Source organism: Heloderma suspectum, chromosome 12, assembly GCF_057233095.1.
Source record: "Heloderma suspectum isolate Gila_16-S chromosome 12, 16-S_ref, whole genome shotgun sequence".
In the NCBI taxonomy this organism is placed as follows: domain Eukaryota; kingdom Metazoa; phylum Chordata; class Lepidosauria; order Squamata; family Helodermatidae; genus Heloderma; species Heloderma suspectum.
The window spans coordinates 4,508,113-4,979,352 of record NC_139469.1 but is presented as its reverse complement, the minus strand read 5'-3'; the positions used below and the strand labels follow the sequence as shown (position 1 = coordinate 4,979,352).

At 49.2% G+C, this 471,240-nt stretch overlaps 6 protein-coding genes and 1 long non-coding RNA gene across 24 annotated transcripts; 3 read left to right on the top strand and 4 right to left on the bottom strand.

The window, feature by feature from the left end:
- The first annotated feature begins 86,209 nt into the window (after positions 1-86,209).
- RAI1 (retinoic acid induced 1) lies at positions 86,210-297,850 on the top strand. 5 transcript variants are annotated; one of them, XM_084818186.1, is made up of 6 exons: positions 107,821-120,174; positions 160,324-160,422; positions 271,713-277,350; positions 287,147-287,240; positions 288,363-288,412; positions 291,957-297,850. In XM_084818186.1, the coding sequence occupies exons 3-6, from the start codon at positions 271,729-271,731 to the stop codon at positions 291,969-291,971; spliced, it is 5,781 nt and encodes a 1,926-aa protein (XP_084674312.1). In that variant the 5' UTR covers positions 107,821-120,174; positions 160,324-160,422; positions 271,713-271,728; the 3' UTR covers positions 291,972-297,850. The 5 variants fall into 5 exon arrangements, with proteins under 5 accessions (XP_084674310.1, XP_084674312.1, XP_084674309.1 ...); XM_084818185.1 differs by lacking the exon at positions 291,957-297,850 and having other exon boundaries at positions 115,437-115,523; positions 116,312-120,174; positions 288,363-289,056; XM_084818184.1 differs by lacking the exons at positions 107,821-120,174; positions 291,957-297,850 and adding an exon at positions 86,210-86,539 and having other exon boundaries at positions 288,363-289,056.
- On the bottom strand, positions 101,957-109,072 carry LOC146336466 (uncharacterized). Of its 2 annotated transcripts, none has more exons than XR_014785492.1 (2): positions 108,317-109,072; positions 101,957-108,052 (listed from the first exon to the last, which is right to left on the bottom strand). It is a non-coding gene; the product is annotated as an uncharacterized LOC146336466 (long non-coding RNA). The 2 variants fall into 2 exon arrangements; XR_014785493.1 differs by having other exon boundaries at positions 108,554-109,072.
- SREBF1 (sterol regulatory element binding transcription factor 1) lies at positions 297,524-343,385 on the bottom strand. 3 transcript variants are annotated; one of them, XM_084818189.1, is made up of 20 exons: positions 343,335-343,385; positions 340,432-340,803; positions 325,145-325,531; positions 322,944-323,107; positions 322,726-322,854; positions 321,120-321,335; positions 318,349-318,463; positions 317,429-317,619; positions 316,346-316,550; positions 315,975-316,159; positions 313,226-313,487; positions 309,093-309,259; positions 307,981-308,149; positions 307,501-307,609; positions 306,511-306,614; positions 305,390-305,522; positions 304,358-304,508; positions 302,416-302,601; positions 300,963-301,074; positions 297,524-299,685 (listed from the first exon to the last, which is right to left on the bottom strand). In XM_084818189.1, the coding sequence occupies exons 2-20, from the start codon at positions 340,535-340,537 to the stop codon at positions 299,462-299,464; spliced, it is 3,315 nt and encodes a 1,104-aa protein (XP_084674315.1). In that variant the 5' UTR covers positions 340,538-340,803; positions 343,335-343,385; the 3' UTR covers positions 297,524-299,461. The 3 variants fall into 3 exon arrangements, with proteins under 3 accessions (XP_084674315.1, XP_084674314.1, XP_084674316.1); XM_084818188.1 differs by lacking the exon at positions 343,335-343,385 and having other exon boundaries at positions 340,432-340,947; XM_084818190.1 differs by lacking the exons at positions 340,432-340,803; positions 343,335-343,385 and adding an exon at positions 328,218-328,394.
- Positions 343,386-356,404: 13,019 nt separating this feature from the next.
- TOM1L2 (target of myb1 like 2 membrane trafficking protein) lies at positions 356,405-423,485 on the bottom strand. Of its 9 annotated transcripts, none has more exons than XM_084818159.1 (17): positions 423,356-423,473; positions 406,673-406,757; positions 403,830-403,908; positions 401,599-401,748; positions 395,013-395,147; positions 393,065-393,223; positions 392,156-392,272; positions 387,610-387,743; positions 384,847-384,895; positions 382,749-382,872; positions 379,694-379,811; positions 376,078-376,153; positions 364,848-364,907; positions 361,900-361,936; positions 359,898-360,779; positions 359,566-359,815; positions 356,405-357,104 (listed from the first exon to the last, which is right to left on the bottom strand). In XM_084818159.1, exons 1-15 carry the CDS (start codon positions 423,405-423,407, stop codon positions 360,628-360,630), a joined length of 1,527 nt encoding a protein of 508 aa, XP_084674285.1. In that variant the 5' UTR covers positions 423,408-423,473; the 3' UTR covers positions 356,405-357,104; positions 359,566-359,815; positions 359,898-360,627. The 9 variants fall into 9 exon arrangements, with proteins under 9 accessions (XP_084674285.1, XP_084674287.1, XP_084674282.1 ...); XM_084818161.1 differs by having other exon boundaries at positions 356,429-357,104; positions 360,387-360,779; positions 423,356-423,485; XM_084818158.1 differs by having other exon boundaries at positions 356,436-357,570.
- Positions 423,486-423,959: 474 nt separating this feature from the next.
- On the top strand, positions 423,960-440,469 carry DRC3 (dynein regulatory complex subunit 3). 3 transcript variants are annotated; one of them, XM_084818149.1, is made up of 13 exons: positions 423,960-424,105; positions 426,899-427,122; positions 427,837-427,953; positions 429,913-430,079; positions 431,925-432,071; positions 433,074-433,193; positions 434,778-434,890; positions 435,877-436,051; positions 436,385-436,516; positions 437,679-437,749; positions 438,877-439,000; positions 439,736-439,867; positions 440,081-440,469. In XM_084818149.1, exons 2-13 carry the CDS (start codon positions 426,960-426,962, stop codon positions 440,186-440,188), a joined length of 1,569 nt encoding a protein of 522 aa, XP_084674275.1. In that variant the 5' UTR covers positions 423,960-424,105; positions 426,899-426,959; the 3' UTR covers positions 440,189-440,469. The 3 variants fall into 3 exon arrangements, with proteins under 3 accessions (XP_084674275.1, XP_084674276.1, XP_084674274.1); XM_084818150.1 differs by lacking the exon at positions 426,899-427,122; XM_084818148.1 differs by having other exon boundaries at positions 439,736-440,112.
- A 1,943-nt stretch (positions 440,470-442,412) lies between these two features.
- Positions 442,413-454,345, bottom strand: ATPAF2 (ATP synthase mitochondrial F1 complex assembly factor 2). The gene is made up of 9 exons (XM_084818153.1): positions 454,263-454,345; positions 453,673-453,806; positions 450,562-450,606; positions 449,197-449,342; positions 448,211-448,308; positions 447,840-447,920; positions 446,635-446,747; positions 445,874-445,989; positions 442,413-445,413 (listed from the first exon to the last, which is right to left on the bottom strand). Exons 2-9 carry the CDS (start codon positions 453,803-453,805, stop codon positions 445,276-445,278), a joined length of 870 nt encoding a protein of 289 aa, XP_084674279.1. The 5' UTR covers position 453,806; positions 454,263-454,345; the 3' UTR covers positions 442,413-445,275.
- Positions 454,346-454,613: 268 nt separating this feature from the next.
- Positions 454,614-470,623, top strand: GID4 (GID complex subunit 4 homolog). Its single transcript, XM_084818154.1, has 6 exons — positions 454,614-454,990; positions 462,629-462,688; positions 462,856-462,963; positions 463,781-463,882; positions 465,107-465,237; positions 466,250-470,623. Exons 1-6 carry the CDS (start codon positions 454,790-454,792, stop codon positions 466,311-466,313), a joined length of 666 nt encoding a protein of 221 aa, XP_084674280.1. The 5' UTR covers positions 454,614-454,789; the 3' UTR covers positions 466,314-470,623.
- Positions 470,624-471,240: the final 617 nt, after the last annotated feature.

Below are 471,240 nucleotides of genomic sequence, written 5' to 3'. Positions count from 1 at the left end.
GGAGGAGGAGGTGCAGGGAATGCTGATCAGATTTGCAGATGACACAAAATTGGGCGGGATAGCTAATACTTGGGAAGACAGAAACAAAAATCAAAGTGATTTTGATAGACTGGAGTGCTGGGCAGAAAATAACAGAATGCAATTGAATAGGGATAAATGCCACGTTCTGCACCTAGGAAAAAGAAACTAAATGCACAGTTACAAGATGGGGGATACGTGGCTCCACAACACAAGCAGGAAGAATCTTGGAATTGTTGTAATAGGCAAATGCTATTTTGGGCTGCATTAAGAGAAGCATAGCTTCCAAATCCCGGGAAGTACCAGTTCCCCTCTACTCAGCACTGGTTAGGCCTCCTCTGGAGTACTGTGTCCAGTTCTGGGCACCACATTTTAAGAAGGATGCAGACAGCTGGAGAGGGTTCAGAGGAGGGCAACAAAGATGATCAGGGGACTGGAAACAAAGCCCTATGAAGAGAGACTGAAAGAATTGGGCATGTTGAGCCTTGAGAAGAGAAGACTGAGGGGAGATTGGATAGCACTCTTCAAGTACTTGAAAGGTTGTCACAGAGAGGAGGGCCAAGATCTCTTCTTGATCATCCCAGAATGCAGGACACGGAATAATGGGCTCAAGTGACAGGAAGCCACATTCTGGCTGAACATCAGGAAAAACTTCCTGTTAGAGCAATACGACAATGGAACCCATTCCCTAGGGAGGTGGTGGGCTCTCCCACACTGGATGCATTCAAGACGAGGCTGGACAGCCATCTGTCAGGGATGCTCTGACTTGGATTCCTGCATTGAGCAGGAGGTTGGACTCCATGGCCTTGTAGGCCCCTTCCAACTCTACTATTCTATGATTCTATAAGGGGGATTTGATCTTCAGCAGTAATGGCATACATGTATAATGGGTGGGGGTAGTCTTTGGCAGAACTCCCAATGAGACGGTTGTGCTGATCGTCCCATTTCTAATCTAGACCGCCCAGCTGCTTCAGAAATCCACTGACAGTCTGATTTAGATCAGTCATATGTTGGACTATAACTCATCACCCCAGGCAGCATGGCCACATCTGAGGGCACCCCATTGGAGAAGACAGTTCTTGGCTCTCCTCAAGCTTACTAGGCACTACACCATGGTTTCTTTAGTGGCCAAATCCATCTCCTCCAGCAAGGCCTTGTGTTCGCAAAATTGGCTTGAGCAGAGTGTGAAACATGAATAATGTTATCCTCCAAAATCCCTGGGATTCATTAGGGAAGTTGCTTTCACACCTCTAACCTAGCAGGCAGAAGAGGGTGCAAGCAAGAAGTGAGAGTTGGCAGCACCTGGAAGCAGCCGGCGCTGCCTTTCATCTCAACATGAGGCGAGCCACACTTAACAGAAATAACAGAAGCATCTTCATTAAGGCCACCTTCCTATTCACAAAGAGAAGGTATTAATAGCGTTGAGGAGTCAGTATGACAGAATGACCTACAAAGTGCAGTGTTAATAAATGGCTGGCAACCCCCCCCCCTTTTTTTTTTTTTTTTTTACCCATGGTGAGATTCAGGAACAATATGAGCCAGTGTTCCTGATGAGAGTCGATGTCACAGGTCTTCTATTTGGGTGTATCTCTTGATAAGTCAGCACTTACAAACATGTGCCTTTTGCCTTAGCTGGGGATGCTCTGTTTTCTCCATGTGGGCATGGTTGGCTGAAGATACGAAATCTAGCTTCAGAGAAAGTTAGCCATCAGCAGCCACTAGGAGAGTAGAGAGACACAAGCCAAGAATTGCAAACCAGGAGCCAGGAATCACAAACCAGGAGGCAGGAGCCAGGAATCACAAGCTAGGAACTGCAAATCAGGAATTAGGCACAATGAAAAATTCTGGCATCAGGACTCAGCATGACAGGGCAAATTCTGGGGTCCATAGGGCCCAGTGGCATTCTGGGAAAATGAAGATGGTGACAGCTGCTGCAGCTGCCTCTTCACTCTTCTTATTAGCTCTGGGCTGCCCACTGCTGTCTGTCACGGCCACTCACCCTTTTGCCCCCGGTTAACGTTCTTGGAGACCACCAGAGGAGTGCTGGAGAGCATCTTACACCGGCCACCCTCAAATTTGGCCGCGGTCCAGACAATGAATACTGCTGTTGTCCAGGCAAAGTCCCCAGCTGCCCCCAATGCCTTTATTAGTCCTCCTGGATCAGGGAGAACCAATATGGGTGGCTGGAGTCACACTTGAGCAACTTTCCCCCCAACATGGTGCCTTCCAGATGGTTTGGACCTTCAGCCCAAGTTGGCATGGCCAATGATGGGTGATGATGGGAGTTCTACTCCAAAACATCTGGAGGGCTCCATGTTGGGAAAGCCTGCTCTGGAGCCTAGGAACACTTTAGTGGCAAGGTATAACTCTGATCTCATCGAGAAGGCCCCTTGCACAGAATGGCAGCAGGCTCCTGGTTCTACCCCCCCACACACACACACATTCTGACGGCAAGAAGAGAAGGAATTCCATCCATGTACCATCAGACAGGAATAACATAGTGTCAAGGGTTGAAGGACTGGAGTCTGGAGGTCAGCCCGTGAAGAAGCAGCTGTGAAGAAAGGCTTGAGAATAAAGTACCTTTCCCTTTAAAGAAATCTAGTGTATCTGGCACAATGTCCTAGCATCCCCATTGCACCGCGACCTACCTGTCACATTTTAAGCATCCTACACACACATACACGGACAGAACTCAGATGGTTCTGTCCACCAGGGAGTAGATTGGAAAACTCTCCTAAAATTTTAAAAACCACCTTATTGAAAGGTGCCATTGGCCCATTTCCCCAGGTGCCGACCTCTTGGACATGCCATGTCCCAAGTGTCAAAACCCTGCCCACAGAAGTGTATCCAGGCCTCCATGGCCATGTTTGATTGGAAGATCCACCTCCCCAATTCTACAGAGTTAAAAAGAGGGGGGGGGGATCATTTCCTATGAAAAGCCATCATCTAGTGCAGTGGTTCTTGTGATATGCATACCAGTGGTGGGATGCAAAAGTAGTCCAGGTGGGGCGTGAGGTTCTCATAACAATTGCTAAGAATTTTCTTTCCCTCAGTCCCCATGATCACCTGCCGACTCTACCTGGCATGGATTATCCATCTGAGACCTTTTAGCATGCCAGTAGCAACCTTTTTACAGCTAATGGATTCTTTCTCTTTGTTTATCATTTATTCATAGCAATAAACATATTCCCAATAAGACCACTGCTATTATTAATTTATTATCTTTATGTTTACAGTTACCATAGAAGTAAAATTTATACTCAGTAGTTTTATAAAATTTATACTCAACAATTTTCAACTACTGATGGAATTACTGTTTGTTTGTTTGTTTGTTTGTGTTTTAAAGCCATAGCAATAGAACTTACTCCCACAATACTACTGCATTTTCATGTCCTTAAAACTTACCATTTTAAGGACATAAATGATAGATATAATAACAGAATACCTGGAAACATATAAATGTCCTCCTTGGAAAAAAGTGGACTTTTTGTTTCTATCATGGTGGGACCCAGCTTTTTGACAGAACAATTGGGCAGGACACAAGATGTGAAAGATTGAGAACCACTGATAGTGACTGTTATGAGTTATCTTTGCTCCCGGCAAGCAAGTTTGAGATTCCTCTTTAAGAGTGCCTCGCTTAGATTACTTAAAGTAAACTGTTTTGTTTCTTTCCTGCTCCTTGTATTATTTCCCTCTTCTCTTAAACGTGCCCTCTAACCTTGAGCTTCAAAAACTTTCTTAATTTAGAGCCTGAGGTTTGACTGCATATGTTTGACAACCAATGATCTTTCCCCTATGTTTCAGACAGTGGCGCTGCTAAGGGCAGATCACTGGGCAGAGGTCTGGGCCCCCGCAATTCAGAGGGACCACAAATACAGTCTCTTCCCCCGCACTCGGCATGCACTTCACCCCCCTCCCTGGTGCCATTTTCACTCTTCCTGCTCGCCCCCCAGCTCTATTTTTAACTTGCGTTTCACTTTTAAAACAGGTTGGGCATGTTGCAACATGGGTCCAGTGATATGCTGGGGAAGATAACCATGCTGGGCATGACTGCAGCTTTATGCTGCAGTGTCCAAACTCTTCTAAAAATTAAAAAAAGAAAGAGAACAGAGCCACTGCCTGGTGCGGCGGGCGGGCAGGCGGGCGAGGGGAGGGCAAGCCAATGAAAGCCTGACGAGCTCCAGCCCCTGGATGGATTCCTCTGATATCCCTAGATGGCTGCCACCCAATCCCAGACTACAAACAAACTTGCAACTCTTTGACTTCCTCTTGCTAAAGAGATCTGGTGAATTGTGAACAGGGCTGCCAGATGCCAAAAAGGGCAGGGCTCTTGCAACTTTGAGAGTTGTGCAGAAGAGGGTGCATGCATGAAAAGTGAACCTGCTGAAATGCTCTTTTCTACACACCTGTTAGGGGTGCAGCAGCAGGGTCCTCTTTGGCATCTGGTCACCCTGAGAGGTGGTAGCAAAAGGAAAGTGTGGTGCTGCCGCTGAGCACTCTACACAGCAGCACAGATGTTCACCTGCACTGGCATCACCTTGGTGTGAGGATGGACTTGCAGTCAGGATGGTGGGGAGATGTTGCACTGTTATAGGGTGGTATGTATCGATGGACAAAGGACATGAGCATGGGGGGTGAGGAGGGGAGACAAGGCTGCAAGCAGCATATAAACCCACAGCACCCTGCCCTCACCTCTTTTGATTACAGCTCCCTCCCTTTATCTTTGTGTAGGATTAGCTGCCCCTTCATGGATCACTGCCTTGTTGTGGCGAAGGGGCTTGCGTAACTCAGTGAAGCCATAAGCTATGCCGTGCAGGGCCACCCAAGACGGACAGGTCATGGCAGAGGGTTGTGACAAAATGTGGTCCACTGGAGAAGGAAATGGCAACCCACTCCAGTATTCTTGCCAAGAAAACCCCATGGAACATATCACAAGGCTAAAAGATATGACGCCGGAAGATGAGCCCCTCAGGTCGGAAGGTGTCCAATATGCTACTGGGGAAGAGCAGAGGGTATTTCCAAGTAGCACCAGAAAGAGTGAAGCGGCTGGGCCAAACCCGAAAGGACACTCAGCTGTGGATGTGTCTGGCGGTGAAAAGAAAATCCGATGCTGTAAAGAACAATATTGTTTAGGAACCTGGAATGTCAGATCAATGAATCAAGGTAAGCTGGAGGTGGTCAAACATGAGATGGCAAGATTGAACATCGACATCTTGGGAATCAGCGAACTCAAATGGACAGGCATGGGCGAATTTAATTCAGGTGACCATCATATCTACTATTGTGGGCAAGAATCCCTTAGAAGAAATGGAGTAGCACTCATAGTCAACAAAAGGGTGGGAAAAGCAGTACTGGGGTACAATCTTAAAAATGATAGAATGATCTCAGTACGAATCCAAGGCAAACCATTCAGCATCACAGTAATTCAAGTCTATGCCCCAACCACTGAGGCCGAAGAAGCTGAGGTTGATCGGTTCTATGAAGACCTACAACACCTTCTAGAACTAACACCAAAAAAAGATGTCCTCTTCATCCTAGGGGATTGGAATGCTAAAGTAGGAAGTCAAGAAATCACCGGGATAACAGGCAGGCATGGCCTTGGTGTACAAAATGAAGCAGGACAAAAGCTAATAGAGTTTTGCCAAGAGAACACGCTGATCATAGCAAACACTCTTTTCCAACAGCACAAGAGGCGACTCTACACATGGACGTCACCAGATGGTCAATATCGAAATCAGATTGATTATGTCCTTTGCAGCCAGAGATGGAGAAGCTCCATACAGTCAGTAAAAACAAGACCTAGAGCTGACTGTGGCTCAGATCATGAGCTGCTTCTTGCAAAATTTCGGCTTAAATTGAAGAACGTCGGGAAAACCACTAAACCGTTCAGGTATGACCTCAGTCATATCCCTGATGAATATACAGTGGAGGTGAGGAATAGATTTCAGGGATTAGACCTGATAGACAGAGTGCCTGAGGAACTATGGACGGAGATCCGTAACATTGTTCAGGAGGCAGCAACAAAATCCGTCCCAAAGAAAAAGAAATGCAAGAAAGCCAAGTGGCTGTCTGATGAGGCTTTACAAGTAGCTCACGAAAGAAGGGAAGCGAAAAGCAAGGGAGAAAGGGGAAGATATACCCAACTGAATGCAGAGGTCCAGAGAATAGCAAGGAGAGACAAGAAGGCCTTCTTAAATGAACAATGCAAAGAAATCGAGGAAAACAACAGAATGGGAAAGACTAGAGATCTCTTCAAGAAAATTGGAGATATCAAGGGAACGTTTTGTGTAAAGACGGGCATGATAAAGGACAAAGAAGGCAGGGACCTAACAGAAGCAGCTGAGATTAAGAAGAGGTGGCAAGAATACACAGAAGAACTATACAGGAAAGATCTGAATGTCCCTGATAGCCATGATAGTGCGCTCACTGAACTTGAGCCGGACATCCTAGAGAGTGAAGTCAAGTGGGCCTTAGGAAGCATTAGTAACAACAAAGCTAGCGGAGATGACAGTATTCCAGCCGAGCTATTTAAAATCCTAAAAGATGATGCTGTTAAAGTGCTGCATTCAATATGCCAACAAATCTGGAACACTCAACAGTGGCCACAAGACTGGAAAAGGTCAGTTTACATTCCAATTCCAAAGAAGGGCAACGCCAAAGAGTATTCAAACTACCGCACAATTGCGCTCATTTCACATGCCAGCAAGGTGATGCTCAAAATCCTACAAGCTAGGCTTCAGCAGTATGCGAACCGAGAACTACCGGAAGTACAAGCTGGGTTTAGAAGAGGCAGAGGAACGAGAGATCAAATCGCCAACATTCGCTGCATCATGGAGAAAGCAAGGGAATTCCAGAAAAACGTCTATTTCTGCTTAATTGACTACGCTAAAGCCTTTGATTGTGTGGATCACAACAAACTGTGGCAAATTCTGAAAGTGATGGGAGTACCAGACCACCTTACCCGTCTCCTGAGAAACCTGTACGAGGGTCAAGAAGCAACAGTAAGAACCAGACATGGAACAACCGATTGGTTCAAAATTGGGAAAGGAGTACGACAAGGCTGCATATTGTCACCCTGCTTATTTAACTTATATGCAGAGTACATCATGAGAAATGCCGGGTTGGATGAATCACAGGTCGGAATTAAGATTGCCGGGAGAATTATCAACAACCTCCGATATGCAGACGATACCACCCTAATGGCAGAAAGCGAAGAGGATCTCAAGAGCCTCTTGTTGAGGGTGAAAGAGGAGAGTGCAAAAGCTGGTTTGAAACTCAACATTAAAAAAACGAAGATCATGGCATCTGGCCCCATCACTTCCTGGCATATAGAAGGGGAAGAAATGGAAGCAGTGACAGATTTTACTTTCTTGGGCTCCAAGATCATCGCAGATGGTGACTGTAGCCATGAAATTAAAAGACGCTTGCTCCTTGGGAGGAAAGCTATGGCCAACCTAGACAGCATAGTAAGAAGCAGAGACATCACCTTGCCGACAAAGGTCCGTCTAATCAAAGCTATGGTTTTCCCAGTAGTAATGTATGGCTGTGAGAGCTGGACTATAAGGAAGGCTGAGCGCCGAAGAATTGATGCTTTCGAACTGTGGTGCTGGAGAAGACTCTTACGAGTCCCCTGGACTGCAAGGAGGTCAAATCAGTCCATCCTAAAGGAAATCAACCCTGAGTGCTCATTGGAAGGACAGATACTGAAGCTGAAGCTCCAATATTTTGGCCACCTAATGCGAAGAGAAAACTCCCTGGAAAAGACCCTGATGCTGGGAAAGACTGAAGGCAAAAGGAGAAGGGGACGGCAGAGGATGAGATGGCTAGATAGCATCACCAATGCAATGAATATGAACTTGAGCACGCTCCGGGAGAGAGCGCAGGACAGGAAGGCCTGGCGTGCTATGGTCCATGGGGTCACGAAGAGTCGGACACGACTGAACGACTGAACAACAACAACAACAACAACAAAGGATTAGCTGGTTGCTTTGGGGCCAATAAATTGTACTATGCTAACAGGCCTTTTTCGGCCTACTCTACCCTGTTAATTGAGGAGGGAAATTGCTTGTTCAGGTTAATTCAGTCACACTTATTGAAAGTCAGGTGTGTGCAGGAAATGCAGGTAGGAGTAGGGCAGGTGAGCACCTTGAGGCACCTTTTCGGTGATTGGCGACTCCTGAGCTCTGCCGCTCAGGACTGTGGGACCCGTGGGCAGAATACTCATTGCTTTGGGGGCTAAGTCAACGCAAAGGCTCAGGGTTTGGGGGGGGCCAAGACTCAGGAAGGCTTTCCTGCTCACCTAGAAAGGTGGGGCTGCAATAGGAGTGAGTGTCAAACCTCTTTCAGACGAAGAGCCAAATTCCATTTCAGAGAAGTTCTTGGCGGCACATTCCAGTAGCAAGTGGAGCTGAAGGAAAAACACAAATGTTTTCATTGGGGAACTGAATTAAGCAACTGAAAACTAAGGCTTCCCATAGCTCATTGATGGGGGCTACCTTTGTGTGCTCAATGCGTCTCTCTGTACCGGTCTGTGGTCTTTTATGCTGCCCCATCATACATTATGTGGCTGGGTTCCTTGATTTCGCTATTGTCCCTTGCTGGCCAGCCTCCCAGTCACTGGTAGGTCCAACTGAAATAGGTAATGAGGCAAAAGAATAGCTCAGCCACCCACCTTTGTGTCTGAGTCTGCGTTAACAAAGCAACCCTCCAGCACAACCCACATCTGTTCTGCTCATGCAGCTGGCTGCTAGGACCCTGACAAACACACAGGTGCATCAGGTCAGAAGAGAGAACATCTTCACCACCACCATGGTGACCTCAGATGGGGCCTACTTGGGTGGTGCATCTCTGGAACATTTGGGGAGAGCATTTGTGGTAAGAGACAAAGTCGTTTTTCTCAGAGGAGACCACTCCACGTGTGTGGGCTGTTTCTAATTAAGTGCCTGTGCATTTTGACATCCAGGGTACAGGGATATACTAAAAGGGAGGGGACACCAAATAGCCATTGAAATGCATTGGTTCATTCCGAAGGGCCACTAGAAACCATTGGAAGATTTACAGGTCATTTTCAGATCAAAATACCGGAAAGAGACAAATGTTTATTTTTCATTTAAAAAAGACTCAAAATCAAAATACTTAGTAACAGGGTGGTTTTCAGGCAACAACACCTATGACGACCAAGACAGCAGTTTCTAAGGATCATCTCCAAATAGACAAAGAAATCGGAATGCAATAAACAGAAGGTGACTACAGCTTTACATAATAGTCTATGAGCAACAGTTTCAAATGGCTTAGACATGTGGCTGGGGTTTCCCCCCCTCAGAACTGCCTGGGATTATTTCCATGCTTACCATTTTCCTCATCACCATGAAAGGGGGACTTGCCAAGCAGGGCTGGATTAAGATGTACTGAGGCCCTACGCCATGTCAAGATTCAGAGGCGCCATACCATAAAAAAAAGATATAAAAGTGTATTACATTACAACGGAAAGGGTAATGAATGGGTACCACCAAGCACTAATAGTTAAGCAGCGTTATATAGCCTTCTCTGAAGATATGCATAAAAGCACTAATAAATTAAATTGATTTGAACTTCTTTTCAACTGGCTCTAGCCTGCACTTATTGCCTCCAATGCTACATGCTGTGTTGCCATGCTTTCTGTAGATAAAGCAACTCTGCTGTAAGTCACACCAGACTTTCCAACATATTTAAGCCAAAGCAATTTCAGTTATAATACATCTTAGTTATCTAAAACATATTTACAGGCCCCTTGTAATATCAGGCCATAAGTCATGGCTTCCTTGGCTTGTTCCTAAATCAGGGACTGTTGCCAGGCATGTGTGAGCCCCAGCTCTACGTTGAGCCATCCCCGTGAAGGGGAGCCATGCCTGGCAGGCAAGAATACCAGCAACACCCCACACACCCATGAAGGGGATAAATGCCAGGAATGTGTGAACCCTAATGTGACATACAAATAAAGATACTGCCTCTCAGAGATATGATACACTCTCCCAGTTATTTGAGAAAGCTAAATATTTTTCCAGCTTGGCCTTAAATGAGAGATAGCTGGCTCATCATCAAGGCGGATAGGGTTTTTGAAAAGATAGTCCCAGGCTGAAATAGTCTCTGAAAACAAAACTTGCCTGTATGTTGTACAGCTTCACACACACGACTCCTGGTCTTATCCTTCTTCCATGAAGCCAGTCTCCTGCCTTAGGTACATTTTAATATTTTGCCCTGCTCATTATCTGAAATAAAAAGTTAGCTCCCACCTCCCTTTGGAAAGCTGCACTTAGGTTCAAGTGGAGTAGCAAGGCTGGTAGGACCACCACTCCTGCAAAGAATCCGACAGAGAGTGATCAGCTCAGCAATCTGAATGAAGTGGATACTTCCCAGGAATTGCTGAAACTCAGCACTAATATGACCTATCTAGATGAGGGGGACAGTTGCTAGGAACGTGTGAGCCCCACCAAGAAAGGAAGCCATGTCCATGAAGGGGTGCCTGCTTCTTCACAAAGCATTGCCATCCCCATGAAGCGGGGATATTTGGATTGTGTGAACCCCAAACTAAGTGAAGCCATCTCCACGAAGGGGAGACTTCCTGGGAATGCATGAACCCCTGAATTAAGTGAAGGCATCCCCATGAAGTGAAGGCATCCCCATGAAGGGAAGGCTCGCTTGGAAAGTTTTAAACCTTTAAATATGTGAAGCCATCCCCATGAAGGGGAGACTTGCTGGGAAGTTGTGACCCCAAAATAGGTGAAGCCATCCTCATCAAGGGGAGACTTGCTGGGAATGCGTGAACCCTTTAAACAAGGGGAGCCATCCACATGTAGGGGAGACTTGCTGGCAGAGTGTGAACCCCACCAATAAGCCTACCATCCCCATGAAGGGGAGGCTTGCTTGAAAAGATTGAACCCCTTAAATAAGTGAAGCCATCCCTATCAAGGAGAGACTTGTTGGGATTGTGTGAACCCCAAAATAAGTGAAGCCATCCACATTGAAAGGGGGACTTGCTGGGAATGCATGAACCCCAAAATAAGTGAAGCCATCCACATTGAAAGGGAGACTTGCAGAGAATGCATGAACCCCTGAAATAAGTGAAGGCATCCCCATCAAGGGGAGACTTGCTGGGTTTTTGAAAACCCCAAAATAAGTGAAGGCATCCCCACCAAGGGGAGACTTCCTGGGACTGCATGAACCCCTTAAATACGTGAAGCCATCCCCATGAAGGGGAGACTTGCTGGGAAGGTTTGACCCCAAAGTAAGTGAAGTCAACCCCATCAAAGGGAGACTTGCTAGGAAGGTGTGACCTCAAAATAAGTGAAGCCATCTTCTTGAAGGAGAAACTTGCTGGGATTTTGAAAACTTCAAAATAAGTGAAGACATCCCCATGAAGGGGAGACATTTGGATTGGGTGAACCCCAAAAGAAGAGAGCAAGCCACCCCATGAAGGGGAGACTTGCTGGGACTGTGTGATGCCAAGGTAAGTGAAGCCATCCCCATGAAGGGGAGACATTTGGATTGTGTGAACCCCAAATAAGTGAAGCCACCACATGAAGTGGAGACTTCCTGGGACTCTGTGATGCCAAAATATGTAAAGGCATCCCCATGAAGGGGAGACTTGCTGGGAATGCATGAACCCCTTACATAAGTGAAGGCATCCCCATCAAGGGGAGACTTGCTGATAGTTTGTGAACCCTTTCACTAAGCGTTGCGACTCCCATGAAGAGGAGACTTGCTGGGAATGCATGAACCCCTTAAATAAGTGAAGCCATCCCCATGAAGGGGCGACTTGCTTGGAAAGCATGAACCACTTAAATAGGTGAAGCCATCCCCATAAAGGGAAGACTTGCTGGGAATGCATGAACCCCTTAAATAAGTGAAGCCATCCCCATGAAGGGGCGACTTGCTTGGAAAGCATGAACCCCTTAAATAGGTGAAGCCATCCCCATGAAGGGGAGACTTGCCGGGAATGCATGAACCCCTTAAATAAGTGAAGCCATCCCCTTCAAGGGGAGACTTGCTGGGAATACATGAACCCCTTAAATGAGTGAAGCCATCCCCATGAACGGGAGACTTGCTTGGAAAGCATGAACCCCTTAAATAGGTGAAGCCATCCCCATCAAGGCAAACTTGCTGGGAATGCATGAACCCCTTAAATAATTGAAGCCATCCCCATGAAGGGCAGACTTGCTTGGAATGGTGAACCTGTTAAAGAAGGGAAGCTGTCCCCATGTAGGGGAGACATTTGGATTGTGTGAACCCTCAAATAAGTGAAGGCATCCCCATGAAGGGGAGACTTGCTGGGATTGTGTGAACCCCCAAATAAGTGAAGGCATCCCCATGAAGGGGAGACTTTAGGATTGTGTGAACCCCCAAATAAATGAAGGCATCCCCATGAAGGGGAGACTTGCTGGGGTTTTGTGAACCCCTTCACTAAACGGTGTCATCCCCATGAAGGGGAGACATTCGGATTGTGTGAACCCCAAAATAAGGGAAGCCATCCCCATGAAGGGGAGACTTGCTGGGAATGCGTGGACCCCTTAAATAAGGGAAGCCATCCCCATGAAGAGGAAACTTACTGGGAATGCATGAACACCTTAAATAAGTGAAGGCATCCCCATCAAGGGCAGACTTGCTTGGAATGGTGAACCTGTTAAAGAAGGGAAGCTGTCCCCATGTAGGGGAGACATTTCGATGGTGTGAACCCCCAAATAAGTGAAGGCATCCCCATGAAGGGGAGACTTGCTGGGATTGTGTGAACCCCCAAATAAGTGAAGGCATCCCCATGAAGGGGAGACTTTTGGATTGTGTGAACCCCCAAATAAGTGAAGGCATCCCCATGAAGGGGAGACTTGCTGGGCTGTTGAGAACCCCAAAATAAGTGAAGACATCCACATCAAGGGGAGACTTGCTTGGAATGGTGAATCCCTTAAACAGCAGAAGCTGCCCCCATGTAGGGGAGAGATTTGGATTGGGTGAACCCCAAAAGAAGTGAGCAAGCCACCTCATGAAGGGGAGACTTGCTGGGACTGTGTGATGCCAAGGTAAGTGAAGCCATCCCCATGAAGGGGAGACATTTGGATTATGTGAACCCCAAATAAGTGAAGCCAACCCATGAAGGGGAGACTTGCTGGGGTTTTGTGAAACCCTTCGCTAAACGTTGTCATCCCCATAAAGGGGAGACATTTGGATTGTGTGAACTCCAAAATAAGGGAAGCGAGCCCCATGAAGGGGCGACTGGCTGGGAATGCATAGACCCCTTAAATAGGTGAAGCCATCCCCGTCAAGGGGAGACTTGCTGGGAGTTTGTGAACCCCTTCACTAAACGTTGTCATCCCCATGAAGGGGAGACATTTGGATTGTGTGAACCCCAAAATAAGGGAAGCCATCCCCATGAAGGGGAGACTTGCTGGGAATGCATGGACCCCTTAAATAAGTGAACCCATCCCCATCAAGGGGAGTCTAGCGTGGAAAGCATGAACCCCTTAAATAAGTGAAGCCATCCCAATTAAGGGAAACGTGCTGGGAATGCATGAACCCCTTAAATAATTGAAGCCATCCCCATGAAGGGGAGACTTGCTGGGAATGCATGAACCCCTTAAATAAGTGAAGCTATCCCCATGAAGGGGTGACTTGCTTGGAAAGCATGAACCTCTTAAATTGGTGAAGCCATCCCCATGAAGGGGAGACTTGCCGGGAATACATGAACCCTTTACATTAGTGAAGGCATCCCCTTCAAGGGGAGACTTGCTGGGAATACATGAACCCCTTAAATGAGTGAAGCCATCCCCCTGAACGGGAGACTTGCTTGGAAAGAATGAACCCATTAAATAGGTGAAATCATCCCCATCTAGGCAAACTTGCTGGGAATGCATGAACCCCTTAAATAATTGAAGCCATCCCCATGAAGGGCAGACTTGCTTGGAATGGTGAACCTGTTAAAGAAGGGAAGCTGTCCCCATGTAGGGGAGACATTTGGATTGTGTGAACCCCCAAATAAGTGAAGGCATCCCCATGAAGGGGAGACTTTTGGATTGTGTGAACCCCCAAATAAGTGAAGGGATCCCCATGAAGGGGAGACTTGCTGGGGTTTGGTGAACCCCAAATAAATGAAGCCATCCCCATGAAGGGGAGACTTGCTGGGCTGTTGAGAACCCCAAAATAAGGGAAGGCATCCACATCAAGGGGAGACTTGCTTGGAATGGTGAATCCCTTAAACAACAGAAGCTGCCCCCATGTAGGGGAGAGATTTGGATTGGGTGAACCCCAAAAGAAGTGAGCAAGCCACCTCATGAAGGGGAGACTTGCTGGGACTGTGTGATGCCAAGGTAAGTGAAGCCATCCCCATGAAGGGGAGACATTTGGATTGTGTGAACCCCAAATAAGTGAAGCCACCCCATGAAGGGGAGACTTGCTGGGGTTTTGTGAACCCCTTCACTAAACGTTGTCATCCCCATGAAGGGGAGACATTTGGATTGTGTGAACTCCAAAATAAGGGAAGCCAGCCCCATGAAGGGGCGACTGGCTGGGAATGCATAGACCCCTTAAATAGGTGAAGCCATACCCGTCAAGGGGAGACCTCCTGGGAGTTTGTGAACCCCTTCACTAAACGTTGTCATCCCCATGAAGGGGAGACATTTGGATTGTGTGAACCCCAAAATAAGGGAAGCCATCCCCATGAAGGGGAGACTTGCTGGGAATGCATGGACCCCTTAAATAAGTGAAGCCATCCCCATCAAGGGGAGACTAGCGTGGAAAGCATGAACCCCTTAAATAAGTGAAGCCATCCCAATTAAGGGAAACGTGCTGGGAATGCATGAACCCCTTAAATAATTGAAGCCATCCCCATGAAGGGGAGACTTGCTGGGAATGCATGAACCCCTTAAGTAAGTGAAGTCATCCCCATGAAGGGGTGACTTGCTTGGAAAGCATGAACCCCTTAAATAGGTGAAGCCATCCCCATGAAGGGGAGACTTGCCGGGAATGCATGAACCCTTTACATAAGTGAAGCCATCCCCTTCAAGGGGAGACTTGCTGGGAATACATGAACCCCTTAAATGAGTGAAGCCATCCCCATGAACGGGAGACTTGCTTGGAAAGCATGAACCCCTTAAATAGGTGAAGCCATCCCCATCTAGGCAAACTTGCTGGGAATGCATGAACCCCTTAAATAAGTGAAGCCACCCCTTCAAGGGGAGGCTTGCTGGGAATGCATGAACCCCTTAAATAATTGAAGCCATCCCCATGAAGGGCAGACTTGCTTGGAATGGTGAACCTGTTAAAGAAGGGAAGCTGTCCCCATGTAGGGGAGACATTTGGATTGTGTGAACCCCCAAATAAGTGAAGGCATCCCCATGAAGGGGAGACTTGCTGGGATTGTGTGAACCCCCAAATAAGTGAAGGCATCCCCATGAAGGGGAGACTTCCTGGGCTGTTGAGAACCCCAAAATAAGTGAAGGCATCCACATCAAGGGGAGACTTGCTTGGAATGGTGAATCCCTTAAACAACAGAAGCTGCCCCCATGTAGGGGAGAGATTTGGATTGGGTGAACCCCAAAAGAAGTGAGCAAGCCACCTCATGAAGGGAAGACTTGATGGGACTGTGTGATGCCAAGATAAGTGAAGCCATCCCCATGAAGGGGAGACATTTGGATTTTGTGAACCCCAAATAAGTGAAGCCACCCCATGAAGGGGAGACTTGCTGGGGTTTTGTGAACCCCTTCACTAAACGTTGTCATCCCCATGAAGGGGAGACATTTGGATTGTGTGAACCCCAAAATAAGGGAAGCCAGCCCCATGAAGGGGAGCCTTGCTGGGAATGCATGAACCCCTTAAAAAGGTGAAGCCGGACTTGCTGGGAGTTTGTGAACCCCTTCACTAAACGTTGTCATCCCCATGAAGGGGAGACATTTGGATTGTGTGAACCCCCAAATAAGTGAAGGCATCCCCATGAAGGGGAGACTTGCTGGGGTTTGGTGAACCCCAAATGAAGTGAAGCCATCCCCATGAAGGGGAGACTTGCTGGGCTGTTGAGAACCCCAAAATAAGTGAAGGCATCCACATCAAGGGGAGACTTGCTTGGAATGGTGAATCCCTTAAACAACAAAAGCTGCCCCCATGTAGGGGAGAGATTTGGATTGGGTGAACCCCAAAAGAAGTGAGCAAGCCACCTCATGAAGGGGAGACTTGCTGGGACTGTGTGATGCCAAGGTAAGTGAAGCCATCCCCATGAAGGGGAGACATTTGGATTGTGTGAACCCCAAAATAAGGGAAGCCAGCCCCATGAAGGGGAGCCTTGCTGGGAATGCATGAACCCCTTAAAAAGGTGAAGCCAGACTTGCTGGGAGTTTGTGAACCCCTTCACTAAACGTTGTCATCCCCATGAAGGGGAGACATTTGGATTGTGTGAACCCCCAAATAAGTGAAGGCATCCCCATGAAGGGGAGACTTGCTGGGGTTTGGTGAACCCCAAATGAAGTGAAGCCATCCCCATGAAGGGGAGACTTGCTGGGCTGTTGAGAACCCCAAAATAAGTGAAGGCATCCACATCAAGGGGAGACTTGCTTGGAATGGTGAATCCCTTAAACAACAGAAGCTGCCCCCATGTAGGGGAGAGATTTGGATTGGGTGAACCCCAAAAGAAGTGAGCAAGCCACCTCATGAAGGGGAGACTTGCTGGGACTGTGTGATGCCAAGGTAAGTGAAGCCAGCCCCATGAAGGGGAGACATTTGGATTGTGTGAACCCCAAATAAGTGAAGCCAACCCATGAAGGGGAGACTTGCTGGGGTTTTGTGAACCCCTTCACTAAACGTTGTCATCCCCATGAAGGGGAGACATTTGGATTGTGTGAACCCCAAAATAAGGGAAGCCATCCCCATGAAGGGGAGACTTGCTGGGAATGCATGGACCCCTTAAATAAGTGAAGCCATCCCCATGAAGGGGAGACTTCCTGGGAATGCATGAACCCCTTAAATAAGTGAAGTCATCCCCATGAAGGGGTGACTTGCTTGGAAAGCATGAACCCCTTAAATAAGTGAAGCCATCCCCATGAAGGGGAGACTTGCCGGGAATGCATGAACCCTTTACATAAGTGAAGCCATCCCCTTCAAGGGGAGACTTGCTGGGAATACATGAACCCCTTAAATGAGTGAAGCCATCCCCATGAACGGGAGACTTGCTTGGAAAGCATGAACCCCTTAAATAGGTGAAGCCATCCCCATCTAGGCAAACTTGCTGGGAATGCATGAACCCCTTAAATCAGTGAAGCCACCCCTTCAAGGGGAGACTTGCTGGGAATGCATGAACCCCTTAAATAATTGAAGCCATCCCCATGAAGGGCGGACTTGCTTGGAATGGCGAACCTGTTAAAGAAGGGAAGCTGTCCCCATGTAGGGGAGACATTTGGATTGTGTGAACCCCCAAATAAATGAAGGCATCCCCATGAAGGGGAGACTTGCTGGGGTTTTGTGAACCCCTTCACTAAACATTGTCATCCCCATGAAGGGGAGACATTTGGATTGTGGGAACCCCCAAAAAAGGGAAGCCAGCCCGATGAAGGGGAGACTTGCGGGGAATGCATGGACCCCTTAAATTAGGGAAGGCATCCCCATCAAGGGCAGACTTGCTTGGAATGGTGAACCTGTTAAAGAAGGGAAGCTGTCCCCATGTAGGGGAGACATTTGGATTGTGTGAACCCCCAAATAAGTGAAGGCATCCCCATGAAGGGGAGACTTGCTGGGATTGTGTGAACCCCCAAATAAGTGAAGGCATCCCCATGAAGGGGAGACTTGCTGGGATTGTGTGAACCCCCAAATAAGTGAAGGCATCCCCATGAAGGGGAGACTTTTGGATTGTGTGAACCCCCAAATAAGTGAAGGCATCCCCATGAAGGGGAGACTTGCTGGGGTTTGGTGAACGCCAAATGAAATGAAGCCATCCCCATGAAGGGGAGACTTGCTGGGCTGTTGAGAAACCCAAAATAAGTGAAGGCATCCACATCAAGGGGAGACTTGCTTGGAATGGTGAATCCCTTAAACAACAGAAACTGCCCCCATGTAGGGGAGAGATTTGGATTGGGTGAACCCCAAAAGAAGTGAGCAAGTCACCTCATGAAGGGGAGACTTGCTGGGACTGTGTGAACCCCAAATAAGTGAAGCTAACCCATGAAAGGGAGACTTGCTGGGGTTTTGTGAACCCCTTCACTAAACGTTGTCACCCCCATGAAGGGGAGACATTTGGATTGTGTGAACTCCAAAATAAGGGAAGCCAGCCCCATGAAGGGGCGACTGGCTGGGAATGCATGGACCCCTTAAATAGGTGAAGCCATCCCCGTCAAGGGTAGACTTGCTGGGAGTTTGTGAACCCCTTCACTAAACGTTGTCATCCCCATGAAGGGGAGACATTTGGATTGTGTGAACCCCAAAATAAGGGAAGCCATCCCCATGAAGGGGAGACTTGCTGGGAATGCATGGACCCCTTAAATAGGTGAAGCCATCCCCATCAAGGGGAGACTTGATGATAGTTTGTGAACCCTTTCACTAAGCGTTGCGACTCCCATGAAGAGGAGACTTGCTGGGAATGCATGAACCCCTTAAATAAGTGAAGCCATCACCATGAAGGGGCGACTTGTTTGGAAAGCATGAACCCCTTAAATATGTGAAGCCATCCCCATGAAGGGGAGACTTGCTGGGGAGACTTGCTGGGGAGACTTGCTGGGGAGACTTGTTGGGGAGACTTGCTGGGAATACATGAACCCCTTAAATAAGTGAAGCCATCCCCATAAACGGGAGACTTGCTTGGAAAGCATGAACCCCTTAAATAGGTGAAGCCATCCCCATCAAGGCAAACTTGCTGGGAATGCATGAACCCCTTAAATAATTGAAGCCATCCCCATGAAGGGCAGACTTGCTTGGAATGGTGAACCTGTTAAAGAAGGGAAGCTGTCCCTATGTAGGGGAGACATTTGGATTGTGTGAACCCCCAAATAAGTGAAGGCATCCCCATGAAGGGGAGACTTGCTGGGATTGTGTGAACCCCCAAATAAGTGAAGGCATCCACATCAAGGGGAGACTTGCTTGGAATGGTGAATCCCTTAAACAACAGATGCTGCCCCCATGTAGGGGAGAGATTTGGATTGGGTGAACCCCAAAAGAAGTGAGCAAGCCACCTCATGAAGGGGAGACTTGCTGGGACTGTGTGATGCCAAGGTAAGTGAAGCCAGCCCCATGAAGGGGAGACATTTGGATTGTGTGAACCCCAAATAAGTGAAGCCACCCCATGAAGGGGAGACTTGCTGGGGTTTTGTGAACCCCTTCACTAAACGTTGTCATCCCCATGAAGGGGAGACATTTGGATTGTGTGAACCCCAAAATAAGGGAAGCCATCCCCATCAAGGGGAGACTAGCGTGGAAAGCATGAACCCCTTAAATAATTGAAGCCATCCCCATGAAGGGCAGACTTGCTTGGAATGGTGAACCTGTTAAAGAAGGGAAGCTGTCCCCATGTAGGGGAGACATTTGGATTGTGTGAACCCCCAAATAATTGAATGCATCCCCATGAAGGGGAGACTTGCTGGGATTGTGTGAACCCCCAAATAAGTGAAGGCATCCCCATGAAGGGGAGACTTCCTGGGCTGTTGAGAACCCCAAAATAAGTGAAGGCATCCACATCAAGGGGAGACTTGCTTGGAATGGTGAATCCCTTAAACAACAGAAGCTGCCCCCATGTAGGGGAGAGATTTGGATTGGGTGAACCCCAAAAGAAGTGAGCAAGCCACCTCATGAAGGGAAGACTTGATGGGACTGTGTGATGCCAAGATAAGTGAAGCCATCCCCATGAAGGGGAGACATTTGGATTTTGTGAACCCCAAATAAGTGAAGCCACCCCATGAAGGGGAGACTTGCTGGGGTTTTGTGAACCCCTTCACTAAACGTTGTCATCCCCATGAAGGAGAGACATTTGGATTGTGTGAACCCCAAAATAAGGGAAGCCAGCCCCATGAAGGGGAGCCTTGCTGGGAATGCATGAACCCCTTAAAAAGGTGAAGCCAGACTTGCTGGGAGTTTGTGAACCCCTTCACTAAACGTTGTCATCCCCATGAAGGGGAGACATTTGGATTGTGTGAACCCCCAAATAAGTGAAGGCATCCCCATGAAGGGGAGACTTGCTGGGGTTTGGTGAACCCCAAATGAAGTGAAGCCATCCCCATGAAGGGGAGACTTGCTGGGCTGTTGAGAACCCCAAAATAAGTGAAGGCATCCACATCAAGGGGAGACTTACTTGGAATGGTGAATCCCTTAAACAACAGAAGCTGCCCCCATGTAGGGGAGAGATTTGGATTGGGTGAACCCCAAAAGAAGTGAGCAAGCCACCTCATGAAGGGGAGACTTGCTGGCACTGTGTGATGCCAAGGTAAGTGAAGCCATCCCCATGGAGGGGAGACATTTGGATTGTGTGAACCCCAAATAAGTGAAGCCAACCCATGAAGGGGAGACTTGCTGGGGTTTTGTGAACCCCTTCACTAAACGTTGTCATCCCCATGAAGGGGAGACATTTGGATTGTGTGAACCCCCAAATAAGTGAAGGCATCCCCATGAAGGGGAGACTTGCTGGGCTGTTGAGAACCCCAAAATAAGTGAAGGCATCCACATCAAGGGGAGACTTGCTTGGAATGGTGAATCCCTTAAACAACAGAAGCTGCCCCCATGTAGGGGAGAGATTTGGATTGGGTGAACCCCAAAAGAAGTGAGCAAGCCACCTCATGAAGGGGAGACTTGCTGGGACTGTGTGATGCCAAGGTAAGTGAAGCCAGCCCCATGAAGGGGAGACATTTGGATTGTGTGAACCCCAAATAAGTGAAGCCAACCCATGAAGGGGAGACTTGCTGGGGTTTTGTGAACCCCTTCACTAAACGTTGTCATCCCCATGAAGGGGAGACATTTGGATTGTGTGAACCCCAAAATAAGGGAAGCCATCCCCATGAAGGGGAGACTTGCTGGGAATGCATGGACCCCTTAAATAAGTGAAGCCATCCCCATCAAGGGGAGAGTAGCGTGGAAAGCATGAACCCCTTAAATAAGTGAAGCCATCCCAATTAAGGGAAACGTGCTGGGAATGCATGAACCCCTTAAATAATTGAAGCCATCCCCATGAAGGGGAGACTTCCTGGGAATGCATGAACCCCTTAAATAAGTGAAGTCATCCCCATGAAGGGGTGACTTGCTTGGAAAGCATGAACCCCTTAAATAGGTGAAGGCATCCCCATGAAGGGGAGACTTGCCGGGAATGCATGAACCCTTTACATAAGTGAAGCCATCCCCTTCAAGGGGAGACTTGCTGGGAATACATGAACCCCTTAAATGAGTGAAGCCATCCCCATGAACGGGAGACTTGCTTGGAAAGCATGAACCCCTTAAATAGGTGAAGCCATCCCCATCTAGGCAAACTTGCTGGGAATGCATGAACCCCTTAAATCAGTGAAGCCACCCCTTCAAGGGGAGACTTGCTGGGAATGCATGAACCCCTTAAATAATTGAAGCCATCCCCATGAAGGGCGGACTTGCTTGGAATGGCGAACCTGTTAAAGAAGGGAAGCTGTCCCCATGTAGGGGAGACATTTGGATTGTGTGAACCCCCAAATAAATGAAGGCATCCCCATGAAGGGGAGACTTGCTGGGGTTTTGTGAACCCCTTCACTAAACATTGTCATCCCCATGAAGGGGAGACATTTGGATTGTGGGAACCCCCAAAAAAGGGAAGCCAGCCCGATGAAGGGGAGACTTGCGGGGAATGCATGGACCTCTTAAATAGGTGAAGACATCCCCATCAAGGGGAGACTAGCATGGAAAGCATGAACCCCTTAAATAATTGAAGCCATCCCCATGAAGGGGAGACTTGCTGGGATTGTGTGAACCCCCAAATAAGTGAAGGCATCCCCATGAAGGGGAGACTTGCTGGGATTGTGTGAACCCCCAAATAAGTGAAGGCATCCCCATGAAGGGGAGACTTGCTGGGGTTTGGTGAACGCCAAATGAAATGAAGCCATCCCCATGAAGGGGAGACTTGCTGGGCTGTTGAGAAACCCAAAATAAGTGAAGGCATCCACATCAAGGGGAGACTTGCTTGGAATGGTGAATCCCTTAAACAACAGAAGCTGCCCCCATGTAGGGGAGAGATTTGGATTGGGTGAACCCCAAAAGAAGTGAGCAAGTCACCTCATGAAGGGGAGACTTGTGGGACTGTGTGAACCCCCAAATAAGTGAAGCCATCCACATGAATGGGAGACATTTGGATTGTGTGAACCCCAAATAAGTGAAGCTAACCCATGAAGGGGAGACTTGCTGGGGTTTTGTGAACCCCTTCACTAAACATTGTCACCCCCATGAAGGGGAGACATTTGGATTGTGTGAACCCCCAAATAAGGGAAGCCATCCCCATGAAGGGGAGACTTGCTGGGAATGCATGGACCCCTTAAATAGGTGAAGCCATCCCCGTCAAGGGTAGACTTGCTGGGAGTTTGTGAACCCCTTCACTAAACGTTGTCATCCCCATGAAGGGGAGACATTTGGATTGTGTGAACCCCAAAATAAGGGAAGCCATCCCCATGAAGGGGAGACTTGCTGGGAATGCATGGACCCCTTAAATAGGTGAAGCCATCCCCATCAAGGGGAGACTTGATGATAGTTTGTGAACCCTTTCACTAAGCGTTGCGACTCCCATGAAGAGGAGACTTGCTGGGAATGCATGAACCCCTTAAATAAGTGAAGCCATCCCCATAAACGGGAGACTTGCTTGGAAAGCATGAACCCCTTAAATAGGTGAAGCCATCCCCATCAAGGCAAACTTGCTGGGAATGCATGAACCCCTTAAATAATTGAAGCCATCCCCATGAAGGGCAGACTTGCTTGGAATGGTGAACCTGTTAAAGAAGGGAAGCTGTCCCCATGTAGGTGAGATATTTGGATTGTGTGAACCCCCAAATAAGTGAAGGCATCCCCATGAAGGGGAGACTTGCTGGGATTGTGTGAACCCCCAAATAAGTGAAGGCATCCACATCAAGGGGAGACTTGCTTGGAATGGTGAATCCCTTAAACAACAGATGCTGCCCCCATGTAGGGGAGAGATTTGGATTGGGTGAACCCCAAATAAGTGAAGCCACCCCATGAAGGGGAGACTTGCTGGGGTTTTGTGAACCCCTTCACTAAACGTTGTCATCCCCATGAAGGGGAGACATTTGGATTGTGTGAACCCCAAAATAAGGGAAGCCATCCCCATCAAGGGGAGACTAGCGTGGAAAGCATGAACCCCTTAAATAATTGAAGCCATCCCCATGAAGGGCAGACTTGCTTGGAATGGTGAACCTGTTAAAGAAGGGAAGCTGTCCCCATGTAGGGGAGACATTTGGATTGTGTGAACCCCCAAATAATTGAATGCATCCCCATGAAGGGGAGACTTGCTGGGATTGTGTGAACCCCCAAATAAGTGAAGGCATCCCCATGAAGGGGAGACTTCCTGGGCTGTTGAGAACCCCAAAATAAGTGAAGGCATCCACATCAAGGGGAGACTTGCTTGGAATGGTGAATCCCTTAAACAACAGAAGCTGCCCCCATGTAGGGGAGAGATTTGGATTGGGTGAACCCCAAAAGAAGTGAGCAAGCCACCTCATGAAGGGAAGACTTGATGGGACTGTGTGATGCCAAGATAAGTGAAGCCATCCCCATGAAGGGGAGACATTTGGATTTTGTGAACCCCAAATAAGTGAAGCCACCCCATGAAGGGGAGACTTGCTGGGGTTTTGTGAACCCCTTCACTAAACGTTGTCATCCCCATGAAGGAGAGACATTTGGATTGTGTGAACCCCAAAATAAGGGAAGCCAGCCCCATGAAGGGGAGCCTTGCTGGGAATGCATGAACCCCTTAAAAAGGTGAAGCCAGACTTGCTGGGAGTTTGTGAACCCCTTCACTAAACGTTGTCATCCCCATGAAGGGGAGACATTTGGATTGTGTGAACCCCCAAATAAGTGAAGGCATCCCCATGAAGGGGAGACTTGCTGGGGTTTGGTGAACCCCAAATGAAGTGAAGCCATCCCCATGAAGGGGAGACTTGCTGGGCTGTTGAGAACCCCAAAATAAGTGAAGGCATCCACATCAAGGGGAGACTTACTTGGAATGGTGAATCCCTTAAACAACAGAAGCTGCCCCCATGTAGGGGAGAGATTTGGATTGGGTGAACCCCAAAAGAAGTGAGCAAGCCACCTCATGAAGGGGAGACTTGCTGGGACTGTGTGATGCCAAGGTAAGTGAAGCCATCCCCATGGAGGGGAGACATTTGGATTGTGTGAACCCCAAATAAGTGAAGCCAACCCATGAAGGGGAGACTTGCTGGGGTTTTGTGAACCCCTTCACTAAACGTTGTCATCCCCATGAAGGGGAGACATTTGGATTGTGTGAACCCCCAAATAAGAGAAGGCATCCCCATGAAGGGGAGACTTGCTGGGCTGTTGAGAACCCCAAAATAAGTGAAGGCATCCACATCAAGGGGAGACTTGCTTGGAATGGTGGATCCCTTAAACAACAGAAGCTGCCCCCATGTAGGGGAGAGATTTGGATTGGGTGAACCCCAAAAGAAGTGAGCAAGCCACCTCATGAAGGGGAGACTTGCTGGGACTGTGTGATGCCAAGGTAAGTGAAGCCAGCCCCATGAAGGGGAGACATTTGGATTGTGTGAACCCCAAATAAGTGAAGCCAACCCATGAAGGGGAGACTTGCTGGGGTTTTGTGAACCCCTTCACTAAACGTTGTCATCCCCATGAAGGGGAGACATTTGGATTGTGTGAACCCCAAAATAAGGGAAGCCATCCCCATGAAGGGGAGACTTGCTGGGAATGCATGGACCCCTTAAATAAGTGAAGCCATCCCCATGAAGGGGAGAGTAGCGTGGAAAGCATGAACCCCTTAAATAAGTGAAGCCATCCCAATTAAGGGAAACGTGCTGGGAATGCATGAACCCCTTAAATAATTGAAGTCATCCCCATGAAGGGGTGACTTGCTTGGAAAGCATGAACCCCTTAAATAGGTGAAGCCATCCCCATGAAGGGGAGACTTGCCGGGAATGCATGAACCCTTTACATAAGTGAAGCCATCCCCTTCAAGGGGAGACTTGCTGGGAATACATGAACCCCTTAAATGAGTGAAGCCATCCCCATGAACGGGAGACTTGCTTGGAAAGCATGAACCCCTTAAATAGGTGAAGCCATCCCCATCTAGGCAAACTTGCTGGGAATGCATGAACCCCTTAAATCAGTGAAGCCACCCCTTCAAGGGGAGACTTGCTGGGAATGCATGAACCCCTTAAATAATTGAAGCCATCCCCATGAAGGGCGGACTTGCTTGGAATGGCGAACCTGTTAAAGAAGGGAAGCTGTCCCCATGTAGGGGAGACATTTGGATTGTGTGAACCCCCAAATAAATGAAGGCATCCCCATGAAGGGGAGACTTGCTGGGGTTTTGTGAACCCCTTCACTAAACATCGTCATCCCCATGAAGGGGAGACATTTGGATTGTGGGAACCCCCAAAAAAGGGAAGCCAGCCCGATGAAGGGGAGACTTGCGGGGAATGCATGGACCTCTTAAATAGGTGAAGACATCCCCATCAAGGGGAGACTAGCATGGAAAGCATGAACCCCTTAAATAATTGAAGCCATCCCCATGAAGGGGAGACTTACTGGGAATGCATGAACCCCTTAAATTAGGGAAGGCATCCCCATCAAGGGCAGACTTGCTTGGAATGGTGAACCTGTTAAAGAAGGGAAGCTGTCCCCATGTAGGGGAGACATTTGGATTGTGTGAACCCCCAAATAAGTGAAGGCATCCCCATGAAGGGGAGACTTGCTGGGGTTTTGTGAACCCCTTCACTAAACATCGTCATCCCCATGAAGGGGAGACATTTGGATTGTGGGAACCCCCAAAAAAGGGAAGCCAGCCCGATGAAGGGGAGACTTGCGGGGAATGCATGGACCTCTTAAATAGGTGAAGACATCCCCATCAAGGGGAGACTAGCATGGAAAGCATGAACCCCTTAAATAATTGAAGCCATCCCCATGAAGGGGAGACTTACTGGGAATGCATGAACCCCTTAAATTAGGGAAGGCATCCCCATCAAGGGCAGACTTGCTTGGAATGGTGAACCTGTTAAAGAAGGGAAGCTGTCCCCATGTAGGGGAGACATTTGGATTGTGTGAACCCCCAAATAAGTGAAGGCATCCCCATGAAGGGGAGACTTGCTGGGATTGTGTGAACCCCCAAATAAGTGAAGGCATCCCCATGAAGGGGAGACTTGCTGGGATTGTGTGAACCCCCAAATAAGTGAAGGCATCCCCATGAAGGGGAGACTTTTGGATTGTGTGAACCCCCAAATAAGTGAAGGCATCCCCATGAAGGGGAGACTTGCTGGGGTTTGGTGAACGCCAAATGAAATGAAGCCATCCCCATGAAGGGGAGACTTGCTGGGCTGTTGAGAAACCCAAAATAAGTGAAGGCATCCACATCAAGGGGAGACTTGCTTGGAATGGTGAATCCCTTAAACAACAGAAGCTGCCCCCATGTAGGGGAGAGATTTGGATTGGGTGAACCCCAAAAGAAGTGAGCAAGTCACCTCATGAAGGGGAGACTTGCTGGGACTGTGTGAACCCCCAAATAAGTGAAGCCATCCACATGAATGGGAGACATTTGGATTGTGTGAACCCCAAATAAGTGAAGCTAACCCATGAAGGGGAGACTTGCTGGGGTTTTGTGAACCCCTTCACTAAACATTGTCACCCCCATGAAGGGGAGACATTTGGATTGTGTGAACTCCAAAATAAGGGAAGCCAGCCCCATGAAGGGGCGACTGGCTGGGAATGCATGGACCCCTTAAATAGGTGAAGCCAACCCATGAAGGGGAGACTTGCTGGGGTTTTGTGAACCCCTTCACTAAACGTTGTCATCCCCATGAAGGGGAGACATTTGGATTGTGTGAACCCCAAAATAAGGGAAGCCATCCCCATGAAGGGGAGACTTGCTGGGAATGCATGGACCCCTTAAATAGGTGAAGCCATCCCCGTCAAGGGTAGACTTGCTGGGAGTTTGTGAACCCCTTCACTAAACGTTGTCATCCCCATGAAGGGGAGACATTTGGATTGTGTGAACCCCAAATTAAGGGTAGCCATCCCCATGAAGGGGAGACTTGCTGGGAATGCATGGCCCCCTTAAATAACTGAAGCCATCCCCATCAAGGGGAGACTTGATGATAGTTTGTGAACCCTTTCACTAAGCGTTGCGACTCCCATGAAGTGGAGACTTGCTGGGAATACATGAACCCCTTAAATGAGTGAAGCCATCCCCATGAACGGGAGACTTGCTTGGAAAGCATGAACCCCTTAAATAGGTGAAGCCATCCCCATCAAGGCAAACTTGCTAGGAATGCATGAACCCCTTAAATAATTGAAGCCATCCCCATGAAGGGCAGACTTGCTTGGAATGGTGAACCTGTTAAAGAAGGGAAGCTGTCCCCATGTAGGGGAGACATTTGGATTGTGTGAACCCCCAAATAATTGAATGCATCCCCATGAAGGGGAGACTTGCTGGGATTGTGTGAACCCCCAAATAAGTGAAGGCATCCCCATGAAGGGGAGACTTGCTGGGATTGTGTGAACCCCCAAATAAGTGAAGGCATCCACATCAAGGGGAGACTTGCTTGGAATGGTGAATCCCTTAAACAACAGAAGCTGCCCCCATGAAGGGGAGAGATTTGGATTGGGTGAACCCCAAAAGAAGTGAGCAAGCCACCTCATGAAGGGGAGACTTGCTGGGACTGTGTGATGCCAAGTTAAGTGAAGCCATCCCCATGAATGGGAGACATTTGGATTGTGTGAACCCCAAATAAGTGAAGCCAACCCATGAAGGGGAGACTTGCTGGGGTTTTGTGAACCCCTTCACTAAACGTTGTCATCCCCATGAAGGGGAGACATTTGGATTGTGTGAACCCCAAAATAAGGGTAGCCATCCCCATGAAGGGGAGACTTGCTGGGAATGCATGGACCCCTTAAATAACTGAAGCCATCCCCATCAAGGGGAGACTAGCATGGAAAGCATGAACCCCTTAAATAAGTGAAGCCATCCCCATCAAGGGAAACTTGCCGGGAATGCATGATCCCCTTAAATAATTGAAGCCATCCCCATGAAGGGGAGACTTACTGGGAATGCATGAACCCCTTAAATAAGTGAAGGCATCCCCATCAAGGGGAGACTTGCTGATAGTTTGTGAACCCTTTCACTAAGCGTTGCGACTCCCATGAAGAGGAGACTTGCTGGGAATGCATGAACCCCTTAAATAAGTGAAGCCATCCCCATGAAGGGGTGACTTGTTTGGAAAGCATGAACCCCTTAAATATGTGAAGCCATCCCCATGAAGGGGAGACTTGAAGGGGAGACTTGCTGGGGAGACTTGCTGGGGAGACTTGCTGGGAATACATGAACCCCTTAAATAAGTGAAGCCATCCCCATAAACGGGAGACTTGCTTGGAAAGCATGAACCCCTTAAATAGGTGAAGCCATCCCCATCAAGGCAAACTTGCTGGGAATGCATGAACCCCTTAAATAGGTGAAGCCATCCCCATGAAGGGGAGACTTGCTGGGAATGCATGAACCCCTTAAATGAGTGAAGCCATCCCCATGAAGGGGCGACTTGCTTGGAAAGCATGAACCACTTAAATAGGTGAAGCCATCCCCATGAAGGGGAGACATTTGGATTGTGTGAACCCAAAAAAAAGGGAAGCCAGCCCCATGAAGGGGAGACTTGCTGGGAATGCATGAACCCCTTACATAAGTTAAGGCATCCCCATCAAGGGGAGACTTGCTGGGGTTTGGTGAACCCCAAAATAAGAGAAGCCATCCCCATGTAGGGGAGACATTTGGATTGTGTGAACCCCCAAGTAAGTGAAGCCATCCCCATGAAGGGGAGACTTGCTGGGCTGTTGTGAACCCCAAAATAAGTGAAGGCATCCACATCAAGGGGAGACTTGCTTGGAATGGTGAATCCCTTAAACAACAGAAGCTGCCCCCATGTAGGGGAGAGATTTGGATTGGGTGAACCCCAAAAGAAGTGAGCAAGCCACCTCATGAAGGGAAGACTTGATGGGACTGTGTGATGCCAAGATACGTGAAGCCATCCCCATGAAGGGGAGACATTTGGATTTTGTGAACCCCAAATAAGTGAAGCCACCCCATGAAGGGGAGACTTGCTGGGGTTTTGTGAACCCCTTCACTAAACGTTGTCATCCCCATGAAGGGGAGACATTTGGATTGTGTGAGCCCCCAAATAAGGGAAGCCAGCCCCATGAAGGGGAGACTTGCTGGGGTTTGGTGAACCCCAAAATAAGTGAAGGCATCCACATCAAGGGGAGACGTGCTTGGAATGGTGAATCCCTTAAACAACAGAAGCTGCCCCCATGTAGGGGAGACATTTGGATTGTGTGAACCCCAAAATAAGGGTAGCCATCCCCATGAAGGGGAGACTTGCTGGGAATGCATGGCCCCCTTAAATAACTGAAGCCATCCCCATCAAGGGGAGACTTGATGATAGTTTGTGAACCCTTTCACTAAGCGTTGCGACTCCCATGAAGAGGAGACTTGCTGGGAATGCATGAACCCCTTAAATAAGTGAAGCCATCCCCATGAAGGGGCGACTTGCTTGGAAAGCATGAACCCCTTAAATATGTGAAGCCATCCCCATGAAGGGGAGACTTGCTGGGGAGACTTGCTGGGGAGACTTGCTGGGGAGACTTGCTGGGGAGACTTGCTGGGGAGACTTGCTGGGGAGACTTGCTGGGGAGACATGAACCCCTTAAATAAGTGAAGCCATCCCCATGAACGGGAGACTTGCTTGGAAAGCATGAACCCCTTAAATAGGTGAAGCCATCCCCATCAAGGCAAACTTGCTGGGAATGCATGAACCCCTTAAATAATTGAAGCCATCCCCATGAAGGGCAGACTTGCTTGGAATGGTGAACCCGTTAAAGGGAAGCTGTCCCCATGTAGGGGAGACATTTGGATTGTGTGAACCCCAAATAAGTGAAGCCAACCCATGAAGGGGAGACTTGCTGGGGTTTTGTGAACCCCTTCACTAAACGTTGTCATCCCCATGAAGGGGAGACATTTGGATTGTGTGAACCCCAAAATAAGGGTAGCCATCCCCATGAAGGGGAGACTTGCTGGGAATGCATGGACCCCTTAAATAGGTGAAGCCATCCCCATCAAGGGGAGACTAGCGTGGAAAGCATGAACCCCTTAAATAAGTGAAGCCATCCCAATCAAGGGAAACTTGCTGGGAATGCATGAACCCCTTAAATAAGTGAAGCCATCCCCATGAAGGGGAGACTTACTGGGAATGCATGAACCCCTTAAATACGTGAAGGCATCCCCATCAAGGGGAGACTTGCTGATAGTTTGTGAACCCTTTCACTAAGCGTTGTGACTCCCATGAAGTGGAGACTTGCTGGGAATACATGAACCCCTTAAATGAGTGAAGCCATCCCCATGAACGGGAGACTTGCTTGGAAAGCATGAACCCCTTAAATAGGTGAAGCCATCCCCATGAAGGGCAGACTTGCTTGGAATGGTGAACCTGTTAAAGAAGGGAAGCTGTCCCCATGTAGGGGAGACATTTGGATTGTGTGAACCCCCAAATAATTGAATGCATCCCCATGAGGGGGAGACTTGCTGGGATTGTGTGAACCCCCAAATAAGTGAAGGCATCCCTATGAAGGGGAGACTTGCTGGGCTGTTGAGAACCCCAAAATAAGTGAAGGCATCCACATCAAGGGGAGACTTGCTTGGAATAGTGAATCCCTTAAACAACAGAAGCTGCCCCCATGTAGGGGAGAGATTTGGATTGGGTGAACCCCAAAAGAAGTGAGCAAGCCACCTCATGAAGGGGAGACTTGCTGGGACTGTGTGATGCCAAGGTAAGTGAAGCCATCCCCATGAAGGGGAGACATTTGGATTGTGTGAACCCCAAATAAGTGAAGCCAACCCATGAAGGGGAGACTTGCTGGGGTTTTGTGAACCCCTTCACTAAACGTTGTCATCCCCATGAAGGGGAGACATTTGGATTGTGTGAACCCCAAAATAAGGGTAGCCATCCCCATGAAGGGGAGACTTGCTGGGAATGCATGGACCCCTTAAATAGGTGAAGCCATCCCCATCAAGGGGAGACTAGCATGGAAAGCATGAACCCCTTAAATAAGTGAAGCCATCCCCATCAAGGGAAACTTGCCGGGAATGCATGATCCCCTTAAATAATTGAAGCCATCCCCATGAAGGGGCGACTTGTTTGGAAAGCATGAACCCCTTAAATATGTGAAGCCATCCCCATGAAGGGGAGACTTGCTGGGGAGACTTGCTGGGGAGACTTGCTGGGAATACATGAACCCCTTAAATAAGTGAAGCCATCCCCATAAACGGGAGACTTGCTTGGAAAGCATGAACCCCTTAAATAGGTGAAGCCATCCCCATCAAGGCAAACTTGCTGGGAATGCATGAACCCCTTAAATAATTGAAGCCATCCCCATGAAGGGCAGACTTGCTTGGAATGGTGAACCTGTTAAAGAAGGGAAGCTGTCCCCATGTAGGGGAGACATTTGGATTGTGTGAACCCCCAAATAAGTGAAGGCATCCCCATGAAGGGGAGACTTGCTGGGATTGTGTGAACCCCCAAATAAGTGAAGGCATCCACATCAAGGGGAGACTTGCTTGGAATGGTGAATCCCTTAAACAACAGATGCTGCCCCCATGTAGGGGAGAGATTTGGATTGGGTGAACCCCAAAAGAAGTGAGCAAGCCACCTCATGAAGGGAAGACTTGCTGGGGAGACTTGCTGGGAATACATGAACCCCTTAAATAAGTGAAGGCATCCCCATCAAGGGGAGACTCTGGAGATTTTACGAGAGCCAACCAGCCATATATATGCCAAAGAGCCCAAAGGATACTATCCAGAAAATTCTCTACCAGAAGGATAAGGAGCTAGGAACCCTAGTCATTATCTAACAAAGTCCTTTCAGAAACAGAAAAAGAGGCATTGGAAAAGGGACCTTAGTTTGTACCAACCCCAAAACATAACCTAGTCCAAATACATTTTTGCTTAGTCACGTTTTTTTCACAACACTGAATTGAAGCAATATTTTCAAAAACAGGGCACTATACAGCATGAGTCCAGACCTCATACATCCCCTATGCCCCCAGAAATTTCCAATCTATGCAATATTTTAAACAACAATTTTTTTTTATAATAATCCATACAGTCGCAACATAATCACATGGCTAAGGTTCCTTGATGCTGTGGTTTTGATTTGGAGAGGCACGCATCATAAGTTAGAAGATTTTTTTCCCGTGGGTGAATACAAAAGATTTAAATCTTACCTTTGAAGCATCACACAGTCCAGCGCAGGTAAACTCCTTGGATGTTGTTGTAAAAAACACACACACGACCTTTTGAGTACCATTTTATTTGTTTGTTTATTCATTCTTTTCATTTCCATACCACCCAATTGCCAACGTTCTCTGGGAGGTTCACAAAAATTAAAACCAAAGGGCACGAAATAAAACAATATGAAGTATAATATAAAGTATCTAAAACATTAAAACCACATTTTTCACAAACCAACAGATAAAAATACTTTAAGATATGACAGCTATCACCCAGCACATCTGAGAAATAATTTACCAGATAGCAAGTTTTTAGGAATAAAACATAAGTGTACAAGAAGCCAAGTTTTTTTCAAAGGATCACGTTCATTAGCGCAACGCTTTCAAGAAAGGGGATACCCTACCCAGGTGATAAAATCAGCAATGAATAAAGCACAGGCCTGTAAAGGAGACATCCTATTGGGTTCCCAAAACAGAACGGAGAAACAACAAACACAGCAGCAAACATGCATTCTGCCTTTCAATCCCATTCCCAAAAAACTACAAACGCATATTTTTTCCAACTGGCATCTGGTTCAGGATCTACCAGGTCAGCTAAAAGCCCCAGAGTAACATTCAAGGGAAGAAAAAAATCTCAACGCCGGGCTAGTGCACGCAGAACACACGTGGAGGACAAAAAAGACAGTGCAACTGATGGTGCTTCTCACACCAAGACCAAAAGGACACCATCCATGAGGCCACTCTGCATATTGGAAATTCCCCAAGAAGAAAACATTTTAAAACCCCAACACTGGTAATCTCATCCAGATCTGATTTTCTGACCAGCAACTCCTCAGGAGTAATACACGCAATCTCATGCCCCTGCCACAAGATCTATATTGGAAACACCTGGAGACATTTAAAAATCCAAGTAGGAGTCCATTTGTGCAGTCTGAGACAACTGTGCAATCTGAACCCCAAGAAAAGTGAAGTGATCCCCGTGAAGGGGAGACTTGCTGGGACTGTGTGAACTCCATCAATAAGCCAACTGTCCCCATGAGGGGGATGCTTGGTCGGAAAGTTTGAACCCCCTAAATAAATGAAGCCACCACATCAAAGGGAGACTTGCTGGGATTCTGTGATCCCCTTAATTAAGCATTGCTATCCCCATGAAGGGGAGACATTTGGATTGTGTGAACCCCTTAAATAAGTGAAGCCATCCCCATGAAGGGGAGACATTTGGATTGTGTGAACCCCCAAGTAAGTGAAGCCATCCCCATGAAGGGGAGACTTGCTGGGCTGTTGTGAACCCCCAAATAAGTGAAGGCATCCACATCAAGGGGAGACTTGCTTGGAATGGTGAATCCCTTAAACAACAGAAGCTGCCCCCATGTAGGGGAGAGATTTGGATTGGGTGAACCCCAAAAGAAGTGAGCAAGCCACCTCATGAAGGGAAGACTTGCTGGGGAGACTTGCTGGGAATACATGAACCCCTTAAATAAGTGAAGGCATCCCCATCAAGGGGAGACTGGAGATTTTACGAGAGCCAACCAGCCATATATATGCCAAAGAGCCCAAAGGATACTATCCAGAAAATTCTCTACCAGAAGGATAAGGAGCTAGGAACCCTAGTCATTATCTAACAAAGTCCTTTCAGAAACAGAAAAAGAGGCATTGGAAAAGGGACCTTAGTTTGTACCAACCCCAAAACATAACCTAGTCCAAATACATTTTTGCTTAGTCACGTTTTTTTCACAACACTGAATTGAAGCAATATTTTCAAAAACAGGGCACTATACAGCATGAGTCCAGACCTCATACATCCCCTATGCCCCCAGAAATTTCCAATCTATGCAATATTTTGAACAATTTTTTTTTATAATAATCCATACAGTCGCAACATAATCACATGGCTAAGGTTCCTTGATGCTGTGGTTTTGATTTGGAGAGGCACGCATCATAAGTTAGAAGATTTTTTTCCCGTGGGTGAATACAAGAGATTTAAATCTTACCTTTGAAGCATCACACAGTCCAGCGCAGGTAAACTCCTTGGATGTTGTTGTAAAAAACACACACACGACCTTTTGAGTACCATTTTATTTGTTTGTTTATTCATTCTTTTCATTTCCATACCACCCAATTGCCAACGTTCTCTGGGAGGTTCACAAAAATTAAAACCAAAGGGCACGAAATAAAACAATATAAAGTATAATATAAAGTATCTAAAACATTAAAACCACATTTTTCACAAACCAACAGATAAAAATACTTTAAGATATGACAGCTATCACCCAGCACATCTGAGAAATAATTTACCAGATAGCAAGTTTTTAGGAATAAAACATAAGTGTACAAGAAGCCAAGTTTTTTTCAAAGGATCACGTTCATTAGCGCAACGCTTTCAAGAAAGGGGATACCCTACCCAGGTGATAAAATCAGCAATGAATAAAGCACAGGCCTGTAAAGGAGACATCCTATTGGGTTCCCAAAACAGAACGGAGAAACAACAAACACAGCAGCAAACATGCATTCTGCCTTTCAATCCCATTCCCAAAAAACTACAAACGCATATTTTTTCCAACTGGCATCTGGTTCAGGATCTACCAGGTCAGCTAAAAGCCCCAGAGTAACATTCAAGGGAAGAAAAAAATCTCAACGCCGGGCTAGTGCACGCAGAACACACGTGGAGGACAAAAAAGACAGTGCAACTGATGGTGCTTCTCACACCAAGACCAAAAGGACACCATCCATGAGGCCACTCTGCATATTGGAAATTCCCCAAGAAGAAAACATTTTAAAACCCCAACACTGGTAATCTCATCCAGATCTGATTTTCTGACCAGCAACTCCTCAGGAGTAATACACGCAATCTCATGCCCCTGCCACAAGATCTATATTGGAAACACCTGGAGACATTTAAAAATCCAAGTAGGAGTCCATTTGTGCAGTCTGAGACAACTGTGCAATCTGAACCCCAAGAAAAGTGAAGTGATCCCCGTGAAGGGGAGACTTGCTGGGACTGTGTGAACTCCATCAATAAGCCAACTGTCCCCATGAGGGGGATGCTTGGTCGGAAAGTTTGAACCCCCTAAATAAATGAAGCCACCACATCAAAGGGAGACTTGCTGGGATTCTGTGATCCCCTTAATTAAGCATTGCTATCCCCATGAAGGGGAGACATTTGGATTGTGTGAACCCCTTAAATAAGTGAAGCCATCCCCATGAAGGGGAGACATTTGGATTGTGTGAACCCCCAAGTAAGTGAAGCCATCCCCATGAAGGGGAGACTTGCTGGGCTGTTGTGAACCCCAAAATAAGTGAAGGCATCCACATCAAGGGGAGACTTGCTTGGAATGGTGAATCCCTTAAACAACAGAAGCTGCCCCCATGTAGGGGAGAGATTTGGATTGGGTGAACCCCAAAAGAAGTGAGCAAGCCACCTCATGAAGGGAAGACTTGCTGGGGAGACTTGCTGGGAATACATGAACCCCTTAAATAAGTGAAGGCATCCCCATCAAGGGGAGACTCTGGAGATTTTACGAGAGCCAACCAGCCATATATATGCCAAAGAGCCCAAAGGATACTATCCAGAAAATTCTCTACCAGAAGGATAAGGAGCTAGGAACCCTAGTCATTATCTAACAAAGTCCTTTCAGAAACAGAAAAAGAGGCATTGGAAAAGGGACCTTAGTTTGTACCAACCCCAAAACATAACCTAGTCCAAATACATTTTTGCTTAGTCACGTTTTTTTCACAACACTGAATTGAAGCAATATTTTCAAAAACAGGGCACTATACAGCATGAGTCCAGACCTCATACATCCCCTATGCCCCCAGAAATTTCCAATCTATGCAATATTTTGAACAATTTTTTTTTATAATAATCCATACAGTCGCAACATAATCACATGGCTAAGGTTCCTTGATGCTGTGGTTTTGATTTGGAGAGGCACGCATCATAAGTTAGAAGATTTTTTTCCCGTGGGTGAATACAAGAGATTTAAATCTTACCTTTGAAGCATCACACAGTCCAGCGCAGGTAAACTCCTTGGATGTTGTTGTAAAAAACACACACACGACCTTTTGAGTACCATTTTATTTGTTTGTTTATTCATTCTTTTCATTTCCATACCACCCAATTGCCAACGTTCTCTGGGAGGTTCACAAAAATTAAAACCAAAGGGCACGAAATAAAATATAAAGTATCTAAAACATTAAAACCACATTTTTCACAAACCAACAGATAAAAATACTTTAAGATATGACAGCTATCACCCAGCACATCTGAGAAATAATTTACCAGATAGCAAGTTTTTAGGAATAAAACATAAGTGTACAAGAAGCCAAGATTTTTTCAAAGGATCACGTTCATTAGCGCAACGCTTTCAAGAAAGGGGATACCCTACCCAGGTGATAAAATCAGCAATGAATAAAGCACAGGCCTGTAAAGGAGACATCCTATTGGGTTCCCAAAACAGAACGGAGAAACAACAAACACAGCAGCAAACATGCATTCTGCCTTTCAATCCCATTCCCAAAAAACTACAAACGCATATTTTTTCCAACTGGCATCTGGTTCAGGATCTACCAGGTCAGCTAAAAGCCCCAGAGTAACATTCAAGGGAAGAAAAAAATCTCAACGCCGGGCTAGTGCACGCAGAACACACGTGGAGGACAAAAAAAGACAGTGCAACTGATGGTGCTTCTCACACCAAGACCAAAAGGACACCATCCATGAGGCCACTCTGCATATTGGAAATTCCCCAAGAAGAAAACATTTTAAAACCCCAACACTGGTAATCTCATCCAGATCTGATTTTCTGTCCAGCAACTCCTCAGGAGTAATACACGCAATCTCATGCCCCTGCCACAAGATCTATATTGGAAACACCTGGAGACCTTTAAAAATCCAAGTAGGAGTCCATTTGTGCAATCTGAGACAACTGTGCAATCTGAACCCCAAGAAAAGTGAAGTGATCCCCATGAAGGGGAGACTTGCTGGGAAGGTGTGAACCCCTTATATAAGGGAAGCCATCCCCATCAAGGGGACACTTGCTTAGATTGTGTGAACCCCTTAACTAAGCATTACTATCCCTGTGAAGGGGAGACTTGCTGGGATGGTGTGAACCCCAAAATATGTGAAGCCATCCCCATGAAGGGGAGACTAGCTGGCAAAGCGTGAACCCCACCATTAAGCGAGCCATCCCCATGGATAGGGGGCATCTATGCATGTGTGAACTCCAACAATGACTTAGTCCATGACCATGTCTATGAAGGGGAAGTTATGTGGCTTTTGTGAAACCAAACTCTCAGCAGAGCCAAACCCAGGAACGGGATATTTGCCAGGTATGTCCAAGCCCCTGATTCAAGTTGAGCCATCCTCATGGATAATCTGAGCTATCATAGGGTGGGGAGGATTGACATTCCTTAACAGTACATTTTCCAGACAACTTGAAAAGAAGCTGCATCCTACCTTTCTTTCAACCCATCGAGGAGGGTGCGAGCAGAGGAAGTGCCCATGGAAGTCTTCAACCAGCCTAGCAAAGCCAGCATCTTCAGTCCATATCTCAAACTGAGAAACGATCTGGGACAGAGGAGTGAAAATGTACAATTACATATGGAAAGGGAGAAAACACTGAAATTAATGCATTGAAAGCCAGTGTGGTAAATTGGTTAGAGCGTTGGCTCAGACTCTGGAAGTCTGGCTTCTAGACCCCACTTGGCCATGAAAGTCACTGGCTGACTGTGGGCCAGGCACTTGCTCTCAGTCTAACCCACCTCAAAGGGCTGTTGTTAGGATAAAATGGAAAGGATTAGAACAACCATGCTAGCTGCCTGGCTTCCTTGCAAGAGGAAAAACAGCAGGATATAAATGTAACAAATAAATAAACAAATGTAAAACTTACTAATTGCAATATCTAGAGAGGCACCTTAGTTTCCAAATGTCCCTCAAACAGAAGCTGTGTTTGAATAGGGCTTGTTTGCTCATTTGCTTTCCAGTACAGCAAAGGTGGAAGAACACAGTAAATGCCCAATTTACTGTTTGGCCTGCCCAGCCAAGTTACCATGTCTTGAGTCAATTGGTAACTGGAGCACACTAACCAGCTTCTATAGAAGCTCTCCACCCACCGAAAGGCAAAAGCACAGGGGAGACCTAGAGCTTACATAAACTATGTATGTAGCCACAGCTGAATTGCATTTGGCTTGTTACAACTCACAGCTGGTTCTTCCTCCTCATGAGTAGACCTCCAAAAGCAGCCATTAAAAAGGAAAAGAAAAAACACTTTAAAATTCCTGTCTGGCTGGTTCTTCCTCCCCTTGCTCCTGAGTTGACCCTTCCAGCCTTGACCTTTTTAATGCTTTGTAGTGCTAAAAGGAGCCATTAAAATAAAAATAAAATCAAGGGGTTCTTCCAAAGCTGACTTTCTGCATGCAAAGCAGGTGCTTTACCACTGAGCAATGGCCCATCCCTTAACCCCCTTGAGGTCTGTACCACTAAAAGCAGCCATTTAAAAAATCCCGTGAGAAGCGGGGTGGGTGGAATGGACCACAGATCTGCAGTTTATTTATTTACTGTATTTATATCCCACCCTTTTTTCTCTGGCAAGGAACCCAAGGTGGCTTACATGATCCTCCTCCTCTATATTTTATCCACACAACAACAACCCTGTGAGGTAGGTTGGGCTGAGAGTCTGTGACTGGCCCAAAGTCACCCAAGTCAGCTTCCATGGCTGAGTGGGGACTAGAACCCGGATCTCCTGGCTCCCAGTCCAACACTCTCGCCACTACACCACACTGGCTCTCAAGCTTCTTAAGCTTCTCTGTTAATTTAAACTCTGCATGGGTGGTGTGAGTACTGGGTAATTTATGGTGGAGGTCTGTCTTGGAAAGGGGGGTGCTTGAGAGTGTGGGGAGAGAGAATTAAGTACTGAAAGCTAGGGTGGGGAGCAGGGTTTCAGAGCTGGGCAGTAGGAATCATAGGGTAGTATCCAATGGTAGCCCTATCCAGACTAGACCCATTGAAAAGAATAGGTCTACTCTAAGTAGGACTCACATTGGCTACCGCCCCCAGAAGCCAGGTCTACTCATCTAGCCCACCTGCCACCAGAAGGCCAGGTCTATTCACCAGGCTGGCTGAAAAGAATAGGTCTACTCTAAGTAGGACTCACATTGGCTACCGCCCCCAGAGGCCAGGTCTACTCATCTAGCCCACCTGCCACCAGAAGGCCAGGTCTATTCACCAGGCTGGCTGAAAAGAATAGGTCTACTCTAAGTAGGACTCACATTGGCTACCGCCCCCGGAGGCCAGGTCTACTCATCTAGCCCACCTGCCACCAGAAGGCCAGGTCTATTCACCAGGCTGGCTGGCCTCCTGGCCCAGCCATCTCCTAGAGGCCTGGTCTACCCGAGGTCTGGGAGAGTGGGTTCACGCCCTCCCGTGAAGGGCGCCTCTACAGTACAGACAAAAAGGGACTACTTTCAATAGGCTGCAGCGAGGGAGCTGTTCTGCTACGTACAAAACCCTGACCCAAAATCAGGTCTACGAATGAGTTAGCACTGGGTACGCACAAACATTATGGACTTGAGCACGCTCCGGGAGAGAGCGCAGGACAGGGAGGCCTGGCGTGCTGTGGTCCATGGGGTCACGAAGGGCCGGACACGACTGAACAACAACACACACAAACATGGGGTGTGCTCTGGGCGAGAGGCAGCCCCCTTCCAGCCACGCTCCGTTCCCGAGATGGGCGGCCCGGCCCTCTCAGGCCAGCTAAAGCTCCTTGGTGCTGCAGTGTCATTACATCTACCTTTACGATTCATTTACCCTTACGTTTATCATGAGGAGTCTGGCTTGCAGGCGTATGGGGCTTTCCTCTCCCCAACACTGCCACCACCTATGGGGAAACTGCTCCTTTGCCGGGCAGTCAGACCTACGTGGTTTCTTATTTCTAGCAGATGCTTATATTTCGGGGCCTGAGGAATTCTCTGCCACTATAACGCAGGGTTCCACAAGCTGACCCTTTCCTGCTGCCACCAATTCTCTTATAATACTTTAAAACTTCCTAGTAGCTGATGTAAGAGGCTTAAGCATGAGATGGGCACCAACACTAGAGACAAGATAAACAAGTTAGGGTGCAATCCTGTGCATGTTTGCACAGAAAAAGTCCTACAGCTCCAAGCATGCCCCAGCAAGTGGTATGGGATTGCACCCTTAAGGGCAGTCCTATGCAGGGTTAGACAGAAGAAATCCTACAACTCCCACCATGCCCCAGCAAGCTATGCTGGCTAGGGCATGCTGGGAGTTGTAGGACTTCTTTTCTGTCTAAACCTGCATTGGATTGTTCCCTTAATGTATTAAAGGGATTTTTTTGTACATAAGGGAATACTACTAAAATTTCCTTTGGGTTTTCAAAAGACTGCTTAGTGACAGTTCTTAAGGACTCAAGGGACACTGTCACTGCTACAAGGCTTTTAAGGACTTTTTACCTCAGGCCAAATCCCCTGAACTTTCGCCCTAGCCAAAGCCACCCACAACCAGGCCCCGCTGCTGGGTACAGCCTTCTTCTGACTCCCAAAGCACCTCCTGTTGTACTTCTGGCTGCTTGGACAATTTATCTGGGTTTTTGCTGCCTACCTGTATAACCTTCTTTTGGCAAGATTTTAGGGTAGCCTCCTGGCATAACACAGCCACTGTACACCTGATCTTCACCAGCTGTGTATAGTTATCCCACAGAGAAGGAACAGCTTAATATTCAGGCCTCAGCTATTCACTTTCTCCCCAGTCTCCTCGTGACAGTAACAAAACAAGGCCTCAGGCCTACACAAATACACTGTAGTCTCACAGAAGCCATACAGAGTAAACATTACATGATGCCAACAATTATATACAGGCATTTCCTCACGCTCCCCAAAACCCTGTGTAAGGAAATATTTTGATTCAGAGTTGTTTTCTACAAAAAAGCAAGTCTTTATCTGTTGCAAGTATTCTGATTTCAAGAAGGTTCCTAAAATTCTATAGCGATTTCCTATGGCCATTCAGAGTGAACCAACCAACGCATTTCAATGGCCATTCAGTGTCCTCCCTTTTAGAGTGTCCCCAGGTGAAAGGAAACTCTGTATTCCAGCGTCTCAAGGAGGCGCATGAAAGGCCCGCCTCCATTTCTTTGGGTCTGGCATGTTAAAATACTGCGCAGAGAGCAAAGGCTGGTTCCTACGGTGACGGGACAAACACCTGCCATCCCAGCTTTTTTGCAACATTGAATGTGCCTGAAGAGAGAGAGAAGGGGGCAACCAGCCAGCCAGCTCTCGGCTTTCCAAAAGGTTAGGCCACGTGGATGGGGAAGCCGACTTTGGGGGGGATGTGACGTAGAGCTTGTCCTCTTCTCCAGACTGCTCCTTAAGCCGTTTGCTGAGTCCCAAAGCTCGTTCTGTGCAGTAGGCAATTAATCCACGGCCTTGGCTTTTGTAGTGGAGAACGTGGACATCCTGTTATTTTTGGATGCTCCTCTTCTAAAAACAGAAACTTGCTCTGCTCTGTGTATTTGTGCAGCAAAGGGGGTTCCAGCATCCTGCTCCTCACAGGGGCCAACTAGATGACTTCAGGAAGACCCCAAGCAGGGCATGATCATGCAATAGCCCTCTTCTGCTGTTTCTCCCCAGCAAATGGTGTGCAGAGGTAGCCTGAGACTTCAAATCAGATTGAGAGGCACTACCAGATTTGATGGGCCCCCAGTTCCCCTGGCCACCGTACTGTACCTGCCTTTTTTAAACCTGACACTGGCAGGTTTAAATCCTCCACTATCCTCCATCACTCCCTGCTCACTGGCTGGGTTGCTGTCATCTGGAGACTGCTGAAGCATGGGGCCCTGGGCCTGCACCCTATTAATTCAGCCCTAGCGGTGCTGCTGATCAGATGTAACATCACTTTACACTTATGAAGCAGTAATCATCCCTATAAGGCTACATGTAGATCCAACAGTCACCGTTGCTATTCAGAACATCAGGGAAGGTGGATTTGACTGTGCTTGTTGCAAGGCTGTTCAGCAGGGGCATAGTTCATCAGGCTGTGATGCTGGCTTCACTTTGGAGGGGAAGGGAAGAGAAAGAGGCCTCTCTCCATCGCAGGGAGCCTTCTCTTCTTCTCAGCGAGATGCCTCCAGCTGGGCGATGCCATGCTGCAAACAAACGGAGCAGCATGCAACTGTGACATTTGGCTTGGTAGCAGGAGGGTTGCCATGACCTTTGGCTTTTGCTGCAATCCATTTGGATTTTGTGGCGCAATAAATACAGAGCCTCTTTAATAGCACATTCTCCAACTCTTGGTATTTACTAGGGGCGGTCCCTGTTTTCTGATCACTGAGCCAGATAAATCGGTGTGCCCCATTTGACCTGATTTATTTTATTTTATTTTATTGCCTTTCAGGAAAACGTTGCTACAGTTTTGTTAAGCCAAGTTGCTACACTGGACATCCTTATCCCCTTGGCCCAGGATCTATAGAAATTACATCTCTTGAGTTGGGAGGAAGGGGTCGATGCATCTTTAATCTCAGGCATATACGCATGGAAATGCATGCACACACACGTGCACACACAGTCATGTGAACACATAACACACTGCCTAGCATTTCACACGCTGGTGAAGCTCATTTTGACAACGGATTGTAGAACAACAATGGTTTTGTAGCATATTTTTAAACCAGAAGAACAAACACCTCAGTTTTAAAACAGTGCAGGACAGGCTTTGCAGAGTAAGTGATGAGGCAGATGGAGAAGAAGCTTTGCAGATGGAGATGGGCACAGGACACTCAGGCAGTGATCTTTTGGGGATGGATATAAGTGCTGATGGGGGTGTTTAAAAAAATGGGATTGTATTTATACAAAAACTTATATCCCACCCTTCTGGTACTCACACAGAAGTTGAGGCAGCTAGCAACAATTTAAACCAACTTTAAAATAAAATTCTGTGTAGACACACACACGTGTACAGAGACAGAGAGAGATGCGTGCAGCAGATAAAATAGAAGCATTTGATAAAATTGTATGTATCTCATAAAATGAACACTTTCCAGAACAGGAAAGGTTTTACCTTATGGCAAAACACCGTAATAGAGGGGGCCAACTGAGCCCCTCAGGGCAAGGAATTCCAGTATTATCTTGGATTTTAATTATGTATTCTCTTTCTTGATTTGTAAGAAGTGAACCAAATGAACATGTGTTGATGGGCGGCCATAAATGCAGTAATGGTAGTACTTGTTACAGGCATGTCTCTATTTTCTTCTGTGACTTGTTGCACGTTCCTCTCACCCAGCCTTAGCCAAGATGGCGCCTTCCAGGTGTGTTGGATTACAAGTCCAATCATCCCAATCATGCTGTTTGGGGATAATGGGAGTTTTAGCCCATCTGGCCTTTGGCTTTGCAGTACTACATTCGGATGTTGTGGGGAAATGAATATGATGCCTCTTTCAAAGTTACAGTTGGAGCATCTCTGCCTGCCTGTCTGCCTGTGAAGCAGTCAGGGGCTGTTGAGTCTGTAAAGCTCCAGATTAAAAAGAAAAAAAAGCCCGGCTGTTCCAAGCCCAGTGACTGTGGCAGAAAGAATGATAAGTTGCGAGCGCTCCGGCCTTGAGGGAGACCCAGGACAGCCTGTTCCTACAGACTGAGGTGGTGAGGAAATCATGCCTTTGAAAAGACAAGGCCAATGCAGCCTGTGCAATCGAGCAGGGCAGCTGCCTCCGAAGTTCAGAAACAGCGTCACCTGTGCCCCCCTCCCATCAGACAGCCCACCAGAAGAAGGGCCAGACATTCCTCTTGCTTTGAGGGTCACCAGTGGAAATGACTGAGAAGTGTACATTTTGAAGAGGATTCCCCCACCGTCCTTCCTTAATTCACTTCCCCCTTCGTCCTGTTGTGTTTAGAAATATCTGGTAAAAACTCATGCTGTTCTGACAGACTTATACTCCTCTTCTGCTTCTGTCCTTCCTTCGTTCCTTCTTTCTACGTTGCATAAATGGTTCCAATTTTCATCTGACTAATATTGAGGCCCACGCCTAGCCAGTAACTGGGTTTGGGGGAAGTTCATGCAGCCTCTTCCACCAACAAGATGAAGAAGCCCTTGCCCCATCCGTCAGGTAGAGGACCAAGAGTCACGCTGGGGAATGTTTCCCCCTCCATTTCAGAGGGCTTTTCTACATGAGGCTTTTAACCCACCACTTCACTGAGGCGTCTGTATCCTGGTTCTTTGCAGGATTAAGAACAGCTCCTTTACATGTGGGTTTTTTTTCCGTTCCGCCCCTTCTTTATGTTCCGCTACACAAACACTAGGTGGCACTGTGGTATAGCAGAATTGGGCAATTACGCTAGGCTTTATCCTGCCATTCACAAATAATACCAGCCTTTCCTTGTTACCCCTAAAATGCTGCAAAGCACCGGAGAGGCCCTGGAGGATGACAACATAATCTAAAGGACCCGCAAACTACTCTAAGTGAGGAAACATGAGCACACAATAAAGGCCTCATGTAGAAAGGCTCAGGGTTGAAAAATGTTCTGCACCCCTGTAGATCTGGGACCAATCTTCAGCTCTAGTCTAAAACACAGGATCCAGTTTAAATCTTTTAATGCAGCCTTCCCAAACCTAGCTGGCTGAGGATGATGGGAGTTGTAGTCCAACAATTCTGGAGGGCGCCAGGTGAGAAGGTGGCTGTAATGCAGATATTCCTCTTTCTCCTCCTTCCTTTGTCTTTCTTAGGGCACATCTGAACTTCAGCCGCTTCAGTTTAACATTTATTCCTTCTCCCTAAGGAGCCTTGGGAACTGTGTCCGTGCCTTGGCAGAGGCATGGAGCTCTTTCACAGGCCCACATTCAACAACAATTCCCAGAATTTATTTATTTATTTTGACATGCTTGCAAATGAAAAGATCTAAGACATCATTAATACACTTCACAGGAAAAATACAATTATGGGGGATGTTTCTTTGTTTTTATCTCCCCCCCCCACCAGCCCCAAATCACAGAAAAGTCACCAAACCCCAGTACTGAACGTAGCATAGCTTTCCCCTGGTGAATAGAAACATTTTGTGCCGATTGATTCATATCCATGATGTCCCAGGCTTTAATCAGCCATTCTAATTTCCTGCAGTATGTTTAGTCCTCAAGCTTCTTGCTAACATTTTCTTGGCAGCTGTCGCAAAAATCCATATTTTTTACCATCATCATTATCATTGTTGTTGTTCTTGTTAGCATTATTATTATTATTAATACTGCTACTAATAATAGTAATAATAAGTAGTAATAATACTACTATCCTAGGGTGGTAGTGGGCTCTCCCACACTGGTGGCATTCAAGACGAGGCTGGACAGCCATCTGTCAGGGATGCTCTGACTTGGATTCCTGCATTGAGCAGGGGGCTGGACTCGATGGCCTTGTAGGCCCCTTCCAACCCTACTATTCTATGATTCTATAATTCTAGTATATAGTATTAAGATATTAGGTGTTCCCTATTTGCTTGAGCTTGAAGAGGTCCAAGAACAATCACTTCTGGCTTTAAGTCAGAGGTGAAGGGTGCAGTCCTATGCATGTTTACCTGGAAGTAAGCCCCACTGTATTCAGGGGGGTTACTCCCTTGTCAGTGTATTTAGTACTGCAGTCATGATCCAGTAGGGACATAAGATCAGCCCAGCTGGATCAAACCAAAGGTTGACCTACTCTAGCATCTTGTTTCCAACAGTGGTCAACCCGATGCCTCCGGCAACCAGAGCAATGAAGGCAGCTCCCCTCTCCTGTTCTTGTTTTTCCCCTGAAATTGGTCTTCAGCAGCATGCTGCCCCAGACCCTGAAGGGTCTGTCTATCTATCATGACTAACAGCCAGCAATAGATCTCTCCTCCTCCATCAATTTGCCAAATCTCCTATTAAAGCCATCTGCATTCCTGCATCTCTCATCGCATCTTCTGTCACTGCATTCCACAAGTCAGCTGTGCAGGATCAGAGTTGGCTAGATGGTGAAATTGTGCACACACACACACACACACACCAGTCCCTCTGCAGTCCAGATTACATCAGATGATCCATTTTGCCTTCCTCCCTGCTGAGAGAGGCATGGAGTTCCCTGCCTTACTCCCCATGGAGAAAGGGACTCTGCCAGCACTGGGTTGAATCCTTGAAGTGCTGTGCATTGCATGAAGCCCTTGGCTGGTACTGGAGAGTACAGCTGTCAAGAGAAATCTGCAGTGGATTCCAATGAGTTCTGATTTCTATGAATCTGACCTGTGGATTCCGCAGTGGACCAGCTTTTTCCACGGACATGCGGACTATGTTTTTACTTCTGGGGGGATTTGTGCAAATACACACTTGTGCTAATGCACACTAGCACAATGAAAATGAGTGCAAGCGGAATAAAATTCTTGTACATCCCTAAAAAACAAAAATCCCATTCTGTCAATGAGCGGACAACAGAACAAAAGATGCCTGGCAATCTGCAAAACGCAGATGTAACGGATTTAACAACATCCATACATCCCTACTGGGGAGTGGGGATTTCTCCAGGGGGCGGGCCGTGGAACCCAAGCTCCACCCCCTGGGGGAACCCAAGGAGGCTCCGCAGGCTGGATTAGGCCTGCGGGCTGGAAGTTCCACGCCCCTGCCATAAATTAATTATATGTGGCATGGCAAAGTACTTTCCTTCATCCATCCTCAACCTACCGCTGCCAATAATCAGTTGATCTGAATTGAAAAAGTCCTGTTTGTGTGGTATGAATTACTTTTCCCAGTAAAGAACAATCTCAACATAGGACCATCAGATTAGAAAACAGTTCCCAGGATAATGATGATTTGTGGGAGGGGACCCTAAACACTTAAACTAGTAATGGCTCAAACCTACGGCTGCTAGGCAGTGGCTAGGCAGCCTTAGGATTTTTCATTTTCTGGGAACCGAGCTCGGAGCCGGTGCTGCAAAGTTGATTCCCAGAAAACAGACTCCCTGCCCCCTCCCTGCTGCCTTGTAGCCAGCGTAGCCCACCTCCGCATGCATAAGAGGAGCACAGAGCGGCTGAAAAGGGGGCGTTCCTGGGGCTGAGGAGGGTATCATAGAATAGTAGGGTTGGAAGGAGCCTATAAGATCATTGAGTAAACCCCCCTGCCCAATGCAGGAACGCAAGTCAAAACATCCCTGACAAGTGGCTGTCCAGCTTCATCTTGAATCTCCTAGTGTGGGGGAGCCCACTGCCTCCGTAGGTGATTGGTTCCATTGTCGTATTGCTCTAACAGTCAGGACGTTTTTCCTGATGTTCAGCCAGAATCTGGCTTCCCGTAACTTGAGCCCATTATTCCATGCCCTGCATTCTGGGAAGATCGAGAAGAGATCCTGGCCTTCCTCTCTGTGACAACCTTTCAAGTACCTGAAGAGCGCTATCCTATCTCCCCTCAGTCTTCTCTTCTCAAGGCTCAACAGGCCCAGTTCTTTCAGTCTCTCTTCATAGGGCTCTGTTACCAGTCCCCTGAACATCTTTGTTGCCCTCCTCTGAACCCTCTCCAGCTGTCTGCATCCTTCTTCAAGTGTGGTGCCCAGAACTGGACACAGTACTCCAAATGAGGCCTAACCAGTGTTGAGTAGAGGGGAACTAGTACTTCCCAGGATTTGGAAGCTATGCTTCCCTTAATGCAGCCCAAAATAGCATTTGCCTTTTTTGCAGCCACATCACATTGTTGGCTCATATTCAGCTTGTGATCAACAACAATTCCAAGATCCTTCTCGCTTGTAGTGTGGTTGAGCCAAGTATCCCCCATCTTGTAACTGTGCGTTTGGTTTCTTTTTCCTAGGTGCAGAACTTGGCATTTGTCCCTATTAAATGTCATTCTGTTGTTTTCTGCCCAGCGCTCCAGTCTATCCAGATCACTTTGAATTTTGTTTCTGTCTTCCAAAGTATTAGCTATCCTGCCCAATTTTGTGTCATCTGCAAATTTGATCAGCATTCCCTGCACCTCCTCCTCCAAGTCATTAATAAAAACATTGAAGAACACTGGGCCCAGGACTGAGCCCTGCGGTACCCCACTCGTTACCTCTCCCCAGTTGGAGAAGATCCCATTGATAGCACTCTCTGAGTCCGGTTCTGTAGCCAACTGTGGATTCAACAGATCGTTGTTTCCTCTAGCCCACTTTGAGCTAGTTTGCTCATCAGGGTATCATGGGGCACTTTGTCGAAAGCTTTGCTGAAGTCGAGGTATATGATGCCTACAGCGTTCCCACGGTCTACAAGGGAGGTGACCTGATCAAAAAATGAGATCAGATTTGTCTGGCAGGATTTGTTCTTGCCAAATCCATGTTGGCGTCGAGTAATCACTGCATTGTTTTCAAGGTGCTTCCAGATGGATTGCTTTATCATCTGCTCCAGAATTCACCCAGGGATCAATGTCATACTAACTGATCTGTAGTTCCCAGGTTCCTCCTTTTTGCCCTTTTTGAAGATAGGGACAACATTAGCCCTCCTCCAATCATCTGGCACTTCCCCCGTCCTCCATGATTTCTCAAAGATAATAGACAGTGGTTCTGAGAGTCCTTCTGCCAGTTCCTTTATTACTCTAGGATGCAGTTCATCTGGCCCTGGAGATCAGAACTCATTCAAAGTAATTAGGTGTTCCTTAGGGATGGTGGAAGTGCCATTACGACACTTCATATGTGCTGTCTAGCCTCCGCTGCCCCCCCCCCCCGCCAAGGTGCCCTAGCCAAGCCACAGTAAAGTTCACTAGACTCAGGAACTTGACTGAGTTTTTTTGTGCAAAATGGCGGGCGGCGGCAGCAGGAGTCCCCGCTGCTACGCACGACCGTTTTGCACAAAAAACTCTGCTGCCATGCACAGCTGTCTCCTTCTCCCGCTCCCGGGATTCAGGAGGGGAAGAAGAAGCCAGTTGCACACAGCGACCCCGCTTTGCACAAAATGGAGGAGGAGAGGGGAGCAGCATTCCCCTGTTGTCCTCTTCCTTTCCTGCTGCCGCTGCTGCAGTAACAGGGATGGGACAGCGGAGAGGCACTCCCCTCTCATCCTCCCGTCCCTGCTACTGTGTGAGCAGCACAGCAGCAAGGGCAGGAGGATGCTGTCAGGAGTGCCCTAGAGGCCTCTTACAGTTCCCTCCAATAGCCAACTCATGACACAGACGAAGAGGATTCTTTCCAAGGCTTTATTCCTTTTACAACTTAATGACTCTTTCAGATGCAAACCACCAGCGACTAAGCAAGGAACTGCACTGGGGTAGTTAGCAGAGTAGCCTAAGCTCCGGGTAAGGCAGTTGGTCCCCATTTGAAGGAGGAGGGCGGGAAGACTCTGAACTTATGGGCTATGGAGAGGTCCTCCCTCTTACCCTTGGGTCCTCGGGACGCGACCATTATTTTAGCACCAAGCGAGCAAAGCGCCTCCTCTCGGTGCCCTCCATCTGGCGCCGCTCCCTGCGTCTGCGCCAAGCATCTAGCAAAACCCCCTCCCCCGTGCTCTCACTGCCAGGGACACTATCTCTCTCAGGAATGCAGGCAGGAGGAATCTCTGCCAGCTGCTGTGCTTGTGAGAGATGAGCGAGCCCCTCTCCCATGGGTCGCTGCTCTTCCTCAGAATCAGAACTGCTCTGGGGCTCTATGGGCTCAGTTTCCACCCTGACAGATGCATGTGAGGGGCTCCCGTGTCACTCCTGCCACCAGAAAACCTGCCAGCTGTCCCCCCCCCAAGATTCCTCCAACGTGCCTAATCCTCGCATGAGAAGATCAACACACTAGAATAGGATTTAGCACTAATCCTCACTCTATGTCTCCCGCACCACACACTTAAATCAGGCTGCAGTCCACTCATGTCATGTGGGTCATGATAATCCACTAGTTATGTACATACAAGGCCGCTTTATACCAGGCCAGATGGCAAGGGTTCAACATGGGAACTTCTCCATGCAAGACATGTGCTTTATCACGGAGATACAGCCTCCCCATAGAACAGAGAGTAGCTGTCATTCAGTGTAGACCAGGGGTGGGAAAACTCTTTCAACCAGAGGGCCGAATTCAGTTTCAGAAAAGCTCTTGGGGGCCATGTTCCAGTGATGGGAGGGGCTGAAGGCAAAGGGGCAGAGCCAAAGGCAAAGGGGGTGGGGCCCAAACCACCAAAATTGCAAACCCAGGGGAGCTGGGTTTGACCCAGGCGGCCGAGGTGCAACACTCCTGCTGTAGGAGATCAACATGTTAGAATACAGCTCAACACTCCTGCCCTGGAAGATCAATGTGCTAGAACAGGGTTCAACACTCCTGCCGTAGAAGATCAACGTGCCAGAATAGGGTTCAACGCTCATGCTGTAGAAGATCAACGTGCCAGAATAGAGTTCAACGCTCATGCCATAGAAGATCAACGCACTAGAATAGGGTTCAACGCTCATGCCGTAGAAGATCAACGTGCCAGAATAGGGTTCAACGCTCATGCCGTAGAAGATCAACATGCCAGAATAGGGTTCAACGCTCATGCCGTAGAAGATCAACGTGCCAGAATAGGGTTCAACGCTCATGCCGTAGAAGATCAACGTGCCAGAATAGGGTTCAACGCTCATGCCGTATAAGATCAACGCACTAGAATAGGGTTCAACACTCATGCTGTAGAAGATCAACGTGCCAGAATAGGGTTCAACGCTCATGCTGTAGAAGATCAACGTGTCAGAATATGGTTCAACGCTCATGCTGTAGAAGATCAACGCACTAGAATAGGGTTCAACGCTCATGCTGTAGAAGATCAACGTGCCAGAATAGGGTTCAACGCTCATGCCGTAGAAGATCAACGCACTAGAATAGGGTTCAACACTCATGCTGTAGAAGATCAACGTGCCAGAATAGGGTTCAACGCTCATTCCGTAGAAGATCAACGTGCCAGAATAGGGTTCAACGCTCATGCCGTAGAAGATCAACGTGCCAGAATAGGGTTCAACGCTCATGCCGTAGAAGATCAACGCATTAGAATAGGGTTCAACGCTCATGCTGTAGAAGATCAACGTGCCAGAATAGGGTTCAACGCTCATGCTGTAGAAGATCAATGTGCCAGAATAGGGCTCAACGCTCATGCTGTAGAAGATCAACGTGCCAGAATAGGGTTCAACACTCATGCTGTAGAAGATCAACGTGCCAGAATAGGTTTCAACGCTCATGCCATAGAAAATCAACGTGCCAGAATAGGGCACCCCCCTACTAACACTTCACACCTTGCAAAGAGAACAATCACAATGAACCTAACTGAACTTTTCTTAGGGATAGCATTGATGGAGCTGAAATATGAAAAGAAAAACAAAGATAGTGGTTCATGAATTTCGCTGGGGTGGCTGGCAAAGAGATGGGCCCCGGAGAATGGAATGCGAGCCCAGCCGCTTGCCAAGAGTTTGGTCATGTGCTAAGAGACTGGCACGTGGCTCTGGCGTGTCAGGGTGGCTGATGGGGTGGGGAAAGAAGTGCCGGATGCTTCTGTTCGTGAGTTCTATTGTGGATAACACTGGTCAATGCACGCCGGGGTGGCAGGGCCGAAAGGGGGTGCATGGGGAAAACCCTCTTGGGTTGGAGCATGCAGAGGACTTGCAACAGCCTTTTCCTGAAGACCTTTGCAAGACAGTCCACGGCAGGTGGCTCCAAGGAAGGCGGTGATTTTCGGGCACGAAAAATCCCATGAGCAACAAGCAGCAGTAGCTCCCCAGGCCGTTTATTTGATTAAAGAAGTACATTTGGCAAGACGCGGCATTTGGCGGCGGAACAAATTAGTAAACACAGCATCCGTGCAGGAACTCTACTGGGAAAGTAGAAGAATATAGAGCACCGTTTCCTCACCCACCATTACAACCTCAGCTAGAATTTAAGAGCGACCAGATTTCCTAGGCAAAGGAGAATTTTGGCAGGCTATTGTGGGAAAAGTGAGATGACGCCTGGAGCTGTGGGCTGTTTAACATGTTGCCAGCCGTCTGATAAGAGACACTGTCCTTTGTAGCTCTGTGATGTACGCTAAAGCCACGTAAAGGGATGAGCCATAGCTCAGTGGAGGACTACATGCGCTGCCTTCCAAAGGTTCAGTCCTGCCATCTCCACATAGGGATGGAAAAACCCCTGTGGCTATGGTCACAGTGGGTGGAGGCAAAGGGCAAAACCAATTTAATAAAAAAAAAAAAAAGAACACCTCTTTAAAACCCATATACTTATTTTTTTCAATTTTAGTTTTGATTTTTTCATTCTGTTTACTCAGAGGTGAGGCAGAGGGAACACAGCTCTGTTCAATGCATGTTTACTTAGAAGTAAGCCAGAAGTAAGCAGTGTGAGCCGTTCCCTCCCCGCCCTTCAAGGCACAGTGAGTTCCGTTCCGTTCTGTGCATGTTTACTCAAAAGTAAGGCAAAGATCCATTTCAGTGCCCCACCGCCTAAAAACAGTGCTGGGCTCAGGAATCCATGGTCTGACTCAGTATAAAATCATGTCTTATGTTCAAATGTGCTTTCTCTCACACACAGCCACACCCTACCCACACCTTACTCGTGACTGTTGTGAAAGACAAACTCACTTGACCCAGGGAAAATACCACTAGGGAATGTGCAATTCCCCTGGAGGAAAGCAAATGGTGGTGGAGATGAATGTGGTGGGTGTTCTGTGTGGGCTCCACTGCCCGGTTCACATGCAGTTACTGTGATGCAGTAGGATAGTAGTATAGCCTGTGGCAAAAGGCAGCGATGGCATTTGGAGCCAAATGACCAGGGATGCAATCTCATGCCAGTCAGATCCTATGGCTTTTTTCCCTGGCGGGCTCTGCTGCTCTTAGATGAAATGCTAATTCAGCCATAATGCCATAGATATTTGGAGGTACAGCAGCTCCCCCATTTTATGCTCTTGCCCTTCATATGATGGTGTTGATAAGGAAACTAAAAGTGAGGGTTCTGTGTAACCTTCTCCATTTTTCTATCTCTCTCTATAAAAAATAGCCCTTCTAGCTCCAGCTCTATGATCCGGGAGGACTAAAGTGAAGCATATATGTCCGGGCAATCAATGTGGGCTTCGGTGAAGACCCAATTAAGCATCAGAAACCATCTAAAAATGACCACAGAACTGTCCACTCCGGATCAGCTTCTGAAGCCTGTATTTATGTACCAGCTGGCCATAGAGTTGGTACACAAGGAAGGTCAACAGCGCCCTCAAGTGGCTAGAGGGTTAACTGCTCTGTACTGGCAGCATTTCTTTTAGCCGTATTTGCAGAGCCTGTGAGGGACCTGAAATGGAGGATAGTAGTTGTCCTTTCTAGGGATGTATGGATTTTGTTAAAACTGTTCCATCTGAGTTTCATGTATTCTCAAATGTCTTTCATTCTGTCATCTGCTCATTAACAGAATCGTATTTTTGGTGTGAGAGTTTTGTTTGTTTGCAAGTGTGCATTTGTACTAATGCACATTAGTGTAAGTGTGCAAATCCCCCCACACACACACACACAGTTAAAAAAAAATGGTTCGCACATCCGCGGAATCCACAAGTTGGGAAAAGCCAGTCCACTGTGGAATCTGCACATCAGAATCATAGAAACCCAGATTCATTTGAATCCATTGCAGATTTCTCCAGCATCTCTAGTCTTTTCCAAAGAGGTGGTCAGCACCAAGCAAGGTTCCCATCCCTGCTACTGGTCTCACAGAGAAAGAGCTATCCAAGGTGCTGACCTATTTAGGGGATTGGGTCCAGGCCCTTGGATGCCTCCTTTAGAGTTCTGACTGCTTCTGACTGAAGCCCAGAGTGAATGCACAGCCCCACTGACATTGGAGCCCCCAGCCCCCACTGTCCATAGGAATGGTGGGGGTAAAAATCGCACCCATCAATTGCTGGGACAGTACAGAGCATCAAAGGAACATAGAAAGCCACCTTCCATCAAGTCAAACCACTATTCCATCTAGTCTGGTATGGTCAACACTGACTGGCAGCAGCTCTCCTGGGTTTCATTCCATCTAGTCTGATATAGTCAACACTGACTGGCAGCGGCTCTCCTGGGTTTCAATCAGGAGTTTTTCCAGCCCTACCTGGAGACACCAGGGACTGAACCTGGAACCTTCTGCATGCAAAGCACTTAGCTACAGCCTTTCCCACAACATCCCTGGCAGCAGTAATATCAACCCTTGCATCCACCAAAAATCACTTAACTGACTTGTTTCCAAACTGATACCGCCTGGAAACGGGGCAGAAAAATGTGGGGGGGGTCAGTTTTGGCTCAGCCGTGAGAGCAAAACTTTACATTCTTTGTTTCCATCCTTGACATCTCTCTAATTATCTACATACTTCTTCCTCTCTTGAAAGGTCAGAATAGCACAACAATCCAATCTCATAGAAATAATGACAAGGCTGTTCTGCGTGGAGAAGGACTGGATGACATTTTTAGATCCTTACATGCTGGAGGCTTCAGCACTATCTGTTCCATGGTTTCATTGAAAAACTCCCATGGTTGGAACCAGCTGTGTCAGGCCCACTCAGAGCTCAGAGTTTTTCCAGGTATGGCTGTTCTTCTGTGCTCGAGTTTGCTGTCCGTGTCCATCATCCCCCTGGGGCCAGCATACATTCCTAAGAGCTCAGAATTACAGCTGCCCATCTGAAACTACCTGAGGAGGTCAGGATGTCCTAGAGGAGATACTGTGTTGGGAAACCAACCACAAGTGGGCTTGATTTTCATGAAACCGCCTCACATAATTCTTTCTTTCTTTCTTTCTTTCTTTCTTTCTTTCTTTCTTTCTCTCTCTCTCTCTCTCTCTCTCTCTCTCTCTCTCTCTCTCTCTTTCTATTAAGACCTCCTTGAATTCCATGAAAAGGCAGAGCATCTGGAGGGCACCTTAGCCTCCTTGATTTCTTTTTATTTGGAACTTTCCTCCACAAAGACATACCGATCTTAAAAATGGCTGGATAATTAGGCCAGCCAAAAGAATGTTCATTCCAGATGGAGGTCAAGAGCACAAGGAAAGAGAAGAACAAGCTGTGGACGCCACATGGTACAGCCTTGCCACTTATAACTTTTGATGTGTACATTGAGTACTTTTGTCCTGTTGCTAAGTAGGATGTGCAAGGTATTTCTCCATTTCATTACTCTATTCACTTTCTTTATTCAACCCTTCTTTCTTCAGAATTGTGTTTGTTTTGTTATTCACTGGTTAGACTCACATTTGTTTTGCTACTTGGGCAGTGCACGGACCCCCCCACTTTGCTTCAGATGTCACTTTTGATCTTCTGAAGCAGACCCACTTTCCTTCAAACTGATTCAGACCCAATCTGCTGTTCTTCGGATTCGGATCCGAAGCAAGATTCAGATATCCGAATCATTCCTTGACTCAGATTTAATGTTTGCTCATTGAGTTGCATTGGAAAACAGAAACAGCCATACCTTTTTCAGTTTTCATGATAAATACATGAAAATGGGGGAGCTGTCAGCCCCCATGGAGGGAATTCCACCTGCAAAATTTCAAACAGTTTGGCCCAGTAGTTTTTGTGCTAGGTGAAGGCGACATTTGATTTTTTCAGCAAAAACTCTCAAAGCGAAGAGCTATAACTTTTCACAGTTTCCACAGAAGTGCATGAAATTTGGGAACCTGTCAGCCCCCAAGGGAGTGATCTCACCTGCCAAATCTCAGACAGTTTGGTCTAATAGTTTTTGTGCTAGGCACATATAAAATGTGCTGTTCCCAGAAACTCAAACCAAAGTCATGAAGCGATAATCAGAGAAGTTAGGCAATTAAGCAGTGATTAGGAGGAGGTCAGCTATAACTTTTCACTCGTTGCATAGAAGTGCATGAAATCTGGGAGACAGGCAGCCCCCATGCCAAGACCCTGAAGGTGCCCCATGTCGGGATTGTTTTGCTACACAGTGTAGTATTATTTACATAATAGTTGCTATGTGTGTGTAGTGCTTTTCCCCACTGTATTTTGAAATGTGGATGTGTGTAGTGCTTTGCTTGACCACAGCACAAGCACACACACACACAGACACACACAGAGCAAAAGAAAAGCAAATACAGAACTGCGTATAAGCAAAGAAAAGGATTTTAATATTTTTGTATTTTTTTAGAGAAAAGATATAGAGTTCAAAAATGGGAAGGGAAGGAATACAGGAATTGAGAAGGGCGGGTGCGGGGAGGAAAGAACAAGGACAGGAAAGGACAGGAAAGGAAAGGAAAGGACTTTTTATATTTGTGTGTATGTGGGTGTGTGAGTGTGTTTTAAGGATCTAGCTAGAAAACTACAAAGAAAGAGTTGAATAGAGAAGCGAGGGGCAAAGAACAAGGCAAGGCAACTAAACTACATTTTTAATTTTTCTTGTTTTTTTAAATAAAGAATTTAGAAAGAAAGAGAAAACTAATAAGAATGGTTGAATAATTCAGAAGGGCAAGGTGGTGGTGGAGAGCCAAAGAACAAGACAAGGAAAGGAGGAAACTAAATTACTGAAGTACTGCTTTGGTTTGGTTTTTTAAATAAATAATTGAAAGAAAGAAAGAAAGAAAGAAAGAAAGAAAGAAAGAAAGAAAGAAAGAAAGGGAATAGTTGACTTGAAAAGGGCTGGGTGGGAAAGAATAAGAAGAACAACTCTCCCCCTTCCTGATCTTTCACAAGTTGATACATTTTCGAGACAGGCTGTCTGGGCTTCAGAAGGCATCAGAATAGCTCTGAATCTCCAAGGCGGACCGACCCATTTCACTTCGGAGCGCCTCGGTGCTGTTCTGATCAGCTTTGGATCTCACCGAGTCACCCCCGAAGCACCCCATTTGCTTCGGTATCCGGATTCGGCACCGAAGCAATGCACAGCCCTATTTGTTACACACATTCGTTTTCATTTGTGTTCTCTTTTTTGTTTCTTTGTTTCTCCCCCCCCCCATTTATTTCTTTTTCTTCTCTCTCTCTCTCCTTCCATATGCTTAAATATGTAGCTCAAAGCCAGCACGTGGGGCAAAATACGTTATTCCAAGAATCCACCAAAACTAGAGCACAACCATGGATTTAAAGCAGTAAATATATTTATTGATGGAAAACAACAGCCAGAACAAATTGTGATTTGATACAGAATAACAATGAATTGTTCTAATATCCAAACCTAACAAAATTGCCTCCTTTCTTTGTCAGCTACCAGGGCAGGGGCCAAGGGTAGGCGTGGTGAGGCACCTGCCAAGGGCCCACATTCCAGCAGGGGCCCACCAAGAACAGCCTGCTGGAGTTGCTGCTCCTATTCACCCCTGCAGCCTAGTTGTTTGCCTGCCTCTCGCCTGGCCCAGACAGTGGCCATGGCAGGGAGAAGGGAGGCGCCCCGAGAGAGGCGGCCCATGGCGGGGCCTTGCCCAGGGCTCTTCCGGCACCTGGAGCGGCACTGCCCGGGTGCCTGCCTGCTCAGTCTGCTGCCAGGCGCTCACAGGAAGGGTGGGAGACTGGGAGGCCGGGCCTGCGTCCAGGGCAGGCGCGGCTGGGGAACTGCCCGGGGCCACATCCCAGCAGGGGCCCACTGACCAGGCGCACCCCCCCCACACTGCAGGCTGTTTGTCTGACTGCTTCTCGCCTGGCCCAGAAAACGGTGCCGGGGAGGGGGAGGAGCAGGAGGTGCCGCGGCCCGCTTGCTCCCTGGCGCTCTGCCTGTCCAGCCAGCACATCGTGGCGAGGAGTGGGGGGGGGGAGCAGCATCTGGTGACTGTGGTGGTGAGCAGGGAGGCTCACTGAGGGAGGGGGCCCAACGGACCTCCAAAACCTGGAGTCGGGACTCCTAACCACCAGCCTTTTAACTCGTCATTTCTTTCTCTCCCAAACTCTCCTCTCCTTTCTCTGCCTTATGGCCGCCTCTAGCTGTCTTTCACAACGGACTTTTCCCACCCGTCACCCACTTCGTCGCCACCCACCCTTCCACCACATTCCCCTGCTGTCAGTCCCTCCTCCACGCACCCTTCAGTTATGCCATTCTTCTCCAATCTGGTGCCCTCCAGATGTTTGGACTACAGCTTCCATCATCCCTGATGGTTGGCTGTGCTGGCTGGATCTGATGCGAATTGTAATCCAAAACGTCTGGCAAGCAGTGGTGTGGGAAAGGCTTGGTTACATCTGGTATGGTTACACCCATACCTGCTACCCAGTCCTTTTAATGGAAGTACCAGGGATTCACACCTGGGGCCTTCTGCTTGCTAAGCAGGAAACAGGTACTTTTCCAGGGAAACAGGGAGAGCTGAGAGTGTGTGTTGAACCCTAATTGTATCTTGCTCTTTGTCAAGTGCTCAGGGGCTTATTGCGGGCAGCTGGTCAGGCAGAGCACAAAGTTGCACTGCTTGCCCTGTGCCTGCAGGCTAACGAAACAGAGTAAAATCAGCTGCTGAACACAATTGGAGCAGGAGGAGAAAACAGTGGTGCAACTAGGTAATTTTAGACCCTGGATTTAACACTCTTATGGAAGCCCTCTTTAGATGGCCATGGGCATCACTTCACTTGTGAAGCTCACAACTAACATTTATCTTCCCAGCTGCCCCATTCCATGCTTTACAACTGCTTCTAAATTCTTGATAGAACAATAACACAACTGTTTGAATATATATATATATATATATATATACACACACACACACACACACACATATTCATATTCCAAGCAAGGTTTGCATTTTAAACTCACTTCAATCATACACCATCTTGACTATAGGAGTAAAGTGGAGTTTGCTTTTGCTGCCCTTATCACCTGCTGCTCTCTGGGTGGTCATTTCGTGCGGGGGGGGGGGTTCTGGGCACTGGTCCTAGCTGCACCATTGGGAGAAAGCCAGAGATGGGACACCAGCACCCTCCCTTCTGTGCAGGATCTGAGAGCGCAGGATTTCAGCATCACCACCTTTAAAGGCCCGCAGCCGTCCCTAACTCCTGCTGCAGCTGGTTCCCAAGGGATAGAACTGGGAGTCTGTTCCAGGAATAGAAGTTACTAGCTGTAGAGCTGAATCTGGGCCAAAGGAACAGACTCTACAGTCACCAGCATCACATGATGCAGGACTCATCCTGGAGTCAGCGATGCCCCTGCGATCGTTGGCGCATGGAGCTCCTGGAGCTATTTTTAGCTAGCACCTGCTCCCTGATACAGACATAAGCCCTTCTAAAAATAATCTCATCGATAGAGCAAGGAAGGAGCTTAGTCACTCTTGCCAGCAGCCAGCCAGCAGAGCACTCGGTGCTGTTTGGTGCCTGCTTAATTTACGTCCCACAAACCTGCTTTGGACGGCCACCATGCTGAAACCGCAGACTTGGCTGGATCTCACAAAAGGGATGGACCCTCCTGAGCAGATTGCAAAAGCTGCAAATGGAACCCAAAGTAGGGATGTCAAAGAAATCTGCAGTGGATTCAGATAAGTTCCGATTTTTGTGAATCCAGCCTGCAGTTCCACAGCGGACCGCCTTTTCCCACATCATGTGGACTTGCAGACCATTTTTTTTACTTTGCAGGGGGAATTTGTGCAATTTTGTTCATTTGCGAATGCTCATTAGCGTTAATCCACATGCACTAATGCACATTATCGCAAGTGTGCCATCGCACTACTGTATACTTCCAAATGAACAAAAATCTTGTACAAAAAATCCAGTTCTGTTAATAAGCAGATGATGGAACAAAAGACTCCTGACAATCCCCGAAATGCAGATGAAACAGGTTTAACAAAATCTATACATCCCTGGCCAAAACAGAAGAGTAAAAACCTGATCTTAAAGCACTTCTTTCCTGGGAGGGGTGGTGGAGGAGGAAATACGAACATGGGATACCCCCAAGTCTTATAGACCTGTCAAGTTGGGAACAACCAAGGGTCTAAGCTCCTCCTGCTGAACCTGAAGCTCCCCCCACAAGCTTTGGCCATAACAAACGCGATGGCACTGTGTAATTTTGGTGTTCAAAACCCTTTTTGTCTTTCTAATGCATCGGTCTTGTAAAACATGGAACCTAAGGTTTCACAAGGCTGGCAGGGAGGACAGGATTTACTTGAAAGTGAATTCAGATAAAGCAAGAGATTTGGACGAAAGACCACCTTCTCCTATATGTGCCTGCCTGGGTTTTAAGATCTCCTGGGAGGCACTCTTCTTTTAGTACCACGATCTTCAGAGGCACATTTGGTGGTGACAAGAGAGGGCCTTCTCGGTGGCCGCTCCCACACTCTGGAACTCCCTGCCGAGGGAAGCTAGGTTGGCTCCCTCTCTGCTGGCCTTCCGCCAGCAGGCAAATATGTTTTTATTCAAGCAGGCCTTCAGCATGTAAGCAGGTCTATTGCTGAAGGAGATTTTAAACTGTTTGGTGCTGCTTACATTTGTTGTTGCTGTTTGATGTTTTTAATTGTGTTTGGACTCTTATTTTTATGCTGTCTTTTAAGTAAGGTTTTGTTTTTAATCTGGGTTTTATTGTGAGCTGCCTTGAGTGCAATTTGTTGGCAGAAAGGCAGGATATACATTAAATGAATGAACCAACGAACAAATGAATGAATGAATGAATAAATAAAGCAGGAGATCCTGTGTGTTCTTATTTCTTGGAATATTTACATCCCACCTTTCTATGTTAAAAACCAAATTCAAGGCAACTTACAAATGAGAATATAAGACTGCAAGCTTTCCTAAGTCTCTGGGATAAGGTGGGAGTATCCATTTACATAAATGCATATACTTACACATTATTATTATTATTATTATTAGCCCCTTTGCTCATGGGCAGGGCAGTGCCTTGTCAAAATGGGATGTTCTGTGCACTGTTGATGTCTGTGATGGCTCCCACCAAAGACCCAATTAGTGAGGCTTCTGTACATTAGCCCCTCCTTCCTGGACTGCCGTATAGGACATGTTGCTCCACAGAGGAAGACAGTTGTTTTGCAGTTGTTCAGAGTCTACCTAGAAGAGGGGGTGGATGCTTTGGAAGAGCACGAATGGCGCTTTGCCTAATGGTCAAACATTGTGTCCACAAACCAGTTTCCATCTCACCAAACGGAGAATGAATATTCAAAAATGCGCAGCAATGTTTTGGACACAGTGTGCTTTGCCACACAACAACAGGCTGTGAAAGAGCGTCCCTGAAGCAGCAGCTGCCGCTGTGGTTCCAAGGATCCAGGGTGCAACGGCAACATTTCCATCTCCTAATGAAAGAGGGAACACTGATGGGGAGGAAAAGCCATGGCTCAGTGGCTGAACACGTTCCTTGTATGTTGCAGGCGCAGCCTTCAAATTCTGCAGAACGCAAAGGTAGCCATGTTTGGCCATAAGGAACATTCCAAAATCCATATTAGTGGAATACATTTATTAGGCCAACTGAAAGGTCATTAAAAATGTGCAAGCTTTCAAGATCTCCAGATCTCTTCATCAAGCAAGAGGTTACAAATTCTAGGCTCTCTAGTAAAGAAAGAAAAGAAAAAAGGATTTCAGTCAGCATGTCTTGAGGCATAGATATGCTGCTGCTGCTGCTGATAATGGTTGCTTTATTCAGGTTAGCATTAGGGAAAGGTGAGGACTTCATTGCAATTCATTTTTGCTCAGAATTTACCATAATTTGCAAATCTTTACATATTTATGCCTTAATTCCATGCCATTACCCCAACCCCACCCAACCCAGCTTTTGAGCCACCCATAACAGTCAGCATTCCATGGCCACTATACATGCTCAGCTCTCTTTGAGCTGCATGGGGGATGGTGCCCCCTGAGTTTTCCCCACAACATGTTTAAAAAACAACAACAACAACAACTTTTGAACACCTTGGGGTTCTCCCAAGCCTGCTGATACCTCCCTCTTGTGTGTGCATGGTGCCATTTTGCCTTCACACAGACCCACACTTGGAGAATGACTTCGCTATCAGTATACAGCAGGGGTGGAGAACCTCTTTCCCTGAGGACCAAATGCCATTTCAGAGAAATTCTGGGGTGGGGGATTTGGTGGGGGGGTGAAGGCAAACAGGGCAGGGGCAAACAACCCAAAATACCACGGTAATTTAGCTTAAAGCTCCTACTGCCAGTATATAAGCCTTATGAGAGGCATTTCAACCTTTTAGAATGGGCAAACTGAAGTACTTTGGCCACATAATGAGAAGACAGGATACCCTGGAGAAGATGCTGATGCTAGGGAAAGTGAAAGGCAAAAGGAAGAGGGGCCGACCAAGGGCAAGATGGATGGATGATATTCTGGAGGTGACGGACTCGACCTTGGCAGAGTTGGGGGTGGCGACGGCCGACAGGAAGCTCTGGCGTGGGCTGGTCCATGAAGTCACGAAGAGTTGGAAGCGACTGACCCAATAAACAACAACAACAAGAACGGGCAAGAAATTGCTGCAAAGCTGGGAAACCACCAAATGATTAGTGGCCAGGCAAAAGGAAGTGACCACCTGGGAAAGCCCAGAGGGCTGGATTTGACCCCTGGGCCTGAAGTTCTCCTCCCCTGGTATACAAAATATCCAGCTGTCACATTCCTCTGTCCTCTCCCTTTGTGATCAACACACTCCAGGAAACAAGGCTCCAGGCTAACACTACTTTATTGTTTAATGACTACCTTCATTACAAATGCAAATTCTAGGAAACTCTCAGACTGCATAGAACCAGCTCATCCACACATCTACGAATATCAAGAGAGGAGCTGAAGTGGAAGTTAGAGAAGTTGCCAGCAATCTGGGCACGAACTTCTCAGCCCGACTTGCTTGGCAGGGATGCCCCTCCCTTAGGGTGGCTCCCTCCTGCGTTGGCTTCCACGACTGGCCAACCAGGCAGAGCGTCTGAGCCCTGCCATCATCACCATTATCATCATCATTATTATTATTATTTATATCCCGCCTTTTCCCCAATACTGGGACTCAAGGCGGCCTTAAGTTGCCCCTAACTTTTCCCACTTTGCTCTGCAATGGACCCTAGCATCCCTCAAGTCATGCCCCTTGCCCACCTCTTCCTCCTCCTCCGAAACTTGAGTTCTCAGGTGGAGGAATGGGGGAGCCGTTCAGGCTGGGCCATCTGTGTGCCAAGGTCTTGGGAAGAGAGTCTCACTGTATCTGGGCTCACTAGGGAGGGTGCCTCTCTCTGTCCTTGCTGTTCCCCATCTGAATCTGAGCTACCAGACATCTCCACACGCTCAGATTCATTCCTGACATCAGCCACTAAATCACTAGTGTCAATGTGAATTATTTTTTTTTTAAAGTTGAGGTTATTCAGAGGAGGCCTAGTTTAAATTATGGAGTTTATGAAATAACTTCAATTATATCAAATCAATTAAAAGTAATAATATTTTAAAAACATAAATGCCTCAGTGTTCGTTCCATTAATTGGTCAGAACACTGGAAGCCTCCAGGACCTGGGTTACTTCAGATAGACTATTCCTTCCCTTGTCCTTGCAATCGCTCTAGAAGTAAAATGACTAAAGACTCGCCTTTGAAAACTCAAGGGGAGCCCCTGGAGTTTCTTTTTAGGGTCTCAGCCAATTTGCCCACGCCCTCCACCCTGCCCCATCCCAACTAGCTTGTGTTCCTGTTTGACTCATCTCCAAATCCTGTCTTATACTGCCACCTAGTGCTGCTAACTATATATTAGATTGTTTGTTTGTTTGTTTGTTTGTTTATTTATTATATTTCTATACCACCCAATAGCCGAAGCTTCCTGGGCAGTTCACAACAATTAAAACCAAAAAGCACACAGTAAAACCATATAAAATATAAAAACTTTAAAACCACAATATAACAATACAATCAGAATAAAATCAGAATAAAACCTAGCATCAATGCAGAGATTTAAAATACAGATTTAAAACAGCAAAGCTGAAAGCTTAGAAAGCTTTAGAAAGCTAAAATGCCTGGGAAAATCAAAAGGTCTTCACCTGGCGCCGGAAGGAATACCATGTAGGTGCCTGGCGAACCTCACTAGGGATCTCATTCCATATTCCATGGAATATAATGTGCATTTTAGTACATGGGCGCAATCCTATGCATTTTTAGAAAAAGTCCTATAGCTCCCAGCTTTCCCCAACCTAATGGACCTGTTATTTACTTTGGATTTTCCCTCCTTGTGAACAAGCTATTGTTATGCTCAGGTTACAGACTGGAGAACAAAGGCTGAAGTGACCTGGCTGTCTGCACCCAGAATCATTGCATGAAATCGCTTGCTCCCAACTATTATGCGCTGCTGAAGCGAAGGCCCTCCGTGCCCTATTATTCATGCACCAGGGTGTCGGGACTGGGTCACCGGCAGCTGCTGAGTTGGAGCCAGGAGCCGGAACCAAGAGCTGTGTGTGTGCCAGACAGGGCCGGCGACAAAGGTGGGCGTGGCTGGGCCCCTGCCGAGGGCACATACCCCGGCAGGGGCCCACTGACCAGAACCCCCTGGAGCTGCTCTTCCTCTTCCCCCTTGCAACCTGCTTGCTCGCCTGCCTGTCATGAACCCGGGGTCCTCCCATGAAGCTGATTGGTGGGAGATTCAGGACAGATGAAAGGAAGGGCTTCTTCACACAGAGCATAGTTAAACTTTGGAACCCACTACCACAGGAAGTAGTGATGGCCACCAGTTTGGATGGCTTCAAAAGGGGGTTAGACAAATTCCTGGAGGAGAAGGCTAACCTTGGCTACTAGTCTCGATGGCTCTGTGCTACCTCCAGTACCAGTGTCAGTGAGCCTATGTGCACCAGTTGCTGGGGAACATGGGTGGGAGGGTGCTGCTGCACTCGTGTCCTGCTTGTGGGTTCCTGATCAACAGCTGGCTGGCCACTGTGTGAACATAATGCTGGACTAGATGGGCCCTGGGTCTGATCCAGCACGGCTCTTCTGATGTTCTTATGTTCACTCTCCAGTACCCTGTCTTGTGCTGGCTTCTGATGGAGGGAATTTGCTTTTTTGGATGGTCAGTCATTGGTAGAATGGATGGGAAGCCACATACTTTGGGCCCATGTGCATGCATTTCACATAGAGGCGCGCTAGAGCCAAGTTGCGGCTCCTCATCTCTAGAATCTACAGCAGGGGTGGGGGATGATGTTGGACGCCGACTCCCATCACCCTTGACAACTGGCCATGTTGGCTGGGGCTGATTGGCGTTGTAATACACCAAGATCTGGAGAGCCCCAGATCCCCAACCCCTGACCTATAGATCTGGGTAGAGGATAAACTGGAAGACTCTGGTGTGTGCATGCTAACAATAAAAAAGAAGATATTCCCACTATCTCCCCCAAAGAGAAAATAGGGGCTATTATTTAGCAAAGGATCAGAATAAAGGGACAGCTTTTGAGAAATGGGAAGAGTTAGAGAGTAATAATTTACAGCTCTTGAATGTATATTTATCTATATGATTTGATTTGATGCTGGTTTTGTTCTGTTATTTGCTCATTTGTTAAGTTTTGAACATTTTTTATCATAAGCTGTCTTGTGAGAACTCACTAAAATAATAACAATTAAAAAAAAAAAACAGGTTCTGGAAAGGATGAATTCCCATCTCAGCTGAAAGGATTTTCAGTGTTTGGCAGATAACCTTTTCTTTTCTTTTTTAAGATGTGGGAAAGAGGCACACTGGGACAGAACTGGGCCTGGACACCGTGTTAGAAGGAGGCAGGTGGTATTTTCAAATGGTGGAATGGATGGGAGCCGATACCAGGTAACAGATCCGGTGAGTTACTGGGTCCTGGATATCTTAAAAAAAGGTAAAGGTGTCCCCAACCAGTCGTGTCTGACTCTAGGGTGCGGTGCTCATCTCCATTTCTAAGCCGAAGAGCCAGCACTGTCCGAAGACGCTTCCGTGGTCATGTGGCCGGCAGGACTGAACACCGAGGTGCACGGAACGCTGTTACCTTTCCCGCCGAAGCGGTGCCTATTTATCCACTTGCAATTTCTTGCTTTCGAACTGCTAGGTTGGCAGGAGCTGGGACTGAAGACGGGAGCTCGCTCCGTCACGCGGCACTCGGGTCTCGAACTGCTGTCCTGCCAACCTTCCGGTCTGCAGTTCAGCATCTTAACCACTAAGCCACTGCGGCCACTCCTGGATATCTTACTGGAGGACAAAGCACATGAGATGAGACGCAAAACCTAAGAAATAAGTGCATGGAGTGCCAGCTCCAGGTTTGGGAGGGCCCTTGTGCAAAACACCCCCAATGGGCTCCCTCCCTCAGTGAGCTGACCTTCTCACCACCATTGTCCCCAGCCGCTTTTGCTCCTCCTCCTCCTCCTGGGTACCACTTGCTTGTTTGGCAGGCGGAGAGCCAGGGAGCAAGGAGGCCTCTCCTGCTCACCACCTATGTTGTCTGGGCCAGAGCGAGACACAGGGGAACAAGCAGGTTTCAATGCTGAAGAGGAGGAACACATCTAGGGGGCTTTTGCCAGCGGGCCCCTGCTGGGGTGTGGGCTCTCCGCAGCTTCCCGACCACGCCTACCTTTAGGGGTGGTGTACAGAACGCTGAAGAGGGACATCACACCAGGCTCTTGCAAGTTTGAGGGGCTCAGAATTTGAGGCAGCAAGGAGAACTGGGAGGACGCACAGTCTCTTCCCTCTCTGTTGAGCTTGAGAGGGAAAGACGGCTTCTGCTCCACATCTTTGTTTGTTTGCCCATCGAGGGAGGCTGCGTGCTCTGTGAACAGCTTGCTCTGCAAACTAGAGAAATGTTCTCCCGGGGAGCCCGGCTGAGTCAGGGAGAGGCTGAATTTAACTCAGTGACAGTGGGCAGGATCAGAAATAGCACCAGCATGCGTGGAGAAGGAGCCTTTGCGGAGAGGGAAGAGGAGAAAGAGAGAGAGAAAGCCCTGCATGTGCAGCTGCGCGTGGGCGAGCTGACAGACCAGGCTAGCCAATGAGGGAGCCTGCTGCAATTCAACGGCTCAGTTGGGACACAATTTCCCGAAACCAACACCTGGGCCTGGATGCTCCTCTCTACGTCATGATGCAGCGTGGGCAGGGCCTGACTGCCAAAGGTGGGTGGCTTTAAGCATGGGGCTAGTCCATGGGAGTGCGACAGCCAGCTGATTGGTTGAAGAATTGCCGATCAATGATCAGTTAACATCACTGTCTGCTTTTCCCATGATCAATTAAGGCTCTGGGGTAGGGGCTCTTAATGGAATATTATTAAAGCAACTCAATACATGCCACCGATTTAACCCTACTGGGGTATGCCTGTTTTCACCTTTGTGTTTTCTGGGTGACTTAAAATGAGAGGATGTCTCTTCATGGTGTTATTGATTATTTCAGTGCTCAAATTACCAGGGGGGCTGGGGGTGGGTGGGCAAAGGAGGCCTCCTTACCTTAACTATTGTTTTTAAAAGGTTAATAGGGGGTCAGCGTGATTGGGCTAAAAGTGAGGGGAGAGGGGGAGAAAGAAATCAGAAGATGGTACTTGTGGGTTTTGTTAAAGACCCCTTCCCTTCTCCTTCCCAGCCCCGTATCTCAGGCACCACCCTGATTTTTCCATTGTGTTTGTCAGGGCTGGGCTGTGGGACTGAAGTCAGGACTGAAGGGCAAGTCAAAATTGAAAGGCAAAGCAGTAGTTGTCAGTATCGAAGGACAGAGTACGGCAGCTTTTCCCAACTGGGTGCCTGCCAGATTTGTTGGACTATGACACCCATCATCCTGAGGATGATGAGAGCTGTAGTCCAATGCATCTAGTGGGTGCCCGGTTAGGGAAAGGATGGGATACAGGAATACACCAGAGCTCGGGAAAGACCTTGTTGCTCAAGCAAGGTTCTAAAACTGGAAGAGGAAGCCCTCTGGAAGTCGCGCTTCCTGTCCAGCGGGCCTCAGTGGCTAGCTTTGGTGGGGTGGGGTCAGTCCAGGGCCTGAGGATGCTAAACCACCTCTGCAAATGCTGCGATGTAGCAGACACACACATACCCTCTCCAGAGACTCCCAGTTTGAGCCCAGGCAGCTCCCGGGATCATTAAATCCAGTATGTGGCAGGACTGTTGTTCTCATTGTTCTTTCAAAAGCTAGAAACAGTCAGGGGGGTTGTTTGTTTGTTTGTTTGTTTGTTTAAAACCTTTATATCCCGCCCTATTTCATTAGGCTATCAGGGCGGCGTACAGATAATATTAATTTAGACAGTATAAAATAATAATGTAAACAGCTAAAAACATATTAAACCATTAAGCAAGCTAATGCCAATTTAAAATCTAAAACAATAAAACAGTTAAAACAGTGTGCAATTTTAGGGAATTCAGTTAGCCCTCAAAGTTTTTGGTGAAAAGCCATGTTTTAACTTGGCGCCAAAATGAAAGCAACGTCTGCACCAATCAGGCCTCTCAGGGGAGGGCATTCCACAGCCAGGGTGCCACAGCAGAGAAGGCCCTCTTCCACGTCCCACCGTAGTGATTGTCTCGCACCAGTGGGACGCAGAAGAGGGCTTCTCCAACAGAGCTCAAACCTTGGGCAGGCATATATAGGGGAGGCGCTTCCTCAAATATCGAGGTCCCAAGCTGCTTAGGGCTTTGAATGTCATCAGCAGCACCTTGAATTCTGACCAGAAGTGTATCAGCAGCAGGTGCAATTTCTTTAAGACTGGTGTTATGTGATCTTTGCTCTTTGTGAGCATGCACGTGGTTTAGGTTGGCATCTGCATCGTATCTGTTTCTGCACACAGAAGTCCATGGTGACCATTTGCAGTCTGGTTCTGCACAGCACCTACTGTAACCCCTGAGTCTGCCCTCTCTCTTCCTCCTAAATCAGGGATGTAGAACCTCGGGCACAGGGGACAAATCTGCCCCACTCCCTTCTCCTGGCCCCTTTCCCCATACCACTTATTGCTTGGTGGTTTCCTGGCCTTTGTGACATTTTTCCCCCCGTTACAAAAGGTTGAACTGCCTCTTCTGAGGCTTAATTACTTGCAGGAAGAGCTTGACGCTAAAATATGCCGGTATTTTTGGCCTCACCCCTTTTGCTTTAGGCTCTGCCCACCACTGGGATGCGGCTCCCGAGATCTTCTCCAAAATGGAATTTGGCCCTTGGGTTGAAAGAGGTTCAACACCCCTGGCCTAAACATAGGCTGTGTGGCCTACAGCAGCATCCAAGCGTAACTTCACCCCTTCCCCTCCCATTTCTGGTTTAGGTCCAAGCCCATTGCTTGACTGATGCCAAAACATGACCCGTTCCCTTCCACGGAACGAATTGCCAGGGCCGAGACGGCCCTAGTGCCTCCATCCGTGCGCCCTGCACGGCTGGCTGCAGAACAGCATCCAACTCTCTTTCATAACCTCCACACGGGTGCACCCCCCCCCACCGAGCCTCCCCTGGATGCCTCATTAGGCTCCGAAAGAGCTGCACCAAATGGCTCACCACCCCTACCGCACCCACCCCCTGGCTGACTCACTCGGAGGATGTGATCAAAGGCCCTCCAGACACACACGAGCCAGAGGAAGCCATCGGCCCCACGGCATCTGGCCAAATCCCTGGACATATGTGCCAACTGTAAGTCACATTTCAGGGGACAGAGCAATGTGCCACGTTTGGAGGGCCACCGCTAACCTGCCTGGATTCAGTGGCACTCGGACAGCTGCTCTCCGTCTTTCTAGCTCCTCCCTCCTCCTCTCCGAAGATTTCTCCATCACCACAGTGTGGTGTGGAAGGCAGAGTGCGTGGTTCAGACCAGGGTGTCGGGGCTGAGTCACGGGCAGCTGCCGAGTTGGAGCCAGGAGCCGGAACCAAGAGCTGTGTGCCAGACAGGGCCGGCGACAAAGGTGGGCGTGGCTGGGCCCCTGCCGAGCATACCCCGGCAGGGGCCCACTGACCAGAGCCCCCTGGAGCTGCTCCTCCTCTTCCCCCTTGCAGCCTGCTTGCTCGCCTGCCTCTCGCTCTGGCCCAGACAACCGTGGTTGTGACAAGGAGGAGCAACAGACGGCCCCCTTGCTCCCTGGCTCTCCGCCTGTCAAGCAAGCAAGCGAGCAAGCGGTGCCCATGATGAGTAAGAGGGCGAGGAGCAAGCCCAGCTGGTGACAACAGTGCTGAGAAGGTGGACTCACTGAGCGAGGGGGTCTTGCCCAAGGGCCTCGAAATCCTCAAGCCAACACTGGTGCCAGAGGTCAGAGCCAGGGAGCAATGTTAGGAACGAGCCAGTGTCAGGTCAGGAACCATCAGGGCTTGGAGCTCCAAATCCTGATTCACTCATTGGTGTCAGGAATGAATCTGAGTGTGTGGAGATGTCTAGCAGCTCAGATTCAGAATGGGAACAGCCGGAACAGGGGGAGGCTCCCTCCCTAGTGAGCCCAGATATGGCAGACTTTCTTCCCAAGGCCTTGGCACACAGATGGCACAGCCTGAACAGCTCCCCCATTCCTCCACCCTGAGAACTCACGTTTCGGAGGGGGAGGAGGGCGAGGGGCGTGATTTGCGGGATGCTAGGGTCCGTCGCAGAGCGAAGCGGGAAAAGTTAGGGGCAGGGCTCAGACGCTCCGCCAGGCTGGCCACTCGTGGAAGCCAACGCAGGAGGGAGCCACCCTAAGGGAGGGGCAACCCTGCCAAGCAAGTGTGGCTGTGAAATTCATGCCCGGACTGCTGGCAGCCTCTCTAACTTCCACTTCAGCTCCTGTGTTGATATTTGTAGATGTGTGGATGAGCTGGTTCTGTGCAGTCTGAGAGTTCCCTAAAATCTGCATTTGTAAAGAAGCTGGTCGTGAACTAATAGAGTTAGCTTGAAGCCTTGCTTCCTGGAGTGTGTTGATTGTGAAGGAGGAGGACGTTGGAACGTGACAGTTCGCTCCCACTCCTAAATTTGTCCCTTGGCATTGACCCACCAGCTCTGACCTGACCCTGGCACAGCTCCTGCTTCCTGGTACTCACTCTTGGCTTTATGCTGATGGTTGCTGATGACGCATCCCTGGCACATATCTAGGGGAGACCGTTCAGAAGAAAGTGCGCCTGTGGAGGCTGTGGGACTGCCTGGGTGAGCCCAGCTTGTTCCTTCCCATAGAGTTTTCAGCACCTGTGAGAAGGAGCCCGACATGCATAGGAGCAGAGATCCCATCTCACATGCTTCCGTTGGAATAAGCGTGGGGCCCTGCCACACAACCATGCAGTGTGTGGTTGGCGAGATGTATGGTTGATTAGTGGGTTGCCAGAGGGGGATGGGGAATGGGCTGTTCAGTGCAACCCTACAGTGCTTGCTTTTGCATCATTGCTCAATGCTGGGGCAATGTCCCAGCCGGAAAAGGAAGCCTTTATAGCAGGGTTGTTGAACCTCTTTCAGCCATTTTGTAAAAGCTCTCGGGGCTTCATTCCCGTGATGGGTGGAGCCGAAGGCAAAAGTGGTGGGGCCAGAAATGTCAAAAACACCAGCATGTTTTATCTTAAAGCTCTTCGTCCCAGTCAGTAAGCCTTAGGAGAGGCATTTCTACCTTTTAGGATGAGGGGAAAGTTGCAGAAAAGCAGGGAAACCATCTGGGGAAAAGAGTGGAGTTGGGGAATGCGGTGTGGCTATCTCAAGAACTTTATATTTATTTGTTGCATTTATTTCATTTATTTATTACATTTAAATCCTGCCTTTTTTTCCTCCAAGGAACCCAGGACAGCTTACATGGTCCCCCTCCTCTCCATGTTATCCTCACAACAACCCTGTGAGGTAGGTTAGGCTGAGAGTCAGTGACTGGCCCAAACTCACGCAGTGAGCTTCATGGCTGAGTGGGGACTTGAACCCAGATCTCCCAAGTCCCAGTCCAACACCCTAACCACCATGCCACACGGGCTCTCTATAGGCTGGATTGGGACCTAAGGCCCACAGGCCTGAGATTCTGCACCCCTGCTGTGAAGCCCTGTTGAGAAGAGCCAATGGCCAGCCTGGGTCGGCTCTTTCTGGTCTTATCAGGCCTGGGCTGTGGGCAACAGTCAGGAGCAGAGGGCAAGCTGGGGGTCAGGGCCAAAGAGCAAGACCAGAGCCCCACCAAAGCTCAGGAAAACCTTGTTGCTCCAGCAAAACACCACTGAAAGTGGAAGTGCTCTTGCAGCCTTTCCTGCCCCTGAAGGAGCCAACGGCCAGCCTGGGGTGGAGGCAGTCGGGAACGTTCTTCGCTGAGAAGCTGCCGTGATCCGTCTTGCCACATGAAGCAGCAGCCAGCAGGTCCCGGGAAATGCCCGGGAGCCCTCGCGCGCCCGTGCGGGTTCCCCGTCCGGCAGCCATGGTGTCCGGTCTCAGCTGAGCATGGCGGAGGCTGCAGCTGGGGAGGGGCAGTCAGGTCGTGAGCTAACAAGGAGCCCCAGGGCTTGTGGCAGCTGAGGTGGCTGAAGGCAGGCGTGGGGAGGGATGTACCGATCTTGTAGAATCTGTTCCATCTGGGTTCCACGGATTGTCAGGTTTCTTTCGTTCCATCCCCCGCCCGTTGACGGAATCAGATTTTCCCCAGTTCCCTGAATTTGCACGAATTCGGTGTTGGACTGGGAGCCGGGAGATCCAGGTTCTAGTCCCCACTCGGCCATGGAAGCCCACTGGGTGACTTTGGGCCAGTCACAGACTCTCAGCCCAGCCTACCTCACAGGGTTGTTGTTGTGAGGATAAAATATAGAGGAGGAGGATAATGTAAGCCGCCTTGGGTTCCTTGCGAGAGGAAAAAAGGCAGGGTATAAACAAATAAAACAAATAAACAAATAAAACAAATAAAAGGCACATGCGCCCAATTGCACATTTTCGTGCTCTAGCCTATGGAGGAAATGTGCGTTTTTGGCCAGTGTTTTTTATTTTACATATTTTTCTACCACTGAATTTGTGCAGAATTTGAGAAAGTTTTTTAAAAAACCAGTCTGAGATTCTGCAGAACCCGTGCGACTTGGGAAAAGCCAGCCTGCTGCAGAATCTGTGGGCTGGGTTAATCGAAATCCAAACTCATCTGATTCTGTTGCAAATTTCTCCAAGCTTCCTAGGCAATGGCCATGCAGGCTGTGGATGATGGGAGTTGTACTCCAACACATCTAGAGGGCACCAGGATTGGGGAAGGCAGCTACACAAAGTTGGGAGTAAGCCTCACTGAATTCAATGGAACTTACTCAGAAGAAAACAAGTATCCACATAGGATCAGGAAGTGAATTCACCATGAGGATGCCCAGGACTGGGTTGGTAAAATCTTTGAACAGCTATCAGTTGTTGCAGGCGTGATCATGTAGAAGCACCGGGCATCATCTTTTTGTCTGTGGCTAGCAGCTCCGCATGGAAAGGATCACAAACACTCGGCCAAATGTCTGTCAGCCTTGCCCAGCCTGGTGCTCTCCTGATGTTGGGACCACAACTCCCATCAGTCCCAGCCAGCATGGCTACTGGTCAGGGATCCTGGGAGCTGAAGTCCAAAATTTCTGGGCACAAGGTCAAGGAAAACTGATGCAGGTAGTAGCTGAACTCAACATAAGCTGCTGATGCTGACATCTCTCTTTGCACTCAGCTTGCCAGGAGCAAAGCTGGAGATCAGAGAAACCAAGCCAAGAGCAGCTGTGGGGGCCCCAGGAGGCCCCCACCCAGGCTGACAGACAGGTCATTTTCTAGGCCTGGCTCCAGGTTTGAGGGTGATGGGTTGGCAGTGGCAGGAACAGCAATAGCCAGCAGCACCACTGCAGTCATCCAGCCATCTGCCAGCAGATCCCATACCACCATCTGCCTGCACCCGGTTTACGTGACTGCAAGCCACCCTGCACCAGGTTTATATGGTTTACGTGACTGCAAGCCACCCTGCACCAGCCTGCACCCGGTTTACGTGACTGCAAGCCTCCCTGCACCAGCCTGCACCCGGTTTACGTGACTGCAAGCCTCCCTGCACCAGCCTGCACCCGGTTTACGTGACTGCAAGCCTCCCTGCACCAGCCTGCACCCGGTTTACGTGACTGCAAGCCACCCTGCACCAGCCTGCACCCGGTTTACGTGACTGCAAGCCACCCTGCACCAGCCTGCACCCGGTTTACGTGACTGCAAGCCTCCCTGCACCAGCCTGCACCCGGTTTACGTGACTGCAAGCCACCCTGCACCAGCCTGCACCCGGTTTACGTGACTGCAAGCCACCCTGCACCAGCCTGCACCCGGTTTACGTGACTGCAAGCCACCCTGGCCAGGGACCTGCTGTTTTTCTTTTTGTAAAGCTTCGAGTCCCTAACAAACACAAGTGGTTGTTTGAGGATTTCATGGCACGTACTGTGCCCTGTGTGTGTGTGTGGTAGAAAGGAAGAAAAGAAATGCTTCGCTACATAAAGAGAAACCTAATAAGGCGCATGTATGGAGAGAGGACCACCTACTGGAGATGTGTATGTGCAAACAAGCACATGAGGTTCTGTATACCGCGCATAGAAAAAGCAAAGTGTAAGATCAGTCTTTTGTGTTTATAGGCCCTGCAGGTTGCTTTGCAGAGCTGTGGGGCCAGGGGAGAGGGGGAAGAGAGAGAGAGATGCATTTGAGATCTCCTCCTCCCCATCATACCAGCTACAGCTGCCCCTGATCCGCCTTGCGTCGCTTATCAGCTGTGACTTTCTTGACTGCAATTGATGGAAAACATTTTATCTCCTTCCCAAGCAACAGGATCCTTGAAGTGGTTCTGATTTCTGTTACTATGGTGACACGGCTGGGGCTTATTAGAGCTGACTTTGTTGTTGCTGCTGCTGCTGCTGCTGCTGCTGCTGCTGCTGCTGCTGCTGTTTAAATGCTGGACAGAATTACCAAGAGAGAAGTGCTAGCCCAGTGGCTAGCAGAGGAAAGACTCCTTAGGCTCCCGCAAGCCCTGTTCAGACCATCGGTCATTCTGCAATAACATTTTCAAAGCCCCCATGTAATCCCGGACATGTTCACGCACTAAAGAATGAGATTAGCGGTTGAACAGGATCGGAGGCCCCCCGGCAACATCGGGTCACCACAGAGCTCTTCTCCTGACTTGGTGATGATTGTATTTCAGGTGACGGGAGGTGACCCAAAAGTTCTTCTAATCGGTGCTAAATCCCTGGTTCTGCCTTCACACTTCTATTTATTTGGATGTTTATACGGCCCCAGGATTGATTACTGGGTCAAAGAATAATTTAAGACGCATCACACACAGTTAAAATACATAAAATAAAAGTGCATATTATCAAGAAAATATATAAAAGTGTAAAAAATCACATAGCCAAGATAAAAATCAGATTTGGGGCTTCTTCACATGAGTTTTTTATCCTGCTGTTGAGATGGCTCACTCACGGAAGTTTGCGGGCCCTTTAGATGATATCGTGGACCCCAGGGCGTCTCCCGCACTGAATGACCTTTATTCCGTTGTTTAAAAGATCAGAGATAATGAGCTATTAAATTACTGCTCTTGTGTTCCGCTTTAGTTCCCTCCGTGAAAAGAGGAAAAGCTGCAAGAAGAGGCGTGAGACCAATGAAACGTATGGAAGACTCAGATAAGGGGGAGAAGGAGCGGGGAAGGGGAGGGGGGAAAGGAAGCATGGGTAAAGAGAGTCCATCATGATCCTGCATTTAAAACGGATGCAGAAAGCCTCCTTTTAAATGCGGGATTTTAGGCTGGTGTAGAGATGCTCTTGAAGCTAACTGAAAGGCCTGGGTAAAATTTAAACACACAGAAAAAGGCTTCGCTTGGTCCCAGGATAATCTGAAGGTAGATGCCAGGCAAGTCCAGAGTTGGCACACCACCACTGAAGAGACCCTGCCTGGTAACCACCTGCCACACCTTACCTGGCAGAGGCACTCTGAGAAAAGCCTCTGATTAAGCTCTTTGGGCCCAAGTAGGACTATATGGAGACAGATAATCCTTTAGAGCAGGGGCGGATCAAATCCAGTCCTCTTGCTTCACCAGTCTGTTTCTCCAATGTTCCCCAGATGGCCACGCTCCCTTCCCCTGGCCCTACCCCTTTCCCAGCCACCAATTGTTAGGTGGCTTCCCGGCTTTTGTGCAGTTTGTCCCCCATTCTAAAAGGCTGAAGTGCCTCTCCTGAGATTTAACTACCCGCAGTAAGAGCTTTGAGCTAAAATATGCCTTTGGCCACACCCACCACCAGCATGCGGCCCTCGAGCGCTTCTCTGAAACTGAATTTGGCCCTCATGCTGAATGAGGTTCCCCACCCCTGCTTTAGATCGCCAAAGCAGGGAAGAACCTTACGCGGCTTGGGACCACAATACCTGACGGAGCACCTCTCCCGACACAAACCTGCCTGTGCACTACGCCCAGCATCTAAGGCCCTCCTCCAGCTGCCTACACCAAGGGAAGCTCGGAAGATGGCAACAAGGGAGACAGCCTTCTCAGTGGTGGCCCCCAAATTATGGAATTATCTCCCCGACAAGGCCCGCCTGGCACCAACATTGTTATCTTTTCGACGCCAGGTTAAGGCCTTTCTCTTCTTCCAGGCATTCTGCAGCATATGATAAGTTTTAATCGATCCTGGAATGTCTTATGGCTATGGTTGTTTGTTTTTGAGATTGTTTGTTGGAAGTTGTTTTAGATATAGTATGTTTCTTTTGTGTATATTGTCTGTTCATGTGTTTTTTATGCAAATGGTTTTTAATCTCTGTATACTGTCTTTTTAATGTTTTTAATCTTTGTAAACCGCTCAGAGAGCTTTGGCTATTGGGTGGTATAGAAATGTGAATAACAACAACAACAACAACGATAACAATAATGTCAAAAGCAGCACTTTGAATGGAGCCCGGAAACAGACGGCGCGCCAGTGGAACTGAGAAGAGCACCTCCGTAATGAGCTCATACACCCAGTATGTCTGGCAGCTCTAATTTGGAGTTTCTGGACCAGCTTCAAAGAAAGCCCCACATACGACAACCTGACGGTAATCCAGCCTGAAGGTTGCCATGCCATGGAGAACATGCAGCACATCATTCTATGTTGCCGTTGGCAAGCGGTGAACTTGCCTGCGTGTGAACTGGCTTTCATCACCAAACGTGCTGGGTGTGTGCGCAAGGCAAACCGGAAGTCCTAGCTGCAGTGCCTGATCTGTGTTTTGAACCCATTCTTTCTTGCGAATCATCATTGTATTCAGGAGGGATGTGCAAGGCATGGGGAGGAAGTGTCAGCCTGTCTGTGTGTGTGTATGTGTGTGTGGGGGACGGGACTCTGGCATTCAAGTCCAAACACCTTACCCTCTGTTCTATCAGGTTGCACAAGGGGCCACGGGCATTTCGTGCAGCCCCGTTAATCCTCAGACTCACTTCAGCTAGACTCTGCAGCCTGTGCAACTTCTCTTGAACATGAATCAAACCAAAGTGATTATGTAAATTTGTTATTAGTATTGTCAACCGCCTAGAATGGCCGGGTAGCCAGCCAGATGGACGGCCAATAAATCTAATAAACAAACAAACAAAACTCCTATTCAACAGGCAGCGCCAACTCACCTGGAGTCACCATACCTGTTTACCTGACTTTCTGCACCTCCCCCATCCTGCCCATCCTGTGGCCATCCGTTGCCTGCCTGCTCTGCTCGGCTGTGGCTCCAGACGACCAGCACTATCAAATATTAGCAGGCTCTGATTCACCCCCCCCCCAAAATGACAAGGCTCGGAGGGGGGCCCTCCGGGGGGAGTGGGAGGAATGGTGTCAAACTGTGGCTTCCAACCGCCAAGCTCTGGTGTCTTAACTCCTGTTCCACCGTCAATTTGTTCCCAATGCAAGTGCAGCAAACTAAGCTCTGGGCTTTGAGGGAGCCATCTAGGCTGCAGTATCAGGCCCCCTGAGCTTTCCATCAGCTGGCCCCGAAGGGCCAATCCCTGCCCACCAAGCCCTATAAAACTGCGGCCCCCGTGCTTCCTCCTCATTCTGAGCAGCAGCATGCCTCTGCTGTGAGGTCACTACCTAAGCGCCAGTTCCCTTTCCCTAACTTTTGCCTTGGATCTTGATCTGTACCTGCCACTGACACCGCCAATCCCTTGAACTTGACTCCTGCCTAGTTTGGACCACGACATCTGCTTCTGGTCCACTTGAACTAGCAGCCAGCTTCTGGAACTCAGCTCCCTGGAGCCTGATCTTTCCTAAGGCCTGAGAGAGGGTTTGTTTTCAGAGCATAACAAATGCCAGAAAATTTGGCCCTGCTCATCACTTAGAAATATATATTGCGCTAACGTTCATGTTGTAGCTAATGTTATCATATATACAACAATGGGTTAAAATCACCTTGTCGTTTTCACACCTGCCTATGGCCCACCAACCCAGCCATTGGTTGAACTACTGTGATGTCACAGAATGCTGTAGAAAAGCAATACAAGCCTTAGAAACCCATCTATATAGCTGAGAAGGCCAGCAGAGCACACAAAAAGGCTTTGCTCTGAAGGGCTGCTTTCGTGCTACCAAACCCTATTTTGGTTAATGCACCTCATTTTCTGGTGTCAAAAGCTGGATGAAAAGACTTTCTGCATTCTCCCCCAGTCTCTTACACCGAGTCAAGAGCCAGGACTTTGTAACTTCCATGGAATTTGGCTCTTTGTCAGATTCCCACAGAACTTGCTAAAGTTGCAGAATTCCAGTTGCGGGCGGGGGGGGGGGAGTTATAAGTCATTCTCCTCCCAGGAACCTCTGGCACTGAGAATCGATGACCTCTCTGCATCAGCCACTAAATATATTGCCTGGCCTTTAAAAACGCTAAGTACTTCTGCTATATGATTAATGAAGTAATTCAGACCACTGATTTAAAAACATTAAAATTACAACAATAATGGAAATCCCCAAAGCATAGGCATGAAAGCACCCCCAAAGTTAGGTAGTAACTGCTGGAGCTCACTGCCAGTTTGTTTCTCTCTGATGTGAGGCCTGGACAGGTTGGGGGCACTGAGCTGTTTCTGAGCTGTCCAGATCCTAGGCCAAGTGCCAACAGGCGCAGGGTTGTTGTTGGGTCAGCACATAGCTGGCTGGAGGCTGCTGGGATTTGCAGTCCATCTGGAGGGGACCAGGTTGGGAAAGGCTGATATACAATATGGATGTTTCAACACACCATGTGTGTGCGTGTGTAGATTGCACACACGGCTGCACAATTAGAAATGTTTCAGTTTGACCCCGATATATCCCAGAATGGAATAAATGGCTCCCAAATTCCCTTGCAAGTATTTTTCTTTTTTACATGTCTGGTTTCTTCAGACTTCCCTGTTGTTGTTCATATATATATAAAACTTCGTTGGAGGAATTTAACTGGTCATTCATTGTAGATACTTCACCTTACAACAATTTCCTTCTTCAATCTTGCAGTTAAAGTTATATTTCTGACTAATTCCGTATGAATTCTATCAACATGGGGTTGGATCCAGACTTAAGTTCCCATTGAAGTCGGTGGGATTTAAGTCGTGACTAATTTGTCCCATTGATTTCCATGGGACTTATGTTCAACTAACTTAGCCTTCAGGATCCATTCAATAGTTGTTTAACAGACCCAACAGGTCGATGGCAGTTAAATCTTCAAAAATTATAATTTCTTTATTACCATTTTAAGAGAAAAATGTTATTGCCTTCCTACAAGACACATATCATGTTTGGATTGCAACTCCCATAAGCCTTTTGCAAATCCCATAAGTTCCCACTGGGACCATGGGCTATACTTCCTTGAAGATGGGCTGTTGGCAAGGGACGGGTTGCACCTCACAAAGGATGGGAAGAATGTGTTTGGCCACAGCATGAAGAACTTCATCAGGAGGGCTTTAAACTGAATCCTACAGGGAAGGGAGACGTAAAGTTGGGGGTAACAATGGATGTAGGCGCATGCACTGCAACGGAGAGAACAGCTCTGATAGTGCCCAAACACATTCTTCAGACACATGTAGGAAGAAAGCCAAACTATGAAGCACATGGTCTTCGATGTCTATATACTAATGCCCAGAGTATGGGAAACGAACAGAATGAACTTGAACTCTTAATACAGGAGGGAAATTATGACTTGATAGGTATACCTGAGACTTGGTGGGATGACTCTCATGACTGGAATACAGCAATTGAAGGATATAACTTGTTCGAAAAGAACAGGAGGAACAGAAAGGGAGGTGGGGTTGCACTGTATGTGAAAAATACCTATCTCTGCACAGAAATACAGGAGGATGAGCTTGGTAGCCCCATTAAGGGCATCTGGGTTAAAATAAATGGAGCAAAGAATAAGAGGAACCTGATGGTTGGAGTCTACTACCGGCCACCCAATCAAGGAGAAGACGAGGATTAAACTTTTGAAAAGCAAATAGCCAGTGTTTCAAGGAAGCATGATGTAGTAGTAATGGGGGACTTCAATTTCCCTGATATTTCTCGGGAGACAAATTCTGCAAAACATGGCCCCTCCAGGAAATTCCTGACTTCTGTGGCAGATAACTTCCTCCTACAGAAAGTAGAGGAAGGAACTAGAGGATCGGCTATCCTTGACTTGATCCTAACCAACAGAGATGACTTAGTGGATAAAGTAGCAGTTACAGGAAGTCAGGGGGAAAGCGACCATGTTGTACTTGAGTTCTTGGTTCTAAGGGAAGCAAAAGCCGAGTGTAGTCAAACGCGTACCCTGGATTTTAGGACAGCCGATTTTAATAAACTCAGAACAATGATCAGTAAGGTCCCATGGCAAGCGACGCTAATGAGAAAAGGAGTCCAAGATGGGTGGGAGCTTTTAAACAAGGAAATTCTCAAGGCACAGTCACAAACAATTCCAACAAGAAGAAAAGGTGGAAGACAACAGAAGAAGCCAATGTGGCTTCACAAAAAGCTTAGAGGTGACCTGAACACAAAAAAGGACACATAGGAAGTGGAAAGAAGGCCAAGCAACAAAGGAAGAGTACAGGCAGGTAGCACAGAATTGCAGGGATGGTGTCAGGAAGGCTAAAGCTGAGAACGAGCTGAGGTTAGTGAGGGATGCTAAAAACAACAAAAAGGCTTTCTTCAGCTACATGCATAGTAAAAGACAGAGGAAATAAATGGTTGTTCAGCTATTAAATAAGGATGGCAAAACGATAACAGATGACAAAGAAAAGGCAGAAGTGCTCAATTCCTACTTTGGCTCAGTCTTCCCCCAAAAGAGGGTCTATGACCCCCGGCAAAGGCGAAGTACAGGCTGAAGGGGCAGGATTGCAGCTGGAGATTGATAGGCATATGGTCAAGGAACACCTAATTACTTTGAATGAGTTCAGATCTCCAGGGCCAGATGAACTGCATCCTAGAGTAATAAAGGAACTGGCAGAAGAACTCTCAGAACCACTGTTTATTCTCTTTGAGAAATCATGGAGGATGGGGGAAGTGCCAGATGTCTGGGGGAGGGCTAATGTTGTCCCTATCTTCAAAAAGGGTAAAAAGAAGGAACCTGGGAACTACAGACCAGTCAGTCTGACATCAATCCCTGGGAAAATTCTGGAGCAGATGATAAAGCAATCCATCTGGAAGCACCTTGACAACAATGCCGTGATTACTCGAAGCCAACATGGATTTGTCAAGAACACGTCCTGCCAGATGAATTTGATCTCATTTTTTGATCAAGTCACCTCCCTTGTGGACCGTGGGAATGCTGTAAACATAATATACCTCGACTTCAGCAAAGCTTTCAACAAAGTGCCCCATGATATCCTTATGAGCAAACTAGCTCAAAATGGGCTAGATGAAACAATGATCTGGTGGATCCACAGTTGGCTACAGAACCGGACTCAAAGAGTGCTATCAATGGGAACTTCTCAAACTGGGGAGAGGTAATGACTGGGGTACCGCAGGGCTCAGTCCTGGGCCCAGTGTTCTTCAACATTTTTATTAATGACTTGGAGGAGGAGGTGCAGGGAATGCTTATCAAATTTGCAGATGACACAAAATTGGGTGGGATAGCTAATATTTTGGAAGACAGAAACAAAATTCAAAGTGATCTTGATAGACTGGAGCGCTGGGCAGAAAACAACAGAATGAGATTTAATAGGGATAAATGCCAAGTTCTGCACCTAGGAAAAAGAAACCAAATGCACAGTTACAAGATGGGGGATACGTGGCTCAACAACACTACAAGCGAGAAGGACCTTGGAATTGTTGTTGATCTCAAGCTGAATATGAGCCAACAATGTGATGTGGCTGCAAAAAAGGCAAATGCTATTTTGGGCTGCATTAAGAGAAGCATAGCTTACAAATCCCGGGAAGTACTAGTTCCCCTCTACTCAGCACTGGTTAGGCCTCATCTGGAGTACTGTGTCCAGTTCTGGGCACCACACTTTAAGAAGGATGCAGACAAAATGGAGAGGGTTCAGAGGAGGGCAACAAAGATGATCAGGGGACTGGAAACAAAGCCCTATTGTGGAGAGACTGAAAGAACTGGGCCTGTTGAGCCTTGAGAAGAGAAGACTGAGGGGAGATTGGATAGCGCTCTTCAAGTACTGGAAAGAACACAGAGAAGAAGGCCAGGATCTCTTCTCGATCTTCCCAGAATGCAGAGCATGGAATAAGAGGCTCAAGTTCCAGGAAGCCAGATTCTGGCTGAACATCAGGAAAAAATTCCTGACTGTTAGAGCAATACAACAATGGAACCCGTTACCCAGGGAGGTGGTGGGCTCTCCCACACTGGAGGCATTCAAGACGAGGCTGGACAGCCATCTGTCAGGGATGCTCTGACTTGGATTCCTGCATTGAGCAGGGGGTTGGACGTGATGGCCTTGTAGGCCCCTTCCAACCCTACTATTCTGATTCTATGATCCTATGAACCCCTGACCATTGGTCATGGTGGTTGGGGCCGATGGGAGTTGTAGTCCAGAACATCTGGAGGCCACTAGGTTGCCTTCCACTGTTGTGATGGAGTTCAGCTGGGGTGGGCAAAAGGTAGATCTCAGATGTTTTGGACTTCAACTCCCAGAGGCCCCAGCCAGCATGGCCAAGGGTCAGAGTACTGGGAGTTGAAGTCAAAAACATCTGGAGATCTACTTCCTGCCCACCCTGGTGTACAAGACCATCTGCATTGTAGTCATAATCATATTTTTTTTTTCAGATGCTATAATTCTGGGGCCATCTAGGAATGTAGATAAAACTCTCCTTCTTCATCCATAAGCGGTACCCCCAAGGTGCATTTTCACTCGACCTTCTAAGAATTGTTCAGTTATCAACTTCTTTAATAATATCTCATAGATGATGGAGCCTTTTCATTAGAAGATTTACAGAACTCCTCAAACATTGTCATTGGGCATATGACCTGATCTTAACAATCCACTTATCAAACTTCTTTATCTGTTGATAGTGTTGCTGGTTTGTCCTTCCCTGGTTTTTCAGTTATTATGTCATATGGAATAATGCCCTGATTAACAATTTAAAAAATTCCCTATTTTGCTTAAATCATCTTTATTCACTGGTAGAATTGCTGGTCTGCATTCTTTCTTTGAACTTTGGCTGGAATCATACTGGCATCCAAGGTGAAAAGAGTCGTCTGTCTTTATTTTTATCCCAGAAAACTAACAGCACCTTCATAATTGAATTATCTTTTATTCTTCTAGACCTGTCCTTATCTGTTCCTTTAAAAGCTCCTGAAGGTGAAGAGGGATATGTTTGCTGTCTTTCTCATCCTTATTTTATTCTTTTTAGCTTGAATCCCTTGCTATGAAACCTTACAGCTGGAGAGACAAAAACAGCATCCACCCAGTCCGATGCAAATTTACTTATGGGAGTAAGCCCCATTGAACTCAACTGGCCTTATTCCTGAGTAAACATACACAGCCATGCATTTGCATCTGGAAAAGTGTGAAGATGTTTGCTAATTTTATGTAGTTCTGGCATTTCTCCCCTGCCTTTCTATATACCGTATAGACTAAGACAGCTAACAAACCATGACATTATAATCAAATATTTAAAAAATAACTAAAATGATCAAAACAGTTATAACAAAATTTTAGAAATAGCAGTCAACAATAAAAGCCAATGAAGAAAGCTTGAAAACACCTGCTGAAATAATATTATTTATTTATTTATTTATTTATTTATTTTTACAATATTTATATACCGCTCCTCATCAGAAGATTTCGGAGCAGTGAACAACATAAGAATAAAACAATGGTTAAAAGAGTTTAAAAAGTTAAAACATTTTTAAAAAGACAAATCCCAACGAAGTGGAATTCAACAACCCACGGCTGGTCATGCAAGGAAGGCCTCTTGAAAGAACGTCGTCTTCAGGAGGCGCTGGAAAGAACACAATGTTGGTGCCTGCCTGACCGCTAAAGGCGGGGAATTCCACAGAAAGGGGGCCACCACACTGAAGGCTCTTCTCCTGGTGGACTCCAACCGGGCCATAGGTCCATGTGGAACCACCAGGAGCAGGCCTCTGATGACCTCAGCGACCGGGCAGGTTGGTAGGGTAATACCATTCTCACTCATTTAAACATAAACAGCAATGGGGCCACGTGTACCTTTCTCGGGAGACTTTACTAGATTCTAGGTGCCACAACTGAAAAGGCCCTGTCTTTTGTGCCAGTCTGCTGGACACCGGACAGGGAGTGTGGGGAGAGACATGGAGAAGAACTGCATAAATGAAGGGGCAGGCAACCTGGTACCCTCTGCATGTTTTGTACTACAGCTCCCATAATCCCTGACCATTAGCCATGCTGGCTGGGACTTATGGGAGTTGTAGGCCAAAAATCCAAAGATAACCAGGTTGGCTGCCTTTGCATTATAGCTGTAATGTCAATGACAGCACATGGAATTCAACCTGCAGACAAATTGGCAGCTAATAGAGCTGATCATGGATTGGCATAATACTACGACCTGACCGACTGGCTCCAGACTTGAACCTGGCATCCACATTCCAAACTTCCAATGGCAGCCCCACGAAGGGCTCATTGCAGTAGTCTATCCTGGAAGTGACTACAGTGCGAATGATGGCAACCAGGTCCTATTTCTCGGACCTGCTTGCAATATACTTTGCTTAATCCGAGAGATCCCGTTATTCCAGGTGTATTTTTTAATAGCGGCCTGTACCTTACACATATATTTTGTGCCATACAGGTATGTAAGACAGAAAGCCAATACAGTAGCCAATATGCTTCTTGTGTACAGGGCTTTTGTCTTTGCCTGTGGCATACAATTCGGGCCATGGGAGAAGGAAGGCAGCTATGTTTTCCCCCAAAGTGTTGTCAGAAGTGGATGACGGAGCGGAAGGTGCATGACGGTCTGGGAAACACAGATGGAGTGGATATAACAAAATCCCTACAGCGAACTGAGGGGGCTATGGCGCTTGCGGCTGGGTTACCCCCAGCTCCCTGGCACGCCTCTCTTACATCCGATTACACACTGTCAGATTCACTTCTGAGCAGATATGCCTAGAATCTGGCTGGATTCTCGGCAGGAGAAGCGTCATACCTGGCTTGCTTTTAGCGGCCTTAGCAGCAGCGCGCAACTGGGATTCGTGCGTATTTCCCCCCCCTCCCCTTTTTCTTAACGCCAGAGAAGCAGCTGGTGGTTGAGGGCGGGGAAGTGCCTGCCGATCTATCATGTTGCATTTTGTCGTTTTAATAGTTTTTATTTTTAAATAAAATTTTAAAACTCCAAAACAAAAGAAGTGACAGTAGCGCATCCAGTTTATACATTTATCGATTTAAATTGCGCGCATCGCATCGCTTGCGTGTCACTTCGATACACGAAGAAAACTAGACCGGAGACCGGCCCCGGACGCCCCCCCCCCCGTCTAAGCGCGCACAGGATTGCGCCCGAAGCGCTCCCCCGCTGGGCGGGCGCGCCTCAAGGACGCCCGCGGCCCGGCCGGGTCTCCCGCCGCGGCGCCGGGGGGAGCCGCCCCCGCGAGCAGCGAGGCATCCGGCAGGTGGCGCTGCCGCCCCGGGCAGGACCCCCGGCTCTCCCCGGGGGCGCTCGAGCGCGCGTTTCCGAGGGCGCCCAGCGCCGCCGCGGAACTCCCCCCCGTCCCTTCCTCCCGCTCGCTCGCCGCTCCGGCGCAGAGGGGGCCGCGCTTGCACGCACGCCATGGCACGGCGAGGGCCGGCCGGAGGCGCAGCCGCGGGCGACCAGGGCCGAGGCCGGAGGCGCAGCCCTTGAGCGAGCCGTCGGACCGCCCCTGCCCCGCGCGCGCCCCGACCGCCCCTGCCCCGGCGCGCCTCTCGGCCGCAGCGCCGCGGACCTCGGCGCGCGAGGCAGCCGGAGCCTCGGAGGATGGATGGGCGCCGCGGGAGGGCGGCGGCGGCGGCGGCTGCTCCGGCCGGCTGCTCCGGCCCAGGTCGGCGCTGGCGCTCCTGCGCGTGGTGAGGCGACGGCCGGCGGACAGAGCAGGTAAGGGCGGCGGCGGCGGGCGGGGGCTCCGTCGGGGGACGGGCTCGCCTCCTCCGGCCTCTCCGGCGCGGGCCGGGCAGCCGCGCGAGGCGAGGCGCCTGTCCGTGCCCGCGCGCCACCGGCTGCCCAGGAGGGAGGCCGTTCCAGGGAGAGGCTTCTCCGGAGGCTTTTGTCGAAGGAGGCTTTTCCCTGCCTCTCCCCGTCTCGCCACTCGCGCGGTGCATGCTTGCGCGGGGAGTGGCGGGCCCTCCTGTCCGCCCGGGAGATCGCGAGGGCCGAGCTGAGCCGAGCCGAGCGCCGTCTCTGCGCGCGTGGGGCTGGATCGGATGTCGGAACAGTGCCTGCAGCAGGCAAAGAGGCGATCTTGGCTTTGAAGGGCGGGCGGGGGGGGGAGGGAGGGAGCCGTGGCTGGCTCTCTCTCGGTGTGTTCCTCCCCCCCCCCCATTGCCCAGGGAAATGCCTGCTTAGGGTCCGTGGGTGGCCGGTGCGCGCGCGCGATGGGGGGCTGCGCGCAAGGATGGAAAGGACCACACCTCGTTTCACTAGCGGGATTAGGCGGTGCTGCTGAGCAGGCGGCGGCGGTGCCCGCGCGGACGCGCGCGCACGCTGGGAGGCTCTGACGAAGTGGCCAGCGGGCGCATCTCCGGCTCAGCGGACACCGGGGTGCCTCTGCGCGGGTCGGGCGCGCCTCCCTGGCCGCGCCTGGGGAGCCGCATGGCGCCGGGCGAGGCCCACGGCGCATCTGGCCCCGCGCCGTCCCGCACCGACTGGCCTTTCGCGGCGGGGCCTTTCGCAGCCCCGCTGGAGCGATGCCGGGGAGCCCGCCGGCGCCCCTCTGCGCGCGGGCGAGCGAGGCACGCGCCGGCGGCCGAGCGACAGCGCTTCCCGGGCGCCAGCGGCCTCGGGGCCCGGGGCGGGAGGCTCGCCAGATGCCCGGGCCCGGGCCTAGCAGCCCGGGGGAGACCGCCTCGCGCGCTGGCTGTCCTCCGGAAGAGGAGCCGTTTGCTCTTGCGACACTTGGCGCGCGCACACGAGAGGAGGAGGCGGCGGGGGGGCAGAAGGGCAGAAAGCGCCAGAAAAGAGAGCCTCCGCGCCCCTGCGGCAGGGCGGCCTCGCGGGGGGCGGGGGGGCGCGGCGAGAAGAGAAATGGGGGCTGCTGCGCATTTCTCCTCCGGCTCTGCCGGGGCGGTGTTGTGTGCAATGTGGGATAGAAGCCCCCTCCCCCGCCTCCGCTCCAGACGAGCCCAAGCAACCCAGGAGCGAGGGGAGGGCCGGGGAGCCGCGGTTTGCCCCCTGGCGCTGGCTGGCATCGCAGCCCAAACACCAGCTCACAAAGGACAAGCAGCTCCCCTCCGAGGCGGGCGGCCTTGGCTCCTCGCGCTTGGCCACCCAGGGTCACAGAACAGGGGAGAGATGGGGGGGGGGCGTGGGACTGGCGGGGGGCATGGAAGGGGGCACAGGGCGGGAGGGGTGGTGGGACGAAGCTAGTATCAGTTTTGGGGGGAAGGAGGCCTAAGCCAGGGCCTCTCACGTAGGGAGGATGGGTTTTTCCCCGATAAAGCTCCCTTTCCAGTTCCAAGACAGGGCCCAGCAGGAAGTCGGGAGGGATTGCAGACTGGAAGGGAGGCCTCCAGCTTTCTTTCCAAGTGGGTAACAGACTTCCTGGCAACGTTAAGGTGGAAGAAGTGCGAGGGAGGGCCCCCCCCCCCCGTGGCTAAATTTGGGGCAGGGTCTGTTGGCTCTGCCCTGGAATGGCTGGGTTAGGAAAGGAGTCGAGGTCGTCACAGTAAATAAATAAACATCATGTATATAATGCTTTTCTGAAGTGCTCAAACAGCTTTGCATTAGCTCAGTAACCCCTCGCAACGGTCCTGTAAGGTAGGCCAATTTGATGGCATTGCAGATGAGGCTGGAAATATGGTTGCTCGACTGATCCTGCAATCCTGTACCTGGAGGAAAGTCTCATTGAACCTGGGGGGACTTACTCCTGTGTAGACATGTATAGGATTGTGCTGTTAGGCAGGCAGGTGAGCTCACAGATGAGCTGAGAATTTTGAACCAGGGAATTCCCCCAGCTCACATGGCAAACCGCTGCACCCCTCTGTATTATTTTAGTCAAGAAGCGTGGCGTCTTTTACGTCTGAGCAGAGCAGAGCTCTTCTCCCCCCCCCATGGGTCACTCTGCACGTCACGCGAGTCCAACGGGGAAGCAGCATGCATGTGCTTCACTGTACATGCGCTGCAAAGCGCATGTACAGCTGTGGCTGTGGCGTCCTGGGCTTGCGTGCGTGACACACGTATATTTGTGCATTCTGCTGCATGCCACATGCAACAGTCTTCGTGTAAGCTCATTTCAGTGTCGTTTATTTCACGGCAGTGCCTTCTGTGCGGGAAATACGCTGCATGTTTCTCGACCCTAAGTAAACATGGTATACACCCACCTGTCTGGTGTAAGAACTGCCTTGCTGGATCAGTTCAGGGTCCATTGAATCTTTCGTTTTGCTTCCATTCCTACAGCACCCAGGCAAATGCTGTCTAGGACCTTACAAGCAAATCTTGAAACTGAACACTTTCCGATGTTCCTTGACCCCCAGCGCTTGTTTCGGAGGCCTGTTGCCTCTGGACATGGAGCTTCAACTTAGTATGTGCCACCTTGTCCGTATTAAAAGCCATCTAAGTCAGCCTGTGCTAACCTGGTGCCCCCAGATGTGCTGGACTACAACTCCCACTATCCCCAACCAGCATGACCAGTGGCCGGGTAAGCTGGGAGTTGTAGTGGAAAACACGCCTGCAGGAATGCAAAAGAAAACCTCCAAACAGCTTGTGGATTCTACCTATATCTCTGTTTGTAAGGGAAAAGGGGAAAATACACATATAGTTCAATGTACTGCCCCCTCTGTCAACAGTTAGATTTAAATTCAACATGTTTCTTTTTATTTAACTGTTTTGTTTTGTTTTTTGTTTGTCTTTCTGTTGGTTGGTTTAATTTTATTTTGGAAAATTAGTGAAACCTTTAAATAAGAAGACAAGAAAACACGCCAGCAGGGTCCCATGTTGGCCAAAGCGGGCCAAAGCCTCTTCTTATGGCAGTGAACTGCACAAGCTAAAATCATGTGTTGCAGGGAAGAAATGATTCCTTTTGTCAGTCCTGAACCCTCCACCAATCAGGAGCTAGGAGGTGGGGCTTCCTGCTGAGGGAGGATGTGGTGTATTCCCCCCACTCTTTTTTTTTTTTTTTTAAGGAATTCACCCCTGACTGGTGGTGTTTCCGACGGGTAGGCTGGGTTCCAAGCAGGCCTGGCGCGATCCTTCAAGACGCTCAGAAGGTCACTGTTGCAAAGGCGGCAGACGCCGTTGAAGAGCTTCTCCCTTTTCAGCCGCCAACAAGGACAGGGGTCAGAAACTGCATTAAGAGGGCCTAAGGGGCCGAGGAATGATTTCAGAACATAAAAACAGGGAGCCAAGTATGTTGGAAATTATTGGGCTGAACAGTCTATTGGCTCTGTTATGCTGGCGGCCTGCTAACTTCACCATCATGCCGATGCAGTCCCCCAGCGACACCATTTCTTGCAATCCCGTCAACGCAAGAGACTTAGGCCTGATCCTAAAGCTGACCAGCTGGTGCAGCCAGACCACGGGATTCCTCTGCAATTTTATTATCTATGAATGCAATAGAATCTAATTGTAGACAGTTCTGTTTTAAAGAGCCTGGTTGTGCTTGCCGGTTCTCCCCATGCTGTTTCACTTACCGGCCAGAACTCTGGAAGGCGGGAACAGACTTGCTTCTTGCGGAGCCATTGGGCAGAATATGGCCTATGTGTGTTTCCGCCTAGCCCCAGAAATAAAAGGGTCTAGAGCTGGGGTGGGGAACTTCTGGCCCGGAGGCCTAATCTGGCCCGTGGAGACAGGGCCGGCCCTCCCCTTAGGCAGAGTGAAGCAGATGCTGGGAGGCGGCAGCAAGGTGCTGGAGGAGAGATCTGTGGGTGGGCCATGTGACCTGCTCTGTGCCCCCTAAGTTAGCCTGCGGCCTTCAGGGACAGTGGAGAGTACTGGCCCACCATCAGTGTTGAAGATGAATCCATCTGGCAGTCCAGTTGGCTTTTGTACATGGAATGGGAGGGGGCGCCATCTCGCCCTTTGCCTCAGGCAGCAAAAGGTCTTGGGTTGTCACTGTGTGGAGGTTCCCCATCTGGCCTGCAGTGGATTTGGCGCCTTCCATGGATCCTCCCTAAAGCCCCACCCCCAGCGGATGCCAGGGTTGAGGAAGGGAATCCCTGGTGTTATTTCCAATCATTGATTGGAGATTACAGGGGGATTCCACTTCCTTAGTGTGCCACTACCCCTCCCCATTGGGACAGGGAGCGGTGTGCTAAGTACTTTGCCTGTCCTGCATCCCGCCCAACGGGGGAAGGCATTGGACAGAGGATTGCTCCTCCATCAGCGCCTCGGTTGAAGCAACTTGCTGGTCTTCCCTAGCTGGGAAAACCCAGGTCCACCGAAGCCAACCAGGAAACCCTGTGCATAGCAAAGCCGGATCTCCAGCTGAAGCACCAGCTACTGCTGCAGTCTGCTGTTTGGCTGAGGACCGGATGATGTCAGGGGGCGTGGCCATGCCCCTGACATCATCTGGCCCATGGAAGCCTGGGTGGGGATCATTCAGGCCCCCACCCAGAAGACATTCCCCACCCTAGAGAATTAGAGTGCTTCCGGACAAGGCTTTTCATGTACAGTTGCCCTGACTCATTCACATAATTTTACGGAAGGGTCCCGACGATGTTGCCTTTTGTTTGTAACCCTTCCATGTTTTCCCCTTGCTTCTTCTGTCGTTTTTCTAGGGATGTCCATCACTGTTGAATTCAACAGACTCCCACAAACACTTGACTTGGCTTTTATTTGTGGGCCAAGCTACTGGGCTTTCCCAAGATCCGGGAATGTCTGTTTCCTGTCTGTCTGTCTGTCTGTCTGTCTGTCTGTCTATCTATCTATCTATCTATCGATCTATAAATTTGTGCAAATTGTGGGGTGCACTTTGTGTGACTTATGCAAATTTCAGCCACAATTTGTGTAATTTACACAAAGTTTGGCCAGAAATTACACATTTTGCAGCCACAATGTGTGTAAATCATGCAAATTGCACCCTGCAATTTGCACACATTTTTATTTACATAAATTTTTAAAACCCAGAAAAATCCACAAGGTGGCCCGACTCAATGCAGATCAAGCCGGGCCAGCTCACGAGGAAATGAGCCAAAATCCAGGGGGCCGAAGTGATGAAAGTTTGGCGAGCTCCCCCCACCCCCACCCCGGACAGATTCCTCTGACATCCCTACTTTTTTCTTAGCAGAAAAAAAATGGGACCTCTGCACAGTATTTTTTGATTGGTAGCCCTTGGTCTGGAAGCACCCTTCTTAAAATGGAAGCTGAATATCCGGGGGCGGGGGTGGGGTGGGACTGGAATATTCCAACAGGAGCCAGTCCACTACAACCTCCCCCACCCCCACATGGCTGCAAGCCCACTGTCAGCCCTACTTTGTACTCTCCCACAGTACCAATGTTAATAATAAGAAACTTGTACGAATTGGTCTCTGTATCATTGGCATTAGCTCCAGTGGCAATAACTGCCCAGTCTGGATTCTGCTTGTAGCTGAACTGGATTGGGCCAGACTGGATTTAATTCACCGGAGTGCTCCCATATGTTCCACCTGTTTTCTCATCCCTGGTAAATTACTATCCCTAATTTGTCCTTATTTTTGCCTTTCGGAGATGCCTGTGTAAAATGGTTGTCAGTGGGAATCACTAGCATTGGTGTTCTTCATAGAATCATAGAATAGTAGGGTTGGAAGAGGCCTACAAGGCCATTGAGTCCAACCCCCTGCTCAGTGCAGGAATCCAAGTCAGAGCATCCCTGACAGATGGCTGTCCAGCCTCGTCTTGAATGCCTCCAGTGTGGGAGAGCCCACCCCCTCCCTAGGTCATGGGTTCCATTGTCGTATTGCTCTAAGAGTCAGGACGTTTTTCTGATGTTCAGCCGGAATGTGGCTTCCTGTCACTTGAGCCCATTATTCCGTGTCCTGCACTCTGGGATGATCGAGATGAGATCCTGGCCTTCCTCCCTGGGACAACCTTTCAAGTACTTGAAGAGCGCTATCCTACCTTCCCTCAGTCTTCTCTTCTCAAGGCTCAACATGCCCAGTTCTTTCAGTCTCTCTTCATAGGGCTTTGTTTCCAGTCCCCTGATCCAGTCCTTCGGCGTTCAGCCCCCTCATTCCAGGGCATCTATAGCAGTTCTGTCTCCGAGCTGGGAATGGATGCATCTCTTCTCTAGTGCACATGCCCATAAATACCCGTACATGAACACTAAAGCGCAAGGTGGCGTATGGCTTGTAATTTCACACTCCGCAGCTTGGAGAGATTGCTTTGGATCCGTCAGTATCATAGCATAGGGTGAGAATGTACATTTTTCAAGTCTGATTTTAACCCAAAGAAGCACAATCTTCCTTATTTATTTATTTAGAGCATTTTTTCCCCACTCTTCAATCTCTTCCTTGGCTTTTAAATCAGCAGAGGACAAGCTTATCGGACAGTCAAGGAAGGTGGCATTCAGCTTTGGCAGGACAACAGTGATGCTGTAAGGGTTTCCCTATTTTTTCCCAGGAAACAGTGAAGAGGGTGCGGTCCTGAGCTCAGGGGTGTTGCCAGGCACATAAAAGATTTGGTGCCAGGCCCACAGGACACAAATCAACATAAAATCTGCACATGTGTGTGCAGATTTACAAATAATTACCAAGGTTTTTTTAAATTCTTAGAATGCAATGTCAGCTAATTATTTTCTCATCCAAACCATCTCAAATAGAATAAAATTAATTTGTACCCGGCTTCAGATCATCTCAAACCAATGGGGAAAAAAAGTGTTTTTCTAAGCTTAATTGCCATGGGGTGGGATGTTGCAGCAGGTGGGGAAGGGGAGAGCTAACCCTTTCCTCCCCAGCTATAATCCCCATTAAAAATTGCCACCTGTATGGCAATTACGCTGGGGGGTGGGGCAGGCGGACACACCTTCCATTGGCACCAGTGGATACTCAGGGCTGTGTGGAATATACCTGGGGCCCTGAGAAATAGACTCGGGGCTTAGAAGTGGCCGTGCTGAGCTCCTTGGCACTGCAGAGTGAGAGGCTAATTATGCATTACAACAAACATGAGCAAGTAAGTCCTGGTACCATTTTTATAACAAAAAGCCCGGGGTGGGGGGCAGGATTCACAGCGGAGTAAGGATGCATAGATTTTGTTAAATCTATTCCATCTGTGTTTCATGGATTGCCAGGCATCTTTTGTTCTGTCATCCACTCACTGAGAGAATTGGATTTTTTTAACCAGAATTTCATTCTGTTTGCGCTAATTCATATTAGTGGCAATGTGTATTTGCGCAAATGCGCTAATCCGCATTAGTTAATGCGAACTGGTGCAAATCCCCCCACTCGGTGAAAAGACGGTCCGCAAGTCCGTGGAATCTGTGCGACTCAGGAAAAGTTAGTCCACTGTGGAATCCACCAGTTGGATTTATAGAAATCTGAACTCATTTGAATCTGTTGTGGATTCCTCTGACATCCCTAGAGTGGAGAAGCAGTTCTACGTATGTGCTTAATCCTTTCTCGCCTGCTGTTTCTCCATTCCAAATTGCCCCCTTAAGTGGCTTCTCCCCTACAAGGTTCCAAGAGTGTGTGCTTTCCTAGCAAACTTCCCTCAACGAGGGGCCGTCGATCGGGGTGAAGTACCTGCTTTGCATCCAGAACGCTCCAGGCTCAGTCTCTGGCATCTCCCATTAAAAAGGATCAGGTGCCAGGTAGACCCTTTCTCTCTCCGAGACGCTGGCAATCAGAGTAAACAAAATGGGGCTAGATGGACCTGGTAGAAGGCAGCTTCTGATGTTCTTAACTCCTCTTGGGAGAATTTACCAATAGAGGGTTGCAGCGAGTTCCCGGCCCCCGGTCGTGCCAATTCCGGTTCCTTCCCTTTCCTTATTTTCGGCCTCGTCCTACTTCACGGCTCCCTCTTAGTTAGGTGTTAGCTCCAGCTGTACCTGTGTTGATGGAGAGAACTCATCTGCCAGGTTCCCTCTCCCTGCAGGTGCTGCGCGCCCAGTGTGCAAACAGCAGGACGTCAGGTTCTCTCAGTAGGGCATGGCAGAACAGCAGGACCCAGAAGAGACTTAGATGTGCCAGTCTAGGTGGGAAAAGAGGGGCAATGTAGGGCGAGGACAGATTTTAGCACTGTTGTGCCATGCAGTGAATTGCGCCTTGGTGAAGAGCAATGGAGAACGGGCCATTGCTCAGTTATAGTGTACATGCTTTGTATGCAAAAGACCCCAGGTGCAGCCCCTAGCATCTTCAGTTGAAAGAAATGAAAACCAGTTGTTTTCCGGGCCAAATTCAGGGTGTTGGTTTTGATCTTTAAAACCCTATATGGTTCCGGCCCAGCCTATCTTAAGGAGCACCTCCAGCAACACCAGACAGGCCGCTTAACAAGATCAGCCTCGGATGGCCTTCTCTCTGTCCCATCAGCCAGGACTGCTAGACTGGTGGGGACAAGGGAGAGGGCCTTTTCTGTGGTGGCCCCCACTCTGTGGAACTCCCTCCCTAGGGAACTCCGTCATGCCCCCTCTTTAATGAGCTTCCGCCGTGCATTAAAAACGTAGTTGTTCAGGCAGGCATTTGGGGTGGGTTAGGGTATTTTAGAAAATGTTTTTATTGTAGAATTTTATTGTTTCAAACTGTTTTATTATACGTTGTACATCGCCCAGAGTGGCTGGGTGACCAGCCAGATGGGCGATTAATAAATTTAATAATAAATAAATAAATAAATAAAAGGATCTTGAGCAGAAGGCCTGGGAAAGGCTTTTCTTGGAGAGCTGCTTCCAATCCCACTAGACCCGGGGTAGGCAGTGTTGTGCCTGGGGCACCAGTGTGCCCACGGATACCTTTCTTGGCACCCACCAAGGTGCCCTACTCCTCACACTTCCTTTTTTAATTATTTAACTTTAATACATTTTCTTACCAGCAGCTGGGATTGCTGTGAAATAAGTTTCTGTTGGTGCTTAAAACTCAGTTCAAAGGAGTTGTTTAGAGGGTTGGGGCTCAGACCCTCCCTCTGCCTTGTACTCGGTCTTTTGGGCAGCTTGCTTGGCCTTTGCCATGCCTTCCATGACAGCCATTTTGTGGTGGTGCCCTGGACAATTTCTCAAATTGCCAAATGTGCCCATGGTCCAAACAGGTTGCCTACTCTGAATAGGGATTTCGGAGGGAAATTAGGGAGGGGGTAAAGCTCATGGAGCTTTAATCAGCTCGGCCCCTGGACTTTGGTTCACTTTCCTGTGAGCTGGCCCGACTAGATCTGCATCGAATCGGGCCAGTTTGCAGATTTCTGGTTTTTTTAAAAAATGTGTAAAAAGAAAGTTGCACAAATTGCAGCTGCCATTTGTGCAAATTATTGCCAATATATGCACAAATTATGCAAACTGCAGCCACAGTTTGCACAAATTATGCATATAGTGATTGTAATTTGTGGAAATCGCAAGCAAAATTTGCATAATTCATGCAAATTGCAGCCACAATGTGTGGAAATTGCTTTTTGCAGTTTTTCTAAAAATCCAAAAACTGTCCTGGATTTTGGGAAGAAAATGCCGTCTCGGCTCACAAATGCAAACCAAGTCAGGGCCGCTGTGGAAATCTGGTGAGCCCAAAGAAGGCCGTGTTTCCTGGTGACAGAACATCCCTATCCCTGAACTTGAGAATATTGGGCTAGATGGTAAAGTTGCTTTGTAGAACACCTACAGCCAGGTATTGAACCTCAAGTCCCTGGGATCCCAACACAGCTGTCTGGGGTTCAATAGATGGCCACACCTCCTTCCCCTTTCACGATGTGGTTCCCACTTTCCCCCATGACTGACAATTGTTTGGCGGCTTCCCATCTTTTGCATAGTTTCTTCCCCCTTCTGAAAGGTCAAAATGCCTCTCCTATGGCGTAGTGACATGCAGGAGGAGCTTTAAGCTCACATATCCTGGCATTTTTGACCCCACCCCTTTTGCCTTTGATCCCACCCTCCACTGGAATATGGCCCCTGAGAGCTTCTCTGAAATGGGATTCGGCCTTTGTGCTGAAAGAGGTTCAACACCCCTGACCTATACAATGCTTTTACTCTGCTTGTTCAGATCTACCGTTTCCAGGAAGCCATTCCTTCACCCCCATTCTATCTTTACTGTCCTTAATTGCAAAGACGGCTTAGGTAGTGCTAGTCCTCGCCTAGCGCTGGGCTATTGTGGCTTTTTTTAACCAACTGCTGTGCTGTTTGTTATTTATTATAATTTATTTATTTTATTTATTTAAAACATTTGTATCCCACCCTGTATCATTCAGATCTCAGGGCAGTGTACAGATAAAATAAATTTAAACAGTAGAAAATAATAAATAAATAATTTAAACAGCTAAAAACATATTAAACATTAAACAAGCCAATACCAATTAAAATATAAAACAATAAAACAGTTCAGACAGGATGCTACTCTAGGGAATGCATTTAGCCCTCAAAGGCTTTGGTAAAAAGCCATGTTTTTACTTGGCGCCAAAAGGAAACCAAGAGATACTGAAGCTGAAGCTCAAATATTTTGGCCACTTAATGCGAAGAGAAAAGTCACTGGAAAAGACCCTGATGCTGGGAAAGATTGAAGGCAAAAGGAGAAGGGGACGGCAGAGGATGAGATGGCTAGATAGCATCACCGATGCAATGAATATGGACTTGAGCACACTCCGGGAGAGAGCGCAGGACAGGAAGGCCTGGCGTGCTGTGGTCCAGGGGGACACGACTGAACAACTGAACAACAAAGGAAACCAATGTCTGTGCCAATCAGGCCTCCAGGGGGAGGGCATTCCACAACCAGGGTGCCACAGCAGAGAATGCCCTCTCCCACACCCCACCAGAGTGTATTATACTGCATTTTATTCTTTTAAATATTTGTATTGTATTTTATAGTTTTAACTGTTTTAAAATGGCATTTTGGTTTTTTAAATGGTTGTAATCCACCCAGAGAACATTTTGACGGGTTGTAATCCACCCAGAGCTATTGGGCAGATTAGAATTGTGCTAAATAAATAAAGATTAGCCACACCTGATGTCATAAGGAGAGCCCTGCTGGATCAACCAAAGATCTGTTTAGCTCAGCATCCTGTTTCTAAGAACAGAAGTTCACAAGCAGGGCATAAAGCTTTTCCAGGCCAGCTGTCCACATCTTCTAAGAGGGAGATGGCAGGATGGGAGGGGAGAGGAAAGACATCCTGAGAGGGAGGGATCCCCAGCGGCTACTCATCTTGCATCAGCAACGGATCCGTCCCAGAGAGTTCCAGAGCTCACAACCAACTTGCAGTTGTCCCAACTGCAGGTTCTGATCCACAGTTTGAGAGCCTAAACAACAGAGCAGCCTTTCTCCAGCTGGTGTCCCTGGACTACAACTCTCATCAACCTCAGCCAACCTACAGACCCCGTCGATCCTTGCGGTCATCTGGGGAGGCCGTCCTGGTGGTGCCACCTACGTCTGAGCTCTGCTCCGCAGCCGTTTGGAGCAGGGCATTTGGCGTTGTGGCACCCGCTATGTGGAATAATCTCCCTCCCGAGTTTAGACGCGAGCCGAAACTTTTGATCTTTAGGCACATGTTGAAGCCCCATCTGTTTCTGCAAGCCTTCCCTGGGTAGCGTAGCCTGCCATCTCACACAGATACGATATAGCCTATGCATTGGTCTTTTTTTATGTTTCTAAGAAATCTATAGATGTAAGCAGTTTATAAACACTCCTAGATAAGTAATAAATAAATAGAGGAACTGCAAACAATCCAGTGTTGTTAAGTGTGTGTGCGTTTGAGAGAGAGAGACCTCCTTCAGCACCCTAGAGTGACCTAGGAACATCGGAAGCTGCCCTATACTGAGTCAGACCCTGGATCCATCTAGCCCAGTATTGTCGATGCTGACTGGCAGCAGCGGCTCTCCGGGGTTTCAGGCAGGATTCTTTCCTTGCCATACCTGGAGAAGCCGGGGGTCCAACCTAGGACCTTCTGCATGCAAAGCAGGGGCTCTGCCACTGAGCTACGGCCCTCTACGGACTTGCGGGTGTGAGTTTCTTATCTGATGGTAACAAGCACGTAGTTCTATCCAAGCACGGCTGGACGAGGTGGCCTCCTTTTCAGCTTTGCCAGTTCTCAGCATTTGTTTTGTTTCTTACATTTATCCTCCATCCTGTCCCACAGACAAAGAGCAGCTTGCACAGTGTCAAGGGCTCCTTGGAGGCCTCTCTCAGTCTAATCCAGTAGCCAAGTCCAGACACAGACAAAGGGATTCTTTTCAAAGCGTTATTCCTCTTTTACAACTGAACAACTCTACTGTTAGCAACTAGATATGAGCAGCAGAGTACCTATGCCCTAAGTTGGAACAGTTGATCCCCGTTTGAAAGGGAATCACTGGCAGACCCTGAACTTATGGGCTAGGGAGAGTCCCTCCCCTTTTCCCTTGGATCCTCTGGGCGCAACTGTTGTTTGCGCGCCAACCGGGCACTACGCCTCCTTTCCGCGCCCTCCATTTGGCGCCACTCTCAGCGTCGCGCGTCCAAGTCTGCTTCCCGCGCTCTGTCACTTCCAGGACTGCTATCTAAGCTAGGAATGCCGGTGGCAGGAATATCCGTCAGCCGTTGGCCCTGGGAAAGAGGAGCGTGCTCCTCTCCCAGGAGCAGCTCCTCTTCCTCAGAATCAGAACTACTCTGGGATTCTATGGGCTCAGTGTCCACCCTGACACACAGATGGCTTCACTTCAGCCTTAGCTTTATATAAGGGCTTTGCTTTCTATATGGGCTTTTCTGCTGTAGCTGGTTTCATGGCATTCAAAATAGTAGAATAAGGAAGCAGCTCATGCTGTTGGGGGTCGGGAGAGGAGGTAGAGAGACAGCAGGTACCACTGGTTACCAGTGTGTTTCTGAGCCCAATTGAAAGTGCTGGTTTTGACCTTCGAAGCCTTAAACGGTTTGGGACCAAAGTTTTTGAAGGACCCCCTTCACCTATAACAGCCTGCCTGCACTTTTAAGATTAGCAACAGAAGCCCTTCTCACTTGCCCACCTTTGAGGGCAGTTAGGTGGGCAGGTACACGAGAGAGGGCCTTTTCTGCAGTGGCCCCGCACATATGGAAAATGTTGCCCTCAAGGGACTGAAAGGCCCCGTCGTTGCAGGCAGTTATGGAGGCTGTGAAGCCCTGCCTGTTGACTCTGCACATTCCCTGATCGTGTTTTATCGGACTACCCTGGGTTGTAGTTGCAACTGTGTTGTAGATTTTGCCTTATGCTGGTGTTTGTTGTCTTTATGAACGTCTGCGGATTCCGTATCAATTTTTATTATTCAAATTTTATTGTAAGCTCCTGCCTAGAAAGGCAGCTTAGAAATATTTTAAATAAATAAATAATCACAGACCTAGCTATTTTGAAATTCAGCGAGTTCCTATAGCATTTCTTATTTTCCCCATGTCTCCTCAGAGTTTGCCCTGGATGTTTTTGTGCATGTGCTTTTGCTTGCAGGCTCAGGCATAATGTGATCTGGAGCCATACTAAGGAAAGACATTTTTGTCATGTGTTTTCACTGAGTGTTGCACTGCAGTATGGGCTTTGCAGTATTAAAGGTGTGTGCACGTTATAGCGTTCTCAGTCATGCACGTGTTTTTGCTCTCAGTCGCACCCAGTATTGTAGGATTCGGTAAGATTAGTTTGCAGTAGTTGGTTTGGCAAGAGGGGGTTAAAATACCGTGAAAATGCAGGTGTTTTGGCATAGCAACATTGAATGCTGCAAAGAATATATATATATATATAGGATCTCACGAGAATATCAATGTTCGCATGACAATGATGAAAACCTCCTGGTCCTGTGTGATTGTTTTAAGTGGATTTGTTAAAAGAAGATTTTCTCATGGCTGCCAGACTGATCAAGGGAGATCCATGTGGCAGGAACCACAGTGTTCGACCTGAATTCCATGTTTGCCACTTTGAGATGTAAGCCAAGTTGTGAGTCACTTGTTCACCTAAAGCAGTGGTTTTCAGACTTTACACGATAGGGGAACCCTTTCCCACATCAGTGTCTCTGGTAAGGAACCTCCTCACGTCTCCCATGCAAAGTGTGCATGATACGTTGCAGATGGTTTTGTTTATTTTTTCATTTAAAGCCGTTGTACCCCACTTTTTGATCAGATGATCGTTACGGTGAGTTGACTTACGACCGATGGAAACAATCTTAAGGAAGTGTGTGAAGGGTGGCTACTTTTGCCTAGCCAAAAAAAAAAAAAAAGAGAGAGGACCAAAGAGGACACATTTGCATAAGATTTGCCTGCGCTAAACTACATGTATAAATGCAAATTTGGAAATTGTTACTATAATCTAGAAATACCATACATCTCACCATGGTGGGGAAGACGGTGACCAGTGTGGTTACTCAGTCTACTGTCCAGGTGCTAACTGTAGGGATGTTGGAGGAATCTGTCTGGGGGGTGGAGTTCGCTGAGCTTTCATCAGCCCCCCCCCCCCCCCGGACTTTGGCTTGCTTCCCTGTGAGCTGGCCCCACTTGACTGCATTGAGTTGGGCCAGCTTGTGGATTTTCCGGTTTTCTTCTTCTCGTAAATACAGAGTTGCGCAAATGGCAGCTGCAGTTTATTTGCATAAGCTGTCAACTATCTATTTACAAGGAGAAAAAAAACTAGAAAAGTTCCCAGATTTCAGGAAAAGCCCATGGGCAGCGGTTGTCTGTCAGATCCCAAAAGGGCCTGATTTTCAAAGGGCAGACTTCTCTGGCTCATTGTGGATGGGCAGCAATTTCAAGGCCCCTGTTCTTCATTCTTAAGGTTCTTTATTTGTATACTGGATTGGAACAGGAACAAGCCTTCAGACAGGGGACCACTTCGAATAGAAGACTACCTCTGTAAAGTAGGACACCTGTCCACCCTACCAGCGTAGCTGTAACGTTGCCACCGATGGTAGCTTCCCTGTTGGGGATAATTTTGGGAGGGAGATTTTCATTGGGACTGCAGTGGAAGGATTAATCCTGCCATTCTGCAATCCCAGTTCTGCTCAGCCCCCTCCACTCGCATGTCATTAATGCCCTGTGCCCTTCGGCCCTGAGAATGGAAACCCAGCGCACCCCTCGGGATTCCTGTGCAGCTGCACATTGCAGGGGCAGCAACCGTGACGGTCCAGCTGTCTGTCATGGAAGCTCATCTCTCGTTGTTGTTGTCGATCTCACTGAGGATCAGATTTCGAGGACTCCCAAGATTTCTGGAATGCAGTTTAAGCAACTCCAGCTTAAGATGAGCCAAGTGTTCAGAGCCAGCCCAAGACTTTTGCTGCCTGAGGTGAAGGACGAGATGGCTCCCTCCCATTCCATGTACAGAACCAACTGGACCAGCAGCGTAATCTTGCTTCATCACTGGCAAGAGGACTGCATCCTCCACTGTACCTGAGAGTAGCAGCCTAGCCTAGTGGGTGGAGGGCAGGCCATTTGTGGCGTTCACGGTTCTGCCCAGTGGCACCATGCACCGACACCCTGTGCCACTCCCCCAGGAGTATCCTTCCCTCCCCCCTGCCCAGGTCTAGCCCACAGGATGTACTGATGGCCACTAATTTGGAGGACTTTAAAAGGGGGTTGGACAAATTCCTGGAGGAGAAGACTATCGATGGCTACTAGTCCTGATGGCTATTGCTACCTCCAGAATCAGAGACAGTGAGCCTATGTACACCAGTTGCTGGGGAACATGGGCAGGAGGGTGCTGTTGCACTCATGTCCTGCTTGTGGGGTTCCCATGGGCAGCTGGTTGGCCACTGTGTGAACCAAATGCTGGACTAGATGGACCCTTAGCCTGATCCAGTAGGGCTCTTCGCATGTTCTTCTTTCGAACACACTGCAGTTTGTTCAGCATCCTTAAAAGCAAGAGACAAACCATTCCCTCGATAACTCCTGATGAAAATCAATGCTAACGTGAAATGATATCTGCCAGTCTCTCTTACCTTTGTTGTTATTTTTATTATTGCTTTAATCGTGTCCCCCCCCCCAAGTAAGCCAGCATTGGACTCGACTATTCATCCATCTTTTTCCCCCCAGTATTCGTGTGGGTAGGTCTGAATGCTGAAGACTACAAGTCCCAGCAGGCAACGTGCCACCTTGATTTCAGCAGCTGCTCAAGCTGCCAAAATCAAGATGGCACCTTTCCTGCTGGGACTGGTAGTCTTTGCCCTTTGGGCCTCCTGGCCTTAACAGCCACGGTTGCCGAGCAGCTTGAAATTGAGCGGACTGGATAGTCCTGCTGGGATGCTGCTGCGGCCGGCTGCAGAGCTCTCTAGAGCCGGGCCCCTCTGCGCAGTAGGCTGGCCTGCTGCTCCAGGCGCAACCGGAGCCCTTGGTACAATCCCTCGGTGTCACCCACTTCAGGCGCTGTTCTCCGTGAAGCGATTGCTCAGAGGAGACGCACCGCTCCCTGAGCCTTTATGGCATCTGTCTCCCTCTTTTTAAATTTGCATCTCTGCCCAGCAAACAGAACAGCTTGGAGAGAGTCAGATGACATGAGTGGAGAGGAGTGGCAGAGAAGCTTCTGTTTTATTTAGTAAGAAAAAAGAAGAACAAACCAGGTTTTATTATCCCTTTGAGACGAGCAGAGAAAATCTATACCAAAGGCATGAAACAGCAGTAGAGACAGGCTTCTTTTCTTGCCCCCTCCCACAAAGCAAAATTAATTGAGTGAATCTTGGCCTTTCAGCCAGTGCTCTGGAAGGGCCTTTGAGTGAGAGAGAACTGCCCTGCCCTGTCCTTTCTAGACACCAGTCTCCAGAGAGCTGCTTCCCCTCTGTTCCTGAAGGCTGGAGCAGGGCACCTTGGGCATCTTCCATCAAAGGACGGATCCCCTTGGTCCTTATCCAGTCCCGCGCTCTCTGTCAGGTGGCCGGGTCCAAATCCATGCGAGGCCTAGCCCAGGGATGGGGAACCTCCAGACTACGGGTCACATTTGGCCCACCAAGCAAGGAGGCCTCGAGCGAGACGCCTCCCACTCCTTGAAGCCCTGTCAGTTTTGAAAAGGGAGAGGAGGTGAGAGAAGAGCCACGCCACGGCCTCAAGGATCACCTCTTGCAGCTCTGAGGGGGCGGTGGGTGGCAAGCAGCTGGAGCAGAAGGCATGGCGGGCAGGGGGCTGTCTGGAGTCACAGAGGTGGCTTCCTTGGGCAGGGAGCATCATTTCCTGATGGTGTTCATATCCTAGCTTGGTTCTCTTCACAAACATAAGAATGTGAGACGAGCCCTGCTGGATCGGACTAAAGTTCCTTCTAATCCAGCTTCCTGCTTCCACTGTGGCCAAGCAGATGTCCCCGGGAAGCCCTCAGGCAGGGCACAAAAGTGATGCTCCTCCGCTGTTGTTCAGCTCCAGCGTCTGAGGTTCAGGGGCAGGATGCCTCTCCGCATTCAGGAGTTCCCTTTAGCTTTTGTCATTCCCTCTCTTTCCAGTGCTTAGGTAATTGAGTGCCATTGCTTATGTAACCAAAATGGCACCACCCACATACACACAAGGGAGGTATTAGCAGGCTCAGAGGAACCCCAGGGTTTGCAGACATACAAAAGATCTTTGGGGGGGAACCCTAAATCCCCCCCCCCAAAAAAAACCTGTTCAGTGGCAACAGAATGCTGACTGCCAGTTGGGAGGGGTGGAAAACCAAGTGGTAGGGAGAATGGAATAGAATAGCCTTGAAAAGGGTATGGCCGGCTGACTGGAACAGTGAATGGAGTGCTCCATCCTGCAACATTTTGTTGCAAGACGCATTTATTAATAGCAATTGACAGACTTCTTCCTAAGAAGAGCCAGGCTGAATCAGACCAAAGCTTCATCTAGGGATGCTAGTCCAGATTCCTACTTCTACAGTGGTCATCCAGGGACCTCCAGGTAGCCCCAAAACAGGGTTCGAAGACAGTTACCCTCCTGCCATTGTTCTCCAGCAAGTGGTATTTAGGGGTTCCATATAGCCTTCATGACTAATAGTTGTTGGTTTCCTCCTCCTCCTCCTCCTCTTCCATCATCTCCATGAATTTCTCCAATTCTCTTCCAAAGCCATCCAGGCTAGTGGTTAGAGATGTTGGGAGTAATCCACAATGGAATCAAATGAGTTTGAATTTCTATGAATATGAACCTCAGATTCTCCAGCGGACCAGTTTTTCCTGAGTTCCATGGATTCTGCAGACTTGCGGACTGTGGTTGTTGTTGCTGTTGTTGTTTTTTACTTTCTGGAATTTTATGCAAATTTAGTTGTAGAAGAATACATAAACTGAAAAAGCAGTGGCTGAAAATGCTCCTTTCTCCCATAGGCTAAAGCATGAAAATGCACATGGGGGGTGGGGGGGGGGTTGCACAGTTTCGCAACTTTGAATTTGCAGAAATTTGGGAAACGGGGGAAAAAATCCATTCCGACAATGAGCAGACGATGGAACAAAAGGCACCTGACAGTCCATGAAGCACAGACAGAACGGATGTTGCAAACTCTGCACATCCCCCCTAGTGTCCATTTGTACATCCTTTGTCAGCAATGCGTTCTAACTGGGACTAGTGGTTCTCTAACTGTTGTCAGGTGGCCCCAAGATCACCACGAAAACAATAATACTGGGAAAACAGCAAGATTTTTTTTTCTAGTTTCCAGCACATGCTGAAGTTTTGAGTTTACATGGAAAATTGGCTTGCCTCTTCAGCCACGCAAATGACTGCAGGGGAAACATCCCCCCCAAATCTATGACATTGTGTGAGCTTTTCCTCTGTGTACTCACATAATTTTGTATGGTTGTGAGCATAGAGGACAGGTAAATCCTAATCAATTTGTACGTCTTCAAAGAATTCTCTCACTCGGTTGCCCGAACAGCAAGAAATGGTAGTGATCTGTAAAGAACAAACAAACTGTCCTTGGAATACCTGTCAGTGTTTGGAAGTCCCCCCACCCGAAAGAGGGGGAGAGAGAGAGAGAGAGAGAGAAACGTAAGCTACTCCTGTCTCCACTACTTGATCCATAATGAGGGCAAATCCAAGGAAACTATAGTGCATTGGATATTTGCAGATCTCATTACTAAATGTATTCTAAAAACAAAACTTGCATGATATGACTCATTGAAGGCTGCATTATCTGGGTGTTCCCCGCAACAGAAGGGTTAGCAACAGAAGGGTTAGCAAGGAGCTAAGTCTTGCAAGTGGCTCTGTGTAGCTCAGCTTCTGATCCAACAGATCCAACAGCTCAGCTTCTGCAAGGCTTAGGTAACTCACTTGCAGAGCACACCCCACCCCCCGGCTGTCTTGCAAAGCCAGTGTGGTGTAGTGGCTAGAGTGTTGGACTGGGAGCCGGGAGATCCAGGTTCTAGTCCCCACTTGGCCATGGAAGCTCACTGGCTGACTTTGGGCCCATCACAGACTCTCAGCCCAGCCTACCTCACAGGGTTGTTGTTGTGAGGATAAAATAGAGAGGAGGAGGGTAATGTAAGCCACCTTGGGTTCCTTGCAAGAGGAAAAAAGGCGGGATATAAATGCAATAAATAAAAGCTTTGATCCGTGAGTCAGTTCCAACTTGTCCTTCTTAAATCGTCATTGCCAGAAGAACTCAACACGCCACTATCAGGGCCGGTTCACAGATCATATTCACCTCCCCAGATGATGATGTGCAGATGGGAAGGAGCCATCCCAGATCAAACGGCAAAAATAGTCTCTCTCATCCCCTTGAACAGAATGCTTCCTGACTCAGACATGCAGCTTCATCGTACGTTGAGGGATCAAACGAGAAAGGAAGCGGTGGGCATGCATCTGAACGTCTCAAGTTGCCTTGTACTGAGGGAGACTGTGGTCCCATCTAAGCCAGTGCCAGAAGCTGCCCAAGATTTCGGTCCTTCCTCACTCCTGCTGCTGGAGAGCTTCTTAAGTGAAAGTGCCGAGAATTTTACCTGGGCCCATCTGCATACAAATCCATGTGCTCTGCCACGGAGTCATGGGCCCTCCCCACGCCATGGAGAATGGGGAGGAGCGGGCAGAGTCGGGTGGCCACGGACGTATCACCAAAAAAGAGGACACCAGTTTGCATAACAGTTGCATATGCGGATGTATATGTCTAGGTGCAAATTTAGAAATAATGACTATAATTTAAATCAGGGGTATAGCCCACGAGGCAGGACCATAGCTCAGTGGGTAGAGCAGCTGCTTGGAATGCAGAAAGTCCCAGGTTTGCTCCCCGGCTGGAAGTACTCTGGCCTGAAACTCTGGAGAACCATCGCTGCTAGTCGGTGTAGACAGCACCGGGCTAGACGGACCAAGGGACTGACTCAGCATGGCAGCTTCCGATGCCCCTTTTTAAATCAGACCTTTATTCAGAACCATGAGGACTAGAACCCCATGAGGACTGGAATCCTCTGTGCTAGAGCCTGTGCTTTGTATGCAGAAGATCCCAGGTTCAGTTCCCTGGATTCCCAGGAAGGCTGGGAAAGAATCCTGCCTGAAACCCCGGAGAGCCGCTGCTGCCAGTCAGTGTCGACGCTACTGGGCTGGGTGGACCCAGGATCTGACTCGGCATAAGGCAGCCTCCAATGTTCCTAGGAGGAATGATGGGATTTGTAGGCCAAAACATCTGAAGGACCATAATTTGCTCACCCCTGATTTAAACAGAAATCTCACGGTGGGGAAGACTGTGACCAGGTGTGCGTGCTGCTTGGTCCGCCGTCTGGGTGCTGGATGGACAACTTCAAGGCCTCTGCTCCGCTCTCCCTCTTTCTGGGTCTTTGACTTTAAACCAGGCTTCGACTGGGGACCTCTTCAAACTGTCCTCTGCCAGCTCTCCATAACAAAAGACTGTCGTCTGTAAGGTAGGACACCTGGCCACCCTAGGGCCCGGGGCACCTTTGGGTGGGGTGGCAAAGGGGGGCGCATACTGGAGCCCGATCGGTGTTCCTGGATTCAGCCTTTGCATTCGTTCGTGCCAAGGAGTCTAGCTTCCAGTTGGACTCGATGGCCTTATAGGCCCCTTCCGACCCTGTGATTCTGCGAAGCGTCGCTTTTGGCTAGGAACAGAGGAACAGCGCAAGGGAGGGGGGCCCGCGCAGTGTCAGGACATCTTTCTCTAGGCAGCCGGTGTGAAGAGAAGGAAGAGACAGAGCCCTCGTGGGGTCCAGAGGGAGAGATGGAGATTAAATAGCAAGGTTGCTGTGAGGCGGAGGCAGCTCCAGGCAAAGATCAGGAGAGAGAGAATGAGGAGGAAAAGGGGGGGAGAAACGGGAGGAGGAGGAGGAGAAGAAAAGACTGAGGAAGGAGGGAGGGAGAGAAGAGGAGGATGGAACCAACCAACACACGTGTCTTGTTTTCGACATTTCCCCAGTTCCGAGGTCCAAGATTCTAAGCCACGTAGATCTAGCCAGCCTCCAGCCCTTATCTTCCCGGACCAGAAACAGTTGGCCTGCAGTGAGAAGGGGAAGGCGGGGGGAGCAGTCGGTTTGATTGACAAACACCCCCCCATTCCCCACCCCCACCCAAATGCACACACGCACAAAAAAGGCGGCGGCGGCGGCCGCAGCTGTCTGGCTGGCACTTTGGAGTTGACACCCACCCCCACCCCCCCGCCGATGGTGTCTCAGCCGTGCCGCCGCTCCTGCTGCCAGCGAGATGTTCTGACTGGCTGGGTTCAATGTCAGGCGTTCGGCAGCAAATGCCGCCGACAAACCTGCTGTCTCCAGCTGCGGCAGAGCTGGAACAAGCCCCGGATTAGACTGCAACGCCGTCGGCACAGCGCTGGGGCAGCCGACGCAGCCTCTCGGAGCGGGGGGGCGGCGCCCCTTTTCCCAGCCCTCGCCAGAGGCTCGGCTGGGCGGCACGTTTCCTTGCTGCCCCCTCCCAGCGGTCTGGGCCAATCTGGAAAGGACTGCATAGCCAGCAGAAGCTGGCGTGCGCCACTGCGAACCTCATGACCCGGACAAACGGTCCATCTGCTGCCGGCTGATCGGGGCGAGACGCCTTCGGGGTATTCTGCCTCGCCTCTCCCCGAGCTGCCCACGGTCCAGTGACCACACTCCCCACCCCTCCTCGTGAGAAGCCCCAGCTGTCCTTGTGACTCATGTCTAGCACATTGGCAGAGGGTGTGAGCTGGAAGGTTCCCGGTTCGAATCTCGCCCCCGCCACAACCTCGCTAAATGATCGCACACAGGCCGCAGCCTCTCAGCCCTCTTCCGCATATATTGCAATATGGAGGTCATAACATGGGCCTGCCTTACAGCCTTGTTGTTATCGGGGTTCCTGAGCTCATGCATGGTATCCGCGATGTTCTGAAGGAAGCAGATATAGTACAACAGGGGTGCCGGACCTCCGTTAACCTGGTGGCTGAATGCAATTTTGAAGAAGCTTTCAGGCTGCATTCCAGTTGTGAGCAAGGCCAAAGGCAGAAGGGGTGGAGCAAAAGGCAAAAGGATCAGGACCCGAAATATCAGCATGTTGCGCCTGAACGTTCTTACTGCCAGTAACTAAGCCTTAGGAGAGGACAGGAAGTGTTGGGAGTTTTCCCAGGGTCCTAGCTTCTCCACGCTTACACCTTTCTAGCTCCACTGAGACGTAAATCTGGTTCTTGGTCTATTTGCTGAGACTTTTTCTTACAAATACCAACACATTTTTGAGACTAGCCTTCTTCTGAGGTTCCTGGAGGAATCTGGTTCCCAGTGTAGGCACCAGAATGCTGGACTAGATGGATCCTTTGTTCTGCCTCCTCCATCTTATTTTGAAGGAAGTCGCTTTTCACATTCAGATTTCAGATTCAAGATGCTCCTTGAAAACATAAAATATTTTAAGCCTCACCTATCAAAAGGCACATGAGGGTCCAAATTAGTAGCTCTTCTGTATTCCAACAGAATGAGGCGGTACAACTGTTAAAAGTGGACTGGACCACTTCAGGCTGCACCTTAGGGTGTCATTTTTGAATGCTTTCCAGAGCACAAAACAAGCACATAAGGAAGAGAGAGATCTATGCCACGCTATTCCCCGAAGTGCTAGGTTTCCACTTGCAGGACAGTTAAAACAACAACACACAAGAGAAAGGGTTCCAAAATGTGGCTGCTACAGCTGCAGTACAAAGTTGCGTTCTCCGGTTTGCTGCCTCAGGATTTCATTCCCACGTAATGCTTTTGCAAGTGTAGACCAGGGCAGTGTCTGCCCTGCAAAAGTGTGAAGAAAAGCCTGACCGTTACTTGGAACGGAAGCCATGCAGCCGCAACTATGGTTGCATGAGAAATTGGTTTCAGTTCGTTCTGACCAGAATTTACCCCGTTCGCACCTCCCAAACGTAAGTGCAGTCTGCAGTCAAAGCTCACATGTTCCTGAGCTTGTGCTGCTATTCACGGATGGGGGTGGGAGGGAATGCATTAGAAAAATGCACACTTTATTTATTTATTTATTTATTTATTTATTTATGGCATCTATATACCACTGAATATAATAAAATCTCTCTGGTTCACAATATTAAAAACAATATTAAAAATGCAACATTAAAACACAGCATTAAAACACATTAGAAACACTTCCAACTACAGTAAAAAAAAATCAAGGTGCAGTAAAATGGAGCAGCATAATGAATTTACTTAAAGCCCAGGGAAAGCCTGGGTGAACAAATGTGTTTTCAGGAGGCGTTTGAAAGATGTCACGTTTTCTGCCTCCCAAACTATACAAGGGAAGGTTTTCCAGAGGGTGGGTGATGCTACTGAGAAGGCCTGCTGTCTGGGTATTTCACAGTGGCTTCCCGTTTGTTTTGGAAAGACCAGCAAGGCCTCCTCTGCTGGCCCTAAAGGTCTCCTGGCTATGTGCACATTAGAAAATTACACATGAAGAAATGCTCATCTTTTGTAAAAGTCTTCTCCCATTGATTAAAGCGTGTTTGTGTGCACTTTTAAATCAGTGGGAGAAGACCGCATACTTTTGAATGTGCACCCAAGTAACTTGGCAATTTTCATGCGAGAAGAGGGGGGGAAAGCTCTCTGTCTGACACAAGTTGGACCGAGTGTCGAGGCGGAACCCGGAGACCCTCAATGCTCTCCAGTTTTGTCGATTTCCACATCCCTAGGGGCAACCTGTATAAACTACAGCGCACAGAATGCAATGTTGCCTCCTCTCTTAAGTAACCTGTGCTGAACAGAGGAATTTGCCAAGCTGGTGTCTTCCCTTTCATTTTCCAAAAGTTTTGACTTTCATATCAAAGCAGGGGGAGGAAGGCCCACTAGAATTCCCCAGCTTGCCCTTTTGGCTGACCTCTTGCTGCCTTGGCCTCTCTCAGTCCTCATCAGGGCAGCCGTGGGCTGGTTGTATGGTGGTGCTTAGTCAAGCCAATCAAGAAAGGCCACCGCGGGGGCCTTTCATCCTTTGTGGGGCACTGCGGTATCCATCCCCGTCTGGCAGGGAGGCGTACCATGGATGGCATAATGAGTGAACATTAAAGGCAACCTTGCCTAGAATGGAAAACTCCTGTCAGTTAGAGACGGCTGTTACCCAGGCAGGCTCTCAGCAAGGAGCTGACCTCATGAGAGCTGACGACTCCAAATTGGTTGCTTTGGACCAAAGCAACGACCACTGCCCCCCCCCCCCCCCGAAGGTGTCTCGGAGGTTATGGAATCCAAGAAAACCTAACAGAATAGAACAGCCTCCCTCAACTTGGTGCCCTCCAGGTGAGTTGGACAGCCACTCCCATCATTCCCAGCCAGCGTGGCATTGGCTACCGAAAGTGTGTGCTTATGGGGGAGAAGTGGCTGACAGCTGGAGTAGAGAAGCCACCGGGAGGGGAGGGCTAAATGCCCCACATATGCCTTGAAAGGTAGAGTGCCTTTCAGTCTTCTTTGGAAGAAGTAAGGGAGAGGGGATCCTCCAGAAAAGTCTCCCAGAGCTTTTCCCTTGATAAAGACCCGTGCCGAAACATGAGGGGTTAATACCCTAGGGCTTCTTTGCTCAACGTCCCAGTGGCTGTTTTGTTTGCTTGTTTGATCTGTGATGATTCACACATGCATGTGTGAACGGCCCTTTGGCGGTGGAGGTTAGCTGCCTGCTTGCTAGCCTTGCTTCTCTGCACCATCAAGGGAAGTTTTTGAAAGGCTCCAGCCATGCATAGAGAGCAAGCCCTGGGCCCATGCAGTCGTACCTGCGGGTGTCCTTCTTGGACTCAGTGATGAACGCACGGCAGGACAGGGTTCTGCTCCCCATCCCTGAGCATTCATAGAATGTCTGAAAGCGACTAAGAATGGGAAGTGTTGATTTCAGCCTGAATTGCACCAAGAGGCAGCTTAAGTATTCTTTGCAGCCAGGGGTCTGAAAGATCATAGACTGCCACGTCAGGGAGGCAAGATTCCAAGAGGAAATGTAGAAAGCTGCTGTCGTCCAAGTCAGATTTCATTTTTTTATATATATATATTTCTTGGCCGCCTTTCAGGGCAGAAGCCCTCCCAAGGCGGCTTATAGCAATAAAATACATAAAAGCAGGTAAAATATTAAAAGTGATAAAAACATAAAAACAATAGAAACAACAATAAAAGCCAACAATAAAACCAGCAGCAATGTTAACACCAGTAACAGCAACAATAGCAATCATATTGAGAGAAGGCCACGGTAAAATGATACGTTTTCAAGGCCTTCCTAAAAGCCTGCAATGACAGAGCATGGTGGACCTCGGATGGCGGCTTGTTCCAAGGGTGTGGGGCCACTGCAGAGAAGATGATTTGCCCATCTCATTTAATATTGAATACTCCAGTCTTCCCCTAATCTGGTGCCTGCTAGATGTGTAGAACTATATCTCCATCACCATAAGGGTTGATGGGAGTTGTAGTTCTACACATCGGGGGCGAGCACCAGGTTGTGGAAGCAGCAGATTTCTAGAGATCATATTTCCCCATCACCAACGACCTGATCCTCTTTTTAACTGGTGATGCTGTGGATCAAACCCAGGACCTCCTGCATGCAAATATGTGAACTATGGTCCCTCCATCCTGCAGGGTGGTGGGGTGGAGAACCTCTTGCCTCAAAGTCCACACTTATAGCCGCTATACCAGCTGGCAGTAGTTGCAGGGGAATGGAGCTTCCTTTTCTGGTGATCCTTCATTGAAAATAGGCATGGTCTGAAGGCACATGAGGCAACCACCTTGCTGAAGCTATGCAGGTCTGGATCTGGTCAAGGCTTGGAGGGGAGACCACCTGGGATCACATGTAGCCCCCTTGAGTTCCATGATGGAAGGAAGCTGGGATAGAAATGTAATAAATAAATACATTAAATAATGTGTAGACATTTTGCAGAATGGCTTGTCTAGCTTCCTGAAACTCTGCCCTCTTTCCATTGGTTCTGTTGCTATTGTTGCTGCTGGTCCACTTCACCTCTCCACAAATCCACTCTGCTGTAGGTAACACATCTGCTTTTCCAGAGTTGGGGTGCAGCGGTGGGTGGGGGGTAGAATCCCATTCAGCAGAAAATGGAGGGCAGTGCATCCCCCAGGTGTAACGAACACCTGAGGAATATCTGTTATGTATATCTCCACGGTGCCTGTCATTATAGCATCTGTGCACTGATGTTTTCTCATAAAAGGTTTAAAGCAGGGATGTTGAACCTCAAGCTCGGAGGCCAAATCTGCATACCTAGGGTCCTCATAGGACCCTCCGGGATTCTCCAGATGGCTGCACCCCTCTGCTGAGTCCCAGGTGATTCCCGCTGCCTCCCCCGAACCACCCATCATTTGGTGGCTTCCTAGCTTTTGTGCAATGTCTTCCACGTTTGAAATGGCTGAAATGCTTCTCCTAAGGCTTAGTTACTGGCAGTGAGAGCTTGAAGCTAAAATTAGTTGGTATTTTTGCCCTGCTGTTTTGTCCGCCCCTTTGCCTTTGGCCCTGTCCCTTTCTTTCATCCCCCCCCCCCTTCCACAGGAATGCAGCCCCTGAAGGCTTCTCTGAAATTGGATTTGGCCCTTGGACTGAAAGAGGTTTGGTATCCCTGACCTAAATGGGCTATTTGTGCATCTAGCCCAGTTTTGTTTGGCTGGTAGCAGAACTCCGCAGATCTGCTCAGGCAGATAAGAACCTTTCCTTTCACTTGCTACCTGAACCTTTAAAAAATCAAATAAAATGGAGATGCTGAAAATTGAACCTGGGGCCTTCCGCACGCCAAGTAGAGGCTGTTCTCATGAGCCAGAGTTCCTTGCATCGTATCCAGATACTTACCAGTTGAAGCCAGAAGTCATCACCAAAATCTTCTGTAAAAAATAGCAGCCCCTTCTGATGCAGCTATTTGGAATTATTATTATTATTATTATTATTATTATAGCTAGGCACTGTACAAAGACAACCTTCAACAAGCTTGCAAAACATAAACAGAAGAAAATTAAAAAGAGAAAATTTATAGAAAAGGCTGCAAACTTGATTACAGAATTATCAGAATTATCAAGTATACAGTCTCTGAAATGTGTATCTTAAGAGGCCTTTTAACAATGGGAAGGGACCCAGCAGCTCATGTCATAGGTGGCAAGGCATCATTAAAGACACGGGGTGACGATAGATTCCACTTCAGTCTTTTCTGCTTGTGTTATTCTGTAAAATACCACCTACATTGCATATTTTCTTGAAATAAGTTATTTTAACATGGCTACTTTCATGCTGTAATGGCTAGGTGGCTTTAAGGGGATTGCACAAGTTCATGGAGGGAGAAGAGAGGTCTCTAGCTATTGCTACAGAGCCAGTCTGGTGCAGTGGCGAGAGTGTTGGACTGGGAGCCAGGAGATCCAGGTTCTAGTCCCCACTTGGCCATGGAAGCTCAGGGGGTGACTTTGGGCCAGTCATAGATTCTCAGCCCAACCCACCTCACAGGGTTGTTGTTGTGAGGATAAAATGGAGAGGAGGAGGATAATGTACGCCACTGTGGGTTCCTCGCAAGAGGAAAAAAACGCTGGATATAAATGCAATAAATAAGTAAGTAAGTAAATAAATAAATAAATAAATATTGGTCATGGTAGCCAAATTGAACCTCCGTGTTCATAGGCAGTATACCACTGAATGCCGATTGCTAGGCCGACCACCGTTGGAAACAGTATGCTGGATCAGATGAGAGCAGTACACTTCAGAGGAGCCTTCTCCAGCCAGATGCCCTTCAGATGTGTTGGACTACAACTCCCAGCACTACACAGGATGCTGGGAGTTGTAGTCCAACACGTCTGGAGGCCACCAGGCCAGGGAAGGCTGTTTCAGAGACTTAATCCCAGCTGCATAGTCAGTTTGTGGCAGAGCCGAAACAGCAGCCCTCCTTTCAGAGCCACGTCTCCACGCATCAGCCTCCTTATAGGCCAAGCAACATCTTGAGTGCGGAGTTCACAGACGTGTGCGTGCATAGCTATTGGGGGGGGGTTCTTATGGAGTCTCAAAAGCAGCTCACACCAATGGGAAAACGTCTCGGCCTGAAAATGAAACCGTTGCCGCTGCAAACGAGCGTGCCGGACGTCTCATGGTCTCCTGCTGTGGTTCGGTGCGTCCCCTTCGGATGGTTTCTTCTTTGAGCGATTCCAGCAGCAGCTTTGTTGACTGCCTTTCTGACGCCTCCGGATCGGCTCGTGCAGGCAGCACACCGCTGTGGGCCCTGGCACGCACGCGGGGCGGCTCAGTTGGCGGGAAAGGAGGGTGCAAAGCCCAGGCAGCTGCAGAAGCCCTGGGAAGAGCTGGGCTCCTCTTTCCCCTTTCTTCCAGCCGCTGGGCCCTGGCAGTTAAGACGGACGTCCTCTGGGCTGGCCAGAAGGGTGGACAGGCAGCGCAGGCGTGCAGAGACAGGCTGATCCCTTTCCTTCCTCCAGCTGCTGGGCATCAGCAGCCACAGCTGAGAACCTGCTGCCTGCCCCGGAAGCTGAGCAGAACGAGGGCAAATTCGGATGCTCTGGCAGGTGAGCAGAGGTTTCCTAGAGCAATCAGAGAATAGTCGGGTTGGAAGGGCCTATAAGGCTGTCGTGTCCAACCCCGGTTTCTCCTCCCTCCCTCCACCTCCATTTGGGCCTCCATTTCCTTAACAAGCCAGCTGGCACCTCCCGTCCGTCCCGTCCGCTTCCTCGTCTGTGTGGTCTCTTTCCTCCCTGAGCCTCACAAAACAGGAGGCCTCTCTCCCAGCTCAGTAACATAACCTTGCATGGCATGTGTACGGCTCCAGAGCAAAAATATGTGGTTAGCATTCTTGCCGGCGCACCACGGCGGGTGCGCATTGCATGCTTCTTCCCCCCTGGAAAAAATACCCCCCCCCATGGGTGCACGCACAGAACGCCAAGGTGCAGCAGGGACGCCTTAAACGCCAAGCGGAGGCAGGCTGTTAATCATCTCCTCTTAACAGGTTTATTTGCTCATTAAACATTTAAGACTTGTTTCGCTTTATCAATAGCGCGGAGGCGTGAAGGCCCTGGCGCTAAGATTTATGCGGTGCACCGTAGGATTGGTTGGGTTTCTCCCCCTCCCCCGTTCAGACGGGTCTAAGAGGCCATTTAGAATTTCGCCCAACAGCAGTGGAAGAGGTCTGCTTGGCTGTGCCCCCCCTCGCCCCCGGCCCCCTTCTGAGCCTCCGCTCCCAGATATAAACGAGTGGCTGGGATCTTCCCAAGCCACGCGTTCATTTTGCGAGAGCTCTCTGGCACAGGCAAGCATCTGCCGCCCTCCTGTTTCCAAGCAGCCTCTTCCCTTCCTGCAGGTGTTGAGAGTGCAAGGAAGCGTCTCCCCTCCAATCAAAGCGCGGGCTGCAGGCTGGTGGAGGCCTCTCTCTGCACCGCGGCCTTTTCCCGGCCTCTCCTTTCACAGTCTGCCAAAGCCCGCAGGGGACGACAAGCCCCGGCGTGCGGCGTTCCACCGGGAGCCCTGCCTGGATCAAGGGGGAGCATCTCGTGTCGGGACCTGCTGCCGTCAACCAGGCTCCAGCTCGGCATCGAATTATCGCCGCGGCCCTGCGCCTTGGTGACGGGCGGCTCTCGGGTTCCACCAGCACAGGCAGATGGGGTCTCAGCGGGGCAGGGTTTAGGCTTACTTCTCTCAGCAAAGGGGATAAGAACATCAGAGCAGCCCTGCAGGGTCAGACCAAACCGTCTCTCCAGCTGTGAGGACCTAGGAGGAGCCCTGCTGGATCAGAGCAAAGGTGGAACTTGTCCCGCGTTCTGTTCTCACTGAGACCAACCAGATGCCCATGGAAAGCCCACAAGCAGGATGTGAGTGCAGTGGCACCATCCTGCTCGGGTGCCCAGCAACTGGCATATAGGGGTCTCAGATACCAGAGGTCATCTGCACTTCAGGTTTTGGGAGGCCCTTGGGCAAGGCACCCTCAGTTGCCCCCGCCCTCCGTGAGTTGACCTTCTCCCCACCTTGGCCCCCCTGCTCTCGCTCCTCCTCATGGCTCCCACCTGCTGGCTGGACAGGCAGAGCGCCAGGGAGCAAGCGGGCCGAGGCACCTCCTGCTCCTCCTTCCCACCACCGCTGTTGCCTGGGCCGGCGCATAACTGAAGGGTGCGTGGAGGAGGGACTGACAGCAGGGGAATGTGGTGGAAGGGTGGGTGGCGACGAAGTGGGTGACGGGTGGGAAAAGTCCGTTGCGAAAGGCAGCTAGAGGCGGCAGTAAGGCAGAGAGAGGAGAGGAGAGTTTGGGAGAGAAAGAAATGACGAGTTAAAAGGCTGGTGGTTAGGAGTCCCGACTCCAGGTTTTGGAGGTCTGTTGGGCCCCCTCCCTCAGTGAGCCTCCCTGCTCACCACTATGGTCACCAGCTGCTGCTCCCCCCTCCTCCCCGCCACGATATGCTGGCCGGACAGCATATGACGGGACTTATAGTCCAACGCATCAGGAGGTCACCCAGGTTGGGAAAGGTTGATGTTCGGCAAGGGTGGGGGTCATGTGGCCCTCCAGACATTGCTGGACTACAGCTCCCATCAGCACAGCCAATGGACAGGGATCATGGGAATCGCAGTCCAACAACATCTGGAGGGCTCGATCCCTGTTCAAACAAGGCTCAGCTGCAACAGAAGCCCTTCGGACACCCTTGCTGAGCAGGAGGCTCCCACGGCCCGTCTGGCTGGACCGAGCCAGCCCGGGGCAGAAGGTTCTTCACGGAGAAGCTGACAGTTGCACTCCAGAGTTTCCCCACCCTGAGAGCTGCTCACAGAGGAACCCGTCCCTGTCAGTCCCTGTCACCCTGGTCAGGAGAGCAAGATGGAGGGAGTCTTCGGGCCTACTGAGGCCTGGAAGTCTCCCCCCGCGACGGGGCCAGGCATGCTTTGTATCCTGTAGGGTGGCAGGTGCCCTGCTTTACAGAGAGCAGTCCCCTATTTGAAGGTCTGTCAGAGGACAGTCCCCAAGTTGAATGTGCCCAGTTAAAGGCCTGCCCGGTCCAAGTCCGGTTTAAAGGTAAAGAACCGTAAGAAGCGAGAGCAAGGGCTTGGACGTTGCTGCCCCCCCAGAGTTAGCAGCACCCGGTCAGCAGACCGAGCAGTCACAGTGGTCACGGTCATCCCCACAGTGGTGAGATGTATGGTATTCCTGTTTAAACTAATTATTTCTGAATTTGCATCCATACATAGCAATTAGCACATGCCGGTTTGGTGGAACCCTGTGTCCTCTTTCTCCTCTTTTTGGGGGCGGGGGACAACACACGTCCTCTTTTTTTCTCCATGTGTAACTGGGCACCCTGGTATCCTACAAGGCCTTTGGCGTGGCCAACAACACGGCTGATTCTGCGCCACACCCAAGGCCTCTCTGCTTGCAAGGCGAGGACTAGCGCATCCCAAGGCCGTCCCCATCCACAGTGGGCCTCTCCGAACAGTCCCGGACTTGGATGGCTGAATCCATTCCAGATTCTGTAACCCATTCTGAAGCTTTGGCAGGGCAAGACAAATGTATTCTCAGCTCTGCCAAATCAGTTTTGGAGCTGGACCAAGCGGTTCCACTCATCGCCATCTTAGGCCCGGCCAGCCCCGCAGAATGAAGCAGCTGCTGACAGGCGGGTCAACGGCCCTTGCCAAGAGCAGCTCGTTTGCCTCGCAGAAAGCTCCTGAGGCTCACAGGATGCCTCCTTGTCCTCCGCGTTGGCTTCCCCTTCCCCTGCCCTTGAGGCTGCTGTCAGCCAGGCATTCGGGTCCCCAGTCGTTTGCCAGCTGCCATCTTGTCCTTTGGGGTCTCCAGGGCATGAACTGGATGCCTTGGTGCCCATCAGAGTCCTGGTCTAGTAGGGAACCATAGAGTGTGTTTGCTCAGGCCAAGAGGGACAGAAGAGAATTGTGGGGTGCAACGTTGGGCCCTGTGACTGGTCGACAGTACAAAGCCTCTGGATTGGCCAGGCTGGCTATAAATACTAGACGCCTGACGTTCTTTCTGCCTCTTTTGCCTGGCGACCACAGAGCAGTGTGTTCTGCTTGTGTCAGGAGCGCCCTAGCTGCCTCTTGCAGTCCCCACCAATAGCCAACTCAGGACGCAGACGACGAGGAATTCTTTCCGAGACTTTATTCCTTTATGACTCTTTCGGAATGCTAGTCGCTAGTGCCAAAGCAAGGAACAGCACTGGGGGAAGATAGCAGAGTAGCCTAAGCTCCGGGTAAGGCAGTTGGTCCCCGTTTGAAGGAGAACCACGGGAAGACCCTGAACTTGTGGGCTAGGGAGAGATCCTCCCTCTTTCCCTTGGGTCCTCGAGACGCGACCGTTGTTTGCGTGCCAAATGAGCGGTACGCCTCCTTTCTGCGTCCTCCATCTGTCGTCGCTTCCTGCGTCTGCGCCGAGCATCCAGCAAGCCCCCCTCCAGCGCTCTCTCCCTGCCAGGGTCACTATCTATCCCAGGAATGCTGGCAGGAGGAATCTCTGCCAGCTGCTGTGCTTGTGAGAGATGAGCGAGCTCCTCTCCCATGGACTGCTGTTCCTCTCAGAATCAGAACTGCGCTGGGGCTCTATGGGCTCAGTTTCCACCCTGACAGCTTGCTGCAGTGGAATCTGCAGCTTCCTTAGCTGACACCAATGTCTCAGGTATGCAGCCTTGTCTGAGCTTGTAACCCAATGGCAGAGTTCATGCTCTGGTCTCTAGGAGTTGGGCTGCACAAGACCTCTGCTTAGGCCTTGGAGACTCACTGCCAGCCAGAGGGGGCGATGCTGGGCTAGGTAGACCAGTGCTTTGACTCCGTAGAAGACCGCTTCATATGTGCTGGAGGTCTGTGTTCAGGTCCAGCTGCCCCCGCTCCTTGACACCATCTTGCTGCCCGGGTTCTCTTGGGCTTGACCCTGCTTTGCCTCTGCCCTGGGCTGGATCTCACTCTAGGCCCGATCCTGCCGCCATTTGGCCCTGACCCTACAAACGTGGCACCTGCCTTGCCCTTACAAGAGGAAAGAAAACAGCTACCTAGCTCCACACCTCATCTTAGCAAAGCGAGTCAGTCAAAGGGAGGAGGAGGAGAAGGAGAAGGCAGTAATCTCTCTGCACCGGGCGTGCTGGCTGCTACCTCTGTGATCGCAGCCAGTAATGACAAAGAAGCCCGGCTGGTGCCAGCGATAGAGAGAGAACCGAGCCTCCGAGCGCTACAGCAGAGTCACAGGTATGGGGGCGGCCATGCCGCGGGAGGGACGCTTCTTTCCAAGAACCCGAGTAATAGCAACAAGGAGTCCTTGATTGCCTCCGAAGCCTCCTCTCCGCCTCGCTTTCTTTGGCATGCAATTCCGCCCCCCCCCCCCGCTGTATCTCATCTCTCCTCCCTCTCCACCGCTCCCATGTCCTTCCTCCTTCGTTTGCCATTGAAACGGCTCACAATAAAAGCCCAGCGCCTGAACGCATCTGCTCAGATGTGCTCGACAGCACAATAGGCAGAGACCTGCAAATGCTACAAGCAGCTCACCGGCCTTTCAGAACGGTATGGAAAGCGCCTCCCTTCCGTAGCAGCTGGCTTTTCCTCTTGCCCACCCCTGCTGCTGCCCTGGCTAATTGTAGTGGCAAAAAACAAAAAGCGAATGGAAGGAGCAGGGCTGGCGCGAGCTAATGCAGCAAGGGTCACTGCCAGGTTCCATCAGTCTCCGAGCATGGGGGGAGAAGGGTGCCCACCTGTGGGCCAGATATGGCTCCTGCAGCACTACCATCATATATGTACAGCTATGTATCTAGTTACGCACACGATATGTAGGCACAGGAGAATCAGCAAGTGAGGTTGAGTTTCGGTGAGATTTTCCTATTTTCACGCCTAAGCTGGGTTTACTTCCTTCCTGTTCCCAAACACAAGTTTTTTCCTTTTCAAACTGAAAAAGTGCACATTTTGGCGCTCATTTTTTAAAATGGCACGCTTTCTTTGTATTTTTCGAACGTGACTGCAAGTCCAGGAACATGTGAGCTTTACTGGAAAATTGTGCTCCCCTTCATGTTTGTGGTTGTGAATGGGGCACATTCGAAGTAAAAACAAACCCAGACAAAATTCTCCAGTATCCGTATCCAGGTGTTGGCTTTTTTATTAAGAGCATGAGAAGAGCTATGCTGGATCAGACCAAGGGTCCATCTACTCCGGCATTCTGTTCACACAGTGGCCAACCGGCTGCCCACGGGAAACCCACTAGCAGGACGTGAGTGTAATAGCACCCTCCACCCATATTCCCCAGCAACTAGTGTACATAGGCATACTGCCTCTGATACTGGCGGTAGCACATAGTCATCAGGACTAGTAGCCATTGATAGCCTTCTCTAGGAATTTCTCTAACCCCCTTTTAAAACCATCCAAATTTGTGACCATCACCACGTCTTGTAGTAGCAAATTCCATATTGCTCGCAGTTTACTTTTGTAGGAAACACCCAGGGGACTCCATGGTTATTTCATATACATTTGATGATAGCCCAGTCCAGACATTATTCTGTGGGGAAACAAATACACATAGGTGTGGCATGGCAGTATCAATCCTTTCCTGGGCCTTCACACCTTGGTTTCCACATGAGTCTTATAGGCATGTGCTTACAAAGGCAAGGTTCTTGATTGCACAAAGAAGTGCTGACACACGCACATAGGCTTCCTGGGGTGAAACGAACGCGCATGGTCAGAGCGGAGCCTGCTGCTGTGACAACACCTCCCCACAACCACATGTCTGACATTTCTAAAGGGCTCATACTGCTATATCTTGCTCATTCTGGAAAGGCAAAACGTGTCGTCAAGCCGCCTCTTTAGGAGAACTTTCCAGAAGCGTATTTTTTCCTCGGTGCCTCTTACTGGCTGATTGTACATGCTCTGGATGTGTGAAGCCATTGAGTTGAGTGGTTGCCAACTTTATTTATAGAACGTGGACAACTCTAAGGGGGGAAGTTAGCTTGTTCCACCTCCTTAGACTAGTGGCCTGAAGAATAGAATGGCCATCCTGCTTTACCCATCCTGACTGCCAAAACAGTGGCCATTTTGACTTCATGCCTTCAAAGCCATTGTTGCCCCCTCTTCCAGTCCATGCGCTTTCCTTCGGTGCCTTTTCTTGTTCATCGCCTACCTTTTGCATCAAGTCACGGCTATTCTCAATGGAAAGTGGTTTTTTGTTTGCACGGAGAGAGCTGCGCACGCACACATACACTCGCGGTCACTTCACAGTATGGCTGAAGCCAACAACACAGAAGGTTTTTTGTTGGAGGTGCCATGAACTCTGACGCCGATGGTGAGGCATTGCCTCTACTCTCTTGATGCACTGTGGCAAAACAGACACACAAGTCCAGTGTACTGCATGGGTTAAACACCCGAATTGTTGTCCTAATTGCCTTAAAAGCAGAATAGTCTGGAAAGCCCAACCCACATCTAAGGCCGGAGCAGGGCAAAGGTGGTGTTTGTTGCTCTGGAGAGCCATTTCGATGGTTGGGCCTTGCCAGGAGCTTTGAGTGCTGGACTCTTTGGCTTGCTGTCTTGCATGTACATCTCTCTCTTTTTCCTACGGGGGTTCCCCCTGCATCAAAGCCTCCTTCCAGTTCTTATGCTAATGAGGTGCATTAATGCTTAATGACTGTGAACAGGGTTGGTTAATTGCACCTATCTGTGCAGGAGGCACGTTGACGTGTAAGAGGGAACGACCGCGCAAAACAGCTGCGTGCCCTCCTGGACAGTCTTAATTACACGGAAAACTAATGTGATCTAAACCGCCAGGACGGCGATTAGCTGAATGAGGCAGGTGGCGTACCATGCCGAAAACTCAGGAGCTAGAAGAGGGGGGGGGAGTGGGGAGGGGACCAAATTCCCAAGCTAGCCACCAAAGAGGAGGAAGTGGCAAGCCCCGCTCATCTGCAGCTTCCGCGTCGGGTGGGGACGGGCGCAGCGCAGCAGATTAATTTAATTAATTTATTGCAGTTAGTTTGGCAAAGGCATTAGCCGCCGTCTGGAGTGGAATACTGAACAGCCCCATTAATGCGCCGCCAGTAAATCCTCTGTGGGAAGAAGCGGGACGCAAGGGCTCCCCCACTTTCTGCGGTGTTACCTCTCTAGTGCCGTTTGAACGCAGCTGATGGTCTGAGCTACCAAGGGCTGTCCTGCCCACCCCCTCCCCAACCCCACTGCACCCCACACACCCCTCTTGCACTAATGCAACATCATCCCGGTTTGGCATCCATCCTCTGTTGATGCCTTTGCGTGCGCTGTGCCAGTTGCAGGCTGGAATGCATGGCAGACCCTGCCCCTGTTCAGCCGGAGAAAGCCAGCTCCGGATCTGGGAGCTCTTCCAAGCGCAAGACGGTTAAGTAGGAGACGCATCACAGGTATGGAGCTACCTGCCATCGTCCGCCATCTGCCGCTAATTAAGGGCGCTTGCTAGCCTGCAGTTATTTGTTTGGCGTTGATGCACCAGAAAGGGAATGTGGTTTCCTCTTCAAAAGAGAGAGAGAGCCTTTTGTGGGAGGAAGGAATGGGTCCCTGCACTCATCCACTTCTGAGTTGTGAGCGATGGGTGTGCATGGCAAAGAAGAGTGCAAAGCAAATGCTAGCGGAAGGGGAATGCGCTGCCCTCCAAAAGCAAAGCAGGAGGAACCGGCTCCATCAAATGAGCCTGATGCCTGATGCAGATCCCTTGTGCCCCATGGGAGGACATCAGGCCTCGGCAAGGGCCGGACACCAAGCTGTTGGGTCCTGGAATCAAGTCGATTGGGCTGTTGGCCAGAAGCTGGCATGCAAGGAGGAGAGAGACAAGAGGCAGGTGCATAGTCAGCACCAGGCAGGGGGCAGATTCCAAGATTGTGGCCAGGGCAAGGGACTCAGACACTGCCCTCACAGCAGTGGCGCGTTGCTGACACTGAGCAGCAAGCTCTGAGGCTCCATTTTTTGTAGAGCCTGGTGGACAGGAGTTGGCTATTTGGGTCAGCTGATGAGATGCTCAAGCGGGCTGGTACTGCAGCCTCGGGAGCGCCCTTGAGGCACCGATCTCCGTCTGCCAGGCTTGCAGGGAACGGGAGGAGGGGTGACACCTCCTCTTCTCGGCAACTGAAAGGCTCGGGGACCTGCTGTGCCCTCCTGTGCTCGCTTAACAGGTGACCAACCTCCTCCTGGAACCATCTACGATACTGAGGATGCACAGTTGGGCAACACTGGGGGGGGGGGTGTACTGAAATGGGCAAAGGTTCCACTGCTTCGATGGTACCACTTGGCACCAGAGGAGGCTGGAAGTAGCATGAAAGAATATTTCATTCTTGCAGTTTAAGGGTGCCCCCTTGAACTTCCTGTGCCCTCCCTCCCAGAGGCTAGAACCAGCACTAAATCAGGGTGGACAGGTGCAGTGGATGACACCCAGGGTCTTGGGCCTTATAAACTGCACAGAAGAGGATTTTTGTGTAAGGGAAGTTTGCTATGCAGTTCCCAACAATTTCTCTTCTACATAGTCATCACAGATCCAGTTGTTTTCTCCTCCTTTGCATGTGGCTAACCGTGGACATCATGTGCTTTCCTTCTTCCTTGTCTGCCCCTTCTCTTTGCTTCTTTTCTGCAGTGTCTTCTCTGTTCCAAATCCTGTGCAGTCTTGCCAGATTCCCCCTTCCTTCCTTCCATCCATCCATCCATCCATCCATTCATAAAATATTTCTTCCTTGCCTTTCCAAACTCTGATGGGACGCCTGTGGTGGCAAATATTCACATATTCAAGACAGTACAATAAATATAAAACATGGAGCAGTCAAAAAATAATAAGTGGCAGATGAGGCAAGCAATGAGATTCAGGAGGCAGTCGACTTCTAGGCATGATGGGATGAGGATGCTTTGGCTTACCCATGAAACACTGATAGGGAAGGGGTCAACTGGCTCTCGGGGGGCGGGGGCTTTTACAATATTGGGGCCACAGTGGAGGAAGTTCTGTCAGATGTTCCCACTGACTACACTTCTGTCAGCGTTCCCCTTATGACCTGGACCCCCTGAGCAACTGTTCATAGATCTCTTACCTCCTTAAGAGTCCCACCTTTCTTCTTTTACCTTCCCTTTCCCAGTAATGTGGGGTTTAGGCTGTAGGCGTGGGGTGATTGACACTGTAGAGACAGGGTTTAACCACAACAGTTTACTGGTAAATTAAAATAAGCAAATCTTAACTAAAGGTATTTACACAATAGAGCTGAGTGATATAAAAGGCACTAAGAAAAAATAAAAGTTGCAAAATGCAAGTTCCTTTACTGTAGCTGTACTTAGACTCCCCTAGGCTGCTTCTTCGTGCTCCTTCTTCAGGTTCTGGTCTCTCTGACTCTGCTCTTACTGGCTCTCTCACTCTCTTTATATACCCTCCTCCCTCAAAACCAAATGTACTGCTTCAAACCTGAACAAATGAAACTTAACTGGGGAAATGAAACTACTCCTCTCAGGGATACCCCCTCCCAACAATAAAACCCAGGCCTCTAAGCCTGACCTTTTTTCCCTTTGCCTCTGTAGGCCTCAAACCTTCACAGTAGGATATGGAGCGGCGCATCCCCTATTCACATGAATGGATGGGCAGAGTTATACAAGAGATAGTCGTTAAGGAATTGTAATCACACCTAATTTAATACACCATCACTTTGTACTGGGCTCGGAAATGAACTGGGACACTGATGCCACCTCTCTGCCCTGGGATTTCCTGACCCTGCCCAAATTTACCCAGACCTCTGTTTCTCCTCTTCCACTTACATCCCAGCAAACCTTGGCGATATCCAGTGAAGCTAAAATAAGAAGTGATAGAAAGTAAAGCAATCCATAGCTTTAGCTGAAAACAGGCTCTCTGGTTTAGCTTCTACTGCCTTGGCTACTGCACAGTCCTATCAGCTTTGCACTGACAGATGTCCAGAAGAGAAACAGGTGAAGGCATCTGCTCTTCTTCAGTCAAGATTTCTCACAGTTTCATATGGAAAAAGCCAGGCTTCATGTGCAGCTGAATAACATGGTGCAGCTGAATAACATGGTGCAGCTCTGGCTTGACAGTACAACTTCAGGCAGACAAAGAAGGATGACACATGTTTGAATGGTCCGCTCCCCCCCCCCACACACACAGACTCTCTCTCTCTCTCTCTCTATATATATATATATATAGAGAGAGAGAGAGAGAGAGAGAGAGAATCTCCCTGAACCCCCTTCATGGATCTCTGCCTTGTTGTGGCGAAGGGGCTAGAGTAACTCAGTGAAGCCATAAGCTATGCCGTGTAGGGTCACCCAAGACGGACAGGTCATGGCGGAGAGTTCTGACAAAATGTGGTCCACTGGAGAAGGAAATGGCAACTCACTCCAGTATTCTTGCCAAGAAAACCCCATGGAACGTATCACAAGGCTAAAAGATATGACGCCGGAAGATGAGCCCCTCAGGTCAGAAGGTGTCCAATATACTACTGGGGAAGAGCAGAGGGAATTTCCAAGTAGCGCCAGAAAGAGTGAAGCGGCTGGGCCAAAGCCGAAAGGACACTCAGCTGTGGATGTGTCTGGTGGTGAAAAGAAAATCCGATGCTGTAAAGAAGAATATTGTTTAGGAACCTGGAATGTAAGGTCAGTGAATCAAGGTAAGCTGGAGGTGGTCAAACATGAGATGGCAAGATTGAACATCAACATCTTAGGAATCAGCGAACTAAAATGGACAGGCATGGGCGAATTTAATTCAGGTGACCATCGTATCTACTACTGTGGGCAAGAATCCCTTAGAAGAAATGGAGTAGCACTCATGGTCAACAAAAGGGTGGGAAAAGCAGTACTGGGGTACAATCTTAAAAACGATAGAATGATCTCAGTACGAATCCAAGGCAAACCATTCAACATCACAGTAATTCAAGTCTATGCCCCAACCACTGATGCCGAAGAAGCTGAGGTTGATCGGTTCTGTGAAGACCTACAACACCTTCTAGAACCAAAAAAAGATGTCCTCTTCATCATAGGGGATTGGAACGCTAAAGTAGGAAGTCAAGAAATCACCAGGATAACAGGCAAGCATGGCCTTGGTGTACAAAATGAAGCAGGACAAAGGCTAATTTTGCCAAGAGAACAGGCTGATCATAGCAAATACTCTTTTCCAACAGCACAAGAGGCAACTCTACACATGGACATCACCAGATGGTCAATATCGAAATCAGATTGATTATGTCCTTTGCAGCCAAAGATGGAGAAGCTCTATACAGTCAGTCAAAACAAGACCTGGAGCTGACTGTGGCTCAGATCATGAGCTTCTTGTTGCAAAATTTCGGCTTAAATTGAAGAACGTAGGGAAAACCACTAAACCATTCAGGTATGACCTAAATCATATCCCTTATGAATATACATTGGAGGTGAGGAATAGATTTAAGGGATTAGACCTGATAGACAGAGTGCCTGAGGAACTATGGACGGAGGTCCGTAACATTGTTCAGGAGGCAGCAACGAAATCCATCCCAAAGAAAAAGAAATGCAAGAAAGCCAAGTGGCTGTCTGAGGAGGCTTTACAAGTAGCTGAGGAAAGAAGGGAAGCGAAAAGCAAGGGAGAAAGGGGAAGATATATCCAACTGAATGCAGAGTTCCAGAGAATAGCAAGGAGAGACAAGAAGGCCCTCTTAAATGAACAATGCAAAGAAATCGAGGAAAACAACAGAATGGGAAAGACTAGAGATCTCTTCAAGAAAATCGGAGATCTCAAGGGAACGTTTTGTGCAAAGCCAGGCATGATAAAGGACAAAGAAGGCAGGGACCTAACAGAAGCAGACGAGATTAAGAAGAGGTGGAAAGAATACACAGAAGAACTATACAGGAAAAATCTTAATGTCCTTGATAGCGATGATAGTGCGCTCACTGAACTTGAGCCGGACATCCTAGAGAATGAAGTCAAGCGGGCCTTAGGAAGCATTACTAGCAACAAAGTTAGCGGAGATGACGGTATTCCAGCTGAGGTATTTAAGATCCGAAAAGATGATGCTGTTAAAGTGCTGCACTCAATATGCCAGCAAATGTGGAACACTCAACAGGGGCCACAAGACTGGAAAAGGTCAGTTTACATTCCAATTCCAAAGAAGGGCAACGCCAAAGAGTGTTCAAACTACCAAACAATTGCACTCATTTCACATGCCAGCAAGGTTATGCTCAAAATCCTACAAGCTCGGCTCAGCAATATGCGTACCGAGAACTACCGGAAGTACAAGCTGGGTTTCGAAGAGGCAGAGGAACTAGAGATCAAATCGCCAACATTCACTGGATCATGGAGAAAGCGAGAGAATTCCAGAAAAACGTCTATTTCTGCTCCATTGACTACGCTAAAGCCTTTGGTTGTGTGGATCACGATAAACTGTGGCAAATTCTGAAAGAGATGGGGGTACCAGACCACCTTACCTGTCTCCTGAGAAACCTGTATGAGGGTCAAGAAGCAACAGTAAGAACCAGACATGGAACAACCGATTGGTTCAAAATTGGGAAAGGAGTACGACAAGGCTGCATATTGTCGCCCTGCTTATTTAACTTATATGCAGAGTACATCATGAGAAACGCCGGGTTGGATGAATCACAGGTTGGAATTAAGATTGCCGGGAGAATTATCAACAACCTCATATACGCAGATGATAATGGCAGAAAGCGAAGAGGCTCTGAAGAGCTTCTTGTTGAGGGTGAAAGTGGAGAGTGCAAAAGCTGGTTTGAAACTCAACATTAAAAAAACGAAGATCATGGCATCTGGCCCCATCACTTCCTGGCATATGGAAGGGGAAGAATTGGAAGCAGTGACAGATTTTATTTTCTTGGGCTCCAAGATCACCGCAGACGGTGACTGTAGCCATGAAATTAAAAGACGCTTGCTCCTTGGGAGGAAAGCTATGGCAAACCTAGACAGCATAGTAAGAAGCGGAGACATCACCTTGCCGACAAAGGTCCATATAATCAAAGCTGTGGTTTTCCCAGTAGTAATGTATGGCTGTGAGAGCTGGACTATAAGGAAGGCTGAGCGCCGAAGAATCGATGCTTTTGAACTGTGGTGCTGGAGAAGACTCTTATGAGTCCCCTGGACTGCAAGGAGGTCAAATCAGTCCATCCTAAAGGAAATCAACCCTGAGTGCTCATTGGAAGGACAGATACTGAAGCTGAAGCTCCAATATTTTGGCCACCTAATGCGAAGAGAAAACTCTCTGGAAAAGACCCTGATGCTGGGAAAGACTGAAGGCAAAAGGAGAAGGGGATGGCAGAGAATGAGATGGCTAGATAGCATCAGTGATGCAATGAATATGGACTTGAGCACGCTCCGGGAGAGAGCGCAGGACAGGAAGGCCTGGCGTGCTATGGTCCACGGGGTCACGAAGAGTCGGACACGACTGAACAACAACAATATCCCTGAACACAGAAATCAAGCATGACAAGGGATAAAGATTCTAGGCTAGTCTTTTCCTGCAATGTTCTAGTTTCTAGGGGCAGGGAAATTTCTTTCAGCAGCAAAAAATTTAACATGTGATATCTGCCCCCACACTCCCCCCCCACACACACATGGACACACCTGCAGCCCTAGGAGGGCTCTACCACACGTTCTTTGCTAGGGATGTGTGAATCAGTAAAACTTGAGCTCACCGAAGTTCTCCGAATTCTGTTTCAAAGCTCATTCTGACTTGAGTCCATACCAGTTTCGGAGTTTTGTTTTTCCTTTTCACGTGAAAATCTGTGTGTATTTCCGTGTGTGTTTTTCCAAACGTACGCATCAACTATGTGCATCTTTGAAACGTACGCAGTATTCTCCCATCAGTTAAAGCGCATTTGTGTGCATTTTCTCGTGCGCATTTTTCAAAGGGACGCATGCTGTCAAACACGATTTTTTCATCCGCGAATCACACTGCAAGATCGGAAAAGTTTGGGCTTCGACCACAGATTGCATCTGAGACTGTGTTTGATCCAGGAGGCAGGAACTGGGTAAATCCTGATCAAACATGAACTGAAACGAATTTCTCATACCTCCCTATTCTTTGCCAGCAAAAAGGCTGCAGCAGTCAATCTGGATCCCTGAGCAATGCAGAGACAGCCAATAACAATCCATTACAGATGTATTGATCAACTGTCAAGGTTAACAGAAACGAGGGATGACAGTCTGCTTGAAATGTTTCTGGCAGGAGCCAAAGGGATGCTGGTGTTTTGTAGTTTTGTTTGCCATGTGACCACACAGTTTGACTTTTCGGTGCCCTTACCTGGCGTCATGGGACAGGGAGGACGTAGCAATAAAGACAGTCCTCGGCGATGCAATCCATTTGCCTTTTTCTTTCTTCTGGACCTGCCAAGCACATTGCAAGGGAAGTCTGAGATGCTGCTGTTTGTTGCTGTTGGACACAGCAGCGGCCACACACATAGCGGGAGTAAACAGTGCACTTCTTGCCACAACAGCAGCAGGAGATTTGACTTTGCTTTAAAATTAAAGGGGAGGAAATTCCCCAGAAACCAAATCTACACAGAAAATGTTAAGGTGGTCTCTAATCATCACTGTCATCTTTCCCTCTCTCCCTCCCTCTCTCTCAAAGCCAACTCCCAACATTCCGTCACACCGCAGTGTGACCAAGAAGCAGAACCCAGGGCGGAGCTATGCACGTGAAGAGGCGGGGCTATGCAAATAGTAGCAGGCAGTTCTTCATGAGTGGGGTCACCAGTACAGGCCCAGTGTTTATCCCAGGTGTACCTTTATTTATCTGTCATATAAATGGATATTGCTACTTACTCCTAAGAAAAAAAGGAAAGTGCTGCATTTGGGGATGTGGTTGCAGTGAGGGCAAACCCTGACACGTGAGCAGGTTGATCCTCCCTGACGGCAGCCTTGTGATCCGCAGTGCATCTCTGCACACAAAGAGACGCGTTACACCTCCTGGTGCCTTTGCATCATAGGTGCCCTCCTTCCTCTGCACATACCCTCCTGCCTGTCCTAATGACAGACATTTTGCTGCACTATCTAAAAGCCAGTTCCCAATGTCTTGTCACACTTTGATCAAGAAAAGAGAGCCCAGGTTGGGACTATGTAGTTACAGTATCAAAAGGGAAGTCTATTTTTCAGGATTATGTAAGGATGATAGTGATCGTGGAAAAACTCACCGTGCGCCAGGGAGAACCTCGGGTGGGTAAGGAGGGTGGAGTTTGGAAGTCTACCCTTTCTTGGGGAGGGAGCATCAGCCACCACTGATTTTTTTAAAACTAGAAATCTTCATAAAAACAGGTGCTCAGGCTTCAAACAGAAGTTGCATCACAGGTGTAAAAGCTTGTTTTTAGAAACATTCTTAGGTGGGGCGAATATTTTTCCTAAGTTGGGTGGGGCCCCCAATGTTCCTCTACTCCCCCCCCCCAGCAGATACATGTCACCAGGTTTCATATTTCCTGTCTCAGGTATATGAATTACGAAAGCTGCGAGAAATCTCTTTGAAGCTCAGAACAGGAAACAGCGTTCTGTGCATGCACAGAGAATGCCTTTTAACTTAACCGTGAGGACTCGGAGAGTCTTCATTAAAAAATATTCACAACTGGTGACGCATTTCCAAATCAAACTATGGGTGAGAATTGGTCCATCGCTACTTTTGTGGCTGACAGCAGAAGAAGCTTTAGGATAAGCAGGGCTCGTGCTGAGTCGATCCTCCAAAAAACAAACACCCTCCAAACGCAGGGGGGCACCCCAAAACCTTTTCTCTATGCCCATCTCTCAGTTCTCACTACTGAAAGACATTTCGTTGTGCATGCCACTACCAAACCAAAGGCTTTTTTTCCGGTCTGTTGCTAAATTTATTAGCCAAACAACCGACTACAAATGACGAGTGTTAATAATATTCAGGATATGGAGACATCGAGTTGAAAGAAGCTTAGAGCCTTTATAAAAAATTGCAGCAAAACTGTCAGTAAATAACTGGATAGTCTTGAGACTGAGAAAATTGGGGAGGGGGGTTTATCTGCCCGTACATGAAAAGTCTTCCATTCTTTTTATTTATTGGCTTCCAAAAACAAACAAACAAAGCCTCCAGTAACCTTCATTTTCCTTGCATGCTGTTCCCTACAGCTCTGCCAAGCCCCCAAACCACACGGATAGCGAGACAGACTCTAAAGATTTTTTAAATGAAATTAATTCTTTTCCTTCCCTATCTCTCCTTCATCCCTCTATCCGTCTCCCCCTCCCGCTCCTCACCCTCTGTCTCTCGCTAACTGCGTCCCCAGCTAATGACTTCTAAGCACTATGACATTTCCACACGGGCTGCCTCTAGCAGAGCGCATTACATGCCAGTACATAAATTGGTCATGAAGGCTCACAGATCCCTGCAGAAGGGTTCCCATCGGATGGTACTCTCCTAGGTGAATCTCCCGCAGTTCCTTTAATGGTGCACTAATGGGCACAGATTTATTAAGGTTTTCTGAGGTGCTCCCTTTTCTTCTGTCTAGGGATCTTGTTAGCTGTGCATTTTCAGCTCTCGTCCACAGCTGTTAGCTGGGAAGTTGGCCCTGCACAAATGCCCAAGATGCATGGGCCGTCACTGTAGCTTTGTTTTGCTGGTTTAGCACTAAACTACAGGTGTGAGGAACACTCCCTGTAGAAAAAGGAGACCCTCTGGCACACTGGATTTGGTACAGTTTTCCTCCGCATGGTAAGAGTAAGTATAGAAACCACATTGGCCGTGCACGGAAGGAATGTATGTCTGAATACCAGATGCGGATGGACAAACAACAAGGTAAAGCCATCGCCGAATCAAAATGATATTTTTAGTTAGATTTCCTTTGAAAATTCTTAATCTTAATTGGTTTGCAGCTGATCTCTTGCATAGCTCAGGTTCTTTTTGTTTGCAAACAGATGAGCTGTGTTCTGGCAGGGAGTTCTGGTTATGTGCCGAGCAGCTGAGCTTTTGTAAAGTGCACCTCTCTGAGCTACCATAAGCTAGGTTACAAAGCCTCTGTGAAAAGAGAAATATTTTGCCACATTTGGAGATGGAACCTGCAGCAATGCAGATCACAACCCTTGTGTGGAATGCAGCAGCTGTTATGATAGCTGCATCACCTTGAATAAACATCAGTGTTATAATTAGTGATGCTGCCGAATTTTGTAATTGCTTGGCTTGTTGATCGAAACGTGTGTGTTTGTAATGCTCACCTTTGGATGGCTGTCTTACAAAGTCGGTATTAATTTTGGAATAGATTGCAAGTTTTGGAGCATGGGCAGATGGCATCTAAATTATGGCATTTCTGCGCATGAGCTGAGCTGGTTGGATTAACCCAGATTAATCTTCTGTCTTTGCCACGGTAGCTCTGACTCCACAAGGCAGACTCAGTGGCACCGTTTCTCTCTTCTCTGTACTAAACTGGTTGCTGACAGTGAGTAAGCATCATGCAGAAACACTACCTGAAAGCAGCCAATCAGGAAGGGGTATACAACATGGTGATGCATGATGTCATGATGGAGGAGGAGGACAGGGGGCATTCCAGGGGGCGAGAATGGAAAGGCAAGGAGACAAGATATCCTGAAGCCTCTCTAGCCACCTTCCCTCCCCCCACAAACACCCTTGCTGGATGGGCTGAAAGCCTGTCTAGTGAAAATACAGGAGATTGGGGGGCATCTTCCACTCCTCCCGCCTCCTGCAGCCCATTATAAGCCACCAAATGCCTGGGACTGGAGGGAAATCTTAACCTGGCACTGAAAAGAACAACAGTGTTGGTGCCAGGAGGCCTCATTGGGGAGAACATTCTGTATTTGGGAGGGGGCACCACCAAGGAAGTCCTGCTGGGTTCGAATCGCCATTCTTCCATTAAGCTCATTGGATGATCTCGGGCCTGGAACTATCTCTCAGTTTGTGAGGATAAGATGGGATTAACCATATATGCTGCATCAAAGAAACGATGGTGGCATACAAATGTAACACATTATCCACAATAATAGTATAATGCTTTTGGAGATTCCTAGCCATCCACCCCACCTCCATCCTGTGCATTTACTGCAGCTGTTAAGATACTTGTGTTGGCTTTACTCCAACAGTTCTTCCCAACGTTATCTTGTAATGAGTGGGGACCAAACTATTATGAGTTGATATAGAATCTGAATTCAGATGTGGCAAGGCAGAAGAGAGACCCTTCCCTGAAAATAAGGGCTGCATGGTTACACATCTGGGGCCTTCCTCCAAGTACCACCTCCAAGGGAGGCTTGGAAGGTAGCAACAAGGGAGAGGGCCTTCCCAGTGGTGGCCCCCTGATTATAATCTCCCCACTGAGGCCCACCTGGCTCCAACACTGTCATCTTTTCGGTGCCAGGTTAAAACTGCCTCTGCTCCCAGGCACTTGGCACCGCGTCCTTGTGAGCCCTGCACCACTGAACAGCCCTTTCCTGCTGGTACTCCCCAGCAACTGTACTAAGAGGTATACTGCACATGAACAGGGAGACTCCATTTGGCTATCAAGGCTAATAGCCACAGATAGACCCCTAATGCATGATGGGGCATTTATGCCAGCTGTCTGAACAGGTCTAGTATTTTATTGAAATTGTTAAATTGTTTTGAATTTTGTATATTTTAAATTTTTATGCTCTATTTTATCTGGTGAATTGTTGTGAACCACCCAGAGAGCTTTGGCTATTGGGCGGTATAGAAGTGAAACAAATAATCATAATATTCATAATAATACACTTCCTTGTAAGTCTATGCAGATGCCATGGAAAGCTGCGTACAGAGACTCACCTAATGGCTAGTCACTCAGGCACAGCATGGCAGTTCCTTCCCGCTAGTTTCGTTTATCCTCTCATGGATGTCATATTTGCTGGGCCACAAAGCTGCACGTTAAATACAGGGTCCATTTTTGTGTGGGCCTTTAGAACCTGATGGATCAGTGTGAAGGCCCAAGGCGGGTGGGCCCTTCATGCAATTAATGCTCACCTGGCAACTAGATATTCGAACAGAGCGAATCCACTCAAGGGGGGAATAGGCATCCTTTTCTTTCTCCTTCTTTCTTTTCTTTTGTTAGTGGTGTTCTGGACTATTTTTGTGAATTGATGTGCTTTTATGTTTTTCTTTCTTTTTTTCCTTGATGTTCCTCCCGCCCTTTCTCTTTCTGCTTTTGTTATATTTTCAAATAAAAGCAAAATTAAAAACCAAGGGTGAGGGGGATAGACAAAACCTTGGCTGGTGCATTTTTTCCATCAGGAGTCTATATTTCAGCATGGCCCCCATCGCTAAATTTGCTGTTGTGGCATCGGCAAAACAGTCAACAGTTTGCCGCCGAATTTTAGCAGTGAACCATGATGGGGGTCTAAAAGAGCCACATTTAGCTTTATCTGAAGGCATCCTCTGTTTGAAGGACTGTCCGATTCAAGGTCAGTCTGAAGATAAAGAACCCCTAAAAAAGGAAAGCCTTGAAGTTGCTTCCCATCCACACAGCTCACAGACTTCCCCAGTATGGTGAGATATATTGCTTTTCTATTTAAATTATATTAATTATTCTAAATTTGCATATACATTAGCATATGGAAAAGAGGAGTCTCTTTTCTCCCCCCACCCCTCGGTGATGCATTTCTTCTCTTTTTAAAGCAATGTGTAAGTGGCTACCCTGGTCAGGACCAATGCCCTGCCTGAGAGTCGCCAATAAACACTTCTGGAAATTTGCACGCGCGCACAGTTCCACGTGATGTTCAGGCTGCCTCAAAAACAGTGGTTGTGCATCAAAGGCACTTGTGAAGAGAGAGTTCCACAGAGAGAAAGAGAAGGAGTGTTTGCCATCTTGTTTCTTCGTTGCCAAGCAACAAAGGGCTTTGGGGAGAGGCCCGGCCTATACGGCGGGTCAGCACTTGTAACTAAGGGTGTATACAAGCCACTCTTCCCGCGTACATTTCTTTGCCTCCCATCCTTTATAGGAAAAAGGCTGAGGGGAGGCAGCTGTTCTGTAGAGAGTTGAAGGTGGTTCAAATGAAAAATCACTGCTTGTAGTCTGATTTTAAAAAAGAGGTTGGGAAAATTTTTATGTCTTTTTAAAAAGCAGTTTGACCGGAGGCAACTGTGGGGAGGCGGGTACAAAAAAAATATGTCAGTGCCTCTCTCAGACCACTTGCAAATTTCTTAATGCACTATTTCTATCATCAGAACTGATTATGGTTTATGGTTACATGTGCCCCAATAAGCCAGGATTCATCAACCAGCTTTAAACCAGAGTTTGTTGTTGGCTTACGAATCCTGGCTTGTTTGGGACACTGAACCATAATCTTGGGATTGGATTTCATGTGAAGCTTGCCCCTTCCTGGTTGGCTTACCCACTTGTGTGAAGAAAGGAGCAAGCAGGCTGCATGCGCCAACACATAACTTGTTCACATTGTGGTTTATTAAACCCGGATCCCTGCATTATCGTTACGTGGGAACGCTCCAGGTGTAAGGCAGCTACATCCATTCATACTGAAAGCTTCTTCTGAAGTGGAGAGGAGTTTTGGAGCCTGATTGTGATGTGGTTTGAAGGGTGGTACTTTTGGAAGAAAGTAGTAAAAACAATCACCCACTGGGGTCATGCCAGCTCTTGGTTGCATTTAAAGTAGCTCTTTGGATCCTGGTGTACGTTCTTTGATGAGTGGGGATTTCACACTTCTGAAACATTCCGTTTTCTGATGGTGACGGGGCGGGGGGGGGGAAGGTGGACATAAGAGAAGTTCATAACAATATGAATGATCAGAAAGAATGGATAGAGCTAAGTTTCTTTCCCCTCCTACGATAGCAGGACTTGCGGGGTCACCCATTGAAGCTGATGGACAGTAGACTCAGGAGAGACAAAAGGAAGGATTCCTTCATACAGTGCATAATTAATTTTTGGGATTTGCTCCCACAGGATGTAGTGATGGGCTTAGGTGGCCTTAAAGTGGGAGTAGACATACTTATGGAGGAGGAGGGGGAAGAGAAGGGGGGGTCTACCTGTGGCTTTTAGTCATGATAGCCAAATGGAACCCCCATGTTCCCATGCAGTATACCTCTTAATACAGATGTTGGGGAGCACAGCAGGAGAGGGCTGTTCAGTGGTGTAGTAGGCCCAGGACTCTCAAGGACACAGTGCCAACATCGTTTTAATAGCAGGGACGCTGATGTCACCTGCCACCCCCTCAGAATTCTGTGTCGTCTCTGAGCTTAGCTGCAATCCTCCGAGCAGCTGGGGATGAAATGAATTTTCCCAGCAATGCTATATTGTTCCCTGTTGTCATGCAAAGTCTTTTGTGGTGGCTTGGTCTGGAATGGGCAATGAAGACCCATTAGCTCCTGGTGGAGATGGAAACTGCTACGATTGGCTTGCTGATCTGGATCCATGCGGCTGCTTGCATTTTTGGCCTCTCCTTGGGGACGTGGCTGTGGGGACCTTCATGATGAGCGCCTGCACTCTGAAATGCACCACTACACCCGTGGGGCAGGTGCCCTCATGTCCTGCTTGTGGGGTTCCAATTGGGGCATCCAGTTAGGCAGTGTAAGAAACAGGATGTTGGACTCAATGAACCATTGGCCTGATCCAATTAGCCATCATAATTAGGAATAGAACCCCCCTGTTCAGAGGCAGTCTACCCCAGAGTACCAGATGCTGTGGAAATAAGACTAGAAAGGGCTGTTTGCCTTAGCCACTGAAGGAAGGAGGAGGCTGACTTGGTTGAGGTTCCATCTCATCCACCAGGATTGTTCTGATGTTCTTTTCCATCACCCAGCCTTGATGTTGCTGACCCATTTCCTCCTGCTTGGCCCAAGATGAAAGCCAGCCTGTGGTTCTGCATGGCGTGGAGGCGACCCATGGCCTGCTGGCCAGATGCAGACCTTGGCTGGTTTCTGTGCAGCCTGTGGAGCCCAGGGCGCCCTTCCCACTTCTCCCCGCTGCCCAGCGGATCGGCCATCTGGGCAGCAGGGAAAAGTTCGCTGTTTCCCCACTCCTAATGGCTCCCCCTCTCCTCCCCAACAATCCTGATCCAGACTGTTGGGAAGAGGCTTTAACACTGAGTTGTCCCCCTGCCCCCCCAGCAATCCTGGTCAAGATGGCTGTCTCCCCGTTGCTAATAACAGCAGGAAAAGAGTGATCTTGAGTGGAATCCAGGCTGGGGACAGAAGAGGGTGTGAGTGAGTGAGTGAGTGAGTGAGTGAGTGAATGAATGAATGAATTCATGGATGTGAGTGAGTGTGTGTGTGTGTGTGAGAGAGAGAGAGAGAGAATGGGTGTGTGAATGAGTCCTGGCCTTAGCCACCACTGCCCCACCCTCTCATGAAACTCCGAAAGGATTCCACAGGGGCCAGTACAGTCCCTGACCCTGAAACGTTGGCCCGGCCTTGGGTCTAGGCCCCCACTGGTGGCTGAGAATGACCAAGCCATGGACTGTGTCCACTTCCCTCACTTGCTTTGTCACAGAAGAGATCTATATGCTGACTTTGACAAGGGCAGGATTGTATCTCGTCATTCCTGTAGCTGGGGTTTGTGAAGTCTCTCGGCACTCCTCTGATCAGCACTGGCTGGTGGTCACCTATCTGAGTGGAGTTAGGCAGCTGCCATTTTACATTCCCAGAATGCCCCGGAGCGCGTGACATTGTGTCGCTCTGAGCCATTGCAGGAAACGATCAATGATGGCGGAGGATAAAGCCAAAGGTGAGTTCTGAACTGGGGTTCGGAGGACGAGAGTAATGCGGCACCGCTGAATATTCGCTTGGGATCGCTGCTTCATTTCTAAAAAAAACCCCGACCCACCCAGAGATGCCAGGATCCGTTCTAAGGGGACAGTGTCCGTGACAGATCCTCGGCGTGGGAAATCGCTTTCCATCCTAAGCCCCGCACGCAACCTGAGCGTGATGGGCGAGACCCAGCGCTGCGTACACACACAGAGAGTCAGCCCTTGGCAAGGTCGCTGCTAATGTGGAAAGTGTTTGCAGGAGCGGGGGGCGGGTGCGGGGAAGAGAATACCCAGAAGATGCAAAAGGTCCCAGAGGTCCAAAAGCGGAGAGGCAACGTTTTTGAAATTGGCTGGCTCCTTGACGGGCTTGGAAAGGAGCGGAGGAAGGATCCGTGCGTAGACGCCTGGGGCCATTTAGCTTCAGTACATCATGCTAAACAGAAGGTGGCTTGTGTGGCAGCAGACTGCAACGGCTGGAGCTTCACTGCTGTCATTGCTGGTGTCCCCCCCCCCCCACACACACATTTCTCCAATAGCATCTCTCTCGCTCGTTCCCCCATCCACCCACCCTGACTCAAAACTCCCTGATGAGCCTGCCTTCTTCCTTTGATGGATCCAGTCCTATCTGCTGCGTGCTTCAATTCGCAGTTCCTTGCTAATTGCTCAGCCTACCGTGCTTGGAATAAAAGAGGCAGCTCCCTTGCGCCTCCCCGTCAGGGGGGAAAGGAGTGCAGTCCTTGTTCCGACATAGGGCAAAACAGATAAAAAATAAGCACCCTTCTCAAGCTGTGATTGATGCCGAATCTGTCGCTCTGGTTTCTTCAGACTGCTTCAAGTGTGCGTGTCTGTGTTTTACACTCACTGTTGTCTTTTATGGCCTTTCTAAATGAATTTTAGGTGTTTAAGGGAGTCTGTGTGGTTGTTTTTGCTTAGATGTTCACTTGTTACTCATCTGTTGCGAGGAATCCAGAAGTGTTTCTCTGATCCGGTACTTCCATTGCATATTTTCCCAGCCCTCAAGGTGCAACATTTTGGTGCTGGGGAAAAGTAATTATTTATTTATTGAAGTGTCTTCAGTCTGTGGATTTCAGAGTGGATTGCAATTTTTTAAAAAAAATAATGTCAGGAACTGTAACATCAAATAACTGGAAGAAAAACATACACAAAAACCAGCAGTACAATGGCAAATACAGCATGAAAACATCATGAAAGACTGGAAACTAAGACAAATGCAGTACAATCCTGTACAGAGAAGTAGATGTGCTGTCCTGAGGCTGCTATCGTATATGCAGTTAGCTGGGAGTACGTTCCACTGAACTCAGTGGGGCTTGCTAATGAGTAGGCACATACAAGGTTGCACTGTCAAAGGCCAGCATGAATAAAAAGGTATTCAATTGGTGCACAAATAATACAATGCTTAGTACCAGGTCAGCTTCTCTGGGGAGAGCACTCCACCGCCACACAGGAGAATGAATCTCTGGTCACAGTTACATCTCTATCTCTGTACACACACACACACACACACACACACAGCTTGCACGTTAGGGTGGCCACTTATATGTCACCAAAACTGAGGAAATTCATCACTAAAAAAGAGGACAAAAGAAGACACAGGTTTGCATAATATTTGGATATGCAAATATGTATGCAAATTTAGAAATTGTGACTAATTTAAATAGAAATACAGTTGCTGTTGTTGTTCAGTCATTCAGTCGTGTCCGACTCTTCGTGACCCCATGGATCATAGCACGCCAGGCCTTCCTGTCCTGCCCTCTCTCCCGGAGCATGCTCAAGTCCATATTCATTGCATCCGTGATGCTATCTAGCCATCTCATCCTCTGCCGTCCCCTTCTCCTTTTGCCTTCAGTCTTTCCCAGCATCAGGGTCTTTTCCAGAGAGTTTTCTCTTCGCATTAGGTGGCCAAAATATTGGAGCTTCAGCTTCAGTATCTGTCCTTCCAATGAGCACTCAGGGTTGATTTCCTTTAGGATGGACTGATTTGACCTCCTTGCAGTCCAGGGGACTCGTAAGAGTCTTCTCCAGCACCACAGTTCGAAAGCATCAATTCTTCGGCGCTCAGCCTTCCTTATAGTCCAGCTCTCACAGCCATATATTACTACTGGGAAAAGAAATACAGTACAGTAATTTAAATAAGAACATAAGACGAGCCCCGCTGGATCAGACCAAGGGTCCACCTAGTCCAGCATTCTGTTCACACAGCGGACAACTGGCTGTCGGTTGGAAACCCACAAGCAGGACAGGAGTGCAACAGCATAACCCTCCCGCCCATGTTGCCCAGCAGCTGGTGTCCATAGGCATACTGCCTCTGATACTGGAGGTCACACATAGCCATCAGGATTAGTAGCCATTGATTCTCCAGGAATTTGTCTAACCCCCTTTTAAAGCCATCCAACTTGGTGGCCCTCACTGTGTCTTGTGGTAGCGAATTCCACAGTTAAAGTATTTGCTGTGTGAAAAAGGCCTTTTATCTGCCCTGAATCTTCCACCAATCTGCTTCATGAGGTGACCTCACTGGGTTCTAGTATTTTGGGAGAGGGAGAAAAATGTCTCCCTCTCCATTTTCTCCACACTATGCACAAATTTGTACACCTTGATCATGTCTCCCCTCACTCACCTCCTTATATAATACAGTATACAATATATAGAACTGGATATATAGATGAACTTTTGGTCTGATCCAGCATGGCTCTTCTTATCTTCTAGACCAGCCTTCCCAACCTGGTGCCCCCCAGACGTTTTGAACTGCAACTCCCATCATTCCCAACAAGTACAGGTTGGGAAAGGCCTGAGGTGACTGCTTCATTCTGCCTAATGGTAGAGCCGGCCCTCTGTTTGGGGCAGCAGCAGAACTGTGTAGGGGATAAATGCCTTCCGATTAACATAGAGGGAGGTAAATACAGGCACATCGACACAAAACACCAGTGTACTACCATTTAGGGGGATACTTTTTCTGACCAGAGGGCCCATTTCGCCAGCATGGCTAAGAATATAGAAGAGCCCAGCTGGATCAGACCAAAGGCCCATCAATTCCAGCATCCCGTTTCCCACAGCGGCCAGTCAGATGACCCAGTGGCAAGTCCACACGCAGGGCAGTAGTCCTCTCCCACTGCTGCCGCCCCCAGCAGAGGGCCAGCTCTACTGTTAGGCAGTGTGAAGCAGTCGCCTCAGGTTGCAGGTCCTGTGAGGTGGCAGCAAGATGGAGGAGAGAGCTCTGTGCCCCCTAAGCTGACCTGCTGTTTTCAGGTGCAATGGAAGAAAAAGACTTGGGCCCGCCCTGCCCAGGCAACTTGTATTCAGTGGCACACAGCCCCCGAACATGATGGCTCTATTTAGCCATCATGGCTAATAGCCATAGATTAACCCTGTCCTCCATGAAGCCATCCTCTTCTTAACCATGTCTTTGTAGACTAGAGTCAGAACATTGCTGAACGGAGAACTTCAGCCATTCTTTAATAAGGATAATATTCTACTAGACCTGCTGAAGTTTGTTTTTGTTTTTGAAAGTGTGGTTGTCCGTTAAACTTCAGCAGGGAGAGAAGTGCAGTCAGCAGTGTGGAACGCATGCGTGCATCGGTGTGTGTGTATAAGGCAGGGATTCTTGGAGTGAGGATAGAAGTATAGAGGTATCAGTAAGACAGAGCTGTGTGTGCCTCAAGGTCTGCTTACATCCCCTGAAGCAGTGTGCCATTCCTCAGGTAGGGATATCGCAGAAATCTCTTTGTGGGGTGGAGTGCGACAAGGTTTCCTAGGCTCTGCCCCCCGGACTTTGTTTTGGCTCCTACTGCAGTGCCCAACTCAATCTGCAGCGAGTGGGACCAGTTTGCAGATTTTCTGGGAATTTTGCATGGGGGGGGGGCAGGTTCTGCAGTTTGTGGAAATCTCTGAGCAATTTGTGCAAATTATTTTTATTTTTTTATTTTTATTATTAAATTTATTAATCGCCCATCTGGCTGGTCACCCAGCCAAATTACAACCAAATCTGTGCAAATTGCTCAGAAATTTCCACAAATTGGGGGACACCCTCCCACCGCAAAAATAAAAAAAGGCGTAATGTTCCCTGAAATCAGGAAACAGCCCACAGCTCAACTCACGGATGCAAAGTGAGTTGTACACACCACGGAACTCCGTTGAGCCAAAAAAGAAACGGATTTCCCAGTGACAGACATCCCAGTTGGAGGGCATTATACTGTTGGTAGAGTTGAAATAAGCTCAACTGCCAGTCCTCTCAGCTTCTGTACGTGGATTGGAGTGGTGGGGTGGTATCTTGTCCTTTGCCTGAGGCAGTAAAAGGCCTTGGGCCAGCCCAGAATTCGAGAGAGAGAAAGAGATCTAAAATGGCGCCCGGGCACTGAGCACTCGAGCATCAGCAGCCAAAGGTTGCCAAAGAGGAGAGAAAAGAAGTAACCCCCCCCCCAATAATACTTAAAAGTGGGTTCCAGGTTGGAGGCTGAGGTTTAAAGGCAACTCCTGGGACTGTCAAAACACTTATTGCCACTGCTTTAGCTGATGTCATGCACTGGATTTGGCAAGCAGCCAGGTGTGTCCATGCCAGGCCGAAGCTAAAACCTGCCGTATCGCTGCTGATGCCCAAGATGGAACAGATGGCAAGACAGAGAGGACAGAAAAGGCTCTGTTGTCATGGCAAGAGGCCTCCCATGACGGAGAGTGATGGAGGAGAGGAGGAAGGTGGCCCAGTGACTGGATCTGTCACACCTGGGCCAGCTGTTCCTGCCTCCCCCCCTCCTCCGCTACCCATTTGTGGGCTTGCAAAGAATTCACAACTACCTCTCTGGCCTGCCAAGAGAACAGATAGCAATTCCAGGTCCGCATCCCAGGGGGTTTATGGGAATTAGTAGATGTCTCTGAAGGCTCTGAGATGGCTGCAGAACGTGACAGAAATGCAATTTCTTTTCCTTTTTTTCTGGATGGATTCATGGGTGGTAAGTAATTTCGTACACATGTCTCATCGCTTAGGCCAATGGAAGCACCGTGTGTGTGTGTGTGTGTGTGCGCGCGCACGCAAAAGGGCCATTGCCACTCCCAGAAGTCATCAGAGAAGGGCCTGTTTCATTTGCGTATGCTAATCCATTTAAGAACAAGTTTGTGCAAAACGGTCTAGTGCTGAAATTGTGCTGACAGTAAACAGGGCATCGTTTCCCAAGCAGTAACATAAATGCGATGACTGAGTAACTCTGCATGGGTCAGCCGACGATCTCTGTTTTCTGTGGCGATTGGGAGAGTGTTGCAGGCTGGCATTTCAAACCTCTAACTTCTGTGGCCTTCCAGAGGTTTTGGCCTACAACTCCCATTGCTTGGCTGGCTAAAGCGGATGGGAGTTTTAAGCCAAAACATCTGGAGGGCCACAAGTTGGCCAGCCCTGCTTTATGGCTTTAATTTTCAGTGGATTAATCAGTTACGTTCATGATTTAAATGAAAAAAAAATTAATTAAGTGAATGAAACAGAGGCATGCAAATTGCTACCAGGGTTCAGCACTCTCTCACCCCTCCTCCCTGATGCCATCAGTGCCGGCCAACCTGTCATCTGTAGTGGATATTGCACACCAGCGCCAGGGGCCTGCATGTCCTGGATGCCGTCCAGAGCCATCCAGACAGTGCAATGGGGAAAGGAGATGTGGCAAGAACAAAGGCCCAGAGCATTTGAACCAGGCGTGTTGAACCTTTTTCAGCCTGAGAGCTGAATTCCATTTTGCAGAAGTTCTTGGGGACCGCACTGCAGTGGTGGGTGTGGCCAAAGGCAAAAGGGGTGCGCCCCCAAACCAACAATGCCAGCAAATTTTAGTTTAAAGTCCTTACTGTCTCTAACTCGGCCTTAGGAAAAGCATTTCAGCCTCTAGACACCTGGCCAGGAAGAGAGATGAGGGAGAGAGGAGACTGGAGAGACAGAGGGAAGCCAGGGAGAAGAGAATCGAGAGCCAAAGAAAGTGGAGTGGACATAGGAGTTGGCAGAGAAAAGTATCTGGGGTCAAATGAGATTCGAGGGAGGAGCAAGGGGAAAGGTTGAAAGGAGGCCTGGAAGAAGGGATTGCAGACACCACTTCCAGGAGACCAGAGCATGAAAAGGGCAAGAGAGAGGTAGGGATGGTGGAGGAATTTCTTTGGTTTGCATTTTAATGCAAGTTTACCTAATTTCACACTTTCCAGCCAATATCTGGACTGAAATTCAGGTGTCCTTCAAAATTTGCACTTCTCCAAATTTTGTGATGGTGTTCTCTAATCAGAAAATGGGTACAAAAATGTGTTATGGGGGGGGGTGTACTGAAATGTGAAAATAACACTAAAATGTGCATTTTAATGCAAGTTTACCTAATTTCACACTTTCCAGCCAATATCTGGACTGAAATTCAGGTGTCCTTCAAAATTTGCACTTCTCCAAATTTTGTGACGGTGTTCTCTAATCAGAAAATGGGTACAAAAATGTGTTATGGGGGGGGTACTGAAATGTGAAAATAACACTAAAATGTGTTCTATTAGGGAAATCTGCTTGCAAAAATACATGTATTAGGAGAAATGCACACAAAAATGCATACGACTTTTCATGTGGACTTTTTTTTAAAAAAAACCCCATCACTAATGTGGATGGGGGACAAGCCTACAGCAAGACTGGAAAAATGAGACACTGCGAGAAATCAAAACCAGCAGATTTGTCCATCCTTAGAGGTCGGCTCCTGCCAGGCCCCCCCTGGGATAAGTGGCCCAAGGGTGGCCACCAGTTGTTGCAACTGGAGATGTGAATACAAGAAGTGAGAACCATCAGCAAGAGACCCCAGCTATAGAACTGATGATGACAAAGCTGTTATTGTTTCAGCCAATGCTTACAACGAACATAGCTGAAGAATTAAGGATGCAAGATGGAGAAGTGAAGCCGTAAGTGGGAGACAAAACATTGGACAGTGAGGAGACTGGTATCCTGAGAGACTTCCGCCATTGATTAAACTTACCCTTCAGTTTTCAGGAATGGGTTCTTCCTCTGTAGTGCTTGAAGCTAAAACAGAATAAAGGACTTATAAACTGCAACTTGTTCCCAGAGTTCCTTTGGTTCCCCACCCCTGCCCCCAGAACCCACGGCAGCACCACTGACTAATGGGGCAACAGGTGTGTGTGTGTGCAGGCTGGCTAGCTGCAAAAAGGGACAGGGCTCACCTTGCACCTTTAATAGTTGTGTAGAAGAAGGGATTGCAGCAGGAGCGATGTGCCTTTTGATTGCTAGCGACAGGAGCCCTCCGTTTGGAAGTGCCCTTGGGTCTCAGTTTGTCCTGGTTGAAATGATCTTCTGTGTATTTTGGTGCTCCGCTGATTTAAAATCCAAGAAGATGGATGGTACTTTTGGAAATAATAATAACGACACAACCTAGCATTGTCCTGCAAAATGTTATCAAAAATTCAAAATTCAAAAAAGGGGAAGGGGCAAACGTGGACTATCTGCTCCTTCTTAGCTGCTGTTCTCTTTTATCTCTTTTATATTCTTTTAAACTGTTGTGTATTTTATATCCTAATATTTTAATATGTGCCTGGGAGGACTATTGGGCAACTCATGGGGTGGGGGAGGTGCCACCATAACTGTGGTCACGGGCAGGGGGAGGTATGGCGTTGGGGGATTAACAGGCCAGCTGAGGAGAAGAGGGGCTAGACACCTTACAGCTGTCCCCTCTTCTGGTTCTTCCCCCAACCTGATGGTTCCTGGCAGCCTTACCAGTCTTCCCTCGGGTCTGGTGGTGCTGCTGCTGAATGCCAGGTCGGCCCAAAATAAGACCTCCCTCATCCATGATTTGATTGTGGATGAGGGGGCTGACCTGGCATGTATTACTGAGACCTGGGTGGGGGAACTGGGAGGGGTCACTCTCTCCCAGCTGTGCCCTCCTGGGTACTCGGTGCAGCACCAACACCGACTTGAGGGTCGGGGAGGGGGGGTTGCCGTGGTCTATAGGAATTCAATCTCCCTCTCCAGGCTTCCTGCTCATTTGAGTGCAGATCTTGAGTGTTTGTACCTTGTGTTGGGTACCCGGGACAGATTAGGGATTCTGTTGGTGTACCGCCCACCCCGCTGAGATCCCCCAGGATGATGGTCCTGGGGGATCTCAACTTCCATGCCGAGGCCGCTGTATCCGGGGCGGCTCAGGACTTCATGGCCGCCATGACAACCATGGGGCTGTCCCAACATGTCACCGGCCCAACGCATATAAAAGGACACACGCTTGATCTGGTTTTCTCGACTGGGCAGGTGGATGGTGATCTGAAAGTGGAGGAATTAACATCTGTCCCTTTGTCATGGTCAGATCACTTCCTGCTGAGGTTTAGACTTCTGGCGGCCTTCCCCCTCTGCAAGGGTGGGGGACCTATTAAAATGGTCCGCCCCCGGAGATTAATGGATTCCGATGGATTCCAGAGGGCTCTGGGGGATTTTCCTGCTGGTATGGCTGGTGCTCCTGTCGAAGCCCAGGTCGCTCTGTGGAATGCAGAGATGACTCAGGCAGTTGACACGATCGCGCCCAAGCGCCCTCTCCCTCTGAGCAGAGCCCGGCCAGCTCCTTGGTATACCCCTGAGCTGAGGGCAATGAAGCAAGAGGGGAGACGGCTAGAACTCAGGTGGAGGAAAACTCATGCTGAGTCTGACCGAACACAGGTAAGAGCCCACTATCGAGCCTACTTTGTGGCGGTGAGGGTGGCAAAGAGGCAGTTCTTTTCCACCAGCATTGCATCTTCTCAGTGTCGTCCAGTGGAGCTTTTCCGAGTGGTTCGCGGCCTGTTACATTCTGGGCCAGGGAGAGAGACGGTGGAACCCTCAGTAGCATGCTGTGACAAGTTTGCACGGCACTTTGAGGATAAAGTCGCTCAGATTCGTCATGAATTGGACACCACCATTACTGCAGTTCCATTGGTAGAGGCGTTCAGAGCACCGTCTGGTCCAGTTTTATTGGATGAGTTTCAGTTACTGAGGCCTGAGGATGCGGACAAGGTGCTTGGCCAAGTCCGATCGACCACTTGTGTGCTTGACCCTTGCCCTTCATGGCTTATTAAATCAAACAAGGAGGGGTTGTCCGGCTGGGTCCAGGAGGTTGTAAATTCCTCCTTGAGAGAGGGAGTGGTGCCTCCCGCTTTAAAAGAGGCAGTAATTAGACCACTCCTGAAAAAGCCTAACCTGGACCCAGAGGATGTTAACAATTATAGGCCAGTGGCCAACATCCCCTTCCTGGGCAAGGTGCTTGAGCAGGTGGTTGTAGGACAGCTCCAGGCACTCTTGAATGAAACGGATTATCTAGATCCATTTCAATCGGGCTTCAGGCCTGGTTTTGGAACGGAAACTGCCTTGGTCGCCCTGTGGGATGACCTCTGCCGGGAGAGGGACAGGGGGAGTGCGACCCGTTGATTCTCCTGGACCTCTCAGCGGCTTTCGATACCATCGACCGTGGTATCCTTCTGGATAGGTTGTCTGGGTTGGGAGTTGGAGGCACTGCACTACAGTGGTTCCGCTCCTACTTGGATGGCCGATTTCATAAGGTGGTGCTGGGGGATTATTGCTCTGTGCCATGGCAATTGTGCCATGGGGTTCCACAGGGCTCTATTTTATCCCCCATGCTGTTTAACATCTACATGAAACCGCTGGGGGAGGTTATCCGGAGGTGTGGGCTGAGGTGCCATCAATATGCGGATGACACCCAGCTCTACCTCTATTTTTCATCAAAACCAGGTGAGGCAGTGGCTGTTCTGAACCAGTGCCTGGGCACGGTAATGGACTGGATGAGGGCCAATAAACTGAAACTCAATCCAGACAAGACGGAGGTACTGTTAGTGGGTGGTTCATCTGCCCGGCTAGGTGATATTCAACCTGTTCTGGAGGGGGTTGCACTCCCCCTAAAGGATCAGGTTTGTAGTTTGGGGGTGCTCTTGGATCCAGAACTGTCACTTGAGGCACAGGTGAACTCAGTGGCACGGAGCACATTTTATCAGCTTAGGCTGGTATACCAACTACGCCCTTATCTGGACAGAGATAGCCTAGCTACAGTTATCCATGCTCTGATAACTTCTCGTCTGGATTACTGCAATGCGTTATACGTGGGGCTGCCTTTGAAAACGGTCCGGAAACTTCAGTTGGTCCAAAATAGGGCAGCAAGATTGTTAACAGGGACTGGCCTGCGAGCTCATATTACGCCAGTACTTTTCCAGCTGCACTGGCTGCCAGTCCATTTCCGGGCCCGATTCAAAGTGCTGGTGTTAACATTCAAAGCCCTTAACGGCTTGGGGCCAGGTTACCTGAAGGATCGCCTCCTCCCATATGTGCCTGCCCGGACCTTAAGATCATCATCAGCGGCCCTTCTCCGTGAGCCCCTGCCAAAGGAAGTGAGGCGGGTGGCTACTAGGAGGAGGGCTTTTTCTGTTGTGGCACCCCGGCTCTGGAATGAGCTCCCTAGTGAGGTTCGCCTGGTGCCTACATTGTACTCCTTTCGGCGCCAGGTGAAGACCTTTTTATTTTCCCAGGCATTTTAGCTTTCTAAATTTTTATCTTTGCTGTTTTAAATCTGTATTTTAAACTCCTGTACTGCTGCTAGGTTTTATTGTGGTTGTATTGTTATATTGTGGTTTTAATGTTCTATATATTTTAAATTGTTTTATTGTGTGTTGTTTGGTTTTAGTTTTTGTGAACCGCCCAGAGAGCTTCGCCTATTGGGCGGTATAGAAATGAAATAAAATAAATAAATAAATAAATAAGTTGTGCAATGTGAAACTGCGGATTGTGCGCAGCAGGGCACCTTAGTGCATGCACACGTGGTTGTGCAATAGAGATGCGTCCACCCACCCATTCAGAGAGTTCACTGCCTCGAGGAGGGAGTTGAATGCAGAAGAACAAAAATGCTAGCAACTCACAGTGAGAAAAATTTAGCAAAGCATTCACCAGGGGCCAAAGCGAGAATGGAAGAAGCAATTAATGGGCGGGGGGGGGATAGGGATCACCCATGGGACTGTCAGAGTGTATGGTTGTGCACAATGGCTGAGTGTGCCAGGGCACACTCTCTGATCACAGGGAATGACGGTGCCCAAGAGGCCGCCACCACTACCCAATGTGAGCTGCTTGTGCACTGCAGGACGTTCCCCACAATTTTCGACGGTGCGCAGCAGCACTGTTGCATATGTGCCCTTGGCAGACAAATGGATGTGGAAGGGGTTCCCCGGAAGCAGAAAGTTCGAAAGGCGCTGTGTTAGACCCGGCAGTGATCATCTTAAGACTTTCAGGTGGGGGCTCCCCCACGGATTTTGGCAGCTCTTTGTCATCTGGAGAGCCACGAGGCCTCGTAAGTCAGAGGGAGGGAGGGGAAAGGGGAGGGAGGGAGAGAAGATGGTGCAGAAGGCTTGGAGGACATGTCGAACACGAAAGAGGAAACGGTTGAAGTGGGGAAGTCCTGCGTCTCGGGCAAATGTGAAGTATCTTTATGAGTAAGCAGTATCTGTTGCTGGGGAGAATGAGGTTAAGCTGGAGGAAGAAATCTTGGGAGAGAGGCAACATTAAACCGTGTTAGATTGTTGATAGCTGCCCAAAAGTCTTCTCCTCCTTGAAATGGCTCCTCCCTTGCTGCCCCGTATTCCCAGAACCCCTGCCCAGTTCCCCATTGACCACCTGCCCCTTTAAAAGACTCTGCTCCTCCTTCTCCCTTATTCCAGAAATGCCTCCCCAGATCTGCATAGATCCCTTGCAGTACTGGAGCCAGGATTTGGGGCACCATCTAACATGGAAAGGGAAGGACATGCAAATGAAAGTGCTCCTAGGCTGCATCTGATCTTAGAATGATAGAATCATAGAGTAGTAGGGTTGGAAGGGGCCTACAAGGCCATCAAGTCCAACCCCCTGCTCAATGCAGGAATCCAGGTCAGAGCATCCCTGACAGATGGCTGCCCAGCCTAGTCTTGAATGCCTCCAGTGTGGGAGAGCCCACCACCTCCCTAGGTAATCGGTTCCATTGTCGTATTGCTCTAAGAGGAAGTTTTTCCTGATGTTCAGCCGGAATCTGGCTTCCTGTAACTTGAGCCCATGATTCCGTGTCCTGCACTCTGGGATGATCGAGATGAGATCCTGGCCTTCCTCTCTGTGACATCTTCTCGGAGACTGTGCACAATGGAAACGGCAGAGCTGTTAGGGTGGTGGATCCTCTGCTGGTCTGGGCCCCTGGCAAATGCCCAGTCTTGCCACCCTCTGGAGCCAGCCCTCATCCCCTGCTGCCTTAAATGATTCCACTCTCTCTCTTGCTGCCCCATATACCCCCCAGAATACCTACACCAAGGGTAGACAACTCCCATCATCTCTGAAGTTTGGTCACGCTGGATAGAATTGATGGGAGTTGTAGTCTAAAACTATCCCTGACCTACACAGACATCTCTCCCTCTCTCTTTCTCTCTCTCTCTCTCCCTTACAAACTCGCTTTTCCCCTCCATAACCTTTGGCAGAACCCCGTAAGAGTCCCCAGTGGAAATCAAGACTCACTATATTTGCTTTCCTGTTCGCCTTGCTACTCCCACCTTGCCCTTCCTTCTGTTCCTTGTCTCCCCAACCTGGGATCCAGGGCCCCCCTCTCTCTGGCCCTCTCTGCTCTCTAAAGCGCTGTGTGCGTTGCGTGGCACATGACCCTCGCAAGTTCATCTCGCACAGACGCATACTCCGTAATTTGTGAAAGAAACCATTTTCTCCCCCCTGGCTAGGGAGAGGGAGGGGACCAGCAGAAGGCAGCCTGAGAGAGGTGAATGAGGTTTTAGTTGCGCCTGCCTTGCAGAATTACTGGCACGTCTCTCATAACATCTGTTAAAAATAAAACGACGTTCATTTTCATGGCGCCTTCACTCGCTGCTTTGCAACGGCTTCTGAAGGGAGCGCTGGGGTGGGAGGGAGGGAGAAACAACCTGCCTGGGATTTTATCTTGAAATCCCCCCCACCCCAGTTGTGCCTCTCCTTGAGGCTTCCTTCCTGATCTTCCCATGGGTTCCATTAGGCCCATATTAAAGCTTTTTCCTCCACTCAGCCGCCTTCCGTCAGAATAAAAGGAATTCTAATAAACCGCCGGGAAGGGTTCGCCATTCACTCTTTCCATGGAAACAAGGGAGGCTGACACAGAGGGAGGGTTCCACTTGATACAGCCGAGGTCACCGCAGGAGGGGCCCGAGGAAAAACAGGGAGGCGGTTTCTGTGGAGAGAAAAAAGAGCCGACGCTTCGGAAAAGAGTAGGCGAGGAACAGTCCCTTCTCTTTCCTCTCCTGCCCAGGGGGCCTCCGTGTGCAAACTGGGAGGAAGAGGGCACGGGCAGAGGGCATCCTTCAGAGCAGAGGACCCGGCAAGGTCTCTTCGGAGGATCGCCCCTCACCAGCAGCTCAGAAGGGGCAGCTCCCACACTGGCCATGGTGGGCGTTCGAGCCAGCGGGGCCAGCGAGGCATGAGGGCCTGCCTGGTTCCCCCGCGGGACCTCTCGCCCCCACTAGCCCACCGCTCCTGAGCAATGAATGGATCCTGCTGCAGATCCCTTTCTTGGATTTCTTGACACCACTGGCACCACCCTTGGCGGGGCCGGGTCAAAGGCGGGCACGGTGGGGCACCTACCGAGGACCTGCCCCCCGCAGCACCCCCCTGACAAGAGCCCCCTGGGCTGGCTCCTGCTCTTCACCATCGCAGCCTGCGTGTTCTCCTGGCTCTCGCTCTGGCCCAGGCAACGGTGGTGGTGGTGAGGAGCGGAGCAGCAGCAGATGCCCCGGCCTGCTGGCTCCCTGGCTCTCTGCCTGCCAAGCAAGGAAGTGGGGGCAATGAGGAGGAGGAGGAGGAGGAGCAGCAGCTGGTGACCATGGCGGTGAGAGGGTACTCACTGGGGAGGGGGCCCACAGAGGGGGCCTTCCCCGAGGGACCTCCAAAACCTGGAGCTGGCACAGGCCTGCACCCCTCTTAAGACGTGTGTTTCATGCATTTCCTCACCTGTCCTCTAAGGAGCTTGAGGCAGCATGCACAGCCCATCTCTCCTCCACCGAGATGCCAAAGCAGAAATCACTGCTGTGATTTGAGTGGAAATGCAGCGCATCTCGCCATAGCAGGAAAGACCACCCTGCCTGCCTGCTGCTCAGTCTGCTCTCCAGGTGCGAGGTGTGGGTGGGCAGCTCCAAGGCCCCTGCAGCTCTCGCTCCTCCTTATGGTCTTTGACGCTAACCTTGGGATGGGCGAGCAAGTGATGTTCGGGATCGCCAGGATTTTCCGAACATTGTCTCGCTGCTCATCTTGTTCCTGTTCGCGTTTGCGATCGCTGCAAACGGGGAAATTGCGCAAATCGAGCATCAATCACATGTGAAATTTGGGCAGATCTCCCCAAATTTTACAGCTTTGCTCCATAGACTAAAGTGGGGCTAATCCTGCCTACAGGGGAAATTTGTGCAAATATGGGGAATTTGCGCAAATTGGGGAATTTGCGCAAAACTGAACGGAGAAAGTCATGCAAATAGACCTTGAGCACATGTCCGGCCATTTGCAAACATTGGGGGGGGGGACATAATCGCGATCGTGTTCAGGGCTTCGAACAGGCACACTCGCTCGTTTGAGAGCAAAACCAAAATTCTCATACAATTTTGTACAAAGGAAGTGAGGCGGGGGGCTACCAGGAAGAGGGCCTTTTCTGCTGTGGCACCCTGGCTATGGAGTGAGCTCCCTAGAGAGGTTCACCTGGCATCTACGTTGTTCTCCTTCCAGCGCCAGATGAAGACCTTTTCATTCTCCCCGTATTTTGTCGTTTTAGCTTCCTAAGCTTTTAGCTCTGGTGTTTTAAATCTATATTTTAAATCTCTGCATTGCTGCTAATTTTTATTCTTTTGTGGTTTCAAGCTGTCATGTTTTATCTTGTTTTATGCTGCACTCCGTGGTTTTAATTTTGTGAACCACCCAGAGGGCTTCAGCCATTGGGCAGTATAGAAATAAATTCATGCAAACCTCTACTTCAAACCATGCTTAGTCTGGAGAACCCCTCAAATAGAGGATGCCGTCAACTAGAAGACTGTCTTCTATGAAGTAGGACACCTGGCCACCCTACCCCCACCCATTTTATCCTCACATCCATTTAGCGAGGTACATTAAACTAAGAGATTGGTCATGCGGTGAGCTTGATGGCTAAGCGGGGATTCAAACCTGGTTCTTCCCAGTGCTAGGCCATCACAGTGACTGCTGCGTTGCATGATCTTTCTTCATTATGCACTCCGGCAACCTGGTGCTTTCTTGATATCGGATGCCAAGTCCCATTAGCCCCAGGCAGCATGGCCAGTGGTCAGGGATGATGGTAGCTTTGTAGTCCAAAACAGGCTCCAGCTTCTGGAGAACAAAACAGGGGAAAGCTTCTAGCAGCATAACTCTCAACATTTCGCCAAGGAGCACTGCCTCCCCCAACTGTAACATCTTTGCGGAAGGCTCTCTGCAACAGCCCTGCTCTCCATCGATTCAAAAGCCAAGAGGGGTACCGTCTTTTGGATAATTACCTCCTTATGTTTACAAAACGTAATTGTCTGTAAAAATGTTCGCAGCAGTTCAAAGTAGCAGTGTGTGTCACAGCAAGCTGCACAACGCATGACGCCTTCCCTTGCTTCCAGGCGAGGCTTTGATTGTGCAATCACTCCCTCGTCCGCAACATGTTACAGAGGGGTCCCGACGTCGCCATCTTCCACTCATACCCCTCCCGACTTCTCCCACCCCTCCTTCCACCTTTTCCTCTTTCTGCAAAAGATCCGTTACGGAGGGAAGGATGGAACCACTGCGCAGCCTCTTTTGATTGGTAGCGATAAGGGCCGTCCATCTGGAAGCACGCTTTGTGTTCATGCGCATGTCTTTGCGTGCACGTGTACCAGAGGCAAGGTGGATGCATTGCAAGGTGAACCCACTCAAGGGGGGGCCGTAGCTACATTTCCCCCCTCTTTATAGTCAGCCCTATAAAGTCTTAGTTAAAAGTATTACGATGCCATCAAATTAATTAGTATAGAATCACGATTTCAGGATCTTCTTGCCCATAGATTAGGGAGGGGTCTGGAATATAAGTATAGGGTCTTCTTAAATATGAGGCTGGGGTCTTTTAAAGGGTAGGTCTCTCCAAAATCCTCATTCAGACTTTTCAACCATTCCAGATCAAATTAGCCATCTTCAGTTTAAAACAGCCTCTTCGGCTTTTTGTTAGCAAACTTATTTAACCTTTCAGTGCCAGACTAACACTGCTTTGCATGCAGAAGATCCTAGGTTTAATTCTGGGCATCTCCAGGTAGTGCTGGGAACAAAACCTGTCTGAAACCCTGGAGAGCCTGTGCCAGTTGGTGCAGACCACGGACAGGTGGCATGGTGCACATGGTGCCCCCAGACGCCTTCCTTTGCACTTGCCAAGGTGCCCCCCCACACACACACTTAAAAAAAAAAATGTTTTCTTACCGGCAGTTGAGATTGCTGTGAAACAGGTTTCTGTTGGTGCTGAAAAGTGTGGGTTCAAAGGAACTGTAAAGAGAGTTGGGGCTGAGACTTCTGCCTTGTACTCAGCCTTTGGGGCAGGTGGCTTGTCCTCTGCCACACCTTCCGTGGCAGCCGTGGAGGCTGGTGGCTCCGACGTCCGTGGGGTGGTGAATCCGCTCCGGGTTTCAGTCAGGTGTAGAGCACTTTGGATAGCTCCTTTAGTGTTCTGACAAAAACCCGGAGCGGATTCACCACCCCACGGGAATCAGAGCCACCAGCCTCCACTGCATGGTGGCTATTTTGTGGTGGTGCCCGGGACAGGTTCTCAAATGGTCCAATGTGCCCATGGCCCCAAAAGGTTGCCTACTCCTGATGAAGACAGTGCAGAGCTAGATGGCCTGACTCAGTATATGGTCGTTTCTTCCTATGTTCCTAGACTGACCTATGATCAGGGGACTGGAAACAAAGCCCTATGAAGAGAGACTGAAAGAACTGGGCATGTTTAGCCTTGAGAAGAGAAGACTGAGGGGAGATATGATAGCGCTCTTCAAGTACTTGAAAGGTTGTCACAGAGAAGAAGGCCAGGATCTCTTCTTGATCATCCCAGAGTGCAGGACACGGAATAATGGGCTCAAGTTACAGGAAGCCAGATTCCGACTGAACATCAGGAAAAACTTCCTGAGTGTCAGAGCAATACGGCAATGGAACCAATTACCTGGGGAGGTGGTGGGCTCTCCCACACTGGAGGCCTTCAAGACGAGGCTGGACAGCCATTTGTCAGGGATGCTCTGACTTGGATTCCTGCATTGAGCAGGGGGTTGGACTCGATGGCCTTGTAGGCCCCTTCCAACCCTACTATTCTATGATTCTATGATTCTATGATTCTATGACCTCCTAAAACCCTGGTGGGAAGAGAGCTGAAAATACTGGGGAGGGCGGGCAGGGGGGACTAATATAAACAACAAAAGAACAACATGTTAACACAGGAATTCCCAAAAGGCAAAAATGGGGGCAAGATCACCGTGAAGATTAACCAGGGACATGGATGAGAAAATAGGAACCGTCCCTAGTAAGTAGTTCCTGCAGTCAGAAAAGCTCATGCTCAAACCATGGCTTCCCTTGGTATAAACCCAATGTAGGAATGAACGCAAGTACACAGGGAGCCTGTGTCTTGGAAGGGCGTGATCCCATCATACTGTCCAGACACCCATCCTCTCCCGTGGTTGTGTGTGTCCTACTGTGAGCCAGTACCTGGCGGCACAGCGGTGGATTTCCCCCCTGAGACTTCCATGTATGTTCAAGTGTAGACATCGTGATCGTGTTCCAAGCGAAGCTGACGCTCACCAGGTCAAGCTCCCTGCCCATCCAGCCCCGTATTTCGGCTGGCCCATTACCATCAGCCAAAAAGGAGGACATGTATTTGCATATAGGCAAATGTGGAAACATTCGGTGCGGTTTAAATAGAAATGCAGCACATCTCATTGTAGTGGGGGAGACTGTGGCCAGGTGACCTGTGTGCCTCTGTGTTCAGTCTGTGCACCTGCTAACTGTGGATGGACAGCAACTTCTGGGTCCCTGCTGCCCTCCCTTCCTGGCGTTCTTTAAACCGAATGTAGATCAGACAGGCCTTCAGACAGGGAACACCTTGAAATGGAGGACCGTTCTCTGCAAAGTAAGAGACTTGGGCCAACCTTCCCGTAGTATCTGCTCCTGTTGGACAGGGGTTCTCTGGGGTCTCAGGCAGAGAGGGGTCCTTCTAGGTTTTGGAGCGGTGCCTGGACAAGCCGCTCTCAGTCCCCCCACCAGTGGAACCCACCCCCACAATTTACTAGCTGGAGCGCAAACACCTTGAAATGGAGGACTGTTCTCTGCAAAGTAAGAGACTTGGGCCAACCTTCCCGTAGTATCTGCTCCTGTTGGACAGGGGTTCTCTGGGGTCTCAGGCAGAGAGAGGTCCTTCCACGTTTTGGAGCGGGGCCTGGACAAGCCGCTCTCAGTCCCCCCCACCAGTGGAACCCACCCCCACCATTTACTAGCTGGAGCGCAAACTGCCTTTTAACTGGAGATGGCCAAGAATGGAACCTGGAACCTTCTGAATGCAACACAGTTCTCTGGGGGCCTTCCTCTCCCCAGAGCAGGGAGGGAGGGAGGGAAAGAAAGAAAGAAAGAAAGACACACAGACAGACAGACAGACAAAGACTGCGACAGAGAGAGAGAATGGTGGTGGCGGCAAGCATGAAAGAGGGCAGTAATCATAAGCACAGGTAGGAAGAAGAGACTCGACAGGTTTGTGGACTTTATTATACGTCCTTTAAATTTGCCTCTGCCCTCCAAAGAGAAGAGGAATTCCTGCAATGGTATTGTATTTAATCGGCCACACGCCACAGTAATGTGACACTGAAAGCATGCAGGCACAGAGTAAAACAGATGGTTTTACCTGGCTGAGAGATTGTGTGTCCCAAGTAAAACCAAACTGCGATTTTGAAGAAAAGAAATACAAATCCACTACCATTAAGGGGGGGGGGAACATCCTCCTTCTGGGATTCTAGTAACAAGACCAGAGGAGAGAAAATATATATGATGTGCCAAAAGTGGAAAGGGAAGAGTTTTTCCTCCCTCTCTCATAATACTAGAACTCAACAGGGTCCTCCCGTGAAGCTGATTGGTGGGAGATTCAGGACAGATCAAAGGAAGGGCTTCTTCACACAGCGCAGTTAAACTATGGAACTTGCTACCACAGGATGTAGCAATGGCCACCAACTTGGATGTCTTTAAAGGGGGTTGGACAAATTCCTGGAGGAGAAGGCTATCAATGGCTACTAGTCCTGATGGCTATGTGCTCCCCCCAGTACCAGAGGCAGTGAGCCTATGCACACCAGTTGCTGGGGTCATGGGTGGGAGGGTGCTGTTGCACTCCTGTCCTGCTTGTGGACTTCCCATTGGGGCATCCAGTTGGCCACTGTGGGAACAGAATGCTGGGCTAGAGAGGCGTCTGGTCTGATCCAGCAGGGCTTTTCTTACATCAGATACACGCCAGGAAAACATGCATCGTGATGACAGGTGAAGTGCCCTATGACAACCTGTCTGTTGCCAGGGGCAGGGCATATGTTTGCACACAGATTGTGACCTCCCTTCCCATTCTTGGAGACTAGGCCACAAACGTTGCTCTTTTTTTTCTCTGTGGGAGAGAGGGTCGGACATTCCCTTAAGGGTGCGTGCAGGCGCATATTTCCTCCAGGAGGCAGTGTGGATATTTCTGCTGTGGGGCAAACTCTGCAGCCCTGAAACCTCACTCCTCTACTCACATCTCTCTCCGAATCAAGGAGGTAGTGTTGTAGGAGCCAGCTGGGAGCAAGGCAGACCTGAGTGTGCCAGTGAAAGGGAGGACCTTGCTGGTCTGGGTGATGCTTTACAGTCCACTCCTCTCTTTGCCTTGCAAGCTCAGTTCTTCGGTGACCACCACTGGCTCCAGGCTTTTGGAGGCCTCTGGGCAAGGCGTCCTCAGTGCGCTCCCTCCATCAGTACATCTGCCTTCTCTCCAGCTGCTCTCGCTCTTCATCCTCTTCTTCATCATGGGTACCACTCGCTTGCTCGACAGGCAGAGAGCCATGGAGCAAGTGGCAGCGGCACCTCTTGTTCCTCCATCTCAGCACCCCCATGGTCTGGGCCAGAGAGAGTCAGGTGGACAAGCGGGTTGCAAGAGTGCAGAGGAGGAGCAACTCCAGAGGGCTCTTGTCATTGGGTCCCTGCTGGGGGATGGTCCATCGGCAGGTGCCATGCCATGCCGACACTTGACGCCAGTCCTGTCATTGACGCAGGAATGATCTAAGCAGCCTTCCTACCGGGTGTATTCCGGATGTGTTGTACTATATCTCCCATCATCCCAGCCAGTTCTTTAGGCGCCAGAGGGTACTGGGTGCTTGGGCTTTGGAACCCTTTATCATTTTCTTCATTGGTAAAAATGATGGGAACGGGTGGGTGGGGAAGCAACCCTGGCTCTTTGTTAGGTTTCTGTCATTCGACTCCTCCTTATCGTCCCCCCCTCCAAAATCCAGCGTTCGCACAAGGTAAATCAAGACACCATTGATTTTCATTTGCCAGGACGCTGTGCATACAATGTCCCGCAGTAGATCTGAGGACCCCTGAGCTTTGCTCTTCCTTCCTGCTGTGTCAGTCGCTACTCCGGTTGCGGCTGCTGCCGGCATGGAGTAAGGAGACGCTCCAGGTGTCTGATGCCTCCCTCTCAACAGACCTGTCCCCCTGCTTTCCCCCCTTCCAATCCCCCCCACTCCAACAGCCACTTTACTAGCCCACCTGTCTGACCCGGACCTCTCACTCAGCTTCCATGCTGCTGTGCTCTTTCACCCTGTGTGCGTGTGTGTGTATTTTCTCCATGTGATTGCATTTCAAGGGGAGCCTGGCAGCGGTGAAATAGATTGATAACAAGAAAACCAGCTCCCACCTCCCTTGCTTCCCGCCCCCCGCTTGCTTTTTTTTCTTATTATTTCTCTTTTTGCTTCCCCCCCTTCTTACTCCGGAGAGTTTAATTTTATTTTTTTAAAAACCCACACAAAACGCGCACACACACAAAAACTCTGCAGCTTTTCTCAACTCCCCTGCGCGATGGCGTTTTTATGCTCTGTGGGCTGCCTCTATTTCTGATTGCTATTCCTGGCACAAACACACACACGGAGCACGGAACACACATCACACACCGGCAGGGCTGCCACCCACTCAACACAAAAACGAGAGAGAAAGAGGAGGGAGGGGAGAGAGAGAGAGAGAGAGAGAGATGCTGCCACTGGTCCCTCAGTCTCCTTGGACATCCTGATGTCTTTATAGTACCAGGGAGAAAAACCTAAACCACTCCCCCTGTATCCTTTTCCCTTTCTCTCCAGCCTTCACCTCTCCCTCATCTCCATCAGCACACTCCCCCCCACACACACACCCGTCTGCTTTTAGCAGCCTGCAGCCAACCAATCAGCCCCACACACACACACAGCCGTGCACACACACACACACACATCCACCACTCCTACCACTGGCATTAAATTTTCAAACTGGATGCTACAGGGCCGTTCCTAATTACCTCCTATCCCCTAGTGGTCCATGAATAATGTCTACAGGAGCTCCAAAGGGTTGCTGAGAAAAGGGGGGAGAGAGAGAGAAAGAGAGAGAGAGAGAAAAGAAGAAGAAAGAATTGTGCTGTATACCAATTTTTTCCCCCTTCATTTTTTTTCTCCCCCTTCCAAAGGATCTAATCTGAGGCCACTCCACTCTGGAAGAACAGAAGAGGAAAAGAGCGAGGAAGCACACGACAGGCAGCAGAAGGGACGGGAATACTTCCAAGCAGGTACCGTGGATCTCTCTTTTGCGTGCTTTGATGTTCCATTGGTGGGGCGGCAGAAAGCTCTGTGGTCATTCATTCATCAGCATCCTTGCGTTCTTTTCCACCAAGCCCCCTCCTCACCGGTTTTATGTTTCTGCTTATGCCATTTGCCACTTCAGTGCACTTGGGAGGGGGGTTAGAACAGCAGCTTTGATCTTATGGCTTTAGCAGAGTTGTTGAGTGTGAAATGGCGTGTCCCCCTCTCCCACTTCAAATTGGTTTGCTGTTGAAATGGTTTCTGGATTTCTTGCAAAATTCTGAGCAAGCTGCTTCCTTCCTTCCTTCCTTCCTTCCTTCCTTCCTTCCTTCCTTCCTTCCTTCCTTCCTCTGTTTTGGTACATAAGTGCATGAGTGAAGCAGAAATTCAGTTTTAGGGGTGCTTTCTATGTTGGGGAGGGGACGTTTTGTGTCTTAAAAAAAAAAAAATCAGTAGCACTTCTGAAGTACAAAGAATGTGAAATCTATAGTGATGGGGATTCTGGTGGCCAGGGCGAAACCCACTGCTTGAAGAGTTATTTTGGAAAATGCCTCAATAGACCTGTAAAAAGTTGGAGGATGGAAACCCAACAGCCCGTCTCTCGTGCCAGCGCCTTAACACACGGCGTTGGCGTGTCTTTTCTCGCTGGGTTTCTTTGGGCAGAGAACCAGCATTTCCTCTGGCTGTAGAGACCAGTCACCTTAGCAAGCGTTTGCACTGTACAGCGGGTGGTGCATTTGGAACCCCTCAGAGGTCTCTGCGTGGCCCTCTTTTTCCCAGGCCAAATGCACCCCCCGTCGCCTCCTCCTCGCGTTATTACCTTTTCATAAATGTTGGCTCTTCAAGCCCTCGTGGAAGCAGTGCCGGTCGACAGAAGAGCGGTTCTGTGACCCTTGTTGTCGTTGCTGATGCTGTAAATTATGACAAGGAAACGGATGCAGCACGTTGAAGTATTGTTGCAGAACGGGAGCAGAGACTTGAAGTGGCCACCACCTCGGTCTGTGAGAGGCTGGCAGGATTGCTGCCCGTTCTCTGCCACAGAAGAACGACTCACAAGCAGGCGAGCTGTGTGGGAGTGTGTGGTCTAGGTGCGGTGGTTGCAATCCAGGAAAAAGTATCCTCAAGACTCGAGCAATCCCATTAAAATCAGCCGAGTGAAGCAGGTTGTGAGTGGGAGCTGATGCGCCTCGATGCGATTTGAATGCGCAGTGCAAATGTGGGATCATTAAAACAAACAAACAAACAAACAAACAAACGCTGCAATGTGATTGGTAGGAAAGGCGAGAAGGAGCTAAGTTCGGGGGTGAATGCGCAGGATCGTTGTCGGATTAAAGTTTGGGGCGTGCCAGAGCAGGAAAAGGACAGTTTATGACACAGGAGGGAGAGGTAGCATGGTGCAGCGGTTAAAGTGTTGGATTGGGGCTGGGGAGACCCAGGTTCTAGTCCCTGTTCAGCCGCAGGGTGACTTGGGGCCAGTCACTGACTCTCAGCCCATCCTACCTCACAGGTTTGTTGTGAGGATAAACATGGAGAGGACAGGGACAATGTAAGCTGCCTTGGGGTCCTTGCAAGAGGAAAAAAGGTGTAGTAGTAGTAGTAATAATAATAATAATAATAATACCAGATTTCAAAAAGAAGAGAGAAAACCCAAATGTGCGGTATGGTGGAGGAGGCAGAGGCCCTATTCACAAGTCACAACAAGCCACCGTGTTGTGATCAATTAACCCTTAGGACACCACGGTGCCTGCCAGCTGCCATTTTGAATATGCAGGCTCCGGCTAGTGGTTGCTGTGGGTTGTCATGGCATGCGAACCCCGGCGGCAGGGGTTGTTTGAAGGTTGAACAACCTTCAGATAACCCATGGCTTTTGGTGGGGTTATTTGAGGGTTGTCTAACCCTCAAACAACCCCCAAAATGGTGCCCGCGGAGCCCGGCACAACGCGACAGCCTTCGGAGGGTAAATTAAGCCAGAGTGGGCTGTTGTGTCATGTGAACCAGGTCAACATGAGGTTTATGGGCCTTTGTACCTTAAAGTGAATTTTCCCCTTCCCGGACACTTAAATCTCAAATGGAGTCTCTGAATTGGACCAAGGGGACCTGGATTCAAACCTCTGCCAAGCCTCAAACTCAACAGGATGTCTTGAACAAGTCACTATCATCTGGCCCGTCCTACCTTGTAGGGTTGTTGTGTGTTAGGCTGAGAGAGTCTGAGTGAGGCAGGTTCCAGGGCTACACATCTGATTGGAAGAATCTGATGAAAAGTTTCGCAAGCTGCTGGCCTTTGTCTGTCTTGGGCCAATACTGTTTGTTTTCTTATTTCTGTCATCTCACTTTCTGTTGTTGTCTTAACCCTCCTGTGCTTTGGGAATTGTGACGAACCCCCAGACTGCGTAAAGCAAATGGGCGGCGTCCAGTGCTTCCACCCCACCTCCTCGACTTCCGTTGCACCAGCCAAACAGGCCGTCAGCACAACAGGAGCGAGCAGTTCCTGAAATAGCCCCAGAAATGAGCAGGAACAGACGTTTCCGGATTGGGGCAGGTCAGCGCAACTCCTTTCTGTGCGTGCCACTGACCTGCCCCGTTCCGGAAATGAGCGCTTCCTCTCCTTTCCAGGGTTGGTTCAGGACCCTCCCATTCCTGTCATGCTAGCGGTCCATTCTGCTAGAGCACGGATACCGCCCAACGTGAACAAACGAATTACTTGTTTTGTCTTTGTTGTATTATTGCACTTTATTTTGATGTGTGGAGTTTTGCTCCTGCCCTTTGTATACTGCCCTGGTTGAAGGTGAGGATGAGAGGTGGTTTAAACATATTTTAATTAAATTAGTATTACTTTTTGAAGGGTTGAAATGACCCCCACATGGTGAACATTCTAGCTTCATATTGTCTGGAGTGACTGACAGTGCCTCTCCGGGGTTTCAGACAGGCGGCCTTGCTAGCTCTTCCTGAAGATGCCAGGCACTGAATCTGGGATTTTCTTCTGCAAAGCAGGGGCTCTACCCATTAAGACTCAGCCCCTCCCCAAAGTATTATAGCTGTGCAGCTATAAAAAGGTGTTTGTCATTGATACCTCTACGAGATTTTGAGCTGAAGCGGGGAAATGCATGGATAAGGTACCCGGCGTCTCATAGAACCGTAGGAATTAACTGGGATCATTACAGACCCCAAATATCATTATTGTACTATAAAAAATAAAATTTTTATTTTTTTTGGCATTCATTCAGGGTTATGAAATATACCTCAATGTTGGTGTTGTGGGTGTGTGTTTTTAAGTATGATTCAATTGGGGTCTATTTGACCCCCGATATCTGATGAGTAAATAGCTGTTTACAAGCATAGGGAGCGTGTGTGTGTGTGTGTTTGAGCATATTGCTTGTTGTTGTTTCACAAGGAAGCAGAGTCCAGAACGGCAGGGAGGGTGGGGAGAGGACTGTGGGGGCGGAGAGTCGATTTAAATTGGGCTGAACAGATTCCCAAGAGAGCTCTTTGAGATGAAAGTCAAAATAAGACCAAATCTCAGCAGACCCGTCTCTTGCATTAAAGATGCCGGCTTCCTCATCTAACTCCTCCTTCCTTTTCTTCTTTTAAAGGATGGGGGGGGGTGTTTGTGTGTTATGTGCACAGACAACAGAATGGAGTTTTCTAGTCTTATAATTAGGGCCCTAATTGAAGAACTTAAACCCTCATGGGACCGTCCCTGCACTGACGGCTGCGTTTGTTGTGACTCTGATCCGCTGCTTTCTGCGTGTGTGTGTGTGTGTGTGTGTGTGTCGGGGAGGCTATGCAATACCGGAACGCAAGTGGCTTTAGAAACACCCTCTTGGCACTCAGGGTATCTCTCCGATGCCTTGTCAAATGATGCGTGCCAATAATAATATATAAAATCAGAAAGCGAATCACGTGCATTCAACGTATGCTTGTATTAGTGTAATGCAGGGGTGTTGAACCTCCAGCACATGAGCCAAATCCAGCATGCATAGGGTCCAATGCAGCCCTCTGGAGGAAGCACCTTGGATAGCTCCTTTAGAGTCCTGACTGGTTCTGACTGAAACCCGGAGCAGATTCACCACCCCAGTCTCATTGGAGCCACCAGCCCCCACTGCTCTGGGGTTGCCTAGGTGGCCACGCCCCTTCCCTTTCCAAACGCTAACCCTTTGGTGGCTTCCTGGCTTTTGCACTCTCTCCCCATGCCTCTCCTAAGGCTTCATTACTGGCTGTAAGAACTTAAAGCTAAAATGGGCTGGTATTATTATTATTATTGCTGTTTTGACCCCACCCATCACTCGCAGGTGGCCCCTGAGACCTCCTGTGGAACTGAAGTCGGCCCGCAGGCCGAAGGACGTTTGCCATGCCTGGTGCAGCAACACAAGATGTGCTTGACTGGATCGGGCCAAAGGGCCCACAGGTCTAAAGGGCCCCTCTCTTTCCAGCAGCAGCCTGCAAGGAGGGCGCTGCAGTCTTCCCCCAGCATGTGGTGCCCAGAGACAGGCTTCTTCCGAACACAGATGTTTCTGTCTTTGCTCTCAGGGCTGGCTAATCATTCCTGACAAATCTATACAGGTCAGAACCAGAACAAACTGTTGCACGGTTTCTTCAGGTCACAGCATCGAGTTCGCCTCTGAGGGCAGAATTTACCTGTTGAATGCATGGTGTGTGGTGACCTTTCCAGGCTGGGACCTTTCCCCCCTTCTCCAGCCTCCCCACCCTCCCCTCTGCAGCTGCAGTTAAGCTTTGGCCAAGATGGGTGAATCTGTCTTGTTTCTCTTCTGCAGCCAGAGCTTCAGGGTTTTGAGGGACGGGGGCAGAGAAGGCACCATTTGTGGGCCTCTTGAAGCAGCGATGGGCAGAGGGGTTGGATGCAGAAGCGGAGGGAGCAGCCCAGAATCCTTTGCTGAGATTGCTCGTGCCAGTGAACCAAGCCGCCCTCCAAGGCCGTATTGGGCTTTCGCCTGCAACCACCAGCCCAGCCGAGGTTGCTGCCTTGGTTTGAAGCTTCCTTCCAGCTTCAATGAACCTTCCAGCTACCCCACCCCCCATAACCAATAGTGCCATCAGGACAGGAATTTGGGGCAGATGTCCGGTGCCCCCCGCCACTCCAGTAGAACGAGCGGGGTGGGCGGAGTGTGGTAAGACAGCGCTGGGCTGTCTTACCACATTCTGAAGAAAAGTGACACAGTGACACAGCCATCCAAAGAGGGGCCCCGTGAGACCATGAAGTCTAACCACCCCACAGCCTGTAATCACTCTGCCTGGCTTCTGAAACTGCCAATATTTTGACCTGTCCTTCGCAGAGGTTTGACCTGCAGAGGGAGGCCTTTCAGGGCCCGGAGGTCAGCAGCGCCACCCGCTCTTGGCTTCAGACCAAGGCACTGCTGAAGGCACAGCTGCAGGAGCTGGTTGCAACGTTGGCAGCCGCGCTTGCCTCCCCCATGCGTGGGGACAGTCATGGCTGTAGTCGGACGGCAACACGTGGGGCTGGAGAAGGCTTAAGCTCGGGCAGCGAAACTGCACCCAAAGGTTTTTTAGAAAAGTTTCCAGCAGAAAAAGAGCAGCTGAAGAACTGGGCTTTCGGCATCGCTTTGGAGCAGGGGTGGGGAACCTCTGGCCCATGGACGGATGCGGCCCGCGGCACATTCGGATCTGGCCCGCCCCCTCTTCTGTCATCCACTACGAAGCACGTCTTTGAGGGATTCGTTGTTGCGGGCGTGTTTCATGCTGGCAGTGGAGGGTGCCAACTGAGATGGAAGTGGAGGAGGAGGAGGTGGTGGAGGAAGGACAGACCAAGCAGCGTGCTCTGTTTGCATGCTAGCTAGGGAGGAAGAGAAGCTTCATCTCCTCCTCCTCCTCCTCCCCCAGCTCTCTCAGCTCCCTCTGCAGCCAGCACAGAAAGCGACCGCAGCCAAGACTTTGTTGAAGTTTGGAGGAGAGCATATTGACAACGACAAGGAAAGTGCAGGCTTCATAACATTCGTTCCCCCCTCCCCCGGCTGATTCCACCATAAAGTACCGGCAACACCTATGCTGGTGCCGGAGAGGGGTTTAATTTCAGGCACCATCGCCCTGAATAATCATCATAGCGCCTGGAGACTTTCATTCAAGGATCCCAAAGCATAGCGGGTCCTGATCCGCAGCACCCCCCTGCAAAGCATCAAGCGCATCAGCAGGGCCACGAGGGCTGATGGAAGCCTTGCCAAAAGCTAGCTGCTGGAGAGCGAGGCCAAGGTAGGGGGGGGCGGGGGGCCCTCCAGGGCTCTCCCTCGCTTCCTTCCCCAGAACCTCCTTCTGGGATAAATGTTAGTTTTTGGTATACAAGGCCCAGGGGTTGGAGGTGCAGTTTTGCATCCCCTGGCCAGAGTTCTGCCTACGACTGCCCATGCATCAATCAGCCAAGAAACCTTTCAGCATTAATGGACTGAATTAAAATACAGGTGCCTTTCTGAAACACTGGAAGCATTGTAACTTAAAAAGTGATATCACTCATTTTTAAATGGAAAAGGCCATCTTGAATCTTTTCTTTTCTTTTCCTTACCCACCATATTCATTAATGGTGAATAACAACAACAACAACAACAACGACAACGTAATGATGATGTCACTTTAGTTGATTATTCTGTCCTTTGTCATAAGAAGAGCCCTGCTGGATCAGCCCAAAGAGGAAAAGGCATTTCGGTGTCTGTTTCCAAGGGGGAAAGTTGCAGACTCCCCCAAGACAAGCTTATCTCCCCCTTCCTCTCACCATTTAGACCGTAGTATCTCTTCTGCCTGGGCTTCCAGAACTGCTTGGGAGGCGGAGGTGTGGAACGTCATGCTAGATGAGTACTATATATATATGCTAATACACTGAACTATATTCCATAGGAAAAGGTCCCGGGTTCAACCTCTGGCATCTCCAGGTAGGACAGGGAAAACCCTCATCTGAGAGCCTCAGGAGCCCCTGCAAAATCAGAATAGGCAATACTGAGACAAATGGATGAATGGTCTGCCCTTTTTTTTTTCATTTTTTATTTGCAGCTATAACAAAAACAAAGAAAAAGGGGGCCAGGGGGAGCGGGGCGGGGACACAAAAAACAGCAACAGAAAAAAAAGAGGAAGAACGTGACACACAAGAAATCCATACACCATAACCGTTCATAACACCATGGATTTTAAGAAGAAGAAAAGAGTGGGTGCGGGGGGAAGCATTCAACAGTTCTATTTCAAATATATACATTAATATAAGCAGTCCGTATATCTAAGGAAGCATCCAGTCTAAACTGATGACTGTAGGACATACTTTAGAATTTAGCAAGATTTTGTTTGGCTTGGCATAATCCTCCGTGTGTCTCAGATGTGTTGAGCCATAGCTCAGCAGTAGAGCATCTGTTTTGCATGCAAAAGCTCCCCGTTCAAGCACGGCATAAGACTTCCTCTCTGAAACCCTGGAGAGCCATTGCTGCCAGTCAGTGTCAGCAATATTGCCCTTGATGGGCCACGGATCTGACTCAGTGTAAAGAAGCTTCTTATCAAGAGATACAGCATTTCTGGAAATGTTGAAGTCTTAGGGGGCGGGGGGAATGGCTTTCTTCTGTGGGTTTGTGGGGGGAGAACAGAAATTGAAATATAGGTGATGTGTACTTTACAGGGCCGGCCCTGCCATTCAGCAGAGCGAGGCAGTTGCCTCAGATGGCAGATGCTGGGAGGTGGCAGTAAGTTTTTGCAGGAGAATTCTGTATGCCACACAGCCTGCACTGCTGCCTTCAAGTGCCGTGGAGGGTAACATCTCGTCCCCAGTAACTAAATGCAGTAAAATTCAACTGCCTGTCCAGTCACCGTTTGTGCTTGGAATGGGATGGGGCACCATCTTGTTCTCTGCCTCAGGCAGCAAAAAGTTTCGGTCCAGTTCTGATTCTTTATTAGCAAACTTAAACTTACTTTGCTGCTTTAACAACATAAAATGCTTCCTCCCTCCCTCCCTCCCTCCCTCTCTTTCTTTCTTTCTTTCTTTCTTTCTATACTACCCAATAGCCAGAGTTCTCTGGGCAGTTCACAAAAATTAAAAACCACAAACTGCAGCATAAAACAATATAAAATATGAATGCTTAAAACCACATATAAGAATACAACCAGAAAAAAACCTAGCAGCAATGCAGAAATTTAAAATACAGATTTAAAAAGCCAACGCCAAAAGACTAGGAAGCTAAAATGCTAAAATACCGGGAGCACAAAACCTGGTGCTGGAAGGAGTACAACGTAGGTGCCAGGCGAACCTCTCGAGGGAGCTCATTCCACAGCTGGGGTGCCACAGCAGAAAAGGCCCTCTTCCTGGTAGCCACCCACCTCACTTACTTCAGCAGGGGCTCACGGAGAAGGACCCCTGAGGATGATCTTAGGGTTCGGGCAGGCACATTTAATACATAGCATATTAAAATAATGTAGTATTTGGCATCTGCATGGAATGTGCAGAGCAATTCTATGCATGTGTGCTCAGAGGTAAGACCCACTCTATTCAATGGAGCTTCTTTGCAAGTAACACATTGGATTGCAGCAGCCCTGGCGGTATGAATGCCTTTTATTTCTACATGGAAACTGAGCAGGAGAAAGCTACATCTTGCTGCCCCAATGCTACCGACGCACGTGGATTTTATTTTTTACCAGCAGAGAAATGGCGGGGAGGGGGGGGAGTTAAAAATAGAAACCGCAAATTGTGTAGTAAACCACAGAAACCTTGCCTTGAAGTGTTCTGAAAGGGGAAATATTTCATTGGAGTCTTTGCTTTTGTCAGCATTCCTCAAAATTTGAAAAATGGGGCGGGGGAGTCCTTGCAGTCGGGGAGGGGTACGTTGTTAGCCAAATTTTCCCTCCCCACCCCTCCGGCCTTCACAGCTCCGTATGTTCTCATGCCCATCTTGTGTGCCCTCCACTCCACCCAACAGGCTCTTGCTGAGGTCACAGGTAGAGGTCTTTCCAAGCCTTGCTTCGACTTAAAATGCCAGAGGTGGGACCTGGGAACCTTTTGTATGCAAAGTACATTCTCTGATGTGAAGCTGCCGTTGGTCTGCCTACTCTGGCTGGCAGCAGCTTTCCAGCATCTTCCCCACCCTGACCCTGCCTGGGATCCTTTAACTCAGGGATAGCAACCTTTTTGCCCCCAAGGAACACATGCATTGCTGGGCGGTGGATCCGGGGACACACCCTTGCACACATGCAAAGCCTACCTCCCTGCCTCCATCTCAAACACACCTACACACAGACCCCTTCCTGACACCCAAACAAACAGAGACCCAGACACACAGTGGTGTAGTGGTCAGTTCCGAAGTGCAGGCATTCATCATGACCATCTCCGTAGCCACGCCCCCGAGGAGAGTCCAAAAATGCAGGCAGCTGTGTGGATCCATATCAGCTAACCGGTTGTAGGAGCTTTCATCTGCTAGACGTCGGTCTTCTGTAAAGCTGATGGGTATCGATCGCCCGTTCCAAACAAAGCCACCCCAAAAGGCTGCATGACGACAGGGAACAAGTGTTGCTGGAAAATCCACTTTCCTCCAGCTATTGAGAAGATTGCAACTAAGCTCAGAGAGAAACAGGAAGCCTGAGCTGGGTGTCGGATGATGTAGAGCTGTGTGCAAAGGGCCTCTTGAAATTCTCCACCTTACTTGTGGGCAGAGACATTTGGGAGACAATTTCACTGAATTTCTCCAGGGGAAAGAGACATTCTCAACCGTTTCTCCCAGGTAGGGCTCCCCATTGGCAGGGCTTGTAGCACAGCTTCTTTCTTTTTTTGGTAAGGGTTTGGGGGGTCTTTGTGCTGCAACAGCATCAACTGTCTTGGCAGGCCGGCCCCCAGTTTGCATCCACCGCAATGCAGGTGGGGGCAGTGTGGTGTCCAGCTCCAGGGACGAGCTGGAATTAGTGTTCTGCCAAAACCTGTCCTCCAGTTTCTTGAAAGTTTTCTCCCCCCATGAAAGAGGCTTCCGTTGTTCTGCCTCATTCAGGATGTTTTATAATTTATTTTTGTGGTGGTTTCGAGCTTACCTAATCACAGCTAGCCTCCCAGGCTGCCCGCACATCCTGATCTGAAAAAGCCCTATAGGAGGAATTGCCTCAGGGTGCCTTAAACTGGGCTTTAGTTGATGTGTGGGAAGCTGAGGAGGCCACAGGTGGCCAGAGAAATGATTGTACAATGCAAAACAGGACGCTTGTGCTCACTCCTAAGTAAGGTCAGCCCAAGAAACCCAAACTCAGCCCATGAGAATTTCTCCAAAATTTCTTCACCATTGAATTTCTTTTCGAAAGTAATTTCTCTTCTATCAGATTGAATGCGAACGGTTGAAAAAAATGTGGGAGAAGTTTTCGGCACAGCACTAGGATGACATCAGTCTCCCTGACGTCAGATGTCAGTCTCCCTGCTAATCAGAAGCTGCTGGTGCTACGTCCCTGCAGGTCCTGGGTCCACTACACTGCTGCAGAGCAAGAGAGGGAGGGAGAGAAAGTGAAAATGCTCACTCTTCTCCCCCACCCCATCTCAGCCTGCAGAGATGGGGCAGTTTAAACCTCTCCCTCCCTGTGTACTGAGACCTCTCTGAAAGCGAAGATCACACCGGTGACAGCCGGCACGATCCTCGCTTTCAAAGGCAATTCCTGCAGGCGTGGAGAAAGGCAGACCTCTCTGTACCCCGATCACCCTGCTCAGCCCACCAAAGAGGCATTTAGAAGTGAAGGCACAGTGGTAAATTTTGAACTGCAGGCAGCCATCATGACAGTCCCAGTAGCCACGCCATCCAGGCAGTTGTGTCGATCCACATCAACAAACCAGCTCTCGGAGTTCTTGTCCCCAACAGGAGCAGCTCTGTTGCCAAACTAACCAATGGGCCTTGGTTGCCCGTTCGAGACCAGGCCACCCCAGAACACTCTGCAGGACAAGAAAGAACGGTGAATTGTTGCTGGGACAATTCCTTTGCCCCCACTTGCTGTGCGGGTTGCTACGGCGAAGTTCAGAGGGAACCGGGAATTCTGAGCAGGGCGGCAGGTGACATCAGTGTCCCAGCTCGTAAAAAAGTGCCGGTGCTTCGTCCGCGTGCAGCCTGGCTCCGCTGCACTGCTGCTTGGCAGGCGAGGAGGAACGGAGTCTGTGGGGGAGGAAGGCACATGGTGGGTGACCTCCCTGGCATGCATCCCTCCCCGTCGGTAGCACCGCGGGATTGGGTGGCGGCGGGGCCACTTGGATTGCTGCGCGGGCCGCAGGGCACCTGTTTGTGCCTTCACTGGAGATGCTGGGCCTGGAATCCGAAACCTTCTGCACGCCAAGGGAGCGCTCTGCCGCTCACTTAGCTGTGGCCCTTCCCCTCTGGCCATGAGCAATGGCCTGCCTTCCCCTCTCCTCCAAGAGGGACCGAGTCGAGGACCCTCCCCCCCTCCTGCCAATTCCCCTGTTAATGATCATCATTAAAATCCTCTGGTCTCCGATTTATTTTGCTTTCTGTCTGGTTCAGCCTCTTACCAAAGCGAGCAGTGCTAGGCAGGCAGAGAGAGACAGAGAGAGAGGGAGAGAGACGCGCACACTCTGCTGCACACCGAAGGGAAACGAGCGAGGGGGATGGCAAGGGAGAGGGAGCGTTTGCAGTAGGCGATCCATCAATCCTCAGAGTCAGCTCGGGCTTTTGGAGTTCTGTGCGCCAGCCTCTCTGCTTTCCAGGAGGACTCCTCGCCCAGCACCTCGGAAAAAGAGGTCGAGGGAGACGGAGCTGCCCCTGCTGCGAGACTCAGCCGGCTCGGCTGCGTGCCACGGTGGCCAGGTGCCCTCCTTTACGCAGGAGAGTCCTCTGTTTTGGAGAGCCAGGAGAGGACAGTTGTCGATCTGAAAGGGTCCTCGGTTTGAAGAGGCGTCTAGTCCTAGTCTGGCTTAAAGTCGGGGTGAGAGCCACAGGGGCCTCGAAGCTGCCGACCCACCTGCACAGCAGTCTGAACAGCAGGCGCACAGCTCACCTCGTCAGTCTGTGCTGAGGTTGACTGTATTTCTGTTTAAATCAGAGGGCTTAACTTGTGGCCCTCCAGAGGTTTTGGCCTACAACTCCCATCACCCCTCACCCTTGGCTGTGGTGGCTCAGGTTGATGGGAATTGCAGGCCAAAATGTCTGGAGGGCCACAAATTGCCCACCCCTGATTTAAATCTCTAAATTTGCACCTATAGGTATACATTTGCACAGGTAAATGTTATGCAGATTGCTGTCCTGTTTGGTCCCCTTCTTTGGCGATACGTAAGTGGCCACCCTATCCTTGAACTTTCTGCAGGCCACCCTTTCAAAGTGCCGCCGCGTTTTGACCACCGGCCAAATGGTCTGGGAAATGTCAGCCAGTCTGGGAGAAAGCCGGAGGGAGGGGGGATTCGGGGGGAGGAGGAGGGAGAGAAATTGCCAGGCCTTGTGCTAAAAGAAGGGATCCCTCTTTTTGTCTCTCTCAGGGGCCTGGATTGCGCAGTACAAGGTTGGAATTTGGCAAAACATCAGCATGCACCATATTGCAATAACGTACATGCAAATTTTAAATCACCATGCACCCCAACGGTCCCTGTTTATCAGGGATGGTGCCTGCTTTCTGACCATGATAAATCACAGTCCCATTTTGACCCTGATTTTGCATTTTTTTGCGGTGGAGTGGGAATACCTGTTTAAAATTTTGTTAGCACATGTTGCTAGCATAATTTTTCTCCAGGGTTTTGCCTCTTTCCCCAGGGTCTCTTAGAGTTACATCTAGGCATGGGGAGCAAATTCATCACCGCTAGGGTCAGTGCATGCCCAGGAGGGGAGCGTGCAGTGTGCAACCTGACTTTTCACACCCACTGCAGCTGCTGGGGGGGGGGGGGGGTTGTTTGTTTTGGTTCTTTATGGAAACTATAGCGGGTCCGTTTTTTATGGCTCCTTTGGTTACTCCCCCTCCTAGCAGTTAGAAAAAGGGGCAGGATATAAAAAGGGAGGAAAGGCAGGATGTAAATGTAATACTAAATAAATCTATCATCTTACAATAAAGACATTTATTATTTCAGAGCTGCCACCTCCCTGCTTTTTGTTTGTTTGTTAATTTGAAAGTTTCACTAAAAGGGCAGCGTGGTTCACTAGAAACCCATGGAAGGGTGGGGTGGGGAGGAAACAGTACATCTCTATGATATTGGGGTCTTGAATGACCCCAACGTAGTATAAACTCTCACTTAACACATTAATGGGTGCTTTAAGTTGATACAGCAGTTCAGATATGGTGTTAACATCCATTCGGCATTTTTATTGACCTCTCCTGGATGCTTTGAGTTCAGTGCAAAAAAAGTGCATGAGGAAAGTATATGGGTTCTGAGAGACCCCATGAAATTAATCCTGGAGTCACTGCAGACCCCCAACATTCCCTGTGCTTAGTTGAGCCACTATGTTGTAGTGGTAGTAATAACAACAACAACAACAATAATAGCAACAACAACAGCATATTTTACACGGATTCTCAATCCTTGACAAATACATCTCACTGCTGTTGTTCTTAATTGTGACTTCACTGGGGTCTCTGTGATCCCAGTATCAGATTAATGATGTGCTTTTGACCTGCATAAGATAGCTGAGCGGTTGTGGCTCACACTCTCCTTCCAGTAAACATCATACATGAAAAGGAAGATAGAAGCCCTGATGTATTAAATATAAATATATATTTTCCCAGTGCCGTAATGTGGCTGGTATATCCAGCCAACACAACCCCTCTCTGCTCGCCTCGCTTAGCAAACTGTTTTAGCTGACGTGTGGAGGGAGCGCAGATATTCCCGTAACCTTTCAAGGAAGTGACAAACAGGGATTAAAAGGTCCCAGGAGAAAACGGGGCTTTCAGGCACCATATTCTGGGCCTGTGAGAGCGTGGAATGCCAACGTTCTTTGGTCCAAAAACCAAGGTGTTCAGTTGTAGATCTTCTACATCTGTAGCCTTCCCAGTCTGGTGCCTCTGGGAGGTCCACGAACAGGGCATGGAGGTAGCCACCTTCTCTGTCATTGATCTCAAGCATGTGTTTCTCAGAAGTAGACTGCCTCCGAACGTGGAAGTTTGATTTAGCTGTCATGGCTAAGGGCATAAGAAGAGCCCTGCTGGATTGAACCAAAGGTCCTTCTAAACCACAGATGCTGTTGGCCACAATGGATGACCGAAGTTCACAAGCAGGGTGCAAAGCAAGAGCCATCCCCGTTTGCTCCGCAGAAAATGCTTTCCAGCAGCATACTGCTCTTGAACTTGCAATTTCCATTGCTAGTTTCCATAACTTTTGTTCAGTCGTGTCCGACTCTTCGTGACCCCATGGACCATAGCACGCCAGGCCTTCCTGTCCTGCACTCTCTCCCAGAGCGTGCTCAAGTCCATATTCATTGCATCTGTGATGCTATCTAGCCATCTCATCCTCTGCCATCCCCTTCTCCTTTTGCCTTCAATCTTTCCCAGCATCAGGGTCTTTTCCAGGGAGTTTTCTCTTCGCATTAGGTGGCCAAAATATTTGAGCTTCAGCTTCAGTATCTGTCCTTCCAATGAGCACTCAGGGTTGATTTCCTTTAGGATGGACTGATTTGACCTCCTTGCAGTCCAGGGGACTCATAAGAGTCTTCTCCAGCACCACAGTTCGAAAGCATCAATTCTGCGGCGCTCAGCTTTCCTTATACTCCAGCTCTCACAGCCATATGTTGCTACTGGGAAAACCATAACTTTGATTATACAAACCTTTGTCGGCAAGGTGATGTCTCTGCTTCTTACTATGCTGTCTAGGTTTGCCATAGCTTTCCTCCCAAGGAGCAAGCGTCTTTTAATTTCATGGCTACAGTCACCGTCTGCGGTGATCCTGGAGCCCAAGAAAATAAAATCTGTCACTGCTTCGATTTCTTCCCCTTCTATATGCCAGGAAGTGGTGGGGCCAGATGCCATGATTTTAGTTTTTTTAATGTTGAGTTTTTGCACTCTCCACTTTCACCCTCAACAAGAGGCTCTTTAGATCCTCTTCGCTTTCTGCCATTAGGGTGGTATCGTCTGCGTATCGGAGGTTGTTGATAATTCTCCCGGCATTCTTAATTCCGACCTGTGATTCATCCAACCCGGCGTTTCTCATGATGTACTCTGCATATAAGTTAAATAAGCAGGGCAACAATATGCAGCCTTGTCGTACACCTTTCCCAGTTTTGAACCAATCAGTTGTTCCATGTCTGGTTCTTCCTGTTGCTTCTTGACCCTCGTACAGGTTTCTCAGGAGACAGGTAAGGTGGTCTGGTACTCGCATCTCTTTAAGAATTTGCCACAGTTTGTTGTGATCCATACAATCAAAGGCTTTAGTGTAGTCAATGAAGCAGAAATAGACGTTTTTCTGGAATTCACTTGCTTTCTCCATGATCCAGTGAATGTTGGCGATTTGATCTCTAGTTCCTCTGCCTCTTCGAAACCCAGCTTGTACTTCCGGTAGTTCTCGGTTCACATACTGCTGAAGCCTAGCTTGTAGGATTTTGAGCATCACCTTGCTGGCATGTGAAATGAGCGCAATTGTACGGTAGTTTGAACACTCTTTGGCATTGCCCTTCTTTGGAATTGGAATGTAAACTGACCTTTTCCAGGCTTGTGGCCATTGTTGAGTGTTCCAAATTTGTTGGCATATTGAGTGCAGCACTTTAACAGCATCATCTTTTAGGATCTTAAATAGCTCAGCTGGAATACTGTCATCTCTGCTAGCTTTGTTGTTAGTAATGCTTCCTAAGGCCCACTTGACTTCACTCTCGAGGATGTCTGGCTCAAGTTCAGTGGCCGCACTATCATAGCTATCCGGGACATTCAGATCTTTCCTGTATAGTTCTTCTGTGTATCCTTTCCACCTCTTCTTAATCTCGTCTGCTTCTGTTAGGTTCCTGCCTTCTTTGTCCTTTATCATGCCTGTCTTTGCTCAAAACATTCCCTTGATATCTCCGATTTTGAGATCTCTAGTCTCTCCCATTCTATTGTTTTCTTTGATTTCTTTGCATTGTTCATTTAAGAAGGCCTTCTTGTCTCTCCTTGCTATTCTCTGGAATTCTGCATTCAGTTGGATCTATCTTCCCCTTTCTCCCTTGCTTTTCGCTTCCCTTCTTTCCTCAGCTACTTGTAAAGCCTCATCAGACAGCCACTTTGCTTTCTTGCATTTCTTTTTCTTTGGGATGGATTTTGTTGCTGCCTCCTGAACAATGTTACGGACCTCCGTCCATAGTTCCTCAGGCACTCTGTCTATCAGGTCTAATCCCTTAAATCTATTCCTCACCTCCACTGTATATTCATAAGGGATATGACTTAGGTCATACCTGACTGGTTTAGTGGTTTTCCCTACGTTCTTCAATTTAAGCCGAAATTTTGCAAGAAGCAGCTCATGATCTGAGCCACAGTCAGCTCCAGGACTTGTTTTGACTGACTGTGTAGAGCTTCTCCATCTTTGGCTGCAAAGGACATAATCAATCTGATTTCAATATTGACCATCTGGTGATGTCCATGTGTAGAGTCGCCTCTTGTGCTGTTGGAAAAGAGTGTTTGCTATGATCAGCATGTTCTCGTGGCAAAACTCTATTCGCCTTTGTCCTGCTTCATTTTGTACACCAAGGCCATTCTTGCCTGTTATCCCGGTGATTTCTTGACTTCCTACTTTAGCATTCCAATCCCCTATGATGAAGAGGACATCTTTTTTTGGTGTTAGTTCTAGAAGGTGTTGTAGGTCTTCACAGAACCGATCAACCTCAGCTTCTTCGGCCTCAGTGGTTGGGGCATAGACTTGAATTACTGTGATGTTGAATGGTTTGCCTTAGATTCGTACTGAGATCATTCTATCGTTTTTAAGATTGTACCCCAGTACTGCTTTTCCCACCCTTTTGTTGACTAGGAGTGCTACTCCATTTCTTCTAAGGGATTCTTGCCCACAGTAGTAGATATGATGGTCACCTGAATTAAATTAGCCCATGCCTGTCCATTTTAGTTCGCTGCTTCCCAAGATGTCGATGTTCAATCTTGCCATCTCATGTTTGACCACCTCCAGCTTACCTTGATTCATTGATCTGACATTCCAGGTTCCTAAACAATATTGTTCTTTACAGCATCGGACTTTCTTTTCACCACCAGACACATCCACAGCTGAGTGTCCTTTTGGCTTTGGCCCAGCCACTTCACTCTTTCTGGCGCTACTTGGAAATTGCCTCTGCTCTTCCCCAGTAGTATATTGGACACCTTCCGACCTGAGGGGCTCATCTTCCGGCGTCATCTGTTTTAGCCTTGTGATACGTTCCATGGGGTTTTCTTGGCAAGAATACTGGAGTGGGTTGCCATTTTCTTCTCCAGTGGAGCACATTTTGTCAGAACCCTCTGCCATGACCTGTCCGTCTTGGGTGGCCCTGCACGGCATAGCTTATGGCTTCACTGAGTTACACAAGCCCCTTCGCCACAACAAGGCAGTGATCCATGAAGGGGTTCCATGGCTAGTTGCCATTAACAGGCTACCTCCTCCATGAAATGGTCTGATCCCTTTCTGAGAGCCACCTTAGTGGCCATCAGACTGCGTCTCATGGCAGCAAAAACCATCAGTGATGATCAATGATGCATGAAGGCCCAGTGGCTCTCCAAGGTTTCAGAGAGGACTCATGCTGTGCTTCTTCCTTTCTTGTAGAAGGGGGGGGGTTCTAAAGGGGGGGTTCAGCAGCACCTGTTTTGGAACAGATAGTAAGGGGCAGGTAACAACAAGTCCCTGCTGAAATGAAACCCTCGGGGTAGAGATGGCTGTTCTGTCATTCTGCCTACAAAAGGGACCTAGCATCGTCAGTCCACCTGCAGGATGTGTTCTGTTGTTCACTCTGGTGGGGACTGGCAGGTAGTCCATTCTGTTCAGTACTAGGACTGGATGGATGGATGCTTTGGATTAATATAAGGCAGCTTCCATGGTGTTCCAACGGGCGTGCCCCGCAAACAATGAAAGCCACCATGCAGGAGATGCCTACAGCACTCTGCCAGTCAGAGCAGGGCTGTTTTCTCAGCCAGCATTGCCAGGGGTGGGGAAGGGAAGGATATATGAGGATTCTGCGATACAACTTGCACTTGAGCATGGAGGCAGAGTTGGGAGGATTCCCCCGAAACCCTCCTTGGACAGAAAACATGGTCTGGTACCCAAGGCCCGGAGGGCACCATGTTCGGGAAGCCTGTATGAAGTCTACCAGGGCTCAATCCTATGCACGTTTAGACAGAGGAAAAGGCCTACAACTCCCAGCATGCCCCACCCAGCCATGCTGGCTGGGGGACATGCTTCGAATTGTAGGCCTTTTCTCCATCTCAACATGCATCGGATTGTGCCTTAGATGGAGCATTTTAAGACAAGATGCACAGGAAAGACTCTTTGCGGCATATTTCGAGAAAGATAAGCAGCCGCCGAGGAAGGAGAGTCCTTTCTGAATGCACTGGACATACTAAAAGTTTTTTGAGGCACCCTGAGAATGTTTTTGCTTCTGTTTTGGGACACAAGTGCCTCTTGCTGTTTCCTTTGTACTAAGTCTATGCCAATACAAGGCAGTCTAGATTTGTATTATTATTATTAATATTAATAATAAGTATAACCAGAACAATGTAAATATATCCAAAACAGAACAGCAATAATAATGGTTTTAAAAAGCAGAAGAAGCAGAACTGGTCAATCAAGGCTCCAACTTAAAAGAAATGCCCACCTGAATGAAAACAGACTTCAAAGCCAGTTTCGAAGTAGGCAAAGATGGGGCTTAGAGAACTCCTCTTGGGAGCCTGGCCTGTGACACAGGTGCTGCAATTAGGGATGGACAGACTCCCCCCATTGGGGACACCAGTCACTCGCTGAGTGGCCGCCGCTGCCCCACCCACTCATCGTGTTGCGCAAGCCCCTAGATGGCTCGGCTAGTGACAAGTGAGCGCTGTGGGGCTGCCCGCGTCTTCCCTGAGCTGCCATTGTCGCACCAAATGGCATCTCAAGTCTTTCCGGAAAACGGATGTCATGTAGATGGCAGCCGTAAAGGGGCCATCTGCGCAACATTACAGGCGTAAAGGGGCCATTCATGCCTGTAATGTTGCATAGATGGCCCCTTTATGGCCACAGTCTTCGCAACAGTAGTCGATTTATTTATTTATTGCATTTATATCATACCTTTTTTCCTCCTTAAGGAGCCCAAGGTGGTGTACATAATCCCCTTCCCTCTCCATTTTATCCTCACAACAACAACCCTGTGAGGTAGGCTGGGCTGAGAGCCTGTGACTAGCCCAAAGTCACCCAGTGAGCGTCTGTGGCCAAGTGGGGACTAGAACCTGGATCTCCCGACTCCTGGTCCAACACTGTAGCCACCACACCACACTGGCCCTCCAGAAAGTCTTCCAGAAAGACCCGAGACACCATTTTGTCTAACAGTGGCGGCTCAAGGAAGGAGCAGGCGGCTGACCCCCATTCGTGGACTGCATGGTGCACAGCGAATGGGTACGGTCTGCGAATGGGAGTCTGGGGGGCTGAGCGGGGAGTCCACTCCCGTATCAGGCGCTTGCGGCATCCCTAGCTGCAATGGAAGAAGCCCCCTCACTTGTCTGTCCCAACAGCCCTTCTGTTATGGCCTGTCCTGCTAGATCCTGCTGGAAACAATGTAGACCACTTGAGATTTCAAGAGTGGCCTTGGGGTGGCCGAATGAGCGATGTTCGAGATCGGCGGGATTCTCCAAACATCGTCTTGCCCCTCGTCTCATGCCTGATTCCTGTTCACATTTGCGATTGCTGCTCACTCTGTGCGAGCGACAAACTTGCGCAAATCGAGTAGCAATCGAACAGGAGATTTGTGCACATTTCCCCACATTTGCGCAACTTTCCTAATTTGCACAACTTTCATCCGTAGAGTAAAGTGGAGCGGATTCAGTCTGTTGAGGAAATTTGCGCGAATCAAACTGGGAATTGGAAGAGAGACAAACATGAGCACAGGATTGACATTTCACCAATATTTTCGACGGACATGGGCTTGGGTTCAGAGCTCCGAACGAGGCATGCTCACGCGTTTTGCAAGCAAAAATGGAATTCTCATATATCCCTGAGGCAACCCCACGTCCAGCCTGTTGTAGTAGTCCTACTTGGGAGTGGCCAGAGCCTGAATGATTGTAGCCAGGCCTGATACATAGCTGTGGTGGCCACTTACACACTGCTGAAAAGGAGGACATCAATCTGCATAAAATGTGTATATGCTCATTGGTATATAGAGATGCACATTTGGAAATGATTACTGAAATTTAAACAGAAATACAGGATATCTCACTGTGAAGGCTGTTACCAGTTGACCTGTGTACCTGCTCCTCAGTCGAGTGGCCAGGTGTTCCTTACTATGGATGGGCCGCATGCTCAAGGACTTTCCTTGCTGTCCCTGCTTAGAGTTCTTTATCTTTAAACCAGACTTGGATTGGATGTATCTTTATCTTTAAACTGAGATTGGACATCCCTTCAACCAGAGGACTGTCCTCTGCAAAATAGGACACATGGACACCCTGTGTGTGTGTATAATCAGAGTAAAACAGGCCTCCATGAAAAAAAATGAACCCCAACATCCGTGTTTCCTTGGTTATCAAAAGTTGGCGTAACACTGGGCCAGATGTTTGACCCTGTCAAAGATATCTCCTTGAATCCTTATAACTAGGAGGGGCCGAGCAAATACCACATATCATGTCCTCGGGGAGTGCGGCCACAAATGAAACCCTGGATGGATGCTATTATTATTTTATTCTTTTCTGCCTTTTCAAGGAAAAGATGCGACCGAGGTATCCAGAAAGATTGCTATGTGCGGGAGGCATGAAGGGGGCAGAGTCGCATGAGAAGGGGATTTGAGAGAAGGGGAAGGGGGCAATTCGAAACAGGCAGGAATTGGGTTTTAGGAGAGACTGAGAGATTGATTGGGAGGTGAGGGCTTTGGAGCAAGCATCCTCCAAGAAGGTGAAGCTCACCAATTGGTACCCAAGGTAAGGCTTGCGGGGCCGTTCAGAACAGCACAGAGCCGACCAGGGCGAGGACGTACGTGATTGTTTTCCGAGAGGGGCAGTGAATCTTTGCAGCTGTATTCAGTGAGGAAAGATGGAGGCGCGAGTCCCTGTAAGGCCTTGAGGCTTCATTCTTACCCCTTTCCCTATCTCTCTCCCCACCCCCCTTTCCTCCCCTTTCTTTCCAGCAGTCAGAGCTAGACAGCGGCGCTCCGAAGACCCAGGGATCATTAGCTGGAAACGGACAGATGAGGCTGCTTTCTTAAAAGGATTGTCTGATTTCTCTATTGATCTGCTTGATTTAGAAGGAGGAGTGGGTCGGGGGGGGTCATAAATTATCATTTGGAAGCAGAGAGGGCAGCGAGGGGAGGAGAAGGCGGTGCCTGCTGGCGGTTTAACTGCAGGGGTGAGGGATGTGTCTGGAGCAGCCCTGGAGAGCTGGGATGCCCTGATGTGTCCAGTGCAAGCCACATGCTGATAGGGCTGGAAATCCACTGGAAGAACAGACTTGGCTTAGAACTCCCTGGCGGGGAACCGAAGGAACAGTGGCTGTTTTTCATGCAGCTGGAGTGAGTGTTGACATGCCCGTTTTGAGGTAGATGCAGGGACGGCCACACAAGGCAGGCAACCCACGTGCTCGCTTGGGGCACTCATATTTTCAGGGGTCCCCATGAAGCAGTGGAGAGAGACCACACCCTGATGGTATAGCACCTGGTCCCTCGTTCTGTCCCTGGTGTTCCCAGGTAGAAGGGTCAAGGACCAGGTGATGAAGAAGACCCGTTTCTGCCTGAGACCTGGAGGGCTGCTGCCCATCAGCATAGTTAACATCGGACTAGTTCGATAAATAGCCTGACCTGGTAGGATAAGGCTATCAATAGCTACTAGTCATGATGGCTATATGTTACCTCCAGTATCAGAGGCGGTATGCCTGTGAATTCTAGTTACTGGGAAAGTGGGTGGGAGGGTGCTGTTGTCCTTGTGTCCTGCTTGTGAGCTTCCCGAGGGGAGCTGGTTGGCCACTGTGAACAGAATACTGGACGAGATGGACCTTTGATCTGATCCAGCAGGGCTCTTCCTATGTTGTTATAAAGCACCTCTCTTTGTTCCAGCTTATATGCAATCAGAAAGGTGTATATCAGCATCTTCTGCAGTATTGCCAGAGATCCTTGGGTATGCATCTTTTGGACTGTGCAAAACAGCCACTTGGAGAGGGAAAATGTTTCCGGTTAATCCAGGATCGATGTCTTCCAAGCACTGGCTGATGTGATAAAGTTGTCCCAGGAAATGTTTCTCTACGTTTCCTGGGGAGACCTTTATCGCATCAGCCACAGATTGGGAGGTACCGACCCTGGGCTGGCCCCAGGACATTTTGCTGCTTGCTTGGGAGCATGTGGGGAATGACTCGGTCCCCCCTTTCCATCTCGAAACCTGGAGCCCTGCTGGTAATTATTTCTCTTCCTTAATTGAAAATTTCGGCCTCAGCGATTTGCCAGAACGTGCGAAGGATGGAAGCACAAGCGAGCATGACACAATCGGAGCGCCGCGTAATGGGCCAAGCGGGAGCATGGATGTATGGATTCTACAGGTTGGCAAATGATCTCATAACTCAAGTGAGGGCATAGACGCAGTGGGATCAGTCAGCGGTTGTCCCCCCACCCCTTCCCGCCCACCCGCACCGCCCCACTGCTGTGAGGCTACAGAAAAAGGATTTCCTCACCCACTGGTGCTGGCGCATTCTTGATGCACAATCCTTTTATTAGAATTATTACTGTTATTACCAACACTGCCTCTTCAAACATTTCAAGACAGAATCTATATATCTGTGCTTATATTCGCTTGGAGATGAGGGCCAATTAAATAAAATTGCAATCAGGAGCGGGCTGACAAGGCCACCTTCAAGGCCCCCTGTAGCTGGGCTTAGCCGTCAAGGACTGATAGCGTCCAATCAAGACATGTAAACAAGGTGTCGATGTTCAGGCTACCAGAGCACACATCACCAGCTTTGTTTGTTGAAATGTTGTGCATTCCCCAGATGAAGTTAGGCAGCATGCATTGAGGAGAGGGGTCCATTCCAGTTCAGGGGAATCAAGCGGTGGGCACTTCTTCTCAGTCCCTGCTGGGGATCCTTGATGGCCATCAGTAACAGCCCTTGTGCCATATTAGTGCCTGTCCTTCATCGTATCAAATGCCCATTACTTGGGATGGGGAGGAATGTGCCATTCATCATTTTATAGGGCAGTAGCCAATTGTGTCATGCCATTAGCCCAACTGACGTCGTACTAGCGGAAACTAGTTTCCAAATGATGCGCAAGAGGAGAATCCAGCTACAGTTCCATCTGCACAACTGGTTGTGCATTTCTGTTGCACAACCCATTGTGCATAACTCTGGTGCAACCCATTCTGCAACCAGTTGCGAAAGTGCTTGCACAACCAGTTGCACAAGCGTCACGAGCAACCACTTGCGTAATGGGAAGATTTGGCGTAGCTCCGCTAGCGCGATTTGAGTTTGCAGAATGACGCTGTTGGGTACTGCCCATGGTTTCTCTCCCATTCAGTCACTTTTTCCTCCAAACTAAAAAGCCCCGAACACGTGAGACTTGTCTCCTAGGGAAGGTGTTCTGGCCCCTGATCATGACGATTGTCCCTTTTTGAGATGCAATGGCTGGAACTCTACCGACATCAATCTAAGGGCCAAGCCAGACCCAGGACACAATTGACAGAGAAGGCTTCGGTTATGTAAATAGCAGCCGCAGGGTAGCCTGAGCAGTCTTGGTCCATGGAGGGTGAGGAGGGGACATTTCACTCTTCCCTTTGCCATGGGCCTGACAGAAATCACCTCTTGGTGCCAAGGGAAGCTTCCCTTGAAATGCAGATAGCAGCTTCAGAAGGAGCTGGTGGTGGTTTTTTCATTTCAATTATTTAGATTTTGGTTTTTGGGTAATCAAAGTAAAACAAGACATGATATCACAACAATGTGTTAGGAGCAAAAGACATGTAGCAAGTACTGCAGAGACGTAGGAGACGAGCAAACCCTGCAGTCTCAGAATGGATCTTTCTAGAATTTAAGCTGTGATCTTGCTGGCCCTTACTGGGACGATTCAGTGTTTGCATCAATGATAAACGGATACCAGGTATCAACAAAGGTGTCTCTTCTTCTTTTCTTGTTTTGTTCTTTTAACCACATTCAGCGTATGAGTTCACTTCTCAGGTCACTACCTGAGTAACGTCCCGCACTTAGTTCATCCTTTTTCTGATGGATTGTCCAGCTGAGTCCAAGTTTGGGCTATTTCAATACGTTTTGCTGCCAGAAGCATTCAGATCACATTTTGGGGCAATGAGGATTCATTGACTGTTATAAGTAGTGACAGCAGAGGTGATTTTTAAAACATTTTTATCAGCACAGAGAAAAAGAGTTCACGCCTCCTCGCCATCCCCATGGTCTCAAAGGTGCTCAGGCTTCTTCACGGCAGTGATTTACATAGCAAAGAAAAAAGCTGCACATTAGTTGGATTCACACAAGTATGGTCTACTTTGGCCTTAAAGGTGGCCACCTATTGAATGGTGGGACTGGGAGGAAGAGGACATGCTCCCATGCAGGCATGCCTCGAGGCTGACCGAGAGAGCTAAAGGAGTAGCGACGGAAAGAATGCAGGCAAGTAGCAGAAGTGATGTGGCAGGCAGAAGAATGTTGTAATCTTGAAGCATGTTGGAGACGGTTGGCGTGGAGTGGGGCGGGGGGAGAGCCAAATAGGCTCTGGTTTTGAGCAACCTCATCAGCATTTCCTGTCTCACAACTGCATGTGGCAAAAACGGCACTCTAAAAATAGGCTCGGCAAACTTGTAACCATGTTGGCAGCTGCAGAGGTGAAGTCAGCACATCCCAATAGGATGTTTTTTTAAAAAATCATTTCACTTCAAACAGTTCTTTTTCTCTCTCTCTCCACTGCTGGTAGAATTTGCGTGAACTCTTTGCAGGGATCCGGGGCTTGGAGCTGGTTTCACCATACCGGTAGGGGATAGGCAGGGGACAAGGGTGGCCCAATTCAAAGGGCACCCACCATCCGTGCCCGAAGCAACCTGCAAAGCTCAGTGTTCATGCAGTTAACAGCATGGCTGGTTCTTCTCACAAGTGAGTTGGTGACAGATTCAGGGCAGACAAAAGAAAAGGACTTCTTCACTTAACCTGTAACTCAGCCTTTCCTAACCGGATGCCTCCCAGATGGGTTGGACTACAGATTTATTTATTTATGGTGGGTGGGTGGATTCATTGCTTGCTTAGCAATATTTATATATCGCTTCTCATTTGCACCAATCCCCAAGTGCTTTACAAAATAATTTAAAAAACAAGAACGCACATACACACAATTGTAAATAGTATCATGAGGTTGGCTCATGACTGGGGGAAAGCCAAAGTAAGCAGATACAATATCAATAAATGTCTAAAACGCACCAGTGTTGAGGCCTGATGTACCTGCCATTCTACCACTGCAGAGAACTAAGGAGAGCCATGCTGGACCAGACCAAGGGTCCATCTAGTCCAGCATTCTGTGCACACAGTGGCCAACCAGGTGTCCATGGAAAGCCCACAAGCAGGACACAAGTGCAACAGCACCCTCCTGTCCATGTTCCCCAGTGACTGGTGTACATAGGCATACTACCTCTGATACTGGAGGTAGCATATAGCCATCAGGACTTGTAGCCATTGATAAACTTCTTCTCCATGAATTTATCCAATCCCCTTTTAAAGCCATCCAAATTGGTGGTGGCTATCACTACATCTTATGGTAGTGAATTCCATCGTTTGACTATGTGCTGTGTGAAGAAGTCCTTCCTTTGATCTGTCCTGAATCACCCACCAATCAGCTTCATGGGATGACCCCACTGGGTTCTAGTACACTGCAGCCCATGACTTTCTGTTCAGTGGCAACATGGAGATAGGAGAAGGCCAATTTGCATGTTGCCACTGAACAGAAAGTAATGGGCTGTGGCACAGACAACAGGGCTACCCCTGAAGAATGTAGTGGCTTGGGAAGTTGGTATCGAAGGAAGGCATCCCTTGGGGTAACTGGGTCCTGAGCTTTATAGGGCTTTGTGTACTAATACCAAGACCTAAACCTGGCTTGTTGCAGACTGGCAGCCAATATAGATCCTTTAGCACATGTGTAACATGTGCAGAGTAGAGCACACCTGTCAATAACCGAGCCACCACATTCTGCACTAGTTGCAGCTTCCGAACCACGCTGGTGTAATTTATGGAATACGCCACCATAAGATGTGGTGATGGTCACAAGTTTCGATGGCTTTAAAAGGGGATGAGATTAATTCAAGGAGGAGGTGCTGAGCTCATGGCAGATTGCTCAATGAAAATGTCGACTCTGAATGCAGCAGCTGTGAAAAAGGTGGATTCTACATTAGGGGTCATTAGGAAAGGGGTGAAAAATGAAACCACCGATATCGTAGTGCATCTATGGTGTGACCACACTTGGAATACTGTGGGCTGCCTCGTCTGACTGCTGCATCTCAGGAGGGATACTGTAGTGCTGGAAAAGGTGTAGAAAAGGGCAACCAAAATGATCAAGGGGCTGGAGCAATTCCCTGATGAAGAAAGGTTACAACATTTGGGGCTTTTTAGCTTAGAAAAAAGGCAAGTGAGGGTCTGTGTGACATGACAGAGATGTATCACATTATGCCTGGTATTGGGAAAGTGGATAGGAAGATGTTTTTCTCTCTCATACAATACTGGAAACTGTTGGAGTCATCCAATGAAGTGGAATAGTGGGAGTTTCAGGTCAGATGAAAGGAAGGACTTTCATCACACGGCATTTAGATAAACATGAAATTCACTACCAAAAAAAGTAGTGATGGCCACCAATCATTACTGTTCCACTGTGAGCTAACAACAGAATCCCCATTGACTGTCCACACTTCAGGGGGTCTAACACTTTTTTGGTGTGTGAACCTCACTATATTCCCTCTACATGTTGGGTGACATCAGCACCGTGTTTGTGTGTGTGTATTAAACAAGAAAAGAAAATGAGTGTCTGCATGGGATGGTGAATAGATTGCAGCCTTACTTCTGAGTAAATATGGTTACCATGGGGCTGTAAACCTTGACATTTTCTGGTCAGTGTCACATCCAGATAGGCAAAGTGTCTGCTTGCCTTTTTGTGTCAATTTCAAACTCATCCCTTGACTTTTCTGGTCAGTTTCACAACCAGGCTAGAAAGCTGCAGAATTTTATTACATCCTCAACCACTCTCCTCCCACCGCCCTCTCCTGATGCTGGAGACTGTGTTCTTTGACCCTACAACATCCTGTTCTGGAGTGTTTTAAAAACCAAGAAGGTCCTTTTTAAAGAAAGATATGGTGGGGGGACGACATAATTATTCTACGATCTGTTTTGCGCAGTGAGCTTCATTGGCATGTGAAATAGCAGACAGTGTGCTATGTGGTGCTTTCATTTTCATGCATGTGCATTTTCATGTATGCGCATTTGAGTAATGATGCATTAATATACATACATTGACTCAAAGGTTTAACTTCATAAACTTTATAAACTTCACCCACTACTGAAATGTGGCTCCCCAGAGCTTTTCCGAAATTGCGTTGAAGCTCAGGCTGAAAGAGGTTCAACACCCCTGGAATTAAGCATTCTCCAAAGGCAAAAAGAGAGACAGGATTTAAAAACAACAACAACAGTGAATGTTCCCAGTAAATAGGTACAGTCGGAGATTATGGGTTCATGTTGTTCTTGATGGATTCACTAGGTGAGGCTCCGTTCTGATCCAGCAGCATTCTTCTTATATTCTTAGCCATAATAGCTAAGTTATCCATGCACTAGTGACACACTAGTGACGTCCAGGCTGGACTACTGTTATGTGCTGCATGTGGGGCTGCCTTGGGGATGGTCTGGAAACTTCAGCTGGTGCAGAATGCAGCCACCTCCGCGTAGGCGGGGGCGAAGCAGTCAGACCATATAACGCATATACTGGTTACCAACGTGTTTCCAAGCCCTATTTAAAGTGCTGGTTCTGACCTTTAAACGGTATGGGATTAAATTACTTGACCAAACGGTTTGGGACCAAGTTACTTGGAGAACCACTTTCACCTATACCAGCATGTCTGCACTTTAAGAACAGCAATGGAGGCCCTTCTGGCTTGCCCACCTTTGAGGGCAGTTAAGTGGCAAGTACAGGTGAGTAGGGATGTACGGACTGTGTAAAATCCTCTCCGTCTGTGTGTCGCAGATTGTCAGGTGCCTTTCACTCCATCGACCGCTCACAGACAGATGCAGATTTTTTCCCTGTCGTGCAGAAAAAAATACAAATAATTCCATAAGAGGTTTCTTAAGAATTTCCATAATTTCCCTTAGTGCATAACATTTAGCGTATTGTCCCCCATTCCAGTCAACTTTTCCTCAGTAGAAACTTACGTATTTTCCTACAAATAAATATGCGTACATTTTAGGAAAGTAACAGAAACATCCGAAAGTCCACAGACTCCTCATGGCCTGAGCAGGTTGCTCCACAGTGGATTCCACAGGTCGGATTCTTAGAAATCTGAGCTCATTTTAGTCCGTCTTGAATTTCTCCAGCACCCCTACAGGTGAGAGGGTCTTTTCCACAGTGGCCACATGTCTGGAATGGGTTGTCTTGTGGGGGGCAGGGTCTGTTAGACCCTAGCTTTGCAAGCTTTTAGGGAAGGCCCTGAACATGTACCTGTTTTTTCTGGCTTTTTCATGGTTAAGTTTTATTGTTCTTGGTCTGTTTTTGTTCTTTAGCTTCAATAGTGTTTTAGATTTTAGCTGGAGGAAAATTCTGAGAGTGCCTTGGACTGCAAGAAGATCAAACCAGTCCATACTCCAGGAAAGAAAGCCAGACTGCTCACTTGAGGGAAGGATATTAAAGGCAAAACTGAAGTACTTTGGCCACGTAATGAGAAGACAGGACACCCTGGAGAAGATGCTGATGCTAGGGAAAGTGGAAGGCAAAAGGAAGAGGGGCCAACCAAGGGCAAGATGGATGGATGATATTCTGGAGGTGACGGACTCGACCTTGGGGGAGCTGGGGGTGGCGACGGCCGACAGGAAGCTCTGGCGTGGGCTGGTCCATGAAATCACGAAGAGTCGGAAGCGACTGAACAAATAAACAACAAACCATCTGGACTTGATCTTTAATTACTGGCATTTGTTGACTTTATCAATGTTGGCTGTTTTATCATTGTGTGGGTTTTGACTGTACGAGACTTTATTGCAGAAGCCACCTCGGGAGGGCTTTTGTCCTGGAAATATTTACAAACAAATAACTACGTGGCTCCTCCCTGCGCAGAGAGTCTTTCTACCAGGGGACAAGCAAAGGGGAGATTTGTGGCCTGCCCCTGGTATCTGCTTGCCCACCGTTGGAGGCAGAGCACTGGGTCAGATGGCCACTTGGCCTGATTCACCAGGGCTCTTCCTCTCCGAGCCTAAGGTGATTGCGAACACAGTGAGGGGAGCGCACAGTCATGAGCGTGTCCAGCTAGGGCTGAGCCGGGGGGTAACGACCCGTCTGGATTGGCAGCTGGAGCGAGCCTCTCCACCGCTGCGCATCCCCTTTAAATGTGCGCAGGAAGGAGGCATTGAGATCAGAGGCACGTACGGCGAGACTCTGTCTAACAGCACTGCATGCTGCCCCTGATTTGTCATCAGGCTGAGCACCGAGGGCTGCTGCGGCGTTACAGGCTCTTCCTGTCGTAATAGCGAGAGGGAAGGAGTCACATGTTACACCGAGAGAAAGCAGAAGCGACACGGGGAGGCCAGGGAAGGGGGCAGGACCGAACAGGTCAGCTCCAGGGAAGCCAGGGAAATGAAGATTGGGTGTAAATGAAAATCCAATATCTCATTTGCGCTACATTTGCTTAGCCGGCCACAGTGGTGCAACCATGCGTCTGGGGAGGCAGGGAGGGAATCGTTGAGGGAAGCCAGAAGGAAAAGGTGCATTTGATTGTCCAGGCAAGCTGAGGGGAGGGATCAGGATGTGTGTGTGGGGGGGGGGCATTTTGCCTCTTCTTTTTTTTGCATCTGATGCATGCTGCTAAGCGGGCCTGTCTGCTGGTTTGTTTGTTGCTTAGGTTTTGTCTTAGTGATTTATACATCTGTTTCTTGCCTTTCTGTTAGCCAAAATACTCAAAATGGCAGGTTATTATGAATCCCTTAAAATAAAATTTAAAAAGCGAGATTCTCTTCTTCCTTGCATAGAGCTCAGGATGGCATACATGGGGTTTATCCCATTTTGTCCTCACCAAACCCCTGTGAGGCATAGGGCCGGCCCTCCCGTTAGGCGAGGTGAGCCCTTTGCCTCAGGCAGCAAGTCCTGCACCACCCCAGCCCATCCGCTGCTGCCTCTGACCGCCCGTTAGGATACCTGTCTTCGCTGCTTTGCTTGTCTGCCACCCTCAGGCCCATCTGCTGCCAGTTGCCACTGTGGGCGACTTCCTAGGAGCTTGGGAGTGCCACCAGCGCCCTGCTGCTGCAGCAGGGTAGCCAGGGGCTCCCCAACAGGGCTTTCTATCCAGGTCATCCGCGCCTTGCTCTGAGGAAGGCCAGATACTTGTAAAGCTCAGCAGCAGTCAATCTTGAAACGTTCTACCCTATTTGTCGCCGCATCAAAGCAGTGGCGGCACAAGCCCTCTCCGGGGCCGCGTCTCCCACAGCGCCTCGCTCCGAGGAAGGGCCCCACATTTCTCAGAGCGAGGCGCGGCCAAGCGAGGCGGCCCCGGAGGGCCTAGGAGCTCCCGCGCTGCCACCGCGAATGCAGCGGCAAAAGCTGTTTACGCCGGATGGGGCAGCGGTAGCACGATATCTGGCGGCGGGCAGCTTAGGCGGCGGGAGGGGGGCTGGTTCACCATCGCCGCGATCTGCATGGTGAAGTGGGCATGCGCACCTGTCACCCCTGGCCCATGGCAGACGTGGATGGTGGGCACGTGCAGCGGAGGCTGGTGGCTCCGACATCCGTGGGGCGGCGAATCCCCTCCGGGTTTCAGTCAGAATTCTAAAGGTGTCCAAGGTGTGGAGCACTCCTGTGGGGTTCTGCCTGGCTCTGACTGAAACCTGAAGTGGATCCGCCACCCCACGGACATCCGAGCCACCAGCCTCCATCGGACATATGACATTTATAGTGCATCAGCCCCATAGCCCATCTAGCCCAGTATTGCCTTTTCAGACTGGCAGCGGAAGCAACTTCCAGGCACCAGATGCCTGGACCTTTTAGCCAGCAGGGGCAGGAGCGGACCTGGGAGTTTCCGCGTGCAGAGCAAGTGCTGCACCACTGCACGACGCTGCCTCCCTGGGATGCGATGGCTCGGAACTGGCGGTGTGCACAGACTCCATGGGAAAGCGTTGGCTTTGAGGCGCTGCGACAACATACGCAAGCTCTGCCCATGGTGAATACAAGGGTCCATAGCGCAGTGGCAGAGCTCTAGCTTCGCATGCAGAGGCCCCAGGTTCAATCCCCAACATTTCCTGGGAAACACTCCTGCCTGAAACCCGGGAGAACCATTGCTGCCAGTCAGTGTAGGCAGTACTGGGCTCAATGGACCAAGGGTCTGACTTGGTAGAAGGCAGCTTCCTATGCTCTTATTTGCACCTCACAAAGGCTGGGAAGAATGTGTTTGGCCACAGCATGAAGAACTTCATCAGGAGGGCTTTAAACTGAATCCTACGGGGAAGGGAGACGTAATGTTGGGGGTAACAATGGACACAGGCGCATGCACTGCAATGGAGAGAACAGCTCTGATAGCGCCCAATAATAGTCTTCAGACACATGTAGGAAGAAAGCCAGACTATGAAGCACATGGTCTTCGATGACTATATACTAATGCCCAGAGTATGGGAAACAAACAGAACGAACTTGAACTCTTAATACAGGAGGGAAATTATGACCTGATAGGTATAACTGAGACTTGGTGGGATGACTCCCATGACTGGAATACAGCAATTGAAGGATATAACTTGTTCAAAAAGAACAGGAGGAACAGAAAGGGAGGTGGGGTTGCACTCTATGTGAAAAATACCTATCTCTGCACAGAAAGACAGGAGGAGGAGCTTGGTAGTCCCATCGAGAGCATCTGGGTTGAAATAAATGGAGCAAAGAATAAAAGGAACCTGGTGGTCGGAGTCTACTACCGGCCACCCAATCAAGGAGAAGCCAAGGATGAAACTTTTGAAAAGCAAATAGCCAATGTTTTAAGGAAGCATGATGTAGTAGTAATGGGGGACTTCAATTTCCCCGATATTTGTTGGGAGACAAATTCTGCAAAACATGGCCCCTCCAGGAAATTCCTGACTTGTGTGGCGGATCACTTCCTCCTACAGAAAGTAGAGGAAGGAACTAGAGGATCGGCTATCCTTGACTTGATCCTAACCAACAGAGATGACTTAGTGGATAAAGTAGCAGTTACAGGAACTCTGGGGGAAAGCGACCATGTTGTACTTGAGTTCTTGGTTCTAAGGGAAGCAAAAGCCGAGAGCAGTCGAACGCGTACCCTGGATTTTAGGAAAGCTGATTTTCATAAACTCAGAACAATGATCAGTAAGGTCCCATGGCAAACGATGCTAGCGAGAAAAGGAGTCCAAGATGGGTGGGAGCTTTTAAAAAAGGAAATTCTCAAGGCACAGTCACAAACAATTCCAACAAGAAGAAAAGGTGGAAGACAACAGAAGAAGCCAATGTGGCTTCACAAAAAGCTTAGGGATGACCTGAAAACAAAAAAGGACACATAGGAAGTGGAAAGAAGGCCAAGTAACAAAGGAAGAGTACAGGCAGATAGCACAGAATTGCAGGGATGGCGTCAGGAAGGCTAAAGCTGAGAATGAGCTGAGGTTAGCAAGGGATGTTAAAAACAACAAAAAGGCTTTCTTCAGCTACGTGCATAGTAAAAGGCAGAGGAAAGAAATGGTGGTTCAGCTATTAAATAAGGATGGCAAAACGATAACAGATGACAAAGAAAAGGCAGAGGTGCTCAATTCCTACTTTGGCTCAGTCTTCTCCCAAAAGAGGGTCTATGACCCCCCTGGCAAAGGCGAAGTACAGGCTGAAGGGGCAGGATTGCAGCTGGAGATTGACAGGCATATGGTCAAGGAACACCTCATTACTTTGAATGAGTTCAGATCTCCAGGCCCAGATGAACTGCATCCAAGAGTAATAAAGGAACTGGCAGAACTCTCAGAACCGCTGTCTATTCTCTTTGAGAAATCATGGAGGACGGGGGAAGTGCCAGATGACTGGAGGAGGGCCAACGTTGTCCCTGTCTTCAAAAAGGGTAAAAAGGAGGAACCTGGGAACTACAGACCAGTCAGTCTGACATCAATCCCTGGGAAAATTCTGGAGCAGATCATAAAGCAATCCATCTGGAAGCACCTTGACAACAATGCCGTGATTACTCGAAGCCAACATGGATTTGTCAAAAACAAGTCCTGCCAGACAAATCTGATCTCATTTTTTGATCAAGTAACCTCCCTTGTAGACCGTGGGAATGCTGTAGACATCATATACCTCGACTTCAGCAAAGCTTTCGACAAAGTGCCCCATGATATCCTGATGAGCAAACTAGCTCAAAGTGGGCTAGATGAAACAACGATCCGGTGGATCCACAGTTGGCTACAGAATCGGACTCAAAGAGTGCTTCTCAATGGGACCTTCTCAAAGTGGGGAGAGGTAACGAGTGGGGTACCGCAGGGCTCAGTCCTGGGCCCAGTGCTCTTCAGCATTTTTATGAATGACTTGGAGGAGGAGGTGCAGGGAATGCTGATCAGATTTGCAGATGACACAAAATTGGGCGGGATAGCTAATACTTGGGAAGACAGAAACAAAATTCAAAGTGATCTGGATAGACTGGAGCGCTGGGCAGAAAACAACAGAATGACATTTAATAGGGACAAATGCCAAGTTCTGCACCTAGGAAAAGAAACCAAATGCACAGTTACAAGATGGGGGATACATGGCTCAACCACACTACAAGCGAGAAGGATCTTGGAATTGTTGTCAATCACAAGCTGAATATGAGCCAACAATGTGATGTGGCTGCAAAAAAGGCAAATGCTATTTTGGGCTGCATTCATAGAAGCATCGCTTCCAAATCCCGGGAAGTACTAGTTCCCCTCTACTCAGCACTGGTTAGGCCTCATCTGGAGTACTGTGTCCAGTTCTGGGCACCACACTTTAAGAAGGATGCAGACAAACTGGCGAGGGTTCAGAGGAGGGCAACAAAGATGATCAGGGGACTGGAAACAAAGCCCTATGAAGAGAGACTGAAAGAACTGGGCATGTTTAGCCTTGAGAAGAGAAGACTGAGGGGAGATATGATAGCACTCTTCAAGTACTTGAAAGGTTGTCACAGAGAAGAAGGCCAGGATCTCTTCTTGATCATCCCAGAGTGCAGGACACGGAATAATGGGCTCAAGTGACAGGAAGCCAGATTCCGGCTGAACATCAGGAAAAACTTCCTGACTGTTAGAGCAATACGACAGTGGAACCAATTACCTGGGGAGGTGGTGGGCTCTCCCACACTGGAGGCATTCAAGACGAGGCTGGACAGCCACTTGTCAGGGATGCTCTGACTTGGATTCCTGCCTTGAGCAGGGGGTTGGACTCGATGGCCTTGTAGGCCCCTTCCAACCCTACTATTCTGTGATTCTATGATTCTATGTGTCTGATCTGTGAGAGCTCATAGACTGATACGAGTCGTCACTTGAACCTCATCGGTTGCCTTATTCTGAGTCAGCCCATCGGTCCGTCTAAGGCCATGTTGTCTCCTCTGACTGGCAGCATCTCTCCAGAGAAGGGTCTTTCCCAGCCCTGCTGCCTCATCCTTTCTTTACTGGAGACACCGGCGATCGACTCTGGGACTTTCTGCATGCAAAGCAGCTGCTCTGCCACTGAGCTGTAGCCCCTCCAGCGTGAGGCGCGTAGGAAGTTGCCTTGCGCCCACTCAGACCAGCGGGCCATCCAGTACTGGCTACATCAGCCTTTCCCCACCTGGGCTCCCTCCAGGTGTGCTGGGCTGTGGGTTGCAACCTGCAACCTGACACCCTCCAGATGGTTTGGACTACAGCCCCCAGCATTGGCCATGCTAGGTAGGGCTGATGGGAGTTGAAATCCCAAACATCTGGAGGGCCCCAGATTGGGGCGGGCTGGATGCAATTAATATTTAAGAAAAAACAACCACCAACAAATTTGTTTTGACTGGTATATAAAATACGTCAATTTCTTTTTAAAAAATGGTTTATTATTTTTAATGCAACTCTTACAAAAAAAATGGGCAGCTAGCCACATTTGAGGGAAGGCTTGCCCTGTTCTCTCACAGGAGCGGCTGCTTTTTTCTGAGATAGCAGCCCCTCCCGCTATGAGCTGCATGGGCACCCTCCCACAGGAGAGCTTTTCAGAACTAGTGTTTTAACTCGAAATCAATGAATCAGTTAAAAAAACTCACACAAGGAACCGACTAAGACTCCGCTAATCAGGTGACAGGCCCTACATTCAGTACATTCTATCGGCTTCTCCCATCCCAATCGGTTTGGGGGGCTTTAAACTCCCATCGCCAGAAATCATCCATTGCAGATTTCTGAAGCCAGTGCTTTTTCATTTCTTCTGTTACAATCCTTATATTGAAGGGGTTGTTTTTCATCTTCTCATAGCCTCTTGTGCTCAGCGGCTCTCTGAGCTGGAAAAGCTGAGATGGTTTGGGGTTCTGTTCTCTAACCCCTTCTTTCCCTGAATGGAAGCGAAGATTCTGGCTGGTTCCATCACATTCTAGTGTGACCGACAAGACAGAAATCTGAATCGGGCTATGCAAATAGGTGCAAGCTGGCGTCCCCAGGGGTTCAAAGTAGGTTTACCAGTGGTGCCCTGTAATGGATGTTTTCACCTTCTCATGTATATGTGAATGGTGGCCGTTCTTACTTAGAGAGAAGCATAAACGCTTGTTTTTAGATCAAGGCAGGCCACAGAGCTCCCTTCTGCGAGCTCTGCTGACCTGCCCCATTTGGGAAAGGAGTGTTTGCACTCATTTTGGGTTGCTTGAACAACTGCTAGCTCCCCGTCCTGCTGCTGGTAGGCCCCACTGGCACACTGGTAGTATAGGGTACTGCCCATAGATTCCAAGACAGACTTGTGGGGGAAAATAAGCATGGTATGGAGAATGTGGATAGGGAGACATTTTTCTCCCTCTCTCAAAATACTAGAACCCAGTGGGGTCATGCCATAAAGCTGATTGGTGGGAGTTTCAGGACAGAGAAAAGGAAGTATGGAACTATGGAATTCGCTACCACAGGATGTTGTGATGGCCACCAATTTGGATGGTTTTGAAAGGAGGTTAGACAAATGCCTGGAGGAGAAGGCTACTAGTCCTGATAGCTTTATGCTCCCTGCAGTACCAGAGGCAGTGAGCCTATGCACACCAGTTGCTGGGGAACATGGGCGGGAGGGTGCTATTGCTCTCGTGTCCTGCTTGTGGGTTCCTGGTTGACAGCTGGCTGGCCACTGTGTGAACAGAATGCGGGACTAGATGGACCCTTGGTGCAGCAGGGCTCTTTTGATGTTCTTATGTCTCTGAGACCCCAGCTCCCTTCCCAAACTCTGGCCGTGATGGAGACCGGTATATCATAGGCCTGTGCCCCTGCTGTTCTCACGTCTGCAGTCTTGGACAGGAGACATGTGTTGTGGGTGCCTGCAATGCATGATGTGCGTTGAAAGCTCCCAATCATTCCTTTGCGCAGGGATTGTGCATCAGTCCCACTAAGCCCGCCGAGACAGTGTAGCATTGTTATTACTGCGAGCCGCGCGATGCGAGGCGGAGAAAAGAACAAGGTTTTAGATGTGTCTTCCAAACCTGAGAGGCTGAGGCTGATGGTTGCCAAGAAAGAGACAGACATTAAAGAAGAAAGAAAATCAGATTCCTCGGGTTACCGTAGTTACCCAGTTTCTAATGACTCCAGCTTCCGGGCCCCATAACCTTGCGTATATCAAGATTCTCTTGAGATTGCCCCGTTAATAAGAGAGAGTCCCTTGTTCACGATTTTCTGCTGAGGAGAGGGAGGGGATCAACGCTTTCTCCATGGGGGGAACTCCCCGGGAGGTTTTTTAATACTCTCCTTTTGTGCGATGACTGGGGGGTAATCTATATCTCTCTGTCGGTAATTGCTTCTCCTTATGCCTGTCTTTCTTCCTGTAATTGCCTGCGCCGCTCTTGCAAAGGTTTTGGGGTGATATTTTGGAGGAGCTGCTGTCAGGGTTTACCTGAAAACCAAAGATTATTGAGGACAAGGAGGAAGGAGTCGTCCTTCAGAGTTCAACATAAATACAATTTGGTGGAAGGAGGCCTTAGCTGAGTGGTGGTAGGCGGGCGGGCAGGTGGGCCGGCCTTGCATGCCTGTGCAAGCAAATTGATCCCTGCTGTCTTGGGTTCACCACTGGTTCGCATGCGTGAATATCGTTCATTCAGGAGGCACAGAAAGCGGGAGCAGGGAATGTTTCCTGCTCCATTCCTTTGTTGTCACCCTGGCTTGCTCTGCATTCTGGCTTCTCCTGAATTCCGGCTTAACGAGGAGAATTTCTGAAATGAATTTTAGAATCAAAACATGTGCTGGTTGCAGCAGCTTTCGTTTCCTTTGGTGCGTTTTCATCTTTATCCTCTTTCAGGTCCACAGGGCACATGTCTGCATTGATAAAAACTCTGCAAAAAGAAAAGAAGAAGTAATTTTGACATGACCATATGTACAATTGCACCAAGATTCTTTTTGGATGCTGTTTTACTGAACATAAGAACAGAAAAAGAGCCATCCTGGATCAGACCAAAGGCCTTCAGGTCCACTGTTCTATTCTCACAGTGGCCAACCACATGCTCGTGGGAAGCCCATGAGGGCAATAGCACCCTCCTGCTCATACATCTACTGATGTCTGATATACATAAGAACATAAGAAGAGCCGTGCTGGACCAGACCAAGGTCCATCTAGTCCAGCATTTTGTTTGCACAGTGGCTGACCGGCTGACCACGGAAAACCGACAAGCAGGTCATGAGTGCCACAGCACGTTCTCAAGTTCCCCAGCAACTGGTCTCCTGCACTTTTACCCAAGTGCAGGAGACATGCGCTCCTGCACATGGGTAAAGATCCCACACAGAAAGAAACTTGATACAGCCACATCAAGTTCGCTTCCTTTTTTACTGCAGCGTTTTATCAATGTGCAATGGGCACTTGTGCATTTGTGATGCAAGGATGGGGGTAAAAGATGAAAATAAACCGAAGGAACCGAAAGCTGAACCCGACAGAAAAGTGGAGGATTCCTAATGCTTTGGTTCCATTTCAGAAATGAGTCTGACAAATTTGAAACTACAAAATCTGTGAGAATTATTGATAAAAAATTTAAGAAGTAACCCCGGGGGGGGGGTGTTTCTAAAATCAGATTATGCTCTCATCATCACATATATAAACTGAGATCTCAGTTCTCCGAATGCTTGCCCTGATCTGGCCAAAACGTTGGCATCTGTGCACAAGAGGGAAGTCAGCTCAAGAGAATCCCAAGGTTTGCAGAAGCACAAAATATATCTGGGGAGAAATCCCTAAAAGTTGGGGGAAATCCCAAAAACAGCACAATGAGGACCGTGCATGCTCAGTGACTGTAGAATGCTAACCGTTGGATGGGAGGTGGGAATAGAAAACTGGGATGGGAGGAGGACATGGAATGGAGCATAGTAGAAAAGGGTATGGCTGGTTGAACTCCTGAACAGGACCATCCATGATGCAACATTTTCCTGCAGGTCCCACTTGTCACTATTTTACCAGGGGCAGTTCTAGTGTTTTGGTCCATGCTTCCTAGTAAATTACTGTCCCATTTTATTTTATTTTATTTTGGTGTTGGGAAGATGAAAGTGTTGTTAATATGAGTTGCCATTTAGAAACTACAAACTACCTTCTTCCATATCAAACTGGAAACTACCTTCTACCAGGTCAAATGTAGAAACTACCTTCTTGCCAGGTCAAAGTGGAAAACAACCTTCTTCCAGATCAAACTGGAAACTACCTTCTACCAGAGGTAGAGAGAGGTTGGGTGAGGGGATCAGGGCGGTGGTGCACGCCAGCCCTCAAGGAGGCAGTGATAAGACTGCTCTTAAAGAAGCCCTCCTTGGATCTCCAAGTTTTGAACAACTTTCGCCCAGTCTCAAATCTGCCATTTTGGGGCAAGAACATTGAGCAGGTGGTGGCAATGCAGTTCAAGGCATCTAGATGCTGTAGACATCATATACCTCGACTTCAGCAAAGCTTTCGACAAAGTGCCCCATGATATCCTGATGAGCAAACTAGCTCAAAGTGGGCTAGATGGAACAACGATCCAGTGGATCCACAGTTGGCTACAGAATCGGACTCAAAGAGTGCTTCTCAATGGGACCTTCTCAAAGTGGGGAGAGGTAACGAGTGGGGTACCGCAGGGCTCAGTCCTGGGCCCAGTGCTCTTCAACATTTTTATGAATGACTTGGAGGAGGAGGTGCAGGGAATGCTGATCAGATTTGCAGATGACACAAAATTGGGCGGGATAGCTAATACTTGGGAAGACAGAAACAAAATTCAAAGTGATCTGGATAGACTGGAGCGCTGGGCAGAAAACAACAGAATGACATTTAATAGGGACAAATGCCAAGTTCTGCACCTAGGAAAAAGAAACCAAATGCACAGTTACAAGATGGGGGATATATGGCTCAACCACACTACAAGCGAGAAGGATCTTGGAATTGTTGTCGATCACAAGCTGAATATGAGCCAACAATGTGATGTGGCTGCAAAAAAGGCAAATGCTATTTTGGGCTGCATTCATAGAAGCATCGCTTCCAAATCCCGGGAAGTACTAGTTCCCCTCTACTCAGCACTGGTTAGGCCTCATCTGGAGTACTGTGTCCAGTTCTGGGCACCACACTTTAAGAAGGATGCAGACAAACTGGCGAGGGTTCAGAGGAGGGCAACAAAGATGATCAGGGGACTGGAAACAAAGCCCTATGAAGAGAGACTGAAAGAACTGGGCATGTTTAGCCTTGAGAAGAGAAGACTGAGGGGAGATATGATAGCACTCTTCAAGTACTTGAAAGGTTGTCACAGAGAAGAAGGCCAGGATCTCTTCTTGATCATCCCAGAGTGCAGGACACGGAATAATGGGCTCAAGTGACAGGAAGCCAGATTCCGGCTGAACATCAGGAAAAACTTCCTCACTGTAAGAGCAATACGACAATGGAACCAATTACCCGGGGAGGTGGTGGGCTCTCCCACGCTGGAGGCCTTCAAGACGAGGCTGGACAGCCACTTGTCAGGGATGCTCTGACTTGGATTCCTGCACTAAGCAGGGGGTTGGACTCGATAGCCTTGTAGGCCCCTTCCAGCCCTACTATTCTATGATTCTATGACTATTCTATCCATGTCAATCGGGCTTCAGGCCTGGGCATGGGACAGAAACGTCCTTGGTCGCTTTGGTGGATGATATGAGGAGGGCTTTAGATAGGTGTGAATGCTTCTTCCTTGTTCTCCTTGACCCCTCAGCGGCTTTTGATGTCATTGACCATGATATCCTCCTGGACTGCCTGGAGAGGTTGGGCACTGGAGACATCCTATTATGGTGGTTCCAGTCCTTCCTCTCCAGCAGGTTCCAGAGGGTAGCACTGGGAGAGGAGGTGTCGGACCCCTGGCCGCTCACTTGTGGGTTGCCACAGGGTTCCATCCTCTCCCCAATGCTATTTAACATCTATGTGAAGCCACTAGGGGCTATCATCAGGAGGTTTGGGGTGCGGTGTCATAAATATGCGGATGACGTGAAGGTCTACCTTGCGTTCAAATCTTCACTAAGGTTGGCTGTGGAATCCCTGTCTAAATGACTGGAGATGGTGAGTGACTGGATGGGGAGGAATAATCTGAAGCTGAACCCTGACAAAACCGAGGTACTTTTGGTGGGAGACAGGAGGCTGGGGGATGTTGACCTGGTGTTGAATGGGGTACGGCTACCCTTGAAAGACCAGGTCTGCAGCCTGGGGGTCATTTTAGACTCCCAGCTGTCCATGGAGGCTCAGGTGTCAGCTGTGAGCCAGACAGCATTATATCAACTCCATCTGATACGGCAGCTGCACCCTTTCCTTCCCGACCATCTGCTCCCATCGGTAGTACACGCGCGGGTCTCCTCTCGTCTAGACTACTGTAATGCGCTCTACGTGAGGTTACCTTTGAAGACGGTTCAGAAGCTGCAGCTGGTGCAGAATGCAGTGGCTTGCCTGATTAAAGGCAGCCGGCAGCGTGATCACATCACTCCGGTGCTGAAGGAGTTGCACTGGTTGCCAGTTGTTTTCCAGGCCAAATTCAAGCTGTTGGTTTTGACCTTTAAAACCTTATACGGTTCTGGCCCAGCCTATCTCAGGGAGCGCCTCCAGCAACACCAGACAGGCCGCTCAGCAAGATCAACCTCGGATGGCCTTCTCTCTATCCCATCAGCCAGGACAGCTAGGCTGGTGAGGACGAGGGAGAGGGCCTTCTCTGTGGTGGCCCCCACTCTGTGGAATTCCCTTCCTAGGGAACTCTGCCACGCCTCCGTTTTAATGAGCTTCCACCACGCATTGAAAACGTGGTTGTTCAGGCAGGCCTTTGGCGTGGGTTAGGGTGTTTTTAAACAATGTTTTAATGTATAATTTTACTGTTATACATAAATACCAGGTCAGACACAGAAATGACCTTCTTCCAGGTCAGACTGTTTGTCTAGCGCAGTATTGTCTACTCCTGCTTTGCATGCAGAAGGGTTTGATCTCCGGGTGGAAGGATGAGGTAGCAGGTTCAAGGGGAAGATCTCCCTCTTCCAGAGAGCCCAGAGAGCTGCTGCAGAGGCTCTCCGGGGCCTCTGTAAGAAGGAGATCTTTCCCTGAATCTGCTACCTCATCCTTCCACCTGGAGGTGCCAGGGATTGAACCTGGGCCCTTTTGCATGCAAAGCAGGTGTGTTTCCCCTGCACTATGGCCCTCCTCCGTCCCACATCTTCTCTCTAGCACACATGCCTTCAAACGCACATGCGTGAACACAAAGCCACCCTGCTGTGCCCGACTCATGGCTGATGAGTTTCACTTTTGAACCGTTTATAACATATAATAGGACAATTTAGCATTTCTAGTGTATCTTTAACCAAAAGAATCGTCGCCCTCTTTGCTTTTAAGTCGGAACAGGACGGGGCCACCGCACGCAGCAGGCGAAGGAGCGTAGCGACGTGGAATGAATGGTGCCGCTCTGGAAGTGGTGTTACGAGCATCAGGGTGTTGCAAGCATCCCGTTTTCCATATCTGTGAAATGTAAGTGTGAGTGTAAATAGGTATTCTATTAGAGTTACAGATATGGGAAAGATAAGACAAGAGTTCTCTTGTTCACATAGAATGATAACCAGGATTCCAGAGAGGTATGGCTATTGGGTGATATGGAAATGTAATAAATAAATATTGTGAAAGAGACGGTGCTCCGAGCCCGTTCACTCCCGCTTTGCTTCTCTCCATAGTGAAACCGCTAAACAAACCAGGAAGGGTTTGTTGAGCGTGTCATCCGAACCAAGGGCACCTGGCTTCTTGCTCCCCTTACAAGCCTGAATCGCAAGCCAAGAAGGGTTTATTTAACACTTTGTCCAAACTGGGGCTTCTGGCTTGTTGCTCCACAACAAGCCTAATTCACAATCCAGGAAGGGTTTATTTAGCACGTCTTCCAAACTAGGGCACTTGGCTTGTTGCTTTCCTTAAGCCTGAATCACAATCCAAGGTTTCTTCTTGGTTTACACTTCCTGGCTTGTTTGGCAGCAACAAGCCAGGAACCCAGGTTTGGGCAATACATTAAGCAAACCCTTCCTGGTTTGTTTAGCAGACGTGGGTGCAGCGAGGAGCAAAGCAGGGGCAGACAGGCTGTGCCTAATGTGCTGTTCTGTGTGAGCGCAGCCAGAGACTGGCTTGGACTGCGAAGAAGCAAGCAGCCGCAGTTCTCCAAAACAGAAACCCTCATGCTGCAAGGAGCATAAGTGATGCAAATGCAACTGGATCTTTAAGCTAATCATCTTTAATTTAAGGACCTGAGAAATGCTTTTCAAGTCAGACCAGAGATCCATCTAGTCCCACTTTCCACTTCCAACAATAACTAGCCAGTTGCCTCTGGAGGGATGCAAGCATCGGTGATGGAACAACAGCCCAGTGCTGTTGCTTGTTCCCAGCATCTGGTATTCAGTGATAGACTGCCTCTAGACATTCAGGTTCCATTTAGCTATCTTGGCTAAACAACCTAGATAGACTTCCTCCATGGGAATATGAGAAGGTGATTTATAATGAGCCAGACTGTTGGCTCATCCACTGTCTACCCTGACTGATAGCGGCTCTCCACGGCAGGGTAGGCATGGTGGGGCACCTGCGAAGGGCCCGCACCCCAGCAGGGGCTCACTGACAAGAGCCCCCTGGCCTTGCCCCTCCACCGCTGCAACCTGCTTGTTCCCCTGCCTCTCGCTCTGGCCCCGGCAACGGTGGGGGAGAGGGGGAGGAGGAGGAGCAGTGGATGCGCAGCCCACTTGCCCACCATCTCTCTGCTTGTCAAGTAAGCAGATGGGAGCTAGGATGAGGAGCAAGAACAGCTGGTGGCTGTGGTGGGGAGAAGGCGCTCTGTCTACCACCGAGCACCAGTCCCTTCCCGTTGGGTTCGTTCGACACAGATGCATTTAGCGACAGGGCTAGTCCAAGCCCTGTTGCTGCCCGAGGTTGAAAGATCCAGGTGTCGCCTCCTTCCCACTAAGTGACATGGGTGGTGGGCACAACCCCGCTGGCTGCTTGGCACAAGCCCCATGGCACAAGAATGCGCAAGCCCTGTGCATCAGCACAGCGGACAGAAGACGCAATGGGCCGTGAGCAGACGTGGGAGCGCTCGGATGAGCATGTGGCTCTCCCAGCCAGGGCTGTAGTCCAACACGTCTGATGGGAACTGGGTTGGGGAACACTAGCCTAACGCATCTCCAGCCCCAGGGAGTGGCACCATGTGGGCACAGGCCGGTCTCCCAAGGCCGGCAGGGGGACCCATTCCTCACCCCAATGGCACCGCTCTTCTCGATATCCACGGAGCCTCCCAGAAGGACAGAAGTCGCATAAGAGAACTCTCACATGCAACGCCATCTTTCTCAGGTTAAGGGGGCCCACTCCCATCCTGGAACCGGCAGTGTGCACACCAAGCAGGTCCTACGCATCAAAGAGGCGCATTTCTCCAGCCTGCTTTCCCTGCGGCCTGTCGCATCCACCACACCGGCACCGTGCAGGCCGAAAGAGCTTTTTAGCAGTGGTGGTGACAGTGGCCGTTGCCCGTCCCAGGCAGGCGTCTGATCGCAATGACCTATCACGGAGCATTTAATAAGGACGGGTAATCAGTTTGGGAACAGCTCCCGAGGGAGCCCAGAACCTGTCTCTCCAAACTAATTAGCAAACAACTCTCCGCCAACCAATAGGTTTGTGGAAATTAGAATCTGGGGGAGGTGGGCTGGCTAAATGGCGCAGTAATTTATTCCCCTGTGAATAATTTGGCCGGCGTTGCTTGAAAAGCCTCTGGCCATTTTTTAAAATATATTTTTAATTTTTTAATATATTTTTTAGAATACGCCTGTTTTCCAGCACATGTCTGTTTTTATCCCTCCCACTCACCTTCGCCTCCACTGGGATGGAGGAAAGCAGTTTCAGCCAGCAGCCGTTTCAGCGTTCTGAAGGTGCAAGCGTATAGTTGGTGTTGGTGTTTGTGCAATCGAACTTCAAGCTCGCGCCTTTCGTTCCTGGGTGCCGAAATAAGAAGGCAGCTTGCAAGGAAAATGAATACCTTTTTCCAGTCCCCCCCACCCCCGTCACCCTCCTTCCCTTCTTTGTATTTTCACTCTTGCTTCCCAGATGCTTTCCAGAGGTTTTTGCATTTTCAAAGCCTTCCGTAAAAAAAGCACAGATCACAATGGGGGAGTGCTGCCTTTTAGCCCGCAGCCAGCACCAGCGCGGTTTTAAAAGGAGGTCCCAGGTAGTCATGGTTACCTTTCCTCTTTGGGGAGAGAGAGATGGCTCTTTCGCTCCTCGCCTTTTGTGTTTGCGCATTTCAGGCATAACCTTCGCCAGAACCCCAGCTGGCATTCACATGACCGGTGGAAGACGCAGGCGAGTGAGGGGCCTGCCCAGGATGAGCGTCTGGATTTCCCCTTGTGCTTGGGTGTGTTGTGAGTGTCAGCAAAGCTCCCAGCCTAAGCACAGACTGGAGACAGGCAATTGTTTTTAAGCGAGTCAGAGGTGGATTGAGAGAGGCATCCGTTCCTGTGGGGTAAACCAGCCTTCCCACAGCCTGGCGCACCTCCAGATGTGCGGCCCTGCACCTCCCATCATCTGCTGACTGGGGATGATGGGAGGTGTAACCTCATGCATCTTGGGGTGCGCCAGGCTGGGGAAAGGCTGATGGAAATGCACACAGTCACCTCTTTTTAAATATTGAAGCCATGCACAAAGTTGCCATGCCTGGTTACTGGAGGTAAAAGCGGAATGAGTGTGATCCCGTGTTCAAACCACCTTCAGCTCCACCTTTTCCTCCTCTGGAAAGGGCAGTGGTTGCCCTCCACTAGATTATCCTGGTTCAGAGAGCCCTTACCTTGCGCACCCGGAGATTAAATCCGGCTCCAGGCCTAAATTCTGTCCTTAATCTGCTTTCACAGTCCTCAGTGCTGGAGCACTGGGAACCTTCGCGCAACTTGGGAAGGCAAGACGACTGAAGATGTTTGCCTAGCCTTTATAACGTGTTTGTAAGGACCTGCTTATTTGGGGACGTTCAGGCTGAGCAGGCCTCGAGAGAAGCAAGCACACCAGGCATCCAAATCAGCGCTCTGCCCAAATCCCCCGGATCCCTTTCTAGCGCAGCCCGCTTCCATCAGTCAGACTGGGCAAACCAGCTCTGGCCTCTTCCCACTCTGCAGCTGGGCATGATGCAAGGCACAGCCCAAAAGCGTCTTCAGACAACGCGCAGCCTCCTTTAGCCACCAGGGTTCATGGTTCCCCTTCAAGGACAGAACTAGGCCAAGCCTAAAGGGAGATCCATTTTGTACAACAGAGCGGCATGTGGCTCGGAACAATATCACGAACGCAGCCGGGAAAGCAGCGGGCATTGCAATGCACAGCCTGCAGCAGTCAGCCAGCCCCACAGACCCCCAGGAGCAGACGTGAGGATTTTGGGTTTTGTTTGCTTCCCTCCCACAGACAGCCATGTACAGAGCCCTAAAGATTGTCCTTCCAGAAAGCGGGCAAGTTACGCCAGGTGTCTTTAAGCCTCTCGAGATTAAAAAAAAGAAAGGAGAGAGGCACAACAAGGCCTCGCAGTGCGCGCGCATGCCTGTGCATTCGGACCGTGATTGATGAACGATCAAAGCTCCATTCCTGCAGGATCACTGCTTATAGAATGAGCAGGCGTGGGAGGGAAGAAAAGGCTACATTTCTCTCTCTCTTTCTCCCTCCCTTCCATTGCCCCACCTCCAGTTCTTTTTTGCAAGGGGGTGGGGGGAAACAGTCTATGAGCAGGGAGCCCTCGGTTTCTCTATCAACCCAGCAAACATTTCATGCAGGAAACCCAAGGGCTTTGTCATCGAAGCATGTGTTTCACAACTGGGGCCCGATGAATGGGGCTACACTATTGCTGGTGCCAAATGGGGATTAGAACTTTTTAAAAAGCCCTGCTGGATCAGGCCAAGACCCATCTAATCCCAGCATTTTGCTTCCACTAGTAGCCAGCCAGATGCTCTGGGAAGTAGAAAAGGGAGAGCATGGAGACCGCCATCCTCCCTGGTGCTTCTCCCTCCCAGCATCTGGAACTCAGAGGAATAGTGCTCCTGCACATGGAGGTTTCACCTATGGCTAAGCAGATCATGAGGAAATGATACAGGAACAGAGAAGGGGAACTAAAATGATCAAGGGGCCAGAGCAACTCCCCTATGAGGAAAGGGCACAATGTCTGGGACAGTTTAGCTTAGAGAGAAAAAGCAATTAAGGGGAGACATGATAGAGGCGTACAAAATTATGCTTGGTGTGGATAGGGAGATACTTTTTTCCCCTCTCTCAGAACACTGTTGACCCCCAGGAGGATCATCCCATGAAGCTGAATAGTAGGAGATTCAGGATGGGTTAAAGGAAGGACTTCTTCACAACACACATAGATAAACTATGGAATTCACTATCACAAGATGTAGGCTGTGTTTGCACATGGTATGGGTTGTTGGATTCTGGATTGCTGTGATGTGTGAACCCAGTTGCATGAATAAACCATTGTTTGTTAACCACAAACAACCCAGAAAGAGAACCCATGGTTCGTTGTTGGGTTGCGAACTCAGAGTTGTTTAAACCACGGGTTGCTGTTATGTGTAAACCCAGAACTGTGGGTTGCTCATGGGTTGTTTCACCAGGCTACAGAGGTGGTGGCCAAGAGTGGTGAAAAAACAAAAAATCCTTCCACTCTAAATGCCAGTACTACAGCACTGTAATTACATCTGGGATACAGGGAGGGAGCAGGCAAGGGAGGAAGGAAACAACGCAGGGATTGAGACAAAAACCATGGTTTGTTTGATCATCTGCCAACAAAGACTGGGTTGTTACTGGGTTACTTGAGGGTTGTTTCCCCTTCCAGCAAGTCATGACGCCCGGGTTTAGACAACATAGCAAGCTGTGCCCAGGCGGGTGATTAAGCAAATGGTGTTTGGCATGGACTGCAGCTTATATAAGCCACTGTGCCTTGTTTAACCCATGGTGATCATGTGAACTGGCCCATTGGCTGGGTAGAGCAACAAACCATGGGTTAAATAAACCATGGATTAGTATTATGTGCAAACCAATGATGGCTGCCAACTTGGATGGCTTTAAAGGGGGATTAGACAAATTTTTGGAGGAGAAGGCTATCAATAGCTGCTAGTCCTGATAGCTATACCTACCACTTCCTGGGGAAGAACAGTGGTAGAGGGTTATTGCACTCACATCCTACTTGTGGGCTTCCTACAGGCATCTAGTTGGCCACTGTGAGAACAGAATGCTGGACTAGATGGACGCTTGGTCTGATCCAGCAGAGCTGTTCTGATGTTCTTATCACTCCAAGCTTTGGTGATGCCCACTGCCTTAGATGGCTTAAGACCAGTTCATGGAGGAGAAGGAGCAGAGAGAGAGAGAGATCTAGCAGAGCCTTTTCATCATGGTAGATCAGTGGAACCTCCCTCTTGAGGTACAGCGAACCTCTGAATATCTGTTGCTGGAGAGCAACAGCAGCGGAAGGCTCTTGGAAGCTTGGAAAAAAGGAGGGTAAAGGAAGACATGCTAGAGGTCTACAAAATTATGCATGGTGTGGAGAATGTGGATAGGGAGACCTTTTTCTCCCTCTCTCAAAATACTAGAACCCAATGGGGTCTTCCCATGAAGCTGATTGGTGGGAGATTCAGGACAAATCAAAGGAAGGGCTTCTTCACAAGCGCAGAGTTAATCTATGGAATTCGCTACCACAGGATGTCGTGATGGCCACCAATGTGGATGGCTTTAGAAGGGGGATGGACAAATTCCTGGAGGAGAAGGCCATCCATGGCTACTAGTCCTGGTGGCCATGTGCCACCTCCAGTATCAGAGGCAGTGAGCCTGTGTACACCAGTTGCTGGGGAACATGGTCAGGAGGGTGCTGTTGCACTCCTGTCCTGCCTGTCAGTTACCTGTGGGTGGCTGGTTGGCCACCGTGTGAACAGAATGCTGGGCTAGATGGGCCCTGGGTCTGATCCAGCAGGGCTCTTCTTATGCTGTTATTGCCTTTCTGCCCTCCTTGCGGGCTTCTTGGAGGCAAGTGGTTGGCCGCAGTGCAAAGCAGGATCCTGGGCTAGATGGACCCTCCTTGCTCTGATCCACCACAGCTCTCACGTCGTAGAGACACCGCCTCTTCCATGATTTAGTACAGGGATGTTGAACCTCAGGCCCGTAGGCAAGACCCGGCCCACCTGGGATTTCAGTATGCCTCTCTTGGGTTCCCCACATGGCCCCACCCCCTTTCCTCAACCTCCAAATGCTTCCCAGCTTTTGCCCATCCCTCCCTTCTAAAAGTTTGAAATGCCTCTCCTAAGGCTGAGTTACTGGCAGTGAGAGGGTTAAGCTAAAATAGGCTGGTGGTTTTGATAGTTTGGCCCCACCCATTCGCCTTTGGCGCTGCCCACCGCTGGAATACGGCCCCCGAGAGCTTCTTCGGCCCTCGAGCTGAAAGAGGCTTCAACAGCCCTGATATAATCTAATCCTTTTTTAAAATCTTCGTAGCTAGTTTCCACATCTTCCACATTTTAGTTATCCGCTGTCTGCAAAAGCATGTTTACGCAAACCTGAGCCGGTGGCCGATGGTCCTTAATTTGGTGACCCCGAACGCTAGTATTATGCGAGAGGGAGAAAACCTCCCTTCTATCCATACCGTTCATCGCTTTCTAAACTTGCCTTATGTTCCTCCTGGATCAGCGCTTGGATGGGAGGCAAATCCAGCGAGAGCCCCGTGTCAGCCACCCTGAACTTCTAAAAGGCAAAGCACCAAAAATATATTAAAAAAAGAAGCTGTAAGAAATACTTTTATTTTGTGTGCAAACCCGGTAGACTGGCAATTGCTCCCTCTGCAAACTGGACTGAGTTTCTAGCCTCTTAGACCACATGTGCATTTTCTGCCTTTCACATGCCTGCACATTTTGCATATTTCCCCCCTGCCTCAATGAGAACTAGAAGCTTGGCCTTTTTATTACACGGGAACAATCAAACCTGACATTTTCTGGTCTTTATATGTGCAACTAGATTTTGTGTAGGTCATCTAGCTTCAGTGTGTGGGTCACAACAGAAGTTTTGCAGGTATCTATCTAGAACCCAACAAGACATAATCAGAAGCCAGGGAGATTTGTATGTTTCCAGTTCCCTCCACAAAATATGGCCATATACTGGTGGATCCCAAAACTTGAACCAAATGCTGAAAATCTCATTATTATTCTTTCTTAAAAGAGGCAAGCTGCTAGCTCTCACAGGAGGAGCGGCCTTGTCTGCAATTCTAGTGCTCAGGGGCGTGATTTTTTCACTTGGCACAACTATCAGCCAATATTTACACTCACACACCCTGCCACCGCCCAACACACACACTATCAATATTTCCCTGCCGTTTTGGATCCATCACCCACATGCATATTTTCCCCTGTCCCTCCAAAAGTGATAACATTCAAAATTTTGGCCAGGAGCAAAAACATCTTCCCTGCAAAATTCCAAACTATGTAGTGAAATATCAATTCCTCCATCCTGAGTAAAGAATTTTGGTTATAGATTTTTGAAATCTGACATTTTAAAACCCTCTGCCCTTTTCCAAGAAGTGGATACCTCCAGTTCCTTTGTCTAAATAATAATAATAATAATAATAATAATCCGGCCTTGAAGCATGCCCAAGACCTGCTGCTTGGTAACTGTCTCTCTTTCGTCTGCTTGATAAGCAGCTCCGAACAATTGCTGCCTTGTAATGGGAGCAGCAGACGGATTGGCGTTTCTCAGCCAGCACAAAATAATTTGCAGAATTAAGCGGATGACTGGAGAAAGCGGCCCTCGCCGAGCAACTATGGGCTCTTAGCCGCAATGGCTCCCAATCTGCAGCTCCCCTGAGCGGCCCACTGCAGCAGATCGCGAAGCGGCACGTCGAGTCGCACCTGGTATTCTATTTACATTTTTCGCCAGGGTTGGGCTCCATGATGGGGCTCGGTGGAAAAAATGCCTCTAATTGCTGCTTTATTGACTCTCCCGAGCGAGCAGGGGCTGCACAGGGCTGTCCAGGTGTGGAGAACCAGAGGGGTCACGGAGGTGGGGTAGGGAGAGGGCACATTCCTTTCAGGGGCAATGAAAGCGACGAGGAAGCATTTCAGCTTGAGGAGCTCTGTGAATAGAGGCAAGTGCAGCCATTATGGGAAGCTGCCTTAGAGAAATTATACCATTTGTGGCTCTAGATGGGGGGGGATTTCTTGGGGTTGGGAGGCTACACTCTCCCCCCCCCCCGGGTCCTTATCCCTGGTGCCCCACCTCCGCATCACCGAATTTGCCCCTTCAGTGTCTAGACTTGTGTGTGTGCAAGTCACGTCAAGACTGCTTTCTGTAGTGCGAAGCAAAGCTTAAATTCAAATACTGCTGCTGCTAACAACAGCAACTAGGGATGTCAGAGGAATCCATCGGGGGGGGGTGAAGCTCACTGAGCTTTCATCGGTTTGGCCCCCTGGACTTTGGCTCACTTTCCCGCAAGCTAGCCCAATGTGATCTGCATCACATCAGGCCAGCTCATGGATTTTCCAGGTTTTTTCTTTCGTAAATAGAAATTTGCACAAATTGCTCCTGCAATTTGCGTGATTTGTGCAAATTGCGGGTGCAATTTGTGTGATTTGCACCAATTTCAGACGTAATTGCTTAATATGTGCAAATTGCAGCTGTAATTTGCGCAAATTAAGAAAATTATGGCTGCAATATGGGCAAAGTTCGGGGGGGAGAAATTTTAAAAAGTTCCCAGATTTTGGGAAAACACTGTGGCTCAGCTCACAAATGCAAGCTGAGCTTGGTCAGTGGACCCCCAAAGGGCTGGATTTTCAAACGACAGACATCCTGAACAACAACCACAGAATATAGGAAGCTGCTTCCTACCAGGTCGTAGTGTTGGTCAGTTTAGCCCAGGATTGTCTTCTAGGACAGGCAGCGGCTGTCTGGTTCTCTGACAGAGAAAGGTTTCCCCGTCACTTGCTACCTGAACCTTTTCTAAACTGGAGATGCTGCTGGGAATTGGACTTTGGGACTTGCTGTATGTTGCTGTTGGTGTCTTAATGGGATTCATGTTTCTCACCCCCACCACACACACATACACACACACACGTTGCATTAAAACAGCTCCGTGTGAATGACTCCCGTGCTTCTTTTTATTTGTTGTCAAAATGTTGCTCCCATCGGTAGTGCCAAGGAAGGGTCCAGAAAGGAAAATTTTTAGTTTTCCAAAATGTAGGAATAAAAAAAAAGTCGTGCCGTTCTGAATGCGTAGGTCTCCAGACCATAAAAAAGGAGCTTTGTTGGATGAGACCAAAGGTGCATCTAACTAAGCATCCTGTCTCCGCTGATGGCCAGCCAGACATGCTGGATATGCGTATAAGCAGGCCACGGCGGCTGAGTCATTCCCTTAGGGCGGGGGTGTCGAGCCTCAGGCCTGTGAGCCAAATTTAGCCTGCCTGGGATCCAGGTTCAGCCCTTCGGGATCCCCCAAATGGCCACATGCACTTCTCCTGGCTCCAGCCCCTTTCCCCCAAGCACTGACCATTTGTTGGTTTCCCAGCTGTTGTGCAGTTTTTCCCCCATTCTAAAAGGCTGAAATTCTTTCCTAAGGCTGAGTGACTGGCAGGAAGAGCCTTATGCTCAAATACGGCCACCAGTAATGCCGGCAACCAATCAGGATGGCTTTCAAAGGGGGCTGGACAAATTCCTGGAGGAGAAGCCTATCAATGGCTACTAGTCCTGTTGGCTATATGCTACCTCCAGTATCAGAGGCAGTATGCCTATGTACACCACTTGCTGGGGATCCTGGGCAGGAGGGTGCTGTTGCACTCCTCTCGTGCTTGTGGGTTTTCCGTGGACATCTGGTTGGCCAGTGTGTGAACAGACTGCTGCATTAGACGGACCCTTGGTCTGATCCAGCAGAGCAGTTCTTCTGTTCTTCAATATACTGGTATTTCAGCCACTTTTGCGTTCCGTCCCACGACCACGGCAATATGACCCCCTGAGAGCAAGTTCTCCAAAACAGAATTCAGCTCTCAGGTTAAAAGAGGTTTGACATGCCTGCCTTACGGTTTGTCCTCCTGGTACGTGGGACCCAAGGGTGTACCACATCTGTATGCGGATGGTCCCTTAAGCTAGGATGTCCACAAATAGACATAACCCCCTTGACTTTTTCTAACCCTTTTTGTAAAAAGCCACCATTGTGAGTGGATGCCACCACGTCTTGTGGCAGGAGATTCCATCAGTTCGTTATACCCAGTGTTCCTTTTGTTTGCTCTGAACCAAGGGCTGGTCACCTATTTCCATGGGTAACCCTGGTTTCTGGTGGCGTGTAAGAGGGGAAAAGTCGTCTCTCTGTCCACCACCAGGGTAGCTACTTGCCCATTGCCAGAAAAGAGGAAAGGTGGCAGCAAAAGAGGAGGAAAAAAGAGGGCACAGATTTGCATAACACGTCCATATGCCAATTGATACATATAGATGTAAATGCAGAATAGGGATGTTGGAGAAATCCGCAACGGAATCAAATGAGTTCGGGTTTCTGTGAATTCAACCCGTGCATTGTGCAGCTAAGTCCCATGGATTCCATGGGCTTGCAGACTGTTTTGGGGGTTGTCTGTTTTTTTACTTTCTGAGATGTTACACAAATTCAGTCCTAGAAAAATACGTAAAATAAAAAAGACCCGCCATAAATGCAGAAATTTGGGAATTTGGAAAAAATCCGATTCCATTAATGAGCAGACAACGAAACCCCTGGACTTGCTCCTCCTCTTCACCATGGCAACCTGCTTCTTAACCTGCCTCTTGCTCTGGCCCAGACAACGGTGTTGATGAGAAGGAGGAACAGGAGATGCCACAGCCTCCTTGCTCCCTGGCTCTCTCCCTGCCCAGCAAGCAAGTGGTACCCATGATAGGGAAGAGGAGCGAGAGCATCTGGTGACCATGGTGGTGAGACAGTAGCCTGGAGAAAGGGGGCCATTGAGAGTGTCCTGCCCAAAAGCCCTCCAAAACCAGGAGCTGGCACTGCGTGGAACTGCCTGTGTTCTGGGCTAGGCCAGCCGGGGGAAATGTCTGCTGCTACATTAGCTGGAGGGATGTGTGGCGTGACGACCTGAATCCATCACTTTGCTCTACTATGTGCAGTCGGTCCATCATGCCTTTACTACCTGGCAGACTGGTGGCTTCTCAACCCCCCCTCCCCCTTCTCAAACGATTAGACATTGTGCTTGTGAAAAGCGGGTTTCCTTGCTAGAAAGCCCTGTAGGGAATGACCTGCTGCTCTCTTCTCCTCCCAAGACCTCTGGGCATCCTCAGACAAGCCATTTGGCTCTCGGGAGTTGTGTGCCAACACGCACAAGTCACAAGGCACTCAAAAATAGAACAAAAATCTATCTTTTTGGTCTGTCATCCCCAAGTGGTGCTCAGAGGACCAGGGGCGAGGTGTCTGTAATGAAATCCACGAGCCCCTCGGATCCATCCCCACCCCCATTTTTATCAAATCGTAGCTGCTCCCCCTGTACCCTTCTAAAAACAGTAGCTAAGGAAGCCATCACAAAATATAAAGGGGCAGGACCCATTTTGCCCTCCCCCTTCGAAATTGAACACTGGCCCTGAGCTTCCAGAACGCCCCCTTTGTCTGCTGGGGAGCAGTGTAAGCTCCAGGTACAACCTTTTGGTTTCAGTCGAAGAGGAAGATTCTCTACTCTCTCTGTGTCTGTGGCTCAGACGTCCTTCTCTACATGAATAGCAGAGGGTAGGGATGTTAGAGAATTCTGCCACAGATCCCAGGGAGGCCGAATTCCAGTGAATTCGGCCCCCCGGAATCCGTGGCGGAACGGAGCAACCCACCCCACCACCCCGCAGTGGCCGGATGTCCAGCTGTGGGCTGCCCCAGCTGGCGGCTCCGTGGAGTCGCTGTGGAGCGGAGCCGGCCAGGGAGGATTCCAGGGGGAGGGACGGAGTGCCTCGCCCCCATCGCGGATTGCCTGGCGCGGAGCCAGGTAAGAGTTTCATACATCCCTGAAGAGCTGTGTGTGGGTTTTTGTTCCTCGGAAAGCAGGGGCGGGGAACCTCTTTCAGCCTGAAGTCCGAAATCCATGTCAGAGAGGCCCTCGGGGGCCAAAGGAAAAAGGGGTGGGCCCAAACAGTCCGCATACTTTTGCTTCAAGCTCTTGCAGCCAGTCATTAAACCTTAGGAGAGACATTTCAGCCTTTTAGAATGGGGTGGGGGGAGGACTGCGCAAAAGCCGGGTACAGTTGATGGAAAGGGGGTGGGGCCAGAGGAACAGGGCGTGGCCAACTAGGAAACCCTGGGTGGCCAACTTGGCCCCCGCAAGTGAAGTTTCTATCCCGTGAGCTAAACCAGACGTTGCAGTCTTTGGATCCGATGCTTCTCGGTGATTGGAGCCCTCATCGACATACATGGAGATAAGCCCATAGGGCAGATGGAGGGTTCCGCCTCTTGCCACATTACACTCCCCTCCATGCACGCTCTGAAGACTTACGTAGCCAGGAGGCGGCCACCGCTGCCTGGTTTTGCACCTTGCTGGCGTCCAGGGGAGAGGCGATGTCACCCCCACTCCCCAAAGAGACTTTAGACTTTGCAACATCCGTAACATCCAGCAAAGCTTCCGGGCCCAAAGCTTCTCCGCTGTGCTGCCCCCGCACCCTCCCACATGTCCTCCCCTCCAGCGATTCCCACACTCCAAAGAATGTGGCTGTTTTCTGTTCAGTCCGTTGCCGGCATGTCTTTGAAACCTGTGGATAAGGAATGTCGAAAGCATGGTCAGGAGCAAAAAACAGTAACGTTCCACCCCCGTTTCCTGAGTTAAAATAGCAGCAGTAGCTTTGAGCCCAACAACACATTACATGGTGGAAGTACCTGCTCTCCACCCCCTCCCCTCAGTGAGCGAATAAGGGTTTCAGGAGTGGGGGAGAGTTAAATCAGGAAGATCCCTCCCTCAGCGCTGTTGCTCCAGCCCAACTCAGAGCCTCCTGCCACGGCTGCTTTTAAGTAAAGATCAAAACACTGGGAGATCTGATTGTCAACCTCCTGTGTCACATCCATTTCAGCCCAGAATTTGTCTCTAGTGCTTCTCGTCTTCTTAACCTTGTTTGCTTCAGGTACGAAAAGAGTGAAGTCTGACTGAGCCTCTGTTGATGTTCACACTGGAGGGTGTGGGAGAGGGAGGTGGCTTACAGTGCCCTTTGCTCGTGTCTCAGTTCACATAGGAGAAACCAGGACAGGGACTTACAGAGCCCTTTGCCCATGTCTCGTCTTGTGTAGGAGAAATGGGAGCAGTGGCTTACAGAGCCCTTTGCCTGTATCTCCGCTTGTGTAGGAGAAATGGGGGCAATTTCTTACAGAGCCCTTTGCTTATGTCTCTGCTTGTGTAGCAGAAATTGGGGGGGGCAGTAGCTCACAGACCCCTTTGTCCATGTCTCTGCTTGCATAGGAGAAATGGGGGGGTGCTTAAAGAGTCCTTTGCGTTTTGGCTTGCATGGGATAAAGCAGGTAATAATAAAGGAGATCTCCTTGGGGTGAAGAGCTATGCAGGAACAGATGGTGAAATTCTTGGGGCGGGGGCGGGGGGTGTTAGCTGGCCCTCAGGCCTTCAGTGGCCTATCCCTACAGTGGATATGAGAAGCGATGGGGAGGCGAAGAGATTAATTCCCCGACGTGGGAGGGGCCGGATGCCTTCGAATCCGTGCAGCAGAGGGAGTTGCCGTTGGATTCCTCCTTGCAGCGCCCATAAAGGCAGCTATTAATGGCAGCGCAGGCGGTGAGCCAGCCCTGTGGGTGTGATGGGAACTTTCCAAAGCTGCAGGTAAACAGCCGTTGCGCCAGGCAGCAGCCAGCCTGTGTCTGTGTGTGCGTGGGAGGGAGGGAGGGGAGGGGAGGGGGATGTCAGCTTCTGTGGCCCCTCGCTGCGAGCATCATGGATTCTGACACATTCCACCCACAGAGGCAGAAGCCAGAAACAAGCTTCCCTCCCGGGTTCTGCGCATCCGATTTACCTGGCTTCCTGACGCCTCCCCGGGGTGTCAGCTTGCTGGGTAGTCACAGCAGCTGACAGGGGAGGGGCAGGCAGGCAGAGAAGCTGCCATGGCAGAAGGCAGCTGCGGCTGGCTGCCGAATGAGCAACCCTAAGCAGGCGTGATGGATGTGGCAGCCCACGCCGACATGGGTGGGGGAGCAAAGGGAGGGTGGAGTGGAGGGCTGGTGGGGGAAGGAGGGGGCCAAGTTGGCGGATGGGTGCGCAGGCCCATAGGGCAACAGTCCCACGTAAAGTCCATCGCCTTCCCCACTTTTGGTCCTCCACAACTGGCATTTCATGCCATGCTGCCTCTGAACATGGAGCGTCTGTACAGCATCCTGGCTAGTAGTCATGGATCGACTTTCCACGAACTCTGTGTGTGCCGAAAAGGCAAGTCAGAGTTCCGTACTCGGGATGCACATTCCATGCCCCATGTTGCAGAATTCGGCTACCTGCATAAATCATACAAATTAAAAGGCCTGCCAGCTTTGTTTCATGTTCCATGATACGTCCTGGTCTTTGTACACACAGGGAGGGAGTAGGAGATGGGGGAGGTATGGAAGATGCACCTCTTGACCAAGGACTGCCTTCGCTTGCGCACAGCTGAACTGCTGCAGAGGGGGCAGAGGCAGCTCCACTGGTCTGTGAACAGACGTACTTCTTCCGTTCTGTTTTTAAAAGGCGGGGGGAACTTTTTGTTGTGGATGTTTTCAGTGTGCTGCAGCCAGAATGAGCAAGGCATCTATTGGCCAGAACCCATGATGTCACGTTCCCCTCTTCCTTCCATATTCGGAGCAGTTTTGCAAGTCCTGAAATGGTTGTGTTTGCTCCTGTTGTTGTTGTTTTTTAAAGGTGATGGGTGGACATATAAATGTACATGTGGCTCTTCACAAATGAAAACAAACAAAAAGAGAGAATGGGATAGATGGCTGATGAGTGCAGTCGGAACGCTAGGAGGAAGCGGGCTCACGCGGCATGCAAAGAACCACTGCAAACCTCTCTTTTTATATTGCATCTGTCTTCCCCCTATGGCTTCTTAGATTTCTCCAGGCATTGCTCACTCCCTTGAAAGGTATCTTCACAGCCATGCTGAGGGCTAGAAACTTGCTTTTTAAAAAACGGAACCAAAGCGCAAACGCTTAGATTCCCACAAACCTGAGTTTGGCACCCAGCAGTGGCACAATGAGATCCTTTTAGACTCCTCCTTCTTAAAGAGCCTTGTGTATCACATCAATTGTGAAGTGCACCATTTATCTTTCTCTTCTCCCCTCCCTACCACCGTTCCATGTCTGACAGCTGATTCTCCTTCCCGGAGCAAAACCCAACTACAGACTGCTTGCCAAGCCTGGATTTTTAAAAATGAAAAGAAAAAGAAATACTTTGGGCATGTCCAGTTGTACATGGTAAAACACACTTAAATCATATTGCCATCAGGATTACAGGGGTCCCGTGGAGTTTATTGTTGCTGCCCTGATGCTAAACACATTTCCTTGGGAATAAGCACCGTTTTGTTGTAGAAAAGGGCAATATTTTAAAATGAGCATCCGTAACCCTGTCTGGTCAGCTGCCCTCTGAATATAAAATATAGTACACCATCAGAAGGGTGCTGAGGCAGCCAGCGTCAGCCCTGGTGGGCATATGCCAGCCCAGTTGCTGAGGCCGGGCGTCTTTGCCACTGCCTCTATCACCTGCCCCTCTCCGGATGGTCATTTGGGATTCCCCTGGTCCCCCAGGCCCTGGATTTGCGGGGCCCATGGTCCATTCCTAGCTGCACCGCTGGCACCCAGCCCCACCGCTGGCACCCAGCATTTGTGCGGACAGAACGTGCACCATCTCCGTGAAGGCAAGCCTCAGCACTAGCTTCTTACACGGCCCCAGGGCTCGTGTCAAGGGTGGGCATGGTTGGGCACCCGCTGAGGGCCCACAGCCCAGCGGGGGCCCACTGACAAGAGACCCCTGGACTTAGTGGCTCCTCCTCTTCCCCATTCCAACTTGCTTGTTCATATGCCTCCCATTCTGACCAGACAACCGCGGCGGTGAGCAGGAGATGCCACAGCCTGCTTGCTCCCTGGCTCTGCCTGTCAAGGAAGCGAGTGGTAACAATTAGGGGGAGGGGGGGAGGAGCAATTGCAGCCCGTGAAAGCGGCGGTGAGAAGGTAGGCTCACCCAGGGAGGGGGCCCTTCCAGGGCGTCTTGCCCAAGGGGCCTCCGAAACCCAGCACCGTGCTCCGTGGCCCGGCAGCCCTCCTTCATTTCCCTGAATGAGGACGGGGGTGCACGCGCTCTAAACTCTGGCTGGGGATGTGTCGTTCTCCAGACCAGGCCCCCGCTTCCCCGAGCCAGAGAGAAGCGCTTCTGTTGTGCCGCCGCACCTTCCGCCCCGACGTCCTCCAGTGGGCCCCTTTCGAGAGAAGCCCGAGCCCTCTTGATAAACAAAGGCAACGGGGGTCGGAGGGCGGCTGGCATGTTAATGCACTCATCGACTCCCCCCCGCTCCGCCACCACCCGCACCCCAGCCCGCCCCCGCCCCCTCCCCTCCGTCCCTCTGGGAAAGGCCTTTGCAGATAGAAGCCCGCCTTGATTAAAAGCGCGCCGATGGCACAGGGCGGCCGCTGGAGCAGCAGCACGGCAGCTCTTCGAGCCTAAGGGAGCCAGCTCCGCCTCTGCCTCCGCTCTCAGATGTCCCTGATCCTTTAATCAATCACAGCCGAGGAAGAGAAGAGCAAACACGCACGCTGAGGCAGGAGGTATGTGCGCGCATTCATTGCTGCCGCAGACGGAGGAGACAGAGGAAGAGGCAGGGACGTGTCCCCTTGGAAGGAGCGGGGGGGAGCGGCTGGAATGGGAGGACGCTGCCCTCAGGCGTCGTGCTCATTTGGAGGGCCCCGGACGCCTCCCCGCTTCTTGGCACGCCTCGACGGTCTGCGCAGAGTTCGGTACTCTTGAGCACAGGTATCGGATTGGGCAAGGCTCCCTGGCCTTCGGCGTCCTGCAGGCAGGGACCTGTGTTCTGCAAGTGGAGCGCAAGCGCAGAATACTGTGGGCTGGGCACAGAACGGGCCAGTCTGTCTGCTGAGGTGGCGGTTGAAGATGTCTGGGCAACACATAGGGGTGCTTCTCAGAGGGGGCTCAGGCGTCCAGAGGCCAAGGGGAAGGGGCTCAGGGTTCTAAGCTGTTTCTCCTTCCTCCCCTTGAAGTGAAGGCAAACAGAAGGTTTTAAGAGCAGCCGCCCACAGTGAGAGCCTGCCTTCACATGGCAGCACATGTCACTTGCTGTATCAGCTGACCTTCTCCCCTCATGCATCAGGTTCCCCTCACGCATCACCTTCTCCCCCACCCCCCGTTGAGTGGTTCATGTACCTTGATCCATTTCTACACCCATCTTTACCTTCACAGCCCCGCACGACCAGTTTTTAAACAAATAATTGCAAACCTGTTCCAGGGATTGGGGGCAGATGTATTGGTGATGTCGCAGGCGCTAGCCAATGGGGACCCTGCACAGCGGGCTCTTCCTCCATTCAAACTGACCATGCTAGAAATTGGCAGTATCAGTTTTTCAAGGCTTTCTGAGATATGAAAAGGTGCATTAGTACTGCACGCAACGAGTGTTCTTTCAAACTGGCCCCACTGTTTTAAGAATGTTGTGATTGCTGTATTAATCACTGGTATTTCCAGGTAGGGCTGGGATCCATGCCTGAAACCCTAGAATGCTTTTGCCAGTTAGAGTAGGCAATATATTCAGCTAAATGGACCATTGGTCTAACTCAAGCTTCCTATGTTCATATTTAAATCAGACTTTTATTCAGAACGATGAGGACTAGAATCTTGCTTCATCTTTAGGGAAAAGATCATGGCTCATCGGTAGAGCCCCTGCCTTGCGTGCGAAGGTCCCACGGTTCAATCCCTGGCTTCTCCAGATAGGGCTGGGAAAGCACCCTCTCTGAAACCAGCCCCACCCACTGATACCACATCAAGGGGTGTGGCCACGGCCACTGACATCACCGCCTGTCTCCTTTTCCCTCTCCCCCTGTCTCTGGGCTGGGAGAGGCACAGAGCTTCATGGCTCCTCCCAGTGTGGCAAGATGGACATGGCTAGCGCTGGGAGGAACAGAGGCTCCGCCTAGCACCAGCCAAGTTCTTGGCTTCGAGTGGCTTCTAGCACGCTCGAGGGAGGCTCCGCAGGCCGGATTGAGGAGGCCAGTTTAGGCCTACGGCCCAGAGGTTCCGCGGCCCTGGGGTAGACAACACTGAGCCAGATAGACTGTTCGTCTGACTCAGGAGAAGGCAGCTCCCTGTGTTCCAGATGCCAGTTCGAAGCAGTGGGGCATGCAGACCGAGGATGCTCTCGCGCAGCCTCCAACTTCCTCGGGTACCCGGCGCAAAGGGTGGCGTCTGTGCTGTGCGGGAGGTGGAGCCCCATCCAGTGCCTTCTGCACCCGATCCCCCGCCCCACAAGTCAGCAGCGCGCAGAGATGCATCATAGAGATGCGGACCACGTATACGCCATGCTGGATTTTGCTTCACCGAGGTAGCCTGGTTCTTCCCCCAGGACAAACTGCATTGCTGAGTAAATCTCGGGATCTTACTTGGGTGTAACGTAGGGGTGGGGAACGCGTTGCACAGATGGGAAGTAAATGAATCCCAGAACGTTGCAGCTGGCCCAGGCTTGATAGCCCAGCCTCATTTAGCAGCACGGCAAATTCTCAGGTGTCTGTTGTGGAATTGCTGTATTTTTTAATGTATATATTTTTAAAGAAAAGTGTAGCATTTGGACATCGTCTCCAGCTTGCTGTTCTGGTTTAGCAGCTTTCTTGTTAGAGAAACCCAATCACAGGAGGCCGGCGGAGAGTGGGGGGAGTGTGCACAGATCGTGGTGGAATTAGAGGCACTGAGTCCTTTTGTTAGCCCGAGGGAGGGAGGGCGCTCAGGAAATGGGGGCAGGATTGGGCTCCCTCTCAGGCATGGCAGAGGTCACGGCGGCTGTCGAAGGGCTGCAAACAGCCAGCCGGGTGAGTCAACAGCGGGGAGATTTAACAGGAGACAGAATCCAGAGTGCCATGGCCAAGTCCCATTTGGGAGTTTTCGCACAGATACCTGGGCTACTGTTTCCTCCTTCCTGTCCCAATTTCCCCTCCCTTCCCCACACCGCTGCCTTCCAGGCATGCCGCGTTCCACATTTTCGTGTAGGTTCTTGCTAGAGTTGTCAGTCTCCAGGGATCAGCACCTTCCCTGGAGTCGCAGGGTGGCCGCATGTCCTCTTTTACTGGGGACAATCCCCTGTTTGAAGGGCTGGCCTGTCCGGTTCGGCTTGAGCGATAAAGACCCGCCAGAGCAGCTGCTCATCAACAGCGAGCCCCCGGGCAGCAGGCTGAACGTGGAAGCACACAGGTCACCTGGTCACTTTAATTATGCCAGTTGAAGATGGGCTGAGATGTACAGTATTTCAGTTGAAATTATAATTATTATTTCTCAAACTTGCATCTCTGCATGCAAATTAGAATGTGCGCATTTCATGCAAACCAGTGTCTCCTGCTGTCCTCTTTTGGGGCACTTCAGAAGTGGCTGCGCATGTGTTCAGTGGTGGGAAAGAGATCTAGCGTCAATGCGTGCACATAAACACTAAGGGCACAGTCCTATGCATGTTTAGACAGAAAAAAAGGCCTACAACACCCAGCACCCCCAGCCAGCCTGCTGGCTGGGGGATGCTGGGAGTTGTAGGCCTTTTTTCTGTCTAAACATGCATAGGATTCCACCTTAAACTGCTGTGAGGTGCTCACCTGGTTCACGCATCCTGCAACTGCCGAGGCCTCTTATGAACTAGTGATAACCAACTTCAGGATTCCGTTGTTGTTGTTCTAAAACAGCCTTCCTCTCCAAATATATTTTTAGGGACTGCAGTTCCCAGCATTCCTCACCATTGGCCATGCTGGCTGGAAGTGACGGGAGCTGAAGTCCAAAACAACTGGAGGGCATGAGACTGGGGAAGGGTGCTCCGGCAGAGCGTTATTAGCCGAATGATCAAACCCCCAGTCCTGGCTTTTAAATCGGCGAACGTCTAGCCGTTTCAGAGTCAACGGGCAGAGGCTGGTGTGGCGCCTTCAGCAGTGCGTTGCCAGGATAGTTCTCCGGGGTGTGAGAATTGCGGGGTTACCAGGGTGGCCCTCGTTTTGTCTGTGAATAGCTGGGGGGGCTACATACTTCTGGCTCTTCCGCCTTGCTTGCCCCACCCCGTCCGTTCACAGGATGTCGAATGTCGACCTGGGACATCTTTGCCAGCAGATTTTTCACCGTATAAACTTCCCTGCCAAGAGTGACAAGAGGCCCGGTGAATGGCGCTCCTTCGGGGACTCGTGTTCCCTCCAGCTTGGGGTTGGCAGCCAGGGCTTTGGGTTTTGTTCTTCCCCATCTGCCCTTGGAGGACAGATTGACAGATCACGTGCTCCTCTCCAGCACAGTGAATGCCAGTCGCTGGGCAGCCACAGCAGAGGTGGGATTTTGCAATCATCCTGTGCTTGTGAGGTTGTACCCAAAGGCCTTTGGTTCTCTGCTATAGGAAGACAGATGCTGAGCTAGATGAAACTTCGGTCTGATTTACCATGTCCATTTTGGGGTAGGATGGGTCTGTCAATGGGATTAGCCATGGTGGAACCTCCATTTTCAGAGGCAGTATACCAGATGCTTGGAAAAAACAACAGAAGAGGGCTATTGCCCCCATGTTCTGCCTGTGGACTTTCTGGGATCATCTGGTTGTCACTGTGGGAAGCAGAGCGCCAGCTTAGATGCCCTGGTCTGATCCAGCAGGGCTCTTCTTATATTCAGTCTTGTAGGCTGCATCAGTGTCACAAACAGCAGATGACCTGGTCAACCTGTTTCTGGAATGTACCACTTCACACTATGGCACGAGGTTCACATACTGAATGATGCGCTGATGGAACAGGGCACAACATCCCTGCATGTAGAAGACTAGATGTTCATGAGAAGAGAGAGACGGGGGTGGCAGGGACAGGGGGTAGTGGAAGAAGAGAAAAAGAGGGGGGGCAGTGGCCCTGCACATTTTTGGCTGGGAGTTGTAGTCCAACACATCAGGTTGGGGAGGCCTGGTTAGAGTGTTGCACTGGGACTGGTCAGACCCAGGTTCGAATCCTCACTTTGCCATGAAGCACAGTGGGTGACATTGTGTCGCTCACTATCTTCTCTCCAGCTAACCATCCTCACAGGGTCGGCGTGAGGTTAACATTAACATGAGCTGGGGAGAACGTTGTATGCCTCGAGTTCCTTGGAGTAAAGGTGGGGTGGAAATGTAGTAAAGAACTTTCAAATAAGTTCACCCCCCCCCCCCCAAATCATTTCTTTGCACTCTGGTAAAACTGCACAAATCAAGTGCTTTCGGTTGGGTTTCTTGGTTAGTGTGTTTTTTGCCCAGGTCTGATGCGTTCACAGCGTTCTGAGATCATCTCTACCATTTCCTCAGGGCTGCGTTTTAAAAAGGTAAAGGTGGCGGTGTCAGTGATGGTGAAGGCAAGCTGGCATCATCAGTTGCAACGTCCGCTTTCCAGTGGTGTGAGGGCATTGCCAGAAACATCTGTGCGTCAAGCGTTTCCCCTCAAAATACTCGCCCTTGCGGTCACCACGGTTGATGCTGCCGCCATTTCCCTGCTAAGCTGGCCCCGCTCCGCAGGCCGGCGTCTGGTGTGCCATTAGCCCTGCCACAGACACGCCACAATCCCCTGATTAATTGGCTGAGCGGGAGCTCAGCGCCAGCGAAAAGCCTGCCTGCCAGCCGTAAGGAAAACAAAGGAGGACGGGAAGGGATTCCCCAAACGGAACCCAACCCATTCCGATGTCAAGGCATCCACCCAGGAGGAAATGGCAACGGACTGATCACACCGTGCGGCAAGAATATTAATGGCAACATGTATCTGCATTGGGGCGCGCTGCGGCCCTTTTTGGGAAAGCTATGAACTCGGGGGCGGGGGGATAGATTATGAGAGTTTGTTTGTTTGTTGCAAGGGTGGGCAACTTTGGGAGGCCCTCCAGCACTGGCCGCAGTCCAAGAGGCAACTTGGAAAACAATTAAAAAAAAAATTTAAAGAAAGTAGCGGCAGCTGTAACTGCTACAGAGCACTAAATGGGTCAAATTTTGCTTGCAAGTAAGCTAAATTTGTCCCTTTTAGCGCTCCTTAGCAGATACGGATGCCATTCCCCCCCCCATTTGGCGGGGTCACCCCCTATTTGACAGGGGGCACCCCAGGGGAGTAGGGGTCATATGGTGCCCGCAGGTGACGTGTTTCTCACCCCGGATTTATTCATTGTGGGGTTCTGTATCCCACCCTTCAAGAAAACTCCCAGGGGAAAGCTTTTCAGACCTTATCACTGCAGGGGAGGCCAATGTTTCAGACAGTCCGGGCCACAGCCCAGAGCTTTCAGACATCCGAGAGCCAAAAGATGTGCACCGCCTTTACACAGGCATGAAAGATTCATTTTTATATATATTCATAATATAAAATAATATGAATATCGTCACAGCTAATTAGGGGGAGAGGCTGTGTCGTCGTCATGCTGGCTAGGCGTCTTTTGAAGTCTGTGTGATCGGGAGGGAAAGCCTCGGATGGGGCGGATCAATTCCTCCCCCCCTTCCTAAGTGAAAGCTGCAGAGCATGGGTGGAAGGGAGAGTGCAGATCATCACCCCCCGTCCCTCCTGTAATGCCCCGTGGAAAGAGCGAGCGGGGACGGGGGCCTGCAAGGGCTGTGTGGTCCATCCTTCCTGGGTGCAGCGCATGGGTGGAGGAGAAAGGTGGGGGAAGGCGACGCAGCCCAGGCCTGACTCCTGCGAGGTAGGCCCACACCCCCAAAAGGGGGCGATACCAACCCAGGGTGGCCAGGTGTCCTCTTTTAGAGAGGACTGCCCTCCATTGGAAGGTGTCCTCCATTTGAAGGGCTGTCCTGTCCAGGTTCAGTGTAAAGATAAAAGGACCATTAGAACTGTTGCCCATCTGCAGTGAGCATCTGAGCAGGTAGGCATCACAATCTTCCCCATTAGGGTGAAATGCCCTGTACTTCTGTCTAAATTGCAATCGTTTCTAAACAAGCATCTGCACCATCTGTAACGCATATCACATTCCTCTTTGGAGGTGCTTCGTAAATGGCCGCCCTTCGCCTGGCCTCAGAAGCATCCTCCCTTTTCTCTCTAGCCCCAGTGTGGGTTTGATCCTTGGTGGGGAGCCTGTTCACACGTGCTCTCCTGTCCGTGCTGCTCTCAGCACCTCTCCCGCAGTCTGGGGCAGCTGGCAGCGCTCTCCTCGCCACCCCAGCCTCTCCACCCCTCTGTCTCCTCCCCCTCCGTGCTTCTTGAGCAGCCTCCTGCCCACCCCCCTGCTGTCTTCAGTTCCTTTTCTCTCCTGCCTGCCAGATGTTTCCCCTTCGCCTTCAGCCGCCCTTACGGCCCCAGCGGCTGCAGAAGGCTGGGATTTGCCTGGCCCGTCAGAACCTCCAGAAGGATGCTGGAAGCCACGAAATGCTCAGACCCCTTTGTTAGCTCAAGAGCTGCCCGTGGACTGCCAAAGAGCTGCCCACCCGTGGCTCCCGTGTCCCATGCACACCTGCTAAGGTGGCCCCTTTCGTAGCGCCGAGAAAGAGGACCAAAGTGGGCACCAGGTTGGATCACATTTGCATAAGCAAATGCATAGGTATCAGTGCAAATGCAGAAATAGTAGCTATAATTTAAAGCAGGGGCGGGCAATTTGTGGCCCTCCAGATGTTTTGGCCTACAACTCCCATCAGCCCTAGCCAGCATAGCCAGTGGTGAGGGATCATGGGAGTTGTAGGCCAAAAGATCTGGAGGGCCACGTGTTGCCCACCCCGATTTACAGAGAAATACAGGACATCTCGCCATAGTGGGGAGGTCTGGGGCCAGGTAATCTGTGTGCCTCCTGCTCTGTCCGCCATCCAGTTGCCGCTCCCTGTGGCTGAGGAGCAACTTCAAGGCCTCTGCGCTGCTCCCCTTCTTGCAGCGCTCTGACTGGAAGCCAGGCTTGTACTGGATGCAGCCCTTCAAACAGAGGACCTGCCTTCTGCGTGCTCTCCAAAATGGAGGACTGTCCTGTCCAAAGTAGGGCACCTGGCCACCCTAACACATACACATGTTCCTATAACATCTGAAAGGGGCTTGTGTGCCTGTGCATGCATATATACAGACACACCACGCAAGCACGCACTGAAAGCGCTCTGCCTGAGCTCAGAGTCATATTTGTTGAGCGCTTCAGGCACCAGTTTTCTCTGTTGTTTTGGCCGCAAGGCGGTAGGTGCCATTTCCTCTTGCCATTTGGGCAGCGCCATTTTCTCGTTGGACTTACGAATACAGAGCAGGGATGTGTCCAAAGATGAGATGGGGCAGGGCTCCAAGAGCAACAGGGCCTGTGGGAGGATTTTTGTTTTATTCACACCGCTAGGAAAATCCACAGCACTTCTTATAGATGTATTTCATTTGTATTTATTTAAAATGATTGTTATTAATGTACTATTCTTATTTTATTTAAAATGTAAATTATTGTTAGGCTCTGGCCAGTTCCTTCCATTCCTCTTCTCGTTGATAAAGACCTGAGATGCTTGAATTCCTTTGCTTTCTGCACCCAATTTGGACCTTGAGTCTGCAAAAAAATGTTTACTAAAAAATTGAAAAACATTAGGAGGTCAGGTTCTCCTTCCTGTTTCTGAACCTGCCACCGATCAGCTGTTCAGTGGGCAGGAAGAGAAAGCAAAGCAAAGGCAGAGCGGGGAGAGAAAGAGCAAGCTAGAAGCTAGGAGTGGGGAGAAACAGCAAGGTAAAGAGGTTTGGGGAGGAGAAATAGTGAAGCTAGAGGCTGGGGGTGGAGAGAAACAGCAAAATAAAGGGCTGAGTGGGAGAGAAAGAGCAAGGCTAGGGACTAGGAAGGGAGAGAAAGAAGAAGGCAGCTAGGGACAGGGAGTGAGAGGAATAGTGGGGAAAGGGGTTGGGGGAGAGAAAAACTGAGGCTAGAGGCTGGGAGTTAGAGAGAGAAAGAGACCAAAGGGGAAAGGTCTGTGTGGGTGGGAGAAGATTGGGCAGGCCAGGAAGCAACTCATTCCATTTCCCCCTCCCAGCCTTTAGCCTCGCTATTTCTCCTCCATCACCTCTTGACTAGCCAGGCCCCCGCGGCAGCCATTATGTGACCAGCCACATCCTCCATGAGAAGCATTTTGCGGTGATGCCCACAGCAGTTTCTCAAATTCCCACATGTGCCCACAGGTCCAAAAAGGTTGGAACCCCTGCTGTAGGGTGTGTACCATGCCACAGAAGAGACTCGGTGAAGCAGCAAGCTGGGCGGAGTGTGTGAGTGGGCTTGGGTGGGTCTTTGCTGGAAATGCGATTAACCCAAGTTAAGGATTTGAAAGAGAAGGGGAGGCAACAGTGTTGGTGTTCTGGGAGGGAGTTCCAGAATGTAGGCATAAAGGGCAGCAGGGACAAATAGTGGGGAGTCATTTGGGGGAGCAGGGGATCTTTGAAGATTGTCTCCCCCTATATAGACTCATTGGACCTCTATGATCCTCAGGGGAGGCCTTGCTGTCCATGCCACACCCTGCAGAGACTCATCTGGCAGCAACACAGCAACAGGTCTTCTCTGTGGTGGCCTCCTCCCTCTGGAACAACCTCTGTGATACATTGGTCACTGGCAATCATGTGCTTTCGACAGTTATAAAAAACTTCCTTGTTTCCTTGGCTTTCCCCAACCACTAACTTGTCTAAACATTGGTGTGCTTTTATAGTGATGTGCTATAATTTGTTGAAAAAACACTGGGGGTTTTAAAATAGGAAGCAATATATAGATATTTTTAAACAAACAAACATCTCTAGGGCCTGGGGAGGGCATTCAAGGTGTAAGGAGCAGCAAGGGGAAAATGGTGAAGTCATTTGAGGGAGTAAGCCAGGGTTCTCCATGTGGCCATGCCCCTTCCTCTGGCTCCTCCCCCTTTCCCCCAACCGCCTATTGATTTTTGGTTTCCAAGCTTTTGTGCAGGTTTTCCCCTATTCTGAAAGGCTGAAATGCCTCCTCCAAGGTTGAGTTACAGGCACTAAGAGCTTGAAGCTAAAATATGCCATACATATAAATACACACACCCCAAAATCATCAGAAAAAGTCTAGGATGAATACCTCAGCTCAGCATTACGTATTCCTTTCTGTGTCTCAGTCTCCCGCTACATCATGGGGACAATAATACTGCTCTGCCTTACAGGGTTCCTAGAATCACAGAATACTAGGGCTGGAAGGGGCCTACAAGGCCATTGAGTCCACCCCCCTGTTCAATGCAGGAATCCAAGTCAGAGCATCCCTGACAGATGGCTGTCCAGCCTCGTCTTGAACGCCTCCAGTGTGGGAGAGCCCACCGCCTCCCTGGGTTGTTGTGAGGGTTCCAAGATCATGCATGCGATGCGCAGCAGAGTTATTCACACCTGGTGGAAGGCGAAGCCCCTGCTTCGATGAGACAGAGGGGGCAATGAATGTTTTTGATAGCTAAGAAGGAGATTGTGCGCCACCCTTAGTGCGCGTCTTGGGAAATGTTGGGGAGAAGGAGAAGGCAATGCTGAGCATCAAAGAACCCTAAGACAGGCCAAAAAAGGGGGAATGAGATATGAACAGGGAAAGAGGGTTGCGCAAGATTTAATTGAATTGGAGATAATGGTAGGGAGCGGTGAAATAATCAAGTTGGTTTGGGTTGATCATTTGTGGTAGGTGTCGGCATTCCATCACCAGCCACACCGAAGGCCATTAGTAACGGATCTTTGTAGAATATCATCCTCATTAACGCAAGAGGCGCGTTTATCTGCTCTCTGAGGAGCTTCCCATAGAAAACCTATGCGCCACGTGGCATGGCCTGTGTGCATGCAAATCCGCCGCAGCGCGGTATACCTTCCCTAATTGACACATCATGGGGTCCGTTTTTCAGGCTGGCACACCTGGGGAATTTCAAATTTAGGTCATTAAAGGGAGGAACGGTGGACGGAGTCGTTCAGGGGGGCGGGGGCAGTGAAAGTGTTCAGGCCACCTGCCTTCTTGAGCTGTTTTCTCCTTTTCCTGTGGAGGTCTCCCAAGACCACCACCACCCCTTTCTCTCTTCTTGGCTTTCTCTCTTCTTCCTTCATGGATCATGAAAGCACAGGTCCAGTCTCAGGGATGGGGGCGGGGGGAGTTATTACGTGAAAAACAGCAACAGCCCCAGAAATAGGGAATTTCCCACTGCCGACTAGCCAACATCAGAGATGGACTCTCCCCTCCCCCCGGCTCACCCCCAAAATGACTTGGGTTTTTCGAGTGTACCAATCTCTCACAGGTGGAACTTCCACCATCGCCCCAAGCGCAATGCATTTCTGAGAAGTCAACGCTCACCTAAAGTTGCCAGCCCTCAAGGGTAAGGAAATCAAATGATGTGCGTGTGGGCATATGTCTGTGAGCCCAAAGCGCTCGCCATAATCCCATGTTCAGGTTTAAGATCTGTGGATGAGACTTTATCCCTGGCAGCATTCCTAGGGTGACCAGGTGTCCTACTGCACAAAGGACAGTCCTCCATTTGAAGGGCTGCCAGGGGACTGCCCTCTGATTGGAAGGGGTCCTCTATTTAAAGGGCTGGCCAGTCCAAGTCCAGTTTAAAGATAAGGAACCATAATGAGGGAAAGCAGCAGGGGCCTTGAAGTAGCTATCCACAGGTAGCAGCACCTGGACAGCAGACTGAACAGGTAGGCACACAGGTCACCTCGTCACAGTCCTCCCCACTGCAGTGAGATGTCCTGTGTTTCTTTATAAATCAGGCGTGTGCAACATGTAGCCCTCCAGATCTTTTGGCCTACAACTCCCATGAGCCCTCAGCATTGGCGGTATTAGCTAAGGCTGATGGGAGTTGTTGCCCTCCAGATCTTTTGGTCTATGGGTTGCCCACCCCTGATTTAAATCATAGTTAGTATTTCTAAATTCGCACCTATGTGTATAAAATGCGCATGTGCAAATGTTATGCAAATTGGAGTCCTCTTTTGTCCCCCATTTGGGTGATGCATTTCTTCTTTTTGATGGCATGTAGCCACCCTAAATGCTCCAGAGGCAGGATTCAACCTCGTCCTGAGCATCTCGTCTGCCATCCCTGTGTCGAGGCGACCGCTGGTGGCGAAATCAACCATTGTGAAAAAGCAGACAGAACATGGAGTGCTCACAATTGTGATCTGAAGATACCCTCTGTTTACCAGTTCTCTTTTCTCTGCCCTTCTCTGCCCCCCACCCATTCTTTTAGATTCTCCCTTTTTTTTGGAAACATTACAAATCAAATGGCTTAAAATGTTAAGCATCAGAAATTCTAAAACCTTCATCTATTATTAAGCATGACAGTAAACTGTACCTTGGAATGTTTTGCATAGCAACTGTTTCCAAGACACCCCGCATCTGTACAGCTGACATTCCCAACAGCTTGAAATCATCGCCTGCATATTCCAGCGGTAAGTGATGGGCCCGATGAGTAGCGGGCTGCAGCATCTGGTTGCCAGTTCGTTTGACTGGGAAACAGTCACGGAAACTCATTGGAGAGTTAGCCAAGGCAGCCCAGATCGGTTTCCCCAGTGGAGTTAAGCACTCCGAACTAGGGAAGGGTGAAAATTTTGTTTCAGCTTGGTTTTGAGAGGAATTTTATCAAAATTCTCCAGATTCGGGACAAAAAGAACTTGAGATTTTTCTTAAAAAATCCAATATGGGAGACACCGAAACCAGGCCCAGGGCTTTGAGTACTTAGCTCTTAAAAATCTGGATTTGAACCCTTCTGCATTCAACCATGTTAGTGCTGGCTGAATTCGGGTTTCCACCTCTTTTCTCTGACAGGCTCCTCATCTTTGAGTGATATGGCAGGTACAACCTGGTCCTCTCCACGCTGTGAATAGCTGTGTCTATTAAATTTGGCTGGTGCAGATGGTGAGAATTGTGTCGCCGTTCATTTTTGAGAAGGACTAACCAAACATTTGCCACGTTCTTCGAGTTCTTCATATTCAGGAGCAATAGAACGTAGGTTTGCAAGAATTCAAAGGTAAGGGAAAGCAAAACGGACAGATTTGCTCATCCCTCCTCTGAACCCTCAACTAGGAACCTGGTTGTCAAGTGAACTAGCTGGGACGGTGTGTGTTTGGGCCTCCCAGCCCTATAGCTCAGTGGTCAAGAATACACTTTGCATGGAGAAGGCCCCAGGTTCAGTCCTTGGCATCTCCAGGTAGGGCTGGGGGGAAAGACCCTGCCCGAAACCCTGGGGAGCTGTTGCTGGTCAGATGGAGCAACCGCCTGACTTGGCAGACGGCAGCTTCCTGTGTCCCTGCAAAGAGAGAAGGTGCATTTGGTAATGACATGGTTTATATCTCCATCTCCACCCTGCTGAGGACTTGCGCGTGTGAATGTGAACCATTACAGCGGAATCAATGCTGGTCGAACTTGAACATCCCCCGATATCAACTCAAACACGGAGATCAGTTCACACATTCCACGCTGCATCATACATGTGCTAGGTCATTAAGGAAGGGGGCAGCTTGTGTGCTGCTCCGACTAGGGGTGCAGCTATTGATCTTTTTAAAAACACTGGAGCTGCTTTCTGCAGAGTCAGACCCAGGGTCCATCTAGCCCAGCAGTGTTGACACTGACTGGCAGCAGCGGCTCTTTCAGTCAGGTTTGTTTCCCAACCCTACGTGGAGATCTCGGGGATCGAACCTTGGACCTTCTGCCTGCAAAGCAGGGGCTCTACCGTGGAGCTATGGATCTTCCCCTAAAGATAAATTAAGATTCCAGTCCTCAGGGTTCTGAATAAAGGTCTGATTTAAATAAGAACATAGGAAGCTGCCTTACGCGGAGTCCATCTAGCCCAGTTTGTCGACACTGACTGGGAGCAGTGGCTCTCCAGGGTTTGGGGCAAGAGCTTTTTCAGCCCTAGCTGAAGATGCCAGGGATCGAACCTGGGACCCTCTGTGTGCAAGGCAGGGACTGCCGCTGAGCTAATGTCTCCTAAGATCAGGCAGGGAAGGAGCTAGGTTGGAGACTGATGGATTAATTCTATTCTGTTTTAAAATTGTAGTGTATAACTACAGAAAAGGACAGACAAACTGTTGGATTATTTGTGGTAGAATCTGGAGTTTGCCGGGTTCTCGGAACACAGGCTTACTGGCTGAACTAGTTGGCTTCCCAGCGTTGTCTTCCTGATTGGTTCCCTTGCTGCATGGGTTTTCATTTCAACCCCTTCCCCAGCACAGCCATGACCCTTCCTCGTGGAAGTCAGCCAGGGAGCAGCTGCCCCTCCCCACTCTTCTCCCTTGTCCGCCCACCGCCACGTAGCTCCCCCCTCCAGTTACATCTGCCGTTGGACACGTGCCACGTCCAGGACCTGTCAAGGTCAAAAGGTCGTCGAGGTTCCGCTCAGATCACCCCACACTGCGCTCCCTGCTTGATGAGGGGACAAAAAGGCCACGCCGGGGGGGGAAGCCTGGGTGTTGTCCCCCCCACCCCCCGCCCGGCATGCTCAGGACCCCCACGGTGGCCGCCTCCACTCAAGACGCAGCACCGAGCAGCCTTGATTTATTTGCTCGTAAGGGAAACGGCAGCTCCGTGTGCTTGTCCGAGAGCCTGGCCCGCCTGCGCCGCTTTATTCTTCTCTGCCTCCGCCCCATCCCTTCCTTTCACCTCTCCAGGGAGTGGCAGCAATTTTTCCTGCTATGAAGAAGCTTGCAAGAGGATGAGTGAGTCTGGGAAGCTGATCTAATTGGCAGCCGAGTAACACCCCGGGGGAGTTGTGTACTTTGGTCGTATCTCAGTGCATTCCAGCCGACGTTTAAAGGCACAACTGGATCTCAGACTTGGCCAGTGAAAACACCGCCAGCTCTAAGCTCCTTATCTGTTACTGGCAGATTAACTCCTTAATCGGCCCTTTTGGAAGTTCCCCTGCTCCAAAATTATCCCACCGCCTCCCCACCCTGTCCTTCTTATTCTTTTGCATCCAGAACCGAAAAACAAAAAGGGAGGGGGAAGAGCCAATATATAATCGCGAGGAAGTGGCTGGGAGGGGGCCATGCGTAACTCAGTGATGAAACACCTGGCGTACGTGCAGCGCCGACACGTGCTCTCCTGCTGCCTGAACTGGGAGAGCGCGCGCGCGCCGCTGCCCCCCAGCGCCACTGCGTCTCACCCCCCCCAGTGCCGTCACATCTCCCCCGCCCCGTTGTCACCGCTGCCCGCCCTCTTGCTCACTCGGAGGATTCTCCCAGAGCGAACAGCTAGGCGGGCGGGCTCTTTGAAGAGCAGCATTGGCCAGAGAAAGCAGTCAGCCTGGCTCCCCAGAGAGCCAGCCAGGCCCAAATGCCTGGCTCTGAGGGAGGTCATTCCTCAGAGCCAGGCATTGTGGGAGGGCTGCCCTCAGAGCGAGCAAAAAGGTGGGTGGCTGCTCTGGAGAGCCCCGCTGGCCACTCTCCTGCTGTGGCCAGCGTCTGCGAATTCCATAGTTTAAGTCTGCGCTGTGTGAAGAAGTCCTTCCTTTAATCTGTCCTGAATCTCCCACCAGCCAGCTTCATGGGAGGACCCCACGATCCTCCTGCTCTGCCACCTGAGGTGGGGGATTCACTCCTCGTCATGAGAGGGCCAGCCCTGTTTACGTGCAAAAGGCCCCAGGTTTGGTCCCTCACTATCTCCAGTTAGAAGGATCCAGCAGGACTGGGAAAGACCTTAGAGATCTACTGTCTGTCAAAGGAAACGACATGATTAAGCAAGATGGACCAGTGGTCTGACCCAGTATGAGGCGACTTTTCATGGTTGTAATCAACAGTAGGAAAGGATGCAGAACTGGGGCGGGGAAAACAACAACCAAAACTCCTGATGCTCCAAGGCCCACTGCTATCTGAAATAAGGCAGGTGGTGAGCAGGGCCTTTTCGGTTGTGGTGCCTCACCTTTGCAATGCCCTCTTTGGGGAGACTTGCCTGGTGCCATATTTGTTTTCTTTTCACCATTTCTTTGCCCTGGAACTTGCCTTTGATGTCAAGAATTAGTCCTGGGGTAATGGTAAATGTAGAGAGTGCTTCTGGGCATACACAAAGTGCATTGCCTTCAACCAGACGTCTAGAATTGAAGCATAGCACTACCAGGTGATTGGGCATGAAATCCAGACTAGCTTTTAATTTTATTTTACAAATTAAGTCTCGGGGGCAGGGTAGGGGGAAAAGGAAGGAGGGCTTCTCCAAAAATACCGGCTTTCTAAATTGAGAATGTGTGTATGGTGGCTGTGAAGCAGGGAGAGTAACTCTGGTTAAGAATATGAGCTCTGTGTCCATCGGGTGCCCATGCTCAAATATTTCCTTGGCCACGAGCTCACTCAGCATTCTTGAGAGGTATTTGCTTAGCCTCTGGGCTTCCTACCTTGTCTTTAATACGGGTGTAATAATATTGGCCTGCCTTGTGGGGCTGTTACGAAGCTTCCCGAAGCGATGACTGTGAAGCTGTTTTGGATGCATGAAAGACCCTGCATGCACGCCAAGCGTGATTATAATTGCATTCACTCAGCGTCCTGCTAATTTTATCATACAACATCAGCCCTCCTACGTTCTTGGCAGCGCTTCCCCCAAATCCCTACAGTTAAGCCGCTTTCCTTGGCGGAAACTTTTCTCTCCCTACCCCACCCTGCCTCCAGTCAGTTAGTCTTCTGACAGGAGGCACATTTGGAAGTGGCTGGGTGGGTGGGTGGTCGAGGGACAGAAGCATCCAGTGTTGGCCATAACCACGGCGCAGCCTGTGCGTTCCTCTCCGAGCTCCTCAGCCTGCTTTGCGAGTGGGGAAGCTGGAACTGGGACGCCACGAAATAAGTGGCTCCCCCACTGGGCCTGTTAGCGCGGAAGAGGTGCGGGTAATGTTCCCCGCGGAGCCTGGCAGGTTTTCCCTCAGAGCCCCTAAGCCACCCGCCCCTTTCCCTCACGATGAGCTGGAGGAGACTGTTTGATTTGGCGAGCGCATGGCGGTGCTCCCGCATGCCAAGGGTTCCCAAAGGAACGTTAGCTGCGACGCCGGCTTTGGCCTTTGGCGAGGCCTCTGTTCGCTTCTTCTCTGGTCCTCTCTTTCCTGTTCTCTTTCCCTCTCTCTCTCATCCTCCCCTGCTTCTGGTTTCCCCCACTTCCTATTTTTCCACACAGCAGCTTTCTGAGTCATCAAAAACGTGCTGTTGACTGAGGGCCACCCGTGGCCGCCGCATCACGTGAAGCGCGTTTCCTTGGCAAGATGGATTTAGCATTGTTTGGGGTGGGCAAACACGTGGGCGACTCCTTCGAGGAGAGGCGGTGGCCCTTTCTGCAGCCCGGGGTAGAAACTGCTCCTCAGAGGTGGGGAGGGGGATGTTAATTTCCCCTCCCCTCCTCCTGAGGGAAAAATGTGAAGCTGCTGAGGCTCAGCTGGTGCTGGGCAGCGCCGTTCAAGGGAGCGCCAGAGCATTACGCTTCATTACTGGGCTGTCTGCTCCTCTCAGGAAGACGAGGGCTCTCCTGGCAGCGGTACAGCTGGATACATCTCTGGCGCACAGACCTGTCTGTAGGCCATCCGTCGCCAGAGCTCAACCTCTAAACACGCAAGGAGAAGCTGTGCCGGCGGGGGCAGGAGGGGGGAGTAGGCGCTCGAGACAAGCGTGCAAAGCTGGGGAGAGGATTCTTTAAGAGATTATGAAGGAGGGGCGTCTCTGGAATGCAACGATGCTGGCAAAACCCGTTGCAGTGACAGGCACTAGAGCATATGCTCCGAATGTTCCTGTTTTCTGGTTCCTTGGCAAATCGCTCTTTTGTTCCATGCCCCCCCTTTTTATTTGCCTTTTGGGAATGCCTTGCTAAAATGGTGTCAGTGGTGAGTTGCTAGAGCATTCTTCACAGTTCAGCTCCCCCCCCCCATCTCTAGAAGTTACATCCCTGTGTATGGGGGTGGCCGCATCCTGTCTTAGCACACACACATATAAATACACGCACATTAGGGATGGGCAAATGAGCGATGGATTCTCTGAATATTGTCTTGCCACTCATCTCGTGGCTGGTTCCTCTTTGCGCAAATGGGAGATTTACACAAAATTTACACAAATTTCCTCCCTGGACTAAAGCGGGGATGATTTAATCTACAGAGGAAATTTATGCAAATTGGGACATTTGTGCAAATCAGACTGGGAATCAGGAACAAGATGAACGCAAGCATGTGTTTCACAATTTGCGAACGTTTTGCAGGGGACGTGTGTTCTCATTCACGGTTGGGGGCTACGAATAGGGCATGCTTGCATGTTTTGCGAGCAAAAACAAAATTTTCATACATCCCTAACGTACATGGACACTAAGGCACCATGCAGTGAGCAGCCTGCTATATCCTATGCTGTAGCTGCGGATGGTCTGCTTTGAACCATTCAGTGACAATGGATTGCAAATGAGAAGTATAGTTTATCTTTAAGTTATGCAATGAAACGTCTTCTTGGCTTTTTAATCAGCAGAAGACAGGCGCATCGAAAAACACAGCATGTGGCATTGGGCGCAAAATTCAGTTTCCTGGGAAGCTCTGCTTTCAGTTTTTAAAAAGAGGATCAAGTTCCTAGCCCTCATGGCTGCCAAGATCAGCTCAAACGTGGGTGGGCAACACCTTGTACAATCTCAGAAGCCAGAAAGATGGCCGAATAAGTTTTCCCAGTGGTCTTCAGTGCCTTTCTCCTCCTCCCTGCGACCAGCAAAAGCAGAATAAATTACGGAAAATAAAAGAAATCATACAGATTTGCATAGGGTGCAGAATCCAGCTTTGCGCAGTGCAGAATTTTATTGGAATGTATTTAAAAACACACACACAGAGTACACCAAGCTCTGAATATAAGGAAAAGATTTAAAGACTGCTGGTTTGGCAATCTTTGCAACCCTGCTTCTCCATTTCTCTGAGCCACGGTTATATCCCTGGCATTTGCTGTTCCATTCACAGAAGAGGTGAAATGCCTCCCTATTAAATGGTTGGGGGAAGGGGGGATGATAGTGCAGGGGCAGCCCTGAGAGCAGTGCGTTGGAGAGGAATGCTTTGCGATGGATTAAATTGTCTGGAACGTCGATCGATCTCACAAATACCGTGTGGGCTAACTCGCCCACAGATGTTTTACAGGGTTGGTTTTTTTCTCTCTCTCTTTCTCCCCCTCGCTTAAAAAATGCACCCACAAAGAGAGGAGATTAAGAACAGGACAAGGCAAGAGGAAACACCTTTGTAGCTTTGAAACATCTCTGCTATGAATTCACACACCTGGCCCACCAAATTGTACAGCACAAAAAAACTACATTTCCCCCCTAAGTGATGCTCAGTCAACTGTATGGCACTGTTTTTATACATTTCTGGTGACTGAAAGTGTACACATGTATTCCTTTATAAATTTATAACTCACCTTTCTAAGTAGAGGTGAAGTAAAGTCAGATGTAACATTTGTAGAGCAGTGGGGTGAAGCAGTCTCTTCAGATTTAGTACAAATGTACCTTTGGCTCTTAAGGGAAAAAGCTTGGTTCTGTAGGTGTGCCTCTGAAGCCAGCTGCAGCCAGCGCTGATTGGCTAACACTTACAACGTCATAACATCACCAAGATGACTCTGCCTCCAGTCCCAGAAGCAGTTTTGCAAAGGTTTCTTTAATGTTTCTATTTGCTTTGTTTTCTAAGTAGAAGGATAAACTATTTATTTATTTAAGACATTTCTTACCCACTTTTCATTATAATATAATCCCGAAGTGGGATACAAGCAATAAAACACAGTAAAGTAATACAACATTGTCCAAAAAACCAACCACACCATAAGCAGGGGGAGAACAGTAATGGATAAATAATAGTTTATGCAATGCAACAAAAGAAAAGAGAGGAAAATGTAATCAGAAGCCTGTGTCAACAAATAGGTCTTTAGCTGGTGCCGAAAGCTTGTAAGACTTGGCAACACCCATATCAGGGGGAGGGGGAGTTCCACAGCCAGGGTGCCTTATGGAGAACGCCCTCTCTCAGGTTGCTGTGTCTTGAACGCCAGACAAATGTGGCACCATCAAGAGGGCATCACTACTCGATCCTCATATCCAGGAAGGTACATAAGGGAGAAGGCACTCCATCAAGTAAGCAGGCCCTAAGCCATGTGTAGAGTTTTACATGTCAGCATTAGCACCTTGAACTCAGCTTGGGAGTTTTTCTCTCTCATAATACTAGACCCCAACGGGGTCATCCCATGAAGCTGATTGGTGGGAGATTCAGGACAGATCAAAGGAAGGACTTCTTCACACAGTGCAGAGTCAAACTATGGAATTCGCTGACACCAGGCGTAGTGATGGCCACCAGTTTGGATGGCTTTAAAAAGGGGTTGGACAAATTCCTGGAGGAGAAGATGATCTATAGCTACTAGGCTTGATGGCTATGTGCTACCTCCAGTAGCAGAGGCAGTCTGCCTATGTTCATCAGTTGCTGGGGAACATGGGTGTGATGGTGCTGTTGCGCTCATGCCTTGCTTGTGGGTTCCTGGTCAACAGCTGGTTGGCCAATGTGTGAACAGGATGCTGGACTAGATGGGCCCTGGGTCTGATCCAGCAGGGCTCTTCTGATGTTCTTCTTGGCAGCCACTGCAACTCCTTCAGAACTGGTGTAATATGTTCCCAGTATGCTGTCCCGCTCAAAAGCCTAGCTGTGGTATTTTGCACTAGTTGCAACCTCTGGGACAACTTCACAGGAAGCCCCATGTGAAGTGCATTGCAATAGTCCAATCTTGAGGTTATCAGTGCATGGATCAGTGTGGCCAGACTATCCCTGTCCAGTAATGGCTGTAGCTGGCATACCAACCAAAGTTAGAAAAAGGCACTCCTTGCTGAGGAGTGTACTCACTTGTACTCCCATAGAAGTGATGGATCTAGGAGCACCGCCGAGCTACACACCTGCTCTTTTAGAGGGAATGCAACCCCATCCAGAACAAGCTACTTCCCTCATTCCTGAACATGGGAGCCACCTATCCACAGTGTCTCTGTCTTGTAAGGATTCAGCCTCAGCTTACTGGCCCGCATCCAGCCCACCACTGCATCTAGACACTGGTCCAGGGTCCGCACAGCCTCTCCACAGGATACATTTATATGTGGCATAGTACCAATTGGCTAGTGCTTGTGATGACAACAAGACATCTCCACATGCCAGAGTAGCTTAGCAACTTTTCTTTTTCATGTTTCTGATTGAATTGAATTTGGGTTTTGTTTTTTAATGTAAGCTGAAAGATGAATGTATAAATGGATCAACACACATGTTGATTTTTTTTTAAAAAAAAGAAAAGGCAAAGACCTTGCCTGAATCATCAACTTGTGGGGAAGAGAAGAGCAACACTTACGGCTGATGCTACATTTGACTTGATAGCATTTATTTATTTCTAAGATTTATAAACCACCCTTTATCCACAAGGGAACCCAGGATAGTGTATGTAACGTTAAAAGAAACAAACACATCCAATATAAAAAGCATATAATGTTACTTTAAAAGACAAATTAAAACAACAACTCTTCAACCAGTGAGCCAAACAAAAACACAACAATCAATTCACTTTAAAAATACATAAAACTGTTTATTGTAAAATGTTAAAATGCTTGGGCAAAAAGAGATGTTTTGGATGTGGATTGTATCTCCTTTGGGAGGGCATTCCAAAGATGGGATGCCACCACGGAGAAGGCTCTGTCCTTGGTAAATGCATGGTATATGTCTCCCAAAGATGGTATTCAGAGAAGGGCCTCCTCTGAAGACCTTAGTGCAGGAGCAGGATAGTATGGAATGTACATCTGTCACACAAAGGGCGAAACCAGGAGGAAGAAACCCTTGTGACTTCTCTGACTGAAAACCCATGTGATGAAGTGAATGCAGGCTCAGGGTTTGGGAAGGCCCTTGGGCAAGACACCCTCAGTGGGTCTACCTTTTTACTGCCATTGTCACCAGCAGTCTTGCTCCTCAGAGAGCCAGGGAGCAAGGAGGCCACAGCATCTCCTGCTCCTCCTCCTGACCACCACCCTTGTCTGGGCCAGAGCAAGAGGCGAGAGAAGATGCAGGCTGCAATGAGGAAGCGGAGGAGAAAGTCCAGGGGTTTTTCATCAGTGGTCTCCTGCTGGCTCTCGGCAGGTGCCCAGCCATGCCTACCTTTGATGCCAGTCCTGGGTGTAGTGGTTAGTCTTGGACTAGGACCCGGGAGACCCGGGCTCTAGCCTCCATTCAGCCATGAAAGCTCACTGGATGACTTTGGGCCAGTCACTGACTTTCAGCCTAACCTACCTCGCAGCTTTGTTGTGAGGATAAAATGGAGAGGGGGAGCATCGTGTAAGCCACCTTGGGTTCCTCCAAGGGAAAAAGGTGGGATATGAATGCAATAATAGATAAATATCTGTGTTGGCTCATTGAGCAGCTTCACAGGGTACCCTGATGTTTCACCAGTGCTTCCTGCGCCAAAAACTTAAAAGTGTGAATGGCCTTTAGTACACATGTGGAGGCACGGAGAGTGGCAAATTTAAGAAGAAATTGGCATGCCCACCAGGACTGGAAATATAGCAGGCTCATTTATGCCACTAGAAGGGGGGAGAGGGAGTGCACAACCTCCAAATGAATGGGAGGGTGGCAACACAGCTAAGAAAATCTACATAAAACGGTGAGGCGTTGCTGAAGGATAGGTGTGGGAGGTGGCTAAGTGTCATTTGCCTCTTTCGGGGGTGTTGGCCCCCTTTCAGCCCAGGGGTTGAATTCCATTTCAGAAAAGCTCTAGGGAGCTGCATTCGGGGTGGGGGGGCTGAAAGCAAAAAGGTCAGAATACCAGCTTGTTATTATGTTCGTCATGTACTTGAAAGGTTGTCCCAGAGAGGAAGGCCAGGATCTCTCCTCGATCATCCCAGAGTACAGGACACAGAATAAATGGGCTCAAGTGACAGGAAGCCAGATTCCGGCTGAACATCAGGAGAAAAGTCCTGAGTGTTAGAGCAATACGACCATGGAACCAATTCCCTAGGGAGGTGGTGGGCTCTCCCACACTGGAGGCGTTCAAGATGAGGCTGGACAGCCACCTCTCAGGGATGCTTTGACTTGGATTCCTGCATTGAGCAGGGGGTTGGACTTGATGGTCTTATAGGCCTCTTCCAACCCTACTGTTCTATGATTCTATGACCTATAAAGCCTTATATGGCTTGGGATCAGGCTACCCGAAAGACCGTCTTCTCCCATACGAGCCTGCCCGGTTCTTAATATCTTCAGGAGAGGCCCTTCTTTCGAGACTGCCACCTTCAGGGGCACATTTGGTGGAGATGTGAGGAAGGGCCTTCTTGGTAGCTGCACACTGGCTGTGGAACTCCCTGCCAAGGGAAGGCTAGGTTCACTCCCTCTCTGCTGTCCTTCTGCCAGCAGACAAAGACCTCTTTATTCAAGCGGGCCTTTAGCGGGTAAGCAGGTCTGTTGGGTTGGATGCTATTTTTACTCCGTTATTGCTGTGCTTTATTATTGTTTTTATCACGCTTTATTTGTGATTGTAAGCCACCCTGAGTGCCATTTTTTATGCTAGAAAGGCGGGGTACAAATCAAATAAATATTGGTGCTTAAGGCTCTTCCTGCCAATATGTAAGCCTTCGGAGAGGCATTTCAACCTTTTAGCATGGGGGGGGGGACTGCACAAAAGCCAGGAAATGACCCAATGATTGGTAGTTGGGGGAAAGGGGATGGGGCCAGGGAGTGGACCTCCAGAAGGCTGCGTATGGGCCCCCAGACTTCCATCCTTAGCAGTTCAGGGCATTGTGTGATGGAGGGAGTGTGGTGAGAGTAAATTAGCTAAGCGTGGAGACAAAAAGATTGAGGGTGCGTAGGAGACATGAAGGGAAGGGGCGAGGCAGAATGGGTTGAGCTCTGTAATGGCTTTGAGCCGGTATTTGGTCTGAATCCCACTGATGTAAAATAAGGAATGAAACCTTTCTATTCCAAGAGCGCACATAATGATACACCCATCTGATAGACGGCAGTATCCGTCCTCTTTTGAATTCCAGCGGGGCCCCATTTTGAAAGCGCAGCGAGACATGTGGGGTGAAATTGATTGAAATAAAGTAAAAACGACGCGGAGGGGAAATGGAGAGTGTTCGGAGGTAAATCCATTCGTGCCCAGAGGGGTTATGGTATGAGCGCTAAGTTATAAATGCACTCTGGGGTGGTCTGCTTGCCCCGCTGTTACGTGGCGAGGGGCGGGGGGCTGGAAGGTGGAGGAGCTTATTCAGGTAATATTTAATAACACTGTTGGGAATGTTGGACATAAATCACGGGGCTCACGAGTGAGAGGCGGGGGAGTGGGAAAGCCCACACATCGGTGCGGTTGGTGCGGAATGCGGTGTGCGAATCGGGCTAACGAGACTGAAAAAGTAATCAAGGGCCTGACAGGCGTGTGTGAGATGTGAAACACCAGGGCCAGCGCAGGAACTGGAAGGTGACTGGCGGAAATTAAGAGAGCAAAACGGCGATAAGGAAAGCTAAGGGAGACAATGGACTGAGACTTAAACATGGAGCTCTGGGGACTCTCTCCCCCACCTTTCGTCCCATGAACCTAAAGACTGAGAAGGTTTGGGGGCCCTTCAGATTTAGAGAGGGTAATTTATCGGGGGGGGGGGACCCAATTGCTACACTTTAGACCTCCCTGGCATGAAAATAATTCTTTGCTCCATTCTTCAGAAAGGAAGCATTAAAAAAACACTTTGAAAAGGAGAGCGTGTGTGTGTGTGGGGGGGGGGAATACACACTGAGACACGTAGAACTACCCAGCCGAGAGTCTCTACATGCACAGAGAGAGAGAGAGCTATAAACCCACTTCCTTTTTCACTGAGAGAAGAATGTAAGTGAAGTGAACTGCAGGCTCTAAAGCAGGGCAGGGGGAGATGCTAGGGCCTAAGTCTACGTAGAAGTAATAAAGCCTCTTCACTGAGCTGCTTTCACTGTATTGTGAGGGTTGTGTGTTGTTGATGAGGCTGGAACTAGACAGGATGGGAGATGTGTGCCTGCCGCTGCTAACAGGACACCGTGCACCACCGCCTCATTTTTTACAAAAGTATGGTGTGATGTCAGCACGCTGCAAATTTCCCTGATCCCCAGAAAGACTAGCTTGTGAAGTGGAGTGGGGAGGGAGAACAGGGTCGGCACCAGGGGGTGGCATGGTCGGGCACTCGCCGAGGCCCAGGCTCCAGGAGGGAGCACATAGGTCAAGAGGAGGGATGTACAAATCCACAAAATGTAAGCTTGCTGAGGTTCTCCAAATGGCACCTCGACACTCATTCCAACTCTTATCTGTCTCAGATTGAGAGCTTTGTCTTTTTCTTTTCATGTGAAAATTAGTGTGCATTTTCATGCACATTTCCCCCCAAAGGTACGCATCTATTGTATGCAAACTGTACGCATTTTTCCCCCATTGATCAAAGCAGGTTTGTGGACATTTTTCAGAGGTTTTTTGTTTCGTTTTTCACACTCATTTTTCAATTGTAAACATTTTTTGAATGCATGTTTTTTGTCCCGCGAATTGCATCGCAAGTTCGGGACGCTTGAACTTCTACTGCACTTTGCATTTGGGTCCAGGTTCAGCTCCAGGATGTGCAAACTGGGTAAAATCTGGTAAAAAATGAAACGAATTTCCCCTATCTCTCCAGCAAAAGGTGTCCTGGCTCCACTTCCCTCCTCTTTCTTTGCTGCCTGTTTGTTTACCCAGCCCCTGGCCCAGAGGGCACGAGCCAGCGAGCAGTGGTGGCAGCAAAGATGAGGAACAGCTGTTGCCACCCCCTGCTGACTCACCAGCTCGCTCCTTGGCAAGCAAGCAGCGAGCTGTATCCGCAGTGAGGAGGATGAAGGCCCACGCTAAAGGCATCTTGCCCAAGGGGCCCCCATAACCTGGAGCAGGCACGTGGGGTGGCGGGGGGCAGAGAAACTTGTAGCACAGTGATATAATGTCATCTGTTTTGTATTGCTAGATGTTCCCAGGGGAAATAAGTAATAGAGGCATTCACATCCTATTTGTGGTGTCAGCCGTACACCTCAAACCCTTATCTAGTTCTGGCTTCAGTGGTACTCGAGTTCTTTGTTTCATGTGTTCCAGAGCACTGGCAGTCTAAACAAGGTTTAGAAATAAGGATCTAGGAACTTAAGTCCAAGGAGTGAGACTAAGGAGGTTATCTGCCGGAGGTTTGAAGAAACAATCCCCCTGCCCTGAGGAAGTTCACCAGTCTTATAGAACGCTTCTTCTCTTGAAATTTCTTGGAAATTTCTAATTTCCTCTCTAGCAGGACTCTCCAAATTTGGCTCAAAACTCCCTTTTAGGCAAAACTCAGTGACAACTCTTGTCCTAAGAAAGCCTTGCCAAGGTCCTCCCAATGGGGCATCCAGTGCTGAGGAGAGGCAACGGACAGACCCCTAGACAGACAGCCTAGGCCGGCTCGCAACTCCTAGCATCCCTAGGCAGCCATGCACATGCTTGGGGAAGGCTGAGCTAAATCAAGAACACAAATTGTATTCTGTGAATTCCACCCTGGAAGGGATGAATGACCCAGAAGAAGAAAAAATGGCAGCAATGCTAATTCAGGTATTATTACTATGACCATTACTGTTACTGTTGTTCGAGAGCTGGTGTAGCATAGCGGTTAACAGGCTGTGCTATGAAGAAGACCCTGGTTTGACTCCTGCCTCTGCCATCGATTCAGTGGCAGGCTGTATGCAAACTGAGCCCCATCAACAACATGGGGGAATAATAATTCTGGCTTACAGGGTTGCTGAGAATTGGGACTCCTAGGCACAAGATTTGAGATGGGGGAGGGAAGTGAAGGCACAACTTGTACATAGCCTTGACCAAAAGAAGGTGAAAGCAGGGCTGAGCTGAAATCCCTCCAGATTTTGACCACACCATTTGGAGGTTGGGTAGTCTTTCAGGGGTGGGGGTGCAAACCTGGGGCAGGAGGGGGGACAGTCACTGGTGGCATCAGCATCACTGTTCCTATTACCCTGTGACATCATAGCGTTCCGAAGAGGGTTCTGGGAGGGAAATGGCCATCCAGCAGCCACCAGCGCAGGTCTTGCTGCCGTTGCTGCAAAAACAGCAGCGAAAGAGGCAAAACCAGTAAGCAGATTTCAACCCCCCCACACCCTTTGCCCTTAGCACCCCCGCCTTCATCTTTTGATAGTTCTCACTTCACCTTGAGGTTGGCCTGTGACATTGTCACCAAATTGTCTCAGGCTCTGGCCTAAACTCCCACACGGCTGCCCCTTTGGCTTATCAAATGATGCTAGGGTCAGGAATGGACGCATCTGTTTCTCATTTTTCTATTCGTAAGTTCAGTTCATCCCAAAGTTTGAGAATTTTCCCAATCTTCACTTTGTCATGAACTTTAAGATTTTTCTTTTTAAATTTCCCATGAAACTTTGTATGCAGTTTTGTACACATTTGTTCTAACACATGCATTTTTCCAAGCATTTTTCCTAACATATGCATTTTTTAACGTTGTTTTCACACACACTGTAAGCATTCCCCCCCCCTTTTTTTCCCATTTCTTTCACTCACGGCAAATCTGTGACTTTTCCCTAATAAATATATTTTTGTGCACATCTTTTCTTGCACGTGGATTTTTGTATGCAATTTTTGCCTAATATACACATTTTTGCAAGCAATTTCCCTAATAGAATGCATTTTTAACATTATTTTCACACACACACACACAATGCATTTTTTTGTGACTTTTCCATAATATATCCATTTTTGTATGTGTTTTTTGACTGGAGAACTCCATTGCACAATTCGGGGAGGGGTGCATTCCAAAGGATAACAGAATTTCAGTTTGTGTAACGGTTCAAAAGTGTGAAATTAGGGAAGTTCGCATTAAAATGCAAACCAAACAAATTTCTCCCCCATCCCTGGTTCTAGGCATCGAGGGAGAAAGAGAGAAAGGGTAGAATCTTTTGAGGAAGCAAGAGACCTTAAGGAATCTGAGGATGGTAGAACTGGAGGATCAAAGGTCATGGATAAAGATTGATTGAGAATGGAGGGGTAGAAGAGAGGGGGGAGTGGCCTCATACAGGCCAGTACCAAAGCCCCCCTTTTATGAGAAGCATTTGTCTAATATATATTTATAATCCTCCGTCTCTCACCGTCACCTTTGTGCATTATTCCATAGCTGGGCTCAGTCGACATGGCTTTTTCGCTTCCTCCGCCACTGTCCCTGGTAACAAAGCCACATTTTTGTTTGTGCGGTTTCAGCAAGACGGCTCTCCTGGCCCCGATTGCCGTGATGCCAGTAAAAGGCCATTTCAAAACCCACTTCGCTGCCTCCACTCAGGAGTGGGGAGCGGCCTCTGATCATTTGCATAAGAGCAAAGTGCTCCCTATCTCGAGCAATCAGGCTGGCATTTGTCGATATCAATTTACCGAGAGAAGAAGGCACTTTGGATGTCACCAGCCCATATCTCATACCATGGCCGGGGAGCAGAAGAACACTCCATGAAAAGGTCTTCAGAGCCTTTGTGTTCGCTTTTGCCCAGGGATTGTGAAAATCTTTTACAAGCAAGGATGAATGTTGAGACTGCCTCTGTTTAGACGACTCTTATACAGCCCCCATTTTACAGTCTGGTAAACTGTGTCACTGAATAAACACAGCACATTAAACAGTCATTCACAGATGGTGTTCTGTTGTGGCTGGGTTGGGGCTCAGCCCCATGGGAAACTAGGGGCAAATCTGTTTAGCAAAGTCAGTAACCAAAGGATCAAAGCACAGTTTCATCAGTCCAGCAAAAAGGGCAGCTCAAAGCAAAAAAGTAGGCAGGCAAAGGTCAAAAGCACAGTATTATCAGTCAAGCAAAAGGGCAGTCCAAAAGCAGTGTCTTATCAAGAATCCAGGAGTCAACACCATGAGAACTCAGTCTGAGGAGTTTCAAGGTGCTGGAAGCTGGAATAAAGGTGTTGTTTCAGCAGCTAGTAAGTCCCAACTGAAGGCATATGAGCTGGAACATCCAGTGCCCCACCCGGGACTCAGCTGTGACACACCTGCAACTTCTAGGGGGGAGTTCTCCTCATGAGGAGGGCCCTACTCATGATGAGTCCTTAACTCCCATGTAGCCCGGTTGCTGCCACTCTTGAAACGTGCCTTTTGCCTCTGAGTGCTGGCCTGTGCCTCTAACCTCTGGAGCTGACGTGTTTTAGGGCTGGGCAGATGCGTGGCCTCCTCCCCTGACCCCACGGTTGAGGTACAGCCCTTGGGGGTCCTGTCTGGGGGTTTCTCAGGGCCCACCACTGTTGAAAGGCCTGGTGCAGCTTCCCCGCCAATGGCAGGGGTGCCTGGGGTCTCACTAGGGTCAGAGGGTCCCACAAGGTCCTTAAGATCTGTAACACCAGGGTCCTCATTTCAAGAGTCATCCTGGCCTGGGTGTGACAGATGGATCCAGCTGGTGGGGTCAGCAGCGCTCCGGGTGTGCCTTTAAACTTGAGGAGAAGGTGAGCCACTGGATCCATTTGCCTTTGAGTCCTGTTGGGCTGAAAGGGCCGATATGTCTAAAGGACTCGGAAGAGTATCTGTCTCTTCCCGGCCCCTTGGGCCTAGTCCGAGCTTGGGCTGTCAGCAGAGTTACTAGAGCTGTTGCAAGATCAGGTCTTGGGAGATGGCAAGGAAAGACTGGGCCAGGTTTGGGGACAGAAATGTGGAGAAGCCAAGAAGGCAAAGCGAGTGTGATTGTGTATGAGCAGGAAGCAAGGCAAGATCAGACCCAGACAGGAAGCCAGGTATGGTCCAAGTCAAAGAGCCAGCATGTGGTGTAGTGGCGAGAGTGTTGGACTGGGAGCCGGGAGATCCAGGTTCTGGTCCCCACTCGGCCATGGAAGCTCACTGGGTGACTTTGGGCCAGTCACACACTCTCAGCCCAACCCACCTCACAGGGTTGTTGTTGTGAGGATAAAACGGAGAGGAGGAGGATCATGTAAGCCGCCTTGGGTTCCTTGCAAGAGGAAAAAAGGCGGGGTATAAATGCAATAAATAAATAAATAAATAAAGCAAGGAAGCGTCACCGTGGGACGAGGACAGGCAGGCTCAAAAGGTCAGGCAAGCGGTGCAAGGAAGCAGGGAGCAAGCTTCTGGGAGGCGATCTTCCCTGTGAGATGCACTCCAGTGTCCCAGAAATGAGCTGGGACCAATGCGGCGAGAACAGGATGTTGCTCAGAATGCTTGAGGTTGATTCCACATGACGCAGGCTGAGAAGCTTGGGCATCAGGACCTTCTCTTTTAAATGAGTGAAGATGCTTCTGTCCCTCATGGATGAAAACAGTAGTGTAGAATAGCCTGAAAAATATGCAAGCCATTTTTCGCTAACTCAGTTGTAATGTGAGGGCAGATGGGAGGAGTTTCCAAGATAGGAATGGTGATGCTGGTTGCAGCCCCTAGGGATGTTAGAGAAATCCGCCGCAGATTCAAATGAGGCCAGATTCTTTGGAATCTGGCCTCAGGAATCCGCGGCGGATTGGCACCACTTACCTCCACTCCAGGAGGATTGGAGGCGGAACGGCGCTCGGCTGCTTCTTCCACAGGAGCCATTCGCCTCCTCCATGCTGATTGCCATTTCTTTAAATAAATTAAAAAATGGCGACCGGGAGGATGTGCCCATAGACTTATATGCAAAATAGAGCTGTGAATCTTGCGTAAAAGCCTATGGACACATAGACTTATATGCAAGATTGACGGCTCTATTTGCGTATAAGTCTATGGGCACATCCTGCCAATCGCCATTTAAAAAAAAAAGGGAAAAAAAGAAATGGCGATCAGTGCGGAGGAGGCAAACGGCTCAGGCCAGCAAGGTAAGTGGCCCTATAGCCTGTGCGGCTCTGCGGAATCCTCACAGAGCAGAACCGCTCCGGAGGATTCCAGGGGGGGAGGAACGGATCGCTTCCCCCCCTCCCACGGATTCCCCACTGGAACAGATGGTGGGGAATCCGTACACCCCTAGCAGACCCTTTCCCTTGGCCTTTACCTGTTCTCATATAAATGTTCCAGGCTGCAAGATTCAGAGGCCCTGTTATCTGCCCCTCTGGTAGGGAAGATCAGATGGGTGGGCACCTCCCAAAGGAAACTCCATCATCCTCTCTTCATGTTTTTAACCAGGTCCTAAAAACAAGGCTTTGGGGAATAACATATGCAGTCTCTTGCATGTTTTTTCTTGCTCTGTTTATGACATGTTATGCTTTGATACTGTTTTATAATATTTTATTATTGTTTTATGGGGGGGTTGTAAGCCACTTTATAAAGCAGCCTGTCTCAACTTGGTGCCCTCGAGGTGTTTTGGACTACAACTGCCATCAGCCCCAGCCAGCATGGTCATGGGTGACCGGAGTTGTTGTTCCAAACATCTGGAGCTCAAATCAGGCTGGGGAAGGCTGCTTTAGCGTAAGGACCATGCTTGGCGTGGGGGTCGACAAACGAGGCCAAACCAGGTTCCGTATCAGATGTCCTTGCTTTTGTCTGTCTGCCTCACTCACGGGACTGTTCTTTATGTAACCTCGGTCACGTTTCCTGCCTGCCAATCCTCCTGTTCCTTTGCACACCTCCCCACCTCAAGGTTGATGACGATTCAAGGAAAGAAGGGAAACTGGGATATCAGCAGAAGCCATCGCAGGGTGAGATGTCCCTTCCTTGGGGAGGATGGGGGATATTCTGCCCTTTTTAAAAACAAATAAACCAATCCTTCACACAATTCTGTGATTTGTTGGCCAAGTGAACTGCGGATCACATCCAGCAATTCCCTCGGTATGTTTGACCACTCATTTGTAATGCAGTTATCAACTCCGTCCGATGTAGAGATGTTGGCATGAAACTCAGGGGTGTTCAGGGGCAACCCAGTTCTATAGTTCCAGTTCAGATCCAAGCTCAAGCCCCTGCACCTGTTTTTCAAGGCGGGATGGGGGGGAAAATGCAAAAAGCACATGCGGTGTGATATGTCGAAAATGGAGCTTTCCGAAAGATGGTCAGGGAAACATTCTGCATTTTGAGTACGAATTCAACTCAATGAAATGAAACTTTGCACCCATTTTTCAAGGGGAGGGTGAGGGTCAACAACATGAAATGCCCTTTGAAGGCAGAGTTCTTGGGATGAAAGTTGGTGTATTCACATTCCGGACAGAATGGTACATTTCATGTTCAAACTAAAGCTCTACTCCCATCCCATTTTCGAGCGATCTAGGCACAAGGAAGGCCTTTCACATGCTGTGTTCCACTTGTATAAGTTATTGAAATCCCATCAAATGTGCATATTATTGTGCTTTCACCCAACATTTTTGTTGTGTGGACTCCCCCACCGTTGAAATTGACATTGCTACCTATTTGGGTCAGGGGCCAGTTCTTTGTCCTCTTTATTTTATTTATATGATTTATATTCCGCCTTTCCTCACATAGAGCCCAGGGCAGCCAACAAGCTATATAAAACATAGTACACCGCATATATACCATTAAAATCATGACTCTCAAATCACAAATATATAATAAAATCCCCTAAAACCATCAGCACAATAAAAAAGGAAATGGAGCACTTGCCCATACCCCCAGAGTCTGCACAAATAAATAGGTCTTTAACTGGCGCCAAAATGACAACAGTGTGGAGGACATCCAAATCTCTACCAGAAGGGATTTACAAAGCCAAGGTGCTGCCACTAAAAAGGCCTTGCCATGTGTGGCAGCCCCACTGACCACAAATCTCAAGGGCACCATAAGGAAAGCTTTGCTTACATTGCTCTCTAAAGCACCATCTATCTCAGCCTTTTCCAACCTGGTGCCTTCCAGATGTTTGGGACTGAATTTGCACAAATTATGGCTGAATTTGGGCAAATTATGCAAATTTGGCCATAACTTGCACAAATTTGGCCATATTTGGGGCAAATTCAACTATAGTTTGTACAGATTGCTCAGAAATTTGCACAAATTGCAGAACCTTCCCCAAAATGTGCAAAATTCTTGATCGGCAGTGAGTCGGGCACTGCACCAGGAACCAGAACGAAGTCCGGGGGGGCGAGCCTAGGAAAACTCATTGAACATCACCTCCCAAATGGATTTCTCTGACATCCCTACCTCTGAGCTATGGCCCCTCCCTGCTTGGGCTAACCGTTTAGTTTGCAATGCCCCTCGTTTGCCGGTGCACACTCCACCAGCCGGCACGTCCCTGAAATGACTTGGCCTCACGTGGCACCAAGCCAGTCGCTTCTGTGAGACAGCTCCCACCCTTGGCCAGCTACACTGTGGCTCATGCCCTTCTCCAACCCTTTTTAATCCCTGCTGAGACATATGATAATTGCAGCCCCGTTGGAAGGTGACCTTTGTCCCTGTGACCTTTCTGAATCTTTTCTTTTGTGGCATTCAGAAAGATGGAGGATGGAAATTGGGATGACGCCAGGAGAATGGCAGCAAAGGTGGCCCGAACAGGGAAGGGGTGGGAACAGCCGGTTGTGAGTGTCCGATTGAAATGCAGAATATCCTATGGTTTGCGATGATTTCATCTTAATAATTCCCCATTAAGAGCTTGTTCTTTAACTCCCTCCTCCCTACCTCACAAGGCAGCCCAGGAAGAGAGATTTCAGGAAGGCCAGGCTGCAATGAAGCAGCAGCCCTCCAATGCCTCTTTCCTGGAGAGATCGACCAAGGCCGCCCCGTCAACAACCTCGGCCTGGCCTCCGCTGCCACCTCCCTCCTTCCTACACAGCCGTCCCTCACAGACCAGCAACTGCGGGTGAGGGAGGGAGCCAAGAGGCCATTATTTACAATGGCTAATGGCCTGAAGGCAGGAGGAGGAGGGAGTCCATGGGGACTGGGGGGCGGGGGGTGGGGAGACTTCAAGGGTGGAATTGGAGGAGGAGGAGGCGTGAAGCTGCTGAGATAAGAGAGCACAGTGAGACACAATAGATTGGCCCTGGCCTTCCACGGCGACGGCCTCCCTCCAGCTCGAGAGAGAGAAAAAATCAGGGGTGATGCTGTCATCTTACCTTATTCTTATTTTGCTTGGGTTTTCCTTCCATCCAAAGATCTCCTGGCCTGCAAGTGTCCCTGTCCTGTATCTGCATACCAGCCGTGTGAGGCAGGCAAGGTTGAGAAAGAGCAAGTGGTCTAAGGTCATGTGGTAAACCTTACAGCAAAGCAGGGATTTGAACACAGGTCTTCCTTCTATGAGTCGGCCAAACTAAGCACTGCACCGCACTGGCTCCCCAGTGTAAAGCTTTTGCTAGGGATGAGGGAGAAATTCACTCCATCCGAATATTTATACCCAGTTGCACGTCCCAGACCTATACACAAACCAGAATGCACTTAAGTGCCAAAATCCACACTTTCAGAATTTTGTGATGCAGTTTGCAACTCGATGCAACTCAAAAAACTGTGCGCAAAAAAAGGAATAGTAAGGAAAACCGTGCACAGAAATGTGTCTTGTTAGGTACATCCTGCTTGCATACAAGAAAACATATGCTCATTAGGAAACATGCATCCAACATGCAATTTTCATGCAGACTTTGGGTTGTTTAGCTGAGTTTGCATCCTGATGCGGAAATGGATCAAAATGGAATTACAGTTGGGAAAATGAGAAACTGAGCAAAACCGAAACGGAGGATTCGCCCCATCTGTCCCTTTTGCTGAAGCTGGTGGTGTCTTCCTCAGTTCCCCGGGGCTGTCCAGTGAGAAGCAGATGCCCCTGGCTGTCAGCTAAGGAGCCCCGAGTGGACTTGAAAGCTGCTTAAAGTGGGCCCTTGCTAGCACCTTACCACCATTTCCGTTCTGTTGTTGTTGTCCTGCTTCATGGGTCTTTCTCTCTGTGTCTGCCTCCTGTTTAACAAAAGGACAAAGATGTCATGGAAGAATAGGGGTCAGAACAAGAAGGGGAATGCCCAAGAGGGCAGAAAATTAAAGGGAGGTTCCCTGTTGCAATTTAGGTTTAAAGGTGGGACCCCCTGTGATGGGAAAAGTGGCCCACAGCATCAGATCCAGTTCCTGTGCAGACACCCATAAATAGGGATGCTGAAGAAATTCCTTCTTTGTGGCTTCTGTTGCAACTTGACCTGATTTGCTCCTCTTGAACTGATGTAGTTATCCTTCCGCTTTCACACTTCTTCGATGCAGTTCTCCGCTCCAAAGATATATCAGGATGCATTTTAAAAGGTGTGGTTTTGGATCAAATACTTTTAGGGGTGCGTATTTTGAAAGAAAATGTGTTCAAAAATTCGTATTTAAATGTGACTATTCATGCAGATTTTTTCAAAATGCAGATTAACGCGGAAACAGGATGGGATGGATCACAGTGAAAGAGACAAGAATGGGATAAATACACTGATCCATCCATCCCAAGAATCTCATTTGCATGGCCCCGCAAGTAAACCTGACTCAGAAGTCACGATAGGGGTCAGGCTATGACTCCTGACCCTCTCTAGCCTTTTGATATAAAGAGGCTTCCTTACTGGCTAGTTTCCCTGCAGTTCTCGTCTTTGACCTGAGTGGGGAGGCGGCACATGGAGTGAATCCCTCAGGTTGCCAGTTCAAATTCCGCGATGGGTTCAAGCCCTGACACATGGAGATAATGCCTCTCTGTTTCCCTGGGCCCCTGAGCGTGCTTGGAGTTGTGTGCTATGGCACACAGCCAAGCATGTAGGATGCCCCTGCTGGCTTTGTATAGGCTAGTGAAATGTCTGCCATTACAGATGCCCGGAAGGTGCAATGTGTCTCTCTTTGCACACAGACACACATTGCACCCCAATTTCTATGGAACCCCTGTTGCTGGGGTGCAAGGATGCAGTGTCAGGGATAGAGGGAAACTTTGTCTTTGCTGCCCACCCCCTATAGAAGTCAACATAATCCATTCTCACGTCTATAGGAGGAAGTTAAAGCTTGCCCTCGGGAACACCTTTGGGGAGCAGGCGAACTCTGCCCCAGTGTCTCCATTCATCACAGGATGAGCTTTTTCCTATCTGCATAGCCCCACCTCTTCATCAGCATAGTCCCACCCTGAATCCTGTGGCTTTTTGTCATGTTTGAGCAGGCAGGAGCCACCAGCAATGCACTATGCTGAACACAATGGTGTACAGTGGCCTGCTGGGTCCCTGTTTTTCAAGTTCCCAGGCCAGCAGTATAAACAGGAGGCTTACTGAAGGTGAAGGTGGGCTGACTGGGCTGCACTGGTGCCTCATGAGGTACACTGGCCCGCACCGGAGCATGCGGAGAACTGGCTCTTTCTCCAAGAGATAATGATGTTGGGGTAAGATCACATGTAAGATCACATGTAAGGAAGGGGTTTCAGGGGCTGAGCGCAGGCACGCAGGGGCCGCCTAAGCCGGGGGCTTTGAGAATGGTTGCCACCCCAGAGTGCGACTGCTTGCCCTCTTGCACTGTTTTGCTGTGACTCTCCAGGGGGATGTCTGAGGGAATCCCAGCCCCGTGTGTTGGGAGCAGGAACAGTTTCAGCCACATTCGACAGGGATCCCCCGGCCCCAACGCATCCCTTTGCCCCACCCCCTTCATGCGCACCATTTTGGCGCCGCCCCAGCACCATTTATCATCATCTGTGGTCAAGTGAAGTGTGCAAGGAACAGCTGCTGCACTCTGCTGACTTCCGAGGGAGTGTGCAGCGGGGGATTGGAGAAGATGAATGAGGCGGGCCGGGGAGAAACGGGGCTGCCAGCTCCTCCCTTTCTCCTGCAAGAGGCGGAGGGGAGAGAGAGCGAGAAAGGGGATTCAAACGCAGCTACCGCTGATCTCCCCTCCCTTTTCCTTCCCCCTGGGCCCTTGTGCGCATCAGAAACGGCTGCTGTGGCTCGTTCATTACAGCTCTGGAACCTCTTTCCAGTTCCTTGTTGTCTCCCTCTCCCTCTCTCCTCCCTTCCATGCATCCCCCAGCACTAATTAATTCTGACGGGAGGGGGAAAGAAGGTCTGGAATGGGTGGAGGTGACATGCCCCCGTTGTACTGCTGCACAGGGAAGGCGTCACTGCCAGAGAGAGGGAGAGGGAGAAAGTGGCTTTGTTGCTGATTAATATAATAACCACCTCTGCAGCATCGCCACCATATGGCACATAGAAATAGCAAAGTTATACGTTATAAAAGTTATAAAAGAAATAGTTGTACGCACACGCATAACTCCGGCATCCAAGGCCTGATGAAAGTTGCCACCTCTCCTGCCTTCCCCTCGTGCGTCTATCTCTTTTGCTGTTGTGTTAGAAAACGCCTAGCTCACTTCATTGGTGCTATCCCGAGGGACCGATGAGAATTTTGTTTCCATTTGTTTTTCATAAGGATTTACCCAAATTCGCAAATTTCTTCATATTCAAGACTGAAAGAACTTGAGATGTAAAAAATTCAAATGTGGGAGAAAGCGAAATTGACTGATTCATCCATCCCAGCCCAGGGCTTTGAGTGCTTCACTCTTAAAAGCCTGGCTTGGAATCCCTGTGCATTTAACCACACTAGTGCTGAATTAGGGTTGACTCCTCTGTTTTCGGACAGACTCCACATCTTTAACAGCAGCGACATGGCAGGCAGGCACAACATGGTCCTCTCCATGCTGGGAACAGACGTACCTGTTGACTTTGGCTGGTGCAGATGGTTGAGAATTTTGTTTCAGTTCATTTTTGATAAGGATTTACCAACATTCGCAAAGTTCTTCAGGTTCGGGAGAGAAAGAACTTAAGAACTTGAGATTTTTAAAAATTCGAATGCTGCGGGAGAAAGCGAAACAGGCAAATTTGCCCCTCACAGCCATTCTTTGCTTGCAAGGGAAGCCCAGGCTCGAGGAGAAGCAGCCAAGCATTTATTACACGAAAAGCTGGTTGTTTGGAAATAACACACACACCCTTCCCCACGCCAGAACAGGTTCCATTCTGTGGCAGCTCCAAATTCTGCATTGTTTCATGTTGCTTGCGGTTATCCATTTGCTGCTGCTCTAAGCAACCACAATGTTTTGAAATGTGGGACTTCTGAAATCAGCCTCCGCCAACCTGGTGCCCATCAGATGCGCTGGGCTACAGATCCCATCATCCCCAACTAGCATGGCCATTGGGACTGTATCACTCCTGGGTCTCCCACCAGTTTTCATCAGGATGCTATAGCCAAGGTTCACTAAGGCTTGGGTTCACTGCCAAATATTTGGACATTTGGCATGAATATTGTATGTGGGGCGTCCAAGATGAAAGAGGGGGTGAAACTCTCTCCCCTTTTCTGCATCATGGAGGGTGGGGGCAGGTTTTGAGGGCGAGAAGGCACAAAACGCACTGGTCTTCCCCTGAATTGATACATAGCGTCATTCTGGTGCGTCATGGGGATTTAAACATGGCGACCAGAAGATGGAAGGGACAAGAGAGCAGTCATTGTGGTTCACATCCCAACTGTTGAACTTCACCCTGTCTAGCCAAAAATAGCCCAAACTCTTACTACACACACACACTTTCACGACCTGTGAACATGCCCACAATCGTAAGAGCTGGACTGGGTGTTTTGCGGCGTCTGGGCGTTCTTGTCGGAAGAGTAGTCCAGGTTCATCCTAACTACCACAAGCAGCAATGTGAATGCACAATTAACCAAACCAGCTCACCCGCCACAAAGATTCTCACCTCTTTCGTGTCGAAAGAGAACACTCCAAATAACCAAAGTGGCCTCGAAGCCATTTTCTGATTTTTCAGCCTTCTGTTTCCTGCCAATTCCACACACCCCCACCTTTGCTTCCAGACATCCCCATCCTTTTCTCCCCTCCCCTTTTGCCTTCTCTTAATAATAAAATTATATGAAGCAGTTTGCGGTGTGGCAGTCCGCCAGAGAGGGTTTCTTTAAACTCCACGAGCTCGCAGTTAAGCAGCACCACGGCTGACACACTGACAGACTCATGTTCTTAGGGGTGGGGGTGGGGTGTGATGGGGAGGAGAGGGGGAGCCAAGTGGGAGGGCAAAGTGGATGTGGCAGGCAGCCCCTGGCACATTTTGACATCTCCCCCAAGTTGAAGCGCCGCTTGGAAATTAATTTCGGAATGAGCGCAAAATCTGGCCCTGCCATCAAGGATGGCTGTGTCACCCATTCCCCCTCGCCTGGCCTTCCTCTTGCACTTGTTAGAACACATCTGCACATAAAGCACTTCCATGACTGGGGCGCGGAGCATGATTTCACCAGAGATGTGTCATGTTTGAAGGTTTTTAGTGCGAGATGGAAGCCATTTTTGTATCTGATGGACAGATCTGCAAAGGAAGCTCCACATTTTGCTAGGGGGACACGGGAAGCTGGCTTTTACCAGGTCAAACTGTTTGTCCATCTAGCCCCATATTGTCTAATCTGACTGGCAGAAGCATTCCAGGGTCTCAGACAAAGAGAACTTCTACTGGATCCTTTTCAACTGGTGTTGCCAGGGATTGACCTTGGTACTGTTGGCATGCAAGGCATATGCTCTATCAGTATATGCCCTTTAGGTCAGGGCTGGGGTACCGATTAGAGTCTCACAGGTACAGTGCCTCTAAATGGGGAGGCTCTGCTGAGCAATCATGGCTAATCACCATTGACAGACCTCTCCAATTCCATTCGATTGGCCCAATGGCTTTCTTAAAGCCATCTAAGCTGGCTGTCATCTTGCAGCAGCGAATTTCACAAGTGTTTCACAAGTGTTGTGCAAAGAAGTACTTCTTCCTGGTCCTGATTCATGGAATGCCACCTTCCCCAAGTGAGTGGCCTCCAGATACGGGTGGCTACAAACCTCCATCATCCCCAGCCAGCATGATGGGGATTGTAGTCCAACACATCTAGAGTTTGCCAGCTTTGGGAAGGCAGATTTACTGCTATTCACCTTCAGTGGGTGACCACCCAAGTGGAACTCTTAAATGATACCCCTCCCTCCAAATGCTCTCTTGCTTGCCTGTAGCCTTCCCACCTTCTCCCTTGTTTGGGGGAAACTAGATGTTATGTTAACAGCCATAGTTTTTTGTCATCGAACATCAAAAGTGGTGTGTGGGTGAGGAGAACAGAATCCTCCCCCACCCTGGCCTTAGCCCAGGCACTTTCCTCACACCCCTGTGCCCCTGCCTGGCTCACTTCCAGGGCTGGAGAAGCTGGAGAAGCCTTCAGCTCCCCTCACCCACAAGCCTGTCATGAAGCTGAAAGCCAGCCCTGCTCTCTGCAAGTGAGGCAGACACATGCTCAAACAATCATGGCTGCTGCCGTCACATCTAGTGCGGCCTTGTAAATTAGCCCACAAAAGTTCTTAGTCTGCACCTTTTCTTTCCCTAGCAGCCTGCATTTCCATGCTCACCACAAGGGAGGGAAAGCCCCTCTCCCCGTGGCCAATATAGAAACACAGAGCTACTCGCCTCTTCACAGGCTGGTAAAATTACCTTCTACTAGTACTGAGGAACAGTCTTCCCTTCTTCTGCAGCCAGCACAGAAACCAAGTGGACTGGCGGAAGAGGGATGGAGAGATTTGTCCCTCCTCCGCCAACCCATTCACTTGCCTGCATGGAATTCCTGGTCAACTATGGCTACCAGGCAAGTTGTTAACTGCAAGGCTGATTAAGGCAACCCCAGGGGCCAAACTGAAGCCGACGGGAGTCCATGATGGGATCTTCCCATGTCTTTCTCTTTGGCTAAGAAAAAGCTGCAGAGGTAGGGCAGGCAAAAATTGGATCAGGGCTGCAGCGTCCTTTCTCCCTGAGGTATTTTTCCCTTGGAAATCTCCCCTCCTGTGCCAAAGCTGCTGTTAGCTGCAGAAAGGACTGGGGTTAGGGGACTGTCTTCTTTTTTCCGCAGGTTACCTTGCCCAACACTTTGCATCCTCATCCTCATCAACGTTGCTTGTGAAAACAGCCTAAACTGCCAACGGAGGCAGCTGTAACTTGGTTTCTGAGTATGCAGAGATTGGAATCTTGGCACAGAATGGATGGCATGTCAGTGCCTTTGCAACTGGCATATCAGAGTGCCCTGTGGTTAGCAAGAGTGCTGCATTCTGGGGCAGTGTTTTGGCACCCTGGAGTGGCGGAGAGAGAGAGAGGAAAGAGGAATAGTGCTAGATCTGCATCAGTGCTATAGTAACAGTGAAATCTCCAGGCAGATTATTGGCAGGCAATGGCACATATTATTTTTAGTTTACAAGACCCTGTTGAAATCCCATCCGAAAGAGCAGAAAGCAGCTGGAGAGAGGACAGCAAGATTGCCAATTTGCAGGATGGTGTGTGTGTGTCTTATCGGCCGGGACTAGAAGGCTTCTTCAAACCCCAGCTGCTAAAGTTGGGACCATCAGAGCTCCTGAAGCATTGGCTGTTAGCTGTTAGCTGTGTAGCTTGCCTTATCCAAACGGAGGGTGCAGTAGAAGATAAAATGGGAGGAAATGCAACATGCATTGATGGCAGTACTGGGCCAGGCCACAGGTAGCCAAGCCTGAGCATCTACACATTGGGGTAGCCACTTGAGAATCACCAAAAGGGCGGGACAAAACAGGACACTGATTTGCATGACATTTACATATGCTAATTTATATGTATATATGAAAATTTAGAAATAATTATTATAATTTAAATAGAAATGCAGTATGTCTCACTGTAATTTGGAAGACGGTGACCAGGCGACTTGGGTGCCTTGCTCAGCCTGCTGCCTAGATGCTGTTGACAGGCAGCTTCAAGGCCCAACTCTTCCTTCAGATGGTTCTTTATCTTCATACTTGATCTGGACTGGATAGCCCTTCAAATAGAGGGCTACTTCGAATTGGAGGATAGTCCTCTGGCGGCCCTTCAAATAGAGGACCGTCCTCTGTAAAAGAGGACAACTGGCCACCCTACGAGGATCGGGAGCTGTTGACCTGAGGTTCAAGTTATCCCTCCGAAAAGCAATGCCCAGTGTTCTTCACTGGCCAAAGTAGAACAGCATGTAGGGATGTGGCAAGCAGGCAGGGATACAAACAGACTTGAAAGCAGACTTCAAGAAGGTCATGAGCTCAGACAGTTGCCCAGGCAAAAAATCCAAGCCTGACCTGGAAGCTTTTATAAGCAGGCCACACCACAGAGAGCCAATGGGCTACCTGAAAGTGAAGCCATGCCTGAAAATCTACAGCACCATGCACCCTAGGAAGAAACAGCGCCTGGGAAGCATGTGGCTTGTGTTTCCTCTGCCTCCCAATTCAATTCAGGAGGCAGAGGAAACGAAAAATCCCATGCTTCCAAACAGGAAATGTCATTCCTTAGCATCATATACACTTAAGGATGTTGTATTTTATTTTTTATTCTTTTTTATTTTATTCTTTTAAATATTTGTATTGTATTTGATATTTTTAGCTGGCATTTTAGTTTTTTAACTGTTTGTAATCTGCCCAAACATTAATTGTTGGGTGGATTAGAAATGTAATAAATACATTAACAAAGGAGAAAGTGGAGACTCTTCTCCTGTCCCTGGCATGTCCTCCCCAGTACTGATTAACCCCCGCCCCCTTTCCAAAGGTGCGCTTTTTTGCCTGGGCAGGTTTGGAGGCGGGGGGGGGGGGGACAGGAAAGGAATGCCAATTAATGGCAGGGAACAGGCCCTGTTTCAATCCAGGCCCAAATTTGGCAAGGTCAGTGCCCAGATCCAAATGGGGCAAAGGGTTTTGAACTGGGGGAGTTCCTATTTTGGACTCCCCAGATTCTGAGTTTATTCCATCACTAGATATGATATAGAATCTCCCTTGAGTGCTAAGATATCAGAATGTGAGTTGGTATGTACATTTATGGCAAAATTCTTGATTCAAAACTCAGACACCATCTCAACCCCCACACCACTTAGGGCACAGGGAGGAAAGATGCAAAAGACATTGCCGTGCAATCCCTGAAGCAAAGCCTCCCAAAACAATGTGATTTCCTAGCAAAGGGGTTTAAAAAAAACAAAAAAACATCCATATATATTCACCTAGAGACCATCTAGTTTTCCCTACTGTCATCAGCAGCCCTCTGGCTGAAATCTGAGATGTGTTTGTCTCACCCTACGATTTAAAAAAACCCCACATGTTTTCTGTATTTCATTAAAGCAGAATGCCTGTTATGTTTTTTAGCCACCCTCTTCTCCTTCTGAGCTTTGGTGCCCGCGCCAGCAGACAGAAGCTGGAAGAAAGCTTTTTCCAGGCAACCAAACAGCTCCAGGGCTCAAAATCTTTTCTTTTCCCCTTCAGCGAGACTCCCTCGACAGAAAACACCGCTTCAAAGTCCTGAAGGGAATTCCGGCAGGCCTCAGAATCTGCCTCAGGAGCTGAGAAATGTTTCTATCATTCCCCCAGCCCCTGCTTATTTGAATGAGTTCTTCAGCCAAGCTGCGGAATGCTACTTAACCATCAGAAAAAGGCTCGCGGGGTTCAGCTGACTCACGGCAGTAACCCCTGCTATTGTCTCTGTCTGTCTGTCTTCAGACTCCATAAGAGAGCAGAGATATCGATTTTCATTCTGAATGCAATGGGGAGATAGGCTAGAAATTTCTCGGTAATTGTGGGAGCAAAGATAGAAGCCATGCAGGATGGAGCCAGCGCAAGACAGACATTGGCGGGGGTGGGGAGAGACATGGCGTGGAGGGGGCTTGCGTCCATAAATCAGCTTTACCCTGAGGGGCTCTCCACCTCAAGAGAGAGAGAAAACGTTACACTCACAGCCACAGGCAGTGCCATTGGTGCCTCCAGATGTTTTGGGCTTCACCTCCCATGAGCCTTAGCCAGCATGGCCAATGGTCAGGAACCCTGCGAGTTGTAGTCCCAAACATCTGGAGGATGCTGCATTGAAGCACTGACTAGGAAACACAGTCTGCACTGAAAGGCAGGCAAATCTACGAGGTCCCAGCCACAGCAAGACCAAGGGCTGAGGCTGAAAGCCAGCAGGGGCCAGTGCAAAGGGTGATAGGAAGCCACATCACTGTGGTACCTGCAGCACATTGGCAGGGCAAGCCTTAAAATGTGATGTGCTGGGTACCATCCAGCAATGAAGAGTGAAAGCAGGGATGGGAAAGATTTTGCCTGTCCCGTTCCTCTGTTTGTGCCTCTAGCTCAAGAGTGGGTGACTTCCAGGTGTCGGGGGGGGGGCTCATTTTCCTGCCGGACTCCAGGCCACTCCTGCCTCCGCCACCACATTTGCCACTGAAATTCGGCAGCATGGTGGCAGCAACAGGAAGAACAGCTTCCTTTTTAAAGTGAACATTTGCAGCAAAAATTGGGTAGCACTATAGCAGCTGGGAAAGGGGGCTATTTTTCGTAGCGGTAGCAGCAAGGCACTGCGGGGAGTGGGGAATGTCCAGGGCGCCAGATGCACTCCCGACTGCATGTTACTGATCCCTGTTCAATCCATGCCTTGCACTCTACTCTTCCCAAATTTTAGGTTAACAAGGATTAATTCTGGAATTGGAGAGTTTCTGTTTGCCACAATGTTCTGTTCCTTTGTCTTTTTTTCCACCCTTTACTAGAATACAGATGCATATGCACACATTGATAAAACACTGCAAACTCACAATCTTGGTGCAATCGTGGGTATTGTCACATCGAGATCCTTCTTTGTGTGTCGTTTCACCACTGCGGGTGTGAGCTCCTGCACGTGGCTAAAACAGCAACCCCAAAGCACCTCACCACAGCCGTATGCACAATCCCCATCAAGTCTGCTTTGGGGGGTGGGGGGCAGTATTTTCTCAATCTCCATGTATGCATCATTAATGAGGAGTGGAAGGAAAGACATGAAGGATCTGGAGGAAATGAAAATTGCTGTGTCGAACTGCGCATGGCACTGTGACCTGTGAACAATTTTTGGAGGGAGAATAATGAGACAAATGAATGTATCAGTCTAGAAATAAGACTAGATAATTCAGAACTCTAAAATCTGGGGGGGGGCAGGAATTTAGATGTGCTGAATTTCTGAAGCATCCCTAACATGAAAGTAGCCATCAACATTCACATAGATCAGGGGTCCACAACCCTTTTGAGCCTGAGGGCCTCATTGGGTGGCAGGGGCTGCACACATGTATATACACAACACTCACACATGTTCACTCACACATCGCTCACACTCACCTCAGCAAGAGCACACCATTGCCTTGAGTTGCAGCAATAGCCTCTGTTCCATTTCACAGGATCAAGGTGGTGAAGTCCCCTCCCCTCCCCAGCTGCCCCAACTCAGCCTCCCCCAAAAGGGAAGGAAATGCTCTAGGAACAGGCTTTATCGTTAGCAACATCAGTGGTAGTGCCCCTGCTTTGCATGCAGAAGGTCCCCAATCCCCGGGATCTCCACGTAGGGCTAGGAAAGAATCCTGCCTGAAACCCCGGAGAGCCGCTGCTGCCAGCCAGTGTCGACAGTACTGGGCTAGATGGACCCAGGGTCTGACTCAGTATAGGGCAGCTTCCTATGCTCCTATGTGCGATGGTTCCTGCCATAAAAGCCTCATCCCTATTGTATCCACAGAGCATCCTTGGAAGCTGTCAGGAACCTTCAAGTACTGCTTCCTAGGATGCTCCAGGGAGACTCGTAAGAAGTGTAGAGTGTTTTCCTAGAGCGTTTCACCCCATTTCCCTCCATTTTTCAATGGCAGCAAATGCTGGAAGTCTGGAGGCTGCCAGACAAGGCTTGGAAGGCCACCTGTTGCCTGGGAGGGGGTCACTTTTTGCACCCCCGACTAGATAGTATATGACTGGAAATACATTCCTCGGGTGGCCAAGTGTCCTCTGTTCAAAGGCACCCTCTATTTGCAGAGCTGTCGAATTCCAGTTTAAAGATAAAGAACCAGAAGAACTATTGCCTGTCACCAATTAACACCCGGTCACAGTCATCCAGAATAGGGTGAGATGTACTGTATTTCCATTTAAATTGTAACGATTATTTTTAAATTTTCATGTATACAAATAAATTAGCATTTAGTTTTATGCAAATCACTGTCCTCTTGTGTGGCAATTCATAAGTGGCCATCCTAGGTAATGTGACTCACATTAACAGCCTTCACATATAATGCTTAAAGCAATACATAAAACAGTGCATTGCTGCGAGTGTTTGCCGTAACACGTCTCCTCGAAGTTCAAACCAAAAATTGAGCCAGGCCAAGGGAACAGAGGACTGTTTTACATGTTGCAAAATTCCCACGCGGAAAGGACTCCCATGAAACAGTCAGTGTTCACATGTGTATGTTCACTGTATGTACGCAGAAAGCAAAGGTGTGATTGATGCCTTCTCAGTGTACGTGTGGTGAGTGTGGTGTATGTGCATTACAAAGCAGACATGCGTGATTGTCACAAGTTGCGTGCTAAAGCAGAAGCCTGATGCATGAAGGGGCAAAACTCGCTCTGGGGGTGACAGATCCCATGTTCCATTTCACCTCTAAAGGTTAGTCGCTCTCCCTTGCCAGTAAGTTTGGGTCCCAGCTGACTGCTTTTTTCTGATACGGGAAAGGAGAGGAATCATTGGTTGCCTAGCAACCACCTGACATGCTCCCCATCCCCAAAGTGATGCCTAACGTGGAAGTGACACTGAACGTGCAAGAAGATGGAAGAGGATATTGTTGTCTGGCTTGGACTGCTGAAGCTGCTTCAGGGGCCATTGGGCCTAGCTGGGGTCTCTTTGGGGCTTGCACACTGGCAAGTTATACAGGTTGCCCAATGTCAAGCTTCACCGTTCTCACAGAAGAATCCAGAAGGGGGAAAAAATCCTCTTTTAGGATTCTCCCCACGAAGGGCAAGGCACTGCAGAAGAATAATTTTGACACCTTCTTCCTGTTTGGTGAAAAAGTGTTTAAAAATCAAGAGGAAATGGTGTGTGATCTTCCAAAGATAGCTGCATGTTACCTTCCCCAAAACGTTGCCCTTGTCTTAGCCATCAAAAGCCGGGGAGAGGTTCAGGGGGTACAAAGGAGAGTATCACCTAGCTACTCAGTGACACCCCCTTTCTCTTTCACACACACACACACACACACGCTGCCAAGTCAGATCTTCCAAGCCAATGGCCAGAGGCCATCTCCATGGCAACGGCAGGCGACCGCGGCCCGGCTGTTACAGAGGCGCCACCGTGGGGCTGCGGTTATCTCTGGACAAGTCGCAGGAGAACGGAAAGTCTGCTCTGGTTTTTTGAGCCAGCCCAGAGGCAGCCATCGTATCTTACCTTGTTCTGCGGCTGTCCAGTCTCCTTGAATCGTCTCGCCACTTCCCAATGCCAGAACCCTCGTGGCAGGAAGCAAGGAAGCCAGGTTTCAGACATTTCATCTGCACCACCATCCGTGGAAGGGAAGTGTGGCTCACCACGTTGATTCCAGATTTGCAGAGATTGCACTTCAGGTAGACCGGCACCAGATCTGCTGAAACGTTAGTAGCCGGCTGAATTATTTCTTGGTCAACGGACTCCACCTTTGTAGCTCCATGAATTCGCTCTGTGGCGCATTGGATAGAATCCAGATTCTAGTGGTTTGATTCCTGACTTACACAGGAGCTAATTCAATGGTTTGATTTGGGGTTTACACAGACAATAGGATGTGGCTTGTTGGATTGCCCCCTGCTTTACACAATTTAGATTTACTTGGCTCATTTGGTTGACTCCAGATTGACTTGGATAGAAGGCTTGTCCTCAAAACTGTCTTCTCTGGTTCAGTTACTTGTTAATATTGTTTAACTTCACTTTCATTCTCACATCTAGTGTGTTGGTCACTAAAGCCATGTAAAGCTTTGTGCTTGCCAGGTGGCTTTTGTCAAACTTGTGACAACTTAGCCAGCATAAGTTTCTCCTTCACTATATCCCGGAGAATACTGGGAATGGCTGATGCAACTCACACCTGATCCAAATGGATGGCCTGGATTAGGACTTCCCAGTTTTGTACTAGGAAAGCTAGTAACTCTGAACAGACATCGCCAGGAAACATTGTCCCTTTTGAGCTTGCTTTTTGAAACTGGAGCACCAACCAGTGAGTAAATATGCATGTGAGTAAAAACTTGAAAGAATGGTCTGGTTACATCCAATCATTATGTGAAATCCATCCTCTTCCCTTCTCCCTCTGCCCCATACAGACACAAGTAGGGTGGATTGCCCTATTACTAATCATCTCTCAGATGCAGTGTGTAGCCTGGGAACAAAAACACCAGCCCTACCCTGCAGGGTTGTTGTAAGGATTATGCATAATATATCATGCACATCAAGTGTTTTGAATACTCCCAAGCACCATTAACTTGTTTATTTATTTATGTCATTTCTATACCACCCAATAGCCGAAACTCTCTGGGCAGTTCACAAAAAATGCAGCTATTATTAAAAACATAACAAATCGTCTGCTCGCTGGCCCCCATATCTTTTCCCCCTCTGAATATGTTCTAGGAGACATGACTGAGAGAACACAGTGTCCTCCAGACAGCGCAACAATAGACGGACAGCAAAGCTGGTTCATCCAGGCATGTGGGTCCTGTTTGCAAAGTGGATACCACCAACACTTCAGCCCTCTGCCCTTTGTCCATTCCATTGCTCCTTCTCCGGGCCCTAACTGCTCCTGGCCCGACCCTTCAGAAGAGCAATCATAATTCATAACGAAAGAGAGAGGAGTAGCTCAGGGTCCATTCAAGCGAGCACCACGCTATTTCCTCAAGCTGCGTGGGCTGCTGGAACCCACTGCCTTGCGCGGCTGTGCGGCCTTGCGCTCAGAGAGCCTGCCTCTGCCTTTGGCTTTCGCGTCTTTGTTCCTTGAGTCTCCTTTCACACACATCCTCCCCTGCCTCCCTCCCTTCCCCAACTTGGTTGGGACAAGAGCCGCCGGGTTGGGGAGGGGGAGAGCAGAGGGGGTGGGGAACGTTTGCTGTGATTCGTGCGCCAGGTTGCTGGAGCACGAGGGCTTGGCTGCATTTTAATTGAACTGTCTTTTCAGTGAGATATATGCTTTAACTGCATTCCAACTGCTTTGGGAAATCCAGCAGCAACGCAGGAGAGCCGTGTTAAGATGCATTAGCAGCTCCTTCAAGCACAGGGGTGGGGGGGCTGGGTATTGAGAGATGGACAGGGAAAGGGAGAAGACCGGGTGGGGAGGAAGGAAAGGAGGGAAGGTTTCAATTGTCTGTGCCATTTTTGCTGCCATGATATGAATAATTCCAGTGGGGCAGCCTCGTTCAAGTCTCTTGTTGTCTGTTGTTGTCGCACAAAAGTAACCAAGATCGTTGTGGTTTGCTTCTTAAAAAGTGCACCTTTAAGATTGCACCTTAAAGACAAACAGATTTATTGAGGCAGAGCCCACATCATCAGCCAACTTAAGCCATAATGAATGTGTTACTCTTTACCCTCTTGGTTGTTTATATTCACATTTTCAAGAGCGTGTTTTCTCTTTCTTTTTTTGTTTCTCAATCTCTCTCTCTCAAATAAATAAATAAGCACGAGGTGCTGAAATGCTAACGATTGCCATAGGACACGCAGCAGGAAAGGAAAGCAATCTGGGACTAATAAAGGCAGAAATGTAATTTGTGCAGATATACATAAGCCAGGCAGACAAACGGTGTAGGCGGCCTCCTTGTAGAGCTGTGGCAAAGTTTCACGCCTTTCTGGGCTTCAGAAATATGCCACCGCCAGCAAACTACAACAACAAAAACAGGAACAGGGTAACCCAGCCTTTTCTAAAGGGATGAGAGGTGACATTTGCCCATGGGGGTAGGCAGCCATTCTTTTGACGGTGAAAAAGTGCGTGTGTGGGGGGGGGGGGAGTTGCATCATTGGGCTGAATGTACATTGTTAGGCTGTTTTGAGAAGGCTGAGGCTATGCATCTATCCGTATGGGCCATAATCCCTGCAAAGAAATAATCCGACCTGTGTGTGCATGATTGCACATAATTTCCATGCATGTGTCATGGAGAGCACATATACTGGAGCACTTCTCTGCATGCAAGCAGAGTGGGTGTTTGCATGCAGGTGTGCAATTGGCTTTTGTCCATCTGTTCCTCAGCCTGGGCTCAGGACTACATACCTGCATGCCATTGCAGATAGTCATGCATGTGAGCCCATGTCTTTTGTGGTGAGTGGTTGTTGCTAACATCCAGCCTGCAATCTAAAGCAAAGCAAGCAAGTGATTGCTCAGGTTCCAGTTTAGTCAGCGATTTTTTCTCAGTGGTGTTTTCAGGAAACACCACTTTCCCAGAAGACAAAAGGAAAGTGGTGGTAGCACAATCAGACTTTGGCATATGAGTATAGCTATACACATGGGGGGGTTGCGATATAAGTGCTTTCCCACCCCCCAAAATACTTCAATTATTTATTTTTAATCATGCATGTCCCACTTTTCTGTTCAAAGCTGAACACCCAAAGCAACTAACCAGGGGTTGGGGGGACAATCAAGAACCATAAAAACCATCACAATCACACTGAAACATCATCAGCAGAGCAAGGGTCAAAAGACCAAGAGCAGCAGAGTGACAATAGCAGAACAAACCAACCCTCTAATTTTCCAAACACACACAAAGGCCTGCAAGGCATTTTAATAGTGCATTAAGAGACCAAGAGTGAGGGGGACAAACATTTGTGAGGTGGGGTGGGAAAAGTATAAAAGCCTGGTGCAAAGGCAGAAAAGGATCTATTCGGTGTACTCCTCACCCCGCCCCAAAGACCCAAGAGAATGCACACATTTGTATGGGAGAAGGCAGTCTGCTTGCATGGGATCACACTGTCAGGCATGCACAGCATCGCTCTGTGTGTACCGCGTACACGTGTGTGTGTGTGCACGAGAGAGAGATGGTGAAAGTTGCTCTCAGCAGTACGTAGAGATCATGATGGAATGCAGGAGATGTGGTAGTTGAGACATGAACCAGAACCGGTCATCGGAATGCACTAGGTGGGGGTATGAGTTTCGCCCGTTGGTAAAATCGTAACAACTTTAGTGGGGGTGTTAAGTGAGTAGAGGAAGCGAGAGTTTCAGCTCTCCATGGATTTGTACAGTTGCCCGTCATGGAGGGCGATGTAGCCCTTCTCAGCCAAACAGTGCTACGAGGCTCCGTCCTCGTCCTCCCTCGGCATGCCGCGATGCAAAACCTGCGCATTGTCAACAGCCCCAGCTGAAAACACAAAAGCAGGCGCTCTGCCTGGTCCCCAGCGCAACCGAGAGCTGCAAAAACCCAGGACGGTTTTATCACTGCTGTTCCTCGCTGCTGTCCTAATAGGCGTCTGCTGTAAAGAGCAGACAGATTCCAGATGGTGCCGCACCAATTGCAGAGCATGTGCTGGTTGAGAGATGTCGGGGTGGGGGTGGGGAGGGAGAAGGGAGTTTGGAAGAGCATCCAGGCCAGAGCCCACAAAGCTGCGAGAACAAACACCAGAAGGAAAGATCCTGTGGATTGTAACCCGAGTGTAGAATCCAGAAATCCCAAAGCGGGGGATTCTCTCTCTCTCTCTCTCTCTCTCTCTCTCTCTCTCCAAAGTGATTTTGAAGAGTCAAAGGTTTGGGGCAGGGGTCCAGAAATCCAGACGCCTGGGCACCACTGGCGACTTTCACATTGAGCCTGCCCCGGCTTGCTGAAGAGAGCAGGAAACGGGTGACTGCTCCTTCTGTGTAGTTTGCTGGTGTGCGCAAGACCTGATCACGTCCTCGCTTTAGCCTCCATTTCCTTCCCAGGTCCCCAGCTAGCACAGGACTTTTTTTGATGGTAGAGCTCAGGTCCGGAAGATACGGTGAATATAAGGATGTGTGTGAGCACATGCAGAGTGTGAGTGGGCAAGCGAGGGGAGGGGAAAGAGAGCTGGGAGATCAGCATGCTCCAGTGTAAAAAGAATCCGGTTCTTTCCTCCTACAAGCGCAACTGGGTCTCCGATCCGGTCTCCACATGCAGCAGAATGCAGTGGTCAGATGCAGAGGTGGCCAAGTGGACAAGGTCACCTCAGGATGCAAACTGGGGGAAACATTTTTAAATGCTCCCTCACACACATGAAAAATCAGAACCTTCGTCCATGATATGCTAGGATGTTCTGTTGTTGTTGTTGTTGTTGTAGGGAGGGGGGCTTTTTGTCTTTTTTTTTAAATGGGTGTGCTTTCAAAAGCGGTATCTGCCCGTAGCGTGAAAGGGTAAGATCCGTTCCACCACCTCATCTCTCGACCACCTCATTCCGCTACATATGCAGACTAGGCCTCGGTCATTCCCTCCAGGAGAACTCCTCGAAGTTTTGCCAAAATTGCTCCACGGTTTTTATAGTGGGGGGGGGGGAGGAGTAGTTTTTTTTAAAGTCAAGCGTGCCACACATGGTCAGGAAGCCTGATTTTAACAGCAGCAAAACAACCGCTACTTCGTTCTCTTCATTTTTCAAAAACAGAAGCCCAAAAGCCTTCCCCTTGGGTCCTTGGTTATTTGTTTTTAAAGCAGAACCCACCTAAAACACAAGGTGAAATGGTGGAAGGGGGAGAAAACCCATTCATTTGAATCCTCTCATCTCTCGCTCTTCCTCTCCACAGATAACGAGGCCTGGCCATGCAGTCCTTTCGCGAAAGGTGTGGTTTCCATGGCAACCAGCAGAACTACCAGCCGACTTCTTCGCAAGATTCCTCACGCCTGGAGAATTACAGGCATCAAAGCCAGGCTGGGCCACACTGCGAACGTCAGAGGCTGGTGGCAAAAGAGTACTACAGTCAGCAACAGCCGCCGCCACCGCCGCCACTGCCGTACCAAGGGTATGGTGAAAACAGCGCCGTGGAGAAATACCACAGGGGAAATAAGCAATTACGTGGCCAACAGCTCCCCAGTAGGCCGGCGTCCTTTCCAAATTACACCGTTCAAGAGAACAGCCCCTACCCGGCCCGCTATTCCGGAGAGGAGAGCCTGCAGGCCTGGGGGCCACCTCAGCAGCAATCGCCACAGCCTTTACCAGGTGGAGTGGCTAAGTATGAGGAAAACTTGATGAAAAAGACAGCCACTCCCTCAGGTAGCAGACAGTACCACGAGCAAGCCCCTCAGCTCCCATTCCGAACTCATTCCTTGCACCTCCAGCAGCAGCAGTCTGCCCTGACATATCCCAAGCTCCCGAGGCAGAAGATCCAGAATGACGTGTCCTCTCCGATGTCGTTCCCTCAGGGTGCCCACTTTACCCAGCATTCCCAGTCGTTCCCGGCTTCCTCGACATACTCGTCTGTTCAGAGTGGGAGCCAAGCTGCCCATTCCTACAAGAGCTGTAATGCTCCCTCGGCACCCACGCCGCATGAAAGGACTCTAGGAAATGCTGCTAACTTGCCCTCTGGGCAACGGGTCCAAAGCCTACATGGCTATCAGCCGAACCGAATCAGCTATGACCAACAGCAGCAGCAGCAGCAGTCCATACAAGGAAGACACCATGCCCAAGAGACCCTTCACTATCAAAATCTAGCAAAATACCAACATTATAACCAGCCAGGACAGAGCTACTGCCAAGCTGACACCCCAGTGAGGACACCAGACCAGTATTACCAAACATTTAGCCCTGGTTCGAGTCATTCTCCAGCTCGATCTGTTGGTAGATCCCCATCCTACAGTTCTACTCCTTCCCCACTGATGCCTAACTTGGAGAATTTTCAGTACAGCCAGCAGTCTTTGAGTACAGGGGCGTTCCCAGCAAACCTCGCCGACCATAGCCACTTCATGCCTTTGCTGAATCCATCCCCAACAGATGGGGCGAGCCCAGACACTCAGCCATCCGGGAACTGTAAGAACTTGCCAAAGGAGAAAATCCCAGAGAACCTCTTGTCAGATCTGAGCCTGCAAAGCCTCACAGCACTCACCTCTCAAGTTGAAAACATTTCTAACACCGTCCAGCAACTGCTTCTTTCCAAATCCACAGGGATGGCCCAGAAGAAAGGCATCAAAAATTCACAGAGGACACCAGAACAGCTCAAAGGTCAGCACTGCAGCCCCGAAGGTAACAGTTACTCTGCTGAGCAAGCAGGGACTCCCCACTCGGACCCCCTCAGCACCCCACAGTCAGTCCACACTGAAACTCAGGATGCCGATTACCTGAGTGGATCTGAAGATCACCTGGAAAGAGGCTTCCTCTACTGTAATCAGAGCCGCAGCCCAGCCCGTATCAACAGCAGCGCCAAGGCAAAGCCAGAATCTGTCTCCACGTGTTCAGTGACTTCTCCAGATGACATCTCAACAAAGTCAGACGATTCTTTCCAAAGCATTCACACCAGCCTACCACTGGAGACCTTTACCAAGTTTGTGGCCAACGAGAGGGATTGCCCCAGGCTGCTTCTCAGCACTCTTTCTCAAGAGGAGCTTGCATCCGAAATCATTGGTTTGCAAGACGCTATCAGCGAGAAAGCTGATAAAGGCTGGGCCAATTCCCCTGCTCCAAACAAAGAACCTGACAAATCCCCCTTCCACTTAGAGAATCACAGAACCTGCTTAGATTCTGTGGTCAAAAGTCCATGGTCCAATCAGGGGGATTCGAATACCCTTGCAGAACCTCTGAAATTAGACAAAACCTTGGGAGGAAATAATGGGAAGAATTTCACTGAGGAGGTTTATGACAATTCCCAGGTGGCCTTTACAGCAGCGGAGACAAAGAATTCCCTAAAAACAACCAGCTCTGTAGGCTACAACTCCAAACCCAACATCTCAGTGGCAACATCCAGCTCTGAGGCCACGAGCTTCAGCTGCTATTCAAATGCCACGGCCAATTCGGTGGGTTCCGAAAACGCCATGGAGAATTTTGACTGGCCAGATGAAAACCTCAGTGACACGTGGAAGGAACTCGGGTCAAGCCTTCAAGCATCGGATCTTTCCAAGAGTTTGTTCTCTGGAAAACTGAGTGAGACTTCTGAAGAGAAAAAAAATGCCTGCTGTCTGAGCTTCCGCAATACCGAGGAGCCGGCAGAGCCTGAGCAAATGGGGGGCTTCAGTCAACATCAGCAGGCAAACAAGGGAGAGAACCTAAGTTATGATGAGCCCACCAGAGCAGATAGCGAACGATGGCTAGAGGACACCACCAGGAACTCCTGTTCAGGTGGAGACTTCAGTGAACTCCCGATGATGTCCTCTCCAGACCTTAAAGAATCTGACCTGGAACCTGAAGAATATTCCTCTTTGTGTGAACTAGCTGGTTCCGAGCAGAAGTCTATGACCTATGATGCATTCACACCTAAGCCAGCTGAGAATGCCCCAGCCCTTTCCCTCCAGAACACACCAGGTTCAGCAGAAGAAACGGCAAATGCCGTTGAGAAAGAGAACACCGCTCCTTCGTCCCATTTATCCGATCAGTCCGTTATCCTCTTAGGCCCAGCGGTTGGCACAGAGACAAAAGTGAAAAGTTGGTTTGAATCTTCTTTGCATCACTTGAAGCCCGAGGAGGAGATGGCAGGAGGTGAGAACACCCTTCCGAATAAGACAGAGACACCAGCTGCCCTGCTGGTGAAAAAACAAATCTCACCGGAAACAATGCCAATAATATCAGAACCAACCTCCCGGGGCAAAAGTCTTCGTAGTAAGAAAGTCCACTGCAGGCTGTCAGGAGGAGAGGAACCTATCCAGCCCATGTCAAGCCCATGTACTGGCCTCCAGGCAGCTGGCATGGTGGCCAACGTATGCCCAGATCCAAACAATCTGATGGAATTGCCAAGTAAGAACACTCCTGGCCAAACCCCCAGGTTTCCAGCTGAAGGCTTGCCAGCTCGGATGTGTACCCGCTCGTTTACTGCATTGACTGAACCCAGGATGCCAGATCCTCTGGAAGGTGCAAAGGCCTCAACCCCTCAAGAGAAGTTGGGCAAGAAGCCAGCTTGTCTTCTCAAACAGAGAGCTGCATTCAAAGCTAGAAAGGCTAATGGTAAACCTGCCCCTCCCCTGGTCTCAAATTTGGTGCAAAATGAAGACTCTACTGCTTATAAGGCTAAAGAAGCCGATGCCATAGAAACAGAAGGGAAAGATCAACAGTCGATGATCCTTCGCTCCAGGACCCGGACTCAGGAGGTCTTCTACACAAAGCGGAGGAGAGAAAAAAGTGCTGCAGAAGCAGAGCTCAGGAACGCCAAACCACCCAAGAAGGTTTTTCCAAACAGCCACCTGCCTGGTTCCTTCAAGATCAGCCCCCAAAGTAGGTCTGAGAAGGAGAGCAAGCTGAGCAAAAGGGTGAAGCTCTCTAAAGCCAGGCCTGAAATGGACAGCAAGATGTCCGAGAGGCCGCTCCATGCTCTGAAAAGGAAGTCTGCCTTCATTCCTCCAGTCCCTGCTAAAAAGCGCAACTTGGTTCTGAGGAGCAACAGTCATAGCAGCGTCAACATGAAGGATGGGAAGCCAGAAGCTTCCCCCGGCCTGTTCAAGAGGATGCCGTTGGCCAAAAAGGCGAAAGCAAAACCGTCTCCCAAGAACTCCTGTGAAGCAATGCTCAAGTCCCCACAGGTGAAAGAAAACCCTGGCGTCTGCATAAAAATCACCTCTCGGGCGGCCTTCCAGGGAGCCATGAAGACAAAAGTGCTGCCCCCAAGGAAAGGCAGGGGCCTGAAGCTGGAAGCCATTGTCCAGAAGATCACCTCTCCCAATCTGAAAAAGTTTGCCTGCAAAACGACCGCTGCTGCCATCTCCGCCACCATCCCCACCACCGCCACCTCCTACAGTAATCCCCTCAGCCCTTCCCTGCCAGAGAGGGAGCAGGCCTCCAAGAATGCGAGTATAACCCCAGCAGTGGGGGAAGCTAGGCCATTAAACCAGGCCGTGTCACAAAAGGCTCCCGCCGCTCCAGCAGCTGAGCAATTATGCAGAAACCCGAACAACAGATCCTTCAGAGGAAAACTAATGAACAGTAAGAAACTGTCCTCCAACTGTTTCAAGGGTGAGGCCTATTCATCTCCCGAGACGTTGCAGCACAGCAGCACCGGCATGGCTGCAAGCAGCACCGGCCTGCTGCCTAAGAAAAGAAACAGAAAAAGGAAAGCTGCAGCCTTCCGAGTGGCCAAAAATAGCTTGGAGAACTGCCCTCACCTGAGCCCCGCTGTGCTTCTCGCATCCAGGGAGAAGGCAGCGGTGGCAGGGAAAGTCGAAGAGGGACAAAGGGAGGGGAAGAAGCCAAAGGCCGAGGACAAAGGCTTCATCAGTGCTGAGAGCTGGGCGGGGAGATCCTCGCAGGCCCAAACCAGGGCGCAGAAGCAGCGAGACCACCACTCTGACTACAACGGCTACACAAAGAGACAAAGGAAACATCTCAACCGCCAGAAGGCCCGAGGCGTGCCTCCCAGGTGTAAGAACAGGGCCAAGAGGCGGCACCAGCAGCAAACGCCTCTGCTGAGCCCTGCCGAGCCCGAAATCCGGCTCAAGTATGTGTCGTGCAAGCGGTTGCGGGCAGACAGCCGGGCGCCCCCGTTCACCCCTTACGTTCGGATGGAGAAGCGGGATGAGTTCGTCACCACCTGCACCGTCGTCAACTTCCCCGCCGAAGAGACCAAACTCCACAGCGATCAGCGCTCTTCTTCCTCGTCTGCCCAGGCCGGGCTTTTGGGGACCACCTCCCTGCAGCCCCGGGCGATCCTACCTCTGTCGTCCACAATGCACCTCGGCCCGGTGGTCTCCAAGACCCTCAACGCCACCTGCCTGGTCTGCTGCTTGTGCCGGAATCCAGCCAATTACAAAGACCAGGGGGACCTATGCGGGCCGTACTATCCCGAAGACTGCCTGCCCAAAAAGAAGTCGCGGCTGAAAGAGAAGATCAAAGTGGAGGGGCTGAGCGAAGAGCCTCCCTCGCCTTCTCTGGCAGAACGACTGCTCAAAGCGACAGATAATAATTGTGCAGCTAGTACGTTCGGTGGAAAGCCGCCAAGGTTGGACAGTGGCGCTGACTCAGCGAAACAGAGCGCTCTCCGCTCCAGTTCGAGGGGGATGTTTAGGAAACTACAAAGCTGTTACTGCTGCGATGAGAGGACAGAAGGAGAGGAAGCGGCAGCGGCAGCAGCCGCAGTCGAGAAGCCCAGGAGGCACGAATGCGGCAAAGCAGAGTTGCCACCGCCGGATCCTGCCGGAGATACACAGGAGCACTGGGTCCATGAGGCCTGCGCTATATGGACAGCTGGGGTTTACCTGGTGGCGGGAAAGCTCTATGGACTTCAGGAGGCAATAAAGATGGCCGCTGATGTGGTAAGAGTCTCTCCCTTAGCATAAGCTCTGTTTGGAGTAGCCCATGGGCACAGAAACCAAAGAACCACCTAATGTTAAACAAAAGTCAACAACAGAGCAGAAATAATAGGCCAAGCCCTATTTCAGGGGCATGGAGGGAGATGGGAGGGAGAGTGAAGCAGGGAAGCAATGTGGGTAACCCTAACCAACAAACCAAAGCTTTGTTGTTTGGACAGAAGTGTAGACATTTCGCTGCTTCTTGCAAGTGGTGGGGTAACATTCCAAGAAGCCAAGGTGCTCAGACCACGATCCGATCCAGTCCATCTGATCCTAATGCTGCCACCTGGCCAATAAGAGCCCTGCAGCATCAGACCAAAGATCAGGGGTCTACACATTTTAGCTGCGCTTGGCAGGCGAACCTGTTTCGTGCAGCCAGTGGGGCTTGGATCTTCTCACTTGTGTGTCCCTTTTAAGCCCGTTGCTTGGCAAGAGTGGATATTGGGGAGAGGAGCAGCAGGCAAAGCCTGTGCGTTTGTAGCAACCTCTCCCCGCCTATCCTTGCCACTAATGCTGTGCCCCACCGCAAGGTGCGTCCTGGCACCATTTGGAAAGAGGCAGTCTCTGCCTCCCTGTGTCGCTGGCAGCTTAAATAAGAAACATTGCTCCTGTGACAACATATCATTGAGGTTTTCCCTGCTGATTGACAGAATTACATTTCTGGTCCCCACTGGTGATCTGACAACCATATTTATGGACCTCTGCCAAACACCTGTCCAGACCAGTTTTCAAGCAGCAACTAGACCAACTAGACCCCTGGAAGATCGGAAGTGGGCCACGAAGTGATGGCCTTTCTTCCATTGATCTGCAATGGTATACTGCCCCTGTCTACGGAAGTTTCATTTAGCAATGGTTAATCGCTACTGGTAGAGCTATATTCCATGATTTCGCTTCATCCTTTAAAAATGCCATCCAAGCTAGTGGTCGTCTGTCACCAAAACCTGTGTGCTAATTGCGCATTATATAACGAAGGATCCTCATTTTCCCAGCACTCAAGCAGCAATATTTTGTTGTTGCTGTGAAAATGCAACCATGCCTGGCGTCAAGGGTTGGCATGGGCCGGCACCTGCCGAGGGCCCACACCCCAGCAGAGCCCACTGAGAAGAGCCCCCCGGACTTGCTCCTCCTCTTCAGTGTTCCAACCTGCTTGTTCACCCACCTCTCGCTCTGGCCCAGACAGCATAGGTGGTGAGCAGAAGAGGCCTCCTTGCTCCCTGGCTCTCTGCCTGTCAAGCAAGCGAGTGGTACCCATGATGAGGAAGAGGAGCGAGAGCAGCTGGTGACCGTGGCCATGAGACAGTAGACTCACTGAGGGAGGGGGCCCTTGAGGGTGCCTTGCCCAAGGGCCCCCAGAATCCCTGAGCTGGCACTGGCTATGATTCAGAAATTCGCTGCATGGTCTCACATAGGGGGGCAGATGCAAAAGGGTCTTCTGCACCTTTAATAGTTGTGCAGAAGAGGGAATTTCAGCAGGTGCAACCTGTCATGCAAGCAACACCCACTGACATTGTCTCTTCTGCACAACTGCTGAAGGTGTGGGTGCCCCGTCCTCTTTTGCATCTGGCCACCCTAGTCTCAACCCCTTCTCACCTCTCCATACATCTGAAGGCCAAACTAGACGTTACCAGGAATGTCTGGTTGCTGCCAAGAGCAGCAGTCTGGGATCTAATAAAGGAAGGCATGATATCACACTCAGAATTGCCCCCACCCCCTGCAGGCGGTCAAGCGGAGGGTGGCCTGAGGAACTCCGAGCATGATGGCACCGTGCCATGGACCTTTTCCCTTGATAATGCTGGAGAGACTTGGGCATAGGGCTAGATGTCAAGGCTAGGCATGGTTGGGCACCTGCCAAGGGCCACACCCCAGGAGGGGCCCAGTGACAAGAGCCCCCTCAGTCCATGTTCTACCTCAGCAGTGGGCAATTTGGGTTAGTCTGGGGGCCAATCGCCCCACACACACCAACCCACTATGGGCCACACAAAAAGCAGGGAAGAGTTGTGTCCTAAACATCTGTAGCCACTACAGGGGCCTGGAATGGATAAATTTAGCTTAAAAACAAGCTAAATGTGTCTGTTCTAAGCATCCAGAGCAGTTTGCCATGACTTTTTCTTCCGTTTTTTTCCAGGCGGAAGAATTATAATAGAGGCATTGGGGAGCAGCGGGGCTTGCAATAGGGGGAGCGCGGGGGGGCTCATGCAGCCCATAGGCCCATGTGTTGCCCATCTCTGTTCTGTCAGTTGCTAGTTTCTCACACAGATGCTCACACCGAACCCCACCTCCCTTGCTGCCACCAAAGAATCTTTCCAGAACTTTGAGGATCCTCCTGCCAGTTTGCTGAGTATTGCAGCTGGAGATGGAGTGCACAAATGTTGTTGTTGTTATTATTATTATTGGCTGAGGAGCAGGATCTGAAAAACTGAAAAATCTTTCCAAGGGGCTCTGCCCTCAGGAAATTAGGAATGATATCCCGACAGCTGGGGGCAGCGGTCTGAAAGTTTGCGTCTCCTTTGGGCAAGGGAGGGCAAGCAATTAAAGAAAAAAACTTTGCGGAGGGAGGGTTGGAAGCAACTGAGGGGGGAAGACCCTCACAACATGGGCCATATTTTGCTGAAGGGCCAACGAAGCTGGGAGTTGTAGGACTTTGCCCCAACCTCTGGGACCGTCCTGGCTGTCAAGCCACAAGCAAAGGGGTCTAGTTCCCTCGTCTTGCTTGTGGGCAGCAGAGGTCGTGACACTGCTCTCCCTTCATCAGGCGCTTCTGCCCTTCTTCACCGAGCCATAGGCAAATCTTGAGCTGCGTAATTATGGAGAAATTGGGCCAAGGCCCTTTTTCCTGCTCACATTGGGGAAGAGAGTGTTGCTGAGCCCTCTGCCAATGTCCCAGCCTCATTTATGCCACAAGGAAAGATGTGACCCTTGCACTCTTTCCACACATGCCCCGTCACGTTTAAGCGCACTGACCACGGGAGCTGGCCCATTATGGTGTAATGTTAATACGCCAGTGGCACACGCTTGCCCAGGCCAGTGATCACCAGCATGTGGCTGTGCATTTAAACCAGGGGAGTTGAACCTAATTCAGCTCAAGGGCTGAATTCATTTTCAGAGAAACTCTCAGGGACAACATTCCAGTGGTGAGTGGTGCCAAAAGCCAAACAGGGCAAAACTGGTGCTCGGGGAAAAGGGACAGCCACCTGGAGAATGTCAGAGGCAAGATTGGGACCTCAGACGGGCTGGATTTGGCCCATGGGCCTGAGGCTCAGCACATATGGAACGCTTACCCTAGTAAGAGCTTTGCCCATGACCCTCATGCTGTATAAATACACTTGCGGGGGGGGGGGGCAGCAGAGGCAAATTAGGAGGGTTCTTGGGATCTTTGCTAAGGGCCAGATGGGATGCAAGTGAGGACCAAACCACATGTTACTTGAATAGCAGCCACATCTGGTTCCGAGGGGGAGGATGTAATAGGCTTGTGAGTGTATGATTCCTATCAGGAGTGCAGACGTGGCTGCTAACCATGCTGTTAAAGTAACATCTGGTTTGGCCCAGATGTTTGGACTGAGCCTTGGTCTGCCAGTTGCTCGTTCTTTCTATATTCAGCGGATCTGAACTGATTCGGACAAATCCTTCACAAAGAAGTTCACACATGGTGCTTGTCAGGCCCTGTAGGGAATTGTGTATCATCAAGCCTATCACTCATTATACCAGTCTAAGCTAGGTGGATTATGGATTATAGGAATTACTATCTTCTTCCAGCACCAGGGTGTTCTATGTCGGGTCATAAATGGATAGTGTTTACGTGTCATTAACATCCTGGTATTAGAACATAGGAACACACGGCTTGGCTTGGCCTTCCTAGTTCCACTCAAAAGTTCACCCAGTCCCACTTCCTGTTTCCAGCAGGATGGAAGCCCTGAAAGTTCACAGGCAAAGCACAAGGTGATGGCCATTCCATATCCAGCATCTAGTACTCAGAGGCACTGACAGTACTCTGTCAATGGAGGCTAAATTTAGTGATCATGGCTGCTAGTAGTGGATAGCCTTATTCTCCTCAATGAATTTGTCTCACCGCCTTTTTCAAGCAATCTAAACTATCAACCAAGGCCACCATTTGTGGCAGTGAATTCCATTCATTGTGTGTCATGTAAAGAAGTACTTTTCCCTTTGACCGAACCCTCAAGTTCTACCATGATTTATTTATTTAGGGTGTTATTCTGTACCTGTTTAGACAGAACAGAGTCCCATGCTGGCTGGAGAATGCTAGGACTTACAGGACTTTTTCCTGTCTAAACATGCACATGATTGCACCCTTATGTATTTTAAAATATTTTTATATCGACTGTCGCATACAGCATATCCAGGCAGTTTATAATGATAAAACTACAGTGCAAATATAAATTAAGCAAAAACGTATCAATTATACAATAAAATCAGGTGCCGTGAATTAAAAAAATCACAAGAGAGGTGTTCTAAATCAAGGCAAATAAAGTCTTCATCATGTGCCTATATTGTAATAGGGTTGGTGCATATTTCATTTATGTGGGGATGGTATTCCAGCACAACCAGGAAGGCCTCTGATGATGATCCAGCAGCCAGGCAGGTCTATACTGGAGAAGGCTTTCTTTCAGATGAGAAAGGGGGGGGGGACACTATCCACCTCCTCTCCACCATTCGTACTTTTGTAAATCTTGTTGATCTGCCTCTACAGGTGATTGCGACACAGGGCGAGAAAACTGAAGGGCAGTCGCTCAGCAAAGAGCCTCTGCTTTGCAAGCAGAAGGTCCCAGATTCGATCCCCAACATCTCCACATAGAGCTGGGAAAGACCCTTGCCTGAAATCCTAGAAAGCCATTGCCAGACAGGGTAGAAATACTGAGCTAGATGGACCAATCGTCTGACTCAGTAGAAGGCAGCCTTCCCTAACCTGGTGCCCTCCAGATGTGTTGGGATTACAACTCCCATCCTCCCCTGACTGGGGAGGGTGGGAGCTGTAGTCCCAACTACCAATGTAAAATATCTGGAAATTTTGAGGCCATGGTGGGGGGAACTATTCCCCCCCCCCCGCTTTTAATGAAAAAATGGAAATTTTTGAAACATTCAAAAATAAGCAATACTTATTTTTTTTAGCACTCTTTACAGATCTAACCTTTGTTGCTTTACGACAGCCTTCCCCAATCTGGTGCCCTCCCGAGATTTTGGACTTCAGCTCCCATAAGCCTCAGGCAGCATGGCCAATGGTCAGGAATGCTGGGCACTGTAGTCCAAAACATCCAGAGGGCACCAGGTTGGGAGGGCTGCTTAGGAACATAAAGCAGCTTTTCTGTTCCTAACATTATTTTATGTATAACTTACTTTTCTCATAAAATTATCATTATATTTTGAAACTTTTAAAAGTAAACTCAGTTAGTAAATTTGTAATTATTGTCTGAATAGATTAGAACTACAGTAAATGACTGCTACAGCATCAGAAACACAGGACTATAGAACAAAATCCAAGAATACACATTTACTATCAAGAATACGCAATGGTGACTCTACTCGCATGTTGGGAAACTGAGCATAAATGTCTATCAGTAAAATATACTTTAGATCATTAATTTTAATAAGGAAAGAAAGAAATAACTATGCTGGGAATCCTACAGAGAAGATTAAAAAAACATTTTTCCCCATGGCATCATTATTTCCAGACAGTTTACATCTCTAGTTTTTTTTATAAAAGTGTTCTTATTACATAGGTTTTAGAAATCACTGGGAGGTGGGTGAAGGCTGGATAACAATATATAAATACTTTGCCTTAAATTCTAAAAGAAAATATTTCATAATCCAAAGCTGTTCAGTTTTTCGGAAAAACAAAAACAGTGCTCAGAAAACAATGGGTTTTTTCCAAATTTTTCTTGGTTTTTTCCGGGCCTTTGCATCTCTAGCCCAAGCACATCTGGAGGGCACCAGGTTAGGGAAGGCTGCTATAAGGCAATTTCCTATAAACCCTCAGATCAGCTTCTGTCCTAGGGTAGGATCAGAGGAAGTTTGATGCCATTCATACCACAACTCAAGTAGAGTCATAGCTATACCATGGAATATGGAATCTACTCGTAAGTAAGCACCCGAGCCTCCCATGTGGTGAATTGTATGGTGATTTCTAAGCATCTAAATTGGATGCTTCTTGAAACTCTTAGGATGCAATCCTATGCAAGGTTAGACCGAAAAAAAGCCTACAACTCCCAGCATGCCCCAGCCAGCGTAGCTGGGGCATGCTAGGAGTTGTAGGCTTTTTTCTGGCTAAACTTGCATAGGATTGCACCCTTATTTAAGATGGCCTGTCTTCAAAATGCAGGGGTGTCTTGAGAGTGTAGAAGAGAGGTTAATTCCTTAGAGATGCATTGCGTTAGACCAGCCTTGCCCAAGTTGGTGCCCTCCAAATGTTTAGGACTACAACTCCCAGCAATCCTGGCCACTGGGTGAGACTGATGGGAGTTGAAGTCCTAAACAACTGGAGGGTATCAGATTGGGGAAGGATGCATTAGACAAACTCTTGAAAAGAAGACTCACTATTTTTAACAAAACTAAAAACTATATCCTCCCTTCCTTTCAGAAAGAAAGCCAAGACAGGTCACAATAAAATAAAACACACATACAGTGCCAGTCTCAAATTCGTTAAAAACCAAAGCAATACCTCAACCCACAGAAGAAACTAAAGCAACACCAAGGAAAAAACACAAAAAGGTCCATCGATAATCAATTTACTGATACCCCAGAGGCCTTCCTGAAGAGTCTCATTTTCACCTAACAGCGAAAATGAAACAATAGCAAAGATATCACAAAGGAGAAAATCCTCTCTGTCATACCTATCTGCTGGACTTCAGCTGGGTGGGTGTATGTGTGGAGACCAAGAGTAAGACATCTGATGTTGATCTGAGTGTACAGAGGGGTACATACTGGATGAGATGGTCCTTTGGGCATCTTGGCTGGCAGGGGAAAGGTTGGGAAGAAAACAAGTGCACTGCATTATTTGACTAAAAACCTAGTGGTAAGAGGGTGAGGAATGGATGAACTGATAACTGGACTACAAGTAAATCACCAGTATTGTTGACCACTGCTTGGGAGGTGAGCCTTCATCCAGCTTCTCCCCCGCTCCCCAAATCACCAGTCTCAATTTGCACAATCATAGTTAACAAGCAAGGAGTTGCAATCCGTGATTGGGGAAAGTTCTAAATACATAGTAAACCGTGATAAACTATGAATTATCTTGATTTGGTTATCCCAGGGTGTCAACTCATAGGGTGTTTTCACACTTGAGGCTTAAAACTGCTCTTGTAGCAATCAGGTGTGCAATGCGAGCATCATAGACCCTGCAGAACGCACAAATGCCTTACAAAAGCCCCTCTGCCACCTAAATAATGGTCAGACACTTGCAACAATCATGCCAAAGAGAAAATGAAAGTCAGTTTAAGCCACAGGTAGGAGAACACAAGAAGAACCGTGCTGGCTCAGACCAAAGGCCTCTCTAGGCCAACATTCTGTTCACATAGCAGCCTGTGAGAAGCCCACAAGTAGGACATTAGTGCAATAACACCTCCCGTTGGTGTTCTCCAGCAACTGGTGTACAGAAGCATACTGCCTCTGATACTGGAGACAGCACAGAGCCACCAGACTAGTAGCCATTGATGGCCTTCTCCTCCAGGAATTTGTCTCATCCCCTTTCAAAGCCATCCAAGTTGGTGGCCATCACTACGTCCTGTGGTAAGCCTTAGATCCTAACTTTCTGATTCTCAGTTGTGCAGATCAGAGCTCTGTGCATGCACAAGTGTGACAGAGAAGGGATATGTTTCAGTATAGACATTTGTGCTAGGGCTGCAATGAATATCCACTCATTTTTATAATCACCAGGCTGGCCCTGCCATAAGGCAGGGTGCAGTGAGCTGCTTCAGGTGGTGTCCTGAAGAGCAGAGAGAGGAAGGCAGGAGCTAGTGTCTGCATGGTACAGCAAGACTTTTTCAAGTGTTGGCCCTAGCTAGGAGGGAAAGATTACTCTTCAGCCTGCAAATTACTTGAGCTGATACTGATAACTGCCTTGAAAGTAAGGTATTTGACACAGCTGAACTAGTTAACAGCCAAAAAAACCCCTCAGCATTAAAAACACACACCTCACTGAATATCTGTGCTGCTTCACTGCTGCCTGGCTTTGTGTTTTCTTTTGTTCCCATCTGCTGCTGCTTCTCATTGCCATTTTCCCCTTCTGGATTGGCTGCGGCAACCCACGTAACATTGATTATGTGTCTGCATGACATCATCGCACCAGGTGTAACGTTGTGACGTCCTAAACAACCACCACCACATGGGTCGCCCCAGACCATCAGAGTAAACAGCAGCGAGGGCAAATGAGAGCGAGGGCGAAGAAGAAAAAGGTACCGGGAAGCAGCAGCAGCAACCAGGGAATTAAAGGATGCCACCAACCCTGACACAGCGCAAGAAGGATAGCGACGAGTGCTGAAAAAGCCACCAAAAATGGAAGGCGCTTTTCAACGTGAAAACAAGCACAAAGCTGGATTAGTGTTTTCGGCTTAACTTTAACCTGTGCTCAATTTCGTTTTATCCTTTGGTGCTATATCAAGAGGTAACCTCCAAGTAATCACGCAGGTGTGCCTCTGGGCATCCTCTCAAGCAGGGGTGGGCAGAAGGTAGATCTCCACATGTTTTGGATCTCAACTTCCAGCATTCCAGGCTATTGGCCATGCTGGCAGGGGCTTCTGGGAGTTGAAGTCCAAAATATCTGGAGATCTACCATCTGCCCACCTCTGATCTAAAGCAGACTTCCCCAACTTGGAGCCCTCCAGCTGTGTTGGACTGCAACTCTCAGCATTCCTCATCTAGCCACGCTGGCTGGGGGATGCTGGAAGTTGTAGTCGAACACATCTAGAGGGCTCCAGAGTGGGGAAGGCTGATCTGAAGGCAAGCAAGAAGCCCTGAAGGGTTAATGGTAGCCTCTCTTACACAGGGATAGTCAATGGGCTCCTTACAAGCCCAATCTCGCCTAGGAAGCCATCTTAGCTGGCCTCTGGCAGCCATACCAAATTTTGACCAAGGTGTGCTTATAAAGCCACCACCACCTCCTCCTCCTCCAGTTTCATTTGTAAAGAAAAGAACATAACTTTCAAAAGTTGTGAAAGGCAATGCCTATGTGAACGATACATTTTTCTTTGAGTTTTGTATATAATTCCCTGAAGGGGTTGTGTTGTGCAACAAAAAGCACGTCATCTCCCTGGACTGCTGTGTGGAGAACAGTGTGCTTTCTGAGAATACAGAAACTGGTCATCTCTGCTGTACTGTGAGAATGGAGGGGCAACTACCCTAAACCACAACTAATTCAGGTAAACATTACAAAAACCTACAATACGCTCAAGCCCTCCCCAAGGAACAGAGAAGGATGTGTCCAAATAATGACCTCTTTCCTGCCACATGGAAGTCTCCAAGAAAAGCCAGCTTTGCAAAAACTTCCTGACTTATGTTAGAGCAATACGACAATGGAACCAATTCCCTAGGGAGGTGGTGGGCTCTCCCATACTGGAGGCGTTCAAGACGAGGCTGGACAGCCATCTGTCAGGGATGCTCTGACTTGGATTCCTGCATTGAGCAGGGGGTTGGACTCGATGGCCTTGTAGGCCCCTTCCAACCCTACTATTCTCTGATTCTGTGATAATGTCTGTGTCACTAGATCTCATGGGGATCTCTCTCTTTTCCTTTCTTTTCCCCCTGCTGACTGCAGAGATGTTCCAGTTGTCAGCAAGTAGGAGCAAGCATTGGCTGCTGCCATAAGGGGTGTGCCCAAACCTTTCACTACACATGTGCCATTGATACAGGTAAGATTACCACCAGCTGGAATAGTGTTTACAAGGATTCAGAAAACACTTCACCTTGTTTCTTTTGTGGAACGCACTTGGAGCAGAGAGCATGTCTTCATTTTGGGATAAATATCTGAAAGTGAGATGGGTACCCAGACGTTCCCGCCCACCCTCCATAGCAAACAGCATCTGGCGGAGAGAAAAATGCAGTCAAACATCCATCCCCACCCCTCTTCACGGCTGCTTACTAATATTTTATTTTAAATTCAGGAGAGATCCTAACTTCCAGCATCATGTCTCAAGGTCTTCCAATAGCCACAACCACCAATAGAGGAGGCACTTTAATTATTATTATTTTTTACTGCGCTTTGTATTCACATACCACCCAATAATTAAATTCTCTGGCTGGTAAAACATTAAAGCCATTTAAAGAAGCAATACACAAACATGAAATCTAGAACAGAATAAAGCCAGCAACAGCATTTTTAAAAAAGTAAAACCAAAAGCAGCAAATAAGATGCGCACAAAGGATAGAAAAAGCACTAAAAGATGTTAAGATCAAAAAGCTTGGAGAAATAAAAAGGCCTTCACCTGGAACCTCAAAGACCACAGTGTAGGGCAAGCAAGGACCTCTGGGAGAGCATTGCACAATTGGGGTGCCACCACTGAAAAGGCCCTTCCTTGCCCCCCATTTGGCAGGGGTACTTGGACTTGTCTATCTTTCTGTTCTCCTTTTTTTCTCTGCATTGTCTTCCTCTCTCCCTCTCAAAAGAAAGGTAATGATCCCTTTTCAAAAAGGGCGATGACAATGCAATAGGCACCACTGCGGCAGCCCACATTGGATGGGAGCATAATCCAGATGCTGCTCCCAATCCAGTAGTTGAAGGCCCCCATTCTACGTAAGACAGGGCTTCTTGTGTCCTGCTGTTAGTCCATTTGTTGTCCCAAAAGCCATTTATCATCACTTTGGTTTGGATAACGTGGTGGTTAAAGACCTGTTCGGAGATGGTAACTAAACGGGGCATGGGGGATGTGTGTGTGTGTGTGGGGAAATATTATTCCCACAACAGGAGGAGCAGGCGGAAGGGGTCACAAAAAGACACACGCATGTTCATTGCCACTCCTCTGCTCTGTTTGCAGGTTGTTTGTTAACCGAAGAGACCTTCTTGCTGAACTGCCCCAGACATAAGGTAAGTGAGCAAACATTTCAGAACAATGGCTTTGTGGCTCCTACCACTGTCTGTCCTTCCTTCTGAGAGACCAGCATGGGTCTACTTAGCCCAGGACAGTCTCCTTTGAATGCCAGCGACTTTCTGCCAAAGATTGCTTTCCAACGCTCAGCTCTTTTTCACCCAAGATGCCCAGGATTCAAACCCAAGACCTTTTGTGTGCAGAGCATGTGCTCTCTCGCTGTGCTGGGGCACCACGACCTGTGTTTATGCTTATGATTCTGTAGAATTCTGCAGCCTTAGGAACTCAGATTGCTTTCTTTAAAAGAGAGAGAGCGCAAGTTTTTAGCCCTTAAGGGTGCAAAGACCGGCTTGGAAGAAAAGTGTTGGCAATGCTGGCTGAAATCCCAGAACTCGGAGAAGAGACTGAGCAGAATTTGCACCATTCAGGATATTGGTTGTTAGCCTCTTCCTCATTCAAATTTGCAACATTCACAGTACCATACATGATTACTCAGAAGTAAGTTCCATTAAGTTCCATGGGGCTTACTCCCAGGTAGGTGGGTATAGGCCTTATTCACTCTGCAGAATTTAGCCTTCCTTTGTTCAGAAAATCCATCTGTTCAGATAGCCCTTGCCTCTCTTTGTGTGTGTGTGTGTGTGTGTGTGTGTGTGATATATATATATATATATATATATATATATATATATATACATACATACATACCTGTGCACAGGTACACACCTCTCCAACCAACAGCTGAATTATTATTCATTAGCTGGCAGGAGGAACCATATGGCTATCTTCTCTATCCAGGCAATTTGGATATCCATCTGGCCAGGGCCAGTATCAACACCTGGCATCCTTAATTTTTATGTGTCGTGCAAAGAGCTTTCTTTTGTCCGTCCAGAATTTACTGCCCATCAATTTCACGAGATGACTCAGAGCTCTAGTATTAGGAGAGAGGGTGGGTGAGAACCTCTGCACATGTTCAAAAGCGCACTCGGCCCGGGAAGCCAGATTATTTTATTTTTACTTTTGGGAAACAAGGATCAGCAACCCTCCAGCGAATGAGAGCATGCTGGCACCTCTGAGCCCAAAGGCAGGCCCTCTCCTCTGTCTGAGGCCATTGTCTGCCATCGAGATTAGGCCTCAGCCGTGCCTCTGCGCAGCTCTCGCCCACATCTCTGCCAGCTCTACAAACACACCGCTTCGGGCTCTCTGGAACATGTTTACGTCCCAGTTCCGGCAGCATTCCCCAATACACGGTTGCATTGCTCCTTCGGCGCCTCTCGTTCCCCCGGTCAGCCTCGCTCCCTGCCCGGAGCCATCCCTGCAAGGCTGAGGAGCAAAGCTTCGGTTGTGGGGAGGCCATTCCTTCAGTGCTGCTGCGATGGCTGCCACGTCGTCCCTCCTCCTTTTTCTCTCCTCCCTGTCAAGGAAACAGGAGCCAGTCGCTGGAGGAGGAAAGGCCTTTGTCTTGCCTTCGTAACTGCTGACCAGGCCTCCGATATAATTTAATCACCACAGCGAGCGCTTCCTGCCGCCCTTCTCCCTGCCACACCAATGGTTGCACCTGGTTATTGGCAATTTAAAGCAGAGACTGAGGAGAAGGGGGGGGGAGATGCAGACAGGGACCTGGGCGCAGATTGATATACATTCCTAAACAACGGCTAGAAATCGGGAGGATGTCCCTCTTGGCAGCCCCGCTTTGTAGGCCTTTCCTCCCCCTCCATGGCAGCCATTACAGGCCCGGCCTGTGCGACTCTTTCACCATGCACACCTCCCCTCAGCGAAGCTGACAAAGCTACAGCCAGCTTGGAAGCACCTCTTGTTGATTTACACAAAAGCAGGGGCCTTTAAACCTTAGAAAAACACTCCTCCAAAGAAATATTTGGTTTTCTCAAAAAGATTTTTAGATAGTGCCCTCCTTGCTTTGTCTCCCCTTCTCTCTTCGTGTGTGTGGCGTGTTTGGTTTTAAAACCGAACCAGTAAAACAAGCGCTCAGATTATGAGGGGAAGAGCTGAGGGGTCAGCTTAATGAAACCCACAAGCCCCGCTGCTTGACTTCCCTCGATTTTAGCCAGATGTAAAAAGCCTCTTAAAAAGAGGAGATACGGGGGCTGTCAAATAAGGTATAGAGCCTCTCCCTCCACTGGGATTCAAGCACTGAGTTAAAACAGTCAGTCGTAAACACTGAAGTGACATTTTTCCTTGATGAATTTGTGGGTTTTTGTGAATGGATACTGTGCTTTTTGTGGCCCTCAAAATGGCTTACGTCGTAGAAAAACAAAACAAGCAACAAAACCTTCTCTGATATAATTGTAAATGTTTTTGTTTTTGTTTTAAAGCAAAACTAAAATAATTTGAAAATTATTTCATGCTGGGGTTGTTGCCCATAGGACCACAATGCTTCAGGGCAGCATCTTACATATATTTAGGGTGCAATCCTATGCATGTTTAGACAGAAAAACAGTCCTACACTTCCCAGCATCCCTCAGCCAGCCATACTGGCTGAGGCATGCTGGGAGTTGTAGGACTGTTTTTTCTGTCTAAACATGCATAGGATTATGCCCTTAGACAAAAAAAAAAGTCCTAAAACTCTCAGCATGCCTCAACCAGCATCTGTTGGTTTGGGTTTGGGTTGGGGGGGGGGGGTTGCATTTCCTGAACCTCTAATGTCTATATTTTAATATTTAGAATTTATGTAGCACTTTTTCTCAGTGTTGAAATCGATCCCTTTTAGCTGCTCAGCAACATTAGGTTCTTGGCTACCACGTTTGTTCTGTTTTTATTTTTCAAAAAATGGCTCTTCCCTTCTTGCTTGCTTGCTTGCTGTTTTCTATTTCTATCTTGCACATTAGCAACATTTATGCATGCACATAAAATAGCACATGGGAGACGGGAAAGCGGTTGTGGTGTCAGGGGGTGAAAAGGCGTGGGTGTTTGGTAGACCCAAGAGGCCTCACAGTACCAATTAATGGAGGCCAAACGGAAGGAGGAGGGGGCAAGGAGATACCCAGGGAGCTCAAGGGAAGCTGGAAACCCAATTGCTATTGTGAACTCGGTTCAATAGAAGACAGCTTGCAGGAGCGATAAATGTGTTTTTTTGCTGCCCCCTTGCGATGTGTAAACCACCAGCCTGGATTCCTTAAAAAAAGAAAGAAAAGGGAGGGAAGGGAAGGGAAGGGAAGGCAAAGGGGCCATAAATGCATCTCCACGGCCTGTCAAGAGCATGTTTTTATTTTTTATCTGGGACTGGCGTAGCCACACAGCAGGCGTTAGCAGCATGAATTATTCCCAGTGAATGAAGCAAGGGAGTCCTCTAGCTGTCAGCCACCAGCCCCGGCTGCATCAAGACAGGGGCTCTTTGCGGTCGGTCAGTGGCTGCCAAATCCAGGACCAGAATTCCGGGGGTGGATCAGGCCAGCAGGCCGCCTGCTTTTCCTTTGTCGAGGGGGGAGACTGCGTATGCGGAGAGCTGGCAAAATAAAACTGCCCCAGCTGAGCAAAGGATGAAGGGACCTTTTCTGTCCCACTCTTGATGTATTTCTCTTTTTGCAGAAGCAGCCGTTGTAATGCACCGACAGAGAAGGGAAGGTATCGCCTCCGTGAAGTCACAGCCTGGGGAAGGGGCGTTGGCGTTTGCGTGCCCCACGGGCAGCGGCTGCAACCGAGATGAACTCCGTCTGGGAGAGGCAAGGAGAATGTAATCCAGCCGTGCTGCCCTCTCCCGCCCCCTCCACGTTTCCTTGGCAATAGTACTTCTACTGTGAACAGACCTGGCCACACGCAGAAGTCCCTGGCTCCCATTCCAGCTCCTGTCTGCTCAGGCCTCTGCAGCTTCACACCAAGCTGAACCCAGCGGGCACAGAACCCCAGCCCTCCTCCTAACCAGATCCCGGGAGCCCTATTTAATCTCCCAGTGGGCCAACACAGGGCCTTGGCTCCAGGTTCCAATTCCCACCTTCACCTTCGGAATTCTTCTGAGAGCCGTTCCAGGTTGGCGCCAAAGCAAAATTCCAGTTCCGGCTTTTTCTCCTTGCTCCATCCCTTCTCTGAACACTATCCAGAGCCATCCAGGAGGGAAGAGAAATTCTGTTTCCCGGGTTTTATTCCTCCCCTCTCCTTTCCCTCACTTAGGAGCTGTAACCAATACTGATAAGCTAAGGTCTTCTACCTGGGACATGGCTGCCGACAAAACCCGGCCTGAAGCTTTTTTTTTTTTTTTTAATCTTCCCTTTTCTGCGTTTCTCCTTGCAGAGAATCTTGAGAATATGCCCCCTTACTTTGGAACTTACATCCTTGTGCACGTGGTCGATAACGTTCTCGGACCCAGTCCCAACAGCACCAGTCACAGTAACATTTCCAAACTCTCGTTCTCTACACCAGAGAGAGACGGGCAGGGGATGAGGCCAGACGGGTTGTAGCAGGGAGAAATGCGGCAGCGTGCAACAGTCGCCGACTGCATTGTCTTTCTCTCAAAATGCCGGACTCCGAGAGCTCTCCGAGCCCTCTGCCTCTTTTTTCTGATCTGATCTATTTTTGCCTTCAGCAAACCTCATGGTGCGTGTGCGTGTATGTGTGTTTCTGTATATATATGTGATCAGCGTGTAAAAAGAAGCACCCCGACGTTTTTTGAAACAATGCCGCGTCGCTTTGGTTCGTTCGCTCGTTCGTTTTGCTTTTGTCCCTGTCCCCACACTCCCCTGCCAGCACCCCCGCCACATCCATTTGCCATCCTCCTCCCCCAGGTTCGACCCACACCTACGCGCCTCATGCTCAAAACAGGAATGCCAGCCTCCGCCCAGGCTGTTCAGACCAGCCAGGCAGCAGAAAGGTCTTCGAACTTCATGCAGTAGGTTGTGATTCAGTCTAGATTTGTGACCCATGCTTTGCCTGCAGTGAAACTTCACGGCGAATTACTAGCTCCTTGCCTGGCAGAACTGTCTGCGAAACTTTAAGGCGGGGGCAGGGGGGCAACACGCTTTGTAGCAAGACTAGCAAAATTGATCAGGGTCCAGGGCAAGTTTTGCACACACCTAAGTTATGGCCCCATAGCGAGAGTGGGCCGGGGGGGGCTGCCCCCCCTACATTTTCTCTGCCCTCCCTAAACAAAATTACAAGCAAATAATTAATACACAGTTTACAATTCTGTCTTTAAAAGGCCTGCAAATGAGATGAACGCCCCCTCCTACTTTTTTGGCAACCTCCCCCCCCCCGCCCCCGAGAACTTTTAGTCTAGCTCTGGGCCTGCTCAGTTGTAGCCCTCTTTGTAGTCACTTAGTCCATGTGGTCTCCACGCATATCTACAATACACTTTTAAAGCCAATCTCGCTGGGTTTGCGTGACCCCAGTGCGTGCCAGCACACTGCTGGGGCTGGGAACATTTTCACGCCTCCGCTTTGGCAGCGGGTGGTCGCTGGGCAGACGCCCACTGGTATCGACTCCTAGCACCTGCCCAGCCAGTTGGACGCCCTTCACCTACCTACCACAGGATGCTTCCAGGATGCCACCGCAAGCCACTCTCAGTGGGAGCGAGTGGCCCATACCTACATTCAGCAGCATGTACGACTGGCTCTGCAGGCGCTGGGGTCAATGTAGGTGAGTTGTTTCCCCTCCACGCTTGCAGTGGAGTGGGGAAAGGCCGTTCACCCTCTTCAGGGGCGGAGAGTGGGATCCAAGTGCCTCCCTGGTCGTGCGGTCAGCTCCCCAAAGCTGCCCAGTCACTCCAAGCCCCAGGCGCTCACCTTCGTTTTAGCAGCAAAAGCCTTTCTGTCGAATCCGTTGTGAACTCTCCAGGGGAAGACAGCGTTCCACCACCCCTGTTGCTCCCTGGCTCTTGTTAAAGAGAGCCCGACACGCCTTTACCCATGAGGGATCTTCACTGGGGAGCAGCTCCCTCAGCTGCTTGCGGCACCTCACGGCACTGCGTGCATGGGTTGTGCAGGTGTTACACACAGTTCCCGGGAGTTTCCTGGTCAGCACCATCCCTGCTGCCTTACCCACGAAGGTGCTCCTTGAAGGGTCAGGTAACTCCCAGTTGAGGTCAAGGGGCAGAAAGGAGACCCAGAACATGGAGCCGCCATAGCACAGATTTTGAGGAATGTATGTAGATTCACATAGTAGATAGGTCTGTTGGAAATCTGGGCTGAACAGAGGCAGATGGCCAGGAGAATATAGCTTGCCTGAGCAGCCAAGGTTGTACCATTTGAAAACTAATCGCGTTGGGAAGAAAGCGGCCTTTTGCTTCTCTCCGCCTCCCCCCACTCCTCTCCCCAAACACCACAGGCCTCACTCCAGTCTGAGGCCGTTCTCAAGTGACCTACGCCCACATACACACGCGCGCGCACACATTCTTTTGTGCTGCCCCATAGCAGATTGTCACCGGACCCTATGCAATTTGTTTCTACAACGTCGCCTTAGGGGATGTCCATAGGGCGCTTTGATGGAAGACCAGAAATACGGACAACAGTGCCTAAAAGGTGGGGAGAGGGACCGTGAGAGAGATCATTTTCATGTGGGGTTATGCACCTCTTTCTCTTGCATGGATTGTGCCAATCCAACAATTCCCCCAGTGTACTAGAGGACTTGGGGACAAAATCCATAGGGACTGGGTATGGGTTCCACAAGAACAAATGCGCCTCATTTGCATCACAGCCCAACAAGAACTCCCCCATGGACTTACATTCATAGAGCACTGAGAAGCCACCTAAAACAAAGGGACCTTAAGATAGGATTCTTGCTGTGGCTGCTAAATCAACACCAAATATATTGTTTCAGGGAGCTGTCTGTGGGATCGGGGTGGAAAGTGAGTTGGCACGGGACCCGGTCGATACTCTGATCACAGTGGCCGATGGAACAGATCTAAGCAAAAGGCTAAAATGGACTCCCCCTGCTAATAAGACACGGAAATTAACAGATACAGAATATGCATAAGAATCTTCAGTTGTATAGAATGTATATATGTTTCAAAACTCCATTTTGGTGTTGCGCAACTCACAAAGAGGCACCCCTCCAGCCACCCCTGTGCTGCTGTCCTGATCATCGACCAGATGGGGCCATTTTTCCTCTCCAGGTTGGGTTGGCTTCCGTTGCCCCCGTTAAAAGTGATCATGCCGACTTCCGCTTGTAACCTGTCTGTTCATAGTGCTCCGTGCGCTCTACCACCGCCATTGCTACACTTGCCCATCTCGCTCACAGCTTGCCGCTCAAGGTTTGCTGGCAAAGAAACGTCCGTTTCAGAAGCACACCTCAAGATGGCAGGTTGGGGGGGGAAAACCCTCTCTCCACGGCATCGTGAACTCAACGACCCTGGCTGTCTGTGAATGGCATCTTGTACATAATGACTGTAAAATGGCGAATCGTGTGTATTATATATTGCCTCATTCTATAGTGTATATATATGTATACATATACATATATATAATATATATGAAAGATGTAAATGTTAAAACTAGTGTTCTTATTTAGTATATTGCTTCACACTGAAGATTGTGTGTAACAAGCTGTTTCTAAAAGAAGTTTATTTTCCTTAAGAGTTAAAAAAAAAAAAATCAGGTCATTGCATTCAAAACATCAATAAAGATTCAACAATTGTTTTGGACGTTTGTAGAGTCCCCTAGTAACCTATTTTTCTGCCATCCCTTCCTGTGGATAGGGCCAGATTCACCAGTTCACAAAATACATTACAGAGAGTAGGCACAAAGCCTGGGCTCTCTTCGGCCAGTCCAATTCAATTCATGTGTGTCTTAATCAGGCTTCTGTAAAAATCCCCCACAACTGAGATCAAGATGGAAACCCACTGATCACAAGAAGGGGGGTAACTGTGGCCACATTTTCAGGTGGAGGAAGGTTTAAAACATTGGCAACTTAACCAGTATGAGAATCGTTTCTGCAGGGCAGAAGATTTCAAGGTCAGGATGGGAAAGAGGAGGTGGTCTGTGAGCATGCATGCGTGGGTACAGATGTTTCTAGAGAGAGGACTTCTGCCACTAGCATTGGGCAGCTTTTCCTCCTTGACCATTTTGTTGGGGTCCTTTGTGATAAGAAAAAAAGACAGAAGCAGCAGTGGGGAAACACAGGCTTACAAATGGGAGACATCGTTGTCTGGACCCCCATAAAACGTTTGTGTCGGGGCAACTGCAGGACGAAAGTTTCATCTGGAAGCACCCTATGAGTGAGCGCACTAACCATCTGAGGAGGAAGTATGATATAACATGTACCTGGATAAGAGACTGCATGGGAACACGCTTGCTTGGAGATAGGATGGAACACAGATGTAACGGTGATGTTTCCCCTACACATCTACTGTTTAACCACTCTGAAGGCATGTTCACGTGTGTATGTTCATTGCTCAGTTACTGCGATGTCAAGGGATTATTTTCTGGGCTACTGAATCATCACTGATCTGACCCCACTGATATAGAAGGTCTATCATTTTCCTATGTTATCCCAACGGGAGTTCATTCACATTCAGCTGCCAGGAGGGAAATCTAGCACTGTGCATGTGTGTACCATCCCAATAATATCGTAATACAAAAAAGGCTGTCCATAGGCGTTGAGGATTCATTAATCCATGCGAAGCAGGTCTGGCCATACAGAAGAGCCTGCTGGATCAGATCAATGGTCCAGAGATCTCCCTGGGAAACCCACAAACAGGGCATTGAGGTAGCAGCCCTCCCCTAATTCTGGCCATCTAGCAACTGGTTCTCCGAGATAGACTGCTCCTGAACATGAAAATTCCATTTCTGGCGCTGACAGGTTTTATTTATGTAAAGTATTTTTATGCCGCTCCTCAGCCAAAAAGTATCCCGGAGCAGCTTACGGATAATCGGTAAAACAAGACCATTCCCTGTCCACCGGTTTGCACTCTAAAAAGACACGACACACAAGGAATAAAGGGATGAGGAGGGGAGAGGTGAAAAATTCAGCAGAGCTGACGGCATGGCCCTGCTTCCCCTCTCTCGTCTCCCACAGTGCAGCCTGCTGGAATGGCTGCTGGTGGCAACAGCTGAGAGGGGAGGGGTCCTCAATGGGGTGGTCTTCAGGCAATGTTTGTTACTGCTTTGGCCTGTCCCTTATCCTTTATAAATATCTATAAGAAGAGTCTTGCTGGACCGGACTGTCCAGTTAGTCCTGTTTTCCACAGTGGCCAATCAGAGACCTCCAGGAAGCCCCCAGCAGGGCAGGAAGGCAACCGTCCCCTCCCACCACGGGGGTTCCGTGCCACACTCCCTCTGGACCTTGGGGCCCCATATAACCCACATGCCTAAGAGCCACAGATCTGTCCTCCGTCTCTCAATCCATGTAACAGACCCATGTGGTTTTTGTTAAAATGGCGTGAATCTGTCCTCCCCCTCCTCTCCATGACCTGGCGGAGAGTCAAGCCAGCTTCCAGCTTAATCCGTCCCATCCCCCTTGTTCAGTCAAATGCCACAGTCATAGAGATATAAATAAGTAGGTTTTTATTTTATCATCTGTACAAAAAGAAGTCGCACTACGAAAATAACTTTCAAATGGAAGAACCGTGGCTGCGCATTGCAGGTTGGAGAGGAACGGATTACAGTGTGTGTGTGTGTGCGCGCGCGCGCGCACGTATGAAGGGAGTACAATTCCAGTTTCCACCATTCTGCCCCTCCATCACTCCCATCCTAAAGGGGGGGGGGGGACCATAGCAACAGAATCCTCAACACAGTGTGATGTGGCCATGGCTGGGGTAGGAAGAGAAAATGAGGTGCAGCCATCAAGGTTTCCTTCCCAACCAACGGAGCCCCCAGGCATCCTAAATTAAGATCCCCCCCCCGGCCGCTATTTCACTTCGGGTACATTCATAAAACGAAACAAAGCGCACACGCATACCGGTGTGCTTTTTCTTAAATAGGGTTCCATCCTTTTTCAGGCAGGGCTCCTGTGCCTTTAACAGTTGCTCGAAGGGCAGAAATCCAACAGGAGAAGAAGCAGCCCTTTCCTACCTGCCTCTTGCCACCTCCCAACACACCATCAAGACGTCTCAAAGCCAAGGGAAGAAAGCTTCACCTGCTGAGCTGACAGGCAGACATAGAACAGCTCCAGCAATGGGGGGTGTGGGGGGCTGGCTGCGTTTGTACGGCAATTTCACTTTGGAGCGGACGGTTGTCCCAAGGGTTGAATGATGTGGGGAAGGAGGGGAAGGCAGCAGCAGTTTAATGAAATCCACAAGTCCCAACAGACGCCCGCCCCCAATTTAGCCAAAGCGTGGTGAGGGAGCCGTTGAAAGAAACACCCCTTAGCACCCCGCCACACAACACAGGCCCTGGCTGGGCTTGCGGGATGGAGGAGCGAGGTGGGAGATGGCCAACGGCCAATTTGCTCCGGCACAGCGGAGCAGAGCCCAGACCAAATGGCTCAAAACTATCCACACTTGGCCGAGATTCCCTGCCATGCCAGGAATCTTCCACCAGGGGTCCCCAGGGCCTTATTACGGAGTGCCGCTTCCGGGAGGCCACGGGAATCGGGTGGGCGGGCAGTGCAGGGACGGCCACGGGAAGCAGGGCTGTTGCCGAGTCATCGGCCGGCGCCGAGATGCCACAGGGGCTGCGCGAGGGGCCTCCACTAACCCCGTGTGCATTTGCAGGTGGGGTGGAGGATTAGATCATGGGTGGGGGTGAAGCAACCCTGTGGCTCTAAAATCCAAGGGACGCCCAATTTTAGAGGCACAGCCAGCCCGTGACACATACGCGCACCCTTCCCGTTTGAATAGCAGGAGCGAGAGAGACCCTGTGACCCTGCCCCCCCACAACCCCTCCGCCTCCTGAGGCAAACACCACTACTTCCTTATGGTCTCCCCACACGGTCACTTCGGTCCCCCAGCACACACAACAGCCAGGGCGAGCGGGAGCATCCCACAGATGTTAGCAGGAGGTGAGAGAATAACCCCGTCGATGCAGCAACAGGTACCTGGAGGGAGCGGGGCGTCAGAGGCCTGCAGGCTGAGCTCTCCGCATCCTGGGTCTCGCCTCCAGCCACAATTGGAGGGAGTGCTCCCGGCTCCCCCCTCGCCCCCCACACAAGTCCCTCGTGCCGCCTGTCTAGGTGGAGGTGACGGTGGAGCCGCTGCCCAGCCGCATGATCATCTGTTGGCACTCGTAGAGAGTCCGCTTGTCGCCCAGCTTCTCCAGGGAGCGGGCCGCCTCGGCCAGCATGCCCACCCGCTGGCCTGGCCCCAAGAGGAATGCCGGGGGCAGGTAGGAACAGGCCAGCAGCAGGGCCTCGGCCTGCTCCCGCGCCGTGGGGCGGCTCTCCTGCTCGCTGGCTGCAAGGAAACAGCAACGGAAACTCAGCTGGGGCAGAGTGGGCATGACCAGGACCATCAGGACTGGGCAAGGAAGGAGGCAGGTGCTGGCAATGTCAGGCTGCCTTGCAGACAAGCCCAGCAGCCCCAGTCCTTGTCTCCAGGCCCGACGAAGAGATACACAGCTCAGGCCCACTGCGAAGGCGAAGGAGAAGGCGAGGGCTCTGTCCCCAGACTTCCAAATAAACCACACCCAAGACTTCTAGGCCCAACCCCGTTGCCATGAGACCCCACCCACAACGGGAATCAGGCCCTCCCCCCAAACCTCTGCCTTCCATCTTGGGAATCTGTGATACCTGCCTGGCTCTGGGGAAAGAGGAAACCCATACGGAGAGGGAGCATTTCAGCCACAGAGGAGGGAGGGCAAGACAAAAACAGCTGATACACACTGGTTTTGTCGTCTTTTTAGAGCTGGGGTGGCTCAGTCCGCTTCCTGCGGCTCCCGGAGCTACGGTGACCCTGCCCTGAGGTTCCCTTAGTCCTAGCAAGAGAAAGCCTGGGTTTCCCTTGCCACTGGGGCTAGCAAGGGAAACCGTTCCCTGATCTACAATTTCAGAGATAAGGGATCGCTTTTCCTTGCTAGCGCTAGCCAGGGAAAGGCCAGTCCGGGAAAGGCCAGTCCGGGGAAGGGAGCGGGAAGAGTGTGTGTCTGGAGGGGATGGGGGCTGTGTGCATGTGGGGGGGGGGGTACGAACGCAGGTGTGTGTGCATGTCTGAGTGTTTGGAAGTGTGTGTGAGTGTGAATGAGTACGTGTGTGCCCATGAATGCAAATGTGCCACCCCCAGCACTCCAGCAGATACCTGATGCAGCCCTCAGGACCAAAAAGGTTGTTCACCCGTTTTACGGTGTATCATTTTGTATTTGTTTTGTACGAGAATCCTCCCTTCATAAAGAGTTCCCCCAAAATGCACCGGGAACCACATCCATGTATCATTTCTGTCTTGCAGGGGAACCCCCCGCCCCATGCCTGCACACCAGGGCTGCTGTGCGCCAGCACGGGAGACGAGGCCCACGTCTTCCGTTTCATACTCCAGTTGCAAGGCAGAGTTCCAAATAAACCCCTAACACAAACCGGTGGCTTTTCTTTCCATATCCCTGCACAAGCAGAGATGCCATCCTTTTCCTCTCGCTGCTTGCAAAACTCTTTCAAAAGTAACAAGTGGAGCGGGGAGCAGCACCACGAACCCCAACACAGCACAGCGCAGACCGAAGGAGTGCAAGAAAGCAGCTCGCTCACCTCCTTTGGTGCTCGAAGCTCCCCTCCTGCGCAGGCTCCGGTCCAGCAGCTGGTGGGTCCGCGTGGGGCTGGCTCGGGCCATCAGCCTGGCTGTCGCCTCATGGAGGAAAACCTGGGGTGGAGCCCACAAAGTTAGCAGGCAGCAGATGCCCCCAGCAACACCATTGCATCCTGCCAGAACCACAGCGCCGAAAATGGTGAAGTTCTGTCGTCATTTGCCGGGGGTGGGGGGAGAACAGAAAGCGTGGGACGCGGAAATCAAGCAGAATCTCCAGGAGCTCACTGTGGGTGGCTTCTTCTTTTCTTTTTTTAGTTTTTCCTGCCACTGCTTCTTTAGCAGCAGTGTAGGTCCCGGAGGCTACCAACCACCACTTTTTACCTCAGAACGCCTCATGTGTTGCATTGTTCTGGGTCATTCTGGCAGGGGTGGGAGGCGGGGAATGCTGACCTTACTGGCGGCTGCCATTTTTTCCCATGGTTGCCATTTTTCCCCCTGTGGCTGCCATTTTTTCCCAGACTGCCCCAGAATGACTTAACATTTGGGGCAGTTTGGCGGTGGGGAGAAGCAGCAGCTGCCAACCAGTGGACACCAAGAAGAACCAAAAGTCTGCCGGGTGGTAAATTCAACCCCTCAACTCCATCCCCCCTGCCAAATCACCAACGTGAGTTTCTCCCCCTTTCACCACTTGTGAATGGGGAGGTGAACTGTGGGGAGGCATTTCAGCTCGCCTTTATGCGGACGTCCCACAATCCAGGCATTCCTCAGAACCCATCTCATCTCTGATGCTTCTCAATCCAGTAGCCTCTACGGCAACCTGCCCCAACCTGGTCCCCTCCAGATATGTTGGACTACAACTCCCATCATTCCCATCATTGGAACGATGGGAGTTGCGGTCCAACACATCTGGAAGGCCCCAGATTGGGGAAGGCTGCTCTAAGGTGCCCCATCTCTGCACACACTCAAGCCTAGCTTCTGTATTCAAAGTAACTAGGGGTGCATACTCCAGGATCGTAGCTCAGCGGCAGAGTGCCCGCCTTGCATGTCAGAGGTCCCAGGTTCCATCCTTGGCATCTCCAGTTTTTAAAAAAGGACCAGACAGCAAGGTGATGGGAAGGATTTCTCTTTGCTCAAGACACTGCAGGACTGCTGGATCAAAGGGTGGGGGTCCAGATTAGTGCCAGAGGCCGCATTACCCTTCTCTGAGGGGTAGGGTTTCAGGGAGGGGCCTCGCTCAAGGCCTCCGCAGGCCAGATGGGCTGGCCCGGCAGGCCAAATTTGGCCCGTGGGCCGGAGATTCCACATCCCTGTGCTAGACAGACCAGGGATCTGCCTCAGCCTAAGGCAACTTCATGCCTTGACTTCAACTTGCACCCTCACCCACGGGGACTGCCTCTCAGCCCCGTTGAGGTGCCAACTGGGCTGGATGAGTCTGGGTTAGCCGGCCGCACTCACCCTGTGCATGGCGGGCCTGTCCGCTTGCGCCAGGCGCCGGAGGCTGCTGAGGTCCTGCTGGAAGCCGCGTAGCTCGAGGGCGGAGGCTTGGTAGGGGGGCCCAACTGGTTGCATCGCCTGCATCTGCTGCTGCCACAGCCTCGTGCGGGTGATGAGCAGCAGGTCGCACAAAAGGAACTGCACCGCCTGGGGGTGGGAGAAGGGGGGGAAGGCTGGGTGGGTGGACGGAGGAAACACAGACGAGAGGAGGGTGGCATGGAGCGGAGGGACCCAAAGGCCCAGGGGAAGTGGCAAGGAGATGGTCTCCCACCCCGTATGCTGGAGCCCTCACTGCCCCCTCCTTCTTCTCGCAGGCCCCAGGCTGCTGCGGTAACCATGCGCTGATAGGGAGCAGCCTCGGGGCTGCACTGGAGGGGCATTGCACATTGTTGGCCACACATGCAATGCAACTACAATGCACCCCCGGCACCGCCACAGCCTCCGCCACGCCACAGCCTCCTGGTCCCTGCAGCTGCCGTGGACACCGGGGGTGCTGATCGCTCGTCCTCAGGAACGGCGAGGCTGGGAAGTCTGTGTTTCTTCCCTCCAAACCGCTCTTGGGCCAGCTCACCCGCCCCCCGTCCCTAAGCATCCCCGGTCATAAGGACGTAAGGAGAGCTCTGCCGGATCAGACCCAGGGCCCATCTAGACCTGCATTCCATTCACACAGCTGTCGACCAGGAACCTCCAGGCAGGGCATGAGTGCAACAGCACCCTCCCACCCGCACTCCCCAGCAACTGATACACATAGGCTCACTGCCTCGGATGCTGGTCCAACCCCCTTTTAAAGCCATCCAAAGTGGTGGCCATCGCTACCTCTTGTGGCACCCATCACTAAGAACAGAAGAGGAGCCCTGCTGGATCAGACCAAGCGTCCATCTAGTTCTGCACTCCATTCACACACTGGCCAACCAGCCGCTCACAGGAAACCCACCAGCAGGACATGAGTGCCACAGTGCCCTCCCGCCCATGTTCCCCTGCAACTGGTGTACACAGGCATACTGCCTCTGATACTGGAGGGAGCATGCAGCCATCAGGACTAGTAGCCAGTAGCTCGTCTTCTAATCCCACACCCATTTGGTACTTAGCACCTCCCCTAGTCCTAAACTCCCCTCTCTCAAAGATATGCATCAGGGAAGCCTTCCCCAACCTGGTGCCCTCCAGATGTTTCGGATGAGAGCTGCCAGCCCCGCCGACCACCGGCCGTGCTGTCTGGCCGTGCTGTCTGGGGCTGGATGCTGTTTCTTTTCTGTTATCATTGCATGTGTTTCACTGTTCTAAGCACATTTTATTTATGATCATAAGCCACCTTGTAAGCACCATTTTTCTTGGTGGAAAGGCCGGGTACAAATCAGATCAAATGAATACATAACGGGAGTGGCACTCCAAAACATCTGGTGGGCACCTGGTTGGGGAAGGCGGAAACTGGCCCACACAGCTGCAGAAAGAGAGAGGGAACGGGACGAAAGACCCATGGCCAGAGCCACCCACAGCCAGCTGGTGCGTTACCCACAGTTTTCCTGGAAAGGTGTTTAGGGATCCCTTGTTTAGGGATGGGGAGAAAGGGAGGTTGTGCAAGAAGTGGATTATTTCACAGGCAGCCTGAAGAGCGAGTGGGGTCCTTGCTGATCTCCAGCCACAACATTAGGCTCTTCCTGCAACGCTTGAGCCCACCAGTGCACCTGGTGGCTCTGCCCACATTAAGCTCAACCCCAGCCGTTTGCAACAGCCATGTTTGGAATTCCAGCCCCTAGATGCCGTGGCTATTTTCTGCCCCTGCACTGTGAGAGGCTCCGCCTTCAAAGCACGAGCATACATTAGCTCCACCCACATGCCAAAGCATCGCCCCAGGTTCCACCTGGCTCCCCCGCCCCACTCTGCCTCAACTCCAGCAGCAACTCACTCTGTCAATGGCACTCGGGGGGCTGTTCCCCCCCAAGCTGTCGCACAAGTACTCGCCAGCTTTGTCACACTGGCCCAGGCTGCAGTCTAGCTTGCCCAGCAGCATCCGTGCGGCCTTGAAGGTATGCAGTGCTGCCCTGGGAAGAGGATTCCTACAGTGGGGAGAAGGAGCAGGTTGTACTGGCGATCTGTACGCATGTCCAATCGTTCCAGGAAACCCCCATCCCACCTTTAGGGATCGGATGGCACATCCAATCAGCAGAGCTGTGTGTCTGCTACTGCAATGCCCTGCAAGCACAGAAGAGCCACAGAGTGTGGTTTGGGCCACCAGATCCCGTTTCCGAAAACTCTCAGCTTTGGCTTGCTGTTGTTTGAAAGCCAACTTTCTAACCCTTATGATGGTGGAGAAATTCTAGAAAACATGTGAAACTGCAGAATTCTAGGAAACGTGAAATTGCAGAATTCTAGCAAACGTTAAACTGCAGAATTCTAGGAAACGTGTGAAGTTGCAGAATTCTAGAAAATGTGTGAAACTGCAGAATTCTAGGAAACGTGTGAAGTTGCGGACTTCTAGAAAACGTGTGAAACTGCAGAATTCTAGGGAACGTGTGAAGTTGCAGAATTCTAGAAAATGTGTGAAATTGCAGAATTCTATGAACGTGTGAAGCTGCAGAATTTTAGAAAACAGGTGGAACTGCAGAAGCCAACTGAATTCAGGTCAAACAGAGGGCTTCAACACCCTGCCTGGCTCCTTCCTTGTCCCTCCCCAGCAGAATAAAGTGCGCAAAGTAAGAGACACGAAAACAAATGTGCATGGATTGAGAGCGGCTTGTAGAACCCAGCTTCACCCAAGCCAAAACAGGATTGGATCCTTCCTGTTTTGCTTTAGCACGAGGGAACACGCCGCCCCTGCTTGCACCGTTGATCTGCCGCCTCTGCACCTAAACCCCCTGGTGGGTCTCACGCTCCAGGACGGTGCTGGGAAGAGGATTCCTACAGCAAAGATTCCTTTGCTCCCACACAGCGCACTTACTCAGACGCCTGGAGGGCTCTCGGCATGGACTCCACCAGAGGGTACAAGCGTTCCGCTGCCTCGTCGTCCCCTTGCAGCCCGTGGATCGCCATGGCAACCACGGATGCCCACCAGTGAGCAACGGGGTCGGTGCCTAGAGGAGGGAAACGGTGTCAGGCAATGCAGCAGAACCGGTCAAAACGCACAACCTCTGTGGGCAGGGAGCCAGTCCCTCTGCGCCTGGATGGCTTGGTTGTCCCCGTCCATCTGCCCTTGACAGGAAGAACTGGCCGCCAGCCTCAGGCCGCTGTCTTGCAGCCTCTGATTCATGGTGGGGGAACCTCTTCTCTGTTGATGGCCTCATCCCCTCATGGGTCATGTCGGGGGCCGAGTGTTGATGATGGGTGGGGCCAAAGGCAGTGGTGGGCAGATGCAGACCTTGAAATGGGTCTCCCCTTTTCTCTGCCACCCCCTTTTCTCTCTCTCCCTCTTCCTTCCTGCCCAGCAGGCTGCCATGGAAGGGACATATCTAGCTTGCCAGAGGTCGGAACTGATCGCATGCAGAGCGCTTCTGAAATAAAGCTGAGGGCCACAGGTTGTCCACCCCTGTTTTAATCCCCGGGCATTCCCCCTTCAACGCTTAAATTAAGAATACAAAAAAGAGTCCTGCTGGATCAGGCCAAAAGTCCATCGGGGGCCAGCCAAGAACCTCTGAGAAACCCACAGGCAACATCCCTGCCCCTCTGTTCTTCCCCAGTAACTAGTATTCAGAGAGATATACAGAGATATACTAGAGCCTAGATTGTATACTAGATATACAAGGAGGTTTGACTTATCCATCATGGCTAATAGCCATTGCCAAACCTCTCCCTTTTCTCCCCCCGCCACCTCTTCCTCCTTGTCTAATCCCCTTAACTATGCTCTCTGCAAGAAGTTCTTTCTGTTGCCTGCCCAGAATCTCCAGCCCATTCCCCTGACGCCTAGAATTGTGGGAGAGGGAGAAATAGTCCTCTCCTTCCGCGTTCTCCACACTGCAAACCCCTGCTTTCATCCACTCAGCCCCCCTGATTGTCTCCCCTTCCTCCACACTCATCTCCAGCCCCTATTCTGGCCAGGCCGGCTCCCGGTTTGGCGAGGTTCACCTGTTGTTGCATCCATGTTGCTACTGATGGAAGGAGTTGGGCTGGGAACAGCGTCCGCGCAGTTGTTGAGAAAGTGCAGGTACTCCAGCGCATCGGAAAACTCCCTGTGGCGAGACAGGGGGAGACAGAGACGTGTTTGGGACGCTGGTTCTAGCTCAGACTTTCAACCCAGTCGTGGGCCTCTAGCTGGGGGAAGGCCTAAAGCAGGGGTGTTGAACCTCTTCAGCTCTAGGGCCAAATTCAGCTTCGGAGAAGTTCTCAGGGGCCGCTTTCCAGTGTGGGCAGGGCTGAAAGCAAACGCAGCAGGGCCAAAACACCAGCATATTGTAGCTTAAAGCTCTTCCGGCCAGTAACTAAGGCTTAGGAGAGGCATTTCAACCTCTTAGAACAGGGGGGCGGGGGGGAAGCACACAAAAGCTGGGCAACAACAACTAAATGATCAGCAGTCAAGGAAAAGGGCTGGGCTAGGGGAAAGGGTGTGGCCTTCTGGGGAACCAGGATTTGGCCCACGAACCTGAGGGTCTACACCCCTGGCCTAAAAGGAAAGTCCCTCTGTTTCTCCAATCTTGGGCTTCTAAAGAACCTGTTAGAGTCAAGGTCCTGCGTACCTTAGGGAAATACTTTCCTCCCAAATTTTGTTTCCCAGAAGCCCCCTGCAAATGAGATTGTGTCATGATGCACTGCTGTTGCCAGGATAATTGTGGGGTAGGGTGAGCAGGCGTGGTGGGGTGGAAGGGCCGAGGGAGGTCCGAGGGAACTCCAGCTCAGATGGAGGCTGAGCCAAACTCAATGGCAATCATTTCAGACACACACACCCCACTTTAAATTCGGGCACCATCCTTACTTAGCATTCAGCCATCATAGATTTGGGGGAAACCCTGAAGAGAGAAAACAGGACTTGTCGGAGTCAGGTGGGAGAGCTCCTTGTAGGAGAGTGGTGCTCGAATGGGGGCCTGAAGAGTTTGAGTCAGGGTTCGAGTTCTCCCTTACCCCTCACTGTGGCTGACAGGCGTTTGGCTTTCTAGCCTGGACACGCAAGAAAGTGCCTTCTCCAGCAAATGTTCTCGAAAAAGCTGTGTCACTTGAGCCAGGGGATCCGCTGGGAACAGAAAGAGCAACTAGTCAGAGGGCATCACCCAGGCAGCACAAAGACCCTCTCAGACTGACGGGGAGCCTAAGAGACTGGAGGATGCCTCTTTTCCATACTCCATACTTTTCCATACTGGAGGGACAGGAAGCAAAATGAGTGCAATACGATCGATCACTTTTTTATCCAGCACTTCCCTTAAGGAGTCTGCAGTGACATACATCAGTTCCCACCCGTTTTATCCTCACAACAACCCTGTGAGGTAGACCCGGCTGAGAAAGAGCCCCCTGACGAGCTGCATAGTTCAGCTTTGAGTCGAACCCAGGCCCACCCACCCCTGCTTCCCAACACCAACTTCATCGCACTGGTCCGCGTCTCAGTACCTGGATTGCTGGTGGAGCTGTAGATGCTTTCCCGCGGGGTGCTCTTCACGGCCCAGTCGCCATCCACAAAGAAACGGTGGCCCACAGGGTGGCACAGCCACTGGAGGGCCGGTGGGACGGTCCCGCTGTGGGACAGCAGCACCTGCCGGGCACTGCTGAGGAAGAAACGCTGCACCGCAAAAGCGGAAAGGCAGAGTCAGTCAGAGAACTAAGAGGCCATCCCTGTACTATGGGGGTACGGAACCTCAGGACTGTGGCCCAAATCCGGCCTTGCCAGGGGTCTTCTTCTGGTGCTCTAGGGTTCCCCAGATGGCCATGCCCCCTTCCACTGGCCACACCCCCTTTCCCCAACCACCAACTGGTTTCCCCGCTTTGGGTTCTTTCTTCGGTTCCAAAAGCTTGAAATGCCTCTCCGAAGGCTTAGTGGCTGACAGTAGGAGCTTTAAGATAAAATATGCTGCTATTTTTGGCTCCGCCCCTTTTGCCTTCGGCCCTGCCCACCACTGAAATGTGGCCCCCGAGAGCTTCTCCTGAATGGAATTTGGCCCTTGAGCCGAAAAAGACCAACACCCGTGCTGTTTGCAAACATCAGCGCCCTATTCTTTCCACAGGCAACCGGGCCAAGGGCTGCTTCCAAGCCTTCCTTATGACCAGGGTGGCGTGGCTTGAAAGCCGAGTGGAAACCTCTGAACCAGAATCTCCTCAGCCACACCCCACCCCGACAGCAGCCATTTTTTGTGGTGGCTGATACGTGTCTTGACAGAGTACCCCCAAACAACTCAACATCTGCAGCATTTTGGGGGGAAAGGGATGGAATGGCAGGTGCCAAGAAGAATACAAGGTAGTGGGGGGGGGGAGCTCTCCCCATCCCCTTAAGTTCACACACCCCTCCAAAAAGCACCAAAATGTTCCCCATGTTGCTGCCTGAAAATGGGGCAGCCAAATGTGGGGGCATTTCGGTTCAGCTTTGGGTTGGCTGAACTCAACACCCTGAGGGAAGATGCCGAGGCAGACAAGGAGCAGAGAAAATACCAGCCTGGGCGGAGAGGCTAGGCCCAGATGGAAGAGCGGAGGGAGCGCCCGCCCTGCTACATGCATACATATGCACGTACCGCCAGGAAGTGGCAGCATCGGTGGAGGCTGGTCTTCACCCGCAGCGCTGCCGCCACATAGACCTCGGCCAGCGCCGCCACCGAGAGGGTATCGCCTGCGCACTCGGCCAAGTTGACAGCACCCAGCGCCATGTTGATCGCAGACAGGTGACCTGCCACGTGCTTCCCTGTAGAAGGCAGGCAAACTGTGAGGCTAAGATGGGGCTCGGCAGACAACGCTCGCTGTCAGGAAGCGCCTTGGCGGCCCCTCTCAGTAGATTCCAATAGCCAACTCAAGACACAGATGAAAGGGTTTCTTTTCAAAGCTTTAATCCTTTTACAACTTCATGACTCTTTCAGATGCTAATCACCAGTGACTAAGCAAGGAACAGCAGAGTAGCCTATGCTCTGGGTAGGCAGTTGATCCCCGTTTGAAAGAGAGTCACTTGAAGACCCAGAACTTATGGTCTAGGGAGAGATCCTCCCTCTTTCCCTTGGGTCCACGGGAGGTGGCCATTGCTTGCGCACCAAACGGGTGCTATGCCTCCTTTCCGCGCCCTCCATCGCTCGTCGCTCCCTGCGCCTGCGTCGAGCAAGCCCCCTCCCGCACTCCCTCACTGCTAGGGTCACTATCTATCTCAGGAATGCCGGCAGGAGGAATCTCTGCCAGGTGCTGAGCCTGTGAGGGATGAGCTGGCTCCTCTCCCACCGATTGTTGCTTCTCCTCAGAATCAGAACTGCTCTGGGGCTCTCTGGGCTCAGTTTCCACCCTGACACTCGCTTTCCCTCAGGAGAATTTCAATCATGGCAGGGTGGGGGGAGTGAACAGGCCCTGTCAGGAATGGAGCCCCCAATTCAGGTGTAGCGCCAGTACAGGAGGACAGTCGTCGGCTCGTAAGAGTGTAAAATAAAAATTGGAACCAAGTTCTGACAGTGCTGTTGCGTGGGCAGCAGTGGTCAATTTTTGAAAGCCTGGATGTCGAGTCTCGCACCCTGCGGTCAAGAAGGAAGCCCTAAGCAGTTGAGGGAAGGCTGCAGTTGACCGTCAGGAAAGGAAAGGCATTCTGTACAAGTACAGGAGTGCTTCTCATTATGACCAGGGCTGTCACCTGATTAAAGGCATCTTTATCTGAGTCAGGGTGCAATCTTATGCACATATGGACAGAAAAACCTCTTACAACTCTCAACATTCCCCTGACAGACATGTTGGCTGGGGGGTGCTGGGAACTGTAGGACTTGCATAAGATTCTGCCCTAAATCTACACAGATTTGCACATGACAAAAAAAAACGTAAACCATTCTAAAGGTAAAAAATAGTATAGTTGGTTTTTAGATCATGAACAGGCATCAGATGCTTTGAAGAGGCATCTCCCCTTCTCTTTCTCTCACACACACAACACACACATAGAGGAAGGAATGCCTGTTCGCGGCCTGTTACATTCTGGGCCAGGGAGAGAGATGGTGGAACCCTCGGTAGCACGCTGTGACAAGTTTGCACGGCACTTTGAGGATAAAGTCGCTCAGATTCGTCATGAATTGGACACCACCATTAATGCAGTTCCATTGGTAGAGGCGTTCAGAGCGCCGTCTGGTCCAGTTTTATTGGATGAGTTTCAGTTACTGAGGCCTGAGGATGCGGACAAGGTGCTTGGCCAAGTCCGATCGACCACTTGTGTGCTTGACCCTTGCCCTTCATGGCTTATTAAATCAAACAAGGAGGGGTTGTCCGGCTGGGTCCAGGAGGTTGTAAATTCCTCCTTCAGAGAGGGAGTGGTGCCTGCCGCTTTAAAAGAGGCAGTAATTAGACCACTCCTGAAAAAGCCTAACCTGGACCCAGAGGATGTTAACAATTATAGGCCAATGGCCAACATCCCCTTCCTGGGCAAGGTGCTTGAGCGGGTGGTTGTAGGACAGCTCCAGGCACTGTTGAATGAAACGGATTATCTAGATCCATTTCAATCGGGCTTCAGGCCTGGTTTTGGAACGGAAACTGCCTTGGTCGCCCTGTGGGATGACCTCTGCCAGGAGAGGGACAGGGGGAGTGCGACCCTGTTGATTCTCCTGGACCTCTCAGCGGCTTTCGATACCATCGACCATGGTATCCTTCTGGATAGGTTGTCTGGGTTGGGCGTTGGAGGCACTGCACTACAGTGGTTCCGCTCCTACTTGGATGGCCGATTCCAGAAGGTGGTGCTGGGGGATTATTGCTCTGTGCCATGGCAATTGTGCCATGGGGTTCCACAGGGCTCTATTTTATCCCCCATGCTGTTTAACATCTACATGAAACTGCTGGGGGAGGTTATCCGGAGGTGTGGGCTGAGGTGCCATCAATATGCGGATGACACCCAGCTCTACCTCTCTTTCTCATCAAAACCAGGTGAGGCAGTGGCTGTTCTGAACCAGTGCCTGGGCACGGTAATGGACTGGATGAGGGCTAATAAACTGAAACTCAATCCAGACAAGACGGAGGTACTGTCAGTGGGTGGTTCGTCTGCCCGGCTAGGTGATATTCAACCTGTTCTGGAGGGGGTTGCACTCCCCCTAAAGGATCAGGTTCGTAGTTTGGGGGTGCTCTTGGATCCAGAACTGTCACTTGAGGCACAGGTGAACTCAGTGGCACGGAGCACATTTTATCAGCTTAGGCTGGTATACCAACTACGCCCTTATCTGGACAGACATAGCCTAGCTACAGTTATCCATGCTCTGATAACTTCTCGTCTGGATTACTGCAATGCGTTATACGTGGGGCTGCCTTTGAAAACGGTCCGGAAACTTCAGCTGGTCCAAAATAGGGCAGCAAGATTGTTAACAGGGACTGGCCTGTGAGCTCATATTACGCCAGTACTTTTCCAGCTGCACTGGCTGCCAGTCCATTTCCGGGCCCGATTCAAAGTGCTGGTGTTAACATTTAAAGCCCTTAACGGCTTGAGGCCAGGTTACCTGAAGGATCGCCTCCTCCCATATGTGCCTGCCCGGACCTTAAGATCATCATCAGCGGCCCTTCTCCATGAGCCCCTGCCAAAGGAAGTGAGGCGGGTGGCTACTAGGAGGAGGGCTTTTTCTGCTGTGGCACCCCGGCTCTGGAATGAGCTCCCTAGTGAGGTTCGCCTGGTGCCTACATTGTACTCCTTTCGGCGCCAGGTGAAGACCTTTTTATTTTCCCAGGCATTTTAGCATTTTAGCTTTCTAAATTTTTATCTTTGCTGTTTTAAATCTGTATTTTAAACTCCTGTACTGCTGCTAGGTTTTATTGTGGTTGTATTGTTATATTGTGGTTTTAATGTTCTATATATTTTAAATTGTTTTATTGTGTGTTGTTTGGTTTTAATTTTTGTGAACCGCCCAGAGAGCTTCGGCTATTGGGCAGTATAGAAATGAAATAAATAAATAAATAAATATTCTGAGACGGCTCTTGCCATCACGCGGTATGCGTACGTACATATATTAAAAATCATTTAAATTCTTTAAAATGATTTGCTGCCCATTTAAATCAGGAGCACTTTCAAATCAGGAGTACTTTCGGTAAAAAATATATTGAATTAACTGATTAGTCAACTAAGCCAGCCTACACCCCTCCCATGTGTTGGACTACAACTCCTATCATTCCCGGCCAGCATAGCCAATGACCATGCTGGCCGAGGATGATATGAGTTGTAGTCCAACACATCTGGAGGGCACAAAGTTGGGGAAGACTACGATAGATAGATAGACAGACAGACAGATCAGTGGAGGCTGGTGGCACTGATTGTGGTGGGACTGTTATTCATTCTTGGTTTCAGTCAGAACCAGCCAGAACTCTAAAGGAGTTATCCAAGGTGCTGAAGCTATTTGGGGCATAGGGTTCAGCACCTTGGATAGCTCCTTTGGAGTTCTGGCTGGTTCTGACTGAAACCCAGAATAGATTCACAGCCCCACCAAAATCGGAGCCACCAGCCTCACAGAGACAGACAGATAGATATATTGAGCTATTCCATGTGTATTTCTTTAAAACAAAGGCTTAAGCCAAAGATGGGAGAAGCTGATGTAAACAGGGAGAGGCTACAGGGAAAGAACAAGAGTGCCAGACCGCAAGCTTACCTCGAAGACTTCACCCCACCCTCCACACCTTCGGTCCCCCTGCCTTCCCTTTGCGCCACACCGTTCTGCAGCCCTACCTGTCATGTGGAGCTGGTGCAGCCTGTGGTACACCAGCGCTGCGTCACAGGCACTTTTGCGCACGTCGGCCTTGAGCTCCCGGTCGCGGAAGAAGCCGCCAGCCCGGCCCGCCAGCCAGCGCCCCACCCAGAGCCGCTGGAGCACATGCCGGATCAGGTTCCACAACAGGCTGCAGGTCAAGTCCAGGTTGGAGGTTGGGAGCGGGCGGCCCAAGGCTTTGAGCGCTGTCCACAAGTTCTGGGAGGCCTGAGCAAAATCCCCCTGAGGGAAGAGGAAACAAAGAAAAGAAAAATCCTTGTAAAAAAGCAAGAACAAAGAGGGGACTTTTAGCCGGGGGGGGGGGGGGTGTTTCCTGAAGGGACGTCTCCAGAGGTTGGGGGATAGAGAGGCAGAACTGCAACAGACTCGCTGTGCTTGTTGAAACTGTATTTATTTAAAAGGCGGACGCATTTGTTTATTCTGGCATCATTGTTACATGTATTGACTTCCCTTTCTTCATTATCTGAATTCTATACGTGCCCTTTCCCTTATTTTATAAATCTGTGTTAATCCCACCCTGTTGTTTAGATCTGATTGCATTTCTAGGAACCTCAGATCCACTACGAATGCAAATGCTTTGCATGCAGGAAGTCCCAGCTTCAATCCCTAGCATTTCCAGTTACAAGGAGGTGACAAGACCTCCTGAGACAGACATCTCTCCACTGCACCCTTGGAGAACTGCTACCAGTCAAAAACTGGCTAGATGGATCAAGGCCCTGATTTAACATGTTGACATATATGTTCAAGAGGACAGGACAAGAAAGTCACTTTACAGGAGGGAGAGATCAGTTCAGAGACAAACTGAAGCCTCATCTGAGCGAAAGGTGGGCTGGTCTCCCCTTTTCTCTTTCCCTTTCTGGCACCTCCTTCTCTCACTCTCTGCCTTTTCCTTCCTCTCTACCTCTTCCTTTCCGCCTACCAGGGAAAGGACAGATCACCCTTGCCAGAGGTCTGAACTGACTGCAGGCAGGGGCTTTTGAAATTAGGCTGAGGTCCACAGGCTGCTGACCCCTGCTTTAGTGCAATGGGTTTACACAAGCATGGAGAGAAACGAAGCCTTTTATGTTGCTTTTTTTCCCCTATGGAGAGTGAGAAAGCTGCAGATCTTTGGAATTTACATATATATCTTCATTTTGAGCTCCAGACAAGGGAGCTTATACTCCGAAACACACAGAGCACACAATAACCACTAGTCATTTTCTAGCACAGGAGACATGCTCTCTTTCTTGGTTTTTTCAGACTTCTCAAATGAGTGTCATGGTTTTCAAATGCTTTTCAAGAGTTCCTCCATGACAAGATCGGTAACAGCAGACAAACTCCCCTAGAAGAAAGCCAAGTTACCCCAGAAACCGCCTGACCCCAATCATTAAGATCTCTCTGACAGACACAGAGCTGACATGGGTAAGGGTCCTCTGAAACTATTAGGCCTGAAAACCACCACTATAAGTGAGATGCCCAAAACTAAAGCAGGTGCTATTATCACCTCCCTCCCTCTCTCTCTCTCTCTCTCTCTCTCACACACACACACACAAACACAAAACAAATCAGGCAAATCTTCCGTATTTGCACTGCCTTGCCCCCACTGTAAGATTAGGAAATTCAATCATTACATGCCTCCAAGAGAATTCAGGATTAAAATATGGGATTCTGAAGGCTAATGCAACACAACACAGTCTCTTGGTCCAAGAGTAATTAAACTTGTCTTATCTTTGAAGCATCCCAGACTGGAGACAAAAGTGCCGGGCAATTAGTAACGGATGGTTGGCTCATTGGTACTCTTTACTGATAAGACAGGAATCCAGACCAGGTGCCAGATTTTGCACTTCAGGCACCATACAGCCCATAATGAGACAGACACTCTGTCAATGCCCATATTAGATTTATACTGACGTAACACTCACAGAATCATAAATAGGATCATAAACGCAATTAGGTGGACCATAACAGCAGGAATGGGATCAGATCAGGTCAACAGAAGGGAACTTCTCAGATTGTAAATACAGTAGATATGTTTTGAGAAGACAGGCTCACAAGACAAGATGGAGCCAAAGAAATAATTCTTGTGTCACAAACACACCTGTAACATGTCATGGGATTATGGAATATTTTTATATATATTTTGTTATAAGCATCAATCTTGTTAAGAGGTTGGATTTCAACAGTATTGTTTAGACATAAGTTGATTTATGAACAAAAATGTGTCCTTAGGAATTAAGCTTAATGGGAATGAAGTTTATTAAATGAAGCTTAATAAAGGAAGAACAATTTAAACATATTTGATAGCCTCCAAAGTAGATAAGGAAGATTTTGAACACACAACATCGCTATCCTTTTGGATCAGGTTCCCCCAATGTATCACCTGTAAACCAGCCTGGTAAACTTGAAACTAACAATTGTATTTGGCTCTGTTAGAAGCCTTGACTTAAGATGATGCTGAAAGACGTATCTGAATCTATGCATGCATAAGCTTTGTATGTGGTACTGTTGTACTGATATTTTTATAGCAAAGAAGCAAAAGATCTTATAGAAAACTCTACATGTCCTATATCTAGAGTGAAGAATTTAATCTTACTCTCAGATGGCGTCTTGCTGTGTGAGGGATCTAGATATTAAACAGGTAGTCTGGGGTTGCCTACATATTGATAACATAGTTTAAGAGAACCTCTGAAAAAGGGCACATGACACACACAGACACACACAATTGCTTACCCGTGCCAAGTCTAAGTCAGCCTGCTTGCGGTGCCTCCAGAAAAGAACAGAAGACTCTGAGTGGGGCCGCGTAACGGGCTCACCATAAATGAAGAGCCGGACAAAGGCACCGAGAACCACCAGCATGTTGACCAGCCAGAAGATCGCAGTGGGGAAAAGCCACTGGGGCCAAGCAACAGGAGCATCTGGGCACAAAGGCAGGAGCCGTTAGTGACTGCGCGACCACGGGCACGGGCGCTGCAGGATTTGTGCTTTAAGACAAAGTCCACCCCAGGACAACCCAGATTCTAACAACCTGCAGGCTTTGTGCAAATCGAGCCCACTGCCTGTCCCAGCCCTGAGACTCCGCACAGATCCTGCCGCGCACTCACCGCTCGCCTCCTTCTCGGCCATAATGCTGCGTCCAGAGCCACTGGGGCCACCAATATCCACGGGGCTTGTGGGGCCAGACCCTCTCAACAGGGAGGAGAGGGGGTTGAAAGAGAGGCAGAGGAACACGAAAGCACACAGCGCCATGCGGGATCGGTCCAGCATCCCCAGACTCCCTGGGGAAAGGGCCTGGCGCTCTGGCTTCACCTGCAATAGCCAACGACAACAGCGGCTGAGTAACGGGAAGAGAGCCAAGTTGGTGTTATTGGCTAGAGTGGTCTTCCCCAACGTGGTGCCCTCCAGAGATCTTGGACTACAACTCCCATCAGCCCCAACCAGCACAGCCAAGGGTCAGGAATGCTGGGGGTTGTAGTCCCAATGGAGGGCACCATGTTGCAGACGGCTGAGCTAGCATCTTGGACTAAATACTGGGCACAACCAGGTTCAAATCCCACCCCAGCCATAAAACGCGCTGGCTGACCCTGGGCCACTCACAATCCCTGAGCCCAACCTACCTCACAGGATCGTTGTGAGGATACGAAAGGGGGATCGTAAGAGGGGAGTTCCTCAGGAGGCAGGGAGGGATAAAAGCGTAATGAAGGAATAAATTCACAGCACCTCAGGTTGCGGAAGTGGGGGCAGATGAAAGAGGGGCATGATTACCAAAAATGATGGAGAACGTTGCAGCTCTGCTCAGCTTCCAAAGGAAGGGCCATAGCTCAGCGGTAGTGTCTGTGCAAGGTCAACGGGTCAATGCCTGGCAACGCCAGTTTAAAAAATAGAATTGAGACCTCAGACAGCAGGGTGGGGAGAGACTCCGCTAGGGAGCCACTCGAAGGGGATAATACTGGGTGAGATGTGGGAGTGGCCTGGGCCTGTAGAAGACAGCTTCATAGATCCATGTTAGATACCCCTCTTCACGTGCTAATGAATCTAATTTTTGATCCTCATCTTGAAGGATGAATATGGTAATGGAGATCAACACAGATCCCGTTTTTTAGAAGGCTCCCCCGGGAGAAACGCTCTTCTCTGGTCTTTTTCCCAGCCCTTTTCCTGACACCCCTCGTTCCCCCTTGAAGCCGCACCTTGGCCTCCTCGCAGAAGGGGCTGTCAGGCTCCGAATCGCTACCGCTGGCACCGCTGAGAGAGAGAAGGCTGCTGTGAGAGGGGGAGCCTGCATCCGACGGGGGCGGCGTCAGGGCATCCATCAGCTTGATCCCTTCTGCAGAGTCCTCCGTGTTCCCGCCACATGTGGCCACCAGGTCTTTCAAGGACTCTGGAGAAGCAAGAGAGGCAACAAAGGCGTGAAACAAGCTGTAGGGATTCGCTGAACAGCAGCTCGCTGCTCAGTTGATCTCAATCTGCACTCAGGTTTGCTACCGCTGTTTGTTTTGCGCAAATGGGAAAACTGCGCAAAACTAACAGCTAGTGGAGATGAATTGCGCAACCCCCAAATATGCACAAATTTCCCCCATAGACAAAACCGTGGGTAATTTGAACATTTGAGCAATTTGAAATTTGTGCAAAATCCAACAGGGAAATCTGCACAAATCAAACACGGGCACACATTCGAGAATTTGCAAACCTTCTTGGCGGACATGGTCTCTTCACAGACATATTCAGGGTTGTGAGGAGGGCATGCTCCCATGTTTTGCAAGCAGAAACAAAACTCTCATACATCCCTCCTCCACATAACTAGGTACAAGATTAGTATGAAATGTGGGACAGAAGCGAAAGCCATTCTACTTTTGACCAAGAATGTCACTGTTCCCAGAGGGCTCTGTTTCCACTGGTTACTGGGCAACAGTGCAATTGGCTGCTGAGCAGAATTGCTAAGGTCTGGCACATTGCAAAAAATGGCCCCTGCTCTCCTGCCAGAGGCTCCGAGAGGGAGGCTGTTGCTAGGCAACTTGCGGCCTAGGTCACCAAACTCCCAAATCCTCCCTCTCAGCTGGTCCAAACTCTGGTACCAAATCCGAAAGGAGCAAAGCGATGTGAAACTCACTGTTCTTCTGGGAAGCCATTTTGAGGGCCAGATTCTCAGCCTTCAGTTTCTGGTTGGCCTGCTTCAGGAAGCGGATGTGGTCAATCGCTTTCCGCAAAATGGCCGACTTGTTCAGCTGCCAAAACAAGGGTGTGGCGGTTTGGGTGGGCAGAGAAAAAGGACAGTTTCTGAAGCGCCCTCTCCTACCCATCCTCGCACAACAAAGGCACAAACCAGTGGGAAGTTCTCCTGTGCAAGCCCCGTTGAAAGGAACAAGAGTTACCATACCATCCAGGTCACAGAAAAAGCAAATTCTGAAAGGAAGTTTCCAAAATCCCTATCACTACAATACCTTTATTAGACCATCTAAACTTGGTCCGAAAGAAGCATCACAGAGGAGCGGTGACCTTGGGGGAGAATGCCATAGACCCTAACCCTCACGACATTGATAGCTCTGTCTCAGATTCAGGGGTAGATGCCGAGTGGCCACCTGGCCCCAGGGCCCACAGGTGTCTAAAGGTACAGGCTCAGCTGGCTACCATACTCATGAGCCAGGGTCTACTACTGGCTGCCCATTAGCTCCCAAGCCACTTTCAAGGTTATGTTTCTTGTCATACAAAGCCCTAAACGACTTGGGATCAGGATACCTAGCAGCCCACCTTCCCCTATATATACCCAGCTGAACTTTAAGAGCTTCAGAGGAGGCCTTGCTGTTTGCTTCTTGACCAATAGAATCTCACCACATAAAATCTCGACGGTGGGACTTCTTGGTGGTGGCTCCCACCCTCTGGAAAACCCTTCCCCCTGCAGTTCGAGAAACTGGGGTATGTTTCAAACACCTCCTGAAAACACACTTGGACAACCTGGCTTTCCCTGACTGGTAATTCATTGCAAAACCCTTCCCCCTGCAGTTCGGGAAACTGGGGTATGTTTCAAACACCTCCTGAAAACACACTTGGACAACCTGGCTTTCCCTGACTGGTAATTCATTGCAATTAATCATACCCTGCTCCACCTTTCTGCTCCTATGGTTTTGTATTGTTACTGGAATTGGTTTTAATAGCATATTTTAAATGTGATTTTAAGAACCACTTAGGGATTTTATTATATTAAGGGCACAGTCCTATGGGATCTGCCCTTAATACTTGTCAGCCTCAGAGCTGGAGGCATGGCAGAGGCAATTTGAGCTAGGGGGGCTTTTTCGCCTGACTAGCTTCTGATGAGGAGTGGTATATAAATATTGTAAATAATAAAATAAATAAATAAATAAATAAATAAATAAATAAATAAATAAATAGCAGAGGCGTCGCGGAGGGGGAGGGAAGGAGGCTGCGGAGGCCTCAGGATGCGGCGTGAGCCAGCCTCTCCAGTCCTCTCCCCGCTCATGGGAACGCCCCTGCACCTCCTCGGAAGGCAGCCGTCATGGCTCTCTCTGCGCAAGCCACATGGGGGAGGGGGTGGGGAGCTCGGATTCCTGGGTCCGAGGTCGGAGCGCTGTCTCCGACCTCAGATCCAGGAATCTGAAATATTCTATGCCCCCCCCCCCGACTCTGTCTAGGGAACCTAGGATTGCTCCCACTGCAGTACATAAGTATTACAAATAAACTGATGGCCTGCCACCTGAGGAATAGTTTGCTTGCTTGCTTGTTTATCTGTAATATTTATATACTGAGTGGAGCTCTGAAGACTCTGGCTGAAAAGCATTCCGTTCCAGACGAGAGTTGCTGGAACAATGTCTAAGGACCAGCTCCCTGACTTCTATTTCTCTGCTACCCTAGCTGATCTTTGGATCGCCTTGTTTTGGCTGTGGACAGCCCATTGACCTTGCTTTTGGAATTCACCCTGACTGGATCCCCTGAGCTTTGTCCCAGCACCATCATAAGCAAGACAGGGGCCACAGAACCATTGACAAGGCAACAGTAATGCATCACCCCAGCAAGATGACCCCAGTATCTTGAGAACATAAGAAGAGCCATGCTGGACCAGACCAAGGGTCCATCTAGTCCAGCATTCTGCTCACACAGTGGCTGACCAGCTGCCCACGGAAGACCCACAAGCAGGACACGAATGCAACAGCCCCCTCCCGCCCATGTTTCCCAGCAACTGGGGTACCTAGGCTCACTGCCTCTGGTATTGGAGGTAGCACATGGCCATCAAGACTAGTAGCTACTGATAGCAGTCTCCTCCATGAATTTGTCTCATCCCCTTTTAAAGCCATCCAAATTGGTGGCCATCACTACGTCTTGTGGTAAGCAGTCTTAGATCCTAACTTTTTGATTCTCAGTTGTGCAGATCAGAGCTCTGTGCATGCAGAAGTGTGACAGAGAAGGGATGTGTTTCAGTATAGACATTTATGCTAGGGCTGCAATGAATATCTGCTGATTTTTATAATCACCGGGCCGGCCCTGCCGTAAGGCAGGGTGCAGTGAGCTGCTTCAGGTGCTGTCCTGAAGAGCAGAGAGAGGAAGGCAGGAGCTAGTGTGTGCATGTACAGCAAGACTACGTCTTGTGGTAGTGAATTCCACAGTTCAGCTGTGCGTTGTGTGCAGAAGGACCTCCTTTTATCTTGCGGGGGAAGGGGTCAGGGTTCCCCACCACACCCGGCAGGGGCCATTTCAAGGCCAGCATGAGAGCAAACTGCTCCTCAGATAGCGCTGAATGATGGAGGAAGGCAGAAGGTGGCGCTGCAACCCCACCCCCAGAACGGAAGCTAGGGTTAGGAGAGAGGCCACTGAGCATGTGCCAAGCACCGCCCGCTGGAGGCATGGAGAGACAGATACCGGCCCATGTACCTTGGCTTCCGTTCCCACCACCAAGACCTTGAGCTCGGAGATCTTGTCGTTGATGGAGGAGCGATACCGTTTCTCGATGGCATTGTGCGCCGTGCGCTTCTCGCCTTTGTTCTGGCTCGCCAGCGGCTTGCCGGCAGTCAGGCGGTTGATGGGAAGCTTGTCGGCATCCACCATCAGCGGCACCGTTGCCAGGATGGCGCCCCCGCTCACCAACGTCTACAAGAGGGGAGAAGAGAAGGAGCCGTTGCCAGGAGTTTGCTCCTGTGCTCGAAAGAGCGCTCGGCTCCAAGTGGCCTGGCTCTGGAGGTCAGAGGGGCAGCATGCGCTGACCTGTGCCACCGGCCAGGGGGGCAAGGGACACGGGCCAGTTACACCCCCTTCCTCCCAGGAAGAACAACACAGCAAGCAGAAGACCAGCCTGGCCTCATCCGCCAGCCGGAAGACTTAAGGCCTGCTGGGTTATGTCTGCATGTGTACATATACGTGTGAGTTTGGGGGTTTCTGTATTATTACCTGATGCTTATAAGCCGCCTTGAGAATCATTTGATTGAAAGGCTGGCTACAGATCTTAAAAATAAATAAATGAATGAATGCTTATAAACCTATCTTTGCATCCATAAGGGCTAGAAACATGTCTTTTTTCCCCCAATGACAACGATTCTTACCATCTAGGGAAAAGAGAGGGAAAAGGTCAACTTAGGATTAAAGGCATATGCCACGCAATTTTAGACCAAGATTGGCATTCAATAAATTTACTAAAATTCAAAGGAATTTTACATTTTGGGGTGGGAGGGGTGGGGAAGAACAAGGAGGCTGTAATCACGTTGAATTCTTTACCAAAAAGCAAGATGCAAGAGGTCAGCCAAATATGATGCAACAATGTTTTTTTCCGCAACGTGGGATTTGATCCAGCACTCAGCCAGACAGAAGACTTCAAGGAGGAGTGTCGAACGCTTGCCTCATATCACATCAGACCATTTGCCATCCAGGACCTTCTGCATGCAAAGCGGGTGCTCTGCCGCTGTGCTATGCCATCCCCCCCCCAGGCCATGTCCTGCCCAGTTTTGATCCAGGGACCTTTTGCGCCTTGGGCCGCCATTCTGACGGCCACTACGTGGTGACGTAGTGGTCAGTCTGGAAGTGCAGGCACTCATCCTGACAGTCCCCACGGCCACATCCCCAAGGACACGCAGGCAGCTGGGTCGATCCATATCTGCTCACCAGGCCCACCATTTCCATCTCCACCACGAGCTGGTCTTTTGTAAGGGGCCTGACTGCCCATTCCAGACCGAGCCACCCCAGAAGACTTTGCACGACAACAGGGAACAATGTACTGTTGCTGCGAAAACTCATTTCAGCCCCAGCTGCTGGGAGGACTGCAGCAAAGCTTAGAGGGAACTGGGAATTCTCAGTGGGGTGGCAGAGGACATCAGTATCCCAGCTAATAAAATGGTGCCGGGGCTGCGTCCCTGACAGCCCTGGCTGCACCACATCACCGCTGCCACACTATCTCAGTGCAAGCAGGGCTCGTTTCCTTAAAAGCTCTCTTTCTAGGAAGTGTCTCTACAAAGAGGGGCACAACGGGTTCGGCGGTGGTGCCCCTTACCGGCATCTGCAGCGGCGTTGACTGGACGGCTGTCGAGGTGGCCAGAGAGGTGATGCCTGAGGTCTTGGCTCCAGAGACGGTCGTCAGAAGCAGGGAGTCGGCCTTGATGAAGTGAGGCTGGAGAAGGACCTGTGGCGAGAGGGAAGGGGTCAAGGCCCAGGCCTGCGTCGCTGCCGACTAGCAAACCAGACGGATCCCGGCCCACAGCCCCTGCTCACCGGCACTTGCTGGATGTGCGGCTGGATGACCTGGGGGGCGCTGGGGGCCAGGAGCTGCTGAGGGGTGATGTGCTGCAGCGGAGTTTGCATCGCCACCGGCTGGGCCTGCGGGGATGTGGCAGGGAGGGCTGGCGGGGTCTGAGAATGACCTGCTGGCTGGGGATCTGAGAGAGAAACAAGGAGCGGTGCTGCAGCATCAGAACAGAGGCCCCTAGCTAGTCCCGGTGCTGGTTCCAGGTTCTGGAGGGCCCTTGGCAAGACACCCTCCATGAGCACCATCCCTCAGTGACTCTACCTTCTCTACCTTCTCACCACCGTCGTCACCTGCTCCTCCTCCTCTGTCTCGTCTTGGCTGGCTTGACAAGCAGCGCGCCAGGGCGCAAGGAGGCCATGGCATCTGCTGCTGCTCCTCCTCACCAGGAGGCAGGCAAACAGGCAGGTTGCACTGGCGAAGAGGAGGAGCATCTCAGTGGGCACTTCCTGGCATGCGAGCCCGCAGCAGATGCCCATCCATGCCTGCCCTTGATGCCAGCCCTGGCTAGTCCCACCTCCTGTTTCTCACAATGGCGGCCGGACAGATACGTCTGGGAGGCCCACCAGTAAGGCATGGTGGGGACAAAACCCTCTCCCACCGTTAGTCCCCTAGCAAGTGGTATTTGGAGGTAAATTGTCCCTGATCTGGGAGGTTCTGTTTAGTCAACATGGCTGAGAATATATACGAAGAGCCCTGCTCGCATCAGAGCAAAGATCCATTGAATCCTGCATCCAGTTTCCCAGAGATGCCTCTGGGAAGCCCCTTAAGAAGGACATGAAGGCTGCAGCCCTCTCCCATTGTGCCCCCCATGCAACTAACATCCACAGATAGACTGCTTCTAAGCATCATAAGAACATCAGGAGAGTCCTGCTGGATCAGACCATGGGTCCATCTAGTCCAACATTCTGTTCCCATAGTGGCCAACCAGCCGCCCACAGGAAACCCACAAGCAGGACAGGAGTACAACAGCACTCTCCTGCCCATGTTCCCCAGCAACCGGTGCACACAGGCTCACTGCCTCTGGTACTGGAGGGAGCACATAGCCATCAGGACTAGTAGTCATTGATAGTGTTCTCCTCCTCCATGAATTTGTCCAATCCCCTTTGAAAGCCATCCAAATTGGTGGCCATCACTATGTCTTGTGGTAGAGAATCCCATAGTTTGACTCTGCGCTGGGTGAAGAAGGGACTATTTTCACTTGTCTTGTTTCTCCCACTTATCAGTTTCATGTGATGACCCGTATGAGAGGAGGAGGAACATGTCTCCCTACCCACATTCTCCACGCCATGCAGAATTTTGTACATCTCCCCTGACCCTCCTTTTTTCCACAAGCGAAACAATCCCAGCTGTTGCAACCTTCTCTCACAGGGGAGATGCTCCAGCCCCTTGATCATTTTAGACACCCTTTTCTGAACTCTTTCCATCTCTGTAATATCCTTTTTGAAGTGCGCGGACCAGAACTGTACACATCAAGGTTCCATACAGAGCAACCACCAAAGGAATTGAGAAACCGCTGTGAAAGCCAAAGCCAAACAGAAAGACAACTGCGCTACTGTTCACGGTTCCTGACGCGTTTCAGGAAGGTCTCTTTATTGAGGGCAATTCTAACATTCACAACTTCCAAGTAATGCTTAGAACTCCTCGACAAACTTCCAGGACTGAGTTAAAAGCAAGGAATCTTAAGCACTCTTTGGAGGTTGTCAGTGTAACAATGGCCCTCGATAAAGAGACGTTCTCGAAACACGTCGGGAACCCTACGCCTTGGTGCAGCTGTCTTTTTTGTCTGGCTCAGGTTTTGAAGTTAAGTTTGACTCTTTTATCACTCCACGGCTGCTACGGCGCACTGAATGGGTCAAATTTATCTTCAAAATGAGCTAAATTTGACCCATTCACTGCTCCATAGCACTAATGTGACCATTAAAAATGATTTTTTTTGTACACCCAGCAGACTGTCGTGGCCTGAAGGGGGGAAGAGGTCCAAGGTAGCAAAACTGACCTCCCCAGACCCCCCCCCAAAGTTGCCCACCCCTGAGCTAAAAGTTTCTCCTGCTACTTCCTATGGATGTAACCGTCCTTAAAGGCACAGGAGCACACCAGGCTGCTTCTTTTCAGTCAGTTGGCAAGCCCAATCCCCCCTTGTTTTAAAAACGAAGACAGTGTGCCTCACCAGAAATACCACTCTGACTTGGAAAGCCCACCAATGGCTGTGCTGAGAACTGGGTTTGGGATGTCGGAACAAAACTCGGAGTCGTCGTTCTGGCCGACAGGAGCAGTGCTGGAGGCTGGCCGGCCGTGGAAGCCATGGGCTCTTCTTCCTTGATCTCCATCGGAGCGGGCGTCGTGTTCGGGCTGGCCGTCGGCACGGGCTGGAAACTCAGCGGGGGCGGTGCTGGAAGCTGGAACAAGCTGGAGGAAGGTGGGTTGCTTGCCCCCAGGTAGCTACTGAACAAGCTGGGCCCGTGCGGGTTGGGATCCAGAGTGGCATTTGTCCCAAACGGCGCATCAAACAGACCAGGGAAGTCACTGTCTTCGGTGGTGATCAGCTGGAGCATGTCTGTCAAAACACAGCAGGAGGGCAGCCATGAGAGGGCATTCGGGCACTGATGAATCCGGGGACTACAAAACAGGGGGTCGGACCCCCGTCCATACAAGGAAAGGCCAAGGGAAATAGGACTGCGCTGCTAGATCTCATGCGCTGTTTGTAGGTGAGCTGCACACTACGTTCAGCATCTAAGGTCCTCCTCCAGGTACCTCCTCCAACGGAGGTTCGGAAGGTGGCAACAGGAGAGAGGTCCTTGTCGGCGATGGCCCCCCAATTATGGAAATTATCTCCCTGACAAGGCCCACCTGGTGCCAACATGGCTACATTTTCTGCACCGGGTTAAAACGGCCCTCTTCTCTCTGGCATTTGGCAGCATATAATGACTTTTTAATTAGGTCCTGCTCTGTCTTTGGCTGATGGTTAAAAAAATTGTTTTTAGATATATGGTATCTGTGTGTGTATTATCTGTTTATATGGTTTTTATGTAAATTCTTTTTTTCTACTTTGTATAATGTGTTTTAATGGTTTTTAATTTTTGTGAACCACCTACAGAATTTCAGCTTTGGGGCAATATAGAAATAGAATAAATGAAGTGAAATAAATAAGCCAGGATTCACCCAATTCCCAGCACTGATAGCTGCAGGCTGGGCTCTGGAACTGGCTTGCTCATTAGAGGTCTTGGAAAATGCGATGTAAAAAAGTAAAGAAATTAGTGCATCTGACCACGTGCAGAGTGAGTTCACACATGGGTATTACCATCTGGGATTAGTGGGGCAGGGAATCCAAGTCAGAAGTGGGTGGGTGAACAGCGGGGCGGGGTTCCCAGACATCTCACCCTTGAACATTAAGCACCCTAAATGTGGGTTCTCCAAGCCTCAGAGAGTGAGAGACCTCCCTGGCAAAGTGATCGGCACCCTTTCGGTTCGGCCAGGGAAGGGAAGCTTGGCACCTCTTTCTGGGACCTCTTCATCCAGGCACCTGCTCCCGTTTCCCGGTTTCACAACCCATGCCCAGCGGATCACATGGCAACTGGATGTTCTTCTGGGCTCAAACCCAAGAGCTGCTCACTGTGAGAGCCAAAAGGTGGCTGGATGATCCTAAAGACACAGCACACAGGTCTCGGATCGAAGGAGAGAGTGGACCTGTCCTCACAGCTGCAGCGACTGTGGGATACGCCCCCCTCCTCCTCACCACCGATGCTGATTTCCAGATTCACTGTCTGACTTCCAGATGGGCCAGTAGTCTGCCCTGGCATAAGCCAGCTTCCTACGTTCTACAAAACCTTGGCTAAAAGCAACTCAACTCACAGCCCTCCGAATACCCTGCTCATGTAAACTCACCTATTTTATTTTATTTATTCATTACATTTTTATACCACCCAATAGCCAAACGTTCTCTGGACATTTCACAACAATTAAAGCCATCAGCTACAACATGACAAAACATAATATAAACCTTTAGAAGTTTAAAACAGAATAAAACCAAAGTTTCACACACACACACACACACACACACCCCCCGAGTAAAAGCAGAGCAAAGACCTAAAAGCACAGTAACACGTTTAATAACAACAAAGCCCAGGAAAATAAAAAAGGTCTCCACGTGGCACTGAAAAGATCACGTTGTAGGCACCAGGCAAGCCTCTGAGGAGTGCCGCCACTAGAAAGACCCTCTTCCTTAGTAGTCCCCAGCTCCCCTCATTTGGTGGGCGCAGACGAGGGCCTCTAAAGATGATCTTTGGGTCCAATCAAGTATATATAGGATACCACCTATCTGGAAACTCCGTTCCAAGAAGTTTGGTGCTCTCAACCTGCCATGCCCACCAGGACTGCTAGAAATGCATGTCAAATAGCTCCCCAAATTCCACAACCCTCTACATAACACCACAGGGATTTGCAAAGAGGCGGGACAGGAATCCTGTACTTTGTGGATCTAGGCATCTATCCCATGAGTGAAGAATTATGTGCAACAGAATACCCCATGTTGCAAGCCTCCATTATCCCAATCTACCTAGGATCTGAATTCAATGTGCCTTCTCTGCACAGCTCTGTGTCAACAGAACTTCTGCTTCTCTGAACATCTTGAGGATTTCCAGGCCCACCTGCACATAGCTGATCCCCTATCACATTCACAAAACAACAGATCCCATCACTCCTGTAGGCTCCATTTGGATTCACGAACTGTTCGAACTGTCCAAAAAGTGCAATTTAGCTTCATCGAAAGTATGCAGAGTTCCCAAAAACTGCTGCATTTTGCCCGGACCGAAAGCAATCACACAAATATTCACAAAGGGGCCGCTAAAAACAAAGCTTTGCATTCTCATTCTCTTTAAGGGAAACGTTTCCCAAAATGTCGACAATCGCCAACTTGAACATCATGGTTCGAAAACTCTGAAATCCATTGTGCACGGAAAACTGTTCTGTCCCCATCACCTGCCTGCCCTGAGCCCCATGTTCCCAATTCAAATCAAGCTGCTGCTGCAGTCCCTGCTGTACACAGCCCCCCCCCCCGAAAAAGCCACAATTCTTCTCTGTGGCGAAGAAGGCGCAACACCTGCACTGTTGCCCCTGCACGCTCCTGCTCTCAGCCGCCGGGGAGACCGGATGCCCGTCTGGGGGGGAGAGCAGCGAGGCGGGTGGCTGCACATCTGGACACAAAAGAGGCCCCATAACTGCAGGGAGGGGGGCAAGAGGGGTACCTTCAAAGGTGCAATCCATTCTGGTGGCACCTTACAGAGAAGTCCCCACTTGCTGCACCTTGGGCCCGCCAAGGACCGGGCAAGTGGCGATGGACCCAGACTTGACAGTCCCGTTGTGGGAAAAGTACAAGTCAGGACTGGGATTTGCCTGCTCTTTTTTCAACTCCCTCTCCAGCCACCCCCCCCACCCCCACCCCCCCCACCCCCCCCCACCCCCCGCAGGCTGCTGGGAAGAGGGTGGAATTGTCAATCGGGGATGGAGCATGAGGTGATCCTGCTTGGCCAATCAGGGCCGGCCGGGCTGCTGCAGCCTCCAAGGTGAATGGCACCCAGGGTTACTCCCGTGCATCCCGGATTAACCCCTTGCCTGCCACAGGCGGCGGCAGGGTTACTCTAGGTCAGCCGCACAGTTAACCCGTTCGGAGCCGCACCGTTTCAAAAGTCAGCATGTCAGTGCAGACACGCGCACATGCATGCGCCAGCTTTATCTCCTTCCTTCCTTCCCTGCTTGCTTGTTTGAGGGCCCATTCTGCCCATGGCTTAGAATGCATTTTACAAGCGTCACCACCCCAATATGCCAGATACCATCTCGGTTTCGGTCCGCAGACATTAGAACCCGCTGCTATATGTGCTAGCAGATTGTGATAGGATGCTTCGTGTTAAAACCCTCGCTTCAGGTGTGCATGGGATTGCCAAAGGACCAGGAGGAGACCCACCCTGGCCTGCACTCGTGTCCCTAACAGCTCTAACACCCAAGGGTGCCCGAGACTTTTTTTCTGCAATTCACAGAGTTTTAGGGGAGGGGGCAGAATGCTGGTGTCTTCCGCTCCCAGGGCTTCTCCACATGACCAGTTTATCCCACCACCACACCGCTGTTTCTGATTCCTGCTCCAGCATGGGCTCTGTACACTGGTCGCTTTTACCTCGCTGCAGTTCACTTATTATCTTTTCATGGGGGGGCGGAGCCTCTTATAAACACCACTACTCTTGCACAACAACCCTTACACATGGCGGTGGCATCACACCGTTTCCTCCGTGGTACCTGCCCCTCGCAGATTACTGGGCGGTGGGTTGTGACTGACACAGCCACACAATATGGATAGACAGCAAACACCTCACCCGCCCAAGACAGAGCTTTCAGTTGCCCGGCGGACCACCAGAAGGTGAACATGCTGGCCATTCCATGTCGTGCCGAGTTTGGCTGTTTCATGATCATGGCATGGCGGGCGGCATGCCGCTCTGACGGACTCCCGCCACGTTGTGCTGCGCCAGCAAACAATACGAAATGACGAGGAGGTGGAAGGGTGCAGGTGTGGTGGGGGTGACACTCCCACCCCGGCGTTGTCACAGATGCCATCATAACTGCACCCCCCGCACCCGCCCCCACACAGTGGCTCATTTCGCCATGGTACAAGCATATGGGCTGGCACTGGCACTTTCACGGCATGTCCAGAGAAAATACCGCATTTCCCCCATTCTGAAATGACATGGGACAAGCGGGGGGAAAGAGCGGGAAAACCACTGGAGGACAATGATGTCACATAAAGCACCTGGAAAATTCCATGCTTGAGGAATGACAAACACACAACAAAACCCAGGAGCAGAGACACCCCTAGCCTTCCCATCTTTTTCCCCTTCTTCTTCCATCTTTTTTCTTACCAGAATACAATCTGTTAAGGGCGAGAAGACAGAATAACCGCACAGTGTCTTTTGACTGGTAGTGCTAGGAGCCCTCGGTCAGGAAGCACCCCAGCAGAAGGAACTTTTAATGGCTTTGGAGATCAGCATGAGCCTCTGCAAATCAAGCTGCTGTGAAAGGCAGAGGAGCAGGGGTGGGTTAAAAAAGCTGGCAACCCTACCAACAACCTTCAAATCACTTGTGAAATGGAATAGACAAGTTATTGCGCCAGGCAGAGCAGTAAGAAAAGAGAACCAGGTTGACTACTGTATATCAAAAACTGGGTGCAAAAGTCCAGCTGCCACACATAGCTAGAATCTCTGTGAATCTCCGCTGGCTCTGTCGCAATATTAAAGGACGATTGGAGATCCCAAGAATAAATTGCACAAGTGTCACATCCAAGACACTAGATTTATTTTTTACCTTGGATTTAGTACATTGATATTACACCTGTTCTAACATTCTGTGACAGATCATGACATAATGCAGCCCTCTTCCTCAACTGGGACCCCTCCAGAGGTTTCAGGCTACAACACCCATCTCCCATGGCTACTGATGATGGGAGTGGTAGTCCGACCCATCCATAGGGCGCCAGATGGGGGAAGAAGGCTGATATACTACATCATAGTCACCAGAACTGCCTTGCTGGAATAGAGGAACAGAGTCCAACCGTCCTAAGCAGAGATATTCCTCCAAGCATGACGAGGAGTGGTTGAATCACAGGGAGCTGGGAGCGGAGGGGACAGCGCTGGGCTCTTTACATTTTGCGATGGCTCCCTTAGCGTGTGTTTTTAGAAGGCTACAGGAAAGGGGGATAAGCAGATGAGTTGGCTAAAATTGGGTGGGTTGGGATCAAGGGACAGGACCGATGAATTTCATTAAAGGCTCAGTCCTATGCATGTTTAGATAGAAAAAAGTCCTACACCTCCCAGCATTCCCCAGCCAGCATGTGGTGTAGTGGCGAGAGTGTTGGACTGGGAGCCAGGAGATCCGGGTTCTAGTCCCCACTCAGCCATGGAAGCTCACTGGGTGACTTTGGGCCAGTCACAGACTCTCAGCCCAACCCACCTCACAGGGTTGTTGTTGTGAAGATAAAACAGAGAGGAGGAGGATCATGTAAGCCGCCTTGGGTTCCTTGCAAGAGGAAAAAAAGCGGGATATAAATGCAATAAATAACAGGATTGCACCCTAAGGGCGGTGAGAGGGAGCTCAGGGCCATTCGAACACCCTGCTAAAAGAATTAATATCTTCCTCCTTTTCCCTCTCCATTCCTTTTTCCTTGTGTGCCGTGACTTTTTAGACTGTAAGCTTGGGGACAGGGAGTGTCTTCTTTTATAGTGGTTATTTGTAAGCCGCTATAGGATCCCTCTTTGGCTAAGAAGAGGCTTAAAAATACGCTAGATTAATTCATTAAGGACCCCCTAACTTCTCCTCCCCACCACCAATCCTTTGAGCACAGCTCATAAGCAAGACACAGAGGCAACAGCTCTCCCCTGCTGCATGTCACAAGCATCTGTTATCTGAAGGTGGACTGCTTTTGTCCATGGAGTTTCTATTTAGCCATGACAGCCAACCACCCTTGATAGGCCTATTTGATTATTAAATTTGTCTAATCTTTGAAAAAATAAAAATGGCCTAAGCTAGCAGCCATCGTGAGAACATGAGGTCATTAATTCCACTGATTATGGGCTTGCTAAAGAAGTACTTCCTTGGGTTAGCCCTGAACCTATTGCCAGTCAAATTCACTGAATTGTCCTGAGTTCTAGTCTTACCAGAGGAAGCAGGGAGGACCAATTCCCTCTCTCCACCCCATCTCTAACTTTGCCTTAATGGAGAAGCTGACAAAATAGTCTTGAGTTCTAGTCTTACCAGACGAAGTGCATGGGGGAGTGCGGGGGGGGAGACAGACACAAATTCCCTCTCTTCACCCCATCTGGAACCTTGTATTAATGGAGAAGTTGACAACACAGATACACATGCAGACAACGGACAACGGAAGCCCGACAATTTTGGTGACAATTTCTCAAATTTGTCAACGTGGAAAAAGAGTTATTCCACCCCTAGATTCACATGGAGGTCTATAGAGGGGACTGGCTCAGCTCATTTGCAAGATTCCAGCATTAATGGCAAAATGAAAATGATGTAAAGAGACTAGTCCTGATGGCTCTGTGCTACCTCCAGTATCAGGGGCATTATGCCTACGTACACCAGTTGCTGGGGAACACGGGTGGGAGGGTGCTGTTGCACTCGTGTCCTGCTTAGAATCACAGAATCATAGAATAGTAGGATTGGAAGGGGCCTATAAGACCATCGAGCCCAACCCCCTGCTCAGTGGGTTCCCCACGGGCAGCTAGTCGGCCACTGCGTGAACAGAATGCTGGACTAGATGGACCCTGGGCCTGATCCAGCAGGGCTCTTCTTCTGTTCTTATGAGACAAATGGTGTGTTTATTTTGTGTTTCTGTTTATTGAAAAGTTTACAAAATCAGTCTTCTGAAGGAAACATCCATCAGCCCCCCCCCCCCCGCGCAACCAGCAGCCACGTCCTCCCGCCCACTCCAGTCTAAGAAGCCCCAAAATGCTTTTAGTTCAGAGGAGGTGCTGCCTGCAACCCTTCACTCATTTCAGCTGCGGCTGAGGGGAAGGGCCAGTCACAGACTGGCGAAAATCAATCCACGAAACGTGGGGTGCGGGCAGGGAACCGCACACAGGGGCTGATGACAGAAGGTCCCACATTTTGCTGGTGAGGAGAACTACCCAACGCTGGGAGAAGGAAAGCCTGGATTCCACACAACTGATTCAGAAAAGGAAGAAAACATTCAAACACCCTTTGGCGACCGGAAGAAAGGAGGGGAAAGAAAGCAACGCTCTGAAGAGGCAAGGAAGAAAACACACATGAACGTAAATGGCAGCAGCACCCAGACACAACACAGACGTGTCGAGGCGGCCGCCATGCAGCGTCTGGGCGATGCCAGGCGTTGCTCTGCCCTACTTCTAGAAGTGGGACTTGCCCTTTGTCCCCGACAAAGTCCATGCCTGCAGCTCCGCTGATGACTCCAAGTGACCTCCTCGGAAGGGCAGAGGTTTGCTTTTCAGGCAGGGCGGTCACAACATCCGCCTGCCCAGCACAAGGGACGGCACGTGCACTCCAGGCAGCCTCTTCTGCACCTCACAGGAGGCTCCCACACCCTCTGCGGGAGGAGTGAGTTAGGGATGGACCTGCACGTGCAGCAGAACGAGGCGGGAGAGTCCTGACGTAGTAGGACAGATGGTGCTTCTTCAGACCGCACTTGGGGACATGGGTAACCTTTTTTTAGTGCTCCCTAACATCAAAAACAAAAATAAATCCCTTCCCGCAAGAAGAAATCCAGCACAAGATGAGGCTGAGCTGGGATCTCTCACCAATGTGCTGATTTTCTACAGGCAGGGAACTTTAAAAAAATGGAGGGTATCATTCGAAAACATTCCCACCTGCAGTTCAAGTGGGATACTGGGATAGGACTCTACCACCTCATTCTGCTTGATCTGTACACCAAGCTTACTTGATTAGCATCAAATACACACACGCACGCCCCCCGCAAACAACCAGCAAGTGACTGGTGCACTGCACGTGGCTTGACTACTTCTCACTACATCCCATCCCATCCAAAGTTGCTTGTCGATACAGATTTAAAAGCAGCCTTTGCAACTCTGCAATGCAAATTAAGCAGGAACAAAATACAGAAATATAGAGAAGAGATAAGCAAATATTGACCTACCTTGCAAGGCCGTTGGAAGGAGAGAATGCACGTGAAGCTTTTGAAAACTCTCAAATGCGATATAAATGCTTCGAACAATAAACAGACCAAAACTTTCTCCAAGTCAGGGTTGGGCTGAGGAAGGATCCTTGTATGCGGACGGATTATGGCAGCCTTCCCCAACCAGGCGCCCTCCAGATGTGTTGGACTACAACTCCCATAAGCATGGCCAACGGACCTGGATTATGAGAAGTGTAGTCCAAAACAGCCGGAGGGAGCCAGGCTGCCTATGCCAGCATCAGACATTTGCTCTGAAAGCATCGCTCCAGACGGCAGCCAGCTCAGAGACCTCAGGAGCATAGCGCATTCGGGGGAGTTATAAGCACGCACAGAACGCACGGGCACCCGAACCCCTTAGACTGTGCAGAAATGGCACAGAGCTGTCGATGACCTTGGCTTGGAAGCCTGCAGCCCCGAAAGAGTCAGGGCCAAGCCAGGATTGTGGGCCACCCTGGCCAAACCCAGGATGCTCCAGGATCGCTGGGAGCGCCAGACACTTGAAGTGGGGCAGAACACAGATGGCAGGTATACCTGCCTTGTCTGGAGGGTTCTTACTGCCTGCCAGTCACAAGAGCTGATGCTGCACCATCCCGTTCCATGGGCTCCTGTTTACCAGGGACTGGCCTTATTTTCTGGTACCCATCCCTGGACACCCTATTATTATTATTATTATTATTTAGTTAAAGTATCTATAAATTGCCTTTCTGCCCACCAGAGTCCCCCAAAGCAATGAACAATTTACTATAATAAAATCATGACAGAATAAAAGCAGAAGATACTACTTCTACTATTTATTATTATTGTTATTAATTATTATTATAATTATTATAATTATTAAAATTTCTTAAATGCCTTTCTGCAAAAATGTACAGTTTTATAACAGGGATTAATGCATATGAAAATTTAAAACAACTTAGAACAGCTGAAACCAGTGCACAATAAAACACCAAACAAAACATTATTTAAAATGAGGCAGAACAATATTAGAGTCGAAATAAGGCCCAGCAAAATGGGGTGGGGGGAGTTTACTGCCCATCTAGAACTTGAAGGGAGGGAGCCAACCTGACCTCCCTCAGTAAGGTTGGGGTGCTGCTACTGAAAAGGCCGTGTCTCAAGTACCCACCAAGCTAGCCTTTCCTGCTGGTGGGACAAATGACATGTTCTCTGATGAAGATCGCAGACAATGATGATGCTCATATTTTGCTTGGGGGTGGGGTGGATGTCGGGTCTCTAGAAGTTGTCTCGGGGGCGGGGGAGGTTATTTTGACTCTAGTGCATATGCATGTCATTTTTTTTAATGTATTACTTTTTTAGCCTGCTTTTCTTCCAAGGAGCAAAGGATGGCCTACACGAGCCTTCCCCAATACAGCGCCCTCCAGATGGGTTGGACTACAGCTCCCCTCATTCTCAGCTACCATGGCCACTAGACAGTGCTGATGGGAATTGTAGTCCAATAGCGACTGGATGCCCCCAGGTTCCTCAGCCCTGCCCTAGCCATTAAATATTGCTCAATGGGTTTTCATTCGTTGTTGTCACTGCTCATTTCTTTTATTGTTGTGTTTTTAATTGCGTTTCTGACTTGTTTTTAGGTAACATTTTAATTATGGTTTTGTTTTTAATCTGGATGCCGTCGCTAGCTGCCTTCAGCGCCATTTTTGGGCGGAAAGGCGGGACGGGACTAAAATAAACAAACAAACATCGCTGGCTCTGCACATAGGCAAGAAGGCAGCTTCTCTCCAACACGGTTCCCTGGCTGCACTGATCTCCCCCACCAGCTCTGGGGACACAGGGATGAGGAAGGACTTGGCCAGACAGACAGCAGCTCCCAGGACCCTGCACCCACCCCCTCCTTGCAGGGCTGGCGCCAGGTGTGACAGGCCCAGGCACACTGGCAAGAATGGCATCGGGGCCGGGGGGGCAGCTCCTCTACAAGCACCTGTCAAACACCGCTGGTTATTTGGGGGCCCGGTTTCTTTCTTGCTTTTCCAAATGGTAAAAGTGGAGCCAAGACCCCCAGCAGCCCCGTGCCGTCCACCACCACAGAGAGGCTTGCCAGGGGGAGGCGGGGGGGCCGCCAGCTTCTCACCTGGGCGGCCGCTTACTCATGAAGGCGGGGGGGGGGGGGAGAGGACAGCAATTTGCATGATAGGTGCATATGCTGATTTATATGAAACTATGCAAATTTGCAAGCCATCACTATAACTTAAACAGAAATACAACACATCCCACCACAGTGGAGAAGACCCAAGTGCCTGCAGCTGTCTGCTGCCTAGGTGCTCACGGGTAGTGGGTAGCCTCAAGGCCCCTGTCTGCCCATCTTAGGATTCCTTATCTTAAGCTGGACTTGGACTGCACAGCCCTTCAAACAGAGCAGGGGGGAGGAAACTCAGGCCTGGGGTCCCAATCCCTCAGGATGCCCCAGGTGGCCCAAACCCTTTCCCCAATTCCTCCCCCTTTCCCTGAGCACACAATGTCTGGAAGTTTCCCAGCTTTTGTGCAGGTTTCCCCCATTCTAAAAGGCTGAAATGCTTCTCCCAAGGCTTAATTGCAAGGCTTTAAGCGACAGTATGCTGGCATTTGGGGCTCGCTCTTTCTCTCCGTGGCCCCACCCACCACTGGCATGCAGCCCCCAAAATGGAATTCAGCCCTCAGGCTGAAAGTGATTCGACACCCCTGAAGTAAAGGATGCCTTCAAATGGAGGACTGTCCCGTGCAAAGCAGGACACACAGCCACCAGGCCTCTCATCCCTACCTCTCCAGACCTACATCCCAAATACTCTACCACCCAACCCTCGCTTGACTTGCGACCAGCACGTAGGTGCTGGCAATGCTCAGTTTGGGAGGTTTTGGACAGAGAACAAAGTTCTTCCTTTTTTTACAAAAGTATCAGGGCTCTTTACCACAGCAAGGGACCTTTAAGGATGTCAACACCGTTTATGGAGTGACTGCCAATAGGATGCAGACACAATCTACATTTCTTGGTTTCAAATGAAAAGACGTATATAAATACTGATGATGATGACAACGAAGATGGTAAATAATCTAAGCGTCCTGATGGCCCAGACCAAAGCTTCATCCAGAATTGCATCCTGTGTCTCACAACCAGACGCCTCCAAGAAGCCAACACAGGAGGGTTTGAAGTTGGGATGGACAAATCGACCCGTTGTGATTTTGCTCAGTTTCTCATTTTTTTCATCCTTAAGTTCACTTTCTCCTATTTCCCCATCAGTTTGCGGTTTTATACATTTACATTTTCATGCTTATTTCTCCCAATAACTGCATTTTTGTACAAAATTTTTTGCAAGCAATTTTAATCCTGGATAAAAAGCCTTTCTGAACATGACCTTCACTAGCATATGTGTTTTAGTGCTGACTTGGAATGATGGGAGTTGCAGTCCAACTAGGAATGTGCAACGTTGGGAATTCCATTCTGTTTAAGCCCAATGGGATTCTGCAGTGTTTCTGTTCTGGTAAGCAACATCAGACTGTAGCGGCCAATTCCAGAAATGCTTTGCACATTTTTTTTCAGGTCCTGTGATTTGCACAAATGGCAATTTGTGCAAACTGGATTGGGGGACAGCTCTTGAAATTTGTGCAAATAGGGTGATAATTTTTAAAAATATTTCTTTATCAGTGATCTAATAAAGGATGAAATTAACAAGTTATTTGACAAGTAGGAAATAGGGCTCTGCTGAACTAAAGGAAGTAGTGTGGGGAGAAGATGAAACTGACAAGGATATTTACAAGAGGGGAATATGCGTTTGCGGGGCTACATAGCGGACAGACAGATTTGTGATCATGTGCACTTACACAGACCACTGATAAAAAAATATTAAAAGAAATATGACCCCATTTGCATAAATTTAAAGACCCAGGGAAAAAAGATCCACTTTGTGCAAATTGCCTCCATTTAAAAAAAAACAGAATCCATGTATTGGACTGACTTGCTACAGATCGAGTTGACGCCAGTGGGGGAAAACAGAAGGAAATCTACAAGGATGAAACCAGAAAAATCCATTGAGTTTTCGCTCCTCATATATCCCTAAATCCAACACTTCTGGAGGGTGCCACCTTCGGGAACCCTGCTCTGTCTACTTTCTCCACACCTTCGATCATTTCATCAACCACAAGTATGCCCCTCCCATTAATCAGTTTGTAAAGAAACCATAACGTCAGATCACATCCTTGGGTTTTGTCCTGTGGGCACATCCTATCCCACATTACAAGGCAGTAAACAGCACCCTTTTTAACAACTGTGGCACAAGTCCAGAGAATCAGAAAGTGCCTCATTAAGCCTTTGGTGAACTAGAGTGGTTGTGCCTCTTAGCTACTCATAAGACAGATATTGTTTCGTCATCCTCAGGACCTGTTACAACAGTCTTGTGCAGTAGACTTGCATTGTTATCTCCAAGGCACAAACTAGCAGTCAAGAAAGAGAGGGCAGCGGCTTACTTGAGCCGACCGAATGAGTTCATGGATGAAGCGAGATTTGAACCCGGGGCTTACCAGCCCCTTCTGCTGCTGTAAGACAAATGGTGGCATTTGATACGACAAGGCGCAAAGGGGTCTGTGGAGCTGGCAAGGGGCACTGAGGTGGGGTGGGTGGGGCAGGGACTGAGACGACACTACATGGGAAGCATGTGGGAACAAGCCCTCTAACCCCAGGAGGCAAAGCTCGGCTCCCACACAGAAAGAGACAAGCCCAAATCCCTGGGGATATTGCAACCAGCAGCACTCCACTGGCGCCGAGTTTACTCGCTTTTTGGTGCCAGGGAGGACAGCTTCATTCTCCCGATATTTTAATGGATGATTTTCATATGCCTGCCTCTTATTGCTTTAACGCTACTTTTTAGAAAGAGGCAAATGGTGATGTTTACTGTTGTCTCTCTTTTTGCGGGCGGCGGCGTGTCTCTGTTGATACCTTTTGGCTTTTGGTATTTTTAGCGCTTTAACAGTTTCAGCTGCATTATGAAATGTATAGCTAGCTGCCTCGGAAACTCTCACTGCAAAGCGGGGTATAAGTCTCTGGGAAAAAATAAGTAACCATGCTGGATAAAGATGAAGACAAGACTCCTCTGCCTCTTAGAATTGTGTAGAAAACGGAGCTTGGGAGGTGCAGCTAGGCGCGGAGGGCATGGAAAACAGCACTGTCCGAAATTCGGATCTACAAAAAGGTACAGGAGCCTGCTCCCCATTTTCATCTGGACATCCTAAAGTAACGAAGATGGCCGCATTCTTTTTAAAAATGCACTTGTGTGCAATGTCCCCATACCTTACTGGAGGGGTAGATAACCCTGGGCCCTCCAAATGTTTTGGACTACAACTCCCACCAGCCAGTGATGGGAGTTGTAGCGTAAAACATCTGGAAGGCACTTGGTTGGCTCCACTGTGGCCAAACCTACATACATGTAGCTGAAATAGGTAGCCCATGTTCCTCATTTCCCTGCCATTCCTCTGTCATCTCCCCCATGTCGAAATTTAGACTGTAAGCCCCTTGGGTCTGGGACTCGTCTGCCTGCACTCTGTAAAGTCCATGCACACTGGTTGCACAATAATAACCATCATCATGATCAGTCTGTGCACCTCCCACAGTAGGTGTGCGTTGCACTGAACCCCGCAGTTGTGTCTGGCCACGGTTTCACGATTCACGGCCAGCACATCTGAGTGCCGGAAAGGATCAGGAGCCCAGCCCCAGCAGCAACAGTGCCACCATGCAGGCCTGCTTGGCTTTGCGTAAGGCGCCGAACTCCCTTCTGCAAGAGCAAATGACCGACAGTAACCCGAACTCAGTGACGTCAGCCCCCCCCCACCTGCGCACGCACACACAAGCATGGGGGAGAGGTGGGCTGGGCACTGTGAACAGAAGCAGCAGCTGGCTCTTTGCCAGAGGTATGGGAAACTGCTGGATTTCACTATCCTATGTCCGTAATAACTGGCTCGTTTTAGCAGCCATTCCAAAACTCTTCATTCTCTACCCCCACCCCACCTGCCTCCCTAAATAAAAACACACTGCATGTTCCAAAGTGTTTTTGATTGGGGCCTAGGGATGGGGGACACATGGCTAATGAAGGCACGGGGAAGTGGGAGGAAAAAACATCCCTGATCCACTTAAGGGATCCAGTCACCCCTCACAAGTAGAAACAGATTCCTTGACAGCAGCAAGACACACATGGACACACAGCGAAAGAGAGCGAGCAAGAGACAGCATTCCCACAACTTAGCTCTCTCTCTTCCCAAGCGTATACTTTTGTCATCCTTGATGCTTTTAAAAACTGATTGCAAAACCCTTTTCTCCATGGATGCATATATTTACCATCTATCTCTTCTCCACATGCACAGGAAGGCCTTAGCCCCAAGCATGCTTTAATCTGGAAGCACGTCCCACTGAAATTACCGGGGTGGTGGGTGAGAGAGAGGCTGTTGGCCGTGCACACGTGTGCATAAGGATCTCAGCGGAAAGAGAGACAAGGCACTTTTGGAAATAGAAAGCACACAAGGACACACACACATGCTTCCTTCATCCTTTGCATCGAGACTTTGGAGAACCTTCAGCCAAAGCACCCCCGGGACAATAACCCCATGCCGGGGCGGGGGGTGCACTCTAATAAACTCCCCAGCACCACCATGATGCAAAAGGTTTCTTTCTTTACAAGTATAAACTAGCGAATGGGGACCCTCCTCTCCAGCCACACCACGAGAAAGAGCCCCACTGCCCACTCCCTGGCATCCCAAGTACGCACCGTCAATGTCGCTCAGGAGCGCCGTGTCAATTTCACTGGATTCATGGAGTGTCAGCGACAGGTCCAGGCTGTCAAAGGAAGCCTCTTCAAAGGGAAGGTTGCTCATCTTGGCCAGTCCACCACGCCTCACCGGCACCCCTCTGCTACAAAACCCCCCACAAAGAGGGGGTGGGTAAAAATTGCGGGGGGGGGGGGTTGAAAAGAAGCAAGATCTGTAGGAACCCTGATGACACTTTGGGCCGGGGACTGTGGGAATCTCCTGTCCTAGCCTGCCAGCGAGGCCACACGAAGCAAATCCATCCACGCTCCGGCAGGACGTTTATGGGCTGGTGGCTCCTAGCTGGGTGCCGGCTACCGCTCCCATGGCTGGATCTACAAGGCAGAGGCAGAGGAAGGAGAGTTGTTCAGTTGTGAACTGGAGCTCAGACCTGCTACTGGAGAGGATGTGGGTGGAGCCCCCGCATTGGGCCCCTCCCCCAGGCTCTTTTGATTGGCGGCTCCCTGCCTTCAAGGGGAAATAAGCCAGATGGCATTTTTCCTGCTCTTCAGCTGGGGGGGGGGGATGCACAGGAGCACAACAAGATCAGAAAGCTGGCATGGCAGCTGAGGGCCCTTCCCTGATGGCATTTACTCAGAAAGTCAGTCCTGCCACCTTTTACTCCTGAGTAAATGCATACAGGATCGTAGATTTGATTTTGGAAAAGGATAAGGAAGGCAAACACCTTAAAAAAAAAAAAACTACCTCAAAACACAGCATGGTCTTGAAGCAGCAATATGACAGGAAGAAAAGAACATTCCACAGGTGAAATCTTCCCCTCTTGCAGGGAAAAGTTGCATCTGTTGAATTTCTATCTGCCATGCAGCAGATAGGCACAGAGGGGAATCTAAAGTTAGCCGGGGGATACGAGGATGGTCTTTTCAGGAGGACCCAGGAGCCTTAAGAGCCTAAGGATTTGCAATTAGAAAATTGGGGCGTCTATTGCCGTCATCTTATTTTTGCAAAGACTGTTGACATCAGTAGATTAATTGCAGCATAACTGACACTTTATTTTTAAAACAATCGTGGGGGTGAGTGTGGAAAGGAGAGCAGCTTGTTCAGTGAGCTGGCCATTTTTCTCATTTTGTGACAACCATTTAATGTATTTGGATACCGCCCTTTATAAAATCATGTCCCAGAGCAGTTTACAGCACACTTCTAAAACATACCAGTAACAATTCCAGCAAACACCACAATAAAATTATACAATAACAATTAAAAAAAAGCGAAGTGCCAAATTTCTAGCAAATCAAGTGTTTAAAATAAAACCTTTCGATGCCAGTTTTATTTCTTGCAATCACCCTATATGGTTGTCAGAGAGAACTTGCACATGACTGCCCTGGTTTCAGTTGCAATGGGGGAAGGAATCTGGATTTAACGATCTGGATTATTCTAAAGCTGCCATCTTCCCATCTAGAAAACAGAACAACCTTGTCGAGTTGCAATAAAAAAGGGAAAAAAAATCTGGTGCTTCCTTTTTGTCTCCTCCTCTTTAACCTGTGGATGGCTGCTACAGCAAGAAAAAACTAACAAATTAAGAAGAGACCCACTGGCAACCTTTCATGCAAATAAGACGCTGTTCCCCTTCCTAAATCCATAAGAAATGTTTCAAAACAAAAACCTGGGGCCTTTGCTCCCTTTTCAATGGAGACCCATTGGTCCAATAAAGCCACCAGCCCCATCATCTGCATGGTTGCCAAACTCACGGATAATTAATTTGTGTCTGTCTGTGCTTCACCCTTGTTATTTCATCATCGTGGTAGGTAAATAAAACAAAGAAGTAAACTGCGCCTGAAGGGAAACTCAAGCAAACAAATGAAGAGAAAACTAACTGATGGAACTCACTGCCACAGGATGTGATCACGGCCAACAGCTTAGATGGCTTTAAAGGGGGACGAGTTGCAGGGCGCAACGCTCCTAGTCAGGGTTCCAGCCAGGCACTCCCTATTCCCGGAAATTCCATTCCAGACACCTCCAATAGTCTACCGCCTTCCCCTATGTATACCAGATTGACTGCTGAGATCTTATGAGGAGGCCTGGTTGACTGTCCCACAACCAACAGGGTGTCATCAGGAATGGCATGTAAGCAAGACGCTCTCCTAGGTGTGGTTCAGAGCTTCAAACGTCTCCTGAAAACGCATTTGCTCACTCAGACTTTCCCTGACCTGTAATCAACCGTGATCTGTTTTACTGCTTTTGTAGAACTATTTTAAAGGGATGTATTGTTTCATATTTAAGTGGTATAGAAGCAGCTTCGATAAAAATAAATAACATGCCTTGTCCACTGACTATGCTCAGTCCTCGGGTTAGTTGGGGATCTATCCCCCACTTAGGATATTCTTTTCTAAATACTTTTTGCACTTCTGCAAGCCACGTGTGGCGCGGCTTTGGCTACACGAGGGTCCATACTCGGAGAACAAAAATGAGTTCGCGGTTAGCATATAGGATGAGTCAAATGCATGGACAAGGAGGGAGAGGCTATTATTCATGATGCCTAACGGAGCCTAAATATTCAGAGGCAGTCTACCTCTAAATAGCAATAGCTGGGAACAAACAGCAGCAGAAAACCGCTTCTCTTCATGCCCTGAATTTGGCCTAGTTCTTTCTGAGGCAGCCAACTTGTATGCAGGTGAGGACCGAATGCTGCTCCATACTAAAAAATGATATCCCTGCACTTAGAAAATTAGCGTGTCAGGAAGAGCTTTCCCTCTGACATGATACCTTTCTATATGCAGGGATATATATATATATATATATATATTCTCCCCAGGTGGAAGCATTCAGTCATCTTAGCATCTTTTCCCCCTTTTGCCCAGGCCTTTTCTTTCTTTCCTTTTGTCAAAGCCACCTACATCCACCTTACTACCTTGCAGGGCCGTTTTGTGACCTGCCCCAGGGCGGCCCCTCTCGAGCGACAGAGCGCGCAGGCTCAGGAAAGAAGCAGAGAAAGGGTTAATCCTTGCCCGGCTTGCCTGGGCGGGGCCGTGGCTCCGGACAGCCAATCAGCTGTGGCCAAAAGCAGGGATGCCCCCGCGGGAAGCTTGGTTGAGCAGCGGGGAAACACCGCCCGTAGTGCCAGCCGGCGCAGCCAATGGGAGCGCGGCTCCGCAGTGGAGTGATTTTGCGTCACGGCTCGGGCTCTAGGATTACATCATGGGGGCGGGGATCTCCCTGCTCCACGTGGGAGGAAGGCGGGAGCCGGCTGCTGAGTCAGGGCCGCCTTTGGGGCGGAGTCACGAGTTAAAGGGGCCGCGCAGGGTTGGACGTGGGGGGCGACGACCGAAGCCTTGCATTGATGGGGGGGGGGGTCGTATTTCTTCTAGTTGTAAAATTTCAACAGAAAGGGAAGAAAGAAAGAAAAAGTTGTGGCTACATAGATAGGAATATATCAGCTTCAATGCATTCATATGTGTACGCACACACACATGTACACAGTGCTTTTTCCCTGGGAAAAAATGTACCAGAACAGAAATGTACCACTTCCTCGAGAGTAGATGGCGATTAAATTGTAATAAAGAGCATTAAATAGTGGCAAACCACTATATATACACACAGACACACACACACAGGAAAAGGTGCCGGAACTCAGTACCGGGGAGGTCCAGCAGAAAAAAGCGCTGTATATGTAGGTGTGTGTGCATTAAGACTAAAAACAGAGTATTAAAAATACTTTAAACGTTTCCGCTTCCGCCCTCATTAGCAGCTGTGGTGTCAAATGGATATCAGGAGTGGCAGTTTGGAATGCCTGTACGTGGAAGTTCCTTAGAAGAAAAAACAGTGGTTTTATGCTTACGAATTGGCCTCCAGATTAAGGCATTAGGAGTTCTCAGACTAGAGATCCAGACTTGGAGGAGGAGGTGCAGGGAATGCTGATCAAATCTGCACATGACACGAAATTGGGCGGGATAGCTAATACTCTGGAAGACAGAAACAAAATTCAGAGTGATCTGGATAGGCTGGAGCGCTGGGCAGAAAACAACAGAATGACATTTAATAGGGATGAATGCCAAGTTCTGCACCTAGGAAAAAGAAACCAAATGCACAGTTACAAGATGGGGGATACGTGGCTCAACAACACGACAAGCGAGAAGGATCTTGGAATTGTTGTCGATCACAAGCTGAATATGAGCCAACCATGTGATGTGGCTGCAAAAAAGGCAAATGCTATTTTGGGCTGCATTAATAGAAGCACCCCCTTCATGGATCACTGCCTTGTTGTGGCGAAGGGGCTAGCGTAACTCAGTGAAGACATATGCTATGCCGTGCAGGGCCACCCAAGACGGAGAGGTCATGGTGGAGAGTTCTGACAAAATGTGGTCCACTGGAGAAGGACATGGCAACCCACTCCAGTATTCTTGCCAAGAAAACCCCATGGAACGTATCACAAGGCTAAAAGATATGACGCCGGAAGATGAGCCCCTCAGGTCCGAAGGTGTCCAATATGCTACTGGGGAAGAGCAGAGGGAATTTCCAAGTAGCGCCAGAAAGAGTGAAGCGGCTGGGCCAAAGACGAAAGGACACTCAGCTGTGGATGTGTCTGGTGGTGAAAAGAAAGTTCGATGCTGTAAATAACAATATTGTTTAGGAACCTGGAATGTCAGATCAATGAATCAAGGTAAGCTGGAGGTGGTCAGACATGAGATGGCAAGATTGAACATCGACATCTTGGGAATCAGTGAACTAAAATTGACAGGCATGGGCGAATTTAATTCAGGTGACCATCGTATCTACTACTGTGGGCAAGAATCCCTTAGAAGAAATGGAGTAGCACTCATGGTCAACAAAAGGGTGGGAAAAGCAGTACTGGGGTACAATCTTAAAAACGATAGAATGATCTCAGTACGAATCCAAGGCAAACCATTCAACATCACAGTAATTCACGTCTATGCCCCAACCACTGAGGCCGAAGAAGCTTTCAGGGATTAGACCTGATAGACAGAGTGCCTGAGGAACTATGGACGGAGGTCCGTAACATTGTTCAGGAGGCAGCAACTAAATCCATCCCAAAGAAAAAGAAATGCAAGAAAGCAAAGTGGCTGTCTGAGGAGGCTTTACAAGTCGCTGAGGAAAGAAGGGAAGCAAAAAGCAAGGGAGAAAGGGGAAGATATATCCAACTGAATGCAGATTTCCAGAGAATAGCAAGGAGAGACAAGAAGGCCTTCTTACATGAACAATGCAAAGAATGCGAGGAAAACAACAGAATGAGAAAGATTAGAGATCTCTTCAAGAAAATTGGAGATCTCAAGGGAACGTTTTGTGCAAAGACGGGCATGATAAAGGACAAAGAAGGCAGGGACCTAACAGAAGCAGATGAGATTAAGAAGAGGTGGCAAGAATACACAGAAGAACTATACAGGAAAGATCTTAATGCCCCTGATAGCCATGATAGTGCGGTCACTGAACTTGAGCCGGACATCCTAGAGAGTGAAGTCAAGTGGGACTTAGGAAGCATTACTAACAACAAAGCTAGCAGAGATGACAGTATTCCAGCTGAGCTATTTAAGATCCTAAAAGATGATGCTGTTAAAGTGCTGCACTCAATATGCCAACAAATTTGGAACACTCAGCGGTGGCCACAAGACTGGAAAAGGTCAGTTTACATTCCAATTCCAAAGAAGGGCAACGCCAAAGAGTGTTCAAACTACCGCACAATTGCGCTCATTTCACATGCCAGCAAGGTGATGCTCCAAATCCTACAAGCTAGGCTTCAGCAGTATGTAAACTGAGAACTACCGGAAGCACAAGCTGGGTTTTGAAGAGGCAGAGGAACTAGAGATCAAATCGCCAACGTTCGCTGGATCATGGAGTAAGCAAGAGAATCCCAGAAAAATGTCTATTTCTGCTTCATTGACTACGCTAAAGCCTTTGATTGTGTGGATCACAACAAACTCTGGCAAATTCTGAAAGAGATGGGAGTACCAGACCTCCTAACCTGTCTCCTGAGAAACCTGTATGAGGGTCAAGAAGCAACAGGAAGAACTGGACATGGAACAACCGATTGGTTCAAAATTGGGAAAGGAGTACGACAAGGCTGCATATTGTCGCCCTGCTTATTTAACTTATATGCAGAGTACATCATGAGAAACGCCGGGTTGGATGAATCACAGGTCGGAATTAAGATTGCCGGGAGAATTATCAACAACCTCAGATATGCAGACGATACCGCCCTAATGGCAGAAAGTGAAGAGGATCTAAAGAGCCTCTTGTTGAGGGCGAAAGTGCAGAGTGCAAAAGCTGGCTTGAAGCTCAACATTAAAAAAATGAAGATCATGGCATCTGGCCCCATCACTTCCTGGCATATAGAAGGGGAAGAAATGGAAGCAGTGACAGATTTTATTTTCTTGGGCTCCAAGATCACCGCAGACGGTGACTGTAGCCATGAAATTAAAAGACGCTTGCTCCTTGGGAGGAAAGCTATGGCAAACCTAGACAGCATAGTTAGAAGCAGAGACATCACCTTGCTGACAGAGGTCAAAGCTATGGTTTTCCCAATAGTATCATATGGCTGTGAGAGCTGGACTATAAGGAAGGCTGAGCGCCGAAGAATTGATGCTTTCGAACTGTGGTGCTGGAGAAGCCTCTTACGAGTCCCCTGGACTGCAAGTAGGTCAAATCAGTCCATCCTAAAGGAAATCAACCCTGAGTGCTCACTGGAAGGACAGATACTGAAGCTGAAGCTCAAATATTTTGGCCACCTAATGCGAAGGGAAAAGTCACTGGAAAAGACCCTGATGCTGGGAAAGATTGAAGGCAAAAGGAGAAGGGGACGGCAGAGGATGAGATGGCTAGATAGCATCATGGATGGAATGAATATGGACCTGAGCACACTCCGGGAGAGAGCGGAGGACAGGAAGGCCTGGTGTGCTGTGGTCCATGGGGTCACGAAGAGTCGGACATGACTGAACGACTGAACAACAACAAATAGAAGCACAGCTTCCAAATCCCGGGAAGTACTAGTTCCCCTCTACTCAGCACTGGTTAGGCCTCATCTGGAGTACTGTGTCCAGTTCTAGGCACCGTACTTTAAGAAGGATGCAGACAAACTGGAGAGGGTTCAGAGGAGAGCAACGAAGATGATCAGGGGACTGGAAACAAAGCCCTATGAGGAGAGACTGAAAGAACTGGGCATGTTGAGCCTTGAGAAGAGAAGACTGAGGGGAGAGCGGATAGCGCTCTTCAAGTACTCGAAAGGTTGTCCCAGGGTAGAAAGCCAGGATCTCTTCTGGATCATCCCAGAGTGCAGGACACGGAACAATGGGCTCAAGTTACCGGAAGCCAGATTCTGGCTGAACATCAGGAAAAGCTTCCTGACTGTCAGAGCAATACGACAATGGAACCAATTACCTGGGGAGGTGGTGGGCTCTCCCACAGTGGAGGCGTTCAAGACGAGGCTGGACAGCCATCTGTCAGGGATGCTCTGACTTGGATTCCTGCATTGATCAGGGGGTTGGACTCGATGGTCTTGTAGGCCCCTTCCAACCCTACTATTCTATGATTCAGACATTTTCCCTTTTGTCAAGCATGTTATTGTCTTTTGTTCTGTTGGAAGCAACTGTAAATCCGAGAGACTATGTGAAGGTGAGTTGAAATGCCTTGCAACAGGCTGCTCCAGTTTGTTGGTTAGAATCGCAGATTTGTGGTTACAGAATCTTGTTCTTAGGTCCGTTGTAGTTTTCCTTACATTGCATACAACATTCTCTCTTTTTTTTATATTCAATTAAATAAACCACATTATTAGAAGTGCCTGTTAACAATTGCCTAATGCAATTCGTTTTGTTAGAAACTGTGCTCTTGAAAGATGTGTGTGTGCGTGTATATATATATATATATATATATATAAAAAACTAGAGGTTTCTAAGAACTATACAAAAACTTCAACAAAAGCAGACCAAATCTCCATATAAATTCACAAGTGGTGACTTTATACTACCCACTCGAACACTGAAAGCGTTATAAGGTCTTCAGTCCACTGCATTGTAGGAGGTGAGCGTTTATCCTTCCAATGTTGTCATATCAGTCTTTTAGCTGTCAGAAGGGGTGGAGAAGCAGGTAGATAATTTAAAAGAGCATTGGAGGCTTAATTGGAGACAAGGTTAAACCCTCAGGGCCTTTTCTTTTCCTTTAAGAGACAAGCCCTAGGGGGAAATATGCAACAATGCCTCTGAACATGGGCAGAAGACTTTTCCTTCATACACATTTGGGATCTAGAGGGTGAGATTAACTATGCCAGCCTATGCATGTCTATTCAGAGGTAAGTGTCCTGTTGAGTTCAGTGGGGCTTACTCCTGGGAAAGTGGGCATAGGACTGCAGCCTATGGATGGATGCCAGCTTTTCTTTTGGGCCAGCAGCTCTCTGCCTCGACCGACGTGGCACCCCAGCAGGCCAGTCTTCCCCAACCTGGTGCCCTCGAGATGTTTTGGACTTCAACTCTCATCAGCCCCCATCGCCAGTGGTCAGGAATCCTGGGAGTTGTAGTCCAGACCATCTAGAGGGTGCCAAGTTGTAGAAGGCTGCAGCAGATGAAGATATTCTCCAGCCGCCTGCTAGGAAAAGCACCACCCATTTGCTCATAGCCCAGCTGTTAAAGGCACAGGAGCACCACCAGGAAAAATGTTGGCAACCTCCGCAGTGTCTGGGGCTCAGAGACAGGCTGAAGCACAAACAGAGAGCAAAGGTTACTGACTGCCAGAAAATCTTCTCCAGTGCCACAATTAAGAAGGGGAAGGCAACCTGGTGTCCTCCAGGTGTTTTGGACCACAGCTCCCGTAATCCCTTATCCTTTGCCATGCTGGGTGGGGCTGGGGCTGATGGGAGTTGGGAGTCCCAAACATCTGGAGAAAACCAGGTTGCCTCCCTTCTGCTGCTTCTAATATTAACCTCCCACAGGTCAGGGCCCCCACATGGGGGTGACGCCTTTGTTGTCAGGCCTCCTGTGCCTTTTACTAAAGACAGACATTCAACCGGTGCAGCTTTCTCCATCACAGAAATGCAGGGATGGAAAGAAAAGGCACAGTCACTGGATTTCTACCTCTCATGCAGCTGTTCAAAAAATGTTCTGTAGCATCATCAGAGAGGGAAAAGACCTAGTATGTGTAACTGAAATAGCTGCATATTCTTCCCCCGTTTACCCCGGCCTGCACCCATTTCATTCTCCCTCTTCTGTGGTCTCTAGATCAGCCTTCCCCAAGCTGCCCCCCAGATGTGTTGGACTACAACTCCCATCAGCCCCAGCCAGGCCATTGGGGATGATGCACATTGTAGTCCAACACACCTGAAAGGTGCCTGGCTGATCTAGATTGTAAGCCTCTTGGGGCAGGGGTCTGTCCTGACAGTCTTTGCAAACTGCTACGTACATGGAGGGCCCAATTATCACCACCTCATCTTCGCTCCGGCTGATTCATCTGTGTGGGAAATTTGCAGCGCCCAAGTTCTTTTCCAAAATTTTCTGCTCTGTCAGTGCCAGAGCCAGCTTTCCTCCCAAACAGAAGCCGGCACTGTGTTTTACTAGAATGTTGTGACAAACAAAGGCCGGGGCACATGATGTGCTGGAAGGAACAGCGGTAAACAAGCCCGTGAGGCAGCCATGCCAGCCACGGTGGGCCAGACAGCAGTCGCGCTGCCCGCATTCGGGGAGGGGGGGGGAGCTGCATCGTGGCTACGAGGAGGACACCGTGAGCAGATTTCATCTGCTTGACTTCAAACCAAAGGGGACCCTGGACCAAGGGCATTCATCTATCAAAATCTAATGAATATGCCCTGCCTGCCACATTTTGGGGACAGAAAGGGGGACCCACACTTGTGCCCTTACGCTTTCATTCCAAGGATAATTTCTTGAGCTACTGGCTGAAGATGGGACCAAAACAGGCCCTCGTCTTCACGCGCGCTTTGCGAGCTGTCCAGGGACATCTGGTTAACTGCTGTTGGAAATAGGATGCTGCATGTGGAAGAGCAGGGGTGGCAAATCACTGGCCCTCCAGATTTTAGACTACATCTCCCATCAGTCTTGGCCATGCTGGCTGACGCCAATGGGAAACACAGAATCATAGAACAGTAGGGCTGGAAGGGGTCTATAAGACCATCGAGTCCAACCCCCTGCTCAACGCAGGAATCCAAGTCAGAGCATCCCTGACATGTGGCTGTCTAGCCTCGTTTTGAATGCCTCCAGTGTGGGAGAGCCCACCGCCTCCCTAGGTAAGTGGCTCCATCATCGTATTGCTCTAACAGTCAGGATGTTTTTCTTGATGTTAAGCCGGAATCTGGCTTCCTGTCACTTGAGCCCAGTATTCCGTGTCCTGCACTCTGGGATGATGGAGAAGAGATCCTGGCCTTCCTCTCTGTGACAACCTTTCAAGTCCTTGAAGAGCGCTATCATATCTCCCCTCAGTCTTCTCTTCTCAAGGCTAAACATGCCCAGTTCTTTCAGTCTCTCCTCACAGGGCTTTGTTTCCAGTCCCCTGATCATCTTCGTTGCCCTCCTCTGAACCCTCTCTAGCTTGTCTGCATCCTTCTTAAAGTGCGGTGCCCAGAACTGGACACAGTACTCCAGATGAGGCCTAACCAGTGCTGAGTAGAGGGAACTAGCATGTCATGTGATTTGGAAGCTATACTTGTATTAATGAAGCCCCAAATAGTATTTGCCTTTTTTGCAGCCACATCACATGGTTGGCTCATATTCAGCTTGTGATCAACAATTCCAAGATCCTTCTCACTTGTAGTATTGTTGAGCCAAGTATCGCCCATCTTGTAACTGTGCATTTGGTTTCTTTTTCCTAGGTGCAGAACTTGGCATTTATCTCTGTTAAATGTCATTCTGTTGTTTTCAGCACAGCACTCCAGCCTGCCAAGATCACTTTGAATTTTGTTTCTGTCTTCCAGGGTATTAGCTATCCTGCCCAATTTTGTGTCATCTGCAGATCTGATAAGCATTCCCCGCACCGCCTCATCCAAGTAATTAATAAAAATGTTGAAGAGCACTGGGCCCAGGACTGAGCCCTGCAGTACCCCACTCATTACCTCTCCCCAGTTTGAGAAGATCCCATTGATAAGCACTCTCTGAGTCCAATTCTGTAGCCAACTGTTGATCCACCCGTTCTCCATGATTTCTCAAAGAGAATAGACAGTGGTTCTGAGAGTTCTTCTGCCAGCTCCTCTATTACTCTAGGATGCAGTTCATCTGGCCCTGGAGATCTGAACTCAAAGTAATTAGGTGTTCCTTGACCATATGCCTATCGATCTCAAGCTGTAATCCTGCCCCTTCAGGCTGTACTTTGCCAGGGGGGTCATCGGCCCTCTTCTAGGAGAAGACTGAGCCAAAGTAGGAATTGAGCATTTCTGCCTTTTCTTTGTCATCTGTTATCATTTTGCCATCCTTATTTCATAGATGAGCCATCATTTCTTTCCTCTGCCTTTTACTATGCACGTAGCTGAAGAAAGCCTTTTCGTTGCTTTTAGCCTCCCTCACTAACCTCAGCTCATTCTCAGCTTTAGCCTTCCTGATGCCACCCCTGCAATTCTGTGCTACCTACCTGTACTCTTCCATTGTTGCTTGGCCTTCTTTCCACTTCCTAAATGTGTCCTTTTTTGTTTTAGGTAATCTCTAAGCTTTTTGTGAAGCCACATTGGCTTCTTCTGTTGTCTTCCACCTTTTCTTCTTGTTGGAATTGTTTGTAATTGTGCACTGGAGTCCATGGGAGGGACTCCAACTCCAGTTGGGAGTTGGAGTCCATGAACATCTAGAGGACCACAGGTTTCACACCCCTGCAATAGACATTTGGTCTGGTGCAGCAGGGCTGCTCAGACATTGTGTGTGAATCCTGCAATGGCTCTGGGCTGGGAGTGGAAGTGGCTATGGACCCAACCCTGTAACTAAGCCTAAAGGCCAAGCTTAGATGAGGGATCAGATATCTCCTCTTTCTCTCTCTTGAAGCAATGGGCAGGAGGTTTGCACTATGCCTCTGTATACCAGTTGCTGGGGAACACAAGCAGGAGTATGCTATTGCACTCATGTTCTACCTATGGGCTTCCCATTAGGCCACTGCAGGAACAGAATACTGGACTAGGTGGGCCTTTGGTTTGACCCAGCAGGGCTCTTCTGATGTTCTAATTGGACTGGGATCTTGATGCTCAGGAAAGGGTTGTCTTAACTCCTGCCCACCTGCACTGCACAGCTTCTTAAAATGATAATCCCGCAGTCCTGACGCTGGAATTTTCTCCATAAAGGAACACTAAAATGTTCTCAAGCATCAATGTCCTTGTTCGGGGTGGGGGGGTGGGAGAATGGCTTTAATTAAAAGAAAACTCTAGCAAAGATGGGCGGGCCACTCTATTTTGTAGATGCAGCCTGCTTTGAGCAGGGGGTTGGAATAGATGACATCCCTGGCCCCTTCTAACTCTCTACTTGCATGAACATGAGAACATAAGAAGAGCCTTGCTGGATCAGACCAAAGGTCCATCTTGTTCAGCATTCTGTTCACACAGTGGCTGACCAGCTGCCCACGGAAAACCTACAAGCAGGACATGAGGACAACGGTATCCTCCTACCCATTATCCCCAGAAACTGGTGTATGTAGGCATACTCCCCCCGATACTGGAGGTAGCATACAGCCATCAGGACCAGTAGCCACCGATAGCCTTCTCCTCCAGGATGGAGGTTCTGTGGTTCTGTGAGACCTGATCCTGACTCTCCATCATTTTATCTACTTCGGCTTTAATAGGATTGCAATTGTTGCTTGCTTCCCTGGACTCTTTCATCACCTCCCTCATGTGACAGGGACAGTGGTGTAAACATAAGCATGGTTTGTGTGGCTTGTGGGATGATTAAACACACCCGTTCAGCCTGTCCATGCTCTGACAAAAACATCTTATTATGGATCTAATCCCCAAGCAGCAGCAGGAGCGCTCTTAGTACCACACACGTACCAAGGCGGGTACAAGCTAAGACATGAACGCATTCTAATCTCACAGACCTTTCTAGAGGCTATACTGAATATACTCCCCCATCCAGCTTCAGGCCTTGTAATTATACAGCTGACGCCGGACCAGCTTGCATCCAAGAAACATTGCAATATCGCAGCTTGGCTGCAAGAGAGGAGGTAGGAGTGTGTGGGAGGTTTTAACTGGGCATAACGAGACGCTTTATTGAGGCTGAAACATTTGGGTCCTTTCAGGTTAGAAAAAGATGGCTAAGGGGACGGAAGGCGACATGGCAGAGGTTTATAAAATCCTGCTTGGTGTGGAAAAAGAGAAGTTCTTTCTCCCTCTCTCCCACAATACTTAAAATCAGTCATCCAATGAAATGAAGGAAGTTCTGCCTTATTCTGCTTCAGATCATTGGCCCCATGTAGCTCAGTATTCCTGGTGTAATTCATGGAATTTTACGGTCGGTCCAGACGTCGTCTTCCAGTTCTAACCCTCCCATATCTTCCCACTGTTTCTTCCGTCCTTCTTCTAACCACAGAAAAAAACATTAAGAAAGATGGAATTCCTGCAGAATATCTTCGGAGCTGGTAGCACTTGTAGCTGTCCATCTGGAAGCACCCTTAGAAGACACGCCAGCCACGTTTGGTGCCTTCCAGGGTTTTTTTGTGTGTGGGGGGACCACAACTCCCACCAGCCCCAGCCAGCAGAGCCAATGCTCAGGAACGCTGGGAGTTGTAGTTGAAAACATCTGGAGGGCACCAGGTTGGGGAAGGTCGTTCAAAAATAGGATGGCCACTGTAAAAAGCAGGACACTGGACTAGCTCAGGATGGGGAATGTGTAGACCTCTAGACGTTGTTGGACTGCAAGCCCCATCCTCCCCAGCCAGCATAGCCAATGGTGAGGGATCATGGGAGCTGCAGTCCAACATCTGCAGGCCACATACTCCTCCATCCCTGGACTAGATGGATTGTGGACCTCTTCCTATGTTCTTAGCCCCGATAGCTAAATAGAACTTTCCATATTCAGAGGTACCTCTGAATACCAGTCACTGGGGCCAAACAGGGGGATGTTGCCTTCATGCTTCTTGGAGGCATCTGGCTTGCCATGGATGGAAACAGGATGTTGGTCTACGTTGACCTTTGTCCCACCAGGGCTCTTCCTATGTTCTTCTATTTAAAATGGTCATTGTGTGGGACAAGGTGTGGTCTGAACGCAGGTGGAACCAAAAGGGCCATCTATGAGCATTATTTCCCCTGAAAAATGGACCAGGAGGTCATTTATAGATGAGTGGATTGGAGATATAGGCCGTAATTCTATTGGCACCCAAAAGGCCTGCACCCCCATGCCACACAACTCTCCAACATGAAATCAGAACGCATGCACAGCACTCATCCCCTTCTTCCGAAGGCAAGTCCAGAAAGGCTGGAGACAGGTAAGAGTTCTGTAACGCTGCATTGCTTGAACTGTTGTTATAGCTTTCTTTACAAAAGAGTTGAAAGTTGTCAGAGAGAGGCATGGCTTCCCATGTTGTATGCACCTGTTGGTTTAGGGAAGGGCTGTGGCTCAGTGGCAGAGCCCCTGCTTTGCAAGCAGAAGGTCCCAGGTTCGATCCCCGGCATCTCCAGGTAGGGCTGGAAAAATTCCAGCCCGAAACCCCAGAGAGCTGCTGCTGCCAGTCAGTGTCGACAACAACACTGGGCTAGATGAACCCAGGGTCTGACTCAGCATACGGCAGCTTCCTACGTTCCCGTGCAAGTTGTTGAAGACACCTTTCCACGGAGGCAAAAGTGGATGGAACTTGCACACTGCAAACAGGCATCTCTGTTTCAAAGTGCCCTCAACTCTGAAAAGCAAAACCATTGTTCGTCGCCAGCCCAAGGGCAAGAACCTAAGGGCCAAGCTGGCACAGACCAAGGGTCCATCTTGTCCAACACCCTGCTTTCCACAATGGCTGAGCAAATGCCTTGGGGAAACCCACTAGCTGGGCCCGAAGTCCCTTTCCCAATGTTGCTCTCCCCACCCCCACCCCCACCCCCACCCCAGGAACTGGTATCCAATGGTATACTGACTCTGAATGTGGAGGTTCTACATAACCGTGGACCAGGCGGCTGTTGATAAACAGGTGGACTGGAGACAACTGGCATCAAAGGCAGGGCTGCTTGGAGAGGTGGAAAGGTTTGGTTAAAGTGTAAGGGGAAAGAAAACAGGCTCGTGAAAGCCTTTAGGGTTCAACATCCCTCTGCATTTATGAATTGGCAAGAAAACAGGAAACACATTACCAAAAAAAAGACAAAAGCAGACAGTGATTTGTATAAAATTTGCATATGCTAATTCATACATATAGATGCAAATTTAGAAATGATTATTATAATGTAGATAGAAATATTTACATTATATAATAATGTAATGTAATATATATCATATTGAGGGCCAGCGTGGTGTAGTGGCTAGAGTGTTGGACTGGGAGTTGGGAGATCTGGGTTCAAGTCCTGACTCGACCATGGAAGCTCACTGGGTGACTTTGGGCCAGTCACAGACGCTCAGCCCAACCTACCTCACAGGGTTGTTGTTGTGAGGATAAAATGGAGGAGGATTATGTGCGCCACCTTGGGTTCCTTACGGAGGAAAGAAGGCGGTAGGTAGGTAGGTGGATGGATGGATGGATGGATGGACAGATGGACACCTCGCCATAGTGTGGAAGACTGTGACCAGGTGACCTGCGTGCCTGTTCAGTGTAGTGCACAGGCGCTATCTGATGAAGGGAATGGTTCTTCTGGTTCTCATTAAACCAGAATTGGACTGGACAGCCCTTCAAACAGAGGATGCCTTTAAACAGAGGACTGCCCTCTGTAAAAATGGACACATAGCCAACTTTCTCTCCTTTCCTCTTCCCTCCCAGCTGATTGGTTCCTATTGGAAGGAGGCAGCATTTTAAGGGAAGCATCTTTTGCCTTGAGTACCCACAACCCCTGGAGCAGAGCATGGGCCATAAAGCCAAGCACCACAAAAGCCAAGTGACTGTTCTAGCCACTGTCACTGTACAGTTTGCACTAATGATCTTTTATTGGAGTATTTTCACATGCAAGAACAAAAAAATGTACAAGGACACACACACGCGCGCACACACACACACAGATGACTTCTGGAATGAGAGTTAAGTGATGGCAGGTTAATTAATAACATCCTTATGCAAAAACCACCAGGTTTTAGATACCATCACTACTAGGAAAGAGAGAAGCCAGGGCAGTTTTAAAGGCATTTAAGAATTATTATTTTTACATAGCTGTCTTTACATTTTTTAAACAATTACTTCCCTTTCCTCTGCCCACCAACCTTCTCCCCCAAAACAAAACAACTGAATGTTTTTAGTAAATAAATATTATCCAGTTTTAATCTGGACACAGTTAAGAGTTTTTAAGTACACAGCCAGGGCTGCTATGACACAGGTTACAGTGGGAGGGGTGGATGGTATGTTACAGTTAGCTGAGGCGGGTGAAAAGGAGCTCACCCTATTTAAAAACTCACTGCATAGGGTGGCCTGCAGAAGTGCTTGCTTCATACAGAGGAACAGCAGGAGGGAATGGGAATGGTTAGTTAAGGAACAGGAATCTTAAACCCAGGTCGGTTGGTTTTTCAAGGAATCCAAGTGGTCACGGCATGCCTAAGGTTTGGAAGTACCATACAGAAGACACGGGGATGTCGAAGTGAGCTGCTACCTGGGAGGAGATAAAAGGATGCTGCCAGTTCAGCCCGTCAGGCGTGATCCCATCCACATGCAGGTGCTGTGCATGGGGGAGGTTAAAGGAGGCAGAGCTCTCACATCAGGCACCAGAAGATCGAGGGGAAAGGCAAGTTTTACTCTGCACAGCTATTCTGCAATTTCCACTCAAAGCCGGCCTGTGTCAACATTTTGTGGGCTGCACTGCTAAGCTTTCGAAGCCAGCATTTGGTATCGGCAGCTTCAGGCAGAGCTCGGCCTGCCATCTCCCAGGAGACATGCTAAATTGGTTTTCCAGGCTAAGAGGAGGCATCAGGAGGCGGTCCAAACGAGCACACCAGTCTCTCGATGCTATTTGGGGACACCCTCACTTATCGGGGACACCCTCACTTATCCAGGACACATTTTAAGGCAGAATTAAAGCAGTTTAGTCCTTCACGGCGCTTTCCTCACACTGTTTCCCCCTGCCAAAGGAAAGAAAAGGAAAGAACCCTGGGGAACTGTAGCGGGGGGGGGGGGGCTGCTTGGTCAGGAGTTATGACACTTGAAGACTCTTTTGAAACATGTTTTAACATTCGTGGCGTAGGGGGGCCATTAGGGGGCCAGACAGCCCGCATCGGTACTCCTGACCCCTGTGGTACATATAAGCAGGTCATTCTGCATCCCACACTGGCCTGATATATCCTGTTCGGAACTGAATGAAGGCCCAACGTGGACTGGGCAACCCGGGTTCCTTGCAGTGAGCATCAAGGTGGCTGGGAGGTGGGTGTTGTGTGGGCAAAAAAATGGCATAAGGAAAAAGCGAATAATAGCCTTCTCTGTCTTGGGTCCTTTCCACACCTCTGTTGGTCTGCTAAAACACCAACACGGAGTGATGGCACCAAGCAGGCCGGGCAACCAGCCTTCTCATGAAAAAGTGCTGAGACGGCAGGACAGGCTTGGGCCCCCCACCCCCCCACTGCTGCTCTGCCCCACCTGGAAAGCTGGACGTTAGCGTAAGCCCCACATAGCAGAGCAGAGGGACGTGGCAGGCTCTAGGCCACTCCACCAGTACGGATAATAGGGCAGGTTGCCAAGCCAGAACCTTGTCTGGGCACGACCTGCTCTTGACTGTGGAAAGCAGGCTTAAGATCTGTGCCAGGAGAAGCTGGCCGCAGTGAGTTGGTGGACAAAGATCTCCAACTAGGGCACAGAAAGGAATGTGGCTTCCCAGCTGTGGCCAGGAGCCGCCTTGCCCTAGATGGGAAGAGGACAGCTTCCTTCCTTAACTCTTTGCCCGGGAATCCGGAAGTTCAATTTCCTTCCCCAGATGGGGGAAAAAGAGATAGAAAAAGTCACTGTAGGCTGCATAACCAGGCCCAGATCAACCTTCCCCAACCTGGAGTGGCCCTCTAAGTGTGTTGGACTAACATTCCATCATCCCCAGCCAGCATGCTGGGGAAGGCCAGCCTGGATGAATGCTGGATGAAGATACCTCGTTTTAATTTAAGGAGCTCTTTCCCCCCTCCCCACTTGGTCATTTAACCACTTTTGCATACTCTTCAGAGTTCATAACCTGTTTTTCTATTGCACCTCTCCTAGAGAGATCTGCATTCTACACATAGCTCTTTAAAATAAAATCTAAAAAAAGAGTGGAGGATACACCCACCACATGGAATATGTTTAAAACGGAAACAATTCATTTGTTTGTCTTTTTTGACATCTCAGCACACGGAGGTGTAAACGAAAGGTTGTAAGGGAGAAAAAAATGGGGAAAGGAGGTAATGATTAAGCACCCAATCCAGCTGGAAGGTCTCCTGCACATGCTCTCCTGAAACAAACCAGAGTTGTGCCAGAGCATAGCAGCAACGGGGGCTCCCGTGGGGAAGTTTTCCCCACTGGATCGAGACAAAAATAAATACTTTCGACCTAAATGAAAAGGTCTCGTTTAAGCTTAAGAAAGGATCCCAAGTAGAATTTAGTGCAGCTTTCCCCAAGCTGGCGCCCTCCAGATGGGTTGGACTGCAGATCCCATCATCCCCAGCCAGTACACCTTGCTGGCTGGGCATGATGGAATCTGCAGTCCAACCCATCTGGAGGGCGCCAGCTTGGGGAAGGCTGATTTAGTGTTGTTTAGTGATTCTTAACACAGACAAGGAATTTCTTACAGAGGGTGGGGAACTGGTAGGCCAAAACATCTGGAGGGCCACAACTCCCACCATTCCTCACCGTTGGCTATGCTGGCTAGGTCTGATTGGAGTTGTAGGCCAAAACATCTGGAGGGCCAGAAGTAGCTCACCCCTGCCACTGGAGGAGGCGATAAAAGCCCGAGGACACACTGGACTTCAGACTGCCAGGGCGGGGGGGGGGGGGGGAGGCACCACTTCTGATTGCTCACCCATGTAAAAACTCCACGCAAACAGAAACCAGCACTCCAGGAAGAAAGCTTCCAGCCCACTTCTTTACCTGCCATATTTTACCTGCCACTTCCTTGTGCTGCTTATTCCACAGGCCTGGTTTGAGACAAACACCAAGGCCAGGGCATGGGATCAAAAGAGCTACAAGGGAGGAAGTCGACCCATCAGCAACAAGACCGCTTCGCTGCAAAGCCACACGTGGCTGCCAAGGTGCTACCTCATCGTAAGGTGTGACTCGCATGCTGTCAGCGAGGGAACGGTTGCCACTTCCTCTGAGCTGCATCCTGCACTGCACCTGGACATACTGGATCACCTGCAAAACAGGTGGATTGCGAATGCTCCCACGCTAAAACAGCTTTCCAAGAACCCAATGCAATTTCAACATCCCAAATTACCAGCTGCGTGGTAAGTTGGGGGGAAACCGCTTATTCCGCTGAGAGAGAGGCTTTCCGCGAAGGAGCATTGCCCACTTATCAGAGCCACAACATAATCCTTGCTGCAGCTGACCATCTTAGCCTGGAACCAGCCAGATCAACATGGAACGAAAACTTTAGGAGAACAAAGAATGAGTGCAGGAAAGGAAAGAGCCACCCATACGTGATACCCAGTTTAGGAGGAACTAAAGCGAGGGGAGGGGTTTCTGTTGTGCCAGATCAGAAGGGCTGGGCTGGTTCCTTAAGAAACAGATGCCAAGAGACGTTCAGCTGTTACCAGAGACGCTCCAAGCATCTGTGCACTTCGGACTGGCTTGCAGGAGAAGCTGATATCGGCCTAAACCAAAGCCAGGACTGTTTTCTGCATGACTGTTCTGTATAGGGGGTGATGGGTGAGAGAACAATCATGAATTTAAAAGAATAATAATTTTTAAAAGGAGCATTATTGACCTGGGATGTGAGAAAGGCATTCAGTGAGTTGTGAAAGAGCAGCCACAGGAGTGTCAAGACTAGACATAAATACTCTTCTAAAAAGTTAGCTTATTTGGGCTGGATCATTTCCGAGAGATAAGAGAGGCCATCTATGACACCTGGGGAGGGCCAGGGGGCTCATCGCTAGCTGGGGAGAATGAGGACAGCTTGGCCGCACGGCTGTGTCCTCCCACGCACAGAGAGCGCAAGGGAAGGGGCGTCACAGCGCAAAGAGGGCATCTTCCGAGCGCTCGGTCTTCTTTTTGCTGGGGGGGTTCGTCGTTGGTGGCGTGGGCTCCTCCTGCGGCGGTGAGGGGAGGCTGGGGATCCTTTCAGCAGCTTTGGCGCGCTCCTCTAGAAATTTGTCAAACTCTGAAAGATTTAAAACAAAAAGCAAGGACGTTTGTTTTGTAATGTAGGGCTAAATCCATGTCAATGCAACCTGGGGAGGCACGGAGTCCATTGTGCCTCCTCCTCCTGCCTGCAAAAGCCTTCAGCAGCAGATGCCCAGACTGTGAAGTGGAAAATCTTTCTGTTGCTGCCCTATGCTTTCTGGAAATCAAAACCCTCTTTTTTGGCCCTGACAGGCTGCACCCCCCCGACCCCCGACCCCAGCACAGAAGAGCTCTTCCTGACTTCCTTTTACACACACATGTGCACGAAGCCAACTATGTTACAAATTATGTAAATTTCTCCCATTCTGCATAACTTATTTAGACTTCGCTTACCATGGGGAGGCCTGCAAAACAGAAAAGACAGGATCCCCATGACAACTCAACAAAAAAATACAAGGTGCCTTACAGAACTGCACTTAATCAATACATTATATGAAATCCATACATGCATAGACGTTTATAAACATGTCTGTAACAAATAAGGCAGAATTGGTAGTGCACACCAAATTACAGAGGAAGTGAATACTTCCAATGCATATATACCATATCACAGATATCAGTCAATTCCAATGCATATACACCATATCAGTATCATAACAAACATAACGGTCCAATGGAACCCCAGTGTATTACCATTTCGACTAAGAATAGTCTTCCTCAAGAGCTTCTATAGACCACTCTTTTAAATACACAGTGAACGATGAAAACTTTTTCACTCTGGAAGTGAAATTCTGGATTTATGAATTTTCAGTGGTGTACTGGTCAGTAAGGCAACATAGCCAAATATACAAATGGTGAGTGCACTAATTCTCCTGGAGAAAGCATCAATATTAAATGCAGACATTCTGGTTTTCTCCGACTCACTCTTTCCCCAGGACAAAAGGTCACACTGCCACAGCAGGTTGTTTGGTGACTGGCTTTCAGAATGAAAAATACATTCTAGGGAAAGAGTGAGTTGGAGAGAACCAGAATGTCTACATTCAGTATTGGCGCTTTCTCCCAAAGAATTATCTCACTCACGCCAGGGTTCCGCTGGATTGCTTTGCAACTTGCAAGATCATGACTTGGTGTGTTTGTCCCAATGCCTGCTTGTTTACCTTCGCTCGTCACTCCTTCTTCTAGTTCATCTCCTTTCTGCAATTGGAATGGAAAAGGGGTGGGGAAGAGAAGAGAGACATCAGTGCAGGAAGTTCAGGAAGCCTCCATGTAGATCACAGTACAAGAACGGTTCCAGGTCCAACAATCAAACTGTCTAAATAAGACAACCCAGTCTATCATTAAACCGAATTGAGAGAGAGCAGAGGCACTTGGGCGCCCTACACCTCCAAAGGAGAACTGGCAACATTCCTCTGTGCATTGAGGTGGGAAAACAAAGCCAGGGCGATTGGGCCACTGATGGATGGCAACATTTGCTGGCTGGTCCTTCCCTCAATCGGACATCAGGAGGAGGAAGAGGACAGGCCTTTTCCAAATGAAGGAAAGGTGGGATGGCAGGTGGAACGGGGCCCTCAAAGAACCATTTTTCTTACAGCTCCTTTAGAAAGGGGACATGGATGGAGTGCAGGAATACAAGCACATTCCTTCTAGCATGGGCAAGCCAAGAGGTCCCACCAAGTCATGTCTCCCAGAAAGGTGGCTCTCTCTGGGTTTGGGATTAAATCAGTTCCAGGGGGAAGGGCAGGTGCAATATAGAAACAGAGCAATATAGAAGCCTTCCTCCTGGCTTCACAACTGAAATGTTGAGGGAATGCACTGGCAAACCAAATGCTGGCTCAGCCATCAGTCTTGCGCTTTCCTTCCCGTATATCAGCCCGGCTTTCTATCATCTTATTTTTAGAAGTGCTGCTCGTTCACATTCAACCCTGAAGGAAAACTTTAGTGAAGGAAGCACAAAACTGCTCCAGGAATTGGGGGGGGGGGGGAGCGTAACTTGTTGATGTTCCAGGGTGGCAGCCAATCAAGGTTGTGCCCTGCTAGCTTCTGCTTCTAACTCAAAAGGCCTGTTTTTTCCTGCCCAGAGATCAACTCTGGACAGGAAAAGGATGCTTGGACTGAACCCAGCAAGGGCTCCCTTGGAGCAGTCCCGCTGCGCCAGCAAAACGTTATGCCTGTCATCTTCGGCCATAGTTCTTAAGCACACAGAAGGACACCAGAGCTGTCAGGAGCAACCCAGACAGCTGCTCAGCAACCACCACTAAGACAGGCCTGGGAAGAGTGTGTGTGCGTGTGTATTCCACTGCTTCCTCTTCCTTGACAGATGGCGTGAATAGCTCTGTGTGTGTCTGTGCGCGCGCATAGAGTGTGCATGTGAGGGACAGAATGTGATAATGTATGATACAGCTTGACAGCTGTGAAAACAACTTTGTGTGTTATCCAGGAAGGAAGGAAGGAAGGAAGGGCTGACAGGTTGTCACGTGTTGCATTGCCCATCATACCAGGACTCTGAATCGCCCCATGGGCAACAGGGCCAGGAGCATCAAGAAGGACATCTTTGTACAAGGGCTAATTTGCTTCATGGCTTTGCTACTGACAAGAGTGTTTTGTCATGCAACAGCCCTGCCTCATCCATGGAATTTTGCAAAGAGTGTGTGTGTTCCACATATGCATTTTGTAACCCTCCCATGTTTTCCCCCACTTCTCCCGACTTTTTTCTTCCAATAAAACAATCCATTAAGAAGGAAAAGGCAGAACAGCTGCACAGTGTCTTCTGACTGGCGGCACTAGGAGCCCTCTGGCTGGAAGACACCCCCCCCAGCCCCCCAAGTTGTAGCAATGCCCTCCAGTTGAGGTTCCTTGGGGAAAAAAACAAGGATTCAACAACTTGGAGGAGGAGGAGGAGGAGGTGGTGGTCTAGGAAGAGTTATTAGCCATGATAGTGAAAATGGAAGATGTTTGTGCCCAGGCGTGCTCCCCTGGATAGCAAAGGTGGGTTGCGGCCTTCATGCCCAGCCTGGAGGCACTGGCCCATCCGCTGTTGGAAGCACAACACTGTGCTACATGGCCATCACTTGGTCTGATCCAGCAAAGGATATTCTTGTGGATTTGAAAAAGGTGGTGTGTGAATGTGCTGCTGAAGTGACCCATGTTGATGGAGAGACACCTGTGTGACTCGGAGCACGAGTCACACATGCAGGTGGCTTCAGGCAACACTGTCCACCCACAGGCAGAAATGATTGCAGGGTACGTGGCCTGCACACGAGGAGATGCAGGCGGTGCCCACACAGACAGGGCTCTCCTTTTCCAAATGACCTCCCACCTGTTCCCAGGCTTGTAATTTAGTGCTCAGCCCTTGGATCGAGAGTCTGGGAGACTGGGTGCCCGGAGGCATCTTGGCCAAGGCTGGGGCAGGCCCAGCCATCTGGGCTTTTCAGAACTGACACAACTACTCCGCAGGAGCGCCTGCCTCTCTCTGGCCAGCTCCCAGGCTCTACATTCAGAGCAATGACGATGCACATGTCACTGGGACAGGCTATTAGGTAAACACTTTTGCATGTGTTTGACCTGTGCTGATAACATCGTTGCTGTTATTATGAGCTATTTAAAAAAAGAGAGTAACTACAACAAACGCTCTTAACATGTACTCTATCCGTTTTCTCTTCAAAACTGGTCGTGAATAAATCCAGTGGCTTTGGATCTTGCTGTGAATCTCTCTCCACATCAGTGGCCCCAAAATCAAGGAACAAAACAAACGCTCAGGGCTTTTCATCAATAAAATCATTTATAACATCCTGAGACTGATCTCTCCTTTTGTGTTGATCTTGGATGTTCACCTGCCTTACACCCAAAATTGGGCAGCCATTCTACAAATTAAGCAGATGGACATGTAGCAATCTGGAATATACCACTTCAGACGTCAGGTGTGTATGTCTGTGTGTGTGGTGCATGTTTCACATTTCTGAATGCTCCCCACATAAAGAGCTCCCTCCATCAGGCAAACTAGGACATAAGGGAGAGGGCTATGTCAGAACTTTCCCCCTTTTCCTGTTCCACATCACATAACCCTTAGGTAGAAAATAGATTAAAACAAAACAAGAGAGAATCTTACCACGTCGGTACTGAGCCATTCCTCAATGTCATCCATGACAGAGGACTGCGTGACAGGAATCTAGGGAGCGCAGCAAGAGACACAGCAAGGCAGGCAAAAACCAAAACACATCCACAATCATGGCCACAGAATGAGAGGGACAGCGAGAAATAAAGGAGGGGAAAAAACATATATGCTGTGTAAGATGCACTGTTGCTGTTTTGAAAGAATTGCAAACAAATACCAAAATAAAACCAAAAACAACCAGCACACAAAGCAATGCAAAGCAAGAAAAACAACATAGCTATGAAAACTAAATGAAAGGTTGCAATGAGTGAAATGGCTGGACCCTGAGGATGAGGGCCAAAATGGGTCTATGTTTGGAGGACCGGTTCCCTTAAAGCTGGAATGCTGGATATGACTGGGTGGGATGTGAAATTTTAAACAGCAAAAAAGGAGGCATACATCTGGTCATTGCAAGAGGTCAGAAATGCTGGCTAAGCTCTTGAATTGAACCAAAGGTGGGGGGACCTGATCGACAGGTGGAGGTCTCAGGTCTGGTTCAGGTGCAACACAAACCCATGGTTTAGCATTATGGGAAGGAGTCTGTACAAGCCTTGGACCTGTGCACTCCCTCCTCTCTTCTCCGCATGTGTAAGAAAGTGATCCAAAGCTTCTTGCTAAATTAAATCATAGTTCTCCATGATGTCAACTTGGGGACATTTTTTTCTAACCATTGTTAGTTAACATACCAGGATATTGAGCTGTGGTTTGATCCTGCTTTGTTTTAACTAACCATCATTGGAGCAAACCACAGTTCCCCACATTCAGGAATCATGGGAAACTGTGGTTAGTTCTAAAGCAAAAGCAGAAGCTTTCGATCTCCTCCTCACATGTGTAAAGAATTAGGTGCGGGGAGTGCGCAAGCCCAAAGCTTGTGCACACGTACTCCCATAATGCTAAAGCATGGTTTAACATTACGTCTGAAGAGGGCTAACACATACTGACATTTCAAAATACTTCTGAAAAATCCAGCATGTATGTACTTCAAGCAACACACTCTTCTTTAGGGATACTTACATTATTTGAGTACAACATATATTTAAATCTAAGACAAACAAGATGTAAGTATACTTCTATGTTACTCAACAGAAACTCTGAGAAAACAACCACTGAGTAACATGTTTTAATTTTGTTCATCTTAGGTTTAGAGACAATACTTCTGAAGAAGAAAAAAATACAGTTTTCAGAAGATTCCTCCATGTGACGCAAGAGGTGCCATCTTAGAAGAGGCATCCCGCTGCGTGCATGTATGAGAAGGGGGAAGACCTCAATGATGGCGACAGTTTTTGTAAACTAACAAACATCAGGGAAGCCAGATACTTAGATATGGGTGGGTCGGAAGGCAAGTCACTTTTGTGAACTTCTTTGAAGGCTGGGATAAGAGGGGAAATGCCAACTTTTCCAACTTTCCAAAGCATGGACTATGGTGGCTAGATCTTTTGAAAAGTTTATACTTGTGGCTTCATTAGCAAGACAGATCAGTTGAGAAGGAGGAGGATGGATACGGGGAAGAGAGAAGGAACAAGAACTGCAATGGCTTTCCCCCTTTTTACGTGGTAAGTCCAATATTCAAGCCTTAAAGAAACCGACATTGATAGGGTTGCATATGAAGCCCAGTGGAAAAAAGAAGCAGGCATGAAGTGACAAACTAAAATGGATGGAGGGGTCCACCAGTGTGTCTTAGTGGAACTGAGAAGTCTCTGCCTTTACTAAACACTATCCCCTAATTAGATTTTTCCACCTCTTATAAAGCAGCAGCACAGAAGAGAAAGCTCCTTAGAGCTGCATCACATGGAGCAATTTAAGGGCCGGGGCGGGGCGGGGGGGGCGGTGCCCCTGCTGGTCACTTCCACGTTTGCAAATGTCACACAGGGATGATTCAGGCTGCAATCCTACACCCACTTACCAAGGAATAAGCCTCCTTGAACTTAACAGGACTTACTTCTGAGTAGAGATGTACAGGATTGCTCCATCAAATTTGTAGGGATCAGCATAATGTTTTCCAGTACCAACCCTTCTCCTGTGGTGGAAAAACACTACAAATTTCTAGACCCAGCCACCACTAGATGTTGGACACCAGGAATTTTTTTCCAGCTTGGCTATGTAGTATCTAAGTACAGACTGAATAAGTCCATGGGGCCAAAGTCAGACTTAAGTCCCACTTCACTCATTAAAGCATCCTTCCCCGGCTGCAATCCTTCCCCAGTGCCCTCCAGATATATTGGCCTATAGCTCCCATCACCGATGTGTTGGACTACAACCTCCATCCCATTACCTGACACCCTCCAAATGTGTTGAACTACAGCTACCATCACCCCCAGCCAGCATGGCCATTGACCATGCTGGTTGTGGATGGTGGGAATTGTAGTTCAACACATCTGGTGGGCACCAGGTTGGGGAAGGCCATATTAAACCATAAGACAGGTTCCACTGCATTCCCATACTTTTCTCTGTGAGATTTGAAGGGCATTTGCAGGTAATTAAAAAAAAAAAGGCAAACAAGTTTCCTGAAAAGCAACCATCACATGATGTTTTACAATTTAGCACAAGAGGGAAGAAATTCTCAAAAAGTTCCTGATTTTGTCTGGGCTCAAATCAGAATTCTACACTTCGAGAATGTCTTCTCTTTCACTCTTTTGTGTGTGTGTGAGTTGTACAATATGCCTTCCTTCCAACTTTTCTGTATTACAATTTAGTCCAATATTTGTCTTGAGAGTCTTAGAACCAGCCTCTGTGTATTCCACAGCTGCACCACTGAAGAGCAGAACCTTGGATTTCCTTTAAAAGCAAAGCAGGAAAGTTTCTAGGCCTTAAGGATGTAAAGAAGATAGTACGGTGCCCACAGATTTTCAGGCCTTTCCGGTGAAATCTCTGGGGTTGCAAGCAGAGTGGTTTCCAGATGTGTGCTGCTTACTTATAAGCCCCTTTGACTAGCAGTAGCTGAATTACATGAAATAGGCAAAGTGCCTCAAATTCACTTAGTCTGCACAATTCTTCTAGGTGGCAGAATCCAGCTTTTCCTTGACATGCATACCGAAGAAGCCTCAAATAGCATCTTCACTATAATCTGACAACTGCCATGACCTGAAGGAGGAAAATCTGGAGAGAATCGTGCCGAGATGCAGTTGTTGACCTACACTGGGTCAGCAAGAGATGCCCACTGAAGGCAGCACCAGCATCACTCTAAATGTGACAAAGATGGAGTTGCAGCCACATTTTTCTCCTGCTGGACAAGCCAGGTCCCCTCCTGCCGTTATAATGTAAATGACATACATCAGCCTTCCCTAAGCAAATGGCCCCCAGGTGTGTTCGACTACAACTCCTCTCCCAATTTTTCCAACAGGCTGTATAATGCCTTCTAAAGTTTTTTTTTTAAACACTCCATGTTCTTCATTAATGTACACCAGCTATTCTCTATCTGGTGCTCTCCAGATGTGTTGGACTGCATGCCAGGTTGGGAAAGGTTAGTTTAAACATTCATTGATTAATTGCTTTTTTAAGGACAGCCAATTAACAAAATAATTGCAACACTGCTCCATGGAGAGGTGGGTGTGAGACGTGTCAGCCACCCAGGACTGTGCAAAGCTGACTTCTGCTGCAAACTCACATAGCTGGTGTTCTCCAAGTTCAACCCTGAGGAGTAAATGGTTTGCTTGAAGAAAATGTGGCAAGTATGCTTCCAGGATAGCCCCATTACTTCTGTATGCAGCCTTAGGCCTGCAGTGATAGATCAAGGTGCAGCCACGGACACCTGCTCAGACATCACACCAAACCTTGGCTTGCACCAACCATTGATGGGAATCTGAACCATAGCTTGCCATTCAAACAAACAAGAAAATCATGGTTTAGAGCTCTTTGTTTTTATTTTCCATTTGCTAAGCACTCTCCTTTCTGTGGTGCAGGGGGGCCTTTGGAGGCCAAGCAACAGCCATAATCATGGTTTGTCAAGCCATAGTTGGCACAACCGTAGTTTGCTCACTAAAAACCATTGTTTAGAATTCTGCTTTGTTAGCAAATGTAAACTATGCTGTGTCAATTCAGATCTTGTACCAAACTACACTTAGGCTTCCTGAAGCCTGGTTTGGTGAGAGGTCTAAACTGAGCCATCCTATGGGACAAAACTGGAGATGTGAATTCTGGCATTGCTTGATGTAATGGACTAGCATCAAAGAAAAACCAATTTAGAAAGACAACCCCCCTCCCCATTTTCAGCCCAGTTTGATCGTTTCATGGGAGGGGCTTTTAAGCAACGTCTCTAAGGTCTGAGGGATGTGCAGCAGGGTGCTCCTCTGTTCACCCAGCCCATTCCAGGGACACCGGAGGGAACTGCCAACAGACGACAGCTCTTTGCCACACTGCTACAGCGCCATGTACACCCACAGTGCCTATGCACTTGCGACACCTTTGGCATCGTCAGTTCTAGTACGCGCTCCGTTAATGGACATGGTTAAGAGCTACTGCTAGTTGAGACAGAAACTGGGTTATGGATTAATTGGACTCTAGGGAAAGCCAAATATCTCCACATTAAAACGAACAAGGGTGAGGAGACGAAGAGAGGGAAGACATGGCACGCAGGTGGCACTCGTCTGGCCAGTCCCAAACATTTGTTATTATGGCCTTCACGAAGGCAGCAGTATCCTTTTCCCAAGCCGAACAAACACAAGCCAAGTGGAAATATGGTCAGGGCAGCGAGGCAAAAAGAGTGTTCCATTTTCTACAAGGAAAAAAATGTTTTTGGCTTCTCTGCCCCTTGGGAAGGGTACCCAAAGGGAAATGACTGAATGGGTGGGATGGTTCATAAGGGGGGAGAGCTGGAAAAAAATGCTGTAATGCACCTGAGGGCCTGGAAAGAAAAAAGAGGTGGGGAGATACCATCTTCCCCCTTCTCCACACCTCCCAGGCTGTAGAGGAAAAAACAGGTGCTGTTTAAGTCCTCTCACAGACATCAGGAGAAGAGGGCTGCTTACCAATAGGTATGGCTCTGCTCTCGCGTGGGAGGGAGCGGAAGCTTCTGCAACACTGGGACAGGACTGAAGCACACGACCTTGCCTCTCGGCTGCGTGAATTTCACCCCCTAACCCAGCCTTCCCCAACATGGTGCCCTCCAGATGTTTTGGACTACAGCTCCCAGCATTCCTGGACATTGACCATGCTGGCTGGAGGCTGATGGGAGTTGAAGTCCAAAACATCTGAAGGGCACAGAACCGGGTGGCAGGGAACCACTGCGTGGGGCGGGAGGAGGGAAAACCCAAGGCTCTTCCAGCCTGGCTCACATAGCACCAAACTGACGTACGGCGTTACATCTGAGCACAGCCTGTATCTCATTTGACTCCCTGTTTGTGGATGCACCAATTCACTACCTCAATCTCAGTTTGCCTGGGTGTTTTGCCCCCAAAATGACAGGTTTTCCAAGAAACTAAAAAGGATTGTGGAAGCACCCCCAAAACCCCTTGCACCGGCCTGAAGAGGCCTTTCTTCTTACTGGTTTGCGGATGCTTTCACCAGTCTAATTTTGCCAAGGAGCATATCTACTACACCAGACTGGTTTTATAACAGTTTTAAGAGTCATGGCTCCCACCCTGTCACCAGGCAAGAATCCTGGAAATTGTAGTGCGAGGAGAATAGCGATGTTCAGAGACTTCAAGTCCCTCCCAGAGAACTACAGTTCCCACAATTCCCTGAGGACAGGGGATGACTGTTCAACCAGTTTATGCTGGCAGCATCGCACAGCTCTATATTTAGCCATATTTCGTCTATCAGCCTTGCCTCCCTTCTCTCCCCATTTTGCGGGATATTTGTTTGGAAGCAGTAGCGCAGTTAAGTAATTTTAGACTCTGGACTTACATAAGAACCTAAGAACCCTGCTGGATCAGACCAAGGGTCCATCTAGTCCAGCATTCTGTTCGCACAGGGAGCAGCCAGCTGTCGACCAGGAAACCACCAGCAGGACAGAAGTGCAACAGCACCCTCCCACCCATGCTCCCCAGCAACTGGGGTACACAGGCTCACTGCCTCTGGTACTGGAGGTAGCTCATTAATGCTACCTCCAGTACCAGAGGCAGTATGGTCTTACACCCCCCCCACACACACACACATTTAGATGATAATGTGTATCACCTGCTGCATTTGGAGGCCCTCTTCATTCCATGGAGCAGGGCCCTGGACTGCTGCTCAAAGGTCCTGCCCTGACGGAACCACTGTTTGGAAGCGCTTGCAAGAAAAGCGCCACTCCCTCTATCCCGCCCGCCAGCACGTTTGCAGAGAGAAAGACGAACATTGTACAGTGTGGTCTGAGCTTGGTACACTGAAGTCTGGCTTGGTACTTAGTGCCACAGGATCGGATGATTAAAATTTTTTTGAAAGGGTAAGAAAAAAAAGCGCTCCCCCATTTATTAAAGACGCAGAACTTGTGTTTACCCCAGGGGGTGGAAAGTGGATACTGCGCAGACATAAAATAAATTGAGACAGTAAAAGGAACCTCAGAGGCCCATCCTGGTTTTGGAAACAAATATGGTAACAGCCATACATGTTTCCCACACCCCACACCCCACTGTTGAAAAAGATTTTCCCCAAATCTCCCAGGCTTAGCCAGTCCTGCCTCCATCTCTCAACAAAGGAGGACCCACCTCCTTGTACTGTCCAATTCGGGGTCTTTCAACAGGTTGAGTGACAGGTAAACAGAGGGCGGTTATGCTATTTGAAGGAGATTGGGGTGAGGACGACAAGAGTGGGGGGGTGTCACTTGACTGGCGAAATCCTCCTCACCATTCCTTGGGTCATTAGCCACTTGTCTATGGGCTCCATGTCTGAGCTCCCACCTTTACCTCTCCTCTGTGTGTTGAGAACAGAAAGTCCCATTAAAATACAAGACAAACAGATTTTTTTGCGAAAGCTGTAGCAACAATAGTGAGATGGAGATAATACGATGCTTGCTGAAGAAACACGCACGGCCTCCAGCCGCGGACACTTTGGAAAGTTTCCTGAATTCTGTTCCCCACCCAGCCCCTCACCTGAGGTCTGTAAATAGCCCTTCGCCTATGGAGAACAGGAATTACCTGAGGGTGACCATGTGGAGAATTTCTTGTAAATTCAAAGTGAACGTAGGTAATTTATATGAGGGCATACAGGCTAGCAAAACGTTTCTATGGACTTTATTTATGGCCTGCCCTATCCCCTTCCCAACGAGTGACACCTCAGCCTTCTGACCAGCCAACACTATTCTACACTGAAGGGAGAGGCTCTTTCGTCTTGGGCACACCCTTGGGGAAGCAGCAGGCTGTGGCCTCCTGACATGCCCAGCTGGGGCCAAGGATGTGCCCCCCCGCCACTTGAGGGGACACCCTCTGGGGTCAAAGACATGAGTTTCTGTAGGAGGTCGTAATGCATAAAGTGGCCCTTACGCAAAAGACGCATTATCTGTACTAAATGCATTACTAGGATACAAGAATAACATGAGATAGAAAGCTAACAGCACAACTATGTATACATTTTTAAAACCTGGTACATTTTCATTAGGCACCTGAAGGCTAGCAGCTGTCCTGACCCTCAGCCCTTCCAATGTTCAGCAGAGGATTCTGATGAGAACAGGCTACTTCCTCAGGGGTAGGACACTCAGAGCTTCTTCAGGGCCCTCCTGGACAAAGTACACAGTCCTACCACTGTCCTCTGGATGAATCCCTGGCACAATCCCTTCATTCCCTCCCTCCCCCCAGCCTCAAAGAGGTCCCAGGCTACAAAATCAGGTGAAGGCCCTTTAACAGTCCAGCCAGTTCCTCCAGGAGGGGCAAAGCTGACCATATTACAGGTCATGTCAGCCGACATAAGGCTTCAGTTGGCTTTAGCTCCCTGCTGAGACAACATCCTCCTATCGTCCTTGTAGGAGAGAGATCCAGCTAACAGGACCCACTTGGAGCTATCCAAGGTCCTATTTTCTTTTTGCCTTGTTCTGACTACCATCAGATGCTACCAGCTTCCCCTGAATGCCTCAAGGGACCACAGAACAAGACAGCAGCCTGGTGCAGTTCAGGAGGACAGGGGCCACCACTGAGGGAACCCTGCTTCTTATAGCCAGCAGTCACAGCTGTGACACTTGGAGAAGACCTCCTGAGACAACTTAAGCATATGGAAAGAATTGCTCTGTAAAGTCTCCCACCCATTTACCAAGGCCTGACCCTGCTTAGCTTCCAAGGACACACAAGACCAGGTGTATCCAGGGTGGCAGGGCAGTAAACACTACCCAGGTATCCAAAACCTGGGCAGTTTAGGGCCTGCAATCCTGCACATGCCTACTCAAAAGGAAATCCCATTGAGTTCAATGGAGCTTACTCTCAGAAAGGCGTGTAGAAGATTGCAGCCTAAACGTAATAATTTAGGCTAAAGGTACCATGAGATGGTAGAGAAGAAAGTTATATAGGCTTCTCCTTCCAATCCCTATTTGTGAATAAGTCATAATTAAAAGCATTTGTAAGTTGGTTTAAATTATTCTGAGCATGACAATTTCTGAAGAAGCCAGGAAACAGCTTCATCTTACATCCATATCCAAAACAACATGCAACTTAAGCTCCCTGTGTGTTCCTGTTCCCTACTAAAGAATGCCACCAGCTTCAATTCCTATCATGCAACACATTTTTCCTCTTCCATTTATAATCCTCAACTATTCCAATAAACACAGGATGGCCATGGGTGATTAAAAAATGGGGTACTCCAACTGAGTGCTGCAGTTTGCCAACGCCTTTTGGGTTTTGCTGAAGAGCAAAACGCTCAAGTGACATCTCGACAGGTGGGCAAAGTCTGAAAAGAAGCACACCTTCAAATACTTTGACTCACTGGGTCAATTCAGACAGTCCCTTTGAACTGACAACACTCAAAGGCTGATAACAGCTGTGCTGACAGAGGAAGGACAAAGAGCTCAGGGACCTGAAGCAGGAATTAAATGGGACTGCATGTTAATGAAAGAAAGGACAGCGGTAGCCCAAAGCGTTCTCCTTACGCAGGGGTGTTCAACTTAAGGACCGCGGGCCAAATCCAGCCCTCCTGGGTTCCCCAGTTGGCCACGCCCCTTTCCCCCTGACCGCCAGTCATTTGCTGGTGTCTCAGCTTTTCTGCAGTCTTCCCCCCACTCTAAAAGGTCCACGTTCCTCTCCTGAGGCTTTGTTACTGGCAGTAGGAGCTTTAAGCTAAAATATCCTGGTATCTGGGGTATTTTGACCACATCCCCTTTTGCCTTCAGTCCCCATCACCACTGGAATGCAGCTTACGTGAGTTCTCTGAAATGGAATCCAGGCCCTGGGCTGAAAGGGATTTGACATCCCTGTCTTAGCGCAGGGTGCAAGCTTGTCCCCAAATTCTTCCCCAAGATGTTTTGACCACCCATCTCTCCTGCCCACTGCCCAAGGGGGAAGCAGCTTTTCTGCATATCATTGTGGCAAATGGAGCCACCAGTCCATGTAGTAAAAGTACACAGCACACAACAGGACCCTTGAAAGCAGCGCAGTGTAGCGGCTAAAGTGCTGAACCCGGACCAGGGAGATCCAAGTTCAAATCCCCACTCAGTCACTGGTGACCTTGGGCCAGCTGCAGTCTCTCTGCCTAACCTACCCCACAGGGTTGTTGCGATGATAAAGTGTGGAGCAGCCAGAAGCAGGCAGAACACTGCCTTGCACTCCTTGCAGGAAAGGCAGGACATAAAGTTGACTAAATAACTATGTAAAAACTTAGGTGAAGTGGTTTATGGGTTATGATGCATAGTCCACGTTCTCCCTGCTTTCAAGGCTGCTTACAAATAAATCTGAGAGCCCACAGAAGACAGCTATCATTGTGCCTTAGGATGCTGGCTGTAGCACAGTCTGAAGAGCCACAGACTGCAGCCTCTGGGAAGGGAGCAGAAGCTTGGAGAGAGAGAGCCGAAGGCGCCCAGGAGACAAAAGGCTCCTAGGAGTTTCGCCAACCGTCGTCTGAAGATTGTTTCCCCTCCTCCCTTCCCATCCCTTTTTCCTTGTAGGTTGTGTCTTTTGAGATGGCAAGCCAGCAGGCAGGGGCTGTTTTGCTTAACCAATGGTTTGTAAGCCACTCCGGGAGCCTTTCTAGCTGAGGAGCGGGATGAAAATACTGTAAATAAATAAGTAAAATAAGTAACAGCGAGCAAAGAGGAAGTGGCTGTTTGTTTCCTCCCAAAAGGATGTTCCTCACAATGAACTAGGGCACCTCTTACAAAACTGCCCCGTGCTATTCCTTAATGCATCACACCAACATGGGAGAGAAGCAAGTGGGGTTGCAACATTCCAGAACAGCCTTCCCTCGCCTGGTGCGATCCACTCCACCCCCTCCTCTTCTGCTAGTCCAAAAGAAACACACACACACGCCCTGTGGTATGCTCTGCCTCTGCCCACTCAGGGTCCACCTCTCTCGCTTCTACTGGCCTCATTCAGAAGCCACTTCCCTCGATTCCTGCCTCTTTCCTCGACCACCTTACACACTTAAGACTTATGACTGCCCTGGGAGGCTACACAGATTCCCCCACATAAGAAGGAAACTCTGTCATGGTGGTGAAGGGGGTGGGGGGAGTGGAGGGGAAGCGGCCGGGATGCTGGCTCTTGTGCACCCTCAAGAGGACAAAAGGCGAAGACAAAGGGAGGAGCCAGCAAACACGCACTGCTGCTACCCAAGGTATAAAAGCAAAGGGGGCTGGAATTCGGAGGAAGGGATTCCTCGTCTGAAGGGGAAGAAACCTCCTCTACCTATCCAGTGAAGACGATTAAAAGAGACCCTCATGCACCACATTCTATTCAGCTCCCTGGAAAGAAGCACGTTTGGAAAGTTACCTTTACCCATGGAGAGATCATTTATACCTTTCTCCATCCAGAGCCAAAGGTCACTAATTTACACACTTGCCTTCAGATTGCTGCCAACACAGATTCCTAGAAATCCAAGCACTTTGTAACCTTACAGAAGATTCATGCTAAGCGTGCCTTCCAGCTCTTTCCAGAGAACAGCATTAAGAATTTGATCCTGAAACGTCTCTGTGAAAACATGATTTAGCCCCACTGATCGGGGTGATCCCAGCGCTCTCTGAAATGTCAAGCTGGACACCAGAAGCCACAGCGTCGCACGCCAGAAGGCGCGCCCAGCAAAGCTTGAGATGGACGTCCTCCTCCATGTGTAATGAAACCGGGCAGAAGGAGCTACTTACCCCTCCTGTGGTCTGTTTCCGAACATCCAGTGCAGACGCCAGTCCCCGGACTGCCTGGGGGTCCTCGTAGGTCACACTGAAGGGGAGGAGAGAAGACGAGTGTCGTAAACAGCCTAGGCAGCAGCAAATGCCACAGCAAATACATTCCAACAGCCTTCCTCAACCTGGTGCCCTCCAGATGTTTCAGACTTCAACTTCCAATAGCCCCAGCTGGCAATGGTCAGGAATGCCGAGAGTCATTGTCCAAAACATCTGGAGGGCACCAGGATGGGAAAAGGCCACATTATAACGAGACTAATGCACATCAGTGTCTCCTACAAAAAGAATGAAAAGAAAAGTCCCAAGAGTGTTGCCGGGCACAGCCATGTAACGGCTAAACAGGGAGAGAGAGGGAAGTCTGTAACTCCAAATCATGCCCAAACGAGAATCAACATGCAGTCACGTGTATGCATCCTAACCTAGGACATAGGATTGCACCCTTAATCTAGGGTCTTCAACCAACTGCTTTGCAAAAAAGGTCAACAGAGGCAGCAGCAAAAAGGTCGGACGCTCTTTGTGCAGTCCCTTCCCACCCCCTTCCATTCTTCCCAGACTTCCCTAACACTGCCCTGAGCTTTTCCTTGGAGTTGGGAGGAAATTGAAGTAGGGAGAATAGGTTGATTTCCTCCCCCCCGCCCCTTTGCCAGATTGTTAATGGCTGGGGACAGATGAAAGCCGTCTCAGAAAGTTGCACAGAGTTTGAAGCAGGCTGCCCTGTGTTCAGTGTGTAACTGAATCCCCCTTTCGCAGAACAGACTTTGCATTGTTTCTACGCCTTTTGTCCAGAGACTACAATGGGGTGAAAAGGGAACAACTGCCATTCGGCTCCTCCCCTCCTGGTCTCCGTTCGTAGCTATTCCACCTGCCTGCAGCAGAGGGCTGGCGAGACATCGGCCTGGCTGGGACCAACTTGCTCCTCCCTTCCCAGAACGATCTCAAAGCATCATGGCAAACTTGCTCATTTCCCTCTTCTCCCCCAGTCCCTGTTTTTACCATGTCTATTAAATTGTAGCCCATTCCCATGATGGCTGGGAATGATGGGATTTGTAGTCCAACCCCTCTGGAAGGCACCAGCTTGGGGAAGCGTGGTCTAAACAGTGAACCGCCTTGAGTATACTGGTAGCCAGGCAGCAACGAAATGTATGAAGGCAGGCAGGGGAAGAGCACACCAGATCCTGCTCCAGCCATTCTGTTCCTCATCCCTACAGGGCTATCCAGCACCATCTGCCCTTTGAGAAAGATCCTGATTACTTATTATGCTATAGATGAGAGAGGGTATTTAGTTACTGGTATGTTGCTGCCTTGGAAGGATTTCTATCCTGAAAGGCAGGATATAAAATACCTGAAATAAAATAAAGAAATAATATAGTCCCAGGGACAGTCCCAGGGAACATAGGACAGCTCGTAAAACTCCTTTGAGGTCGGAGACGGTGCCCCAAGCTCGGAAGGGGGTTGGAGATCCGCCCCTCTCCTCCTTGCAGCTGGCGTGGAGAGGACCATGCTGAGATCGGAAACTCAACCTCAGAGAGGGGGATAGGGGGGCGTTCCAGTGGGTGGGGAGAGGAGGAGACCAGGGAGACAAGATACAATTTATCCTGAGCCTCCGAGCCTCCCCTTCTGAATTGCCCTTGCTAGATGGGCTGAAAAGCCTGTCCAGTGAAATCTGGAGGGTGGGAGGACGGGGAGGCAAAGACCGCCTCTGCCACTCCTCCCAACCTGCATTGGGTTATCAAACTGAGTTTGGGGGCTTCCATTCACTAAGGGTGCAATCAGTAGGACTGCACTCTAACTGTAGTTAATTAATTAGTTAAAATGTGCGTGCATGCCGTGGGAAGGAAAACCTCACACAAACCAATTACTGTCCATCTCCAGGCAAAATCCCCCAGCAGTCCCCTCTGTGGCCTGCCGCAGCACTGCCTTACAATGAGCTTGCTCTGTGGGTTCAGGCGGTGTGCACGTGTGCTTACTGTTCAGGGTGTGAGCGCATGCACATGCCCTTAATTCACACCTCACCCCCACTGTGACCAGTAAATGTCACATATCCCAACACCAGGAAGGCAGAGGGAGCTGAAGGTCCAGCCATAAATCAACCACTGGGTGGAACTAAAGGGCCAAAAGCACGAACTCACTGGCCTGTGCCTGAACATCTCTGGGAGAACTTTGCAGGCTATAATTCATCCAAAAAGTCTCCAGGGAGCCTGTATTACTCTGTTTCAACTGCCTAAGAGGTGGTGACAGTGCAATAACTGTGCCTTCCAAAATAATGGATCGGTGAGGGCAAGACACTCCATTAGGTTTCTCATGGAAAAGCTGAAGCCCACAAAAAAACGACAGCCCTGTGTTTCACGCTGCATTACTGAGACGCCATGATTACCATATACTAAAAGGGCCCAGACATTTCATTCAAACTGGCTTTGGGTAGTCTGAAACAGGGCAAAACAGAGCTTAAAATCGATGTAATGGGGGAATGTGAGATTCAGGAATTGTTAGCCTAGCCTTCCCTAACTTATTTACTTTCTCTCTCTCTCTCTTTCTTTCTATACCACCCGATAGCTGAAGCTCTCTGGGTGGTTCACAAAAATTAAAAGCACAGAGTGCAGCATAAAACAACATAAAATATGAATGCTTAAAACCACAATATGGTTTCTGGTACAACCAGAATAAAACTTAGCAATGCAGATATTTAAAATACAGATTTAAAACACCAGAGCTAAAAGATTAGGAAGCTAAAATGCTAAAATGCTGGGAGAATAAAAAGGTCTTCACCTGGCACCAGAAGGAGAACAATGTAGGTGCCAGGCAAACCTCTCTAGGGAGCTCATTCCACAGCCGGGGTGCCACAGGAGAAAAAGCCCTCCTCCACCCGCCTCACTTCCTTTGGCGGGGGCTCCTGGAAAAGGACCCTTGAGAATGATCCAAAAAATGCTGACTGGGAATGGTGGGGGCTGCAGGCCATCCTATCTGGAGGGTACCAGTTTGGGGAAGGGTGGTGTAGCAGAGGAAGAGGAGGACTGAAATCAGACAGAATTCAGACCCCTCCTCCACCATGAAAGCTCACTGGGTGACATTAGGCATCTCTCTCTCTCTCTCTCTCTCTCTCAGCCCAGCCTACCCCACGGGGCTGGAGCAAGGATAGAATGCACGGGACGATCAGGATGACCTCGCACACTGCCCTGAGGTCCCTGCAGGGAAATCAGGGTAAGAGCGATGCAGAAAAGGCCCTGCCCACATCTCTTGATGGGCAACACAGCCCACGTAGGGGGAGCTGACTCTGGACCCAGAGCAGTCGGTGTGCGAGCGCTGACAGGCCCTGTCGGAGTTGCAGGGAGCCAGATGGAAAAAGGGCAGGGGAAGAGCAGGGCTTGATCCGATTAATGGCATCCCCACCTCAGCCCCAGGCAGCAAGCGTTGCTTGCTTAACAAGAGAAGGGCAACCTTGTGGAAATCCCCCTCCTAATAGAGACTCTCTAACTGGTCTAGGATCTGAGCCCATGATCCACAGGTTGACTGTTGGCCAGCAGAGTTCCCTAAGAGTGAAGCGTGCAATAGCCCCCACCCCGCGGCAGCCCCTACTTACGTCTTACGCTGATCTGCCAGCGAACTGCCTCTCGTCTGTGCAAACATGTCGAAGTCGTCACGGGGATTGGCAGGCTGGAGGGAGCTGAGCGTTCCACTCACGTTGCTTGTGCCCAAATCTACAGAAGAACAGAGAGAGGAAAGATGGAAGCTATCAGAGAAGGCCAGAGAGTCATGGGATCGCGTGGCTCAAGCAAACAGCCAGGAGAAGGAGGACAAAAGGCATGTTTTGCTTTGAATGAGCACCTTGCCTGCCTCCTTTAGACAAGTGAGCGGGGATCCCTGGCACATCTCAAGCAACCCCACTCAACCACTAAGCCTGTAGCAGGAGATAGGGATTTACTGCACACTTCACCCTTCCTCCAAGACAGAGAGCCAAAATCCATGGGCCAAATCTGGCCCACCTGAGGGCCACATCCAGCCTTCCAAGATTCCCCAGATGGCCCCACCCACTTCCCCTGGCCACACCCCCTTTCCCCATACCACCCATCATTTGGCTGCTTCCTAGCTCGTGAACGGGTTTCTTCCCATTCTAAAAAGTGGAAACAGCTCTCCTAAGACTTAGCTGCTGGCAGTAAGAGCTTTAAGCTAAAACAATCTGTTTTCTGGCCTCACCCCTTTTGCTTCTGGCCCCGCCATTGGAATGCAGCCCCCAAGAGCTTCTCCCAAATGCAGTTCGGCCCCCAGGCTGAAAGAGGTTCAACACCCCTGCTCTGAGTGGACATAAAATTGCACCACAGCCATGCGCAAGAACAGCATGATGGCCTGGCACCCACTCTCTGCAGGGGATGAACAGCGGCTGAGAAGCTACGGGGCATTGTGGACAGGGCGGGGGGTGCTTAATCCTTCCCCTGCCACCACTTTGCTCCTGAAACTTGCTCTCCACACCTCGAAGGAGTCCCAGCTCCCGTGTTTGCATGGTAAACGTGGCTCTGAAAGCCTACTTGGGGCGGGGTGGGGGGGTGGAAGGAAAGCAAGTTCCAGAGGAAGAGCAGCAGGAGGGGAAAGGGTTCAACAGCCTGTTCTTCCGCAGCCCCCTCCACCGCAAAGTGCCGTGACCCATGGATGCTCTGCAACACACAGGGGGCCGTTGGGCTGACATAACAAATAGCTGAAGCGTCATGCAGACGTCCCCAAGCGGGTGCCCTCCAGATGCGTTGGGACTGCATGCTGGCTGGGAGTTTTTGGAGATGCAGTCCAAGCGCATCCGGAGGGCACCCGCTTGGGGAAGGCTGGTGTAACAGAACAGGCAATTTGGCTCCAAGAGTCCTCTGCTTGGCACCAGCAGCTGGTGGCCAGGTTGGGGTTTTTTTTGGTTTCATTTATAATGTTGTTACACATGCGCCCCCCAACTCCAAAGTTCCAGGGGTTCCAGCACTTACTCTGTGTTCCGGTTCCTTAAAAGGAGGTTGCTGGAGGCTGATGGCATTTTTGTGACGGGAGGTTTATTTACATGTTATCTACAGGCTAAGCATGAGACGAAGGGGGTGCGCAATGCTAACACTCTAACAGGTTCCTGTTCCCCATCAGGTTTCTAGGGGAACCCATATAGTCCTGTAGGATTTCCTGCAGAGAGCAACGTCATTTCTCTGCCTCTTTTCCAGTCCCAGTACAGACCGACTGCTACAGACACATACACATCCTTCTGTCGTTCTCACAGACCCCTGAATTATGCATATTCTTTTTGGGGGGGAGGGGAGGGAGAGAGAAGTAATCCCCCTCCCAGAATAGACTTCCTCTGGGCCTCTCTGAGGACAGGAAAATCCTGCCCCAAGGACAACCATCACTCGGCTAATCTTCATAGGAGTAGAGAATCTGCCAGGCTAAACTTGCCCAGTTGGTTGACTTATTCTAGCAGTCTTTTTTCACACACGCACAGGGTCGAGGAGATCCTTGAGGGTTCATTTGGACTAAGCACTGCCTCACCAAATCAGGTTACATTGGAAGCTGCCTTGTCCATCTAGCCCAGTATTGTCGGCACTGACTGGCAGCAGCAGCTCTCCAGGATTTCAGGCAGGAGTTTTTCCTAGTTCTGCCTGGAGATGCTGCCGGGGATCAAACCTGGGACCTTCTGTGTGCAAAGCAGGGCTCCGCCACGCAGCTATGGCCAGGGATGTAGTATTGCAACGGAAACTCTCCCCACGACCTGAGTTCAATCCCAGTGGAAGCCGGGTCCTGGGTAGCCGGCTCAGGTTGACTCAGCCCTCCATCCTTCCGAGGTCGGTAAAATGAGTACCCAGCTTGCTGGGGGAAAGGTGGTCACGACTGGGGAAGGCAATGGCAAACCACCCCGCTACAGTTTGCCATGAAAACGCCAGCGCAAGTGGCGTCCTTCTAGGGGTCAGCAATGACTCGGTGCTTGCACAAGGAGGAACCTTTCCTTTCCTTGCAAATCATGCAAACATATCCCACTCAGAACCCCAAACACATACAGGGGCATAATCCACGGGAAATTGTTGCAATCCTCCAAGCTTGCATTTGTGTTTGAAAATGTGCACTTGCCCAAGTATGCACTTCTAAAAGCATACATTTGCCCTGGTGCACTCTTCCAAAACTGCACATTCCCCCCCCCACACACACACACACACTGCATTTTCATGCTTTAGGCTATGGAAGAAAAGTACAGTTATGGGGGGGGGGGTGCTTGGAAAAGCGTGCATTTTTCCTGTTCGAAAATGCACATTGTTCCTCTTTTAGGGGGAAAAAAGACGCTCGCAGTCTGGAGTGAGAGCAAGGGAAGGCAAGCATTGAGGTGGAAAACAGAGGACCTCAATGAGCTCAGACTTCACTCATTCTCCCATCCCATGGTCTTTCTCCTAAGCAGAATTACAATCTTCAACATATTTGTGCACCATAAGCCCCTGGGATAAGGTGAGATGCACACTCTCTAACAGCACACACTCGTCGTTACAACTATATGAGCTTCTTCAGGAACTCTGCAACTCATAAGAAGCTCTAAAGGCCGGTGCTGTGGACTAGCCTCATGCTACGTCCATTCACAATACCCACCTAGTCTTCAAAAGCAATTTTAAAAAACTGAAAGAGAAAACACTCACCAAGCCCAGCGAGCTGGGAAGAGAGCGTGGAGGCTGGAACGGTGTTTCCAACCATGGGGCTGACCACCGCTGGGGAGCCAGGGCCCAGGTCTATCAAATTGTCTTCAGTCACTTCACTGAGAACCTGTTGGGCCATGCAGGATAGGAGATGTTGTCACACAAGGTAGAAGCAGCCATGGCAGATCTACCTGTGTCCTGCCAAGTGCAACTTTTCACTTTTCGAACAAGTTTCTAGTCTTCACGCTGGGGAGAAAATCTTGGAAGAATATAACTGGCCTTTGCTAAAGGTTCAGAAGTCAAGGTGGGGGGAGCTAGATAGAGCTTTTGATGGTTATTGAGTCCATCCTTAGTGTTTTCATGCTCCTATAGCAGCCTTCCCCGACCTGGTGATGTGTAAGACTACAGCTGCCACTATACTCACCAGCACGCACACACAATCTACGCACAGTCTTTTCTTCCTTCCCTATCACACCCCAGCTAAAAAAGGTCACAATCCTACAAAATCCACCCTCCCAATGTGCAGCCAAGAGATGAATTCTATTCCAGTGTTAATGCTTATTTCGGATCTGAGAATTTGAGTTTCTTATGGAATCTGAGCACATTCTAGCGGCGGGGAGAAAAGAGAAACATTTTAACACGGCCACTGACAAACTGGAGCGTGTCCAGAGGAGGGCGACCCAGATGGGGAAGGATCTGGAAACGAAGAACGGTTGAAAGAATCGGGTAGGTTGCCCCTGGAGAACAGAAGATTAATAGCTGTCTCGCCATCTCTGAAGGGCTGTGATGCATAAGATGGAACAGACTTGTTCTCTGTTGCACCGGAGGGCAGGACTGAAATCAACAGGTGGAGATGGCAAGGAAGCAAATTTTGGCTAAGCAGGAGGAGAAACTTCCTAGCAGTAAGAACTTCTCAACGGTGGGACAAACAGCATTGGGAGGAGGGGGCTCTTCTTCACTAGAGATGCTCAAGAGGCTGGAAAACCATCCGTCAGGATGCTGTGGTTGCAAGATGCCTGCACTGAGCAGAGGGTTGAAGATTGCCAAGGTCTCTTTCGAACCTGTTTTTATTAAGTGAACTTTGTTATTGTATGCTGCCTTGGGAGGGCACCTAGTGTGAAAGGCGGCCAAGAAACATTAAAAAAAATAATGAATAAATATATGATTCCATGGTGATCTTGTTGGATTGAGAACAATACACATCAGCACAGCTTGCCCAGGTGTAGGAATGCAACTGATTTAAGCCCAAAGAAGACCTGTGTCAGGGTTGGAATTGAGCCCATAGAGCCCCAGAGCAGCTCTGATTCTGAGGAAGAGCTACAACCCGTGGGAGAGGAGCCCGCTCGTCTCTCAGAGGCGCAGCTGCAGGGAGAGCCCCCCCCCTGCTCGCATTCCTGAGAGAGATAGTGACCCTAGCTGTCAGGAGCGCCCTAGCTGCCTCTTAAAGTCCCCTCCAGTAGCCAAAACAAGACGCAGACAACAGAGATTCTTTCCAAGGCTTTATTCCTTTATAACTTAATGACTCTTTTAGATGCTAATTGCCAGCGACTAAGCAAGGAACTGCAAAGGGTATCTTAGCAGGGTAACCTAAGCTCCATGTACGCAGTTGGTCCCTGTTTGGAGGAGAAGGGCAGGAAAGCTCTGAAACATATGGGCTAGGAGGGGAGGCTCCCCCCCTTACCCGTGGGGCATCAGGGCGCAGCTGTTGCCGTAGCGCCAAGCAGGCTGAGCGACTCTCTGCGCCCTCCACCTCGTGCCTCTCTCTGCGCCGGCGCCTTGCATCTAGCAACAACCAATCTCCTGCTCTTTCGCTGCCAGGGTCACTATTTCTCTCAGGAATGCAAGCGGGGGCGGCTCTCACTGCAGCTGCGCCTCTGAGAGACAAGAGGGCTCCTCTCCCACGGGTTGTAGCTCTTCCTCAGAATCAGAGCTGCTTTGGGGCTCTATGGGCATAGTTCCAACCCTGACAACCTGAACTTCACTGTGAATATTCCCAAGTATTGGGGAGAAGTATTGTGCAGCAGCACGTCAGTCACAAGGACAACCCCTGCAAAGCCCACGGCTGCACTCTAGATAACAGAAGCCTGTCAGAAGAACTTACCCCGTTGCTTGCGTTCTGCGCAGAGCGACCCAACCTGTATCGCTCAAACCTGTGGCAGATGAGAAACAGGACAGGGTCAAAGGGATGGCATGTAGCAACTCTAAACAGGGGTGGGCAGAAACTAGGTCTCCAGATGTTTTGAGCTTCAACTCCCGGCATTCCTGGCTGCTGGCCATACTGGCAGGGGCTTCTGGGAGTTGCAGTCCAAACAATCTGGCCCTCTGCCTTCTGCTCACCCATGCGCTAAAGGACTCAGGTCTTATCACAAACCCAGGGTGGAGGAGGAGATCCAACTGTAATAGAGGGGCTACTCCATGCATCAACAGAGAAGGGATTAATTGGGAAAATACATAAAATTCTTAGTGAAGTACAAACTATGAATTATCGAAAGGAATGGGGAAAGGATATGGATACTATCACAGAAAAAGTGTGGTATTGGCTAGAAGAAAACCTAGGTAAAGTATTGATTTCTCAGCAAATGTGAAAGGGAAGAGCTAAAGGACCGTGGCCTGGTTCAGACGACACAACAGCCCACCACGGGTTAACCCCCCAATGGAGTTTATTTAAGGGTTAAATAGCACTCACAGAAGCCATGGTCTGTTTTAGGGTTGATGTGTATTAGTATAACCTACTATATGCTTATTACAAATCAGGAATGTTAATGTGCTTTTGGACTGTCGATATTTTTTGTTTTGGTACAATTTAATATGGTTATATAATTAAATTTTTATAACTACTTTTTACATTTTGTAGTATAGATTTGTTATTTAATCTAATTTTATTAAAGTTTATTTAATGGTAGCTCCATCCTAATCTTCCATTTCACAAGTTCATAGAGTCATAGAATCATCGGGGCCTACAAGACCATAAAGCCCGACCCCCTGCTCAGTGCAGGAAGCCTGATTCCCAGGCGGTCTCCCATCCAAGTACTCACCAGGGCTGACTCTGCTTAGCTTCCCATTTTGCTTTGTGTGTTCATTTTGGTTTAAGATAAGACCTTCATTAATATTTGCAGTTTTAGGGTTATGCAAAGGTTGTTTAGCCCTCAAATGACCCCTGCTGGCCAGGTTCACATGACACAAGTCACAGCAACCCCTGGCCACAGCTTATGCATATTCATAATGGCAGCTGGCATGCACCACAGCCCCTCGCAAGTAAATTAACCCATGATGGGCTGCTGTGGTACTTGACACTGCATAAATTGAAGAGGATTTACAATTTATCCCGATAATTGCTGGAGATATGGAAAAGCTCATGCATATTATATGCATGCATTTTGGAGCTGTAACAAAATTAAAAGCTTTTGGCATTTAGTATTATATTATACTGAACAGGCGATAATATTCCAAAGGAACCATGAAGAGTATTATTACATTATTTGGAAGGAGGCACGGTTATAGCTGACGCTGAGCTGATTGCAAACTTATCAACAGCAGCTAGAACGTCATCTGCTAAGTACTGGAAAAAGAAAGTGCACCGGCTCTCCCAGAATGGTTTGACAGGATTTAGGATATAGCTATGATGCATGCACTTACATACCGTGTTTGGGCTTGGGAAAACCAGATTTATGAAAATCAATTTATCAGGAAGCACTCAATACTTGGTTGTTTCTGGAATGATAAATTTGAGGATGACCCATGTCCCTTCTCACTGTTTATGTCAGCATAAGGAATCAATCTCCTCTGTAGTTTCTTTGTATTGGTTTGTAAAACGGTGGTGACGGGACCAGTGTCAATGAAGTGCATGTATAGGAATGCATGTATTTATACTGGTTATTTTATCACAATTGCCGCATGCGTCACTTTACAATGTGTAATCCTTTAAAACTGTGCGATACTGTTGTGTGTGTGTGCGCATTTCTTCTAAAGAGGCATTAATAAACTAAAAAAAAAAACACAGTGCAGGCAGCGGGTGTTTCCAGTAAGAGGGCCAACAGCCCTGGCACAGAGTTGGGAGAGATGGGCCTGGGCATAGCCTGTGACGAGCTTCAAATTATTCCATCACTCAACAGGCCAGAGTAACCTTCCGCAACCTGGTGCCCTCCAGATGAGTTGGACTACAACTCCCAGCATACCGCAGCCAGCATGGATGGCTGGAGCATGCCAGAATTTGTAGTCCAACATATCTGGAGGATACCAGGATGGAGAAGGCTCAACTCGAGCCAAACCCATCCCAAGGGACTGGGGTCTCCATCTGTGCTGCAGCGCGCACCAGAACGCCCCTCTTAACTCATAATTGGGACTGGATTTCTTGTGAGCTTGCCATAAACAAAATAACCAGTTTGTGATCTGACAGGGCCCCTAACCAGTGGGGTCACTCGTGCCCTAATACTCTGCAAGACACATTCCTTCCTGTTATGGAACAGGAACCATAACTGAGCAACTCAGCGATGGGCCTTGATGCAGAATGCGACTACAGGTGCTTCCAGACAAGGCTTCAATTTGTGCCACTGCACTGCCTCATTCATGGAATTTTATGGGGGTTCCAGATGGCAGAGTCTTCCATTTGTAACCCTCCCCGTGAGACAACACTGAAACAAATAATCATGTACCCTTTTAAGAGCAGTGTTGACCAGAGGTTCAACAAGCCTCCTCTAATTTGGCTGCCACCAGCTACATTTTTTTTAGCGGCTCGCTTTTTATTTCAACAAGGAAAAACACCTGCGTTGAGCAGGGGGAAAGCAACGCAGCAACCGCACGTGAGCGTAAGGCAGGAATTATCTGAGGCACAGGGGAAAAGGACTTGTAGGACAATGCCAGCCACCTCTCGTATCTGAGGAAGACGTTGTTCAAGTCATCGTTCACGTGGAGCAGCTCCTCTGTGACTTCTTCATTGGACACTCGGGAGATGAGCTCTACGATCCGCTGCTGCATAGATCGACAAGTGCGGTTCAATTCCTGGGAGGACAAAACAGCCACACCGTCAAGCGCAAGGAGTGCTGCCCAGTGTTTGCACCATGGGGGATACAGGCAGTCCCCTCAGCAGAAGCTGAGCCATGGCGGCCTGGCTGCAGGCCTCCCCACACCGCACAGCAGTGCCAGGCAAGGTGGACAGGGCTTGGCCAAAGGGTGCACATTTGCATGTTGGACTCCAACACTATCACACAATGCAGCTGGGGCAAAAGTGGGGCCGTTTTCAATGGCAACCTGCCCCGTGCCTGGTGTTACATAAGAGGCAGAAAAGAATGGCAAGGGGTCATCTGCTAGACTATCAAAATGCTGAATGACCCCCTATATCTTGTCCTGGTTGCAAAGCCTGAGTTATTCAACAAGGTATCTACTGTAAGGATATAGGGCAGGGGTAGGCAACATATCCCCCCACCCCACCTCCGCCCCCACACCGCCAAGAAGTTTTAAAATACATGTGTATGGGGGGAAATGGTGTCTGGAGCACTAGTGTGTGCCCAAAAAATCGGATCTAGCTTCTTCGCAAATCTAGCTGCTATGGAGCCCTAAAAGGGTCAAATCTGGCCTGCAAACAAGCTAGGTTTGACCTTTTTGGCACTCTGTAGCGCTCCCGAGTGTTCTTCCCCCCATATTTTTAAAAAATCATGTTTTGGGAGACTGCAGTCCACAAAGGAGGGGCAGTCCAGGAGTTAAAGCATCTTGAGAATCTGAGCAATTAAAAACACCCCCGCCCCGGCTATGTTTCTAGCCCTTATGGCCACAGAGATGAACCAGAGACTGTGCGGGCCAGATCTGGTGGATCTCAGGCGCAACAAGGTGGCAAAAGGTTTTCTGTGGTCTGGGCATCGGTGTCATGCAAAACTTTTTGCATCTCCCCCAAGACTAATAAGGGGAAATTAAATTAAGTGAAGTTACATGAACATACATGAGGTAAATAGCACAGCAGATGTGGAAAAACACCTTCGCACAGAATTTTGAGTTGCTGCACAATGCATGCAAGCCCATCAACAGCCTAAGCCAGGCTTCCCCAACCTGGGGCCCTCCAGATGGGTTGAACTAGCTGGGGATGATGGGAATTATGGTCTAAACCTTCTGAAGGGCCCCACGTTGGGAAAGGTTGCCCTAGGTCAAGCCTCAACAGCAGCAACCAGCTCTGCTTCCCGCTGCTGCCGCTTTAATAAGTGGTCACCTCTTAAAACAAAAATTATCCTGACCCCATTTGGCATTCCTTCCCCACCAAAGAGGAAACTGAGGACTACGGGTGGCCACAGCGATGGTATCCCCTTCGAGAAGAAAAGCAAGCCGCACTGGCTTCCCTTTCTTTGGCCTGACATTCTGAGCACGGGATAAATGTCACCTCCTGCGCTCTCTCTCCAGCTGCTTGAACAGCTTGAAGGCCATGTTTGCCAGTGTCAGCTTTGATCCCATCAGTTTCGAGCCAGACCGTGACAACTCAGAGGTTTGGGTTCAGGTGGAGAAAAGCAGGCTGGTGGGACCCATCTATCTGGCACAGCCACAGCGCCTGGTTACGTTCCATCAAGAAACTGGCATTGATTGAACCTTTACTGATCTTTTTTCCCCTTTATTTCTGACAGGTTGCCACCAAACAAGCAGCCATCTTCCCAGATCAGTTCACAGGCTGCCATGTGAAGTGGGAGACTTGCATGGAGAGGAGGCGTCTCCTCAGGGCCGTAGCTCAGCGGCAGAGCACTGGCTCTGCTTGCAGAAGGTCCCAGGTTCGATCCCCAGCATCTCCAGGTGGCGCTAGGAAGGAATCCTGCCAGAAACCCTAGAGAGCCACGGCTGCCAGGCAGTGTTGACAATACTGGGCTAGATGGACCAAGGATCTGACTCAGCATAAGACGGCGTCCTAAGTTCCTAAGGCTTCTTAATCTTCCACCTTACACTATATATATAAGGAAGAGAGGTCTCAAAAAAGAACGGAACTACATTAACGTGTTCTTCTACGCCAAGAGAACTTTTCGAGTTCTGCCTTGAAGGGCAGGAGCAATGCTAAAGAATTCTTAAGTTAAAACAAAGATCAGCTGACATTGGCCTGGAAAACTGGATCAACTTGGTCAGGCGCTCTGCTGCCCCAGTACATACTTGGCGGGGCAGGGCGGGGGGAGAGAAATCTGGCAAAGAGTTACATCAGAGCCAGCCTCCATATTCTGAACCCAAAACTGCATGGACACAGGTGAAGGAATGTACGCAAAACCTGATTGAATTGCATAAATTGGAAGTTTACTATGTGGCCTCGACAACTGAAATTCTTGGCACGGGCCGTGCAGCAGCAGCAGGGGCAGACATGTTCCGCGGAAGATCCTCGGCATCGGGGGAAATGAAGCCATTTATAACCAGCTGCTCTCAGCTCTCTGATCAGCCACAGAGATGGCTCAAATCCTCAGAAGACGGCCAGAGGCGGCTGCTCAGATAATGAGCAGGGGCAACTGGGATCAGTTTAAGCAAAATCAGCAGAATCAAGTGGCGACGGTTTTTCTGGACTGTACCGTTTCAGGCTACAGGTGGAGGGGGTTTCCATGTTTGAGTGTCTGAATGTCCCCGTCCCCCACCCCGAGCTCTGCACATAATAAAACACTATGTCAAGGAGGGAGAGGAGCAAGCCATGCCCTGTTCTTTAATATGCTAGTTCTGTATATGCAGGGAGGGGGGTTAGAGGGAGGAGCTTTCAAACACGGATCCTCTCTGTCTGTAGCCTGAAGTGGTAAAGTCCAGGAACACGGTTTGATCATGTGATTCGGCTGGATGCATCAGCTGCCTCTCAGTATGTGAAGCTAGGGGCGTGTTGTTGTTTTCTGGGCAAGAACTCTGTGTTGTCCAACTGCTGCAAAACTGCTTCTGACTGTAAAATTAGGGAGATGTCTACAGGGCCCTGACCAAACAACTGCCAAGGAGGGGCCTTATGTATTTCTCAGTCAATTCTTGTTCTATATGAACCACAAGTGAGGAAGCACACACAAACACACATGCACACACACACACTTTCTTTGTTTTGCTGTCTCCTCTGTTGAAACAGGTCTTGCAGGTTTTTGCATCGACAGCAAGGCACAAGAGATGTGTACTCACACCATGGGAAGTGAAACCCCTCTCACACCACTATCTCCACATAGTGGAGTCACAGAATCATAGAATCATAGAATAGTGGGGCTGGAAGGGGCCTATAAGACCACTGAGTCCAACCCACTGCTCAATGCAGGAATCCAAGTCACAGCATCCCCAACAGATGGCTGTCCAGCCTCATCTTGAATGCCTCCAGTGTGGGAGAGTTCACTACCTTCCTAGGGAACTGGCTCCATTGTCATATTGCTCTAAAAGTCAGGACATTTTTCCTGATGTTCAGCCGGAATCTGGCTTCCTGTCACTGGAGCCTATTATTCTGTGTCCTGCATTCTGGGATGATCGAGAAGAGATCTTGGCCTTCCTCTCTGTGGCAAGCTTTCAAGTACTTGAAGAGTGCTATCCAATCTCCCCTCAGTCTTCTCTTCTCAAGGCTAAACATGCCCAGTTCTTTCAGTCTCTCTTCACAGGGCTTTGTTTCCAGTCCCCTGGTCATCTTTGTTGCCCTCCTCTGAACCCTCTCCAGCTTGTCTGCATCCTTCTTCAAGTGTGGTGCCCAGAACTGGACACAGTACTCCAGATGAGGCCTAACCAGTGCTGAGTAGAGGGGAACTAGTACTTCCCGGGATTTGGTAGCTATGCTTCGATTAATGCAACCCCAAATAGCATTTGCCTTTTTGCAGCCACATCACACTGTTGTCTCATATTCAGCTTGTGATCTACAACAATTCCAAGATCCTTCTCAACTGTAGTGTTGTTGAACAACGTATCCCCCATCTTGTAACTGTGCATTTAGTTTCTTTTTCCTAGGTGCATAACTGGGCATTTATCCCTATTAAATTGCATTCTGTTATTTTCAGCCCAGCGCTCCAGTCTATCCAGATCACTTTGAATTTTGTTTCTGTCTTCCAAAGTATTAGCTATCCCGCCCAATTTTGTGTTATCTACAAATCTGATCAGCATTCCCTGCACCTCCTCATCCAAGTCATTAATAAAAAATGTTGAAGAGCACTGGGCCCAGGACTGAGCCCTGCGGCACCCCACTCGTTACCTCTCCCCAGTTTGAGAAGATCCCATTGATAAGCACTTTTTGAGTACGATTCTGTAGCCAACTGTGGATCCAGCTGATTGTTGTTTCACCTAGCCCACTTTGAGTTGGTTTGCTCATCAGGATATCATGGGGCACTTTGTCAAAAGCTTTGCTGAAGTCAAGGTATATTATGTCCACAGCATTCCCACAGTCAAAGCCAAGGGTTGGGGGATGGGGGGAGAACAGAGGAGCCCCATGTCAAGATCCAGGAATTATTCAATTCGAATAGACTTACTTGCAACAACTCAAGATCCGACGAATCTTCCTGCCCAGGGACCATTTCTGTGAGCATCTCAGACATCACTTTCATGTTCCCGCGAACAACATCTAGCTCGCTGCGCAGTCGTGCAATCTATTGGGGATGGGGTGCTTTTATTTATTAATTATTTACTTAACGATATTTATGAATTGTTTATATTAAAGAAAGTTCTAAGTGATGTACCAAAACAATGACCACCATGCCTTCATGCAGACGACAAAATTACCTTCCTGGGAGTGCTTGTTGGAAAAGGTACGTTTTCAGTAGGCACTGAAAACCCAGAACTGTTGGCACCAGCCTAATCTGGAGTGGGAGGAAGTTCCAGAGGGTGGTCGCTTTGTCACTAAATGCCCTATTCCGAGCCATGATAGACTGGACCTCTGAAATCTTGGGCACCACCAGGAGGGTATCTCCTGATGAGCTCAGCAACCGAGGAGGCTGGCAGGGGATCAGATGATCTCTTAAGTAACCTGGCCCTCCGTTGTTCAGGGCTTTGTAAACAAGTACCAAAAATGTAAACCTGGCCCAGCAGTATACAGACAGCGAATGCAGTTCCCTCAGCATAAGTGTGATATGCTGGTGATACGCTGCTCCCTGGTACCAACCTGGCCATTTATTTATTTATTACATTTATATCCCCGCTTTCTTCCATCATGGAACTCACAGTGGCTACATGTGGTTCCCAGGGGGTCTCCCTCCAAGCACTAACCAGACCCAAACCTGCTTAGCTTCAGCACGGTGGCTGCCTCATATACCTTCAGATGATGCCCTGGGACTTTTAAAGAAGCATGCAGTCTTCTACTGAAGGTGCGTGCATCTCACCGCTTAAAATGTGTGTTTTCCCTAGAGGCTGGAGGGCCTTGGACTGCCCCACCTGCGCAATACCTGTTCCGTATTTGCTGTGATGGGGCCGGTCACATTCAGAGCCGGAGCCTGAGGCGCCACAAAGGCTGTCGGAGACGGAGTGGAATAGGAACTGGAGCTCATCCTTTGCTGTGACTGGGACCTGTGCATATTGGCAGCCGGATCAACTTCGGGAACACTCTAGCAGAGAACAAAATGCAGACACCCTCAAAGAGGGACACAGCGCACGTTTGGAATCCCATCTCTCGGGAAACTCCACGGAGCAAGAAACACAAAACCAACAGCCACAAATTCTACCCCCAGGAGAAAAACATGGCTTACAGAACTGGGAGGAGGTTCCTGAAGGATAAAACTTTCGCCTTGGTTGTGCTGATATGCCTGGCACACGTGTCGGCGGGAGCGTTAGAGACAGGGCTGCAGTTCTCAAAGTGCCAGGCCAGTCTCCAGGAAGAGATGCAGATGCATGCAGAAGGCAGAGGATCTCGGCCAGATTTTTGTCCCAGTGTCTGGCGGGGCAGCTCCTTCCCTCTCTGTTTGACTAGGGCAGAGGTGCAGAACCATTTCGTGGTTTCCTGGCTTTTGCGCAGTCCCTGCCCATTCCAAGTCAGAAAGCCTCTCCTAAGGCTGAGCTACTGGCAGTAAAGAGCCTTAAGCTCAAATAGGCTGGTATTTTTGGAGAGGCATTTTGGGCCTGCCCCCATTTGCCTTTGGCTCCTCTCACTACTGGAATGCAGCCCAGGACGTTTCTCCAAAATGGAATTTGGGCATCTAGCTGAAAGAGGCTCTGCACCCAGGGACCAGGGGAAAAGGGCTTAAGGGATTCAAGGAACTGATGGAGGAGGAGGAGGAGAGATGGCTGCCAACAGCTGTTAGCCACTTCGGCTAAATGGAACCTCCAAGTGCAGATGCAGGATGCCCCTGAATACTAGTTTGCTGGGGAGCTGCAGGGGGAGGAGAGGGCTATAGTCCAAAGCCCTTGAGATGTCTGACAGCTCCGATTCTGAATCAGAGTTGGAACAGCTAGATCACAGTCTGGGGGAGGGACCTTCCCTAGAGCCCCAAGACACTGGGAGAGATTCCTCCAAAGGCCTTGACAAACAGATGGCCCAGGCTGAGTCCCTGCCCCCTCCCTCCACCATCAGACCTCAAGTTTCCAAGGAGGAGGAGGAAGAGGGGCATGACCTGAGAGATGCTAGGGCGAGTTGCAAAGCAAAGTGGGAAAAGTGAGGGGAAGGGCTCAGATGCTCCGCCAGGATAGCCAATCTTGGAAGCCAATGTTGGCAGGAGCCACCCTAAGGGAGGGGCATCACTGCAGAGCAAGTCTGTCCGTGAGGTTCACAGGCAAACTGTCGGCAACTTTACTATCCTCTGGTTCATATCCTCTTGAGTAGAGAACGCAGATTAGTTGTTTAGGACCTGAGGCAGTCTGAGAGCTTCCTTGAATCTACATTTGTAGAAAGTCTAATCTCCAGCAAATAAAGTCGCATTAGCCTGCGGCTTTGTCTCTTTGTGGTGTTGACTGCGAAGGGGAAGGATGATCCAATCCAGACTGTAACCCCTTTCTAAAGCCATCTGAGCCAGTGGTGCCCCCCAGCTCCTTTCAGCTTAGCTTCAATATTGCTACAGGACATAGCACAGCCAAACCTTTCTCTGGGTTTTTGCTCCTTGGACAAACTGAGAAAAAAAGCTCTCTCACAGCTCTGGTTGTGAGAGAGCAACACACTTGCTCTGTCCCAAGCACACACTTCTCTGTCCCTTTAAAATTCACTCCAGAGCTCAGGGAACATGCAGGAGTCAGGAATCCTTTCATTCTTCCCATCCTCTGACACAGAGGTGGGGAGAAAGTAGTTCTCCAGATGTTTGGGACTTCAACTCCCAGAAGCCCCAGCTAGCATGTGCAATGGTCAGGAATGCTCTCACCCAGACGACATAGCCCTATGCTCTAACACAGACAGCACAGCCCACTTACTCTCTGCGGCGTGTGGATTGGAGACAGAGCGTCCAGATCGGCCATCGGGAATTCGACCCCTTTCCTTTTGAGTTCTTCATAAATATGCACCACCCCGGTTAGGTCTGGGCTGCTTCGGAATGCATCAGCCCAGGCCTGGAAAACAAACAAACAGGAGCGTCATCTGATTTTCACATAACCAGGATTTCTTCCATCATGGAGTCTGGCGTTCAATAAGCCTAATCTGAAAGAGACCAGTTTTCCGTGGGTACAGAACGAATCAGGACTCTGCCTGAGATCTGAGAGGGATGCTGCCAAGTCAGAGTAGACCAGCCTTCTCCAACCTAGGTCTTTCCAGTTGTGTTGGACTGCATCTCTCAGCATCCTCCAGCAAGCGGGCAGCCACAGGCCAGAGGGTTATTATGCCAGCCTAGTATTGAAGCCTAGTATCTCCCAGAAGCCACCGTTGCAGGCAGGTGAGTGAGCAGGCTGGCAGAGGAGGAATGAAGTGCCAGCACAGAAACTAAGTAGGGTGTAAGACAACCAAAACCTCCTCCTCTGCACCCAGCGCAGATGGGCACTGGGCTGCTGGAGGACAGGCAGACAAACAGACGGACACCTCCGTCCCTTCTCTGCCTGCGCCCAGCAGGATAGCAGACAGTTTTGCAGGCTAGTCCTTTTTGTGGATTTACAAAGTTTATTTATAAGTCTCTATTATACCTACACACACACACACACACACGCCTCCAGCTCTCTAATTCAAACTCTACAACTATCTGTTTGGCAAATGAAGGTGATTCAGAAAACTACAGCTGAAAACTGATCTATTTGTAAACTTTCTTCAGCTTTAAAAATAACAACTACTAGTAAAACCCAGTAAAGATCAGGGTAAAGGCTGTGGCACAGTGGCAGAGCTCCTGCGTTGCATGCAGATGGTCCCAGGTTCAATTTCTGGCAACTCCAGGCAGGGCTGGAAAAACCCCTGTCTGAAAGAATACTGGCTTGGATGGACCAAGGCTCAGAGTCAGTATACAGCACCTTCACTGCCCCTTCATGGATCACTGCCTTGTTGTGGCGAAGGGGCTAGAGTAACTCAGTGAAGCCATAAGCTATGTCGTGCAGGGCCACCCAAGACGGACAGGTCATGGCAGAGAGTTCTGACAAAATGTGGTCCACTGGAGAAGGACATGGCAACCCACTCCAGTATTCTTGCCAAGAAAACCCCATGGAACGTATCACAAGGCTAAAAGAGATGACGCCGGAAGATGAGCCCCTCGGGTCGGAAGGTGTCCAATATACTACTGGGGAAGAGCAAAGGGAATTTCCAAGTAGCGCCAGAAAGAGTGAAGCGGCTGGGCCAAAGACGAAAGGACACTCAGCTGTGGATGTGTCCGGTGGTGAAAAGAAAGTCCGATGCTGTAAAGAACAATATTGTTTAGGAACCTGGAATGTAAGATCAATGAATCGAGGTAAGCTGGAGGTGGTCAAACATGAGATGGCAAGATTGAACATCGACAACTTGGGAAGCAGCGAACTAAAATGGACAAGCACGGGCGAATTTAATTCAGGTGACCATCGTATCTACTACTGTGGGCAAGAATCCCTTAGAAGAAATGGAGTAGCACTCATAGTCAACAAAAGGGTGGGAAAAGCAGTATTGGGGTACAATCTCAAAAATGATAGAATGATCTCAGTATGAATCCAAGGCAAACCATTCAATATCACAGTAATTCAAGTCTATGCCCCAACCACTGAGGCCAAAGAAGCTGAGGTTAATCGGTTCTATGAAGACCTATAACACCTTCTAGAACTAACACCAAAAAAAGATGTCCTCTTCATCCTAGGGGATTGGAATGCTAAAGTAGGAAGTCAAGAAATCACCGGGATAACAGGCAAGCATGGCCTTGGTGTACAAAATGAAGCAGGACAAAGGCTAATAGAGTTTTGCCACGAGAACACGCTGATCATAGCAAACACTCTTTTCCAACTGCACAAGAGGCGACTCTACACATGGACATCACCAGATGGTCAATATCGAAATCAGATTGATTATGTCCTTTGCAGCCAAAGATGGAGAAGCTCTATACAGTCAGTCAAAACAAGACCTGGAGCTGACTGTGGCTCAGACCATGAGCTGCTTCTTGCAAAAGGTCGGCTGAAATTGAAGGTATGACCAAAGTCATATCCCTTATGAATATACAGTGGAGGTGAGGAATAGATTTATGGGATTAGACCTGATAGACAGAGTGCCTGAGGAACTATGGACGGAGGTCCGTAACATTGTTCAGGAGGCAGCAACTCAATCCATCCCAAAGAAAAAGGAATGCAAGAAAGCAAAGTGGCTGTCTGATGAGGCTTTACAAGTAGCTGAGGAAAGAAGGGAAGCAAAAAGCAAGGGAGAAAGGGGAAGATATACCCAACTGAATGCAGAGTTCCAGAGAATAGCAAGGAGAGACAAGAAGGCCTTCTTAAATGAACAATGCAAAGAAATCGAGGAAAACAACAGAATGGGAAAGACTAGAGATCTCTTCAAGAAAATCGGAGATCTCAAGGGAATGTTTTGTGCAAAGGCGAGCATGATAAAGGACAAAGAAGGCAGGGACCTAACAGAAGCAGATGAGACTAAGAAGAGGTGGAAAGAATACACAGAAGAACTATACAGGAAAGATCTGAATGTCCCTGATAGCCATGACAGTGCGCTCACTGAACTTGAGCTGGACATCCTCGAGAGTGAAGTCAAGTGGGCCTTAGGAAGCATTACTAACAACAAAGCTAACGGAGATGACAGTATTCCAGCTGAGCTATTTAAGATCCTAAAAGATGATGCTGTTAAAGTGCTGCACTCAATATGCCAACAAATCTGGAACACTCAACAGTGGCCACAAGACTGGAAAAGGTCAGTTTACATTCCAATTCCAAAGAAGGGCAACGCCAAAGAGTGTTCAAACTACCGCACAATTGTGCTCATTTCACATGCCAGCAAGGTGATGCTCAAAATCCTACAAGCTAGGCTTCAGCAGTATGCGAACCGAGAACTACCAGAAGTACAAGCTGGGTTTAGAAGAGGCAGAGGAACTAGAGATCAAATCGCCAACATTCGCTGCATCATGGAGAAAGCAAGAGAATTCCAGAAAAATGTCTATTTCTGCTTCATTGACTACGCTAAAGCCTTTGATTGTGTGGATCACAACAAACTGTGGCAAATTCTTAAAGTGATGGGAGTACCAGACCACCTTACCTGTCTCCTGAGAAACCTGTACGAGGGTCAAGAAGCAACAGTAAGAACCAGACATGGAACAACCGATTGGTTCAAAATTGGGAAAGGAGTATGACAAGGCTGCATATTGTCACCCTGCTTATTTAACTTATATGCAGAGTACATCATGAGAAATGCCGGGTTGGATGAATCAGAGGTCGGAATTAAGATTGCTGGGAGAATTATCAACAACCTCCGATATGCAGACGATACCACCCTAATGGCAGAAAGCGAAGAGGATCTCAAGAGCCTCTTCTTGAGGGTGAAAGAGGAGAGTGCAAAAGCTGGTTTGAAACTCAACATTAAAAAAACGAAGATCATGGCATCTGGCCCCATCACTTCCTGGCATATAGAAGGGGAAGAAATGGAAGCAGTGACAGATTTTACTTTCTTGGGCTCCAAGATCACCGCAGACGGTGACTGTAGCCATGAAATTAAAAGACGCTTGCTCCTTGGGAGGAAAGCTATGGCCAACCTAGACAGCATAGTAAGAAGCAGAGACATCACCTTTCCGACAAAGGTCCGTCTAATCAAAGCTATGGTTTTCCCAGTAGTAATGTATGGCTGTGAGAGCTGGACTATAAGGAAGGCTGAGCGCCGAAGAATTGATGCTTTCGAACTGTGGTGCTGGAGAAGACTCTTACGAGTCCCCTGGACTGCAAGGAGGTCAAATCAGTCCATCCTCAAGGAAATCAACCCTGACTGCTCATTGGAAGGACAGAGACTGAAGCTGAAGCTCAAATATTTTGGCCACCTAATGAGAAGAGAAAACTCCCTGGAAAAGACCCTGATGCTGGGAAAGATTGAAGGCAAAAGGAGAAGGGGACGGCAGAGGATGAGATGGCTAGATAGCATCACCGATGCAATGAATATGAACTTGAGCACACTCTGGGAGAGAGCAGAGGACAGGAAGGCCTGGTGTGCTATGGTCCGTGGGGTCATGAACAGTCAGACATGACTTAACGACTGAACAACAACAACAAGCGTTCCAGTAAGGTGTCACATCAATATAATTATCTAGCCACAAATCATTACTTGATTGCAGTTAAGACACAGAGCCCCCAGAACATGTCATCAGAACTTACTTAAAAAAAAAACACCAGGGAGAGATCTTTAACAGCGCAGCCCCTATACCCTTCTACTTCAGATGTGAGCCCCATGGGAACTCCGTAAGTGCCAGAAGAGAGAGTATAGGATTGCAGCCTAAGTGGGCCTAAATAAGTAAAAGAAATAAAAAGGTTTAAACAAGCCTTACTAACAAGACAAAAACAAACACTAAGAAGCAGTCTGCCAGCTTGAGCAAGTCCCACCAACCATTTGGGGACAGCTCCCCCTTTGTGCCCCCACCCCTTCACCCCCCCGGCTAGAACCTCCCAACCTCCTCACTCTCACAAAGGCAGGAAAGGTTATAGAATCATAGAATAGTAGGGTTGGAAGGGGCCTACAAGGCCATCGAGTCCAACCCCCTGATCAATGCAGGAATCCAAGTCAGAGCATCCCTGACAAATGGCTGTCCAGCCTCGTCTTGAAGGCCTCCAGTGTGGGAGAGCCCACCACCTCCCCAGGTAATTGGTTCCATTGCCGTATTGCTCTGACACTCAGGAAGTTTTTCCTGATGTTCAGTCGGAATCTGGCTTCCTGTAACTTGAGCCCATTATTCCGTGTCCTGCACTCTGGGATGATCAAGAAGAGATCCTGGCCTTCTTCTCTGTGACAACCTTTCAAGTACTTGAAGAGTGCTATCATATCTCCCCTCAGTCTTCTCTTCTCAAGGCTAAACATGCCCAGTTCTTTCAGTCTCTCTTCATAGGGCTTTGTTTCCAGTCCCCTGATCATCTTTGTTGCCCTCCTTTGAACCCTCTCCAGCTTGTCTGCATCCTTCTTAAAGTGTGGTGCCCAGAACTGGACACAGTACTCCAGATGAGGCCTAACCAGTGCTGAGTAGAGGGGAACTAGTACTTCCCGGGATTTGGAAGCGATGCTTCTATGAATGCAGCCCAAAATAGCATTTGCCTTTTTTGCAGCCACATCACACTGTTGGCTCATATTCAGCTTGTGATCGACGACAATTCCAAGATCCTTCTCGCTCGTAGTGTGGTTGAGCCACGTATCCCCCATCTTGTAACTGTGCATTTGGTTTCTTTTTCCTAGGTGCAGAACTTGGCATTTATCCCTATTAAATGCCATTCTGTTGTTTTCTGCCCAGCACTCCAGTCTATCCAGATCACTTTGAATTTTGTTTCTGTCTTCCAAAGTATTAGCTATCCCTCCCAATTTTGTGTCATCTGCAAATTTGATCAGCATTCCCTGCACCTCCTCCTCCAAGTCATTAATAAAAATGTTGAAGAGCACTGGGCCCTTGAAGATGTTGAAAATAAAAATAAAAATGTTGAAGAGCACTGGTTGAGTTAGCGCTCTCATTTTCACCTCCCAAGTTAAGGAAAATATCAAGGGAAGATACAAAATTAGGAGTACCATCAAAAATTTACAAGAACAAACTCGCATTTGCCCATGCAGCCTACAACGGAAGCCTTGCTGTGTATCCTCTATGGCCCGAAGTGAATGCATCATTACTTGTGTGCTAATGGCTCCATTACCCAATAATGTTAATTAAGTGCATTGATCCGCAGTTGCAAAGGAGTTCCAGCCAGTCCCATTTGAGCAGAAGGAACGTGATCTTTGATTAGCAAGACCCATGCGGGATCTGGAGAGGTCAGTTTCCAAGGAAGCTTCCTTAATTACAATAGAAGCACCCTTGTTGCAGAAGTAACTCTCATTTTCCTTGGAGCATCTTGGTGTTTGTTTGTTTTATTTACAAAAGACAGGCTAGAAACACCCACTTACACAGAGCAGTATTTTAGACTTCTTTATGAAAGACCAGCTAAGCAGAACAGAAACAGCCTACAAGGGGGCAATTTCTATTTAGCCGTTACACATGTGGAGCCTGCAACAAGATGACGCAGTGTGGAATGCAGCCACTCCATTCCCAGCTCCCCCTGATTTTCTATCCCACTCCTTTGCTCAATCCCCATTGGGCTGTTCTGAGGGAGTCCCCCTTGGTTTGGGGTAGCAGTGGCTGGGTTCAGACAACACAATAACCCACACTCAAGGGTTGAGTGTGGATTGTTGTTGAACCATGGGTTGTTGCTGAAATGTGGGTTATCATGTTGCCTGAACCCAGCCACAATAACAAAGCATGGTTTGTTAACATGAACAACCCACAGTTCACAACCCAACAACAAACCATGGGTTCTCTCAACCCATACTCATAAAGCCTCATTTAGAAGCATCCAGACAGTGAGTGAGAGAGAGAGAAAGAATGAGTGTAGAATTAAAAGCCTCTAAACAGACCTGAATCAGTGCAAGTACTTTATCCTGGACAATGGTGGGAGGATTGTTCTTGGGAGAGATGATTTTAACCAGGACACCATCTATGAAGTCACGGTTTGCTACGAGGACATGAAAGCGATGGCCACAGTTCTTCACACAAGTTTCCAGTACCTGTGTGCGGAAAACACAAACACATTACAGGTGAAGCAAATGAAGATGGTGAACACATATAGGCCAGGTTCGCACATAACACTAACCCAAGCTACAGGTTGAATTCTGAGTTGTCATGCTGTGTGAAGCCAGAGGCATACCAAACCTTGGTTTGTTAATCACAAACAACCCAGAAAGAGAAACCATGGTTTGCTGTTGGGTGGTGAGCTCTGGGCTGTTTAAACCATGGCTGTAAACTCAAAAGTGTGGGTTGTTCATGGGTTGTTTCGCCAGGCTACGAAGGCGGCAGGCAAGAAGGGTAAAAAAATCCAGCCACTCTACATGCCAGTACTACAGCTCTGCAAATGCATTTGGGATACACGGAGGGTGTGGGTGAAGGAGGAGGGAAACATACAACCCAGAAAGTGAGAACACAAACCACGGTTTGTTCGATTGTCTGCCAGACAAATCTTGAGTAGGCAACAAATCATGAGCTAACCATGGGTTAAATAAACCATAGGTTAGCATTATATGTGAACCAGACCATAAGGAAGAAGCACATTGCCCTGGACAGCAGCTATTTTCCATGAAGGGTCTCTTTGAGAAAGGAGTTTGAGGTGTGATCCCAGTGTCTTAACCTGGGGACCCACAATTTCACTCACCATGGTGAGCGCTGCACCATCCGTTGATACATGTAATGAGCCCCAGACTTCCTCCCAGCCTCGGGGGGGGGGGGGTGCGGAATGTTTTGATGGCTCATCCCCAAAGGGGAGGAAGACTGGGGATTCCTTTCAGTGCTACATTTGCGAGCGGCTCTCAGCATTTCAGAAGCGCAGTGCCAAAACAAGCTCCCACACTCCTATCCGGGGCCCAACAGCTGGGGAGCAAACAGGAGGTGGGGGTTGTCCCACAATATCACTAGGCTTCCGTGACTCTCTGAGCACCTTTGGAGCTCAGCACAACCATGGGACAATCCCCATCCACTGCTCCAGCACCAACCTGGAGGAGGGGAGGTGAAGCGTGCTTTCACATTGTACTTCTGCTGTGCTTAGCATGTCTGGAAAGACCGTGGCCAGATTTGCACCATCAGTGGGGAAACAACGCAGTCTGGGTTGTTTCCCCCGCTCCCGCACATCCAGCATTTACCTAATAACCCGTACCATGGGTTGCCGTGTCATCTGAACCTGGCATGCAGTGGGGGTGGCTTCTAACCCACCCACAACCCCTACAACAAGCCATGGGACAATGTGGCACAGGTAATTAGGTAAATGCCAGTTGCACAAGCAGCAGGGTCAGGGGAAACAACCCATACTGGTTGTTTCCCCCTGCGATCGTGTGAACCCAGCCTGTGACTCCAGGAACAATCCCCCGACACCAGCTATAAGAATGGAGCCGAAGATAGGGGCAAAGGGATTATGGATCATCCCCAACATCGTGCTGCATTTCAGAGATGCAGCAGGAGATCAAGGACAGGATCCCACCCTTTGAGGGATGGGCAGGACCCTGTTGGCCACAAAGATTTGATTGGACACCAGCGCCAGCCAAAATGTGTTGACCCCTGGCCTTAAACCTTCATATCCCTCAATATGGCCAGCCAGGAAGTTCTGTTGCCAGTAGGGATGGTGGAGAGTTTCGTGTGGTCCACATCTGTAAACAAAGCAACCTAATTTTGTACTTCCCAGACTAACATGTGGATAGGAACACAGCTACCCTTCAATAGGCACACTTCTCAGGATTTTGTGATGCACTCCTCAGCTCAAAAACTGCAGACAAAATTGTACACAACAGCAAAAGCTGTGTACAAAAATGCACATATTATGAACAGTTACATACAAAAATTCATCTATTAGGGGAAATTTCATATAAAAATATATGTGAGCATTCATGCATGTGTTGTTGTTTCTAACTTGCAGAGGGATGTGGAAATTGGGCACACCAGACTTATGACTGAATACATGTGAAACTGACATGGACAGAAATAGACCAATTTCTCCATCCCTTCTTGCTACAAGTGCCTCTTTCAGCACACCTTGTTCGCTCCTAGGCCCAGGAGTCTCCAACTGCTGACCCCTGAATCACACCCACTTGCTCTCTCTTCTCACCGTTAGAGCTAGCATCACTTCTCTGTAGTTTTTGTTTCCATTCAACCTTTTCTTGAGTGCTCGGATGGCATCCTTCGGCCTGATGGGGAGGGAAAAGAAAATAGGGCCACGGTTAAGAGACAGGTACAAGTACCCGCACTTCACAGTATAAGGAATTCTGCTGCCCCCACTTTAGATCAGTTGAATGCAATTGTTTTGAGCCTCTGTGTTTGGAGACAGAGACTTTGAAAACTCATGCTGTAGAAAAGCAAAGATGTTGGCCAGTGCATTTCCCCGAGTTAACGCACAAATGATTTGAGCCTCTCCAAATGCAACAAAAAAACAAGTCAATTCATTGTAGGCCAAGGGATACAACCATACTAGGATTGCGAAGTAGCAAAGGCGGCAACAAGGCTACAAGGTGAAAAGCACTGTTCTGCTGGCCCCTAGCATCATCAAGTGGGCACAGGAGGGCAGGCACAGAACCATCAGGGATGAGTGACAGAAGCCAAGGCACACACATTCGCCGTGGTCACACATCATGACAACCCGGGGTTGGGAGAAGAGACAACCCAGAGTTGAAACCCATGGTTAAAACCCAAGTCCCAACTCTGGGTTGTCTCTCCCCCAGCACCCCAGAGTTCCAAGTCCAGACATCATGATAAAAACCCAAGGCAAAGCGTCCCTGGGTTGTTTAGCTGCAGCAGGAGCAATTGGGCTGCCAGGAGATAGCACGCTTGCTTGTTCCCACTCTTTCATGACAACCCTGGTTTTTAGAAAACATTGGGATGGCATGACATGTGACTGTGACCATTGTCGATGATTGCTTGGAGTTGCTGTAATGTGCAGTCTCTCTCATTTTGCTGGGGCACTCAGATGAATGTCTTATTCCCTCACGTGCATGTAGGAGGTGGATGGAAATATCCTCTAACTCTTGGGAAATCTTTCTAAACAGCTGTATTTTAACACCAATGGTAGGATGAGACACAACTAGGCCATCTAGCAAATAAGCAGCCATCTTAAATCCTGACACACTCTTCCTCGTTTCTCAGCTTCAGCCCTGTTTCACCACAACAGACTCTCGGTCCCAGAATTCCACTGCATGAGCTACAATTCCTGCCTTGGCATGAAGCTGTGTTTGAACACACAGATCAACTTTGGACTAGCTGACCTCCCAACACACTATTAGATGCAGCCTATCAAACTCCGAAATTGAATGCATGGGATTTAGGAGCACAAGAGGCAGCCTGATGCCGACTTGGACCACTGCTCCATCTAGCTCTGGGGTAGGGAACCAAAAGCCAAATCCAGCCTTCCCGGGGCTTCCCCAGATGGCCACGCCCCCATGCCCTGGCCCCACCTCCTTTTCTCCAACCACCGATGGTTTGGTGGCTTCCCAGCTTGTGTGCAGTTTTTTTCCCTTTCTAAAAGGTTGAAACACCTCTTCTAAAGCTTAGGTACTAACAGCAAGAGCTTTACGCTACAATATGCTGGTATTTTTGGTATTTACACCCCACCCTTTTGCCTTTGGGCCCACCCACCACTGGAATGGGGTGTTAAGTTCCTTCGTCCTCTCCCTCTGCAATCAACACACTCCAGGAAACAAGGCTTTGGGCTACACTTCTTTATTAGTTAACGACTAGCTTCTTTACAAATACAGATTCTAGGAAACTCTCAGACTGCAGAGAACCAGCTAATCCACACATCTACAAATATCAACAGAGGAGTCGAAGTGGAAGTTAGAGAAGTTGCCAGCAGTCCGGGCATGAACTTCTCGGCCAGATTTGCTTGGCAGGGATGCCCCTCCCTTAGGGTGTCTCCCTCCTATGTTGGCTTCCACGAGTGGCCAGCCTGGTGGACTGTCTAAGCCCTGCCTCTAATTCTTCCTGCTCCACTCTGTGTCAGACCGTAGCGTCCCTCAAGTCACACCCCTCGCCCTCCTCCTCTTCCAAAACCTGGATTCTCATGGTGGAGAAAGGGGGGGCTGTTCAGGCTAGGCCATCTATGTGTCAATTATTATTATTATTATTGAATTTATTAATTGCCCATCTGGCTGGTCACCCAGCCACTCTGGGCGATGTACAACATACAATAAAACAGTTAAAAACAATAAAATTCTACAATAAAAACATTTTCTAAAATACCCTAACCCACCCCAAACGCCTGCCTGAACAACAACGTTTTTAATGCACGACGGAAGCTCATTAAAGAGGGGGCATGACGGAGTTCCCTAGGGAGGGAGTTCCACAGAGTGGGGGCCACCACAGAAAAGGCCCTCTCCCTCATCCCCACCAGTCTAGCTGTCCTGGCTGATGGGACAGAGAGAAGGCCATCCGAGGCTGATCTTGTTAAGCTGCCTGTCTGGTGCTGCTGGAGGCGCTCCTTAAGATAGGCTGGGCCGGAACCATATAGGGTTTTAAACATCTGTGTCAAGGCCTTGGGAAGAAAGTCTCGCTGTATCTGAGCTCACTAGGGAGGGAGCCTCCCCCTGTTCTGGCTGTTCCCATTCTGAATCTGAGCTGCCAGACATCTCCACACTCTCAGAGTCATTCCTGACATGCGGCCCCTGAGAGCTTCTCCAAAAGTAAATTCAGCCCTGGTGTAGCTCAATATGCCTACACTGACTGGCGGTGGTGCTCCAAGGTTTCAGACAGGTGTTTTCCCAATGTTACCTGGAGATGCCGTGGATTGAACCTGGACCTTCTGAATGCAAGTATGAGCTCTACCAGTGAGTTACAACCCCTCCCATAATAATCTCCTAAAGAATAGGGGTGCCCATCTGACAAAACACCCACAAGAGCGCATGTAAAGCAATCCTGCTTTTCGCCAGGAAAGTGCAAGCGCACATGCAGACACATGCATACCCTTCTTCTGTCTCATTGATGATGTCGCATATTTCCATGTTAAGTGTCCAGTCTTCACTCTGTAGGGAGCCATCTGTAGCCTTTTCTAAAAAAAGAAAGAAGGAAAAAACCAAGGCAGACATAAGAAAAATGCCGAAATCTGTAGCATGGTAATACCTTTATTAGTCCAACTCAAAGATCACAAAAAGCATGCAATCTTTCGAGATCTCCAGATCTCTTCATTAGGCAAGATGTTCCAGAAAGCAGGATGGGGGTGGGGGGCATAAGACTGGGGGGCGGGGGGAGAAGGCTGGCTGGCTGTCCTAGTCAGGATGTCTGCTTGTTCAGAGTCTTAAGATCAAGGGTGCAAAACCTCTTTCAGCCCAAGCGCCAAACTCCATTTTGGATAGGCTCTTGGGGGCCACATTCCAATGGTGGTGGAGGTGGGGCTGAAGGCAGAAGTGGGGGGGGGAACAAAAATACCAGCATATTGCACCGTAAAGCTCTTCCTGCCAGTAAGTAATCCTTAGGAGAGGCATTTCAACCTTTTAAAATGGGGGGGGGGGAATGCACAAAAATGGAGAAACCACCAAATAACCAGTGCTTGGGGTAGGGCGAGAGAAAGGGGGCAAAGACTTTTGGGGACCCTTGAAGGGCTGGATTAGGTCTCCTGGGCCAGATTTGCTGCCCGGGCCTGAGGTTCTAAACCCCTGTTTAAGATGATGTGGAGGAAGAGGGTTTGTGCTCCACCCAATGATGTGAAGGTTTCAGTGCCCCGAGGACCACTGGGAACAAGGAAGTAGCAGGCAGTTGTTGCTCTTCCATTCTGAAAATATAAAATCCAGCTGTTAACTGGATTTTATTTACGGGACAGTTTTGCGTTAACACCCTCCCAAACAGCAGCATTCTCTCTTCCCAAGCCACAGCAACTTGCCTGCTTATTCTCAAGTGCAAAACGAACTGGGAGCACCAGTCCTTATAGCAGAGGCCAGCAACAATACGACAGCCATGCTCAAGCTGGGAGAACACGTTAAAGGAAGCGGAATTAGTTACGGTGTACGATGGAAGTGCAGTGAACATAATATGGGCGCAACCCAGCAAACATTACAATTACAGTTTCAGTTTATTGCTTATTGACCGATCAGGACACATGCATACAGAAACGTAATAAAATACTCGTCTTAAACAAAAAGTGGGACCGATATAAGAAATATTATTTCTTATTAGAGTGGCTGGGTGACCAGCCAGTGGCTGGGTGACCAGCCAGTGGCTGGGTGACCAGCCAGATGGGCGATTAATAAATTTAATAATAATAATAATAATAATATTAAGGAGGGGGATTATAATAAAACTGATTAAAACATTTCATAGGGGACTATCAAAACATTTCACAGAGTCTAGGCAATATTTATTGACATAATATAGCAGCAAGTTTAACCTCCTATACCAGTCAATAGCTTTCATTTCTCCAAAGCCCATTGAACAAACTTGGCAGTCCCAGAGGCTGTATAGTAATCTATGCCAGCCAGTAGTAGTGGCAGCATTATGTGTAAAGAGGATTTGTTCCTGGACCAACTGTTAAGGGCTCAAGACATTGCTTCCTCAGCTCTGGATGTGTTAGAGAGAGCACCAGGTCCTCTATCCTGGGACTGCCAACTGGGCAGTGTCCTTTTGCACCATGGTGAACCCTATAGCGCACCTTCACCTCCTTCAGCTGCAGAGAGTTCAGTCTGCATTTAGAGAGAAACCATCTTCACCCATATGAGCCAACAGAGGACAAATAAGGGGGCACCTTTCCTGGGGGTTACAATTACAATTCTAGCTCAGATCTTCTTTACGCCAGTGTGCTTTTGCCCGATGTCTGCAGCCTCGAGCAGTGGCAGCTGGGGCCTCCAATCCGTGGGGGTGCTATGAGTTATGGTCACTCCCACAGCCCAATCTCAGCTCCACTACCCTAAAACTCCTCCTGTTTGCCTCCTCCCAGCTCCTCACATGGAAGCCCCTACCAGGCATGATAGCTAAATAGAACCTCCATGTTCAGAGGAAGTAGACTTCATTCCGACTGGTGTCCATATCAGATTACGAGCTTTACTTTTTTCTTTACGCACACAAATTTGCAGCAGTGGTGTAGTGCAGCCAGGGCTCACTGGGAAGCAGCATCAGCATTTTGTGATGAGCAGGGAAGCTGATGTCATCTGCTGCAGACACCCCCCACCCTTTTCAGGCTTCCCTGTTCCCTCTGAGCTTAGCTGCAGTCCTCACAATAGCTGGGGGGAAAGGAATTTTCCCAGCTACAATATCTTGTTCCCTGTTGTCATGCAAAATATTTTGGGGTGGCTGGGTCTTGAATGGGCAATGAAGCTTTACAAAAGTCTTGCTCCAGGTGGAGATGAAAACTGCTAGAAGGGATTAGCTGATATGGATGAACACAGCTGCCTTGCATTTTTGGACTGTCCTTGGGAGCACCTGCACTTCAAAACTTACCACTACATCACTGCTTCCAGCCCCCCCAAATGGAATTTGAACACTGTACAATGGTAGTCATGTTCTCAAGCCAAGTCAGCAGGAGTAGGCAGAAGGTAAATCTGTAGATGTTCTAAACTTCAGCTCCCAGAAGCCACTGCCAGCATGGCCAATGGTCGGGAATGCTGGGAATGGAAGTCCAAAACATCTGAAAATCTAATTTCTGCCCACCCCTAGCATAAACCACAGGCCCCTAGTTAGTCCCAAGCATAATTTGCTTGTGACTAATTTTTTTTTTTTTTGAAAAAAACACATAATTTTTTGTGAACCGCCCAGAGAGCTTCGGCTATTGGGCGGTATAGAAATGAAATAAATAAATAAATAAATAAATAATTATTTTTGCCAAATGATCCCTCAGCAACTCTTCTGAGGCTCCAACACCCGGTATGGCCCATTATACTGCAAACTGGTCTTTGATCTGTGAGACCCAGCTGAGCTATGGAATCAACTGGTACAACTAGATAAGTTAACACCAAAGACCTAACTCGTAAGGCAGCTGTCAAAATGAAAACAGGCCAGGAAGAGTCCCCTGTCCTCGGCCTTTGATAGAGATGTCTACTCTGTTCCAAGACTGCAAAGCTGAAGTGACAAAACAGAAGCAGCACATAATATACGCGAAATTAATTACCATGCTTTTGCTCTCAAGCCCAGTTCCTCACACTTTCTATGCAACCCCAGTATGAAATTATTTTCCGTCAAGTATGCGAAAGATGCCTGTGGAAGCCAGGCATTCTAATCAAATCACACCAACCTTGCGCCAATTGCATGGGCTGCCTATTTGCTTCCAGGCTCAATTTAAACTGCTGGTTTTGACCTTTAAAGCCTTATCAATTTGGGACCAGGTGACTCGAAGTCTCGTCTGCACCAGGTTTATATACCTGCCCAGATGTTGAAATTGGTCTCAGACAGCCAGCTTTCAGGGCCACCATCAAAAGCCATCCGATTGCAGGATGCTAGGGGTTCAGCCTTTTCAGTGGGGGTCCCATACCTTTGGAACTCCCTGCCACGCAAATTACATTTGGCTTCTTTGTTGGCCATTCGCACACAGAGCCTAAAAACCGCTGTTTCATTTAACTTTTTATTGAACTCTATGCTGGTTTGGTACTTTAGCTGCTGCTGCTGCTTATTTTAGTTCTTAGTCTGTATTATCTTCATAGGTCACATTGTGAGGATTAACCCTGAAGGTGAGGTACAAATATATTGAATAATAATATCAACAACGATGAGGTTATGACATTTATAAAACCTAAACACCACATTAGAGACCAAAACACAGCTGGTGCTCCAAATCAAACCAAGGAATGGTGAGCAGAGCGCTTATATTTAATCATCATCAACAATGGGAGGTTTATTATGATCATTAAGCCACTTTATAAAGTCAGAATATTGGGCCATTTAGCCCAGAATCATCTCTGATTGGCAACGACTCTCCACGGTCTCAGGAAGAGAGGGGGATCTTTCAAATCACCTCCTACCTGATCCATTTTAACTGGAGAGGCCTGGAATTTAACACGGAATCTTCTTCATGCAAAACACGTGCTCTCCCATTAAGCTATGGTCCCTCCGCACAAGGAAGCAATTATCAGTTACTCTGAAATAAATAATGTCAGCAACTAGGTAGCAGTATCTGGCCGAAAGCTGCTGGTTGTCCTACATCATAACTCAGTATATAGATTTTGTATGAATTGAAGCATAGGGTACCACAGCAGATAAAACTGTCTTACTAATGCTTCGGCTTGAAAGATCCACAGAACACAAGCGGCTTTTTAGCAAAATAATTCCAACCTTAAGCACTTCATATTAACCAGAGATACAATATACCCAATATGAGGGATTCACCTTCATGCAAAGAGATGCACCCCAAAGCCAGCCCATGCATTACTTCCCATTTGTGCCTTTTCAAGATTTAATTTGCAGTTCACAAAGATTATCTCTGCAACATAATCCATGATCAAGAACCAAATGCTGATCTGAAATAAGCTTAAACAATTTAAATTTATCATCAGAGCATTATTCTGTTTACGGGAATACTAGGAAACTAGGTTTTGAGCACAAACAGTATCCTAGGCGCGATGTCGCTTATACGCTTCTCTGGAAAATCATTGTCACCTTATTCGCTGCAGGAGGAGTGCAACCCCATCCGGAACAGGCTGCACTCCCTATCCACATCAGATTGTCTACTGACCATCAGAACCTCTGCCTTGTCTGGACTGAGCCTCAGCTTGTTAACCCACATCCAACCCACCACTGTGTCCAGGCAACAGTTCCTAACCGATCTGAGGAACCTAAAGGTTAGTAGAAGTACAACAAATATTTAGGGAAAAAAACCTCGGTGTGCCCCCTCCTCCCCAAAAAGCCCAATGAGGACTGAGAGTGCTCAGTGGGCACAGAATGCTGGCTGACTGCTGCAGGCAAGGAGGAATGGAATGCAATGCCCAGTGGATATGGCTGGCTGGGACCCTGGACAGGAGCACTCCGCATGGTAACATTTTGCTGCAGGTCGCACCTGTCCTTATTTAAGACTGATAAGGTCTACCTGAAAGGAGAACCTACAGCCACATTTTCCAAATGACAGCCCTCTGAAGGATCACAGGGAGTGCTCCTGGATCTGGAATTGCTCCTGGATGTTTAAGTGGCCTTTGCCCAGTTTTGGGTGCTGTGCCAGTAACGCCCCTTCCTGGAGGAGACGGCTCTGGCCACCATAACATATACCTTAGCCACTTCCCATTTAGATTAATGCATCACGCTCTACACGGGGTTACCCTTGGAGTGTTCGGAAACTGCAGCTGGGGCTAAAATGCTGAGACCAGATTGCTTTTGGGGGTGGGGGGTGTTTACCAACCATATTACAGCAGTGTTTGACCAACTACACTGGCTCACAATTTGTTTCAGGGCCACATTCAAAGTGCTGGTGCTTACCTATGAAGTCCTAAGTGACTTGGGGACAGGATATCTGAAAGACCCCTTCCACCCATATGAACCTGCACTTGTATCGTACACCGCCCAGAGAACTTCGGTTACTGGGCAGTTTAAAAGGACATTAGACAATTCTCTTCTTGGGAAGCACTGCTGTATGTCCTACCACCCAAAGTGGCTAGGCTGGTAGGAACATGGAACAGGGCCTTTTCTGTAGGCAGCATCCCAACTGTGGAACTCCCTTCCAAGGGATGTCAGACTGGACCCATCTCTGCTCAGTCTCAGGCAGGCAGCAAAAAACGTTTCTGTTTTGTAGGGATGTAATGTTTTTTTAAAACACATGATGGTTTGATCATAGAATCATAGAATAGTAGGGTTGGAAGGGGCCTACAAGACCATCGAGTCCAGCCCCCTGATACTGCTCTCGTGTTGTTTAGATACTTTGGGCTCTGTTTTTCATACCATTTAAAGTTTGGTTTTTAATGTTTTGCTTCTGTATGCCACTTGAGAGGCCCTTGTGAGGGCTCCAAGGCAGTGTATAAATATTTTATGAATAAATAAATAGGAAGCTGCCTTATATTTATCACTGGTCCATCTAGGGCAGCATGGTCTATGCCAACCTTGTTTTGGACTTCAGCTCCCATCAGCCACAGTCGGCATGGCCAATGGTCAGTAATGCTGGGAGCTGTTGTCTAAAACATCTGGAGAGCCCAAGTTTGGGGAAGGCTTGGCTGTGTTGACTGGCAGCAGCTCAGGCAGACGTCTTTCCCAGCCCTACCTAGAGAGGCCGGGGATCAAACCTGGGAACTTCTGCATGCAGAGCAGGGCCCCTACCACTCTGGAAGCTAACAAGCTATGGACACCTCCGGTTTGTCCCCAGCATCTATCAATGGCCATTCCCTATTTTGTCCTCCGACTTTCTGTACATGGTGGTTCCCATCTGTAGCCCGTGTGGTGTAGTGGGCAGAGCGTTGGGCTGGAGAGACCCAGGTTCAAATCCCCAATTGGCCAAGAAGCTGACTGGGCGACTCTGGGCCAGTCACTGACACCCAGCCTAACGTACCTCACAGGGTTGTGGTGAGGATAAAGTGGCGAGGAGGAGGATCATGTACACCGCCTTGAGCTCCTTGGAGAGAAAAGCGGGATATAAATGTAATGAATAAATAAATACATTCCCACCGCAAAAGTCCATTTTAGGAACAATACTTACAAAATGGGGCATGCACACAGAGAATGCTGTGTCACAAGCCTTTTACTAGGCAACCCCACAAGGAGAAGGTTTCCTGCCAGCTTTTGCTGCATGTAGATTCCCCATTCTGACTCAGCTTTAACACACATGGCTCTTCCTGTGGGTGGAGGAAGGGGCCAGCTCTCCCAAGGCACAGCAGTGGCACCACGGAGAGAGCCTTCGCCGGACCCCCCAGCTACTCAGGTTTGTCCTGTGGCGGTGGCGGCTGCTCTTTCCAAAACACGGACTACTTGGTTGGCCGTGGGCTGTCAGGTCCTCCTGGGGAGCAAGAAGGTGGCCAGCGCAGATGCAGAGCCAGAAGGAACCCACACTGCAGAAGAAGCCCGGGAGGCACGCAACGACAAAAGCACTCCAGAACATACAGAAGCTCTGGAAAGTGGGTCAAAGGCCCAGGACCTTTATGGAGAAGAGCATGACGCGTTTATGGAGAAGAGCATGACGCTGACAAATTGTAATAATTTCGTGACGAAGCATCGTTGCCAGAGCGAAGGCTAGCTTTCCAGACCCAACCCGCCATGGTAGCCCTTCCTTATTAACATTGGACACACGGCAGGCTAATGTATAATTTCTTGCAACGTTTCTTGCAAATAATGTTTTATATATTTTATATTGTTTTATTGTGTGCTCTTTGGTTTTAATTTTTGTTAAAATTAAGAAAATTAAGAGAGCTTTGGCTATTGGGCAGTATAGAATTGAAATGAATAAATATCGTGCGCACCTTTTCTGTCTCACCGAGCAGCCAGGCCAGCCACACTGGAAGCCGTACGCTGGGTCAAACCAAGGCTTTCTACTCTCACAGGCAGCAGCTCTCCAGGGGCTGGAGGGCTTTCCCATCACCAACTGCCTGAACTGGAAGGGCCAGGAATGGTGCCCAGGACCTTCTGCATGCAGAGCTGGTGCTATGGCCCCTCCCCAAACATGAGACCCCCGGCGCTCTCCCCACCCCTCACACCCAAAGCCTCTCTGGCTTGGTTCCTTCTTTGTGCCCCACCCTGGCCCAGCCCCACTGCCTGGGGATCTGCTGATGGGGAACAAGCTGGTTGGACAGCAAGCCAGAGGCTCATTCTAGACAGCCGGGTTGAAGCACAACAGATGCTCTCTTGCAATGAAGAACCAGGGTGGGGTCATATTCAGGAGCCAGACGAAGCAGCATTAACATCTGGATCAGCCTTCCCTAGTCTGGCACCCTCCAGATGTGCTGGACTGCAACTCCCATCACTCCCAGGCAGCATGGCTCAATGAGAATGATGGGAATTGCAGTACAACACACCTGGCAGGCGCCAGATTGGGAAAGGCTGACCTCAATGAAGGAGACATTGAAGCCATCAGCGATGGCAAGCCAGCCACCAAGCTTGCTGGATGAGCTTGGGACAGTCACCATCCCTAAATTATTATTATTATTACCTCTTGCATTTCTATGCCGCCCAACAGCCAAAGCTCTCTGGCCAGTTTACAAAGATTACAAACATTAAAACTACAGTACACAGAGATTAAAAGCCATTTAAATAAAAACCACACTAACAGACAATATACACAAGAGAACATGTATCTAAAACAACTTCATACAAGCTATCTCAAGCAAACAAGCACAGCCATAAGGCAATCCTGGTTGTCTAAAGCCTAATCCACCCTGCCAGGTTGTTGTGGGAAAAGCTGGAGGAGGGGCGGAGATCCACATCCACCCCTCTGACCTCCTCGGAGGTCAGGAATGCAATAACTGTATCCTACTTGCAACACTGCTTTACACAAGCACTTCAGCCTTGTAATCCATCACAGCCCATCACAGGTTCATTTTGCACTGGGAGCTTTAATGGTTTTAGAGCAGCACCCAGCACCTGCTCAGGGCTCTTGAGGGCCCTTGAGCAAGGCCCCCTCCATGCCCGCCCCCAGTGAGCCCACCTTCTCACCACCACGGTCACCAGCTGCTGCTCCCCCTCCTCGCCCCCATGTGCTGGCTGGACAGGCAGAGCGCCAGGGAGCAAACGGGCTGCGGCACCTCCTGCTCCTCCACCATCGTCTGGGCCAGGCGAGAGGCAGGCGGAGAAGCAGCCTGCAGTGCGGGGCAGAGGGCCCGGTCAGTGGGCCCCTGCTGGGACGTGGCCCCGGGCAGTTCCCCAGCCGCGCCTGCCCTGGGTGCGGGCCCGGCCTCCCAGTCTCCCACCCTTCCCATGAGCGCCTGGGCAGCAGACTGAGCAGGCAGGCACCTGGGCAGTGCCGCTCCAGGTGCCGGAAGAGCCCTGGGCAAGGCCCCGCCATGGGCACCCTCTCTCGGGGCGCCTCCCTTCTCCCTGCCATGGCCACCAGCTGCTCTCGCTCCACCACGCCTTCCTCATCGTGGCGACCCCCTGCTTGCTCGGCAGGCAGACAGCCAGGGAGCAGGCAGGCCGCGGCGCCTCCTGCTCCTCCCCTTCCCCACCACCACTGTCTGGGCCAGGCGTGAGGCAGGCGAACGAGCAGGCTGCAAGGGTGAAGGGGAGCAGCAACTCCAGGGGGCTCTTGTCAGTGGGACCCTGCGGGAATGCAGGCCCTTGGCAGGTCTTGCTTGACACTAGCTCTGGAAGCACCAGCATACGAACTAGCAATGCTTTGAGAGATCTGACTGGAAAAAATCACACCAAACTGGATGAAAACTGTTGCATAAGCAACTTCCAATGACTGTTGCTGACAACTGACCCTTGCAGTAGGGCCTTCTCCATGGTGGCACTCTTCTTGTGGCCAGATCACTCCTTTTCAGCAATCGTATTAAAATGTTTCCTGTACAAAAACCTGCCAGAGCTGCATCTTGTCATCACTGATGTGATCACACTGGTAGGATATGTAGAGGTGGTGATCATATAACCAATTTTAATTCTTTATCATCTTTATAGATATTTTTATTGGTTTTGATTGTGAGAGACTGCAAGAACCTGTAAGTTATTCAGTAGGGAACTAAATTTTAGAAATAAAAAAACAAATGAGTCATATGCCTTATCTCTTCCCAAATGCTTCTCTAGAAGAGTTCTGCAGGCCTCACAGTTACCTAAAGTCATTGTGTGTTCCCAATTAATTTTTCATGTGAACCAGTGCTGTTTCCTGGCAGAGTAAGCACAATGCTGATGGCTTTACAGCTATATATATAAATTACTTGAGTAAATTACACATATAGGCCTTGAGTACAGAGACTAAAACGGTGATCCTTGCAATATGCTTAAATGCAACTATTCTCTATATTTTACAGCATCAAAAAGAGCCATCAATGAATGCAACAGTCAAATAATTGTGTCTCACACACTCAGCCAGGCAGAACCATGGGAACGCCGGACAAGCAAAGCACTGTGAAGCAAGACAGACTTCGGCTGAGGTTTTGCCCCAGAAGGACCCGTTTGGCAATTATAAAGCGGGCTGCAAGTTTTTTTCTTCTTCGCAGGAGCAGCCTGCTTAACCACTTCCATCCTCCCCCGCAATTTGAACAAAATTCTTAAGATACAATCTTTTCCCTCTAAGGCCATTCACGCCTATGCCAGCCACGAGAGATAACACATTGAATGTGTTATGTACAAGTCCCTCAAAATTCCATTTGTCAAGCTAGCTCACAATAGATAAACAGCACCCACTGGCTGTTTGTAGCCAACGGGGAGCAAAAGCGGAGGCATTATTTAAAATCCCTTGATCACTGCAAGGAAAATGTTGGGGGGGGATGTCATTCAATTAATACCTAAAACTGAAGTCTGAGCAACAGGGCCAATGTGTTGCAGTGACTAAAGTGTTGAACCTGAACAGGTTCAAGTCCCTGGTCAGAGGTTACACTCATTAGATTGCCTTGGCCACCCCTTCAAGGTGTTGTTGCCAGCCTCCTAGTTCTGTGGGAGAAAGGTGGGATCACCAGTGTAATATAAGAACCCAGCCTTCCCCAACCTGAAGCCTTCCAGATGTGTTGGAGTGCAATTCCCATAATTCCCAGACAGCATGTGCTGGCTGGGAATGAGAGCTGCAGTCCAGCACATCTGGAGGGCATCAGGTTGGCGAAGGTTGCAATAAACAAACTGAATCAACATATGCTTTCATTTTCCCCAGTGGTTCTGCAACTCCCAGCCGGAGCACGTTGACAGAACAGAATGGGGCACTGGTGGAGGAGGAGATGCCATGCCGGCTGTAGGCAGGATCTAGAGTGGCAGGTTACTGGACTGGAAGAGTCTGCAATGCAAAATTCCTATATGCAGACCTTCAAAAGCCTCTTGCTACTTATTGAGCCCGTTTGACCCCTGGATCCAGACCTCTTTTAGATTTTTACCTGGGGGGGTCGGGAGGGATGCAGAAATGCGGCTAGCCTTCCATGGTGTCACGGCATTTCTTCAAAGCAAGTTAAGGAAGGGAAAACACAAGGTTTGCATGTAGCCACAGTAAAGAAGAGGAAAGAGACCAGCCCATGATATTAAAGGTCCGGAGAGCAAGGGAAATCTCCAGCAAGTCCAAAATTCGTGACAATTAACATGATTGCTAATTGTTGAATCTTTCCTTTGCAGGTTCTTGTTAAAAGTAGCCATGAATTTCTCTTTCTGGTAACTGACGGCATACTGCCTTTGAACATGGAGGTTTATTATACCCATTCCCACTAACTCCATCATGGAATTCTGCTGCTACAAGTTTGACAGATGCTTCCAAGCTGTATGCATTCTAACCCAAAGACAGAACAACAATGCGCTCTATGGATCTGAGCAGAATTGCTTGTTACTATTGAACAGAGGAGATGATGATGCAGTGGTTTTCGAACTGCGTTTCTAGAAACCCTGGACTTCTTTGAAATATGAGATACTGATCATCAGTAAGCATTGTTAGATTGGCAGGTGCCAAGGGCAGAGCCTTTTCGGTGGTGGCCCCATTCCTTTGAAACTCAATTCCCAAGGAAATAAATTTGACCTCATTATTGGTGGGGTTTCTCTTTATTGGTGAAAGAGAACTCTGAAGACATTTTTAATCCAGTCTGCCTTTGGCTAATGTACTGCACTAGGAAGTGTTTTAAGCTGCTGCCAGTTTTAATTAATAGCTTTGAAATTGTAATTTGCTGTAATTATTGGTTGTTATTTGTTTTTTTATGACGTATTTAAGCATTTCAACTTCTTTCTGTAAGCCCCTTGTGAAGACACTGTGTGTCACAAGGTATAAGCTAGCAGGGCCGGACTGTGGCTCAGTGGTAGAGCACCTGCTTTGCAAGCAAAAGGTGAGAGGTTCAATTCCTGCCATCGCCAGGTAGGGCTAGGAAAGAATTCTGCCTCAAACCCTAGAGAGCCACTGCTGGTCAGTGTTAATAACACTGGATTAACTAGATGGACCAAGCTAGATGGACCAAGGTTCCGGCAGCCTCCTATGTTCCTGTGCCCTGGAAGACAAGTTAGAAATGAATTTAAGAAAACAAAAGCTCCTCTAAATGAGAAGGTCATGAACGCCACACAAACGTCCTTGGAAGATGACTTGCACAACCACTATTGTGAAATAGCACAGTAGGGCCCCATCAGCAATGTGCAGGTGTAAGAGAGAATCGGGTGTGCTCTAGGTCAGAGGAGGGCAGACTTCAAGGCTTCCAGGATCTGCTTTGGTTTTTACTATAACTCCCAAGGTCCATCAGTTACAGCAGGAGTGTGCAACTTGCGGTCCTCAAGATGTTTTAGCCTAGAACTCCAATCATGCCTCACCATTGGCTATGCTGGCTAGGGCTGATGGGAGTTGTAGGCCAAAAAATCAGAAGAGTCACAGCTGCCCATCCCTGAACTACCCCCAGGTGCCAAATAATGGTTTAGGGACACAGACACACACTTTGAATTAAGGAACAGAGCGCCTTTCAACATACGTCCAGTGGAGGAGTTATTTTCAGTACCAAAAGCAAGCTTACAGTTCTTACATACAAAAGTCCACTCTGTGCGTTCTTCCCCCAAGCCTTCTTAATTAGGGCAGCCTAGTTCAGAAAGAAACGGGGAAAGCCTTTTAGTTGATGCCGTTGCTGAACCACTGGGGAGCTGGAGAACCTTGCATATCACCCAGAGATCTACAGTAGATCCTGATCTGCCACCTGCCCACTCCTGCTCTAAGCTACAGTCTTGCTTCACACAGGTTAACAGAGAGGCCCACCAAGTCTGGCCAACAAACTGAGTGTGACCCCTACTACTGGCACCAGGATCCTCTGTTACATGGAGTCGTTCCTCATAGGGCAGGTCAGTGTGGAAAGGGCCCACTGAGGACAGGAAGTAAAAAAAATAAATAAATAAGAGCACCGATACTCTACTTTTATCTAAGCCTGGCACTCTACCGAGATTGTTTAGTTCTCTGCTCATAACCAGATAGTCCTTGAGACTTTCAGCGTAGCACAGGACACCCTACAACTTGCAACAGTACTCACGCGGTAAGGAAAACCCTCAAAACTCACGCAGTAAGGAAAACCATCCATTTAAATGAATGGATGCTCAGAGTCTCTTATTCATGGTCCCAGTAATGGTCAACACAAGAGCCAGCACATAAACCCAATTTCCCTGACTCTCCGCAAGATGCTGGCTATGTGATCATTCCTTGACCCATGCTGGACATCAGTTTCCCACTGAACACAGTGTTGTGGTTTAGCAGAAGTGGATCACAGGGTGTTTTGACCTTGGAGACAAAATGACAGGCCCCTTCTTAGACTGTTGCCTGTGGAAGTGGATCGCTGAGCTAATGAAGGGATGGCATTGCCCTAAAGGCAATCATGGCCTGCCCCCAACAAAACCTGGCAAGCAGAGAACAGGGCCCCCAATAATCACATTTTGGCTGCTTTGGGCCAGGTATCTCCATCACATTCACAACAGAGCCAAGAGATGCAAATGCAAATAATATCACTGATTCTTCTGGTGCAGAGGGGAGTGGGTGTCACAAGGTATAAGCCAGCCTTCTCAAACCAGATGCCCTCCAAATATGCTGCACTATAACACCCATTGGGAGTTGCAGACCAACACATCCAGAGGACACTGGGTTGGGGAAGCCTGCTCTAAGCTAACAAAGCAGCTCCCATCTCCAGGCTCCAGTGAACTACCAAAGCTGGTGGAGACCCCCTGCTACTGAAAAGAAGGGTCTGCAGCCTCCTCACACCCTTTCTAATCTAGATGAAAAGCCCCTCTCAATTAGGCAAGGCCTAACATAGACTTCCTACCCTTCCGCTCTTGCTCTCCAGGTGCTACCGTCACTCCCCCCCCAGCTGTGCCCCTCCATGCACATTTATATATATATACACACACACACACACACACACACACCCCTCTTTCCCCAAATTCCTCAACCTTGCTCTCATCTCTCAGCTTTGTCTTTCCCTTGTCCCACCCCAACACCATGCCCAACAGAGTGGTTCAAGGATGCTGAGGAATAATCAGACTGTACCCTTTGAACCAGACCATTGTCTTCAACCCAGCATCTTCACTCATCCTGCCCCCAAGCTCTGCCCAAGAACATAACAGCTGCCTTGCTGGATCAGATGAAGAGGCCATGTTAGCCACCCCCATCATTCCCAGACAGCATGGCCCATGCAAGTTGAAGTTCAAAACACCTGGAGTGGGCCTGGCTGATCCGTGTCACCCAGCATCCTGTTTCCAGAAGTGGCCAACCCGATATCTCCTGGAAATCCATAAGCAGGACATATTATAGCCCTTCCCTGTTGTTTGTCCTGAGAAGCTACTAATCACAGGTGTGCAGACTCCAAATATGGAAGCCCCACTATGACTAATAGCCATTGACCAGCAAGGCTACCCACCATGAGTTTGCTGAATTCTCTGGCTCTTGAAAGGCACCTTTAAATCTAGTGGCACCCTCACCACCCTACAGCAATGCATTTTGCAAGTTCAGTTATTCACTGTGAGGAGTAATGCTTCCTTTTACAAAAAAAAATTAAAAAGCCAGTACTTATTGCAAATCAGTGTCATCAGGTTCTTGCGTTTTGACCCAAGGCTTCTGTACAGCAATCACAGTTTTATACTCCCACTTAGTCATTGTTTTTCAAAGCCAAGAAAACCACAGCCTCCCTTAAGTCTGTCCTCACAAGGAAGTCACTCGAAACCGCCCCAGTCATTTGAGACACCCTTTGGGGGTTCATTCCTAAGAGATCGTTTTTGAGATGAGTGTACACACAAGGTTCCTCCATCACATTCACCTCTCAGACTCCCCACCCCTTCCCAGTTTTATTCCATGCCAGCATTCCTGGCACCTGATTCATCCCTCACCTCCTAACAGCCTAGGCTTCCCCAATTCCTCTCCCCTCCACTGCATGGTCCCCAAACCCACACCCAGGTTGTATCTCCCTCCGTCCCCAGACTGTGTCCCCTGCTCCCCCATACCCTCCAACATTTCATGAGCAAAGAGGGGGGGACACTTGTAACATCACTATTTTTACACCAATGATCACTCTTAAAGGCCTCTCCCTCACCCCACTATTAAACAAGAGGGAAAGCTGCTGTCCTCCAGATGCCTGGACTACAACTACCATTAGTATCCGCCAGTAGACAGGGATGGTGTGATTGGAAATCCATAACATCTGGAGGGCACCAGGTTGGAGAAGGCTGTGGACCATCTGCTGTATTCATTTAGTCTCCAACGAACTGTCCCCTTTGCTGATTTCTTTTTAAAATCACAAACACAAGAGAGTGGGTATTACTTCAGATTGCAATCCTATACCCACTTACCTGAGAGTCACCCCCACTGAACTGAATGGGACTTACTTCTGAGCAGACATGCACAGGACTGCACTGTAAGTTAAAGATCTACTAGGAAAACCCAAGTCATCCTGTCATGTTTACAACAGATCAAAACGAACCTCAGGAGCTGCAGGGGGCATGACAGGCTGTGCACTCTATGGCTTGCCTTACTGGTCATGCACATGAATTTACATGGATGTGCACCCGCCCCCATCTCAAAAATTTATAGACCGGGGGGCGGAGGGCCGAACCCGAGCAACTCACTCTAACAACATTTTGACAGAACATCCTCCAAAGGCAAAACCAGGGGCAAAACAAAGACATCCATTTACCAGGGGCAGGGCAGAGAAATGAGGGACTGTCGGAGTGCGATAGTGTGGCCGTATGTAGCTCTATATAACCCAGCCTTCTCCAACTGGGTGCTCCCACCCAGATGTGTTGGACTGCAACTCCCGTCATTCCTGGCTGGGAATGATGGGAGCTGCAGTCCAACACATCTGGAGGGCACCAGGTTGGGGGTGGCTGCTATAACCAGTGAAGCAACTCCCAGCAGGCAGTGAAGAGCGTTGATTTGGGCATATATGTATCTTTTAAATGTATCCCCCAAAAGCAAGAAGGCCAACAGGGGCCAGAAAACGGGGGCAGCTGGAGCGGAGGGTACGGCACTATAGCAGTGATCCCCTGTGAGAACAGGCTCCAGCAGCCAGTCACGCAAGTGCCGGTTTTACCACACATGACTATGCACTCCTCGGAAACCCGGGTCCAAAATGCAAACACAGGGACTCCCCGGGGCGAGGGAGGCTGACAGGACCCCGCCGGAGGAGCGGGCGAAGAACGCTCCTGCCCCCATGGCGCCTTGGAAGGAGGGGGAATTTTGGCAGGTGCAGTTTCTCCCCCGCCCTCCTTTGCTGCCCAGCGCCTGGCACAGGGCCTATTGCTACATGAAGGATCATCGGAGCCGCCGGTGATAAGGAAGCGCTGGCTTCCGCAGACGATGGGCATATCTCGGATGCATCCCTTCCGCAGAGAAAGGCTGAGCCCACACACAGCAGCTGTACTGTCATCGCGCCGGTATCATAGCTACTGGTACCGGCCGGGGGGGCGGGGGGGGAGCCGGGCAGGGGCAGCTCCAGCACCAGGCGCTGGGCAGCAAAGGAGGGCGGGGGAGAAGCTGCACCTGCCAAAATTCCCCCTCCCTCCAAGGCGCCATGGGGGCAGGAGCGTTCTTCGCCCGCTCCTCCGGCGGGGTCCGGCTTGCCCCCGTCTCCCCCCCGCACCTGCGCCCGCCCCGTCGCCTCAGGCCTGCTGCGCCCTCTCCCGGCCCCGCCCGCTCACCGAGGCTCTGCCCCACCGGGGTGCTGAAGGGGTTCCCCAGCAAGAACTCCATCTTGGGACGACCACAGCCCTGCCCGGCCGCCCGGCAGCCGCGCCGTCTCCTCTCGCTGCCCCCTCCGCCCCGCCTCCTGCTCCTGACCGGCAGCCGCGCCAGCCAACCGGAGCCGCCGCGTCGCCAAACGGCCCGCCCGCTGGGCGGTTTCGACGCGGGTAGAGCGCCCAGGGAGTGCCCGCTCATTGGCAGACGCGCACGCCAATCGCTGTCAGGCCAGGCTGCCCGACCTCAACGCCGACGGGCGCAAGTTAGCGGGAGGGGGAGGAGAGGAGAGGAAACGCTCCCGCCTCCGGAGCCAATCGATTGGGTAAGGCCTCACCCAGACTCTGCCGCCTATTGGATGCCATAAGCAGACGATTCGCCGAAGGCTTGGGTTGAGCAGCCAATCGTGATGGGGAAGGACTGTTTATGCGTCTTCCCATTGGTGGCCCAGCTGCGTTCGGACGCGCCCACACGCAGGCGTAGACAAACGAACAGGATTGCCCGCTGGCGTCCCCGGGTCACGTGACGGCGGGAGCTCGCGGGCGGGCGTGTTGTCCTCACGTGACCCTCCTTAGCAACGGCCTCGGCTTTCTCAGCAACGGGGCCTTCCCGGGCCTCTCGCTCTCCGGGGTAGCGGCGGGCAAAGGGCCGAGCGGGGGAAGGCGGCGCGCTGGCCCTGGTCCCCTTGTTTGGCTGGCCGACGAAGCCCTCAGGTACCGGATGGGGTTTCCGCGGCTCGGGGTCAGGATGTATTTGCATGGCAGGCAGACATTCAACTGGTGCAGCGCTGAAGATTGGCAGGCTGGAGCTCTGCGTTGGAGTCGGCCTCTGCGGGAGCTCATCCAGGGCGGCACCCGGCTTCCACGCGCCGCAGTGCCGGCTCCAGATTGGGGTGGGGGGTGGGGGGTGGACAAGATGCCTCCAGCCCCCCGCCCTCGCCGGCGTCACCGCGGCCCCATCTCTCTGCCTTCGCCCTCAGGGGCCCAGCCGCACCGCCGCTTCTCCTCGCTCGCCAAGGGCAGATGAAGCAGGGGGGCGAGGGGTGGGCCGGGGGCCACTTGGGAGCCACCAGAAAAGAGGATATGCGTCAGCACTAAAAGAGAGGACAAAAGGGGGCCAGTCCTCAGGGAACGGGGGGATGACAATAGCTTTGCCCGTTTCCCTTGCGACTGGAACAACTTTACGCTTTTACGTTTACTTACTTACTTATTTATTTATTTATCATATGGCACATTCACATCGCGTTACAATAAAAACATAGAGCACAATAAAATATAAAATATAGACAGGAAGATCACAAACGTATGTCTAGGTTACAGATAATAGTTTTTTGCTTCAGTTGTCACAGCCAGGAAATCAGCAAAGTCTCCGTTGTAGGCTCGGTTTTGACACTCTGTCACTATGTGTTGGATAGTTTGTTTTTCAGCCCCACAATCACAATTTGATGATGTTATTTTGCCCCATTTATAAAGGGCATCTGCACATCTACCATGACCCGTGCGAATTCGGTTCAAGGTTGTCCATATCGCACGGGGCTGGTCAAATCCAGGTGGTTTTTCCAAGACGCAGGGCAAGCTTCGGCGATCCGGAGGACAGTTTTCTAGCCAATGTTGTTTCCACGTGTTGTGGATATTGAAATCATCTAGAAGAGCTTTAGCGGTAGAAATGGCTGGATGTCTCGATCTTAGCCTGTTTTGCTCCAAGTAGGTTACGTCATTTAATATTGGTAGCTGGAGATTGTCAATAATCGTCCGATATTCTTGAAGAAGGGCGCTCTTTCGTCTTGCATCCGTAGGTGGTATGTGGCTCAAAACAGGCAACCAATATGTGGGAGTAGGTCGTATCGTCCCACTAACAACGCGCATTGACTCATGCAGTTGTGTATCGATCTTTCTCGTGTACGGACTATTAAGCCACACTGGGGCACAGTACTCTGCTGCTGAGTAAACCAGGCTGAGTGCGGTCGTTCTCAGTGTATCCGCTGTCGAACCCCAGCTAGTGCCGCATAATTTGTGTAGAATGTTATTTCTACTTCTCAGTTTGTCAGCGGTCTTTTTTTACGTTTTTAAAATAAATGTACTACAAATAAACCGGCAAAGGTGAAAACAGAAAAAAAATGTTCCTTTTAAAAAGATCATTCTCCATTTCCTGAACTTTGAGGTCGGTAACATGAGATACACGATTTTTCTCTCTTCTCTCCCTGTGGTGTCGTTTCAGCTCTTTCTCCTCAGCTTCTCTCTGCCTCCTCATCTATCACCAACTGACTTTTCTTCAGCCCCTTTCCCAGCATTCTGTGCCAGTCACTTCATTGGCGCAGTACTCTAATTGCTCACAGGAGTAAGCATTATTACACGGCCATACACACACTGTGTCACATGTTACATTACATGCACAGTGTAGGGCGTATGCATTAACCTCCCCATTTGCCGCTGCGCAGAGTGGTAGGTGGCAGTATTGCAACCGAAACTCTCCCCACGACCTGAGTTCGATCCCAGCAGAAGCTAGGTCTGAGGTAGCTGGCTCAGGTCGACTCAGCCTTCCATCCTTCCGAGGTCGGTAAAATGAGTACCCAGCTTGCTGGGGGAAAGGTAGTCACGACTGGGGAAGGCAATGGCAAACCACCCCGCTATAGTCTGCCATGAAAATGCTAGCGAAAGCGGCATCCCTCTAGGAGTCAGCAGTGACTCGGTACTTGCACAGGAGGAGCCTTTCCTTTTGCCTCACCTCTCCCCCTTCCCAAGCTGCCCAAAGCTAGAGTTTGAACTTTTTCAAAGCTTCAAAATTTTCTGCACATCTGCACTGCCCATGCTTCAGTTTAAAGCAAAAATGAGCAAAATGGGTTTGGTAGATCTCTAGTAATAAGCCTCACCCTACTGTATTCTTATATAACTTCCTAATTTATTTGTATAGATGTACATGTAGAAATATAATAATTTAAATAGAAATGCAGTACATTGCATAATAGTGTAAAAGACTTTGAGCAGGTGACATCTGTACCTGCTTGCTCGGTCTGCTGCCCAGGTGCTCGCTGTGGACAGGCAACAGTCCTGAGGGTGCTTTATCTTTAAACCAGAATGGGACAAGACAGCCCTCTCAATGGGCTCTGTAAAAGAGAACACTGAGCCACCCTGGCCTCCGCAGGTGGCCCAGTCAAACCCTGATGCTAGCCCTGAAACTCAGAGGGAGAGCATGAAGGCAATAGCTTTCCTTCACTGCTTGCCCCCAACATCTGGTATGCAGAGGTAGGATGCCACTGAATATGGGTATTGATAGCCATGGCCTCCATGAATTTATCCAATTCTTCACAAAGAGCTATCTAAGCCATCACCATACAGGAGCGGACAAGGCCTGGGATTCAGCTAGATGGGAGGATAGGTGGGTAGTTAGGTGGACTGTATGTGATGTGAATAGGTAATCGTTATGCTCACTGTGTGGGCAGGTGCCAAGATGTTGTCTGCATTTGAATGAGATAATGTCACTGGTTATTACATGTCATTACATTTCAGAGCATGCAACGGGCCAAGGGAATCCATTTGATTTCTAATCTTGGGGGCACTTTTCCTGCTAATGATGAGTCGGCTGTATGATAGCATAGAGCCCAACGTAATCGATGAAGAGATGCTGCAGAAAGCAGTTGAGGAGCAAGGACCTCGGGAAGAAGCTGGTCTGTTGGCCAAAAAGGAAGGGATTAATTTCAAAGATGTCAAAGAGCTGCAACTTGATTTTAGAAGTAAGGATTGGAGGATGAAATAGGGACCGATTTTTAAAAAATTGTATACTTCTATTACAAAGCCTTTATTACCCTGAAATTTGCCTTGTGGACAGTCAGTGATGAACATTTGTGTTTATGCTGGTCTGTGAAAATTATTGCATTAACAGAAACAGAACGTTGTACAAGTATTCTATTGTTTGTGCAAAGTCTGGAGCATGACTGGGAAGCAGGACTTTTAATCTGAACCAAAGAATTTATAGAGTGTCTCTACAGAAAACCTGCACATTTGTTTGTTTGTTTGTTTGTTTTATTTATTATTTACTTATTTAAAAACTTTTAAAGCCACTTTTCAGGACTATTCCCTCACAAAGCAAGGACACAGTCAGATACAAGACATTGAACAGCCACAGCAAGCATAGAGAATACTTCACAAAGCTGCTTTGAATGCAAAAGCCAATTACAAATTTAGCTGAAGGCAGCTTAAACTGAAAGCTTTAAAGTGCTTGCCCAAATGCCTGCATAGAAGGGACTAGGCGCATATCACTATATAATAGTGCAGTTTTAAAGCAGGTCACCACATCATATCCAAATGTCAACGGCTAACATTCAGTGCTGTGGACTGGCCTAAGCTACAGTGCTGCATGTACATACATAGGAGATCCTTAAGTTGGTATGATGGTTGTATGTGCGCCAACTTGAAGTGAGCGGCTTCATTTTCTCCTGTGCTTTCAGATATCCTGAAGATCGACAATCTTTGGCAGTTCATGAACCTGACAAAATTGCAGCTTGACAACAACATAATTGAGAAGATAGAGTCGCTGGATTGTCTGGTTCATCTGGTCTGGCTAGGTAAGATGTTTGCATTCGGGGCCACATCACACACTATGAAATTCCTGTGTGGAGAGCACCTCCCTGTAGGAAGTAGTGAGTGCGGCCCTCACTTACTTTATCCCAACTGATGACTGCACATGCATGTAGTTTGGAAGTGATTTCCATGCACGAGTTGTGTACTGTAGGGACTGATCCCAAGATGTTGTGGTAAACATGGTCCTGAGCCCTTCTTGGCTGTCCTGCCCCTCCCAGCTTGGCATAAATTAGGACTGACAGCACGTTCCATTTTGCTCTTGGCCAGGGTCTTTGCATTAATTGCCGCCACAAGACTGGGATTGGTGTCATGACCTTTGAACATAAAACCTCTTGTCTCTTCCGTCAAATGACCACCAGAACGAGAGGGACCCTTGACCTTCCCTGGGGAATGTTTTGTGACTGAATCCATTGTAGTGTTGTGCCTGACAAGATAAGGTTTTTGTTCCCAGCCAAACTGACCTCCACTTTGTTTTTGCCTCAGCCTCTTAAAAAGGCAGATGACCTCAGCAGGGTGCCTGCCATTCGGGAGGAAGGCTGATATGCCCTGAATAACGTTGTCTTCACAACCTTCTCTCTCATATTAGCTAGTTATCTGATTCCTTGTTGGCAAAACCAGGGCTAAGAGAGAAAATAACATTTTCAGAAACACTCTGAAATGTTTGGGGCATATTCTAGTTAGAACAGTGGTTCTCAAACTGCTGGGCAGGCTCCCTTGGAGAGGAGCCACACAAGACACTTGAATGAAGGGCATGAAGTTCCAGGGAGGACAAAGATCCTGAGAGAGGTGGAGTCTTCCTCCCCAACCTCACCATCCAGGACCAGCATGGGTTGAATGCCTTGTGGCAGAGACCCATCACTGATGCACATTGGCTTTGTGAGACATCCCCATTGCCTCCCCATCCCACCTGATCTGAGGGAAAGGAGTCCTAGAAAGAGCTGCTTCTTTGTCCTAATGAGAGCTCCCAGTGGGTAGTATTAAGAAGGGGCCAGAAATGTCCTGTCCTGTTTCTCTTGTAATCCCAGCATTTATTTAGTGCCACATTCCACAGATCCTTGCATACAACAGCAAGCTGCTGCATGCAATTCTGTAGACTCATCTGTAAAATCGATGATTGGTGTTGGGTTGTGGAGCACAAGTTAGAGTAAGCTCAGAAGGGGGCCCAAGCTCCAAAAGTTGGGAAACACTAGATTAGAATCTCCTTTACATCTGAAACCCTGGAATACAATCCAAAAAGGAACACAAGCCCTGGAATACAATCCAAAAGCAATGCAGATTGCCAGTCTGACAAGAATTCTACCAAAGGGGTAGAGCAGAAGCAGTGTTCAGCACCTAAAGTTGTTTGTGCCAAAGAACCACGCATTCGGCAGTGGAAAGAACTGGTTTGAAACCGAAGATGTTCAACTTGCACAACTGATTCTAACTTTAATACTGTATTAGGGGGTTCATAAAACATGTTTGGTACAAAATGTGATTTCTCCCCCCAAATCCTGCAAGCAACTGCAATACATTAATCTCAACAATCCAGGAATGCTGCAATGAAGATGGATGCCCAAGTCTCTCTCTGTTTATTCCCCCAAAATGCCTGCAGCCTCAGAGCTCTTCTCTACTGTATACTCATATCCCAGGGCTGCATTATATTCCACAATTCCATATTCCCAAGTCTGAGTCAACAATATGGAAACCATTTTTAGAACGCAGCTCCTCCCTTTTGATTCCAATACATGAAAAAATGACTGTGTGAATATGAAAGAGTTGTCTATGTGCACAACCCTATGCATGTTTAAACAGAGAAAAGGACTACAAAAGTCCTACAACTCCCACGCTGGGAGCTGTAAGACTTCTTTTTCTGTCTAAACATGCATAGGATTGCACCCTAAGTGGGATTGAATGCTCTCCTTGTTGAACCTCATGTCTCCAGTGTTCTTCTTCTGTTCCCCCAGATTTGTCTTTCAACAACATTGAAGTCATTGAAGGCTTAGACGCACTAGTTAAATTGCAGGATCTTAGTTTGTACAACAACAGGATTTCCAAGATTGAGAATCTGGACACGCTGCAAGAACTTCAGGTCTTCTCTATAGGAAATAATAATATCCAGACTCTGGAAAATGTAAGGATTTAATTAATAAAGCATCTTACAGGCCTGGCTACAATCCTGTGCACTTTTTCTTTAGAGTAAGTCCCACTGAACTCAGTGGGGCTTTCTTCTACCTAGGTAGATTTGCCTAGGCTCGAAGCTGCTACTCTTCTTTGTCCCCTTAACAGCCCTCTGACAAATGCTGTCATTTCCGTATTACAGATGGGGAACGGAAGCTGAGAGACAGTGACATGACTATCCAAGAAGTCGCTATTTTAACAGGAATTTCAGATTATGATGATGCAAAGCATTTAATTAGTGGTTTAGGGTGTTCCAAACAGTTCACATAATCTCAGTGATCCCTACAGTAATCTACAGAAAACTACAGTGGTTTTAATGTTCTATATATTTCAAATTGTTTTAATGTGTGTTGTTTGGTTTTAATTTTTGTGAACCGCCCAGAGAGCTTCGGCTATTGGGCGGTATAGAAATGAAATAAATAAATAAAATACAGTATCCCTGTGTGTAGGTTGGTATTATTACCCCGATATTGCAGATTAGGGAAAGGTGAGAAATCAGTCTTTTAAATAAATGAAATAGGTGCCCTGGTGCACTCTGAGCGGCTGCTAGAACATCCTGCACACGCCCATACATTAGAAGGGAAGGAAGATCAGTACGGGGGGCAAGCTGTCTTGTAAGGGACAGCTTTAATGGGGTGGGTTAGGGTATTTTTAAAAGTTTTAACGTATAATTTTACTGTTTTAAATTGTACTGTTGTACATCACCCAGAGTGGCCGGGTGACTGGCCAGATGGGCGATTAAGACATTTAATAAATAAATAAAGCTTTTCCAGTTACAGAATACCCTCCCCAGAGAGGTCTGCCCAGCACATACTTTTGGTGCCAGGCAAAGGTCTTTTTTATTCTCTCGGGCTTTTTAATCCTCTGTACCTCATGCTGTGCTTTAAGTAGTTTTATCCTTATCTTTTTATTTCTTCTGATGCCTGTTTCTGGACTCTCCTGCTTTTAATGGATTGCTTATTGCACGGTTTCTGTCTTTTAATATAACCTTTGGATTTTATCTTCGTTTTTATTGTATGTTGCCCTGAGAGCTTTTAGCTGTAGTGGGGGCCTCATCAATTAAGAATTAAATAAAAATCTGCCATGACCAAGCTTTTCATTAAGGAGCCTCTTAAACGCTTCCAGAGAACTTGGGCTTGAAAACCACTGACCTAACAAATCAATTCCATTAGCTTTGCTTTATACTGGATATTCCAAGAAACATCCAGTGCCAGCAGAAGTTGCAATGGTTTATCCAAGGCGGTGACCCTACCTTCCTCCTTCATTCCAGTTAGACATCCTTGTCCCACCCATATCACAGCACAGTAAAGAGGAAAAATAGGGAAGAAATGCTGTGAAGCAGCAGTGAGACATGAGGGATGTTGCCCATCGGTAAATAATGACCAGAGGAGTTGGAATGGGCTTCAGGGAGGGAAAACTTTGTAAAAGGTGAACAAGCCTGCTTTTTTTTTTAAGCCTCCTACTTATTTATTCCACACCTTCACTGTGCGTGGTGCCTTAACAGAAGAGCTCCATAAGTCACAACATATGTTGTGAGTTTCAGCATGCAAGAATGTATTTTGCTGTGTTTGTACTGGAAAACAAGAGATATCACAATACAAGAGATATCACAGCAGGATCTCACTCAATAGAAAACCAGTCTGCAGACTTGCAAGGAGTGTGCATGAATCAGTGTTTGACATTTCCAAAACAGAAGCTGGTTTAGCGAAGGTATACCCATCCCTCCCTTTTGAATGGCCGAAGTATTTCCATGAATATCTGACATGGCGATTTGGATCTCTCTGTCCCTCTGCCACAGATGATCTATCTCAGGAAATTCAAAAACTTGCGCACGTTGAACCTCACCGGGAATCCCGTGTGTGAGAACGAAGTATATTCCATGTTCATCGCTGCTTATCTCCCAGATCTTGTATACCTGGATTTTAGACTGGTGGATGACAACATGGTAAGAGCTTGACCTAACATTTGCTATTTCAGCTTTCCTCTGTATCCATGAGGCCCAGAAACTTGTCTGAATCAATGACAAAGCACCTTCTTGTCTTTATTTTATTTCACTTTTCTATCAGTGATAGCCAGGGCAGCTTAGAAGTTGCAATGAAACAATGCAAAACAACAAACATAAAATAACATATTAAAATGCATAAAGACAAGGGAGTGGCACATAAAAAGAACCGTGTCAGGAGCATCAAAATCAATCACCATCTCAACAGCACCAAAATTAAAAAAGAGAGAGAGACCTGCTAAAATAATGTACAAGGTATGAATGTTGTAAAGGGAAAAAAGCTCATGAGCGTGCTTCTGGTACTGGTTGCAAGTGCTCCGCTGAGTCCCCCAGTAATTTTCAAGTCATCTGTGGGAAGAAAAATGTCTGAGAACCACTGATGCGGGCAATACAAATTGTAAAGCCTGGCCCTTAGACAAGGCATATAGCAACTCCACTCCTTGGATGTATCTAACGTTTATTGCAACCTTCCCCAACCTGGTGCCCTCCAGATGTGTTGGACTACAACTCCCATAATCCCCCCACCAGCAAAGCCTAACGCATCTGGACAGCACCAACTTGGGGAACACTGTTTTATTGTTATCTTTTCTTTTTAAACTTGTTAACTGCTCTGAGAGGTTTTACTTGATGAGGGGTTTTTATCCCACTTCAACTGGATTCCCAAAGAATCCTGAGAATGGCCGTTGAGTGAGGTGCTAACAATTCCCCATGAGAGATCCTGAGGCCCCTTCTCCTCACACCACAAAACTGCAGCTCCCAAGCTTCCCTGGGGATCCAGTTTTAAGTCGAGGGATAGATCTGCCCTCTGTGTCACTGAATCAGCTAGTCAAGCATACGTGGTCATACACGGCTAGAGAAGCCTCCCCTGCATCTCCCCAGGGAGGCCTGACGGGTGACTTGAGAGCCATTGGTCTAAAGCAATGCATATCTTTTGCCTTCGCCCAGCGAGAGATGGCCTTAATCAAGTACCAGTATGCCATTGAGGAAATGAAGCAAGGGGAAACCCTGACCTTGGCCAAGCAGGAGGCACTGGCGGCCAGGGAGAAAGAGGTGGAATATCACAAGGTAGGTGCCCTTTGGCCGTATGTCATTGGCCTGTAGGAAGAACCTAACAGAGACTGGATTCCCTTCAACCTGCCAAAGATTTAATGGTGTCTTAACACTGAGCGGGCTAAAAATGGAGCAGGGACTGACCTCTCAGAGAGGGATGTGTGCATCTATCTTCCCGTTCAGAAGGAAAAGATGCCACCCTCACCTATGGCTAGGATTGGGGATGGTAATGCTTTGCACTGAACCATACAGCCTGAAAAGATGGGCCCTCATTTATTTATTATTACATTTATATCCCACCCTTTTTCCTCTTGTGAGGAGCCTAAGGTGGCATACATGATCCTCCTCCTCCTCTCATCAGAAGAGCCCTGCTGGATCAGACCAAGGGTCCATCTCTTCCAGCATTCTGTTCACACAGTGGCCAACCAGCTGTCACATGAGTACCACAGTGGCCAACCAGTTCACATGAGTACCACAGCACCCTCCCGCCCATGTTCCCGAGCAACTGGGGTACATAGGCAGACTGCCTCTCCGTTTCACCGTCATAACAACTCCATGAGGTAGGTTAGGCTGAGAGTCAGTGACTGGCCTAAAGTCACCTGGTGAGCTTTATGGCCAAGTGCGGACTAGAATCCAGGTCTCTGCTGTCCCAGTCCAGCCCTCTCATCACTACACCCCCACTGGCTCCCCATTCAGGGGAACAACTCAGGATCAGGATACTTAAGAGATCACCTGACCCCCTATCTGCCTGTTCGTTTGCTGAGCTCATCAGGAGATACACTCCTGGTAGTGCCCAAGATTTTGGAAGCCTGGTCCATGATGGCTTGGAATGGGGCCTTTCGTATTGTAGTGCTCACTCCCTGGAACTCCACACCACTACAAATCAGACGGGTGCCAACCTTCTGGTTTTTCAACACCTCTGAAAACATGCTTCTTCCAATAAGCATTCCCAGGAAGGTAATCTTCTCTTCTGCATACAGTAATAATCTACAGCAGCCTTCCCCAACCTGGTGCCTTCCAGATGTGTTGGACTACATGGCTGGCTGGGGAATGCTGGGAGTTGTGGTCCAACTCATCGGGAGGGCGCTGGGTTGGAGAAGGCTGATCTAATTTTGATCTTATACTGTATTTTTATACATCATTTGGAAATTTCTTTTCATGTAAACAATTTATAAATATTGTTAAAATAATAAATAAACCACAGGAATAAATCACACAGAATTCTTGTATCTTGACAAATTAAGACGGTAGCAGGAACAATAGAGTCTTCCATGTGGTTACATAGGAATATAGGAAGTTGCCTTGCAGTGAGTCAGACCTTGGTCCATCTAGACCAGTACTGTCATCACTGGCTGGCAGCAACGGCTCTCCAGGGTTTCAGGCAGGATTATTTCCTAGCCCTACCTGGAGATGCTGGGGATTGAACCTGGGACCTTCTGCATGCAAAGCAGAGGCTGTATCACACTGAGCTACAGTTTGGGAGGTGGTGGTTTACCTTTTCACACCAAACTCTATTTTAGCTGTTTTGTATCCCCCCCACCCACTTTCTCTAACTTTGTCCTTTTGTTTTCCCTTCTGCCACATTACTTCTCTCCCAAGTCTGCTTATGTAGAGTATCTGAATGGATCCTTCCTGTTCGACAGCATGTACACTGAAGATCCTGAGGCATCCAAGCTGGTGTACCTTCCTGGAGTACCAGATCTGCTGGAGATATATCCTTCCTGGTTTGGGACAGAACTGCTGATAAACCTTGAGAATGGGGGTGTTCTTTGCTGTCACGATGAGGATTAGTGTCACACTTTAAAAACAGCTTCATGGGATTCCATGCCTCTAATTGTGCCTTCTTGGGGAACCTGAGGAAAGTGAATAGCCCTAGTCGGTTGAAGAGCTACCTTTTGCCATGTCATACTATTTGTCCATGTGGGTCAGTGCGGTATCCTTTGACTGACAGTGGTCCTACAGGATATCAGGCAAAGGTTTTCCTCATCCTGTGCTACTTGACCCTTTTTTAGCTGGATATACCAGGAACTGGACCTGAGTCCAGCATGCAAAACATGTGCCCTAAACCAGGGGTGTTGAGCCTTTTGCCGTTGAGAGCCAAATTTAGTGTGGAGAAGCTCTCAGGGTCTGCATTCCAGTGGTAGGCAGGGCTCAAAATACCAAAACTATTGGCATATTTGAGGTCAAAGCTCTTCCTGCCAATAACTCAGCCTTAGGAGAGGCATTTCAACCTTTTAGGAGGGGGGTGCAAAAGCCAAGAAACCACCAAACCACCTTTTAGGAGGCGGGGCCATCTGGGGAACCCCAGAACGATGAATTGGAACCTCAGGCAGGCCAGATTCGGCCCATGAGCCTGAGGTTCTGCCCCCCTGTACTGAACTATGGCCTATCCCACATGGTGAGCTTATTCTGACTCATCACCTGAAAAGCAAGAGCTGCTGCTCCCAACCTGGTAACACACCTTCTTTCTCAATATGGTCTACAAAGCGTTCCTACTCTGACTTTGTGTCCAGCGGATTCAGGATGCACAAGGTTTTCTAGTTTGGTCACTACCGGAAGGGTTATCAGTGTCCAAAAACTCTGGGGACTGGGTCACAACACCTTGCAGGAAATCCATAATGTGTGAAGCAGAGCTAGAGTGAGCTCTCTCCTTTTCCTCTCAAATACAACCGAGCTCTCTCTTTGACTCCAGTTTCACATATAAGAGTAAATTTGTCGCCATTTGCCAGAACCTGTTTGAGTACGGCTTGAGGCAGCACGAGAAGCGACAGGCTGAAGTTACGCTCTTCTACGAGTGTCTCCATGAAGCCCTGGCGGACAACCAAGAGCAGGGCACCAAAATCATGGAGGCCTTCGAAGAGAGGAACCACCAAGTACGTGAGGGATGATTTCTTTGGCATTTGCAGAGCCACTTTTGAGAGCCTCCTTGGAAGATAAAGTAGGTTATAAGTATTCTAAATAAATACGTTCATTCACTCCCCAATAAGTGTGCTTAGAATTGTTGCCACCTTGAGGAACCCTAGATAGGTTTCCAAGGAACCCCCGGATTCCACAGAACACAGTGCGAAAAACCCTGTGTATGTCTGTCAGGACTTCACACTCCATTGTGTGTAGCAGAGTCTTACTCCAACATGCAACAAATAAAAGGAATTCCTTCTGCTGCGGGGCGGCAGCTGATAACTTTCTGTCTCTCCCTGTGTGTGCAGGCGCTAGACGTGATTCAGAGCCTCAGCGACACCAAGGTGGTAGAGTCTAAACTTGCCGAGTACAATGAAGACATCTCAAAGCTCTCAGAAACACTGATGACGCTGGAGATGCAACTGGTTGACCAGTTAGAGGTAAGGCAAGGCCCATCTTTGAGAAATCTTCCTTGGGAGATATTTTGTCGGGAATGGGTAGATTATGGTCTGTTGATGGAGCCCTGGTCAGTTTCTGGCGAGCCTTCTAGCACTTGCTGGTATTCTTGCCAACAATGCTGGGCCCTGCTACTGAACCAACGAGCATGCCTCTTACACTCTTACACAAGAGCACATATTCAGCATCCCTGAATACAGACAACCTACGCCTTAAACGAAGGGTGAGGAATCTCAGGCACGGGGGCCAAACCCGGCTCTTGCGGGGGCCAAACCCGGCCCTTGCGGGGGCCAAACCCAGCCCTCCAGGGCTCCCCAGATAGCCACGCCCCTTCACTTGGCCTCGCCCCCTTTACACCAACCACTAATCATTTTGTGGTTTCCTGCCCTTTGTTCAGTTTTCCCCATTCTAAAAGATTGGAAGGCCTCTCCTATGGTTGAATTACTTACTCTTAAAGCTTTAAATTACTTCTCTTTTTTTTGGCATTTTGCCCCCATGCCTTTGGCCCTGCCCCCTTTGCCCTCAGCTCCGCCCATCACAGGAATGCGGCCCCCGAGAGCTTGTCTGAAATGGAATTCAGCCCTTGGGCTGAAAGAGGTTCTTCCCTCCTGCCTTGAACTGTGTTCAGAAATCCAGAGCCTCACGCTCTGTAAACTTCGAATATTTCATTAGACCATGGGGGGTGCTTGTTTTTAAAAGAGTAGATCTTGCAAGACTGGTCAGCCTGCCCCACAGCACACCTAAACACTCCCTCGTGGCTGTGCATTGCAGGGGAAGGCTATTAGCAGGCGGGAAGCCAGCTTTTGCACAAATAGGGCTGCCGTTACTGATCTTCTTATCTGGAACATAGTTTGAAAACCACTGATGTAGAAGGTCCCAGGTTCAGTTCCTGGACTCCAAGTTACATGCCTCGAGGCAACAAGGCCGGGGGAAACCTCTGCCTGAGCCCCTTGGCACTCCTTGCCTCATCCCTGCACTCCAGTGTCTTTTGCCAAGGAAACAACGAATAAACAGTCAGCAAAAATGACTGGAGAAAATTAATTACCCTGTATAATTTTAGGCCAGATCAGATCTCCAGAAGTTGTGGCATTGTTTTCAGCTGAACTCAACCTCTCCTTCCCCGCCACCCTTTCCTTTCTTGCCAAGGAAGTCATCAAAGATTTTGAAAGGAACATCTCGGATCTGGTGTCAGCTTTTATAGAAAATGAACAAGGACTATATCCTTTTGACTGATGCTGGCCCTGAGCTCTACATTGCACTGGACACTTTGCTTCAGGTTGCTGAAGTTGGCTCATGCACACTGCCCGGTGTTGGATTCCTTCTCATTAACGCATGGTAGGCCTGGATTCATTGCAGTTTTGGGTCCATTAAACAGGCTTTCCTCGCTGCTCTTTGTGACAAGTCCTGTCTGAAGTTCTGTCGTGACAAGTCCTGTTGCTAGGGCATAACATTCAGTGAAACAATAACATTTCCGCCTATAACCTTGGGTCAACAGTTACATTTTCCTGGGGGCCCACTTTGAGAAGCAAATAAAGGGGGGGCAGTGTTTCTAACCCAGCCTTCCCCAACCTTGCTGGGGGATTATGAGAGTTGTAGTCCAACACATCTGGAGGGCACCAGGCTACTGTACCCTAACCCTATAAAGGAAGCTCTGTTGCCATACTACCACTGTTGCCAACCAGAGATACAAGAAGCTTAGAAATGGGGATAGAGGCAACGGGATCCCAGGGTGGATTTGGCTCAAGGACGTCCAGCTGCTGATCTATAAAGGGTTGGGTCCTTGTTGCAATGATTGCGACTCTTGTTTTCATCCTCTCAACTAGGATCCCCCCTTTGATTGAATACTGTGCAACATGGAAAGGATGTTGACTGTTTGACAATGTTTATTTATTTGAATTTTTCCCTGCACAACGCCAAAGATTCAGGGTGACTGATAAAATGTCAGGGTTTTTACATATATGTCCCAAAATTAGTGGCTGAACTGGATAAGGGGAAAGCTCTGCAAAGGCCTTTGTTACAGTTCTGCTGGTGAGGGGGGAAGAAGAAAGATCCATTTTGTTGTTGTTCAGTCGTTAAGTCGTGTCCGACTCTTCATGATCCCATGAACCATAGCATGCCAGGCCTTCCTGTCCACCGCTCTCTTGCCTGTGTCTTAATTTGTGCTGGAGTGAATCAGTGGATGAGACCAATCTTACCAGTCTTTCAGCCATTGGCTCAATTCAAAATATGATCCCCAGTTAAAAGTAGTGACTGCCCAAGGGCGCATGGCTTGAAGTGAAGGCTTCCAGAGGTAGGTCCCTTGACTGGGCTTCTCTGTTCTTTGTTTCTTAACCTTCTCCTGTACAATGGCTCAGTGTCGGGATCTGGAGAATCACCACCATGAGAAGCTCCTGGAAATAGCCATCAACACGCTGGAGAAAATAGTGAAGAGCGAGTTTGATGAGGAGATGCCAGATGATGTTCGAATGGTACATTCCTCCTCCTCCTTCCACACTGAGACATGAACAGGCAAAATATTCTTGGTCTGAATCACTTATAAGAGATTATCTTAATTGTTGGAGGTTTCTCAGAAAAGTTGAAAGCAATATCCCTCCCCTTGTGTACAGTTTCAGGCCATGTGTTCTAATGATGCTCTGCAATGTAGCCTTGTTTACAAAGCTTTGCTATGGACAGGTCTGTAGCAGGGGTTAGAGTTCTCCAGAAAGCAAGACAGAAAGAGATCAGCACCATGGAAAAGTCCGAGTGGTGCTAGGGCTGGAAGTCAGACAGGGTTATTTGTATGTTGCTCCCACAAGGAGCAGATAAAGATTGAGCCTTAAGTATGAGTTTGTGTGCATTTAGACTGATTGGATCTGCTTCTACACTTACTGAGACATTGTCTCTTAAAGGGGGCTGGCCTGTCATAGCAGCCTCAGACTGCAGCAGCATGAGAGTGGCTGTGGCCTGTGTGAGCTCGTGGCCAGAATCCCAGAGTCTGACGATGGCAACCTCCTTTGGATGCAGGAGAGCCAACCCCTGGAATCTTTCTGGGAAACTAGGTCCTGGGGAGGTGGAAGCCTCATGATGCCTTTCCTTGACCAAATCCTCTTCCTGAGACGTTAACTCTGGAGCAGCCTCAGAGGACAAAGGGTTGGGATCCTCTGAGGAGGAGGGTTTGGGGTCCTAATCCATGACACCTTGCTTGGTCGGTTTTCCCTTCCCAGCTTTTTGTGGACAAAGATACCATCGTCAATGCGGTCAATGCCTCGCATGACATTCACCTCCTGAAGATCGACAACCGAGAAGATGAAATCATCACCAAAGCCAACGGCTGGGCTTCCACGCTGATAGAAAAGGTAAGCACGGCCTCTTTGGCCTCTGCACAAGGCCCTCACAGAAGGAAGTCCAAGCATCAAGAAAGAGAGAACTTCCAACTCGTCACTTTTAATGTGGTTGGCCACCAAGCAGGAGCCAGGACAGTAGGAAAAGCGACCCCCTGGCTAGGTGGCCTTTAAGCGTTTCAGGAACTGTGCTGAATGGGCAGCGTTGCTTGGTTTCAATCCCTGCAGGTTCACAAAGATGAAATTCACAGAAACCGAAGCCGTGTGATGGAAATCAACCAATATGTTGATCATCTTCACAGTGAGCTGGACAACCTGGACATTCTAGAGCAGTAGCTGGCTTTCGACACAGAACTGTGCCTACCCCTGTATTGGGTCCAGGGCTTGAATTCCATACCTGGGAAGTGAATCAGCCTGGAGGTCTCCCTCCCACTGAAAAATAGCCCCTGCGAATCGTCCTAAAAAGGAGGATGCACCCCCACTAGAGGGAACCCTCTGCCCCTGAAATGTTTAATACTCAAAATGTGTAGAATAAAACAGATGGCACAGCCATTAAAAAGGAGGAGATACGTTAACTCAAACTGAGTCTGTGTGGTTATAAATCAATTGCCTGACACGACTCCAGTCTCCTCTCCCTACAAGTTTAATCTTTGGGAGAATATTTATTTATTCAATTTATAACCCGCCTATATACGAATACTCTAGGCGGTGCATGGTTAAAAGCAATTAAAAAAAACACCCAACAATAAAAACAACACAGCTTAAAACATTATACAAAAGTCAGCAGAAGGAACAGGAGTTCTCAAAAGGGAAGCCCTGCTGGAATAGTAGAGTCCTTAATTCCTGCTTAAAAACCTTCAAAGAGGTAATCAGGCACATTTCAACCAGCAGGTCATTCCACAGCTGAGGGGCAGCAAAGGAAAAGGCCCTCTTGCATTAGGAACAGGTAGGCAAGGCCAAGCTATGAACACTAATGATGCAAACAAGGATATTCCAGGCAGCTTGGGAAGTGGGCATGTGATTGTTGCTATGAACACATTCAGCTGCCTTGTCCTGGATTAGACTGTTGGCCCATCTAGCCTGGTATTGTCTATTACTCTGACTGGCAGTGGCCCTCCAAGGCTTTGGGCAGAGATCTTTCCCTGCCCTGTTAGCTGAGATTCTTTTAATTGCCAGGGATTGAAGTGCAGACCTTCCGCATGCAAAGCAGGTGCTCTCCCATGAGGGTACCAGATCCTGATCCATGATACCTTTCTCCTGCCTGCTCAAGGCATTGGAACTGGGCCAGGGGTGAGGGTGGAATAAAAAATGACCTGCAGCTATTTTCCTGCAGCTATTTTCAATCCAGACCAGTTCTGACAGGAAGTGTGTGATTTCTGACTTTTCACACCATTGAAAAGAATCAGAAAGCCAGGAGGAAATACAGCCACACCATCATTTCCTGCAACCCCTGGGTTAGTTTTGAATAACTCAACTTATAAAAGCAGCAGGTTGGAGCTGTTGTTCCTGTTTCACAGGACCTTATTGTAAGAACTTGCTGCTTTTAAAAAATCTGCTTGGTCTGTCTGTATTTCGTATACAGTATTTCTTATACATTTTACATCTATAGAATTTCCCTTGCTAATTCTTTGCCTAAAGGTAGATGCATCTGTTAACCTGCAGACAAAGCTGGCAATTGGACGCAGGGCTAGTTCTACTGCGAAGCAAGGTGAAGCAGGCTGCTTCAGGTGGCAGAATTCCCTGGAGTGGTTATGAAGTTTAAAGCCTTTCACTCTCTCACACACTCTCTGATATATGTCTTTGCAGTCTACATGGGGGATGGGGGGAGTGATTGGTGGTGACAGTGGCAAGAAGCCTGGACTCAAAGTTTCCCACCCATGATCTTGCCTGGGGAATTGGTTTTGTTTTAAAACTCTTCCCCTTCTTCTCTGCCTTGCTCTGTGCTTCCTGAGAAAAGCTATGACTTCAGAGGAGCTATAAAGACACTGGGTAGAGATAAGAGCATAACAGTGGGGCTGGTTCTATCTCCTGTCCCTCCTTATAGCTGTTCCCATGGCAGAAGACTCTTGCAATCTTTAGGGCATGGATGAGAGGCAATGGGCGGTGGATCTTCAGCAGCCGTGCAAGCTTGGTCACACACACACACACACACACACCTCTACCTTTGTCTCTTCCTTCCTTCTACCATGATCAGTTGTGAAAGATACCGGATGGGATGGGGATGGTGGTGAAGTGGAATGGAATGGATTTTTGTGTGCCCTCCTGATGTTTTGGACTACAACTTCCACAATCTTTGACCGTGCTGGCTGGGGCTCGAGATAATTGTAGTCCAAAACATCTGGAAGGCGCCAGTTTCCCTACCCTGAGCTATCCTGTCTGCCCTGGAGTGCTCCCCTCCTCTTGTAAATTGGTGTGTGTGGGTGTGTTTGGGGCAGGGGGGGCATCAAATTGCTGCAGCCCTTCCTACTGACAAGCTTGTTATTAAACCCCTAGTGTTTTCTGGTGATCAGGCTGAAGTCACTGGATCTAATAGAGGTGGAGATAAGGACCACACCAAGTTTATAGGAAAGGTAAAGATTTATTGAAATACACCAATATGAACTTCCATTCCCAAGTTTATAGTGGACAAGTGTTTGACTCAAAAGCCCCAGATGTTGGCAGTACTGCCCCAGAGTTACACAATAAACAAAATAAATCATTCATTCTCACACACATGCTGCACGTTGCTGGCCCCACAAGTTAGCAAGACATCTCTTTCCGATCAAGGGGAGCTGGAAGCACGCACTTCTTGATCCAGAAAATATCCACTGACGAAGTCCCCCTCCACCTCCCCCCCGGCATTCTTATACCATTCCATCCGCAGTATGCTCAGTCTCTGCTTCTGTACCCATTCTCATGCCCTTTGCTCTTTATCAGCCCTGAAGTCAAGGTGTGTATAGGGGCAGGGGCACGGATGATGATAGGGGCTTCTCACATAGCGGGTGGTTTGGAGAGATGGAAATTAAGTCATCCAAAGAAGGTGCTTGGCTGTAGATTCAAGACTGGCCAAGGGCATACTTTTTCAAAAGGGATGAGACACATCATGGAAGAAAGACACATCAGTCATGACAGGGACATGGAACCTCCACATTAAGAGTGTGCCTCTGAGCCCCAAACTGAGGCACACAACCAGGGACGGTTGTTTCAACACTGCTTGTCCTAGAAAAAAAGCAAATCCGGAGGGGACCAAAGAGGCCACGTTGCTTCACAAGTTACGGGCTTGGCAGGCTGAGCATTGTGCTCCAAGGGGACCGTCAAGGTTTCAGTACCAGCCTGCTTGAGCAGTGCGTCAGCTGACCCCCAGCAGCCAATCACTGCCCAACATGCCCTACAAAGCCCTGGCCTCAGAGCTTATTCATCAGTCTGAGCAACTTGTCCAGGGTGGAAGAATCCCACCTAAGGCCCTGCTCCCTTTTCTTGATGGCTGCCTCGGAGCTCAACTCTTGCCTAGTTTAAACCACACACTAACTTCTGGCTTAGTTGGCTTAACATCAGTGTCTCCCCCCCGACCCCCTCCCCACACCACCACCCTCCCAGGTCTTCCTGACCTTCACAGATAAGGCCAAGATTGAAAAAAAACACATCTTTTGGGGGTAGAGACACCGAGAACCTCCTGCCAGGCTTCTGTGGAATCTCAGGAGTTCCACAATACACCATTTGATAAGCACTACTCTAGTTATCAATTTAGGGCAGCCTTCCCCAACCAGGTGCCACCCAGATGTGGCCATGCTGGCTGGGGGTGATGGGAGTTGCGGCCCAACACATCTGGATAGCGCCAGTTGGGGGAAGTTGATGTAGGGCAAGCTTTGGCTTTCGCGAAGGGAACCAAGATGAGCCAAAGGCACTGGAAATGCTCCCCCTACCCACCTCCAGCTAATAGTAGATTTCCACACCAGCAAACACAAGTGGGCCATTTCAGCAGTTTCCAGGAAAGGTGCTTTCCCCTTTGGTCTAATGCCCAAGCAGCTTCCTGCAGCAGGTGAGGAAACGGCCACTCCTGCAATAGAGAAGGCCCCCGATGATGGCACCAGCGTGGTTATTTCCCTCCTGGCTAAAGGAGCCACTGTTTCATCTGTCTTGGAGGCAACCTTGAAGGGGGATGTCAAACTTGGAAGCAGAGGACGCAAGGGGGCCACAAAGCTGGTAGATAAAAGGTGGGAGGGGACACGGGCCCAAGGAGAAGCACCGCTAGCAAGAATCCTCTCTGGGGTTTTATCCGCCAAATGGGGGGGGGGGGAGCCCTGTCACACAGCTGATCTGGAAGCCATGACAGACTCTGGAACCAGCCTTCAGAGAGCCCAGCTCCAGTTCAGCCTTGGGTTCAAGACTGGAAGATCATGTTGTCCTACTCTGCTTGTGGATAAACTAGCAAAATATAATGGAGATTAGCTTGTTTGCCGGCAGAAGCCAAGAGAATGGAAAAAGATCTTCACCCCCTGCACTACAGAGGCTTCCCAAACAGCTCCATTTTTTAATTCCAAACAGTGAAAAAGGTGCATTGATACATATGAGTGCCCTCCAGATCTGCTGGACTGCAATTCCCATCAACCCCAACCAGCTGGGGATGATGGCAGTTGAGTCCAATATATCTGGAGAGTGCCAGCTTGGGAAAGGCCGGTGTACGTCATGCAGTTAAGTCTGGGGAGGGAGAGAGGAACAAGCTCTCTCCCCTTTTGATTCGTTATGAGCCACCCCAGGCCAGAACCTTTGAGAAGAGGTGCGGTTGCATGACTCATCAGGGAGCATCTCCCGTTTCAAGGTGTTCAGGGGAAGGGGCCAGCCTTTGCTCAGACATGCAGCAGCTGTGCTCAGGGGCTCGCATCCCCGTGGGGAATGCACACTCAAGCAGAGACCCTGAAGAACTCCGCCCATGCCAGTGCTGGTAGGCCTGAGGAATAAGGAGCAGGGGATGCAAAAAGCCACTGCCGTGCAAACGACCCCAGGAGGAGGTTTCCTGTCATTTCTGGGAATGAATGGAATCCCTCAAATGGGGGCACCTAAGGACCCAGGTAGAAGGCCAGGGTACGTGGCCTGGGGCTGAAGGAGAGACATAACGTGCAGTACAGGTGAGAGGTAGGAAGCCAAGGCTTAGGTTGGACAGAAGGGAACAGATGCCAAGAAGACCCCCTTCCCTGTCCTGAGACTCCTGGGAGAATCCACAGCACTTGCGAGGAAGGCAGGGCTCCAGCCATATCCTGGAAATCTCCCAACATCAAGCGGCCAATACGAGGCGCCAAGGCTGCAGCCCGTCAATGTCTCGTCAGTCTCAGGAGGGTAGCATAATGTCACCACCACCGCCAGAGGTCCCACTCTGCCAGCCATTCACGTCCTGGGCTGCCTTCTGGTCTGTTTAATACCATCACCTCCTCCGCCATCCCCGAAACTCAGTCCTGAAGCAGCTTGTGCTTGATGGTGGAAGTCTCCGTGCAGAGATGAACAAAAAGGGTGGCAGCAGCTGTGCGGGCACGTGTCTCGTACATGTCGTAGTCATGAGCCCACTCCACATTCCCCCAGTGCTGGATCTAGAAGGAGAAAGAGCCTTCAGATTCCCCACTCTCGTCCTCTTTTTCAGAGGGTGGGCCAACAATATGGGCTGTGCCCTCCCCTCAGGGAAGACTCGGCAGGCTCAAGAAGCTTCACGGACACCTCCATCCCTAGGGGAGGAGCAGCTTGCCTACCCTACCTACATCCCAGTGGACAGACCTTCACTAAGGGCTTTCTCGCTTCAAGCACACTTTGCCAAGCCTGAACTTAAGCCTCTCAGTATTAAAGCAAGAGGACCCTGACATACTTTCCAAGGGAAGGAAGTTTCACACCCTTGGTGACACCACCGAGAAGGACCTGGCTCTGGTATCCGCCCATCTGATCTTGCATAACAGCAGGCCCACCTGCAGAACCTCTGATGATGATCCAGGCAGGTTCATACGAGTCCCAAACACAACCTGGCCCATAGCCCCAGATGCATGCTTTGGCATGGCTTACCTGGTACTCTTCCTCAAGGCGAGACAGCAGGACAGCTTGCTCGACCGTTAGGTGTTTGTCAAGCAGTCCCATTGAGAGAATCAGAGACTTCAGCTGAGTGATCATGTACTCTATGCCTGGCAATAGGAGGAACATCCCAAACCAGACAGAAAGGAAGGGGAGAGAGAAGCAGTTGAAGGCAAAACCCGATGCATGTTTAGACAGGAGAAAAAGCCCCACAACTCCCAGCATGCCCCAGCAGCAACAAGGAAGGCAGCTAGGAAAGGGCGCCTCCCTCTGTTCCCAGGTCAAGACACGGGGTTGAAAATCTGTTGGATCTAACTGCCCCGGCCCCCTGGATTATTATTTTTTTTTAGATAAGAAAGCAGGGCTTTTGCCACCTGCTAGACTCAACCACAGGGGTTTCTTCTTTTCCTTGGTGAGAGAACAGTTTAGAAACACAGATGACAAGGAGGGGACGTGATGGACCGGCTTTCCCCAACCTGGCTCCCCCCATACATGTTGAACTACAACTCCCAGCATCCCCCAGCTATGAATGCGATGGACCTTTGGTCTGACCTAACAGGGCTGTTCTGAAGTTCTCACAAAACTTCTCTCCCTCACCGCTTAAATTAGGGAATGGCCCCTCAGTCTGCCTCCCCCTCTGTTCTACACCACCATGCAGACGGACCGCGACCAAAGAACCTTTAACCTCAAAAGACGCTTCCAACGCAAACAAACACATGCTGCAAGGCTGGTAACGGAGACACCCCTCCCCTTACCTTGGAGGGCCCAGCTGTTATAGGAAGCCAGGTGGCTAGTGAAGGTGTCCTTCGTGTTTTGCGGGATGCTAGGGCCCAGGATGCTAGTTGACGAACCAATCACAACGTTGTACCTGGAGGGAGAGGAAAGCTTAGGTGCACCACAGGATGAGCAAAGCCAGCGAACCTTGCTTTATTACCTATGCTGCTGTTTTAGCTGCCGGGTTCTTTACCTGTGGCTAATGTTGTTACAAGGGAGATTTCTTTAGGCTGCATGTTGTATTGTTTTGATTTTGTGAAAGCCACCCCAGATACGCTTATAAATTGGGAGGGGTATACATAAAAATTAATCCTGTTGCAACAGAAAGACTAACTTTCCCTCAGAGCCACATGCAGACCATGCACAGAGAATGCATTGCTTTTATGTAGTGCTCATTTCCCAAAACTATGTGCAGCAAGATTAACTGAGAATATGACAAAAATATTAATCTTGCCTTACGTTATATTATTTCCAACGTGCTTATAGGATCGACTCATAGAGGAGATTCCCCATATCATCTTTGCATGATGTCACTACTCTGGCCTTGCCTCCTAACAATCAGCTTCTTTGGGGGCGGGTAGCTCGGTCACCTCTCTGCTTCAGGTGTGATCTGATCATTCCCATGTACATAAGAGAGACAGCGGGATCAGCCATCCCCCGAGCAGGCTAAGCGTCTCATCTCTGTATGGGTTACTGCTCTGGGCTTTTGCCTCTTTCCAGTGAGGAGGCCTGGCCAGATCTGTTTGTCATGCAGGAAACATGGGAGACCCTTCTCAGAGGCCAGGTAATTCTTTCTCATGCACATTCTAAAAATAACACTTTGGAGGTTTTAAGAGCAAAGTGTGCCTCCCATTTTAATTTAAGATACACACACACACACACACACACACACTAACTTGGGAAACACAAGGCCTTCGAAGTACCTTTGGAGGAGGCAAAGGAAGAGCACCGGCTTCCTTGCCTTCTACCCCCCCCGCACCCCTATTCCCCAGGAGGTTTCAACAACAGGAGTAAAACATTTAAAGGGAGAGCTCCATTTCCAGGCACCACTTCCTGCCTTCCATTCCCTGGTTTGTCTCAGCAGAGGAGGGTTTAACTTTCATGCCCTGAGCCATCTCCAGGGCCGAGGGTGGGTGTGCAGGCATTTCCCCAGTAGCTCTTCTGTGGGACAGTTGCTGGTATGTACCTTTTCTCAGCCCACTCAATCACGGGATCCCACTCATTCTTCTGGAGTTCTACCAACGCAGGTGGCTCCTCTACCCGGTAGCTGGGATCCCCCAGAAGCAGAGCAAAAAAACAGCCACAGAGTTAAATTGGCACCCGTACCCAGTGCCCCCCAAAGCTTCCACGAGCCCTTCCACCCCTCCTTTTGCAACTCCCAACAAGAACAGTAAATCCAATTTTTGTCACATACAAATGCACTCTAATGCTCTCATATGGGCTATGTTCCCCCAACTGCAGAAACGTAGGTTTTCTCCTCTCCTGGTTCGACAATTTCTCAGATCTGGTCTCTAAATCTCCTTAGAATAAATTCCAGAAGCCTACAAGTGCACCTACCAGATTGTATCCGTCTCCAGGAATTTCACAGCTGCCCTGATAAGCTGATCTTTGCTTCGCTGAGATGGGTTGTCTAAAGCCGTGTTGCACAAGGTAGTCTGAAAGGCAGGGAACTCAGTACGACAATCCAGAGCTAGGCTAGCTTAGTGACTGAGCAGCAAACCAGCAAATCTCCAGTTCAAATCTCTCCTCTGCCATAAGCTTTATGGTGGCAGAAAGGGCTTGGACCACATCAGACTGCTGGTACCAGATCATTATGCAAAAGAACAAACAAGCCCCTCCTTGCAAGTAGAAAAAAAGGCAAAACTGGGAGCAATATGGGATTCCCTGACATGCTAGCTGTTTACCTGAAGCATCTTCTCTCTTTTTTTTTTGTACAATGAGTGGAAAGTGTTCAAAAAGAGCATCTCCTACTTACAATCTGAAGTAGTCTAGCCCAGTTTATCACCTCAGACCTCTACCATCTCATTCTACAGCCTGTGCAGACCCAGCCAACTTTAACTTACTGCAGGGGTGCTGAACCTCTCTCAGCCCTGGGGTCAAATTCAATTTCAGAGACGTTCTCAGGGGTCACATTCTAGTTGTGGGTGGAACCAAAGGCAAAATGGGCTAGGTCCAAAGGCAAAGGGGTAGGACGAAAATACCAAAGTACCGGCCTATTTTAGCTTGAAGCTCTTAGTGCAGTAAGTCAGCCTTAGGAGAGACATTTCAACTTTTTAGAATGGGGGAAAACTTCCCAAAAGCCAGGAAACCAAACAATCAGTAATCAGGGAAAAGAGGTAGAACTAGAGGAAGAGGGCGTGGGCTTCTGGGGAACCCATGGCACTGGAACACCATGCAGGCCGGATTTGGCCAGCAGGCTTGAGGTTCTGCACCCCTGCCTACTACAGCTCCCAGCATGCTCTGTTCTACTTAACTCAGGGCAATCAGATGAGCTGCAATCGCAGTCCTTCGTTTGTCCAACTAGCCTGCTCCCCCTTACTCACCAGGTGCATGGCATAGAACTTGATGGTGTCCCGCTGAGAATCCCATTCAGTCGCCACGGCCAAAGCCAAGGTCTCGCTGGGCACTGTGAAGAGCTTGGCCTGCGGGGTTTTCAGCTTCCGGTGGTCCAAGTTGATTTCAAAGCCACCTGGAGAAGAAAGGTTAAAAAGTTGCTATGCCTGAAACCTGAAGCAGGGATGATGATGCCAGGTTTGGCAACCTGGGTTTACCTGTGGTGCACCAGTCAAGAAGTCACTTTATTTTCAGTGGGCCTCAGTTCCTCAGGTACAAGAGGTGACTAACTGATAGCTCAGTGGAGCAGCAAAGACATGTATGATAAATTCTTCTCATCTTGCCATAAATACTGTGAAAACAGACAGTGGTCCTTAAGGACATAAGAAGAGCCCTGCTGGACCAGACCAAAGTTCCATCTAGTCCAGCACCCTGTTTTCCAAAGTGGCCAAGCAGATGCCCCCCAAAAGCCCTCAGGCAGGGCCGGAAGGTGACAGCCCTCTCCCACTGTTGTCTCCCATCAACTGGTGGCATACTGCCTCTGAACACAAGAAGAAGGAGCAAAGGAACAGGCAAAGGAAAAATCAGGGCCTGCTCCGGTTAGACTGCCCCCAGTCCCTACACTAACTGACATCAACTGCCCTGTGGGAAAGAAGACAGAGCGAAGGCGAGAGGAACAGGCAAAGGGAACATCAGGCCTGCTCTACTTGGGCTGCCTGTCTCCCCAGGAGATGAGAGGAAACAGGGCCATTCTGCCAGCCCTGCTGACAAGTCTACTTAATTTTTTCCGCTCTTCCCTCCCCATCCTTTTTTCCTTGTGTGCCGTGTCTTTTCAAATTGTTTGCCTGTGGGCAGGGACTATCTTTTTTGCTGATTGATTGTAAGCCACTCCGAGAGCCTTTTTTGGCTGAGGAGCAGGACAAAAATACTTCACATAAATAATAATAAATAACACAGTTCTCTTATGCTACCATACCTAATGGCCACTGATAGATCATATTCATGACTCTGTCTAACCTCCTTTTAAAGCCATATGTTCCAGAAGCCATTGCAGCATCTTGCAAAAGTGAATTTCATGCATCAGTTATCCTCGGAGTTAGTTGAGAGGCTGCAAATGATGCAGAAGGCAGCTGGTGGCCTCCTGGCCAGGTTCAGCTGCTGGAACGGCAGCTGCTATTCCGGGATTTTCTAGAGATTTTTAGGCACAACCCCAAATTCAGATTTTGACCGATAAAGCCCTACATGGGTTGGGCATTATATACTTCTGCGAATACTCTCTTTATGTCTAGGACTGTCTGAGCCAGTGTGAACTATTTCTATGACAGACATAAACTGCAGTGGATAAAGGTACTCACTTTCACCTTGAGAAATGCTAACATTCTGGTAAAACCTCTTCCTTTCTGCAAAACAAAAATATATTCTCAATATATAAAATATGTAAGTATCTAATGGGCACAAATTGGACAAACGTAGGAATGACTAGGTTCATTGAAATCAATGAGACATACCAGATGATTGCACTCATTTCCTTCCCCATCCCTCCAATTATTGAATCAATATATATTTTTCTCTTCAAAGACACACAATAGCCAGCCTGACTGCTTGTCTTCATTCTGGGTTGATGGTTACACGATTAGGTCTTTCTTCCCTTCCTTTGGTGCCTAAGTGTTAGCAATCTAATTTTTAATATGAATTTGTGTGTACCAACATATTTTGTGGAGAGAAGCTGAAGTTCCAAATATAAAAGGAAAGAAGAGCACACTGCACAAACCTCAAGAACCACCACTTTAAAAAGGCTCATAAAATGTGCTTCTGGATTACACAGTGTAAATGGCCATTACATTTTCCACACAGCACAGTGTCTAGAACGGAATGGAGTGGAGCCAAGTGTTCTGGATGCATCTATAGCTACTGTGACTGTATTTCCTTTCCGCAGTGGCTTTCTGCTTGCTTGCCCACCAGCCAACCAGTGTTACATTAAAGGCTTTGCCCAGCCCACTATCTCAGTGACTACATCTCCCACAATATACTGACCACAGATGACAGATGTAGGGATGGCGGAGAATTCCTGAAACCTGTGGCGGAATGGCCTCCCACCCCCCACAGAATCCCCCCTGGGACTAAGCTTACCTGGGGCGGATGTTCCAGCGGCGGTGGCAGCTGGCCTCTCGGCCGGCTGCTGCAGACTCAAATGGCGGCCGCTGTAGCGGCTGCCATTTGCGTCTGGCCAGGCTGCCGTAATAGGCTACGTAAGTATTTACGTAGCCTATCACAGCAAAGGCAGCCACATAAATGGCTGCCACCACGCCATTTGCATAGCTGCCTTTGCCATGATAGGCTATGTAAATACTTACGTAGCCTATCACGGCAACAACAACAACAAAACCGCAGATGCAAATGGCAGCGGCTACGGCGGCCACCATTTGCGTTCCCTTTTTTTCGCTGTTTTAGCTTACGTAAATATTTACATAAGCTATTACGGCGAAAAAAGGGGAACGCAAATAGCGCCCACTACGCTATTTGTGTTCCCCTTTTTTTCGCCGTAATAGCTTACGTAAATATTTACGTAGGCTAAAACAGCGAAAAAAACGGAACGCAAATGGCAGCCGCTGTAGCAGCCGCTATTTGCATACGCGGTTTGTTTGTTTTTACGGGAGGCTTCCCAGCAGCCGGATGTCCAGCTGCGGGCGGCCCCGGCCGGTGGCTCCGCGGAATCTCCGCAGAGCGGAACAGGCCGGATCAGGAATCGGGGGGAAGTGCGGAGCGCCTCCCCCCCACCGCGAATCACCCCGATGAAAAGGTAAGTGACTTTCGTACATCCCTAGACAGATGCCATGTATCTGCTTTAAAGAGAGCTCCCCCTGGCTGCAAAGGAAAGGAGAACAGCTGCATTTTAAAGCATGAATAATAATCTGCTGTTTCTCCTTTGTAGAAAGCACATGCTGAGTTAATAAGTCAGCCAAAGGCTTCATTTGTTAACGAAGAGGATATCTTTAAGCTCTACTCCCAGTACTGAAAACCTGACATAGCATTGTTCATTCAGTGCTACCAAAACAACAGAACACTTGACATGCCTCTCACTACCGGGCCTTGAAAGGATTCTGTTTGATTTCTCCCCTTCTTCAAACTATGTCCAGGTTACAGAATTTCCAAACCTTGAAATTCTATAAGAAATTCTATAAAGAGCATTAGAACTATCAGAACCAAATATATTTGGGATTAGAGAAACTGATGGAGGACAAATCTATCTATGGCTATTAGTATGATAGCTAAATGAAACCTCAAGGTTCAGAGGCAGCAACAAGGTTACATGGAGCAATAGTGTGCAGTAGCCTATTCATACCCTGTTTGTGGGTTTTCCTGATTACCCACCATGGGAAACAGGATGATGGACTAAGGGCACAATCCTATGTGGATAGTCGGAAGCCACCAAAGTTGGAGGCAGCTATCATAATGCAGGGCGGCTGGAGCACAGGGGGGCTCCGTGCTCCAGCCACCCTGCATGTTGGCTAGGTGGGCAATTTAGCCCATCTGGCCGCAGCAGTTTGGAGCAAGAGGAAGGAGCCTGGGGCAAGCATAGGAAGCTGCATAAGGCAACTTCCACAGTCTCCTCCCCTCCCCACTCCTGGGCACGCCCCCTTTTCCCCATCTCCTCACTTAGGTTTCCAAGTGTGGAGAGGTAGCTGGTGCAGTTCTCTCCAAGGGGCGGGGAAGGAGATGGGGAACACGGTTTCCTGGTTTCAAGGTCAGAGCCCTGCCTCTGACCTAGGAGCCTAGGAAACCAGGCAATCTAATGTCCCCCAGATGCTGTCTAGGGGACATAGGATTGCTCCCTAAATGTACCTTTCGCCTGATCTGGAAGAGCTTCTTTTATGGTCTCACAACATGCACATTTCAAGATTTCCATTTCCAAAAAAAAGAAAAACACAAGGTCAGATGTACAAACTAGGAAACCTGAAGGCAATATTCAAAGGGAAAGGCCATAGCCCAGTGCTTTATACTCAAAATTTTATTTATTTATTTATTTATTGCATTTATATCCCGCCTTTTTTCCTCTTGCAAGGAACCCAAGGCGGCTTACATTATCATCCTCCTCTCCATTTTATCCTCACAACAACAACCCTGTGAGGTAGGTTGGGCTGAAAGTGTGTGACTGGCCCAAAGTCACCCAGTGAGCTTCCATGGCCAAGTGGGGACTAGAACCCGGATCTCCCGGCTCTCAGTCCAACACTCTCGCCACTACACCACACTGGCTCTCTGTTCCAGGTTCAATGCCTGGCGTCTCAGGAAGGGCTAGGAAAGACCCCCACCCTGAGACCCTTACAGGGCTACTGCCAGTTGATATAGAATACAGAGCTAGACAGCCTAAGTCAGTCTCCTAGGTTCCTACACCCCTATCATAACTATGGAAAAGTACAAACTCTGACTAAGGGGAAGGCAGGGTTTGCCTGCAGTCTTTTTCTTACCTGCTTGTGGTGTATATGACCGCCTTGAAGCCAATGGGAAAAACCTTGGACCATGAGTAAGGAAAGTTGGACAAAGACACCGCGCCACAAAGGGACGGTTGGAAAACAGGTGCTGTAAAGTGCTACACCACATTCTGGGAGTGGGAGGAGAGAACCAGAAGAGTGAAAAGCACCAACGAACCACCAGGGATCTTGCCACCCCTCAGAATCACCCTTCTACTTTCTTAGATGTTGCTGCTATCCTCAGAAATTACCCCACTTTAACCAAGGTGGGCAGTAAGGACCAATCTTTTAAATCAGTGACAAATAAAAACCAAGCCCGCTGGTCATTTGGGAAGCAAATGACAGGTAATAAGAAATCGCCTCAGCTTTTTTTGTCCGCTCCACTTTCCTCAAGAACAGAAAAAAGGGCACAAGGCCTCCCTAGAAGCCTCCTGGAGGGAAATTCTGGGAAGGGACCAGAAAGACCCCACCCCACAGCCAACAACTTATCTGGGGTGCCCCAAGGAAAGCCCGTGCACGTCCCCTTCGAGAACCCCTTCCCTGGCGATATCTAGGAACATCCCCCCACAGATCCCCTAAGAACAAACCCGCCTCCGCTTCCCCGCTTCCCCGCTTCCCTGTCGAACCGTCCTCCTCATGGGCGCCGCCATCTTGCCGCACGAAGGGGAAGGGGCGCGCAGCCAATCAGCCTCGCAAACGCGCTTTGTCCCCTCCGCGGCGCCGTCGGCGGCTTACATCTGAAGGGCGGGGAGGGAACGAAGAAGACGACAGAAGAAGGGGGGAAAACCCCGGCGGCGTCTCGCCTCCTTTCCCCCCTCCCTTCCGTGCCCGCCCGCCCTCCGGCACGTGACGCCGGGCAGCCAATAAGGGCCGGGCGCCGCGCCGCCGCGGGCCAATCGTGGGCCGCGAAGGGAAGCGGCGGAGGCGACGCCGCTGAGGGGAGGCGCTGAGGGAAGCGGCCAAGCCAGGCCAGGCCGCGCCGCCACCGCGAGCAGGCCGGGCGGGCGAGCGAGCGGGGGAGCGCGGAGAGGCCGGAGCGCGGCGCCTGCTGCTCGGCCCGGCTCGGCCCGGCTCGGCCCGGCTGGCCGCGCTGGCGCCGGGGGACCCGCCCGAGATGCCGGTGCGGAGCGCGTGCCGCTGCCCCCCGCCGGCGCCGGGAGCCGGGCCCGCCTCGGCCGCCGCCCGCCTCGAGCCGCCGCCGCCCATCAACACGGCCCAGCCCGGCGTCAGCACCAGCCGCCTCTACAGCGGCGCCAAGTTCCGCGGGCAGCAGCGCTCCAAGGGCAACGCCTACGAGGTGGAGGTGGTCGTCCAGGTAAGCGCCCGCCGCCGCCCCCCGCGGGCGCCGCCGCCGGCCAGCCTTCAGGCGCGGGGGCGGTCTGTGTCTTCCTCGTTCTCGCGCCTTTTCTTTGCATGTGTGGTTGAGCGCGTGCCCTGCCTTCTGCGAGGCCCCCCGGGCGGCTGGCGTAGGTCTCGTCTCCACTTTACCCTCTCAGCGGCCCTGTGAGGTAGGTTAGGCGGGGAGCTGGGGCCCTGCCCGCAGGCACCTGGCGCGCTTCATGGCCGAGGGGGGACTAGGGCCTGGCTTGCGAGTCTCCGTCTGACACTCTAACCGCTGCACCACACCGGCCCTCGTAGATACAGTGTTTGGTTTGGGGCTGTGGGGCTTGGGTTGGATCCAGGATCTGCCTCTCGCCACTGCACGGCATCGGTGTGTGGTTCTGTAGATAGAAAGGCAGTACATCCTAGTGGGGAAGGCTGTGAGCAGGGGGCCTGTGTAGCCGTTGCTCGGTCTGGCGTCCAGATGCTGCTCATTGCGGAGGGGCAGCAAGGCCAAGGCCCGGGCCCCTGCTCTGCTGTCCCGTCTTAGGGTTCTTTATGTTTAAACCAGGCTTGGGCAGCCCTTCAAACTGAGGACAGTTTCAAATAGAGGACTGTCTTCTGACAGCTCTCCAAAACCAAAGACTGCCCTTGGTCAGGCTTGGGCTTATTAGGGTGGCTACTCAAGCAGGGCCAGAAAAAGAAGGCAACCAGTATGCATGACATTTGCATGTGCTAATCTGCATAAATGCAAATTTGGGAGTAATAACTACAATTTAGATAGAAATGCAATATATCTAGCTGCTGTGAAGGAGACTGTGAGCAGGTGACCTGTGTGTCTGCTGTCCAGGGGCTGCTCGCTGTGGATGGGCAGCAGCTTCAAGGCTCCTGTTCGCCCTTCCTGGGGTTTCTTGGCCTTTAAGCTGTCCCCTGACAGCTCTCCAAAATAGAGGACAGTCCCTTGTAAGGTAGGACACCTGGCCACCTGACAGTTGGGCTACTGTTACAGAGTCTGTGCTCCCAGTCATCAGCATTTGACTGTTACCTGAGGCTCAGGGCCTTTGGCTTTTGGGGAGACATCTTGTCCATACAGAAGGTTACTGACTGGCAGCAGTGGCTCTCCAGGTTTGGGGCAGGATTCTTTCCTAACCTTTTCTGGAGATGCTGGGGACTTAACCTGGGACAGTCTGGAGGATGAGTTTATCAATGGCTACTGGTCATGGTGACTGTATAGATGACTTCCAGTACCAGAGGCAGTATGCCTCTGAGTACTAGTTGCTGCGGAACATGAGTGGGAGAGTGCTGTTGCACTCATATCCCACTTGTGGGCTTCTCATCTGGTTGGCCATTGTGGGCGTAGAGTGCTGCACTAGTTAGACCTTTGGTCTGATCCAGCAGGGCTCTTCAAGTTATGTTCTTAAGGTCCCAGGTTCAATCTCTATGTAGTGCTGGGGACAAAATCCTTCCACAGACCCTGGAGAGATCCTGCCAGGCTGTATGCATGATACTGAGGCTAGACTAGACAGACCAGTGATCTGACTCTGTATAAGACAGCTTCCTACATTCCTGTCATGGAACTGGGCTGTAGCTCAGTGGCAAAGCACATGCTTTGCATGCATAGGGTTCCGGGTTCAGTCCCTGGTTTCTCCAGGCAGGGCTGTGAAAGGCTCCTGGCTGAAACCTTGGAGAGCTGCTCCCAGTCAGTGTGGACAATACTGCTTTTGATGGACTAAGGGTCTGACTCTGTAGAAGGCAACTTCCTATGTTCTTGTCTGCAAAATGGGCTGTGGAGAGAAATACTGGCTTGCTTACCCAGATTGAGTCACGCGGAGCACTTTGAATGCTTAAAAGTAATATATAAATGAATATTTATATGAGTGGCTCCTATTTTATTGCCCAGTGCCCCAGGTCTTGTGGTTCTGCCCTGGATAGTTACCTTCTTACATCCTGGATATACTGCCATTGTTTGTCCCAGTTTCCACCATGGAAATGCACCCCACTGCCCGGAGTCTGATGCTCGTGTTCTGGATATTCTAACTCAGCGATGCCTCTGTTTCCTTCCCGCTATCCTGGTTGTGCCCCCTGCCCTATCCTTGTTCTTAAAAGGCTCTTCCTGGAAAAACAATGGCAACTTCACATGGAAATGCTGTGATTTGGGGGGGGGGGGGTTGACTCATTAAATTTTTCTGATCTATATTTTCAAGCTGTGGGGAAAGCATCACAGTTAACTTTTTGCCTGTGGTAAACTGTCAAAAGCACATGTATTCTGCTAGGAAAGAAGTTCATAAGCCCTAACTCATGCTTCTGTGTGGTTGTGCTTGATGGGGAACCCCATGGCCTTTGCCACTGGCATGTCACTTTTTTCTCGCTGACTTTCTGTAATGATAATCTGGAAGGTTGGGTTGGACAATTCTTGGCTCTCTCACAATTGTAGTGGCATTTCTAGAAAAGGCAAAAGGCCATGGAATTATAAATCTTTGGTAGCCTTCCCGAACCTGGTGCCCTCTAGATGTTCTGGATCACAGCTCCCATCGCCCCTGACCATTGTCTTTGCTAGCTGGGGCTGATGGGTATTGTACTCCAAATGTTCTAGAGGGCTCCAGATTGAAGACGGCTGCTATGGAAAGTGGGTAAATTCACCTGCCAAGATTTCTCTTTCACTCTCTTTGCTTGCCCGTGTTCTAGATCAGCGTAAGAAATTCAGAGCACAATGGTGCTATGGTTAGGGAGATGGATAAAAAAGGCTGTATAGTCCAACACTATGTTTTCAATGGCAGTCAGCCAGATGTGTCTGGGAAGCTCACAAGCAAGGTATGGAAAGTGAGATGGCCTTCCACTGTTTTGTTACCAGTGTTTGGTATTCAGAGGCGGTGTATCTCTGAATGTGAGTGCTTGGGCGGGGGTCTCTTTAGATGACTCAAGAGAGCAAAGACTAGATTTAAGGGGCTTCAGTCACAGGAGGAGAGATTTCAGTTGAATGTTAGGAGACTTAACAGTAAGAGTAGTTTGATTATGGGGCCAATTGTCTAGAGGGGCAGTGTGCTCTCCCTTGCTGGAGGTCTTCAAGCACTGGCCAGACAGCCATCTCCTGGGTGGTGCTCCAGATGAGCCAAGCTGTAGGAGGAAGCATGGTGATGGAGCAAACAGCCCAATTTTTTGCAGTGGGAAAGAGCTTCTCACAGACCCAAGGATCACAGCAGCTAATCAGACTGGAGTGCAACATCTACCGAGTCTCCTGAAGGGATTTTTTTTTACTGGGGTACCCATCTATGCCAGACAGCTTCCTGGGTCTAGTCGTGGTCCTTGCTATTACCAGGGAAGGGAAGTGGCCAGGCCAGGTATTTGGGGTGGGTTAGGGTATTTTAGAAAACGTTTTTATTGTAGAATGTTATTGTTTTAAACTGTTTTATTATACGCTGTACATAGCCTAGAGTGGCTGGCTGACCAGCCAGATGGGCGATTAATAAATGTAATAATATAAATAAATAAATAAATAAATAAGTGAGGGATAGATGACCCTAGAGCCTATTTCGGGATGAAAATCTCCCTCATCCCAAGATCCTTGAGTACAGCTTCAGAACCCAAATCCTAAGGTATCCACTGAGAAGGATGGCTCTATCCATTTTGGCCTGGCAATCAAGCTATTTCTGATGGTCAGTTTTGTTCTTCACTTGGTGTTGAAGTGAAAGTTTTTGGCATGGTGCTGGCTGTACTGCCTGGGCAAGAATATATGAAGCAGTAGCTGTTGCTATGGCAGAGCACTATACCAGGGCATGCAGGGTTCCAAATCCTTGGAACTCCCTTCCAATCAACCAAGGCCTTGCCCCCTCAACGCTGGTTTTTAGGCAGGCCTTGAGGAACTTCCTCTTCAAAGCTGCCTTTGATTCCATATGTAGGCAGAACAGCTTTATTTATTTATTTATTTATTTACAATATTTATATACCGCTCCTCATCAGAAGATTTTGGAGCGGTGAACAACATAAGAATAAAACAATGGTTAAAAGAGTTAAAGTGAAAACGTTTTTTAAAAGACAACTCCCAACGAAGTGGAATTCAACAACCCACGGCTGATCATGCAAGGAAGGCCTCTTGAGAGAACAACGTCTTCAGGAGGCGCTGGAAAGAACACAATGTTGGCGCCTGCCTGACCTCTAAAGGCAGGGAATTCCACAGGAAGGGGGCCACCACACTGAAGGTTCCTCTCCTGGTGGACTCCAACTGGGCCATAGGTCTCTGTGGAACCACCAGGAACATGTCCTCTGATGACCTCAGTGACCGGGCAGTTTGCTAGGGAAGGAGGCACTCACTCAGGTATCCTGGTCCCAAGTTGTTTAGGGCTTTGTACACTAGTACTAATACCTTAAACCTGGCCTGGTAGCGAATAGGCAGCCAGTGCAGTTCCCTCACCAAAGGAATTACATGCTGAAAAGGGGCAGCTCCCAACAACAGCCGAGCTGCTGCATTCTGCACTAGCTCCAGCTTCCGGACCAGCCTTAAGGGCAGCCCCACATAGAGTGCATTGCAGTAATCCAGTCTTGAGGTTACTAATGCCTGTACCACCGTGGTCAAGCTATCCCTGTCCAGGAGAGGGCGTAGCTGGCGAACCAGCCTAAGCTGGTAAAAAGGCACTCTGAGCTGCCGCGACCACTTGGGCCTCCAGCGACAATGATGGATCTAGGAGTACCCCCAGACTATGGACCTGATCTTTCAGAGGGAGTGCAACCCCACCCACAACAGGCAATGAGCCTATCTCCCGGACCCGGGAACCACTTACCCACAGGGCTTCTGTCTTGCCAGGATTCAGCTTCAGTTTATTGGCCCTCATCTAGCCCATCACAGTCTAGGCACTGATTTGGGACTTGCACAGCCTCTCCTGATTCAGATGTCACAGGGAGATAGAGCTGTGTGTCATCAGCATACTGATGGCATTTAGTTCCAAATCCCCTAATGACCGCTCCCAGCGGCTTCAGATGTTAAACAACATTGGGGACATGATGGTACCCTGCGGCACCCCATAGCTCAATTGCCAAGGGGTCGAGGAATGGTCACCCAATGTTACTCTCTGAAATCGGCCCCGTAGGTAGGACCAGAACCACTGTAGCACAGTACCTCCAATACCCATCCCACAGAGTCAATCCAGGAGGATATCATGGTCAGTGGTATCAAAAGCCGATGAGAGATCGAGCAGAATTAACAGGGTTGCACTCCCCCTGTCCCTCTCTCGATGAAGGTCATCCATCAGGGCGACCAAGGCTGATTCAGTCCCATAACCAGAACGAAACCCAGACTGAAATGGTTCTAGATAATCAGTATCTTCCAAGAGTGCCTGCAATTGGTTCGCTACAACCCTCTCAAATAGCTTTGAAAGTAATATCTGGGTATCTATTCTGAGGTGATCACCTGTGATTTGTGTCCATGTGTCTCCTTCTGTATGTTGATTCAGGAGGCTGTGGGCCCTCAAAACAGGCTTCTTAAAGTATCTCCACCACTTGACACAGCCCGTTCCTTAGTCCCATCTGCCAGGTCCAGACAGAGGTAGGCCTTCTTAAAGCCTTGCTCATGAGTTTCTTAGAGGCCTCTGGCTGGCCATTGCTGGAAACAGAATGCTGGGCTAAACAGACGTTTGGTGTGATACAGCAAATTCTTCTGTTCTTAGGTTACACATGTGCCTTGTTCTACTGTCAAAGAGCTCAAAGTGGCTTACATGTTCCTGGGCAGTCTCCCATCCAGGCAGTGCTCGGATCCAGATCTGCATCGTTTTCACCATAGATCTTCAGTGATGTGACTTTAGACTGTTTTGAGGGCCTAAGAGTAGACAAACCATGTCATGGTTATAAGGTCAGGAGCCATGAATAGCATCCGCTGGTCATTGTCTTTCATTGTTTTCTGTGCTATATTTGTCAGTGATGTGATGAGGACGACTTTTGTGAAGCGGGTGGGTTCTTTCTTTGGAAAGGGGCCGTAGCTCAGTGGTAGAGCGCATGCTTTGCATGCGGAAGGTCTCAGGTTTGATCCCCAGCGTCTCCAGCTAGGGTGGAAAAAACTCTTGCCTGAAACCCTGGAAAGCCACTGTCAGTCATTGTTGACAATATTGGGCTAGAGGGACCAAGGGTCTGACTCGGAATAAGGCAGCTTCCGATGTTCCAGTTCTGCTGCTTCTGTGGCTTAGATGCCCACCTGGTACCATTGCCTCTTCTGCCAGAATTTTTAAAATTCATCTTTTGCAGCTAGAACTGGAACTGTTTGCCAAGGGCATTTGAAGGAGGGAAAGGAAGTTAGCCTGATGACTGATGCATCTTTAACTACTTACCTGGTCAACTGAGGCAAGTAGGAATTTCTTCCAAGTGACCAGATGGGGACACCTTTGAACTGAAAGAGGGATGGTTGTGTCCTTTTCTTTTTTGAATTACCATAAGTTGTATGTTGGGTAAGTAAGCTAGAAATAATTTGTATGGGCTAGTAAGCCTTGTGGACTTATTTGCAACAGTTCCTCAACAGGGAGAGAATGGAGAGGTTATTCCAGACATTGGAGGCAGCATAGCAGCTCAGGAAGAGGGCTCAGCGAGGCAGCTGAGTTTGATAGAACAGAAGAGGCAGAAAGAGAGATGACAGAATGGATGCATTTAGAGGCAGAGACCCTTAAATACAAGAAAAGCTGGGTGGATAATGGAGGCAAATTAATATGCATTTGCAGAGGCAGGCTAGGTGGAGAAGAATGTGTGTGAAGGTGTTGCCTCAACCCTTTCTCTTCCTGAACCATCTCGATGAGTGGTGGTGTGTGGTCAGGGTAGTGACCTACAAGTTAGGAGAATGAATCAGTTTCCCAGCTGTGCTGCTGCTGCTGCCACCTTTGACACCCAGAACAGTGTCCTCCACCCCATTCCCCCTTTCAGAAAGATGAAAGCCCCTCAGAGGATATGGGAAACAGAGTGAGGGGGGGGGCCTGTTTGTGCTATGCCATCTGGGAGCAGGGCTGGAAACTTCCTGGGTGCCTGGGCATCTGGAAAGTTGGTGCTAGTACTCAAAACACTTGAAATATTCCTGACCTTTGTAGGGCTGATGCCTAAACAAACAAGAGCCCAGAGCTGTTGTCGCCTAGAAACGAGCAGTATTTTTCTAGCCTTGCCTTCCAAGACTACCTGAGAGGTTTGCCTGTTTTCTGGTTTTGGAGGGTTTCTTTTAGCAAGGTATCAGAACTGCACCCTGTAGTTAAAGGGTCTCGGCACACTATGGCTTTGTAAGAGCAGCCTAGAACTGGATTGATAAATGCGTGGCTAGAGATTAGCCATGACAGCTGAATAGAATCTTGACGCACAGGGGAAGAATTATTCTGAATACCAGGTGCTTGAGAGCGGTAATGGGGGGTGGGGGGTGCCATTGCCTTCATGCCCTGCTTGTGGGCTTCCTGGGGGCGTCTGGCTGGCCATTATAACTTCACAGGATGCTGAACTTAGTGGACCTTTGGACTTATCCTGCAAGCTTCTTATGTCCTCTCTCATTTCTAATTGCTCCTCACATTGTACCGCTTGCTGTTCCTAGATTCCCATTTAGTAGCTGGACTCTAGCTTGCTGAAGTTCCTCGTTCTTCTTACTCTGGGCACAGTCATGGAGGCTTTTCATTTTGTCTTCCAGCATGTAGACATGGAAAACTCCTATCTCTGTGGATACTTGAAGATTAAAGGCCTTACGGAGGTATGTGCTTGATGCAAAGTATTTTAGGCCAAGGCTCTTACTCTGTGCATTTCATTTCTTGAGACTGAAAAAAAAAAAGGTCCACTCGTAACTTCATTTTGAAGGTAAGAAATTTTGCCTGGGTGATTTCTGTGTGTTCATTAGGTTCCTCCTTTACTCACTTGCAGGAATATCCAACCCTTACAACTTTCTTTGAAGGGGAAATAATCAGTAAAAAGCACCCATTTTTAACACGGAAGTGGGATGCGGATGAAGATGTAGATCGTAAACATTGGGTGAGTACCTTGGCCTGGCTCTTGCAGAGGTGCTGAACTTGTGTCTAGGCTATATTATTTCTGACTGCAGATGGGGGTTCACATGATGGAATGCCTTTCCACACAAGAGTCTGTCCACATGGGAAACTCAATGCCATAAAGAAGAGCTCTAGTCTAGCCATCTCCCTGACTTGCTAGTGCTGTCTGCAAAATGTTTTGGGGTGGCGGGAGAAACGTTCCCTGGCAGACTGAAGTGGTATAGCTCAGGCACAGGTTTACTGGCTCAGTGAGAACAACACCCTTGTTGGTCCAGTGTATGGCGTTGGGCCTTAGGAGCTTGGTTGAAGTCCTACTTAAGCAAGACTTTCTAGGTGACCTTGAGTAGGTTTTGTGGCTTCTGGCCTGTAGGATGGGAATTGGCAGGAGCACCTGGGCAGCTTCTGACTAAATATCTCTGCACTACATAAACACATACATGATCTGTGAACTTTGCCTCATGCGGTTCTGCTTTTGGTGTTTTGTTTTTTCTTTTTGGTTCATACTGGCTGTTGTCTTGAGTGGTGGTGTCCCTGCATGCTGCTGTTCGGTGTGGCTGAGCTTGAGTTAGTAGCTGCACCGGAAGACTGTGCTTTCAACTTTGATTTCAACTCTGCTATGTTCAGCAGCATATATGAGTGGGCAGGGAGCATCTGCATCCCTTTTTGGAAAAGGATCTGGTTAGGGTGCAGTATCCTTGGTCAGACTGTTGATTGCCTGGCAGGTCCTTTAAGTCACCTGGAGCGGAGTAGCATGCCTCTTCTTCTGGGGTAAAAGTGCTGCATTTCCCCTTTGTTTCCAGGGGAAGTTCCCAGCCTTTTATCAATACGCAAAAACATTTAACTCTGATGACTTTGATTATGAGGATCTGAAGAACGACGACTTCGTCTTCATGAGGTGGAAGGTGAGTTCTTTGTACATGTTCACAGAGGATGCCTTGCAGAGAGCCTGTGTGGCAAGTGTGCTAGATTCAGGTTCACCTTTGTGAGCGAAGAGGGGTTGTGGCTGAGTGTCTCTAAGCTGCAGTTTCCCATCATTAAAATGGGAGTCATAACCATCCCATAGTAATATGTACCTATAATATCATCCAGAAAGTGTAGGGTTTCCTTATTTGATCCTCTGGAATCAAACATCCCTGGAAGTCATCACCATGATGCTGAGCTTAGTGTGTATTAGCCCAGCTTTCTGCAGAGGACCCCACAAGGGGGAAAGAAGAACTCTCCACTTACCATGTTTCCCTCGCTCTCCCCCTGGCCCCAAGTGCAGAGCACAGTAGCCCTCACAGGAATGTCCATTGCACAAACACTCCTACGTCTCCTGTAACCCAGCCAGGCTCGAGGTGTGTATGGCATCCAATGCAGCAGTTTGGTGGGTTTTCTAGAAAAATAATTTGAAACTCTAGCAAAAAAAAATCTGGGAATTTTTCCATTCCCCTAAATAGAAAGAGTTTTGATTTACCATGTTTTTTTACTTTAGTAAAACAAAATTAGAAAAGTACACCATATTAATTTTACTTCCTATACAAATACTTGTGTTTTTGACAGTGCAGTCCTGTACATGCTACTTAGAAGTAATGTCTATTGAGTTCAGTGGGAGTTACTCCCAGGTAACTGTGTATAGGATCGCAGCCCAAGTAAAAAAAAAAAGAACTGAAATATTTGATATGGGGAAAAACAATAAAGCACACTTGCGTTTAAATGTCACATTCAAAGCTTTCCTTAGACATTTTTAGTGGAATATTTTAAAATATTTTAATGACAGGTCAATAGCACTTGCTTCCTCTGCATTGTTTACATTTTAAGCAAAGAAATAATAAAAAATGAAGGCACTGAAAGCTGTTAACATACTAAGTTCAGCACACGTAAAGAGCTGTGTGTGTATGCACACACTTCCTAGGGATAGTTGACTGAAACAAGTTAATTACAACTTTGAAACTACCTAATTTGAATAAATAGTATGGATACAATACCAATGTGTTATAGAACAATGTGTTTATAGAAATGGATTTTTTTCCAAAGAGAAATATAGCAACAGTAGATCCTCTCCAGTCACTGCAATGAGGTACAGAAGAGGACTCTACAGCCCAGCTTCCTTCTAGCTTTCTATATTCTTGTTAACTCTTATGCAGGAGCAGTTCTTGGTCCCAGATCACACCATCAAAGACATCAGCGGTGCTTCCTTTGCTGGGTTTTATTACATATGCTTCCAGAAATCTGCAGCATCTATAGAGGGCTATTACTATCACAGGAGTTCAGAATGGTAAGAGGCCACTTCTGTGTGGAATGCTGGCAGGAAAGCTTTCCTGAGCTAGTTGGCTATCTGAACTGTGGCCAAGTCACCATGCCAAGGAAAGCCACACTTTGGCTGGGTTTGGATGATCATAGCTTCATAAGGCAAGATATGAATGAGCCTTTTGTTCGCCATTGTTCCTCCTTTTGCGGTGTGAGCATTCAGACCCAGAAGTCCAAATCAGGAAGCCATGGTTACCAATTCTGGGGCAAACCATGATATTAAACCAACTTCAGACCATGGTTTAATTAAGCTGAAATATGATTGTCTGAACTGGGCCTCTGTGTTTTGATCTTCCAATGGCACAAGAAGATATGATCCACAATAAGCAAATATGTATGAAAGTAAACTGTTTGGCTTGAGAGAGGAAGGTGGGGGCTTGGGTGGGAATCAAGGTAGCAGGAGGGCCTTTGGGATTTACAATTTGATTAATGTACCTAATGGAAGGGATGCAATGTACTGTGGTTTTATTTGAACTTGATTGGGTTTTGAACAGATATACTGGTCTGTCTCTCTCTTGCTCTCTCTTTTTGCTTTTTTTCAAGCAGTGGCTTTCAAATCATGTTACAGGAGGCTGTTATTTTTATAGAAATGCAGGATAAAAACAAACACCAAAAGGTAGTTCCTATGTGCGAAGATTAGTAATAGTGAGCAAGCTTGCTTGCCTGCCCATTGCCGATCTTCCCCCTGCCGTTTGCTGCTACAGGCATATTTGGCACATTCTATGTTTTGCAATCTGTCATTTGTGGCAGAAGTTTGGACCAAGAGACTTGACTTGAACCCTGGACCAATGGCATGCCCTCTGGGCCAAGCCCCCACATCTTTTGCTACGCTCAAAGCACATTCCCTGTGGCCACTTACAGATCTGTCTGCTATGTGGCAAGAGTTGCCAGATGGTACGGAGTTTGAAAGCCACTGCTCTGATGGAAGGCAGAATAAGGGGTAGACTGTTTGATTCACATCCTTTTGCTTAACCCCTCAGGTATCAGTCCCTGAATTTGACTCATGTTCCCGAGTACAGCGCCCCCATTTACGAATTCCGGTGACAGCGATACCACAAGTGGCACCAAGAGATGGCCGGTGGGGCCAGGGAGAGAGAGCGCGTGCGAGAGAGAGCATGCTCTGTTAAGACAACTGTGGTGTCCCTGTCAGGACAGGAGACTCCAGGCTCTCCTCCTGCCAGCGTCGGACTGGCGTGAGAGCATGAATGTGAACCTGTGGGGCTGCCGGGGCCTGATCCTCCAGCTGTGTGGCAAACTTGATACCTTAATCTGGTTTTAAAGCTACCATTCGATGCACTTTTCTTATTGCACAGCTAGTCTGTTTATCACTGACAGTCCTCTCCGCCTGCCCCTTCTGGGGGAGGAAATGGCTGTGCCCAGCCGGATTCCCTCCAAGTAGAAGAAAACGTAAGCTACCATCTGCTTATGTCTTTTCACCCTTTGCTCTAGTTATGGGTAATATTTAAGAGCAGTTCTCCAGAGGTGTCCTTTCCTGCCGGGCCTAAGTATTGCTTGAGGCTTTGTCTGCAGGGCACACAGCTGCAGCGTCCACTAAGGAGGCAACTAGCGATGCTGCATCTCTCAGGAACGTTAGCCAATCACAGAGGCATGGGCCATTGTCTTGATGGCACTGAAGGGAAATAGCTTGAAACAGTCTGTAGTAGCGGGGAACATAATTATACTTATGCAGAGTTTGATCTTAAAAGAAAAGGACTTTAACAATTTTAAAAAGCTATATTTATGGCCCATTTTTCCCATCGCTACCCCAAGGACTGTATGGTATATGCACACATCGTTCCTCATTACGTTTGACCGTGGCTGCTTCTTTTTCCATGGCGAAAGCAGTGGAAGTCAGTGTTGGCTGATTGTGGTGATCTCTGTGTAACAATCTAGCAGTGTTGACACCCACTCATCCCAGAGTAAGCGCTTAGCAGTGGTGTGAAAATTGAGCTCCTGGCACTTGCTCCAACTCCTCATGCTACAGAAAGCGTTTGATGTTTGTTATGATTTTCTCAGACAAAAAAAAAAGAGCAGTGGGTTCCCACTCGACAGCTGGTTGGCAACTGTGTGAACAGAGTGCTGGACTAGATGGGCCCTTGGTCTGATCCAGCAGGGCTCTTCTGATGTAAACAAACCTCCATAAAAATAAATGGCTCTCCTTGGACTTCAAAATGTTCAGTAACTCACGGCTTGCGTGCCAAACATTTGTGTGTGGGGCTTGTTGTGTGCGCACATGTGCGCATACACATATGTGTGTGCTAGTCCAAAAGCTGTTGTCCTGTTTAACATGGCACTCATCCATGGAGGGTATTTTGAAGTCTGCTTGATTGTACTGTTTGCTGGCATGAGGCGGGTGGGGGATGACAACTACCTTGCTACTTGGTTTTGTGGGGTGAGAATGTTGTACAACTTGAGATTGTGCAATCCCTACCTCCTGCAGAAAAATGACCAGCCCTTTGCAGATCTTTCTATCCATCCCCACAGGTAGCTGGGATTTACAGGGTGGCTTAAAGCAGGTCCAACAAGGAAGTTTGCCCAGAAGGAACTGGTATTTTACCCAGGAGAGTGGCCAAAAATAAGGCTGTACTATGGCTGCCCTGTTTAAGGTCCAGTCATCCTACGTTGTGGCATTGTTGTCATTCACAGTGGCTTGGACCTCAGAAAATGGGCATGGTAGTTGGGGCTGCTGGTGAGTTTTCCCCTCTCTGCAGGCAGTGCTCTGTGTGTGCTACACTTTTGAAGGAGCACAGAAAAAGTGCAGAGTGTGATATTGGTGTGGAATTTAGCTTCTTTTGGTTTGAGAACAGGTTTCTAGCCCTCATAGCTTCGATGATAAGCTTGTGATTTTGACACTTCAGAAGGCAGAAAGGGGGCTAAAACTGAACAAGGTTTCAGTGGTCACCGGGGCAGGTTATGGTGGGACTTGATAGCCTTCCTCCCCATGACCAGCAAAGCCAGTATAAGTTATGCCAAAAAACCCTGTGTACACAGTTGCTCAATTGATAGTCATTATGCAGATTGCAGGATCCTGCTTTCCTTGGTGCAGAATTTCAATTGCCAGGGTGCAGAATAGTAACATTTTCAGTGCATAATATGCATAGCCCTCTCCTATATCTTCCAGAACAGGGTAGCTGAGCATTTTAAGAGTATTCTTTGCTTGTGAGGGGGAAGAGAAGCAAAGCCCTTTGCTAATTAGTGTTGAATTATTTTTTTTCTTCAGACTTGCTGTTTGTATTCTCTTTCTTAACCATGTACTGTGCATCACAGTGGCTGAATTGCTAACTGAAGCCTTAACAGGAATGTGTGGGTCTCTACTAGCATGTGTATATTTCAGGTCAAGCTTTCACGTTAACCATACAAGACACCCCAGGCCAATGTCTCTTCTTCCTCTCCCCCCACACACCCACACGCAACCCAAAGTAGTTTTAAATTGCTGGCTGAGGGAGCAGAGGCAGGTTGTGAAGAGCTGAGGAAACATGGCAGAAATGTGTTCCAAATGGAGCTGAATGGAAATGTTAAAGGTGTGCCACGCAAAAGAGATGGATGTGCAGGGCCACAGTCGTTAGTTGTGAGGTCAGATAGGTATTTTTCCAGAAAAATCTCGATAGGACAATTGATTTGCTTTATTGAAGGGAGCTCTGTGGTGTCCAGCTTGGTCATTATCCCGCTCAGCTAAATTCTGCGGCAGGGTGCTTTGGTAGGGGTAGGGAAAGAAATGGAGGGTCTGGTAGGGCTTGTGGCCCTCTGTGCTAATCATTTACACAGAAATAGATTATTGTTTATGCACAATAATGAAAGTTCTTCAATTCTTTGGGACTAATACCCTAGACTATTTCCCGTATTAAACAGCAGCTCCTTCCCTTCTGCTTCCCTCTTTCTACTTTTGAGCAAGCCAGCATCTTGCTAAGAGATGGCCAATTAACTGTGCCTTTGCTTTCTTTAGCTTAAAGGGACGCAATGTTAGGAAAAGGTGGTTCTTTCTTCAGCCTGAGTTTAAAAGTGCTCGTTGTAGGAGGAAGCCAATCACTTCAGGCCATCTACATTAGCCCTGCATGTAAACAAAACAGGAGGAGAGGAAGCACAAGCAAATTGTACTTCCTCTTACGGCGCCTCTAGTGTAACATACAAGAAGGAACTATTTGGGTGTGAGAGACAGCTTGGGGGAGAGAGGCTCACTGTTTGGAGGGCAAAGCAGCTTGCTTCTCACCCCGGAAAGGTCCTGTGCATATGTTACGCTGGAAGTGGGGTATATTCAGGGCCAACATTCGCATTTTTCTTCCGTCCGCTTTATTGCAATATTTAAAGCCAGTCTCAGTCACTGTGGTCACACATCCACCACTTTGGGGCAGAATTCAACAAATGGAGTTTCCAGTTCCACATGCCCAGGAGGGCTTAAGGCTTGTGTTGTTGTTGATTTTGGCAGCAACCCTCTGGTGCATATCTAAGTGAAGCTGAGAGGAGTTCTCAAATAATGGCACTGATATGCTGGGGATGAGGTCTTGAAGCCCCAAATCCAGAAAGTGGGGTGGGGTTCACAGTCCTTGGATGCATTTGAAGTTCTTCATTTGATTCCATACAATTGTGTGAGATGTATTTCCACCAACTGGCAAACTAAACAACGTTGTTTTTAAACCTAATGCCTTCTAAATTCTAAAATGCTAGAAAAAATACTTCTAAAATGGTCAAAATCCACCTGCTGTAGTTCATCCTTCCATGCAGCTGTCAAATACCAAGGGCATCTCCATTGCAGCATGTGTGTCAGCAGGAATTTCTCTTCCCTTTGTTATTTGGCATTTCATGGGAGGGTAGATCCTCTACTTCGGAGAGCTGGGTAATTCAGAGCAAATGTGGCAGAAGGCTCGTTGAAGGTACCAGAACCCCACTAACCTCTCCTAAAAGCCATGGGTGTGATATTTGGAAAGGGCTCTGCTCATTCTGAGGTGTAAACCTGATTCACTAAATGCTTCTGTACAAGATGTCATACAGCACCGAAAAGATCAAACAAGTCGGAACAACAGACTTTTAAAAAAAGTTGCTTTGCTTTTTGAAACAGCTTTTTTCTTAAAGACTTGACTTTCGCTCTCCCTGTTCCTTCCCTCCAATAAACTGTCAGGCGCTAAAACAAAAAGCATGAAGCATGGTTGCACTGTGCTTGTAGACAAGACTAACAGGATGGAGGCTTGTCACAGGCAGAGTGGCTTCTGAGGTGGGATCTTCCAAGTCTTACTGAAAAGGTTTTATAAAGCTAACTTGTAAATCAGAGTATTAAAGAGTATTTATAGATGAATTGCAGAAAAGGGACTGTGAGTTTTTCCAGAGTTATCAGTGTCCAAATTAAAAGAACATGTATTTAATGAGGCTGTGTGTGTTCTTTAACTGGCGGGGGGGGGGGGGGGTTGTTCCCCTGGCTGTGGGCATTGAACTCCTTAGGTTAGAGGTGCCAAGATAGTGATAAATCAGATTCAAAGGTTTACTTCCAAGGAGACTTTATTGGGTAACTTACAGCACACAGGCATACCCAATGGTTGGATCAGACAGCTTCTCTGAACCCAGAGCCATGGGGTACAATGGGTCTTATACCATACATGTTTAGCAATAAAGCAGGAAGCACCCACTAGCGTTCATTCCCAGCATAAACTAACAGCACTTGGTTCTCAGCACAGCCACCTGTAAACAAACTTCGCTTCCCAGGTAGAGTGCTTGATAACATTCTCACTCATTAGTATGGAGTGTGCTAGGCCATGCTATCAGCCCTTTGAATCATCTTCACATGTTCAGAGGCTTACTAGCAAGGGAATTGCAACAATAATGAACTTAAGCAAGCATTATGGATCTCTAGGCCCTTCTAACACTACAAATGACTTGGCTATGCTCCTGGGGTCAATACAGGGGGGTGCAGTGGGTCATCAGAATGAGTTTTGTTCTACAATTTGTAAGCAGAGCTGTGTGTGTGTTTTAATCGATGTTGTGC

Excerpts from the sequence above, each read along its gene's own strand:
- ATPAF2 (XM_084818153.1), bottom strand. The coding sequence starts at position 453,805 with ATGTGGTGTAGCACTTTACAGCACCTGTTTTCCAACCGTCCCTTTGTG. Across the intron at positions 447,921-448,210 it reads CTGGAGACGGATACAATCTG|CTACCGGGTAGAGGAGCCAC; the intron begins GTAGGTGCACTT and ends GGGGGATCCCAG. Across the intron at positions 445,414-445,873 it reads GCCTTGAGGAAGAGTACCAG|ATCCAGCACTGGGGGAATGT; the intron begins GTAAGCCATGCC and ends TTCTCCTTCTAG.
- RAI1 (XM_084818184.1), top strand. The coding sequence starts at position 271,729 with ATGCAGTCCTTTCGCGAAAGGTGTGGTTTCCATGGCAACCAGCAGAAC. Across the intron at positions 277,351-287,146 it reads TAAAGATGGCCGCTGATGTG|AGATGTTCCAGTTGTCAGCA; the intron begins GTAAGAGTCTCT and ends TGCTGACTGCAG. Across the intron at positions 287,241-288,362 it reads CACATGTGCCATTGATACAG|GTTGTTTGTTAACCGAAGAG; the intron begins GTAAGATTACCA and ends CTCTGTTTGCAG.
- TOM1L2 (XM_084818155.1), bottom strand. The coding sequence starts at position 423,407 with ATGGAGTTCTTGCTGGGGAACCCCTTCAGCACCCCGGTGGGGCAGAGC. Across the intron at positions 382,873-384,846 it reads CGCAGAACGCAAGCAACGGG|GTTCTCAGTGAAGTGACTGA; the intron begins GTAAGTTCTTCT and ends ATGGCCCAACAG. Across the intron at positions 379,812-382,748 it reads TTCCCAGCTCGCTGGGCTTG|ATTTGGGCACAAGCAACGTG; the intron begins GTGAGTGTTTTC and ends GTTCTTCTGTAG.
- SREBF1 (XM_084818189.1), bottom strand. The coding sequence starts at position 340,537 with ATGAGCAACCTTCCCTTTGAAGAGGCTTCCTTTGACAGCCTGGACCTG. Across the intron at positions 316,160-316,345 it reads GGCCGAGAAGGAGGCGAGCG|ATGCTCCTGTTGCTTGGCCC; the intron begins GTGAGTGCGCGG and ends CTTTGTGCCCAG. Across the intron at positions 308,150-309,092 it reads GATGCTGCCACTTCCTGGCG|CGTTTCTTCCTCAGCAGTGC; the intron begins GTACGTGCATAT and ends TTTGCGGTGCAG.
- DRC3 (XM_084818148.1), top strand. The coding sequence starts at position 426,960 with ATGATGAGTCGGCTGTATGATAGCATAGAGCCCAACGTAATCGATGAA. Across the intron at positions 430,080-431,924 it reads ATATCCAGACTCTGGAAAAT|ATGATCTATCTCAGGAAATT; the intron begins GTAAGGATTTAA and ends CCTCTGCCACAG. Across the intron at positions 434,891-435,876 it reads GTACCAGATCTGCTGGAGAT|ATATAAGAGTAAATTTGTCG; the intron begins ATATCCTTCCTG and ends CTCCAGTTTCAC.
- GID4 (XM_084818154.1), top strand. The coding sequence starts at position 454,790 with ATGCCGGTGCGGAGCGCGTGCCGCTGCCCCCCGCCGGCGCCGGGAGCC. Across the intron at positions 454,991-462,628 it reads AGGTGGAGGTGGTCGTCCAG|CATGTAGACATGGAAAACTC; the intron begins GTAAGCGCCCGC and ends TTTGTCTTCCAG. Across the intron at positions 463,883-465,106 it reads TCGTCTTCATGAGGTGGAAG|GAGCAGTTCTTGGTCCCAGA; the intron begins GTGAGTTCTTTG and ends ACTCTTATGCAG.